The 560,589-nt window shown below is 35.7% G+C and overlaps 3 protein-coding genes across 4 annotated transcripts in view; 1 reads left to right on the top strand and 2 right to left on the bottom strand.

Moving 5' to 3' along the window:
• The window catches only part of ScsbetaG (Succinyl-coenzyme A synthetase beta subunit, GDP-forming), a 260,513-nt gene extending 84,160 nt beyond the window's left edge, over positions 1 to 176,353 (top strand). Inside the window, exons 6-12 of one of the 2 annotated variants that reach the window (XR_016550662.1) lie at positions 17,260 to 17,349; positions 22,621 to 22,717; positions 40,901 to 41,062; positions 78,788 to 78,930; positions 119,493 to 119,613; positions 150,484 to 150,698; positions 176,337 to 176,353. Coding sequence is in view for 1 of the 2 variants with exons in the window: in XM_090415888.1 (XP_090272014.1) it covers positions 17,260 to 17,349; positions 22,621 to 22,717; positions 40,901 to 41,062; positions 78,788 to 78,930; positions 119,493 to 119,613; positions 150,484 to 150,593 (723 nt within the window). In the remaining variant the exon portion in view is untranslated. Of the gene's footprint in view, positions 1 to 17,259; positions 17,350 to 22,620; positions 22,718 to 40,900; positions 41,063 to 78,787; positions 78,931 to 119,492; positions 119,614 to 150,483; positions 150,735 to 176,336 lie in introns of those variants that run through there. The other variant, XM_090415888.1, reaches the window with a different exon arrangement.
• Positions 176,354 to 216,112: 39,759 nt separating this feature from the next.
• On the bottom strand, positions 216,113 to 455,775 carry Tbc1d22 (TBC1 domain family member 22). Its single transcript, XM_090415889.1, has 13 exons — positions 455,582 to 455,775; positions 422,425 to 422,472; positions 403,275 to 403,408; positions 356,452 to 356,625; positions 332,635 to 332,853; positions 332,449 to 332,519; positions 324,290 to 324,427; positions 315,340 to 315,405; positions 288,317 to 288,437; positions 276,030 to 276,212; positions 257,827 to 257,954; positions 239,775 to 239,870; positions 216,113 to 218,653 (listed from the first exon to the last, which is right to left on the bottom strand). Exons 1-13 carry the CDS (start codon positions 455,659 to 455,661, stop codon positions 218,510 to 218,512), a joined length of 1,602 nt encoding a protein of 533 aa, XP_090272015.1. The 5' UTR covers positions 455,662 to 455,775; the 3' UTR covers positions 216,113 to 218,509.
• Positions 455,776 to 476,518: 20,743 nt separating this feature from the next.
• Positions 476,519 to 546,318, bottom strand: LOC150108482 (uncharacterized). The gene is made up of 17 exons (XM_090415890.1): positions 546,056 to 546,318; positions 542,504 to 542,609; positions 532,129 to 532,213; positions 531,474 to 531,679; positions 528,608 to 528,830; positions 525,406 to 525,617; positions 520,483 to 520,601; positions 519,885 to 519,987; positions 518,590 to 518,697; positions 516,433 to 516,533; positions 511,840 to 511,929; positions 507,543 to 508,086; positions 493,853 to 494,239; positions 490,121 to 490,272; positions 485,734 to 485,973; positions 482,671 to 482,808; positions 476,519 to 478,209 (listed from the first exon to the last, which is right to left on the bottom strand). Exons 1-17 carry the CDS (start codon positions 546,239 to 546,241, stop codon positions 478,048 to 478,050), a joined length of 3,162 nt encoding a protein of 1,053 aa, XP_090272016.1. The 5' UTR covers positions 546,242 to 546,318; the 3' UTR covers positions 476,519 to 478,047.
• Between the last annotated feature and the right edge of the window lie 14,271 nt (positions 546,319 to 560,589).

The raw sequence follows: 560,589 nt of genomic DNA on the forward strand, positions 1-560,589 counted from the left end.
CAGAAGTGACCAGCTTCTCCGACTAGATGTGACGAAATCAAGTTCGTTGATGGTTGAGATCCATCTTTCCTTTCTGCTTTTATCCAGGGTTGATATGAGCTCCTTAGCAACAGTTGGATCTTCAGTTTCCTCATATTTGGCTAGGAGCGCCTCACTTTCTCTACTCCAACATGGAATATATTGTTTTCTGTAGCCTCTAGGGATAGAGGCTTTTGCTGTAGATTTGAGTAGTTTAACAAATCTAGGATAGCAATTAGGAGTAGGTGGAATTGCTCTAATGGTTTGATCGATTTGTTTTTGAAATGCAGTCCAGTTGGACCTGCGGAGATTCCATCTAGCGATTTGTGTTCCGCTGATGACTGGGATTGATGTTCTTATCTCTAGTAATGTAGGACGGATGTTGACTATTAGGGAATCTGTTGAGGATGGTTCTTGTTGATGGAAGAGGGTGGTCTTCGGAGTCTTTAGTGACTATGCACAGATCTGGGGTGTAGGTTCTGTTCCATCTGGCTGAGTGAAGAGTGCCATCCTGCTTGGCATCATAATTCAAATACAGGTTATATGTATTCATCCAGTTAACTAGAGTATTTCCATCCCGGTTGTTAGAGGTATATCCCCATCTGATCTGATCGGGCTGAGATTGCGATGGGGGTTTGTAGACATTGTGGATGGTGGTATTTTGAACTTTAATACCTATGGAGTATTCTGTATCAGGAACACTTTGGGTTATATCCTTGAGACCAGGCCAGATGTAGGTTGCTAGGTCATGCTTGAGATGGCAGTTATAAGACATGAGAATTAGTCCTGGGATCTTTAATCTATTGAGGGCTGTGTCAGGCACATGGGGTTTCCTGGAGAGCCAAGACGTCAATTGCATTATCTTTGCTATTTTGCTGATGGCTTTGGATTTGGATAGCCCTTCTGTGTTTAGGGAACATATCTTAAGGTAGTGTTGATTAGGGGACTGTAACATATTTTTCGAAGTTTGCCCTCCATCTAAACAAGCAACGCAATCCTTGTTATTCCGGGCAACGATTGAGCCGACATGGAACTTTTTATGTTTTGTATTCATCATAATTGTGAGTAGTCCAGGAGGCTTGGAAACCTTTGGATGCCTTATTAGCTTCATGTTGCCTGTGATTCCTCTCTGGGGCTTCTTTTGTCTGAAGCACAAACAAGGTAACACTACTGTTATCATCAACACAGTATTGATGATAATACAGAATGATAAGAAAATAATATTTATTTTTTGGTATTATATCCAGCATCTTCACAGGACAAAAACAGTTTGTCGCACTACACAAAACAACAACAATTTGGTATAACAGTGGGACTAGTTTAAAAAATTGTAAATGGACAACACAAGGAACTAAAGTCCTAATTAGGCACATTGGAAAAAAGAGAGAAATCAAATATTAATTAGATCTTAAAATGACTGTCTCCCAGATTTTTGGTAAATTTATACACCCATACTTATTGAGGTTTGGAGTATGTTTTAAAGTTTCTGTTGATTCCAAAAACAATCTCTGTAACCTATAATGACTTCTGTGTATCACTTTTTTGTTTTTTTCCAATTGATCCTGTATGAAGTGGTATCCAAGACCCGAATTGCCATAATGATAGTGCTGGATGTATTTTTTATGTTCACTAAGGCAGATGTCAACATTTCTCCCTGTCTGCCCATAGTAAGTCTGATCACAAGAACAGAGCACTTCATAAACTCCTGTATGTGATAAAGAAGAGAGTTTGTCCTTAGGTGAATGGATGAGAATTGCCAATTTGACATAAGGTTTAAATATAGTGTGTAGCTGATATTTAAACAGTTTTGCTGCGGTCTTCTGTGGTAGGCAATGGAGGGGGATTTCTGGGGGAGCATTTAGTATTTTTTCTATCCTGTGGAGATTATAGCCATTTGCTAAGAAGGTGTAACACAAGTGAGTTCAGCAGTAAGAGCATTGTCATTGGAACAAATAGCTCTAGCTCTGTGAGTTAGTGTTTTTAGGATACCATACTGTTGAGCTGGTGATGGTGACTGTTTGTGTAAATATCTTCCTGCATGTGTGGGTTTTCTATAAACAGAGAAAGGAGCTATCTGGAATCCATGTGATTAGTGAATCATTAGTGATTAGTGTTCACACATGTTATTAGCTTCCTGTTCCATTATGAAGTGGATTTTAAGTGTTGACTATTTAAATACACTAAAAATGTATCCAGTGTGTCTGGACCATGTGGCCAAATAGCAAACGCATCATCAACATAGCGTAGCCAAACCACTGGTTTGACAGTGGTTTGGCTAGTTAGATATATATTCATATCTAACTTTTCCAAGTGTTCTATGTAGAAATTGGCTAAAGGGGAAGAAAGGGATAGCTCAAGTTGTATATTTTCCATGTAAGATAAAAGAAAGTGAAGATATACAAATAACTAGATGGAACAGCAGTTGGGCTCCCACCTTTCTCCCCAGACTGCTACTAAATGCTTCCCAGAAATCCCCTCCATTGCCTACCACACAAGACGACAGCAAAACTGTTACCACCCCATACATTCAACATACATCTACAAAGATATCTACACCCTCTGTCCAAAAAGAAACTGAACTTTTCGAAAATATAAGAAAATTGTGGCGCTACCTGTTGTATCTTTTTGTTGTCGAAAGCAGCAGCCTTCATTAGTGTTGTGTCAACTGTTTATGATATTTGTTTCATTAGAAGCTGAGTTATAGTGCCAAGAGTGACAATGTGTTTTGACGAACGGTCACTCGTCACGATATTCATGCCTTATTCGCCATTGACCGTTTGGCCAGGCGAAACGAATTCTTTATGGATAATGCCCTTGGAATCATAGAAACAAATCAGCATTGTCTTTACCTTTGACTTCTTCAAGCGACTTTTTTTCGGATGCCCCTCTTCTGGTGGTCTCCACTCAGCACTCTGGCACTTTGTTTCAGTCTCATACTCAAAGCACCACGTTTCGTTACCAGTAACGATCATACGATCATTTCAAGGAAGATTGAGTCTTTACAAGCAGTTTTAATGAGGTCCTTGCAGTGTTCAATTCGATACATTTTTTGGTCGTCGGTCAATTTGTGGGGAACAAATCACGAATTCAATTTACAAAGGCACAAACTCTAGTTCAAAATATTGTGCACAATTGATTTTGGAATCCTCAATTTATCTTCAATCAATCTCATGGACGATTTCGGGTTTTCTTTGATGAAATCGTGCACGTTTTGGATGTTAATTTCGCTCAGTCTAGTTTTTGGATGGCCCGGCTTTTCGTCGTCCTCAAGCGTCTCATGACCACTTTGAAATTGCTTAAACCACTCGTAAACTTGAGCACGGGATAAGCATTCATCACCATGTGCTTTTTGAAGCATTTGATGCATTTCAGTAAAACATTTACTAAGTTTAAAACAAAAGTCAATCGCATCTCTCTCTCTGTTTGAAACTCATTTTCCGACCATTCGTCAAAACACACTGTCACTCTTGGCATTATAACTCGGCTTCTAATGAAACAAATGTCATAAACAGTTGACACAACACTAATGAAGGTTGCCACTTTTGACAACAAAAAGATACAACAGGTGGCGGCACTAGTTTCTTCTGTTTTCGAAAAAGTTCAGTTTCTTTTTGGACAGAGGTGTAGAGTGCGCAGTAAATATCAGCTATGCACCGTATTTAAACCTAATGTCAAATTGGCAACTTTCATTCATTCACCTAAGGACAAATTCTTTCTTTTTTATCACATCCAGGAGTTTATGAAGTGTCCTGTTCTTGTAACCAGGCTTACTATGGACAGACAGGAAGAACTGTTGACATCTGCCTTAGTGAACATAAAAAATACATCTGGCACTACTATCATCATGGTTAGTCAGGTCTGGCAGACCATGCCTTGGATACTACTTCACACAGAATCAATTGGAAGAAAACAAAAGTGATACATAGAAATCATTATAGGTCACAGAGATTGTTTTTGGAATCAACAGAAGCTTTAAAACATACTCCAAACCTCAACAAGCATGGCTGTATAAATTTGCCAAAAATCTGGGAGACAGTCATTTTAAGATCTAATTAATATTTGTTCTCTCTCTCTTTTTCCAACAAAGATGGCACCTAATTAGGACTTTAGTTCCTTGTGTTGTCGGTTACAATTTTTTAAACTAGTCCACTGTTATACAAAATTGTTGTTATTTCGTATACAGTGACAAACTGTTTTTGTCCTCTGAAGATGCTGGATATAATGCCAGCAAAGTATCAGCAAATAAGTATTATTTATAGATATTCATAGAAAATAAATATTATTTTCTTATTATTCTGTGTTGTCATCAGTACCTTGAAAATAAATAACACATACTGTGAACACATAAGTCTTTCCACATGTGTGAGAATTCTTCACACATTGAATCCAACCGTTTAAGGCACAGTTGGATGAGCATTGTGTGCAATAGTGTGTACTTCCCATGATAGTCTCTGACTCCATAGAGGTCACATGTTAATAATAGTGAGATACTAGTAAACAAAGAGGTTAACTAGTATCGCCTTTGTCTGACACTGAAACTTTATATACCCCCTTCCCACCACATTAATCTGTTCAGTTTTGCCATCCATACCATTTACTTTACTTGGCCTGACACCATATATAAACAGATGGAGGGTAAAGCCATGGGTGCTGTTGTTAATAATAGTGAGATACTAGTAAACAAAGAGGTTAACTAGTATTTCCTTTGTCTGACACTGAAACTTTATATACCCCCTTCCCACCACATTAATCTGTTCAGTTTTGCCATCCATACCATTTACTTTACTTGGCCTGACACCATATATAAACAGATAGAGGGTAAAGCCATGGGCTCTTCCCTCTTTTATCCTGTAGCCAATTTCTGTATGGAGTATTTTCAAAAACATGCTCTTGATACATAGCCATTATCAAACCTTCTGTATAGTTAAGGTACTTCTCTTCTTCTTCTTCCTAACATGTAATTTGGGCCAAGTGGCCTCTTCCGGTCTCATGCTATCTCTTTCTTGGTCTTCCGATTCTTCTTTTTCCACTTATTTTGTATCTGTATAATATTTTTGGAAGTCTGCTGTTGTCCATTCGATTTAAATGTTCTAGCCATTTTTGTTTATACTGTCTTATGTAGTAATTAATTGATTTTATTTTCAGGGATTGTAAGATTTCTTCATTTGTTTTGTGGTCTCACTTGGTATATCCAGCTGTTTTTCTGAGGAACTTCATTTCTGCTGTTTGAATTTGTTTTTCATCTTTTCTTTTCATGGTCCATGTTTCACTTCCATATAGTAGAGTTGGTTTTGGGAAGACATTATATAGTCTGATTCTAGTTTGTTTTTGTACTAGGGATGGCTTGAATATATTATTTATTATGCCATTTACTTTGACAAAGAGTGATATTTTAGTGTCTATATCTTTTTCGTATGATAGATCACATCCCAAGTATCTGAAAGTGTTTACTTGTTCTAGTATTTTATTATCTATCACTATTTTACTTCTTATTGGGTTTTCTCCTTTGAATGCCATTATTTTTGTGTTTTTTTTAGATATTGTCATATTATATTGCTTTGAGATATCATTTAATGATTTTAATGATCTTTGTAAGTCAGTCATCTTCTGATGTAGCTAATACTATTTGATCATCTGCAAATAGTAGTGTATCTATCTTCATTTGCAGGGTCATTTGTATACGAAATGGGTTATGCTTTTCCAGATTGTTAATGTAAAGCAGAGGTGAGAGGGTACATCCTTGTCGTACTCCTCTTGATACATCTTTCTATTCTGAGATGTGTTCTAATTTAACTGTTATTTTATTTCCTGTATATATTTCTTGAATAGATTGTAAAAGTTTGATTTGGTATGTTTAAATCGGTTAATATTTTAAACAAGTTTTGTCTACTAATTTTGTCAAAGGCTTTTTCATAATCAGTAAAGGCCACATGTGTTTCTTTTTGAAATTCTCTTCTCTTTTCTATTAATAATTTTAAAGTAAAAATTGGATCTATGCAGGATCGGCCTTTTTGGAAACCATTTTGTTCTTCTAGTAATTTGTCTTCTACAATGCTGCTTAGTTTCTCTTTTAATATTCCTGCATATATTTTATATCCTGTATTAAGCAGGCTAATTCCCCTATAATTATTGCAATTGTCTTTATTTCCTTTTTTATAGATTGGGATAACCAGTGCTTTTTTTCCAAGAGTTAGGAGTTTTTACAGACATCCAAACCATATTAAAAAATTTCATAAGTCTTTCATTAAATTTTTCACCTGCATTTTTGTATAGTTCTATATTTATATTGTCTTATCCTGGTGTTTTCCTATTTTTCATCTTCTTTATTATATTTTCAGTTCTAACATTGTGATATTTTATGTTAGGTCATTCTTTGTCTTATAAAATTTTATTTCATTGTTCTCATCTGTCCAGAGATTTTGCAAATAGGTCATCCATTTTTCTAAATCTATTGTTTGTATTTTTATCTTTTCTTTTATTTCTTTATTCATGTATTTTATTACTTTATAGGTTTTGGGTTGTGGCTTAAATAAATCCTTTTCTAGTTCTGTTACAAAATTGTTCCATCTTTCTCTATGTTTTTTCCTTACTTCTCGTTTCGCAATTGCACTATTTCTTTTATACTCTATTTCTGCTTCTATTGTTTTGGAATTTAGCCATTTCTGGTAACTGTCCTTTATGGTTTTTATTATATTTTCTATTTCTTTGTTCCAGTCTCATCGTCCTATTTTTCTAATCCATTTGTGCTTTATTCCTAAGGTTTCTGTTGCTGCTTTTGTAAGAATTTGTTTCAAATTTTCCCATTGATCTTCTATGTCACTTGATTCACGTGTGGTTTCTGTTTTTAAGTTTGTGCATTTTTGATATTGTTGTCTAACTTGAGGATCCTGTAATGAAGAAATTTTGTTGCTTGGCTGGTAAGAATTTTCAATTCTATGTGTTTTTAGCCACTTTGGTTTAAAATGAATTTTTGCTGATACCATATAATGATCAGAGTTTAATTCAAAGCCTCGATATGCTCTTATGTCTAAAATTAACTCCGCTAATTTAAAATTTGTGATAACGTAGTCAATTACTGATTTGTATCCTCTGTCTGACCAAGTATATTTATGTATTTCCTTGTGTTTAAACATTGAATTCATTATTCTCATATTATTTTAAATGACAAAATCGCACAATCTGTGACCATTTTGATTACACGTATCTTCGCCAAATTTACCTATGTTTGTTTTGTATTTTTTGTTTCCTATTCTGGCATTTAAATCTCCTGCTAGCAGTAAATAGTCAGTTTTGTTTGTTTTATCTATGGCATTCTGTAATTCTTTATAAAATATATTACTATTTTCTTCTTTTCCCTCTTCTGGTGCATATGCACCAATTATTGTTATGTGGCCTCTTAATGTCTTGAGTCTAATTATGCAATATTGTTCTTTAGGGATTTATGTACCATAATCATGATACCTGCTTTTGCTCTTTCTTCTTTTTTTACCCCACTGTAGATTTGTATATAGTTGTTTGTTTCTTTTGTACCTTTTTGTTTTTTCTTTGTTTCTGTTACTATACATATCTTTATGTTAGCTTGGTTTAGTTGTTTATCAAGTTCTTCTTCTTTGTGTGCAATGCCTCTCCCATTTCATGTTGCATAGCTAAGATACATCGAGGATTTTTTTCCATTTGGCCTCTTGGCTTAGACACATTAAAAACTTTTTTCCTTCTCTTTTCCTTCTCCACTTGAACAGTTAGTGTCCCAGAATCCAGTTCAATTTAGGAAAAGAAAACAGTAGTCTCTCCTCTCTGGACACTGATAGCACATCCCAATGGCACTCTTTCTTTCTTAGTTTGCAAAAAAACCTACCCATGTGGATATACTTACAAACTTTCCCATTTGATTTTTTAATGATACTTGTGACATAATGATTAGAAATATATACACGTTTGCACAAGAATAATGTTTAATTTGCCAAATATTTCGGTCTAAAACAAGTGTTCTCTGCCAGGTTGGCAGGAAAATGACCCAGAGGAAGACCAAGATATAGGTGGATTGATACGGTACAAAGTGCCTTAGACGATAGAAATATAAGATCTGATAATGTTGGAGTCTTGACAAGTAACAGACTGATTTGGAGGAAAATTGTAGATAGGAAGTTAGTAATGATGTAATTTTTTCATGTAGTACTGTCATATCCTGTACACCCCTTGAGGGTACATGGCAGGAATTTGATGATGATGATGATGATATTTCGGTCTGAAATATTTGGCAAATTAAATTGAAGATGGTCTATATTTGGCAAATATAGACCATCTTCAGTGGCTACATAGGAATAGTTTTAAAAAATAAAGTGGAATACAAACAGTTGATCATTCACACAACAAGCCGTTGTGTGAATGATCAATTGTTTGTTCCACTTTGTTTTTTAAAACTTGTTCTATCGAACAAGAACAAGCCGCGTGATGTCATATCGCTAAGTATTAGAAGAGTAAACATTTTTAAAGTCATAATTAAAGATATTAATTCAGAAATTCGTATAATAATCTTAAATAACATTAGACTAATATAGGAAATTTACAAAAAAAAAAAAATTAATGTGTTATCCTGATTAAACTTTCCCAAATTTTTGATATAGATATACAGTCATTATGATTCAAGTTAGGATGTTGAAGTAAGGCCTCCACACTTTCTTTAAATAAACATTCAAATTTGTAGCGACATCTGTGTAGGAGGAGAGTCTTGGACCAAAGGATGTTGTGGCTTGTTTTTAATCCATGCTGAGCTAATCCAGATTTCTCAGGTTTGTTGTGTTGAATTGATGACTGATGCTTTTGAATTCTTTTTTCTACGTCCAGTTTGTTCAAAGTAGGAAAGATTACAATTACAAGGAACTTGATACACACACACTAGGTAGAGATAAGGTTGAGCGTTTATCTTTAGATGAAGGAAAATGGGTGGATAATTTGTCCACCCATTTCAAGAATCAAGAATCAAACTAGAACAAGGCAATAAGAGAAGCACAGGGGAGAAAGAAATGGTGAAACATCATCAGGAAGGTCACGAGTTCTCAGACATGAGGAGATCTGAGAGAGAGAGATATTTAAGGAAAAATGGGACAGGGAGACAGCATGCTACTGCTTCCCACCAATGAGGATGAGACTCGCAAATCTTGGCAATTTATAGACAGTGTAAATCTTTGTATTCATTGTAAATCTTTTATTTGAAGTAGTGGGAGATAAAAACCTAGGTAGTACCGGAGAAGGGCTGCACATGTATGATTTGTGAAGCAAAGCCCTTTATCTAGTTGTATCCCTAACTATTTTGCTACTGGTTGCCATGGAATGAGGATGCCAAACATAACACCTCACCTTTCATGGATACTCATCTTATGAATAATACTGCAGTGTTCTTGGCTATGTTGACATCATTTGCCATTTATTGAACCATTGTTCTACACATACTGGCCACTACATTAGAAACTTTTTGTATTTTTTGGTTTCTGTATAGGCATGTGGCTGCCAATACTGATCCTCACAATTTAATTGAAGGAATTGTGCTACTTTTCCTGTTGCCTCCCCTCCCTCCCAGTTAATTGCTGCACAAAGAAGTGTTGTCTCCATACAAGCCTTCTCAGATGAATGGGATCTTGTTCCCAACAGACCATCTTAGGACCCAGTTACGCCTCTTATACAAGCAATGTCGGCTATTTTACTACTTATTAAACACCTGGGATATCTCAGCTTATGAGAAACCAGTCAGCTCTGCTGTTTTCAAAATCATTGCTCCAGCCACAAGGGCACCCATAATAAGACGTTTATTGAACTCCAAAAGATCCTTTGTTTTTTCTATTGTGATCAACACTATTAATGATTGCCAACTAGCAGCATTCTTAAACAGTTGCTTAGAACACATGGTGATGTGTTCTAACAACCAAGTATTTTGCATACATGGTGTATAAGTGATGTTTACATGCATCTGCATAAAGGTTTCTAATTCAGTGGCAAGTATGTGTAGTTCTGAGATTACATTTTGCAGTTTTTCAGTTGCTAATATAGATTGGAAGGATTATACCATTGTTACAGTATCATCTGCACGTAGGGGCTGTTGTGGTGGAAAATGTGCATGGGATGGAAGATTGCCCTGCCAGCACAGATGTTTTCCACAGTTCTGAGAACTTGTTTGGTGGAGTTGTTCCCCTAGAATCCAAATTGATCATCAAGGATGAGATTTAATTCTTTAATGTCTTCCTATAGTCTTGTTAGTATAACCTTCTGGTCCTGGGCTGAGGAAAGCAGGCTAATTGGGCAATGGTTTTTGGGGAATTGTGCTACTTTTCCTGGTTTTGAGATTAAGATTACATCAGTTACTTTCCATTGTGCTGGGAAGTAGTGATATCTTAATATTGCATTAATAGCATCTGTGTGCATTATTGTTTATGTGAAAAGCATTTGATTTTGTTAGAAATCCCATCTGGGCCTGGTGCTTTCTTATTCTTAAGTTTGGTAATGATTCTGTGTACCTTAGCAGGAGATGTTGGTTGAATGAGGTTTACATACTTTTGTGCATTTTAGCATACAACATACACTTTATTTATAAAGTGTAGATCTGCTTTGTAGCCTTCTTCTCTAGGCTGTTGGTAGAAGCTTCAACTTTGTCTGCATCACAGTAAACCACACCATATTCACTATGGTTGGGTGGGAAAACATTTACAGTTTGTTTAGGGCTTTCGTCATTTTCCATAGCATCTGGTCCTCTGTGTTTAAGGGACTGAAGTTTTGTCTCCTGCTGTTGATTTCGATATTTTTTAAGTGCATATCAAACTTTGTTCATAGGTCAACATTCTATGGTATTGGTGCTTCTTTTCATGGATCAGGTTTTTAATCTCATCTGGAAGTTGGTTGGAGTTTGTGCATGGCAATGGCAGCTGTTGATATAGTTGTTATCTGCTTTTCCAACCTCAAAATTAAGTTGTTCATTTTTTACTTTGAGTTAGTGGTTAGAACTGGGTCAACAGATTTGTGTAGAGTGGTTGTTAGTTTTGCCCAGTTGACAGTTGGGAACCTAATGGATATTTTCATGTTGTGAGCTCAGTTGGAGTAAAACTGGCTGTGTTCAGAGCTGAGATCATCCATTGCACTTATTTGATATTGATGTACAATATTTTGTAGTATTGTTATGTCAAGAACATCAGGAAGCCTGCCACATTATATAATAAATTTAGTTTAATCCTTTATCCAAGTGTGAGCAAACAAAGTTTGCGCCTGAAAGTATCTTCAGGACTAAGGTAAGGTGGTACAACACCGAGCAACTCGTTGCAAAGGTGGAGCAAGAAAACATCACTCCTATCTCAGTATCTCCCATAATACAAAACACATCTCCTTGCAGATATGTATAATGTTATGCATTAAGGGAAGGGCCACTACCCAGATTAGTTTCGACCTTTATTGAGGTCTCTTCAGTGGGAGCCAGGCCCAAGTGGAGATACCAGGCAGAAGCATTAGCAAGGTAATCTCTATCTATAGGAGTTGCCAAACGGTGTTACTGTTGGACTCTCACCACAGCACACACTGTTATAACAAGCTCTTTCACTCCCTGACTAAAACTCTATGGGTACATTGCTATGCTAAAAGAAATTCATTATAGCATACTACCACTAGAACAAGCCATTTCTATTGATTTTGCTATAATGACTATTATGCTAGTGCTTGAATTTTGGATGAGAATTCACATTCACTATAATTAAAACAATAATGGCATTCAATTACCTGCTTGTAAATTGAAGCTAACCTTCTGTTATCTCAATACTTGGCTCACTTTTTACTTGTAAAATATATTTAAAAAAATATATATATATATATAATATATATATAGATAGATAGATAAATACATTAGGTAGAACAGTCCAGAAATAAATGATCAGAAGTTGATCAGTGTAATCTGTAATGATATCTGTGACATTTTTCTTTTCTTCTCTTCTCTTCCCTTCCCTCTTTTATCTGTCTTTCTCTCCTTGATCATCACACACTCCATTTTGGTCTAGTTATGCAGGAATTGTCCAGGGTCTGCAGTATAAAAAAAAAACTATATTCCAAATTTTATCTAAAACAGTTAAATGATGTTGACCTGTATAAGTATCTGAGGAGAATGATACAGTTTTAGTCCACTTGGGATGAATTTCTTCATCATCATCATCAGCAGCCTTTTTTGTCCTCTGCTGGATGAAGGCATTCCTTAACGTCCTCCATTCATACTTAGCTTGAGCCTTTCTATGCTACTGAGTTTCTTAGATAACCTTAAGCAAATAACAAACAGCTATAGTTAGTAGTGGTTGGTCACAGCAGTTGCATGTGTAACATGTAGAGGCATCTACAGAGATAGGTTTGTCTTCACTTCATTTTAGTCTGATTATGCTGAATTTTTAGTTTAAGCAATTTAAGAAACAATTACATTTGACTCTCACTGCAGCAAATACAATATAATTAACCACTCAAAAGTCCTGCCAAACTCCTATATGTGCAATGTTTTATGCTAAAAAAAATTCACAAAAGTAAGCTATCTATCAGAATAAACTATTCCTGTGGTCTCTTGTGAGTTTGCTATAGTGAGAGTTGACTATATTTTCCAAATTTCAGAGATTGTATAGTTAAAAAAAAAGTTGGACATTTCAATTTTTTTTTTTTTTTTGCAACTATCTGAGATGTCATTAGATGAGATATATTTACTACCGTTTTTAATTTATTTTATCTTACTTGAGTTTATAGTTTAGTTTATGTAGAGAAAATTAAACCTGCATTTTTATAATTTGTACATAAACTGCTTTTTTCATTTGAAATGATCAGTAAATTTTTATGAAAATGAAGATATAAATTACTTATTATGAGCAGCACTGTTTCACTTATACTAAAACATAGTATGACTGAAAAAATGCTCTCTCTCTCCATGATAATCTAATATGTCCAATGGAAATATGTCCTCTGTATTCCACCCTATGAGTTAAAATTCTCTTACTATATCAGTTTAGTCTTCATGTTTTGTATTAATTATTATACCATTCCTACCTTCAAAAATACTCAGGTATATCAAATTAATTAATAATAATGCAAACTTGATCTCAGATTGTGTAACTTAGAAATTGTGCTCTGTTATAACTTTTCAAAAGTGATTTCGCTTTATCCTTTGCTCCAGAAGCAAATACAGCAAGAGTTATCAAGGGACTAAAGGTAGCTAAACCAACTGTAAGTAGTCTAAGCATTTCAAGAAGAAAGTTTTCCCTTATTTTAATATTAATCGCAACAAGTGTTAGCAGCCAATGTGTAGCCATGCCTGCAGCATGAAGCAAAGATGGCGGCGGCGACAACAAAGCATTATCAGTCTTACTGCCACAGATAGAACTCTTGACGATTTAAAATGCTGATGCTGCAAATTAGACATTACAGAAAAGAAAAAGAGTTTACATTGCAATTTTTGTTGCCAGTGGGCTCTTGCTAATTGTGCCAAAATCAAAGAACCAGCACTGAAGCTCCTAAGTAACCTCAGCCAGCCATTTTTCTGTTTTCCCTGTGCCTTCCCACCATTAAATAAGTCCTAAACATCAGCAAGTGCAAGGATAGCCTGGAACAGCATCTTATCATACTTGATGAAACCTTTTCCTGGAAAATTGACACAATAAAAAAAAAAGCTCAAAGCAATCCCTGATTATCATATCGAAGATGACATGCCTATCGCAGACAATGCCAGCAAGTTTCACGATCTCATTGCTTCATCAGTTCAAGACACGATCAAGGCAGAAAATAAGAAGTGCAATGCTATTATCCTAAACTTCCATTCAAAAACCGACACAACGCTAAATGGTGACATTTGCAGGCTTGCTGAACAGTGCTATTTTAATCCCAAGAACATCTTCAGGTGTCATCATTCGGGTCCATGATCACACAGAGAGACGGAACAAATTTCCTGTGCATAATAAAAGTGACCTGCAATATCCCAACAAGCTGATCAGCCATGAACAGCAAGTCAGAAGGCACCAGCCCTGCATCATATGTATGAGCCTGGCCAAATCTGACCTATGCACAGTGTGGAATTCAAGTGGCCAAAATTGAACTTCGTTGAACCTTCCAAATCCATTTTACAAATATAAGCAGCCTCAGTTCTAACCTTAATGGTGTTCACTTCTACCTTCACTCTGCAAAACCTCGCATATTCTTCTTGACAGAAACTTAAATCTCAACCTCCTTAAACACTACTCATCTCTGTTTTCCCATGCCTCAAATGTGTCTGTGCATATATTTGCTCTGATATACCATGCTGGAGAGAGAGAGAGTATCCAACCTGGAATCTCCCAGTTTTAACCTCCTTTGGCTAAAAATTATCCTGCCCCATTCTACCAAATTCATGTGCTGTCTCTACTGCTCTCATAATGCCAACAACCACTCTGAACTCTTCAATCACCTTTCCTTTAATGTTGATTTTCTCCACTCCAACTCTCCAAACAGTGAAGTCATCCTTTTCGGGGACTGCACAAGTAAAGAGGCCAAGACTTTTGTAATTACAGATGAGCTCACACAAATTGTCCACATGTCCACCAGAATACCAAACAATCCCAACCACTCCCCCAAACACTTTGGACCTCTTCCTCACCAGTGACCCATCCGAGTATACTGTGAATGTTATCTGCCCTGTGGGCAGCTCAGACCATAATGCAGTGCACATCTCTTTCCCCATGAAGCAACACAAACACATCTATGCATTGTATGGCATTACCAAAAAGCCAAGTGGGACGATCTTCACAACTTCTACTCCTCATTTCCTTAGTCAGATTACTGTTTCCAGTCACCAAAACCAAACCTATGTCCAGAAAGAATCACCAAAATAATACCCATCAGCATGGAAACATTTATTCCTTGCTCCACCCTAAATTCTCATCCCCTATCTAAGACTTGGTTCACCCACAGGTGTACCCAAGCTGTACAAAGGAAGAGTCAGTCATACCACAACTGGCTTGCATCCAAAACTCCTTCCTATATATCCCACACCAAAGCCTGGAATGGCTGCAAAAAAAAAAAAAAAAATTATCACCACATTGAAACCTGATTTTGAGAGAGCTAAAAGCAGGAAACTTGCATCTTGTCCAAACAGCAGCCATGCGTTTTGGGCTCTAGCCAAAGCTAATTGGCCATACCTAATGCCCAACATTACTTCCACCATTATTACACCCAGATGGTACTATTGCATCATCACCCACAGAAAAACCCAACCTCCTGGCTTCCTACTTCTCCAACTGTTGCATAGTTGATCATGGTAAATGTCCCCTAACCATTCCAAACATCAACACTCAATGCTGCATTTGATTTTTCACCAGAAAGAGATCAGAAAAAATTTGCTCAAACTGGATAGAAAAAAATCTCCTGGCCCTGATGGCATTCCTCCAGTTTTTCTAATGGTGTGTGCCCAGAGCTGACTTCCACACTTTATGCCACCTATTTACACTTTATTATTCCTTTCCTTATCTACGAGGGTGGTCTGAAAGTTCTTCGCCTAACAATGAAAAAAACGAATTAAAATTTTAAAATTATTTTTATTTTTCAACATAATCTCCCTTAAGACTAATACATTTATTCCAGTGCCATTATCCTCCTGTAGTGGTTCTCAGTAAGATCTGCAAAATACCCCTCTGCAGCTGCAATCACGTCTTGATTTGAAGAAAAATGCTGACTAGCGAGGAAGAGTTTTAGTTTTGGGAAGAGATAGAAGGCTGATGGAACCGACTTTGTCTTCTTTGGTACTGAACAACCAATTTCTGTCCACTGCTTTGACCGCTGTTTGGATTCTGATGTGTAATGGTGAATCCAAGTCTCGTTGATAGTAATAAATTGACGCACAAAATCAGTTTTATTCTTGTTAAAATGCTCCAAGCACTGTTCAGAGGTTTTCATTTGACTCACCGGTCATCCAATATATCGTGCACTTGATCAATGATTTGTGGTGTTGCTACACTTTGTGTACGTCCTTCAGGTGGATCATCTTCATGGCTGGTACATCCACATTTAAACTCGGCAGCCCATTTCTTAATTGTCGAAAATGAAGGAGAAGAGTGTCCATAAACTTTTATGAACTTCGAATGAATTTCTTTTGGCGTTAAACCTTCTTTTACAAAGAATTTTATAACTGCACGATAATCAATTTTATTCATTTCACAACACTTTTGTTTCAGACAGCTGTATAAAACAAACTACTTAATAGAATGACTTGCAATTTCACATCGATGCTTATGACAGATGTACCAACTTAGAAAAAAAATCTTACCAATAGTGTTGCCATCTATGGTCGAGGCCAAGAACTTTTCAGACCACTCTTGTATAATATCTATCCTGTAGCCTGGAAACTAACCCATATACAATTCCTAAGAAGGGGTGACAGATCCTTACCTTCTTAACCCAATTTTCTCATGTAATAAATGACCGTCAGTATAGATTCTCCCACTGTCGATCAACAGGGTATCTAATAACCTACATCACCCATCTCTGGACAAACACCTTGGAAAGGTTTGGCAAATCTCGTGTGATTGCTCTTAATATCCCCAAGGCTTCTGACTGAGTTTGGCACAAAGGCCTATTAGAAAAACTGTCATTTGGTCTGCTCCCCCAAACCCTAAGGATTAAGGGTCACAGCTGTAGAAATTTGAGGAGACCTCCATGTAGCCTTTTAAGGAATGCAGAAACTGACTGAGGCTTCTGAGCTAATGTCCAATGCTCATCTTCTCGTAGTGCATCCTGTTAGGTATCTGGATATTGAATGAACATGGATGGGCTGGAAATTTGGAATTTAGCTGACCAAATTGTATTCTGTAAAATGATAGTACAACATGACAGAATTTCATGCCAGTTGGAGTGTCGCCCAGTTACACAACTATAGTTGTGTAACCGGGCGACAAAGTGATAAGAATTAAAAATTAAATAAATAAAAATGAATTAAAAAAAAAAACTGTAATATGCATGACAAGTTAGTGAGATGAATGTCATGAATGCTATGTCAGATTAATCCTCTTCTAATATAATAAATTTTTAATTAGTAAAACTTAATTTTTAAAAGCCCTGTAGGTTTTAATATAGATGCAGCTCCATTACCATAAAAGCCTTGCTGGTTTCATCTGATTTTCTAATATTAGGAGCTACATTAAGATTTCCTATACTAATATGTTCAGTTTTTTTAATTATTCTTATTAAGAAAAAGAAAAGTATTTCCTTTCATTTCAGGAACCAATAGATATTGCAGTAGGTATCACAGATCAGCAGTCACAAGAGTTAGCTCAAAACTTGCAGTTCAAAGGACCACTCTTAGATCAAGTAAGTTGTAATTTTATCTTCTACAGTTTTTTTTCTTTTTTTTTCTTCTTTTTTTTTAACTGTATTGCATTCTAAATCAATAAAATTTTTGATTTGATCTCCTTAATTTGATAATGTTTATGCATGGCCGAGAACTAAGAAAATAACAAAACAGAGTTAATTACTGGATTATTTCAGTTGAACTTGAGGAATGAATTGTCTTGCACCCTTCTGCAGTTTAGTTCTTATCTTCTACTAACAAAAATAGTAAGCATGTTAGCCTTCCCAATATCCTTATTCAGAAAAGACATACTTGTCTCTGAAAACAGTGTCACCAAGCAGTAGACTTAAAATTAACATTGTTGTTGGTACATACAGTGGTGGCTGGTGAAATTTTAAATGGGGTGCTACCTATACAAAATAAAATTAAAAAAAATATTTTTTTCCTAATCAGTGACCAATTTATTAATAAATAAATCTGTAGATTTATTTATTAATAAATTGGTTACTGATTAGGAAAAAAAAATTTTTTTTTAATTTTATTTTGTATAGGCAGTACCCCCACTTAAAATTTCACCAGCCACCACTGTACTGAACCTAGTTTAATTCAGCCTTCAATGAAAGTGGATTCCAACAATCTCGCCTTTGAAATATAAGTCTGCATGCTTTTCATTTCATTTATTTCCATCTGTTTTAAGGGAACACATGTACTAGGCATATTTATAGATACTTATATGGCTTACACATGTAAAAAAAAATACAGAATTTTATTCAGAAACTACAGAGACACAAGTACATGCTACATGACTTACTCCAATGATTCATCTTTTGAACATAATTACCAGTCTTTCTCCCTGACATTGTCCATGTTATACTGAATGATATATATATATCAGAGTTTTTGAATGAAATTCTATATTTTCTCTACATGTGCAAGTCATATAAATATTTCTGACTATGCTTAATGTTTTAATTCCAGAATCAACTGTGCTCCCATTGATGGTTTCATTCCAATTAATTTGAAGTTGACAATATTGTAGCTTCTCTGGAAAAATACTTTCCTTCCTTGACTTTTCCTTTGTCCTCCAAAACATTTCAGACTTTTCAGAGATTGTTCTTAAACTTGTCATTTTCAACACGTTCAAATTGAATGACTTCCAATATGATATGATTGTTCCTAAAAGATACTATCATATTCATCTAAGCAAATGTCATTATTGGCTACTTATAACTGAAAAGCAAAGTGGAAGACCACTTTGTGGAACTTAATCATCTATAAAAATGAGAAGTCCTTCCATAGTAAGTCCATTTTTTTTTTTTTTAACTGTATTCTTATATTTAACTGTAATCTTGTCCTTGGTAAGATTACAAATAACCTCTGGATATTGCATAGAAGAAGTGTAATTTTCCTATTATCAGATCTGTTTGGTCACTGCAACAGCTTTCCCTTTATCAGCTCTTCAGAATTATCATCTGAATAGAAACTAATATCCTATCAAAGCAGAAACTAATGTCCCATAAAAATAAAGCTGAATTTAGTGAAGTCAGGCTAAATGTGTATGAATGACTGTCTACCAGATCTTTGGCAAATTAATTCAGCCATACTTGAAGTTAGGGGAGTGTTTAATAGCTGATACTGATACAAAAATAGTCTTTCAGACCTGTAGTAACTTCTATGCATAATAGTTGTCTTTATTCATTTAATCCTATGTGAAAAAATAATCAGAGTCCTGACTTGCCATGCATATAATTGCAGATCTTTTTATATATTTCAAAATGAATGTTAATGGATTAACAGATGCTTATCTACGTACCACTTTCAAACCACACATCTTGCACATTCTGGAGTGTATAAAGTTTCTTGTGTCTACAACTTGGCCTAATTTGGACATCTGATAAATCTGTTAACATATGCCTTGAAAATATAAAATACTACATTGATGATCATGTGTACATCAAGTTAAGACTGGCAGACCATGTTCTGGATATTCATTCATACAGGATTAAATTGATGAAGACAGCTGTTCTGTATATAAATTGTTATAGGTCTAAGAGATTTTTTTTTGGAATTGGCATCAGCTATGAAACACTCCTCCCTTGTCGGGTATGGATACTTATGCTTATCACTCATGTTGATCTTTAGTGGAATAAACACCCATCTACACATAATAAATACCGATTAAATTTATCTAGTTAATAAATTATTATGCCAATATTTTGCCTGGGCATCTTCATAGGCACAAAGAATTACATTGAGCATGCGTTAAGAAAGGATGATCCTAAAATCCTAACTGGCTCTTCTGTGGGTGCAATAATGGAAACTTTTTGAAGATATCGTGATGGTGGTCTCCTAGATTTTAAGGCAAGTCATGCAGCTGAATTTGTTGAGATATCTCCTTACCATGACCCTTCTGTTATCTATCAAAATGCTAATGTTATCAAATCTTATATTTCCATCTTCTAAGGCACTGTTTACTATATCAGTCTACCTAAATCTTGGTCTTTCTCTGGATCTTTTTCCTGCCATCCTGGCAAATAATGCTTGTTCTGCTAACCTTTCCTCTCCCATTCTGTTTAAGTAACCATACAAACATGAGATTAGCTCTGCTAACACATTTCTGAATGCTCCCAATGTCAAATTCTTTCCTATTATCCTCATTTTTTAATATGATACTGCCATAGAAGCCATTTGTTCATTCCCATAATCTTTCTCGGTACTCTAATATCTGTGGTCTCTTGTCTTGGATCAACTGCTTTATTTCTCATTTTTAACTTATGGGTTAAAGTTGTTTTAAACCTTGTCCTGTATACTGCTAGTTTATTGTTTTGATTAACTTCTCTTTTATTCTATATATTCATTTGACTTCCTGCCATATCAGTTTTGCTAATTCTGTTGTCTATTTCCATATTTAATTTGCTATCTTCACTAAAAACTGTATCTAAATAACTGAAATGTTTTACTTGTTTTATAAGTTGTCCATTAAGGCTGCAATTGATGTTTTCAATGTTTCTGCCTGTTTTCATTGTCTTTGTCTTTTTATTTCTGATTTTCATACCAAATTTATCATAGCAGTTATTTAGTTTAGTCAGGGACTCTTGCAGACCTGTACTAGATTTATTTCGAAGTATAGCATCATCATCATCATCTACATAAAGTAAAGAGCTAAGATTAACATCTCATCTCCAATTTCAATATCAGGCTTAATACCACTTTCTTTCATAATGTGATCCAGATTGATGATGATAATGAATAACAGTGAAAATAATATACACCCTTCTTTCACACTTGATTTAACATCAAACCATATTCCTGTGCCTCCTTCAGTCTAACTGCTGACTTACAATTATCAAATATAGATAATTGCAATATTATATCAAGTATTGCTTGATATAATATCCCATTTACATCATATAAATGTGATTATCTTTTCCAGATTTACAAATCTGAAATATAGATCCTTGATATGTTCCCATTATTTCTTAGTTTACATCTTAAAGTGAAAATCTGATTCTGACAAGCTCTATTTGCTCTGAATCCAGCTCGTTTTTCTACAAGCTTACTTCCACATTTTATTCAGTTTCCATCTTCACTAAAAATTGTGCCTAAATAGCTGAAATATTTTGCTTTCTTCTATAGGTTCTCCATTTAGAATTCAGTTGAAATTTTCTGTGTTCCTGCATATTTTCATAGTGTTGATCTTTTTATTGCTGATTTTAATGCTGTTATACAATTTAGTTAGCGAATCCTATGTACTTGCACTGGATTTGTTTAAGAGTACATCATCTGCATAAAGCAAAGAGCTGAGTTGGATATCTCTGATTCTATTATTAGATTTAATACCACTTTCTTTCGTAATGCAATCTGTATAGATGCATAGGAGTGGAGATTGTATGTGCCATTGTCTTACCCTGATTTTACATCAGAACATCTATCCTATATTTGCTTCAGTTCTTACTGTTGACTTCCAATTAAATAAACATTATGTATTGCTCTATATATAATGTTCCATATACTCATATGACTGTGGTGTTTTGAAAAGCTTTTCTCTGAGCACCTTGTTGTATGCCTTTTCCAGATCTACAAAACTTAAATATACAGTTCCTTGTTATATTCAAAGATTTCTCAACTATTTGTCTTAAAGTGAAAATCTGATCTTGATAACCTCTGTTGCTGCCTTTTCACATTTCCAGCTTTTGATAGATTTTTCTTCCTTAAGTGTTAATATGCACTTCTGTTTGCATTCCTCTTGAATATTTTCTACTGTCATTCTGTCACTGCTTGTGACAGAATAACAGTAGCCTTAATAGCATTTCAAAATAATTACTCGAGTGATCTAGAACATTTTCCTTGTATTTATCTTCTATGTGGATGAATGTTTTATTACAAATTTGATTGAAATTTCTGTTTCTTTAATTATGAAATAGCCAATTTATTTGACTGTTCCATAAGTTCATAATAAATTAGTTGTACATAGCACTATTTTTATTCAATATTTTAAACAAGTTTTTATTCATTAACAGTTATATCTTTTTATTGGTCAAGTGATTTGTTGTATATAAAGAGTGACATTGCTTTGAAATTATGATTGCAAGAGGTTAGATATATTTCTATACTTACCTAGATAACATGCTCGAGGATAGCCACTGAGTAATAGATCTAAAGCAATTATACAAATCACCTAAATGATTATACTTATATAGTGCATTATGCATATAAGATCTGTTAATTTTGAATATTCCAATAGAATCTAAAAATATTATTTTTATATATTTAGTCATTTTGTGTGATATACTTGAATAAATTTTGAAAACTTGAATGTTTATCTGTAGCCTCTTGTAAAGAATAAATGATCTATACTAGTGGTGGTTTAGTGAATTATCTAAAAATGTTTCTTTCCTTATGAAATTATAATGAACTTAAAAATTCCTTATAGTTTATTGATTAAGTAAGTGCATGCATGTGTATGTGTGTGAAGGAGAGAGAAAAAAAACTAATTGCAATTTTAAAAGTGTCAATTTTAAATTGGTAATGATTGGCATAATTCACCTTTTCTATATAGAAAGAGTAAAATATGTCAGTTCTGTTGTTCATTTTTTTTTTTTTATCAACTAGTTAACTATTTGTAATCAGTGAGCGATTTGTTATTTCTAATCTGTAAGTTCATCCATTTGTAAATCACTCAACTGTTTGACTGGTTTTCTAAGCTAAGTAGCTGAAATCACAAGATTATGCATCATACCATGCATTTTGCATAATATTAATGCTACTTTGTAACTTTTTCATTTGTTTAGGCAGCTAAAGAAATCAAAAATTTGTACAATTTATTCTTGAGAGTTGATGCTACTCAAGTAGAAGTAAATCCATTTGGAGAAACCCCTGATGGTAGAGGTACGCAATCATGTTCAATGTTTTCAAACTGTTGTGATTTTTTCACAAGTGTAGAGGAAATAAAATTTGGATTGTTTTATCATTTTTTAAATATATTAATTCTATGAAAAGGAAAATTTCCTCTAACATAAAAAATTACAATCAATCTTTGACTTACAACAGGGTTCTATTCCAGCAATCCCATCATAAGTTGAAAAGATCATAAGTTAAAAATCACTGCATTTGTAAGGAATAAAATATATAGTTTAAAAATATAACGGTACTAGCCCCCCCCCCGAGTTCTGGGCTGGTAAGAGCCGGTAAGCTGGCAAGACAAAAAACGTGACATAAAAATGTTTCAAATTTCGGCTTATCTTTTTATATATAGAGAGTAGATTTATAACTAATATATAGTATCTGCAATGTAAAAATTTAAACAAAAAATTACTGTATACAGCACTGTACTGCACTATAATACCTAATGAAACATTCATGTACACTGTGCACATTTGAGAGAAGTAAAATTATCATCTGGAAAAATGTGGGGCAAGGATAATTTTTCGAAGCTGTGGAAAACTCATCTTCTGGGGATAACATGACAGTAGGAGTGGACTTCTTTAAAAATTTACATATTACATCCAACTTAATTTGTCTTTTCTTTTCTGCATTTTTTTTCTCTGTAGCAAGCAATTACAGTTTGCATCACTCTGTGTTCTTTGCTAAATCTTTCCATGTTGGTGTTTCTCAAATGACCAGATAGCCTTAAGAAGTAGTATTTGAGGCTCTCAAATTAATTGTATGTCTACAGAAAATAATCTTAGAAATGAACAATCAGTTTGATAAAATCCATTAGAACTTAACAATCAGATTTTTTCAAAAGTGTCAGTACCTAACAGAGTTAGTTCTCTAAATAAGGCAAATGCCATATCAAAGAGGCAAGATAGGCCGAAATTGAAAGACATCGATTTAACCTGTACTGCATGTAAACAGATATGCTAATCCAAATACTCATTTATGTGGTGGTGGTGGTGTATACCGAAAATAATGGCATAAGAGTTTCAGCTCATGGGAGAGGAAAGGTTACCAAAATGAGTGCTTTTTTCCAGGAAGGCAGGATACAGACCCAGAGAAAGACCAAGATCTAGGTAGATTGCTACAGTAAGAAGTATCTTAAATGACAGAAATATAAGATCTGATAATAATGGAGTCTTATAACAGATATAACAGATTAATTTGGAGTAAATTGTTATCAATAGGAAGTTAGTAATAGTGTAACATTTTAATATAGTACTATCATAATATCCTCCAACCCACTGAGAGGGATTTATCAGGAATTTGATGATGATATCACATGATTAACTATGAATGAACAACAGATTGTAATTTCATTTCTAGCAAATGTTTCTTCTTGTATCTGTGAATGCATGTAGATTTTTCAATAGTCTAATTTCCAAAACAGTGAAATCACCTTCCATAGAGACTGCAATGCTCAGAATGCAAACTTGATGCTGTCCAGAAGAGGGCAATTCACTTAAAAGATGATCTCCCTGCTCTCACCCATCCTTTCTCTCACTCATACACATGCAGATTCACTTCAGTCATTTAATTACAGACCATTTTCTATACTTATTGTAATAGGCACTGTTCCACCTAACTGGACACCACCTTTTCTCCACTTTCTGAACATGTAAGTGCACAAGCATCTGCAGGTCAACATCCATACACGATTCCAATTCAAAATTTTCAAACCAACTTTTCATCCTTCACTTTTAATCTATTTACCCCTATGCTTTGGAACAGCCTTCCCCAAGACTCATCATCATCTTCTTCATCTGCCTAAGGTGGGTTGAGGTTACCATGAACAATAACTTTCCAGTCTAGCTTATTGACAGCCAAGTTATTTAAACTTCTGTAATAATTCAGACCACTTATACTCTTGATGTTTTCCACCCATTTTCTACTAGGTCTTCCCAGTGGTTTCTTTTCATCTGCTCTTCCAATTTAGAGAATGTGAGGAAACCTGTTATTAGGCTATCTTTTCACGTGCCCATATCACTGTAACTGTTTTTCTCTGATTCTTGTTATTATTGAAATATTGTAGTGTAATTCTTTTCTGATCTCCTGATTGGTTTTTATTTTATTCCACGATGTTTTATTTATTTTTCTCAAACACTTGTTTACAAAGCCTGTCAATAATCTTTGACAGGCTTTGTAAACAAGTCAGTGGGTAGCACTACTGAACTATATACCTTGATGTACCTGAACTATATATCCTTTGGAGAGATGCGATGTGTATTTTTCCATATATTTATAAGTTTGGTAAGAAGAAAGTATACCATAATTCCTAGCAAATAAGTCAGCAGATACAATAAAAGAATACAGAGAAAAATATAAGAGAGCAAAGCTATGTGTAATAGTAGCTAAACAAAAGTCATGGGAAGATTTTGGTTAGTATATGGAAAATAAATATAACGAAGGTGATAAAATGTTCTGGAGGCGATTAAAGAAGCTTAGAATGGAGGAAAGAATATAAAAGGAACCACAGATGATAAAGGTGATTTGAGAACTGAAGATAAGGATATCCTTGGATGTCTGGAATAATTACTTTGATAGACTGAAACAAACCAATCCATGACAGAAATGTACTAGAAAATTTTCAAGAGGAATGCAAAGAGGAGCACATATCATTACTTGAGGTAGAAAAAAGCCATCAAAAACTTGAAATGTGGAAAGGCAGTTGGAGTAGATGATATTCGACCAGAAATGCTTAAGTATGGAAATATAAAAGTTTTGCAGTGGCCGTATTGCATAAGTCAAGGGCCTGGTCAGAAGGTCTAATTCACGATGATTGGAGTAGAGATCTCATATTACCCATCTATAAAAACAAAAAATAAAGCTGAATGTGAGAATTACAGAGGAATTTCTCTACTAAGTGTTCCAGGTAAGATTTATGCAAGCATACTTGAAAAGAGGTTGAGAAAGATTGTGGATGAGAAACTTGGAGAAGAACAAGCTGGGTTCAGGCTAAATGGAGGTTGTCAAGATCAAATTTTCACTTTAAGACAAACAGTTGAGAAATCGTGGGAATATGACAAGGATCTGTACTTAAGTTTTGTAGATCTGGAAAAAGCATATGACAAAGGTACCCAGAAAAAAACTTTTCAAAACACTATGATTGTATAGGGTGAATTAAACATTATACAGAGCAATACAGTCAACCCTCCTACAACGTGGTACTCTTATAACACGGTTTCCATATAACGCAGAGCCAAAATTGCGACAGCCCTCCTATAACGCGGTTTCCGTTCAACAACATTCCATCAACTTAATTGGTTTAAGAAGATTCTCTATAGCATGAATTTATCTATGTGTTAAATTTTTATATGCCTGATCAGATTTTTAATGCCGATGAGACGGCATTATACTGGAAAAAACTACCATCTAGAACCTTCATTTCGAAGAATGAAAGCCCTGCTCTGGGGTTTAAACCTTCAAAACAACGTATCACTCTTCATATGTGCAGCAGTCTATCAGGGAATCTGATGATAAAACCAATAATAATAAATCATTCTTCAACTCCTCATGTAATGAAAAACATTAATAAGACCCAATTGCCTATATTCTGGCGATCTAATAAAACAGCTTGGATGACTCAAGATTTATTTAAGGATTGGTTTTATAATTGTTTTATCCTGACGGTGGAAAACTATACGATAAAAAAAAAAATTTGTATTTTAAAGTTTTATTGGTTCTTGATAACGCTGGTTGCCACAACAAGGAACTGGATCATCCAAATGTAAAAATTGTTTTCCTTCCTCCTAACTGCACGTCATTAATACAACCTTTGGACCAAGGAGTCATTCAAACTTTCAAAATGTACTACACACACCGATTTTTCCAAACCATTTTCGACAGATTAGAAAATGATGAAAATAAAACTCTTATTCAAGCGTGGAAGGAATTCTCTATTTTAGATTGTATTAGAACCGTGTCATCAGCTTGCGCGGAAATTAAACCACCAACACTTTATACATGTTGGAAACCTCTTTTGCCTCAAATGGTTCAAGCAAGAAATGATATTTCACTCCCAGTTGCAGAAATAGTAAACATTGCTTCTCGTTTAAGCGGCGAAGGATTTGCATTAAACCATCAAGATGTAGAAGAACTACTTCAGGAAGAAACCTTAGATGAGGAAGAATTGATGGAATTAGTTGATGCATCTACCTCAAATGCATTGGTAGACGAAAATATGAAAAACGAATGGGTGCCAAATCTCAATTTATATGATGTGAAAAAAGGGCTAAATTTGGCTAAAGAATTAGAACTTCATTTCGCTCAAACTGATCATTCAATGGTGTGCAGCGCAACATTTAAAAGAGAGTTAAGAAACTGCTTAGCTCCTTATAGAGAGGTTTTAGTACAGTTAGAAAAAAAAGCTACGATTGAAAATCAACATGAAGATTTGTCAAGTGAGGAAGACATTTGTCCCATTAAAAGACGAAGAGTTAGGCCACTCATATTTGAAAGCGAGGATGAGTGTTAAAAGCGTTCAATACACATGAAATTATGTTACGCAATTTTACATAATTTTCTTGGTTTTGTTGGAAAACAGTTTTTTAGTTTAGTTTAGTTTTAGTTTGATTTTTTTTATCATTTCCTTGTATGAACTCTTTGATTCAATAAAGATAATTTTATTGTACTTAACATATTATCTTGCCTTTTGTGTTTGTAAAATTTTTTCCACAACCGTATGCACCGTAACTTGACGCTCTGAGAATGCAATTTTCATACAACGCAGAACGAATCAAACTGATTAACAAGTGATTTTACTTACTTCCGAGTTTCACTCAACGCAGTTCCCATATAACGCGGTACGAATCAATCTGATTCGTACTAATTCTGAGTTTCTTATACCGCGGTTTCCACATAACGCGGTATACAGTTTTCATATAACGCGGCACGAATTAACCTGGTTTGCACGTTAAATCTGAGTTTCTTATAACATGGTTTCCATATAACGCGGTACAAATTAATCGCGTTATAGGAGGGTTGACTGTACATAGGTTATATGTAAGCTGTCAGTCAGCAGTTAGAATTGAAGGAAATATAGGAAGATAGCTTGATGTAAAATGAGGGGGGTATGACAAGGATGCACATTATCTCTTCTCTTATTCATCATTTATATGGATCACATTATGAAGGAAAGTGACATTAGGCCTGATATGAGAATTGGAGATGTCCAACTTAGCTCTTTGCTTTATGCAGATGATGTTGTACTGTAGCAACATCTGTAGAAAGTCTGTCTCCAGGATTCTCTAACTAAATTGAATAACAACTGTAACAAATTGACATGAAAATCAGCAATAAAAAGACAGAAACTATGAAAATAGGCAGGAGCATAGAAAACTTCAGCTGCATTCTGAATGGAGATCCTATAAAACAAGTAAAATATTTAGTCTTTTTTTGGTATGGTTTTTAGTGAAGATGGCAGGTTACATTTAGAAATAGACAACAGAATAAGCAAAGGTGATATGGTAGCCAACTGAATAAATTTATATGGAATAAGAGAGAAATTAGCCAAAACACCAAACTAGCAGTATACAAGATCGTGTTCAAACCAGTTTTAAGTTATGGATCTGAGAGTGTTGGGTTAGAAATAAAACACTTGATCAAAGACCAGAGATATGAGGGTTCTGAGAAAAATTAGGGTAGTGAACCAATGGCATTAATGGCAGATTAATATTAAAAATTAAGATATTAGAAAGGAACTTGACATTATTAGCATTCAAGAATATATCAGCAGAGCTAATCTAAGGCCAATTAAATAGAATGGGTGAGGAAAGGTTAGTAAAAGAGATGTTTGATGCCAAGATGGTAGGAAAGAGACCCAGAAGAAGGCCAAGGTCTAGGTGAATTGATTCAATCAGAAGTGCCTTAGAAGCATGAAATGTTAGATATGCCAATATTGGAGTGTTCACAAGTAATAGATTGATTTAGAGGAAAATTGTTGATAGGAGATTAATAACAATTTAAATGTAATCATGTAGTGCTGTCATAGTAATCTGAACGCCTCTTGGGGTTCCATATCAGGAAATCGATGATGATTTAAGTTTGTCCTAGATTTATTCAGTGTTTAATAGTTTTTTCATAATTTAGTCTATCTGGGATCGGTGTGCCTAAGTAATTGAATTTTTTAACCTGTTCCATTTTATTTCCTTCCACTTCTAAGTTAAGCTCTTTTCCATTTCTGCCTATTGCCATTGTTTTTGGTTTACTAAAATTTATCTGCATTGCAATCTTTATGTAGGTTTTCAATCATGTACTTAAGTTTACTTTATTATTTGTAAATAATGCTATATTATCTACATATTTTATATGATGTAAATTTTGTCTGTTCATAGTTATTCCCATGTTTTCTGGAATAGACTCTTTTACTAGTTCTTCCTTGCACAGGTTAAACAAATATTTTGAAAGCATACATCACTGCATGACACCTCTTTCCACTGGTATTTCAGAAGTTTCAATGGCTCAAAATTTTATTATTGCCATATATTTTTATAGTGTTGGAAGATGAGATTGACTATTTTTTCCTCTTATTTTTTATTCTAAAATTTCAAGCAAGTTATTTTTGCTTATTGACCCAAATGCTTGCTTAAAGCCTATGAAACAACAGGAAAGATTTCTGGTTTTTTTTTTTTTTTTTTTTTTTTTCCACATTAATTCAGCTAACTGTGAAAGAGTATAGATTGCATCAGTTGTAGATCTCTCTCTCTCCTAAATCCCATTTGCTCTTCTCCTAAATGTTGCTTATAAGTTGCTTTAATTCTGTGTTGTATAATTCTGGTAAATAATTTATATTTGTGACTTAATAATGTTATTAGTTTATAACCTTATTAAGTTTTGATGTACAAAAAATGTACAAATTATATATATATATATATATATATATATATATATATATAAGTGAAAAGATTTTTAACGTGGGTATAATATATGTTAAAAATACCAAGTAATTTTATAACCTTGGTTATATCTTTTCTAAATAACTTAGGGAATTGAAACAACGTAGATACGAATATAAATTAAATAATACTTTAATAGATATTTCCGATATTTCGGCAATGTCTCATTGCCATTTTCTAAAGGAACTTACAGAAAGGCAGGAGCACACAGGCCCTAACAATACAGTAACTGGAAATGAAGATATGAAGCTATCTTTCTCCTATAAGTCCTGATGGTGCCCTCTGGTGGGCTAAGTAGGCATTCTTGGCCGTTGGGCTGAAGGTCTGCTGATGTATGCCTCCCAAATTTGGGGCAGTCGCATACAACCAAATTTGTTGAGGTTTGGAGAGTTTCTTAGGGCAGAGGCTGATTCCATAAATAATCTTTCAAATTTATATTTGCTCCGGTGTATTATTTTTGCTTTCTTCCACCGTATTCTGTGGCGAGTATCCAGAGCATGGTCTGCAAGACCAGAATGGCTATATTTGTAAAACCTTTGGCCGTACTTTGGCCAAACAGGCAGGACAGCGAATATCAGAATTTCTGAACACAAGGACTACATCCGGTTTTACAATCCCGAACTGTGTGAAATTGAAGCACCGTTTTGTTTCGCAAAAAGCGCTCCGTATATACAACCGCGCTAGCTACGCGTTACTACGCGAACAAATCACCGCCACGCGGTTAGGCTTAGCCAAAATTAACGAAGCTATTCGTGCCCTCGAAGAGGAACTTTCGTGCACTTTGAATCAAGAACTGTGGACAATTTTACATGACGTCTCGTGTACCTCCGCAGACAAAGAGTTTGAAAAGATACGAAGCCGACAGATGAAGAAATTCGACAAATTAATAAAAAAGAATTCCACCGTCAATCCAGAACTTGCTACCAACACCGTAATCAACCTTTCTTCAGTCACCCTGAAGCCTGAAGCTCTCAACGTGCTTTCACATGGCCACAACTTCGCCATTGCTCCCAAAAAAATACCAAGTGAGGAAATCATGATCCAGATTGAAAGAGGAATCTGCCACCTTCCACATCAAATCGCCAACAGTGTAAGACTGGATGTAGCTTGTGTCCTTTCCATAGCAAAACCACCCAAAACCAATATATCCAACAAGGAATTTGAAGCCCTACAGGAATTGAGAAATAATAAAGAATTAGTTATCACCAAAGCGGATAAAGGAAATGCAACTGTAGTACTTAACCAAAAGGACTACAAAGGTAAGCTGAATGCTCTCCTATTAGATCGGGCTACTTACCTCCCTATCAATTACAATCCCACCAACTCACAAATTAGGAAACTTCACAGCCTCCTTAAGAAAGTTACTTCTTGGCCTGTAGAAGTTACCAACAGATTAAAACCGTTTAACTCTATACCCCCCCGTATTTACGGACTCCCAAAAATACATAAAGAAAATGTGCCATTACGTCCCATAGTGGATGGCATTGATTCCCCCACATACAAATTAGCTAAATATTTGGCCAAAGAGCTCACACACTATACTGGCAACACACCATCACACATAAAAAACTCAGCCCACTTCAAAGCCAGCATAGAAAACCTTACACTCCAACATAGTGACATAATGGTCAGCTTCGACGTCTCCTCCTTATTCACCAATGTCCCACTCAAGGAAACTTTAGAGCTAATCCAAGCTAAATTTTCTCCCGATATCTCAGCCCTATTTCAGTTCACAATGAACTCAGGCTATTTCGTTTGGCAGGGAAAATTCTACAAACAAATAGAGGGGACAGCCATGGGCTCACCACTCTCCCCACCCTTAGCCAATTTCTTTATGGAGACTTTTGAGGAAAAAGCCTTAGCCTCTGCCCCACAAAAACCAACCATATGGCTTCGCTACGTTGATGATGTGTTCGCTATTTGGCCACATGGCTCTGAAACACTCCTCTCCTTCCTCACACACTTAAACAACCAACACGCCAGAATCAAGTTCACCCTGGAAAAAGAGGAAAACAACTGCCTCCCCTTCCTAGACACACTAGTCACCCGCCAGCCTGATGGAACTTTGGTTTTCTCAGTTTACAGAAAACCCACCCATACAGGCAGATACATCCACCAACAATCTCACCCCCCCCCCCCCTCACAACAATATGGAGTGGTAAAAACACTATACAACAGGGCTAAAATAATCTGTTCTAACGACATAGCCCTTAACACTGAACTAAATCACATCCTAAACACTTTCTCAGCCAATGGCTACCCCCCCCCCCCCCCGAAAAAATCCAAAAAATATTAAAACCTACAAACCACAGCCCCCCTCCTCCCCCCTCCACAAAAAAGATTACTCTAAATCCATCATCATTCCCTACATCCGAGGCACCTCGGAAAAAATTACCAAAATTCTAAAAAAACATGACCTCACCTCCTGTTACAGACCTTACAGAAAATTGGCATCCCTTATCTGCTCTACCAAAGACCAACCACTTCCCCTAGACCTACCTGGTGTATACCAGGTCCCTTGCAGTTGTAAACTGTCATACTTTGGCCAAACAGGCAGGACAGCGAATATCAGAATTTCTGAACACAAGGACTACATCCGGTTTTACAAATATAGCCATTCTGGTCTTGCAGACCATGCTCTGGATACTCGCCACAGAATACGGTGGAAGAAAGCAAAAATAATACACCGGAGCAAATATAAATTTGAAAGATTATTTATGGAATCAGCCTCTGCCCTAAGAAACTCTCCAAACCTCAACAAATTTGGTTGTATGCGACTGCCCCAAATTTGGGAGGCATACATCAGCAGACCTTCAGCCCAACGGCCAAGAATGCCTACTTGCCCACCAGAGGGCACCATCAGGACTTATAGGAGAAAGATAGCTTCATATCTTCATTTCCAGTTACTGTATTGTTAGGGCCTGTGTGCTCCTGCCTTTCTGTAAGTTCCTTTAGAAAATGGCAATGAGACATTGCCGAAATATCGGAAATATCTATTAAAGTATTATTTAATTTATATTCGTATCTACATTGTTTCAATTCCCTAAGTTATTTAGAAATGCATAACCAATGTATAAGCCTATCTACGAGAATCAACCTTGGTTATAATCCTTTTTCCCAAGTAAGCAAACAGGTAAGTAAGTCAAGTTTGCGCCTGAACGTGGTTCAAGACTTATGGTGGTGGTGCGACACCAAGGCAACTTGTGGTAAAGATGGATTAAGTTGCGATCACTTTCCTTAGTATTTCCCATAAATGTACAACACATCTCCTAGGAGATGTATGATGTTATACATTATGGGTGGGGTCACTACCCAGACCGGTTTCAACTTTTATTGAGGTCTCATCAGTGAGTAGGCAGACCCTGGAATGCCAAGGTTTAAGTAATACAGAACTTATCGATTTTACCTATGCAAGTTGCCACAAGGTGCTTTGACCTTATTATTTCAGGGCTGCCTACTCACTGATGAGACCTCAATAAAGGTTGAAACTGGTCTGGATGGTGACCCCCACCCATAATATATAACATCATACATCTCCTAGGAGATGTGTTGTACATTTATGGGAAATACTAAGGAAAGTGATCAGAACTTAATTCATCTTTACCACGAGTTGCCTTAGTGTTGCACCACCACCACCATAAGTCTAGAACCACATTCAGGTGCAAACTTGACTTACTTGTCTATTTGCTTACTTGGGAAAAAGGATTAAAACCAAGGTTATAAAATTACTTGGTATTTTTAACATATATATATATGCAGGTAACCCGCATATAACGCGGATGTTGGGTTCCACAAAAATGCCGTGTTATATAAATCGCGTCATGCGAGACTCAGATCACATAGAAAAAGTAAGGTTAGGTTCAGAAATCGTTTTTTTTTTAAGATTATATAAACAATGACATCCAACAAAAAAAAAATTTATTTAATTCAGATAATTCATGTAAGTTAAGAAAACAAATAAACTATGAAACAAATACATAGTATAAAATTATAAAAAAATATAAATTGTACGTAAACTTCATTGCACGTAATACATAAATGTTTTAAGCAAAATAAAATAAAGTGTATATTTTAATCATCATCACTCTCTTCAAAACTAACATTTCGTAGATGTTCTTTATTTATGAGTGGCCGGACGTCGTCATCACTTGAAATCTCTTGGACATTATTTGTATAATTCTCATTGCATACTTCGGTTGGTTTAGTTATCAAGAAGTCAGTAATAAAATCTTGCTTACCACTATCCTGCAATTTTTTATTAAGTTCATAATACGGAGCTAAACAAATATCCAATTGTCTCGTGCAGTGGCGCACTCAGGATTTAATCTTGGAGGGGGCCGAGCACTCAGGATTTAACCTTTGGGGGGGGGGGGGGGGGCCGAGTTGAGTAGACATTTTCCGAATACACACTACACATCGCATACGACCTATAACTGAGCATCTGCAGTGATCGCTAATTCATAAGTAGCACACAACATAAATAAAAAAAATGATTTTTGATTAGGAAAAGATGTTTGGAAATTTTTCTAGTGTTTTTTCCTTTTCTTTGGGGGGTGCCCAGGCCCCTTGGCCCCCCACTGGGTGCGCCACTGGTCTCGTGAATTTTCCGGAGCGCTCCATTGGGAGATCATTATCAATAAAATAACTTTCTTGCCAAGTCCAATCCTTCTGCTAATTTCTTTAAACTGAATTCTTTAACGGATTCATCACAATCAGAATCTTCGGCAGAACTTTCCTGCCATTTGATTCGACGTCATCTATTAATTGTACCAGTTCCTCCTCATTTAAATCAATTTCCCCATCAATTAATTCACTAATTTCGTTTTCAACCATATCACAAAAGTGCTCTAAATGGCCATTACTATAAAAATATTTTTTTTACATAAAAAAAAAGCACTATATATTGTATGTAACTCACCAAAAAACAAAGTGCTCAGCTTGAGATGAACACACTTATGATTTTTAATGTGCTTTCCTGGCAGAAAACGAAGACAATTTTCAACAATAAATACTTTATACGGTAAACAATTGACGTACATGCGTGCTAAAGGGTATTTCTCCTAATATAAATTCGCTACTTACAACTACATGCGCGATACAGGCAGACGCAAATTTAACGAAGATAAAATTTGATTTTTAAGTCGCGCATTGAAAAATATATGAAAAGATAAAGGGTTATTACAGTTTGTGACCGTCTTATATCGAAACCGTGTTGTATAAGTACAGCATTCAACAAGGTTACTACAATTTGTAGACCACGTTATATCGAAACCGTGTTGTATAAGTACCGCGTTATGCGAGATTTACCTGTAATTTGTGCATTTTGTGTATACTGCCTTTTTTTTTTATTTATGGGAATTCCAGTCATTAGAAATTTCCTGAGAATTTAAGACTTGGTTGAATAACATGCTGCTTCTCCTCCATACCTCCAAAACTTTATCAGTATTTCATCTTTACCAAAAGTTTATCTGTTTTCATCTGTCTGATTGCAGCATCTATTTCCATCTTTAAAATATTTTTGGGGGTCTCCTCACTTTTACCAAACCTTTTTTTTTTTTTTTTCATAATTTTCAGATAACAATGTGATATAGGTTTATATAGTATAGGTTTGTGTATTTTTGAAAGTTTTTATTGTGTTATATATTTGTACTATGATTGATAGTTGCATTCTGACATATATCTGCTTTTTCAATTTATCTGATGTGATTTTCTAGAGGTGTACTCTGAATAAAAAGTTTTTCCTTCATCATTTTCCACAGAGCTATTATTTCAGTAGTAAGACAGTTATTATTAGGTCTCTCTTTTATTTTTGCAATGTTTATTTTATATTTTTGCATGGTGTAATGTTTGCATTTTTTCTTTTTTCTCAAAATTTTTCTGTGTTTTCTAGAGTTAAGGCTCACATTTTATAATTTTTAATTCATATTTTTATGAAACATATTTTGTATGCTGGAGTCGTAATTTTGAGGTGTCAAGCCTTACAGGTCTCTCTTTTATTTTTGCAATGTTTATTTTATATTTTTGCATGGTGTAATGTTTGCATTTTTTCTTTTTTCTCAAAATTTTTCTGTGTTTTCTAGAGTTAAGGCTCACATTTTATAATTTTTAATTCATATTTTTATGAAACATATTTTGTATGCTGGAGTCGTAATTTTGAGGTGTCAAGCCTTACAGGTCTTTTCCTACTAATGGTTGTTTTGAATTTAAGCCTTTATTTTTGCTAATAGAATTTAATGATTAGAATCCATATTTTTTGTTGACTAAGTTATAATCAATACAGTTTTTAGTTTTACTGTCGGGTAAAGTCCATGTTTATTTATGACTATCTCTATGAAAAAATAAAATGTTAGTAATTACCAATCCTATTGTCTTGCAGAATTCAAGGAATCTATCACCTTTTTCATCAGTCCCAAATTTTCCTATTATTATTTCCATATCCTGTTTTTCTGAAAGGTTGTAAGAAGAAACTGTAGTTCTTTCGTGATCTCGTCAGAAAAACAGTTATCCTAAATAGACTATTACTAAGCTGCTATTTAGTCCACCTGCTCACTATATTGAAGATAATATTGATGTAAAAGGCTTTTACATCAATATTATCTTAAGTTAACTCTGTTTCACTAAGTTAACTAAAATTCTCAAGAAATTTAAAATTCACACTTCTATACCTCTATCCAAACTTCATTCCTCACTTAGTATACCTAAATTGAAGCATGACAGCCTAAAGTATCCCAGAGTTTACTGTATTTGGAGAAACTGCAATCACATATGATTGAACTAGAGCCAGCATACTATCAAATCACATTATTAATTCTGCTCACCCTAATGATAAAGATTCTGTCACTTATCCAGTGATCTGAAACAATTCAGAAAACATTTTTAGATGCTATGATAAGCTTGAAGAAGAATTCTGTAATCAACAAAAATTGTCTTCAGTCCAATCCATCTTAATACTAACCTTAGCTATAACCTATCTGATTGTCTCTCTTCAGCTATCCAACTTTGGCATACATGAGATTGTGTCCGTGTGAACATGCTCAACAATAATATGGCATCCAGAATGCCTTCAAATGTCAGCAATATGTTTGCAAGTTAATTTAAAGCTGTTGTTCTCTTGTAATATATATTTTTTGTATTTCTCTTTTCATGTTAGCACCTGATGAAGTCTTTTAAGAAGAAAAAACTAGTTGTGCATTCAAATAATAAATAGTTTTTTATATTTTGGTATCTCAGCTTCTAGTCATTAAATTTCTTCAAGTATGTCATATAACCAAGTAAATCTGTGGCATCAAATATATATATATTTGTATAAATATATATATATATATATATATATATATATATATATGACTATTACTATTAGCTCGGAGGTTGGATATGCTCATTTTAATGTAAACTGACTAAAAATCCGAGAATTATAACAAATTGAGATTTATTTGAAAATGCAACATGTTTTGTCGGGATTGACTTGATCAGGCGTTAAGAACATAGAAAGCTATTAAAAGACACTGAAAAAAAAAAAAAAAAAACATTGAGACACTCTAAAGCTATACAATTATAAATTATTATTATTATTATTATTATTTGACACCTCCAGGGAGTCCAAAGACTCATCGAGGGAGAGTGTGCCAACAGCATCGAACGATTGGTCCCCTTCCAACTACTAACCGCGCTCAAACTTACTTAACTGAGCCATTAGTAGCAGAGGCTCTACCAATCGACCAACCTTTGCTGGCGAAAGGTTGGTCGATTAAGCTATAATATTCGACTGTAAATTACAGTTATTATGAACTTGAGCTATAGTCCGTGTTTTCTCTATCTTAGTTAAATTTTTAACTAAGATGGAGAAAGCAGCTTCGCTACTTCCTACCGCAGACGCGAGTTTACTTTGCATAGAAGCAATTCTTGCAATCAACAATGCAAAACCTCCTTCTGATAATATATCCCCTGGTGAGAGACTTGCAATTAAAAATCTAAGAATTAATAAGGACATCGTCATCTTAAAAGCTGATAAGGGGAATGCAACTGTAGTTCTAGATAAAATAAACTACTGAGAAAAAATCTTAACATTGTTAGAGTCAGATAGTTATTTGGAAATTGAGAGGGATCCAACAAGAGAAATACACAATAGAACCAATAATCTCCTACAAAAGCCCACAGAAATTCCACGAAATACACAGCTTTCCATCCATTCTTTACGCCCACTCATTCCAAGGTTATATGGTCTCCCTATGGTACATAAAGAAAACTATCCACTAAGACCTATAGTAGACAGCATTGACTCACCCACATACTGTTTATCTAAATATCTGGCGTCATCGTTAAAAGCTTATGAGGGAAAATCTTCTTCTTATATTAAAAACTCAACGATTTTGTCTCTAAAATCAAGGACTTAAAACTCAAATCTTCTGACATCATGGTGAGCTTTGACGTGGTAGCACTCTTTACCAACATTCAGACACAAGAAGTTCTCCATATTTTAAAGAACAAGATTTCGAATAAAATGTTCTCTCTACTATCTCACTGTGTAAACTCTGGCTATTTTGAATTCGAAGATAAACTTTATAAACAGGTCAAAGGATTAGCTATGGGAAGCCCCCTCTCTCCTATATTAGCCAACATTTTTTTCGAGGATTTTGAACAAAAGGCAATCTCCTCTTTTAGTTTAAAACCAAGAATTTGGCTTAGATATGTGGACGATATATTCCTCATATGGGAGCATGGTATTGAGAATCTTCACAGGTTTCTCAACCACTTAAACAACCTCCATCAGGATATCAAATTGACCATGGAAATTGAATAAAATAGTTCCCTCTGTTTCCTAGATATTAAACTCACCAAGATGCCTGAATCAGTAAAAGTCTCTATATTTAGAATGCCAACACACACGGAGAGATATTTGCATGCATCCTCACATCACCATCCAGCACAAAAGTTGGGTATTATATCAACTCTTCCGAATCGTGCAAGATCTGTACTGTCAGATGAAGAAGAACTAAAAAAGAAACTACAACATCTTAAATGGACCTTTAAAAGCAATGGCTACTCTTTAAAAAGCATCAACAAACAATTATCCCACCATCAACGTAGCAACGTAGAGACCCAGGACGACTCCAAAGGTTATATCTCCTTGCCATATATCAGCACACTATCCAAAAAACTGAGTAGAGAATAGAGAATCTTAAAGAAATTTAACATACAAATATGCTTCTCGACTCTTCCAAAAATAAGATCAAGTTTCAGCAACTACAAACAATCTCACAACCTTCTACAATTCCCAGGCATATACAAAGTCACATGCGAGTGCGGAAAACCTTACTATGGCCAAACAGAGAAATCTATCCTCCTACGTCTCAAAGAACACCAGAGAGACATTGCTTACAAGAGAACCAGAGCTACTGCCCTATCAGGCCATGTCCTATTTTCAGTAAACACGAACAACGAAAGCCGCCAACATGAAGTAAATTGGACGACAACTTCAAACCTACACATTTGCCACGATGAGGTAGAACAGCGCATTGTCGAGTCAAAAGAAATTATCTTGGACCCTCTTCATATGAACAATAATCTCAGCTATAATTTGCCTGACTCTTTCAGCTCTACTATCAGATACTGGAGATCGTGTGGTTCCACACACACACAAGTGTACAACAATAGAACTTTAACACGGACTATAGCTCAAGTTCATAATAACTGTAATTTACAGTCGAATATTATAGCTTTATAATTGTATAGCTTTAGAGTGTCTCAATGTTTTTTTTTTTTTTTCCAGTGTCTTTTAATAGCTTTCTATGTTCTTAACGCCTGACGAAGTCAATCCCGACGAAACATGTTGCGTTTTCAAATAAATCTCAATTTGTTATAATTCTCGGATTTTTAGTCAGTTTATATTAAAATGAATATATATATATATATATATATATATATATATATATAGTGCAGTTTCTTTAGGGTGAGCATTAATTTATGTTGCTTGTTAAAGCATATGGATTTTTTTAAATCTTCTTTACTAAATAGCATATTCAATTTACTGCCATTATCCTATTATTTAAATAGGGCCGTGACTTTCAAGATGCAATACTGAGGCAAGCGCAGAGCAAGCCCATGCATTATCAGAAATACTGTCATTACAAGAAACTTATTTCTAAACACAAACATCAGTTGACCCCCCCTTTTTTTCCCCCTAAATAATTAGCTAATTATCCAAGACGAAGTATTGTCAGGATTTTTTTGAGATAATTATAAAAATAATAATCTCATTGCGTCCAGTAATAACACTATTATTTATCCCAGAACATAGTTAATAGTAATTCTATATGTTCAGCTCTTTGTATTGCAAACTCAATGGGAACTACATCTCTAATTTGCTATACTGAATTTCATTTAGAATAATTTAGTTGAGATTTTTTAGTATCTTGTTATAATGTTTGGTTGTAATGAGAGGTGACTATATTTATATACTAATTTACTAAATAAAATTTCTCATGTAGCTTGATGTAGTCTGGTCCTGATTTTATTTTATTTTTTTGTGTGTCTGTGTGTGTGTGTGTTTAGTATATACAAAAATGGAGCTTCCGTAGCTCAGTCAGTTCAGACAAAGCCCTTTGGCCAGAAAGACCTGGGTTTGATTCCCGTCCATGATGTGAGGAACTTCAACTTTAGTCCTCAACTTTATGGTTGGTTGGATAGCGATATGCTATTTTACCAGGGAACGATTATGAAACAAGGTGGTTTCCCATTGCCTTCCTTGCCCCAAGTACTTAAAATTGTAGACGTGTTTGCCTGTTCTGGTCTCTTTCAACTAAAGGTGGGTTAGCCAGTTTCATACAGAGGTAGGGTCTTTTTTTTCTTTTAACCCGGAAACTCGGGTTTTTGGTCCTCCAGAACAGGCAAACACGTCTACAATTTTAAGTACTTGGGGCAAGGAAGGCAATGGGAAACCACCTTGTTTCATAATCGTTCCCTGATAAAATAGCATATCGCTATCCAACCAACCATAAAGTTGAGGACTTAACATGCAGAAATGTTGTTTCAGAAAAATGTTAAATCAGGAATTATGTCAAAAATAAATAAATAAATAAAATAATAATAATAATTTAGGAACAGTAAAAAGCCATTATTAATGATAATATTATACATAGTTGCATAGTAAGGTTGGGAAGTATCACTGCTATATATTTTCATCTTAACCACCATGCAATACTAAACTGCTCTCTCTTTCTACCCCTCCCCCCCAAAAAAATAGTTGTTTGCTTTGATGCCAAGATTAATTTTGATGATAATGCTGACTTCCGGCAAAAGGAAATTTTTGCTATGGATGACCAAGCAGAGAATGATCCGCGAGAAGTTGAGGCTGCAAAGTATCACTTAAACTACATTGGAATGGATGGGAATATTGCTTGCTTAGGTATGTAAAAAGTTACCATTTACTTAAAATGCAGTTTGTTTTATAGTTTATCTTTTTATCTCTAGTTTGTCTTTATAATTACTAATCAGATCTTTTTTTATGGTACTAAAGCAATAAATGAATTTTCTAGAGTCATCTTCATCTTTCTATGTTCAGTGGACAAGAATTTAGGACTTAATTTAGGCTTAGGCTGGGGAACATGTAAAACTCTTCTACAGAACAACTCTCTTGTTACTCAAGAATATCAATTAGCACATAATACACAAATGCTAAAAGTTTATATCAATAGTACTATAACTCCAAGTCCTCCCCAAGTAAGATATGGTAGGGCAAAACTAGCTGTGCTGTCTGAAGAATTACAAGTTTCTCCTGGTAGTGCTTCCCATCGTAAATAGGCAGTGATCCCTAAGACTAAATTGCACCACAAACACAGAACCATTTCTATATATAATTTGTCAAGAAAATCTTAAGAATAGAGACTTAAGATATTAAAATATGATGCTGGAAAAGATAGGACACCCAAGGCAAAAGGCATTAAAATGATTACTAGGGAATAAGAGATGGGAAACTACCAATGAAATTAAGAATAATGAAGCAGAATTAAAGCCTTCAGGAAGTTTGTCTCCTGATAGAGAACATAATGCCTCCACTTTATTGATTTACATAAAATAGAAACATGAATGTAAGAAATATGTATCAAGGAAAACAAACTAGTAAAGAAAGAAATAAGAACTTAGGATTTTAGGAATTACTAAACAGATAGACAGAATAGATCACTTTGATACTGATGACTTTAGGATTACTTAACCTGGACATGAAAGTTTTAGAAGTAATGGAGTGGCATCCACAGTTAACAGAGAATATGAGAAATATATTTTGGGATACAACCCAATGTCTTGCAGAATAATCCAAATCAGAATACAGGCATATTTAGTGAATATGCCTGTATATTTAGTGAATATGCCACATCATACATGTGTACAAGAATTTTGCAGTATATAGCATAGTGTACAGAATTGATAAGGCAAATTTTCTGTGAATATTAGGTAATTGAAAACCAAAAGTGGGAGGAAAAAGAAGAAAGGTGCATCGCTAGAAAATTTGGTTTAGTACTGAGAAATGAAGCAGGAGAAAAGATGTTGGACTTTTGTGTCAACAACAATATTTTTATTGCAAACATGCAAACACTTATTTTCATGGACTTCACATAATGGTGAATATAGAAATGAGATAGATGTTAACATAAGGCAGAGAAGTGCTATCAAAGCAGCATAAACAACCCCGGTGCAAACTATGGAGCAGATCATGAATGAATGATATTGACTGATTGATTGATTGCTGAAGTTAAATTGAAATTAAGGCTAAGAAGAAACAAAGAGACCATATTGGATTTAGTTTAAATCATATAAATGAAGCATGTAAAGTATAATTTAAGGTAAAAATGCCAAGACATTATATTCTTGTTTAATCCTTTACCTAAGTAGAGTTTTTCTTTGTTCCAGCTTCATCTTGTGATTATGTTGATACACCGATGATGACCAGTTAGTTTCTGGTTAAAATATTTGCAGTAATGAAAATTATTATTTATTCTTGTGAATATGTGTGACCTTTACACTTGAATAAAGGTCTAATAAACTTTTATCCTAGTGTAAGCAAATAAAGTGGAGTATCTTCATGACTAGGTTACTTGTATATAGAGGCTAATGACTTCACATTAATTGCCTTGATACCAAATAATGCACAGCATTATAAACACCCAAAAGGGTTTTGTTTATTTATTTATTTTATATATATATATATGTATATATATATCTGATCCACACACGAAAGGGGTGCTTAAGGGTCAAAGCTGTATAACTGAGAGGAGACCTCCACATAGCCTTTAAAGGAATGCGGAGAACCGACCAGGGCTTCTGACCTAATGTCCAATCCTCACCTTCTCGTGGTGCACCCTGTTGGGTATCTACTTTGATACTGAACAAACGAGGATGGGCTGGCAATTTGGGATTTAGCCGACCAAATTGTATTCTTATTGGTTAAACCAAAATAAAAAATGATGGTACAACATGACAAAATTTCATGCCGGCTGGGGCGTCGCCCGGTTAAACAAGGCCCCGTTGTTTTCGCCAGGGAACCAGGGCGAACAGCGAAAAGTCAGCTACTGGAACAAATCTGAAAACAAACCCCAACTCAACATCACCAGAGTTAAAGATCAGTACTATCAACGTAAGAAGCCTGAATGGCAAAGAAATGGAGCTAGCTGAGGAATTAGATAAGTACCAGATCGACATAATAGGGGTGACTGAAACAAAAAAGACCAAAACTGGTGAGATCTTTCTGAGCAATAAATACAAAATGTTATATTCAGGCAATGACAATCAAGGAAAAGAAGGAGTAGCCATAGTATTCAACACAAAATATGAGGCTAATTTTCTTGAATGGCAGTCAGTCTCAAGTAGAGTAATGTGGGCAAATATGAGAATGGGGAACTGGACAATGAGACTTATTTGTGTCTATGGTCCCACAGAAGGTTCTACTAAGGTAGAAGTGGAGGAATTTTTTGAGGCTTTAGAAAAAAGCAACTGACACAATGAAAAAGGAAAAGTTGGTCCATGTTGGGGATCTAAATAGTAGAGTAGGAAATGATTGTGAGACATACAAAAATATTTTGGGAAAATTTGGAGAAAAGAGCAAAGCTAATAATAATGGCAAATATCTGTTGGATTTCTGCTCAGGACACGGACTGGTTATTACTAACACCATGTTCCAACATAAAAATGTGCACAAATTCACATGGAGAGAAGAGGCTAGGAATAAGAAAAGTCTCATTGACTATGTTATTGTTGATAGTGATGTTTTCTCCCTGGTGCAGGACACCAGAGTGTACAGAGGATTTGAAATTGGAAGTGATCACTATTTAGTCTTGAGCAGGATAAAATTGAATTTCATATTGAAAAGAATAACATGTAAGAAAGTTTTAAAGCGAATAAAAGTTGAGCAGCTCTCAGATGTGAACTGTAGACTAAAATACAGAAATATTATTGAAAAGAAAATGAAAGAGTTTGAGAACAGGAATCAAACCTTGGAGATTCAGTGGCAAACTCTGAAGGAAACATTGATTGATTCTGCCAGAGAGGCATGTGGTGAGGTTGTGTGCAAGGATAAAAAAATTAGAACTCCCTGGTGGACACAGGAAGTCAAAGAGGCAGTGAAGGAAAAGAAGAAAGCATATCAAAAGTTCCTGGCAAATAAGTCAGCTTTTACTCTTACAGAATACAGAGACAAATGTAAGAAAGCTAAACAGTGTGTAAAACTAGCTAAACAAAAGTCATTGGAGGACTTTGGCAAGAATATAGAAAATAAATATCAAGAAGGTGGCAAAATATTCTGGAGGTTGTTGAAGAAGCTTAGGAATGGAGGAAAGAGTGCTGTAAAAGGAATTAGAGATGATAAAGGTGACATGAAAACAGGAGAAAAAGATATCCTTGAAGTATGGAGTAATTACTTTGAAAAACTGCTAAATGAAACAAGCAGTGATGACAGCACAGTGGTAAAAAACACTGACCAGGCATGCAGTCAGGAATACATATCCATACTTGAAGTAGAAAAAGCCATCAAAGGCTTGAAATGTGGAAAGGCAGCAGGAGTAGATGATATTCGACCAGAAATGCTGAAGTATGGTGGTATAAGAGTCTTACAGTGGCTGCACTGCATAGTTCAGAAAGCCTGGACAGAGGGACGAATTCCCGATGATTGGAGTAGAGCTCTCATAGTACCCATATATAAAAAGGGAAATAAAACTGAATGTGAGAATTACAGAGGTATTTCCCTACTGAGTGTTCCTGGCAAGATCTATGCAAGTATACTTGAGAAACGGTTGAGAAAAATTGTGGAAGAAAAGCTTGGTGAAGAACAAGCTGGATTCAGGCCAAATAGAGGCTGTCAGGATCAGATCTTCACTTTACGACAAATAGTCGAGAAAGCATGGGAATATAACAAAGATCTGTATTTAAGTTTTGTCGATTTGGAAAAGGCATATGACAAGGTGCCAAGAGAGAAGCTGTTCAATACGCTGCAGTTATATGGTGTCAATGGGGCATTATATCAAGCAATACTTAGTCTTTATTTGAGTTGCAAGTCAGCAGTTAGAATTGAAGGAAGTACAGGAAGATGGTTTAATGTTAAATCTGGTGTGAGACAAGGATGTACATTATCCCCTCTGTTATTCATTATCTATATGGATCACATTATGAAGGAATGTGGTATTCAACCTGATATCAAAATTGGAGATGTTAATGTCAGCTCTTTGCTTTATGCGGATGATGTTATACTTCTAAATAAATCCGCTACAAGTCTGCAAGATTCTCTGACTAAATTGAATAGCTGTTGTAATAGATATGGTATGAAGGTCAGCAATAAAAAGACAAAGACAATGAAAATAGGCAGAATCATTGAAAATGTCAACTGTGTTGTGAATGGAGAACCTGTGGAACAAGTAAAACATTTCAGCTACTTAGGCACAATTTTTACTGAAGATGGTAAACTAAATATAGAAATAGACAACAGAATCAGCAAAGCTGGTATCGTGGGAAGTCAATTGAATAAATTCATATGGAATAAGAAAGAAATTAGTCGGAACACTAAATTAGCTCTATACAAGACTGTGTTCAAACCAATTTTAACTAATGGATCTGAGAGCTGGGTCAGAAGTAAAACACTTGACCAAAGACTAGAGACCGCAGATATGAGAGTCCTGAGAAAGATTAGAGGCGTGAACAGATGGCATCAATGGCAATATCATATTAAAAATGAGGATATTAGGAAAGAACTTGACATTGTCAGCATCCAGGAATGCGTTAGCAGAGCTAATCTCAAATGGTATGGTCACTTAAATAGAATGGGAGAGGAAAGATTAGCAAAACAAGTGTTCTCTGCCAGGTTGGCAGGAAAACGACCCAGAGGAAGACCAAGATATAGGTGGACTGATACGGTACAAAGTGCCTTAGACGATAGAAATATAAGATCTGATAATGTTGGAGTCTTGACAAGTAACAGACTGATTTGGAGGAAAATTGTAGATAGGAAGTTAGTAATGATGTAATTTTTTTCATGTAGTACTGTCATATCCTGTACACCCCTTGAGGGTACATGACAGGAATTTGATGATGATGATGATGATGATGACACACGAAAGGCCACATGACCATAGCACATTAGTGCTGTGCGTGTGGACAAGAGGAATAGAAGAAAGGAGGAAATTGTTCACATTTTGCTTGAAAAGCTGAGGGTTATAATCTCTGGGGAAGGCAGAGTGGGGAAGACTGTTTCAAAGGACTGAAGTAGATGGAATGAACGAGAAGGCGGTGAAGTTGGTTCAGTGAGTTTCAAGATGGACTGTAAAAGGGGTGTTGGTTAGTAGTTACTCTTGTTCTAATGATTTTGGAGGAGAGGAGGAATAATAGTTTCCAATTCAGCAGAGCCCTGTCCATGAAAGTATCTATGGAAGAGGCACAAGGTAGAAACTGAATCTGTATGAGAGAGGGATTGAAGTGGGTGGGTGTGTGAGAGAGAGAGAGAGGGGTCATTAATTAGCTTGATTGCCCTCTTCTGAACAGAATCAAGCAATCGTAGAGAGGATTTTGGTGCACCTCCCCAAATATGGGAGTGATATTCCATGACTAGGTGATTTGGGCTTTGCATAGAGTTAACAGATTCACAGCTGTTAACTCTATGCAAAGAATATTTTGGTGTACTTTTTCATACACCAAGTTTTTTGGTGGCTGCAGAAGCTATAGTTGAAATGTGGTTGTGCCAGGAAAGATTTGAGGTGCAGGTCAGTCCAAGAAGAGAAATCTGGTCATACTTAGATATCATAGTATTACTGACGGTAGGGGGGGGGGGGCATGTGAGCTCTTTCTTGTGAGAGATCAGACCGGTCTGAGTTTTGGTGGCGTTGAAGTTTACAAGGTTGTCCCTGCCGACTGAGATATAGCTTGGAGATCTGAGTTCAAGTCACTGGTTGTGGTAGAACTTGAGGATTCTAATACTTGAGCACTACAAGGTTTGTCAAATGAAATGGAGGAATGGAGTGTACTGTCATAAGCAAAGCTATGGATGAGATTGGAAGTCTGAGAGAGCAGGTCATTTATATACAAGAGGAAGAGAGTGGATGAAAGAACAGATCCCTAGGGTACTCCTGCATTGGTGGAAAAATCTGAGGAGAGTAAACCATCCACCATGATATGTAGTGAGCTATTGGTGAGAAAGTTGGCATTTCAGTTGCAGAGTAAGGAAGGCAGACCATAGGATGGCTGTTTGTTAAGTAATTCTCTGTGCCAAACCCAATTGAATGCCTTTGAAATGTCGAGGACAACCACGTGAGTTTCTCCATTTTCCATGGCCTGAGTCCGGAGGTGAGTGGTGTAATCAAGAAGATCAGCTGTAGATTGTGAGTGGTGGAATTCATACTGCTGGTCACTGATTACTTGGTGTGACTCCATAGCTTTAGAGAGAGAACAGAAGTGAGAGCAATTGGATGGTAGTTCATTGGTTGACTTTTATCACCTTTCTTTGGGATGGGTTGGATGTGGACCTGTTTCCATGTTGTAGGATAGGTGCTAGTTGAATAAGATAGATTGAAGAGGTGATACAGGATAGGTGTTAGTTCTGGGACACAATTTTTTAACATAACAGGTGAGATACTGGACCAAATGCCATGTTTGTGTCTAGTTTATTTAGGATTCTTCAGATTTCTTTTTGTCGGAAGACTAGGGTGACATGAATGGAGCCGTTCTTGGTAAAGTGGAGAGAACTTTGCTCTGGTCTTCAATACAAGAATTGGAAGAGAAAAGTGATGCCAGTAAGTTGGCCTTGGCTTTAGGTGAGGTAACTACAGTATCATCCAGATGTAAGAGTGCCGGAAACCTGGGTGGGCAGAAGTTGCGCCTGATTGCAAGGGAAAAAAAGGTACAACTACTATATGGGCAGGAGGTGAGTTTGCAGCATTTAGCCCTTTCAAAGTCTGACTTAAACTTGATGATTCTTATACAACTGTTGCGAGCTGCAGAGTGGACAGCTGGAATTTTGTTCTTGAGCCATCTGTGGTAAGTAGAGGTTTTTTTTTTCTTTCACAGCATTGGCACACTTTTTTGAAAACCAATGCTTGGATGGTGGCTGAGAGTTTGAAGCCTTCATTCCTGTGAGGATGATTTCAGTTATTTGGTCTGAGCAGATGTTTGGATCAGAAGAACTGAAGCAGTAGTCAGACCTTGAGAAGGAGGAATAGAAGTCACTGAGGTCCTCCCAGTTGGCACCCTTGTGGTACCAAAGGACACGAGACTGTGAACTGGTGGATGAAGGTAGTTCTGTGGCAAAAGAGACTTGTATGAGATTGTGGTCCAAAGTTACCAAGAGGAGAACCGACAACCCACAGTATATCTGGAAAGGGGGGGGGGGCTTGTTAGGAAGAGGTCAAGTGTGTTTGCAATTTGAAGGGGGGATGTTAGGTATTTTAGTTAGGTAAAGCAGGCAGGGATGCTGAGGTGTCATCAGCAATGACCTATCTTAGATCCCTGTCTGCTTTATTGATGAAACGGGAAAAGGGAAGCCAATGTGAGTTGTGGACATTGAAGTCCTCAACAAGGATCTGCAGAAAGTTGAGCTTTAGAGAGAGAGAGAGAGAGAGTTGAAAAGGTTAGAGTGGTTGATGGCGTTTGGAGAGCAATAGAGGGAGCATATGAAAAGGACAGGTTGGTTTGGTAGAGAAATTTTGAACCAAAGTAGATCAAACAATGGGGGATTCAAGGGTTTGCAGTCTCTGGCATGGTATGTCGGTTCTGATGAATGTTGTTTTCTCTCCTATGTATGTATGCTCAGAAGTGTACTACTGAGAACTTTCCACTCAAGTCTACCAATCATGTGCTGCCATTACCACATTCCAACATTGGACTTGAAATGATGAAGTTCTTTCTTCACAGTACAGAAAAGTTTAGTTATCATTTCATATTGAAACAGCAGAAATTATAACAGTTTTTCATTTTACAGTCTTATCACACTGAGATAAGCTCATTTAATCACTTTGGATAATATAGTGGTGACTTTCGTTTCTCTCGCTATTGACAACATATTGTAAACAACATTTGTCTGCACAAATAAACAGCACCAACATTACAAAACTTTTGACAGCTCATACAAAATCACAATTAAACTCTAGCTCAAATTCACAATCAAGACTTCAGCAGCCAAAGACAAATACAATATCTCAAAAACATCTTGCTTGTGACATTCAAAAAGAAACAAACATTTAACTACCTTACAAAATGAAATCTTATTATTAACTTCTAACTTTAAATAATTTATATATTTTTAACTTGTGGGATATCTGAATTTTAATACAGATATCCTACAGAATTATCATGGGTTTTACCTAACTATTTATGATATCAAGGTGCTGCTGAAGAAACACAAATTCTCCTTGTATAATATGTTTAATATATATTATATATATTATATAATAGGAAATATATTTAAAACCTAGCAAGCACCTCCATCTTAAGGAATTTCACTCTTATTCATAAGGACATAACAGATGATCCTGCCCATGTTGAAGTAGCTCCTAGTATGATTACCCAGAGGAGTATTAGGTGGTAAATACTCCTCTGGAGGAGTGCTGAAGCATCCAGTCAAATACCTATCAATAAAGCAGTAATATATGTAACATTTTGCATTGTTCCAGACAGAACAGTTGCATTTCCAAAAACTTCCCAGTTCCCACTCTATCCAAAGCCCTGGTGGAACCTTCAGCAACAAAAAAAAAAAAAAATAAAAAAATAAAAAAAATCAAGACAGAACATTATTGATGGGGTATATTTTGTAAATACACTTCCACATCAAATCTAACAACTTTTAAACATGCTCAGGCCAAAGCACATTATGTTGTCATGTTATGATGTCAGAGTCAAAAACAATCATATATCTTTTGAACCGGTGATTACACCACATTTTTTATTATTCAGTTATACAAAATACTGAAATATTATTTCAATATTTTGTATAACTGAATAATAAAAAATGTGGCGTAATCATCGAAATATATCTTTTGAACCAATTAGCCACAGAAGTCTATGCCTGCAATCATATATCCAATTTACATCATCAATTAATCAAATAACCAGTGCAAAAATTATATGACATAGAATTTAGAAAAGAAAGGATGGTAGAGAACACATAATTTGTCTACCTTGAAACATAATGGACATGTTGTTGCTGATCCCAAAGCTATTGAAGACACTTTGGGAGAATATTTTGCTAAAATCTCAGCAATTGCCTGATATCCTCCTGAATTTTTAATATTAAAAGAACAACAAGAGAAACAGCAGATAAACTTTTCAACAAATGGGCTAGAACCATTCGTTAAGGAGGAACTAAAAGAGTTCTTTTACTGTTCCATTGCCAGTGCAGTAGGGCCAGATGACATTCGTTATGAGATGATAAAAGATCTTCTGTCATATTTTCTTGATCTCAGTCTGTTACTTACACAGAAGTAGATTTTCCAGGTTCTTGGCATAAGGCAAATGCCTTATGCCAAAAGTGTATCACAAACTACTCTCAAACACATAGTGCGGCTTTTGTAGACATTGTTCAGTTTTGGACCATTTGACGTATTTAGCAACATTTATAAGAGATACATTCCTGAACAATGAAACCAAGAACATCTGGTTTCATTGTTCTTTGACATGGAAAAAGCTTATGACATTACCTGGGGATATGGCATGTCTAAAGATCTCTAGGACTCCAAAAGCATTATTTTTATTAAAACTTCTTGTTCTACCAGGTTTTCCTTGTCTAGGTGGGATTCACTTTATCTCATCCATATCATCAAGAAGAAGGTGTTCCTCAAGCCTCTGTCTTAAGTGTGACACTCTGCTATCAAAGTTAACTCAGTCACTGAACAACATAGTACAGTATTGCCACAATAAGCAATGATATATATGTCGATGACTTGACAATTTACTGTCATTCATGTAATATGAGGGTACTTGACAAAAACAACTTCAACAAGCAATTGATTGTATCTCTTCATGTTCTTTTAGTAATGAGTTCAGGTTTTCAGCAGATAAAAAAGTGTCCATGCACACTTCTACTGAAAATATGCTCTTCATCCAGATTCTGAGTTAAGATTCAGACAAAGTATTATTCCAGTAGTAGCAGAAGCCAAGTTCTTAGGACTCATGTTTGATAGAAAGCTTACATTTTTTTGCACACAATTATCAACTAAAGGAAAAGTGCATTAAACAGAATGGGAGAGGAAAGATTAGCAAAACAAGTGTTCGTTGGCAGGGAAAAGACCAAGATGTAGATGGATTGATACAGTAAAAAAAGCACCTTAAAAGATAGAAATATAAGACGTGATAATATTGGAATCTTGACAGATAATAGATTAATTTGGTGAAAAATTGTTGATCTTAAGTTAGCAATGGTGTAACTTTTCATGTAGTGCTATCATAATTATCCTGTACACTCCTGAGGGTACATATCAGGTATTTGATGATGATAAGTGCAAGAGAGAACATTGAATCTCCTTTGCATTCTGATCTCTACTGAATGGGGTGTGGGTCAGTTTTCATTGCTTCCTCTTCGTCTTGCACTTGTATGCTCAAAGCTGAATTATGGGTCCCAAGTCAACATGTCCACAGGGCAGAGTAGCCTGCAGTGGTTGGATCTTATCCATCATTAGGGTATATGGATAGCTATTTGCACCTTTCACACATTGCTCATTCAAAGTTTTTATGTTGAAGCAAAATGTGAACTTGCTTTCTCACTTAGACTGAAACAGTTGTGTCTCTTAACAACTATGCTCTAAAAATAAAGTCTCTTTCAGAGCATCCTAAGTGGACTAGTATATTTTCTCTGCATTGGGAGGCTCAATATTACATCTGATGCCATGCATCCCTTTGGTATGGGTATTAAAGAAATTTTGCATTTCTCCATGGCAGGTATGTCCTTCATCATGCATCCTATCATCCAACTAAGAAAGTCTCACTTCATTATCCATCTACATACAGTTTTTTAATATCCACAGAGCAGAATACTCTGATTTCCTTTCCATCTATACTGACAGATCAAAATCTGAGACCCCTATTGGTTGTGCCACTATATTCCCTGGGTTTATAATATCTAATCAGATTCCACTTAATTGTAGTAATTATACATTAGAGTTGCATGCAATTCAGCTTGCACTTATGCATGTAAAAGAAAATCACCACCAAAAGTATATGATTTATACCACCTCATTGAGTTCTTTACAGACCATCTCCTCTTTTCAAGTACAATCCACATCTAGTGCTTCGCAAAGTTCTACAACTACTATACAAAATGTGGATCCTTAATTCTGATATTCAATTGTGCTAGATTCCCAGCCACATTAGCATTAAGGCCAGACTGCAGATGCATCTGCTAGATCATCTCATGCTTTTACCACATATTGCATAACAGTTCACTATACAGACTACAGACATTTTATAAGATCAAAGCTAATTGCCCAGAGGCAGTCATCATCATGGCAGAAAGCACTGACAAACAAATTGCACGATATTTAGCCTAAAATTAAGCATTGGCAGTCTAGTCAGCATAGAAAGAGAAGAGAGCAAGTTGTTCTTGTTTCTGCATAGGTCACAGTCATCTGACATATTCTTATCTATTGAAGGCTGATGACCGAACTGTGTGTGAACAATGCATTATGTGGTAAAAGTATGAGATGATCTATGGAGACACCAGCCATATTCTGTTGAAGTGCCATCACTTTACTCAAAAAATGAAATTTTTACCGATAGGCAGATATTATCATACTTGGAAAACTGCATGGAGTTTTTAACTTTTACAAATAATTCATTTATACAAATACATTTGATTATAAATTCTGTTTATGTGTAGATACCACATTGCTGAACTTGATTTTTCTAAAACTTGCTTTATGTACATAATGTGTGTTGTTTACTAATTTATCTCTTTATTACTATTTATTATTACCTTGAGTACTGTTTTAACTATTTTGAACCTTTTAAATTTTTGCTGACCTTTTACTTCTTTAACCTTTTTGACCTTTGCTGTACTTGCACCAATAAACCAGGAAGTAATCAACCGAGTCATTGTATCCTATGGCACTATAATGGTGTCAATTTAGATGGCCTTTGAGATTTCTATACCTTGTTTCCATTGCTGTATTTCTAATTCTAATACCTACTGTGATCTAATAATCAGAATTATTCTTACTGGGATGAGTGCTTTTATTCTCACTCCACTCAAAATCCTCAACCTTTATCTAACTCTGGTTCTCACAGTTGTACCAAAGTAATTCAAACCAAAAATTTAGTATATATCCAGTGGCTCAAGTCAAAAACCCTAGCCTCTCACTCAGCTTACATTATGGCAAATAACTGTATTAAAAAAAAAATCAACAAATCAAAAACAGACTTTGTGGGATGCAATTTCTGCCCTTCCATGTTTCTACCTTTCTCACATCCCAGTGGTACAATGGTAAACATTTTCTAAAGAAAAACTGAAGCTCTTAGCTTTCCTCCAATTCTTGTATATACCTTTCTTTTTTTAAGGTTATATGGTGGTCAGCATTCATAGTGAAGAATTTATGGAGACACAAAACACATGTCAATGTTTTAACCTCTGTATTGAGGTCATCATCAGGAAACGTACATATGTACAATATACAAACTACATGCCGTTTCTATACAAAAGTAAAATGAATCTAAATGTTTGCTAATCATTTATTCTAGCCTGACCTCTGGTGAAGAAAAAAAAAAAAATGGAGCTACATTAAACAATTTCTATAGTCCTTTCGTACTGAGATTTTCTTCTGTCTGGGGTTGTTATTGTTGCTATAAGGGTTGAAGATGGGTCCTCCACATTCTTGGAATAATTAATCCATCATTTTTGTTCAGATTTGGATGATGATTTAGCATTTCACAAGCTTCTTTGAATTTTCTTTCATACCAGGTTTTGGTATGTGTAGGGACTTAGTGCCTTCCTAGTCAATTCTGTGGCATGTTTGGAGAGCATGGTCTGATAAACTTGTTTTACCATAGCAGAGGTATTTAATGTGGAATTTGTGTTCCTCTTTTCTGATTGGGATGGTGCATCCTGTTTCCTCTATGTAAGGTAGCTTACAGGCACTGAATTTTGTGAACCTCCTGGGTGGACAAGGGGTATGGAAGAGGAATGTTGGAGGAGCTAAGTAAATTTCTTATTTTTGCCAGGGTTTGAAGGTCGTCTTAATGTTGTATTTATGTACAACATAAATTCTATCGCACGCAAGGCCCGCCAATATGGCAAAGTAAAGCTGAAGATATCAAGAGAACTAAATCGTTTGACCTTCTTAAAAGCTGCCAGAATAATAAGATAATCCCAAATTGTGAAATTAAAGCACCATTTCTCTTCACTGAAGGCGCTCTGCATTTATAACTGTACTAGCTTCACCCTACTATGAGAACAAATCATCCCTATACACGTTCTGCTGGCCGACGTAAACAAAGCTGTTCGTGCGCTAGAGAAGGAGCTTTCTGCCACGCTGAACCTCAACCTTTGGACGATTTTCTACGACATCTCATGCTCTTTGGCAGAGAAAATATATAATGTCAGCACATCAAAAAATTTGAAAATTTAAAAAAGAGCTCCACCTCCGAACCTCAGCTACCACTCAACACTGTAATCAACCTGTCTTCTGTTTCCTTGAAGACTGAGGCACTCAGTGCACTTGCACGTGGCCACAATTTCGCCATAATTGCTAAGAAGATACCTGTCAAAAAAATAATGATTCAGATAGAACGTGGTGTCCACAACCTTCCCAACCATATTTCCAGCAATATCAGACTGGATGTAGCTAGTGTTCTTACCAAAGAACACCAGCTACATCTACTACATTTGCTATAAGGGTTGAAGACCCACCTTCAACCCTTATAGCAACCAGAACAACCCCAGACAGAAGAAAAATCTCAGTGCAAAAGGACTGTAGAAATTGTTTAATGTAGCTCCATTTTTTTTTCCTCACCAGAGGTCAGGCTAGGATAAATGATTAACAAAGATTTAGATTCATTTTACTTTTGTATAGTGCAACGGCATGTAGCTTGTGTATTATACATATGTATGTTTCTGATGATGACCCAAATACAGAGGTCGAAATTTCATTTGTTACTTGCTTAATATTAAATAAAGTAATTATTCTAACACATATGTTGTGTCTACATAAATTCTTTGTTATGAATTGTTGTATATAGATGACCAGGAAAATCTCCCCACACTGTTCCATGAATTATACAGTATGCTTCCTCTGATCTTACACCAGAAGGCATCATAAAAATACTCAACAGCCTTGATACTAGTAAGTCTCCTGTTCCTGATGGTATTCCTTCAGTTGTACTAAAAGCTCATGCTCCACAACTAACACCCATTTTGTATCGCCTCTTGAAGCTGTTGTCTGTTCAACACCTTGGAAGGAATAAAAGATATTGCTTCCAAGATAAAATTCAACCATTAAACTGTTTTTCTTCTGCTCTGATTTCATTGCTCTTGAACATCAATAGCCAGCTGCTTTACTAGTTGGAGACTCACCAGTTATTTAAGATAATTAATTAGGGATACAAGTAGCCCAGTCAGGGTGCTTAAGGTCAAAGCTGTATAACTGAGAGGAGACCTCCACATAGTCTTTAAAGGAATGCAGACAACCGACCAGGGCTTTTCACTAATGTCCAATCCTCACCTTCTCGTGGTGCACCCTGTTAGGTATATGCCTACCTGAATACTGAATGAATAAGGATGGACTGGCAATTTGTGATTTAGCCAACCAAATTGTATTCTTATTGGCTTAAACCACAATATAAAATGATGGTACAACATGACAGAATTTCATGCCAGCTGGGGCATCACCTGGTTAAACAAGCCCCAGTTGTTTTTGCCAGGGAACCAGGGTGAACAGCAAAAAGTCAGCTACTTTAACAAATCCAAAAACACACCCCAACTCAACATCACCAGAGTTTAAGATCAGTACTATCAACATAAGAGTCTGAATGGCAAAGAAATGGAGGTAGCTGAGTACTTGGATAAGTACAAGATCGACATAATAGGAGTTACTGAAGCAAAAAAGACAAAAACTGGTGAAATCTTTCTGAGCAATAAATACAAAATGTTATATTCAGGCGATGACAATCAAGAAAAAGCAGGAGTAGTCATAGTATTGAACACAAAATACGAGGCTAATTTTCTTGGATGGCAGGCAGTATCAAGTAGAGTGATGTGGACAAATATCAGAATGAGGAACTGGACAATGAGACTTATTTGCATCTATGGTCCCACAGAAGGTTCTACTAATACAATTGGAAGAGTTTTTTAAGACTTTAGGGAAAGCATCTGACAGAATGAAAAGGAAAAGTTGGTCCTTGTGGAGATCTAAATAACAGAGTAGGAAATGATTGTCAGACATACAGAAATATTTTGGGAAAATTTGGAGAAAAGAGCAAAGCTAATAATAATAATGGCAAAAACCTGTTGGATTTCTGCTCAGGACATGGACTGGTTATTACTAACACCATGTTCCAACATAAAAATGTGCACAAATTCACATGGAGAGAAAAGGCAAGGAATAAGTAAAGTCTCATTGACTATGTTATTGTTGATAGAGATGTTTCTTACTGGTGCGGGACACTAGAGTGTACAGGAGATTTGAAATTGTAAGTGATCACCATTTAGTCTCGAGCAAGATAAAATTGAAAATTCATATTGAAAAGAAGAACATGTAAGAAAGTTTTAAAGCAAATAAAAGTTGAGCAGCTCTCAGATGTGAACCGTAGACTAAAATACACAAAGACTATTGAAGAAAAAATGAAAGAGTTTGATAACAGGAACCAAACCTCGAAGATTTAGTGGCAAGCCCTAAAGGATAGAAAAATCAAAACTCCATGATGGACACAGGAAGTTAAAGAGGCAGTGAAGGGGAAAGAAGAAAGCATATCAAAAGTGCCTGGCAAAAAAAATTGACTATGTTATTGTTGATAGTGATGTTTTCTCCTTGGTACAGGACACAGATTGTACAGGGTCTGGCTCCCAAGGCGAAACCAGTCTGGGTAGTGACCCGTCCCTTAATGCATAGCATTATACATGTCTGCAAGGAGATGTACTTTGCATTATAGGATACTAAGGCAAGTGATGAGAAGTTATATCACCTTTGCCACAAGTTGCCCCAGTCCTGAAAATACTTCAGGTGCAAAGTTTGTTTGCTTACACTTGGATAAAGGATTGAACCAAATTTATAATTGGTAGCATAGCCAACATCAAAAAATGAAACAGTTTGAGAACAGGAATCAAACCTTGAAGATTCAGTGGCAAGCCCTGAGGAAAACATTGATTGATTCAATCAGAGAGGCATGTGGTGAGGTTGTCTGCAAGGAAAGAAAAATTGGAACTCCATGGTGGACACAGGAAGCTAAAGAGGCAGTGAAGGAAAGGAAGCAAGCATATCAAAAGTTCCTGACAAATAAGTCAGCTTGTGCTCTTAGAGAATACAGAGATAAATGTAAAAAAAGCTAAACACTTTGTAAAACTAGCTAAACAAAAGTCATGGGAGGACTTTAGTAAGAACATAGAAAATAAATATCAAGAAGGTGGCAAGATATTCAGGAGGTTGTTGAAGAAGCTCAAAAATGGAGGAAAGAGTGCTGTAAAAAAAAATTAGAGATGATAAAGGTGACATGAAAACTGGAGAAAAAAGATATCCTTGATGTCTGGAATAATTACTTCGAAAAATTGCTAAATGAAACAATCAGTGATAGCACAGTGGTAAAAAACACTGGCCAGGCATGCATTCTGGAATACATATAATATCAATACAGCTATATATAAATATAATTTCTTTATATCTTTAACTTATCAGCTACTTTAGCAATATGTCCACTAAACTTTAATTCCGTCTACCACTATCCTTAAATCTGTAGCTTCCTCTATTTCCTGGAGTACAGTGCCATCCATGTGATACACAGCTTGTATTCTATTTATCCCCAAATGCATAAATAACTTTACATTTCTCGACATTAAACTGACACCCATTAAATTTTGTCCACACTAATAGCCTATTTAAATCTTCTTGCAAGCTCTCCACATTGCCATGATTAACTATTACTGTACCTAATTTCTCATCATCAGCAAACAACTGAATATTTCCTTTCAGGTTATTTTCTATATCATTTAGGTTCAAATTAAACAGCAATGGTCCTAGCACTGAACCTTGCAGCACACCACTAGTCACGTGTTTTTTTTTGCTTCGATTTAGCCCCTCCATATACCACTTTTTGATATCTGTCCAGCAGCCACCCTCTTATCCACATAACCAGTGTCATATCCATCCCCATTTGTTCTAATTTTCATAAACAGAGTTCCATGTGGTATTCTCTCAAATGCCTTTGCAAAATCCAGCAAATCATCATGTAGCTTTTATCCAACTCATCTGTTAGTCTGTTATAAAAAGTTAGTAAATCACTAAGACATGACCAACATTTCACAAAGTGATGTTGATCCTCATACAGTGTCATAGTTTTATTTACCCATTCTTGAATTCTCTTTTTTTAATAATTTTTCTAGTACTTTTACTAGCACTTCTGAGATACTGATTGGTCTATAATTTGCTACTGCAGGCTTTGAATTATCCTTATTCAAAGGAATTATTTTGCCCTCTTTCTACTCCCTTGGTGCTACCAGAGCTGAGACTTAAATTAAAGAGCCTAGTCACAGGCATTGCCAGTTCCCTTGCATGTTTTCTCACCAAACCCTAGCTGATATCCTATCTGATCTCACAGCCGTATTTACATTGAGACGCTGTAATATCCTAAGACCCTCCAATTCATCCACCTCTGTTCCCACATTAGTGTCTGTCACATAGATCGATACAGTAACCCCTCTAGGATGATATACCCTTGCAGAGTGGCTACTCAGTAACTAAACTATTTTTATCTACTTCTGTCTCCTCATGACCATCAGCACTCATTAAGATTAATCTTCCATAGTCATTATTACTCTTACTAGCCACATAACAAAATAACTCTTTGGGATTTCCTTTGACCTGCTCATAATCTGATTTTGCCTTCCTTCCATTCGGGTCGCCTTTCTCTTTATATACCCTCCACAGCTCTTGCTTAATGATATTACTCATCCATCTAACTCCTACCTGATTAACCCTCCTTATCTTAGGTATACAATTTAATACTGCTTCCTCTAGATGACCCTTGACTATATCCCATGCACTACTATGCCTTACCCTGCAGTATTTTATGCCATGGTACAGATTTAAACTGTTTCCAAAGCATGTCATCATCACCACCTGCCGTGTAGTTTCACAAATACCTCTTCTTGATAGAATATTCCTCATGTTTACAATCTCCCAAGTCAAGATTGCACCTTTCACCAATTGAAGGCATTGTTGGCACATTGGTTATGAATAGCTCTTCTGATCCTGTGACCAAGTCCAAAATTCTCCCACCCCTGGTCCTCTCCATCACATGTTGCCTTAAGTAATTATCTCTTAGCAGGTGTATAAATTCTGTTTCCTTCCTGCCATATGATTTCTTCCTTCCAGTCTATATCTCCGTAGTTGAAGTTCTCCATAATAATCACTCGACCCGTACTCATTGTATTAATTTGGTGATGCATGTCTTCCAGATCGTCTGTGAAACTCCCTCTCTTATAGCAACAACCAACTGTATATTTTGTCTTACTGGTCTTAATCTCAAGGTAGATTGCTTCAAATGAACAGTCACCCTCTTGCCTGTCTCCTATTCTTTTTGGTTGCAATTCATCTAATGTCTTCAGCAGTACTCCTTCCCCATCCTATCTTCTCTATCTTTCCTGAAAATACTAAACCCTTCACATTCTATCCCTGTAATTACATCATCTGCTGTCAACCATATCTCACTAATGTCTATTTATTCTTCGAGAGGTTGCACTAACCAATGCCAATCACTCCTTCCTCTTGTTCCTGACACTTCTGGCATTAGTATATAGAAATTGCAGCATCCCTTTAGGCACCCACCCAACTTTGCTTCCTGAATTGACTATCCTATTCCATATTTTTGCTTGAGAGACTAGATTGCTCACTTGATCATTCTCATACTCACTCGCTTCATGGGGTGCCTTCACACAACCTCACTTGCTTCCACCCTAATTGCTTAAATTTCCCTGAATTTGCACTTCAGCATGATCAGTGAAGAAAGGTTTCTCTCCAGACACCTAACACCAAAACCTTTTAGATGCAGTCCATCAACATTCATCTATAGATATATGTTGGTGGAAAGAAGGATAGAAATCCTTCTTTCACTCAAACAGATATCACAGATTCACAAATTCTACTCAATCTATGTATAGACCCATTGGCTATTAGTGCCCTCCTCCTTCGTTCACCTCTATCATAGTATGGTAGGAGACTTATAGTCTTCACCTTCTTGCTCTTCAGTTTTGCCTCTTCTAACAACTTTTTAATTCTTCAAATACTTCTCACTCCTTAGAATACTTCTCACCTCTCAGATCATTTGTACCAACCAAGAGAATCATTTCCTTTGACTTATCTTTTTGCATCCAGATGCCATGGCTAATATCGTGAATTTTTGTGCTCAGGAAACATGATTCTGTCACACTTTCATTAAATGCTATCCTTATTATTGAGTCTCCATACGTTATTTTCTCCTTAACTTGTTTTTCTTGTTTGTTCAGTCAGTCTATTATTCCTTTGTATCACCTGCTTTTTTTCTTTTTTCTTTCTTTTTTTTTTTTTTTCAGCTCTGCTTAAATCTTGTTGCTTCTGAAATTTTTCAATTTCATGCTTTGTTGTTGGTGGAAAGAAGGATAAGATTTATATGTGCTATTTCTTTATTAATATCCATTTTGTTCTCCTCTATTTCCACGGATGAACATTCGACATTAATAACATCATTTTCCATCTTACCGTTGGTATTTGTTGCACTCTCATCACCTCACACTCACTACTGAAACACTTAATATATACTCTCTCTCTCTCTCTCTCTCCCCCCCTCCCTCCCTCCAGTTTTTCAATTCCTTCCACATATTCTTTTTTCTAGACGAATACATTTCACACACACACTGCACTGAATAAAATTCTGCAAATTCAAATTTCTGGACAACATGGTTTTTACTGCCATTGTTCGTCATGTTGGTGCCAAGCTGACAATATCACAATAAAAATGTTATAACTATACTAAATATTCTAAAAACATGAAAATTTACACTAATACACTAATTTTCTAAGGAAAAACACAATAAAACAGATAAAAAAAATCACTAATTTTACATGAGCACTAAATTACAAGACCACTCACAATATAACCTTGATCTTTTCAAGATTATATTGGAAATGAATTCATATTAGCTATATCTCAATTTCTTTCCATATTGTATAATAGCGCATATCTCGGTCGCAGCTGAAGTACATGATATTACACTTTTAGAGTTCAAAGGGAACAATTTTAAAAAGTTATGTAAATAAAATAAAAAATAAAAAAAAAAAGCTATGAACAGTTGATAGTGATCACTTCCCAAAACTTGAATATCAGTACGCGGTCTGATCGGTTCAGGTTCGGATGATTTCCTAGAGTTTCACACATTTCTAGAAAAAGACAATTGAATTTCAACTTGCTGGAATGAAGAAGTTTAGTCTGGTTCCAGAAAACTTTGTGCCTAGTGTCAATAGCATGCGAAGTAAGGCCAGACTTGTCAGATTTCAAAAATAGATTTTCTTGTTGCCCAAATTCTGTACAAAGGGAAAACCACCACCTTTAAATATACCCTTCTCTGAGGTGCAAGCTCTATGTTTCCTTCACTAGAATATAATCAAAAATTCAGAATTACTTCATTTTCTAGAGAAAATAAACTCTTTTACTCCCATATCAAGTTCACTGTTGAAAGTGAGTCTTATTAAGAAATATGTTATCAGCAGGCATCCAACAAACAATCAAATCAATAAATTAAATTATTAGACAATGTTCAAACATGGAATGCCACTACTGTTGAGAAGTTATGAATTCATCATGCTTGTCTGCCTTGTCTCTATGGTCTTCCAAAAATACATAAGAATGGCAGCCCATTATGTGTTATGGTGGACTGTATTGCAACTTCCACATACCACCTTGCAAAACATCTCTCTTGTTATCTTCAGAATCTCATTGGCCATACCAGTTCTTATATCAAAAACAGTCTTGATTTTAAAGACAAAATAAAAGATCTATATCTGTTTAATAACAAGATTATGGTTTGTTTGTTTATTATGTAGACTCACTTTTCACCAACATACCACTACAATAGACTCTTTGGTTTTTAGAATCTGATTTCCCAGAGGATATTATTAATGTATTTAATTTCACCATCAATGGAGGCTATTTTAATTTGAATAATAAGTTGTTCAAGCAGATTGAAGGAACAGCGATGGGCAGTCCTATCTCACCAGCCTTAGCAGATTATTTTATGGACCATCTCGAAATAGAACTCTTTGATACTCTATTCTGTCAACCTCATATATGGTTATGTTTTGTTGATAATATATTTGCAAACTGCTCCCACCCTGATTCAGAATTACTCCACTTCCTAGAGAAAATAAACTCTTTTACTCCCATATCAAGTTTGCTATTGAAAGTGAGTTCAATAACCAACTACTCTTTTAAGATACTTTAATTATTTGTAATCCCACAGGTCATGTTGAATTTGCAGTTTATTGTAAGTCAAGTTTTACTTATAGATTACATTTACTCATCTTCCCACAATCATTCATCACAAAAAATGGGTGTTATCAAGAGTCTTATACACAGAGCTCATGCAATCTGCTCTTCTGATCCATTTTGTTAGATGAACTGAATAAAATTAAAAGCAATCTGATATGTAATGAATACAACAAAACTACCATTCAAAAATATTATTGATAATTATCATCTTTCCACCAGACTACAATCTGATGTGAAAAGAATTTTGATACTCTGCCTTAAAGGAACCTCAGAACAAATAGCAAGGATTCTTCAAAAATTCAATTTATACACTTCATTCAAACCAGCTCAGAAACTGTCTTCCTTTCTACCATTCACAAAGGATATACGGGTATCCCTTGCTTAATGCGGTTTTGCTTAACGTGGGATTTGATTAATGCGGTGAAATTAATTACGGCAATCCCTTGATATACGCAGCAAGAGTTTTGATTAATGCTGCGGAGCTCGTAGCTGATCTGACAGATACATGCAAAATTTTTAATATAAATATTCTTACACAATTCACTGTATAGCTTGGAGGTCATGAGTAGCTGTGCATTCATATGTTATGAGTTATATTCTGCACTGTTTGGTTTAACACATGTTATGTAAAGGTTTGTGATATTTGACAGTAAATTGTATCTGAGAGATATACCGTGACCTCCAATGTCAGGATAGTATGGTTTAGTTTTTTTTTTTTTTTTTTTGATTCTTTGTTCAATAATTTCTAGATTGTAACTGAAAATAAATAAACCATCATGTATTACTGAAATAGAGAGCCGAAGGCTTATTTATCATACATGTCCTCTAGGACCTTGTTCTTCAACCTGTGGTCCATGGACCGATGCCGGTCCGCTAAAAATTTCCAAAAATTTCTTCGTCTATCAGAAACAATGCTCCAACCATGAATATCAAATTTTCTAACTTCTAAGCAGCATCAGATGTCGCACTAGCTAAAAATTGTAATTTTATAATATTGGATTTAATAAATAAAATACTATCTACATTGGTTTATGTTTCTGTCTTAGCCGTCAGCCGGTCCACGAAATATTTCTCCTATTTTCCCCGGTCCACAGGTGTAAAAAGGATGAAGAACGCTGCTCTAGGAGATGTGCTTTACATTATGGAATATACTAAGGAAAGTGATCTGGAGTTTACTCTACCTTTACTATGAGGTTGCCCATAAGGTTGCCTATGCTTGCATCTGCCAAAACTTTTAGTTTCTATATATTTGGCATGGAAGTGATCACTATTTAGTCTTGAGCAGGATGAAATTGAATTTCATATTGAAAAGAATAACATGTAAGAAAGTTTTAAAGCGAATAAAAGTTGAGCAGCTCTCAGATGTGAACTGTAGACTAAAATACAGAAATATTATTGAAAAGAAAATGAAAGAGTTTGAGAACAGGAATCAAACCTTGGAGATTCAGTGGCAAACTCTGAAGAAAACATTGATTGATTCTGCCAGAGAGGCATGTGGTGAGGTTGTGTGCAAGGATAAAAAAATCAGAACTCCCTGGTGGACACAGGAAGTTAAAAGAGGCAGTGAAGGAAAAGAAGAAAGCATATCAAAAGTTCCTGGCAAATAAGTCAGCTTTTACTCTTACAGAATACAGAGACAAATGTAAGAAAGCTAAACAGTGTGTAAAACTAGCTAAACAAAAGTCATGGGAGGACTTTGACAAGAATATAGAAAATAAATATCAAGAAGGTGGTGAAATATTATGGAGGTTGTTGAAGAAACTTAGGAATGGAGAAAAGAGTGCTATAAAAGTAGTTAGAGATGATAAAGGCGACATGAAAACAGGAGAAAAAGATATCCTTGAATTATGGAGTAATTACTTTGAAAAACTGCTAAATGAAACAAGCAGTGATGACAGCACAGTGATAAAAAACACTGACCAGGCATGCAGTCAGGAATACATATCCATACTTGAAGTAGAAAAAGCCATCAAAGGCTTGAAATATGGAAAGGCAGCAGGAGTAGATGATATTCGAACAGAAATGCTGAAGTATGGTGGTATAAAAGTCTTACAGTGGCTGCACTGCATAGTTCAGAAAGCCTGGACTGAGGGACGAATTCCCGATGATTGGAGTAGAGCTCTCGTAGTACCCATATATAAAAAGGGAAATAAAACTGAATGTGAGAATTACAGAGGTATTTCCCTACTGAGTATTCCTGGCAAGATCTATGCAAGTATACTTCTTGAGAAACGGTTGGGAAGAATTGTGGAAGAAAAGCTTGGTGAAGAACAAGCTGGATTCAGGCCAAATAGAGGCTGTCAGGATCAGATTTTCACTTTACGACAAATAGTCGAGAAAGCATGGGAATATAACAAAGATCTGTATTTAAGTTTTGTCGATTTGGAAAAGGCATATGACAAGGTACCAAGAGAGAAGCTGTTCAATGCGCTACAGTTATATGGTGTCAATGGGGCATTATATCAAGCAATACTTAGTCTTTATTTGAGTTGTAAGTCAGTAGTTAGAATTGAAGGAAGTACAGGAAGATGGTTTAATGTTAAATCTGGTGTGAGACAAGGATGTACATTATCCCCTCTGTTATTCATTATCTATATGGATCACATTATGAAGGAAAGTGGTATTAAACCTGATATCAAAATTGGAGATGTTAATGTCAGCTCTTTGCTTTATGCGGATGATGTTATACTTCTAAATAAATCCGCTACAAGTCTGCAAGATTCTCTGGCTAAATTGAATAGCTGTTGTAATAGATATGGTATGAAGGTCAGCAATAAAAAGACAAAGACAATGAAAATAGGCAGAATCATTGAAAATGTCAACTGTGTTGTGAATGGAGAACCTGTGGAACAAGTAAAACATTTCAGCCACTTAGGCACGATTTTTACTGAGGATGGTAAATTAAATATAGAAATAGACAACAGAATCAGCAAAGCTGGTATGGTGGGAAGTCAATTGAATAAATTCATATGGAATAAGAGGGAAATTAGTCGGAACACTAAATTATCTGTATACAAGACAGTGTTCAAACCAGTTTTAACTTATGGATCTGAGAGCTGGGTTAAAAGTAAAACACTTGACCAAAGACTAGAGACCGCAGATATGAGAGTCCTGAGAAAGATTAGAGGCGTGAACAGATGGCATCAATGGCAATATCATATTAAAAATGAGGATATTAGGAAAGAACTTGACATTGTCAGCATCCAGGAATGCATTAGCAGAGCTAATCTCAGGTGGTATGGTCACTTAAATAGAATGGGAGAGGAAAGATTAGCAGAATAAGTGTTCTCTGCCAGGTTGGCAGGAAAACGACCCAGAGGAAGACCAAGATATAGGTGGATTGATACGGTACAAAGTGCCTTAGACGATAGAAATATAAGATCTGATAATGTTGGAGTCTTAACAAGTAACAGACTGATTTGGAGGAAAATTGTAGATAGGAAGTTAGTAATTATGTAAATTTTTTCATGTAGTACTGTCATATCCTGTACACCCCTTGAGGGTACATGGCAGGAATTTGATGATGATGTTGATGAACTCTTGTAGTTTCTATATTCGGCTATGAAATAATGTTGGATTCAGTATCCACTTAATTTGTACCATCATGTATTATATTTACAGTGTTTATTCTTTATGTTTTATTGCTTGTTTGCCGAGGTCTGGAGAGTCATTTTGCTTGTTATCGTAGAATTTATGCCGATAGGAACAAAACTAAAACTGTTCAAACGACTCTTGATAACTTCTTTTGATAAAATTGCAGTTAATAAAGTAGATACAAGTGTTTATTAAACATTTACTTTGCATTCATTTTTTATCTTTCATAAAAGAGTACCATATAAAACGAATAATTAATACAGTAATTGATCATGGATGAATTGTAAGTTTTACCATTGATTATTAGATTTGATTAACGCGATTTTAACATACGCAGTAACATCGAGGGATTAATTAACCGCGTTAATCGAGGGATACCTGTATTACCTCCTCTTTTCTTACCAGGTGTCTATCAAGTACACCTGCTCATACCATCTTTGTTATTTTGGACAGACTGACTGTTCTGCATTGAATAGAATTGAAGAACATCAAGATTATATTAGATATTTGGAATCCAACAAGTCTGGCCTTGCTTTGCATGCTATGACACCAGGCACAGAGTTCTTTGGAACCATTCCAACAAATTCAAATTTGATCATCTTTTCCTAGCAACATATGAAAGTCTATAAAATTGTCTGAACCAGACTGCATGCTGATCACTATTAACTGTTCATATGTGTTTTCTTTTATCTACTCAATTTTTTGCACTTGTTCCTTTGAACTCTAATAGTGTACAGCATGTACTTCAGCTGCAACTGAGACATGAGCTAATATGTGCATGAATTATGAGTCATTATTTTAATTCATCTTTTGAATGTATTTAATAGCCTGTCTCCCTGAAGAAGTCCACTTAACATTGGATGAAATATATTGGAGAGTTACATTAATGGCTCTCAGTTCAATATTAGTAAATATAAAGTCCATGTACTTTAGTGTGATGAGATATCCAATATCATAATATGTTGGTAGGATTATGCTAGAAGAAACTAATTTGGCTAGGGATCTTGGAGTTTTACTATAGGAAGTTGAAGTTCAAGGACCATATAGCAAAGATTGGAAATACACCTCAGAGGATAATTGGAATGTTGATACAAACCTTGACATGTAAAGATAAGTAAGTTATTTTGCCTCTTTACAAGGCCTTGATACCACCTCACTTGGATGTGTGCAGGTCTGGTCTCCTGGTTTCCATGGTGATTTTGATACAGTGGAGAGAGCACTAAGGAAAGTGTTTAAAATTATATCAGGATTGTTGAATACAGATTATAAAAATAGATTGAAAATTTGTAGACGGCAGTCACTAGCAAACAGGAGAAAGAGGGGTGATATGATTAAGATGTTATCCTTTTCAGAAGTTTGTCATTCAGGATATCAGTAAATGGAATTTTTCAATTTATGGAGGGGCGGGGAAGGATGAGAGGACATCCTTGGAAGTTGAGAATGAAGGCCATCAAGAAGAGGTTGAGAACTAGATTTTTCTCTCATAGAGTGGTGCATAATTGGAGTGGATTACTATTGAAGGTTGTGAGTGAAGGTAGTGTGAACGAATTCAAGAACAGGTATGACAGCTGGTGCCTGTATATGTGGCCCTCCTTCAATGAGTCCTTGTCTCCCTGGCTGTTTCTCTTAATAATAATAATATTATTATTATTATTATTATTATAATTGTCATAATTTTATTGATCTACAAATTCTTGGATTCTACTTGGCATGATGCATTTTAGAAAATTCTACAAAACTGGGGAATAAGTAGCAAGTGTTAAAAATCTTGATCTTCATCATCATTTTTTTTCTGATTCACTGCTATTCTTTTATGTCTACACTAATATCACTTGAGTCTGCTTTTTGCATCACCCTTTGCTAAAATGATCCAATGAGATTGCACTGTTTTTATCATCTTACCATTTCCTAATATATATCCTCAACGAGTGCACAAGATGTGATGATATTCATAGTAATACATCAGCTGAAAATTTATGAAAAATGTAAAAAATATTATTAACAAAATCATTAATTAAAGATTGCAAAGCTGAATTTAAGCTACACTTGGCTAGAAAGTTTTTTGTAAAAAGAAAAAATTAAGTAAAAAAAGAATAGGAAGTTGTCATAATTAGTACTGCAGGTAAGATTTTGAAATTACCTGCTTCAAGAGCAAAAGAATTTAACAATTACTTCTTAAGCATTTATACAAAAGAATGCAAAATTGAATATGAGATAATACAAGTTGTGTGAATGCACTGATAGGTTTAATACAGAATGAGGAATCTACTGATATTTTAAAATATCTGGCAACTGACAATGCTGGAGGTAGAGACAATGTATCACCCTTTATAGTTATGTGTGATGATTCAGAGATGATTGAAATCTCTTAAAAATTTGTTTTAGATAATACTGATTGGTAAGGGAAGCTAATCGTATAAAATGGAGAACTGACAGGCCAGTTAGTCTTGTAGAAGTTATTGAGAAAGTAATGGAGAAATTAATTAGGAGTCATATCTGGTACATCCTTACAAAGATCACTTGGTGAGCAGCACACAGAATGGTTTCATCAAGGGTTTAGTCAATCTTGACAAATCTGTTAACTTTTTATGAAGGTTACAAAGAAGATGGGGTGTGGTAATGGGCATTGAATCATTTATTTATTTTAGCAAGACCTTTGATAATGTTCCACATATTAGCCTACTGATAAATATATATCATGTGAGTATCAGTGATTATTTAGTTAAATGGACCAGGCTTCCCTCACAACCAAACCCTCCTTTATTTGCTACACTTTCCTGTACAGTGCCAAAAATATTATCAAAATAGTTGTTCCTCCAATACCTCTCATATTATAGTAATGTTATTACTGCTGTCTATATCTAGGTCACCTCAGAAAAAAAATAGCCAGGTAGCAGGGTTTTTTTCTCCCGGAAACTCTGGTTTTTAATCCCACATACAGACAAATTGGCCTTAACAACATGCAATTTACAGACAAAAAATACTGGTGGTGGTGGGTTGAGCAGTAGATGACGTTGGTGTAGGTTATGATGGTAGTGGTGGTTCACAGTAGTTGGTGGAGATGGTGATTTGTAGAGGAGGTTCCTCCCTTTATGAGTCTTCAGACTCCTTGGAGGTGTTATGTAATAATAATAATTTCTGCACTGATTTCAAACTTCGTATGAAGCTTTCTGCCCTTATCTGCACTCCTAATGATCACTTCCCTCCCTTCCTCCCTCCCCTCTCTGTTCCAATATGTACAAAGTGTTTTGTTCATGCTTCTTGTCATGTTATGATAAAACTGGTAGATCTGCCTTGAAGAACACAAGAAATACATCCTCTGCCATAATTATGGTCAGTTAGATCTAGTTAATCATTCTTGGGCTACCACAGAATCAAATGGGGGAAAAAAAATACTATGCTTTACCATAGCAAATACAAACTTGACTTTTTTTTGGAATTTAAAAAGCCAACCTAATCTAAATAAGTGTGGTTATGCTTAACTTCCCAAGGTATGAGCAATATTAATTCATAGACTCTTGTACAACAGCCAAGGCTAGCTATCCAGTACCCATAGAGGGAACCTCTCTTAGGATTTTTGGCTTCTTGTCTGACATCTTCCATTTATGGTTTTTTGTGTATTTTTTGTGTGTTATTACAATTTTTATATTGTGTCCTGGAAAATGTCTCTCTGACATAGATGAAATATCAGAACAATTAAACTGGTACGTATTATATTTTGTCTTGTTTTCATTCTATTAAACCTAAATATGAGCTGAAATAATAATTATGTTTATATTATTATTGGCTTCCTATCAAACATTTCTCTTCTAAATTAATTTGACAGCTCTCCAGTATTGTCAGATTTTGCATTTTGGTCTTCAGAGGTGCTGCTAATTGCATCAGTCTACCTACAGCTTTGACTTCAATCTTTTTCTTTAATATTAACATTAAAGAAAAAGTTTGAAAACAATTCTCACCATCCAAACAACTAAGGGTCCTTTTCTGTTAACACTAATGCTTATCCTTTCCAAGTACTGTATAAATCAGTTAAACATTTGGAAAAATATGTGAGTAGTATTACGAGTATTTCACTTGGGTAAGTCACAATTACCCCCCCCCCCCCCCACACACACACACGCACAAACACACACATTCACTTCGATCATTTTCTCATACGTGTTCTGTTTGTACACTTTCTACTTTTTCTGTAGATATTGGACTGTATTTGAATAGTTTTGGAGAGAGTTTGTTCAGTGAGAGGTTGGAAGTACTGGGGGGAAAGGGGATGAAATCAAATGTGGCTTCAGTCACTCCTGGAATAAATGAGTGCATACAGAAACAGTTATACAATGCAAAATTCAGTTTTCAGATATTGAAATGCATGTACAGGAAGATCAAATTTAACGTATCCCTGTTTAAGGCTTTGTGGAGCACCATCCACTGATCCAAATTCTGCAAAACTTTGCATGAATACATTGTGCATCATTGCAGAAGTGATATTTGCGAGAGAAAAAAAAGTAGTTTCAAAATTTACCACCATGGGGCATTGTAAACACCAAATGCATGGAATTTGCATATCATGCAACTCACCAGATGCAGGAGGATTTAAAAAGATGGACACAGGATTTTTAACATTCCTTGCTTGGGGGAGTTGGACACTGCATGGCTGTGGATGATTTTGTGAGGAGATGAAGCTCACTTTCACCTAAACAGAGCTGTGAATATGCACAGTTGTCAGGTGTAGGCTACACAAAACCTGCATGCAATTCAACAAATTCCTTTGCAATCACTTAAACTGTCTGGTACAGGTTTACAGCTTCGTTTATCATTGGACTATTCTTCTTTGAGGACATTTGCCAGTTGGGTCCTATGACCTGCTCAGTTACTACTGAGAGATATTGAGATATGATAAACAATTTTGTTGTGCCACAGCTACAGCAGCACCTGTACATGGATTCAGTCATTGTCATGCAGGATGGGGACCCTCCACACATCAGTCGATCCATACAGGAGGCTCTTTGAGAACATTTCACAGAAGCCAGAATGATCAGCCATGCATTTCTCAATGCATAGCCGGCTTGTTCACCTGATCTGATCCCTGTGATTTCTGGCTCTGGGGGATTTCTCAAAGACAGGGTTTATTGAAATCATCCCGATAACTTTCCAGCACTGAAAGATAGCATGATGCAGCATGTGCGCAACATCAGTCCCAACCAGCAGCATTCTGCTGTTGAACACACTATGCAAAGGATGTTTCTTTCTCTTACTTGTGTTTCTTTTCTCCTACTTATGCACACACACACACACACAGAAAAATTACTACATCTACATTCGGTGCATCATACAGTGCCCCTGGTAGTGAATTTTGGAACTTTTTTTTTTTTTTAGATGTCGCTTCCACATGATGCACAATGTATTCCTGCAAAGTTTCACAGCATTTGGATCACTGGATGGTGCTCCACAAGCTTAAACATTAAACAGGGATACTTTAATTTTGATCACCCAGTACATGAATGCCAGAAATATCAGAAATAGAGGAGAGATGTTTTTGGCATTGGTTAGCTTGGCTTGCCAAAAATTATAGGCATCAGTAAGGCTTGGTTCAGAGGCTTTGCTGATGCCTATAATTTTTGGGCAAGTCAAGCTGACCTATGCCAGTAATATTCACAGAAAATGATTTTGTTAGAAGGATAGAATGTAAAAGGTGTTGTATTATTATTAGGGAGGATAGAGGGAATGGGACAGGAGGTGGGGGTACTGCTTATGATAGCTGAAGACTTCAACCAACAAAACTAGAAGTTAATAAGGATTTTAGGTCTGAAGAGATGAATCATTTGAGGCTGCTTGGTATGAGATCAAATCCAATAGGACAAAATCCATTGTTGGTTGCTGCTATAGACAGGATGGGGGGGGGGGGATCTTCAGGAAGATCTGCATTGCCAGATTGGCATAATTAATGCATGTCAAGCAGTTATTATGGAGGGATTCAGCTATGGGGACAGATTGGAGGGAGGAGATGGCCATGGCAAGATGGAAGTGAAATTTATACAATTGTTAAGGGATAAGCTCATTGAGAGGCATTGAATTACCTGAAAAAGCATATCATGAAGGGGGATCAAGGGTTTGAGAGTGCTGAATCTGGTAATAGCATCAGAAGATGTATCCATAACCAAGACAGACACTTCAGGGGAGTATCCACCCCTATTATAAATGTGGGTGGATAATAGTTTATAATCCAATCCCATATCCTGAAACTTATTCAAGAGCCTTCCATGCTGTATCCTGTCAAAAGCCTTGGCAAAGTGTAAATGTATGCACTATCAGTTCTTCTGAACTTTCATAAACAAAAGATAGTAACAGTTGTATACTACCATTTTATATTGGCAACAGTACTTTTTAGTGGCCATACTCACATGAATGCTACATGAATATGCATGAGAATTGGCTGTTCTTGCCTTAGTAATTTGCTCACATTTTATAATAGAGGGACAGCAGAATTACATAAGGGGAAATGGCTACACTTAATACCAGGACCTTGCAAAGGCATGTGATAGAATACTCATGGAAAACCATTACAAAAGTTGAAGCTGGTGGCATGGGTAGGCTAAGGCTGATAGACAGCACCAAGTGGAGTGAAGTCTAGAAGAAGGACAGTGTGACAAAGTGCTTCAGGGTTCTGTGCTAAGGCCAGTACCCTTCAGTGACTGGGGAGAGCATTAGTTGATAAAAGTGATTTATATATCCTGCAGGATGATTTAAATAAATTAGCAGTGCGGGAAAACAACAATGGTTATCAATTAGTGTTGCAAAATGTAAGGTTATACACTTTGCATCCCATATGCACTTTGGGTTGAAAGATTACATACTGTGTATTACATTGATTGGATTGGATTGCTGAAAATGGTTGAAACTAGGGACTTAGGGTGTAATGGTGGACAAAAAGTTGAAGTTCAGAGGATATATTTAAAAATGTTGGAAAAATAGCACAATGGATTACCTGGATGTTGAAAAACACTAACAAATAAAGATAGGGAGGTTATTATCCCTCTTTATAAGGGTCTGATTCGGCCACATTTTGATTATTGTGCACAGATTTGGCCACCTGGGTTTTCTGGGTTCAAAGAGGGTACAGAAACAAGTGACCAAGCTTATGACAGGTCTGTGGAATTTTCCCTATTAGGATAGGTTGAAGATGGAGACATAATAGAATCTTATAAGTTATTAAAGGGGTTCTATAAAATTGACACAAAAGAAATTTTGCAGTGCATGTTGAATAGAAATAGAACTAGGGATCATGACTGGTAGTTGTATAAAAGTATGGTTTGGAAAGGGTGTGTAGATCAGATATTTTGTTGGAGAGTAGTAAATGATTGGACTGGATTGCCATATTAGTTGTGAGTGCCCTAACAGTGAATGAATTTAATTAGAGGTATGATAGGTATTGTGTATATAAAAGTGTGGGTTTCCTGCAATGAGTCTTTTGACTCCATAGAAATTTCGATATAATAATAATATTTTCATAGTTCAGTATTCTGCTGAACTGGCTACCATCGTTTCTCGACTTTCCTCTCTAAGACTTCAAGATCACAAGAGGCTGTTGCTCAACATCCATTTACTTTTCAGATTTAAACCTTCCAAACTATTCTCTGTCATCTCTTTCATTCCATGTACCTCTATTCTTTGGAACCACATCTCTGACAGCATCTTCTCCAAACAAAACTACAATCTCAAGCTCTTCAAGAAAACATCAACAGATGCCCTCTTTTCTATATACAGTGCTGATGTACTATAGTTTTGCACCCCTTCGTGTATGAGGTTATTATTAAAAAAAATCCTTTGTGCATTTCCCATTTTGAGATTTGTCTCCATCGCTCTATGTGAAACTGCCTCCTGATCAGGAAGTTTTCCTTTCTTTTAGGGTTACATGGTGATCAGCATTCATTTTAAAAATTTTATGGAATTTACAACCGTGTTAAAAAACTTTTTTATTATCCCAACATGTCGATCTTCACATCAAGATCATCATCTGGAGCGTACATAAGTATACAGAACAAGCCGAGTTACATCATTAACTGTAAGCTAGAGAAACAATGATTTGATCACATGTTATTCTACTGGCGTGACCTCTGGTGAAAAAAATAAAAATAAAATAAAACAAATTAAAAAAAAAATAATAATAAATAAAAAAAAAATAAATAAATAAAATAAAACTTTTTTACATCAAGCTAAATTCTATTTTTGCAATGACAGGAATAAACATTCTTTTAGATGGTTTTCTTTCAGAAACAATTGGTGTCCTATTTTCAGTATTACAGTTCCTATTTTTGATTTACAATACTGGATTTTCTACAGTCCTGTTTATAGTTGTTCTTGGTGAGGAAGGTCGAATATATACCTTCCATATGTTTGGGATTTTTAAACCATCATTGTTGTTCAGATTGAGGTGGTTGCTGATAATCTCGCAGGCTTCCTTGAATTTCCGTTCATACCATGTTCTAGTGTGATGTAGACAGCTGGTGGTTTTCCAGTCAATTCTGTGTAAGGTATTCAGGGCATGATCAGAAAGGCCAGCTTCACCATAATTATTATATTTAATGTGTCGTTTATGTTCTTTTTGTTAATAGGAATAGTGCGTCCTGTTTCTCCTATATATGGTATGTTGCAAATACAATAAATCCGGTATGCTCCAGGGTGAGCTAGTGGAGGGAGTGGGTCTTTGGATGAGTTGAGTAAGTTTTTTAATTTTGCAGGAGGTTTAAAGGTGGCTTTGAGGTTGTACTTTTGTAGTACTCTGTTTATTTTGTCTGATATTCCTTTAATGTAGGGAATGGTTATAGTTTTACTGTAGTCTGGTTTGTCTTTGTTTTTTGTTGTGGTCAGATGATGATCTTGATGTGAAGATCGAAATGTCAGGATAATAAAAAAGTTTTTTAGCACGGTTGTAAATTCCATAAAATTTTTAAAAATGAATGCCGATCACCATGTAACCCTAAACGAAAGGATTACGATAATTCATGGAGATTCGACCCACAAGCGATGTAACCAATACGGTAAACTGAAGATCCAAGTTTCAAATTTGATCAATCGACTGGCGTTTTTAAAACGGTGTAGGGACAGCGATATCACTCCTAACTGCATCAGGCTAAAGAGAAAATTCACTTCAACAAAAGCACAAAGAATATACCACCGCATGGAGAAAGCACTACTGAGAGAGCAGATCCAAGCTACCAGAAAGAACCTAGCAGCTACACAAAACCTGCTACTAAAAGAAAAAACAGAGCTGTCTAGCTACTTAAATGCAGATATCTGGATAATCCTAGAAAGGATTACGGACAACACAGCAAACCACGTCCAACAAACGAAGAAAGAAAACCTAATTTTCAAATTTCAAAGACTAAAAGAATGACAAAACCAGCCGCCATATTCAAAGTTTGCCACAGTGAACAAGAACAACCAACCAGAAGCAAGAAACAACAGGAGCCACCAATCACCCACAGGTATCAATAACATAATTAACCTATCTAACCACGCTCTAAACAAAGACGAAATCTCTATACTTAACAAAGGTTTAAATTTTGCTATAGCACCAAAAATGATAGACAAACTTGAAGTTATTTGTAGTATGGAAAGAGGCCTAAGATTCATACCTAATAACATAGCAGACAAAATACGTATAGAAACTGCGAACATTTTAAACCATAACAAAACAATAGCAAGCAACGTAACTAAACACGAATTAACAGCGATAAAATCACTTAAAACAAATCCGAACATAGTAATAACCAGAGCCGATAAAGGAAATGCCACTGTCATTTTAAACCGTACCACTTACATAGAAAAAATGAATCTGCTGGTCTCTGACAATAACACATACAAACTAGTTAACTACAACCCAACTAACAGAACAAAAAACAAAACGGAGAAACTACTTAACTCAATTACGACATGGCCCGAAGATACAATCAAAAAATTGTTCCCTCATTACGCGCGCTCCCCTAGAATTTACGGGCTACCAAAAATTCATAAAGAAAACACCCCGCTAAGACCTATCGTTGAAGGAATTGATAGCCTGACGTATCACTTAGCCAAAAAATTAGCGGCAACACTCAAGGAGTTGGTAGGTCATTCCCCCTCCTATATCAAAAATACACAACACTTCATAAACATAATCAAAGACATTACATTAGTAAAAGATGATTTATTAGTCAGTTTTGACGTCTCTGCCCTCTTTACGAATGTCCCAATCAATGACACAATCCTTCTCCTACAAAACAAATTCCCTCCAGATATCACGGCGCTTTTTGCGCATGTATTACGGTCGGGTTACTTTGTATGGCAAAACGCCTTCTACTTACAAAAAGAAGGCACAGCCATGGGCTCGCCATTATCCCCCCTATTGCTAACTTTTACATGGAACATTTTGAGCAACTTGCCCTAGATTCCTCCCCTCTAAAACCCAAAGTCTGGCTTAGATACGTTGAAGATGTTTTCGTGATCTGGTCCCATGACTGCCAGACATTAGACACATTCCTTAGCCACCTAAACAAACAACACAAACGCATACAGTTCACAACTGAAATTGAAAAACACAACACACTTCCGTTTCTAGATACACTTGTCACACGTCTTCCCTCAGGCAATCTTTCCTTCACTGTTTACCGAAAACCGACACATACAGGACAATATATACACATAAACTCCTACCACCACCCAACACAAAAACTAGGTGTCATCAACACGCTAAAAAACAGAGCTCAGACGATTTGTTCCAATGAACAGGCACTGAAAGATGAGTTTAAAATTATCAGTAATAACCTACAAAAAAACAGATACAGCTAAAATACTATAAACAAAATTCTCTACAAAACCACAACAAAAAACAAAGACAAACCAGACTACAGTAAAACTATAACCATTCCCTACATTAAAGGAATATCGGACAAAATAAACAATACTACAAAAGTACAACCTCAAAGCCACCTTTAAACCTCCTGCAACATTAAAAAACTTACTCAACTCATCCAAAGACCCACTCCCTCCACTAGCTCACCATGAAGTATACGGATTTATTGTACTTGCAACGTACCATATATAGGAGAAACAGGACGCACTATTCCTATTAGACAAAAAGAACATAAACGACACATTAAATATAATAATTATGGTGAAGCTGGCCTTTCTGATCATGCCCTGTGAATACCTTACACAGAATTGACTGGAAAACCACCAGCTGTCTACATCACACTAGAACATGGTATGATCGGAAATTCAAGGAAGCCTGCGAGATTATCAGCAACCACCCCAATCTGAACAACAACGATGGTTTAAAAATCCCAAGCATATGGAAGGTATATATTCGACCTTCCTCACCAAGAACAACTATAAACAGGACTATAGAAAATCCAGTATTGTAAATCAAAAATAGGAACTGTAATACTAAAAATTGGACACCAATTGTTTCTGAAAGAAAACCATCTAAAAGAATGTTTATTCCTGTCATTGTAAAAATAGAATTTAGCTTGATGTAAAAAGTTTTATTTTATTTATTTATTTTATTTTTAATTTGTTTTATTTTATTTTTATTTTTATTTTTTTTCACCAGAGGTAACGCCAGTAGAATAACATGTGATCAGATCATTGTTTCTCTAGCTTACAGTTAATGATGTAACTCAGCTTGTTCTGTATACTCATGTATGCTCCAAATGATGATTTTGATGTGAAGATCGAAACGTCGGTATAATAAAAAAGTTTTTTAACACGGTTGTAAATTCCATAAAATTTTTAAAATGATCAAGAAGTTTATTTTTGTTTTTAGTGTTGAATATTATAGCTACTCCTTTCTTTCCCTGATCACTATTGTCTAAATATAACATCTCATAATTATTATTTAGAAGATTTTTAAGTTATGGTATTAATTTATGTTATGTTATTTAAGTTAAGGTATTAAATGGTATTAATTGCCAGCCTTTTTGGCTTAATAGATAGCACACCTGCTCTCCAGTCATTCCACTCGAATCCCACAATGGGCATGGATGTTTGCAAAAGCTGAGCTTGTATAGCTTCTTGAGTTTAGAAGGCTCGTCTAAAAAAAGAAACAAAAAATTAAATACAGAAAAGTCAAGTCACTTAATGAATGCATTAAATGTAATTGGACAATTATGTATTGAATTTACCAAAGTTACATTAGCTCAAAATTGTGTTAATGAAATAAATTGGAACAAAGTTTTGAGATTATCCATACTAGCTACAAAGAAATATATAGCAAAATGGTTAAAAGTCATCCATACCTACAAGTGTATTTTCACATATATGCTTATAAGCATATAGAAACATATCAAGTATTCCTAACATGACAGTTCTTCCTCTTCTCTAGTAAATGGTGCAGGTCTTGCTATGGCTACTATGGATATCATACACCTGTATGGAGGAAGTCCAGCTAATTTCTTAGATGTAGGCGGATCAGTTAAAGAAGAACAAGTTTATCATGCCTTCAGAATTTTGACTGCTGATAGCAAGGTAAATCATTAACATTGTTAAAATTTCATTTAGTATAGATTATCATTTAGATTATCATTTTACTAATGGTAATTAAAAAAAAAAAACCTGTACTCATTCTTTTAGTGTTAACTTATGTGTAAAATTCATAGTAGAAAACTCAGGAAATATACAACCCTTCTGTGAATAAGTGAATAGATTTATTCCTCAATATTTCACCCTCTGTTACTGAGATCGACCTCAGTGTGGAAGGTGAAATATTGAGGAATAGATCAATTTATTCACAGAAGGGTTGTATATTTCCTCCATACAGCATATACAAATTGATAAAGCAGTGCAAACATGAATGGCAAGCTGCAGTATTCAAATTTTCACTCACTGTTAAAGCTTAGCAGTGCATTTTTTTTTTTTTTAATATGTTATGATAAGATGGGAAAAAAAGTTTAACTAATTATGGTGGGAAATGAAATAATTTGAACACATTGTACTAATAAATTAAGTCATGATTTATTACAGGTAGATGGACCAAGAGTTATGGTTAGCAAGAAAGCGCTATTGACTATTTTTTATTTTTTTTTTTTAGTGAAAATCTTTACTAGATATGGCCCAAAAACCTAGCAATCTGAGCATTGAAATACTACATTAATCCATTCCATGCAGGACAAATGGAAGAAGAAATGAGCAACCTATTGATATGCATTATAAATATTTAATGATTGTAGTTCATCAGAAAAACACTATAAAGAAGACTTCTTCCAAAGAACAGAGATAAGTGGAATAAAAGAGGAGGACATAAAGTTAGGTGAGAAGATTGATGGCGCATGTTTACAGGCGTAGAGAAAGTGGAAGAATTCTGGAAAGCAGCTTAGCAGAAACAGTTCTTGTGAAAGTAACATGAGAAAGTAATTGAAGTGAGTCACTGAGGTGGAGGGTATCTGTTAACTGGATTTCCCTCTTCTGGATAACATCCAGTATTTTTTGAGAGGTTTTTGGCATCAACCCATGTGTGAAAGTACTATTCTAAAGTTAGTTGGATTTGGGATTTTACATGTGAGAAGTAATGTTTTGAATAGAAGAATGTGCCAGTTTTTTTTTTTTTTTTTTGCTTCCAGACCTTTCTATTGCTTGTGTCCAACAAAGTCCAAAGGTAGGTGATGTTGGCAGCTAGGAGATCCTCTGTAAATTAACATTGTTAGAATCCATATTGTGGTCACTAATTATTTGGTACACCTCCAGATGGTGATGAAGGTTTCTGTCAATGACTGCTATATTGTTGAGAACTAAAGTGTCAGCTATGGGGTTATTAATATATATAATATATATAGTTTAATAATTCTGGAGCATACTAGTGGGGAGAAATGCCATCAGGATTGAAAGACCTGAAGGGAGAATTTAAGAAACTGTTCTTGACATAGAAGAAAATGATTTGCTTTGGTCATCTATGCAGAGTTGAAATAGAAGATATACTGGAACATCAGCCTTTTCATTTTGTGATGTTAGCAGTGACACCATCTGGATGTGAAAGCTAGACATGTTGATTGCACCCAGTTGCCTTGGTGAGGGATGAGGTTCAGAAGATATGAATGCTGTTTAGACAAGATGATTAAATATTAGAAAAATTATTTGCTCCCTTTGCTAGCTAAATACCTATATAAAAGGCAAAAACAGAACAAAACATTTATGAGAAAGTGAGCCATTGAGAGTGGGGGAGGGGGAATCATCTATTAACCATATTTCCCTTTTAACATTTTGGAAAGGTTTTTGGCATCATCTCGAATGTGAAAGCAATAATCAAAGTTAATTGGATTTTGCAGGCCAAGTGTTGAGTGAAACTAGAATTTGTCATGTACCACTTTTGGTTGTCATCATCACTCCTGATATGTACCCTCAAGAGGTGTTCAGGATACTATGACAGCACTACATAATTAAGTTTACATTATTATTAATCTTCTATCCACAATTTTCCTCCAAATCAATCTGTTACTTGTGAACACTCCAATATTGTCATATCTAATATTTATGTTTCTAAGACACTTCTTACTGAATCAATCCACCTAGAACTTGGTCTTTTTCATGCAATCATGGCATCAAACACCTTTTTTTGCTAACCTTTCCTCACTCGTTCCATTTAAGTGGCCAATATCACCTTAGGTTAGCTCTGCTGACACATTCTTCAGTGCTAATAATGTCAAGTTCCTTTCTAATATCTTCATTTTTAATATGATTCTGCCATTGTTGCCATTGGTTTAATCCCCTGATATTTCTCAGAACTCTCATATTTGTAGTTTCTAATCTTTGATGAAGCGCTTTATTTCTAAACCAACTCTCGGATCCATAATTTAAAACTGGTTTGAACACTGTCTTGTATACTGCTAGTCTGTTGTTTTGGCTAATTTCTGTCTTATTCCATATAAATTTATTCAGCTGGCTACCCACCATACCTGCTTTGCTTATTCTGTTGTCTATTTCCAGGTTTAATCTGCCATCTTCATTGAAAACCATGCCTAAATAGCTGAAATATTTTACTTGTTCTATAGGATCTCCATTTAGAATGCAGCTAAAGTTTTCTGTGCTCCTGTCTATTTTCATAGTTTTTGTCTTTTTATCACTGATTTTCATGCCAAATTTGTTACAGCTGTTATTCAATTTAGTTAGAGAATCCTGGAGACTTGTATTATATGTGTTTTGGAATACGACATCATCTGCATAAAGCAAAGTGCTAAGTTTGACATCTAATATCAGGTCTAATGCCACTTACTTTCATGATGTGATCCATACTCTTTTGGAAAAGAAATGCTTGGATAGTGATTAGGGTTTTGAGTGGATTGTGGGATGAACAGAGGTCTTCATTTCAGCAAAAAATATTTCAGGTATTCAGTCACAGCAAGTGTTCAGTTCATGATAGCCAAAACATTATTTAGCTCTTGTGAAGGAAAAATAGAATAATCCCATTTGGCACTAGTTCATAGGCAGCATGATGCCAATCAACACAAGACTGAATGTAGCTAATAAAAGGATGCTCTGTAGAAAAAGAAAGTTGAATAAATTTATAATCTGAGTTACCAAGAGAGAGCTAACATCTTCAGTGTATTTAGAAAAACTAGTCAGAAAAAGATCAACTGTGTTTGGGAAGTGATGTATAATGAATATTGTCTGGTGTTTTGGGCAGACAGTTTGTTTTAGGTCATTGCAAACAGCAAATATCTCGGCATTTCTTCCAGCTTGATTACTGGAAAAGAAGCCAGTTTGAATTGAGGTAATTGTAATCCCAAAGAAGATCACCTTACTGTTTTGTTAGGGGACTGCTGAAAATTAGTCTGAGATAAATAAATCATGAGATTATTGGGTATCAGAATTTGGAAAATAAATACATCAAGGAAATTTTGAGGAAAAGATCAAAAAGATGGGATTCCAATTTACCTGCTTAGTCATGGGATTTCTGATCTGACAAAAATTACCACCTTTGTGATGGAAGGGATCATGCAGCATGTGGTTTTGAATATTTAGGTGGGTAGTGATTGTTGTGGCCAGTAGTTGAGGTTCTGTTAGAAATTGCAGTTCTACAGACCACATACAGAAATCTAAATATGGTCTGTAGAACAGCAATTTAAATCTAATTTGTAAGATTTCAGTCTCATGCTTTGTTAATTTTCCAGTGACTGAATTCTTACAGTTCATTACCACATTCTTCTGTGTCCCAGATTGACAAATCATATCTCGTAATAGTCAAATGCAGAACTGCTTATGAGTGATGAATCCACTGTATGCAAAGCAAGGTCACATGATGCATCTGAATAAAGAGTATAAGAAATTGAGAAAGAGAAGCTGGGGGCTGTCCGGAGGACTTGTCCAAAAGAAGAGACTGGTGCAGAAGAACATTCCTGTAGGTGAGTTTCTCCAGTAGTGACTGCCAAGAGGTGATTTCTGCTAAAAAGAATTTCTGCAAAAAGTTTGCCCAGGAACTTCTCCCCCACAGCTATGCCCTGACATTCTTTGTCACAAGGTAAGGGAAGATAAGAAGGGAGTTGTAAGAAACCATAGTTGAATATTGCTGATAGAAGTGAAGAGTAATAGTGAAACACAAGCAGAAAACCTGTGAGGTACTTCAAGTCTCTTATGGTATTAAAGGGAGAATCAGTATAAAAGTTATAAGTTAAAAGTATTCAATACTCATCAAAACAAGAGTATACTGGTTCATTAATTTTAGTTCAGAATGCCAAGGAATAACTTTCCTGTTGAGATGTTGGAAGTTTTTCTACTTAGTTATACTATAAATTAAAGATATCAAGAAATTATATTCTTGATTTAATCCTTCATCCAAGTGTAAGCAAACAAAGTTTGCACCTGAAGTAATTTCAGGACTGGGCAACTAGTATATAGAAGCTAATGATTTCACATCACTTGCCTTAGTATTGCATAATGCAAAGCACATACCATTACAGACATGTATAATATTATGCATTATGGGAGGGGGTCACTACCCAGACAGGTTTCGACCTTTATTGAGGTCTTATCAGTGGGAGCCAGACCAAGAAGTGATACCAAGGTTGAAGTAATGCAGAAGTCATATTTTAATATATGAGTAGCCAAAAGGTGTCACACCTTATTTTTAAAATACTCTGGATTAGAGATGTTGGAAGTTTTTCCACTTGGTTATACTATAAATTAAAATGCCAAGAAATTATATTCTTGGTTATGGAATACTAAGGCAAGTGATGTGAAGTCATTAGCTTCTATATACGAGTCACCCAGTCCTGAAAATACTTCAGGTGAAAACTTTGTTTGCTTGCACTTGGATAAAGGATTAAACCAAAAATATAATTTCTTGCATCTTTAATTTATATTATTTCCTGTTAAGAGTAATTCCAGCTCATGAAAATTTTGTTTATCTGGCACAATGTTGCAATATGCTAAAGGAATGTATAGCAGAAATATCCATATAAGCAAAGTTCCACTAAGAATTATCTTTCACTCCTCAAGCTGTAGTTCAGTGAGAATTAAATGCACTGAACCGTTCTTGAGCTTTTGTGCTCAAGAAACTGATACGTGTTGTGAACCATGTATTGAATAGGACTTTGGACTCAATTCAGTGAATGAAAAGTTGCTGTAAGGTAAATATTTAAAATTGGATAAAGTTATTATTCTAAGCTACTTGACTAAAATAAAGTTAATTGTTTAAATGTGGTTAAGCACATACTGATTATATATATAGAAGACAGGAAAGCTTTTGTCCGTGAATTGAATTTGTAGCAAACAATAGGTCTTTGTTTTACTATACAAATGTGACTGAATCTATACAAACTGACAGCTAGCCATTGTCATCTAATCTAAATCTAAAGTATTTGTAGTATTCTCTATTAAATTGTTGTTGTTATAGTCTCTTTGTCATTCCTGAAATATAAACAGTCACACCTCAATATTTGTTGTTTACTTAAGAGTCACCCTCTTATGTCATAATCAAGAGACAGATCTATTTCCATATCACTCAGCACGCACTGTTTACTATCCATCCTAGTTGTAATGACTGTGTGTACATCATTTATGTTAACATCACGAATGTTGAAGTGGATATGGATATATGGATTTTATTGTTTTTATGCATTTTTTTCTGTTTTATATTTTTAATGATGCTTGTATATATTTTTTTCAACCTTATGTAGCATTATAACTGTTTGTGATGGCCTTTCATAGTTAGTGATGGAGATAAGTAATTAAAGAGAGGCGGCATGCAGTGTAATGGTTAAAGACTTCCACATGTCTCACACACAGAGAGCATCTCCTGGCCACAGCATGGTCTTGATGTTCCCTGCACACCACTATATAGTTGACTCTTAGTGTAGTACACTCATAAGGACCACAAGAATAGTTTATTTTGGATAGTTTGCTATATAATTTCTTTTAGCATAGTGTTGTACCTATGATGCTTTAGCAAGGGTTTTTCAGTAGTTTGTTATAATGAGAGTCAACTGTACTTGAACTTTCTCCAGGTACAATCTGGGAGAGTAAGTGGGAGCAGAATTACTTGCTCCCACTTACTCTCAGAAAGCCTCCTAATATATTACATTCAGATTCAGTCATATGTACCTGTCTAGTGGCTGGTGTGGTTTAAGGGTAGATTTTGTGTCACTGATATGTTGCCACATGCTTCAAGGGTTTGGTATATTCTGCTCTCAGTACTAAATATATCAATATCCACATTTTTACACTCCTATAATAGGCAGGACAGTAGTATTTAGCAGCATTGAAAATTGTGTTCCATCCACAGGAGTTGACATGTCCTTGTAATAGGAAAGCTTTATTTTTTGGTAGCAATACTTGCTTTGTTCTCTAGATTCTGTGAAAATAGGCCACACTACAGGAAATTATGTTGCACATCATCAGCCCATTAGTGGTGCATGGCCAGCTGTTAAAAGCAGTATTTGAAAAACATGCATACCTACTGATAAATAACTAGTCTAGAAGTAAAGTTATCAGTGCCTGAGATCTTAAATATAAATTGTATATAGTATCCATGGAGCAAAGAGTGTGAACTCAGTAGATTAGAGTTCTTATTGTGCTAAATTTTTTTGCATGAATGATGCATAATATGTGTACCATGTTCTTCCAAACAACCAAGAATTGTTAGAAATGTTTCATTTCTAACAATTAGTACCTCTTCTGGTACTAATAACAATTAGTACCAGAAGAGACACTTTATTGCAACAAGAAATGGAACATATAAATATATTTATATAAATCTACTTTTCTATTTAATGGATTCAATAATACTTTCTTCAACAAGACCATAAATAGATTCAGTGCACCTCCATCTTCAATCAATCAAAAAGAAATCAGTTATGTGGCCATTAAAATTCAAGTTGCATTCCGTCCTATCTGTAAACTTTTTTCATTTTAAGATTCTACAAAGGATAAGTTACCTTGCCCCTCCTTACTATGGAAATAGGCAATAACATAAGGAAGAAAAACTGTTTAAAAAAAAAGCATTAGTGTTGCTGCATCATCCAATGGATATACCCAATCCATTTGAACTTGATCTGGTGGTATATACATCCACCAGATCAAGTATATCCCCAGTGTGAGAAGTGGCATTGCTTAATAGATCTCATCGATTTATTTATTTTTATTTATTTATTTTTTATTTTTTGCATAGATGTGATTCAGTGCTAGGACTTGAGTTATAATTAGAACTTACTACTCCTCTACAACTTGTAATTTCATAATTTCATTGTAATTTCTGTGTTGTTTACTCTTATGTTTCACTTTTCATGTGAGTATTCCATTTTTTGTAGTGAAGATGTTCGTGATATTCTGGAGAAAAATTCTTTCATTTAGTGAAATTGAAGGTTATCAGCACTCATTATATAGATTTATGGAGTGGACTACTTTTTTTGAGATAAAAACTTGAATAACATTAAAATTCAAATTCTATATTTTGACCTTTATGTTAAGGTCATCTTCAGGAATATATACTTTATGTGCACACTACATTAAAGCAACTATCACTATACCATTGTAAGCTAGAAAGTCTAAAACTTATTAACATAACTAGCCTGGCCTCTTGCAATAAAAGTAATAACAATAAGAAAATAAAATAATAAATAAAATTAAAAAAAAGGAATATTAATAAATAGATAATTACTCAACCAGTCAGAAAATTCATAGTTTTGAAATCTAGTTCTTAAATCTTACTTTTTAGTCTTTTAGTCACACACACACAATATTGAATAAAATATAAATCAACCGAAACTCCAAGCTATAGCTATCAGTATACAAGAGCGTATTCTAAACATTTTTAACCCAACCATAAGGATCTGAGAGTTAAGTTAAAAATAACATATATGATCAAAGATTGATGAACACAGATAAGAGAGTGAGTAGATGGCATAAATGGCACAGTCATATAAAGAAATGAGCATATCAGGAAAGAATATGACATTATTAATTTTCAAAAATGTGCTTCCATCTGTTTAGACAAATTCAAGAATTTTTCGAAACAGATATTACTTAGAGTGCAGAATATAGGTTAATTGACTTATTTAGTTCTTTAGCAGATGGAAGATTAGATATTGATGAAACGAGTCCTGACAATAGACTGTTTGGAAAAAATTTGGTGATGGGGCAACTATTGAAATATTGTACTGAATATTCATAGTACAATATTTCAATAGTTGCCCCATCACCTATTGAAATATTGTACTGAATATTCATAGTAGGGGCCACTTAAGGGCCAAAGGTACATAACTGGGAGGAGAACCCTGCATAGTAAAGGATATGAAGAACTGATTGGGACTTCTGACCTAGTGTTTAACTCTCATCTTCTTTTGATGTGCCCCATTCCTATCTATCTGCCTGGATGCTGAAAGAAAGAGGATGGGCTTGTATCAGGTAAATAAAAAAGTTTGTGCAGTTTTCATAATAAAAATTAAACAACTACAGAAATTTTCATCAAATGTTTTATTCATTAAAATAAGCACTTTCACAATCTACAAATTTTTCCCAACAAGATACAAGTTTGTAAATTCCACTTTTATAAAACGGTTTGTCTTTATTAGTAATAAACCTAGCAACCTCCACTTCAATCTCTGTTTTACTGTAGAATGTCTGTTTCGCATGTGATTGTCTAGCACCAAAAAAAAAAAAAAAAAAGGTGATAATCGCTTGGAAAAATGTCAGGAGAATATGGAGGATGAGGGAGTATCTCCCATCCTAAAGCAAAAATCTTCTCACAGGTAAGTTTTGCAGTATGAGGTTTTGCATTGTCCTTTAAGAATAGCACTTTCTTCCTATTAACTAGTCCTGGCTGTTTCTGAAGTAATGCATCCTGCATACGCTTTAGTTGCATCAAGTAGATCTCAGCTGTAATTGTTTGGCCTGCAGTGAGAAACTCGTAGTGGACAATACTAGCTCCAGTCCACCACAGACACATACACACCCAAAGCATAGTCTTCTAGGGATGAAGCGGTACCTTTTGAAGTGTGTGACACTGGATCATTTGGTGACAACCAGTGATAAGTTCACTTCTTGTTAGAGTACAATATCCATTTATTTTTCATCACAAGTGATCAAGTAATCCAAAAATGGCTCATTTTTATAATGTGAAAAAAAGTGAAGAACAAATTGATAGCCTTTGAAGTTTATTGTTATCTGATAATGTATGTGGGACCCATATGCTTATCTTCCATGATTTTCCCAGTTGATGCAAGTGTAAACAAATTGTTTCACTACTCATGTAATCTTGAATTATTTTCAACAGCAGCACATAATTCTTCATTATCAATAGTGGAGGGTCTTCCTGGATGTAGCTCATCTTCAAGTGATTCATCACCAGAATCTTAAGTGCTGAAACATTTCCTTCCCCTGTATCAATCCTATAAAATCCTTTAAGTAACTTAAAGGTTTCTATCATATCCCTCTTTTTTGCCTATCAACCAACTTCTGCAGACTCAATCTGTCCTCATAGAGAATGTTCCACAGACCACTCACCATCTTGGTCACTTTCCTCTGAATCCTCTCCACAAACTTCTTCATCCCCGAGAAACCAAGGAGACCACACCAGACCTGAGCACAGTAATCCAGATGTGGACATATCAAGACCTTATAAAGAGGAATGAGCTGCTTGTTGAAGTTTTTTTCATTTGGTTATACTATAAGTTAAAGATGCCAAGAAATTATATTCTTGGTTTCATCCTTTATCCAAGTGTAAGCAAAGTTTGAATGCGAAGTAACTTCACAACTGGGCTGCTTGTATACAGGCACTGTAAGGATATGTGAAGTGCCTTGCATTATGGGATAGTAAGGCAATTGATGTGAAGTCATTAGCCTCTATATACAAGTAGCCCAGTCATCAAGTTACTTCACACACAAACTTTGTTTGCTTACACATGTATGAAGGATGAAACAAGAATATAATCTTTACATCTTTAATTCATCAGCTATCTTAACCGTATGTACTCTAAACTTGAACTCTCTGTCTACCACCACTCTCTGTCTTCATCTATTTCCAGGAGTTCCATCAATGTGATACACAGCTTGTAATCTGTGTATTCCAAAACATTTCTCCACATTAAATTAACACCCATTATCTTTTGTCAATACTGACATCCTATTTAAATTGTCCTGCAGCTTTCCACATCACCTTAATTAATTATTACTGTACATAATTTCAAATCATTAGCAAACAACTGAATATTTCCATTCAGGTTATTTCCTATATCATTTAGGTACAAATTAAACAGTAATGGTCCCAGTACTCAACCTTGTGGCACACCACTAGTCACCTGTTTTTGCCTTGATTCTGTCCCATCATATACCACTTTTTGATATCTGTCCATTATCTTATCCACATAACCAGTGTCATATCCATCCCCATTTGTTCTAATTTGCATAACAGAGTTCCATGTGGTGTTTGGTCTTTGCAAAATCCAGTAGAATCATCGTATAGCCATTTCCTTTATCCGACTCAATATAAAAAGTTAGTAAATTACTAAGGTATGACTGCCCTTTCACAAACCCATGTTACCCCTCAGAGTATCATATTCTTATCCACCCATTCTTAAATTCTCCTATTGACTCATTTTTCCAGTACAATTAACCACTATTCTTCAGATGCTAATCGGCCTATAACTTGCTACTGCAATCTTAGAACCATCATCATCAAATTCCTGCCATGTACCTTCAAGGGGTGTACAGGATATGATAGTACTACATGAAAAATTTACATAATTACTAACTTCCTATCTACAATTTTCCTCCAAATCAGTCTGTTACTTGTCAAGACCCCAACATCATCAGATCTTATATTTCTATCACCTAAGGCACTTTTTACCATATCAAACCACCTATATCTTGGTCTTCCTCTGGGTCGTTTTCCTGCGAACCTGGCAGAGAACACTTGTTTTGCTAATCTTTCATTGCCCATTCTGTTTAAGAGACCATACCACCTGAGATTACCTCTGCTAATGCATTCCTGGATGCAGACAATGCCAAGTTCTTTCCTAATATCCTCATTTTTAATATGTTATTGCCATTCATGCCATCTGATCGTGCCCCAAATCTTTCTCAGGACTCAGACTGTCTTGTATGCAGCTAATTTAGTGTTCCGACTAATTTCTCTCTTATTCCATATGAATTTATTCAACTGACTTCCTACCATACCAGCTTTGTTGATTCTGTTGTCTATTTCCATAATTAATTTACCATCTTCACTAAAAATCGTGAATAAGTAGCTGAAATCTTTTACTTGTTCCACAGGTTCTCCATTCACAATGCAGTTGACATTTTCAATGATTCTGCCTGTTTTCATTGTCTTTGTTGGTTATTCAATTTAGTCAGCTAATCTTGCAGACTTGTAGTAGATTTATTTAGAAGTATAACATCATCTGCATAAAGCAAAAAAGCTGATATTAACATCTCCAATTTTGATATTAGGTTTAATACCACTTTCCCTAGTAATGTGATCCATATAGATAATGAATGAGAGAGGGGAAAATGTACATTCTTGTCTTACACTAGATTTAACATTAAACCATCTTCCTGTAATTCCTTCAATTCTAACTGCTGACTTACAACTCGAATAAAGACTAACTATTGCTTGATATAATGACATTAACATCTCCAATCTTGATATTAGGTTTAATACCACTTTCCTTCGTAATGTGATCCATATAGATAATGAATGAGAGAGGGGATAATGTACATCCTCATCTGACACCAGATTTAACATTAAACCATCTTCCTGTAATTTCTTCAATTCTAACTGATGATTTACAACTCGAATAAAGACTAACTATTGCTTGATATAACGCCCCATTGACACCACATAAATGTAGTGTATTGAATAGCTTCTCTCTTGTCACATGCCTTTTCCAGTTCTACAAAATTTAAATACAGATCTTTGTTATATTCCCATGATTTTTCAACTATTTGTCATAAAGTGAAGATCTGATCCTGACAGCCTCTGTTTGCTTTAATCCAGCTTGTTCTTTACCAAGCTTTTCTTCCACAATTCTCAATTGTTTCTCAAGTATACTTGCATAGATCTTACCAGGAACACTCAGTAATGAAATACCTCTGAAATTCTCATATTCAGTTTTATTTCTTTTTTTATATATGGATACTATGCAGTGCAGCCACTGTAAGACTTTTATACCTCCATACTTCAGCATTTTTGGTCGAATATCATCTACTCCAGCTGCTTTTCCACATTTCAAGCCTTTGATGGCTTTTTCTACTTCAAGTATGGATATGTATTCCTGTCTGCATGTCTGTTGTGTGTTTTTTAACACTGTGCTATCACTGCTTGTTTCATTTAGCAATTTTTTGAAGTAATTACTCCATACTTCAAGGATATCTTTTTCTGCAGTTTACATATCACCTTTATCATCTCTAATTCCTTTTACAGCACTCTTTCTTCCATTTCTGAGCTTCTTGAACAACCCCCAGAATATCTTGCCACCTTCTTGATATTTATTTTCTATGTTCTTACCAAAGTCTTCCCATGACTTTTGTTTAGCTAGTTTTAAACAGTGTTTACATTTGTTACATTTGTCTCTGTATTCTCTAAGAGCACAAGCCTTATTTGCCAAGAACTTTTGATATGCTTTCTTCTTTTCCTTCACTGCCTCTTTAACTTCCTGTGTCCACCATGGAGTTCTGATTTTTCTATCCTTGCAGACAACCTCACCACATGCCTCTCTGGCTGAATCAATGAGGGTTTTCTTCAAGGCTTGCCACTGAATCTCCGAGGTTTGGTTCCTGTTTTCAAACTCTTTCATTTTTTCTTTAATAATCTTTGTATATTTTAGTCTACAGTTCACATCTGAGAGCTGCTCAACTTTTATTCATTTTAAAACTTTCTTACATGTTCTTCTTTTCAAAATGAAATTCAATTTTATCCTGCTCAAGACTAAATAGTGATCACTTCCAATTTCAAATCCCCTGTACACTCTAGTGTCCTGCATCTGTAAGAAATCTGTAAGAAAACATCTCTATCAACAATAACATAGTCAATGAGACTTTTCTTATTCCTTGCCTCTTCTCTCCATGTTAATTTGTGCACATTTTTATGTTAGCACATTACGTTAGTAATAATCAGTCCATATCCTGGGCAGAAATCCAACAGATTTTTGCCATTATTATTAGTTTTGCTCTTTTCTCCAAATTTTCCCAAAATATTTTTTTGTATGTCTGATAATCATTTCCTACTCTACTATTTAGATCACCAACAAGGACCAACTCTTTCATTGAAAGCAGCTGAGAGGAGACCTTCTCTCAGTTGCTTTCTCTAAAGCCTCAAAAAATTCCTCCACTTCTACTTTAGTAGAACCTTCTGTGGGACCATAGGCACAAATAAGTCTCATTGTCCAGTTCCCCATTCTGATATTTGCCCACATCACTCTACTTGAGACTGCCTGCCATTCAAGAAGATTTAGTGTTGAATACTATGGCTACTCCTTCTTTTCCTTGATTTTCATTGCCTGAATATAAGATTTTGTATTTATTGCTCAGAAGTATCTCACCAGTTTTTGTCTTTTTTGTTTCAGTCACCCCTATTATGTCGATCTGGTACTTATCTAATTCCTCAGCTAGCTCCATTTCTTTGCCATTCAGACTTTTTATGTTGAATAGTACTGATCTTGAACTTTGGTGATGTTGAGGAGGGGGGGGGGTCAGATTTGTTCCAGCAGCTGACGTTTCGCTGTTTGACCTGGTTTCCTGGCAAAAACAATGGGGGCCTTGTCTAACTGGGTGATGCCCCAGCCAGCATATAATTCTGTCATGGTGTACCATCATTTTGTATTTTGGTTTAAGCCAATAAGAATACAATCTGGTCTGCTAAATCCCAAATTGCCAGCCCATCCTCATTCGTTCAGTATCCAGGTAGATACCTAACAGGGTTCACCACGAAAAGGTGAGGATTGGACATTAGGTCAGAAGCCCTGTCGGTTCTCCACATTCCTTTAAAGGCTATGTGGAGGTCTCCTCTCAGTTATGCAGCTTTTAAAACCTCCTACACTTAATATGTTAAATTAAATTTCATATTTTACTTGAATTCATTTCTTAACTTGCAAGCAAGTATTGTTGTTTATGTTCATTCATTTAAACTAAAGATAAATAAATGTCATTGTACTTTGACAGAAATCTTGTACCAAAATATAAATGCTAAGAATTAAAGTTCTCAGTTTGCATCAGGATTAAGACATCTGTTATGCACACTTGTTTTGTCTTAACTTTCCCCCTATTTTTTTTCTTGATGGAGTAGATCCAACATCCATAAATCAAACTGTAGGAATCAGTTTGATTACCTGATGCTCCCTGCATATTTTCTTATTTTTTCCTACCTCTTTAGAAGTTACTTTTCCTATTTATCTGTTTGTTGTGAGGCTAATGGACTTCTAGAATTATTACATGGGCATCTTCATGGAATTTTAAGATTCATCATGGAAGAAACTACTATTTATTTATCATATGGCTATTACATCGCAAGAAAAAGAAAACATATACAGTGTTGGTGACAATTATAACAATATGTGTATAATTAAAATATAAATAGACATATATATATATATATATATAAAATCTAAGCTCGACATCTCTTAATATATATATATTGCACAAACACATTAAATACACAAACAACACCAGTAGAAATTACAAATATGAAAATTATGATTCTTCTATCAGTCAGATATTACAAGTTTATATCTAAGTTATTAATCCAGTCAATAGTCACAAGTGTTGGAACTAGGAAATCTTGTTCTTCTCCTTCGTATGCTCTCAGTGGGCAATCTTGGTGAATATGGCGGATGGTCTGCTTCTCACTTCCACAATCACATTGTGGGGAATGAATTTTCTGGCACTTGTAAAAAAAAAGTCTGCATATCGACCATGGTTAGTCTTTAGTCGATTTACAGTTGTCCAAGTTTTTCGTGGAAGGTCATATCCAGGTGGTTGTTCTTCACTGCAGGGAAGGTTCTGCAGGTAGTATCAGTCAGATATTACAAGTTTATATGTAAGTTATTAATCCAGTCAATAGTCACAAGTGTTGGAACTAGGAAATCTGGATCTGCAAATCCCTCCCATTGGCATCTCCACTCTTGATTGACGCCAAAATTGTCCTCTAGCAGTCTTATAGCAGTACTAACAGAAGGATATCTTGATTTCAATCTGTTTATTAAATTTGAAGCGTCTCTATGCACTAGAAGATGGAGGTTTTCCTGGATCTTTCTATACACCCTGCATAAAGCATTGGCTCTTATTAATGGTGGAGGAGGAATATGGCATAAAATGGGGAGCCATTCTATTACTCTTGATTGTCCCTGAAATAAGATGCATAGTATTATTGAGCTGTTTGTCAACCAAAAGGGTGTGTGTGTGCGCTGTTAATCCACACAGGCGCTCCATATTCTGCGGTGGAAAATACAAGGGCGAGAGCTGAACATCTAAGCGTCGTCACAGAAGCTTCCCAGGATGTTCTGGTCACTTTCTGAATTATATTGTTGCGAGTCTTGATTTTGGCCGAGATATTTTTTAAATGTCAGAGACCTGTCAAGAGTTATTCCCAAGTACTTTGGGGTACTGTTGTGTTGAAGAAGTTGTCCATTAAAGTAAACCTGAAGTTTTCTATTGGCAAGTTTGTTATTAAGGTGGAAGCAGCAGGCCTCAGACTTATTGGTATTCGGTTGAAGATGCCACTTCCCGAAATATCTACCAAGGGAGTCCAGGTCAGTCATCAGTGTTGTCTCTGTAGTTTGTATTGAGCCACTATTTGTTGCCAGAGCCCAATCATCTGCATATCCAAATTTTCTGGATATGGTATCTGGCATGTTGGCGATGTACAGATAACCCTCATATAACACAGTCTACAAATTGTAGTAACCCTTTTTCAATGCGTTACTTATACAAAGCAGTTTCGAAATAACACAGTCTACAAATTGTAGAAAGCCTTTATCTTTTCATATTTTTTTTCACCGTGCGACTTAAAAATCAAATTTTATCTTCATTAAATTTGCATATGCTCATATTGCTCATGTAGTTATAAGTAGCGAATTTATATTAGGGGAAATATACCCCTTAGCACGCATGTACGTCAGTTGTTTACCGTATAAAGTATTTATTGTTGAAAATTGTCTTCATTTTCTACCAGGAAAGCACATTAAAAATCATAAGTGTGTTCATTTCAAGCTGAGCACTTTATTTTTTGGTGAGTTACATACAATATATAATGTTTTTTTTTTATGTAAAAAAAAGATTTTTATAGTAATGGCCATTTAGAACGCTTTTGCGATATGGTTGAAAACGAAATTAGTGAATTAATTGATGGAGAAATTGATTTAAATGAGGAGGAACTGGTACAATTAATAGATGACGTCGAATCAAATGGCAGGAAAGTTCTGCTGAAGATTCTAATTGTGATGAATCCATTAAAGAATTAAGTTTAAAGAAATCAGCAGAAGGATTGGACTTGGCAAGAAAGTTAGGAAGTTATTTTATGGATGATGATCCCTCAATGGAGCACTCCAGAAAATTCATGAGACAATTGGATATTTGTTTAGCTCCATATTATGAACTTAATAAAAAAATTGCAGCATAGTGGTAAGCAAGGTCTTATTACTGACTTCTTGATAACTAAACCAGTCAAAGTATGCAATGAGAATTATACAAATGATGTCCAAGAGATATCAAGTGTTGACGACATCCAACCACTCATAAATAAAGAACATCTACGAAATGTTCGTTTTGAAGACAGTAATGACGATTAAAATATGCACTTTATTTTGTCTAAAACATTTATGCATTATGTGCAATGAAGTTTATGTACAATTTGTAATTTTATAAGTTTATACTATGTATTTGTTTCATAGTTTATATGTTTTGTAAACTTACATGATATATCTGAATTAAATAAAATATATTTTTTACAACACTCAAAAAGAATTAAAATAGAATTTAATACTTCCTATATTTCGTCCTAGTCACTAGGACATCTACGGGGATTACAAAAACACTTAATGTAACATGTACACACAAATCTTACAATACTAAGCCCAACCACATGGGTGACACTAAAGTCCTATCTAGGTGGAGCGCCCTCTAAGGGCGGTAGTAGGTGGCCTGGAATGTAAGGTGGGACCTCTGATGATGAGTGTTTCCCAAATCTTCGGAAGCTTAATGCAACCATATTTATTAAGATTTGGTTGGTTTCTGAGAGCTGCTGCTGCTTCTAAGAAAAGTCTCTCTTTCTTGAATTTGCTGTGGTGGAGCATGGTGGTTTTCTTCCATGATACTCTGTGGGTGCTGTCCAGAACATGGTCAGCCAAGCCTGAATGGCCATAGTTGTGTTTGAAGATGTAAGACTTGTGTTCCTCTAGACGGATGGATGCTGATCTGCCTGTCTGTCCAAAGTACGCCAGCTTACAGGAACAGAGTACAATTAACTTTGTAAACTCCAGGCAGCGAGAGAGGAGGGAGCTGATCTTTCGTAGAACGGATAAGGGTAGCAAGTTTGCGGTAGGGCTTATATGCTGTGTGTAGGTTGTACTTTTTTAGTATCTTGGCTATTTTTTCAGATGTGCCACGGATGTAGGGTATGGTGATGGCATTTTTAAAATCTTGTTGACGAGAAGGACGGGGAATTGGGGAAGAATTGATTATTTTTTTGATACTGTGCTTGCTGTAGCCATTGGAGAGGAAAGTGTTGTGTATGTGGTTAAGCTCAGTAGTAAGGGCAGTTCCACTGGAACAAAGATTGTGGGCTCTCTTGGTAAGAGTTTTGATGATGCCATATTGTTGTGAGGGGTGGCTCACGCTTCAAACAGCTCAAAATTCTTTTTGAGTGTTGTAAAAAATCCATTAAGCCTCCAACATGATGTCCTCACAGCACTTAAGCCTCTACACACGTAAAATATATTTTGTTGAGTATGTCATTATTGTTTATATAACTTGAAAAAAAAAAAAGATTTCGGAACATAACCCTACTCTTTCTATGTGATCTAAGTCTTGCATAATGTGATTTATATAACGCAGCATTTCTAAGGAACATAAATCTGCATTATACGAGGGTTACCTGTATAAGCTAAATAACATCACAGAACCCTGGGGAAGCTCCTTATTCAATAATTTGCTTCCACTTGTTTTTGTTCCCATAACAACCTGGAATAACTTATTACTGAGCATATTATTGATAAGCGTAGTGTTGCTGTTTTGTATCGTGTAACTTTAAGTAGTTTATAAATGAGGCCCCCTCCAAACCATATCATAGACGGCAGTGAGGTCTATAAAGGCAACTGAAGTCTTAAGGCTCTGCTGAAATCCTACTTCTATATATGTAGTCAAAGATAGGACCTGGTCTATAGTGCTTCTGTTTGGTCTGAATCCTGCCTGTTCAATAGGTATATGTTCCAGTATTTTTGGGCCTATTCTGTTCAGTAAAAGTCTCTCCAATAATTTGAGACATGTGCTTAACAGAGCAATTGGTCGATAACTCTCTACCTGTTCATTTGATTTATCTGCCTTCAAAATAGCTATTATTTTTGATTTTTAAACTCTGAAGGTAAATGTGTAGTCTGTAAAATATCAGAGTAAAACTTCGATAGCCAGAAATGCCATGTTTACCACAGTGGCGTAGAAAGTCAGGGTGCATTTCATCAAATCCTGGAGCTTTACCCAGCTTCATTTCCTCCAGTGCATCTATTACTTCTGTAACGAGAAAGGGGAAAGAATAACAAGATTCTTGATTGCATATCTCTTTCAATTTATCAAGATCCCTTTTAACTCAAGTATCATAGCTATTATTCCGGGGTGCTCTTGACAATGATAATATTCGGCAACTTGATTAGGAGATCCTATCAGTGAAACTTTATCCAGTTTTCGTAGCAGACCCTATGCTCTACGGCTAGAGTGCTTAAAATCCAGAGACTCAACAGTCTCTGTCAACTTGAGTTGACAAGCATCATTGAGGCTATGCAATAATTCCTCGATTTCTTGTTCTCCACTATCCAAAAATTCTTGATAAAGAGGTCTCACTCTTTTCCTTCCATCCTGGAATATACTCTTTTCTAAAACCTCTCCAGATATATTTTTTGGCAACTGTAATGACAGTATTTACAAATCTGCTATAGTTTCTTGTTGTGGGTGGTATCCAACCAAGACATTTATCCAGATCTTCAGCAAAGGCATTCTAATTTGCTTTGCCGAAGTTCCAACGAGAGCGAGGAAAAGAGGAGATCAGCGGTACTTGCAGCCCCACTTCAATGTTGACTATGGGGGAAGTCCTCCAGGACTTTTCATTTAGCCATCAAAGGTTTGCTGTTAATACTCATGGAAACAAAACACAGATCTGGATTGTATTCTTGATCCCAGGCCACAGACTTAAAGGTACCCCTATATTTTGCGCAAGAGATCAAATGATAGTTATGATCTTTAGCCAAGTCGACAAGGGATTCGCCATTCAAGTCATTAGTCCTATATTTCCAAGTTTCATGGTGGCTGTTGAAGTCTCCTATATAAATTGAAGGATGGGCTTGAGTCTCTAACACATGTGTTGGCCACATCACGCTTGGAGGTTTGTATACATTGAAGACTGTGATTTCTCCTATTTTTACAGTCACAGTATGGATATTTTCTTGGGTTGACGTTGATATGAGGCAGACAACATCAATCTTGCTCTGAGCATATGTGGCAATGCCATATACTTGGAGTGTTGTTCCCACTAGATCATAACCTGGAATTTTACCCCTTTTCTGAAAATCCTGTTCCTTATCAATGCATGTCTCCTGGATAACAACTACATCTATTTCTTTTTTGAGTATTTAGAAAAACACTGACATTTAGGCCAGCTGATGCTTTCAATATTTAATTGGCAGATACGGACTGAAGGTCCGAGTTGCCACGTCTGCTGTTTCTGGAAAGATAAATTTGGATAAATGTGATGTAATCACATAGTCAGGAGATCCCATGGAATTATCTGACCGCCAGATATCATAGACTATTTTGCTGTGAAAATCACATTGCCTGGGGGTGCACCACTAGGAGGCTAGTCTGCTTTTGCACACTGAAGAAACCACTAACCATCATTCACACAATACCTATCATACTTCACTTTGAACTAATTTACTGACAAAGCACTCAAGAATGATTTTGGCAACCCATTCTACTCATTCACCTCTCTCTCTAAGCAAAAAAAAAAAAAAAAAAAAAAAAAATTCTAGTTATTGCATCCTTGCTAACCACATTCTTATTCAATCCCCTGGATTCCCCCCCCCCTTGTTCTGTCCTCCTCTGGTCATGTATACAAAAAAATTTCATCTCTATCAATCTTAGAAAACACTTTTAGTGTTTCTATCTTATCCTCCCTTTTCTGCCTGTTAAGTAATTTTTGTAACACAAATCTTTAGTTTCACTTATAAGTATTGTATAGCTCTGTCACTTCTAGATCCTATATATATCTTTCTCATCCTGAACAAACCCAAGTGACCAGATCTCTGTACATTAGTACATCAAACTGAACAGAAGCCAAATGATTTATATAAAGCAAATTTTCAAAATCAAATAACGATTTGCATATATATTCATCATCATCATCATAACGAACCATGGGCTCACTGCCTGTTGATGTCTGATGCCTGTTTCACTATCTTCTTCCACCTTTCTTTGTCCAGTGCACAGTGTCGTCGCAGTTTTTGTACACCCATTCCACACCAGTCTTTTATATCGTCTATCCATTCTCTGTATGGTCTACCCCTTCTGTTTAAACCATCCAAAATACCAAACATAAATGTCTTTATCTTCCAGTCCTCACTCATTCTACAGATGTGTCCAAATAATTGCAGCTTCCGTTTTATAATCTTCTGCATCAGATTCTCTTTTGGTTGTATCTTCTGATAGAGCTCTTCATTGGTGATTTTCTGTACCCATCCTATTTTTAGAATCTTCTTGTAACAAGTTCTTTCAAATGCCAAAATTCTTTTTCTTGATTCTTTATTTATTACCCACGTTTCAGATCCATACAGTACACCGCTGAAGATGCATATTTCCAGTACCCTTAGTTTTGTTTGCAGACTGATCATTTTACTTTTCCAGATGTTATCCATGGCCTTCAGACTTGAACAGTCCAAGTCATATATCAGTTCCATCCACTTGTATCTTTTGTTTCATGTTCTTCTCACCAAATACCATTGTCTTTGTTTTTTCCAAGTTCATAACAAGTCCAAATTTCTTCCCTTCCTCATTTAACAGTTCCAATGTTTTTTGTAGTTCTCTTTCGTCTTCTTCAATAATAACAATGCCATCTGCAAATCTCAGATTGTTAATTCTCATTCCATGTACAGATATTCCTTTGGCATCTTCCTTCAATTTGTCTATTGCTCTTTCTAAATGTGTGATGAAAATGCTTGGTGATATTGGGTCTCCCTGTCTAGTACCTCTGCTTGTTTTAAACCATTTCCCCAAATCATCACCTATTCTAACTGCTGCAACTGCATTCTGATAAACATTTTTTAATACAGCTATTAGTTTTTTATCAATTCCATAGGATTCCAGAACTGCTAATGTCACTTTCTGGTCAATACTGTCAAATGCTTTCTGAAAATCAACAAAGCAAGTATATATGTTTTTGTTTTTTTCTCTTGGCTTTCTCTGCTATTAACCTCATTGTCAAAATCTGTTGGATTGTAGTTCTATCCTTCCTAAATCCTGCTTGCTCATCTGCAAGGTATGTCTCCAGTTGTGTTCTCAATCTTTCTGTCAATATGATCATCATCACTTTACCAAGGTGACTTATCAAGGCATTTGTTCTATAATTTTTACATTCTAGCTTATTTCCTTTCTTGTCACTAATATTGATTTCACCCACTCCTCTGGCATTTTCCCTTCTTTCCATACCATATTACATAGTTGGTGCATTTCTGTAACCATACTTTCACCACCATATTTAATAATTTCTCCAGTAATGTTATCGTTACCAGGACTCTTGTTGTGTTTTAGCCGTCCTACTGCTTTTTCTACCTCTCCTCTTAAAATGTCCATATCATGCTCATTACCTGGTGGTGATATTTGCTTCAATTCTTCAGTCAGTTTCCCAATGCTATCTGAATCTAGTTTTTCTTCATATAACTCACTACAGTATCTTGTCCACCGCTGTACAATTTTTTCTTTATTCATCAATACTTTGCCTTTTTCATCTTTAATTGTGGTCTGTTTTGGTTGCCACTTTCTATTAATGGTTCTGATCATTTTGTATACCTCCCTTGTTTTATGCTCTTCATAGTACTGTTCTATATTGTTGCATTGGGCTTCTAACCATTTCATCTGACTGCTTTTTTCACCTCATTACACTTTCTTCTATATTGCTCTTGTATTTGTTCTGATGTATCCCTTCTTATTTTCAACATTCTTTTCTCCTGTACTAACTTCAGTGTTTCTTGTGTAATCCATTTCTTCTTGATCTTCTCTTCTTCTGGTACTGTTTCTTCAACTGCATCTTCTATTGCCTTCATTACTCTTTTCACCCTTAAATTTGAGTTTTTTTCTTTCTCCACACTTTTAAGTTTCTCTTCTAACACTGTTCTGTACCTTCTTCGTATTTGTGCTGTATCTCTTCTATTCTGATGTTGGGATTTATATTTCTTTTTTAATTTCAACTTGATGTTTGCAATCACTAAACTATAGTCCGAGTCTATATCCGCTCCTTGAAAAGTTCGACATTGCTGTACTGATGTTATCCATCTTCTTTTAATCATAATCATATCAATCATTTTTTTGGTTTTCCCATCATTTGATCGCCACGTCCATTTTCTACACACCTTTTGTTGGAATCTTGTGTTACAGATCATCATCTCGTGGTCCACAGCAAATTCTACAATTTTTCACCTCGTTCATTTCTTTCTCTGAAACCATATTTTCCCATGACTCTTTCCCAACCATCATTATCTATTCCAACTTTGGCATTCTAATCTCCTTCAATAATTAGCACATCTTGCTTTGGTGTTATTTCAATTGTCTCTGTCAGATCTTTGTAGAATAAGTCAATATCCTCATCTGTGCTGTCAGATGTGGGTGCATATATCTGGACTATTGATATGTTGAATGGCTTTGCCTGAAATCTTGCTACTGTGATTCGTTCATTAACTGGTTTGTAGCCTAACAGTGCCTCTCGAGCTCTTTTGCTAAGAAGGAAGCCAACTGCTGCTTCGTGCATGGTGTCATGTCCTGACCATATTACTTCGCATCCATTGATCTCTCCAGATGATGTCCATCTCATCTCAGCCAATCCTAGTATATCCCACCGATATCTCTTCATTTCCTCACGAAGTAGTTCTAATTTTCATGACATCCAGAGTGTCGCACATTCCACGTTCCTACTGATAGCAGTTCTGTTAGTTTCTGTTTCCTTTCGGTATCCCACTTTTCGATCCAACCCAGATCGCTCAATTGGATTGCATATATGTTAGATGACTTTAATTATCCGAACAATTGAGTAGTGAAATCTTATGAAAAGAATGAAGCTGAATATATGGAGCTCTTATTATTATTATTATTATTATTATTATTATTATTATTATTTGACACCTCCAGGGAGTCCAAAGACTCATCGAGGGAGAGTGTGCCAACAGCATCGAACGATTGGTCCCCTTCCAACTACTAACCATGCTCAAACTTACTTAACTGAGCCATTAGTAGCAGAGGCTCTACCAATCGACCAACCTTTGCCGGCACTCAACAGCTTTCTCAAGCAGCACGTGATAGAAATAACTAGGTCAAAGAATATTAGATGGGATTTCATTACAGGATGTGACTATCATCATCATCAAATTCCTGACATGTACCCTCAAGGGATGTACAGGATATGATAGTGCTGCATGAAAACCTTACATCATTACTAACTTCCTATCTACAATTTTTCTCCAAATCAATCTGTTACCTGTCAAGACTGCAACATTATCAGATCTTATATTTCTGTCCTCTAAAGAACTTTTTACTGTATCATTTCACCTATATCTTGATCTCCATCTGAGTCTTTTCCTGCCAGCCTGGCAGAGAACACTTGTTTTGATAATCTTTCCTTTCCCATTCTGTTTGAGTGACCATACCACCTGAGATTAGCTCTGCTAACACATTCCTGAATGCTAACAATGTTAAGTTCTTTCCTAATATCCTCATTTTTAATATGATATTGTCATATGATGCCATATGTTCACGCCTCTAATCTTTCTCAGGACTTTCATATCTGTGATCTCTAATCTTTGGTCAAGTGTTTTATTTCTAACCTAGCTTTCAGATCCATAAGTTAAAATTGGCTTGAACACCATGTTGTATACAGCTAATTTAGTGTTTTGACTAATTTCTCTCTTATTCTATATAAATTTATTCATTTGACCTTCCTACCATCCCAGCTTTGTTGATTCTGTTTTCTCTTTCCATATTTAATTTACCATCTTGACTAAAAATCATGCCTAAGTAGCTGAAATACTTTTTTTGTTCTATAGGCTCTCCATTCATAATGCAATTGATATTTTCAATGCTTCTGCCTATTTTCATTGTCTTTGTCTTGTTATTGCTGACTTTCATGCCATATCTATTACAACAGTTATTCAATTTGATCAGGGAATCTTGCAGATGTGTAGTGGATTTATTTAGAAGTATAACATCATCTGCATAAAGCAAAGAGCTGACATTGACATCTCCAATTTCGATATCAGGTTTAATACCACTTTCCTTCATAATGTGATCCATATAAATAATAAATGAGGGGATAATGTACATCCTTATCTTACATCAGATTTAACATTAAGCCATCTTGATGTACTTCCTTCAATTCTGATTGCTGACTTACAACTCAAATAAAGACTAAGTATTGCTTGATATAATGTCCGATTGACAACATAAAACTGTAGTGTTTTGAGTAGCTTTTCTCTTGGCACCTTGTCATATGCTTTTTCCAGATCTACAAAACTTAAATACAGATCTTTGTTATATTCCCATGCTTTCTCAACTATTTGTCGTAAAGTGAAAATCTGATCCTGACACTATTTGGCCTGAATCAACTTGTTCTCCACCAAGCTTCATTTTCACAATCCTTTTCAACCATTTCTCAAGTATACTTACATAAATCTTACCAGAAACACTCAGTAAAGAAATACCTCTGTAATTCTCACATTCATTTTTATTTCTCTGTTTATATCTGGGTACTATGAGAATTCTACTCCAATCATCTGAAATTCGTCCTTCTGTCCACTCCTTCTGAACTATGCAGTGCAGCTACATTTATACCTTCATACTTGAGCATTTCTTTTCGAATATCATCTACTCCTGCTGCCTTTCCACATTTCAGGCTTTTGACGGCTTTTCTACTTCAAGTATGGGTGTGTATTCCTGATTGCATGGCAGTTGAGTTTTTTTTACTCCTGTGCTGTCACACGTTGTTTCATTTAGCAAGTTTACAAAGTAATTACTCCATACTTCAAGGATATATTTTTCTCCTGTTTTCATGTCACCTTTACAGCACTCTTTCCTCCATTTCTGAGCTTCTTCAACAATCTCCAGAATATCTTGCCACCTTCTTGATATTTATTTTCTATGTTTTTACCAAAGTCTTCCCATGACTTTTGTTTAGCTAGTTTTACACAGTGTTTAGCTTTCTTACATTTGTCTCTGTATTCTCTAAGAGCATAAGCTGATTTATTTGCCAGGAACTTTTGATACACTATCTTCTTTTCCTTTACTGCCTCTTTAACTTCTCGTGTCCACCATGGAGTTCTGATTTTTCTATCCTTGCAGAGAACCTCGCCACACACCTCTCTGGCTGAATCATTGATTCAGTCAGAGAATCTTTAGTCTACAGATGTTAACTGTAGACATTAAGTTAACTGTATTTGCTTTAAAACTTTCTTACATGTTCTTCTTTTCAATATGAAATTCAATTTTATCATGCTCAAGACTAAATGGTGATTGCTTTTAGTTTCAAATCTGCTGCACACTAGTGTTCTGCACCAGAAAGAAAACATCACTATGAACAATAACATAGCCAGCCAATGAGACTTTTCTTATTCCTTGCCTCTTCTCTCCATGTGAATTTGTGCACATTTTTATGTTAGAACATTGTGTTAGTAATAACCAGTCCATGTCGTAGGCAAATTGTGCTACTTTTGTTCAGTAACACAATTGTTCTTTAGTAGTGCTTTTTGGAGTTTTGTTGTTATATTATGTTATTTTTGGGTTACCGAGAAGGCGACATCAGAGTCGGATGCATCTGCAGTGGAAGAGAAGATAAGTTTTCATTATTTAGTATAGTTAAATATAGTTTATACTTGTATTGCATAAGTAAATTAGCTTACAGTAGAGCGTATAACATAGTATTTAGCATTTAGTTTAGTAGTTCCTTCGCACTAAGTAAATGATGGTGACAGCTCCAATTACAAATGGCATGTCACCAAGTCCTCTCCCATTTAAGGACACTATTTTGTATAACGTAATAAAGGATTTTGTGGCGTGTGGCACTTGCGGTATGTATGTGTCCTAGAAGTTGAATATGTAGCGGGTGAAAGAAGGGGGAGTGCGTATATGCACAAAATGTAGGCAGTGGGAAGAACTTAATGAGTTGGATATTACAATAACTGATCTCGTTGCATCAGAGAAGGGAGAATCTCGAGAGACAAGTAGTCTGATATGTGAGTATGATGAGCGAAATATGAATGAAAAAATAAGAGTGGGGAGTGTGAAAGGCTTGAATGATTGTGAAGTTTTTGGAGATGGTCTTGATTCGGAAGATGAATGGCGAGTAAGAGTGATTAACTTGCAGAGAGAGAGATAGATGAGCTGAAATGTCTCGGGGAATGAGATGAGAAATATGAAAGATGTGATTAGGTGAATCAGAGTAGGAGTGAGAGAGAGTTATGGAAATGGTAGAGAGAGGTAATGAGAGAGAGAGAGAGAGAGGTATGGGAATGATAGAAGAGTAGAGAATAGGAGCAGTAGGAGAGGAAATGAGAGAGATATGGGAATAATAGAAGAGGAGCAGTAAGAGAGGAAATGAGAGAGATATAGGAATAATAGAAGAGGAGCAGTAGAAGAGAGGGAATGAGAGAGAGAGATATATAGGAATGACAGAAGAGGGGGGGGGGAGAATGGAAACAGTAAGAGAGTGGAAATGAGAAGAATGCAAGGGAGTGCTGGAATCAGGGATAGAGTGATGCCAGGACAGCAGGTAAGTGGGGGAAGAGAGAAAGGGTTAGAAGAGAGAGAGAGAGAGATGTGGGGGGGGGGGATACAAGTGAGCAATCAAGGAAAAGAGTGATAACAGGTGTGATGTATGGAGACCTGATGATAATTGGTGTGCAAGATAGGATGCCAGAGGAGTGTTTGCCTGGAGGAACGATAGAAAGTGTAGTTATGGCAATTAAGCGGAGTGAATGAAATGATTGTGATAGTGAGTACGAATGACTTGAGAGGCAGTGTAAATTGGGTGGCAAGAGATCTGAGATTCTTGCCTGAAGTTGTGCAGAAGAAAATGCAGAGAGGAAAGATAGTGTGTGTGTGTGTGTGTGTGTGTGTGTGTGTGTGTGTGTGTGTGTGTGTGTGTGTGTGTGTGTGTGTGTGTGTTGCCCAGGTATGATAGTGACGAGCTGAGCAGAAGAGCAGTAATAATGAATAGCATAATAGCAAGAATGTGTCAGAAGAGAGGATTGGAATATGTGGATGCTTGGAAGGCATTTAAGGACCAAAAGGAACTGTATGCGAGAGACTGCTTGCATTTGAATGGGGAAGGACGTAGACATCTGGAGAGGTTGCTGTTTTCTGAATGAGTCGGTGTGTCAATGCAGGGAAACTAGAATTCCCAGGGTGGATGGTAGCAGGGGTAGCCTCTTGTGGGAATGGGTGCTTGGGGGAAGGGGGAACGACGTCAGGTAACACTGAGTCCAGTCGGCTCTGGAGGAGATGATAAGTATAGAAGCAGTGACATTTTTATGCTTTATACTAATGCCAGGAGAATCCGATGAATTGGTGGCACTGATCGCTTCAGCCTGGCCAAAGATTATTGGTATCTCTGAGATGTGGTTGAAGGAAAATGATATAATAACAGGAATTGAAGTAACAGGGTACAGCATTTTTCGACAGGATAGGAAAGGAAAAACGTGGTGTGGAGTACTGCTTATGATAAGTGATGATTTATGTCCTCTAAGAGTGGAAGCTTTGGAAGGCAGTGACATTAATAGTTTTGAAAGCATCTGGTGTGAGGTAGAGGTGGCCAAGACAGGATATTTAGTGGGGTGTTGCTACAAACCAAGGGGCACAGAGGGTGGGGAACAGGAGATGTTTAGGCAGTTGAGCTTGGCAAGTGTAAGAAGAATTATTGTTATTGAAGATTTTAACTACAGCAGTATAAGCTGGGAAGAGGAAAATGCATTTAGTAATAAGGGAATAGAATTTCTAGTTGAGGGACAAATGTCTTAGACAACATGTAATAGAGGGAACAAGAGGTTCAAGAGTTTTGGATTTAGTCATAGCATCAGAAGAGCTGATAATAACTGAGATGATATCTCTACCCCAGTTGGAGAGAGTGGCATGTGGTTTTGACTTGGAAGATGAATAGACATGCAGAAGTATCAAAGAAAAGGGAATGTTTGTGAAATTATAAGGCAGGTGATTATAATAGGAGGAAGGCAAAACTGGATTCTTGCCTGAGATTGGCACTAAGATCCAAAGAAAATCCTAGGAAATTTTTTAGCTGTGTGGTCAGTAGGAGGAGAAATGACTGTGGAAGAATGACATTGCAGGATAAAAATGGGAATAGAGTGACTGATGCAGAGGGCATAGTGGAGTTGTTCAATGAGCACTTTATTGGAGTATTTCATCCTGGAGAAGGTTTTAATACTAGAGGAGAGAGTGTGTTCCAAATACTGAGTACTCTGGATGTTAATAAAGCTGGGGGACTGGATGGTATTTCACCACGGGTTTGGAGAGTGCTAAAGAACTGACAGCTCCATTGACCTGGCCCTTCAATAAATGTCTGGCTGCGGGAAAGGTACCCAAGGAATGGAAGGAAAGTAAGATAGTGCCATTGCATAAGGGCGGTAGCAGACTGGAAGTGTCTAATTATAGGCCAGTTTGTGTGTCATCAGTATTTGTTAAGGTCTTGGAGAAATTAGTGAGGGACTGTATACAGTGTTGGGCAGATGAGAGTAATGTTATCTGTGAGAATCAACATGGATTTGTTAAGGTGCGCTCTTGCTTTAGTAATATAATTGCCTTTTTATTATTAAAACACTTAAGGAATAGAACAACGTAGTTAAGGATATAAATTAAATTAAACTTTAATAAATATTTTCCGATATTTCGGCAACGTCACGTTGCCATTTTCTAAAGGAACTTACAAAAAAGTTACATGCACGTAGGCACTACAACACAGAAACTGGGAATGAAGAGATGAAGCTATTGTTCTCTTAACAGTCCTGATGGTGCCCTCTAGCGGGCTAAGTAGGTGTTCTTGGCCGTTGGGTTGAAGGTCTGCAGATGTAGGCCTCCCAAATTTGGGGCAGTCACATACAACCAAATTTGTTGAGGTTTGGAGAATTTCTTAGGGCTGAGGCCGATTCCATAAAGAGTCTTTCAAATTTGTATTTGCTACGGTGTATCACTGTAGCTTTCTTCCAACGTATTCTGTGGCGTGTATCCAGAGCATGGTCCACAAGCCCAGAATGACTGTATTTGTGAAAACGGATGTAGTCCTTGTGTTCCGAAATTCTGATATTCGCTGTCCTGCCTGTTTGGCCAAAGTAAGACAGTTTACAACTGCAAGGGACCTGGTAAACGCCAGGTAGGTCTAGGGGAAGTGGTTGGTCTTTAGTGGAGCGGATAAGGGATGCCAATTTCCTGTAAGGTTTGTAACAGGAGGTCAGGTCATGTTTTTTTAAGATTTTGGTAATCTTTTCCGAGGTGCCTCGGATGTAGGGAATGGTGATGGATTTAGAGTAATCCTTGTTGTGGGGGGGGGGGGGGGGGATCTGTTTGTAGGTTCTAATATTTTTTGGATTTTTTGGGGGGGGGGGAGGGATAGCCATTGGCTGAGAAAGTGTTGAGGATGTTATTTAGTTCAGTGTTTAGGGCCAAGTCGTTTGAACAGATTAGTTTAGCCCTGTTGTATAGTGTTTTCACTACTCCATATTGTTGTGAGGGGGGGGGGGGGGGGAATTGTTGGTGAATGTATCTGCCTGTATGGGTGGGTTTTCTGTAAACTGAGAAAACCAAGGATCCATTAGGCTGGCGGGTGACTAGTGTGTCTAGGAAAGGGAGGCTGTTGTTTTCCTCTTTTTCCAGAGTGAATTTGATTCTGGGGTGTTGGTTGTTTAAGTGGGTTAAGAAGGAGAGAAGTGTTTCATCCCACCCCCCCCCCCCCCCACCCCCCCCCCCCCCCACCCCCCCCCCCCCCCACCCCCCCCCCCCCCCACCCCCCCCCCCCCCCACCCCCCCCCCCCCCCACCCCCCCCCCCCCCCACCCCCCCCCCCCCCCACCCCCCCCCCCCCCCACCCCCCCCCCCCCCCACCCCCCCCCCCCCCCACCCCCCCCCCCCCCCACCCCCCCCCCCCCCCACCCCCCCCCCCCCCCACCCCCCCCCCCCCCCACCCCCCCCCCCCCCCACCCCCCCCCCCCCCCACCCCCCCCCCCCCCCACCCCCCCCCCCCCCCACCCCCCCCCCCCCCCACCCCCCCCCCCCCCCACCCCCCCCCCCCCCCACCCCCCCCCCCCCCCACCCCCCCCCCCCCCCACCCCCCCCCCCCCCCACCCCCCCCCCCCCCCACCCCCCCCCCCCCCCACCCCCCCCCCCCCCCACCCCCCCCCCCCCCCACCCCCCCCCCCCCCCACCCCCCCCCCCCCCCATCAACCTTTATATCAATGACATTGTCACAGCTTCCTTCCATAACTTCCAGGGATGGCCTCGTCATCTCTCCTTCCCACTGTTCTGCCAAGCGAAAGAACTCCCCAGTGTCCATCCTGTAACTGCCTCTCAACAGTTTAAAAGTCTCAATCATATCAATCAGTATTTAATTGAATTAGAAAGAACTGTGTTGGTTACTATTAAAAATGGTAAACAACTAATTTGTAGCAATTTAAATACATCTGCTTGTTGAACAGTATGATAGATAGGTGGTAACTATAATTAGAATAACATGTCCTGGAGGCTTTGTTGGTAGAGATATGGTAAAGTTGCCACTAATTTCATCCATTACAGCATTGGGTCTATCTTTGGAGAGTGTTTATATTGTACTTGTATGTATAAATGTGTATGTATGAATGAAGAACATTTACAAACATCCATGTCTAAGGTAGAATTCAAACTCACAGTCTTTTGGCTGGAGAGCAGATACACTAATTACTTGGCCAATCAGGCTGCAGATATTTAAGTTGCAGCACATGGGTTTAGATGTTGAGTTAGTCAACTGGATTCAGAATTGGCTGCCTGATAGGTATCAGAGAGTTGTGTATGGTCGGGCAATATCAAGGAAGCAGAAGGTTACAAGTAGGGTTCCACAGAGCTCAGTACTTTGACCTGTATTGTTCAACCTTTATATCAATGACATTGTCACAGCTTCCTTCCATAACTTCCAGGGATGGCCTCGTCATCTCTCCTTCCCACTGTTCTGCCAAGCGAAAGAACTCCCCAGTGTCCATCCTGTAACTGCCTCTCAACAGTTTAAAAGTCTCAATCATATCAATCAGTATTTAATTGAATTAGAAAGAACTGTGTTGGTTACTATTAAAAATGGTAAACAACTAATTTGTAGCAATTTAAATACATCTGCTTGTTGAACAGTATGATAGATAGGTGGTAACTATAATTAGAATAACATGTCCTGGAGGCTTTGTTGGTAGAGATATGGTAAAGTTGCCACTAATTTCATCCATTACAGCATTGGGTCTATCTTTGGAGAGTGTTTATATTGTACTTGTATGTATAAATGTGTATGTATGAATGAAGAACATTTACAAACATCCATGTCTAAGGTAGAATTCAAACTCACAGTCTTTTGGCTGGAGAGCAGATACACTAATTACTTGGCCAATCAGGCTGCAGAAATAAGTTAGATGAAGTAATTCAGGATGATGAAATAGTGATTTGTGGGAATACTACATCAGTTGCTGGCAAAAAAAAAAAAAAAAAAACGTTGGCCCATACTCCAGCATCTCTCATACTGCAATTGCAAAGATGTTATGACATTTGCCCTTTGGTAAATGTTTGAGCTCTCTCTGAAATTCAAAGAGCCTTTATAAGGACTTTTCAACTGAAGGCAAGCTAGTCATTATCATGCAGATAGGAGGGTTTTCGATCCCACAAATTCTTTGCTTGAGAACATATACAGAATTTAACAGACATAATATTGAAAGTTTATTTTTCACATGGTTAGACTATAATAAATTTAGTTTAATCCTTTATCCAAGTGTGAGCAAACAAAGTCTGCACCTGAAAATATCTTCAGGACTGGGGTAAGGTAGTACAACACCGGGAAACTCGTAGCAAAGGTGGAGCAAGCTCCCATCACTCCTATCCCAGTATCTCCCATAATGCAAAACACATCTCCTTGCGAATATGTATAATGTTATGCATTAAGGGAAGGGCCACTACCCAGACTAGTTTCGACCTTTATTGAGGTCTCTTCAGTGGGAGCCACGCCTAGAGGTGGAGATACCAGCAGAAGCGTGGTATCTCCTCGCTATTGCTTCTGCCTGGTATCTCCACCTCTGGGCCTGGCTCCCACTGAAGAGACCTCAATAAAGGTCGAAACTAGTCTGGGTAGTGGCCCTTCGCTTAATGCATAACATTATACATATCCGCAAGGAGATGTGTTTTGCATTATGGGAGATACTGGGATAGGAGTGATGGGAGCTTGCTCCACCTTTGCTACGAGTTGCCCAGTGTTTAATATTAATAATTTTTTTGATGAAGAATAGACTTTCAACATCATCCTCAGGCGCAAACTTTGTTTGTTAACACTTGGATAAAGGATTAAACTAAATTTATTATAACAGACATAATGCCTTCATAGCCTTAGTGATTTTGGCTGTAACTCGCATCAACTCAACCTAGACAGAAGTCCTGGTTAGAGATTATGCCATATGAAACTTTTTATGAAAAAACATTGTACAACTAGTCAGCAAAAATAAATAAACTACCAAGATATGGATTCCTTTAACTGGGCATCCCATCTCACAAATTTCTTATAAGTACTATGGGCAGACTAATGGTTCAATAATCCAGAGAGAGAGATGTTGAAAGATTTTCCACTTGGTTATACTATGAAGTAAAGATGCCAAAAAATTCTATTCTTGGTTTCATCCTTTATCCAAGTGAAAGCAAACAAAGTTTATGAGTGAAGTAACTTCACAACTGGACTACTTGCATATAAAGGTTGAAACCGGTCTGGGTAGTGGCCCTTCCCATAATGCATAGCATTATACATGTTCGTAAGGATATGGGCATTACGTTATGGAATACTAAGGCAATTGATGTGAAGTCATTAGTCTCTATATACAAGTAGCTCAGTCCTGAAGTTACTTCATATGCAAACTTTCTTTGCTTACACTTGGATAAAGGATGAAACCAAGAATAGAATTTCTTGGCATCTTTAATTTATAATCTAGAGACAAAAACAGATCTTTCAACCAACTGTAGACTTCTAATAATCAGATTAGTAATCTCAAACAAAGCAGTGAGCATCTACTTTTTAAAGACATTCACAAACATCCATGTCACAGTGAGATTCAAGCTTACACTTTGTTGACTGAAAGGAGAGAGAGATGCTATCCACTTGGTCAGCAAGGATAATAAATAAGTTATACTGTCATATCATAATGGAAAACTGTTAGTCATTGTGGAGAGAAGTTAATATCTTGAGAAAATAAAAAATTATTTTTTTATTTTCTCAAGGGTGGTAAAGAAATAACCATTTCTGAGAGGCACAGGCATTTCAAAAACTTTAGTTTTATTCTCTTTCCTAACTGAAAGCTTAAGTTTTAACAGTTGTAGTTAACTGCTGAAATATAGATGGGTTGCATCTGAAACAGATTCAACCTGTTTATGAGGGTGGTCTGAAAAGTTCTCAGCCTCGACCATAGATGGCAACACTATCGGCACAATTTTTTTTTTTCTAAATTGGTACTGTCATAAGCATCCATATGAAATTGCAAGTCATTCTATTAAGTAGTTTGTTTTATACAGCTGTCTGTCTGAAGCAAAAGTGTTATCTGTATCTCCCTTGAAAAAATGGATAAAATTGAATATTGTGCAGTTATAAAATTCTCTGTAAAAGAAGGTTTAATGCCAAAAGAAATTCGTTCGAAGTTCATAAAAGTTTATAGGTACTCTATTCCTTCATTTTCAACAATTAAGAAATAGGCTGCCGAGTTTAAACGTGGCTGTGCAAGCCTTTTAGATGATCCACGTGAAGGATGTCCAAAAAGTGTAACAACACCAGAAATGATTGATCAAGTGCACGATATGTTATTGGATGCCCGGTAAGTCAAAGTGCGTGAAATTGCTGAGACTATAGGCCATTTCAAAAGAATGTGTAGGATATATTTTGCAAGAAGAAGAATCGCAAATGAAAAAGCTTTGCGCAAGATGGGTGCCTTGTTGCTCACAGCAGATCAAAAATGCACTCACATGAAAATCTCTGAACAGTGCTTGGAGCGTTTTAACAAGAATAAAACTGATTTTCTGCATCGATTTATTACTATGGATGAGACTTGGATTCACCATTACACACCAGAATCCAAACAGCAGTCAAAACAGTGGACAGAAGCCGGTTGTTGTTGAGCGCCAAAGAAGACAAAGTCGGTTCCATCAGTAGGAAAGGTCATGGCTTCAGTGTTTTGGGATGCTAAAGGCATTTTTTTTATTAATTATCTTGAAAAGGGTAAAACAATAACTGGAGAATATTATTCGATCTTTTAATCAGACGAAAAAATTCATGAGAAAAGAACTGGTTTGCAGAAGAAAAAAATCATCTTTCATCAGAATTCTTGTGTAGAGGCTTAAGTGCTGTGAGGACATTATGTTGGAGGTTTAATGGATTCTTTACAACACTCAAAAAGAATTAAAATAGAATTTAATACTTCCTATATTTCGTCCTAGTCACTAGGACATCTACGGGGATTACAAAGACAATTAATGTAACATGCACACAAAAACTTACAATACTAAGCCCAACCACGTTGGTGACAATAAAGTCCTATCTAGGTGGAGTGCCCTCTAAGGGCAGTTGTAGGTGACCTGGAATGTAAGGTGGGACCTCTGGTGATGACTGTTTCCCAAATCTTCGGAAGCTTAATGCAACCATATTTGTTAAGATTTGGTTGGTTTTTGAGAGCTGCTGCTGCTTCTAAGAAAAGTCTCTCTTTCTTGAATTTGCTGTGGTGGAGCATGGTGGTTTTCTTCCATGATACTCTGTGGGTGGTGTCCAAGACATGGTCAGCCAAGCCTGAATGGCCATAGTTGTGTTTAACGATGTAAGACTTGTGTTCCTCTAGGCGGATGGATGCTGATCTGCCTGTCTGTCCAAAGTACGCAAGCTTGCAGGCACAGGGTACTTTGTAAACTCCAGGCAGAGAGAGAGGAGGGAGCTGATCTTTCATAGAACGGATAAAGGTAGCCAGTTTGCGGTAGGGCTTATATGCTGTATGTAGGTTATACTTTTTTAGTATCCTGGCTATTTTTTCCGAAGTGCCACGGATGTAGGGTATGGTGATGGCATTTTTAAATTCTTGTTGACGAGAGGGACGGGGAATGGGGGGGGAATTGATTATTTTTTTGATGCTGTGTTCGCTGTAGCCATTGGAGAGGAAAGTTCTGTGTATGTGGTTAAGCTCAGTAGTGAGGGCGGTTCCACTGGAACAAAGATTGTGGGCTCTCTTGGTAAGGGTTTTTTACATTCACAAACTCTCCCACCACCACCCCTCACAACAATATGGCATCATTAAAACCCTTACCAAGAGAGCCCACAATCTTTGTTCCAGTGGAACCGCCCTCACTACTGAGCTTAACCACATACACAGAACTTTCCTCTCCAATGGCTACAGCGAACACAGCATCAAAAAAATAATCAATTCCCCCCCCCCCATTCCCCGTCCCTCTCGTCAACAAGAATTTAAAAATGCCATCACCATACCCTACATCCGTGGCACTTCGGAAAAAATAGCCAAGATACTAAAAAAGTATAACCTACATACAGCATATAAGCCCTACCGCAAACTGGCTACTTTTATCCGTTCTACGAAAGATCAGCTCCCTCCTCTCTCTCTGCCTGGAGTTTACAAAGTACCCTGTGCCTGCAAGCTTGCGTACTTTGGACAGACAGGCAGATCAGCATCCATCCGCCTAGAGGAACACAAGTCTTACATCGTTAAACACAACTATGGCCATTCAGGCTTGGCTGACCATGTCTTGGACACCACCCACAGAGTATCATGGAAGAAAACCACCATGCTCCACCACAGCAAATTCAAGAAAGAGAGACTTTTCTTAGAAGCAGCAGCAGCTCTCAAAAACCAACCAAATCTTAACAAATACGGTTGCATTAAGCTTCCGAAGATTTGGGAAACAGTCATCACCAGAGGTCCCACCTTACATTCCAGGTCACCTACAACTGCCCTTAGAGGGCACTCCACCTAGATAGGACTTTATTGTCACCCACGTGGTTGGGCTTAGTATTGTAAGTTTTTGTGTGCATGTTACATTAATTGTCTTTGTAATCCCCGTAGATGTCCTAGTGACTAGGACGAAATATAGGAAGTATTAAATTCTATTTTAATTCTTTTTGAGTGTTGTAAAGAATCCATTAAACCTCCAACATAAAATCTTTCATCAGAATAATGCACCTGCCCACAAAGGTGTTTTGGCATTGGGAAAATTAAGGGATCTGCACTATGAATTGTTGGAACATCCACCCTATTCCCCAGATTTGGCTCCCTCTGACTTCTGTCTCTTCCCAAAGCTAAAACTCTTTCTCGCTGGTCAGCGTTTTTCTTCAAATCAAGAGGTGATTGCAGCTGTAGAGGGGTATTTTTGCAGATCTTACTGAGAACCACTATAGGGACGGGATAATGGCACTGGAGCATCGCTGGAATAAATGTATTAGTCTTAAAGGAGATTATGTTGAAAATTAAAATAATTTTGAAATTATAAATTCGTTTCTTCATTGTTAGTCCGACAACTTTTCAGACCACCCTCGTATATTCCTTTAACTTTTACCATGACTTATATACATTGTTCACATTTAAAGGAACTTTTGATGTAAATACCAATCGCATTTTTTTTTTTAAATAATCCATCGCCACCCAACACTTGCACTATTTGAAATCATCCCTCCTCTTTTAGTATAATCAGTTTGAATACCATCGTGGCCATTCCATAGGAGACCTTTCTTATATTGTCCAATTCTGGACAAATGCTGTTGAGATGTTTGGAGAAACTAAGGCAATTGCTCTAGATATCACCAAGGCATTTCATCACTTGTGCTACTAAATTTTAATTCCCTTGAATTCTCAGAGGAAAACCTCTGCATACCTGTGCCAAAGATCAGCTAATTCAGGAACCATCTCGAAAAAAAAAGTCCAGATAGTTCAATGACCAGAATCACACCATGCAAACTTTTTTTTTTTTCAGATTCAGTATAATATCCATTATGCTAAATCAGATGTAGTAGACTACTCCAAACAGCCATGGTGAATTATAGGTCCTTGATCTACAAAGCTGATTGATTGACTGAGTGGATAGTATCTTTGCTCTCTCTCTCTCTCTCTCTCTCTATCCCTCCTTATTTACATGGGTTTGAATCTTAATGTGGCATGGATGTTTGTGAATGTTTTTATGTGAATCCCACTCATAGAGGGTTCTAAGTCTATCATACATTAACTACTACAGGTGTGTTGATGGTTAAATAATCCAGTTCCTCTGCTCTAGAGACAAAAACATGGTACATTTCAAGCCTCTTCAGGACTCTCATCCCATAATAATAAAATCACCAATGCCACAGTGGCATTTGCACTCATAGCTTGTTGGTTGCAAACTGAAGATGTTATTCACTCTGCCATCAGCCAGTCACACTGGCAGCATGTGCAATCACTATCCTGCTTTTTTTTTTTTTGTAGGCCTAGTGTGTTTGAAAAAAAGTACACATTTGGTTTCTTTAGACAGTTTATGAATTATCTAGCTCTTAGCCCATCCCACATTTATAGGAACATTTAATGTAAATACCAATAAATTTTTTTTTTAAAAAATAATCCATCGCCATCCAACACTTGCACTATTTGGAATCATGCCACCTCTTTTAGCATAATCAGTTTGAATACTATCATGGCCATTCCATAGTCTTTTAGATTTATTAACCTTTCATGGAAATCACAGTGAGGGTGATGGAGAGAAGTGACTGATATTGCCATGCACATGCATCTTAAAATTTTATTTTATTTTTTCCTTTCTTGATGTTCTCAAAATCAGACTTTGGCAACTGTCCAGAATTTAAAAGAAATGTTGTTGCTATATATTACTACAGGATGATTGTAAAGTTGCACAACTGAAAGTTTGTACCAGTTGTTTCCAAATCGTTATAATCATTCCTTATGCCATTAGATATTACCATCATATTATTACAAACTATCAGACAGAGATGTCGAGTTCACTGTGACGTGTCCAGATGTTTCTCAGCGTAGCTTCATTCATTGTGGAAGAGAAATGTCTTTTTCCCAGCTGTAGTGATTTTTATTTCGGAAAGTTATTGTACTAATTGTTCTTACCCATGTGTTGCCGAGGAATTTCGCGAGAAATAATCAGGTACAGCAGTCCCTCAGAAGTCAACGATAATAAGATTAGTGCAGATTTTCGGGAAACTGGATCTATTGAGGATATGAATCACTCTGGAAGAGTCTCCATTTTAACTAATGATAAAATGGATGAGATAAAGAGAGCACTACAGCGGTCCCCAACAAAACCCTCAGGAAACTTGCCATGCAATCATCGATGTCATATGACAGTGCTCAGAAAGCTGCAAGATCATTACATCTTCATCCATATCATGTACACTCAGTCCATGAACTGAATTACCCAGATAAAGGCAAATGAATAATCTGCAGTTGGTTACACTCATTCATTGAAAAATGAGGTATAGAGATGCTTGATACAGTTTTCTTCAGTGACAAGGCATGGTTTTACTTCAGTGGGTATGTGAATAGTCAAAACAATACGATTTAGTCATGTGAAAATCCACATGCTTTTCATGAAAAAGTTTTGCATTCTCAGAAAATTGGAGTTTGGTGTGCAATATCACATCATCGTATAGTGGGACCCATTTTCTTTCAAACAATGGTGAATAGTCCCGTCTACCAAGACATCACACACAGTTTGTGGCATTCCTTGATGTCAGCGAATGCCATTATTGGTTCCAGCAAGACATTGCCATGTGCCACACATCAAATAGTATTGCACATTTTTTGGAAAAATTTTTCATTCTGGTGATGTTGGAGGCCACAATAGAATTGTGGCCTCCAGCATCACCAGATTTATCACCACCAGATTTTTTCCTTGGGGTATGTTAAAGGTGTTGTTCATTGGGATAATCCTCATACACTGAATGAACTAAAAATTAACATTTCAACAGTGATTGAAAACATCAGCGTGCAGGTGCTTCACAAGGTGTCATCAAACCTTGTAAAAGAGCATGAGTTTGCATTCACGAAGAAGGTGGCCACTTTCAACATATGTTATAATGAGGTTCTTATTCTTTTGTTATAAAGGTCCGATTACAACCTGTATTTGTAGCTGTTTCATTTTTCATATACCTGTAATTAACCTCAAAACAAATAAGTGTTACTTCTGGGTTGCACAACTTTATGATCACCCTGTACAAGAACATAACTTTTGAAAGTTGTGCCACCTATCATTGGAATAATTCTCACACTCAATGAATATTGAAACAACTAACATCACTTAGCAGTGGTGGTTTTCAAGTAACTTGGGGGGGGGGGAATTCTATGTTTGGTCTAGAGCAGGATTTTTGGATTATCTAATCCTTAGGTGGGATGGGATACACCCATATTCTTAAGGAAATTCATATTGCAGACCCTCTCCATTATAACAGAATATTCATTTGTTATAATGAGAGTTAACTCTGAAAGGCTGTCTCTCAGTATTATATAAAAAGGAATAAAGAACACAGTCTTCTGTTTGTTTTAAGTACATTTTTATATTATGCTTGGTAAAAATGTTGCTTGGATTGCCTTTATACATTTCCTAATGTGTATATATAAGCTCTCTTTCATATTTAATATCACTCAAGCAGAAACTTTGGACAAAAAAAAAATTTATGTAGTAACTTGATATCAGCCACACCTTGCATATTATATTATATTATAGTGATTATATCCTGGCAATTTTCTGCTTGGATCCTCATTTTACTACTGTTCGCAAGAGTTGATAGCAACCACCTCAATGGAAACCATCTAATTGAAATTAAAGTAATTAGGATATTTTATTTAAACTTCTCTATCAGCTTTCATTTTATCTGATAAGATTTTAAGCATTTTTCTGTTTTTTCCTTAGGTGAAAGCTGTTTTGGTGAATATATTCGGAGGAATTGTGAATTGTGCAACTATTGCTAATGGTATTAAAAATGCTTGCAGAAGTATTCAGCTAAAAGTGCCTTTGGTAGTAAGATTAGAAGGTAAGTAAATAGATGTAAGAGATAATGTAATATGCATACATTTTTATTATTCTTCAACATGGTTGCTATATGTGGTTTACATATTAACAGCTTATTTGCTGTTTTCTTTTTTTCAATGCATTTGAAATTCAGTTTGATGACTGTTCAAGATTAAAAAAAAAATACTGTTGTAGTCTGTTTCCCAATAAGATATCTATTTTATAAAAAGTATGTAAAATTATGAGAGATGCGATTGATTCTACAATCTTTTTTTCTTCTTCATATAAAATTACCAACTAGTATAATGTTGGGTGCAGTAGTCAGCACTACTCCATGGCATACCCCTATCCTATATATTATTTGGAATTATACACATTAAAATAGCAATTGATAATGAAACTGTCATTTCAGTTTGCTAAGATTGCTGTCAGGTCTTTTTTATTATTATTATTATTTCGGGCAACTCCAAGGAGTCGACAGACTCATCGAGGGAGGCCCTAACATCATGTCAAGAACAATTATTCGACATTCACACGGTATCTATCATACCTCGCCTTGAACTCATTCATGGTCATAGCACCCACAACAGACTCTGGCAGCTTATTCCACTCATTCCCCACACTCCAAGTAAAAAACCTAGCTCTAACACCCCTGCTAACCACATTCTTGCCCAGCTTCCATGTATGGCCCCCTAGTCCTCCCACCACCAGTCCTATTCTCAAAAATATCTTCTGGATTAATCTTATAGAAACCCTTCAGTAATTTGAATGTCTCAATCATATCATCCCTTTTCCGCCTATCAACCAATTTTTGCAACTCAAAAATCTTCAACCTGTTCTCATAAGGTTCATTCCACAGACCTGCTATCATCTTGGTCACTCGTCTCTGGATCCTCTCCACCTTCTCCCCATCAAGAAGAAACCCTGGCGCCCATATCTGGGCACAGTAGTCTAGATGGGGGTCTTATGAAGGCTCGATACAGAGGAACAATAACTTGTTTGTCTTTGCTTGTTAAAGTATTTTTCAGAAGCCAAGTGATTTGATGAGCTGATTTAGCCACTTTTGCAATGTGCCCCCTAAACTTCAACTCCCTATCCACCAATACTGCCAAATCTCATGGAGTACGGTTTCACCAATGTGATATACTGCTGCTAATCTTTTCACCTCAAAATGCGTAACGTTACACTTTGCCACATTAAATTGACATCCATTTTCCTTAGCCCAGTCCTCCAAACTATCCAAATCATCTTGGAAAATTTTGACATTCTGTGCACTCACAATTGCTCTACCCAACTTTGCATCATCAGCAAAGAAGTGAACACTTCCTTTCAGATCCTTTCCTATATCGTTAATGAACAAATTGAAAAGTAGTAGTCTAAGAACAGAACCCTGCGGCACACCACTAGTCACAAGCCGTCTTTTGAACTCAACTCCTGAATAAACCACTCTCTGGTATTTCTCCATCAACCACCTTCCTATCCATCCCCATCTGCTCCAGTTTACTGATTACGGTTCCATGTGGTATCCTATCAAAGGCCTTGGCAAGGTCCAGTAAAATCACTGTAAACCCATTACCCTTATCCAGTTCAGCCGTCTCTGTGTTATAAAACGTGAGCAAGTTACTGAGGCATGATCTGCCCTTCACAAAACCATGTTGTCCCCCATACAGTATCCCATTTACATCTATCCAATCCTGTATTCTTCTCTTGACTAATTTCTCCAAGACCTTGACAACGATTCCTGATATGCTAATCGGTCAGAAATTTACAACATGTTAATATATTGGAGGCTTAATGGATTTTTTACAACACTCAAAAAGAATTAAAATAGAATTTAATACTTCCTATATTTCGTCCTAGTCACTAGGACATCTACGGGGATTACAAAAACAATTAATGTAACATATACACAAATAACAAACAATACTAAGCCCAACCACGTGGGTGACACTAAAGTCCTATCTAGGTAGAGCGCCCTCTAAGGGCAGTAGTAGGTGGCCTGGAATGTAAGGTGGGAACTCTGGTGATGAGTGTTTCCCAAATCTTATTGAGATTTGGTTGGTTTTTGAGAGCTGCTGTTGCTTCTAAGAAAAGTCTCTCTTTCTTGAATTTGTTGTGGTGGAGCATGGTGGTTTTCTTCTATGATACCCTGTGGGTGGTGTCCAAAACATGGTCAGCCAAGCCTGAATGGCCATAGTTGTGTTTAAAGATGTAAGACTTGTGTTCCTCTAGACGGATGGATGCTGATCTGCCTGTCCGTCCAAAGTACGCCAGCTTACAGGAACAGGGTACTTTGTAAACTCCAGGCAGAGAGAGAGGAGGGAGCTGATCTTTTGTAGAACGGATAAGGGTAGCCAGTTTGCGGTGGGGCTTATATGCTGTGTGTAGGTTGTACTGTTTTAGTATCTTGGCTATTTTTTTCGGATGTGCCACGGATGTAGGGTATGGTGATGGCATTTTTAAAATCTTGTTTATGAGGAGGACGGGGAATGGGGGAGGAGTTGATTATTTTTTTGATACTGTGCTCGCTGTAGCCATTGGAGAAGAAAGTGCTGTGTATGTGGTTAAGCTCAGTAGTGAGGGCGGTTCCACTGGAACAAAGATTGTGGGCTCTCTTGGTAAGAGTTTTAATAATGCCATATTGTTGAGAGGGGTGGTGGTGGTGGTGGGAGAGTTTGTGAATGTATCTGCCTGTGTGCGTGGGTTTTCTGTATACAGTGAAGGTAAGTGTATCATTAGGCAGGCATGTGACTAAGGTGTCTAGGAAGGGTAAACAATTGTTCTTTTCCTTTTCCATAGTGAACTGGATTCTTGGATGTAGACTATTGAGATGACTGAGGAAGGAGTCTAACGTGTCTGGGTCATGAGGCCAAATAGAGAACACATCATCTACATATCTTAGCCAGATAGAAGGTTTGAGTGGGGCTGAGTCTATGGCTCATTTTTCGAAATCTTCCATATAGAAATATGGCAAGGGGGGGGGGACCCATGGCAGTTCCCTCTATCTGCTTGTAGATTTTGTTGTTCCAAGAGAAATACCCAGAGTTAATGGCAAAGGAAAAGAGATCTAAGATGTCAGAGGGAAAAAACGTTTTCTAAGAGAGATAAGGTGTCAATTAAGGGAATGTTTGTAAACAAAGAGGAGATATCAAAGCTTACCAATATGTCTGTCTTATTCAAGGTTAAATTTTCTGTGAGGGCTTTAAAGTGGGTCGAGTTTTTTTTATATATGAAGGGGACCTTCCGGTGAGGGGGATCAGAGAGTTGGCCAGCTGTTTAGATAGTCTATAGCAAGGTGCATTGGTAGCATCTACTATAGGCCTGAGTGGGGAATTGGGTTTGTGGATTTTTGGTAAACCGTATATTCGGGGGGGGGGGGGGGACCCCCTTGCCAATTTCTATATGGAAGATTTCGAAAAACGAGCCATAGACTCAGCCCCACTCAAACCTTCTATCTGGCTAAGATATGTAGATGATGTGTTCTCTATTTGGCCTCATGGCAAAGACACATTAGACTCCTTCCTCAGTCATCTCAATAGTCTACATCCAAGAATCCAGTTCACTATGGAAAAGGAAAAGAACAATTGTTTACCCTTCCTAGACACCTTAGTCACACGCCTGCCTAATGATACACTTACCGTCACCGTATACAGAAAACCCACACACACAGGCAGATACATTCACAAACTCTCCCACCACCACCACCCCTCTCAACAATATGGCATTATTAAAACTCTTACCAAGAGAGCCCACAATCTTTGTTCCAGTGTAACCGCCCTCACTACTGAGCTTAACCAAATACACAGCACTTTCCTCTCCAATGGCTACAGCGATCACAGTATCAAAAAAATAATCAACTCCTCCCCCATTCCCCGTCCTCATCATCAACAAGATTTTAAAAATGCCATCACCATACCCTACATCCGTGGCACATCCGAAAAAATAGCCAAGATACTAAAACAGTACAACCTACACACAGCATATAAGCCCCACTGCAAACTGGCTACCCTTATCCGTTCTACGAAAGATCAGCTCCCTCCTCTCTCTCTGCCTGGAGTTTACAAAGTACCCTGTTCCTGTAAGCTGGCGTACTTTGGACGGACAGGCAGATCAGCATCCATCCGTCTAGAGGAACACAAGTCTTACATCTTCAAACACAACTATGGCCATTCAGGCTTGGCTGACCATGTTTTGGACACCACCCACAGGGTATCATGGAAGAAAACCACCATGCTCCACCACAGCAAATTCAAGAAAGAGAGACTTTTCTTAGAAGCAACAGCAGCTCTCAAAAACCAACCAAATCTCAATAAATATGGTTGCATTAATCTTCCGAAGATTTGGACGGACAGGCAGATCAGCATCCATCCGTCTAGAGGAACACAAGTCTTACATCTTCAAACACAACTATGGCCATTCAGGCTTGGCTGACCATGTTTTGGACACCACCCACAGGGTATCATGGAAGAAAACCACCATGCTCCACCACAGCAAATTCAAGAAAGAGAGACTTTTCTTAGAAGCAACAGCAGCTCTCAAAAACCAACCAAATCTCAATAAATATGGTTGCATTAATCTTCCGAAGATTTGGGAAACACTCATCACCAGAGTTCCCACCTTACATTCCAGGCCACCTACTACTGCCCTTAGAGGGCGCTCTACCTAGATAGGACTTTAGTGTCACCCACGTGGTTGGGCTTAGTATTGTTTGTTATTTGTGTATATGTTACATTAATTGTTTTTGTAATCCCCGTAGATGTCCTAGTGACTAGGACGAAATACAGGAAATATTAAATTCTATTTTAATTCTTTTTGAGTGTTGTAAAAAATCCATTAAGCCTCCAACATGACGTCCTCACAGCACTTAAGCCTCTACACACGTATTACAACATCAGTCTTGGAACCTCCTTTATGCAGTGGAACTATTTTCCCCTTTTTCCAACCCCCCCCCCTCAGGACTTACCCAGACTCGAGACTTAAATTAAATTAAACAAAATGGTCAAGGGTACTGACAATTCTTTAGCTGCTTCATGTTCACCACGAGCTGGTATACCATCCAATCCCGCAGATGTATTGACATTGAGGTTTTGCAATAGACTACTCACCTCCACTTCATTCACCACAATTCCCATATAATTTATTGGTTCATTCATTTCTGCAATGTCACCACCTGGATGATATATTCTTGCAAAGTGCTTGCTCAGTAATTCAACTATATCAACTGATTCGATTACCTCCATACCATCGGCATTCTTTAAAATCATTCTGCCATATACATTTTTTCTTTTACTTGCAACATATTGAAAAAACTGTTTGGGATTCTCTTTAGCCTGCATGGCCAATGTTCTTTCATAATCCTTTTTTGCTTTTCTTACCACACTCATTACCCTTCTGGCCTGCGCTTTATACCGTTCACGTGCCTGCCGGTCACCTTTCTCCTTAAATTCCCTCCATAGTTTCTTTTTTTGCAGCTCAAGCTTAATGGTGTTATTCATCCATTTAACCCCTACTTGATTTATTATTCGGACTCTAGGTATACAGTCAGCCATTGCTTCATGCAAACACTTCTTAACCACCTCCCATGCACTATCAACTTCTAGCCCTTGCAGTTGTACATGCCATGACACTGAACCAATCAAACTCCTAAGCTTGTCATACTTACCAGCCCGATAATTCCACATGTACCATGTCTTAATTGTAAATTCCACACCTTTAGCTACCTCCCAAGTCAAGACCCTATGATCACTCTCGCCAATTGGTGGCAACATGGTCATATTCGTTACAGCCAAATTCTCAGATGCAATGACTAGGTCAAGCACTCTCTGACCCCTAGTATTTTCCACTACATGCTGTTGCAGATAATTATCCCTTAATAACCGCATAAAATCCAATTCCTTCCTCCCATGTGTCCTCTCCTCCTTCCAATCAATGTTACCATAGTTGAAATCTCCCATAATAATTACCCTCCTTCCACTCATTTCTTCTATTTGCTTATGCATACTATCTCCACCATCTATTCCATCACCTGGTCTGTAGCAGCACCCAACTGTATATTTTGTTCTGCTAGTTTCAATCTCACACCAAATAGCCTCAAATGTGCTCTTTTCTCTATCCTGCAGTTCCACTTCTATTTTCCTTGGCTGTAGCTCATCAGCTATCATCAATAACACTCCTCCCCCATTTTATTCTCCCTGTCACTCCTGAACACACCATACCCATCACATTCAATCCCACTAGCAGTGTCATCTTCTGTCAGCCATGTTTCACTAATGCCAATAACCTGTGGCCTGGAAGTGCCAATCAAGGCCAAAAATTCTTTCTTCTTGTTCCTAATACTTCTGGCATTAGTATACATGAATTGCAGAAGCAGATTTGTCCCATCCCTATTTTGATGCTTTATACTAACTATCCCATTCTGATTCATGGTCTTTCCTACTCACTTGGGCATATTACACACATTCACACACTCAATTGTCACCCTAAAGTCTGCATAACTATCCCCCCCCCCTTAATAACTCTAGTTTCCCTGATTCTGCACATTCACTTCCACTACATTCGACAACACCTTTTTCAAGTCTCCGTACACCAAATCCATTCAAATGTAAACCATTAATTTTATATAAATCCTTTCACCCATCGAACTCATTCCTCAAATTCCACACCACTCATCATGCATAATTCACACATTAAGTCATTAGCAATTATGACCCTCCTCCTATACTCTTCACTGTCATACTGCGGCAACAGACTCACCATCCTAACTCTCTCACTCTACTTTTTTGCTACCTCAAGCAATTCCTTCACATCCTCACTCATAGCCATTTTGTTTTCTTTCAAATCATTTGTACCTGCTACCACTATCAATTCTTTCACCTGCTGCTTTTGCATTCTAATTGACTCGCTTACATTCTTAACGTTCGCACCAGGTTGGTACGATTTTGTTAAACTCTCAACTAACACACCTCTTACTAAGGAATCTCCATACAACACTTGCTCTTTCATTTTGTTTACACTCACTATTATACCCTTATTTTTTCTATCATACTTTTGCCGATTTATTAGTCGGTACGCTTGGTAAACATTTTTGCCAATGCTCCAGCTGCCGATTTGCCTATGTATCGCTCCGCGTAATAGAGCGATCTCATTCATTGCGTCGGTGTCATCATTTTTATTCTTCGATGATTCATTCAATCATTCTGTATGTTTACCTTCATTCTCACTTTTAACGCCACTCTCACAGCTATCAGGTACTACCTTGCAAATATCACATTCATACCTCGTATATCACTGTTATCTAGATTCTCACTTTCGACAACGATCTCACTCACATGACCTGAAACACTCTTTAAATCCTCACTTTCTTTACACTTTTTGCACAAATTCACTCCACTATCGTTGTTTAACCAGACTCCAACCGCTCTCCTCAATGCATATATTTCGCAAATGGTGCACTCCTTTAAGTTAAAATTTTTAGACAAATATGGCGCCCTGGGCGCCATCTTTGTATTCCTCTTTATGGGAGCCATGTGCACAGATAATCATATCTATCAATTTACTATTAAAATACTCAGAAAACACACAGAAATCACCCAGACACGCTGAAATACTCAAGTAAACAATACTATGTAAATACTATGCAAGTTCGCCAATTATTACTCAAAATATCACTTATCTGTTCAGGAGCTATCCACAAACACTACACATCATGTCACCCTCTAGTGACTGATATTGGGCTCTTATACTGCAGTCAGTCTCGTTAAGTCTTATTATTATTATAGCTATATTTTGCTCAGAGTGAATAACAGGAATCATCCTCATGTGAATGAAGGTCTTCATTCCTTATTCCACTCCAAATTCTCAGCCACCATCCAAGCTTGGTTCTCACAAAAGTGTGCCAACACAGTAAAAGAAAATACCTCTGCATACTACAAATGGCTCAAGACCAAAACTCTAGCTGCTCACTTTGCCTATACTGCAGCTCACAACAGTTGTAAAAGAATCATCACCAAGTCCAAATCAGACTTTGAAAGGGCCAAATGCTGCAAACTGTCCTACTTCCCAAATGGCTATCTCTCCGTCTGGTGCCTTGCCAAGGCCATTGGGTACAACATCTGCCTACCCAGGTTTTCACCTCTCTCACACATTCAGATGGTACTGCTGTAGTTACACCTGAAGACAATGCCAACTTACTAGCATCACTCTTCTCTTCTGATTCTTGCATGCAAAGTTCCCTCCACTCCAACAAGACTGGCTCCCTCTGTGTTACCCATAGTCTTCTGCCAAAAAGAAATCCAAAGAATCCTTAATAACCTGAACACAAATAACACATTTGGTCCTGATGGTATCCCACCTATTGTGTTAAAAAAATTGTGCCCCAGAGTTAACACCTATCCTGTTCAACTAACATCTATCCTACAATATGGAAACAGATCCACATCCAACCCATCCCAAAGAAAGATGATAAAAGTTGACTATCGAACTACTGTCCATTTGCTTTCACTTCTGTTCTCTCTAAAATTATGGAAATGGTCATCAACATCCAACTCTTGAACCACCTACCAACTAATCAGTAACCAGCAGTATGGATTCCACCATTCGCGATATACAACTGATCTTCTTGCTTTCACCACCCATCTCTGGACCCAAGCCATGGAAAAATTTGGAGAAACTCATGTGGTTGCTCTCAAAGTCATTTGTGTTTGGCACAGATGCCATCCTGTGTTCAGCCTTCCACACTCTGCAACTGGATTGCCAACTTTCTCACTGGTTATTCACTATGTATCATGGTGGACAGTTTCGTCTTCTCAGATTTCCCCACCAATGCAGGAGTACCCCAGCCTCTTCCTCTTATATGTATATTAATGACTTGCTCTCACAGACTTCCAATCCTATCCATAGCTTTGCTGATGACAGTAATGATAACTGTCAAATGACAGCTCTGTCATTTGACAGACCTTGCAGTGCTTACCACGACCAGTGACCCGAACCCTGATCTCATAGCTATATATCTCAATGGGGCAAGGATAACCTTGTGATTTCAATGCTACCTAAACACAGTCCTGTCTGAATCTCTCACAACTCCCCCCCCCCACCCCACCCTCTGTCAGTAATACTGAGATATCCAAACATGATTAAATTTTTCTTCTTGGACTGATCTGCACTCCAATCTTTCCAGGCACAACTACATTTCATCTGTAGCTTCTGCAGCCGCCAAAAAACTTGCCGTACTTTTTTGCACCAGAGACTACTTCACATCTGCTAACTCTATACAGTCTCAAATCCACCCAGTCATGGATTGCTTGATTCTATCCAGAAGAGGGCAATCCAGCTAATTAATGATCCTTCTTTCACATATCCACTTCAGTCCCTCTCTCAAAGATGTTTAGTTTCTGCCTTATGCCTCTTCTACAGATACTTTCATGGACAGTGCTCTGCTGAATTGGCCACTATTATTCCTCCACTCTCCTCCAAAAGCATTAAGACCAGAGCCACTGCTAACCAACATCCTTTTACAGTCTATCTTGAAACTCACCAAACCTCTTCTTTCATTTCATGTACTTCTGTTCTTTGGAACAGCCTCCTCCACTTTGCCTTCAGCTATTCAAGCAAAATGTGAAAAGATTCCTACTTTCTTTTGCTCCTCTTACCTAATATGGCACTATCTGCTATAGGTCTTGTGGCCTTTCATGTGTGGAGCAGATAAATATATATATATATATATGTGTGTGTGTGTTAAAAATGATTTATAATGATAATAGTTCTTTTATAATTACAGTTATTTTGCCTGCTTCAGTTTAGGAGTGCCCCTGTTTAAATGTCATTGGCTATTTACTCATGGATTCTTAGGGCATTGTGAGTGTAAATGTACCAAAACGTATATGTAGCATAAGGAATAGAAATTTACACATACCTTTTTCTGGGTGTTGTGGCTTTTCCTTTCTTCTGCGATGTCGAAAAACTACTGAGTGTGCGTGGGGGGGGAGGCAATTTGGTAGAATTAAGTTAGAAAAACCTGGGTTTTTTTCCGTAATATATATAAATATGTATATTATATTATATAGGGTGGGGAAAAGGTGAAAGGGTTGATTTTTTAAAATAGGGAGGGGGAAGGGGAAAGGTGGTTGACGGGGTGCGGTCTGTTTCGACTATTCGTGGTCGTCATCTGAACACATTGGGAAAGTGGATGCTATGTCAGGTCGGGTAGGTGCTTCTGCTTTTGAAGTGTTGTCGCCTATTGGTCGGGGTTGTGACCTCAATTTTATGTTGTGAAGCTGCCAAACCTCGGAGATTATGTAGGGCCTGTGTACGTTGATAGAGTTCGCGTCACACTTTATAGCTATTGTTTCCGATATTCTGAGCATTGTTTCATTGTCTTGTCTGTCTACTATGATGGCCTTGTCTATCTGCGGGGTGTGTTTTTGTTCAAGGGCGTGAACAGCTATTTCCGTTTTTCCTGTGCTTTGTATTCAATTTTTCTTTTTGATGTTACGTTTTTTAGTGTTTACATAAATGTAAACACTAAATTTTTCTTTTTGATGTTACGTTTTTTAGTGTTTACATAAATGTAACATCAAAAAGAAAAATCGAATACAAAGCACAGGAAAAACGGAAATAGCTGTTCACGCCCTTGAACAAAAACACACCCCGCAGATAGACAAGGCCATCATAGTAGACAGACAAGACAATGAAACAATGCTCAGAATATCGGAAACAATAGCTATAAAGTGTGACGCAAACTCTATCAACGTACACAGGCCCTACATAATCTCCGAGGTTTGGAAGCTTCACAACATAAAATTGAGGTCACAACCCCGACCAATAGGCGACAACACTTCAAAAGCAGAAGCACCTACCCGACCTGACATAGCATCCACTTTCCCAATGTGTTCAGATGACGACCACGAATAGTCGAAACAGACCGCACCCCGTCAACCACCTTTCTCCTCCCTATTTTAAAAAATCAACCCTTTCACCTTTTCCCCACCCTATATAATATAATATATATATTTATATATATTACGGAAAAAAAAAACGGGTTTTTCTAACTTAATTCTACCAAATTGCCTACCCCCCCCACACACACACTCAGTAGTTTTTCGACATCGCAGAAGAGAAGAAAAGCCACAACAACCAGAAAAAGGTATGTGTAAATTTCTTATGCTACATATACTGTTTGGTACATTTACACTCACAATGCCCTAAGAATCCATTTATATAGGGGCATTCCTAAACTGAAGCAGGCAAAATAACTGTAATCATAATAGTTTATTAAGAGGAGTAACATGGGAGTTTTCCCAGAAATAATATACACAATAGTTCTTTTTTTTAAATGTAATGTAAACTTTTTCTGCGACCTTATTATATAATATGAAGATATATTTTGTTTTGCTCATTGTAATAAACTGCTTGACATTTAACACTTGCTGATTGATACTAATGCTTCACTAAGAGTTGTATTTGCAAATAATTTTTCTGCTAAATTAAAGATTTCTTCACTTTTGCTCAAGAAAATTTCAAGAATCCCAAGTGCTGTTAATAAATTTATGTTTAACTATCCACTTCTCTCTAAATGTAATCAGATCCTTCTGGATTACCTTTACATTGGAATACTGCACTTACTATTTGTTATTACATCATTATAACAGATTCACTATTCACATTATAACAGAAACACTCTAACAAACTACTGTAAAGTTCTGACCGAAGTTTTGTGGGTGCACCATTGTGTGCTTTAAGAGAAATTCACCACAGCAAACAAAGAATGAAAATGCATTTCACCACTAGCTGTAGCTGATATGAGAAAACACAGAGAATATTATGTTTTTTTTAAAATGGAAAGCAAATGACCAGCTGATACTCTGTGCTGTGATATGTTTATGCTTGCAGAAATTTTATTAGTTATATTTTCTGATCTTAACTGGATAATAAATTTTAATGTTTAATATTCACATTTAACTTTTATTCACTCTCACTTTCAGGCATATGGTTTTTTATAACCTTAAATGCAACTAGTAGTAAGATTAAATGTGATTTAGGAGGGGAAAAGCAGTAATGAATAGTCTGTAAATTCATGTCGTTGCTATCGCACGTGAATGCAACAATAACGGCAATAATATTATTGTCAAAATAACTATCTGTAATAAAGGTTACAGTAATATATGACTTTAAGAAATTAGCATCTCTTATCTTCTTCCCCCCCGCCCAAACCTACCCTGGAGTATACCAGGACCCTTGCAGTTGCAAACTGTTCTACTACACCAAATAGGTAGGAGAGCCGAACACAAGGACTATATCTGGTTCCACCAATACAGCCCCTCAGGACTTGCTAACCATGCCTTTGACACCCATCACAGAATACGCTGGAAGAAGACCAGTTTATTACACCGCAGCACATATGAAAGATTATTCTTGAATCAGCCTCAGCTCTGAAAAACTTCTCAAACCTCAACAGATTTGGTTGCAGAAGTAGTCTTCTAAGTAGTTATATTCTAAGATCGTCAGCCCAACGGCCAAGAACAATCCAATTTAGCCCACTGGGGGGGGGGGGGCACCTTTTAGGACTCTAGGACCAGCTTCAGTTGCCTTTCTTCAGCCTCCTTTGCTTGGTGTGAGTGCCTGCATGCACATATCATTGTTTTTGTGATCCCTGAAGATGGCAGTGTAACATTGCTGAAATACAGGTAGTTATTAATTAAAGTTTTTATAATTAATAATTGAGTTTACGTTGTAATTTCTAAAGCTTATCTACAAGAAGAATATATTCTATGAAAACAGAAAAAAAAAGAACTAATCATTAGCAGGTCTTGACCGTGACAAGAAAAGTGTTATATTGTAATACACACACATGCAGCACATTTTTACATTACCATTACAAACGATCTTAAGAGCTGTAATTTTAATTGTTCATGATTGAGAAAAAGAAGTACCATCATCAGTTGGTGTCAGAGTGCATTTCTTTAACTGAAACACACTCTGACACTATAATTAAATCTAACACTCTTTGACCTCGAGTTCCTTCTGTCATATGGTGCTTGAGAAAATTGTCCTGCAACAGCTCAATAAACGCATTTTCATTCTTCTCATGAGATCCTACTGCTACCCAATCAATATTTGGATAATTAAAGTCTCCCATTATGATTACTCTTTTCACACTCATCTTTTCATCACCAACCGGAGGCAGAATATAACTATTCTGCCTCTGGTTGGTGACAGTGATCATGCGGTACTCACTTCGGAAGTGACTAAGTTTATGAATGTTCCATTCAGGAAAGGTTACATGCTGAACTAAAAAGCAGGACTTTTTTTACATGCTGAACTACAAAGCAGCCAAAATTATGACAAACAGGAATATGCTGAGTTCAGTGGAATGGGATCGGTTGCTGGATATGAAGAATATCAGCAGTGCATGGGAAACATTTAGACAATACTTAAATGATGTGATATCAGAATGTGTCCCAAGAGTTCGAAGAATAAATAGAGTAGGAGTCAAATGGATGTGTAATCATATAAAGCAAGAGATTTGTAAGAAAAGGATGATGTGGAAGGAATATCGTGTGCATAAGGATGATGTCCATTATGAAAGTTATAAGCAGCAGGCTAGAATAGTTGACTATTCTAGCCTAAGTATGAAAAGAAACTGGCTCAGCGTCCTAAAGACAACCCAAAAGAATCTATCGATATGCTACAAGTAAAAGAAAGAGTGAACATGAAAGATTAACTCTTCTAAATGCAGATGGTGTGAGGGTTACAGATGCAGAAGAGGTTGTTCAACTAATGAGTGCCCATTTTGTTAAAAGCTATCAATCTGGTGTACACGATGTGATTGAGCTCACTGCTACCTCTTCACTGGATGAAGAAACTCAGGTGTATGAGGTATTAGAGCTGTTGCACAATCTGAATAAGAATTCAGCAATAGGGACTGATGGGATATTAGCATGTGTGCTAAAAGAGTGTTCAGCTGTGAACTGGCTATTCCTTTAACCTGGCTGTTTAATATGAGTCTCAGAACAGGAAAGATTCCGCAGGAATGGAAAGAATGTATGGTAATTCCGTTGCACAAGGGTGGTGCAAAGACCGATGTATCCAACTATTGACCAATTAGTATCTCAAGAATGGTAGTGAAGATTTTGGAAAAATTGGTTAGGGCTCGCATTGAGAAATGGGTTGACAGTGAATCTCTACTTTGCAATGAGCAACATGGGTTTACTAAGGGAAAGTCATGTTTAGCACCTTGCTCGCATTCTATAACAATGTTACCATTGAACTAGATAAGGGGAATAGATACACCATGATACTTTTGGATTTTACTAAGACTTTTGACAGAATACAGCATGGTAGACTGTTGCATAAATTGGAGAATATGGATCTGGGTTATAGAATATTAGCATGGATAAGAGGATGGCTGACTGGCAGATATCAAAAAGTGGTATATGGGGGATGTGAGTCTGTAAAGCTTAAGCTAGACTTAGTGATTAAAAGAGATGGTGACATTTGGGTAGTTGATGCCCAGGTGGTGGGAAGAGGGCACCCACTAGCCTATAGCCATAATAATAAGGTAAACTATTATAAGAATAACCAAGATCTAGTTAGTAAGATACGGGAGGAGCATTGCGCAACTCCGAGGTTTACCAGCGCCACCATCTCTTTACATAGCGTATGGAGTTCAGATAGCTATAAGGACTTAAAACAGCTTGGGCTTATGCAGAAAAATATAAAAGTTCTTTCCTTGAGGGCCCTACAGGGCACACTGGTGGCATGCCGTTGTCACCAGAGAATGACTGCAATGATAACTAGACCAGACATAGGGTAAAACACTTGTAAAGGCTTTAGGCCTATATCAAGTTTGGACGAGATATCTGGACGTGATGTAAGGGTAGTACTGCCCATAACCAGTACAAAGATTAATAATAAAAAAAAAATAATAACAAGTGGTGTACCACAAGGATCAGTGCTTGGTCCACTGTTATTCAATCTGTACATTAATGATATTGGGAAGGATTTGACAAGCAACATACAGCTATTTGGTGATGATGCAAAGATAAGAAGGGTAATCAGGAATACTGATGATATGCAGTATTTGCAGAATGATTTGAATAGGCTGGAACTGTTGGCATGGGAAAATGGATGACAGTTCAATGTCAGTAAATGTAATCATTCACTTCGGCGTGATTAGATATCCAATTATTATTATTATTATTTTCGGGCTACTCCAGGGAGTCCTTAGACTCATCGAGGGAGGCCTTAAACATCATGTACACACAACGATACGACATTCTCACAGTATCTATCGTACCTTGCCTTGAACTCGCTCACTGTCATAGCACCCACAACAGACTCAGGCAGCTTATTCCACTCATTTACCACTCTAAAAGTAAAGAACCCAGCTCTAACACCACTGCTAACCACACTCTTGCCCAGCTTCCATAGGTGTCCCCTAGTTCTCCCACCACCAGTCCTGATCTCAAAAATATCCTCTGAATTAATCTTATAGAATCCTTTTAGCAATTTGAATGTCTCAATCATATCTCCCCTTTTCCGCCTATCAACCAGTTTCTGCAACCCACAAATCTTCAACCTGTTCTCATATGGTTCATTCCATAGACCTGCTATCATCTTAGTCACTTGCCTCTGGATCCTCTCCACCTCCTCCCCATCAAGAAGGAACCGAGGTGACCAAATCTGGGCACAGTAGTCAAGATGAAGTCTTATTAAGGCTCGGTACAGAGGTACAATAACTTGCTTGTCTCTGCTCGTTAAGGTATTTTTCAACAACCAAGTGAGTTGATGAGCTGATTTAGCTACTTTCGCAATGTGCCCCCTAAACTTCATCTGCCTAGCCACCAACACTCCCAAGTCCCTGGCCTCATCAATCTCTTGAAGTATAGTTCCACCCATGTGGTATACTGCTGCTAATCTTTTCACCCCAAAATGCATAACCTTACATTTTGTCACATTAAATTGACATCCATTCTCCTTAGCCCAGAACTCCAATCTATCTAAGTCATCCTGCAAGACTTTGACATCTTCTGCATTCACTATCGCCCTCCCCAACTTTGCATCATCAGCGAACAAATGAACTGTTCCACTTAGATCTTTCCCTATATCGTTAATGAACAGATTAAACAGCAGTGGTCCAAGAACAGAACCCTGCGGCACACCACTAGTCACAGGCCGTCTTTTGGACTCCATGCCTGAATAAACCACTCTTTGATATCTCTCCATCAACCACCCACCTGTCCATCTCACCAACCCTATATCCATTCCCATATGTTGTAGTTTACGGATTAGAATTCCATGTGGTATCCTGTCAAATGCCTTTGCCAGGTCCAGCAGTATCACTGTAAACCCATTTCCCTTATCCAGTTCAGCCGTCACCTTGATATAAAACTTGAGCAAGTTACTCAGGCATGATCTACCCTTCACAAAGCCATACTGTCCCCTGTACAGTATCTCATTTTCATCAATCAATTCCTGTATTTTTCCCTTGACTACGTTCTCCAAGACCTTGACAACAACTCCTGATATGCTGATCGGTCGGTAATTTGCAACCATAGTCTTGGATCCTCCTTTATGCAGTGAAACTATTTTCCCCTCTTTCCACGCCTTCGGGACTAAACCAGACCTGAGACTCAGATTAAACAACATGGTCAAGGGCTCTGATAATTCCTTAGCCGCTTCACGCAAGACCCATGCCGGTATACCATCCAATCCCACAGATGTATTCACATTAAGGTTCTGTAATAGACTATTCACCTCCACTTCATTCATCACAATTCCCGTATAAACTAATGGCTCCTTCATTTTTTCAATGTCTCCACCTGGATGATATACTTTTGCAAAGTGCGTGCTCAGTAACTCCACTATATCGACTGGTTCAGTGACCTCCTTACCATCGTCATTCCTTAAAATCATTTTGCCATGTACAGTTTTTTTCTTGCTTGCAGCATATTGAAAGAACTGTTTGGGATTCTCATTTGCTTGCATAGCTAGTTTCCTTTCATAATCGGCTTTTGCTGTTTTTACCACACTCGTTACCCTTCTGGCCTGCACTTTATACCGTTCATGTGCCTGCAGGTCACCCCTTTCTTTAAATTCCCTCCACAGTTGTTTCTTTTTTTGCAGCTCAAGCTTAATGGTGTTATTCATCCATTAACCCCTACTTGTTTTACTATTCGGACCCTAGGTATACAATCAGCCATAACCTCCTGTAAATGCTCCTTGACCACTTCCCATGCTCTATCGACATCCAGCCCTTGCAGCTGTACATGCCATGGTACTGATCCAAGCAATCTCCTAAGCTTGTTATACTTGCCAGCACGGTAATTCCACATATACCCTGTCTTAATCAAAAATTCCACACCTTTAGCCACCTCCCAGGTCAAGACCTTATGATCACTCTCACCAATAGGTGGCAACATGGTCATATTCATTACAGTCAAATTGTGAGATGCTATTACCAGGTCAAGCACTCTCACACCCCTAGTATTTTCAATTACATGCTGTCTCAGATAGTTATCCCTTGATACAATGGAAGCTAAGAATGAACACCACTAGAAAGGGGTGAGGGCTAGATTTTTCTTTCACAGGGTGGTGCATGATTGGAATGGATTGACATTGATGTTGTGAGTGCAAACAATGTGAATGAATTCAAGAATAAGTATGATAGCTGGGGCGTGTAGTATGCGGTCTCTCTCTCTCGATGTATCCCTTAATAATAATAATTCTGTGCTACTTTAGCATGAATTAAGAAACAATTTCATGGTTGTTGTTTTTTTTTTTTACATTTGTAACTTTACAGAATATATTTAAGAAATCAGGCCAAAGTTACCTACACTTGTGGTAACTTTGGCCTAAAGGTTGAATCCCATTTATAAAAAGGTAGTCCATTTCATGCATTAATGTTGGACTGTATAATAATTTTAAATAATAATTTTGTGCAATGATGTGAAATAGATAACAGACTAAGCTATGGCATGAAGCTACTTGAACAAATTTATATTAAATAAAAGCAAAGAAACCAGTCCAAAGATCAATCTAGCAGTTTACAAGAAAGTGTTAAACAAGTTTTAACATATGGATTTAGAGCTGAGTTAGAGATAAAACAATTTATCAAAAACTGGTGATCACAGGCATGGGAGTTCTCAAGAAAATGAGATCAACCAGAACAAATATGGCATTACTAATATTTATGATGTATAAGCAGAGCTAGTGGTACTTAGTATGGTTGCTTAACTGAGTTGAAGATTGAAGATTAGGGAAGCAAATATTTAAATAAAATCATAGGAAGATGCCCTGCCACAGAACCAAGATATAAGAGGATTTGATGCAGTTTGAAATGCTTTAGAAGACAAATGTAAGAATTAATTAACTCAAAAACGGGACAAATAGTAGACCAGTTGGGAAGAAAATTGATCAGAAACCAGTTATGAAATATGTTATACTGTCATTAATATCTGGTACAGAATATGATGAAATTTAAAATGTTTACAAAATATAATTATTGAAATTTACTTCGTCTTCCTTTTTCCCCTCTTTCAACTTGTGGTGTCGAGGGTTTTCTATTCATTTAACCGCAACCATACACAAAGATAGGGTGGTTAGCTCCATGCCTCCCCGTGTATCCTATGTCTGTAAAGGTGTTGAATTCTCAAGACTGGCTTGCCTGCTTTGCAGGATGAAAAACCCTGCAGTCCATGCCCAAGACTGGCTAACTTGGCTGTGTCTGAGAAAGAACCTAAGCTCCTCACGTCAGCAACAGAAATCGAACCCAGGACACTCCTTTCCCAGGCATATGGTTGCGAAGTGCTAGCCACTCGGCTAACCTTTGAGAAAAAGAAAAAAATTATTTTAGGAGTACCTAAATAATAGGCATTTAGTGTCTGTCGTTAAATCGATGGTTTTATTGATTTCATCGCCAAGGATATAAAAATGCAGTGAAACATTGAATTATGACTGATGGATGAAATTTTCAAATATACATAAAAGAAAATAAAAATTTTAGAACTTAGAATAAAAATTTAGAAATAACAATAAATGAATCAAATCTAAATTTGGGAAATATGTCACTCAATATTGGTCTAAGATTTTACTATGATCGGTATATATCATGGGGGGGGGGGGGAATCGGGGTTGCTTAAAAATCAAAGCTAGATAACTGGGAGGAGACCTTCACATCACTTTTATGGAATGCGAAAAGCTTACTGTGGCTTCTGAATTTCCAATCCTCACATTCATGTGGTTCACCTCATTAGTAGATATCCACTACATACTGAACAAACAAGTATAAGCCTGCAGTTTGGAATTTAGCTGAGCAAATTGTATTCTGTATTGGCTTAAATTAGAAATAAACATGTTGGTACATCCAAACAAACACCTTAGTTAAACAAATATGTTTGACTGGGATGTTGCCCATTAAACAGTGCCTTAGCTGCTGGAACAAACTCAATGTCAGCAGTATTCAAAATAGGCACCATTAATATATATATAAAAAAAAAAAAGGTAACAATGAAAAAGAAGTCAGACTAGCAGAAGAATTAGAGACATATCATGTAGACATAACTGATGTTGCTGAGATAATGCTAAATAATAAACATAGAATGTTATATTCAGGCAGTAATGATCAAGATAAGGAAAGAGAATAGCAATAGTATGCAATACCAAACACAGATATAAACTTCTTGATTGATATTCAGTTTCAGAGTTATGTGGAAAAATTTCAAAATGGAAAATTGATAGTGAACTTATTTGTACCTGTGGTCTCAAAGAAGGTTTTCCTAATTATTATTATTCTTTATTATTATTATTATTATTATTCCTGATACCTCCAAGGAGTCCGAAGACTCATCGCGGGAGGACACCTACGACTGTCTCTACACCTAACCTCTACTACGAATCATCTCCATCAACGCCATCTACCGCCCACCTCCAACACCACCACAACTAGTAATTTTTGTCTGTAAATTGCGTGTGTTCTGAAGGGCCGATTTGTATGTATGCGGGAGAAAAAACCCTGCTACCTCCGTATGAGATCGGCTAACTCACCTGTGATTGAAATCGACCAGATAAAGATTCCTCCCGTCGCGACGAGAATCGAACTTAGGCCTATTCCAATCGAAGGGCACAATGTACCGTCGTTCTTCCAATTGCGCTACGGAGCCTCTTAATTAGGGAAGAAGTAGAGGAATTTTTCAAGTTAATTGAAAAGACAGCTGACATAAAGAGAACAGAAAAGCTGGTTGTTTTGAAGATCTAAACAGCAGGATAAGAAATGAATTTCAGGTATATAAAAATGTTTGGAAAACATTTGGAGAAACATGCAAAACTAATAAAATTGGATTTCTAATCAAAATATGGGCTAGTCATCACTAACACATTTCAAATAGTGTGCACATATTCATATAAAGAGAAGATGCAAGAGAAGAAGAAATCTTATTGGCTCTGTTATCTTTGATAGTCATATCTTCGCACTAGTTCTGGATACAAGAGTTTATAACGAATTTGAAATTGGAAGTGATCATGACTTAACTTTAAGCAGGAAATAAATGAATATCATATTTAAAAGAAAAGTATGTAAGAAAATTTTAAAAAAAAAATTTAATTGACAGCGTTTATAGAACTGTGGACTCAATTGTGCAAATATTATCCCTAAAAAAAATGAAAGAGTTTGAAAATAAGAACCAAACCTTGGAGTCTCAGTGGCAAACTGAAGAAAATATTGATTTAGTTGGGAGACATAGTGAAGTTCTTTGCAAGGATAGAAAAACCAGACCTCACTGATGGATGTGGAAAAGTTAGAGGCAGTCCTGAAAAGAAGATGTATTGAAATTTAGTGCATCTTTTAGTAGATGCACTAAAAGAATAGAAAAAGAAAAATGTAAGAGAACCAAGGTATGTGCAAAAATAGCTAAACAAAAGTCACAGGAATACTGCTGTAAGAATATAGAAGATAAATTAGGAAGGTGGCAAGCACATTTTGGGGCTATTGAAACAGTTGAGAAATTCAGGAAAAAGTACAGTGAAGGGAATCAGAAATAAGGAAGATGACAAAAATTGAAACTAAATACTATATAACACTCTCCAAATGGCCTTGAACTTTTCCTATGCGTTCTCTTCAAAATGTACTGTACAAGTCCCGTGCAAGTTTGTTTTTCCATTGTACTCGGCCAGCCAGGTTGGCCGAGTGGATAGCGTATTCGCTCTCCAGCCAAAAGGCTGCAGGTTCGAATCCCACCATGGGCATGGGTGTTTGTGATTGTCTTTGGAAATACTAGTGGTGGTGGTGGTGGTCGGCAATAGATGGCATTGATGTAGTTGCAGTCAGTTGGTGATTGAATGGTGGAGACGGAGTTGTAGAGCAGGTGCCCTGCCTCGATGAGACCTTGGACTCCCTGGAAGTGTCAAATAATAATAAAAATAAAAAAACTCTTCACTCAGCAGTTTTCAATCTCATGTCCTTTGATATTTTAACAGCACCAAGTGGGATTATCTTCTTTTCTTCCTTTGCATGATCAGACTACTTCTTCTATTCTCCTGATCCTAAATACTCTCTTTCTCTGAGCAACCTGCTGCTGAAATTTTCAGTGGAATGAAGGCCTTCATTTCTCACTATCCAAGCTATTCCTTTATATATATATATATATATATATATATATATATATATTTAACGAAGTTTTTATAAGGCAGAATACTGGAATAAGTTGATAATATTTTTTACTTAGTAACGCAACGTTTCATCCCATTTACACAAGATTTCTTCAGGTGTAAGTAAACAAACTAGGAGACAAAACAGTAAAGACTAACAAAGGTGGCAACTGTTATGCAGTTGTATAGAAGATGATGTTATTTTTTTAAAAATTGTTTCTAATTGATCCACGTGTTTACACATTCACGTGAACTTTCTTGATTATTGAAGGCTAGAATGTATTCAGACAAGTTAATACTTTGGTTAATTAATGCTTAGGATCTAATGCTATTTTCAAAGATTCCCATATTTTTCTTTCTGTTGTATCATAGCAATGGTATAATAGTTCTGATTTATCCCATAAAACTTGATGTCTCATTTGTGAAGCATCGTGTGGGTCAGCTGAATACAGCATCGCATGTGCTGTATTCAGCTGAATACAGCACATGCAATGACAAAGCTGAGGCTTCATTTCTGTGGCATTCAGTATCTCAAAATGTGTGTTCTTCAATGCATTGTTCAGTTGATTTTTGTCTGTCTGTCCATAGTAAGATGACCAGCAGTTGCACCATATCCGATAAACACCCTGATATTGAAGTGGGCTATGTCGAGGTTTTGCAGATCTTAGTAGTGATCTCATTTTGATAAGGGGGGGGGGGTTGATTTTATATTCCTTAAGTATTTTTCCTAGTTTTTTATTGACACAGAGCTAATATATGGGAGTGATGAGTCCTCTGTTTTCTTCTTCATTAGAAATTTCTCTGGTCTCATGTCGGTTGAGTAGTCTAGAGATGGTGTGCTTGCTATAGTGAGCACACTATCTCTTGAGTAGTCAAAAGATGGTGTGCTTACTATAGCTATTTTGAAGGAAAGTGTTTCTTAAATGTTGAAGTTCTTTGGCTAGTTCATCCTTGTCAGTGATGAGTTGGCAGGCTCTTGTTCCTAGTGTGGAATTGATACCCAATTTTTGAGGTCTATAATGATGGGATGAGGCATGCAGATATCTGTCAGTATGTGTAGGCTTTTGAAATATACACTTTTAAATTATCCAAATCCTTAGTTATTAGAAAGTCCAGAAATGGAATCTAATGAATCATTAGATTCTAATTTATAGGCGAATTTAATGCTAGGGCATTGATGATTTAGGTACTCATTAAAAAGCAGAAGTGAAGGTAGTCCATGGTTTCAGACTGAGAATATATCATCCACATACCTTTTCCATAATTTTGGTTTATGATGGTATTCTTCTAGGACCTTGTTTTCAAATGTTTCAATATACAGATTTGCTAAAACTGGCAAAAGAAGACTGTCCAGGCTAGACAAGCGTTCACACACACACACATATATATATATAAGTACAAGCAATCCAAGAGATAAATTCAGTATACTACAAGTGCTTGTTAAAGATACCAAGCAATTTTAAACCTGGTTTTACTCCATTTTTTCCAAGTAAGCAAACAGACAAAATGTCAAGTTTGCACCTGCAATTGATGCAAGACTAGCTGATCCCACAGGTAGTGCAAGACCAAGGCAACTCATGGTAAAGGTGGAGCAAGCTCTGATCACTAATCAATTGCAGGCGCAAACTTGACATTTTGTCTGTTTGCTTACTTGGGAAAAATGGAGTAAAACCAGGTTTAAAATTGCTTGGTATCTTTAACATAACTATACCCAAGTTAAAAATACTTTCTATACTACAAGTGCCTTAAGAAAAGAACCACAGTCTCATTTTCAGCCTTCACTGAAGCACACAACAAATTCATAAACAGCCATCAACAAATCCATATCTGACTGAGAAAAGACCAAATGCAAAATCTCACCTCCAAATAGCAGTTAAGTCTTCTGAAACCCCTCCCTGTCAGGCACTTGTTTGTGATGGACAGACTGCCCATTGATGATCAACAGCATTGCAATAAGTCTCCTACCTCCTTTGTCTGAGAACAGAGCTTGGGCTTGCTGTGGTGCTGGTATAGTATTAAGGGTAGCCCTGACATTTCACTATGAAAGAAGTAAGAAACAGATTATGTTACCAATTTTTCTCATCATCCATGCAACAGGTGACAAGCCAATTGGGAAAATATCACTCTTCTTTATTCAAAAGGGTTTAGGACTGGCAGGCTCTACAAAAAACAGTTAAGAAACTACGTTCTGGTGATATCCTTGTAGAAATGTCATGTCAACAACAACATTTTAAAAAACTACTCAGAGGAGTATCAGTGGGTAGAATGCTAGTTACAGTAACACCTCATAAAACACTCAACTCTTCTAGAGGAGTGACCTCAGAATGGGATATCCTTGATGTTCCTGATAAAGAGATATAATCTGAACTTAAAGATTAGGGAGTGAGAGGTGTGAGGCACATCCTGATCCATAGGGATAGTTATTTGGTTCTAACTAGGAACATCATCCTTCCTTTTGATACACCTAAGCCTCTACCATCTGTAAAAGCAGGCTATCTCAACTCCTGTTAGACTGTACATCCATAATTGCAAGAGCATGGTAACAAATCTTGCACTGAAAAAAAAGAAAGCTAAATGAATGTGTCAACTGTCAGGGAGATTATCCATCTTACTCCCATGTATGTCAGAAGTGGAAAGATGAAAAAGAAATACAAAAGATTAAAATAGAACAAAATCTGTAATATCAGGATGCAAAAAGAAAGATTAGTAATTACCACATGTGTACTGAGATCCTCTTATGCTGAGAAGGTGGCAGTTAAGAAAATGTCAACAGCAACTCAAACTCATATGACTATCCCACCATCTGATAATTTCACCATACTTGAACTTTATGATTGTGAGTGCTTTTCTGTTGAATGCATCAATCACATGACATATGATCTCACTACAGAAACAACTTAAAAATGGTTCCATTTGATGAGAACCACTTGTCAAAAAAATTATGGCAAGGATGTCACTTAAAGATAAACCATCAGACATCCCCACCAAAGAAAAATAATAATAATAATAATAATACTTCAATATCCACTGAAAATAAATTAAACTTACCAACTGATCTTGACAGATGATGTACTGAATTTTTTTTCAGAGATGAACACTCTGAAAAAAATGTATGGTTGTCCATACTTTTCTGAACTCAGTCAATAGATATAAACCTGTTAAAGGTAACTCTTCAACCTCCCAGAAATTGGACAAGTCTATGAAGCCAAAACAATAGGAAAAGTTTTACAATGGCATTGTCATGAGTTTTCACCAATGATATTAAGATTTTGCTACAGAAAAAAAAAACTGTTCTCTTTATGTCTGCAGGAAACTTATGAGGATCCTACCTTCAGGAATTTCACTGTTGTATGCAAGGACAGAACTGGAGATAGTCCTGCTCTGGAGGAGTAGCTTGAGTAGAAATCCACTCAGTGAAGGGAACCTTCACTGAGTGGATTTCTACTCAATCCTTCTCAAAAGAAAAGAATTATAAAATCTTTAATTCAGTGTGCTAATGCTATTTGTTTAACGCCTCGTCAATTACAGGAAGAACTTTTAAATATCAAATGATATATATAAAATTAAATGGCTTCTCAGAAAGAACTACACAACATCTGTTTGACTCCTACAAACCTAACCTAAATAACAAGGAAAGAGCATTGAGTTCTAGTCCCATACACTTCAGAACCAATTTCCAGACTTCTGAAGAAATACAATTTAGTGGTTACTTTAATATCAATAAAATATCAATGTCTCCTTCTTTTAAGGTTACACGGTGATCAGCATTCATATTTATGAATTTAGGGACACAAAACACACGTGTTGAAAAGATTATTTTACTGATTAATAATAAAATAATAACTTTACGTTTAGACCCCTGTATTGAGGTCATCTTCAGAAGGATACATGTGTATAAGAACAAGCTACATGCTGTTGCACTCTATACAAGTAAATTACATCTGTGTTGTTAACTAATCTTTTTTTCTTAGCCTGCCCTCTAGTGATAAAAAATAAAATAAAATAAACCAAAAATAAAATAAAAACTCCAATAAACTCTGCTAAAGTCCTCACGTACTAGGATTCTTCTGGAATTATACAGTTTATATTGTTATATTACGATTATCTTCTGGATTTGTACAGTACAGGTTGCTATTGAATGTTCAGGAGGAAAAAAAAAAAAAAAAAACCACTTCACCAAGTCTTCTTGTATTGAGATTTTTTTCTTTGTGGTTGCTATGAAGGTTGTAGATGGGTCCTCCACATCCTTGGAATTGTTAGACCATCATTTTTATTCAGATTCGGATCATGTTTGAGCATTTCACATGCTTCCTTGAATTTCCGCTCGAACCAGGTTTTGGTGCAGTGTAGGGACTTGGTACTTTTCCAGTCAATTCTGTGATATGTTTGGAGTGCGTGGTCAGAAAGGCCGGTTTTTCCAAAATGGAGGTATTTTATGCGACGTTTATGTTCATGCTTTCTGATTGGGATGGTTCGCCCTGTTTCCCCTATGTATGGTATGTTACATGTGCAATCTATTTCGTAAACCCCTGGGTGGGCTAAGTGTGGCAGGGGATCCTTGGAAGAACTGAGTAGGTGTCTTAATTTTATCGGGGGTTTAAAGGTGGTTTTATGTTGTATTTGTGTAGTGTTCTATTTTTTCTGAAATGCCTCTATCATATGGTATAGCAATAGCATTCTTGAAATCTTTTTTGTTATTAGTGGTATCTTTGTGGAGGATCTTGTGAATAGTTTTTATACTGTATCCATTTTTTATAAAGGTATGTTTGATGGTTTCATATTCATGGTTAAGAGCTTGTTCATTTGAACAAATGGTTTGAGCTCTGTGTTTAAGGGTGCTTATGACCCCTAGTATTTGTGTTGGGTGGTGATAAGAAGTTTTGTGTATGTACTGGCCTGTGTGTGTGTAGGTTTGCAGTAAACTGAGAAGGAGAGACTGCCTGAAGGAAGACGTGTGACAAGTGTGTCTGAACGGAAGAGAGTTGTTTTTTTCAATTTCAATGGTGAATTGGATGCGTTTGTGTTGTTTGTTCAGGTGGCTAAGGAATGTATCTAGTGCTTGGCAGCCATGGGGCCAAATGGCGAAAATATCATTGATGTATCTGAGCCAAATTTTGGGCTTTAGGCACACTGATTCTAGAGCTCATTGCTCAAAATCTTCCATATAAAAGTTCGCTATTGGGGGGGGGGGGGGTGAGCCCATGGCTGTACCTTCTTTTTGAAGGTAAAAATTGTTTTGCCACACGAAATATCTGGAGCGGAGTACGTGGGCAAAGAGGGCCATGATGTCATGTGGAAATATGTTCTGTAAGAGTAGGATAGTATCATTGATTGGGACACTGGTGAAAAGGGAAGTTATGTCAAAGCTAATAGATCTTGGTCGTTGAATGTAATATTTTTAATTTTGTTTTTATGAATTGTTGTGTATTTTTTATGTAGGAAGGGGAATGACCAACCAATTCCTTGAGTGTGGCCGCTGATTTTTTGGCCAAGTAGTAATTCGGACTGTCATCATAATCCATGGAGATGTGACCCACAAGCAGTGCAGCCTCTACAGTAAACTAAAGATACGTAGTTCCATGTTAATTAATTGACTGGCCTTTTTGAAACGTTGTAGAGACAGCAACTTAATACCCAACTGCATTAAACTAAAGAAGAAATTTACATCAGCTAAAGCGCTCCGTATCTATGCCAGGCTAGAAAAAGCGTTGTTAAGAGAACAAATTCATGAGGCACAAAAGAACTTAGCATCTACCCAAACCAAAGTGTTACAACTGAAATTTGAGCTATCCAGTTACGTTAATCTGGAAATTTGGAATATTCTAGACAAGGTCACAGATGATTCGGCCAAGCACCTATTACTCAAAAACAAAGAACAATTAATAACAAAGTTTCAAGCATTAAAACTACAGGAAAGCACAAGACAATTATGACGCCATAATGGAAGGAGCAGCCAATCACCCACAAACGCAGTTAGGAGCAACCAACCACCATCGGACCACTGTCTGGTCATCAACCAATCGGATTACAACCTCACACAAGGTGAAATCTCACTAGTGGAGAAAGGTTTAAATTACGCCATTGCTCCGAGGTTAGTAAATAAACTAGATATAATTTATCATATCGAGAAAGGTTTAAGATCCCTCCCCGCAAATTTTGTTGACAAAATACAGATGGAAGTTCAACCAAAAAATTAAGCAGCAACCTAAACAAAGCGGATAAATTGGCCCTCAAATCCCTAAAAAAATAACCGTGACATTATTATCACAAAAGCAGATAAAGGGAACGGCACTGTTGTTTTAAATCGGACAACTTACATTGAAAAAATAAACCATTTGGTATCAGACCACAACACCTTCCAAATGGTAAATTACAACCCCACACAATGTAACAAAAAGAAAACTACTGAACTACTTAAATCAGTTAACACGTGGCCGGAAGAAACAATTAAAAAATTAATACTGCAGTATGCCTGCGCCCAGAATTTATGGCCTGCCAAAAGTACACAAAACAGACACGCCATTACGTCCAATTGTGGAAGGAATTGACAGTCTGAATTACTACTTAGCCAAAAAATTAGCTGCCATACTCAAGTAATTGGTTGGTCATTCCCCTTCCTACATAAAAAATACACAACAATTCATAAACAAAATTAAAAATATTACACTCAATGACCAAGATCTATTAGTCAGCTTTGACATCACTTCCCTTTTCACCAATGTCCCAATCAATGATACTATCCTACTCTTACAGAACATATTTACACACGACATCACGGCCCTCTTTGCCCACGTACTCCGCTCCGGATATTTCGTGTGGCAAATAATTTTTACCTTCAAAAAGAGGGTACAGCCATGGGCTCACCACTCTCCCCCCCCCCCCAATAGCGAACTTTTATATGGAAGATTTTGAGCAACGAGCTCTAGAATCGGTGTACCTAAAGCCCAAAATTTGGCTCAGATACATCGACGATATTTTCGCCATTTGGCCCCACGGCCGCCAAGCACTAGATACATTCCTTAGCCACCTGAACAAACAACACAAACGTATCCATTGAAATAAAAAAAAAAAAAAAAAACTCTCTTCAGTTCCAAGACACATTCGTCACACGTCTTCCCTCAGGCTGTCTCTCCTTCTCAGTTTACCACAAACCTACACACACACAGGCCAGTACATACACAAAACTTCTTATCACCACCCAACACAAATACTAGTGGTCATAAGCACCCTTAAACACAGAGCTCAAACCATTTGTTCAAATGAACAAGCTCTTAACCATGAATATGACCATCAAACATACCTTTATAAAAAATGGATACAGTATAAAAACCATTCAAAAGATCCTCCACAAAGATAGCACTAATAACAAAAAAGATTTCAAGAATGCTATTGCTATACCATATGATAGAGGCATTTCAGAAAAAATAGACAGAACACTACACAAATACAACATCAAAACCACCTTTAAATCCCCGACAAAATTAAGACACCTTCTTCCAAGGATCCCCTGCCACACTTAGCCCACCCAGGGGTTTACAAAATAGATTGCACATGTAACATACCATACATAGGGGAAACAGGGCGAACCATCCCAATCAGAAAGCATGAACATAAACGTCACATAAAATACCTCCATTTTGGAAAAACCGGCCTGTCTGACCACGCACTCCAAACATATCACAGAATTGACTGGAAAGGTACCAAGTCCCTACACCGCACCAAAACCTGGTTCAAGCGGAAATTCAAGGAAGCATGTGAAATGCTCAAACATTATCTGAATCTGAATAAAAATGATGGTCTAACAATTCCAAGAATGTGGAGGACCCATCTACAACCTTCATAGCAACCACGAAGAAAAAAATCTCAATACAAGAAGACTTGGTGAAGTGGGTTTTTTTTTTTTTTTTTTTCCTCCTGAACATTCAATTCAATATTACGATTATCCAGAAGATAATCGTAATATAACAATATAAACTGTATAATTCCAGAAGAATCCTAGTACGTGAGGACTTTAGCAGAGTTTATTGGAGTTTTTATTTTATTTTTGGTTTATTTTATTTTATTTTTTATCACTAGAGGGCAGGCTAAGAAAAAAAGATTAGTTAACAACACAGATGTAATTTACTTGTATAGAGTGCAACAGCATGTAGCTTGTTCTTATACACATGTATCCTTCTGAAGATGACCTCAATACAGGGGTCGAAACGTAAAGTTATTATTTTATTATTAATCAGTAAAATAATCTTTTCAACATGTGTGTTTTGTGTTCCTAAATTCATAAATATGAAAACTATCAATGTGTTTCCCACTCTTCAAAAGATAAACACTCACTGATGTCTCTCCCTAGTGTATACGAAGTTCCATGTGACCGCCATATAGCCTACTTCGGATAAACTGGATGCTCAATAGAAAAGAGAATACAAGAACATCAATCGTATATTTGCAGCAGAAAATCTGATAAATCTGGCTTGGCTCAACATGGAATAGACACAGATGACAATATTCTTTGGTCTGAAATGTGCCCACTACATCATTGTTGGTATACAGATTTGCTGAAACCTTGCTTCATCATCCAAACTTGAATTGGAATGACTCAACTACATATCTCTATCTAAAATATGAGAAAATCTTATTAGAATAACACTTTTTTTTTTTTTTTTTTTTTTTTTACAGCTATGATTAACCTATGTTATAACATTATGCTGTTGACATCATGTGGCTCTTTCTGTTTCAAATCGATCCAGTGTTTGCATATTCTACCTTACAATCAACTGTCACTGCTACCAGACTGAAATATCTAGCCTTTTAAACAAATAAATAGTGTTACCTATGCCTTGTGTTTTCATGTAAATAACTAATATTCTTGGGCACAAGTTTCTCTAAAAGAAAAAATTCAGGGATATATTTTTGCACTCAATGCAGAAATCTATTGAGTCAAATGGATGTATTAGGTGCATCTCTTTAAATGTGATTATCTGTGAAAATACTAGTGGTGGTGGTGGGCAGTAGATGCCATTAGTGTAAATGATGATAGTAGTTGCAGTTCACTGCAGTTGGATTGAGTGGTGGAAATTGAGAATTGTAGAGTCGGTGCCCTTCCTTGATGAGTCTTTGGACTCCTTGGAGGTGTAACGTAATAATTATTATTAATAATAAATACCATACCCTCTGACTCTTAGTTTGGGAAATCTTTAACAACACCATTTATCTGTTTATCACATTTCCTTTATCAATTTTCATATATACTTTTCAGGTACCAATGTTGATGAAGCTAAAAAAATCCTTGCAGAGAGTGGTTTGGCTATTCTAACAGCTAACAATCTTGATGATGCAGCTCAAAAAGCTGTATATAGTCTTCAGTAATAAAAGAATAAAAAAAGTAAATGAATGTCAGAAGCAATGTCCACATGATAAGATATGAGTATATTACTGTTCCAAGATGTACAGGATAATTTGGTTTGGAAAGATGTGAGTGTATGTAAAAATAAATAATCATTCTTTTAATCTGTTCAATGTCATTTTTAATTACAACATATTATTTAGTAATAATATATTTTATTCAAGTGTGCATGTTTCTGAGCATGACACAAAATTGTTTTTATATTAGCAATTTTGCTAAATGCATATCATAAAACAGGCAATGGTACCCATCGAAATAGTTCTGATCTTGAACTTTCTCTGGTGGAATCTGTAGTCAATATAAAGTATCTTAAATAGACAACAACAACATAGCATTATGTTTATCTACTGTTTTTTGAATATTTACTACCTGATCACTTTTTTCTATAATATAAGCACACATAAATCGAATACTGACTCCCACATTTAGCTAAAACATTTTATCTACCTGATAAACAGCCATATTAAGATATGAAAGAATTCTAAGCGGAAGCGAAAATGAAGAGCAAGAAAGTAAAAATTGTGAGTATGCTGCCACAGTACGACAGGACTGAGAAGAAGGGTCATGATTGCCAATGAGATTGTGCAGGAGGAATGGTGTGCAGTTTATTGATGTATGGAGTTAGTTTGATGGACGAAAGGACTTGTATATGCCTGACAGACTGCATTTGAATGGCTTGGGAGTTAAATGTGTGAAGAAAGTGTTGTTTAGTGAGAATGTGGTAGTGCAAAATCAGGGAAACTAGGGATATTAGGAAGGATGAAATCTAGCATGCGTCTGGCCACCACTGCGATAAAAAAATAAAATAAAAAAAAAAGAGCATGGGTATGGTAATGATTATGCAATGCCGAATGGGATATCATAGGTCTCCAATTTAAATGTGTTGGTAATGACATTACACAGGGGTATCTATGGTACAAAGGGATGTTGAAATGAATGCAAGAAGTATGAGGAATAAGGATGAGAAGGTTTTACCATTGGTAAGCTGAACTTAGCCAAAAATTATAGGCATCGCTGAGACCTGGTTGACTGAAAATGATATGGTTACAGGAATAGAATGTAAAGGGCACTGTATTTTCAGGGAGGATCGAAGGAACAGGACAGGAGGTGGGATGTTGTTGATAGCTGCAGAATTACAACCAACAAAAGTGAGATGGTTCATTTGAGGCAATCTAGTGTGAGATGAAGGCAAATAGGACAAAATATGTTGTTGGGTATAGATCAGGGGGTCCACAGGAAGATGGATGTATCAGCAAACCAGCACAAAGAGTGTAGAACGAACAATTATTATTGGAGACTTTAACTATGTGGATATTGATCGTAGGGAGGAAAAGAGGCATAGCAAGATGGAAATGGGATTCATATAGTTGCTAAGGGATAATTACATGAAACAACATGTTATAGAAGGAACGAGGGGTCTGAAGGTGTTGGATCTGATAATAGCATCAGAAGATGTATCCATAATGAAGTAGACACTCTGCCTCCAATTGGGGAGAGTGACCATGTGGTCTTGTTCTGGGAAGTTGCAAAATATGTTGAATTCACTGTCAAGAAGGGGCTTATGTTCAATTATAAGGCTGGTAATTATGAGAGACTCAGGAGCCATCTTGGAACAGTGCTTTGGCTCGAGAAGCTGCAAGGAAAGAATGTCAGTAGTGCATGGCAAGTGGTCAGCGATTGCTTGAGAGTAGCAGTATCAGACTGCATACCCAATAGGTATGCAGTCTGATAAACCAAGTTGGAATTAAGTGGATGAGTAGGGAGATAAAACAAGAGCTGCAAAAAAAGAAATATAAAGAAAAAAAAGTAATCAGCATACTCATGAGCAGTAAAAAGTGCAACCAAGAAGGATGACTAGTATGGTAAGGATGGCTAAATGAGATTATGAGAGAGAATTAGCCAAACAGGCCAAAGGAAACCCAAAAAAAAGTTTTTTTTCGTATAGCGAGTAAGAGGAAAAATGACTATTGTAGAATAACTTTAAACAGTGCTCATGGCAGGAAGGTGACTGAATCAAAAGAAACAGTTTAGTTGCTGAGTTATCATTTCACAAAGGTGTATCATCCAGGTGGTGATTTTACAGTTGCTGATGTAACAGAGATGCATATCAACATTTAAGTAGGTAAACAGGAGGTGTTCAGCATATTAAAAAAATATGAATGTGAACACAGCAGTGGCATATCAGCCCATGTACTATGTGAATGTGCATTGCCTCTGATGAAGTTGTTCAATCTAAGTCTCATCTCCAGCAAGGCTCCTTGAAGTGGAAAAAGGGTAAGATAGTACCATTGCATAAAGGCAGCTCTAACACAGAGATAGCAAACTGCAGACCAGACTAATTAATATATCAGGAGTTTTTGTTAAAGTATTGGAAAAGTTGGTGAAAGGTAAATTACAACAGTGGGGATGCAATACTCTTTAGTGGTCAACATGGCTTTGTAAAGGGTAGATCCTGTCTTAGTAACTTATTCACATTTTATAATAAAGTGACAGTAGAATTGGATAAAGATAATGGCTACACAAATGTACTGCTCAACTTTGCCAAGTCATTTGACCACATGGAAAACTACTACAAAAATTGGAGATGGGAATGGATATTCTACGCTAACCACTCAGGCTGCCCAAGTGGTTAGCATACCCACTCTCCAGCCAACGGGTCAAATCTCACCGTGGGTATGGATGTTTGTGATTGTCTGTGGAAATAGTGGTGGTGAGCGGTAGATGGCGTTGGTATAGTTGTGGTCATTTGGTGGATAAAGTTGAAGAGCAGGTGCCCTCCCTCAATGAGTCTTTGGAGTACCTGGAGGTGTCAAATAATAATAATAATATGAGGCTAGTAGCATGGGTGGGGGAGGGGGGGGGGCTGACAGAAAGACACCTCAGAGTTTGGAACTAGGACCACTACTTTTTCTTTTGTATATCAAAGCTGGTATGGTAGGAAGTCAATTGAATAAATTCATATGGAATAAGAGAGAAATTAGTCGGAACGCTAAATTAGCTGTATACAAGACAGTGTTCAAACCAGTTTTAACTTACGGATCAGAGAGCTGGGTCAGAAGTAAAACACTTGACCAAAGATATGAGAGTCCTGAGAAAGATTAGAGGCATGAACAGATGGCATCAATGGCAATATCATATTAAAAATGAGGATATTAGGAAAGGACTTGACATTGTCGGCATCCAGGAATGCGTTAGCAGAGCTAATCTCAAGTGATATGGTCACTTAAACAGAATGGGCGAGGAAAGATTAGCAAAACAAGTGTTCTCTGCCAGGTTGGCAGGAAAACGACCCAGAGGAAGACCAAGATATAGCTGGATTGATATGGTACAATGTGCCTTAGACGATAGAAATATAAGATCTGATAATGATAATATTGGAGTCTTGACAAGTAATAGACTGATTTAGAAGAAAATTGTAGATAGGAAGTTAGTAATGATGTAAATTTTTCATGTAGTACTATCATATCCTGTACACCCCTAGAGGGTACATGTCAGGAATTTGATGATGATGATGACATAGTGAAAGATTTAAGAGGGGATATTCAGTTGTTTGCTGATGATGCAGAACTTGGAGGGGGGATATAGTTGATAATGGTGGTGTAGATATCCTGCAGGATGATTTAAATATAAATTAGCATTGTGGGCAAAGGATAATGATCGTCAATTTAATGTTGAAAAATGTAAGGTTATGCACTTCTGGTTGAAAAGGTTGCATATGATGTATCATATTAATGGTATTGGTTTGCAGGAAATTGATGAGGCTAGGGACTTGGGGATAATGCTGGACAAAGAGTTAAAGTTCAGCAGGCATATTGCCAAAGTTGATAAAATAGCTTAATGAATTACTTGGATATTGAAAAACACACTAACAAGTAAAGATAAGGAAGTCATTATCCCTCCTTATAAGTCTATGATTTGGCCACTACACAGATTTGGTCATCTGGGTTTCTTGGGGATCAGTAGATGGTCAAAATGATTCAGACGAGTCACCAAGTTGATGACAGGTCTGTGGAATACTCTCCACAAGGATAGGTTGTAGGTTTGTGGGTTACAAAGTTTAGTTGATAGGTGGGAAAAGAGGGAATATGATAGATACTTCTAATATATTAAAGGGATTTTATATTTATTTATTCTTATTATGGCAAAAGGAATATAGAACAGCTACAGGTCAATGTCCAGTCTGGAAAGCCAATCCAAGGCCTCATCCATCACCTTGTGGATGTCCTGTAGGCCACCGCCGTGAAATTTGCACCTTGGACAGTCGTTCACAACATGAGTAATCGTCTGAGCCATGCGAATAATCACAATAAGAGTGGTCTAACAGCCTCCATTTAGGTAGTAGCTAGCCATAATCTGTCCTGGTTAGTTCTGATCCTGTTGATTGATGCCCAAATCTTCCTAGGAAGAGCAAAACCAGGCTGCAGAGCACAGGGATCGCCTACCAGGAAGCAGTTTGTTGGACCAGTATTCTCTCCACATGTCAGGTGTTGATGGCAGCGCATCTGAAGAGAGTTTGTCCATGGACCAGAAAGGCTTTCTAGATTTTAGGCAAAGACTAGGTGGATTTATGAACGTCTGGTGCAGGGGCAGGAGTGGGTTGCTCATTGCTTTATTAAATTCTTTAATTGAGGCTTTTCTCCGTATGTTTGGTGGAGCAATGTTTGATAGGACAGGCAGCCAGGAGAGAGGAGTGCTTCTCACTGTCCCACTAATTGTGCACGTCTTTCCCAGACAGGGGCACAATAATCTGTTTGGTAGTTTTCCAGTCATAATTTTTGAGAAAAGGATGGCCAGCCATGTTTGGCCTTGTTGACAGAGATGTTTTAGAAACTCGGGGAGGATACCATCCACTCCTGCAGTCTTGCCATTCTTGGCGAGTTTTAAGGCTACCTATACCTCTTCCCGAGATACTGGGTGTACAAGTTCAGGAAGCTCGGGGCCCGTCTTCAGGATTTGTCTGAGGGATTTATAAAATTGATGCATGTGAAAATTTTCAATATATGACAAACAGAGAACTATGGGCCATCCGTGGAAGTTGTGTAAGAGTGTGGTTAGTAGTGGTGTGTGCAGATCAGATTTTTTGCATGGATTGCCAGAATTGTTTGAGTTCCCTGACGGTGAATGGATTCAAGGAGAGGTATGGTAGGATTTGTGTGTGCGTGTGTGTAAGATGGTTGATCTGGATCTCCCATGATGAGTCTCTGGACTCCATAGAGATGCCATAAATAATAATAATATTCACTTTAGATGCATTCTGGATCTAAAGTGAATATTATTCATGGTTTAGATTTCAATTTGAATAGAAAAATATGAAAGTCCATTATTCAGAGCTTTATTATTATTAACATTTAGAGAACAAACATAAAGCACACTGATTTTTTGAATTTAATTTATGCATTTTTTTTAACATGTAATAACCTTTAATTAGGTTTCTCTTTCTACCAGGTATTATATATAACAAAATGGGGAAAAAAATTATATGTTCAATTTTGATAAATGTATATGTGAGATTATGACTTTCCATGGAAATAACAATGGTTTTGAACATTCAGACCACATGTGTTATCTTAATACCTCATGTTCATTTTGGAGCAAGATAATCATTTAAGAAGTTATCTGTTGTGTATATATACACATACAGATTTTTTTATATCTCATTTTTTGATATGCTCATAGCTTTTAATTAGATTTAAATAAAGATATTATCAAAAATTTAAAGTTGCTGAGATTAAAAAAATTGACTTCCTTGCCTTACAAAATTAATATAGCCATAGTATTAGGTCAAGAATTTCCTTGACCTAAGGAATAATGATGCATACTAAAAAGTGTTGGAGTTTAGATTTCCTCATAAGCCACATAGCACATACATTGTTCTGTGTGGATTTAGGCATGTATGCATTATTGCATTTTAAATATATTTCGTTGATCCAACCACCTGTATATTTTTAACACATTTAATTAAATACACTCGGGTGTCTTTTTTATGCGGATTTGAAGTTATGCAGTGGATAATTTCAAAACTTATGTACCGTTGTACATAATGAACAGCGTGTTGCAGCACATTCTGCCGTAACGTGTAAGTAGTGAGTGTCCATGAAATTGAATTTTGCATGCGAGTAAGTGTTTGTCTTTTCATTATTGAAAGTCTAAATTTTGCTCATTTTTATTTTAAAGATTTAATTTCGCCCAATGGAGAAAAAAAAGGAGAGGGATCTATGGTAAACATTTTAATTTAGGCAAATATACTATAAGAGCAATTAAAAAGAATGAAGTCGCAATAAGAAAATCTGTAATTTCTGGCACAAAACTAAGTGCCAAATTATCAAGAGATGCTTTAGTAGAAAAAACAGAACGAGCGCTCGTAATTTGGATTGAAGAATTAACTCAAAGAAGAATTCCTATAAGTGGTTATTTAATTAAACAAAAAGCTTTTCGGTTTTATGAACAGATGAAGCAATTGGAGTTATTTACTTCCTCTTCCCAGGCTGATAAAGAATTTTCAGCTAGCAAAGGATGGTTAACCGAGTTTTTAAAAAGGAATGCACATCATAATGTGAAGATTACAGGCAAGGTTGCAGCAGCAGCAGATGAAGAAGCAGCCAAAAATTTTCAAGAGAAGTTAGTCAAAATTATTGAAGATGGTGATATTGTCCAGATCAGGTGTTTAACGCTGATGCAACAGGATTGTTTTGGAAGAAAATGCCTAGTCGAACTTACATTGCAAAGTCTGAGAAAAAAGCAAGTGGTTTTAAAGTGTTAAACTTTGATAAATTGGGATTCCTAAGAATTCTAATTTTATCATCGTTTAACAGAAAAAAAATTTGTAGGGAACATGCTTGCTTCTAGGTATGTGCTGTATGCAACTGGTAAAATATAGATTACATTATTATAAAGAAAAAAGATTGTGAATATTTCAAGGAAGCAATACTTACTTAATTGTATAATGCCAGTGTATAAATTTTGTATAAATAAAACAAAATATTATTTATAAATTAATAATATTTTGTTAGAATTGATAATACAATGTTTTGTAGTATGACATGCATTAAGCTGCTGTGAACAAAAGTTTAAAGTGTGCAGGCACGCGGACGGAAAGAAAGGTTGTCCCAAGGCAGTCACGCGCCCACGGCACGTGCAGAAGCAAGTGGTCAGAAAACATAAACGATACGAAACGAGACTTACGTGGGAGAAATTATACGCGTTGGGTGAGCTATGTGAGTTACGGTGATTGCTGATAGGGGGAGATGATATAAAAGGGTCAGGAATCCCCCCCACGAGTTTTTTTTTCTCTTCTCTCTTTGCTGGTAGTCTCGTGTATTCTAGTGGGTAGAAGGTTGCACGGAGGAGAGTCTCTGTCCAGGAGTGCTCAGACGAAGAGTTCTGTTAGGAATCCCGAGGGTGGTGATAGAACATGCTGCTTACGAACTGGAAGGATCACACGCTCCTAATCATACGATGAAAGAATACACCTCCATTCGACTGACGGGCAAACCATGAAAAGGGCTCAAATTTTAGGCAGCAGGCCTCATGGAAGCAGAATCGCCTTATGCCATCGTTCTATCTGGAGTGGGCTAGTTATTCTGGGATCGTGTGGACTTGCATTTGACTGGAGAAATCCATGCCATAGCACCTACTAAATGAATCGGAAGGGAGATCAATCAGAGAATGGCAGTCAGAAGTTGAAGGAACAAGTATGAAGAACCAGTGTGTACAGTAACATTGAAAATTCTTTGTCTATATAATGTGTATAAGAAAATTTAGATGTTATGAATGAGATTAAGGGAAATTGAGGGCTTTCATATAATTAAGACAGGACTGTAGCACCTTAATATTAGAATGCACAGTGAGGTAACTCCTATAAGGATAAACTAATATGTATGTTTTGAAAGTATTAAGAAGGCGTAGTCTGAGTAATGTGATATGATATGAAGATTAATGTGAATATTGCAGTCAAGTTTTGCCAGTTTGTGAAATAACATATTGATGTTGCTTCTTGATGTCCTTACTTAATAAGGATACCTATATTTTTCTCTGATTAACATTGAAGTTTTGGATTGAGTTTCTTTGTATTGTAAATTGTATTAATGTGTCAAATAAACCTTTGCTATCTTTAATCCAAGTGTCTGAGTATTAGAATCCGATGCACCACTTGTAAAAAGATACAAATCTAAGCAGGAGACAATAGATTATGTTATAGGTCACGATTGCAAATCAGTAGTCATTATAGTATACGTTTGAGATCACGTCTTGATTAAGACATGTTTAACTTAATCTAATAGCTTAGGTGGTGCAGCATAGAAATATAAATATTCCTAATGCTTTAAGAGAAGTGAGATTTCAAAGACTTTGGCATGCTGGTTTTGGCTTGACCCTGAGTCAATTCCTTTGTGTTTTAGAGGTACCACGTGGCTCCTTAGGAAGGACCCAGCATATAGTACATATATTAATAGAATTTAATAAAGGGGGACACAACAAAAGCAAGCAAAGATCGAGTAACGTTGTTACTTTGTATCAATGCATCAGGAAATCGAATGTTGAAACCCCTCCTAGTAAATCGATCTCTAAGACCACGTGCTTTAAAAGGCAAAGATCTAAAACAGCTACCGGTACATTGAATGGCTAATACAAAGGCCTGGGTATCAACTGCTGTATTTACTGAATGGTTCAATAATTGCTTTGTACCAGAAGTGAAAAATATATGAAGCAAAAAGCTCTCGATTTTAAAGTTTTATTAATTGTTGACAATGAGCCAAGTTATCCACATTTAGAACATTCAAATGTGCAGTAGTGTTTTTTCCACCCAATACAACAAGCATTACTCAGCCATTAGATCAAGGCATAATTGTTACTTTTAAAAAATATTACGTTAAGCACACTTTTCAATTTATATTGGATAAACTAGAAAATGAATCATTAACGGTAACTGGCGTTTGGAAAAAATTTTCTATTTTGGACTGCTTAAATCATGTTACACTGCTATCACTGAAATAAGACCACAAATTTTAAATACCTGCTGGAAAGCAGCTTGGCCTGGATGTGTTGCAAACAGTGCAACCATCTACATTATCAACTGAAATCATTACTTTGGCACAGGAAATTGGTGGAGAAGGTTTTGATACATTTAGCCAGAATGATGTAGTCGAATTGCTTGTGGATAATGCCTTAAGTGATGATGATATTATTGGATATCGATTAACTTTAGATATTGTCGAAGATCCAGAAAACGATAGTGAAGCGGAAGAAAAACCTGTCCTCCTTACAGCAAATATAATTCGAGAAGGTCTTGAACTGTGCAATAAATTGGAAAATCATTTTCTTGTTAATGGCACAAATTCTGAACGAGCCTTTAAATTCCAACGTGAGCTGAAGAACTGTGTCTGGATATCATGAGCTGTATAAAAAATTAGTAAAATCATCATCGCAAAGTTTAATCACTGATTACATTGTCAGAAGAAAAAAAATCATAACAGAACGAGGGTGAAGCTATTTCTGCTTGTGAAGAACCATTGCCTTTACCATACAGATGTGATGCGCTGACTATCTCTTTTGGTGATGAAAGTGATTTCGCACCAGTTTGCAAACGTTGCCGAATATTGTCTAATAGCGAAGATAATTCTGATGACAAAATGTAAAAAAAAAAAAAATTGTTACTTTTCAATAAAATTAAATGAATAAAACTTTAAAACAAACTTAGGCATTCTTATTTTCCTAAAATTTTATAAACTTTTTTATGCGATTTTAGGTTTATTTTAATTCATTGCTTCGGTTTTATGCGGTTTTAGAAAAGTATGGAACGTATCCCTCATTTTTGAATGTAAGTTAGGTCTATTTTGTGCGATTTTTTTATATGCGGTTTTCTGTGGAACGTATCTACCGCATAAAAAGAGACCCGAGTGTACTTTTAATGAAATTTGGTATCTGAAATTCCTAAAAGCCTATTAAGTCATTTTTGTTTTAAGTTTTAGTTAAATCAGACCATTATTAATGCAAAAGTTAGGCATAATGATCTGAAATTATACAACATTATGTTATAAACACCAGTATTTTAGGTTAACCAATTATAGAGAAACCAAAAAAGGATTCATCTGCTGTGAAAAAGACATCCCAATACAATGTTTTATCGCAGTTTTTTGTTGAATGAACAGATGACCAAATTGATCCATTATATTAATGATATTTCAAAATGATGTTAGGTGTACTGCTAAACGGTGCAGTTTCTTAGTCCAGCGCTGATTCCATATTAACCAACATGCAACCCATTCCTAAAAGAGGTGACAAATCTGAATCATCAGAATACCATCCAATTTCTCTTCTCTGAATTCTTTCTAAAGTCACAGAAAGAACCATTGATGGAACTCCTACACTACCCTTGAAGCAATCAGCTAATAAATAATCACCAATATTTATTCTGCTACTGTTGATCAGCAAGGGATCTATATACTTAGGTCACCCATCTTTGGACAAATACCATGGAAAAGTTTGGCAAATGCCAAGTGGTTACTGTTTGATATCTCCAGGTAAGCTATCATCATTTGGTCTGTACTCTGACTGCTGCAACTAGGTTGCCAGCTTTCTGACTTGATGTATGCTGTGCATGATGGTGGATGGTTCCTTGTCTTTTAACGATGTAACTGATACTGAGATTCAACAAGAGTGTTCTCTAATCCATCTTCTTCTTTCTTTCTATATAATCTGCTCCAATTGATTGTCAGTGCACTTTCTTTGATGGAATGATAACTGTAAAATCCATTTGAATTTACAGTTATCCCTTATTACAATGATTACTACATTTTTACAGTACTGAATGAGAGTTTTTGCTCTCTTAAGGTTTCTGCCTGGTCTCTGAAGAGAACCAACCAGTTCGAAATAGCTGTCAGTGAAACCTTTATGAAATGCACTAATAAAAGGCAAACGTACAGATGCTTTGGCAGCAGTCGTTCCTTAAAGTGCAAGCTAAGGCAACTCCAATGCCAAGGATTGTATTCTCGTAAGCTCTCAGGTCAAATTTACAAAACTCATAGTTTCTACAAACTTTGGCTTTGAAATATTGTTGTCATTAATATCCACTTTTCCTGTGCAAGAAGAGAAATTGCATCAAATTCAAATAGATATATTTGAATATATTACCAAAAGGTAAGTTCAGAGGAAAATAATTATTTTTCATGGGAATAAGGCAGAAATGAGTTTTGTTAGTGCTGAAATTAAAAATTAATCTCTACTATCCTAAATCAAAATTTAGGGTAGTAGAAGTTATATTCTGAAGGTTAAATTAAAGATACCAAGACATTATATTCCTGTTTAATCCTTTATCAAAGTGTAAGTAAACAAAGTTTGCACGTGAAATATCTTCACAATTAGACTACTTGTATATAAAGGCTAGTGACTTCACATTAATTGCCTTAGCATCCCATAATGCAAAGCTCACATCCTTTCACGTGTGTGTAATGCTATGCATTATGGGAAGGGCCACTACCCAGACAGTTTCAACCTATATTGAGGTCTCATAATATTATAAACAACTGAAGATGTGTGCTATTATGTGGGATACTAAAGCAATAAATACACTGCTTGGAAAGAAGGCAATCGACACCTCCATGGGCAAGGTGCAAATGGTGAGGAGATGAAGGGAAAGTGTAAAAGCTTGAGAATAAGGATTGGATTTTGCATGGTGGTTCACTGAGAAGAGTAATGGCTGAGGAGAGTGTGACAAAATTGTGTTTTCCTAGCGCCAAGATTAAGGACATTAGTATGCTGTAAGGATGGTGAGAGTGAAGTTAAAAGATGTTTGTTTTGGCTGGTACAAATGATTTAGCAGATGACAAGTGTGGTATGTAAGAAGATATGAAAGAGTTGCTAGTACATGTGAAAAAGAACAGTGAGAAAGTCAAAGTACGATAGAGGTGAGCTGAGATGGAGAACTATGATTGTTAATGAGTCAGTGCAAAAATTGTATAAAGGAATGGTGTAGAGTTTGCGGATGTGTGGAGTGAGTTTCATGGATGGAAGGATTAATAAGGTAATGCATTTAAATGGATTGGGGTCAGGAGTCTTGAGAAAGTGTTGTTCAGTAAGAGTTTTGAGGTGCAGAGTCAGGGAAGTTAGAATGTTTGGAGGGGGGGTTGCAGGTAAGCAAAGGACCAGGAAACCTAGAAGTTAGTACATGAGAGAGTGATCATGTGATGCTAAATGTAGTACCCCAAGTTCTTAGCTTTAGTGTGCTAAGCAATGCAAGGTGTAAGGGAGGTTATAAGATGAAAGGGGGGTGGTATTAAAATTTATGAGGAGTTTGAGGTATTGGTTAGCTCAACTTGGCCAAAAGTTATAGGCATTAGTTAGCCTTGGTTGACCGAGGATGATATAGTCATAGAAATAGAACGCAAAGAATATAGTATCTTCAGAGAGGACAGAAAGAACAGGATGGGAGAAGGATTTTGCTAATGATAGTAGAGGAATTGAAGCCAAAAACATTAGAAGTACATCAGGAGGAAAGTGATGCAGTGGGCATTTCATTTTAAGGTATCTCATGTGAGATAAGGGCCAACAGGGTGAAATACATAATTGGTTGCTGCTATAATCCATGGGATATAAAAGAATGCAGATGATTTGCATTGACAAATTAGCACAAGTGCAGATTGAGTAATTATTTTGGGGATTTCAACTATGGGGACTTAGATTGGGAGGAGGAATGGTCGCAAAGAGAAAAGGGAATGGAATTTATACAGCTGCTGAGAGATAATTACTCAAAGCAGCTTGTAATGGAGGGGGACACAAGATTCAAGAGTGCTGTATCTCGTCACGGCATCAGAGAACTTAACCAATCTAGCTACACTTATCAGCTCCTCTGACCATGCTTTTTAAGCCTCAGTACTGAACTACTGCAATAAGGAGGCTCCAAGACAGAAGTAGCAAATTATAGGTCAATCAGCATCTCAGTAGTGGTGGTTAAAATATTGAAGAAATTGATGCAAAAGAAATGTATCATTCCTATCCATTCAATTCATGATTGGATGAATAGGAATGATATTCTATAAGGAACAATATGGTTTTGTGAAAGGTAGGTCTTGCATTAGTGATTTACTTACTTTTTATAATAAAGTGAGAATGGAGTTGGATAAGAGAAATGCATAGTCTAGTAATATCACTGAGTAGCCAAAGGCATTTGACAGAATTCCACATAGAACTCTATTGCATAAATTGGAACAAATGGAGAAGGGTATTCTGGTGAATGATTGACAGATATTAAAGAGTGGTTTATGGATTAATCAAGTCCAGGAAAAGGTAGGTGACCAGTGGTGTACCACAGGGCTCAGTACTTGGTCCTCTGTTCTTTAAATTTTACATCACTGATATAGGAAATAATTTGATCAAAGGTAGAGAAGGTATTGTTCTCCTATATAAAGCTGTAATAAGGCCCCATCTGGACACCCAGATGTGTGTGTGTGTCAATCTGGAGAGGCGAGTGAACAAAGATTGTGGCAGGTCTATGGAATACTCCTGATAGAAGCATATGAGTTATTAACGCAGTTTTATAGGATAGACACTGAAGACTTTTCAGTACAATGGCAAGACGGGAGAGAATGAGCAGTCACTCATGCAATTTGTGTAAAAATGTGATTAAAAGTGTTAGGACTAGATTTTTTTTGCTTGGAGGGTGGTGAATTGGTTGCCGGAGGTGATTGTGAGTGCTTTGTCAGTAAATGAGTTTAAGGAGAGGTATGACAGGTATTGTGTGAATAATGGATTTCCTGTGATGAATCTTCTGACTCCATGGAGGTACCTGTATAATAATAATAATTTAATCCAATAACAAATGAATGTATGAAGATAATGGTCGAAAACAAAAGATCCAAATGAGATTGTCAATGTAACTCAATAAAGAATGTGGTATCTCCTCACAACAATATTTCTTTTTTGAAGTTTTTCTTACACTTGGATAAAGGATTAAACCAAGAATATAATTTCTTGGCATCTTTAATTTAGAGTATAACCAAGTGAAAAAACTTTCAACATCTATCTGTAATACAGTATTTTAGTAATAGGTGTGACACCTTTTGGCCACTTGTATATGGAAATATGACTTCTATATTACTTCAACCTTGGTATCACTAATGGGTCTGGCTCCCACTAATGAGACCTCAATAAAGGTCAAAACTGGTGTGGGTAATGACCCTTCCCATAATGCATAACATTATACATGCCCATAAGGTATGTGTTTTGCATTATGGGATACTAAGGCAAGTGATGTGAAGTCAATAGCCTCTATATACAAGTTGCAAAGTTATTTCATGTGCAAACTATTTGCTTACACTTGGATAAAGGATTAAACCAAGAATATAATTTCTTGGCATCTTTAATTTACAACAATATTTCACACTGTTTATAATGGTGTCCAGCAGCTCAGTTGGTAATAACAACCACTGCTCCTTCAAACCCCCCCCCCCCCCGAGTCCCTCAAAGTTTTGGGGAGGTGGTTCGTAGCAACACATCCACCTAAAGCATTCCTGACATGTTCAACAGAATTAAAGTCAGGAGACCTAGTTGTCCAATTTGTATATACATTGGTCTCTTCTTGAAGATATTTGCCCATGAGCTTCACTCAACGAGAATGATTGTTATTGTCTTGTAGGGTAAATGTCTTACCTATCACCCACGTACAAATGAACACAGAAGTTTAGGACCTTGTCTCTCTAAGTTGCAGCATTCATGGTTCCACTAGGTAGCACACGGTTTGATGCATCCATCCAACAAGCTGCTTTCCAAAGTTTTCATACTACCTTCACCATAGATGTCCCTCTCACCACCTCCAAAGGAAATCCAATCTATTGAGATTCTATAAGAGCAAAATCTAGCTTTAACCCCTTTCTTGACTGTATGCATTCTCAACATCCATGGATACCCACCTGTTCTCTCCCAACTGTCCATAAAATGAAAAAATTCAACCTAATGGTATATAGTATGATCCTTTCAGAAGTTTGTAGTTCTCTATCATATCACCCCTCTTTCTAATGTTTGTTTGATCTGCAGTTCATAAATTTTCAATCTACACAATTTTTAACACTCTCCTTTGCAACTTCTCCACTGTATCTGCATCACTATGGAAACCAGATCTGCATGCAGTAGTTAAGATGAGGTTGTATCAAGACTTTGTATAAAGGAAAAATTACTCTCTTATCATTACATGTCAATGTCTATTTTACCATTTCCTGGTAAAATAGACATTATCTTAAAGTTATACAGGGTGTTCGGGATAAATTTGACATATTTATAATTAATTATATTTTTCCGTAAGTTACATGTATTAACACACACTTCTCTTCATTTAAAAGTTTGGACCCTTCTTCATTCATATACAAGATGTCAGAAAGGATGGATAGCTGGAACCCACCTGAATCATGGAAGAGAATAACTTGTATCATGATGATTCGTGCCCGCCATCAAAATAAGGATATTACGACTGCTGCCCAATGCTCCCTGAATACAGTAAAAACAATCAGGCATGAACTAGAGACTTGCAATGGTGACTACGAGGATGTAGCAAGAAGAAAGATCCCTAGCAGACGATCTGATTGCGTTCGTACAGCAGAATTCCTCGCAAATCTGCAGGAACAGGTGTTGAAGAACCCTGGCATTGGAATTCGGGCTTTGTTCGTGGAGTTGCTAACTGTAGTCAAGCCCTGGATAACAAGGGTAGCCAATGGTAGGCCGTATGTATGGCAGCAGGATTCGGCCCCTTGCCACACCTCTGGGAAAAGTCAAAAATGGTTGTCTGAAAATTTCTACGACTTCACCAGTCCAAATGTTTGGCCTCCAAACTCCCCAGACCTTAACCCCATGGATTATTTTGTATGGGGCGCAGTTGAAAAAGACACCAATCGCACTTCCAGTAATACAAAAGCCCAGTTAATGGATAAAATTAAAACAGTTTTTGCGGCCCTTCCCAGGGAGACTGTAGCATCAGCTTGTTCGAGGTTCCGAAGCAGAATTGAAGCTGTGATCGATGCTAATGGTGGTTATTTTGAGTAAATCTTGTTGATAGTATTGTAATTAACTCTGCCTGTAATGTTTTTTTGTCAATTCATTAAATTTAATAGATACAAAGAAGATTTTCTTTTTCCTTATGAAACTGTCAAATTTATCCCGAACACCCTGTATTTGCAATCTTTGTTATATGGCCCTTACACTTCAACTTCCTATCTAATAAAACTCCTTTTGTAGTCTGATCAGTTTTTCTAGCATAATCCCACCAATATAATATACCATTCAATTCTCATTACATCAAAGTGCATAACTTTACATTTACTTATAATGAATTGACAGCCATTTTCACATGCCCACAGTTCCAACCTGTTCAAATCATTCTGCAAATAAAGCATGTTGATCACATTCCTGGATTATTTACTCTGCCTATCTTTGCTTCATCAGCAGCTAGCTGTATGTCACCACTCAAAAATCCATTTCAATAAATGTAAATTAAAGATGCTAAGAAATTATATTTTTGGTTTAATCCTTTATCCAAGTGTAAGCAAACAAAGTTTGTGCATGAAGTAACTTTACAAAGGCGACTCGTATATCGAGGCTAATGACTTCACATCACTTGCCTTAGTATCCCATAATGCAAAGCACATATCCTTACAGACGTGTATAATGCTATGCATTATGGGAAGGGTCACTACCCAGACTTGTTTCGACCTTTATTGAAGTCTCATCAGTGGGAGCCAGATCCAGAAGTGATGCCAAGGTTAAAAATAATGCAGAAGTCATATTTCCATACACAAGTAGTCAAAAGGTGTCACACTTTATTACTAAAATACTCTGGATAGCCAAGAATATAATTTCTTGAATCTTTAATTTATAGTATAACCAAGTGGAAAAACTTTCAAAATCAATCCCAATGTTATTAATGTAAAGTTTGAAAAGCAGACCAAGGATTGATTGATCCCTTGTTAGATTTAACAAGATTTAAGGTGACCTTAAATCTTGCAGGCTCACACTCTCATACCCTCTTTTTTTGATATCTCTCATTCAACCATTCTCTTATCCACATTAACAGTTTATTAATCCAAAGTCTAAAAGTGTTATGGTATATACATCTCCCTTATCTAACTCAACCATCGCATTATTATAAAATGTGAGCAAGTTGCTCAAACATAACCATTCCTTAGTGAAACTCATGCTTTCATTGCAAAGTATAGATTCTGTGTCAACCCTTTTCTGTATGCAAGCTCTTACCAAATTTTCCAGAATCTTCACCGACACTCCAGAAATACTGTTTGTTCAATAGTTAGACATATAAGTCTTTGCACCACCCTTATGCCATGGAATAGACATATGTTCTTTCCATTTCTGTGGGATCTTCCCTGTGCTGCAACTCAAATCATACGGTCTAGTCAAAGGCATAGTCAGTTCAGCTCAACACTATTAACATATATGTTGATATCTCATCAGCCCTTACTGCAAAATTCTTATTCAGTTTATGCAACAGCTCTAGTATCTCAAGCTCAATGTTGTGTATACGGTTGACTCCTAGCAAAATGGGCACTCATTAGTTGAACAATCTCTTCTGCATCTGTCACATGCACACCATCTGCATTTAGTGGAGTTATTCTCTCACATTCATTCTTTCTTTTATTTGCAGCATAATAACAACAGAATTAGTTTGGATTGTCTTTAGTTTTCAGAATCCATTTCTTTTCATAATCACACTTTGCTTTCCATACACTACTTGTAACTCTTCTGGCCTGCACCTTATAATTTTCATATCTGCCACAAGTGTTCTACATTATCTTTTTCTTAGTGAAATCTGCTGCTTAATAATGCTGTATATCCATTTCCTTCATATCCTATTTATTCTTAAAACTCTAGGGATACATTCTGATATTGCACTGTTTATGTGTTTTTTTTAATACTTCCCAGATGCACTTCCAATACCCTTCCCATCTAGCAACTGATACCATGGGACCAAACCTAGTATACTTCGCATTAGGCCATAACCTCCTGCTTTATAGTTCAGCATGTAACCTTTTCTGAAAAGTTAGTATAGCATGATCATGTCACCAAAAAAAAAAAAAAAAAAAAGGCAGAATCATACTTTTAGCTGAAACTCCTTCTTTGGTTTGTGGAAACTTGCTCTTTGGCCTTGAGTGCTTGAGGAAGTTTTTCTGCAACAGCTCAATGAATTCAATATATTCTCCTGAGATTTTGCTGCTACCCAATAAATGTTTGGATAATTAAGTCACCCATGATAATTACTTATTGCACAGCCATCAGATGATACATTATCATCATTAGAAACTGATGATAACTGGTCTGATCTTGTTCGACTCCATTTCGCCAGATAGCTTCAAACTTGCTGCTACATGGAAAATTGTTACTGGTATTGCAACCATAGTCTTTTATCCTAACTGGACTCAAGTCATCTGATACCATTAACTGCACACACTCCTCTCTCTGATCTTGTCTATACTTTTTAAAAATGCTGTACTTTTTACATCATCAAATTCCTGCCATGTACCCACAAGGGGTCAGGATATGATAGTACTACATGAAAAAATTATATCATTATTAACTTCCTATCTACAATTTTCCTCCAAATCAGTCTGTTACTTGTCAAGACTCCAACATTATCAGATCTTATATTTCTATCATCTAAGGCACTTTGTACCGTATCAATCCACCTATATCTTGGTCTTCCTCTGGGTCGTTTTGCTGCCAACCTGGAAGAGAACTTGTTTTGCTAATCTTTCCTCGCCCATTCTGTTTAGGTGACCATATCACCTGAGATTAGCTCTGCTAATGCATTCCTGGATGCTGACAATATCAAGTTCTTTCCTAATATCCTCGTTTTTAATATGATATTGCCATTCATGCCATCTGTTCACGCCTATAATCTTTCTCAGGACTCTCATATCTGCAGTCTCTAGTCTTTGGTCAAGTGTTTTACTTCTGACCCAGCTCTCAGATCCATGAGTTAAAACTGGCTTGAACACTGTCTTGTATACAGCTAATTTAGTGTTCCGACTAATTTCTCTCTTATTCCATATGAATTTATTCAGTTGACTTCCCACCATACCAGCTTTGCTGATTCTGTTGTCTATTTCTATATTTAATTTACCATCATCAGTAAAAATCGTGCCTAAGTAGCTGAAATGCTTTACTTTTCCACAGGTTCTCCATTCCCAACACAGTTGACATTTTCAATGATTCTGCCTATTGTCTTTGTCTTTTTATTGCTGACCTTCATACCATATCTATTACAACAACTATTCAATTTAGTCAGAGAATCTTGCAGACTTGTAGCAGATTTATTTAGAAGTATAACATCATCCGCATAAAGCAAAGAGCTGACATTAACATCTCCAATTTTGATATCATGTTTAATACCCCTTTCCTTCATAATGTGATCCATATAGATAATGAATAACAGAGGGTATAATGTACATCCTTGTCTCACACCAGATTTAAAATTAAACCATCTTCCTGTACTTCCTTCAATTCTAACTGCTGACTTACAATTCAAATAAAGACTAAGTATTGCTTGATATAATGCCCCATTGACACTATATAACTGCAGTGTATTGAATAGCTTCTCTCTTGGCACCTTATCATATGCCTTTTCCAAATCGACAAAATTTAAATACAGATCTTTGTTATATTCCCATGCTTTCTCGACTATTTGTCGTAAAGTGAAGATCTGATCCTGACAGCCTCTGTTTGGCCTGAATCCAGCTTGTTCTTCACCAAGCTTTACTTTTCTTCCACAATTCTTCTCAACCGTTTCTCAAGTATACTTGCATAGATCTTGCCAGGAACACTCAGTAGGGAAATACCTCTGTAATTCTCACATTCAGTTTTATTTCCCTTTTTATATATGGGTACTATGAGAGCTCTGCTCCAATCATCAGGAATTTGTCCCTCTGTCCAGGCTTTCTGAACTATGCAGTGCAGCCACTGGAAGACTCTTATACCACCATACTTCAGCATTTCTGGTCGAATATCATCTACACCAGCTGCCTTTCCACATTTCAAGCCTTTGATGGCTTTTTCTACTTCAAGTATGGATATGTATTCCTGACTGCATGCCTGGTCAGTGTTTTTTACCACTGTGCTGTCATCACTGCTTGTTTCATTATATTGTATCCATACTTCAAGGATATCTTTTTCTCCAGTTTTCATGTCACCTTTATCATCTCTAACTCCTTTTACAGCACTCTTTCCTCCATTCCTAAGCTTCTTCAACAACCTCCAGATATATGCTTTCTTCTTTTCCTTCACTGCCTCTTTAACTTCCTGTGTCCACCAGGGAGTTCTGATTTTTTTATCCTTGCAGACAACCTCACCACATGCCTCTCTGGCAGAATCATTCAATGTTTTCTTCAGAGTTTGCCACTGAATCTCCAAGGTGTGGTTCCTGTTCTCAAACTCTTTCATTTTTTCTTCAATAATCTTTGTGTATTTTAGTCTACAGTTCACATCTGAGAGCTGTTCAACCTTTATTCGCTTTAAAACTTTCTTACATGTCATTCTTTTCAATATGAAATTCAATTTTATCCTGCTCAAGACTAAATAGTGATCACTTCCAATTTCAAATCCTCTGTACACTCTGGTGTCCTGCACCTGGGAGAAAACATCACTATCAACAATAACATAGTCAATGAGACTTTTCTTATTCCTAGCCTCTTCTCTCCATGTGAATTTGTGCACATTTTTATGTTGGAACATGGTGTTAGTAATAACCAGTCCATATCCTGAGCAGAAATCCAACAGATATTTGCCATTATTATTAGCTTTGCTCTTTTCTCCAAATTTTCCCAAAATATTTTTGTATGTCTCACAATCATTTCCTACTCTGCTATTTAGATCCCTAACAAGGACCAACTTTTCCATTCCTCTCTCTGATCTTGTCTATACTTTTTAAAAATACTGTACTTTTTACACTTGGTAATATATCTGCCTCTGAGAGCCAGGTCTCTCCTAATACCTACAATCTGAGGCCCCAGCATATTCTCCAAGGTCAAAAACTCTACCCCTTTGTTCCCGATATTTCTGGCATTTGTGTACAAACATAACTTACCTCCAGGCTTTTCATGTATATTCTCTCCTCTATATTAATTTTATTATTATTATACAGGCACCTCCATGGAGTCTGAAGACTCATCGTGGGAGACCCAATCTATCCACACAATCTGTCATACCTCTCCTTGAACCCATTAACAGACAAAGAACTCACAACTGACTCTGGCAACCCATTCCACTCATTTACCACTCTCCAAGCAAAAAACTAGTCCTCACACTCCCCTTACTGGCCACATCTTTATTCAACTTCCAGGTATGACCCCCTAGTTTCAGCCTCTAGCCAAGTGCTGAAACATTTCCCCTGCATCTATCCTATAAAACCCTTTAAGCAACTTAAATATCATATCCCCTCTTTTTTTTCCCTATCAACCAACTTCTGCAATCCACATACCTTCAGTCTGTCCTCATAGGGAACATTCCATAGGCCATTCACCATCTTGGTCACTCGCTTCTGAATCCTCTCTACTGCTTCCTCATCCCCAAGAGATAGGAGATCAGACTTGAGCACAGTAATCCAGATGTGGGCATATCAAGGCCTTATAAAGAGTAATGATAACTTCCTTATCTCTACTTGTTAATGTGTTTTTCAATAGCGAAGTAATCTTATGGGCTACCTTAGCAATATGGCCTCTAAACTTTAACTCTCTCTTCCACAACCCCTAAATCTCTAGCTTCATTTATTTCCTGGAGTATGGCCCAGTTGGACGACTTGCAGATCTCTATTTGTATGTAATGCCTCACTTAGCCAGATGAACACAATCATCTCAGTGATTAAGCATATTTGTATCATTAACATAGTTGCATAACTTAGTTGCTGCTGCATAGATTCTCACCATTTCTTCCATCGTGATCTAGTTTTCTAGGTCTCATACTGATAAATAATTTCTCCCGATTCTTGATACAAAATGCATTAAGTGCCATCCCTTTTATATAATTCTATCTTCTACTCAGCATTTGCCAACATCACTCTTCTTAATTCAGTATTATCATTTCTTGGTAATAAAGTAATAATTTCACTTTCTCACTCTCCACTTTCACTTCCTTCAGCAGTCCTTTTGATATTCTCTCATTCTGTATTTATTGCTAGTTAATTTGTTTGCTCCTACAAGAACTACCATCTCTCCTTTTCTATTTTTCAATTGCATTTGTTACATTTTTGATTTTTGCACCCAGAAAACTCAACTCTGTAACAAAAAAAAAAAATCAAAAGAAATGCTAAAAGAAAAAGACCTAAATACTATCAACCTTCTTTCATCCTCCAAACAGGTTATTTGTTATACCGATGCATCGTCAGACACCAATATCATTAATGGAGGTGCTGGTGTTTTCCTTCTACTCCCGAAAGGTAAAAAACTTTCAATAAAAGTTGAATCTGGGAGAATCACTTCCAATTTTACCAGCGAACTTTACGCAATAAATAAAGCACTTGAAGCCTACTTAAAATTATCATTATCTCAACAATCTGAGGGAATCATAATTTACAGTGACTCAAGATCAGCTATGGAGGCAATCAAAAATGGCAGTACCAAGCTCACACAAGACACCCATAAACTCTTAAATCAACGAAAGTGTTTAGGAAAAAGTTGCCACATCTTTCTTGGTTGAGTTCTCTGGCCTCTTTTGCTAATTTACAATGGATTCCTGCTCATGTAGGCATTGATTACAATGAAGCAGCTGATAAATTAGCAAAAGCGGCCAGAGAACTCAAACAAGAAACTCACATGATAACCCTTGTTGATGCTAACGCACTAGCAAAAGCTAAACTAATTCCACTGAAATCAGTGATACAATATCAAATTCCCGAAATCAGTGCTGACAGAAAGACCTCCACCACGATAACAAGACTACGAACAGGACGTTATAGAGGAATTAAGTTCAATACAGATGATACGAGAACATATAGAAACTGCAACAACTGCCCCAATACTGAACTGACACCCACTCACATCTTTGCCTGTCCAGCAATTACAACAGCCTTGCAAGAACGTGTGGACAGACTTATGTGTTCGTCGAACATGTTGTTTATTATTTTAACGGTATAATAGAACACAGAAACTAAGTAAATAATTAATTTATTAACTTGATGCTGATATTTCGCTGGTATTATAACCAGCATCTTCAGAGCACAAAAACACTGTTTGTCACAATACGCGTCACAAAAACACTGTCACAAAATGATATGATTCTCCGGAATTATCATTATGGGAAGTCCCTGCAGACCATGCTCTGGATACCCCTGCACACAGGATCAACTGGAAAAACACAAAAGTACTACACAGAAACCCGTATAAATCAGAGAGATTGTTCTTAGAGGCAACACAAGCCCTAAAACACACTCCAAATCTCAACAAATATGGCTGTATTAACTTGCCGAAGATCTGGAAGACAGTCATATTAAGAAAAAACTAGCACTTTTCTAGGACTCTAGTAATATATGATAGCTTTTTTTTTTTTTTTTTTTTTTTTTTTTCAGATCGAGGGCGCCAAAATCAGGACTCTAGTCTTTGTGTTGCTGCTACAATTTCGTTTAAGTACACCATGTTGTTTTAGTCTCGCGTATTGTGACAAACAGTGTTTTTGTGCTCTGAAGATGCTGGTTATAATACCAGCGAAATATCAGCATCAAGTTAATAAATTAATTATTTACTTAGTTTCTGTGTTCTATTATACCGTTAAAATAATAAACAACAGCCTTGCAAGAAATAGATCCTAATCCTGAACAACAGCTCTATACAAACAAAATCATCGACATAGCCAAAGCAGTTCAAGGAGCACATGGAAACATCTAAGACTCTTCAAAGGATAGGACAACAACAACATTGGATTGTTGCCATGTATTTTGCTCCTTACTTTGTCTTTCCTGTGCTCCTCTAGATACCTCTCAACTCTTTTTTGCAACTTCCATGTCATTTGTCTGAAAAGTAGTTTTAATCTTGAGATTTCAAAAGTTAATTCATCTTCAATTTCTTTGGTGGGAGAAGCCTGCTTCGCTATTTATATTTGTGTTCCTGTTTTTTTTTGCTGCTATATTCTTTTGCGGTTTTTTGGCACCATTTTACAGCACTCTTATATATTGATATGCAGCAAATATGTTATAAAATAAACCAAATACAACAAAACCCAAGAAAATCAGCAGTAATATACTATAATCATAAATTTCTCTGAGAAAAAAACACAGTAAAACAGATAAAAATCACCTATTTTACATGAGTTAAAGTGAACTTTCAGAATAATAGCCTCCAGGAGAATTTTACACCTTTCTTTATAAGATTAAGCATAGAATTTAAATATAATAAACAGTTTGGAATGTATGGTAGGTAAAAATTTACTATATCAACAAACTGTCCAACCTGTTCTTGTTTTGGGACACTAAAGTAGACTACAGCACTAACATTTGATCCATTTCATTTTATCACATGGCCAAGATATACAATCTTCTCTAGAAAGAAGCTTTCACTTTTAGGTTTACAATAAAATTTTATTTTTAACTTCAGTTTACATTTTCATAAAAATTTTCAGAATTGTACAAAAGACAATATAACCCCATCCCAGTTATGGTGCTGTATGAAATGTATCAACATTACACATATCAATACACTAGCACAGAATAACAGTGAGGAAAAAAAAAAAAAAAAAAAACAGGGAATAAAATATATACAGTAAGTGCCTACATGACAGCTGATTTTCTATTATGGCATTAATTTCTAGATAGATTTATACATTTATTCTATACAAACTGTCAATTTTTCTTATCAATATTAAATTACTCTCTGATCAAATTTCTTATTAAAAGAGTTAGGCTGTTAAGGATTTTAGGAACCAAATAAATATGTATGTATTATTTCTTTTTGTGCTTTTGGGATTGTGTATTTACTGCCTTCTTTTTTCAGAATTAAGTTTCCTGTCTAATGTTTACATATCAAATTTTAAGAAGAGTAGCATCCTATAGTTACATAATTGTGTCAAGTGATGTTTAATAGTGTCTCTATATTTAATGTTGCATAGAATGCATATTATTTTGTTAAAAAATTACTTCCCGGCTTAGAATACTATACTATATATAAAAATTTGTATCTTATATGAAATATAATGTTCTTATCATTGTTCTTAAGAATCTTCTTAAAAAGAAAAACAGCATAAATTTACTCTGTTACATACTTCTCTAACATGTGGTTCCCACTTTAGGTTACTGTCAATTTTTAATCCTGAACACACATTGAAGTATTTGTGTTTTCAATCTTCATGCAGTTGCAAGTTACTTTTACAATTACACCTATGTAGGAATATATGGATGAGCAAATTGGTTTTAACTTTCCATCAGTAGAAATGTTTATTTACATGATAATTGGAGGTCACAGAAAAATCATTAATGTCTGCACTGCATCATATAATCTCTATGACTTCTTTTGATTCTAATTATAAGGGAAAGCTGTATAATGAGAGTCATAGTCTACAGAATATATCAACAGGTCATCTTGAAAAACAGAACACTTTTTCCTAACATAACAGATAGCACAATGTTCATTAAAGCTTGCAAACATTGTGAAGAATTGTGCATGCATACTAGGGCATTTGAGATAAATGGAATCTTTGGTGCTGTATAGTAAATGTGTCTGTGTTCTTTTTTTTCAAAGGTGCCTAGTAAGTAATCAGAATTGAGGTCAAGCTTTGAGAACAATTCAGCACACCATCAAAATAGGTAACAATTCAATTTGGTTTCAATAGAAGAAAAAGACTCTTCTTGTTGAGAATATTCAATTAACCCTACTTTTGTACTGCTATAGAAGTTTAAGTTTTTCTGTATATTTTAATATACTGTTTGGTATTATTTAATAAAACTGGGTTTATCTGTTTAAATTTATAATAACAGAATGTTCAAACCATATTTATTGGAAGTGGCCAAGTAATTTCCTTCTCTCTGAAACATGTTGAATTTTTTAAACAGCTTATATTTGTGAACTTTATTACAGCTAATTAAGTTCTGAAGAACTGAATCAAACAAGAAAGGAGTCAAAGGTTTTGTGAGAGAAGACTTGTAGTATTCCTGCTCATTTCCTAACATGAAAAAAAATAAATTGACATTCCCTAAGTCATGACAAATTCAAGCAAAAGTTTCAAATTCAAATCAGCTTCAGCTTTTAACACCTGTGTTGCAACTTATTCTTGATTAAAAATTCCCCTCAGCTTCACTTTCTTGGCTAACTGAATTATATTATGCATTCATTTTAGAAATTATGGACTTTACAACCGTGTTATAAATAACTCTTTTAATTTCCCAACATTTCGATCTTCGTATTAAGATTATCATCTGGAGTATATACAAGGACAAGCTGACTTACATTATACACAGTAAGCTAAAGGAACAATGATTTGATCACCGGTTAATCTACTGGCATGACCTCTAGTGAAAAAAAAAAAAAAAAAATACAAATTAATTAATTATTTAGAAACTACATCAAAACTAAATTCTATTTAAGATAACATGGGAAAATATTCTTTCTTATAGATAGTCTTCTTTCAGTAACAATGATGTCCTATTTTTAACTTTACAATTATTATTTTAGATTTAGGATTCTGGATTATCTACAGTCCTGTTTATAGTTAACTCTTAGAGAGAAAGGTTTCGTGGGTAGAATATGTGCCTTCCATATGCTTGGGATTTTTAGACCATCATTATTGTTTAGACTATGGTGGTTGATAAGAATCTCACAGGCTTCCTTAAATTTGCGTTCATACCATGTTTTGGTGTGATGTAAACAACTGGTGCTTTTCCCGTCAATTCTGTGTTAAGTGTTCAGGGTATGGTCAGAAAGGCCAGCTTCCACCATAGTTATTATATTTAATGTGTCGTTTATGTTCCTTTTGTCTGATAGGAAAACAGGATGCACAATTCCTATCAGACAAAAGGAACATAAACGACACATTAAATATAATAACTATGGTGAAGCTGGCCTTTCTGACCATGCCCTGAACACTTTACATAGAATTGACTGGAAAAGCACCAGTTGTTTACATCACACCAAAACATGGTATGAATGCAAATTTAAGGAAGCCTGTGAGATTCTTATCAACCACCCTAGTCTGTACAATAATGATGGTCTAAAAATCCCAAGCATATGGAAGGCACATATTCTACCCACGGAACCTTTCTCTCTAAGAGTTAACTATAAATAGGACTATAGATAATCCAGAATCCTAAATCTAAAATAATAATTGTAATGTTAAAAATAGGACATCATTTTCTTATTATCTTATAGATAGTCTTCTTTCATTACTGAAAGAAGACTATCTATAAGAAAGAATATTTTCCCATGTTATCTTAAATAGAATTTAGTTTTGATGTAGTTTCTAAATAATTAATTAATTTGTATTTTTTTTTTTTTTTTTTTCACTAGAGGTCATGCCAGTAGATTAACCGGTGATCAAATCATTGTTCCTTTAGCTTACTGTGTATAATGTAACTCAGATTGTCCTTGTATATTTGTATATACTCCAGATGATGATCTTAATATGAAGATCGAAACGTAGGGAAATTAAAAGAGTTATTTATAACATGGTTGTAGAGTCCATAATTTCTAAAATGAATGCTGATCGCAGTGCAACACTAAAAGAAAGGAATGAATTATCATGCTTTTAAGTAATCTCTAATCGAAAGAAATGAATCTCATGTTATTACTGAAACATGCATTCCTGTATCAAAAAGATGCTATTTCTATTAAACAGTTTTAAAAAATACAAGGTGGAATACTAACAATAGATCATTTTAAAATAGAACAAGCCGTGTGATGTTATATCACTAAGTATTAAAGGGAATATTATTAAAATAAAGATATTAATTACTTGAATAAAGGATTAAACTAAATTTATTATATTTCATCAAGAAAACGTATCATATTTAAACAATCTGATCAAATTTAAACAAAAGTTGTCAAAAATTAAAATATTGACAAGTTCATATCTCAAATTGATCTCCTTATAAATGTGTAGTTGACTCACTTTGTGTTTTTAAGAGATTAATGGAGAAATACTTGATTGGGTGTTTGCTTGAAAGAATTGTTAACTGAGCAGTACAGAAACTAGAAATGTATCATAATTCATTACAGCTACACCAGTTTTTTTTTTCTTTGCATTATCAGAAATATCTCCTTCTTGTAACTCCCTTCTCTTGAATTAATTGATAAATTCTGCTTTTTTTCAGTTAACATTTTCAAAAATTTTCTTGAACTTTTGATAAAGATTCAAATTTAGTGTTAGTTTTGTGACTTCTGATCTAAATTTCCTCTACATGATTATGAGATAAGTGAGAGATGCATAATTGCATGTTCTGATTTTACCAATTCTGTCTAACATGTTCTACTTGTTCAAAATATTGTACTGTCTACATTGCTTTTGTATGTAGTTTTACTAATTAAACTCCCTTTCCCCTGCAATTTTAAGTACTTATTTTATTGTTGCTGCCCCTTTCTTAAGTCCCATTTTAATTTATATCGAAACTGATGTATATTATATTCCTAAATTCAGTGTCAGTAACCCATCATAATATTGATAGATTATTTAGGACCATGAATACAATTATAAACCTTCCACAAGTTTCAACCTAAATTCACTACATTCATTCTTCTGGAAACACCTTCATCAATAGAGACAACTATTTCATTATCTGAGTACAGCTTTAATTCTTTGAACTATTAGCAAAGTGTCTTGCTTTACCTGGAGCTCTGATTTTCAAGAGCTTCAACACTATCTGAACCCACTTCTTAAAATTATACATCTGAATTAAATTTATTAACTGTTTGAAATTCTTGTTCTTGAAAGCTTACCACTGTCTATGCTGGGATTATCACAAACTGAATTATCATTTTCTTTTCTATTTAAAAGAACATTTTGAAAATAGTAAGTTAGCTTAAAAAATTAAATATTTTCTATATGGATCTTAAGAATTGGTTTATAATAAAAGAACTTTACTTTTTTTTTTTAAGCTGTCAAGGCACTAACCAGTTTGTTGAAATGCTGAAAGTTTTTCCACTTGTTTATACTATAAAGATGCCATGAAAATTATATTCTTGGTTTAATCCTTTATCCGAGAGTGTAAGTAACTTCAAGAATGGGCAACTCATACTGACATCCCATCAGTGGGAGCCAGACTCAGAAGTGATACCAAGTTTGAAGTAATGCAAAAGTCATATTTCCATATACAAGTAACCAAAAGGTGTCACATCTTATTACTAAAATACTCTAGATTGGAGATAGTTGTTGAAAGTTTTTTCACTTGGTTATACTGTAAATTAAAGATGCCAAGAAATTATATTCTTGGTTTAATCCTTTATCCAAGTGCAAGCAAACAAAGTTTGAACCTGAAGTAATTTCATGACTGGACAACTCATATATAGAGGCTAATGACTTCACATGAGCCAGTTTTGACTTTACTGAGGTCTCATCATCAGGACCCAGATCTGTGTGATCAAGCTAGTGAGAGGTCTGTGGAATGCTCCCTATGAGGATAGGTTCAAGATGTGCGAGTTGATAAGTGGAAAAGAGGAGACAAAGGCAATGCTTTGCCACCGGAACTTTGTATAATAGCTATGTATAAGTGCACAAGAAAGTTGTTTACGATTTAAGTGTATGAGAAAGTTGTTTGTGAGCTCTGCATATAAACACCTTCTAGGTCAGTGTCAAAGCGATTGGCAATGTTCAGACAAATTTCCGCTGCCCGACAAGATAGGATTAAAGGAGTGCACGGATGAGAAGAAAGAACAGGTCAGTCTTAACAGAAGATCAAGGAGTCGTGCTGAATTCTTCAAGGGTTACAACCCTTTGTGCAAGGTCCCGGAGAACGTGAAATAAAAAGGGGCTGAGCCGAACATCGGAGTTGGCAGTTAGAGGCAGAAGAGTCGGGCAGTTGAAGGTAGAAATATCGGCAGTAGGATCCAGAGGACTAGACGTTACAGCGAACCCATGCCAGAGGAGAAGAATGAGAATGACGAGAGAACGACTGATGTAAATACCCGAGGCAGTGTCGGTAGGATGTCTTTTGCTGAGGGAGGTCAACCAAAGCCAAAAGCCGTAGAGTGATCTTCAAGCCTGTATGCTGAAACCTCTTGCCCGAGCTTTTCGAGTACCGGAAAATTGCAGTCCAAGGCCTGCCAATATCCTGACGAAATGCCCCTTGAAGCAAGACTCTCCAGACGGAAGCCTAAGGCCCGAGATGAAAGGAAAAGCATAGTAGGGACTTTAGTGCAAGACCTTTGGATGAGTGTGCAACACAAAGCCTCTGTAAGTTTGTTCCATCTTTTGTTGTACATTCCTTTTGTAATCTAGGAGATATGTTATAGATGGACTGATAAGAATTAACTGTAATAAGAAGTGTCCATAAGAGAGTCATTTCGCATGTTATTAATTGTCATAAGATTTGTGAAATAACTTAGCATAGTTAGTTTACTTTTATGAGTAAATTAGAGCTTCAATAATTGGATTTAATAAGCGGAGAAGTAATTGAGTAATTATATTGTATAGTTATTTAGTATTGAAAAGGGAAAGCTTGTTTCTTTATGCTAAAAATCTAACGGATAGGTAGAGAGAGTAACTTCCCTATCATTTAATTAATGTACTTTGTTATTAATGTAAATAAATGTGTTTTAATTATATGTCAATAGAGTGCTGCCTGATCTTTTATTTTACAATGCACTGTTCCTAAATAAACTCGGATCTGTGAGTGGGGAAACAACTAAGGCATTAAAAGTGTAGTTTAAGTACTTCAGAACCACGACTGTTTATGTAAACTTTATTGAAGGAATTTATACTAGTAAGAGAGAGATCTACCAGACGCATTGCTGAGTCTTATGCCGATATAGAAATACTGGTGGCACAGTCTTAACAAATAAATTTTCCTAACAAATAAGTGTCCATAGGCATATACGACTAGTAAATACGAAAGATGGAACATAGTACACAATAGAATAAGTAAGAAAGGTTACGAAAGCAAAAACGCACTGCTTGAAAGAATAAAGAAGATATTACAATATAGGCAAATGGCCTATCGTTACAATAATGCATTAAACATCAACTGTTACAAAGTCATTAACCTCTATATATGAGTTTCCCAGTCGTGAAATTACTTCTAGAGTAAATTTAATAGAATGGTGAAAGGAGTTGATTTTATTGAGAAAATCAATTAGGTCATCTTTCTTGTGGTTCCATGCAATGAAGATATCATCTACATATATCTCCACCGAATTATTGGTTTAGGATTTATTTGAGATAGAATTAAAAAACATTACTATATCTGATAATGATCTACTTGCAAGCTTAGATGTCAATTCTCTTTTTACAAATGTTCCTGTGGTGGAAGTTATCAACATCTTAGATACTTTATTCCCACAAGATATAATTTCACTGTACAATCATTGCCTAAATTCAAACTATTTTTCTTGGAAGAAAACTATTTACCAACAATTAACTGGCCTGGCAATCGGTAGCCTCCTTTCACCTTCTTGTGCTGACCTATTTATGGAGGATCTCGAAAATAAAATTCTATCTCAAATAAATCCTAAACCAATAATTTGGTGGAGATATCTTAATTGTATGGAACCACAACAAAGATGACCTAATTGATTTTCTCAATAAAATCAACTCCTTTTTTCATGTTCTAGAGTAAATTTAATAGAATGGTTCACCATTCTATTAAATTTACTCTAGAACTTGAAAAAGACAAACTACCTGTTGTTTCAAGGATACTTGTGACATAAGGCTGAATGATATAATCACGTAATCACAAGAAAGATTTATTTAACCAAATATTTCTATAGTGATTTAACATCACGCGGCGTGTTATAATTTTAACGATCTATTGTTAGTATTCTAGCTTGTATTTTTAAACTGTTCTTGTATTACCACTGACGATGGTCTGCTATTTCCAGACTGAAATATTTGGTTAAATAAATATCGTTCTTGTGATTACGTGATTATATCATTCAGACAAACTACCGTTCTTAGACATCTTAATTAAGAAGCAAGTTAATGGCCTTATGAACCTATCAGTCTACAGGAAATCTATGAATACAGGATGTTATCTACATTTCAGCTCCTCACACCACATTTCTCACAAACTCAGCATAGTACACATACTAAAGAAAAGAGCTGTCCGCATTACAACAGATGAAAAGGACCTCCAAGATGAATTAACATTGATATCTAATATCCTCGCCTTGAGTGGCTACCCACGAAGAATCGTCAACAAAATCCTTTCCTCTGAGCCACCACAAAGAGAACGAGAAGACGCTCAATATATTACAACAATCGCCATTCCATATGTGAGCAGTATCTCTAACAAGCTCGCTGATCTCCTCAAACCACACAAAATAAGAGTAACATTCAAACCTATAGAAACAGTTCATAAACTACTACGATCTCCAAAAGATACCCATCCTTTCTATAAGTATGCTGGAGTCTATGATATCCCATGCTCGTGTGGCTCGAGTTACATCGGCCAGACTTCGAGAAGCCTCGAGATTAGACAGAAGGAACACATTGGTTATGTTAAAAACAACAGACAAGACATATCAGGCCTGTCATCACATTTCTCCATAACAAACCACATCATTAAGTGGGACAAAAGTTGTACCCCTTACATAGAAGAAGACTACCACTCTCGAATGTTTAAAGAAGCAGCAACAGTCGCACGCACTACAGATAACACAGGAACCAAGGTTTAATACTTCCAGAGATATGGAAAACCCTAATTAGATCTCTGAACACACAAGAAATTAACTTTAATGCTAACTATAGAATGTTCCTTAGCAACAACTAGTAAATCATGTACACACGATACGTGTATTATTCACGTTCAATGCTATTTTAGTTTGTAACTATAATTTTTAGAATTTTCAGTTAAGATCTATTTTGTGATATGTTTTAACCTCAGTGCTTGTACCCTGACTATGCCAGCGGCTTAAGTTTGGTGAAACTAGTCAGTATTAAAATACTTATCCGTTTACACTTGATCAATGTTCCCAAATAGTTATTGATATATGCATATGTTGCATCTTTATAATGTTACTGTTCAGCCATCAAAATATATTGAAAAAAAAAAAAAAAAACAATGTAGGTTTACAATTTTATGTATAGACTTAATATTGAATTATGACCATCCTCATTCAGAATGGAACATGCCTTGTGTACCACTTAATAAAGTTATATATTACATAGTTTCTACCATCTAGGCCAGTGGAAGTGATATATTGGTGTGGGATATGTTCTGTAGGAATTTGAATCCCAGGTTTGGCAGACCAAGTTGCATCTGTTTCCACATGACATTGCACCTGAGCCCATGATATACGAGAATGGGCTGAAGGAATGCCATTTTATAAATGCACGTATAGCTTCTCTCTAGAGCAGTGAAAGTGGTATTGGTGTAGGGTATGCTTTGCTGGAATTGCAACCTAATCTGCAAAAATAAAGGTTCTATTTCCAGTCTTCGTGGATAACACTGCATGTGGTCACTGAGTCCATGCAATAACTTGATCAAGGCACATGCAACACCTATTTTGAATGATCAGTGAATTTACTGGTTTTCTCAACCTAATCAAACATTTATGTTGATAGTCACAATATCTCGAAGACTATAGCTATCATTTTCACACTGATCATTTAGACAAAATCAACAACACAGCAGAACAAGTAGTTATTTGTGTAAAAGGCAACCAAACACAATGTAATGTATGCGAGCATAATTCAATATATATTATAGGTAAAATTGAATATTGCTTCTAGACGGATTTGCATCATTGAAACTATGATGACCAAATTTTGTATGATCTACTTAGTTGAAAAGGAGTAATGACTGTGGGCTATGTTTTGATTTCAAAGTTTTACCTTTGTGTGACATTTATTTTTCACTACTGGAAAACAGTAGGCTTTGTTTACATACACAATTTTGATTTCTCTCTATTGGTTTATATAGTTTGACATGTATCATCCCATTGTGATCCTCAGTGACATAAAATACACAGATCTGAAAGTGATGGTGAATTTTGTGTATAGAGGTGAAGTGAGCATTTTGCAAGACCAGCTGTCTTCATTTCTTAATGTTGCTGAAGTTTAAATGTTGAAGGTTTTAAAGAAGCTGCAGGTTGAGTTTCTGGATACTTTAAATCATGTGCTGTATCTTCTTATAGTCTGCACCAAGATGTTGTATTAATGCCAGTTACAAATGAACTATTCAGTCTGTCTTAGCGGTGCTGGATTAGCCGAAGAAGATGAGTCATTCTCATCTTCAGAAGGAATGTGATCCTCACCCAGTAAGAGGCCTTGCCTCTTACTGGGCCACAACAAAAACAGCTTGAGGCAGAATTACCACTATTAGGTAGGCAGAAAAGAGGAAGACCGCGTAGAAGACTTCTTTGTGTGCTTCAAATAAATGTATAAAGGAGCAGGTGAAGTCAGGAACCATAGAGCTAGTATCAACAGAAGGGCTTGAGGATATTAACAAGGAAGCAATGTTGATCACAAGAGAATGAAGACCAGAGTCCTCACTACTTAACCATCCATCAACTCAACTTTCCCTTATTTATATATAAACACTAGTGTTACTCAGAAATAATTTTCTAATGTTTTATAATGTTCTGTAATGGTGGATGGATCACCATATGTTAATTATATTAATATGGGATATGTTAATTGTAGATAACAAGCAGCATGTACTTACCACTGTTGGATTAGTTGGTAGTCAAATCTCATCTTAAATGATCAGAGTCAAACCTCATCTTAAATACTCCCCGAGTTTTTCACATCCACTCACATTGCTCATGATATAATTCAAGACTTAGAGCCTAGGGTCCTCACCTTATCTGAAAAGCCTCCTCTTTCATCTTTTGTTGATATTTTATACCAAGATAATAGTTACAGTAGCAAGGATCTGCTAAGACTGGGATAAGTAACAATCAGATATCTGATATGAATTTTTCTTCTATCAATCCACATTTCAAGATAATGCCTTCAGTGTTGGGATTGCCATTTCCTTCACCTCTTAGATTACATTTAATGTAACTGGAGAAGTTGGTAGACAGACATCAGTCTTTGCTTCTGGAAGGGTATTTGAAGAAATCTGTAGTAGTCAGTGTTTCATTCTGTATCAGCAGTACCAAAGCACAAAATTTTACTGTGAATTCTAAGACCATTGAGAATTACCTATCATTTCTTTCTGGCCCTGCTTTGTTTACTCTTCATTTCATGAAAAAAAGAAATAGAGGTATTCTGAAAGTAGAGGATTTGAAGACTCGAATGAAGACCGTGAATGGAGAAATTAGGATGATTCAGATAAAATTAGCTAATATAAAAAGTTCAAGAGGATGAGAAAACAAATGAAGGCTTGGATGAGAGAAGTATAATAGTAAGGGAGGAAATGAGAAGATTGCAAGAGTATGTAAAAGAGGGATGAATGGAAGACATGATGTGAGAGCAATATGCAAGAAGGAACGATGCCAGTGCAGGTGCAAATATAAAAGCATGGATGGTGTAGAGAATAGTTAGATGTAATGCAAATGATAGCTTGTTCACGTGGAGTCTTTCATAGGATGAAATGTAAGCTTGAGAGATTGAAAAAACATTTGGCAAGTGGTGCTGCTGAGAAAAGGAAAAAAAAAGATATTAAGTCAACTGCCACAGTGTGAAAGAGGTGAGTTACGAAGAGCTATAATTACAAATGACTCAATGCACAGGTTGTGTAAGGGGAAGGGAGTGCAGTTTCTGGATGTGGGGGAGTCTATTTGATGACCAAAAAGATTTATATAAGGCAGATGGTTTGCATCAAGACAGATTTAGTTTGGAGTTTAGAAAAAGTGCTGCAGACTATAATAGGATTAGATGTGCAAAATAAGTGAAACTAAAGTTGTTAGGAAGCAGGTGAGTGTGCATGTAAGCACCAATAAAGCAAATGGGTATGTAGAAAGAAAATGCTACTCTAGTTTCTGAGGTAAAAAATAAGAATGGGATTGTGGGTACAAAGCATAAGGTTAATTATGAGCCTATGAGGTTTATATCATTCATATATACTAATGCCAGAAGTAATAGGAACAAGGAAGAGGAATTTTTATCATTGGTTAGTTCCTATTGGCCAAAAGTTAATATTAGTGAGACTGACTGATATAATTATTGGTATAGAAAGTGAAGGTTATAGTATTTTTAGAACAGACAGACAGAGCAAATAGGGTGGAGCAAAGGGTATTACAAATGATATCAGATGAGTTGCAGCCTGTAGTACTACCATTCTTTTAGAGTGGTAGTACCACAGGAAATCAGTTAATTGGAAAGCAGTATATTTGATGTCTAGTATAAGATACAAGCGAATATGACAAAATATTTGGTTGCTGTTGCTATAAGTGAGGAAATGCAAAGGATGGTGGGGTTGATATGTATCAGCAAATAAAAATGGGTAATTATCATTATGGGGATGTAGATTGGAAGACGTAAAGGTCATATGGAAATACAATTTATGCAGCTTCTTAGAAATAATTACCTAAGGCAGCACGTAATGGAAGGTACTTGGGGATCAAGAGTGACTGAACGTTATGATTACATCTGAGGATTTGTGTATGTAACCTGGGGGGTAGACTAACCATATGGAATTTTCAGTAAAGAAGGATTTCATGTGGAATTACAAAGCTGCGAACTATGAAAAACTGAGAAAATTTCTTGGAGTGGTACCATGGGTGAATATATTTCAGGGAAAAGATGTTAGTAGTGCACGGGAAATGCTAAAGGGATATTTAAAGGAACAAGCAGCTGATTGCATACCAAGAGTTAAGAGAATTAATAAACTGGGAATTAAATGAACACAGCATTAAGCAGGAGTTACAAAGAAAGAGAAGCATGTGGAAAAGATTCATATAAATGAACACAGCATTAAGTAGGAGTTACAAAGAAAGAGAAGCATGTGGAAAAGATTCATATATATATACAGGGTGTTCGGGATAAATTTGACAGTTTCGTAAGGAAAAAGAAAATCTTCTTTGTATCTATTAAATTTAATGAATTGACAAAAAAACATTACAGGCAGAGTTAATTACAATACTATCAACAAGATTTACTCAAAATAACCACCATTAGCATCGATCACAGCTTCAATTCTGCTTCGGAACCTCGAACAAGCTGATGCTACAGTCTCCCTGGGAAGGGCCGCAAAAACTGTTTTAATTTTATCCATTAACTGGGCTTTTGTATTACTGGAAGTGCGATTGGTGTCTTTTTCAACTGCGCCCCATACAAAATAATCCATGGGGTTAAGGTCTGGGGAGTTTGGAGGCCAAACATTTGGACTGGTGAAGTCGTAGAAATTTTCAGACAACCATTTTTGACTTTTCCCAGAGGTGTGGCAAGGGGCCGAATCCTGCTGCCATACATACGGCCTACCATTGGCTACCCTTGTTATCCAGGGCTTGACTACAGTTAGCAACTCCACGAACAAAGCCCGAATTCCAATGCCAGGGTTCTTCAACACCTGTTCCTGCAGATTTGCGAGGAATTCTGCTGTACGAACGCAATCAGATCGTCTGCTAGGGATCTTTCTTCTTGCTACATCCTCGTAGTCACCATTGCAAGTCTCTAGTTCATGCCTGATTGTTTTTACTGTATTCAGGGAGCATTGGGCAGCAGTCGTAATATCCTTATTTTGATGGCGGGCACGAATCATCATGATACAAGTTATTCTCTTCCATGATTCAGGTGGGTTCCAGCTATCCATCCTTTCTGACATCTTGTATATGAATGAAGAAGGGTCCAAACTTTTAAATGAAGAGAAGTGTGTGTTAATACATGTAACTTACGGAAAAATATAATTAATTATAAATATGTCAAATTTATCCCGAACACCCTGTATATAGAGAGAGAGAGGAGTGATGACCAACAAGCCCATGAGCAGTATAAAGCACAGGCCAGAAGAGGGACTGTTATGGTCAGTAAGGCAAAATTGGAGTATGAGAGGAGATCAGCTGAATGAGCCAAGGATAATCCAAAAGAGTTCTTTCGGTATGTGGCAACGAAAAGAAAGAATGACCACAATAGAATGATTTTAAAGAATACAAATGGTAGGGAGGTGACTGAAGCAGACAAAATACTTGAATTGTTGAGTGATCATTTTGCAAAAGTGTATCATCCAGGTGAAGATATTATAGTAATAGATATGACAGGGATTAATGTGGAAGTAAAGGTGCATAGGATATTACAGAATCTGAATGTAAATACAGATTCTGTATTCACACATGTATACAAAACTGGTAGTCCCTTTGACTAGATTACTTAATCTGAATCTCAGCTCAGATAGAGTTCCAAGGAAATGGAAGAAGGCAAAAAAAAATTCCATTGCATGACAGAGGTTCTATGACCAAAGTAGCAAATTACTGACCAATTTTAAACTCAGGAATAGGATATCGTATGGAGGGGCAGCATGGCTTTTTGAAGAGGTGGTCATGCTTACTTCATGGACACCTTTACTTTTTATAATAACATGACAGATGAGTTGTATAAAGGTAATGGTTACACAGTGATTAGAATTCATTATTAAAATTATAGAAACAACTACAGTTAAGGGGATAATAAATCCCTCATTATTTCAAAGCTGAATAAGAAACTCGAAGATCAAAATCTAAGAGTTTCGTGCCAGAGAACTTTCAGTGAGTCCAAGCGTAAGTCAACACCTGGTAGTACAACACTAGCGCAACTCAGAGCAAAGGTGGAGCAAGTTTCGATCACTGTCCTTAATATTTTCCCCTTCTCATAATGTAAAACGCAGCTCCTAGGAGATGTATTACTGTTTTACATTATGAGGGAAGGTCACTACCCAGACCAGTTTCGACTTTATTGAGGTCTCATCAGTGAGTAGGTAGACCTGGGTAATACCAAGATAGGACGCAGGACATATATGGTGCAGAGGGTGAAGCTTGACGCTTTTTATATTCCCTGTTGTCTATTTCGGGAGCAGTGATGAGAGAGAGATTTGTGAGCTATTTTAGCTTGCCTTGAGTGAGCAGAAGTGGTTATACATCGTTGAATGTTATGATGGCTTTCGGTCTTTTATGTTTCCATTGGTCATTACCGTCATAGTTTCCGGCTTGTTGTATTAGTTGGTTTGGATGCGTAGATGTCTTAATAAAGAATTTTTCTGCTAGGGAGCGTAGTAGTGGAGAGATGTAGGGGATATTTATGTCCCAGTGGATCTGGGCGTTCCTGATGAACCACGGGGCGTCCAGTATCATTTGCAGGCACTTGTTCTGTAGTCTTTGTAGTTTGAGGATGTTTGTCTTGGAGGTATGGCTCCAGGCTGGGGAGGCGTATATAATTGTGGGACGGATCACTGTCTTGTAGAGTAGAATTTTGTTTCTTGAGCTTAGTTTGCTGTGTCTGTTGATCAAGGGGTATAGCTGGGCGATAACTTTAAAGCTTTGGTGCATGTGCTCTAGATGTGGCTGTTGAAGCATAATCGTTTATCGAGAAGTGTTCCAAGGTATTTTGCTTCAGTTTTCCAGGGAATTTTAGAGTTGAACAGGGTGATGTCTCCTTTGGGGATGCTCATCTTCTTGTGAAGATTATCGCTGTGCTTTTCTGGGGGTTTAATTGTGGTCGTCAGTCTGTAAACCATTTTTCTAGATTCAGGATGGTGTCTTGTAGTTTTTTGGTTACGAGATGTGGTTGGCGGGATCTGGCTAGTATAGCCGTGTCATCTGCATAAAGGGCGATGGTGGATGTGAGAGGATTTTGAGGGATGTCTGCCATATAGATGTTGAACAGGATCGGGGCTAGCAGTGATCCTTGAGGATCTCCAGTGACGATTTTCCATTGGGGTTGAGACTGTTTCATTGATTTTTACTTGCATCCTCCTGTTGGAGAGGTATGATTTAATCAGGTGTATCATGTTTAGTGGAAGGTTTGTGATGATAAGTTTGTAGAGGAGGCCTTGATGCTAGATCCTATCGAAGGCCTTTGAGATATCTAGGAAGACGGCTCCAGTGTGCTGATTCCAATTAAATCCTGTGGTGATGTACTCCACCAGTCTATGGATCTGTTGGGTGGTGCTGTAATTTTGACAGAAGCCAAATTGTTCTGGTGGAATGATATTTAGTTGGTTAACATGATCTTGGAGTCTGATGAGGATGATTTTCTCTGCTATTTTCCCTAAGTTGGATAGCAGGCTGATGGGACGGTAATTTTCAGGTAGGTGGGGTCTTTGCCTGGTTTGTAAATGATGATGTCAGCTATTTTCCATGACTGGGAGAAGTGCTGCCATTTGAGGAGGGAGTTTGTTTGCCAGATGTGCTATGGCTTTGCATGGTAGTGCCTTGATGACTTTGTTAGTGATGTCGTCGGAACCTAGGGCTTTTTTGATCTTGAGATGGTTGATGATGCCGATTATTTCGGTAGGTGAGGTAGGCATTATAGGGCTTGGATTGTCATCGGGAAGATTTACTGTGAACCTGACTTTACGATGGATCTTGTATACATGGCTGATGTTTAGGTTCTGATATGCAGGACTGCATTGTTTCTCTAGGTTTCTTGCTATGGCTTCGGCTTTGTCAGCATCTGTGTATGCAAGGTGCTGTTCTGCTTGGAGAAGGGGGGGGAGGGATTTGCGCTTGTTTCTGAGGTTGTTTAGGAATTTCCATATGGAATGATCTGCTGTGGAGATGGAGGTGAACTGTCCCATTGTTGATTCCTGTGGTTCTGGAGAGCTTCTCGGACAGATTTGTTTAATCTGTTGAGGGCTGTTTTGTCCTGGGCAGCACATGTGTTGTGGTATCTTTTTCTTTGTCTGTTTTTTTCCCTTATTAAGTCCATGATTTCTTCTGGGAGACGGTTTTGTTTGTGGGTAATCGTGGATACTGTGCTGCTGTTATGGCTTTGATTTGATTGGTGAGGTTCTTTATTGCCGTGTCTATTTCTTCCTTGGCTTTTATATGGGGAACCAGACCAATGTGTTCTGGTAGCACTTTCCTAAGTTTCTCCCAGACAATGGAGGTTTGGGGGGGGGGGGGTGACTGGTCTTTGTTCCCTACGTGAAGTAGGATTCAGTTGTGGTCTGATGATAATTCATCATTCAGTGCTTGAATGTTGTACTGGTGTCAACATCCTACACAACACATTGATGTTGTGTAGGATGTCGACTGTGGCAGTTGGGCTGTGATGGGTTGGTTCAGTGGGTCCTGTTACGACAGTGTTGTTTAATCCTGTGTAGCTGAAGAGGATATGGCCATTTTTATTTGTGGTTTTGCTGTTCCATGAGGGATGTTTGGAGTTTAAGTCCCCAGCGACGATGGATTCATTTATGCCCAGTATAGCATCCAAGTCAGAAAATAGCAGGGTCTTAGCCGGGGGAGTTGTAGGCGGAATAGATTTTAAGTCATCCAGTTGAGTTTGTGTGGACTTCGACACCGGTGAGTTCTAGGTTGAAGGGGTGAGCATTCCATTGTGCCTGATGCAGTTCCTGATAAATATGGCTGTACCACCACCTCTGTAGTCCAGCCAGTCATTTCTATACAATGTGTAGCCTCTCAGTTTTGGATTGTCTGCAGGTCTTAGATGAGTTTCATTAATTAGGATGATGTCAGGGTTGTATCTGTGAGAGAATTCTTGAAGCTCCAGTGTCTTGTTTTTTTAGGCCATTGGCGTTCCAAGCCGCAATCTGTAGTTAGTCTGGGAGTAATCTAGTTTTGTTCGTTAACAAGCATTGATAAGATGGTTTGAGTTTATTTTAGAAATCTTTTTGTGGAGTTTGGTGAAGGGTTTGACTTACTGAAGTCTTGAAGCATGTTTGCCAATGAGGCTGTGATGACTGTTGTCACGTTTGGAAGAATTTGGTCGTGCTGGATATCTTTGGATGGGCGGGCTACTTCGCCGTATGTCCTGCTTCGACGGTGGCTTTCCAGACTTGGTATTTTCCATTTGTGAGAGCTGGTATTTTGTTGTCTTTTGATGGGTGTCAGGCAACTGGGGAGCCATCGAAGAACTTTCAGCGAGTTCTTCGGCACAAAACTTTTAGATTTCGGGCTTTGAAATAATGAGGGATTTATTATCCCCTTAACTTAATTTACATCACCGAAAAAAATAGCCTCTTGGCTCTTTATTGTAGTAATAATAAATGGGTACACCTTTCTGGCAATTCGTATAGTAAAGTATGTAAGTTTGGTTCACTTAAACCTTGGTATTACCCAGGTCTACCTACTCACTGATGAGACCTCAAAAAGGGTTGAAACCGGTCTGGGTAGTGACCTCTTCTCATAATTAAAACAGTAATACATCTCCTAGGAGCTGCATTTTACATTATGAGAAAATATTAAGGACAGTGATCGAAACTTGCTCCTAGTTGCCCTAGTGTTGTACTACCAGTTGACTTACGTTTGGACTCGCTGAACGTTCTTTGGCATGAAACTCTTAGATTTCAAGTTTCCTATTCAGCTTTGAAATAATGAGGGATTTATTATTCCCTTAATTTACGTCGCAGAAAAAATTAGCCTCTTGGCTGTTTATTGAAACAACTACAGTATTAGAGTAAAACTTTAGTTTAATATTAACGAAAATAATCACTCAACGTTTATCACCAATAATCTTACACATACTGTTCACATGCCTACCAGAATACAACTAATTCTAACCACTCTCCAAACAATCTCGACTAGCCCCTCTTTCTCACCAGTAACCTAAGTATACTGTGGATATTGCTTTTCTAGATAATTCAGATTATAATCTAGTACAGATTTCTTTTCCATGGATCAGCATTTACACTCTCATCCACATGTTGGCATCAAAAGACTATCATGTGGAATCATTACTTCTGTGCCTCATTATATTAGTTTGTTTTCAGTCTTCTGATCCAAACATTTGCACTGAACATACCAATGAGCCTTTTTTTTTTGTATGGAAACATTTATCCCCCATTCCAATTTAAAAAAAAAAAAAGTTACTAATCTCTTAACTAATCATTGGTTCTCCAAGAAGTATGCCCAGGCTGTACAAGAAAAAAATCAAACATACTGCAAATTGCTTTCACAAAAATCTCCATCTTTCTTTTCTGTTTATATCAAAGTCTACAGTAGTTGTAAGAAAATTATCAGCACATCCAAAATTGATTTTTGAAAGGACTTGAGCAGAAACTTGAATCACAGTCAAATGACGGTCATGCTCTCTCTTGCTGAAGCTATTTTCCATAACTTTTGTGAACATCTGATTCCATCTCTTGCACACTGCACTCAGATGGTTCTGCTACATTTGACATCCACAAAAAAAAAAAAGTCAATCCTCTTGCTTCTTATTTATCCTCTAACACTTGCATACACAAGAATAGTATGATAAGAATAGCAGCAATCAGAAGCTTGTTAAAACTTAATACCAAAATACTGTATGCCCACAGATGCGAGACCCTTCGACACTTCTGTGTCAAAAGAAGGAGAATCCATTCTGATATTAGGGTAATCAATGCATTTCGTGGGATGAGTGTTTATTATTGTCTGTCGGAAAATTAGTTTTGCTTTTATGAAAATTCTAATTCTTAAAGTGGCAACTATTTTGCTTGTACAACAGTCGGAAAATTTATGTATAACGCACACGACCCGGTGTGGTGATGGGCAATTCATGCATCCTTTATTTCTTTCTCCCCTTCAGCATAAACTGATTATTCTTGGCACAAAGCCAAGAGGTCAGTTCTATGAAGTGTGGGTGTACAATATCTTATGGACAGATACAAGAATGTTATTCATTTAATATAGCTATTGACCTCTCAGCATCTCTGGAGTGGCGAAGATTCGACAAAAGTTAGTCAGAACTCATATACAGAAATGGGTTAACAGGGGTCATACAAGATAACAGTAGATGAGATTTTTCATTTTATAAGAGGATGGGGAGAATAAAATCCATGGAAGTTGAGAATGAGTCAAGGAGTGAGAGCTAGATTTTTCTCTCTTCGTTCAATCAACTACTGTTTTGGAATAGTTTTCCTTCATATATTTCCTGAAGAGTATAACCTACAGATCATTTGAACCAGTATTAACAAGTCGCTTCCTTCTACTCACCTTTCTGCCCATCCATCATAGTAATGTACAATATGTTGAACAACTTCTAATGGATAGGACTACCTTAAAAACTGGAAATGATGCCATGTCCCAACCCAGTATGAACTTTTTTTTTGCTTAAAATCACTCAAGAAATCAAATGCTTAATTTTTTTTTTTTTTGTCAGATTCTTTTGGGGACACCCAGCATTTAAATGATCTTTAACAGCAACTAAAGTACCGAGTTATGTATGAAATCAATCAGATTTGCTGAAATTGAACTATAAAAAGAACAGCAAGAAGTATATACTGTTGCCCGAAAAGTGTTTCTCAAACTTCAGATATCCGCGTACCCCCTTATCAAATAATAAATAAAGTATATTTCATTGTAAATGTCTATTTTATTTGAATTTATATGTTCATGTAAACAAAAAAATGGGATTTATTTTTAATAGACAAAATTTGGAAGAGGTTCCTTTTCATTTCCCATCCATGAAAATCCACATTTCAAGTAATTCATATCATACTTACGAAGATTTTTCATCTTCTTCCTAGTTGGCTCTCTAGAGATGTCAGATGACACACCCTTATCAATTTCATTTGATCCAGATGCAATGTGAACGTTTTCTTGTTGCTTACGGCTACAGTAGTATCTAGCTAATCCGAACCGGGGTTTGAAAGAAAAAAAGTTTTATTTATTACGTATTATTATATTGTGTACTATTATTTTTATTTAATAATTAATATTTTAACTATTTTTATTTATTTTATTATTATTACAGCAGAGTATTTTTTCATGTTGTCGATTGTATGGTTATACTGTAGGTCTATTTTGATTTACCGTGTGTTCACGTTTGCCTGGAAAGCCGTCGAACCTGGAGCAATTCGAGTGTCATTGAAAAAACTGTGGCCTTGAATTTACCAAGATAACTATGGTGATACACAAAAAGAGGAAATTCAAAACGTGCATAATTTGGTTAAAAATATAAATCCAGATGTTGAAATTTCACAAATAGATGTTATGGAATGGAAAAAGAGTAACACATAAAGAGGCAGTTGACAGTTTTAACGTGTATAGAATGGGCTAAGCAGAATGATACACCATTCCACAAAATTTTATTGCTAATGCAGCTCCAAGAAGATGCATTCGAAAAAAGTTTAGCTTCCAAGAAGCAAAAGAAAATCAGTGACTTTTTTACAAAGAAATAAAACTTTGTGTTATTTTGTGAAACTTTTTTTGTGGGTTGTGTACAAGAAAGTAATATTTTTTACACAAATTAAGTTATGTACTGATGGTTTTTTTTTATTGCAGTTTTATTAAATTAGAATCCTCAACAATACAGGTACATACAAACTAAATTTTTTACTAAAATAAACTTGTGTACTGTATTATTTTTTAAGTTTTACATTACAATATAGTAGCTTTTTTTCTCTCAGATACATTTATTTACAGAATTAAATTTATGTACCATTAGAATCCGATTATTTTTGTCTTAAATGCTAGTTATTGTTGTCTCTTGTGCGAAAATTCACTAATCTGAACAAGCACGGTTTTTATTAGTTCGGATTAGTGAGATACCACTGTACTTGTATTTGCTATATTGCTCTCTTTTGTTTTATAAATCCAATCTTTAACCAATGATCCATACTTAAGAATTTGAAAGCTAAAAAAATTACCACATTTACTCGAATATAGCTCGCACTTTTTTCCCAAAATTAAAGCTAAAAAATCGTGGTGCGAGGTATATATGTGGGGGATTTTCGGAAACTAAAATTTCCAGAAAAAACTGCAAATGGTGTGACTTACCGAGAAGCTCCTACTCGCTATTGCTACTTTAGGCATCGAGAACTGTGTCCTTGTCCTTGTGTGCATCATCAAAGTCATCTACACAAATGCATATGACTGGTGCGGTATTAACAAAAGATCACACGAACCAAAGACAAATTAGCATTTCAACAGTTGAGTTGAAATGCTAATTCCCTTCAACCGAATTCCATAATATCTGAAACACATTCACTATATATTTCTTAGTTTTAACACATTCACGATGGGGGTGTCAAGCAAAACCATATGTTGCACCAGCAACATATGGTTTTGCTTAAGTCTATACAGCAGTTTCTGTTGGAGGGGTGATGCGATTCATTAGTTAGTGCATTTTTATCTCAGTTGTCACTAATCGCACTATTTGTTGAGAAATATGATTCCATGCGTTAAATGATGCATAGCCGAAAATTGCCACGTACCCCCCCTGAAGACCTTTCGCATAACCCTGGGATACGCGTACCACACTTTGAGAAACACTGACCTAGAATATGGGGTACTCTCAGAATATCAAACTCAGATTGGTTAATGAGTCTCATTCCATGCAGTCAGGGAAGTGAAACATGTGCCCTCCACCTGCTCAATCTCACCTTTGGCTTATTTTCATCTAAAGAATTTCATTGGTCAGAACAGCAAATATTCTCAATGAAAAAGGATAACATTCTATAATAAATTTAGTTTAATCCTTTATCCAAGTGTGAGCAAACAAAGTTTGCGCCTGAAAGTATCTTCAGGACTGGGGTAAGGTGGTACAACACCAGGCAACTCATTGCAAAGGTGGAGCAAGCTAACATCACACCTATCCCAGTATCTCCCATAATGCAAAGCATATCTCCTTGCAGATATGTATAATGTTATGCATTAAGGGAAGGGCGACTATCCAGACTAGTTTCGACCTTTATTGAGGTCTCTTCGGTGGGAGCCAGGCCCGAGTGGAGATACCAGGCAGAAGCATTAGCAAGGTCATCTCTGCCTATAGGAGTTGCCAAATGGTGTGCCACCTTTTTATTAAATTACTCTGGATTTAGAGAAAGATGTTGAAAGTTTATTTTTCACTTGGTTAGACTATAATAAATTTAGTTTAATCCTTTATCCAAGTGTGAGCAAACAAAGTTTGCACCTGAAAGTATCTTCAGGACTGGGGTAAGGTTGGGGTAATCTTCAATAACATTCTGGTAAGAGGAAAATGGAAACTAGACTTAGGTAGCACCATATGATGTATATGCTAGGTATAGCACCACTACCATCCTGTTTGAACTATAGATTGGTTCCCAGCTATCTTCTTTCTCCCCCCCCACCCTGTATTTTCTTTTCTTCCCTGTATTTTCCCATCTTCTGATATGAAGCATGAGTGATGCACAATTTACCATATTTTTCAATAGATAACGCACACATAATGTATAACGTGCACCCCAACATTCTCATCGCTCCTTCTGATGTATAGATAATGCGCATGCACCAACTAGCGGTAGAGTTAGGAAGTACAGACAGAGGACAGAGGAATTCTTTAAAAGCACGTGCGTTGCTAGTAGCAGTGGTCGATTATTCCGTACATCCTGTTTTAAAATTCATAAAGTATTTTACTCACAATTGTAAGTATTCCAAATTGGCCATCATTCCAGGTGGTTTAACAAAAAAAAACTCCAACCACTTGATCTTGCAGTAAATAAACCATTCAAAGACAATTTGCGGGCTAATTGGGAAGACTGGATGACATCCATGAATATAACAAAACAGAGCAGATGAAAAGAACGTCATATAAAGATATAATTACGTGGATTGTAGAAAGTTGGGCTGATGTAAGTGAAAAGTGTGTTAGAAATGGTTTCATTAAAGCACAAGGGAATGCAGTGGTGTCTGGTGACAATGATTATGAAGCTGAAGAAATACCAAACGAAATTTTTAACGCATTTGATTCTTTCAATACTGAGTCTGAAGAATTTTTTGGATTTGAATAGTGTAATGTTCAATAAATATTAAGTAATACTTCTACCTTATTTTTGTTATTACATTTGATTTACCTCTCATACCTTTCTAATGTATATACCGCACATGTTCATTTTTAACGAATTTAGACTTTTGTATAGATAGAGCACATTATCTATCGAAAAATACGGTACTATGAAGGCAGCAGTAATGAATATAGCCGGATTCTTTGTGATGATTGGATCCTCATTTTAGACTATGATGAGGGCCAACTCTGGCTCTAATGTCTGATTATCAGAGATCAAATTTAGAGGGGGGGGGGGGTCTCTCTCTCTCTCTAGAAACAAATGGATGACTAGACACAATATAACTAAGCTGTCCCTGCTACTCAAGAGACCTGACTGAGGTCAATCTGATTGAAATAGTAGCAAGGGCTAGTGAAAATAAGAATTGAAAAACAAACCTTAACAGACTGACTGCCAACGGCTTAATGTGTAAACTTGCCACCAGTGCTGATATGTTGTTACATTACCTATTCAAGATAACTTGTAGTTGGTGTCCTAATACAGACTGCAAACTATGAGTTATCTTGTAGTTGGCATAAACATGTTAAATAAATTGGAAATATCAAGAGTGCCAGGAAACTAAAAATGATTTTAGTCTTGCTTTCCCTCATTTTATAGCAGTTGAAAAATAATAAAAAATACTCTATGAAATATGTAATAATACTTCATAATTTTTTTTTTTGAAAAAGCTAATAAGTTTATTTTTATTTTGTCTTTATGATGAATATCCTCCCTATATCATTATTTCGAACATTTGTGTATAATTTTTGATCACAATCAGGTAATAGAACCTACTAGTTTTGAAACACAATTATCCTAAAAAGCTCACGTCTTTATTTGATTTTCTACAGTTTTGTATATATACAGTCACATGTATTAAAAAAATAAACAGCTATCTCTCAAGCTTTTCTAAATGTATGGACTACATCTGCATCTCAAACTGCTAAGACATTTTCATAATCATATATTGTATAGCACTGTATATTGTAGTTTATATGTATGTATTGATTTCATTTTGAAAATGCAAACATGATTACTGTATATTACATCATTACATACTGAAATTTCACCATAACATTTCTTAAAGTCAGTAAAAACAAGTACTGGACTTAAAAAAAACTTTTTTCTTAGAAAATACATTGATTAGGTCCTTGAACATTGTGGTTTTCTATTAAAATACTGGTCATGAATATGTTTTTTTTTAATATATAATTAAATTTTTAGAAATCTGGAATAAAATATCTACTGCTTAGACAACCAACAGTAAACAACACCATGAAAGCAACACTGATGCAAACTAGATAATGTTTTGTATATGCAAAACTGATGAAAATTCTATTTTTAAAAGAATCTAAGGCTAACAAAAATTTGCAATAAGAAGCCAGCTTAATTTGCAACAAAAGAAATATAAACTATCTTTCAATTAGTATTATTTGTTATCATGATCAAGATTTGAAGTTGCATTACTGGTAAGAAACACAACCTGTAAGGAATGTACCACACTGACTAACAACAGTAACACAATTTCCCCCCCCCTCACTTTCCTGTAATACAATCACTATATGAGTATCCACTTGGATGTGGATTGAATGAAGGTGAATTAATCTTAATAAACCTCAAGCTGGTTTAACCAACCAAACTATTTGTTATCAGCCGAAACAATATACATTATGATAGCATTCTAAGAGCAACATGTTAGGTATCATGCCCACTAGAACATCAGCTGCTTATACAACACCTTTGCTTATAGCAGAAAATGACAAAAACAAATACCCTTCTGAATAATAAGATGATTTATTCGGGCATTAGGGATCAGGGAAAGGAGATAAGCAGTAATCAACACTAAGCATGAAGATAATGTGGCTTGATGGGATGATGTTTTCAAACTGGAAATAAGAAACTGAACATTATGACTGTGTGTGCTCATGAGTACACTAAAGATGCTGACATTTAAGAGAAAGTAAAAACTGGAACTTGCAGAGTAATAAAGAAATCAAGACCTATAGAAATAGAAAAAAATATGGAGTAAAAAAGGGCAGGAAACTTTTTATTTTTTTCTCCTTAATGGTAATCCCATACAAGAGCAATTGTTCAAATGTGTAATACATTAGAAAATATAATTATCTAAATGCATCATGGATAGGAAAAAAGTTGAGGAGAAAGAAGAAACTTGTTATCATTAGATTTGAAACTCTGCAGATTAAACTCTAAAAAATGCATTATTATTGTTGTTAATCAGCAATCTCCATAAGTTCCAGACTCATCATGGGAGGCTCAAAATAACCATTATTCACACATTTATCTACCTTTCCTTAAACTGATAAACTATAAAACACTTAAAACTACACCAGGCAACCCAATTATCCCTCATTCATCACCCTTGTATCAAAAAATCTAAAACCTCACATTCCTACTAATTACTTTATTAAACTTGCAATGATGGTCTCTTGTTCTTTCCTCTTCTGCCATATATTGAAAAATTTCCCATACATCCACTCTATAAAACCGGTTTGTATAATTTTTGCAATCCATGAATGTTCAATATCTTAAGCATTCCAGAGACCTGAGATCATCTTGGTCACCTACATCTGAATTCTCTCAACTACTTTCACATCCACAAAGAAACCCAGTCGACCAAATCTGAGCACAGTAGTCCACATGCAGACATATCAAAGCTTTATAAATAGGAATAATGACTCTCTCTACTAACTGGCATTTTTAAGCTTTCAAGTGATTCTCTGTGGTGTTATGCCAATGGTTGGAACTTAAATTCCCAGTTAACCATAACCCTCAAATATCTGGTTTCATCAATACAGATCAAAACCTTTTTAATCCAAAATGCATAACTTTACATTTTGCCAAACTGGAAGAAAAATCATTATCTTAAAAGTTTAATTTTCACTTGATTAGACTATAATAAATTTAGTTTAATCCTTTATCCAAGTGTGAGCAAACAAAGTTTGCACCTGAAAGTATCTTCAGGACTGGAGCAAGGTAGTACAACACCGGGAAACTCGTTGCAAAGGTGGAGCAAGCTTACATCACTTCTGATAGGAGTGATGTAAGCTTGCTCCACCTTTGCAATGAGTTGCATGGTGGGGGATTAAACTAAATTTATTAAAAATCATTATCCATTGTTTACAACATCAGTTTATTTAAGTCATCCTGAAAGAGATCTATATTTTATTTATTATTGCCCTTACTCAATATCAATATCAGATTATCTCCCATATCATTAATACATAGATAAAGAACAATGGTTCAAAAAACAGAGCCTTATGGCATACCACCATTGGTAATCTGCCTAATACATAAAGAGAGCCAACCATTCTAAAAAATAGCAGTAACAAGAATGAATAAACAGAGAATAAAAGTTTTGTTTTGCGAGTTTGGATGTCAACTGCGAAGGAGTGTTGAATCTATCAATAGCTACTGCAGCATTTTAATAGATTTAGAGAAAAGCGGTAGAATTACCAATACCAGTTCTGACAAGCAAAGATCATGAAAATATTTGAAGAAAATTCAAGCAGCAGAAAATTGTGTGAAAGAGAGTGAGTGAACTAGTGAGAGATGGATTATTATCCATCTCTCTGGCAACTTAGTTGCTCTCATCTGTATTATTGAGTCAAGGATTTTGGGAAGCTCTCTGGGGGCATCACTCAAAATGTGGACAACAGTATTCAGTTTTCAATGGATTTGTAATTTGTGTATAGTTAACTGTTCAGAAATAACACTACGAGCAAAACAGAAAATCTGTTATTAAAATGCTAAGGAAACAATATTTGTAATTTTTTTTACAATCAGAGAGAGAGAGAGAGATTCAGTTAGAATAATCTGAAGAAGAGAAATCTCATCTAGAAATTTGGGTGTTATCAAAATTGGGCGTGAAAGAAAAAAAATTCTTGATTTAATCCTTTATCCAGGTATAAACAAACAAAGTATCATCACGATAGGGCTACTTTTATATATATATATATAGAGGATAATGACCTCACTTCAATTGCTTTAGTATCCCATAATGCAAAGCACAGAGGCATTATGGGAAGGGCCACTGAAAGTTTATTTTTCACTTGGTTAGAGTATAATAAATTTAGTTTAATCCTTTATCCAAGTGTGAGCAAACAAAGTTTGCGCCTGAAAGTATCTTCAGGCCTGGGGTAAGGTGGTACAACACCAGGACAACTCATTGCAAAGGTGGAGCAAGCTAACATCACACCTATCCCAGTATCTCCCATAATGCAAAGCATATCTCCTTGCAGATATGTATAATGTTATGCATTAAGGGAAGGGCGACTATCCAGACTAGTTTCGACCTTTATTGAGGTCTCTCCAGTGGGAGCCAGGCCCAAGTTGAGATACCAGGCAGAAGCATTAGCAGGTCATCTCTACCTATAGGATGTTGAAAGTTTATTTTTCACTTGGTTAGAGTATAATAAATCCCAGACCAGTTTCAATGAGGTCTCAGCAGTGGGAACCAGACCCAGAAGGGATACTAAGGTTGAAGTAATGCAGAAATCATATATTTCCCCATATACAAGTAGTAAAAAGGTGTATCACCTTATTATTAAATTACTTTGGATCAGAGATAGATGTTGAAATCAAGTATTTTTTCCAAATTCTGGCTGCCACTGACGAGACCTCAAAGGTCAAAACCAGTCTATATACAAGTAGCCCTATTGTGAAGATATTCAAATGCAAACTTTGTTTGCTTACACTTGGACAAAGGATTAAACAAAGAATATAATTTCTCGGCATCTTTAATTTATAGTATAACCAAGTGAAAATACTTTCAATACCAATGAAATTAACAAAGTTATGAGAATAATTTGAAGATCAGAATACAGGATATAGAAACTGATATTCTCAAAGTTCATTGATTAGTGCTAGGTTTGTTAAATGAATGAGGACAAATGCAATGTACTGTCATCAGCAAAACTGATAATCAAATTCCTGATATGTATCTTGTACACCTCCTCAGGAGGTGTACAAGATATGACTGTACTACATGAAAAAAATCAGTTCATTACTAATTTCCTATTGACTCCCTTCAAATTAATCTGTTGTGTGTCAAGACTTCAATATTATCGACTCTTGCATTTCTGTCTTTTAAGGCACGTCATATTGTACCAATCTACCAAAACCTTGGTCTTTCCTTTGGGTCTTTTTCTTGATCATCCTAGCAAGAAACACTTGTTTTGCTGATCTTTCCTCTTCCATTCTGTTTAAGTGACCATACCACTTGTGATTAGCTCTGATTCCTGAATGCTAAACATCAAGTTCTTTCCTAATATCCTCATTTTTAATTATATTGCCATCGATGCCAATCTGTTTCACTCCCCTAATTTTTCATATCTATGAGCTCCGTGACCTAGTCTTTGATAACCCATCTCTCAGATTCAAACGTTAAAATTGGTTTGAACACAGTCTTGCATATAACAAGTTCCGTGTTTTGACTAATTTTTCTCTTATTCCATAACAATTTATCAGTTGACTTCTACCATATCAGCTTTATTAATTCTGTTGTCTATTTCCATATTTAATTTCCCATCTTCACTTAAAAAAAAGTGTACCTAAAAAGCAGAAATTTTTTTTAATTGCTGTATGGGTTTCTCCATTCAGGATGCAGTTGATATTTCTACTTTCATTGTCTTTGTCTTTTTATTGCTGATTTTCATACCAAAATTTATTACAGCAGTTATTCAATTTAGTGAGGGAATCCTGCAGACTTGTACTGGATTTATTTAGAAGTATAACACATCTACATAAAGAGCTGATATTAACATCTCCAATTTTGATATCAGGTTTAATACCAGTTTCCTTCCCCAATGTGATTCATATATCATAGATGATAAATAACAGAAGCGATAACATACACCCTTGTACCTCCTTCAATTCTAACTGCTGACTTACATCTCAAATACACATTATGTATTGCCCATATAATGTCCTGTTTATACCATATACTGTAGAATTTTCAACAGCTTTTCACTTGATACCTTGTGATATGCCTTTTCCAGATCTACAAAACTTAAATATAGATCCTTATTATGTTCTCATGATTTCTCAACTATTTCTCTTAAAGCGAAAATCTGATCCTAACCATCTCTATTTGGCCAAATAGAGGTGGTTATTATTATTTAAGCATGTATACTTTTCTCAAGTATACATGCTTAAATCTTACCAGGAACACTCAACAGATTAATTCCTCTGTCATTCTTACATTGTTTTATTTTTCCTTTTTATAGCTGGTACTAAGAGCTCTACTCCAATCATCTGGAATTTGACCTTCTGACTAGGCTTTCTGAATTATGCAGACTATAAAAATTTTATATCACTATATTTGAGCATTTCTGGTCGAATATGGATGTACCACTGTCAAACCACACTTGAACTATTGTGCTCAGATTCGGTCACCTGGTTTTCAATGCAATGTAGAAACATTGGAGATTGTCTTAGTCACTCTTCCAAAGAAGAGTGACTAAGACAATATCAGGACTCTGGATTGCTGGCTATAGAGAGAAGTTGAAGAAATATGGATTGCAGAGAAAGAGGTGATATGAGAGAGACATTTAAGTTAGTGAGGGGATTTTATTAGATTAATCTAGAGGGGATTATAAAAAAAAAAGAGTAGAGGGTGAGGGGGGAAAAAACCAGGAAGCGATTTAAGTGCGGTGAAGAAGGATGAGAGGAGTAAATTTTTTTACATGGAGAATTGTCAGTGAATGGAATGCATTATGGGAATATGTTGTTAATGCAGGGAGTGTTAAGGGTTTTAAGATTCAATAAGACAGATATTCAGTTTACTCCGTAGAGTGTGTAATGATATTATCTACTCCAGCTGCTTTTCCACATTTCAAGTTTTTGGTGGCTTTTTCTACTTCAAGTATTGATAAATATTCCTGATTGCACTCCTGTTGAGTGTTTTCTACCACCGTGCTGTTACTGCTTGTTTTATTTAGTAGGATTTCACAGTAATCACTCCAGGCGTTTAGAATATCTTTATTTTCAGTTTTTAATGTCACCTTTATTATCTTTGATTCATTTTACTGTACTCCTCAGCAAAATGGTAAATTGAATCCACAGTTAACCAGAGAAGGTTTCTGGTATATAGAAGAAAGAGGGCAGGTGTAAGAATAGACTCAAAACACATCATTAGACACAAAGTTTAAGAATAAAGACCCATCACATATATATATATATATATATATATATATATATATATATATGTGAATGCATCCTGACAGAAAGCTAGAAAGCTATCAATGTGCTTAACATTTAGTAATAGCAACGACTTGAGATCCAAAGCCCTCCATTTGAATGAGGGTAGGCGACATAAGCAAAAAAAATCCTCTGCCAATCAACAGTGAGCAACTTAGAACACAAATCAGCTTAGTAGTACAGTAATCTCTCGATTAATGCGCCCCCGATCAGTGCGTCATTTTTTTCGATACCCAAATTCGATTAGTGCGCCTATATACATCTTAAAAATAAATGTTACAGATTTTAAAAATTTAATATCTATGCATTTTCATGGCTAACTATTTTAAAAAATCACTTACCAGAATGAAATAATTTAGTTACCGATTTAAAACATTTTACAAAGTTATTTTTAATTGTATACTACACCACTTCCATGTACACTATGTTCCAAATTTTTACCGCCAAAATTTATGTCGTCTGCTATAGTACACTCACAGATTCGAGACCCTTCAACACTTCTGCGCATGTCACAAAAAGGAGAATCCATTCCGATAATAGGGTAATCAATCCATCTTCTGGGATGAGTTGTTTATTATTACATGCCAGAAAATTAGCTTCTCTTTTATGATCATTGTAGTTTTAAAAGTGGTAACTATTTTGTTTGTATAACAGTTGGGAAATTTTATCTATAGAGTGCGTGATTTTGCGTGTTGGCGACCTATTCATAAGTCCTTCATTTCTTTCTCCCCTTCAATGATAACATACAAGAGTTAATTAAATCTCATTCTGAAGAATTGAGCGATTCCGACCTGCTAAATTTAGATGCACAGCAGGAAGATTCCGAAGAATATGAAGAAAATTTAACTACTGATAGTCAGCCAAAAGAGATTTCACAGAAACAATTTGAAAATATTTTTCATACAATCAAAGTTTTTAAGCAGTAATGCTTAGAGGCTGACCCTGATGAAGAGAGAAGCAGTAAAGCAGAAGAGGCAATAGGGCCATACCGTCGGCTGTATGAAAAAAAAAAAAAAAAAAAAAGAAACAAAATGCCTGCCAAACTACATTAGCTCAATTCTTTGTTAAGAAGTAGACTAATAAAATTTATATTCTAAATATGTTTTATTGTCTTTCAGCTTCATGGTTTTCCTTTAACTAGGCCTGAGACATACCTTAATTCTTTCATAAAAAAAATTAAAGTTCAAAACAGAAATTCGAGGAATGAATTATACTTTTTCCCCATAGGTTATTATATTTGATTAGTGCGTTTTCGATTAAAGCGCCTGTTTTAAAGAGCGCACTAATCGAGGGATTGCTGTACAAATCTTCAGAACATCTGGAGAATAACATCAGGAGTAAATAACTTTTTTGGTATCTAGTTTGGACAAAATTTGTCTAATCTATTTCTGGGAGGAATCAAAGAAGGCAACTAATATTACATGTTTGGAATGATAAGGGACATTTACCAAGATAATCAATGGAAGAATTACAGGACAGTAAGAATCTAACTGGCTTTTTTTTTTTTTTTTTTTTTTTTTTTTACAGGTAAACAATGGAATATAGCCACCCAAGTATAAAACTAATAATCTATATTGATAATAAGACAGAAACCATACTGCCATTTGGCTGGTGATTTCATGCTTTCGACCCTTTCAAAATGAGTTCTGGACATTGATAGAAATTGCTTATGACTATTTGAATTTTGGTATAAACCGAAAAAGAAGATGGGGATTTTGATGAAAATCAATTACATGTCTTAATTCTTTTCCTATACAGTTCTTCAGGAATTAAGGCTAAGATAACAGACAAGAATTTAAAGAGGAACTGGGAAATAGCATTTCCATACTAATAAGAATTATTTCTATGATGTTTTGACTACAAATGTTTGGACCAAAAGAAGACCAAAAAACAATAATCTATCCACATGAGGCATAGAAATCAAAGACAATTCCGCTTGGCACTTTTTTGATACTAGACAATATATCTGAGTGGCTACAAGTTTTGCTCCACAGAAGGAAAAAAATCAATAAAATTGAATGATGATAGCAAATGTCTGAACATCTCTAATTGCTTGAGTGTTTGTAAAGCCAGTTGGTTCTACAAACATTCAAATCTCTAAGGAAGATAGAGAGATGAACTGGTGAAAATCAACATTTAAAGGAAATCAAAAAAATTAAGAATGGGTAACAGCAGACATTAGCAGAGTGACATGCAAATAAATTTGAGAGTAAGAGGATAGATTTTTAACCACAGAAGATCATAAAGTAAAAATTCCAAGTTGGAGTCCTTCCCCCCCTGAAAAAAGTTGAAATTTGAGTTTGTAAGGAAACGCAGGTGTGGTTCTTTTTTCAGATTGATGATAAAAATGATTATCACTAAGACCATGTGTGTGTGTGAAGTATATTTAGAAGATTTTGGGAGGTTCGCCATTTTCTCCATGTAAACCATCTCTCTTTGCTTGACTTCTCCTGGAATTTCACCTATCATGCGCACATCATGGTAGGTGAAATAGCTTGGTAGTTCTTGCCCCCCCCACACACACACCATTATTCAAAACTCCTTGTGGGCACACCTAGCAGAATGCAGACAACATAATTCTTGTTAGTTGACCTTGAAGCTACCAAAAACAGAACTAATATTTAAAAATGATTACTCGGTAGACTTGTATACTTTCTAGTAGCCGGTCTACAGCATAATCCTTTTAATGGCCTACTCACAAAAAGAAGAAATGCTAAGTCTCTCCAAGCTGTAACTCTGAAAACATCATTCATTTCATATCGCATGCTAGAATAAACTGGGAAATGTAAAGCACATCTGTATAAAAACCATGCCTGGATTCCAGAGAGAGAGAGAGAGAGAGTACAAGGATGCTTTCTGGGCACTTCAAGCACTAAGAAACTGAAACTAATGATATTCTCTATGTTTGAAGAAATTCCTTTAGAAATTATTACATAAGGTAACCAATGACAGAAAATAACTAGCAGGAATGTAATCATAAATAAACATAAGTAGTAGAATTAATACTAAAAAACACAAACCTGAAATATGGAAAGGGACTAGAAAAGATAACCTGTTGACTTGATTTTCTTAAATATGGTATATGTGTTCTGTAATGATAAAATGCTGGAGGCTTGCTTCAGAAAGTCAAATTCTAATTACTGGAATAAAGTTCTCACTCTCCCAATTTATAAGATGTGAATGAATTATAGGGCAGTCTTGCTGCTGAGCGTTCTAGGAAAAATAGATGTGCACACAAACTTACGAATGTTCATATTAGTGCTTCATGGTATAAACACTACCAAAATTTAAAAAAATAATTTATTGAACTTACTAATGTTTTGCTGATTTTCTAACCAGTATCAACAAATCATAACTGTGACAAACACACAGGCACTACACTAGAACATTACAAACAACTCAACTTGTAACTAACGCAGAATTAATGTCCTAACAAGGCACCCTCTATGGGCTGGTTAAACAAATAGTTAATTTGGGGAAGTAAGTCAGACTATCTATTCTCAGAATGACTGTCTCTCAGATTCTTTGGAAAATTAATGCCATACTTGAGGTTGGGGAAGTACTTCATAGCAGATACTGATTCTAAAAAGAGTCTTTCAGATCTATAGTGACTTCTGTGTAAAACCAAAAGGTCGTCTTCAATTTAATTCTAATCCTATTGGATGAGAGTATCCAGAGTATGGTATGCTAGTCCTGACTTGCCATAAACATGATCACAGATGTAATCATTGTGTTCTTCAAGGCAGATGTTAACTGATCTATCAGTCTGTCCAAAGTCAAACTGGAAGCACAAGAAACTTTATACACTCCAGGATGTGTAAGAGAACGAAGCTGATCTTTAGGAGAGGAGCAGATGAAGGTAGATGCAAGAGTAGCATGGAAATCATATTTGGGGAGAACTTTGGCTATCTTTTCTGATGTGCCCTTAATATATGAGACTGGAATAGTTTTGCTGCAATCCTGTGTGTTGGTTGTGGGAGAATGGGGGTAGCAGTATTGTATCTATTTTACATAGGCTGTAGCCATTGGCTAAAAAAGGTGTTACAAATATTTGTCACACCTTATATTTGAGGTGTTTTGAGGATGCTATACTGTTGGGATGGGTGGTAGTGTGATTGCTTATGTAAGTACCTTCCTGTATGTGTGGGTTTTATGTACATGGAATAGGATAAAAATGAGCCATTAGGAAGTCTTGTCACTAGTGCATCTAGAAAGGAAGACAAATGTCACTTTCTTTTTTGATGTATGCTAAAAATGTATTCAATGTGTCTGACCACGAAGCCAAATGGCAAACACATATCAACATAGTGCAGCACCAGACCACTGGATTGTGTTAGCTGTGTTGAGTGCTTGGTTTTTAAAAATGTTCCATGTGACAAGTGGGGGAGGGCAATGGCAGTCCCATCCAGCTTTTTATATATTTTTCCTTTCCATAAGAAGTAATCAGAATAAATAATGAATTTAAATAATTCAACTATATCCAAGGAGAAATGTGGCCTAATAAGGTCAAGGGTCTTCTTTGCCAAAGATACATTAGTGAACAGTGAAGTAATGTCAAGGCTCACCATGATGTAAGAATCTGTCAACGTTACATTTTTTATTAAAGTTCTAAAGCATAATGAATTTTTTTATAAAAGAGGGAGAGTTGCATGTGAGAGGGGAAAAGTGATTTGGATAAATGTTGCCAGTTTTGTTTAGGTGGGACTGTCTATGCTGTCAACTATTGGATAAAGGGGATGGTTAGGTAATGAGCTAGGCCAGTCTTTTCTTCTCTTTTGTGATCAACATCGCCATCATGTTCTTTTTTTCTCAATTCGAAAATTTGCCTTGTTTAACCTATATTAGAACATTGGATCCTATAAACACCTAAATGCTTGTAAAAGGAAATGCTGTCCTTAAGGATCTGAGAAGGCTAAGAATTGTTTGAATCAGCTTGAACATTACTAAGATGTTATGATCTTCGAGCAGGAGAGCAATTCTCATAACACATTATCAATATATGAGATGGAAATCAGATTCTTATACCAGATATTATATTATAATTTTGGAAAGGAAGATACTCTGAAAATAATTAAGAACAAAAATGGAAAAGAAGGTAAAGTTCTTCCTTAAGTCTGCCTTCATTATTTAAAACAAACAGCCTGCTTCTTAAGGGTGTGGATTATGCTCACTTTTGAGAAGGGTTAAAAGGACAAAGCATGAAGGTTGTGTCTGGTATGCATAAGTTTGACAAAAATCTCTAAATGCCATTATCTTTTTATTATTTATTATTTTTTTTTTTAATGACAAACATCCAGAAAAGGTAGTTGACTTTCATTCTCCAACTATAATGTGAAATGTAGTTGAGAACTTATGAGAATATCACATGGATGTGTATTTAAGTTTTGTAGATCTGGAAAAAGCATAAGGCTTCAAGAGAAAAGCTGTTCAAAAATACTACAATTATACTACTTTAACTGTGCATATCCCACTTTTCCACTCCTGGAGTGTCCTCCTATTTTGTCTAATATGGGGTTTTCAATACAATTCCAGTCTTCAGCTGCTATGATGTAGTGGGCACCTTCCTGGAAGAATTTTTGTCTAAGTGCTCCACTGGATTGAGCATAAACATTTCTAAACCTTATTACACAGTATTTCCAATCTATTGTCTCCCTTCTGCATCCCTTTGGATATTACAGAATGACCTGGGGAGGGGGGGGGGCAAGAATAACACCTCTTACTCCAGCCCTGTTAAATCTTCCAAAGCTCCAATAAGAAAGAAGTGGATATCTATTAAACTTTTTATATCTTTATATCTGCAAAAGTATGTTTCTCGGAGAAACAGAAACCTGATATTATGATAGCATAAGTTTCCATATAGTTTCTTGTTTAATTTGTTTGTGGAATCCTCGTACATTTAATGAGGCAATGCAGAAAGCAGATGCTATGATTATTGAAGTGTCACTGGTAACTCTTTAACTTCTAAATTTTGGATGAACTCGAAGTCTTCAATCTGAGGGAGCAATTGTGTAACCTGCTTCTTGTAAACTGTTTTTCCAGTTTTTTAACCTTTAATGAGGTCTCATCAGTGGGAGCCAGACCCAGAGGTGATACCAAGGTTTAAGTAATGCAGAAGTCATATTTTCATATAGTTGCCAAAAGGTGTCATACCTTATTATTAAAATACTCTGGATTAGAAATAGTTGTTGGAAGCTTTCCACTTGGTTAAATTAAAGTTACTAAGAAATTATAATTTGGTTTAATCCTACACTTGGATAAAAGATTAAACCAAATATATAATTTCTTGGTATCTTTAATTTATAGTATAACCTAGTGGAAAAACTTCCAACTCTCTCTAATCCAGAGTATTTTAATAATAAGGTGTGATACCTTTTGACAACTTGTATATGAAAATATGACTTCTGCATTACTTCAACCTTGATATCACCACTGGGTCTGGCTCCCACTGATGAGACCTCAATAAAGATCAAAACCATAATAAATTTAGTTTAATCCTTTATCCAAGTGTGAGCAAACAAAGTTTGTGCCTGAAAGTATCTTCATGACTGCGGTAAGGTGGTACAGTGGCCCTTCCCTTAATGCATAACATTATACATATCCGCAAGGAGATGTGTTTTGCATTATGGGAGATACTGAGATAGGATGATGTTAGCTTGCTCCACCTTTGCAACGAGTTGCACCACCTTACCCCAGTCCTGAAGATACTTTCAGGCGCAAACTTTGTTTGCTCACACTTGAATAAAGGATTAAACTAAATTTATTATAGTCTAACCAAGTGAAAAATAAACTAGTGACTCTTCCATATATAAACTAGTGAAAAAGGTAGTGACTCTTCCTATAATGCATAGTATTATATATACCTGTAAGGATATGTGCTTTGCATTATGGGATACTAAGGCACGCGATGTGATGTCATAAGCTTCTATATACAAGTTGCCCCAGTCCTGAAAATAGTTCAGGAACAAACTTGTTTGCTTACACTTGGATAAAGGATTAAACCAATTTATAATTTCTTGGTATCTTTAATTTATAGTACAACCAAGTGGAAAAACTTCCAATGACTATTTCTGCTGTTATTCATCTTCTATATGGATTATATTATAAAGGAGAGTGACATTAGGCATAATATCAAAATTGGAGATGTTAATTTAAGGGCTTTACTTTATACAGATGATGTTAAATCCATCACAAGTCTGCAGGATTACTCAACTAAACCGAATAAGTGCTGTAACTAATATGGCAGTAAAAAGATGACTGTTGAAATCAGGTAGGAACATGAAAAACATCAGCTGCTTCCACAATGGAGAACTAACAAGTAAAATATTCCAACTATTTAGGAACACTTTATAGTAAAGATGGCAAACTAAATATGGACATAGACAACAGAATAAGCAAAGCTGAGTGATAGGAGTCAACTAATTAAATTTATATGGAACTAAAAAAAATAATAATAATTTAGTTAAAACAGTTAACTACATACAAGATACTGTTTGCAATCAATTTTAACCTTTGGACCTGAGAGCTTGGCTAGAAATACAAAGCTGATTCAAAGAACACAGGTAATGAGAGTTCTAAGAGCAATTAGGAAAATATATTGCATCAATGACAAAATAAATCATAGTAAGAATGATATTAGGAATGAACTTGACATTGTTAGCATTTTGAACATGTATACGAAACTAATCTCAGGTGATATGGTCATTTTAACAGAATGGGAAAGGAAGGCTAACAAAACGGGTGTTTGATGCCAGGAAGGAAAGGAAAAGACCCAGAGATAGACTAAGATCTAAGTGGATTGAAGAAGTCTAAGTGTCTTAGAAGACTGAAATATTAAAATCTGACAATATTAGAGTACACTTGAAGAAAGTTGTCAATAAATTAGTAATAATGTAAACTTTTCATGTAGTATTCTATTGCACTCCTTCTAGGGTACATATCAGGAATTTGATATTTATTTGAACTGGTAACTGCTCATCAACAGAAACCAACCTAACTTATATGAATGCATGAAACTCCCCAGAATATGGAAACCCACAATTCTAAGACCAAGTACATATCAAAACTGTCTACTAGCACACACTGGGACCTTTCCTAGGACTTTTACATTCTAGTCTAGTCATTTGCATTTATTTTATGTCACCCATGTGCAACATTATACTTTCATATATACTGTATCACAGTAATGTCTCTGAGACATAAAATTAGCATTATTAAGCTGTCAATATAAGTTTTGTGCTTAAGTCGGCATATTAGGCATGAAGATAGTACTCAAGCATTAGATCTCTTAACAGCAGATACTCAGCATTTCTTGCAGTCTGATCAGTGAAAAACTTCACACTGGAATCAATGATCCAGTGTTAAATTTTCACTGATCTTTAACCAAACTAAGTGACATCTATGACAAATTTGATACATGAATATCAGCTTTAAAAAGAAAAAAAATATCATGAAATTAGTTTCAAAATCAGAAGATTTTGAACCTAATAATGTTGTTTTGAGCCTAATGGTGATCCTATGAGATAAGCAAAAAAGGCACAATCTTCAGTGAAAGCAAATTAAATATGGAAACAGAATCGAATGTTAGCATGATGGAGAGTTAACTAAATAAATACGTATGGAACTTGACAGAAATCAGCCAAAACAAAGTAGCATTATACAGGAGATTTAAAGGGAATTAGGGATGTGAACAGATAGCATCAATAACTGAATCTTATTAGAAATGAAGAGAAAACAAAACAAAAGAAAATTTATTATTCTAGAATTTATAAGCAGATTATAATATATGATCATATAAGCCAATGACAAATGAAAAATTCCTTTTAAATATGGTTAAAGAGACTTCCGAGAGAAGGGTATGATATAGCTGATGAGCTAGAAAGGCTTTAGATGATAAGACACTATCAGATGATGAAACCAGACATATGATGTACACATTTGGAAGAAAACTAGTCATGACATAATAACTGTATTACCCTTTCACATTATAGTAAAATTCTTATATCACTATTAATTACAGTGAAAATCAATTTATGAAATAAATTTAAATGACTTTTGGATATAAAATTGCTCACCAAAAACCAAGAGAATCAGTCTTATTGAGGTTTTTGTGATGTGAGGACTTTCTACATCAACCAAATATCAATAAGACTGTATATTTTTTGTTTTTAGAAATCAGTTATCCAAAAGACTAATATATAATAAATTAATGTTCTGTCATTGTTTATCCCTTTTAAAAGTGAATTTTTATATGATCTGAAAACTACTACATTAACTGCTTACCTTGTTTAGTATGGCTTTGATGATGCTAGTATGATACCACAGAAATCTTAGCAGTAAGTTTATTATTGAACTAATTATTCTTGATGTGTGCTATTAAATTTAAAACATTATGTTTCACAGACAGGTATTAAGGACTAAAATTCTTATAGTTTAACACCATTAGGATTTCAGTGATGCCAGATTAGATATTCTATTGGATAAAACTCCTTAGAAATAGAACCCAGGATACTTTCATTTCACCAATTTGACATGTTTCAGAACATTAAAATAACTGTCAGACATACTACATATCCTGATCTCTTAGAGCAGTGTTTTACTGTACCCCAGTACTGTTGTAGGTATTTTTAGCAGTGCTTTGAAGCAGCAGATCACTGTGCTGCCCAGCTTCTTCTGTACACTAATTGTACATTTCTTATATATTTCTTGTCATCAGAGTGCTCATATCAGAAATGTATAAGTCTGGAGGATTACAGAAATATATAAAACACAATAAAGCATTGTCTTCAGAAACACAAAATGGGTTAACTGGAAATGAACTTGGAGAGTTAAAATATATATATTAACATAAAGCATGATAACTGTCATGTTAGTATACTCAGAAAATTATGTTGATGAATTAATGCCAGCTAAGTGTAGAGACCTACAAATAAACTCAAGGATGAAATTCAAACACTCATAAGAATGAATGCCATTATCAGTTTGCAGTTAATACTTACTTGAAAATATAATTCCAGTGATATTATAAGATTCTTGAATAGGAATGAAATAAATTTTCTTTCAAATAAAACAAGATATTTTATTCTACTACTGTTGAAATAAAATATTTGCAATATTCAGGGAAATTTCTCACAGATGTGCAGTTTTTCTTTCTTCTTCTCAGGTTAGTGAATTGAGATAAGACAGGATTTATAATGATGAGAAAGCATTTGAGCATAGAGAATAATGTTTACTGGTCCTGACTGCAATGGACAGAAAGCATAAGCAACTTTTCTGGGTTCTGATATGTTAATTTGTATTAATTTCACAAAAATTAAAATAAGCTGAAAATTTATTTTAATGGTTGGACATATGATCAATGTAATTTACAAGGGCTTAAAAAAAATGAAGAAAATTGTTTTGTCATTGTCATGCTTTCTTTTTTAATTTCATGCTATAATACAATTAATGTTCTCCTACACATATGAAGAGTTGTTATTGAATTTTTAAATAATGAAATTCATGGCATAACAAACAGACAGATCTTGCAATGCAGGAAAGTGTTATTCCCTGCACCAGAGAGGTGTATCGTATACACCTCCAGAATACCACTTATCCAATATTCCCCAGATCCTAAAATGGCAATATTTTTTTATGTGATTAGCAATAAACATCTCTGCTTAGTATAATCTGTATTATATTCAACATCCCTCTAATCTGGACCTGTCTTGGTCCCAAAATTAGCCTAGGATTTAGAAAATCAAGGAATGTGTAACAAATTTAAAACAGCTAATAGGATGACTTAATAAGACAGTGGAAAGTTTTGCCTGTTCATTTAAAACTGCTTTTCTGAGATTATTTTCAGGTGTTATTCTGAAAAGTTCAGATTATGTCATTTCAATGGATGTGCATGTAGGAGATCGAAATAAAAGAGCAATTGTACATTACTTTTATAAGATATTCATCTGTCTTACCAAATTCTTCCTAAATTAAGAAAAAACTAAAAATTATATCTAAAACTCATTATCTGTAAACAAAGTTTAAAGTCTGTTCCTATTTATTTACAGTTTAAAAGGTCTATCTATTTCATTTCCCCTTCAAAAAGTAAAATCTGAAAATCGTATATATGATCATTATAAACTCCTATTCAGTAAAATCAACAAATTAAAAGAAAAAGTTTTTTTGTCTATTTTGTAGAAAATCATAGTTAATACATCGCATAAGAATGCAATTTCAAACACCTGCTTTCCTTTTAAGTCTGTATGATGTAACCACAATTTATACATAATGAAATTTTATAAAATTTGTTTTTGTTAACTGTAAAATGCAATAGAGAAAAATATTTGTATACATTCAAAGAGGACTTTTGTAACAAGTGGAATATAAGTGGCTCTTTAATGATTAAAGCAATGCATATTTCACGAACCATGCATCAATAATGAGAGATGAGTATATACAAGTTATACAGCACTCTATACATTCTAAATAACAATTGTTCCCATTTCCCCACCACCTTACTTTATCTAGACAATTAAAATTCTGGCTTCTCTTAGCAAAAGAAGAGTTGTATTAATCATTGTGAAAGGCACCGTTTTTAAGGGTGAGCAATCAAGCTACAACACTCATATATACATATTTCTTCAACCACACTGAATGAAAAGCTGGAAAATCCCATTGAAACAATACAATCCACAATAGCTCTCAATAATGGAAGACACATACTTAATAAAACACATGTGAAAAGGGAAAGAGTTACCTAATTCTAAACAAAGTTCCACCTCTGTGTAATTAAATAAATTTACAGATGCCTATTTGCAAACCAAATTGTCATGATAATTAATATGAAGATGATTATAAATAATATATATATTCATACCACATAACATTTACTATTTAAACTTGAAAACACACCTAGATTCTTCAATGGGCATGATATTTCACCTATATATAATTTAATTAAAAACATTATGTAATATAAAATAAGTTTTATAAACTTAATTGTATCTCTCACCAACTGCTGATGCTACTTTTATATGCAATATACCCTGTTGACTGGTAACAGAGAATAGGCATAAATACAGTAACCTGGAATTTACAAGAGGTAAACACCAATTTGTCATTTTATCAAGTATAAACATACACACACGTGTAACAATCTATATGTAACTTTTATCTTGATTGTGGGGGCTCTGAAGTGAAGCCAAGGCAGCTCAAGAATAAATTCCATTTTACATGAGGGCATTTCTCTCTCTCTCTCAAGGAAGGCAAACACTATAGTATATATGGGCTGTAACAGTGGACAGCATCTATATTGGAAAAATGATGCTGGCACAAGGGTTCGGTCCATGTATCACAGTCAAGACAGGAGAGACAGTTCCAAGGTGGTGGTGATGCAGAAATAGAACAGGTCTAGAAAAATGTGCTGTAGAGAAAGTGATATGCTATCCCACAGGACAGAACAGGATGGTCATGGCAAAAATAAGTTACTCTGGTGTAGCTCACGTGATGCATTAAATTCCCATCAAATGGAATCAGATTTTCTTGATACCCTTATATGAAAAGACAAAATGGCAAGCACTGTGTAAATGCACATCCTGAGTTAGAATCTGATAAATCTTATGTAACAAGAAGTCTGCTGCTCAAATTTTACAAGGGAAAAACTGCATCACTCAGAGGCTATCCAAACTTCTTATCTTACAAAAAGCGATGGAAGTGTCAGTATTATTTACAATGTGGCATCGTGACCATTGTCTGTTAACTTCTGGCTGTACAATATCATTCACATTTATGGTTAGGCTGTAAATGATTGGGTGCATCAGCAAATGTAAATTTTAACCTATAAGCCTCTGCTACAAGCAAGGTGATTTCTTCATTACCCCAATGTAGAGTAGGTAAGTTCTGAAGCATTAACATCAAGCCCTGAAATGAAATAAAGTAGTTAATTTCTTTATATTATAACAAGCATATAATATAACAGTAAAATTATTAATGAAGGTCAAGCATTATAATAAATAAAATTAAATGAATGTTCTTACATCTCATGAATGACTGTTATACTTTGTTATATGGTTCATTTAGAGAATTTTTTAATAATATGAAAATTTTATATAAACAGAGCAGTAATAAAAAAAAAAAAAAATGTAGTTACATGCTATTTTCAACTGTTATACATACATCATTAGAAATATTATGAAATGAATTAGTACAGGTGGTTCCCCAGGTTATGGACGACCAGACTTACAGCGTTCCGTACTTACGAATGGGCTCCCCATAAGGATAATTGAATTAAATATTTGGGAACTAGTTTCTTCCATGCATGTAAACAAACAAGCATCGCGTAAACGGTTCATTGGCACAGCATCTTTACAGTAGCGGCTAGCAAAGGGGTATTATTATCTTTATTATTACTGTATATGCACTGTTCATCAGGGATCCAAGTTAGGTACAAATCTGACTTAAAAATGTTCTCAGGAACTTATCTTGTTTGTAACCTTGGGACTGCCTATAGTTTATGAAAATTAATTTTCAGCCTTTTATTTCATGTCATATCAGCAAGTGAGCCTATATCAATTGTAGTCTGAAAAAAATGATATATGTAATATGCCCTACCCCCTAATAGATACCTAAAAGACTGGCTGTGCTTATTCAGAATTGAAAGCTACTCATTCTTTTCATTTAGTCTTTTATTTCATTTATTATTAAATAATATATGCATAAAATACAAAGCCAACATGTTTCCATAATGCTAATCATATATCAGATATTTAACTAATCATTTGACGAATCATTGTTTTATTAATTTTAATGTAATTTGAAGTTTAAAGCTAAATCTTTTAGTATACACTATTGTGTTATATTTTTAAAGAGACTCTGCCAATTTGCCTATCTCTTTAAAGAGGCTGTTTTTACACCGAGTGTTTAAGAAATTTTAGAAGAGTTCAATCTAATTGATGCAATGACTTAACTTTTTTAGTTATTTTATTTTTATGACTTGAGACCAAATAAAAAAATATATATTCCATACATATCTCGAATTAAGAGAATTTGAGATATGAATGGAAGAGTGAAAATGATGAAAACAAATGATATCACTATGAAAGAGGTAACGAAAGACTTGCAAGTGCCATTGTATGGGGATTCGATTATTAGAGGTATGGTAAACAAGAAGATGCACAAGGGTTGTTTTCCTGGTGGTAAAATGAATATAAGGAGTAAGCAAGCCAAAGGGTTGGTAGTGGTAATAGGGATAAATGACTTGACTGGGAACAAGGAACATGCAAGATTGGATATCAGGAAGTTGAGAAGAATAAAAGATAGTCTGATAGGAAAGGTAGTCAGTGTGTTGTCCAGGTATGATAGTGATGAAATGAAGCAGAGTGAAGATTGTGAATGATATGTTAGCAGAAATGAGTGCAGTTTGTTAATGTGTGAAATGAGTTTGAAGGACAAATTGAACCGTATAAGAGCAATGGACTATATTTGAATGGCTTTGGTGCAAGTCATTTGGAGAGACTGCTACTGGAAGGTAGAGAAATGAGTGCAGAGAATGAATCTGATCAAGTAAGAAGTGATGTGAAAGAGTGGGAAAGTAAGAAAGGAGAGACTGAAGTGGGTAGCATGAGTATAGAGAATGAGAGAACAAGTGTGCAAGACAAGCAGGGAAACAGAGGAGGCTCAGGGTGGACAGGGGAACAAACACAGCCTGAGAAAGGATGATACTCCAAGAGGATGTGAATGCATATGTAGACAAAAAGGGAAGAGGGATGACCTGGAATCAAGGAAAAACAGTCGGATTTGAAGGTTATAAAATGAATAAGGAGAAAAAGAAATGGTTTGATTTAAGTATGGAGAAGTCATATTTAATAAGTTATATCAGTGATACTTGCTGTAGATCCAGGAAATTATATTTATATACAACTGCTAGAAGTGTAAGAAACAAGGTAAATGAAATGGTTACATTAATTGAGTCTGTTCATCCAAGAATCGTTGGAATAAAAGAGACATAGTTGAATGAGGATGACATCCTGATAGGAATAGAGATGGAAGGGTATGATGTGTTTTGTAAAGATAGAAAGGGTAAAAAGGAAGGGGGAGTGCTTTGATGATAAAGAGTTATGTCCATACAAGGTAGAGATGCAAGAGGGAAATAGTGCCAGTAGTTTTGAGGTAGTATGTTGGATGTTGTTATAGACCTAGTAATGTGGATGTTAGTGATCATGAAATGTATAATCAAATCAGCCAAGCAAATAAGAAAAGGGTGATCATTATGGGTGATTTTAATTATGGCAATATAAACTGGGATGATAAGATAGCAACTGGAAGTAAAGAAAATGAGTTTCTTGAGTGAGGGACACTACTTCAGGCAGTATGTAACAGAGGGCACACAAGAATTGAGGGTCTTGGATTTGATTATCTCATCAGAGGATGTTATCATAAATGGGGTGTCAAATCGCACTCCAGTTGGTGAGAGTGACCATGAAGTGATTACCTGGGTGGTTTCCAGCATTGTGAGACCCTCTAAGGAAAGCTCAGGAGACAGCTTGCAGGTGTAATATGGAATGAGGAGTTGGCTGGAAAGAAGATCAGTGCAGCTTGGGTGATATTCAAGAATTATCTAGTAGAAGCAATGTCTAAATGTATTCCAAGGGTCAGAAGGTTAAATAATGCAGATGTGGAATGCATGAATGAATAAATTAAGCATGCAATAGAGAGGTAAAAGGAATTATGGAGGCAGCATACAAGGAGTGATAATAATCAATTCCATGAGGATTACAAAAGCAAGGACGACGACTTGGTCGGTAAGGGTAGCAAAAGTGAGCAGAAGTGAGCTAATGAATCCAAAAAGAATCCTAGGGAGTTCTTTCGATAACGAAAACCGCTGCAAAAGATACAGTTGAGATATTTAATGAGCAGTTCATAAAGGTCTTTCACTCGTGTAAATGTGACATCATGGAGGATTTGAGAGCAGCTGATGATAAGGAGGAAAAACTGACTGTAAGTGAGCAAACTTGATGTTAATAAAGGCTGTGGGACTTGATGATATATCACCATGCATTTTAAAGGAATGTGCCAGGGAATTGACATCTGCCTTGACATATTTAATATGAGTCTTGCACTGGGTCAAGTTCCAAAGGAGTGGAAGGAAAGCAAGATTGTGCCAACTCATAAGAGAGGTGACAGAACTCAAGCATCAAATTATAGGCCTATCTATGTGTTAGTTGTTGTGGTTAAAGTGCTGGAGAGGTTAGTGAGAACCAGGATCCAGAACTGGGTTTATAACAGTGGCATAATCTTTGATGGACAGCATGGATTTTTAAAGGGAGGTCATGTTTTAGTAATCTTCTTACTTATTACAATAAAGTGATGGCTTCATTGGACAAAGGAGATGGATACACAGTAATATACTTAGTTTTGCAAAAGCTTTGATAGATTACCGCATAATAAGTTGATATGCAAACTAGAGCAGGGCTGGATATTGGACTAGTGCATTGGATTGGAGATTGGCTATCTGATAAGTATCAGCAAGTTGTGTATGGGTAAGCAATACCCCAGAAGAGGAAAGTCACTAGTGTGTGCGCACCTCGGGGGGTCTGTTTTAGGGTCACTGCTGTTTAACCTGCATGTTAATGTTAATGGGGAAGATTTGGATGGGAATATTCAGTTGTGTGCAGATGATGCAAAGTTAGGATGAACTATGAGAAGTAGACTAGATGTTGTGACCATACAAGAAGACTTGAATGGGCACAGAGTGGGGATGTTCAATGTTGCAAAATGTAACGTTTTAAACTTTGGGAAACAAAGATGGGATGTATAATTTATGCTTGGTGGAGGATCTATTTAGAGAACACACTACAAAAATGTGACGACAATACAATGAATTCTGGGAAAATGATGTGGAGGACACTGACTTGTAAAAGTCAGGAGATTCTTGTTCCATTGTATAAGGCTCGAATTAGGCCACACATTGGCTACTATGCACAGATTTGGTCACTTGGGTTTCAAAAGGACAATGAGATGTTGGAAAGGGTCCAGAGGTGACTGACTAAGGTGGTTTTTCTGATCTCTGGAATGTTGAATATGAGGAACAGTTGAGAAGATGTAATTTACAGAGTCTAGTGGATAGGAGAAAGAGGGGTGATATGATAGACATACAAGTTGGTAAGGGAGTTGTTATAGGATCAATGTTGAAGAGGTTTTTCATAAGATGGTGGAAGATCAGGAGAGAGAACAAGAGGTCATCCCTGAAAGCTGTATAAGGAGGGTGTGAACAAGGGAGTGAGAAGCACAATTTTTGCATGCAGAGTTGTGAATGATTGGAATACCTTGCCTGAGAGTGTAATGTCTGCAGAGAATGAATGGGTTTAAGGCACAGTATGATGAGCTGTGTATATGACAAAGGGACCTCCTAGACGAGTCTTTGACTCCATGGGGTTTTAGGACAATAATAATATTTAATGAAACTAAAACTAATTAAATTAATATCTATAAATACTATACCTTAGAGATCTCCTCTATCTTTATAGGATAAATTCATTCTCATACCAACTCATTCTATTATTGGTTTGTTTTAACATGTAGTACTTATGAAGTATACTAGGTTAAACATTGTTTTTCATTCATTAGAGTCAGTTCTTTATCAGGCCTTTTCCCAAAATATTAAACCTCTTAACTTCCATGGAGCTATGCAGTGTTTCTTATTTTAGCATATATTGTTCCATTCATCCTCACTGTTAACACTGAATATAAACATCCTTACTTTAGGTAAGGATATTTAACTTCATTAAAAGTAACACAAATAACTAATTCTTTACCAAAGGTGGGAGGGGTTCTTTTTACTTCTTTATAAACAACAATGTATGCAATCAGAGCTTTTCACTAAAGTTACTTTATGGTTTCAGATTTCACTAATTCCATCACTTGTTCCAAGAAAATAATTGATATCAAAATGAAAAGTCACTGGTGACGAATTTTGAAATAGAATAGCGACTTAATATCCCCTTTTATCTACTATTCACTTGCTGACAGTCACATTTTCTTCATTGAAAGGATTCACCTTGCTAAGATTCCTCTTCAAAATCCTCTATTAATTTATTCCGATTGTCAAGTTCTCAAAAACTTTCTTTAAAAACAAAATTATCTGGTCTGCATTCTCAAATTTCCATTTTCCGTCTCTCTCTCTCTCTCTCTCCCTCCCTTGTTTTCTTCTCTCATTACCCTGGTACCGAGTGTTCTGTCAATCACCCATCTACCTTCTCAATGAGCATGCACACTTGCTCAACTAAGTGGCAAACAAGAAGTTCGTAATGGCTGATACATTATTGCTGTTGGCAAAGAGAATGTCTTTATGATGAATGACATATATCACTACACATAAACAGTTGTGAATTAAAATAAAGAACATCAAAATTATTACAACTACCAGATATCTGATAAGTATAATAAATCTCACATACTTTACTTTTTATTTAAACAAAAATATCAATTTCTTATCAGACGCATTGCAAGTGCTGATTATACACACATGGTTATGAAACAGAAACTAATAAAATATCAATGTACAGAAACAATCATCAAAACATTCATAAATTGTAAATTATGATTATTTTTACAATTGCATCAATTGCAATACAATCACTAATTTTGCTTATTTATAAATAAGTAATATTCAGAGCTTCTGCCACCTGCATGCTGGATTGCTGATACTACTAATAAAGTTTACTACACACAGAATATTACCCCCCCCCTCCCCTGCAAAGGCATTGCCTTAGATGACAGGGGTGTTAGGGGAATCCACACGTTAGTAACAGTTGTAGCAGTTTTATGAGTAAAATGAAACTGACTAAAGCAAATGCAGAAGGAAATAGTTCAAACAGGTATAAACAGTGCACTCAAAACAAGTAAGTTTATTTCTATTTTGAAATACAAAAGAGAAAGCTGCTAGTAAAAATCTGATTGAGAAACCACAAGAATATTCAAGAGCAAGAACAGTTTATCTGATACAACAATAATAGCACAGAAGCAGTTCTTGGAGATGTTTATGACATACAGAGCAACTATAATAAACTAAAAGTAACTAAAACTATATAACAAATAAATGGACTATTAAATAACTGAGATGCTAAGGAGGTCAAAGCACTCAAGATAATACAAATGAGAATGTAAATACATTCTCGGTTGTTTTTCTGGCTGTTTGAAAATTGAGAAATGCAATTGAGTGTAATTTTAGCAATAAAATGCTATGGGAAAGTATGCTAAAATGACACTCAATTGCATTTCTCAATTTTAAACAACCAGAAAAACTGATTTTCATTTCAGAATACATGACATTGTACTTTAGAAATCAGTATTTTCAATTTAAAAAAATAAAAACTGAAAAACAATATCAATTCCTAATTCATAAAAATACAAAACTATTCAGACAAAATATAATTTCAAAGTATATGTACTCAGAATTCAAACAGACTTCAATCAAATATAAGAAAAATGAAGGCATTTTATATGTTATTCATCATTAGAATGCTAAATGTAAATATAGACCTTATGATCTGTTCCAGTAGCATTTTTAATAAATTTAGTTAATCCTTTATCCAAGTGTGAGCAAACAAAGTTTGTGCCTGAAAATATCTTCTAACCAAGTGAAAAATAAACTTTCAAGGATTTTTAATCTAATAGCCTCGGGGCCTCCCAATGGCTACCGAGCAAGTCCCCTAGGTGGCAAATGGGGGAAAACCATGACTACCATCCATTGAATATCAAGGCAGCTCTGAGTATATTAAATAAAGAGCTGTGGCCAAGTGGTTTTGGGACTGGTGATCCCATGTGAAAATATTGCCATTTACCAACCCGCAGTGGACCAGCGTGGTGAATTTATGGCCTAATCTTCCAAGATGAATCAAACAGAAATAAAATTGCCCTTATTCCTGGGAAGCTGGATTGTTACTGCCTATGGCAGCAGACAGTTAAACATGAAGGCAGAGGGTGTTAAGAATCCCCAGGTGACAAGATCATGCTGCCATTGGAAACTAGACCTTGGAACTTTTAAACTGTAGGACTCTGAGCAGTGAAGCACGGCTAACTAAACTAACTGAAGAGCTAATGCAACTAAAATGGGACATTCTCGGACTGTGTGAAGTTAGACATAATGGTGAAGAAAATCTTCAATTAAAAAATGGAGACATCCTATATTACAGAGGTGAAGATAAGGAAAGAATCAGTGGAGTTGGATTCATGATCAACAAAAAATTGAAGTACAGTATAATAGAATTTGATAGTATATCAGATCGAATAGCAAGTATTGTTGTTCAAATCTCAAAAAGATACACTCTTAAGATCATCCAAGTCTATGCACCAACACCAACAATGTCATACTGAGGAATCAATTGAAGCCTTCTATCATGATATATCCCAACTTTACATTAAAGGAAAACATCATTTCAGAATTATAATTGGGAGACTTCAATGCTAGAATTGGTATACAACAATCAGATGAAAGCTCAATGGGAAATTTTGGATATGGCAGGTGAGATGATAGGAGAGCAAAATTAATAGAATTTGCAATAAAAGAAAACTTGTATATCATGAATTCTTTTTTCAAGGAAAAAACACATAGGAAAATGGCAAAACTAGTGAAATTGACTTTATCCTCAGCAATAAGAAAAACACTTTCAACATTGGAAGTGACCATCGTATGGTACGTGGTAAGATTCAAATAAACTACCAAAAAGAAAGAAGAAAATTGTTTCTTCTTTCTTTTCAGATCAAAGCAAAACATAGATGTACACAAACTCAACATTAAAAAGGATATATTCCAACATGAACTAAACAATAGATTTAAAAATCTTATTATAGATGACAATGCTGATCAATCAGAAAGTAATGATATTATTACCTAAAACCTTTTATAGTGCTCACTTGAAATAGCTGGTACCACAGAACAGAAAAAAGACAAAATTTCTGAAAGAAACGAAATAACTGATGAAAAATCGAAGAGAAATGAAACAATCAAATAACCTACAGAATAAAATTGAATACACTGAATTGTGCAAAGTGATCAGGAAACGTATCACAGAAGAATTAAGAAAATTCAATTATAAATTCATACAACAAACAATTGAAAACAACCGCAGTCTCAAAAAAGTCAAACAGCAATAAACAGATGGTTGCAGTCAAACTAAAAGTTGGGACCATAACCAGAGATATGCTATTGAAAAAAGAACTGAAGAATTTTACTCAGTACTATATTAGGATGATGAATTAAATGAAGAAGACAACTACGAAATACCTGAAGTACTACAGATTCTACCGGAAGAAGTTATGTGGAGCATCCAAAGCTTGCAAAATGGAAAAGCTGCAGGTGAGGATGGAGTTATAGCTGAACTTCTAAAAGCAGGTGGGGAAATGATCTACAAACTCTTAGCAAAACTATTTACTTTATGCCTGAAGAAAAATTATATACCAAGAAAATGGAAGAAGGCTACGCTAATTTGCTACATAAAAAAGGTGAGGTAGACTTGGTAAACTACTGACCTATCGGTCTACTATTAGTAGTTTACAAAAGTCTTAGCTCATAGGCTTTGTACGACTCTGGACCTAGAACAACCAAAAGAACAGGCAGGCTTACAAAGTGGCTTTAGTACAATGAACCATATTCAAGTTGTACAGCAGATTACTGAACAGTGCAATGAATATCAGTTACCATTATGTCTTTTTGATTATGAGAGCCTTTGATTCAGTAAAAACTTGTGCAATACTTAAAGCATTATGAAACCATCAAATGGAGGAGCCATACATCAGGACCATCAAATCAGCATACACCAATGCCACAACAGCAATTCATTTCAATAGAAAAATCTCCACTGTGGAAATACAGAGAGGTATAAGACAGGGTGACACAATATCTGTGAAATTATTCACAGCGTGCCTAGAAGAAATATTCAAACTTTTTGATTGGGAAAGGAAAAGTCTGAAGACAAATGGAAGATATTTAAGCCATTTACACTTTGCAGATGACATAGTTATCTTTACTTCAACTGCTCATGAATTACAGACTCGTATCAAGAACTCCAAATTGCTAGCAAAACAACTGGACTAAAGATAAACCTAAAGAAGACCCAAGTTATGTTCAACCAGAAATAATAAAAATCAATAATGAGGAAATTAAACAAGTAGATCATTACATATACTTAGGACAACAGATATCAATGGAACAAAATATCATGGATGAAATTAAAAGACGTACGTTGCTTGGGTGGAAAACATTTGCAAGATTACATTCAATATTAAAAAGCCAACAACCATTATGCCTGAAAAGAAAACTTTTAAACCAATGTATTCTTCCTGTATTTACATATGGCTGTGAAACATGGACACTAAATGTAAAGGAAATTCAAAAATTAACAGCACAATTTAGTGTGGAAAGAGGTATGCTTGGTATCACAAAACTGGATCACAATAGGAATACTCGGATAAGAAATCAAACCAAAGTGTCTGACATCGTAGAAAGAGTGAAACATCTGAAGTGGGAATGGGCTGGGCATATTGCTCGAAGACAAGATCAACAAAGGACAAAAGTAGTACTGGATTGGATTCCATGAGAGGAAAAATTACCACAATACCAACCTAAATCACGGTGGATTGATGATATCATCAGATTTGCAGGAGTGACATGGGAAAGGAGAGCCATGGACAGACAGTCTTGGAGTAATCTTGGAAAGGCCTTCATCCAGCAGTGGATCGACAATGGATGATGATGAGCCTCTTTTGATATCTACCCAGTCTTCTCTTACAAACTAACTGGTTTATCATCATCAAATTCCTAATATGTACCCAAAGGAGATGTAAATGATATTATGATAGCACTACATGAAAAAATTATATCATTACTAACTTCTGATTAACAATTTTTCTCCAAATTAATCTGTTATCTGTCAAGACTCCAACGTTATCACATCTTATATTTCTATCTAATAAATCATATTTTTACTGTATTCATCCACCTAGATCTTGTTTTGCTAATCTTTACTCTCCCATTCTGTTTAAATGACCATATCTAAAATTAGCTCTGTTAACACATTTCTAAATGGTAACAATGTCAAGTTCTTTCTGAATATCCTCATTTTTAATATGATACTGCCATTCATGCCATCTGTTCACCCCCCCCCCCGCCATGCCCAATCTTTCTCAGAACTCTCATATCTATTTTTTTTTATTTTTTTTTTATAGTGTCTCCATGGAGTCTGGAGACTCATTGCAGGACACTCACAACCAATTGGTTGTGAGGAAACTCAACTAATTCTGGCAATCAATTCCACTCACTCACCACGCTTCACGCAAAAAATCTGGTCTGCACATCCCTACTAACCTAACTCTTACACAACTTCCACAGATGGCCTGTAGTTCTCTGACTATTTGTCATATATTGAAAAATTTACTTGCATGAATTTTATAAAATTCTTTTAATATCTTAAAAGTCCCCTCTTTTCTGCCTATCAACTAAACTTTGTAAACCACAAATCTTTTCAATCACCTCCTGGTCCCCGATCGCAGTAGTCAAGTTGTGGCCAAATCATAGCTTTATAAAGACGAATAATAACTTCCTTATCTTCACTTGTTAGCATGTTTTTCAACATCAAAGTAATCCTTTGAGCTATTTTACAAACTTCTACAATATGCGCTCTGAATTTTAACTCTTTATCCCTATCAATTTCCTGCAAACCAATACCATCAATATGATACACCATATGCAATCTTTTCAACTTGAGTAGCATAACCTTACATTTTTCAACATTAAATTGACAATCATTATCCTTTGCCCACAATGCCAATTTATTTAAATCATCCTGCAGGATATCTCCATCACCTTTATCAACTATTGCTCTCCCCAGTTCTGCATCATCAGCAAACAACTGAATATCTCCTCTTAAATGTCATTGATATACAAATTAAAGAGTAGTGGCCCTAGTACTAAACCCTGAGGTACTCCATTAGTTGCCATCATTCTCATAGACTCCATTCTATCATATACTACTTCTAGTGTCTGTCCATCAGTCATGTCCCATCCAATACTACTAGCCTCACATTCATTCCCATTTGTGCCAGTTTTTGTAATAGTTTTCCATGTGGAATTCTGTCAAATGCCTTTGAAAAGTCGAGTAGTATCATGGCGTAGCCATTACCTTCATCCAATTCTGCTGTCACTTTATTATAAAATGTGAATAAATTACGAGGACAGGATCTACCCTTTACAAAGCATGCTGCCTGCTATAGAGTATAGCATCCTTATCCACCAACTGTTGTTTTTACCTATCACCAACTTTTCCAATACTTTTACTACTCCCGATATACTAATTGGTCTGTAGTTATAGTCTACCTCTGTCTTTGAGCCACCTTTATGCGATGGTACTCTCTTTCCACTCCCTCGCAGCCCTGCCAGAGCTGAAACTTAAATTTGAACAACTTTGTCAGAGGCATTACATAGTACACGGGATGATATGCCATCCAGTCCCACTGCTGTGTTCACATTCATATTTTTTAATATGCTAAGCATCTCCTGTTCATCTACCTAAATGTCGATATGCATCTCTAACATCAGCAACTGTAAAATCACCACCTGGATGATACATCTTTGCAAAATTATCACTCAGCAAATCAACTATTTCTTTTGGTTCAGTCACTTTCCTGTCATGAGCATCGTTTAAAGTCATTCTACCACAGTCATTATTCCTCTTACTTGCTATATAATAAAAAAAACTCTTTCGGGTTACCTTTGGCCTGTTCTGCTAATTCTCATAATTAATCTGATTTGGCCTCTCTTACCATATTAGTCACCTTTCTTGCTTGCAATTTGTACTGCTTATGAGTATGCTGATTTAGCAGTCTGATACCACTACCGACATTCTTTCCTTGTAGTTTCTCAAGCCAAGGCACTGTTCCAATATGACTCTGGAGTCTCTCATTATTATCAGCCTTATAATTGAACATAAACCCCTTCGTGACAGTGAACTCAATGTATTTGTGTTATATCTCTTTTTCTTCTTTAATTGTATGTTCCTTATATACCTTCTCTCTCTCTCTCTATCACTCTATATTTTGCAGTCGTAATATGTTTTTACCTAGACTGGTTCTTCTCCTTTTTGGACATAGACAAATTTATATTTTATAGCTGCGCCAGCCTATATCCTATAATAGATAAGAAATACTATTCAGGGAGATGTTACCATTAATCTTACACATATATATTAATTCCTACTATCAGTCGTGGCCAATATTCTAGCGTTTTAATTCCCTCCCGCTTGTTAGGTTCGAACTTTAATGAGTGATGAGTTGACTCATTATCAGGCAAGACTCAGATTTGAGATAAAAATACATGTTTATTATCCACTCTATATACATCCTATAACTATATCAAAATACACATTAGATAAATCACTTATACATATCAATACTAAATTAAGAAAGTTACTTCAATTTTAAGAGCAGCTCAGTGGATGCTTTAAGTGACACTCAAGCACATTGCTAACCACTGCATTTAAACATACAAAATTCTTTTACAGATATTCCTCAATATTCTGGGATTACTATGTAAGTTTAGATTCGATTAAATTCTAACTTGTATTCTTATATATGCACACATTTAGATTCACCTCCTTCTAACAATTCAATCCAGTTCAAATTGACAATGGATATCAGGTCGTACTAAGTTGCACTATTCACTTAAAGTTCTCTATTTTGCATTGTCCTGACATAAATTACATTACATATTAATTTCCTTCCTTCAATACGATCTTGTAATTAGGTAACAATAGTCTACATTACCTTCACTAAACCTTAATTAGGTCTGCAGGTCTAGCTTGCCTTTGTTATGCCCGAGTGGTGGTTCCTTCCTTATCCCACATGCAGCGTTGTACTGTTACTGGATAGGCTTTCTCATCCACAACATGGCTACTTCACTTTTCAGAGATTTCTTCGGGAGACCTCTACGAGCTCACGAACGCTTATGAGGAAAACGTTCGCTCACCCGTGCTGGAATTCCGTCTGCCGTATCACTAGGAGACTACTTCAATTTCCTGCCCGCCACTCATCTCTGCCTATCGCACTGCTCGCACGGCCAGGAAGCTCCGAGCACACCTCGGTGAGACGATCCAAGACCAGGAAGTCGAAGAAAAAAGCCTCGTTTGTCCTCGTGGGACTCCTTTTATTCTCTCCGCACAACGCCCTCTTTTTTCTTCAAGAACTCCTACGCGGTGCTCTGATATTCTCGTTCTCATGAATTTCTCTTAACTTTCTCTCTCTGCTACGTCAGCATAATTTCTCAGAATCTCCATACACTTCGCTTTCTGTGAACTACACTGCCTCGGGTCATACGCCAGCAAGTACAAGACTTTTGGACCTAATCTTACAAGTTGTCCAGTGATTTATACTTGTTTAAGCAAATTCCATACAGTGATAAAATACAATATTTCCTGCTCATTAAAATAAACAAATGAAATGCTGCTTTGATACATTACTAATCTTATAAGATTGTAAAAATTCCTGTATGTTTTGCCAAGTGCAAGCCTTTCTTTTCATTCATTTTTTTTTTGTTATTATGTTAAGCCCTGAATGATTTTTTTTCGTTCTGAACCAAAACCATTCAGGATGCTATATTTGGCAACTTCCCAGAACAAAACCACATGATCACTCTCCCCAATTGGAGGCAGAGTGTCTACCTTTGTTATGGATACATCTTCTGATGCTATTATCAGAGACTAAGGAGTCATATTGGAACAGTGCCTTGACTTGAGAAGCTACAAGGAAAGAATGTTGGTAGTGCATGGCAAGTGGTCAGATATTGCTTGAGAGTAGCAGTATCAGACTGCATACCTAAGGTCAGGAGGATAAACCTGGGTAGGGATATAAAGAGTTGCAAAAAAAGAAAAAAGTGATCAGCATACTCATGAGCAGTACAAAGTGCAAGCAAGAAAGGTGACTAGTATGGTAAAAGAGACCAAATCAGATTAATTCTGAGAGAGAATTAGCCAAACAGGCCAAAGGAAACCCAAAAGAGTTTTTTTTGTCATATAGCAAGTAAGAGAAAAAAATTCAGATCTCCTTGTCCCCTCTATAACGTTTCATGTAATTATCACTTAGCAACTACATAAATCCCATTTCCATCTTGTAATGCCATGCCCCCTTTCCTCCTTCCAATCAATGTCACCACAGTTAAAGTCGACCATAATAATTGTTTGGCCTATTCATTGTGCTGATACAAGACATTTACATCTTCCTGTGCCCCCCCCCCCATTACAACCAACAAAATCAATTTTGTTGGTTGTAATTCTACAGCTATCATTAGCAATATCCTACCTCATGTCCTGTTCCTTCTATCCTCCCTGAAAATACAATACCCTTTACACATCCATTGTATACTTTTCTAAATCCATTTTGACATTCTAATAATATATTTTCAATTTTTCATCAATGATTCTATTATATATTTTATAGCATGCAATCAGTAAAATAATACATCTGTAATTAGGTTTTTCTTTTATTTTCCTTTGTAAATTGAGGTATTACTCTACTTATATTCCATTATATATGTGTTTGTCCACTTGTATATATTTTATTTAAAAATGTTAATCATTTCTGATGAATTTTTTTCCCAGTTCAGTTTATCTAATCTTCACCTGCTGATTTACCATTTCTTTTATTTAGGTTATCCTTTAATTGTTTTACTGTTATATAATTTAAATCATTTTATAAGTTTTTGTTGCATTTTTTTTATGCTAGCATTATCTTTCCAAAGATCTGTAAAGTAATCTAAGAATTCTTTTAAATTTACTTCACAATATATGTTTGTGGTTTTTTTAATATCTCCATTCCTATGTCTTACTATTTTATAAGCACTGAGTCTTCTTTTGTATATATCATTTTCTAGGTCTTCATTGTCATAATCAATTTCCTGATATGTGCTCTCAAGGCATGTATGTTCAGGATACTATGATAGCACTACATGATTAAATTTACATTATTATTAATCTCCCATCCACAATTTTCCTCCAAATCAATTTATTACTTGTGAACACTCCAATATTGTCATATCTAATATTTCATACTTCTAAGGCACTTCTCACTGAATCTATCAACATAGACTGATTCAGTCTTCACATCAAACACCTGTTTTGCTAACCTTTCCTCACCTATTCTATTTAAAAGTGGCCATACCACCTTAGATTACCTCTGCTTAAACATTCTTGAATGCTAACAATGTGAAGTTTCTAATATCTTCATTTTAATATGATTCTGCCACTGATGCCATCTGTTCACTCTCCTAATTTTTCTCAGAACTCTCATATCTATAGTCGCTAGTCTTTGATCAAGTGCTTTATTCTAACACAACTCTCAAATCCATAACTTAAAACTAATTTGAACACTGCTTGTCTTGTATACTACTAGATTTGGCTAATTTCTTTCTCTCTCTTATTTCATATAAATTTATTCAGCTGGCTACCCACCATACCAGCTTTGCTTATTCTGTTGTTTATTTCCAAATTTAATTTGCCATCTTCACTAAAAACTGTGCCTAAATAGCTAAAATATTTTACTTGTTCTATAGGTTCCCCATTGAGAATGCAGCTGAAATTTTCTATGCTCCTATCTATTTTCATACTTTTGGTCTTTATATTTCTGATTTTCATGACAAATTTGTTACATCTGTTATTCAATTTAGTTAGAGACTACTGGAGACTTGCACTGGATGTATTTAGAAGTACAACATCATCTGCATATGTGAAATTGGATATGTGAAACTGAGCTCTTTGCTTTATGCAGATAATCAAAGAGTTCAGTTTCACATATCCAATTCTATTATTATTATTATTAAGAGAGACCTCCAGGGAGCCAGGGACTGATCAAGGGAGGTCACATACTAGATGCACTAGCTATTATACGTGTTCTTAAATTCATTCTCACTGCTTGCACACACACACTTCTATAAGAGAAAAATCTAGATGTACCCTCCCCCTTCTTAGCAGCATTCATTCTCAGCATCCAATGATGCCCTGTTGTCCTTTCCCCATTCTCCATAAAATGAAAAATTCCATCAAATTGGCAGTATCATCTGGCTTTCTATACTGAGAGGTTTTGTTTTCATTAGTCTTGGATTTTTTTCTTTTTGGAGAATTGTGGACAGCCAGTGTACATCATTTCTTCTTCTTCAAGAAAAATATCCAACACATAATAAAATTTGACTCCCTTTAGGACATTAGATATATTAGCCATTTTATCTTCTTGTTGGGGAGCAAAGGTAGCCATAATATACCTGCTGACAAGGCTATCTATTAAAGCATCTGGTGGCATGTCTTTGAACCTCTGTGGTGCATGTTTTTGTAATGGGATCATTTTGGGACTTTTTTTTCTGGAGAGAATCAACATTGATTTTTCTCTATGATTTGCTCTAATAAGATAGCAGGTAAGTCATATCATTCAAGAAGATTGTAATTGTGAGAAGGCGAGATTGACACGTGTCAATATCCCTATTGACATTTTCTTTACAGTTAGTTGCCTTAATGACATAAGAGGGTTTTAGCAAAGATAACAGCTACTTTTGTGGTATACTGCCTCTTTGCCTTCTGATATTGCACTGTCTTTAATTTTTGGATCTTCTTTTTATCTTTCACCTTTGGCATGCTTGGGGGTATGCTGTGTGATCTCACACAACATTTTGCTCTTACAGTATTTCAGTCTTCACACATGATTTACTGTCAGACTGGACACAGAGCCATGACAAGCAGTCTGAGAATGACCATATTTCTGACATTTAAAACAGTGCAATGAGATTGGAATATAGAGCCATACTGGACAGTTGAGATAACCTGCTTTAACAGATGTTGGTGATTAAGTATGTTGAAGGTAAACATGATGTTCCTGGTGGAAACCAGATGTCCATTCTTATGTATGGATTCTTCTTATGGCTATCATTCCTTGATCCTTCCACTCAGAGCAGATTTCTTTATTAGGAACATCAAGGAGGTCCCACACTGATATCACACCTCTAGAAAAATTTTTGTTTGTGTGTGTGGGGGGGGAGGGAGGGGGGGGCATCATAATTGATATTCCTCCAAGAGATGTTGCATGAAGTAATTTTTCCAATTGTGCCATTGTTGCTGCCTTGCAAACCCTTCTAGATGAAGAATGGCAACATTTTTCCAATTGGATGTTCTCCTGTTCAATGTATGATTAAGAACGGTGGCTTATTTATTGCAGTTTCTTTCATTTTCTGTTGATGATTCTATAGTTTCTGAACTAGTTGGAGCTTGCTGAAGGCCCTGATAAACAAGAGGATTAAAAATTATTCATTCTCAGGAAGGGGGGGGTCCAATTCAGTGTCAGAACTCCCCACCCAACATGGAGCCACACACACACACACACACACACAGGTACCCACTCTCTGGTAAGCAATGACTGCTTGGGATTGGAATGCCATGGCTGCTATAGTAGCACAACAACAAACCTTAGGCCCTGTTCTTGGGCCATGGCGAAGGAGACATACTGTAACACCACTGGTTCTTGCAAGCAAGCCCACTAGCTAATTGATCCTGAGCAATAGAAATCCAGATGGCATGCACATAGTAGTAGTCAATCACAAAAAAGCAAAGTGAGAAACTAACCACCAGCAGGCAATGGTCAAGTTATCAACACATACAGCCACAACTTTAATGAACTCTCACTTCTGCAAAATAGGCTTAAAGTACACTATCACACCAAAGTCAGTGAGTAAATTAGAGTTCATCTACCATATTAAAAGAGGTCTAAAATTCCTCTCCATCCTAAATAAAGCTAATAAAATACAAATTGAAACATCCAATATACTAAATTATAATGAACAACTAAGTTACAATCTAACCAAAGCAGAAAAAACAAGCCTACACACAAAAAGATTCCTACAATTATCAAAAAAAAAAAAAAAAAAACTAGGGGTCATCAGCGCCCTCAAACATAGAGCACTAACAATTAGCTTTGATGAGTAGGCACTGAAAAATTAATATGAAATTATTAGGCGAACTTATATGAAGAATGGCTACAACAAAAACACAATTCACAAGACCTTCCACAATAATGCCTGAAAGTGGAGAAAAAAAAATAAAAAAGATTGCAAAAATGCCATAGACATACCATACATTAGGGGAATAACAGAAAAAACAGAACACTATATAAATACAATATTAAGGCAACTTTCAAACCTGCAAAATTAAAAAGTATACTTAGCTCATCCAAAAATTCCCTTTCTTATTTTGTCCATCTAGGGCAGAGGTGTTCAACCCGTCGATCGCAGAGCGATTTTTAGTCAATCTCTTGTGTATTCCTCCTTACTTACAAATTTAATTAAAACTAAAAACATAATATTTTATTTATCATTATTTTGTATTATTTTTAATTCGCTTTAAGTGTATTGCTATTGTTTATTTTTCATTAAAATTGTCAAATTAGTAATTTTCTTGTAAGTCCTGGTAAATGAATTAATTTGGATCAGTGGAAGTCAAACAGCGAGCCGAGTGAATACGATTATAAGCAAAGTGTAAAAACTCGATTGTAGCTTAAATATTAAATATTCCAAAGCACATTACATCGATTTCTTACTTAGGTTAAGTCCTATGTAAATATTGTAAAAAAATAAACTTTGTCTGTCTCGGTATAGTTTGTATTAGATGTTTTTGTAAATAACTTTTTTTGAAGCTAACTGTATATACTGCTTTAATAAGAATATGTTAGAATGTTAAAAACAAAGGCAATGTTTTTGTCGCCGAAACTGTACATGGCTGCATTAGAAAGACTGTTATTGAAACTTGTATGTATGAGAAAGGCTTGCAGGCTCTAAGTGTAAACATCTCTGAAGTCAGTCAGAAAGAGCTCAAACAACTTTCCGATGGCCAGCAACTTACAATCAAAAGAAAGCGGAGGAGAACAAAAGGTGTGCCGAACTTGAAACTTAAGATGAAAGACTCATACCGATTCTTTGGGGGGTTGCCAAACTTCATGCAAGGTCTCAGAGGAGTCCTAATAAAAAGGGACTGAAGCAAGCAGAAGGGGTCCCGGTTCCAGTGCTGTCAGAGAGGAGGCCGCCTGTTCCAGAGTCGCCGTCAGAGAGACTGCCCAGATCCACATTGCTTGAGAGAGGAGTTTCCTGCTTCCAGGAAGGAGCGTCTCAGTTCGAGAGATCGCTAGAGAGAGAGAGAGAGAAACTACTTCTAGGCTGCAGACAAGGTTTCAAATTGCCGAAAGGAAGAGTTCCAATTGCCAGAGAAAAGTATCCAGGCCAGGTTAAAGTCAGACATTCACCTGTGTGTTGCGTTTTCATTACAATTTGATGAATCAAACGACTTCATTGATATTGCTCAGTTAATGGTATTTATTCGCATGGTATTTCAAGATTATTCAAGTAAAGAAGAACTTTTGAAAATTATACCATTACTGGGAAGGACTAGGGGAGAAGACATTTTTTCAGCATTTGATGAATTTGTGAAACAACACGAACTTCCACTTTTTAAACTTGTGTCTATTACTACTGATGGTGCTCCTGCAATGATAGGTAATAAATCAGACTTCATTTCATAATGTAAAAACGATGACAAATACCCAGATTTTTTAACGTACCACTGCCGACAAGTACTATGTAGTAAAAGATTAAACACAAAAGATGTTTTGGATATTATATTTATAATTGTAAATTATAAATATAATATCCGGAACTCAGGGAATTGGGCACCGTAGGCACCAGAGGGGCAGAGCCCTCCCTTTTGAAGACTCAACACTCAGGGGCTACTCTACATCGAGTCTTCAAAATTCAAGTCATCAGAATTCAAGGAGAACCGGCCTACCAGTCCGGAACACGTTCCTCCTTATAGAGGAACTAGGGGGCATATACCCCCCCCCAGTTCCTCTATAAGGAGTAAGCAAGGCCATTTTAGTCCTATCTAATTGGAAACTGAGGAGGGCAGTTCAATCTACACTGGTAGCCAATCAGAGATAGCTAGCCCAAGACTCGCTAATTATACATGGCATCTGGTGAAGGGGGAGGCAGCTGGCATGTAGTCTCTAATCCTCACTATAATGTCTCTCGTGTTTACAAGATGAAAAACCCAAGTTTCTGGTAGGAAAAAAGCCACTTGCCCATGTCAGAGTTTGAGTAACCCAAGAACCTGTTGAAGAAAGTTAGAAAAAGTTCCTCTAGTTGGTGACTAGAATCGAACTTAAACCACTCATTCTTTGGGCAGCCTAGCACTGTGGATACACACTGCATTTCTGCTGAGCTATACATGATCTTCTTATTTTATTTATTTTTTCTTGCCAGAGGGCAGGCTAGTATAAACAGTTAAGAAAGCAGTTATACTTTAGTGTACTTACGTGTAGTGTTATGCAGCTTGTTGTGTTCATGTTTCCTGATGATGACCTTGATTTAGAAGAGGAAACATTGAAAATTATTTTCTAATCAGAGGTCAGGCTAGTATAACCAGTCAACAAAGCAGTTATAGTTTAGCATATTTATGGCTATCGTTCTTCATATGTAGTGTTATGCAGCTTGTGTCATGTTCATATATATGTTTCTGATGATGACCTTGATATAGGGGCTAAAATGTCAAGTGTTATTCTCTAACTGTAAGTAAAGTAATTCCTCTAACATGTATGTTTGTCCCCATAAATTCTACACATGAATCTAAATGAATTTTTAAAAGCAATTTTGGTATAGAAAAAACAAAATATAGATATGAGAAAGTTTATTGCTACATACAGAAATCCATTATTTATCCAACCTTCAAACCTTAAATTGACTGATTTTCCTAAAAATGCATTTTCTCATAATACAAGTGTTCCTGTGAATTAAGACTAAATTAAATTACCCCCTTTCCTTTAATGCTGGGTTATCGCTCTTCAAAAACATATAGAAGAATGCTAAAGTACAACATAACATGAGATGGGTAATATAACAGAGAAGTCATAACTAATTAATATCACATTTTCAAAAAATTCTCTAACATTTTTACTAAATTTTTGAAAAATAAATTACCTGAAAATCTTTTTCTCGTAGTAGTTCTCTATCCCAGTGTGTCAAAAATGCAGCACATACATAAAGGTGGAATGTGGAAAAGCCATCAGGTTCAGACTATATGAAAAATAATGCTCAATATTCAGTCTATATGGCATTACATAAATCATTTATTAGATATGAATTTCTGGTTATCAAACAGAATAAAACTATTAATATACAATGTACAGGTGCAAGAAGAATGGTCATAAAATAACTACTTTTTATGAATACAATAAAATTTACTGGCTTCTGAAATGTGAAATATTAACAATTCTTGATATCTCAATAGGAATAAAAAATACTAAGAGATCTATCCCTATGGCTTTCAGTCACCAATCCTGTTTAGTTATTGTTGATTTGAAATTTTATGCTGCAACTGAGGCTATGATGGAGCAAGTTAGAGTTACCCACTGCAGAAGAGTGGTGCAAAGAACGATGTGTCTAATCTAACTATCAAGTGATCAGCATCTCTGGAGTGGAGATAAATATTTTGGAAATGTTGGTAAGAGCTCACATACAGAAATAGGGTGACAGAGAATCTATATTTGGATCCTTTTTTTCATGCTTACATGGTGATCAGAATACATCATGAAAAAATTATGGAGACAACTACAGTGTTAGAGCAAAACTTTAGTTTAATATAAACCAAAATGAACACTCAACGTTTCAATCTTCATATCAAGGTCATCATCTGGAGCATACACATATATACAAAGAAACAAGCTGCACTACAATCTACGTGGTTAGCTAAAGTTACTGACCAACCATTATAACAATTATTGGGCTGACCTCTGGCGGAAAAAAAAAAAAAAAACTTTACTACATCAAAGCTAGATCCTATTATTATCTATTAGGTTACAAAATTAAATTGGGCTGGAGAGCATGTTTACGTATGCCATAGGCTCACCACTATCCCCCCCCCCCAATTGCTAACTTTTATATGGAAGCTTTTGAGTAAAGTGCTCTTGATTCGTTTACTCTAAAACCTACAGTGTGGCTTAGACATGGTGACAATGTTTTTGTTATCTGGCCACATGGTCGACAAACTTTAAGCACATTCCTTAGCCACCTGAACAAACAACATGAACGCATACAATTTACTATTGAAATTGAAAATCAGAACTTGCTCCCGTTCCTGGATACACTGGTCACGTCTTCCCTCAGGCAGTCTATCCTTCATGGTTTACCGCAAACTGTCATATACTGACCAATATATACATTGTAACTCATATCACCACCTGTCGCAAAAATCTGAAGTCATTTACACCCTTAAAAACAGAGCTATAACAATTTGCTCTAATCAACAAGCTCTTAAACAAGAATTAAAGATTATTAGCAACACATTTATAAATAATGACTATAACAAAAATACTATTAATAAAGTTCTTCATAAAACTTCAAAAAAGAATACAGGTTACAGTAAAAACTATAGCCATCCCATGCATTAAAGGGTTATCAGAAAAAATCAATAGAATCCTACACCATTATAATCTTAATGCCACTTTTAAACCACCTTTAAATTTAAAAAACATATTCAACTCCTCTAAGGATCCTCTCCTCCCATTGGCACATCCGGAGTTTATTGCATCTACTGCGCCTGTAACTTATCTTATATTGGTGAAACTGGACGTACAATCCCTATACGTAAAAAAGAACACAAAAGACACATTAAATATAACAATTTTGGTGAAGCAGGCCTCTCAGATCACGCTCTCAACACCCTACACCAAATTGATTGGAAAAGTACCTGCTCTTTACACATCATACAAAAACCTAGTATGAAAGAAAATTTAAAGAAGCCTATGAAATTCTGATTAACCACCCTAATCTCAAAAAAAAAAAAAAATCCCACCAGAGGTCAGGCCAATAATTGTTGTAATGGATAGTTAGTAACTTTAGCAAACTATGTAGATTGTAGTGCAGTTTGTTTCTTTGTATATATGTGTATGCTCCAAATGACCTTGATATGAAGGTCAAAACGTCGAGTGTTCATTTTGGTTTATATTAAACTCAAGTTTTGCTCTAACACGATGGTAGTTGTTCTCCATAATTTTTTCATGATGTAATCTATATTTGGCAATGAACTACAAAAGTTTACAAAGGGAAAATCACGTTTGAATAAGCTGATCACATTTTATAACTAGGGTTGAGTTAGACAAGAAGAATGGATACACAATGATAATTTTGGACTTTTCTAATGATTCTGATAAGATAATACAGCATGGAAAGCTGTTGCATAAGTTGCAGGATATGTGACTAGATCATAAATTCTTAGCTTCGATAAGAGGGTGGCATCTAAAAAAAAACAGTTGATGCGGGGGGGGGGGGGTATTATCTGCAAGATTTAAGGTGAGCTATGGTATACCCCACAGACCAATTTTTGGCCCATTGTTATTCATTTTTTGCATTAATAACAATGGATATGATTTGACAGGAAACAGTTTTTGCCAATACAAAAGTAGGGAGAGTAATCAGGAATGCAAATCGCATGCAGCACTTGCAGAGTGATTTGAATAGGTTGTAATTGTGGATTTGCAAAAATGGTTGTCAATTCAATGTTAGTAAATGTAAAGTTATGCACTTTGGTGTAATGAGATATTCAGTGGCATAGCATATTAGTGCAGTTATACTTGAAAAAAACTGATTAGGCTAGGGATCTTGAAGTCATGGCAGATAGGAAATTGAAATTTAGGAATCATATATAAAGGATTGCAAATATAACTTACACAATAATTGCAATGCTGGAAAAACACTGACACATAAGTATAAGAAAGTAATATCTCTTTACAAAGCATTCATAAGACCTCACCTGAATTATTGTGCACAGATCTCCCTCTCCTAGTTTCTGAGGTGATGTAGATACAGTGGAGAGAATGCAAAGAGTGTGTTAAAGAAGATACCCTGACTCTGTGATGTAGTTTATGAGGAAAGACTGTAAATTTGCAGACTGCAGATACCAGCAAACAGGAGAAAGAGGCATGATAGAGACCTAGGAATGTCTGAAAGGATAGTGCACTATACTAGTAGATGGACGTTTTTATTTTATGGAAGGCAGAAAGGAAGATATCAATGGAAATTCAGAATGAGTGCAGTCAACAAAGAGAGATAGATTTCTCCTTCATAGAGTGGTGCATGAATGGAATGGACTGCCTTTGATGGTCATGAGTGCAGGTAGTGTGACTGAATAAACAAATAGGTATGACAGCTAGTCTCTCAATTCAATTTAATGGAGTAAATAGAGAGCAGAGAAATAATTAAACAACAGTTTTAATTGTTCCAATATTTCATCCATCACAGAGACATCTTCAGGAATACAATATTAAAATTGTAATAAGACACACAAAAAGCAATAAGTAGAAGAAATTAGACTATTTTGAGCCTGCAGTCCTGTGACGATGTCCCCCATAGGTGCTGTTGGATGGAGGCCTAAGAACTAAAGTTTTCCAAATCTTGAAAGTTTAACAGAACCAAATTTGTTTAAAATTGGGCTTTTTTTTTTTAATCTTCTATTGATTCTAAAGAGAATTTCTAGTTTGTATTTGCTATGATGAAACATAGTAGTTTTTTCTTTCATCTGATCCTGTGCAAGGAATCCAAAGCTTGGTCAGCTAGACCTGACTGATGATAGTTGTGGTGGCAGATGTATTGTGTTCACCAAAGCACATGTTGGCATATCTCCCACTTTGACCATAATATGGTGAGTTACAAGAACAAGGAATCTCGTAAACACCTAGAACAGAGAGAGAGAGAGGATCCTTAAGAGAGCAAAGAAGTGATGTTTGAAATCAATGCAGAGATTACATTTCTTTAAAGGCTATTTTTTCTGAGGTACCCTGGATATAGGGAATAGTAATATCGTTACTGTAGTCTACATTGTGAATAGATGGGAGGAAAAACTAATTTGTTGATTTTTTTTTAGCAATGTAACCATTGAATAGGAAGGTCTGGCAAATAAAGGGGTTCAGCTATAAAGGAAGTCTGGGTAGATCAGAGGTTGAAGGCTCTGCTGAGAAGGGTTTTGATGACACCATACTGTTGAGGGGGGGAGAGGGTGTTGGGAAAGTTTGCATATGTATTTGTGTGTGTGTGTGTGGGTGGGTTTTCTGCAAACTGAGAAAAAGGATGCCATTGGTTAGACATGTGATTAGAGTATCTAGAAAAGGCAGGCTATTGTTATTTTCTTTTTCTATAGTGAACCGGTTTCTAGTGTGCTGGCTGTTGAGGTGGAGGAGGAAAGAGTAATGTGTTCTCTTTCCTGAGACACGTTACTCAGGCAGAATCAAGAGCCTGTTTTATAAAATGCTCCATATAGAAATTGTCTATATGAAGGGAGAGGGGAAAACCCATGGATGTGCCTTCTGTTTATATAAGGTGTTCTTTCAAGAGGAGAAACCTGTATGGATGACAAAATTAAAACGATCATTTTTTCAGTAAATTTAAAGTTTTGGAAAGGGGGATATTTGTAAATAAAAAGATGATATCAAGGCTACCATAATATCATTTTGTTTAAGATTAAATTTTAGATTAAAGATTTGTAATGAGTGGAATTTTTTTTATATATATGATGAAGTGTCGCCAGTAAGTGTTTGTGAAATTTAAAAAAAAAAGGGGGGGGAGGAGTCAGTAGCAACAGCTATGGGTCATCTGTATATTGGGGGGTGGGGGAGAACTAAAAGGTCCAAGTTTTTTAACAACTTCAGGAAGCCAAGATGTGACATTTTTAAAGGCCTCACTGAAGTTGTAGCCATCAGCTCTCTCTCCAAGCTGAACTCTCTTCTATTCTCAACCCTGAACTTTGAATATTCTCTGATATTTCAGATGAATCTGCCCAAAAGGAATTTCAGAAAATAAAGGATAAACATAGTAAAAAATATAACAACCTTTGCAGATCTTTTTCTCTGCCACAAAGTCAGCCTCTACAAGTTGTTAACCTTTCGTCAAAAAGACTCAATGAAATGCTGTTAGCACCCTGGACTTTTGTCACAACTTTGTAGTAGCACCTCGTTAAAAATTGTGTAGTATATACAGCGCAATCCATAACTTGCCACCTAATATTGCCAACAACTTCAAGCACGACATAACTAACATCCTTTCACAGTGTTTCAGCCTAAAAGAAATCTCTCCAACAGCCAGATCTATGTGCTACATAAATTGTTCAACAACAACATAACCATTACTAGAGCTGATAAGGATAATATATCAATTCTGACATCTCATACAGCTATCCCCCCCCCCATCTTGTTTTTATACCAGTCATTATAATCACAAAATGAATGTGCTACTCAGAGACAGCTACTTATAAACCACCAGATTATGATCTTACCAATTCTCAGAGGGGGGGTGGGCATTAAAAATGTCATATCTGGGTTTCCTGAAGTTGTTTAAGTCAAATCTTTTAGTTCTGCCCCTTACCCTGGATATATGAATTACCTAAAATTCAGTCAATACAAACACCTTATATAAGCAAATGGAAAGTACATGTATGGGTTCTCAGCTCTCCCATTCTGGACATTTTGTATATGAAGCATTTTGAAAAACAGGCTCCTGATACTACATTCTCAAATTTTCTATTTGGTAAGATATACTAACAATGTTTTCTCTATTTCTCCATGGCTCAGACACATTACTCTTTCTTCCTCCACTCCCAACAGCCAACACTCCAGAATCCAGTTCACTATAAGAAAAAGAAAATAACAATAACCAGCCTTTTCTAGATACTCTAATCAGATGTCTGCCCAAAAGCACCTTTCTTTCTCACTTTACAGAAAACCCAGGCATACACGTAAATACATACAGAGGTAACTCTCATTACATGCACTTTTGTTATCTGTGTTTTCACATATACACAGTTTAATTTTGGTTCATAAGGACTATCACTGTTTCCTATCCAAGGGCGTGGAAACTTCTGTACATGTGCCTCGTTTTTTACCTCTGTCTGCTGTACTCAGTGTCCATTCTGTGTCCCTATTGCCTTATTGGTCTATGTGGTATTATCTTTATCTGTAAACAACTTCTACACCCTGAGCAATGAAGATCTTCTGACTATGGAAAAGCACATTGATAAGGAATCTGAATCAAGTCCTATGGAGAATGAGCCTCCAAAAAACTCACAATGAAGGTCATCTCTCAAGCTTTCAAGTTGACAAACAATGCCATGGCCTCTCTTTGAAGACCATGACTCCATGACAAGGGAGAAAAAGGGAGATATGAAAATGCCTTTGAATGCTACAAGTAATGTCTGCAATCAGAAGTTGAAAACTGCAATTCAGGTTTCCATTGAGATTCTTGAAAAGCAGCTATATGAGCCTTCAACTTCAGCATGCCAGCTAAAGAAGGTGTGATTAAGATGTGGTTACAATGTATTAATCTGGAACTACTTTAATTGTTATTTGTTTTATGCATATAGAATATTTTATTTACAACTCTTATGCCTTAATATGTATGAAAAATAGGTGCACTTTCGATTAAATTAATCTTGAAAGATCAGAGTCTCGCTCATTCAAGAACTTAACTTCTATTATCACATGTTATAAGTCTCCTGATTATCACATTTTAGATATACACGATAACTGTCAAGAACACAACCCCTGCATATAACAAGAGTTATCTGTATAAACTTTCCCAAAACCGCCTGTGAATAATATGGTGTCATTGAAATCTTTCTCAGCAGAGCCTCCAGCTACTGTTGTACTCAGGCTTCCTTTATAGTTGAACTCCTTTATTAGCCCAACCTTCCTATCCAATGGTTACAATGCCAAAAATATCAACTGATTAGCTGCTCCTCTCATCTATTCCAATCCCTCTCAACATACATACAGACTACAGCAATGATATTACTGTTCCCTATATCCAAGGCACTGCAGAAAAAAATAACCAAAAGTTTAAAGAAATATAATCTCTGTACTGCTTTCAAACCTCCTGAAGCTGACCTCACTTCTCTGTTCCACTAAGGATCCACTTCCTTCATTCTCTATTCCAAGTGTTTACAAGATTCCTCGTTCTTACAACTTATGGTCAAACTGGGAGATCTGCCAAACTGTGCTTTGGTGAACACAAAAAATATCATCTGCCACCACAACTATCATCAGTCAGGTCTACCTGGCCATGCCTTACATTCCTTGTCCAGGATCAAATGGGAAAAAAACTACTATGCTTGATTATAGCAAGCACAAACTTGAAAGCCCTATTTAGAATCAATAGCAGATTTAAAAAAACAGCCTAATCTAAACAAATATGGTTGTGTTAAACTTCCAAGATATCAGATACTAATTCTCATGCCTCTCACCCACTAGCCCCCCCCCCCCCATAGGACTTTAGGCAGAAAATAGTTTCCTTTCGTCCACTTATTGTTTAGTGGACGAAATTATGTGTTATTACAATTTTAACATTGTATTTCTGAAAATGTCTCTCTAACAGATGAAATATTATTATTATTATTACAGCTATTATAGCCTGTTTTTGTTTAGGAGTGTCCCTTATTTTAAACACATTGGCTATTTTTACTCAAAAAAATGTATATATATATTTTTAGGGCATCATGGGTGAGTATTGAAGGCAATTATAGCGGAATAAAGCAGGAGGAAAAATTTTGTACATACCTTGTTTTGATACTAGGATGTCTTCAAATTCCATGTTCCTGCTGAAGGTTATTTATAACAGGGGGGAAGGGAGTGTGTGTGTGTGGGGGGGGGTTGATGCAGGAAGAATAAATTGGAAACCCAGGTTTATTTTAATAATATATATATATAAATATATATACATATTTATATATAAATTTTTTGGGAGGGAGGGGAAGGGTTTACTTATGGGAAAACTGGGGCAGGGGAGAATGTTAACGGGGTGCAAATTCAGTAACAGTAAAAAAATCATAGTAGTTGGGAAAGTTACAATAATATAAATCAATCTAGAAAACTTAAAGGCAAAATTTTGTGTATGTGGCATGATATAGAGAAAGGAAGTATGAAGGCTTCTGATATGGAACTACAATAATGCTGGAGTGGGGGACACTATTTAAGGATAACTCTTAAATATGCATCCATGATGAATGACTTCCATGTAGAAATACTAATAAAGCATTGTCAGATTGGTCGATCAATTTCTCTTAACTTGAACCATGGAACTGATGGTTCGATATGATATTAAGTGGTGCAGAAGAGCAAATTCAGTCCCTTATCATAAAGCAAAACTTTGAGCCAGGAAAAAAAAAAATTTTTTTTAAGGAGAGTAATATAGCTCAGAATACAATTCTGAGACTATGCATGCCAACATGAAGTTCTATGACTTTGAAGTATTGTAATGCTTCAGGGTTGCATCTTTTAAAAATATAACAGACTGCAGCAACACGTCTGTTATATTGGAGATAACTGTTCCAACTAAACCAGAAGACTAGAGACCACAGATATGAGAGCTCTGAGAAAAATTAGCAAGTAAACAAATGGCATTAATGGCAGAATCATATTAAAAATGAAGATATTACAAAGGAACTTCACTTTGTTAGCACTGAAAAATGTATGAGCAAAGAATCACATTAAAAAATCACAACGTGTGATTTTTTAATATGATTCTGTCATTGATGCCATCTGTTCACTTCTCTAATTTTTCTCAGAACTCTCAATATCTGTGGTTCTGCAGCCTTTGATTAACAGATATTTTTAATGTGATTCTCAGAGCCAAAGTTAAAACTAATTTGAACAGTATGGAGATATCACAATAAGTCAATAAGACATTATTTCTTGTCTATCCATATGAAATTATCAACATCCTTATGCTGAAATATAGCATTAGTAATCATCATCATCAATTTCTTGACAAGTATTTTCCAGTGTAGGTGGGGGGGAGGGTTCAGGCTACTATGACAACACTACATGATTAAGCTTACATTACTATTAATCTATCAACAATTTTCCTCCAAATCAGTCTATTACTTGTCACCACTCCAACATTGTTGTATTTAACATTTCATTCCTGTAAGGCATTTCTGATTAAATCAATCACTTGGACCTTGGTCTTCTTCTGGATATCTTTCCTGTCATATTTTTAATATGATTCTGCTACTGATGCCATCTATTCACTCTAATTTTTCTCAGAAGTCTCACATCTGTAGTTTCTAGTCTTTGATCTAGTATTTTATTCTAACACAACTCTCAAATCAATAACTTAAAATTGGTTTGAACACTGTCTTGTATACTGCTAGTTTTGTGTTTTGGCTAATTTCTCTCTCTCTTATTCCATATAAATTTATTCAACTGGGTCCCCACCATACCAGCTTTGCTCAATTTGCATCTTCACTAAAAGCTGTGTCTAAATAGCCTAAAATATTTTACTTGTTCTAAAGGTTCTCCACTGAGAATGCAGCTGAAGTTTTCTATGTTCTGCCTATTTTCATAGTTTTGGTTTTTTTCTTACTGATTTTCATGCCAAATTTGTTGCAGCTATTATTCAATTTAGTTAGAGAATCCTGGAGACTTGCATTGGATGTATTTAGGAGTACAACATCATCTGCATAAAGCAAAGAGTCAAGTTTGATATCTCCAATTCTAATATCTGGTTTCTGCCACTTTCTTTCATAATGCAATCCATATATTGATGAATAAGATTAAAGATAATGTGCAACCTTTTGTCTTATGCCACATTTTACATCGAGCCATCTTCCTGTATTTCCTTCAATTCTAACTGCTGACTGGCAACTTACATATTTGTATCGATAATGAAATACTGTGAGTTCACATAATTAAAAGAATTATAAAAAATAAAGTAGAAAACTCACAAAAAAATGTATCAATGTAGAATTTTTGCCAGAGAATCACAGGCATTGTCAGTACAAGATCACAGAATGGCAATTAAACAATAACAGACAATTTTAAAAAGCATCACCTGAGTAGTTAATGTAAGATAACTAAAAAAGGTCAATAATTTCCTAACTTTTTTTTTTTTTTTAAAAAGTATACACATAGATAAACTGAAATTAGGAAAGATTAGTAGTTTTAAAAAAGTACTATATCCAACAAAGGGGATACACATAGACCATCAGATCTGTTTAAGTTAGGACAATGTAGTCAAGTTTCACAGATTTCTTTATAAAGACTTTCTATGAGGAAATTACTTTTATGAAGGACTCTTGTCTTGTTGCAGTGAACTCTAGGTTTAGTGTCAATAGCATGCTCTGCAAGTTCCAGACTGTTTAGGATTAATATCAAACTTCCAGATGAATAAAATCAAATCTTCCTGTTTGTCCAAAATAAGATAACCCACAAGAGCAAGGAATCTGGTAGATGCATTTAAGAAAAAAAAATCTTTAGCCCTCTTAAGTCAGAGAAATCGATTCTACCAAGAAAGCTTTAGAATCTGCATTAGTGGCTGAAATTTTTAACACTATTTTAAGCATTTCATCAACTTCTTACCTATATGTTTTTAATGCTTCTCATGATAATTTAAAGCATAAGTTTGATTCACTTGTAAGCCACTCTAGAACTAGTACTCATATCTCTGACGGATACTGTACGCCCACAGATGCGAGACCCTTTGATTCTGCGCATGTCAGAAGAAGAAGAATCCATTCCGATATTAGGGTAATAATGCATTTCATGGGATGAATGTTTATTATTATACGTCGGAAAATTAGCTTTTCTTTTATGAAAATTCTAGTTTTTAGAGTGGTAACTATTTTGCTTGTACAACAGTTGGAAAATTTGCCTATAAAGCACATGATTCCGCATGTCGGCGACCAATTTGTACATCCTTTATGTCCCCACACCCAGCATGAATTGACTATTCTTGGCACATTGTCAAGCTCGGTTCTATGAAGTGTGGGCATACAATAGAGTAGTCAATAATATATCTGGCCATCCACTAATATAGGATGAACTTTTTTGTTTTATCAAAAGGACATGATTTTGCCATTTCTCCCAATAAGGTATCCCTTATGAACTTTCTTCATAGTATAGATAGATCTTTATCTAAAAAACAGCCAACAGGATTTTTTCGAATGTGTAAAAATTCTTTTTGTGCCAATCCTCCACATTCTAATCTCTCTTTCTCTAAATTAAAAGTGCTGAAATCATTGAAGAATAACAACAATTTAATTATTACTAAGGCTAACAAGGGAAAAGCTGTTGGTGTTCAAGACAGAAAATAATATGACAGAAAAAGGTCTATTACTTTGAGATTATTCAACTAACAGGCCCTTGCATCTGATCCCACCTGTAGTCAATTAAACAGACTTAATTCTTTACAGATAATGTTCCTATTTTGGATGAAGATCAAAAGATAAAGCTCAAAACCTTCCTTGGTCAATCACCAAATTGTACAGCTTTCCAAAGTTCATAAACCAGGTACTCCATTAAGATCAGTTGTAAACTTTATAGGATATCCCACTTATAAGATTCCTAAATTCTTATCTAATTTACTTGCTACTTCAATTAGAACTACTACTACTTATATAAAAAACACTTAGGATTTAAAAAATAAACTTTCTGATATTAATCTAGATGCTTCAGATATTATGATTAGTTGAGATGCTGTACCCTTGTTTACTAATATTTCTTTATCTGAACACCATTGAATTACTTCAAGAAGAATTTCCTTCAGATGTTGTTAAACTATTTGAATACATTCTGGTAATTTCTCCTTTAAAAAAAAATTATATCAACAAATCGAAGGAACAGCCATGGGTAATCCTATTTCTCCTACTATTGCTGACTTCATCATTGAACACTTTAAGCAACGCATTTTTGAAAACATTTCACCTAGACCTACACACTGCTACAGATATGTGGATGATTTTTTGCAGTTTGGAATGGTTCTTCTTCTGAGTTACAGCAGTTTTTTTCTAAATTAAATGCACTTCATCCCAGGATCCAATTCATCTTAGAAGAGGTAAATAAACAATTAGCCTTTTTTAGATCATCTAATTCTGTGTTAACCAAATGGAAGCCTACATTTTTCAGTTTTTTGGAAGAAGACTCATACAGGCCATTATATTATTCATACTGAATCTTATCACCATCCTAGTCAAAAAAAGACTGAAACTATTAAGTTACACAGCCAACCAGGCTCGCTGGCCTGGTTGGCTGAATGGTTAGCAAATCCGCTCTCCAACCAAAAGGCTGCAGGTTCAAATCCTGCTATGGGGATGGATGTTTGTGATTGTCTTTCACCTTCATACATTCATCCATACAAGTGTATAAACACTCTCCCAAGATGGAATGGGTCACCATGGGAGAAGAAGACCCAACCCTCCTGCAATGGGAGAGGCCTTTCCCAATAGTGGGGAATATTATCATTACGGACAACTCCAAGGAGTTGACAGACTCATCAAGGGAGGCCCTGACATCATGTCAAGAACAACTATTCAACATTCACACAGTATCTATCATACCTCGCCTTGAACTCATTCACAGTCATGGTATCCACAACAGACTCTGGCAGCTTATTCCAATCATTCACCACTCTCCAAGTAAAAAACCTAGCTCTAACACCCTTGCTAACCACACTCTTGCCCAGCTTCCATGTATGGCACCTAGTCCTCCCACCACCAGTCCTATTCTCAAAAATATCTTCAGAATTAATCTTATAGAAACCCTTCAGTAATATGAATGTCTCAATCATATCACCCCTTTTCCACCTATCAACCAATTTCTGCAACCCACAACTCTTCAACTGTTCTCATAAGGTTCATTCCATAGACCTGCTATCATCTTGGTCACCTGTCTCTGGATCCTCTCCACCTCTTCCCCATCAAGAGCCCATATCTGCGAACAGTACTCTAGATGGAGTCTTATCAAGGCTCGATACAGAGGAACAATAACCTGTTTGTCTCTGCTTGTTAAAGTATTTTTCAGCAACTAAGTGATTTGATGAACTGATTTTGTCACTTTTGTGATGTGTCCCCTAAACTTCAACTCCCTATCCACCTTCTTCTTCTTCTGCAGCTTCTCCCACTTAAGTGGGGTCACTGTTTGTTATGAGTCTCCTCCACACCTTCCTGTCTTGGGCTGTCACCACATCCAAGTTCTTCATCTTCAAGTCCTCTTCTACCAGCTCCCTCCATCTCTTCTTTGGCCGCCCACGCTTCCGCCTTCCTTGCACATCCATCTGCATGACCCTTCTTCCCACATATTCGTCCTCCCTCCTCATCACATGACCAAACCATCTCAACCTTGCCTCCTGTATTTTCGCTCCTAAGTTTGTAACTTTCACTGTTCCCCTGACATAGTCATTTCTCAGATGATCCTTTCTGGTCACACCGCACATCCACCTAAACATTCTCATCTCTGCTACTTCCATCCTGCTGATGTTATTTTTCCTCAGGGCCACAGTTTCTATAGCATATGTCATAGCTGGCCTCAATACTGTCCTATAAATTTTGCCTTTCAGATTGATCGGCACCCTCTTATCGCATAACACTCCATCCATCTCCCTCCAGTTCCTCCAACCCGCTTGTATCCTGCATCCCACTTCCTTCTCAGCTCCTCCATCTTCTTCCACTGTTGAACCTAAGTATCTAAAGTCTCTCACCTTCCTGATAACATTTCCTTCCAGCTCCAAATCTGTCTCCTGGCCACCGCCCACTGCGCAACACATATACTCTGTCTTACTTCTGCTCAGTCTCATACCTCTCTCTTCCAGTACTTTTCTCCATCTTTCCAGTTTAGTTTCCGCTTCTTCTCTTGAATCTACACACAGCAAGATGTCATCTGCATACAACATTGTCCAAGGTGCATCTTCTCTCACCTCCTCTGTTACCACCTCCATCACAATATTAAACAGAAACGGACTTAATGCTGACCCTTGATGCAAGCCAACTGTTACTTGAAAACTTTCTGTCTGTCCCAAACAGGTCCGAACACTTGTCTTCACATTTCTGTACATTTCCCGCACCAACCTGACATATTTCTCTGGCACCTTCTTCTCCCTCAGACACCTCCAGACTTCTTGCCTTGGCACTCTATTGTATGCTTTCTCCAGATCAATAAATACCAGATGTAGCTCCCTTTGTTTCTCTCGATATTTTTCCATCATCTGTCGTAACCCAAAGATAGCATCTGTTGTTGATCTACCAGGCATGAAGCCAAATTGTTCCTTTGCAATCTCCACCTCCTTCCTCAATCTACCATCAAGAACCCTTTCTAGGATCTTCATTGTGTGGGACATCAACTTTATTCCTCTGTAATTTTTACAGTCTTGTGCATCCCCTTTACCCTTGTAGATGGGAACAAGAGTACTCTCCCTCCATTCCTCAGGTATATTTTCCTGTTGGCAAACTTTCATGAACAGGTCCCAACAGCAGGTCAATTCCCTCTTCCCCCAGTGCCTTCCATGCCTCCACTGGAATTCTGTCGGGGCCCACCGCTTTTCCATTCCTCATCCTCTTCATGGCCTCCGTCACTTCCATTCTACTGATGTTCTGCACCATCCTCTCAGAAGGCTGCCCATGTCCTCTGTGAGTCCTTGCATTTTCCTCATTCAAAAGTCCCTCAAAGTATATTTTCCATCTGTTTCTTATGTCCACATCCCTCCATAATACTCTTCCTTCAGCATCTTTGATCTGCCTCACATGTAAGATGTCCTTAGCTGCTTTATTTCTACATTTCGCTAGTTGGTAAATTTTTCTCCGTCCTTCCTTTGTTTCTAATTGATCATACAGATCTTCAACTCCCTATCCACCAAAACTCCCAAATCCCTGGCCTCGCCAATCTCCTGGAGTACGGTTCCACCAATGTGATATACTGCTGCTAATCTTTTCACCCCAAAATGCATAACCTTACACTTTGGCACATTAAATTGACATCCATTCTCCTTAGCCCAGTCCTCCAAACTATCCAAATCATCTGGAAAAATTTTGACTTCCTATGCACTCACTATTGTTCTACCCAACTTTGCATCATCAGCAAACAAATGAACACTTCCTCTCAGATCCTTTCCTATATCGTTAATGAACAAACTGAAAAGTAGTGGTCCAAGAACAGAACCCTGCAGCACACCACTAGTCACAGGCCGTCTTTTGGACTCTACTCCTGAATAAACCACTCTCTGATATCTCTCCATCAACCACCCTCCTTTCCATCTCACCAACCCTATATCCATCCCCATATGCTGCAGTTTGCTGATTAGAATTCCATGTCATATCCTGTCAAAGGCCTTAGCAAGGTCCAGTAGAATCACTGTAAACCCATTACCCTTATCCAGTTCAGTCGTCACTGTGTTATAAAATGTGAACAAGTTACTGAGGCATGATCTACCCTTCACAAAACCATGCTGTCCCCCATAGAGTATCCCATTTTCATCTATCCAATCCTGTATTTTTCACTTGACTATTTTCTCCAAGACTTTGACAACGATTCCCGATATGCTGATCGGTCGGTAATTTACAACAGCAGTCTTGGAACCTCCTTTATGTAGTGGAACTATTTTCTCCTCTTTCCCATACATAGGCTGAGAAGAAAAAAAAAAATTCATGCCCATTCTTTATGTTCTTCAGACAAAATTTTACAGAGGGAATATAACATTAATTAATGAAATTAATTTCACCTTTTTATCTAATGGTTTTAAGAATTCTTTCATCAATAAAAGCTTTTAATTATGGAATCTTTCGCTCTTGCAATACAGAAGAAATAACTCACATTCCTATCCCTTATGTGCATGGCATTACTGAACCAACAGCAAAAATTTTAAATCCACTGAATATTTTTGTCGTCTTTCAGCCCATCTGAAAAATCCTCCATCTTTCTTGCTTCTCCTAAGGACGAGCTTTCAATTTTCAGTTATCCAAGCATTTACAGATTACTTGCTCTTGAGGGTGATCTCATTTTGGACAAACAGGAAGATCTGCTTTTATTCATCTAAAAGAACACAACTCTTATATTAAATACCATAGCCCGAACAGTCTAGACTTGCAGAGCATGCTATAGACACTAAACAGAGTTCACTAGAACAAGAGAAGAGTCCTTCATAAAAGTCATTTCCTCATAAAACATCTTTATTAAGAAATGTGAAACTTTACTTCGTTGTCTTATCTTAAACAGATATAAAAATAATATCCCACAAAAATAATTATAAGCCTTTACATTTTGAATGAATCCTGTTGATACTCTTAAATTTGTGTTTTGTTGCTTTTTTGTTTTTGCTTATTACTATATACTTGGTTTTAGTTGTATTTAATATTAAGCTATAATTCTGACTTTCTTTGGTTAGTATTTCAACCATATTTTGGAACTATTTTTGATTTCACTATGAACACCAAATCATCAGAAAATCTAATATTGTTAATTCTAATGCCATTTATTTTTATTCCCATTTCAATTTCTTCAAATTCTTTTATCATTTCACTTTATATATTGAAAAGTATACAGAATATTATACATCCTTGTCTCATTCCTCTTCTGATATCTACGGTTTCATTATTAATTTTATTTATAACTTGTGTCTTCTGATTCCAGTATAATTCTATTATTCTGAGGTCTTTTGTCAATTTGAATGTTTTTTAATATTTCTATTAACTTTTCATTGCTGTCAAAATGTTTTTTAAAGTCTGTAATAAAGCATAGATATATATTATTATTTATTTATTTTGATCTTTCAATAACAGTTTTTAATTCATATGCATCAATTGTTCTTTTTCCTGGCATGAATCCTTTTTTGTTGTTCACTTATATGGCATTTAATTCTAGAAAACATTCCACTGTTTATTATTTTCAATAATATTCTTGAAGCAAGAGATATGATACTAATTCTCAAATCTTTACATTTTGCTGCATTATTCTTTTTTGGTATCAGAATGCAAATAGATTTTATGAAGTCTTCTGGGAGTATGCTTTATCATATACATTTTGTATTATTTCTATTAAAAAATATGTTCCTTCCCACCCCCCCATCTCTTTTATACTTCATCACATCTCATCATTTTGCCATTAGGTAGTCCTTTTTACTGCACTTACTATTTCTTCTTTAAGTACATCTGGATTATTTGAATGAACACTGATTATAGGTTTGCCAAACTGTGGTCATTATACAGTTGTTAAGCATGCCTTCCATCTAGGAAATATTAAAAGGCTTAAAAAAGTACTAACTTTATTTTGTCTAGGTATATATTTATATGATTATTATTATAATTTTTTTATAAATAATTCTGTGATAATGCCTATACTTCGGGTGAAAATTCTCTGTCAATAAAGTTTTTTACGTGAGTTTTCCTCCATTTTTATAATTCTTTTAATTTTTAACAACTTACATATAAATTATGCATTGCTCTGTATAACGTTCCATTTACCCCATATAATTGTAGTGTTTTGAAAAGTTTTTCTCTAGGCACCTTGTTGTATCCCAGATCTACAATACATAAGTACTTGTTATTATATTATTTAGCAGAATCTTACCTGTTTTAATCTTCATCTCATTAACAACATGACAAATACTTTAATTTTTTTTTTTTTGCCAGTTCTGTTTCTTTTTCATGATATCTCTTAAGCTGATGTTACCCATCATCATTTCTATTGACTGAAGCTAACATTTTATTGTTTCTCCACAGTTACTTGACTAAAATAACAGGGCCTTGTGTAACAGGCAATACCCAAGTTGGCATGCCATGTCAATGTTATACCATAATTTTTTTTTAAATTTATTTATTTAAGCCAATACAAAATATAGTTTGGTTGGTTAAGTCCTTAACTGGCAGTCCATCATCAGTCATTATCCAGGCGTATATCTATTACCAGAGCTCAGCAGAAGATAGTGAAGATTAGGTAAGGGAAACAAGCTCTGGTCAGTTTTCTGCATTCCTTAATGCAAACCAACAATGAAATAATGAAAACAAACCAGTTATCTAGTTTTGACCCTTGATCAATGCCCGCTTAGTAATATAAGGTTATCCTCAAGGGAAGGAAGAAACATTTAATGAACATTCTAATTAGAAAATATCACTGTAGCACAATAAATAAGACCATGTGAAGTCAGTGAATATCAACTAGGAGAACAATCCTTAATTCTCCTGCACATACAGCTGAAACAAGATTGTTAAACTTGTCAAGGAACTCACCAAATAAGTGTCCCAAAGACGAATAGTACAACGTAATGGTATTTCTCTCATCAAGAGGTTATTCATCCAGCGAAATGAAAATTGAAGGTATTCAACAGAGTGCTTTTGTAGATGTTCATGAAGAGGCCCTAAACAGAAGAAATAAGGAGATTTCTGTAACTAATTCATAACAACATAAAAATTTATATACACACTATTTAGGTATATCTTGCAAATAAGAGAAACAGAACTTGGGATATTTCACCTTTCCAAAATATTACATTATTAAAAAAATAATGTTTATACAAAAACATTTAGTCCATATCAGAAGCTAATAAAAAAAAATAAAAATAAAAAACTACTGTAAGTGTTTAAAAACTTTAATTTTGATATGAGATTGACATGACAAACCTTATTGTGTATTTATTTATTTATTTATTTATTTGTATACATTGCTGGTAGCCTTTTAATTTCCTTAATTTAAAAAATTCTGACAGTATTTTAAAGAAGACAAAGTTCTTCTTAACATATAACAATCAGTATATGTAGTTTTCACTGTCCTCTTCCAAATATGTGACATGATACTATTCCATTCACATAGCAAAAAAAAAAAAAAAAAAGAAGAAGAAGAGTGAGTACTGTATGCCCAGCAGCAAATTTGCTTCAGGAGTTTCTTAAAAAAATCATGCTAAATTACTGACATTAAATTACATGCTGCTTTATAAGAAAAAAAAAAAGCCTGAATCACAGGAGTATTATGATTCAAATTAACAGGGCTTGATAAGTTTGATATTTCAGATAATGAAACACTGATACCATGACGCATATAACTGAACAATAAATACTTCAGGTAGACCTGATTTACAGCCCAATGTTTTATAAAAATGTATAGTTGTGAAAAATATATTAAAAAATTCATATAGAAAATGGCTATACAGAAAAGCATTTATTTGTATATTAATTTATTGTACCAATGCTAGGAAAGAAACAAAACAGCAAAGTTAAAAATAAGACAAGGTATCCAAGAAAAAACTTCTACATTCAGTCATTAACACTTATTAACTGCATAACATCCAATATTTCTTAACTCCAAAAATAGCCAGTAAGCATCAATTCCTGAATTTACCTTCAAGAGATTATATGACAGTACTACAAATTAGGTTTGCATTCTTAATAACTTTCTATCAACAATTTTCCTCCAAATGAATGTTATTTTTCAGATCTCCAGTGCTATCAGATCTTATTCAGTCTTCTAGAGCACTTCTAACTATATCAATCAATCTAGATTTTGGATTTCCTCTGGATTATTTTTTTTCCTACTATCCTTGGATCAAACACTTGTTTCACCACACTTACTCTCTTTTCTCTCATTCTGCTTAAGCAAACATCCATCTTAGATTAGCTCTACCTATGCATTCTTGAATGCTAATGATGTTGAGTTCGTTTATCCAAAAACTATATATAATTTATTAAACTGCTTATTTTGCAGGTTAATGGTCTACTCCTTGAATAGCAAGTTTACAAAAAATACACTTAAAAAATTTTCAATACGAGTATTATCACATCATTTAAAATGTAAATTGCAAATGGTCTCCAACATAAAAATTAGATAATGTAAACTGTTTAAATAAAAAGTATAATCAAGTTCTTCCTTGGATCATGAGGTGACAAAGGATTTTGAGCTGACAGACTGATGGGAGCATTGAGACAGATGAGCTGGATGTACTCAGTAATTTGAAAAATATCAATGTGAATACAGTAGTGGGCCTAGAAGGTATATCAGTTCATGTGCTACAAGAAAACGTGCAAGTGAAATGGCAGTGTCTCTAACGAAGCTGTTTAATCTAAGTCTCAGCTCTTGCAATGTTCCAAGGAAGTGGAAAGAGATAAGACAGTTTCATTACATAAGTACTCCAAGACAGAAGTAGCAAATTACAGACCAATTGCCGTATGTTTCTATTGATAACGCGGGTTATCTATACAAAAAAGAAGAGTCTAAATTAGTTAAAAATGAATATTTTTAACGAATTTAGTATTGTTTATTGTTAACATAATGTTTAATATTTATTTAACATTACACTATTCAAATCCAAAAAATTCTTCATCAGACTCAATATTGAAAGAATCAAATGCATTAAAAATTTCGTTTGGTATTTCTTCAGCTTCATAATCATTGTCACCAGACACCACTGCATTCCCTTGTGCTTTAATAAAACCATGTCTAACACAGTTTTCGCTTACAGCAGCCCAACTCTCTACAATCCATGTAACTATATCTTTATATGACGTTCTTTTCATCTGCTCTGTTTTGTTATATTCATGATGCCATTCATCATCCTGTCTTTGCAATTAGCCCGCAAATTGTCTTTGAATGGTTTATTTACTGCAAGATTTGTTAAACTGCCTGGAATGACGGCCAATTTGGAATACTTACTTACAATTGTGAGTAAAATACTTTATGAAATATTTTAAAACAGAATGTACGGAATAATCGACCACTGCTACTAGCAATGCACATGCTTTTAAAGAATTCCTCCGTCCTCTGTCTGTACTTCCTAACTCTACCACTAGTTGGCGCATGTGCGTTATCTATACATCAAGAGGAGCGATGAAAATGTTGGGGGTGCACTTTATACATTAGGTGCTCATTATCTATCAAAAAATATGGTAATGTCTCTGGAGTGGTGGTGGTTAAAGTATCGGAAAAGTTGGTTAAAAGTAAAATTCAGGAATGAGTGGATAGGAATGATACTCTATAGGGGCAGCATGATTTTGTAAAAGACAGGTCCTGCCTCAGTGATTAATTTGCATTTTATAATAAGGTGACATCATAATTGGATAAAGGAAATGGCTACACAATAATACTGCTAGTTTTGCAAAGGCATTTGACAGAATACTACATAGAAAACTATTACACAAGCTGGAGCAAATGGAAATGGATATGAGGTTGGTGGCATGGATAGGGAGTGGCTGATAGACATCAGAGGGTGGTGCATGATGGAGTGGAATCAAGGCAAATCTTTAATTTGTACATTAATGACACAGCAGAAGATTTGAAAGGGAATATTTGATTGTTTTATCAATGATGCAAAACTAGGGAGGGCAATAGTTAATAAAGGTGATGTAGATATCCTACAGGAGATTTAAATAAATTGGAAGTGCGAGCAAAGGATAATGGTCAATTCAATGTTGTAAAATGTCAAGTAATGCACTTGATGGTACTAGTTTACAGGAAACCGATGAGACTAGGAATCTGGGGGGGGGGGGGATAGAGATTTGAAATCAGAGGACATATTTCAAAAGTTAACATAACAAACAGCTCAGAGGATTACTTGGATGCTGAAGAACACACTGACTAGTAAAAATAGGATATCCGCAACCTTCCAAACCATATCTCCAACAATATCAGACTGGATGTAGCCAGTATTCTTACAAAAGCAAGACCACCAAAAACCAACCTATCCAAAGGAGAATATAAAGCTCTACAAGAAATTTAGAAAAACAAAGAAATAGTAATCACCAAAGTGGATAAGGGAAATGCCACTGTGGTTCTCAACCAAACTGACTATACAGGTAAGCTTAATGCTTTATTGTACAGTCAGTTTGGTTGAGAATATGATCCCACCAGCTCCCAAATTAGAACACTCCAAAGGCTCCTTAAGAAGGTCACTTCTTGGCCTGTGGAAGTTACTAACAAACTAAAACCTTTTAACTCTAGACCCCCTCCCCCCGAATATATGGACGTCTAAAAATACATAAACAAAAATGTGCCATTACACCCCATAGTGAATGGCATTGATTCCCCCCCACATACAAATTAGTCAAACATTTAGCGAAGCTGCTCACACACTATACTGACAACACACCATCACACATAAAAAACTCAGCCCACTTCAAAGCCAGTATAGAAAACCTCTCACTCCAACACACTGATGTAATGGTCAGTTTTGACGTGCCCTCCCTATTCACAAATGTCCCACTCAAGGAAACCTTAGAGCTCATCCAAGCCAAATTTCCTCCCGATATCTCAGCCATATTTCAGTTCACAATGAACTTGGGCTATTTCGTTTGGCAAGGAAAATTCTACAAACAAATAGAGTGGACAGCCATGGGTTCACCACTCTCTCCACCCCCTGGCCAACTTCTTTATGGAGACTTTTGACGGGAAAGCCTTAAACTCATCCCCACAAAAACCCACTGTTTGGCTACACTACGTTGATGATGTGTTCACTATTTGGTCATATGGCTCAGATACATTCTACTCCTTAACACACTTAAACAACAAACACCCCAGAATCCAGTTCACCTTGGAAAAAGAAGAAAACAACAGTCTCCCTTTCCTAGACACTCTAATCACTCACCAGCCTGATGGATCCTTGGCTTTCTCGGTTTACAGAAAACCTACCCATACAGGCAGATACATTCACCAGCAATCCCACCCCTCACAACAATATGGAGTTATAAAAACCCTATATAACAGGGCAAAATTAATCTGTTCAGATGACAATGCCCTAAACACTGAACTAAACCACATCCTTAACACATTCTTAGTCAATGGCTACAACCCCCAAAAAATATTAAAACCGATTACCCCCCCCCCTCATAACAAAGATTATACTAAATCCATCACCATTCCTTATATCCGGGGCACCTCTGAAAAGTTAACCAAAATCTTAAAAAAATATGACCTGACTTCTTGTTACAAACCATAAGAAATTGGCATCTCTTATCTGCTCCACCAAAGACCAGCCACTTCCCCTAGACCTACCTGGAGTATACCAGGTCCCTTGCAGCTGTAAACTGTCCTACTTTAGCCAAACAGGCAGGACAGCAAATGTCAGGATATCGGAACACAAAGACTACATCCGGTTTCACCAATACAGCCACTCTTGGCTTGCAGACCATGCTCTGGATACCTGCCACAGAATATGCTGGAAGAAAGCCACATTACTACACTGCAGCAAATTTAAATAAGAAAGATTGTTCATGGAATCAGCCTCAGCTCTAAAAAACTTTCCAAACCTCAACAAATTTGGGTGCATGAGACTGTCCCAAATTTGGGAAGCTTGCATCATGAGAACTTCAGCCAAACAGCCAAGACAACCCAATATAGCCCACTTGGGGGCACCTTTAGGACTCTAAGAACAACACTAGTTCTCTCTCTTCTGCCTCATTTGCTGTTTGTAGTACCTGCATGCATGTGTCATAATTTTATGTTCCCACGAAAATGGAAATGTGACATCGCCAAAATATAGGAAATATTTATTAAAGTTTCTTTTAATTAATATTCTAGTATATGTTGTAATTTCCTGAAATAATTTAATAGTCATGTGTCACCAATGTATAAGTCTATCTACAAGAAGTAAAGATAGGGAGGTTATTATTCCTCTTTATAAGGCTATGATTCGCAATATGTGACTACTGTGCACCAATTTGATCACCTTCATTTCTTTGGGATTGGGAGGTGGTGGAGAGGATTGAGAAACAAGTGACCAAGCTGGTGACAGGTCTGTGGAATGTTCCCTATGAGGAAAGATTGAGGGTGTGTGGGTTGCACAGTTTAGCTGACAGGCAGAAGAGGGGATATGATAGAAACGTATAAGTTATTAAATGAATTCTATAAGATTGACATAAAAGAAAATTTTAAATACATGGATAGTAGGAGGAAAACAAGGGGTCACACTTGGAAGTTGTCTAAGAGTATGGATGGTAAGGGTGTGCAGGCTAGCTAGGTTCATTACATTGCTAGAGGAGGTTGTGAGTGCCCTGACAACCACCTCTAGCAATCCTCTAGCTAGAGGTGGTTGTGAGTGCCCTGACAGTAAATAGGCATTGTGTAAAGGGATAGAGTAGGTCTACTGCAATAAGTCTTGACTCCATGGAGTAAAATAATAATAAAAGTTATCAATGAGATCTATCTTGTTTCTTTTTTTGTGTGTGTGTGCGCGCGCGCTATGTTCCCATACCCTGTCATTCATTTAAAGGAGATTCTATGTAAATAGCAAGCTATGGTGAAAATCATTAGCCTATTACCAAGCCTTTCTGTTCATATATTTAACTGTCATATAACAGCAGAGGCGTAGTTAGGGAAGGACAGAGGGGTCAGTCTGCCCCGGGCGGCACTTTGAACCTTTTTGAACTTTTGCAGTTAATTCTAAAATACAGTCTCGAGAACTTATTTCCAAATATTGTAATACTACTGCAAATTTTCCTGACAATTGCTGTAAGTGTTGCTAGTTGTGAGAGGAGTTTTTCTAAAAAAATAGATTACGAATTATCTACATTATTATGAAATAAACTTCGCCAATGTCATCGACGATTTTGCTAACAGAAAAGCAAGAAAAATAACATTTTAGAATGTTGAAATTAAAGTTTTTCTTCAAAAATAAACAGTGTTTTAATTTATTTTCCTATAAGTCGTTTTGACTTTTTGTAGTATTTTTGGTGTGTATTGAGAGGGGCAGCAAACTCAGGGACCACCCCAGGCAGCAAAAGCTCTAGCTACACCACTGTATAACAGTGATGGAGATCTATTGGCACCTGGTGAGAAAGCTTGTGTATTAATAAAATGGTTTTCATCTCTAGATACATTTGTGAATACACTGATTACATCCAAACAAACAAACAGATAATGTGGAATCGAGAATCATGTCTGATTTTTAAAATAAAATCTCTGGAATTTCTGATATGCGTGTCCATCTTTTCACTGTGTAAAGTATTGTGATAAACTGTATATCAGGGAACATTATCTTCCACAGTGGAGTGATATGTAATTGTCCATTGATCATTAGATAACCAAATGTTTTGAAGTGGACCTATAATTTCTTTGAACAAACTGCAGAGGTCCTTGATAAGATTGTTGGTTTTGCTGTATATGTGGACCTTACTGGTCAAGTAATATAACTTAGCATATTATTATAATTTAACATATTAAATTATTATTTAGAAGACTATTATAGTTCCCTTACCTTTGACATGACTGGATGTTGCTATTCCAACAGCTAAGATAAGTATTTTTTGGAAACATAAGTATTGTGGAAGTCCGTGCGGTTAGCCTAGTGGCTATGTGCTTCGCAACCATATGCCTGGGGAAGGAGTGTCCTAGGTTCGATTCCCGTCGGTGACGTGAGGAGCTGAAGGATCTTCCTCAGCCATAGCCAAGTTAGCCAGTCTTGGGCGTGGACAGCAGGGTTTTTTCCCCAGTTTATTCTGGGGTTTTTCATCCCGCAAAGCAGGCAAACTGGCCTTGAGAACTCAACACTACAGGCCATAGGATACACCGGGGCATAAGGCTAACCACCTTATCCTGTAAACGGAGTGAGGTCCGATGATCAATGGACCCTCGACACCGCAAGGTAAAAGAGGGTATAAGGAAGATGAGATGAGAATGAGAAGTATTGTGGATATTATTTCTGGGAAAACTCCCACGTTACTCCTCTTAACAAACTATTATATTTACGGCTATTTTGCCTGCTTCTGTTTAGGAGTACCCCGGTTTAAATGTCATTGGCATTTTTTACTCACGGATTCTTAGGGCATTGCAGATGTATATTTACCAATAAATATATGTAGAATAAAGGAAGAGAAAATTACACATACCTTTTTCTGGGTGTTGTGGCTTTTCTTCTTTCTGCGATGTGCAAGCTACTGTGTGTGTGGGGGGGAGGCAATGTGGGAGAATTAAAATAGAAAATGGAAAAAATCCAGGTTTTTTGTATAATATGTATATATACATATATATTATATTATTAGGGATGGGCGGAGCATTTTTTTATATAGGGTGGGAAAGGATGAAAGGGGTTGAAAATAGCAACTGATTTTTTGAGGGGGGGGAAGGGGGTTGACATGGTGCAGTCCGTTTCGACTATGCTTGGTCGTTGTCTGAACTCTCAATGTTTCGACTGCATTGCAGTCGGGGTGCTCCGTCTCATGGAGCACCACGGTACTCGTCATGTACCAATTCGTTTACACCTCTTTCTGAGGAATGGTTCGCCTCGACCCCATCCCGTGCATCCGCACGGGAATCAGCTTCGACTTCTTTGCAGAAGTTGAAGCAGATTTATTTGCATAGAAATCTTGGCATTCGGTCACAGAGGCAGCAAACTCATTAAGTGTTGTAGATCAACAGACCATACCTGGGAAACGTTACGGAGAGGCTGGAGGAAACCACATGCCGACGTGACCGTGACAACACCACAACGCACAATTATCGGCATTCTCTTACTACTACTATTATTCATTGTAATTCATATTATTATTCCTTCGCTTTTCTCTTTCACTATTTATTGGGCGGGATTCTACTACTCTTTGGTGGCTCACCTTATGGCTCATCACCACCTTCGCTTGCTGTGTGCGTGCTCCTGTCGTAGGTCGCTCCATCGACGAGACAAAAGTCTTTAGTCTTCTCCTCCATCCTGCAAGAGGAGAGGTCCTCTTGCAGGATGGAGATAAGTATTGTGTTTGTTGGTCTCACAGCAGATAATGAAAATCACAGATTTAAATGATGACAGTAAAGAGATAAGAAAATCAAAAAATACAAATGAAGAAAAAATTATTATCGATATTAAAACAATGAAATGCAACCTACTCTCATTATAGCAAGCAACCAAAACTCCTAATCCCATATACTCTAATACTATTCTAAAGGAAATTCATTAAAGCAGATTCTCTACTATAACTAGCTATTCCTGTGATCACTGAGTTACTAGAGTCAACTGGACACGCATCAGGAGATTCACGTATTTCTACCTGGATTTATATTATTATTCAATTCAAATGTGAACTACTTAGGAGGCTACGTGAAAAAATGGGTGGAGTGATCAAATAAGTCTATAAATTTCATTAAAAAATAAGGCAAATCATTAGATGGATTGTCAATGCTCAGTGTTTGCAACCTCTCAATGTCTAGAATGTCAATGACAGTCCATCTATGACTTTTTTTCTTTAAACCAAGATACTAATGCACTAAAGATTACAACCTGTTGTAGACAGGAGTCATAAAAGCTCCAGGAATACTTACTGCTGAAATGTATTCCTGGAGTGTTGCTTTCAGGTTTGGTAAATCCAAGCTTTTTCTGTGGAAAAATGATTTTTTTTTTGTTCCAGAAATTTTGGAATAATGTCATTATCTCTGCAGCATATTAGAAATATTAATCAGTTAAAGAATACCTTTTGTTTGGTGTGCATACTCTAATTTTTGCATTATTATCAAATCATTATGGACTTACCATGAATACATAACATCTGTAAGCCTTTATTTTCTACTTCAGAAATGTCCATAAACCATATAAATTTACTAAATCTACTAGTTAACTACATTCATTAATCTATGTCTTTAGGATTAAGTTTACAAAAAATGTGCTTGAAAATCTGTAGTAAACATATTAAAGTGGTTTAAAAAGCACAACAAATCAGGCTTAGTTTTCTATATAATGCAGAAGAAATTATTGACAGCAAATCGAAGTAACTTACATGGAAGTTCAAAGAAGCAATGGAAATTATTTGTTTACCCACTAAGCACAACATGAACTAACACTTAATACTCCACCACATATGGTTCATTCTGATAGCATGGACAGAATAGGAAAGGTATTAAATTCACCAGATCACAATTCAGCACATCAAACTCTTTTTAAGTGTATTTTTTGTAAACCTAATCCTGAAGAAGCACACCAAAAGTAGACCTGAAGAAGCAGAATCTGAAACTACCATATTTAATAAACTTACATCGTCCATATAGACATGCAAAGTATTTTTGAAACATGGAAAATAACCACTGATTATAGATAATATATTTCTTTTCCAAAATTCAGAAGAAAATTACTGAAAGTTTTAGTATCGCTTCATGTCATTTGATGCAAGCCTATTTGATAGCACCCTGCACATGCCCCAACATTATTTCAGTTCAATGCACATATGTAACAGTGAATCAAAACAAAAAATGCTGTACAACTGTCACAGTAATCCTTAGCTGTAAGTCCACCACTTGCTCGCTGCGCACTGGTACGTCTGTTGATGGTATACTCATGATAGACCCCTTGATATGGTTGCTCTTGAGAATCAAGAGCAACCATATCAAGGGGACACAGACATATACAGCACATACACATTGCATTGGTGCTTCCCAACATTGTTGGGAAGCACCAATGCAATTAAAATGCAATTAAAATTAACATGCAATTAAAACAATATCAATTATTAATGTCATTCTTATAATTATTTCTGATATTCAGTGGCAAAAATAGCAAGAAAATATTCTTGTGCCCATTCTTTTGAAAAAATAAAGAAAGAAAGAACACTGTAAATAACATTTCATTTTGAAACAGTTATCTATCTATCCTTTCTCATCCATCTAGGACGAGTTGAGTTCCTGGTAAGGGCTGGCATGGTAGGAAGTCAACTGAATAAATTTATATAGAATAAGAGAGAAATTAGTCAAAACACTAAATTAGCTGTATACAAGACAGTGTTCAAACTAATTTTAATTTATGGATCTGAGAGCTGGGTTAAAAATAAAACACTTGACCAAAGACTAGAGACCACAGACATGAGAGCCCTGAGAAAGATTAGGGGCATGAACAGATGGCATCAATGGCAATACCATTAAATATGAGTGATATTAGTAAAGAACTTAACATTGTTAGCATCCAAGAATTTGTTAGCAGAACTAATCTCAGTTGGTATGGTCACTTAAACAAAATGGGAAAGGAAAGATTAGCAAAACAAGTGTTCTCTGCCAGGTTAGCAGGAATAAGACCCAAAGGAAGAACAAGACATAGGTGAATTGATACAGTAAAAATTGCCTTCGAAGATAGAAATATAGTGTAATATCATCTGCATAAGATCTGACAATGTTGAAGTCTTGGCAGGTAACAGATTGATTTTGAGGAAAACCGTTGATAGGAAGTTAGTAATGATGTAAGTTTTTCATGTAGCACTATCATATCTTGTACACCCCTTGAAGGTACATATCTGGAGTTTGATGATGATCATCATATGGAGAAAATACAAGAAATTGAGTAAAGCTATATACAGACAGAGAGTTCAGTTAACTAGTCAATGGCATTGTCTGGAAGTAAATGCAAATTTCTGAAGCCTCCAGGAAAAGTCTATGGACAGTCATCAATGATATGATGCATAGTCTGCACAACACAACACATGCAAAAAGGTGACTGTGAAAATCCCCACAGATGTAGTAAGTGGGCACAATGGCCTTGTCCAGTCCTAAATCTGTTTAGCAAATCCCAGAAGTGTCGAGGTAGATTGAATCCTGGCAGTTCGATGGTTTGATATGTGATAAAGGACTTGTCTATAGTTTGCAGTTCATTCCAGTCTTCTCCACCATCTGGTAATTCGACAAGCCATATGAAAGATCTGAAGACAAGGTGGTGCACTGAAAGTGAAGAGATATCTTGATGAACAGGAAGATAAATTATTTCGGATTTTCTTTATTTCTTTGATGATAGCTTCTTTTCTCGGGCATGGAGGAGTGATGTGGGAAAGAACATGTAACCATGAGAGAGGATTAGATCGTAAGGTACCAGAGATGGTTCTCATTGTTATGTTAAGCTCTGTGTCTACAAGAGTCGTGGTGCATTTTGCTCCAAACTGGCAAACAGTACTCTGCAACAGGAAAGACTAGAAGCCAGAGCTGCTGTTATGAGAGTCAAGACATTACAACCCCCCCCCCTCCCCAAGTTATGCCTGTCAACTTGTTTATGATGTTGTTCCTGGCAGATATCTTTAACTTAGTTTCTTTTTCCAAATGTTTTTGATAAGCTAGACTATAGTCAAATGTGATTCTAAGGTAACAAAGTTTACTTTCATGGATTAGAGTCCTGTTGCAGAAGTTTAGTTTTCTATGAGCCTTGTGGTTATTTAGGTGGAAAGCAGAAACAACAGTTTTACTGGCATTAGGAGATAGTCCCCAGCGTTCAAAGTAATTGTGTAGTGAGCTCAGATCTTTGCTGAGTGTTTCCTCAAGACCTGCCAAGGATTGGATGGTGATTGCTATCCATAAGCATAGATAAACTTTCAACTAGCTTAGAAAGGTATTGCTTGTGTACAGGTTGAATAAAGATAGGGTAAGGATCAAATCTTGTGGCAATCCATCCTGTAAGATAAATGTTCTGCTTTTTAGTGAATTCAGATGAACCTTTATTTTTAGAGAGCATTTGTTCTAGTAATTTTAAACCTTTCTTCCATATGGTGTCATAAGCTGCTGTTAGGTCTATGAAGGCAGTACCTGTTTTTAAACCCTTTGGTATTTGCAGGTTGAAAGTGTAACACATATGTATTGCACTTTTTTTTTTTAATTCAAATTCTTCTTCCTTTCCAAGATAATTGTATCAAATAATGTATAGTTTTTGATAAATGAAGCTGTGATTATTATAAATTAAGGAATTATTTTGACATAAATACTGTATCAGCCTGTAAAAAGAAATGTCAGTATTTTGTATGTTTGTTTAGAATGTCTGCTAATCAAACAATTGAAAATGAAACAAGATATTGCTGATGTATTCTGCATTACTGCCTGAGGATCTTTAATAAGACTTCTGAGGAACTGTTTTCATTCTCAATAAAGGTGAGAGTAATATAAAGTTTTACCTTTTTCCCCAAGCTGAGAGGATTATTATCTAGTATTTCTAAGGTACAGCTGATTTCAGAAATGCAGCAGTAGTAAAAGTAGTCATATTTGAAAGTTTTTAAAGGGTAAAAAACAAAATAAAAACTAACACTGATTTTTTTTTTTTCGTGGCATAATATAAACAAATTTTTATATAGTGAAAATATTACATGAAGATAAACTTCTTAATTGGAAAGCAGTTTCAAGTAGAGTTATGTGAGCAAACTTCAAAATGGGGAAATGGACAATGAAACTTATTTGTGCCTATGGTCGCATAGAAGGTTCTTCTCAGAAAGAAGTGGAGGAGTTTTTTTTTTGAATCATTAGAACAGGCAGCTGATATAAAGAAAATGGAAAAAGTGGTCCTTGTCAGAGATCTAAACAGCAGAGTAGGAAATGAATCCCTAGGCATATAGGAACATTTTGGGCAAATTTGGAGAAAAGGGCAAAACTAATAATAATGGTAGGTATTTGCTAGACTTCTGCTCAAGACATGGACTAGTCATCAATAACACCAAGTTTCAACATAAAGATGTGCACAAGTTCACATGGAGAGAAGATATGAAATAAGAAAAGCCTCAGTGACTAAGTCATTATTGATATTGATATCATAAAGCTAGTTCAGGATACAACATGTACAGAGGATTCGAAACTGTGACCATTACTAGTACTTAGCAGGATAAAAATGGATATCACATTGAAAAGAACAGTATGTAAAAAAAGTTTTAAAGAGAATTAAAGTCGAGCAGCTTTTACAGGTAAATTGTAGACTCAACTATGCAAACATTATTGAATAAAATTCGCAGCAGTTTGAGAAGGAGAACCAAACCCTGGAGTCTCAGTGGCAAACTCTGAAGAAGACATTAATTGATTCAGCAAGAGAGGTATGCAGTGAAGTAGTATGAAATGATAGAAAAATAAGAACCCCATGGACACCAGTAAACAGTCCAGAAAAACAAGAAAGCATACCAACCATTACTAGGAAATAAATCAGCAGATGTCCTAAAAGAATACAGAAAAATGTAAGTGAGCTAAGCTATATATAAAAGTACCTAAACAAAAGGAAGGTGGTAAAATTTTCTGGATATTATTGAAGAAGCTTAGAAATGGAGGAAAGATTACTGAAAAAGGAATGAAAGATGATAAAGGTGGCATGAAAACTGAAGATAAGAATATCCTAGATGTCTGGAGTAATTACTTTGAAAGACTGTTAAACAAACCAAGCAGTGACAGAACTATACAAGAAAATTTTCATCAATACTTGAGGTAGAAAAAGCTGTCAACGTAGAAAGGCAACTGCAGTAGATGATATTTGATCAGAAATGCTTAAGTATGGATGTATAAAATTTTGCAGTAGCTACACTACATAATTCAGCAGAGGAATTTCTCTACTGAATGTTCCAGGTAAGATTTATGCAAGCATACTTGAAAAGAGGTTGAGAAAGATTGTGGAAGAGAAACTTGAAGGACAAGCAGTGTTCAGGCCAAATAGAGATCAAGATCAGATTTTCACTTTAAGACAAATAGTTAAGAAATCATATGAATATGACAAGGATCTATGCTTAAGTTTTGTAGATCTGGAAAAGGCATACAACCAGGTGCCCAGAGAAAAGCTTTTTGAAATATTACAATTATATGGGTTGAATGGAACTTTATACAGAGCAATCCATAGTCTATATTTAAGCTGTCAATCAGCAGTTAGAATTGAAGGAAATATAGAAGATGGTTTGATGTAAAATCAGAGGTAAGACAAATATGTACATTATCTCCACTCTTATTCATCATCTATATGGATCACATTATGAAAGAAAGTGGTATTAGGCCTGTTGTTAGAATTGGAGATGTCAACCATAGCTCTTTGCTTTATACAGATGATGTACTCCTAAACACATCTAGTACATATCTTCAAGATTCTCTAAATTAAATAACAGCTGTAACAAATTTGGCATGAAAAGCATCAATAAAAAGACCAAAACTATGAAAATAAGTAGGAGCATAGAAAACTTCAGCTGTATTCTAAACAGCAATCCTATAAAACAAGTAAGATATTTCAGTTATTTAGGCAGAGATTTTAGTGAAGATGGTAGGTTAAATGTGGAAATAGATAACAGAATATGCAAAGCTTGCATGGTGGGTGGATAAATTTATAAAATTGTGTTTTGGAAATTAGTCAAAACACCAAACTATCATTATACAAGACCGTGTTGAAACCAGTTTTAAGTAATAATATAATAAGCAATAAAACAAATAAAATACAGGAAATTGCAGAGTTCCATTGCTGTGTGGAAAGAAAAGGACAAATATTTATGGAAAGATCATTCTGACACGGTGTACCATCATTGGAAAGATAACTTGAGAAATACTAATGACAGAGAGGCAAAAATAGTTAAATCACTGAGTGATCACTTTGTGTGTATCATCCAGGTGAAAATAAGTGACATTGATCAACATAAGAACAGAAGTAAATGAAGTTTAGTAAAGGATGCTTAGTATATTAAGAAATCTTGATGTGAACAGAGCCATGAGACTGGATATTGGTCTAAGGTTTATGGGAAAGTGCAAAGAAAGGCAGCGTCCCTAACTAACCTGTTTAATTTGTATCAGCGCTGGCAGATTGCCAAAGGAAGACAAGATAATTATTCCTAATATGCGAGTCTCCATAATTTTACGCTATATAATGAATGCTGATCACTGTGTAACATTAAAAGAAAGGTGAGATGCTGGTTGACAAATTTATCTTTTTCAGGAGCAGGGGGACTGGATATGGACTGATGTGACATAAGATAAGAGATAGACAAGTTCAGGAATGATGCTAGAATGGGGACTAGAAAAATTTCTGGTGGTATCTATAGTACTCAAGCTTTTCCTGATATAGGAGAAGATTATAAGAAACAATGGGTGTCAAGCAGCACTGGATCTAGTAGGAGTCTTTCTTTAGTTTTTGACATAAATGTGAAAAAGATGTATAATGCCAAGTCAGATTTTTCACTTGCACTGTTGCAGGAGAATCATCAGAAGCAGAGGAGATACAAGGATTGGCAGACATTATAACCAACAGGTGGGAATTGCCTGGTGCAAAACCACTGCCCTGCTTATTGGAGGCCTAAAGTTCCATGTTTCATCTCTAGAGTAGAATTTGTCCAAAAAAAAAAAAAAAAGCTAACGCCTTTTTTATTCCCGTAGAGTAGGCGAGGCCGTTCTTAGTCCTATCTAACTTTTGGAGACTGAATGGGCAGTTCAATCTCCACTGGTACCCAATCAGAGATAGCTGGCCCAAGGCTATCACTAATTAAGCGGCATGCAGTGAAGAGTGACGGCTAAACAAGTGCCGTCACCTCGTGGTCCCTAACCCTAACACTCGTATCTAATGTCTGAAATAATGTGGGTTCTACAGTCTATTTTCTTGAGTTTACGGGGTGAAAAATCTGAGTTTCCAGGAGAAAAAACCCACTTCCCCATGCTAGAGATCGACTAACTCGGGAACCGGTCGAAAAAAAAGCTTTAGAAAAATTTCCTCTAGTTGCCGACTAGACTCGAAATCAAGTTTTCCTTCATGCAGCCAAGCACCGTGGTGTGCAAATGCCACAACCACTGAACCACCCAGGTGTCTCGAGTAGGATTTATGGACTATGTAAAAAATAAAATAAAAAAATATAAAAAATTATTTAAAAAATAGAATACAAAATCTTTAGCACACTTACAGTTGGAAGTTTAGACTATAATAAATTTAGTTTAATCCTTTATACAAGTGCAAGCAAACAAAGTTTGCACCTGAAGTATCTTCAGGACTGAGGCAACTCGTAGTAAAGGTGGACCAAGCTCTCATCACTCCTTGTTACAGTATTTCCAATAATGCAAAGCACATCTCCTTGTGGACAAGTATAATGCTATGCATTAAGGGAAGGGCCACTATCCAGACCGGTTTCGACCTTTATTGAGGTCTCGTCAGTGGGAGCCAGATCCAAAAGTGGTGATACTAAGACAAAAGCAATGGAGAGGTCATATTTACTTATACGAGTTGCCAAAAGGTGTACCACTTTATTATTAAATTACACTGGATTTAGAGAAAGATGTTAGAAGTTTATTTTCCACTTGGTTAGACCATACTAAATTTAGTTTAATCCTACATGTCCGCAAGGAGATGTGCTTTGCATTATGGGAGATACTGAGACAAGGAGTGATGAGAGCTTGGTCCACCTTTACTACGAGTTGCTTCAGTCCTGAAGATACTTCAGGTGCAAACTTTGTTTGTTTACACTTGGATAAAGGATTAAACTAAATTTATTATCAGTGGATAATAAACTTCCAACATCTTTCTCTAAATCCAGAGTAATTTAATAATAAGGTGGTACACCTTTTGGCAACTCGTATAAGTAAATATGACCTCTCCATTGTTTCTGCCTTAGTATCAGCACTTTTGGGTCTGGCTCCCACTGACAAGACCTCAATAACGGTCGAAACTGGTCTGGGTAGTGGCCCTTCCCTTAATGCATAGCATTATACATGTCTGCAAGGAGATGTGCTTTGCATTATGGGAGATACTGAGACAAGGAGTGATGAGAGCTTGATCCATCTTTACTACAAGTTGCCTCAGTCCTGAAGATACTTCAGGTGCAAACTTTGTTTGCTTTCACTTGGATAAAGGATTAAACTAAATTTATTACACTTACAGTACTAACATACTATGGTCTTCAGCATTTCATCAGTATATGCAAAAAATGAATCTAGAGACTTCAACCAATTATGGTAAACTCATTTTTACTATGAAATGCCAACAATGCCAAGGCATTTTTGTAAAAAGGCTTGGCATAGTTGCATGAGAACTAAAGTTGGGTAATGTAGAGTTCAATACTGAATGAGGATGAAGGTGCTCAATGCCAGTAACAATAATTTCTGTAATGCTTCTGAGTATGTGTCAAGGCCTGGGACTTGGACCAGCAGAACCCTGCTTGTATGACCCAAGTGGTTCCTGAAATCTGTTGCTAAGCAAGCTATCATAAATTCAACCCTAATTTCTCATAGGCTCCATGTCACAAATTAGGATTACATTCTTGAAAAACCAATTTGAACTATAACACCATAATATAAACAGGAGGCAAACTACAATTTGCTCTGACTGCAGGCTGTATAATTCTCTCTGCACTTATGAAGTAATCTATGCTCAGCATATTTTTTTAAACTCAAATATGTATATGATGTTTTGTGATATAAAACTTAGTTATTAGATAAAAAATAAACAATGCTAATTCAGTTATTAGAAATCATTCATACCAGTTAAAATGTGTTTATTCTCAGTTGTATGCTATGCTCTCAGGCAGGTGACAACCCTTTGTTGGAGTATAATCATTCCAACTGCTTCATTTCTATGGCTCAGCATTTCAGTCGCACCAGAAAATTTTTTTTATCATGTTTGTAAAAGAGCTTGTAAAAGCAAAGTATCATTAAATATATATATATATATATATATATATATATATATATTTCTTAAATGTTCATTATTTTAGAAATCAAATACAAATTCATGACTATTTTCAACAATCAGAAAATAAATCAAAATCAGAAAAAGAGAGAAAATGATTAACAAACATTAATTACTAACCATTTATCCTTTGAATTAGTTCTTTTAAGGTATTCACTTTACTCTGTATTCCAGGCTGTGCAAAAGTGTAATTATCTTGAATACCATCTAATAATTTGGACATGCACCAGAAGCTATCAGCTTCCACTTCTTGCAATGCATCTTTTGGCAACCTAGACACATCATATACTTCCACATCTTCATCTAAAATATGTCATGAATAAAATGATGAATAATTTTGATCATAAAACAACGTTAAAAAAATGAAATGCATCATTATACTATTTCTCAACATGGATATTATTTTATAGGCTTCTTCAAAGGAAATAGGGTGATGTGTTTAAGTTTACTTTAGTATGTTTAATTTTGGCAGAATGATGACCACACATACATATAGAGGCATAATACAACTAATTCCTAATAGAGCAAAGTATTCAGAAATTGGGAGGGGGGGGGATGGAAGCAGGGCAGAGGATCATTATAGTGGACTTTTGCTATAATGAGTAAGTGAATGAATGATCAAAGCACTTACATTACGACTTATAGTTTGATCACAGATGAGAGAACCCTCAACACTTCTGCGCATGGCAGAAGAAGGCAAATCCATTCTAATAATAGGGTAATTAATCTGTTTAATTACGTGTCAGAAAATTAGCTTTTCTTTTAAGAACATTCTAGTTTTTAAAGTGGTAACTATTTTGCTTGTATAACAGGTGGAAAATTTTACATATAGAGCACGTGATTTTGCGTGTTGGTGACAAATTTGTACATTCCTTATTCTTTTCTCCCATTCAACATGAATTGACTCTTCTTGGCACTCGGCCAGTTACAGTTCTCTCAACTGTAGGCAGACTAAATGCAAGTAAAATTTTAAGCATTGAATATGTTAAGGAATAAAGTAAAATTCAACAAAACAACAGCAGAGACTGCCACAGTCTTTCTCACCAATGCTCTGATTCACAATAAAACTGATGAAAACAATGACGATTCTAAAGAACAAACCAAAAGGATTGTGTGACACCTTTCTATCTAAAAATGGTTTGCCTCTGCCTAAACTTATGGTCACCACTATAACGCTGATGATACAGTGGAACCTCGGTTGTCGAATGCCTCTCATCTCGAACAAATCGTTCCTGAACATATTTTCCAAACCAAAAACGCACCGGTTTCCGAACAGGCAAACCAGCAACCATGTGATCCCTAGGCTGAGATATACGGCGGTAGAGCATCACTTACGCAGCAGTCTCCTCTCAATCTTCACCTGCTCAAATTTTTAGTGCCTTTTCTTGATTTTCTTTGTATTTTGCTGTTTTTTTTTATAAATTATTATTAAATAAGTCACCATGGGACCAAAGAAGGACGGTGATAGCAGCAAAGCGAAAGAAAAGTTGTTAGAACCACGATAGAGGTGAAACGAAAAATCTTATCCAAACATGAAAATGACGCTTGTGTCTCGGATGTTCGTGTCTCGATGCAGTTCGGTATGGCGATATCAATGATCTGTACAATATTCAAAAATAAAAAGGAAATCGAGGGAGGCTGATGTTGCAAAAGGAGTAAAAGTTCTTACTAAACAAAGATCTCAGACGATTGAAGAAGTGGAGAAATTGTTGCTGATTTGGATAAACGAGAAACAGTTAGCTTCAGTAACGAAGCAATTTTTTTATTCAGTGGATCCATGAAGCCTTTGCCCCAAATGTGAGAAAATACCTTCAAGATAAAAATTTTCCATTAAAATGCCTTCTTCTGATGAACAATGCTGCTGCTCACCCTCCAGGCTTGGAGGACGAGTTGGTGGAGGAGTTTGATTTTATCACAGTGAAGTTCCTATCCCCTAACACGACTCCTCTAATCCAGCCCATAGACCATCAGGTCATTTCTAACTTTAAGAAACTCTACACCAAAGCACTGTTTCAAAGGTGTTTTGAAGTGACCTCTGACACAGAATTAACACTCAGAGAATTCTGGTAAAATCACTTCAATATCCTCTTGCTTAATATTCTTGACAAAGCCTGGGCCTGGATGCAAGTGACTTACAGGACCATAAACTCGGCCTGGAGGAAATTGTGGCCAGACTGTGTAGCAGACAGAGACATTCAGGGCTTTGAGGCTGAGTATGTTGCCACTGTCAATGATGTTGTGTCTCTGGGCAAAAGCATAGGCTTGGAAGTTGGCAATGCTGATGTGGAAGACCACAGGAATGAACTCGTCATGGAAGAACTGGAACACCTTCAGAAGGAGCAGCAAAAGATGTTGATTGAAGAAATATCTTCAGAGACAGAGGAAGGAAGGGAGGATTCCTAGTTCTTTGATCAAAGAAATGTGTGTGAAATGGGATGAGGTGAAAAAGTTTTGTGGAAAGAGATCACCCTTTTTCGTCTATATTTTATCTATTTATTGTGTTTATTCTTTGTATGTAAGATTTTATGCATTTTCATTAGTTTTGTATATGATTTTATGCATGAAGTACTGTTGTAAAGGTTTAAATAAGCAATCATCTGGGGGTTCGGGAACAGATTATTCCATTTTACATTAATTCTTATGGGAAAATGGTTTCAGTTCTCACACAAATCAGTTTCCAAACAGCCTTTAGGAACGAATTGTGTTCGACAACAGAGGTTCCACTGTATTTCCCATTCCAGGTAAGATGCAGTATGTCCACATGTTTCAGGGAAGTCACAGCAAATTCACCAGCACTGATTCCTTAATGACAGTTTACCTTTTGTAACTGCAGACACTGATAACATTCTTGCAACATTTTCTTTGAAAATGTTTTGATGATCAAAGATACACATCTTCTAAGAAGACAGACCACAGTGATAAAGCTAGTGATAGAAAAATAATATTAAAAGAAAATAGCAAGTTGTCATCAAATAAGAATTCAACTGTTTTTCAGAAGTCAATCATCAAAAACATAAGCAGCTTCCATAAGGCAGGTAATCTCCCTTCATTACCATGGCAATGCCTCTCCACCTATGACAACTACATTACTGTGTTTAGTGTCAGAACAGTATCCGGACATAGATTTTTAATATCACTCACTAGTTTGCCATGTTTACTACAATGAATTTTTGAACTTCCTCATTCACAATAAGAATTAATACAGCATTGCTGCAAATTCATATTTAAAAGTTCATAATAATAAATTTACTTCAGGTATGGTTCACTTAAACTGAATGGGAGATGAAAGTGGAAAAAAACAGCCCATCCAGATATCAGTATTCATGACTTATTTTTCACGGTATTAACAACACTACAAACACTTTTAACAACAAAGATGTTTTATTAACGCTTATATTTCGCTGATTTTCAACTCAGCATCATCAGAGCACAACACACACATGTAAACGCGACAGTGAGTGAGTGAAACACTATAATTGTAAAAGACAAAAGATCTATCTAAAGTCCTATTTTTTGGAGCCCTCTAACGAGAAGAAAAAAAAAAAAAAAAAAAAAACGCAGTTATCCAGGAGTTTTTCTTAGGATAACCGTCTCCCAAATTTTTGGCAAATTAATGCAACCATATTTGTTAAGGTTGGGAGAATTCTTCAAAGCCATTGCTGACTCAAAACATAATCTTTCATATCTATAACGACTCCTAAATGCACATTCGTTTTCCCTCCATCTAATCCTGTGTGAAGGAGTGTCCAAAACGTGGTCTGCCAGTCCCGACTTGCCATAGTAATAGTAGCGAATGTATCTTTCATGTTCTTCCAGGCAGATGTTCACTGATCTTCCTGTTTTCCCATAATAGGCCAAGTCACAGTCACACGAAACTTCATATACTCCTGGGTGTGCTAAAGGGTGAAGTTTATCCTTAGGCGAGCGGATCAGAGTTGCCAGCTTGACATGAGGTTTGAAAGTAGTGCGAAGGCCATGTTTCAACAATAATTTGGCTATCTTTTCCGATGTATTTTCCATATTTTCCATACTGTTGGACTGGATCCAGTCCAACAATATGGCATTTTAAAAACACTTACACACAGAGCCAGAGCCATTTATTCCAACGATACAGCTCTGACCACTGAACTCCAATACCTGCGCCATACGTTCTTAGCCAACGGCTACAATCCCTACAAAATAGATAAAATACTACATAGGCCCATTACTCTGCCCTCCCCTAATACACAAGAATGCAACATGACCATTTCTATTCCCTATATCAGAGATACATCGGAAAAGATAGCCAAAGTATTGTTGAAACATGGCCTTCGCACCACTTTCAAACCTCATGTCAAGCTGGCAACTCTGATCCGCTCGTCTAAGGATAAACTTCACCCTTTAGCACACCCAGGAGTATATGAAGTTCCGTGTGACTGTGACTTGGCCTATTATGGGCAAACAGGAAGATCAGTGAACATCTGCCTGGAAGAACATGAAAGATACATTCGCTACTATTACTATGGCAAGTCGGGACTGGCAGACCACGTTTTGGACACTCCTTCACACAGGATTAGATGGAGGAAAACGAATGTGCTATTTAGGAGTCGTTATAGATCTGAAAGATTATGTTTTGAGTCAGCAATGGCTTTGAAGAATTCTCCCAACCTTAACAAATATGGTTGCATTAATTTGCCAAAAATTTGGGAGACGGTTATCCTGAGAAAAACTCCTGGATAACTGCGTTTTTTTTTTTTTTTTTTCGTTAGAGGGCGCCAAAAAATAGGACTTTAGATCTTTTGTCTTTTACAATTATATTGTTTCACTCGCTCACTGTCGCGTTTACATGTGTGTTGTGCTCTGATGATGCTGAGTTGAAAATCAGCGAAATATAAGCGTTAATAAAACATCTTTGTTGTTAAAAGTGTTTGTAGTGTTGTTAATACCGTGAAAAATAAGTCATGAATAACCATCAACACCTAAGCTTATCTGTTAGACAGATATCAGTATAGACAGTTAAGAAATCAAAATAATCTACTTCATGTCCTTATGTTAAACAGCTATAAGCAGACTGACAATGGAGTGACAGCCTCTCACTGTCTTAGCTGAGGATACCGAGGGGGTTGTACTTTCTCAGCTAGCACAATACAAAACTCGAATGGAGGAAATACTATCATGCTCATTGCAGGTAATGTTGTTCATTCAAGTTCATGCTAAGATCTTGTATAATCTCTTTCTTACACTGCTTACACTGAAGTGAGAGAGAAGGTTCATTTGATTTCACATAAAGACTCCGAATGGACAACATGTGAAATATACTAGTAGCTGTTCATGTACTTTGATGGATAGCATTCAACCATCAAAGGGTATTCTCTCCCTTCGAGAAGCATGGAGTAAATCAAGTTTTGAGCAAACAAGTGCATAACACAAGTGAAGCAAGGAACATCAATAAGTGCCCCCCCCCCCCCATATTCTGTAGCAGACAGTGAGGATATTCAATGCTTGCTTACACTTTTCTCTTAGCTGATGAACATGTGCTAGGAATATGTGAGCTGTTTGTCAAAAATGAATGACTTCTACTGCTAACATGATAATAGTTTGTTCCTTTTAACTCTCAGTCTGGGTGAAGACTGCATTATCAGCAAAAGTGTACACATGCATTTTTTTTCTGAAAGCTTGAACTCACTTTCAAGCAACCATGAACATATATAGTCAATTGCTTATTAAAGTTGCCTCTCAATGACCTTCATGTTACAAGAATGACAGAAAACTGATACAAATCACTGCCTAATGTGAGAAGAAGTTGTTCAGTCACTGAGTTTATGCTGACAACAGAGTGTTACAAAACAGTCTTAGAGGAAACATTCTCTTCTTGACAGTACAGCATGTGCTTTTTGCTTAGATTTGTAAGGTGTGGTGGGGAGGGAGGGGGCAAAGGAAGAAATCAAATAAGCCCAATGAATGTAGGACAAGTAATTATTGCAAACCTTCAATTAAAGGAAAGAGACAAGGAAGGTCATATGGAGAGAAGGAAATCGAATTTTTCCAAGTGTGAAGAGTTGCCTGAAACAGCATATCATAGAGGGGACTCAAAGTATGAGAGCGCAGGATTTAGTGATAGCAACAGCAAATTTGTCCATAATCAAGGTAGCCACCTTTATTAGAAGTGTGGTCATGTGGTTTTGACATGAAAGGCAATTAAGAATGTGAAATCAATCATTAAGGAGGAAGAAAGGTATGAACTGTAGGTGACTATGATAAACTTGGAGGCAGCCTGAAATGGTGGCATTGCAATACAAGAATCTGCAAGGATGTTAGCAGTGCATGTGAAATGGTCAAGGGGGAAACAGCACAAAAACTGTATACCCAGAAGGAGGAAGATTAATCAGGTAGGAATCCTTATAAAGCAGCAGATGGGTAAAAAAAAATCATGGAAGATATATAAAGAGATCAGCAGGCAGTAGAAAACAAAAACAAGGAGGGTGACCAGAATAGTAAAAATAAAAAATAAAAATAAATAAAGGTAAAATTGAATAACAAGAAGAAATCAACTGAATAGGCCAGAGGAAATCTTAGGGTTCTTTCATGTGACAAGTAAAATGAATGACTCTGGCAGGATAACTTTAATGAATGATGAAATGATGATGATAGCAAGGGAACAGAAAATGAAGCAATAAAATGAGTTGCTAAGTGATCGTTTGGCAGCGGTGTATCATTCAAGTGGAAATACTGAAGTGGAAATAGACACAGATGAACTGAAGGTGCTTAAGATATTGCTCAATGTTAATACAAATAAAGCAACATAATCCGATGGGATAACAGTCCATGTATTTATGAGAACATGCAATGAAACTGACAGTGCTTCTGACTAGGCTGTTTCATTTGTCTTAACTCTAATAAGGTCCTAAAGGCATAATAAGAAGACAAAACAGTTCTATTGCACAAAGTAGGCTTTAAGACAGGAAGCAAATTACATTCCAATCACTGTCCTCCCAGGAGTGGCTGTTAAGATATTAGGCTGATTATTTGATTATTTTGTATTTACTTCCAAAGCAACTTAGGCTAAGAGACCAGAGTGTTATGTCTGTTAATTGTGTGTGTTCTTCTGGCCAGTCTGCTGTTTTGTGCAATGAAAAACCAAAATCCCCCTCCCCCACTTGCTACCTCTGTATGAAACTGGCTAACTCACCTTCAGATGAAAAGCCTTGATAAAGGTTTTTCACATCCTAGATGGAATTTCCAACCAAAGGACAATGTCAAAACCAAATGAGCCATGGAGGCTCCAGTACGATATTAAAGAATTTGGTCAAAGGCAGAATTCAAGAAGGGGGAGGGCATAAAATTCTATCTGGAGCTGCACAGCTTTGTGAAAGGTAGATCTTATCTTATTAATTTACTCACTTCCTATAATAAAGTGGTAGTTGGGTTGGGTTAAAAAAAAAAATAGCTACATGATGTTGCTAGACTTTGCAAAAGCATTCAATAAGATACCACATGAAACTGTACTGCATAAATTGTAGCATATGAGGATGAATATGAAGCTGGAAATAAATAAGAGGTGTAGGCTGATGGACAGACATCAAAGAGTAGTAAATGGAGAAGAACCTAGGAAAAAGCAGATGACCAGCAGTGCCACAAGATTCTGCAGATGGGCTGCTTCTGTTTAATTTGTACATTAATATTACAAAAAAAGACATAAGCAAAGTAGATATTAATTTCAATATTATTTCAAAGCTGAATGTTTGTAGTTAATAATTACAAAATATGGTTTGGCAGAAATATCCACTTGATTTCTAATGACAGAAAATTAGATATGGCAATAGTTAAAGGCAGTAAGATGCAGGATAATTCAAACAGGCAGACACTGTGGAGAAAAGATAATGGTTACTGTTTAACAAGGAAAAGTGCAAGATTATGCACTTGGGTATGAAAACATTCTAATTATGCGCTAGACTGATGTAACTGGACTGCATTTTTTTTTATGTGACTCCCAACCACAAGAGATTGTAAACCCATAGTACATCAGTATCTCAGGCAGGCTAAGGTATTTTTTCTTTACACGCACGAGGGGGTACCAAAATATAACCAGAATTTTTTTTTTTTTAATTTTATTCATGTTTATAATACCACATTCTAGTCTCCTTCAAAGTACTCTCTCTCTCTCTCTGTCTGTCTGTCTGTCTGTGTGTGTGTGGGGGGGGGGGGGGGCAATGCACTTGTTCCAACGTTTTTTCCACTGCTGGAAAGAGTTCTGGAACTGTTCAACTGGAATACTCTGTATGGCCTCCAGTAACTTTTCTTTCACTTCGTCCACATCAATGAATCATTGCCCTTTCATGGTTTTCTTTATCCGTAGGAATAAAAACGTCACATGGAGAGGAAAAAAAAGTCACAAACATTCACACATTTTTTTTATCCTCTGTGAGCAAACGAGACACAAATTTAACAGACATATTTCATTTGCAAATCTTCTGTTAAAATTCATTGGCACAAACAACAAAACAGTTTGCACTAGTCTAGCCAATTGCCAGACTAGAGTGGAAAACTGCACACTCATCAAGTTCATATTCTGGTTATTTTGGGGTATCCCCTCAATATATATTTACTTACTTAATCCTAGAAACCCTGCTCTAAGGACCTAACATGAAACTTTTCTGAGTCACTTTAGGCCGACAGCAAGCAAGATGGTGGTCTCATCCCAGGCAATGAAATTCATCTCCCACCTTCAATTTACAAAGTGATTAACATACCTGCTTTCCAACCAATAGGCTGTGCATTTGAATCCTGTTGTAGCCATGGATTATCGTAAATCGTTGGTGAAAGATGAATTTCATCAGCTGGTGTGAGACCACTGCCAGGGTGGCAAAATAGCTTATAGGATCACAGTGGATGTTGAAGTGCACTGACAAGTGGAGATAAGTTTATTCCTTCTTTATATGGCTCTGATGTGGCCATATCTGGACTAGAAGAGATTTGGTCACCTGGGGTTTCTGGAAGGGGAATGAAGTGATTTTAGATTCAGAGACAAGTGACCAAGATGGTGACAAATCAACAGAATGCTCCCTATGAGAATAGATTCAAGATTTATAGGTTACAAAAACTGGTTGAGAGGCAAAAAAGAAGCAATAAATATAAATTATTAAACTAATTTTATTATAGGATTGATTCAAAAGAAATTTTTTGATAAATGACAACAATGAAGAAAACAAGAAGACAACACCCCCCCGCTCCCCAAGAAAATATGTAAAAGTGTAGTTATCAAGAGCCAGAGGACTAATTTTTTGCCTTGGAGAGAGTGGTGAATGGGTTGTCAAAATCAGTTGTGTTCTGATTGAGAATGTTCAAGGAAGTATGACAGGTAACATGTGAATAATGGTTAGTGTGAACCACCTCCAAAGAGTCTTCATACTCTGTGCAGATGCTCATATAATAATAATTAACTCACAGACAACCAAGCCAAACCACTTTCCACTATACCAACAACATCTCTTTGCATGCTTCACTAGCAAAACAAAAAAAATTCTTAATATCTTGAATGTCAACAAATTTATTAAAAGTTAAACACCCATCAATGTCATTAATGTTAAACACCTATTTCTTCTGGTCTCCATGTGGCATCCCCTCCAACTGTGCTCAAAATTTCTCATCCAGAATTAACACTGATACTGCATTGTCTTTGATATCTATAGACCCTTTTTAGCATTATCCAATTACAAGCAAATTTATGCATGAAATATCTTCAAGACTAGTTACTTGTATATAGAGGCTGACGACTTCACATCAGTTGCCTTACTCCTTCCCCAAAAATATTCAAGAGCTAAGGGTGAACCTTTACTATTTTACTTAGTTCTTCTCTAGCCCTGTCACTGGACACCTTGTGTGCTTTGGCTAGTAACCAAACACAATGATCATAACATTTTGCCAGAAAACTGGCAAAATGTTATGATCATTCCCATCTTCAAAAAAGGTAATATTAATAAAGGCCAGAACTATAGAGGCATTAGGCTTCTAAATACTGGATATAAAATATATTAAAGTCTTTTAAAGATTAAATTAAACAAATATGAAAATATATTTGGGAGAGGAACCAAACAGTTTCCATAAAGACAGATACTGCACCAATGCCTTTTTCACTCTCAAGCTTCTGATAGAAAAAAAGAAGAGAATTCAATTTAGAGACCCATATATTATTCATCGATTATAAAAAGGCTTTTGATAAAGTCAATTGTAATAAGCTACTGGAAATTTTAAGAGAAGACAACATTCCTAACCAGTTAAAGCAATTTTTTTTTCCTCTCTCTCTCTCTCTCTCTCTATATATATATATATATATATATATAACAATAACCAAATAAAAAGAAAGATAGCCATACAAAAATCTGAATCACAGATTTCAGGTGTCCGACAAGATGTAGTCTATCACCACTCCTCTTTAATATTTATGTTAATAACATTGTAAGAGAGTGGAGGGAAAAAAACAGATTTGGCATTCAAATAAATGATTGCACCAACAGCGATAAAATTTTATTTGCTGATGGTCAGGTTCTAATTGAAAACAACAAAGATTCACTACAGCAAGCAGCCTTCTCATTAAATGAAATAGCAAAAACATACAATATGGAAATCTCCACTTCTAAAAATAAAATCATGACATTTAAAGGCCAAGACAGAATTAGAAGCAAAATTTGTATCAATGATGATATTATAGAACAGGTTAATACATTCAAATATCTAGGCTACTACTTATCTTATGAAAGAGAAAGACATGCAACATAAAATAAGCAATTATATAGGAATAACAAAAACTATTAATCAGATATTCAATCCAAATTTAATAAGCAAGAAAACAAAAATAAGAATTCATAACTCAATAGCAAGACCTATTCTAACATACCGTTCAGGAGCATGGACCATAACTCAAGCAGATAGAAAAAGATTGATAAGCTCTGAAATGAGATTCATGCGCAAAATGGCTGCATACAATAGATTCAACTTCAAAAGAAATAGTGATATCTTAAACATTTGAGGTGATACTTGCCTTAGACTATATCGATCTTTATAGAGATAGAGATGGAGACAATATACAGAAAAAATGAGTGAAGGAAGACTCTTCAAAGACATACAGAGATATTGACCTCAATGGAGAAGGAATAGATGACAGCCTTTGAAAAGATGGGAAGAGACTGTAATAGGCCACTAGGCCTATTACTGGAAAGGAAGAAGCTCTTCAGCTTTCACTCCAACAGCTTTCATTACAGTGACTTTTTGCACAACCATTCTCACATATCCTTGACAATATTTTAAAATTATTCAACTGAAAAACTCATTTCACTTTGCTATCTAAACAAATAAGGAGTAATGTTTTACAACATTACTCCTTATTAGTATTCAATAGCTAAAACATCAGCTTTATGCAATTATGAAGTGGATGAGATCTGTCTAGTCACATTTGTTATAATTTTGAGAAAAACTGATCTGGTCCATCTTCCTAGTACCAACATATCAATCAGACTAGAGTAAATCTAGAAACACCATTAAGTGGTATAATAACGTCAAGCTGCAGAGAGATTTATATTGTGGTAAAATGGACAAAAGTAAATGATAACGTAACTAGATACTGGGAGATTCCTCCCTTGTGGCACATTTTCCTAGCTGATAAAACAAATTTTATTCTTAGATGATAACAGTTTCTACTCAGTCTTCTTTTTCTAAACTCACTACCAGTTAACTTTACTACATACAACCTTGCAATAAACCGTAAGGGGGGAGGGATCGCTATGGAAAGTGATTATGTTCAACTAAATACTTAGTATTCATAATATTCTGACAGGTTGAGAAAGAAAATAAAAATAAAAGATCAGATTAAAACAATCAAAAGAACTACTCAGCAAACATGTTTACATAAAAGTAAACATATCTAGCTAAGAGAAGGAGGGAGGTTATACACAAATAGTCATACACTGAGCAATCAAAGAACCATAAAACTGATCTTTACTATATGTCAAAAATCTTACAGTAGACTGACTAGTTATTTGAATCTTAAAAGATAATCATGACTTATATAAAGGAAATGAAATTGTGAATTTGTTGCATTCCTCAATAGTAATACCCCTATTACCATTTAATATTACTTTTAAAAAAGCATAAATATTTTCAGTTTAATCAATTCAGAAACAATTTGATTTTGTAAAATTAATTAAATTATGGTAACTACATTAAACAAACTAATCATTATGAGAAATGATTTTGTGGAAGGAGATTAATGATAAACAAAACTTATTCCTATAAATCAATATTATACTAGTAATTTTACTATAGCCATTCAATATTTGATGCAGAACAAAGATTAGAACCTTTATTCAAAAATATATATCATCTTAATAAATTATGATCCAATTCCTAACAATATATGAAAGCGAATCACTTACCAGAAGGGACAATTTCTTGCAAAAAGACAACAAAAAAGGGTGTGACAAGATCATTCATTCCTTGGACATATCCACTAGCAGGATGCCTTATAGCCCATACATACAGAATACGTTCAAATGCCTATAATAAACCGGTGCTTAAGTGAACTCATTCATAAAGAAATAACTAAGAAGGGGAAAGTAGTAACACAAAATTTTTTATGATAAATCCCCCCCCCCTGCACACACACAAGTGAAGTCATTCAAATTATAATATATATTAATATTTATTTTAATAGGCTAATAATTTCCTCAAAGATGAGGAAATTATCAGCCTGCTACATATGCCTCTATTCTGATATCTCTCTCATTTTTTTTTAATGGATCAAACATGTTCACATTATCCAAATACACAAGAAAAAAAGGGGAAATTATTTCTCTTAAAAACATGATTTTTTTAAGAGAAATAACTTTCAATTACTGTTTATGCTCTTTACTGACCACAACTTTTACACATTCACCAAAATATCAATGTAAAGCTTAGAATAGAGTCGAAGTAACATAGATAAGAAGCATAAATCATCTATCTCCATTATGAGGCAAGATAAATCTTTCATGCTTAGGAGAACACATAACCAGATTAACTCACATTTATAGATGTGACTTATTGCCAATGCTACCGAAAGCAAGAAACTTGCACTTCCTTACAGTATTAGTGGACTATATTTTATATATATATATATATTTCTAGTTCTTTTGTTATATAATTACAGTCTGCTTTTAATGAACAAAAGAAGAGAAACTCCCATACTGCAGTATATACACAAACATATTTATCCCACACAGAAAAGGCAGAAAATCCTATAGCAAACGGATGTTGTGTAAGGGCAGGATCAGGAATACAGTAATCTGTTGATATTCTTCTTGAATTGTTGAAGATTGTAGTCCTTTGGAAATGCTTCATGAAGGAGACTGTTCCACAGAAATGAGGTGGAACAAATGAAAGATGACAGGGAGTAACAAGTTCAGTGAGCATACAGTTTGACTAAAAGAATGCTGAGCAACTGTAGTGTGAGTTCCTGTAGATCTAGCAGAAATATGAGGCATAAGTGGATACTAGGTCTGCTAAAAAATGGCCATGGAAATATCTGTAGAAGAAACACAGATATCACATAATAAATTTAGTTTAATCCTTTATCCAAGTGTAAGCAAACAAAGTTTGCGCCTGAAAGTATCTTCAGGACTGGGGTAAGGTGATACAACACCAGGGCAACTCGTTGCAAAGGTGTAGCAAGCTACCAACTCTCCTGTCCCAGTATCTCCTATAATGCAAAACACATCTCCTTGCGGATATGTCTAATGTTATGCATTAAGGGAAGGGCCACTACCCAGACTAGTTTCGACCTTTATTGAGGTCTCTATATTGGATACTGGGACAGGAGTGTTGGTAGCTTGCTACTCCTTTGCAACGAGTTGCCCTGGTGTTGTGTCACCTTACCCCAGTCCTGAAGATACTTTCAGGCGCAAACTTTGTTTGCTCACACTTGGATAAAGGATTAAACTAAATTTATTATACTCTAACCAAGTGAAAAATAAACTTTCAACATCTTTCTCTAAATCCAGAGTAATTTATTAAAAAAGGGTGGCACACCATTTGGCAACTCCTATAGGTAGAGATGACCTGCGAATGCTTCTGCCTGGTATCTCAGCTTGGGCCTGGCTCCCACTGAAGAGACCTCAATAAAGGTCGAAACTAGTCTGGGTAGTGCCCTTAATGCATAACATTAGACATATCTGCAAGGAGATGTGTTTTGCATTATAGGAGATACTGGGACAGGAGTGTTGGTAGCTTGCTACAACTTTGCAATGAGTTGCCCTGGTGTTGTATCACCTTACCCCAGTCCTGAAGATACTTTCAGGCGCAAACTTTGTTTGCTCACACTTGGATAAAGGATTAAACTAAATTTATTATACTCTAACCAAGTGAAAAATAAACTTTCAACAGATATCACAGAAGAGTCTGTAAGAGAAGTGTATTTCATCAACCAGACTGCCGTTTTCCTGAAAGGCATCAAGAATTTTTAGGGCAGTCTTAGGTGCATCACCCCATACATGAGAGTAGTATTCCAATGTTGGTTGGATTTGGGATTGGTACAGAGTAGGTAATTGTTTGGCAGTGAAGTACCATCTTGATCAGAAAAGGATGCCAATTTTTTGGAAGCTGTTGATGCTATAGAAGTGATATGATTGTGCTACAAAAGGTTTGGAGTAAGAGTCAGTCCGAGAAGAAAGATTTGGTCTTGAATGATGAGCTCAGCATTATCAAAAGTAAGTTGAAATCTGAAGTCTTTTTTATGGAAAACCAAACAAAACTGCATTTTGGAAGAAGTGAAGTTCACTAGGTTGCTTTCATCCCAATCATGGAAACTGATGATCAGTGTTTAGGGCACTTATTATAGATGATCTTGAAACATAAGATGAATGAGCACTGCAAGGTCTGTCATATGAATAGGAGAATGGAGTGGGCTATCATCAGCAAAATCATGAATAGAATTTGCAGTCAATCAGAGCAGATCATTTATATAAATCAAGACGAGAGGTGGGTGAAATGACAGAGTCCAGAGGAACACTGGCATTGAGAGGAAAGTCTGAGGAGAGAACACCCACTATTACACATAGGGATTGATCTGAGAGAGAACTGGTGATCCATTTACCCAAGGATGAAGACAGTCCAAATGATAGTAACTTATTGAGAAGCCTTAATGCCAGACTATCAAAAATCTTGGAAATGTCAAAAGCAATGGCACACCTCTCCATGGAATGGGTCCAAAAGTGAGTGACATAGGCCAAAAGATCTCCTGTGGATCTGGAGTGATGAATCGATACTGGGGGTTACAAATTAGATAGCAGTTCTCAAGGTGTTGAAAAAGATGATTGTTGATAACCTTCTCCATTATTTTAGACAAAACTGATGTAAGAGCAGTAGGTTAATAGCTTGGTAATAAACATTTATCTCATTTGGGAACTGGTTGTATATGAGCTTTCTTCCATGCTGAAAGGTAGATGTCAGCTGAGTACAGTTTAGTAAATAGATGATAGAGAACAGGTGTTAGTTCAGGAGCACATCTCTTGATCACAATGGGTGGAATTCCATCAGGACCAGCTACCTGATGCAATGTTCTAGGCAAGGAAGGAGGTAATTTGTCGTGGTCATCTATGCAGGAGTTGGAAGAGAAAAATGAAGCCAAGAAATCAGCCTTGTCTTTAGGTGATGTTACAATGCTACCATTAGGGTAAGATAGAGGAGGAAAATTTTGTAGAAATTTGGGGTTCAGTCAGAAACAGAGCATGAGATTTGGATGACTAAAGATCATGATATACATCATTTAAGTTATTGTTGACACCACAATTGTAAAATGAATATGAACTTTTTTTTGTGGGATTTTTAATTTAAATTTATGGGGTATTTTAGTGGAGGTTTATTTATTTTATTTTATTTTTTTGAACCACACAGACTATACCTATTTAGACTTAATTTCATGTTTAAAATTACAAAAACTGAAGAGAAAAAGGGAAGGGATATGATCCTTTTAATCATTAAAAAAACAAAGGAAAGGAGAGGGGAGTTTCTAATGGGTATGGGAAATGGCTATATCATTTACTGCACCTAAATATCATACCCTAGAAAAGCAATGCCAGAATTTTTGTTGTTTATTTTGTCTAATTAAACTTAGCTGTTAGTACATTTTTGTTTTTTGAAGTTTAATAATGTTTAATGAAATAACTATTTTATAAATGAATAAGATATGTCTAAATTTTAAAACATTTCTCTTTTTTTTAAATTTAATGTGGTTGTGTTTGCTTGTTTTTTTTTTATAATCCTAGTTAGAAATTATGCACAGAATGCTTACAGTTTTTTCTTTATAGTAAACAAAACAAATACTTCCATATATCATGAAATTTATAATATTATCTACAATACTTTGATCTGCAGTTCTTCCCCACCTTCCCCATTTCCCAAACCATTCACTGCAAATGAAAATAAACAATTATGAAACAAATATACATCAACTAAGTCTTCTGTCAACTAAGATGCAACTTAAGCAATATCAATATTGATCATTCTTATAATTATTTTCAATGTTAAATTTGGCAAAAATATCATGAACCCATTATCTGCTAGTTTTCATATTATGCAACATTTCGGAAGTAGCTACTTTTGTTTTATACTAGAAAAATGTATGATCTCTAAGTGAAAATTTTTGATTCTCTTGTGAAATGTCTGAAAATGAACTTCTTCTGCAGCTTGCCCACTTAAGTAGGGTCGCTGTTTTTAGTGAGTCTCCTCCACATCCTCCTGTCTTGGTCTGCAACTACATCCAAGTTCATCCTGAAGTCCTCCTCCACCAGCTCCGTCCATCTCTTCTTTGGCCACCCATGCTTCCTCCTCCCCTGCACATCCATCTGCATGACATTCCTTCCCACATACTCGTCCTCCCTCCTCATCACATGACCAAACCATCTCAACCTTGCCTCCTGTATCTTTGCTCCTAAGTTCGTAACTTTCACTGTTCCCCTTACATCGTCATTTCTCTGACAATCCTTTCTGGTCACACCAGAAATAAGATATGTCCACACATCCACCTAAGCATTCTCATCTCCGCTACCTCCATCCTGCTGATGTTATTTTTCCTCAGGGCCACAGTTTCCATAGCATACGTCATAGCTGGTCTCACTACTGTCCTGTAGATTTTGCCTTTTAGATTGATCTGCACCCCTCTTATCGCATAACACTCCAGTCATCTCTCTCTCTCTCTAGTTCCTCCATCCAGCTTGTATCCTGCCTCCCACTTCCTTCTCAGCCTCTCCATCGTCTTTCACTGTTGAACCTAAGTATCTAAAGTCCCTAACTTTCCTGATGACATTTCCTTCCAGCTCTACATCTGTCTCCTGGCTGCCATCCACTTTGTAACACATACACTGTCTTACTTCTGCTCAGTCTCATACCTCCCTCTCTTCCAGTACTTTCCTCCATCTTTCCAGTTTAGCTGCCACTTCTTGAAATGGACTCCATAGAAAGGGATTAATGATAGCATTGAATTTACTTCTTTTACAGCAATCTCCACAGCACAGTTGGAAGAACAATGAGATATTGGGCTCTTTGAGAGAAAAAAGATCCAAGTTTAATTCTCAAATTTTTGATATGGACTTTATCAAATGAAAGTGAATTAGCTGATCTCATACAGGAGCAAAGTTTGTGTTGCCTAATGCCTTCCTTGACTGATTTTGCCTGATTACAGGCAAAATCAGTCAGAAAAGAGACATACACAATTAACAGATGAAAATACTTTTGGTACAGATGGAGGATTAAGTAGTACAGAAGTGGAGGTGTAGAGTGTCCTCCCATGATGAGTCCTTGGAAGTGTCACATAATAACAATAAATATTACTTAATGCTGTACAGCTCCTATAATGTAATTTTATCTGGAAGGGAAAGAAGGAGAAGCCTAAATTTCTATGCTATGTTTTAGTCAGGGGTGATTACGAAGTTAAATTATATCATTAACAATTGACTATATTAACACTTCATGAACTAAATATAATTACTTTCCATAATTTATAATATTGCACACAAAAGTAGTCCAACACATAAAATAATTTAAAAAACCAATCAGATTCACTGGAACATTACTAAAATCAGCTATCAGTGAAAATTTGATAACCTTCCTCATTTTTCTGACAATTAGGAGTGATTATTTAACATTAAAAGTGTGACAAGAATGAGTTAATAGTCATGAGAAAAATATTGGCATAAGCATTTACTGATCCAGCATAATTATATTACCTGAAATACAGGGTGGCCCAAAATGTACCTACCAAGTTTAAATCCAATTTTCTCTGCAATTAGCTGATATAATTAGAAAAAAACTTTACCGACACATTATAGCCATCAAGCGATTTGTGTTTCATTTTTTGGAACTGTTTTTACCAAGGGGACCATATCCACACCGAGGTATCAAAACTTGCTTGAAAACAGTTTCATTCCTTTCCTTCAGGGCTTCTATGGTTCTGGCCTCACAGGTCACTTTTTCATGCAAGATAGTGCTCATCCCCATCGCACAGAATACATTTTCCAGTTTCTGAATAAACATTTCTGTAGGAATGTCATTGCTTTGGATTATCCAAAGCAGTATGGAAGCCACCTTATTCACCAGACCTCAATCCTTTGGATTTTTTTTTATGGGGAACATCTCAAAGACAAAGTATATCAGACAAAGTGTCACAAAGTGTAAAAACCCAAAGACTTTGGAGGAGCTGAAGTCATCGATCGAGTGTGAAATCTTGGATATTCCAAAAGACATCCTCCACAAGGTGGTGTACAATTTTGTGATACAATTGCAGAAGATCATCAAGGTTGAAGGCAAACATATTGAACATTTTTTAATATAAATGGCATAAGATGCAGACCTTAATACACTTTGGATGAGATTCATATGCCTTCTCGTTCAGGAATAATACAGCATTAAATTTGGTAGGTATTTTGGACCACCCTGTAACATGAAAATATTAAAAAATTCAGATAACTTGAATGTGAGATTAAGTTGAACAAATTATCTTTTATAATGGCTGAAAACTAAACCTACCTATTAACATATGCTTTAGTTCCTGAACAAAAGTTCTATTTTGCGAAGCATTTTTCCCAAAACATTTCAAGCAAACTTATTCTAGTTACTTAATATAACTAAAAGTGACTACCATCAATGTACAAAATATTAACAGAAATGAACTCAGAGAAACTGCACCCAACAATCAAACAGGCTGAAACAATATACTAAGTATAACAGCCATTTTCGAGCTAAAGGGTTTCTTCTACAAGCCTTTATATAACCTGTGTTTTACATTTGAATTTTCTGAACTAACCCAGAGTATAGTACTGCAAATGAGTTACTACAGGGAAAAAGTCATTCTAAGCATAGAAATTAAAGCAATTACTTAAACCTTGTGCTAATCTTTACTTCTGAAATGATAACTACAAACAACTTTATCAACTGCTATATATCTACTGCTATGCTATCTCAAAGACTCTCAAGCTAATAAATGACCACCAATATGGGTTCCATCACTGTCAGTCAACAGATGATGTACTCGCTTATGTCACCCACATCTGGACAAATACTATGGAAAAGTTTGGCGAGTCCCTTAAATACAGATCTCCAAAACATTCATCAGTGGGGCTTGGATAATCTGGCCAATTTCAATGCAAGAAAAACTCAACTCTGTCTCATATCACACAAAAAAAAAAAAAACCTTCTCTTCCAGCCTTACTTTTGACAATGCCCAAATCCCCATGCATGATGAGATTTATCTTCATGGAATAACACTAACCTCAATTCTCTCTTGGAACAAACATATTACAAATATTGCCTCCTCTACTTTGAAAAAATTAGGTTTTCTTTTTCGATCAAAGCATTACTTTAATTCTGATCAACTTCTAACTTTCTACAAATCTCAAATCCATCCGACCATTGAATGTTGCTATTATATCTGGGGTGATGCCCCTAAGAGCTGCCTAAAGATATTGGACTCTGTACAAAAAAAGGACAGGCAGACTGATCAATGATCCCCACTCACTGATACACTTCACTCACTTTCACACAGGCACTCAGTTTCCACTACTTGCATCTTACAAATACTTCTACAGCTACTGTTCAGAATTAGAATCAATAATACCTCCACAAATCAGTTCAAATGCCTGTAGTAACTAACCAACACCCCTCACAGTGCATCTCCAAACTCACAGAACAAATTTCCTCTCCTGCTCGTTCATCGTTTCTCCTCTGGAACAGTCTGCCATCATATGTGTTTCCAACAGAATACAATCCACAGCTTTTTAAGAGAAATGTGGACAAGTTCCTTCTTGCCCATCCACAGTACCAGTGTAGTATAGGTTGACCAACCTCTTGTGAATGGGTTCACCATAACAATCTTATATATAGCAAGATAGAATCTTGCTATACGCACCAGAGTGCTACTAGATAATCAGTTTATGTTAAAGGTGCCAAAACTACAAGTTCTTTTATGAAAACACCATCCTTCAAAATAGTATTCGATGTTGAAGCAACAAAGCCAAGTGGGCAATGGAAGACTTTGTCGTACATCATACTTCTTTATCATTTTCTTCTATAAATCAATTTTGTCACGATTGCAAGTTAGTCAAATAATCTTACTATCTCTTGGTAGCTTCTCCAATCATAATTACAATGAAAATACTATAACAGAAAAAAACATCACAGAAAATCTGGAGAAGTATAATATACACATTACAATTCTTATACTGTACTGTATTCCCAATAATATCTCTGTAACAGACAAATAATATCTCTGTAACAGACATGAGTCATTAAACTTTTAATTCATTCTAAGTGCAGTTTTTATTCCATGAAACTTAAAAATGAGCTTCAACTAGCACTTAAGCCTAAATAAACAATTGCTTCATATAATATGTTAACTCATCTAATTCTTCTCAGAATTTTCGCATCTGTAGTCTAGTCTTCGATCAAGTGTTTTATTTCTAACCCAACTCTCAGATCCATAAGTTAAATTGGTTTGAATACTATCTTGTATATAGCCAGTTTAATGTTTTGATTACAGAAATTTCCTCAATTCACTTCATCCCATACCAGCTTTGTTTATTTTTTGTCTATTTTCATATTTAATTTACCATGGTCACTAAAAATTGTACCTAAATAGCTGAAATATTTTACTTATTCTACAGATTCTCCATTCAGGATGAATTCAATGTTTACCATGTTCCTATTTTCAGAGTTTATGTCTTTGCTGATTTTCAAGTTAAACCTGCTATAGCAGTCATTCAATTTCATCAGTACAGTATGCTTGAATTTAATAGAATTCAAGCAGACAGACATTTAGAATTTGTAGAATCTGTATTAGATAGTATTTTACCCATTCATGAAAGATATATCTGAAGAAACTATTCATAAGGATTGTAGAGAGGAAAAGTTTAAGAACTCTGAGATAGAGTAAAGAACTGAGATCAAACCTCCAATTTCGGTAACAGGCTTAATACCACTTTCCTTCAATGTCTTGCATCTGATTCTACATAAGACCATAAGGTTGTTGTTCTTCCCTAAATTTCATCGCCATAATTTTCTAAGCTGCTTCTCAAGTATTCTTCTATAAATTATATCTGGAACACTAAGTGAGGAAATTACTCACATTATTTTTATTTTCCTTTTTATATAGATGGGAACTGAGCGCTATTCTATCATCTGAAATTTAATCTTCTGACCATGCCTTCTTGATTATACAGTGCAGCTAATGTAAAACTTTCATACCTCTATATTTGAGCATTCTATGCCTGCTGTTTACCCTATTTCCAGTTTCTGATGGCTTTTTTTTCTACTCAAGAATCGATATGTACTTTGGCTGCATTCCTCTCAAACATTTTCTACCAGTTCTATTGATGCTTTTTTTTTTAACAGTCTTCCGAAGTAGTTACTTCCAGAATATCTCTATTTTCAGTTATATGCCTGATATCCAGAATATATCTTCAGTTTTTTTTTTTAATGTCTCTTTTATCATCTCCAACTACTTTTGCAGTACTCTTTCCTCCATTTCTACAGTCTCCAAAACATTTTATCCCTTTCCTGATATTTATATTTTATAATTTTATATTCTTAGCAAAATTTTCCATTAACTTTTGTTTTATACAGTGACTTACTTTATATTTTTCTCTGTATTCTCACAGAACACATTGACTTACTTGTTAGAAACTTTCAATTCTCTTTCTTCTTTCCACAAATGCCTTTTAAACTTCTTGAGTCCACCGTGAAATTAAAATTTTTCTATCCTTACTGGAGGATCCCCCCCCCCATGTACCTCCCTGACTTAATCAGTCCATGTTTTCTTCAGTCTGCCAACGAATCTCTAAGATCTGATTGGTTCTTGTTTTCAAACTCTTTCAGTTTTCTCTGAATAAATATGTGCATAATCTGAGTCTACAGTTTACCTCTGCAGGTGCTTAACCTTGATTCTTTTTAAAAATGTTATATTTTTTTTTTCTTTTCAATAATATATTCATTTTTATCCTTCTCAAAGCTAAATGGTGACCACTTTCTCTTTCAAATTTACTATATACTCGTGTCCTGAACCAACATGAAAATGCTATCATCACTAATAACATAGTTGATGAGACTTTATTTCTTGTGTCTTCTCTCCATGTTAATTGTGTACATCTTTATGTTTGAACATCATATTAGCAATGACCAATCCATATCCCCAACTGAAAGCCAACAGCCAACCAACCTGTGGGATAAAGAGTAGCATAACTTATATGATCATCAAGAGTTTATGAAGACTTAAATGCTGCTTAGAACTTATCATAGAGAATTAATGGAAATAATACACAGCACTGAGTAATGAAGCAAAACATAGTTCAAGGCTTCTAATAGCAACATCCCCACAATAAATGATATCCCTATGACAGCAACGAAACTGCTATCACATAGATATCATTAAGGAGGATATAATGTAAAACTGCAGCCTGCACACTGACAACACAAAGAAAGCAGAACTGTTAGACTTCAAATCTTCAAGTCCCAGGAAGAGTGTATTTATTTAGGTTAAGATAATTTTAAAAGAACATCTATAGATTTATAAAAATTCAAGAACTTCATCAATGCTAGATCCGAGCTGCATATACCTCTTCGATCATTATCAATCTTTCTTCAAAGATCAATGAAGCAGCCATCAGCATCCTTAGCCTCAAAAAAAAATTATACAGCTGTATTCAAGCAAGTACCAACATCAGACCTTCATTGTTCATACAGAATGCATCATCACAACAGGATTGGCAGAACAATCAACCTTACATGATCCATACCTTCAAGAAAGAAACCTCTCTATCAATCCAGTTAATTCAATGTTTCCAAAAGTCTACAGAAAGATAATAAAATATTCACCACCAGAGTAGATAAGGCTAATCATTATGATAACAGGCATAACTAAAAAATGAACAGTTGAATAGATTGTGACCACTCACAAAATGCTAGGAATTTCTCCAAAAGCAACCCAAAAAAAAAAAAAACCCTCAAACCATTCATCTTCCTCGATATCAAAAATCTATAAACGAAATAACTCTGCCCACAGTAAATTCTGCTTGTTTCTCCCATAAATTATCCACTTAACTAAATCACTAACTCCCTTCAGAGACCATATCCTCCCATATGGTCTCTGAAAGGGGTAATAAGAAAACTCAACCCATTTCAAATCTTTAATCCAAAATTTAATCCCAAACAATTCAGATATCATGGTCAGTTTTGACAACAGAACCCATTTTTATGTACATTCTCCCTTAAGGACATTCCAGCTAATACAAAATATCTTTCTTTCCTCCCAGCATCATACCTCTCAAAATTTTAGTATTTGTACTAACTACTTTTTGAAGGACAATAAACACAGAGTATTCCAAAAGTAATCACTTCATTTGTTTTGTTTATAACTTTTGAACTAATAATAAAAAAAACTTAAAAAAAACTACAAAATATAATTTATTTCACTTTATTTTATAAAATTATGTTCAAAAAAATATGTACAACAAATGGGCACCATTAATACACAGCAAAATTAACAATTTTTTTAGTGGTTTTCATGACACTGATCAAAGTTTCTCACAACAGATTAGCTATTTTGGCTCTGATGTTAGCTTTTAGTTTTCTGCCACGCTGCTGGTTTCTTTATGTAAAACTTTTTTTCTCTTTAAATTCTCCACAAGTCAACTCAGGGGGCTTTCCAAATTAGCAGACCAACTCAAATCCTTATATTTTGAGATTATGCATGATCCGAGTAATAATACATTTCTTCAAACATGATATAGCATCTATATGAAAACTGATGTTTATTGAATGCCAATGAGTTAAAAAAAAAAAAAAAAAAAAAAAGGAGGAGCTTAAAGTACACCTCCTGACCTTCCCTGCTCAGGAGGGTGCTTTAAAAAACATTCAAAAGTTCTTTTTAGGTAAAAGGAAAACAGACTTGTTCACAACACTGACATACTTTGCAAATCATTCCATGACTGAAACATATCACAAATTTTTATGACTAGAAATTAAATGTGTAAAACATGGACTAATAATATCCTACTTGCATGGAGAGAGGGCAACAAGAAGCAATTAAATGTCCCTTCATATATAATGTCACCAATACCAATGCTCAGATGTCACTGAGATTTAGCTAAGAATTATGAAACCATATTATGAAAAGAGACATAAGACCATATTTTAGTGCAATCACTCTTCAAGAACTGTTTTGCAGAGATCCCAAAAAATTGTAAATTTGTGAAGATTTCTTTTATCACAGTAAATCAATTTTACTTATCTGAAAGTGCTGTTCTTCTAATCCTTCCATTTGCAATCCTCTAGTAGTGAGTGTATGTAGCCACTACAATTACAATTGAAGAGGAGGTAGATTAAGGCAGACTGCAAGGAGCCATATACAGTACCGATAATGCAGATTTGTTATTAATATTAGAAGTGGAATGGAAAAGGAGACTAAAAGAACAAGCCACTGCTTGAATATTGTTTAAGATTGAGGAAGGAGAAAGGATGTTAAGAGTTTTGTGTTGAGAGTAATTTATTGCAAATACTTTCAACAACATAACAGATCATACAAACTTCTCCAGATGAATACGCAAATCAGATAGAATAGACTGTTGGTAGAAAGTGGAGAAATGCTATCAAAGCAGCAAAAACACTACCTGGTGCAGACTGTGAAACAGAACATGAATTATTGATTGTTGAAGTTAAACTGAAAGTAAGGGCTAAGAAGAAACAAAAAGATTATTAAATTTGATGAAAACATTTAAAATAAAAACTGAAAAGAAATTAAAAAGGTTGGAAAGGCCAGGAAGAAAAATATGCCTGTGTGAAGAAATAAATACAGTAATAGCAGAAGCAAAGAAAAGCCTAATTAAATCAACAAGAAAGAAAGATTGTAAATGGCTGTCAAAAGAAAGAGAAAGAAGAAATATGAAACTTAAGAAAACAAAGAAAGGTCAGGATGAGTGTAAATTATCAGAGACAGGGTAGGAAAGATAAAGAAACATCTAAACAAAAGGGTGCAGAGAAACTCTTGACAGCAGCATTAAGTAAAACAATAGGGCTTTGGAGGAATGGACAGAGTTCGAGTGAAAAAAATAGAGGGGGAGGGGAAGGATTATCACCTTATCTTTTTAATATTTATAGTGAATATATTATGAGAATAGCTGACTAAAGATCAAGCAGGAATGAAGATTGGTGGGAAAAAAATAAATAACTCAAGATATATAAACAGATGATACAATAATCACAATAGAAATCAAGGAAGATCTGGAGTAGCTGATTACATTAAGAGGGAAAGCATAAAAAAAAAAAAAAAACTGGGTCTAATTTAAACATCAGTAAAACAAAAGTAATGACTTCTGGCAAATTTAGATGAATTTATGACTGCAGAAGATAAAATGTCAAACTTAACTACAATTATGAAAAGAGATATAAGGCCATGGAAAGTTAGAATTTTAAAGCAATAGTATTTTCAGTAGTGATGTATGGATGTTAAAGTTGGATCAATAAGAAGAATGACAGAAAGAAAATTGATTCATCTGAATTATGTTGACGAAACTATTAAGAATCAAATGTAAGAATAATAAGCATGACTTGAAAAATATTGTGTTTGGCTCGTTAGTCGGTCAAATATCTCACTAGTCAGATTTTAGTCGGGGTATACTCTACCACAGTTGCCAATTATATCAGTCACATGTTTAATCCCAGATTTGGTCAATTTATGTTTTGTTTGATGCTATTAATGATAGCATAATTAGGATTAGAGGCTGATTTTTAAACAGTATAACTACCAGTGTTGAAGCAATATGTTGACTACTTTTATATTATCATGTTTATCAGTCTTTGAAGGGAAAAAAAAATTTAAGCTTTTTTTTTTATTATTAACACTGTCATTTCTAACTTATAGCTTGAATCACTTTTTATGGAAAATGATTCAAGTCACTTTATTAGGACCAATGATGTGATATGATATGGTGGCAACTCCAAAAACAGTCAAAAAAACATTTAGGTTAGAATCAATATAAAGAAATATTTTGGGAAAGCATACTTCTTTCTCAACTTCCAGGTTCTAATATCCACTATTAACATTACATTCCATATCTTGTATATTCCACCATCACTAGAATATCCAAAAAATAAGCTAATTACTGCTGTCTGCTGCATATCTATTTTAGGTTGCCAATTAATCACGTCACAATTAATTGGTTAACTAGTGGTACAACTGAGTGTACTCTAACACACCGTTTCTTAAATTATTTAAATTTTTTATTTTTGAAACCCCAAATAAAAATATTTCTTTTTCATAACAGCATTATCAGAAAAGAATTATAAAAACATGCTGTTACCTGTAAAGTATTTTACGCTGCCAATCACAAGTATACTCTTAGTTGGTATATGAGCCTCACAAGCCAACTACGAATATGCTCGTATGACACTTACTGCAGGCAACGAGATTACTCGTACTAAACAAGAGCGTAGCAGTGAAAGTGTGTATACTTGTAGTTGGTATGTAAGCCTCACAAGCCAACTATGAATATATTCATATGACACTTACCGATGGCAACGAGATTACTCGTACTGACCTTGAAGAAGTGAAATTGCTTGGCTTGCAGTAACAAACTATGCCCGAGGAGCATGCAGAGAACATGTTAATCGAGAAAACGTGATACATTATATTACTAATAATAAAGTAACACAGCCATTCTAGAAATAAGTCAACCGAATAAAAATTTGTATTTAAGATTCTTTTCCCCCTAGAAACTACATCTAATAAAAGTTATAAATGCCTGCACACTGGTAAACCCAACAAGTTTTTGAAGAGCCCTAGAATTCTGCAGAACACACTTTAAGAGACACTGCTCTAAAGATAAAATGATACATACATATTCGATCCTCTCACTGGTCATATTCCAACAAAATTAGCAACTTAAAATAGATATGCAGCAGACAGCAGTAATAAGCATATTTTTTGCATATTCATATTACAACAAAATTAGTAATAATACAAAATAGGCATTTGTAATGACAGCATTTCCTAATAGATGCAATAAGTAAGGTAAACAAACAAAAATTTAAAAAACCTATTTCTGACATAGAAGAAAGCATTATGTAAATAAAACTGATGATTAAACTGAAACTCTTCTGATTTGTTTATTCAGTAACTAAGAATTCTCACTCATCATGGAAAGTTGAAAAGAGTGCAATTTTTAATCCCTGCTTAATAACGTTTTACAAAATATAAAGACAGACTATTTCTTAAGGCAAATGACTGCAAAACAGAAGCTAATGTACTTTGAACATATTACATTATTATTATTGTACGGGTGCTCCATTGAGTCCGAAGACTCATCGCAGAAGAACCAAACTATCCACACAATCTATCACACCTCTTCTTGAACCCATTAACAGACAAAGCGCTCACAACTGACTCTGTCAACCTATTTCACACATTCACAACTCTCCAAGCAAAAAATCTAGACCTCACAACCCTGCTAACCACACAATTATTCAACTTCTAGTGACCCCTTGTTCTGGTCCCTCCAGTCAAGTGCTGAAACATTTCCCCTGCATGAATCCTATAAAACCCTTTAAGTAACTTAACTGTTAATAAAAAGGGCAAAATAATTGCCTTACATAAGTAAATAAATTATGAGGGTAGTCTGAAAAGTTCTCAGCCTAACAATGAAAAACCAAATTTATAATTTCAAAATTATTTTTTTTTTTTCAACATAATCTCCCTTAAGACTAATACATTTATTTCAGTGATGCTCCAGTACCATTATCCCATCCCTGTAGTGGTTCTCAGTAAGATCTGTAAAATATCCCTCTACAGCTGCAATCACCTCTTGATTCGAAGAAAAATGCTGACCAGCGAGGAAGAGTTTTTAGTTTTGGGAAGAGATAGAAGTCAGAGGGAGCCAAATCTGGGCAAAAAAGGGTGGATGTTCCAACAATTCATAGTGCAGATCCCTTAATTTTCCCATTGCCAAAACACCTTTGTGGGCAGGTGCATTGTCCTGATGAAAGATAATTTTTTCTTCTGTAAACTGAGTCTTTTCTCATAAATGTTTTCATCTAGTCTGGTTAAAACATCTGACTAATATTCTCCGGTTAATGTTTTATCCTTTTTCCAAGATAATTAATAAACAAAATGCCTTTAGCATCCCAAAACACTGATGCCATTATCTTTCCAGCTGATGGAACCGACTTTGTCATCTTTGGCACTGAACAACCGGCTTCTGTCCACTGTTTTGACTGCTGTTTGGATTCTGGTGTGTAATGGTGAATCCAAGTCTCATCCATAGTAATAAATCGACCCACAAAATCAGTTTTATTCTTGTTAAAACTGTTTCAAGCACTGTTGAGATTTTCATGTGAGTGTGTTTTTGATCTGCTGTGAGCAAGCACGGCACCCATCTTGCGCAAAGCTTTTTCATTGCAATTCTTCATGCAAAATATACCCCATGTGTTCTTTTGAAATGCCTATAGTCTCAGCAATTTCACACTGACAATTTCAATTTCTCAGCAATTTCAAACTTTGACTCGCCGGTCATCCAATACCATATCGTGCACTTGATCAATGATTTCTGGTGTTGTTACACTTTTTGGACGTCTTTCACGTTGATCATCTTCAAGGCTGGTACAGCCACATCTAAACTCGACAGCCCATTTCTTAATTGTCGAAAACGAAGAAGAAGAATGCTCATAAACTTTTATGAACTTCAAATGAATTTCTTTTGGCATTAAACCTTCTTTTACAAAGAATTTTATAATCTCACGATACTCAATTTTATTCATTTCAATGGATACAGACAACTTTTGCTTCATACAGCTGTATAAAACAAACTACTTGATAGAATGACTTGCAACATTACATGGATGCTTATGACAGATGTATACCAACTTAAAAAAAAAAAAAAATCTTTCCAATAGTGTTGCCATCTATGGTCGAGGCCGAGGACATTTCAGACCACTCTCGTATTTTGCCCTCTTTCCACTTCCTTGGAACTTTATCAGAGCTGAGACTTAAATTAAAGAGCCTAGTCAGCGGCATTGAAAAAAATGCACAGCTAATAATAATAATGGTAAGTATTTACTGGACTTCTGCTAAGGACAGGGACTAGCCATTACTAACAACATGTTTCACCGTAAAGATGTGCACAAGTTCACATGGAGAGAAAACACAAGAAATAAGAAAATTATATAAATTAAGTGGATATCAAATCCAACATCATTTCAAAGCCAAATACAGAAACTATAAAAGTTCCACACGAAAATTGAGCAGAGAGCTTGCGGGAATACACTTGCTGCTATACTACGAGTTGCCCTAGCCGAAACTTATAGGAAGCATGAACACTGAAAGCATCCGTATATTCACCTCCTATTGGTCCATTTTGATAAGGTTTCACTGGTCTGACAGCTGTTTAAAACTCACTGGTTTTCGTCAGAGACCAGGCAGAAACCTAAGAGAGCAAAAACTCTTAGTACTAAGGAACTCGAAGTGTCGGAGAGGTATATTTTCCATAAGCGAACTCTCAGTCGGTGCATAAAGTATTTACTAAAATAAAGAGCCAAAAGGCTTCAAAAAGCCAAAAGCCTGCAGGAATACACTCGCCGCTCTGTATTTGGCTTTGAAATGATGTTGGATTTAATATCCACTTAATTTATATAATTTTGCATCACCGAAGTGAAGCCTTTTGGCTCTTTATTTTAGTAAATACTTTATGCACCGTTCTGATAGGAATAGTAATTCTGGTTTAGATGACTGTAGGTGGCGGTGCACATCATTTATATTGATGTTTAGGCCAGATATTGGCGAAGTAGATTGTCAATTTTTTGTTTTCAGTAAGAATTAATGTTGGCGAGTTGTTTGGCTGGATTTCTGTTGTTTTTTATGTTTTTTTTTAATTATATTTTGTGAGAGAATTTTCTCCTTCTGCAGTAAAATCACATTTATTTGGGTTGTGGTCCATTGTATTTGGTGAGGAAGAGGTAAAAAGGAAGTGGGGCATTCAGTAAGAGGTGACACACTTGCAAACATACAGCCAACACAGAGGGAACTCTGTCTCCTGTTGATGTGTGGCCTAGAGAGTTCCCCCCCCCCCTACATCTCCAGTATTTGGTCTCTCTCAAGTCATGCATTGTCAAAACACATGGTTGAAGGATTTGATACTAGCTGATTTGGAAGCTTCCAGATTCATCACCAACTGGTGTGGCCCCATGTACTAACCAGCAGCTGGCCTGCAGAATCATTTTGCTGTTGTACTCACACCCACATATGGGTGATGGTCCAGGCCCACTACAGTTGAGATCGGTACGTCATTGAAGGTATCACTCTCACTGCATGTGGGAAGAGCAAAGGGGACAGATACCGGAGCCCTTGCTCTAGTGACCAAACATGGCTGGCCACTTCAGGTCTCTAATAAGCAAGGTGATTGTATTTAACTGGGCAATGAAAGACATCACCCAGAGAAAATTGGAAATAACTGGATGATGCACAACATCTGTTAAGTATCATTCAATTAATACCTTGGTGCTTCACTATTCTTTTCATACCATATTTCTTCCAAAAAATCATTACTAATCATTCAAATTCCCATTCAGATGAACAGATATATGCTGAACTTGGTGACCAAGTAGACAGCATTCCTCTCTTTGCTTCAATGACTATGGTTCAAATCCCAGTGGCATGGATATTGGAGCAATTCATCATGTGGTGCATGACTTTCCATGTCCAGCATAACAACCCCCTCCTGCTTTATGGAAACATGAAAATTAGCTTCCCTTCCCCCAAAATATGTGAAATGCCATATTGATATCTAGAGCAGAATAGCCTCATTATCAAACCAACTACAGTACCAATATGATATACATTTTTGATAAAGTAAATGAAAGGGAACTGTTATTAAAAATAAATTAACAATATAAAGGCACTGTTACTGATTAAAGTGTAATGATACTACAAGATCATCATTTTGTCCTAAATTATAATCTGACCCAAAGAAATGACAAAGTGTAAAAATACTTAAATTTAAGCAAATATTTTTATTATTATTATGTGACACCTCCAGGGAGTCCAATGACTCATCGACGGTGGGCACCCACTCCTCAACTCAATCCATCAACTATGGCAAACCTCATCATCTACACCAACGCCATCTACTGACCACCACGACCACTAGTATTTTCACAGATAATCACAGACAACTATGCCCATGGCAGGATTTGAACCCACAGCCTTTTGGCTGGAGAGCAGATACACTAACCACTTGGCCAACCAGGCTGACATTTTTCATCTGTAATGCAAGTTTGTTTGTTTGTTTGTTTGCTTTGTGCAAATCCTATTGTGAAGTGCTGTACTTCATAGTTTGGTATAATTAAAATAAATAAATATATATATATATTGTTATGTGCCATCCAGTCATTTTCAACTCTTGGTGATCTTGTGAACAAAGGCTCTCCATATTACTCAGCCTCTTATCTTTTCTTTCAACAATTGTAAGTTCAAGTTGGTAAGTCATTTTATGTTGTCCATCCAACTTGTTTGTGGTCTTCCTCTTCTTCTTCTCATTCCCTCAATCTTTCCCCCAACATAGTGTCTTTTCCAATGATTCATCAGCTCACATAATATGTCCAAAGTACATTAACTTCTGTTTAGTGATCATCGCCTCACTATTCTCTATATTCTAAAACAATAAGGTTTTATATTCTCTAAAACCTTCTTATTGGTCATTCTTGCAGTCCATTAGATTATTAATAGTCTCCTCCACACCCATTATTCAAATGAATCAATTCACTTGCTATCTTTCTTCTTAATAATCCAGCTTTCACATTCATATATCACTACTAGAAATACCATTGCTTTAACAATTCTAACTTTCATGGCCTTATTCACACTCTGTCTTTCATAATTTTTGCCAGATTTAACATCGCTTTTTTTCCCATGACTATCCTTCTTTTAATTTCATCTTCACATTTACCACCATTTCTGATTCTGGACCCCAGTAAATCATAACTTTCAATAATATCCATTTTATCTCTCTCTATTATAAATTCACTTAAATTGTCAGAAGCCATCACTTTTGTTTTGCTGATGTTTAAATTAAGCCCAGATTTGTTACTTTCCCTCTTAACCAATACAATCAACGGCTCCAGATCTTCCTTCTGCTATGAGGGTTGTACCATCTACGTATCTTAAATTATTTATTTTCCCGCCACTGATCTTAATGCCAGCAGGATCTTTGTCTAAATCAGCCATTCTCATAACATATTCACTATAAATATTAGAAAGGTAGGGCAACAGTATACAACCCTGCCACACCCCTTTTTCCACTCAAACACTGTTTCTCTAAAGACTGTTTTTACTAAAGTTTTTTTGCTACAGCTCTCTTATCAAGAGAATTAGATGTTCAGATATTCCCATTGATTTCATTAAAATCCACAGTCTGCTGTGATCCACACAATCAAAAGTGCTTACACTTGGATAAAGGATTAAACTAAATTTATTATAGTCTAACCAAGTGGAATATAAACTTCCAACATCTTTCTCTAATCCAGAGTAATTTAATAATAAGGTGAGACACCTTTTGGCAACTCATACATAGTAAATATGACTTCTCCATTACTTCCACATTAGTATCACCACTTGTGGGTCTGGCTCCCACTGATGAGACCTCGTTGAAACCAGTCTGGGTAGTGGTTTCAATCTTTCAAACCCTTCCCTTAATGCATAGCATTATACATGTCCGCAAGGAGATGTGCTTTGCATTATGGGAGATACTAAGACAATTAGTGACGAGAGCTTGGTCCACCTTTACCGCAAGTTGCCTCAGTCCTGAAGATACTTCAGGTGCAAACTTTGTTTGCTTACGCTTGGATAAAGGATTAAACTAAATTTATCATACAATCAAAAGCTTTCTTATAATCAATAAAATAAATGAATACTTCCTTCTGAAATTCTCTTGTTCTTTCCATAATCCATCTCATGTTTGCTATTTGGTCCTTAGTTCCTCTACCTTTCCTAAAGATTGCCTGTTCTTGTAGTTTCTCTATTCACATATGGCTACAACCTTTGTTGGGTCACTTTCAGCATAACTTTACTTGCATGTGAAATTAAAGCGATGGTTCTATAATTGCTACAATCTCTGGCATTTGATTTTTAGGGACTGGGATGAATACTGATGTTTTCCAATCTCTAGGCCAGTATATTTTCTTCCAACCTTGTTGACAAATTTCAGTCAATATATTCACCACTTCATCCCCCAGCTGATGGTGTGTCAGTGCTCTCAATAATTCCACTGACACACCATTAGCTCCTGGAGCTTTTCCTTTTGGCAGTTGTTCCATTGCTGATAGCATTTCACTTTTCATTATCATGGGTTCCTCAACCAATTCTCTCCTTTCAAATTCTCCTTCAATAGTATTATCTTTTTTGTACAAATCCTCTACATACTCTTTCCATCTTTTTTTCCCTACTTCTTCCATTAGACATTTATCTGAATTACTTTTTTACAACTCCTAATCTAGGGATAAACTTCCCTGTAACATCATTTATTTTTCTAAACAGATCTGTTGTTCTACCCATAATATTGCTATCCTCAATTTCCTTGCATCTTTTGTTTAGACATTTTTCCTTATCTTTCCTAGCCTGTCTTTGGAAATCTGCACTCAGTTGTCTAACCTTTTCTTTGTTTCTCTAAAGTTTCATTTGTTCTCTTCCTGTCCTCTCCAAACTTTTTAATTTCTTACCAACTTCTACTTTTAAATGCTTCATTTATAGCATCTAAATCAAATCTGATACTGTCCTTTTGTTTCTTCTTAGTCCTTAATTTCAATTTAACTTTAGCTATTAATAACTCATGATCTATCCCACAGTCTGCACCAGGTAGTGCTGTAGCTGCATGGAGCACTCCTCCATCTACTGTTGGCAACAATATAATCTATCTGACATTTGTATTCTCCATTAGGTGAAGTCCATGTGTACAATTTTCTCTTATGTTGTTGGAAGCAAACGTTTGCAATCAAGCAACTGTTCTCAACACAAAACTCCAATATCCTCTCTCCTGCTTCATTCCTCAGTCCTAAACCAAATTGTCCAATGATGCCTCTTTCTTCTTTTTCACCCACTTTTGCATTCCAATCACCTAATATCAAAAGAAAGTCTGTTTTATTAGTACTGTAAACTAATAAAACAGACTTTATAGGCTGCTATAAAATTATTCTACCTCATCTTCACTTGAGTCTGTAGTGGGTGCATACACATGTATGAGTGTAACATTCACTGGGTATGCCTTTATTCTGATTACAATTATTCTATCAGACACTGTTGCAACCCAAAATGTATTTTCTGTATTCTCTTCTCACCATGAATGCTACTCCATTTCTTTGAAGGCTTGCATGTCCAAAGTAATACATGATGAAATCATCAATATCAAAGTGACCAATTCCTGTTCATCTCAGTTCACTGATCCTTAACATCTTAATTCAAGTTCTTCTCATTTCTTTCTTCAATGGTTCCAGTTTTCCTTCATACATTCCATATTCCTATCTTATGTAAATCAGTAAAGTGGAGGCGTCTTCTGAGATTAACTCTATTGCAAGTTGAACTTCCAGAAGGCTTTAATGCAGCTTCATCATTCTTGTTAATTTCAATGGAAGTTCCTCTCTGCTATTCCCCCATAGCCTTCCAACCTGGGTGTCCCATCTTACAGCACTATATCACAATACCTTAACTCTCTGTTCATAAGATTTTCTTGGCAAAATATATATATATATATATATAGAAGTGGTTTGCCATTGCCTTCTTCTGTGTTTATTTAGCCTACTAAGTATAAGGCCAAACAAACTGCAAGAGATGAAAAGTAAAATAAGAAAGATTGGGGGGGGGGGGGGGAAGAAGAGTAGGGACCGGTCTATAGATAGCAGATATATTACATGAAATAAGGCATGATCCAGCATCAGGTACCTAGGGTTCATCACTCCTGTACTCACTAAAGTGAGTCCTTGAGGGAGATATATATATCAGGGCTCCCACAGGCTACTGAGAGCGTTCCCTAGGTGACGGATGGGAGGAAACCCTGACTACTACCCACTGGATATCAGGGCAGCTCTGAATATATTGAATAAAGATTCGTAGACCAGTAGTTTTGGACTAGTGATCCCATGTGAAAATATTGACATTCACCAACATGCAGTGGGCCAGCATGTTGAAACAGAAATAGAATGGCCCTCATTCTCCAGAGGCCAGATTGTAACCATCAACAGCAGCAGCAGAGAGTTAAACATGAAGGCAGAAGGTGCTAAGAATCCCCAGGTAACCAAGATCATACTGCCATTGGAAACTAGACATTGGAACTTTAAATTGTAGGACTCTGAGCAGTGAAGCATGGCTTACTGAACTAACTGAAGAACTAAAGCGACTAAAATGGGACATTCTTGAGCTGTGTGAAGTTAGACGTAATGGTGAAGAAATTCTTCAATTAAAAAAAAATGGAGACATATCATATTATAGAGGCCAAGATAAGGAAAGAATCAGTGGAGTTGGATTCATGATCTACAAAAATTGAAGAACAGCATAATAGAATTTGACAGTATATCTGATCGAATAGTAAGTATTGTTGTTCAAATCTCAAAAAAAAAAAAAAAGATATACTCTTAAGATCATCAAGTCTATGTGCCAACAATAAGTCATACTGATGAAGAAATTGAAGCTTTCTGTGTATACCAAGTCTACAATGAAGGAAAACATCATTTCAGAATTGTAATGGGAGACTTTAATGTTAGAAGTGGTATACAGCAATCAGATGAAAGCTCAATGGGAAATTTTGAATATGGCATGAGAGACGATAGAGGAGCAAGGTTAATAGAATTTGCAGAAAAAGAAAACCTGTATCACAAAATTCCTTTTTCAAGAAAAAAACACATAGGAAGTGGACATTGAAAAGTCTAAATAGAAAAACTAGTGAAATTGAATTTATCCTCAGCAATAATATAATAATGAGTTTGTGTACATCAAAACATGTACACAAACTCAATATTAAAAAAGATATATTCCAACATGAACTAAACAATAGATTTAAACATCTTATTATAGATGACAATGTTGATTCATCAGAAAGTAATGACATTATTACCCAAAACCTTTTATAATGCTCACTTGAAATAGCTGATACCACAGAACAGAAACAAGACAAAATTTCTGAAGAAACAAAACAGAAACGAGACAAAATTTCTGAAGAAACAAAACTGCTGATGAAAAAACGAAGAGAAATGAAACAATCAAATAACCTACAGAATAAAATTGAATACACTGAATTGTGGAAAACAATCAGAAAATGTCTCACAAAAGAAATAAGAAAATTCAATTGTAAATTCATACAATAAACAATTGTAAACAACTGTAGTCTGAACAGCAATAAATAGATGGTTGCAGTCAAACTACAAGATGAGACCATAATCAGAGATAGATATGCTATAGCAAAAAGAATTGAAGAATTGTACTCAGTATTATATCAGGATGATGAATTAAATGAAGAAGAAGACAACTATGAAATAGCTGAAGTACCACAGATTCTACCAGAAGAAGTTATGTGGAGCATCCAAAGCTTGCAAAATGGAAAAGCAGCAGGTGAGGATGGAGTTATAGCTGAACTTATGAAAGCAGGTGCCTGAAGAAAAATGATGTACCAAGAACATGGAAGGCTACCATAATTCTGATACATAAAAAAAGGTGAGGTAGAAGACTTGACGAACTACCGGCCCATCGGTTTACTATCTGTGGTCTACGAAGTGTTTACAAAAGTCTTAGCTCATAGGCTTTGTATGACTCTAGACCTTGCATAACCAAAAGAAAAGGCAGTTCAAAGTGGCTTTAGTACAATGGACCATATTCAAGCTGTACAGCAGATTACTGAACGGTGCAATGAATATTAGTTACAATTGTGTCTTGGTTTTATTGATTATGAGAAAGCTTTATACTTAAAGCATTATGAAACCATTGGAGCAGCCATACATCAGGATCATCAAAATCAGCATACACCAATGCCACAGCAGCAATTCATTTCAATGGAAACATCTCTACTGTGGAAATACAGAGAGGTGTATAAGATAGGGTGAAGCAATATCTCCAAAATTATTCACAGAATGCCTAGAAGAAATATTCAAAATTTATTTAATTTCCTCAATGAGGTAATTAAACAAGTAGATCATTACATATACTTAGGACAACAGATATCAATGGAACAAAATATCATGGACAAATAACGTATGATGCTTGGATGGAAAGCATTTGGAAAATTACGTTCAAAATATTTAAAAACCTACCATTATGCCTGGAGAGAAGTTTTTAACCAATGTATTCTTCCTATATTGACATATGGCTGTGAAACATGGACACTAAATGCAAAGGAAATTCAAAAATTAAGAACAACACAATTTAGTATGGAAAAGAAATATGCCTGGTATCACAAGACTGAATCACAAAAGGAATACATGAATAAGAAACCAAACCAAAGTTTCTGACATTATAGGAAGAGTAAACATTTGATGTGGCAATGGACTGGGCATACTGCTCAAAGATAAGATCAACAATGGACAAAAGATATACTGGATATTGGCTTTTCTAGATATAAAATTTACTAGATAAATGGATGGTCTCAAGATTTCTATCTTTAGAATGCCCACACACACCGATAGATACCTACATGCTTCATCTCACCACTATTCCCCCTCAAAAATAAGGAATTATTTCCACACTAGCTCATCGGGAAAGATCCTTGTTGTCAGAAGAAGAGGAACTTCAACAAGAACTTAGTTACCTCAAAAGGACCTTCTTAAATAACGGTTACTCCCCTAAAAATATCTATAATCGTCTTAGTGTACGTAATCAACATAGTAATGAAGATAACTCAAACCCAAACAGCCTACATCTCCTTACCTAAGTTCTCTTTCCCTTAAGCTGGCGAAAATCCTGAAGAAATTTAATGTTAAAACATTTCTCTACTTATTTAAGTTAAGGGATATTACATCCCATATTGTTTCTTAGCCGAATAAGAAACTCAAAGAGTTTCTTATTCGGCTAAGAGACAACATGGGATGTAATATCCCTTAACTTAAATAAGTTCATGTCGCCGAATTGAAGCCTTTGGCTCTTCATATAATTAGTAATATTTCTCTACCTTTCCAAAACTCCGATCTTGCTCAGTCAACCTAAAGTAAAACACAACCTTCTTCAGTTCCCAGGAGTATACAAAATCATTTGCAGTTGCAGCAAACCATATTATGGCCAGACAGAAAAGTCCATCTCTCTCTCTCTCTCCGCCTAGAAGTACATCAACGTGACATGTCTTACAACAGAAGCCATGCTAGTGTGCTATCCAGCCACGTTTTATTCTCTGCCAATACCAATGTTGAAGGACGACAACATCAAATAGACTGGAACTTAACATCAAACTTCCATAAATGCTCCGATGAATTGGAAAGACGTGTCTTGGAATCCAAAGAAATAGCTCTCAACCATACCTAACAGCAATCTCAGTTACAGCCTACCCAATTCACATAGCACTGTAATCCAGTTTTGGAGTACTCATGATATCGTTCACACGCAAAGTGCTTCAAGCCAGAACTAACGCTCGGACTCAATTTCAAACACAATTACTACTTGTTCTAAACTGTGTTTGTCTAAAGTACAATATATTTTTAACATGTTGTTTTCTCCGTGGTACTGTATTTACCTGACGAAGTCGGCATTTCCAATGAAACTAGTAGTGAAACCTTATTAAACCTCTTATATTTTATCTCGGTGTTTAAGTCAGCTAATAATTTTAAACATGTTATCAAACCACGTCAATTACATATATTTTATATATATATATATATTTTATATATATATATATAAAACAACATACAACACAAAGGCACACACACTTACCTCCTGTACAATTTCTTGTTGAAATAATGGAACTAGAGGACTCATTCTTGGAACATCAATGTGTATCTAATGAAAGAAAAAAAAAAACAAGATGTCTTACTTATATTATTGCTAATTTTAAAAAAATGGATTTGGAAGCAATGGCATTATGCTTAAGAGAAAATGCTTTTTTTTTTTTGAACTGCATATATGTATGTGTATGGTTAGGATTGGTAAGAATTATGCTAAGTCAACTAAATTTAGCCATGAGGCAAGCACTGTTTAACTTTGTTTTCTAACCAGCTGTCTCTTCCAGGGAAATCCCCCCCATACAAACAGAGAATTTTGGATAGAAAACCATCCTGCCAGTCCATGATGTGTTTATTCCTTAAATCCTGTATGGAATTTGAACCCAATTCTTTCCAAATTTACATGCCACTGTTCCTCCTTCCAAGAATGCAATAGATTAGAAGAACAATTACAGTGGTACAAAACATATGGGCATGCACAACCATAACTGCACATGCAACCTGCATGCATAAATATTATACTATGTGTGAAACTAGCAACTGTCTAAACTTAATCTCTGGCTCAAGTTATAGCAAGTATGTTAAAACTTCTCAAATAACTAATAAAGTACAGTGAACTCTCTCTACATGGTGAACTTACAGGAGTCAGATGGTTTGCTATAGTGAATTTGAATTAGAAAAGGTTCATAAATATGGGAATTTGGGCTTTGGTCAGAACTTTAGAGTAGTTTGTTATAGTAAGCAAGTTTCTTATAGCATGAGATGTGTGTATGTTTAATTGCTGAATACTTAAATTAATTCCACCTGGAACATAACTATTACCTGTCGGCCTGGTTGGCTGGGTGATTAGCGTATCCAGTCTCCAGCCAAAAGGCTGCGGATTTGAATCCTCCCGGGGTATGGATGTTTGTGATTGTCTGTGAAAATACAAGTAGTGGTGGTGGTAGTTAGTAGATGCCGTTGGTGTAGATGATGCGTTTCGCTGTAGTTGGTGGATTGAGTGTTGGAGGAGAAGAAGAGTTGTAGAGTAAGTGCCCACCCTCGATGAGTCTTGGGACTCCTTGGAGGTGTCACTTAATAATAATAATAATAATAAAGACTAAGCAATCACATATTCAAATCAATGTCAAAACTAATCTAAAATAAATTATTTAACATTACATAAAATTTAAAAAACCAGACTTTTTGTGGTTATGAGACCATAGGTTCTTTAATAATACATATATTAGTATAATCCCGCCTACTAGTTTCGCTAGCGACTATTTAGCTTTGTCAAGGCTCGAACAGTACACACAAGAAAATATGAGAGAATACAGAAACGTTAACTGTTAGGCAGTTAAGTTTGAACTTATGCGTGACAATGCGTGCATGTGTTGAGAAGCTTCAGTCAGTATCATGGAACTCCACAGGCATTCTTAACTCAAAAGACTATTTCACTAAGATAAACAATCTCCTGTCAGACAGTTCCACATATAAAATACTAAAGAAAAATTCTATTATGACAAACCACAATGAAACAAACCTGCTGATCAGAAATATAACCAGTTGGCCTGAGGAATAAAAAAAAGAAAACTCAATTTCTGCACATCCCATAACTCCTCGCCTTTATGGTGCACCCAAAGTGCAAAAAGAAGGTGTTCCACTGTCTGATTGTGGATGGCAGATCCTCCCCCATACGTATTGGCTAAACACCTTGCTAACTTACTAAAAGGAAAAATTAGACAAACAGAGTCCTATATTAAGAACTCTCAACAATTTGTAGAGAAACTGAAGTACTTTAAGCAATCACAAATGGACATAATGGCCAGCCTGGATGTAGTTTCCTTATTTACAAATGTTCCAGTGGAGGAGGTCATTAACATTATTAAAGATCTCTTCCCTACAGACATTACACAGTTGTTCAATCACTGGCTGAAATCAAATTTCTTCAAAGTAAACAACACAGTTTACCAACAATTGGAAGGCCTAGCAATGGGTAGCCCGCTGTCACCACCTTGTGCAGACCTATTCATGGAAAAGTTGGAAAATGAAATTTTTACCAAAATTACACCTAAACCATCGATATGGTGGAGATATGTTGATGATATTTTCATCATTTGGAATGAAAACATGAAAAACCTACAGGTGTTTTTAGAGAGAATAAACTCACTTCACAACAAAATTAAATTTACTCTAGAAGTTGAAAAAAAGACAACTCCCCTTCCTAGACATACTGGTGAAAAGGCAGAAGAATAATTTTAAACTTTCCATATACAGAAAACCTACAGACACTGGACATTATGTACATTATTCTTCTAATAATCATAGATCACAAAAACATAGCACCATTCACATGTTACGGAACAGAGCCAAAATGTTTATTTCAGACGAAGAAGAGGTACAGACAGAACTTTCTCGAATTGCTATAACACTATCGCAGAATGGTTTTCCTACAAACATCATCAACAAATTCCTTTATAAAGACAACCTCCAACAACAAGGAACAGGTCGCCCAGTACGCTTCAATAGTAGTCATCCCTTATGTTGATTCAGTCTCTTCAAGATTAGAGAAAATGTTAAAATCTCACAACATCAGAGTGTATTTAAGCCAACTACTACCATCATACAAGTATTAAGATCTCCTAAAGACAGCGTACCATTTTTCAAATATCCAAGTGTTAATAGAATTTCATGTATGTGCAGTCTTTCATATATTGGGCAAACTTCAAGAAGCCTGGAAATCAGACAGAAGGAACATGTTAGGGATGTCAATCACAACAGGACAGTCTCCTCAGGCTTAGCACATCACTTTTCTACTTCCAACCATGCAACTGACTGGAAAATAGCTCTATGCCATACTTAGATGATAATTACGGTTACAGAATTTTCAAGGAAGTGGCAGTGGTATTAACGGGTAACAACCTCGACAGAAATCAGGGTGCCATACTGAAAGAGATATGGAAAATCTTAATCAACTCACTCAGTTTAACGGAACTACAATACATGAAAAATCATGTAACGCGTGTGCATACAACACGTACATATCCATGATACTGACTGAAGCTTCTCAACACATGCACGCATTGTCACGCATATGTTCAAACTTAACTGCCTAACACTTAATATTTCTGTATTCTCTCATATTTTCTTGTGTATTGTTTGAGCCTTGACAAAGCTAGACAGTTGCTAGCGAAACTAGTAGGCGGGATTATACTAATATATGTATTATTAAAGAACCTATGGTCTCATAACCACAAAAAGTCTTGTTTTTTAAGTATTTTATGACCAAATATGTATAATTTAAATTATATAAAATTGCTATATTTTTCAATACACTTCAGAAAATATAATATCATCATCATCATTAAATTCCTGACATGTACCCTCAAGAGACAGGAAATTATAATAGTACTACATGAAAAACTTACATCGTTAACTTCCTGTCAACAATTTTCCTCCAAAACAATCTGTTATCTGTCAAGACTCCACCATTAACAGATCTTATATTTCTGTCTTCTAAGGCACTTTTTATTGTATCACACCACCTATATCCTGGTCTTCCTCTGGGTCTCTTTCCTGCCAACCTGGAAAAGTCCTCTTATATTGTTAATCTTTTCTCTTCCATACTGATTAAGTGACTATACCATCTGATATTAGCTCTGCTAATTCATTCCTGGATGCTAACAAGTTCTTTCCTAATATACTAATTTTTAATATGATATTGTCATTGATGCCATCTATTCGTGCCTATAATCTTTTTCAGGACTCTCATATCTGAGGCCTCTAGTCTTTGGTCAAGTGTTTTATTTCTAACCCAGCTCTAAGAACCATAAGTTAAAATTGGTTTGAACACCATCTTGTATACAGCTAATTTAATGTTTTGACTAATTTCTCTCTTATTCCACATAAATTTATTCAGTTGACTTCCTACCATACCAACTTTGTTGATTCTGTTGTCTATTTCCATATTTAATTTACCATCTTCACTAAAAATTATGCTTAAGTAGCTGAAATGTTTTACTTGTTCTATAGGTTCTCCATTCATGATGCAGTTGATATTTTCAATGCTTCTGCTTATTTTCATTGTCTTGTTATTGCTGAGCTTTTTGTCTATTACAATAGTTATTTAATTACTTTATTTAGAAGTATAATATCATATGCATAAAGTAAAGAGCTGAGATTCACATCTCTAATTTTGATATCAGGTTTAATACCACTTTCCTTCATAATGTGATGCATATAGATAATGAATAACAGAGGGGGATAATGTACATCCTTGTCTGACACCAAATTTAACATCAAGCCATCTTCCTGTACTTCCTTCAATTCTAACTGCTGACTTAGAACTCAAATAGAGACTAAGTTATGCTTGATATAATACCCCATCGAAACCAAATAACTGTAGCGTTGTTAATATCCTTTCATTTAGCACCTTGTCATATGCCTTTTCCAGATCTATAAAACTTAAATACAGATCTTTGTTATATTTCCACGATTTCTCAACTATTTGTCATAAACTGAAAATCTGATCCTGACAGCATCTATTTGGCCTGAATCCAGTTTCTTCTTCAACAAGCTTCCCTTACACAATCCTTCTCAACCGTTTCTCAAGTATACTTGCATAAATCTTACCAGGAACACTCAGTAGGGAAATACCTCCGTAATTTCACATTGTTTTATTTCCAATTTCATATATGGGTACTATTAGAACTCTACTCCAATCATCAGGAATTCTTCCCTCTCTCTCGGCCTTCACTATGCAGTGAAGGCCGAGAGAGAGGGAAGAATCACTGCAAGACTTAAATACCTCCATACTTGAGCATTTCTGGTCAAATATCATCTACTCCTGCTGCCTTTTCATGTTTCAGGTTTTTGATAGCTTTCTATACTTCAAGTATGGATATGTATTTCTAAATGCATGCCCTGTTGAGTGTTTTTTTTACCCATGAGCTATCAGTGCTTGTTACATTTAGCAATTTTTTTGAAGTAATTACTTCATACATCAAAGATAACCTTTTCTCCACTATTCATATCACCTTTATCATCTCTAATTCCTTTTACAGCACTCTTTCCTCCATTTCTTCCATTGTCAGCCAAATGGTTAGCATATCTGCTCTCCAGCCAAAATGCTGCAAGTTCAAATCCCACCATGGGCATGGATGTTTGTGATTGTCTTTGGAAATACTAGTGGTGTTGATCAGCAGTAGATGGCATAGGTGTAGTTGCGGTCAGTTGGTGGAGTGAGTGGTAGAGTCAGAGTTGTAGAGTAGGCACCCTCCCTCAATTAGTCTTTAGCGGTGTCATATAATAATAATAATTTCTGAGCTCTTTCGACAGCCTTCAGAATATTTTGCGACCTTCCTGATATTTATTTGCTATGTTTTTACCAAAATCTTCCCATGACTTTTGTTTGGCTAGTTTTACACAGCTTTTGGCTTACTTACATTTATCTGTATTCTCTAAGACCACAAGCTGACTTATTTGTCAGGAAGTTTTGATATGCTTTCTTCTTTTCCTTCACGGCCACTAACTTCCTGTGTCCATAATGCAGTTCTGATTTTTCTATCCTTACAGACAACCTCACTACATGCTTCTCTGGCTGAATCAATCAATTTTTTCTTCAGAGCTGAATCTCCAAGGTTTGGTTCCTGTTATCAAACTCTTTCATTTTTTCTTGATCTACAGTTCACATCTGAGAGCCGCTCAACTTTTATTCGCTTTAAAACATTCTTACATGTTCTTCTTTTCAATCTGAAATTCAATTTTATCCTGCTCAAGACTAAACAGGAAATAAAACTGAATGTGAGAATTACAGAGGTATTTACCTACTGAGTGTTCCTGGCAAGATCTATGCAAGTATACTTGAGAAACGGTTGAGAAGAATTGTGGAAGAAAAGCTTGGTGAAGAACAAGCTGGATTCAGACCAAATAGAAGCTAACAAGAACAGATCTTCACTTTACGACAAATAGTTGAGAAATCGTGGAAATATAACACAGATCTGTATTTAAGTTTCGTCGAGCTAGAAAAGGCATATGACAAGGTGCCAAGAGAGAAGCTATTCAATACGATACAGTTATATGGTGTCAACAGGGCATTATATCAAGTAATACTTAGTATTTATTTGATTTGTAAGTCAGCAGTTAGAATTGAAGGAAGTACAGGAAGATGGTTTAATTTTAAATCTGGTGTGAGACAAGGATGTACATTATCCCCTCTGTTATTCATTATCTATATGGATCACATTATGAAGGAAAGTGGTATTAAACATGATATCAAAATTGGAGATGTTAATGTCGGCTCTTTGCTTTATGTGGATGATGTTATACTTCTAAATAAATCCGCTACAAGTCTGCAAGATTCTGACTAAATTGAATGACTGTTGTAATAGATATGGTATATAGGTCAGCAATAAAAAAACGAAGACAATGAAAATAGGCAGAATCATTGAAAATGTCAACTGCGTTGTGAACGGAGAACCTGTGGAACAAGTGAAACATTTCAGCTACTTAGGCACAATTTTTAGTGAAGATAGTAAATTAGATATGGAAATAGACAACAAAATCAACAAATCTGGTATGGCTGGAAGTCGATTAAATAAATTCATATGGAATAAGAGAGAAATTAGTCAGAACACTAAATTAGCTGTATACAAGACAGTGTTCAAACCAGTTTTAACTTATGGATCTGAGAGCTAGGTCAGAAGTAAAACATTGACCAAAGACTAGAGACTGCAGATGTGAGAGTCCTCAGAAAGATTAGAGGCGTGAAATGGCATGAATGGCAATATCATATTAAAAACGAGGATATTAAGAAAACACTTGACATTGTCAGCATCAAGGAATGCGTTAGCAGAGCTAATCTCAGGTGGTATAGTCACTTAAACAGGTTGGCAGAAAAACGACCCAGAGGAAGACCAAGATATAGGTGGATTGATACGGTACAAAGTGCCTTAGACAATAGAAATATAAGATCTGATAATGTTGGAGTCTTGACAAGTAACAGACTGATTTGGAGGAAAATTGTAGATATGAAGTTCGTAATGATGTAAATTTTTCATGTAGTACTATCATATCCTGTACATCCCTTGAGGGTACATGGCAGGAATTTGATGACGATGATGATCAAGACTAAATAGTGATCACTTCCAATTTCAAATCCTCTGTACACTCTAGTATCCTGCACCAGTGAGAAAACATATCTATCAGCAATAATATAGTCAATTCCTTGCCTCTTCTCTCTATGTGAACTTGTGCACATTTTTATGTTTGAACACGGTGTTAGTAATAACACTGTTACATCCCCAACAAGGACCAACTTTTCCTTTTTCATTGTGTTAGTTGCTTTCTCTAAAGCCTCAAAAAATTCCTCCACTTCTTCTTATGGTCCCACAAAAGTAGAACCTTCTGTGGGACCATAAGAACAAATAAGTCTCATTGTCTAGTTCCTCATTCTGATATCTGCCAGCATCACTCTACTTGATATTGCCTGCCATTCAAGAAGATTAACCTCATATTTAGTGTTGAATACTACAGCTACTCTTTTTTCCTGATTGTTATTGCCTGAATACAACATTTTATATTTATTGCTTAGAAAGATTTCACCAGTTTTTGTCTTTTTTGTTTCGGTCACCCCTATTATGTCAATCTGGTACTTATTCAATTCTTCTGCTAGTTTCATTTCTTTGCCATTCAGGCTTCTTATGTTGATAGTACCGATCTTTAACTCTGGTGATGTTGAGTGGGGTTTGTTTCAGGATTTTTGCAGTAGCTGACTTTTCACTGTTTGCTCTGGTTCACTGACAAAAATAATGAGAATGAGGGCCTTGTTCAACCGGGCATCATCCTACCAGGCATGAAATTCTGTCGTACCATCATTTAAAAAAATAATAAATAAATAATATTTCTATTTGTAAAACTAAATACATAAGGTAGAACATCCTACCTCTATAAATAAACTACTAGCTCAGGATTCTTAGATAATTTCTTTTACCAGTTGATTATGTTCATCAATGCTGGGAAATGATTATCCATAACCAACTGGCAAAATGTCCTCTGCCTTAAGGCCACATACCACCCACTATCCTTTTAGCCTTGATATTCATCATATAAGACTTGCTTTAGACTTTTAAGAGAAACTCTGAATCCAGAAACAGAGAAATCATTTTGTTTTTTGCTTTCAATTTACATAAATTTGGATGAGGAATCTGTTCAATGAAATCTTCAGCACAACACAACATTTTATGTTACTCTGAAAGGTTTTATTTCCTGCAACAACATACAGATTACTGGCAATCAGACCTACTCTATGCACAAAACTAACTACCAATAAGGCAAGCTTATTGGTAGACAATCTAAATATCTTGGTTTCACTTCTTTAAGCAAGAAATAACTATCCTCATCTGAGATTATCAGTACCCTCTCAAAATTACTGTAATAATTTCCAGATATGATATAATTTCTTGCAGTAGTCCTTTCATGATAACTGTATATGAAAATCATCAAAAATTTATCAAATTTACATTTCATTTGCAATGTATTGGTTTAATTACTAGAATGTAATTAATTTAACTACATGTTTGTAACCCACAGCTGTAGAGAAATTTACTTTAGAATCACACTTCAACTGATGACACACTTGAGGTATGCATTACTTTAGGTTGGGACAAACACAAATTATTTTATTTCATGTGATAGTTTCAATTTAAAATGTAAAAATAAATCAGAGAAGACTGATTTAGTTTTTCCCCCCCTTTATCAGAATAACAGAGAATAAATAGCTTATATATATATATATATATATATATATATATATATGGTGAATAAACCTACTCCCTGCTCATTTCAAAGTAGCTATTCTGATTCTCAAACTTTAGTCACTTTAGATAAACTTTATCATACAGATGAAAAATTACCTTTATATTATAAAATTCTACTGATGAGAAATGCAATCGCTGACTACTGACCTGACGATACGTTTCTTGATATACATGATACATCTCTTCATGCCTTGTATCATAGTACTGTCGAACATAATTAAAATATTCTTCTCTTTTCCTTTCTAGTGTGGATGGTCGCCTTTCCACATTTGCTGGAAGGTAATCCTACAAAATAATCAAGTTTTTTTTATGATAAATGCTTTATGCAAATACTAAATTAAACAACTACACTAATAAACACAGTTTGAATGAAGCATCATTTTAATCATGCATGAATTTTCAAAACTTCACTTAATGGTGAGATACTTAATGAAGAAAAATTCAAAAGAGAATTATAAAGTTATCAAGGGACCAACTTAGGAAAAAAAAAATTATTGCTTATAGAGATCTGATGGCTCATTAAAGCCATTTACAGTTTGATATACATGAGACCATGAAATAAACACCAGAAAGTGACTTACTGCACTTCACTAGTTACTACACAGTAAACACAAAAAATTAATAATGGGTAACATCAGAAATATTGACTAGGAGAATGAAACAGCCATAAATAGTCAGCAATTCCATATTTATAGGTATTTATGTGGCTGCCTCGTGAAGAAAAATACAGAATTTTATTCAAAAACTCAGATATATTTTATCCACTGAAACATAGACATCATGAGGAGAAAGACTTAACTACATTCGAAACATGAATCATGAAGCATGTGTTTACTAACTGATGTCTTGGTCATAGCCAAGTTGACTGGATTACGTTATAAAGGTCCAAGAAAAAATTGTAAAAGTTACATAGATTCAAATAAATAAATAGATGAATAAAAAATTATGAACAATTAATAGTAATCACTTAAACTTGGTGACTGGCATACAGTCAGAATGGTTAAGGTTTGGATGATTTCATAGCATTTCATGTTTCAAGGAAAAGGCAATCAAATTTGAACCTGCTGGAATGAAGAATCTGCCTTGTTCCAAAGAACTCTGTGACTGGTATTAATATCATAAGAAGCAAAGCTAGATTTGTCATGTTCCAAAATTATCTTGATGTTCTCGGATTCTAATCAAAACAGAGTGGCCAGTCTGTCCAAAATGGTAAAGAAGACATGAGCCTGGTACTTGATAAACACCTGATAAGGAGAGAAGTGGCAATATATCCTTTGTAGATGGTAAGAAAGATAGTTTCTGAGCTGGTATGAAGGAAGTACATAAATTGAATCTACAAAGAATTTGTGCTATTTGTTCAGTGGTTTCTTTAAGGTAGAGTACTGAAATTCTTTTCATATCAGATTGTAGTCTAGTCAGTAGACTATAATTATCAATAATTTTTTGAATGGTAGTTTTGTTGTATCCATTAGATATCAGATTGCTTTTAATTTTATTCATCTAACAAAAGGGAATAAGAAGAGCAGATCACATTATCATCTTGAATATAGAACTCATATGTACAAGACTCTTGGTAATATCTATCTTCCATGATGAATGATAGTGTGAAGACAAGTGAATGTATCTGCCAGTAAATGTTGGTTTTCAATAAACAGAAAATTGAACATGACCTGTAGGATTTTTAATTATTAAAGTATCCAAAAAGGGTAGACAATTGCTAGATTCATGTTCCATTAATGAACTTAATATGGGAGCACAAAGTTTATTTTTTCCAGGAACTGCAGTAATTCCAACTCCAAGTGGAATCAAACCACAAAGATTTCAACAAAATGCAGCCATATGAGGTTGATATCTTTGTGCAACCATATGAGGTTGATTTTCTAGTTGTCCATAAAATAATCAGCTAAAGTTGGTGAGACAAAACTTCCCATTGCTGTTCCTTCAACTTGTTTGAACAACTTTTTCTGCCATGTAAAATAGTCTGCATTGACACTAGGCAGAGTTCTTTGGACCAGATAAAGATTCTTCATTCCAGCAGGTTCAAATCTCTTAATCTTTTCCTTAAAATATGTGAAGAGCTATTAAATTATCCAAACCTTAACCATTCTGACTGTATGCCAATCTTTAAGTTTTGTGAAGTGATTACTATTAATTGTTCATAATTATTTATTTATTTATTTTAATCTACAATTTTACATTCTTCCTTTGAACTCTAATAGTGTAATCCTATCAACTCAGCTGTTATCAAGATGCTAATTAGTAAGGAAATGCTTCATTACTCATGATTCATGTTTTGAATATAGTTACTGGTTTTTCATCCTGATGATGTCCATGTTACACTGGATGAAATGAAAAAGTCTACATGTGTAAGCCGTATAAGTATTGCCTATAATGTACAGCACTGTGCATTATAGGCAACCCATAAGGTTGTCTATCTCTTTTGATAAAATCTTATCCTTAATGTTTTCTATATACTACATCTTTATAAAAGGATTCCTGATCCATCAAATCCTGTCTTGTTCTAAGAAATATTTTTAAAATTGATTGCACAGACCTTGTAGATGCTGTTTAAAGTCTTTGATAATCAGGTTAGAAAATTTATCTCCAAATCTGTAATCACGAAATTATTCACAAGTGTGAAATTCTCAAAATCTTGATTACTGAAGCATTTCTGCCATTGTTCCATTTTCATGCAAATTAATCCAACTTTATCAAAACAGTGACATCTTTTCCTTGCAAAGAAAGGTTCAAACCACATTCAAGATGCTGACAGCTAGATATGGCAGTTGGGAAAGCAAGGAGAAATCATGTATGCAATCACAGAGATAAAATACTTGTTTCAGTAAGGAAATACCATGAGTAGACATAATAATTAAAAATTATAATAATGGAATTAACTCATGTAAAATATTATTTATTAGTATAGTTTTTGCCTGAGTATCACAGGCTTCTTCAGTACGTGTATAAAGCTAATTAAACGATAACTGACAATTCCGAAAGGCGCTACCTAAGTAGCTAATGTAAGATAACTAAAAAAGATCAATAAATTTCCTAACTTATTAAAAAAAAAAAGAAAAAAAAGAAAGAAAAAGGAAATATATATATATATACACAATTAAAAAAGGTTAGGAAAGATTAGCTGATTTATAAAGTACTATCTCCCACAAAGGGGATAGACATAAACCATCGGATCTGTTTAAGTTAGGAGAGTGAAGTAAAGTTTCACATGTTTCTTTATAAAGCCATTCCATGAGGAAACAACTTTTGTGAAGGACTTTTGTCTTGTTCCAATGAACTCTATGTCTAGTGTTGATGGCATGTTCTGCAAGTCCAGACTGTTCAGGTTCAAGGTGTTGAATATAAGACTGGTGTTCTTCTAGCCGAATAAAGGCAGATCTTCCTGTTTGTTCGAAATAAGATAATCCACAAGAAAAAGGAATCTGGTAGACATCTGGATAACTGAGTTGTGGAAGCTTGTCCTTTGGAGAAGTGAGAAAGGTGGAGATTTTTCTGACTGGTCAAAAGGCAACAAAAATATTTAGTGGTTTTAAAACTTTTGCTATGCGTTCACTAATGCCTTGCACATAACGGATAGGAATATGCATTATTTCTTCTGTATTTGAAGAGGAAGACATATCAAACTACTCAAAGCTCTTTTGATGAAAGAATTCTTATATTCATTAGATAAAAAGGAAGAAATAATGTATTACAATTCTTTCTGTAATAGATCATCTGAAGTCATCAGTTCAGATAAAGACACGATTGAAAGACTTAAAACTCATTTTGCAAGACCTCCTAGATTTTATGGCCTTCCAAAAATCCATAAGATTGAATATCCTCTTCGTCCAATAGTAGATAGTATTGATTCTCCTACTTACCGTATAGCCAAATATCTAGCTAAATTATTGAAATCTTGCATTGGCAACTCTAATTCTTTTTTAAAAAACTCTTCAGATTTCTTAGAAAAATTAAAAAATGTCTCATTACAACCTACAGATCTTATGGTTAGCTTTGATATAGAATCTTTATATACCAATGTACCTCTCAAGGAAACTTTAAAATTACTTGCTGACATCTTTCCTCAAGACATTATAAAACTATTTGATTTCGTAATACATTCTGGATATTTCGTATGTCAAAATAAATTTTACAGCCAAGTAGAAGGAACGCCCATGGGAAGTCCTCTTTCTCCTGCTTTAGCCAACTTTTATTTGGAACATTTAGAAAAAGTCCTCTTCTCATCTATTTTCCCTCAACCATCCTTTTGGGTAAGATATATAGACGACATCTTTACTATTTGACCTCACAGCAAAAACTCTTTATCTTCTTTTTTAAACAGTATTAATTCCTTGCATCATCATATAAAGTTTACTATGGAAATAGAAGAAAACAACCAGTTATCTTTTTTAGACGTTCTCCTCATCCAGTCACCTTAAAATATTCTTACAACTACAGTATACAGGAAACCGACATTCACAGGTCGTTATATTCTTAAAGAATCAGCCCATCATCCTTGTCAAAATACAGGAATTATAAAATGCCTCATCAGAAGAGCCAAAACTAATCGTTCTACTTTTGATTATCTACAGAAAGAACTTTCTACTATCCAACAACACATGAAACTCAAGGGCTTTTCTAAAAAAAGTACTCAACATCTTCTCAATTCTTATAATCCTCCACAAAACAACAAAGTTTCACTATGTCGAGTGCCTATTCCTTATATCTCCGGTATTTCAGAACCTATCGCAAGAATTTTAAAGAAATATGATTTAACAGTATTCACCTATCAACAAATTGTCTTCTCGTTTTCCTTCTCCTAAAGACAAACGCTCAACTTTATCTCTTCATGGAGTTTATCAAATTCCTTGCAACTGTGACCTTTCCTATTTTGGACAGACTGGACGTTCTCTTGAAAAAAGAATCCAAGAACATCAATCCTCCATTCTTCACAACAAACCTGAAAAGTCTGGATTGACTCAACACGGGATTGAAACTGACCACAGCATCTTTTGGTCCAGGACTCACCTCTTACATAGATCCCGTTATAGGTTCGAACATTTGTTCAAGGAAAGCGTGGAGGCCTTACTCCATCGTCCCAACCTGAATCGTAATGACTGTATATCTATATCAAAAATCTGGGAAAGTCTAATCAAGATTACTCATTAATTCCCCCCCACACCAATCGTCTACTTCAAAATGTTCCGTTTTATAGTTAATACTTAGTGATATAACATCACGTGCCGTGTTCTATTTTTAACGATCTATTGTTAGTATTCTAGCTTGGATTTTTTAAAACTGTTCTTGTAATACCACTGAAGATGGTCTGCTATTTCCAGACTGAAATATTTGGTTAATTAAATATCTTTGTGTTTACGTGCATTTATCATTCAGATCGTCTGAAGAACAAAAGGAGTGGGCCTGATGAACCAGTGTTTTACTAATTCCTGCCTTTTGACTGGGATGGTGATAAGATTCAGCATGAATATAATGGCCTGTATGAGTCTTCTTCCTTTAGACTGAGTAGGTTACCATCTGGTTGGCGAAGAATTAAAAGATCTAAAAAGGCTAACTACTTATTTGATTCTACTTCTAGGGTAAACTGGATCCTTGGATGAAGTGCATTTAATTTCGAGAGAAGCTGCTGTAGTTCATCAGAAGAGCCATTCCAGATAGCAAAAATGTCACCTACATATCTGAACCAATGAGTAGGTCTAGGAGAAATGTTGTCAAAAATATGTTGTTCAAAGTGCTCCATAAAGAAGTTGGCAATAGCAGGAAAAAGAGGATTGCCCATTGCTGTTCCATCGATTTGTTGATATAACTTGTTTTTAAAGGAAAAATAACCAGAATATATTACAAAATCAAATATTTTTACGATGTCTGAAGGAAATTCTTGTTGCAGTAATTCAATGCTCTCAGATAAAGGAACATTAGTAAATAATGAAACAACATCTAAACTAATCATAATATCTGAAGCGTCCAAATGAAGAGCTGAAATTTTATTTTTTAAATCCAAAGTATTTTTTTATATAAGTATCAATTCTTCTAGTTAAAGAAGTGAGTAAATTTGATAAAAATTTAGAGATTTTATAAGTGGGACAACCTATACAATCTACAACTGGTCTCAACGGAATGCCTGGTTTATGAACTTTTGGAAGACCATACAATCTAGGTGGACGACCAAAGAAGCTTTTAAGTTTTTTCTTTTGATCTTCATCCTGTGTAGATACATTATCTACAAGAGAATTAAGTCTTTTCAATTGACTCCAGGTAGGATCTGATGTGAGGAGCCTGTAAGTTGAATAGTCGTGGAGTAAAAGAGACCGTTTTCTCTCATATTCTTTTCTATCTTGAATAACTACAGCCTTCCCTTTGTCAGCTTTCGTAATAATTAAATTATTATTATTATTCATAATAATATAGTAGAATATATTAGAATAAGATATACTGGGACGAGGAGGCTTGGCATTAAAAAATATTTTTGCACATTCAAAATGCGTCCTGTTGGCTGTTTTTTTTTGGGATAAAGATCGAATAATTCTATGTTGTGAAAAAAAATCCATCAGGGGTACCTTATTCGGAGCAACGGTGAAATTATATCCTTTTGATAAAACAAAACATTCACTGTCTAAGTGGATGGCCGGAAACATTGATAACTAATCTATCTGCATCACTAACATTAGTAATGGATTTAGGGAGACTCACCAGTGATTCAAACTTAAGCTTTAACTTATCACGAGAAGCGTTAAAAATCTTTAGGTATGAAGTCAAAGATATACGCAAAATAGTGTTAAAAGTTTCAGCCACTAATACAGATTCTAGAGCAATCTTGATATCAACGATTTCTTTATTTAAGAGGGCGAGAGATTTTTTAGCTTCGTGCAGCTGATAATTTAAAAGTGAACTACTAGCCTTTAAATAGATCCGATGAGCTCTTTGGAGACCTAAACTTCTTTTATTTTAGAGCAGGTAGGAATAACCTGAGCCATCTTACAATGCTTTAAGAATATTATTCTGTTAATGCATTTAGCCTTCTTTACCAATACTTTACTGTATCTAGCACATTGTTTGAAAGTAGACTCTCCGTAAAGTCTCGAAATATGTTTCATAAGGAAATACCGTGAGTAGACATAATTAAAATTATAATAACGGAATTAACTCAAGCAAAATATTATTTATCAGTATAATTTTTACCTGAGTATCACAGGCATCTTCAGTACAAGTATAATTAAACCAATTAAAAAAGCCAATTAAACAATAACTGACAATTCCAAAAGGCACCACCTAATTGATCACATTCAGTGGTTTGTAAAATTAAATAAAACATATAGAGTTCATTGGAACAAGACAAGAGTTCTTCACAAAAGTCGTTTCCTCATGGAATGGCTTTATAAAGAAACATGTGAAACTTTACTTCACTCTCCTAACTTAAACAGATCTGATGGCTTATGTTTATCCCTTTTGTGGAAGATAGTACTTTATAAATCAGCTAATCTTTCGTAACCTTCTTTAATTGTGTGTATATATATATATATATATATATATTCCCTTATATAATCCCTTTTCTTTTCTTTTTCAAATAAGTAAGGAAATTTATTGATCTTTTTTAGTTATCTTACATTAGCTAATTAGGTGGCACCTTTTGGAATTGTCAGTTATTGTTTAATTAGCTTTATACACGTGCTGAAGATGCCTGTGATACTCAGGCAAAAATTATACTAATAAATAATATTTTACGTGAGTTAATTCCGTTATTATAATTTTAATTAGATAAAATACTTTGCTTTCATAATCATGGACAGATTTTGATCTCATCTCACAATTCAAAGAAATAGCCAATTTCTTTATGGATAACTTTTCCATGAGATAGCCACAAGTGCGAAATAAAAGTTGTGTGTTCACTGCACACTTCTCCACACAAAATTTTAAAAATATGTGCATTCAAAGGCCAGTCCATGATGTTATCAATTTTTGCTGCTTCATTCATAACTGTTTTAAGGTCATCTGGTTATCAGCATAAGATTCTATGCTGATAACCTGGTTATCTGCTTTTAAGTATACAGTAAGTTAGATTAGTACTGACAGCAATCCTTCAGTACATCAACATTATCAATACAACTGGAAAAAAAAAGTCATTCTTATCAGATTAGAATGCTATTAAACAGTATTCCAAATATTAAGACTCCATTTCATTCTTCCTATACATGAAAAAAAAAAAAAAAAAAAAAAAAAAAAAAACAGAAATTACTTTAATTTCAACTTATACAGAATATTATTACCAGCATGTTAAAATGGGATTAACTTACTGCTAATAACCTCCATGTGTCAGGCCTCACAGCAGATGGAATACCAGACCAACTTAATCCTCTTAATTCCTCTGTGAAATTTAAGAAATTAAAAAATTAATATCTCAAAGCTTTTTCCCTAGCATAAAACTGCTTATATATTCAAAATACCATAAATACCATACCTTAAAATAAAGAGAAACTTACCAAGTTCTGTACAAGGACCTTTAAGATGAGCACGAAACTTTTCTAAACGAGCAGCTTCCCTATCAGAAATTCGTGAACTATTAGTAGGTTTATACTGTTGAGGAGAGAGCCTACTTGGAACCACAGGAGCAATTTGTCTTACTCCAAGTCCTGGTCCAGAAATGTGAACAGGCTGTTGATTACTAGTAGAAGATGGCTGATGAGCTGGAGATGATGGTTCTAGGGAAAGTAAATATTTTTAAACAATTGCAAATTTCAATGACCTCCCAAAATATGAAGCAAAAACTATTTACAAATATAACATTTCAATCGTCATCATTATCATTCTTTTCAAAGATTTAGGCCCAGAGTGACTGTTCTGGCCTTAGAAGGCATCCCTTGAATCTTTTTAGAGGACACTCTGGTTTTTGTTTTCCTAATGGTAATCTTCCTGTTTTCATTCTTTCAACATGTTCCATCCATTTATGTTTATACTTTTTAATTTTTTCTATTACCGATTCCTGGTTTAATTCTATCATAATTTTCTCATTTCTTTTGTGATCAAATAAAGTATACTTTGTAGTTTCTCATAAACTTCATTGTAGCTGTTATTAATCTTTGTGTCTTTTTGTTTAATTGTCAGTCAGATTTCACTTCCATAGAATAGGAATAATGTATTGTATACATTTAGTCTAGTTTGTTTTTTAACTAGGTTAGGTTTAAATATAGAGTTAATTACACCTGTTATTTTTAAATATTTCGTAATTTTTAGGTTTGTATCTTTTTCATTTTAATATGTAATCATACATCCTAGGTAGTTAAATGAATTCACCTGTTCTAAAATCTTGTTATCTATTACTATTTCAGTTCTTATTGGATCTTGTCCTTTAAAGGCCATCATTTTTGATTTTGCTGTTGATATTATCATTCCATAATCTTTGGCTATTTCATTTAAATTTAAAACATCTTTCTGTAATTTATCTTCAAAATTTGTATTTATTATTGAAAGTTTATTTTCCACTTGGTTAGACTATCATAATTTTTTTTTTTTTTTATTCTTTTCTTACTATTCCTAAAGTATGGGAAATTATCATACAAAACTGTTAAATAATTAACTTTTTTTTTTTTTTTTTTTTGTACTACTTTAGCACATTATACACGTTTTCATGAGATTCTATCGTAATCATGCGCCCTAACTGTATGTTATTCCTAATTTTTGTTTAAATACTGTACTGATGATGGCCTAAGATACTTAGGATGAAATATTTACAATTAAATAATTTTCACTGTGGTTTATACGTGTGTTTCTTCTAATTAATTAGACTATAATAAATTTAGTTTAATCCTTTATCCACATGTAAGCAAACAAAGTTTGCACCTGAAATATCTTCAGGACTGAGGCAACTTGTAGTAAAGGTGGACCAAGCTCTCATCACTCCTTGTCTCAGTATCCCCCATAATGCAAAGCACATCTCCTTGCAGACATGTATAATGCTATGCATTAAGGGAAGGGCCACTACCCAGACTGGTTTCGACCTTTATTGAGGGGTCTCATCAGTAGGAGCCAGACCCAGAAGTGGTGATACTAAGGCAGAAGCAATGGAGAGGTCATATTTACTTCTGGGAGATACTGAGACAAGGAGTGATGAGAGCTTGGTCCACCTTTACTACGAGTTGCCTCAGTCCTGAAGATACTTCAGGTACAAACTTTGTTTGCTTACACTTTGATAAAGGATTAAACTAAATTTATTATTGTATTTATTATTTGATCACATTCAGTAGTTTGTAAAATTAAATAAACTGACATTCACAAAAAAAAGTTCTATGGGTGGAGGGAGGAAGTTCTGATAAACACCTAGAACAAAAATTAATTTTACTTCTTATATATCCTAAAATATAAAAAACAAATTATTACAATTTAATGAAACATGGGGGGGGGGGGAAAGATTTTTAAGATATGTTCTTTCTTGTGGTTATATCAGTTGCTACAATATTTTTGTTCTAGGTGTTTAGAACTGTGTTCTAGAAATGTTCTCATATATCACCAGCACATTTCTAAGGATATGCTTCCATGATCTCTTTGGAATGGTAGCTAATAGATGAAGTAAAGACAAAAACAGCTTCCACTTTATACTATTTATGATCATATATTTTAAATACTGCATTAAAGTTAATATAGATGTACCATTCACATGGTCATCTCAAACATTGCATCCCATCATAGGTGCTCCCTATGAGAATCATTATGGTTTATAAACTTTCACTATTAAGAATTTGCATCTACTTTCATACTTTGGTATATATTTCAACTGAATAAAAGTCTTGAGTCATTATTCTTATTTGTACTTTTATTTAATTAAATATGGTAACTTAGTGTAATCAAATTTCATCTGGTGAACCAGCTAGAGATACTCAACTATTCAAGGATTACAAAATTAATATCAGAAAAATAAATATTCATCACTTCACTCATGGTAGAAGCCTTGGTTTAGGGCTCATCATCATCATCAGCCATTGTCGATCCACTGATGGATGAAAGCCTTTTCAAGATTACTCCAAACTGTCAATGGCTTTTCCTTTGCCCATATGCCACTCCTATAAATCTCATGATACCATCAACCCACCATGATTTTGGTTGGTATCATGGTCAGTTTTCCTCTCATAGAATCCAATCCAGCATTTCTTTTGTCTATCATTGATCTTGTCTTCAAGCAATATGCCTAGCCCATTGCCACTTCAGATGGTTCTCTCTTTCTATGATGGCAGACTATGATTTGATTTCTTATCCACATATTCCTTTATTGATGTCTTATGATACCATGATTACTTTTTTCCATACTAAATTGTGTTGTTCTTAATTTTTGAATTTCCTTTGCATTTAGTGTCCATGTTTCACCTTATGTCGACATAGGAAGAATACATTGGTTAAAAATTTTCCTTTTCAGGCATAATGGTAACTGGCTTTTGAATAATAACTATAATTTTCCAAATGCTTTTCACCCAAGAATTGTATATCTTTTAATTTCATCCATGATATTTTGATCCACTGATACCTACTGTCCTAAGTATACATAATCTACTTGTTCAATTTCACAATTACTGATTTTTTATTATTTCTGATACATAGCTATTGAACATAACTTGGGTCTTTTTTAGGTTTATCTTTAGGCAAGCTGTTTTGCTAGCAATTTGGAGTTCATGGATTCTAATCTATAATTCATGTGCAGTTGAAATAAAGATAACTATATCATCTGCAAAGCATAAATGCCTTAAATATCTTTAATTTATCTTCAAACCTTTTTCTTCCCAATCATGCCTTAAATATTGGAAGTTTTTTCCCACTCAGTTAGACTATAATAAATTTAGTTTAATCCTTTATCCAAGTGTAAGCAAACAAAGTTTGCACCTAAAGTATCTTCAAGACTGAGGCAACTTGTGGTAAAGGTGGACCAAGCTCTCATCACTACTTGTCTTAATATCTCCAATAATGCAAAACACATCTCCCTGCGGACATGTATAATGCTACGCATTAAGAGAAGGGCCACTACCCAGACCGATTTCGACCTTTACTGAGGTCTCATCAGTGTAATCCAGAGTAATTTAATAACAAGACACCTTTGGCAACTCCTATAGGTAAATATGACTTTCCCATTACTTCCACCTTAGTATCACCACCTCTGGGTCTGGCTCCCACTGACGAGACCTCAATAAAGGTCGAAACCAGTCTGGGTAGTGGCCCTTCCCTTAATGCATAGCATTATACATGTCTGCAAGGAGATGTGCTTTGCATTATGGGCGATACTAAGACAATTAGTGACTTGGTCCACCTTTACCACAAGTTGCCTCAGTCCTGAAGATACTTAAGGTGCAAACTTTGTTTGCTTACACTTGGATAAAGGATTAAACTAAATGTATTACGCCTTAAATATCTTCAGTTTATCTTCAAATCTTTTTCTTACCAATCACCATGTTTGAATATTTCTTCTAGACATGCTATGAATAGTTTTGAGATATTATGTCACCTTGTCTTAAGCCACTCTACATCTCCACAGTGAGATGTTTCCACTGAAATGAACTATTGATGTTGTATTGGTGTATGCTGATTTGATGGCCCATAGGAGGAGAAGTGAGAAACCAGAAAGTGGAGAAGCCATACATCATATGTGGCTCTTCTACTTGCTCATTTCATAAAGCTATGGGCCATTGATTCAGTAAAAAGTTTTTACTGAATCAAAGACTTCCTCATAATCAATAAAGCAATACATAATGGCAGTTGGTATTCTACAATGTACAATAATCTGTTGTACAACCTGAATATGGTCCACTGCACTAAAGCCTGCTTGCCTGTTCTCTTGGTTGCCAGGTCTAGAGTTTGTTTTTGCTTTCCCACTGTTTGTTTTCACCAAAGCTGGTGAAAACAAACAGTGGGAAAGCAAAACAAAGTGAGTGATGCATTAAGTACTAATACACTTGCTATTGCTACCTCACTTTCCAAAGGAGTGGAGTGGAATGGAATGAAAATAACCCACAGTTTCATGGCATAAAAGCCATGAAAGCTGATCTTTCTTTATTGCCTGAAACACCTAACTGTAAAAGAAAGTGATTGTGATATTTCATCACTACCACTACAATCATTTTCTGATGAACTAGATAATATTTTGTACATCCCTTGACAGGACTATCATATCATGATAATTCAATTCATATAAGACCAGTTTCCTATTACCAACTTGTATATGACTAGTTTCCTATTAATAACTTTCTTCAAAATTGATTTATTATATGTGTCTGACACTTGATATGATCAGAAACCATGTATTTCAATCCAAAGAATTCCTAAGTACTCCAATTCATCTAATATGCAACAGTCTATGCCTCATTTCCATAGTTAGACTATTGCTTCCAACCCAAAAACATGCACCGAACTCATAACTAAAGTAATCCTCACTGGCATGGAAAAACACATTCTCCACAGTACTCTGACGTGCCATTCCCAAACTAAATCCTGATTTTCCAAAAGATGCACCAAGGCTATACAATTGAAAAACCAAACATACCATTACTGGCTCAAATCAAGAACTCCATCCTCCTTTAGAGCTTATACCCAACCTGAAATAAATGCAAAAAAACAATCAATACTTCCAAAACAGACTCCGAAAGAGCAAAAAGCAGGAAATTAGCAGCCTGTCCAAATGGCAGCAAAGCCTTTTGGTCTTTCGCCAAAGCAATCAGTCGTAACTTCTGCCCAACACTACTCCCCCCTCTATCATACCCAGATGGCTCCATTGCATCATCACCTACAGAAAAGGCCAATCTCCTAGCCTCACACTCTGCTTCCAATGCATGCATAATTAACAATGACAAATGTCCCCCCCCCCCAACCATTCCAGATGCCCAACATACAATGCTCACAATATCCTTTTGTCAGAAAGAGATCAGTAAAATACTGTTCGAATTAGACACAAAAAAGTCTCTTGGCCTTGATGGCATTCCTCCAATTGTCTTGAAGGTTTGTGCACCAGAACTGACTCCTGTCCTATGTCGCCTATATATATACTGTCCTACTCCACTATATATACTGTCCTACTCCAATCTCCACAGCCTGGAAATTGGCCTATATTCAACCCATTCCCAAGAAGGGTGACAAGTCACTGCCATCTTGTTATCACCCCCATCTCGCTCACCTCCGTCCTGTCCAAAGGAATGAAAAAAATCATCAATTCCCAACTCCTACACCACCTTGAAGCAACCCATCTAATAAATGACTGCCAGTATGGATTCCGTCGCTGCCGATCAACAGGAGATCTGCTCACATATGTCACCCATCTCTGGACAAATGCCATGGAGAAGTTTGGTGAATCTCAAGCAGTTGCACCTGATATCTCCAAGGTGGTTGACCGGGTCTGGAACAAGGGCTTACTAAGCAACCTGCCATCGTTTGATCTATCTCAAGACCTCTGTAGTTGAATTGCCAGCTTCCTGTTTGGACACACAGTGTGTGTGTCTTTTCTTGGAATTACCATCATCAAGCCCCTCCTGGCATAAACATATAACCATTGCATTCTCAGCTTCTAAAAAACTAGGATTTCTCTTTCACTCAAGACGTTATTTCACCCCTGAACAGCTGTTAATTTTATACAAATCACAAATCTGCCCAACCATTGAATATTGCTCTCACATATGAAGGTAGGACCCCCAAAAACTCCCTCAAAATGCTATGCTCAACTCAATACAGAAGAGAGCAATCAGAGACTTATTGACCCATCTCTTACCAACTCACCCCCCCACACACACACACACTTTCACACAGATGATCGGTCTCTGCACTATGTGTTTTCTACAAATATTTCCATGAAAAATGTTCATCTGAAATAGCATCAATAATTCCCCCACTTAGTACTAAGCTTGTTGGAACACGTACAGCTGCTGCTCAACATTCCTACACAGTGCACCTTGAAACCCACAGAACAAGTTTCTTCTCCCTGCAACTGCTGTACTATGGAACAGTCTTCCTCCTGTTGTGTTCCCTAAGGAATACAATATATACTCATTCAAATCAAATGTGAATAAGTAAATTCATACACAGTACTAATGTAATATAGATTGATCTACCAATCTCTCATATATGGGCTCAACATAAAAAAAAAACTCCTGGCCTTCCAATGGATTTTTTTACCTGCCATTTTTGCTTATCTTTCATCTCCCATTCTGTTTAAGTGATTATACTATTTAAGATTCACTCTGCATTCTTGAATATTAGCATTAAATAGTTCTTCCTGATGTCTTATTTTTAACGTTCTTCTAGCACTGGTGTCATTTCATTTCTAACTTTTCTGAAAATTCTCATATATATGATATTTTGTCTTCTTTTATATCTAATCCAATATTCAGATTCAGAAATTTAAATACGATTTGAACTACTGATTTTTAGATGATTTGTTCTTGTTCTGTAAAATTTATTTTAACTGAATTTCTATTCCTTGATAATTTGTTATCTATATATAATTCGCCATCTTTATTACAAGCCTGAATAGCTAAAATGTTCAATCTGGAGAACAGGTTACATATTCATTTTAGCTATTTATGCAAAGAATACAGCTGATTCTATTTTCTTGCCTATTTTTATATTTGTCGCAGAAAATATTTTCTTGTCTATTTCTGAATTTTTCACAGCAAATATTTCATTTGGTCACAAGATTATTGCAGAACTTGAAATGTCATTTGAATAAGTAATTAAGCTAAATATCTCCTATTTGAATACAACTTTTCTTACACGGTTCGTATAGATTATAAATACCAGGGGAAATTAGCAAACAATCCTATCAAATTGATTTAACATCGAACCATATTTCCTACATACTTCAATTCCATTTTGCAACTTATACATAAGCATAAGTTGCACAACAATTTTTTTTTCAACTATTTCTGTTTTCCTATATTGTGTATTCCAAATGAGTTATGTAAGTGTAAATCTTCCTGGCACAGTTCGGTAGGGAAATTTCTTTATACTTCACACATCTGGTTATATTTCCCCTTTTATGAATTGATGCAATGACAGTTTTACTACAACCATTTGAGATTTGATCCCTTGAGAGAACAAGGTGTTCTGTTTTCTCACCAACACTCTTCCTTCTATATATCAATGACCTCCAAGAAAATATACTCATGGTTTAATCCTTCATCCAAGCAAATAAAAATTTGCACATGAAGCAACTTCACGACTGAGCTACTTTTGTAGCTCAGCCACACAAGTTACTTCATGTGAAAATTTTTATAAGAATATAATTTCTTATATTCTTATATAAGAAATATAAGAAATAAAAAAATTTGAACATCTATCTCTAAGCCAGAGTATTTTAATAATAAGGTGCAACACCTTTTGACTACTTGTATATGGAAATATGACCTTGGCATTACTTCAACCATGGTATCACTTTTGGGTCTGGTTCCCACTGATGAGAGCTCAATAAGGATTAAAACTGGTCTGAGTAGTGGCCCTTCCCATAATGGACAGCATTATACTCATTATAAGGATACATGTTTTTGCATTATGAGATACTAAGGCAATTGATGTGAAGTCATTAGCTTCTATATAAGTAGCCCAGTCATAATGTTACTTCACACATAAATTATTTGCTTACACCTTGAAGGATTAAACCAAGAATATAATTTCTTGGCATCTTTAATTTATAGTATAACTAAGTGAAAAAACTTCCAACATCTATCAATGATCTACTTCAGCTGACCTCCAACCCAATACACAGTTTTGCAGATGACAGTACATTGCACTTCTCCCTTCATTTGATAAACCTTACTGTACACAAATCACTTCAACCTCCAGAACATCAACTACCTCTGCCTTCAATTCTGATCTCCAAGCCATCCTCCAATGGGGCTCAGATAACCTCGTCAATTTCAAATGTAGCAAAACCAAGTTTTGGCTTATTTCTCACAAAAAAAGAACCATTTTCTCCCAGTATTCCCTTTGACAACACTCAATTTCCAGACAAGATGAGATTTCTGTTCTTGGAATAACCCTGACATCAAGCCAATCCTGGCATGAACACATCATAACCACTGTCTCCTCAGCTTCTAAAAAACTAGGATTCTCTTTCACTCAAGATGTTACTTCACATCTGAACAGTTGTTAACCTTATACAAATCACAAATCTCCCCAGCTATGGAATACTGCTCTCACATTTCAGGTGGAGATCCTAAGAGCTCCCTCGAAGTGCTCGACTCAATACACAGGAGGGCAATTAGATTAATTAATAACCCATCACTTACCAACCTTACCAACTCACTCCTCCCACCTTCGCACATGCATTTGGGTCCTGCAATATGTGTATTCTATAAATATTTCTATGGCAAACGTTCATATGAAATATGCATCAATAATTCCCCCACTCAGTACTAAGTCCACTGGAACACATGCAGCTGCCACTCAACATACCTTCACAGAACACCTTGAAACCCACAGAACAAGTTTCGTTTTCTCCTCCTTCATCCCTGCTACTGCTGTATTGCGGAACAGTTTTCTCCCCCTTATGTGTTTCTCAAGGAATACAATACACAGGCTTTTAAATCAAAGGTAAACAAGTTTCTCCTTTCCTAATCCACTACCCATTTACAGCATTAACCTACCACAGGTTGATTAACTAACCTCTCATGTATGGTTTTTTTTTTTTTTTTTTTCATTTTAAAATAATATTGTTATTCACAGTAAAGTTATTTTATTATAGACAGCTGATAAATTTATTAAAAACATAGGTATTATTTCTGGGAAAACTCCCATGTTACTCCTCTTAAAAAATATTTTTATGACTATTTTGCCTGCTTTTGTTTAGGAGTGTCCCTGTTTTAATGTCATTGGCTTTTTACTCAAGAATTCTTAGGGCATTGCAGATGTAATTTTGAGACAAATATATTTAGCATAATAGAAGGAAATTCGCTCATACCTTTTCTTGGATGTTGTTGCCTGTCTTCTTTCTGATGTTATGGTGTTGAAAGGGGAGTGTGTGGGTGGGGGGGTGGGGGGGTGCTTAGGCAATGTGGGAGAATTCATTTGAAAAATCCCAGGTTTTTTGTATAATATATACATATATTATTTCTAAGGATGGGTGGAGCTTTTTTTGTAGGGCGGGAAGTTTTTTAGAGGAAGGGTTTATGGGAAAAGGGGGTCGGGGAGAGGGTTGACAGGGTGCGAGCTGTTTCGACCATGTGGCTCGTCGTCTGAACTCATGGAGGAACTGGATGCTATGTCATGTTGGCTTGGTGTTGTGTTGTGAAGCTTCCAACACTCAGAGATTATGTAGGGTCGGTGGACGTTAATTGAGTTCTTCACATTTTATGGCTATCGTTTCCGATATTCTAAGCATTGTTTTGTGGTCTTGTTTGTCTATTATGATGGCCTTGTCGATTTGCAGGTATGTTTTTGTTCAAGGGCATGAACTGCTATTTCTGTTTTCTCTGTACTTTGTATTCTATTTTTCTTTTTGATGTCGCATTTTTTAGTGTTTAAATGTTCTGGAATAGGGATGTTACAGTCACGGCAAGACTACAAATGTTCTTGTAGTCTTGCCTATAAAGACCTGATGGTAGAACCTGTATAGGTGATATCACAGTCTTTTTGGCACGGAAATTTGTAGACGACGTTGTGGTGCTCTAATATTTCTTTATTTATTTCGGACCCGATTTTTTAACACAATATGGATGGCATGAGTATTAAAAGGATTTTAAAAGGATACAAAGGATTAAACTTCGCGGTATCCCCAAAATACATACAAAACAAAGACATCATTATCAAAATCCAAGCAAAATTAGAGAATGACCCTAACAAAGAAACAATATTCCACAAAGTAAACATAAATAGTAAAATAATAATAAAACCCAACATTACTTCCCTTACAAAAAGCCCTATTATCATTAAAAAGAAACCCGAATATAATGATCACAAAAGCTGACAAAGGGGATGCAGTGGTCATCACAAACCAAACCAATTACCATAACAAAATACCAGCTATCTTAAATTACCAACACTTCTACCAAAAAATCCAAATTGACCCCACCCCCGACTTCATAAAACAAATCAACAACACCATACAAAGGCATGAACTGCTATTTCTGTTTTCCTTGTACTTTGTATTCTATTTTTGTTTTTGATGTCACGTTTTTTAGGGTTTAAATGTTCTGGAATAAGGATGTTACAGTCATGGAAGTGTTCTTGTAGTCTTGCCTATAAAGACCTATCTGCCATAAAATGTGATGCCGGGGGGAGGGAAGAGTGGAGCAGGAGTGATTCTATGTGTGAATATTTTAGACACACCCTAAAAAATCAAAACAAGATAGAAAAACAATGAAAAACATAACACCCTGCACCACACGTACCCCTTGTATGTTTGGACAAATCAAAACCAACAAAGACAGTTACCCGATACGGCCAATAGTCTCCTACAAAAACATCACCACCACAGCACCTTTATTGAAATTCGTCCAAACTTCTCAAACCATTAATTATAATGTCTAACTCCATGATAAAAAATACAGACGACCTTTTCAAAAAAATAAATAGCATAACCCTATCCCAGGAAGACATCCTCACTTCATTGGATGCAGCTTCATTATACACTAACGTGGACGTTCCCAGAACATTAGACATCATACACACACTACTACAGAAGACCACACCCTACACTCTCGTACAAAATTAACCTAATGATATTATAAATTTTAATAATCTCTGCAAACTTCTTCAAGTTCAACAACAACAACATGTATATTCAAATTTTCTGACTCCCTATGGGCCAAAACATTAGCGGACAACTAGCAGAATTATTCCTAGCACACATAGAATCACTCCTGCTCCACTCTCCCCCCCCCCCCCCGGCATCACCTTTTATGGCAGATACGTGGACGATATTCTGTGCATCGTAGAACCTACACACATCAACACCTTACAAGCGTCTCTAAACAGTTACAGTAACAGACTAAAATTCACCATAGAAACCAAACATAACAAATCCATCAATTTCTTAAACTAGACATTAATCAGAAAAAACAACAAAATAGCCAGGAAAATATACCACATACCCAAGTATATCGGAAACTACTTCAATTTCTACTCATACCATCCATATTCTGTTAAAAAAATCGGTCAATTGGTCATCCTATCATAATTCATAAATGCTTACAAGTTTTCAACTAACCATAATTATCTCAACACAGAAATAAAAAAACTAACACAGATTTTTAAAAATCTGCAACTATCCCACACAACTAATGAATTATGCAAACAGGACAGCAAAAACCCATCAAAACAACCCAACAACCAAAACAAACTTCCCAACACAAAAAGTTATCAAACTGCCATACACCCAGAACACATATAAAGCCTACAAATACATCTTCAAACATACTGACTACATATTCACCACAAACCAAAGATTGGCAAATCTTCTAAAACCCACTAAATCTCACACACACACACAAAGAAATATTAGAACACCACAACGTAGTCTACAAATTTCCCTGCCAAAAAGACTGTGATATCACCTATACAGGTTCTACCATCAGGTCTTTATGGGCAAGATTACAAGAACACTTCGGTGACTGTAACATCCCTATTCCAGAACATTTAAACACTAAAAAACACAACATCAAAAAGAAAAATAGATTACAAAGTACAGGGAAAACAGAAATAGCAGTTCACGCCCTTGAACAAAAACATACCCCGCAAATCGATGCCATTATAATAGACAGACAAGACAATGAAACAATGCTTAGAATATCGGAAACGATAGCCATAAAATGGGATGAGAACTCAATCAATGTCCACCAACCCTACATAATCTCCGAGCGTTGGAAGCTTCACAATATAAAAATTAGGTCACAACTCCGAACAATAGGCAATAACACAAACACTTCAAAGGCAGAAACACCAAGCCAACATGACATAGCATCCAGTTCCTCCATGAGTTCGGATGACGACCCACACGGCTGAAACGGCTCCCACCCCGTCAACCCTCTCCCCGGTCCCCCTTTTCTCATAAACCCTTCCCCTTCCTCTAAAAAAACAGTTGCTATTTTCAGCTTCCTTTTTCATCTTTTTCCCACCCTACAAAAAAAGCTCCACGCACCCTTAAAAATAATACAGTGGGTGATCGGTTAACGAACAGTTCGGACTGCGAACAAATCGGTCAACGAACACTTTCACGAAAGATTTTTATGTTCGGACAACAAACACATGTTCAGATAATGAACACCTCACAAGAAGCGACACTGTGTGTAAGATTTGTAGAACTGTATTTTACTGCCATCTATGAACGGTTTCTGGAACGAGACTTTGACAGTTGTATACATAACCTTTTTGTGTGCTAGTTGATTTCTGTTCTCTGAATTTTTGTAAGTGCTTTTCTGAACTTTTAATTTAAAAAAAAAAAAACTGATAATATTATGGGGCCTAAAAAGAGTGGAGTGCAAGAACTGTGCTCACCATAGAAACCAAGCAAGAGATAATAGCCAAGGTAGAGAGTGGGCAGAAGATGTCTGATGTTGCTAGGCAGTATGGCTTGAACAGGTCTACAGTAGGCACAATCTTAGCTAAGAAAGATATAATCAAGAAGACTCAAGCAGCTAAAGGAGTAACGAAAATCATGAAAATCATCTAAGAAACAAAGATGTGCAATCAATGAAAAAATGGAGAATTGCTTTTAGTTTCGATAAAAGAAAGGGAAATGAAAAGAGATGTAACTAGTATGACTATCATCAAGAGAAGGCTAGAAAAATTTTTGAAGAACTAAAGAAAGAAACTCCACATTCGTCACATGAGGAGATAGAATTCAAGGCTACCACTGGATGGTTTGCAAAGTTTAGAAGGAGATCTGGCATTAAACATGTGTTAATGCACGGTGAGTCTGCTTATGCAGATAAAGAAGAAGCTGAGAAGTTCTGTCTCAAATTTCAAGAATTCATTAAAAAATAAGAATATTGTCCACAACAAATTTTCAATTGTGATGAAACTGGTTTATTTTGGAAGCGCATGCCGAACCATACCTACATCACGAAAGATGAGAAAAATAAACCCATTATTATTATTATTATTATTCCGGGCAACTCCAAGGAGTCGACAGACTCATCGAGGGAGGCCCTAACATCATGTCAAGAACAACTATTCAACATTCACACAGTATCTATCATACCTTGCCTTGAACTCATTCATGGTCGTAGTACCCACAACAGACTCTGGAAGCTTATTCCACTCATTCACTACTCTCCAAGTAAAAAACCTAGCTCTAACACCCTTGTCAACCATGCTCTTGCCCAGCTTCCATTCATGGCCCCTAGTCCACCCACCACCAGTCATATTTTCAAAAATATTTTCTGGATCAATCTTATAGAAACCCTTCAGTAATTTGAATGTCTCAATCATATCACCCCTCCTTCGCCTATTGACCAATTTCTGCAACCCACAAATCTTCAACCTATTCTCATAAGGTTCATTCCACAGACCTGCTATCATCTTGGTCACTCGTCTCTGGATTCTCTCCACTTCCTCACCATCACGAAGAAACCCTGGTGCCCATAACTGGGCACAGTATTCCAGATGGGGTCTTATCAAGGCTTGATACAGAGGAACAACAACTTGTTTGTCTCTGCATGTTAAAGTATTTTTCAGAAGCCAAGTGATTTGGTGAGCTGTTTTAGTCACTTTTGCAATGTGCTCCCTAAACTTCAATTCCCTATCCACCAACACTCCCGAATCCCTGGCCTTATCAATCTCCTGGAGTACGGTTCCACCAATGCGATATACTGCTGCCATTCTTTTCACCCCAAAGTGCATAACCTTACACTTTGGCACATTAAATTGACATCCATTTTTCCTAGCCCAGTCCTCCAAATCATCCTGTAAAATTATGACATCCTGTGCACTCATAATTGCTCTACCCAACTTTGCATCATCAGCAAACAACTGAACACTTCCTCTCAAATCCTTTCCTATATCATTGATGAACAAATTGAAAAGCAGTGGTCCAAGAACAGAGCCCTGTGACACTCCACTAGTCACAAGCCGTCTTTTAGACTCCAATCCTGAATAAACAATTCTCTGGTATCTCTCCTTCAACCACCCTCCTATCCATCTCACCAACCCTATATCTATCCCCATCTGCTCAGTTTACTGATTAGGGTTCTATGTGGTATCCTATCAAAAGTCTTGGCAAGGTCCAGTAGTATTACTGTAAACCCATTATCCCTATCCAGTTCAGCCGTCACTGTGTTATAAAACATGAGCAAGTTACTGAGGCATGATCTACCCTTCACAAAACCATGTTGTTCCCCCATACAATATCCCATTTTCATCTATCCAATCCTGTATTCTTTTCCTGACTAATTTCTCTAAGACCTTGACAATGATTACTGATATGCTAATCAGCCGGTAATTTACAACAGCAGTCTTGGAACCACCTTTATGCAATGGAACTATTTTCCCCTCTTTCAACCCCCTCGGGACTAACCCAGACCCGAGACTCAAATTAAACAAAATGGTCAAGGGTACTGACAATTCTTTAGCTGCTTCTCGTACAACACGAGCTGGTATACCATCCAATCCCACAGATGTATTGACATTGAGGTTATGCAATAGACTACTCACCTCCACTTCATTCACCACAATTCCCATATAATCTACTGGTACATTCGTTTCTGCAATGTCACCACCTGGATGATATATTCTTGCAAAGTGCTCACTCAGTAACTCAACTATATCAACTGATTCAGTTACCTCCCTACCATCGGCATTCTTTAAAATCATTCTGCCACGTACATTTTTCCTCTTACTTGCTACATATCTAAAAAACTGTTTAGGATTCTCTTTAGCCTGCATGGCCAATGTTCTTTTGTAATCCTTTTTTGCTTTTTCTTACCACACTCGTTACCCTTCTGGCCTGCGCTTTATACCGTTCGTGTGCCTGCCGGTCACCTTTCTCCGATTGACATTACTTTTGGGAACTAACACTAGTGGTGATATGAAGCTTAAACCGCTTCTTGTCTATCACTCTGAGAACCCTAGAGCATTCAACAAAAATTCCATAATTAAAGAAAGACTGCCAGTGACGTGGAGATCGAATGAAAGGGCATGGGTCACACAGGTTCTTTTCAAAGAATGGCAGTTTAAAGTTTGTGCCTCAAGCATCACCTTCAGACCAATGAATTGCCATTGAAAGCACTGTTGCTATTGGACGATGCACAAGGACACCCAAAAGACCTTGAAGATGATTTGTTGGAAGACTTTCCCTGGCTGACAGTTTAGTTTCTGCCTCTAAATACCACTTCGTTGATTCAGCCAATCGAGCAGGAGGTTATTGCAGGTTTCAAGAAATTGTACACTCGCAGGCTGTTTTGTCGGTGTTTTGAAGCATGCCAGTTCTCCTCAATGATGACATTAAAAATGTTTTGGAAAGAAAAATTTGATATTCTTGAAGCTATCCGGCTCATTCAAAAGGCATGGTCAGAAGTCACTCAATGACAGTTGAATTCTGCTTGGTGAAAGCTGCGTCCATCCCTGAAAGAACATTCCCTGTATTCAGGGAGATGGAGATGATGTCCCTGAAATTATTAATGAAATTGTGACAACTGATAGAGATCTGGAATTGGAAGTGAATGAAGATGATATTGAAGAGCTCATAATGGAACATGAAAATGATCTGACGACAGCAGAACTCCAAGAACTCTTGAATGAAGAACACCAAGAAACTCAGCGAGATGTGTTTTCTTCAGAAAAAGAGGAAGACTAAATAGGACCAATGCTGACATCTGCTATTAAAGATCTTTGAAGAAGTAGGAGGATGTCAGAACAACTGTCTTAGAATGGCACCCAAACCAGGTTAAGGTCAATAGGCTTGGGGATCTCTACAACGACAATGCTATTAATCACTTCTGAAAAATCCTGAAGAAGAGAGAAAAGCAATTGTCATTGGACAGATTCATTAACGCCCCACAAACAAAGAAAAATCATGACTGATGAAAATGCAAGATTGTGTATGTATGTATTATTGTTATTATAAATAAATGTAGTAAGAAATTATATAATTATTTATTTTTTTGGGGGTCAGCAGAATGAATTAATCAAATTCCTATAAAAATTTATGGTAAATCGATGATCAGTTAACTAACAATTCGGGTAGCAAACATAGTCTTTGAACGGATTATGTTCGTTAACTGATCATCCTCTGTATATGTATATATTATACAAAAAAAACCAGGTTTTTTTCAAATTAATTCTCCCACATTGCCTAAGCCCTCCCCCCCCCCCCACTCCCCTTTCAACACCATAACAGCAGAAGTATACACACTGCAGAAAGAAGACAGACAACAACATCCTCCAAGAAAAGGTATGTGCAAATTTTCTATTATGCTACATATATTTGTCTCTAAAATACATCTGGAATGCCCTAAGAATTCATGAGTAAAAAGCCATCAAAACAGGGACACTCCTAAGCAAAAGCAGGTAAAAATTATTATTTTTATGGCTATGTAAAAATAATAATTATTAAAAACATTATATATTATATATATTTCTCCTGGTTAGAAATATATTAAAAATTATTTCTAACCAGGAGATATACCTTATGAATTAAGATACTTATAAATTAAGTGTATTATTCCTTCATAGAATGCCCCCTACTAAAGATTCTGCAAGTAGGTACTCTCAAAGATATGTCTTACTACTCTCCTTGAAAGACAAAGTAATTCCAATCTAGAAAAGGTGATACTATTTACCTCTCATTTCTAGTTGAACCTAAACCTACCAGGTATTCGCTGGTTGTTTAAAATAAATAATTAAATCACGAACTCTCAAATAACATTTTTTTTTTTGCATGACTAGCAAATCATCATCATTCTTCTTACTTACAAAATCAGACGCTATTTAAAAAAATATTTAACAAGATCAATTTTTTTTTGTTTTACTGACAATTGTAATTCAAAATAAAATGAATTTATGATCTTATTTTTCATACACCTTCAACAGGTGCGCAGTTGTAATATAGTACTGGCATAAGCTTATTTTAACAATTCACAATATGAATGAATTTGCTTAGTGTAATTAAATATGTGAATGTTCTACATAATAAAGAGGATTTTGAATACCATTATTTAAGAAATATAATTATCTTGCAAATATGAGCATGTGACTGACATATCATGAATAGTGAGTCTAGTTCTAGCAAGTGTTAACTACTTTCTTGTCTTCTTCATGAATTTTATTATTTGTCTTTACTACCAAACTATTTTTTTATGGATAAGAATGATAAACAAAAGGAAAGTAAGATGTGCTTCCCAAGACAAATGGCTCAAGTAATTCAGGTGTATTATGAAGACAAAGTTGCATTTTGTAATGTATGTAAAAATATCAGCAGTAACTCCATGTTACTACAAAGTTTCAAGAACCTTTCAAAGTGGTGAAATTTAAGTTTCATGAGGTACCCAATTCTCACAAAAAATGCTGTGACAGACTTGGCCAGAAATTACCCAGAAAACACACCTCTAGTGCTTGACAAAGAGAGATGAATTCTAAAATGTTTGAACACCTTAAGAGCCTTTCTAGTATAGCCTATTATATAGCTAATTTCAATAAACCATTAATTAACTTCAAAAGCTTAATAGCTTAATGTAGATACAGTTCCAATCCAAGTAGTAAAACAATACCAAAATAACGTGAATGCAAAGAATTTGTGTCAGTTATTGCTGATATCATTAAACAAGAATTAAGGAAATCAAGCACTCCAGTAGAGCAAGGTTTCATCTAGATGCTTCTACAGATACTTCAAATGGGAGGAACTCATCCTTTATATGAGATATATATATATAGATAAAAATTGAAAGATGAACTTGCTTTCACAATTCCTTTCCAAAATTCAAAAGCTGCAGAACACTGATACATCAGAGAGTAAAATGAACAAGTTCTTGGCACAGAAAAAAACTAGCAACTGTTAACAAGCACTGGGCTAGTGGCAGGAATTGCCAGATCCAGGTCTTATATCAACATACTGTATCATCCATAATTTGGTATATAGCTGTTTCAGTTTCTATGAAAGATGATTCCTTTGTTATTGAAACAGTAAAAAAAATTATATGCCAGAATTCAAATTAATAAAAGAAAGTTGAAAGTTTATTCACTTGGTTAGACTATAATAAATTTAGTTTAATCCTTTATCCAAGTGTGAGCAAACAAAGTTTGCACCTGAAAATATCTTCAGGACTGAATATGGTGTTGTATTACCTTACTGGGGTAAGGTAGTACAACACTGGAAAACTCGTAGCAAAAGTGGACCAAGCTAACAACACTCCTATCCCAGTATCTCTCATAATGCAAAACACATCTCCTTGCAGATATGTATAATGTTATGCATTAAGAGATTGGACACTACCAAGACTAGTTTCGACCTTTATTGAGGTCTCTTCAGTGGGAGCCAGGTCCAGATAGTGGAGATACCAGGCAGAAGCAATAGCTAGGTCATCTTTACCTATAGGAGTTGCCAAAAGGTGTGCCACCTTTTTTTATTAAATTACTCTGGATTTAGAGAAAAATGTTGAAAGTTTATTTTTCACTTAGTTAGACTATAATAAATTTAGTTTAATACTTTATCCAAGTGTGAGCAAACAAGGTTTGTGCCTGAAAATATCTTCAGGACTGAATATAGTGTTGTACTACCTTACTGGGGTAAGGTAGTACAACACTGGGCAACTCTTAGCAAAGGTAGACCAAGCTAACAACACTCCTATCCCAGTATCTTCCATAATGCAAAACACATTTCCTTGCGGATATGTATAATGTTATGCATTATGAGATTGGCCACTACCCAGCTTGGTCCACCTTTGCTACGAGTTGCCCAGTGTTGTAGTGGTCAATCCCTTAATGCATAACATTATACATATCTGCAAGGAGATGTGTTTTGCATTATGGGAGATACTGGGATAGGAGTGTTGTTAGCTTGGTCCACCTTTGCTACGAGTTGCCCAGTGTTGTTACCTTACTCCAGTAAGGTAGTACAACACCATATTCAGTCCTGAAGATATTTTCAGGCACAAACTTTGTTTGCTCACACTTAGATAAAGGATTAAACTAAATTTATTATAATAAAAGAAAGATTAAGATTTAGGGTAAATAAAAACCGCAAAAATCCTTTCATCTATTATTTTTTTTTCCCGATATTTGAATAACTCTTGATGCATTCAGTAATGCCTAATAGAATGAGATCGCAGACTATTTATGTATTAACAACTACCCTGAAATGGATGCATTTTGAGGGAATACACAATGCAAAAGTACATAATGCTGCATGACCAAACACGTTAGAGAAAATGAAGACATACTCCTGTGCAATAAAAATCCATTTTACTTAAATTGTTTAACTTTATTTAAGCAATTATCACCAACTTTTCAAAGAGCAAACTGCAAACAAACTAATTAATTAAAAAAAAAAAAAAAAAAAAAAAATGCATACATAAATAAATAACATATGAAGAGCATCTTGAATATTGAAAGAAATGAAACTTGACATTATTTCAGAGGAAATTTTTAGGTAACAAATAATCTAGGTAATACAATGGTGTTCTGATAATGCATAGAGAGTTATTCAAATATTGAAAAAAAAAAAAAACTAATAAATGAAAGAATAACATTTGTTAAAAAGTTTTGGTGAAAATGAATTGGTTAGGTAACAAAAAAACAGTCTATAACCTAGACTGTTATACAATGGTGTTCTGGTAATGCATAGAGAGTTACTCAAATATTGAAAAAAAAAAAAAACTTATAAATGAAAGAATAACATTTGTTAAAACGTTTTGATGAAAATGAATTAGAAATTGCTAAAATCTGGAAATTTAAGCTGTTGTATCATCAAGTATTGAGGTTAAAATGTAATATAATTGAATTCCAATGTAATATATAATTGAATTCCTCCATTCTGAATGGTTTATGGAATACATACGAATGGCTGTTCCCTATTTATTCCAAATAAATCTGTGTGTAAGTGATATTTTGCAAACAGGAAAAGACATAGTGGAGGACATGAGAAGCCCTTATGTAAATAAACTGTAAGGTCAGTATGATTTCCTTTCAGGTGTGTATACATCTGAAAGGAAATCATACAGAAAGGATATCTCTGTACAGTTATATGTAAGGTGTATTAAGAGTAAAGAATGTATTACTTTTTTGTCATCAAAATATTTCTCAGTTTTTAAAATATCACTTATAAAATATTTATATAAATTACACCAATACTATAGGTGAGTAATTTTTGGTGTGGCTAGTAGAGTTAAGCTGTATTTCTGGAGCTCTGTTTATTATCATTGAATATCAATATATGGTAATGAAACCAATGTGCTTGATTTCACTGTCTTATCCTATTACTATATGAAGTGTTTCTGCTTAGTCAGAAAGTTAATTATACCAGAGAAGAAATTCAATTCTTGTTTTAATCCTCTGCCCAAGGACAGTGTTGAAACCAAGTGCAGTGTTGAAACCAGTGTTGAAAATACTTCAAGTGCAAATAAATTTGCATGTAAAGTATTTTCAACACTGGTCTACTCATATATGGAAGCTGTTGACCTCACATCAAATGCCTAAGTATCCCATAATGCAAAGCACACTTCCTATCAGATTGTATATTGCTATGCATTATGAGACGTATCACTATCCAGACCAGTTTCAACTCTTACTAAGAGAAATCTCCTCAATAAGAGTTAGACCCAAAAAGAAACAGATTAAATCAATGTAGAAATCAAATTTTTCCATATACAAGTATAGAAAATATATATCACTTTATTATTAAAATACTCTGATTCAGAGATAATTTTAGAAAGTTGGTCCACTTGCTTACAAAGCTAACATATATTAGACAAAAAAACTATATTCATGTTTTAATTCTTTGTCCAAGCATAAGCAAAGGTTGCAAGTGAAGTATCTTCACAAATAGTCTACTTAACTTCACATCAAATGCCAATAATAGACATTATGGGAAAGGTCACTACTCAAACTGGTTTTGATCTTTATTTGAGGTCTTGTGAATATCGTATATCAGTACACACATCTGAAAGTGTATACTGATATACAATATTCACAAAACCTCAAATAAAAATCAAAACCAGTTTGAGTAGTGACCTTTCCCATAATGTGCAGCAATAATACATCTTCATCTAAAAAGTAGGTGCAGTGTGTGTTATCTGATACTTAGACAATTGATATGAGGTCAACGCTTTGTGCATAAGTAGATCAGTTGTAAAGATATATTTCACACACAAATTTAATTTGCTTATGCTTGGGCAAAGAATTAAAAGAATACAGTAATATAATTTTTTATCTAGTATAATTACCCTATTATTATATGTTACAAAAATATAATATGTAAAAGATAATGAACAAAATGGAAATGTTTGTAAACAGCATTCACCATCTAATTATAAATGAAGAAAAATTTCAAATCAAAACAACAGACCAATGTAGGAAAAATTGATTGAAAGAAAAGACTTCAAAAATTAAATATAAAAAAAGGGGAAAGATAAAAAGCAAAAAACAGTATTAAAACAAATTGCATAGCTTTGCAAAAATTCACTAATTATGCACTTTCTCAATATAACAAATAGTAATCACCACCATGTTCTGATTATGCTGTCCTATCACTGTTATATATTACAAAAAAAAAAGATACAATATGTGTAGCGAAACATTCCCATTTTATACGCTTTTTTTTAAACTTGAATCTATCTAGAAAGGATGCAAATTTGTAGTACATCAGTACCATGGGAAGAGCTAAGGTCTAGATCAGGGATTGGCAACCTTTTCTGACTCGCTGGCCACAAGCGTTTAATTAAGAGAAAACAGTGAGTGAAAAAAAAAATTAAGTTATCAATTTTTATTATATCAATCTTAAAAAAAAACACAAATTATTATTTTTATGGCTATTTAGCCTATTTTTGTTTAGAGGAATAAAATGGGAATTTTCACAGAAATAATACCTACTTTAAAAAACACAGAAATATTTCGAGTACCAGATATGAAACAAGCATAAAAATGAAACTCAATGAAAAATTATTATCACATAAAAACAAAGTTATATAGTTTATGCATCACAATATGTGTGTCTCACTGCTTAATGCGAGTGTTTTCCCTTAGTCAAATTATCTATATCCACTTTATAACTTGATGTGCAAATTCGAATCGAAGCATGCAAATGTTCATCAGTCAGTCGAGAAGCAAATTTATTTTTTCTAAAACTCATGGCAGAAAATGCTTGTTCACAAATGTATGTGCTTCCAAATCCGACTATCATCTTCTTCACGAAACTGATTAATCCTTCAAAGTTTTTCGTAAGCATCGATAAAATTTTGGATATTTTCTAATGAAAATGCATTCTTTAATGTTTCATTGTGTTGTAATTCCAAAACTTCCATCTGTAGTTCATTTGGTACGTCATCAATGTCGACATTAAAAGGGTTCAAAAATAATCGCATTTTAATGCTATTTTTATGAAAATCCACAAATCTTGTTGAAAATTCCATTTGTAAATCTCCAATAATACCAACAAAAGTTTCCTTTTGTGTTTGCCATTCAACTGTAGATGTCGATTTACAACATGTATAATGATGCAGAATTTCTTCCATCATGTGTTTCTTCAACAGACATAGTTGGCAACTGCAAAAGTGTGCCAAAATCTCAGTTGTCATTAGACGAAGTCGCATTTGTTATCCGTGATGACTCATGATGACTCACACGGTTGACTCGCGCCAAGTTGCACGGCGATATCATGAAGTAAAGGCATAAAAATTATTTTTAATTTATTATTCATATAAAAAAATGTATTATTTAAATAATTCAACATACGGGCCACGTGTCATGTAAGTACAGTAAACCTTTTATGGGCCCAAAAATGCACATTTGGGCCACATGCGGCCCCTGGTCTAGATAATCCAGAAAATCTGCTCTAGAAATCACGAAGCAACTTTTTAGTCACTTCAAGACCTCCAATAACCAGGGTGGCAATGTTGGTGGTCTCACACTGGACAACAAAATTAATCTACTAATGACTAACGTCTGTAAGCATTTTATACTTATATAAAACAAAAATTACTTATAGCTTATAAAACATCTTATATTGAAACTGCTCGTAAAACAGCAATTTGTATGCATTGATTCACTACAGAAGAATACATACAAATATCTTAAAAATACTGTTGACCAATCAATTAGATTTTGATGATTTCACATTTAAGTAATAATTTAATAATTCAAATCTAGCAGCATTAATTAAGAGTAACAATATTATCACAAATAACCTTTTATACCTTTCTGTATAGCTAATCGTTGCATGGCTGCTGCTCGAACTTCTGGAGAACCACAGACACTACCTGAACTAGAAGAATCACTCCTACATGTTGCTATGCTGCGTGCACCTTTACTGTGGTTGCTGATCACAGTCATAGCTGTAGATTGGGCCACTTTTGGATGAATTTTTACATCTGAAAAGAACATATATATATATATCACACAAAGTACACACAAATGATTCAAGAACATAAAGACTAAGACACTGATGAAAGTTTTTTCTTATCTTAGTCAGGGAAAAAAGAAAAGTCTTATTGACTACATTATTGTTAAAGATATCACTATCATCATGCTGGTTCAGGATATGGGGGATGTGAAATGAAGGTGATCATCACTTTGTTTTAAGGAAAATAAAAATACATAAGAGGGTTTTAAAAATGACTAAACCTGAGCAGCTTTAGGGGTGAACTATAGACAACTATACAAATATTATTTAAAAAAAATGAAATAATCTGAAAACAAGAACCACACCCAGGAGTCTCAGCAGTAAACTCTGAGGAAAACTTTGATTCAGTTAAGCAGGCATGTGATGAAGTTAGATATGAAATTACAGAGGCAGTTTGGAGAAAATAAAGTATATCAAATGTTACTAGCAAAGTAAGTTAGCAGATACCTGAGAGAGTATAAAGTAAAATACAAAAGAACCAAGCCATGTGTAAAAGTAGATAAACAAAAATGATGGGGAAGACTGGTAAGAAAATATTCAAGTAAATTGCAGTGCATACCACTACTTGAGACAGAAAAAGAAACCTGAAATGTGGAGATACAGCTGAAGTAGATGATATTCGACAAGAAATTTTAAAATATTAGAAATTCATTTGAAATTCTAAGATATAAAAGTTTTACAGTGGATACACTGCAATTCAGAAAGTATGGTCAGAAGGTTGAATTCTGGATGAGTGGAGTTGGGTCCTCATAGTTCCCATCTGTAAACAGGGAAATAAAACTAAATGTGAAAATTTCAGAGGAATTTCTCTACAAAGTATTCTAAGTAAAATTCATGCAAGCATACTTGAGAAGAGGCTAAAAAAAAAATAAAAAAATAAAAAAATAAAAAAAAACTGTGGAAGAAAACCTTGGAGAAGAACAAGCTGGGTTCAGGCCAAATAAAAGTTGACACGGTCATGTTTTCACTTTATACTACAAATAGTTGAGAAAACACAAAAATATAACAAGGATCTGTAATTAAATCTTGTAGATCAGGAAAAAGCATACAAACAAGGTGGCAAGAGAAAAGTTTTTCAAAATGCTATAAATTATATGGGATAAATAGGACATTATGTACAGCAATACGTAGTCTAAATTTAAGTTCTAAGTCAGTAGTTAAAATTAAAGTACAAGAAGACAGTTTGACGTAAAAATCAGATTTAGACAAGGAAGCACACTATCACCGCTCTTATTCATCATCTATATGGATTGTATTATGAAAGAAAGTGATATTGCACTTAATATTAGAATCAGAGATATCGAACTTAACTCCTTACTTTATACATGTTATACTCCTAAATAAATCCACTTCAAGTCCCCAGGGTTCTTTAACTAAACTGAATATCAGCCGTAACAAATTTGGTACAAAATTTAGCAATAAAAAGACCAAAACGGATGGGAACATGAAACTCAATGAAAAATTATTATCACGTAAAAAAAAAGTTATATAGTTTATGCATCACAATATGGTTTTATTGAATAAGTAAAATATTTCAGCTATTTAGGCACAAATTTTATCGAAAATACCAAATTAATTATGGAAATAAACACAAAGCAAAGCTGGTATGGTGAGGAGATAGGTAAATAAATATATACGTAATAATAAGTAATTAACCAAAATGCTAAACTAGCAGCATACAAGTGTAAAAATTATAATTTAAAATTATAAGCATTTTTAGAAATCCCCCCCCCCCTCCTTTTACATTATCACAAGATTAGGTTTCATAACTTCACAAAACTGGCACTATGTCTCATTAGAAATTTATATTTATCTGATATGTATGCTGAAAGGAAAAAATATAAACAGTGTTTTAGATTAAATGTATATATCAAATATGATAAACTGTAATAATTTCAATAGTAAATTGATTTCTAATTCACAACTTACTAAGTGTAAAGTAATATATGTTGTTCATTAAGACATTCTTCTTTTGATAATGACAATGTAGCAGCTATTACCAATTTCTCAATTGTTGCTAAGATGAGCAAGTGTGCAAATATGGCAAGATTACTCCTAGGATTTTTGACAGCAGGGGGAGGGGATTCTGTATGCAGGTAATGGAAAAGAAAGTTTGAGAATGAAACCTACGGAATATTGTTTTGGAAGTTCCTATAAGACTTGACGGATAGAATATGTTAACAGTAATTCCAAAAGTAAATTATTTTTTTTAAAAAGTGAACATTATCTAATGGACTGATATTGTAATTAAATGAACAGTAACAGACGTAACAATGTTCACAAAAAATGCTGAAATGAAAAACTCCTTTCTGTAATGACACCAATACTATAAATGAACTATTTTTCTTGGAAACAAGTGAAGGAATTAGACAACATGAAACTAAAGTAAATAAACAAAGACAAGAACAAACAGTTGTTTTATATTTACAGACATCTACAGTGCTTCATCCAGGTGTCCTGCATATGTTTGCTTTCCTCTTGGCAATTCCCACTACAGCCTTGTCCAAGTTTCCTTTTCTTCAGGTTGATCTTCTCCCAGCCAGTCTCAGACTTGTATATCAGACTAGTATATTATTTCTGGGAATTCTATGGCTCTTTTCCATGGTTTGATTGCTGTATCCATTCCCATCTGATTCAAATATCTGCTCCAACAGAATGTCTGAAATGGTCCTTATTTTTCACTCCACTGCATGCCTCCTGTTATGCTATGACCAGTGGTGGCTGGTGACAATAGAAAGAAACAGGTGGCACCAGGGGCCAAAAACAACTTATTTTTTTTATACAGTAAAACCCTGAAGTTACGCGGTAGATGGGACCAACAAAAAGCGTGCAAGTCGAATTCGCGTAACTCGGGGTATAATTTTGCATGTAATTTATATATACAAACATACAATTGGGACCAAAGGTTTACAAAAACAGCTATATTTTTTAAGAAATATAATCATAATTGTAGTTTTTCGTACATAAAAAAAAGAAAGTTATTTTGATGTTGATGGTTTCATAAAATCTAATAGATTCGTCTGACGGCATAATGTCTTTTTCTTGTCACACAAAATTTCTTCATAGCAAGCTAATGATTTTTTCATTCCTTGCCTTGCAGCTACAATTCATTCCTTGTTAGAATCTATGTCCTCCAAAATCTGTAAACCTTTCTTTTATGATTGTTCTTACTGTGGATTCCTGTAGATCGAACTTCTTTGCTAGCTCACAAATTTTCATTCTGCCTTCAAAATCCTTAATAATGTTGAGTTTTGTTTCCAAAGTCAATGTTTTTCTTTTCTTGCTAGCTGTAGAAGAATCGGACTTGCTTCTTTTGGATGACATTATTATTTTTTATGTGATAAAATTTTTATCAAGAACATAACATTAAACAATCACAAGGTTTGTAGACTATAAAAATCATGTATGAATGGAGACCACGCAAAACACGTTAGTGCTTGTTCACAGCATGTGCAACACTGGCAAATGCAGCCTGCGCCTGAAAGATAACGACTAGTGGTGAGGCATGAAGCGGGACAGAAATACGTACATATAAGAAACCGCATAACTCCGGATTCGCATAAGTCAAGGTAGTGTAAGTCGGGGTATGACTGTATTTATATAGTGGTTCTATTATTGACTTATAGTTATTATTTGTATTATAATAATGTTTAGTCAGACTCCACTGATGCATTGAGCTATTAATTTTTTTAAAATTGGAAAAACGAGAAACGTTTTTCCAATAAAATATCGATTTTGTTCATAGTTAAAATATATTGTTTATGAACGTAATAAAAATTTAAACTTTAAAATAAATTATAACAAAAAACGACAACAATAATTAAACACACTAAAAACAATACAACAGAACAACAACGAGAATAAATAAGACAATGAAAGAATCGCGTGCTATTTACGTACAAACACAGTAATTGGGCCAGGCTAAACAGGCCCCAAGACAAGCGTTGCGCCTGGTAAACAAACATGATTGCTACTGCATGTACCTCATACATGCCCTGTGTTCTACACGTATAAAATAGGGCCAGCCATGGCTGGCCCCAGAGACCGTACTAAGTCGCATTATATAATATTACCACAAAACTCTACAGTAAATTTTTTATTAAACAATAAAACAGATCAACAACGAGAATAAATAATAAGACAATGAAAGAAATACGTGCTATTTACGTACAAACGCAGTGATTGGGCCAGACTAAACAGGGCCCCAAAATAAGCCCGGTAAAGCAAAAAAATGTGTGCCCAGTAAACAAACATGATTGCTAGTGCACATGGTTCACAATCAAAGAATTTATATTGCCCATTCTTCTATTGCACATTGAGTTGTTATTAAGCTTTGTTCTTCTTTTAAAGTTGTGTTCCATGTTTCACTGCCATAAGTTAATGGTGATAGAATAATGGTGATAAGTTAATGGTGATAGGATAATGGTGATAGGATAATGGTGATAGGATAATGGTGATAGGATAATGGTGATAGGATAATGGTGATAGGATAATGGTGATAAGTTAATGGTGATAAGTTAATGGTGATTTTGTTCATAGTTAAAATATATTGTTTATGAATGTAATAAAAAAATATGACTATTGAAAAGATAGGCTCTTATTTCTATATCTATATTTTGGTTGGTAATTGTTGATTTTATTTTGTTGAAGGCCATCCAAGCAGCTCTTTTTCTCATTATTTCATTTGATATGACATTATTCATTTTTATGGACTGTCCAAGCTAGATGTAATCTTCGACTTTTTCAATGGTGTGAGATTCTAGATTAATTGTATAATCTTTACAGTATTCGTTTTTCATCTAACTTGTTTTGTCCGCATGTGTTTCCAATCCAATTTTTTGGCAGTTTTAGCTTATGTCATTCGGCATCGATTCCAAGAGTTTGGGGAAGTGAAATATTAATACCACATCATTGGCAAATAATAGAATGTTTAACATCGGTAGGGTTAAAGATCGGTATTATCAACATAAGAAGCCCGAATGGCAAAGAAATGCAGCTAGCTCGGGAATTACATAAGCACCAGATCGACATAACAGGGGTGACTGAAACAAAAAAGACAAAACTGGTGAGATTTTTTCTGAGCAATAAATACAAAATGTTATATTCAGGCAATGTCAATTAAAGAATGGGTAGCCATAGTATTCAACACTAAATACAAGCCTAAACTTCTTGAATGGCAGGCAGCCTCAAGTAGAGTGATGTGGGCAAATATCAGAATGGGGAACTGGACAATGAGATTTATTTGTGTCTGTGGTCCCACAGAAGGCTCAACAAAGGTAAAAGTGGAGGAATATTTTGAGGCTTTAGAGAAAGCAACTGACATGATGAAAAAGGAAAAGTTGGTCCTTGTTGGGGATCTAAATAGCAGAGTAGGAAGTGATTGTCAGACATACAAAAATGTTTTGGGAAAATTTGGAGAAAAGAGCAAAGCTAATAATAATGGCAAATAATGTTGGATTTCTGCTCAGGACATGGATTGGTTATTAATAACACCATGTTCCAACATAAAAATGTGCACAAATTCACATGGAGAGAAGAGGAAAGGAATAAGAAGAATCTCATTGACTATGTTATTGTTGATAGTGATATTTTCTCCTTGGTGCAGGACACCAGCGTATACAGAGGATTTGAAATTGGAAGAGATCACTATTTAGTCTTGAGCAGGATAAAATTGAATTTCATATTAAAAAGAATAACATGTAAGAAAGTTTTAAAGCGAATAAAAGTTGAGCAGCTCTCAGATGTGAACTGCAGACTAACATATACAAAGATTATTGAAGAAAAAATGAAAGAGTTTGAGAACAGGAACCAAACCTTAGAGATTCAGTGGCAAGCCTGGAAGAAAACCCTGATTGATTCAGCCAGAGAGGCATGTGGTGAGGTTGTCTGCAAGGATAGAAAAATCAGGACTCCATGGTGGACACAGGAAGATAAAGAGGCAGTGAAGGAAAAGAAGAAAGCATATCAAAAGTTCCTGGCAAATAAGTCAGCTTTTGCTCTTAGAGAATACAGAGACAAATGTAAGAAAGCTAAACACTGTGTAAAACTAGCTAAACAAAAGTCATGGGAGGACTTTGGCAAGAACATAGAAAATAAATATCAAGAAGGTGGCAAAATATTCTGGAGGTTGTTGAAGAAGCTTAGAAATAGAGGAAAGAATGCTATAAAAGGAGTTAGAGATGATAAAGGTGACATGAAAACAGGAGAAAAATATATCCTTGAAGTATGGAGTAATTACTTCGAAAAATTGCTAAATGAAACAAGCAGTGATAGCACAGCAGTGATAGACTGTATGCCTGTTGAGTGGTAAAAAAACACTCAACAGGCATACAGTCAGGAATACATATTCATACTTGAAGTAGAAAAAGCCATCCAAGGCTTGAAATGTGGAAAGGCAGCAGGAGTAGATGATGTTCGACCAGAAAGGCTGAAGTATGGTGGTATAAAAGTCTTACAGTGGCTGCACTGCATAGTTCAGAAAGCCTGGACAGAGGGACGAATTCCCGATGATTGGAGTAGAGCTCTAATAGTGCCCATATATAAAAAGGGATGTAAAAACTGAATGTGAAAATTACAGAGGTTTTCCTAATGAGTGTTCCTGGCAAGATCTATGCAAGTATACTTGAGAAACGGTTAAGAAGAATTGTGGAAGAAAAGCTTGGTGAAGAACAAGCTGGATTCAGACCAAATAGAGGCTGTCAGGATCAGGTCTTCACTTTATGACAAATAATCAAAAAAGCATGGGAATATAACAAAGACCTGTATTTAAGTTTTGTCGATCTGGAAAAGGCGTATGACAAGGTGCCAAGAGAGAAGCTATTCGATACGCTAGTTATAGAGTATATGGTGTCAATGGGGCATTATATCAAGCAATACTCAGTCTGTATTTGAGGTGTAAGTCGGAAGTTGGAATTGAAGGATGTACAGGAAGATGGTTTAATTTTATATCTGGTGTGAGACAAGGATGTACGTTATCCCCTCTGTTATTCATTATCTATATAGATCACATTATGAAGGAAAGTGGTATTAAACATGATATCAGAATTGGAGATGTTAATGTCAGCTCTTTGCTTTATGCAGAAGATGTTATACTTCTGAATAAATCTGCTACAAGTTTGCAAGATTCCCTGACTAAATTGAATAACTGTTGTAATAGATATGGTATGAGGGTCAGCATTAAAAAGACAAAGACAATGAAAATAGGTAAAATTGTTGAAAATGTCAACTGTGTTGTGAACGGGGAACCTGTGGAACAAGTAAAACATTTCAGCTACTTAGGCACGATTTTTAGTGAAGATGGTAAATTAAATATGGAAATAGACAACAGAATCAACAAAGCTGGTATGGTAAGAAGTCAATTGAATAAATTCATATGGAATAAGAGAGAAATTAGTCAGAACACTAAATTAGCTGTATACAAGACAGTGTTCAAACCAGTTTTAACTTATGGATCTGAGAGCTAGGTTAGAAGTAAAACACTTGACCAAAAACTAGAGACTGCAGATATGAGAGTCCTGAGAAAGATTAGAGGCATGAACAGATGGCATGAATGGCAATATCATATTAAAAACGAGGATATTAGGAAAGAACTTGACATTGTCAGCATCTAGGAATGTGTTAGCAGAGCTAATCTCAGGTGGTATGGTCACTTAAACAGAATGGGCGAGGAAAGATTAGCAAAATAAGTGTTCTCTGCCAAGTTGGCAGGAAATCGAACCAGAGGAAGACCAAGACATAGGTGGATTGATACGGTACAATGTGCCTTAGACGATAGAAATATAAGATCTGATAATGATAATATTGGAGTCTTGACAAGTAATAGACCGATTTGGTATAAAGCTGCAAATAGGAAGTTAGTAATTATGTAAATTTTTCATGTAGTACTATCATATCCTGTACACCTCTTGAGGGTACATGTCAGGAATTTGATGATGATGCTGTCCAGAGTAGATGTGAAGAGATTAGGTGATAAGACATCAGCTTGATGTACTCCTCTAGATAAGTTAATTTTAATTGGGTGATTGAAAAAGAGTGATATTTGTTGTGCCTTGTTTGTAAATATCTTTTATGAGCTAGATATATGATATTTCTACTCCTTGTTCTATTCAAGCTTGGAATACTGCATTATGTTCAACAGTGTCAAATGCCTTTTTAAAATGTATAAAAAGAAAACAAAGTGGCATCTGGTATTCTTTGCATCTTTCTGTTAGTTGAGTAATAGTTTGAACAGACTTTTTGAAACCGGCCTGTTCTTTGTAGCTTTTTTCATTGGAGGTTTGTATTCTGTTTATGATGACTCTGACAAATATTTTATATGTATGTGATAATAGACATATGGGTCTATAATTACTGATGTCTTCTTTATTACTTTTTTTTATGCACAATTATGGTCTTTGATGTTTTCCATTCAGTAGGTGCTTTTCTCAATTGTATATATAGAGTAAATCTTTCTGCTAGAGCTTTAAAGAGTACTTGTCCACCCATTTTTAATTAATCAGATTTTATACTCTCAATTCCTGGTGATCGGTCTGTTTTCATATGGTAGATAGCCATTTTTACTTCTTCAGGTAGGACAGATGGTATTTCCAAATTTTCATCTAGTATTGGAGTTGTGACTACTTGTTTAGATCAGTCAAGGATTTTATAAAACGATTTTATTATTTTTTCCATTTCACCTTTGTTAGTGTGCCTGTTTCCTTGATGTCTGTGAAGGATGATAGTAGTGGTTGCTTTAGATATTTCTTTTCTACTCTTTTTTTGGCTACTGCAGAGCCTAGCTGCTTCTGCCCATTTTGTCATTCTAATATATATTATAGTCATCTTTGATATTCTGCCTCAGTTGTTTACAGATAATTTTATATTCTAAACAGCCTTTCCTGTATCTTTCAGTTTCCTTCTTTTCTTCACAGTTCTATTGTTCTCACTGATAGGCATTCCTTAGGAGGAAGTTCAAAGGAAGCTCTTTCTTTGCAATTCAATAAATGATTATCAAAATTTGTTAAATCTTCGTTGTTTTTTAATTCAGTCAGATTTCTCTTCCACATTTTTCCTAAATTCTTCTGAATTTTCTGTTTTGAGCATTTTTTTTTGGTTGGACTATAGTCTTATGCATTCTTCATTTTTTTCTATGTATTTTGAGGGTGGCTCTTATTGGGTGGTAGTCTGAATGAATATCACAGTAGGTTTTTCCAATGACTTCAACATATTTTACTATTCTTTTGCAATTTGTTAGAATGAAATCAATTTCATTTCTTGTCTCTCCATTTGGAGATTGCCAAATCCATCTTTTCCAGTTCTCTTTTTAAAAAAAAAACTATTCAGAATGTAAAGCCTTTCTGCTTCAGCAAATTCTGCTAGGAGTTTGCCTCATTCATTTCTTTCCCCTTTCCTCCATGATCCAATGTATTTTTCTTCAACAGATCCTGCACCAATCTTTGTACTGAATTCCCACACACACTATAGTGCATGTTGTTTTCTTCTGTAATGTTTCTCGTAGGTGTTCATAGAAATTTTCTATTTCTTCTTTGTCAGCTGTTGAAGTCGATGCATAGACTATTATTTTGTTGTTACTGATTCTACTATTTTTAATTTTAATGTTCCTAGTCGTTCAGAATGGACTGTGCAAGAAATATTTTTAGTTAGTTTTTCATTTATGATGAAGCCAACCCTAGTAGCATTATCTGAAGCTCCCAGGAAGATTTGGTTGCCATTCTTCCATTTTGCTGTTAATTCACAGCTTCTTCGGGTTTCACAAATCACAAGGACATCAAACTTTACATTTTGCGGTTCTCGAAACAGGAAATCAATATGGGAGTCTGAAGACAGAGTGTTCGAGAGTTCTCATGTGAGAGCACAATTCAAGATATGCAGAAAACATCTAAGTTATAATGTGAGGATCACAAGTCAGCTCTTCCAAACTGTCAATAGAATAATTCTGGAATACTTGCACATAGGACAGCACATTATTCTGGCATTCTATATGTAAATCACTCTGAGGAGACTAATTAGTTGACAGTCTGATGTTCAGAAAGATTTCTGTTCTCCATTTTTCTTTATGCTTTTTTCTGCTGCTCTACTGTGTTCTGGCCCACATGCTACTCTCTCTCTTTTTTTTTTTTTTTTTATGCTGGCTCCTACAGTGGCCTCTCAATACAGGATTTATGTCAGGATTTTGATTTCTTGTGAGAACTCTGTCATAGGCATGTCTAATGGTATGATTACTAGGTTCTAACTTCCCAACCTAAGTCCATGCCCTGGATTTCTAGCAAATGTGCTAAAGTGGTCCAACATAAAAATTTAATATATAATAATCTCAAGTAAAGAGTTCCAGTTTCTCACTCAGCCTCCACTACACTACAGCATGAAACAGGTGTAAGAAAATCATCAACAGATCCAAAGGACTTCATAAGGGCAAATACAAAACTTGCCTTCTACTAAAATAGAAGTCAAGCCTTTGGGTCCCCTCACTAAGGCTGTGTAATTTCTGCCCTTCCTTGTTTCCATCTGTCACATCCTGATGTTATCATGGTCACATCACCCAAAGACAAGACAAACCAGTCTTTTTTTTTGTTTTTAAAACAAGCATCAAGGAGCTATATAAATTCATCCAGAGCAGGCCTTAACAAACACCATGCCACAGTAAGATATCAATCCACAACCTATTGGTTGGAGAGTGGATATATCCACTCAGCCAACCAAGCCACCTTCTACTGTAACCACAAATTTGCACTGAATGTCTCCTCTGATCTTTCATCAGGATATAAGAAAAATTCTCAAAGGTCTTTATACTAATAAATTTCCTGATCCAGATGGTATCCCTCCAAACTGTGCCAAGAACTTGTGCTCCAAAATTAACACCAATCCTGTATCAGCTATACAAGCTATCATATTCAACTGGCATTCTATTCAACAGCATGGAGGCAAGCCTTTCCCTAAAAGAGATAAATCAGCCAAACTATCATCCCATTGCTCTCACCTCAATACTCTCAAAAGTAATGGAACAGGTCATTAACAGCCAGATTCTTCAATACCTAGAGACTCATAAGTTAATTGATGATCACTAATTAACAAAAATATTTGGTTAAGATCTGTGACCAGGGAAAGAAAGTTACTGATGTGAGGAAGTCATCTACCATGATATGCATTCACATTCTACAGCAGACAACCCCAGTAACCTGGGGATGTCTGCTATAGAATGTGAATGTAGAGGGGTTGTCTGCTGGTTTCCCCACCTTTGTGCAGAGACCATGGTTTGCAGAAACACACACGCTTCCTCCAGAGCATTTGGTTGTCTGGAATAAGGGTTTTTCTTATAATGTTTTTGTTAATTAGTGATCACTAATTAACTTGTGAGTCTCCAGGTATTGAAGAATTTGGCTGTTAATGACCTGTTCCATTACTTTTGAGAGTATTGAGGTGAGAGCAATGGGATGATAGTTTGATGGCTGATTTATCTCTTTTAGGGAAAGGCTTATGGTCCCCTCCTACCATTTGTGATGGAATTTCTGGCTTCCACTCTGGCCATTCGATGCATATCATTGTGGATGACTTCCTCACATCAGTAACTTTCTTTCCCTGGTCACAGATCCTAACCAAATGTTTTTGCTAGTGAACAGTGCTCTCTAATCCACTTCTTCATCTGAGAAACTTGTGGGTGCTCAAATGATCTGGGCCTCCAAATCTTCCATAGCTGATGTCTTGGACACTGATCTCACCATTCTCAGGAAATATCATGAGGATAATCTTCAAGTGCTGTGTAGATCATCCTCACATCATCCATTCAGTGGTGTCAAAACAACACTTCTATTTCCAGGAAGAAAGCCATTAATTACTTCACTTCCTCTTACTTGACCTCCAGAAAACTTGGTAGTCTTTTCTTGTGCAACACTAAATCTCTCCTGTTCAGTTCCTAATGCTGTATAGATCCCTGGTCTCTCTGGGAATTCTCAATTGTATAAAAAATAGGGCAATCCACTCAAGATGACCCCTCTTATCCCTCAGTCCCTTCCTCCCTCTCACACACACACACAGAGGCTCTCTCCGATCACTTTCTCATAGATGATCTTTTTCTAAAAAATGTGAAATGGAATTAACATATATATTTATTAGAATCATTTGATACTAATAAAGTATATATATAAGTAAATCTGTTTTATATTATATATTATCATGCCTCAGGCTCCTATACATCAAATTATTTGATTTTTTTTCTGTATTATGTGCTTTCATGAAAGCTGCTCCACAAACTGGTTTGTACCATTCTCTGCTTTCCATTAATCATGTAAGAAAACAAACATCTACTGGTCAATATTCATACACAGTTCAACTCCAACTTTATCAAACCAATTTATCTTCTTTCTTTATTCCATTTACCTCTGTTCTTTGGAACAGCCTTTCCCAAACCCTATTTCCCTTCAATAAATACAACCCCAAGCTTTTCAAGAAACATTAACAAATTCTTCTCTCTCTCTAACCACGAGGAGTACTGCTGTGCCATAGGTCTGGAGCCTCTTGTGTGTGGAACTAATTTTATATATATAATAAATAACATGGTTTATATATTCAAAACAACAGTTTAGTGCAGAACTTATATAGTGAAATCACAAAAAAGTGTTGGTGGCTTTAAAGCAGTCAAGGATCATGTGACTATTATTTTGCAGCAATGCTTCAGGAGATTGTATATTAAAATCATTACTCATTAATCGATCCCTAAGACCACAGGCAAAAATGAAAGAAATTTAACACATTACCAGTGCACTGGAAGGCAAATAAACAAGGTTGGGTTACAAAAGAAATTTTTAATGAATGGTTTCATCACTGTTTTGTTCCAGAAGTTAAGTGCTATTTGACGGAAAAAAATCTGTACTTTAAAGTTTTATTGATTATAGACAATGTGCCTGTCCATCCTGTTTTTGAACACTCAAATGTGGAATTTTGTTTTATCCACCTAATACAACATCCTTAATACAACTACTAGACTGGGGTGTGATCACCATCTTCAAAACTTACTACATAAGAACATTCCAATACATTCTGGATAAACTAGATAAGGATAATTTACTGACAGTTATTGATGTGTGGAAGAAATTTTCTATTTTGGATTGCATCAAAATTGCTAAGTTGCCATTATCAGAATTGAAACCATCAACTTTAAATGCATGCTGGAAAGCTACTTGGCCAGAATGTGTGAAAAAGAAAAACCCTGCACCTTTGCATACAACTGAATATCCCAATATCATCAGATTATCATATGCAGAGGATTTGATGATTTTTTGTCTACAGATATTGAAGAATTGATGGTTGACAAGGCTGTTAGTGATGACAAAATAATAGAAGCTGTCCTTGAGAATCTCGCTGAAAAAGAAAAAAGTGATGATGATGATGAAGAGATTCTACTCTAATTAAAGAAGGGCTTTAAATGGCTAGTAAAATTGCGAAATCATCTTCGTACACATGATCCAAATATTAAACAAGCTGAACAGTTTAAAAGTGAACTGAAGTCATGTATGGTGTAAAATGAAGAATTATACAAAGATCTAGCCAAAACAGGATTTCAATTAATTACAGTTTGTGGTAAAAAAATCAACCTTCAGAATTATCGGAAATTAGTTACTTTTACTGAAGAAAATGTTTCACCATTGCAGTATGAACAGGACAGCCAAAGTGTTTCAAGTGATGGAAGTGATTTAATTCCAGTTTCACACAAAAGAATGAGGCTACTGTCAGAAAGTGACGGCAAATAAAATTTAACTAATAATCATATGCGCAGGTGTATTTGGACCTATTCGAATTTCTGTTTTATTAGTGACACTATTTTCTTTAAGAGATGCATATATATATATATATATATATATATATATATTGCATTTATTGACTTTGAAAAAGCATTTGACAAAGTTAAAAGAAACATATTATTTAACATATTAAAAGAAAGACAAATACCAAACAATATCTTAAAAGTTATCACAAGTATATATGAAAATAATCAAATACAAATAAGATTAAATCACAAGCTATCATATACGAGAGAAATAAACCAAGGGGTCTGACAGGGATGTCCCCCTCTCAGCAACTCTTTTTAATATCTACTTAAATGAAATAATAATAAAATGGAATAAAAATTTACATAAAGGAATTAAACTTTCTCCTACAGTAAACTTAAACACTCTCGTCTTTGCTGACAACCAAATAATAATTACAAATTCTGAAGATAACTTACAGAAAGCTATTTTAGATCTAAATGAGATAGCCAAAGATTATGGTATGATAACATCAACAGAAAAATCAAAAACTATGTTAAAGGACAAGATCCTGCAAGAACTAAAACAGTAATAGATAACAAAATCTTAGAACATGTGAATTCATTTAACTACCTAGGATGTATGATCACATATGATATAAATGTAAAAATTGCAAAATATTTAAAAATAACAGGTGTAATTAACTCTATATTTAAACCAAACCTAGTTCAAAAACAAACCAGATTAAAAGTATACAATACATTAGCCCTACCAGTCTTAATGTATGAAGCGAAATCTGGAGAATAAAACAAAAAGACAAACAAAGATTAATAACAGCAGAAATGAAGTTTATGAGAAAAACTGCAAAGTATACCCTATTCGATCACAAAAGAAACAAAGAAATTATGAAAGAATTAAACCAAGAACCAATGGATGGAACATGTTCAAAGAATGAAAACAGAAAGATTACCAAAACAAGCCTTAAAGTACAAGCCATTAGAAAATGAAAACCAGGACGTCCTCTTAAACGATGACTTCTAAGGCCGGAACAGGCCATCCCAGGCCTAAATGTATCAGGGACAGCATGGTTTTGTGAAGGGTAGGCCATGTAACTTGCTCACGTATTATAACACAGTGACGGCTGAACTGGATAAGGGTAATGGGTTTACAGTGATTCTACTGGACCTTGCTAAGGCCTTTGACAGGATACCACATGGAATTCTAATCAGTAAATTGCAGCATATGGGGATGGATATAGGGTTGGTGAGATGGATAGGAGGGTGGTTGACAGAGAGTGGTTTATTCAGGAGTAGAATCCACAAGACGGCCTGTGACTAGTGGTGTGCCACAAGGATCTGTTCTTGGACCAGTGCTATTTAATTTGTTCATTAATGATATAGGAAAGGATCTGAGAGGAACAGTTCATTTGTTTGCGGATGATGCAAAGTTGGGTAGGGCAATAGTGAATGCAGATGACGTCAAAATTTTGCAAGATGATTTGGATAGATTGGAGGTCTGGGCTAAGGAGAATGGATGTCAATTTAATATGGCAAAATGTAAGGTTATACATTTTGGGGTGAAAAGATTAGCAGCAGATTACTACACTGGTGGAACTGTACTCCAGTAAATTGATGAGGCACGAGATTTAGGAGTGTTGGTGGATAAGGAGTTGAAGTTTAGGGGGCACATTGCAAAAGTGGCCAAATCAGCTCATCAAATCACTTGGTTGCTGAAGAATACGTTGACAAGCAGGTTATTGTTCCTCTGTATCGAGCCTTGATAAGACCTCATCTCGACTACTGTGCCCAGATTTGGTCACCTAGGTTCCTTCTTGATGGGGAGGAGGTGGAGAGGATCCAGAGGCGAGTGACCAAGATGATAGCAGGTCTGTGGAATGAACCTTATGAGAACAGGTTGAGGATTTGTGGGTTGCAAAAATTGGTTGATAGGCGGAGGAGGAGAGATATGATTGAGACATTCAAATTACTGAAGGGTTTCTATAAAATTAATTCAGAAGATATTTTTGAGAACAAGGCTGGTTGTGGGAGGACTAGGGAACATCCATGGAAACTGGGCAAAAGTGTGGTTAGTAAAGGTGTTAGAAGTTCCACTCATTCACCACTCTACAAGTAAAGAATGGTGAATGAGTGGAATGTGCTCCCAGAGTCTGTGGTGGATGCTGTGACAGTAATGAGTTTAAGGCGAGGTATAATAGATACTGTATGAATGTAGAATAGATGTGATGAATATGATTTGGGGCCTCCCTCGATGAGTCTAATGACTCCCTGGAGTTGCCCGTAATAATAATAATAATAAATCCTTGATACGTATGATGATGATGATATATATATACACACACACACACATATATATATATATATATACACACGTTTTGTATGAAAATAACTTGTTCATATCAGGTTTTCACATCTGGAGACATTCTTCTATTTTTTTCATATGCGCTGTATTTTTTTACACGGTTTTCATTTACATGATTTTTTTCTGTAACCAATCTGCCGCCATGTAAATGGAGACGTGAGTGTGTATAGTAATCCCTCAATTATCCAACTACAGTGAGTGAACAATTTGCTAGTCAAATATATATATATATATATATATATATATATATATATATACTAATCTCTCAATTATCCAACTACAATGCTTCCACATGGATAAAGGATTATACCAAGAATATAATTTCTTGGTATCTTTATAGAATAATTTGCTAGCTGGATAACTGAAGATGCAATTACATAGAGTTGTACTAGAGGTCAGTTGGTACACTAACCCATTCAAGAGTGTCGTTAACTGAAGGTTTTTTTCATTTGAATCTTGGATGATTAAGAGAACGATTAAAATATATACAATATGGACCAAATCTTAAAAAACCAAACCAAATCAAGAAAACTGCCAGAGTTTTCTTCACTTATTTGGGACAACAACTCATTTATTTGGAACAGCAGCTGCAGCACTCAAGATTATCCCTCTGAGGTAATCAATTTAAATGGTTAGTTGATTTAAAGCTTATTGGCACCAGAATACTGCACTACACCATAGCTTATGACTCATGAGCTGTGTTCCTCCACATGTTTTAGATATCAAATCACTCATCAATCCTCTCACCTTCTAAGGGGAACATTCTCTAACTGGCATAAGTTGAGTGCACTTGTGTCATCTGTCATGTAGAGCCATCACCTAATGACAAAAGTGTAGAGATTTTTCAGTTATCTGCTTTTTAATCATTTTGTTTTTCATGAAATTGTGACATAAAAGCTGGGGTATAAGAAACTGTCTACTAGATGAGTCCCAAAAATGCTGACTGATGCACACAAACAGCAATGAATGGAATCAGCTCAAAAATTTTTGAGCATTACAAAAATGAAAGAGCACAATGCAGTGGTGCCATTCGTCATCTCCTCATCCAGTTCTATGGAGAACTGGATGAGGAGATGCATGTCCATTCTCCTTGCAGTTTATCTTGCTGTTGTATCAAGCACATAATCATAAATTTCACTACTCCAGTTATCTCTGCCAGATGAAAATGACTGATCTTGTGCAAATGGCCTTTGATTTGATCTAGTAAGGTAAATAAATATGAATTTCTTTTTCACATTATTTTATCATTTTTGATGTCTAGTGTTAGTTTTATGTATAACATATAGTGTTTCGTACCATATAAGACAATATTGATGTAGGTATACTGACAGACAATTCATCTTGCACAGACGACATAAACTTATGGTATAGATAAATACAGTACAGTACATGTATTTTCTCTTCCTTATGATTTTCTAAATAACATTTTATTTTTCTTTAGCTTACTTTACTGTAAGAATACAGTATATAATACATATAACATACAAAATATGTGTTAATCGATTGTTTATGTTATCAGTAAGGCTTCTGGTCAACAGTAGGCTATTAGTAGTTAAGTTTTTGATGAGTCAAAAAATTATACATGGATTTTCAACTGTGTGTGTGGGGGGGGGAGCCTAACCCTGGCATTGTTCAAGGATCAGTTGTGTGTGTATGTGTGTGTCAGTTCCATACACAGCTCCACACCTATGACATAGTAGTATTCCTTGTGGTTAGAGAGAGAAGAATTTGTTAATGTTTTTGAAAAGCTTGGGGTTGTATTTATTTGAGAACAGAGATAAATGGAATGAAGGAAGAAAATAAGTTGGTATGATAAGTTTGGACCTGAACTATGTATGGATACTGACCAGTAGCCGTTTGTTTTTTTTAGGATGCCCTAAATCAATGGTTCTTCATTAGAACTGGAGGAGGAGTGTGCATCACTGGCCCAATGTTAAAAAGAAGTCAGAGGAGCTGGATCATAATCATTTTAAAGCAACAGATGGTTGTCTTCATGGAAATGTAAGCATGATATTATAATAAATTTAGTTTAATCCTTTATCCAAATGTAAGCAAACAAAGATTGCGCCTGAAGTATCTTCAGGACTTTTAAGCATGATATTAAATTCAAGTTATATAAATTAAATGTTTAAATATCAAATATTTTGTAATGTGTTGTGTATTTTGTTTTAATAGGATTACATTGAAAGCCAACAGGGATATTGACAATAACAAAATGTAAATATGTACATATTTTGCTATTGTATGAGGAGTGTCCAGAAAGTATGGTCCGTTCAGAATTTACTGCCAAATAAGATATGAGAGAGGAGTCATGCATGGTAGCATAAAGTGACTCATTAGCTAGCTGTCTAAAACTTTCATTCCATTATCGTTGTTGTCTTCTATGAATAATTTATGAGTGCTGTGATAAAAAATCCAGCAGGTGTGAGGTTCATAATGTGATATGGTTTTTGTTGGCAGAAAACGATAATGCTGCAGAAATTCAGTTACAACTGTGTAAGGTTTACAGGCCTAACATAATGAGTGACACTAAGGTTAGGCAATGGTGTCATTTGTTTAAAGAAGGGTGCCACAATGTTCATGATGGAGAGTGCAGTGGACAGCCAAGTGTGGTGGCAGGTGATTTGGTGGAAAGAGTGAACACAAAAATTCATGGGAATCATCATTTCACAATTATGAAACATTCTTTTGAATTCCAGGAAGGTTCACAGTAAGTCATTCATGAAATTGTGACATAAAAGCTGGGGCATAAGAAACTGTGTGCCAGATGATCTCAAAAATGCTGACCATGTATATAAACACAGCAAAGAGTGGAATCAGCTCAAAAATTTTTAGAGCACTATGAAAATGAAGGAGCATAATGCAGTAGTTCCATTCATCATCTCCAAAAGCAAAAATCAAACAGGCACCACCAGTCAAAAAAATGATAGTTACTGTTCTTCTGGGACTAAAAAGGGATCTTGCTTGTTGATTTTCTTCAGTGAGGAATCACAATTAATGCTGATGCATACTGTAAAATGCTGAAGAAACTCAGACAAGCAATTCAGAACAAAAGATGAGAAATGCTATCATCAAGGATCGTGCTTTCGCATGACAACATGCAAGTTCACACTACAACTCGAACTGTCCAGCAAATTCGGTAGTTTGGGTGGGAATTTTTCTATCACCCACTCTATAGTCCCGACCTTGTGCTCAGTGACTACCTCTTGTACATGATGCAGTGGCTCCCATCTCAGCACTTTGAATAAGATGAACTGAAGAACAGCATGACTCAGTAGTTGAGCTCACTGATGGCAGACTTTTTTGATGCAGGTATGAAGAAGTTTGCCACAATACCAAAAATGCCTGGAAGTCAACGGTGACTATGTGGAAAAATAAAGTATATATGTAGGTATTTTATCATATAATAAAACTTTTTTTTCTTCTCTACCATTTTTTTTTTTTTTTTAATTTTCAATAGACCTTACTTTCTGGACATGCCTCATAATTATTTTGAATAAATTATTTCTTTGCTCAGTGAAATGTCTTATATCTTTTTTTAATTATTAACATTGCATAATTGGGCTGAAATGTTCTAGTTCCAATGTGCCCCAATTAACTGGAATCTACTGTGTGTGTGCACACACACACGCGCGCGCACGTGGTTGGATCATTGTATGTGCGTATATATAAAGCAAATGAACTTTAATAGAATTTTAAGTAGTGTTGAAAAACACATTTAAAAAATAAAGCGTTTACAAGCAGGAAAGCTAACTGAACTAAATCTCTTCTATATAAAATGAGTTATCATGAGAGGTAGTGAAAACAAAGTTCACATTAAACAAGAAGATATATTTGTATCTTCGTATGTATCTTTGTATGTAAATATAATTGTATATATTTGATAGGATTAAATCATCCTATCAATAAAAATATTAGGAAAAAACTAAGTTACTTGTCTAACAGACTAAATGACCTAACAGTGACTAATGCAAAAAAAAAAAAAAAACGAATATTTATATATATGTTGTATAATATAGCATAATTAATTTAATATGAATTCTCAGAGAAATTTAAGCAAAAATCATGCATAATAGTATTATATGCTCTACTATAAGTGGTGTAACTTGTTGCTTATAAGGTTTCTGTGGTATGAAATCTTATTCAACTCATCTGGGTTATTTAAATCAGGTATGAATATTTAATCCATCATATATACGAATACAGCCTAAAATATTTTAAGAATAAATTACTAAAACTATGAAATTACCCAAAAAACAATCATAGTATTTAAATACTAAATGGCACTGACAATTAGAGTTCAAGAGAACCTAAAGAAATTACTGAATAATGCATTAAGGCTTGAATATTTTCTGTTTAAATTAGATAAGCATTTTAACCGAAAACATTCAAAATTAATAAAACTTATAATTTATGATATAAATATTTATCTGTTAAATGAAACTGAACAATGAGCCATATTTGTGTCTGGTCTTAGAGATACTTTTAATAAGTAAGAAGTAGAAAATTTTTCAGTCATCAGAGAAGCAGATGACATAAATAAAGAAAGGCTGGTTCTTGTTTGAGATTTAAAAAGTTGAATGTGAAACAAATTCCAGATACACAAATATTTTGTGAAAATCTGGAGAAAAGATCAAAGCAGATAATAATGTTAGGACTACCTGTTGAATTTCAGTTCAGAACACAGACCAGTCATTACTAATATAATGCCCCAAGCCCCAACATATAAGAAATAATTCTTATTGTCTATGTCATTGTAGATAGTGATGTCTTCACACTAGTTCAGAATAGAGGAATATACAGGAGATTTTAACCCTCAGCCCATGTCACTGTTTTCAATCAACATAACAATGTCGGTGTGACTTTTGTGTCCGGGGCTTATTAAATGATGTTTTTATTGAATAATTAAGCTGCCGTTCACAGAGCACATTGTTAATGCATTCCAAAACATTGTACAATCAATAACAATAGCAAAAAATTATTTAAATAATTGTTAAACAAATAAGCATCAAAAAAGCACAAAAAAGACTGAAAAATTTTAAAATTCATATCTCCACTTGTAATAAACAAAACCTTTTTTTTTTTTAAAGTTTTGTAAGTAAATGTATGTATGTACGTTAACGCAAAATTAATGACAAAATCTTATCTTTAAATTACAATAATTATTTTTGCAATTGAAAGTTCCGAATTTTATAGCAATCGTAAAAAGGTAAAAAAATGGTATAAATGCATGTTTTTTTTTATTTACGTGATTTATTTAATAAAAATATTCATTAAAAATGTATCGTTTACATTACTCGCAACAGATCGAATGTTTTGATTAGTATGCAAAACAATAATGTTCAAAATATCGTCCATTATAAGTAAGCTCCATGCTAATGGAGAGCGAATATTTAAAGCATCTCCTGATGGAGACGGAAAATGCATTCGAATATCCAATGATCGATGACCACGTGTTTCCGAAGCATTTGAAGACCACTTGTGACCATTTCTACCTCAAATATAAGGTCTTCATCCCATAGTTGGAGTAACTGGCCGCTCAAAGTTCTCTTCGTCGGTGGAAAAATTATCACTTTCTGTTTCTAAGTGTTCATCTTCTTCTACTTTATGTTCTTCTTCGGATGCCTCGCTCTCAACATAATTAATGGGCTCTTGCTCGCGGAGAGAATAAACAATCTCATTTGAATTGCGAAGAGCCATTTTTGGAGCTAAAAATTTCGAAAAATGAGCATTTCTCAAAAACTTTTTTTTTGGCTAAAATTGTTGTAAAAATTTTTTTTTTAACACTTACCTCAACCTTCTTAGTAATTTTTGCACAAAAATATCACCAGACACGGTAAAAAAAAAAATAAAAAGAACACAAACTCAATATTTCATTTGACACCCACTGCTCATGTCGGTGGGGCTTTTTTGTCCTTCAGCAACTTTGAAGCCTCTTTACACCTGAAAGAACAAACCAAAACTAACGGACTACCAGCCTACATTATAGTACTCAGCCTAAAGTTTTTTTACCACTATCACAGATGGTGTTATCTCTCCCATCCTAAAAGATATTACAACCAATAGTTTTCAGATGGACAAAAAAGTCCCACCGACATGGACTGAGGGTTAAATAGGAAGTAATGGCCATATAGTTCTGAGCAGAAAAAAAAAAGTTTCACGACCAAGTTTCATAAAGAATAAAAGTGAAGCAACTTTTACAAGTAAAAAGAAAAAAAGAATGAAATAATTCAAACATAAGAACCAATCCTTGTAGAACCAAGTGATAAAATCTAAAAAAAAAAAACACTAAATGATTCAGCCAAGTAGGCAGTTGTATATTATTGTTAGAAAAATTAGAACTTTATTACTTTATGGACCTCAACAAATTAAAAGAGGCACTCCAAGAAATGAAGAAATCATCAAGACCTAGCAATTAAGCCAGTACAGGTTGTCATGAGAGAGAGTATATAGATAAAAATGAAGAAGGCTGAGCATCATGTCAAAATAGTTAAATCTGGTAGGAATAGTAAAATGTAGCAAAGACAGTGGATCATGCAACATTATAGTAGATAGTGCAATGTTGGATGATCAATCATGTGGTGTGTTGCCTCTTAAGATGAGTCCTTGAACCACCAATTTGCATAAGATAAATACATAAAGATGACAAAATGTGATGCAAACTATTCAAAAAAAATATGCTTAGAAATAGAAAAAGTACAATAAATGGAATTAGAGATGATAAAGTTAAAGACATTCTCCATCTTTGGAGTAATTACTCTGAAACACGTAAATGAAATTTGTAGTAAATTACAGGGAGAGAAAATATTCAAGAGCATACAATACAATCAAGAGATATATCAATACTCGAAGTAGAAAATGTCAAGAGAAGCTTAAAACGGCAGCTGGAGTAGCCACTAGAGAGCTACATGGTGTGTAGTGTTTCAAGAGAGCTCCTCAACAGATAAGTATTATTTTAAGTAATAATTGATAAATTTGCTTGAATCTTACATAGTATTATTTACTTTTCGTATCTTAGCATGTCTGGGTGATTTTTGTGTGTTTTCTGAGTTGTTTCAATTAGTAATTTGATAGATACAATTATTTGTGCACATGGCGCCGATAAGGAGGAATATAATGCCGTCCAGGTCGCCATCTTTGTCTAAAAATTTTAATTTAAAGGATTTTATTCAGTGTACCGTTTGTGAAATGTATGCTTTGAGGAGAGCAGTTGGAGTCTGGTTAGACAACGATAGTGGAGTGAATGTGTGCAGAAAGTGTAATAAAGAATGTGAGGATTTAAAGAATGTTTCAGGTTCATGAGAGTGATATCGTTGTTGAAAGTGAGAAAATGTAGAAAATAGTGATATAAGAGGTATGAATAGTGATATTTGCGAAGTAGTACCAGATAGCTGTGAGAGTGGCATTGAAAGTGAGAATGAGGGTAAACATACAGAACAAATGAATGTATTAATGGATAATAAAAATTGATGAGACAGATGCAATGAGTGAGATCACACAGTTACGCGGAGCAATACACAGGGAAAATCGGCAGCTGGAGCATTGGCAAAAATGTTAACCGAACATACCAAATAATAAACGCCAAAAGTATGATAAGAAAAATAAGAGTATGATAGTGAGTGTAAACAAAATGAAAGAGCGAGTGTTGTACGGAGATTCGTTAGTAAGAGGTGATAGATGAGAGTTTAACAAAATCATACCAACCTGGTGCGAACATTAAGGATGTAAGCGAGTCAATTAGAATGCAAAAGCAGAGGGTGAAAGAATTGATGGTGGTAGCAGGAACAAATGATTTGAAAGGAGACAAAATGGCTATGAGAGTGGATTTGAAGTAATTGCTTGAGGTAGCAAAAGAGAAGAGTGAGAGAGTTAGGATGGTGAGTCTGTTGCCGCGGTATGACAGTGAAGAGTGTGTATATATATATACAGGGTGTTCGGGATAAATTTGACATATTTATAATTAATTATATTTTTCCGTAAGTTACATGTATTAACACACACTTCTCTTCATTTAAAAGTTTGGACCCTTCTTCATTCATATACAAGATGTCAGAAAGGATGGATAGCTGGAACCCACCTGAATCATGGAAGAGAATAACTTGTATCATGATGATTCGTGCCCGCCATCAAAATAAGGATATTACGACTGCTGCCCAATGCTCCCTGAATACAGTAAAAACAATCAGGCATGAACTAGAGACTTGCAATGGTGACTACGAGGATGTAGCAAGAAGAAAGATCCCTAGCAGACGATCTGATTGCGTTCGTACAGCAGAATTCCTCGCAAATCTGCAGGAACAGGTGTTGAAGAACCCTGGCATTGGAATTCGGGCTTTGTTCGTGGAGTTGCTAACTGTAGTCAAGCCCTGGATAACAAGGGTAGCCAATGGTAGGCCGTATGTATGGCAGCAGGATTCGGCCCCTTGCCACACCTCTGGGAAAAGTCAAAAATGGTTGTCTGAAAATTTCTACGACTTCACCAGTCCAAATGTTTGGCCTCCAAACTCCCCAGACCTTAACCCCATGGTTTATTTTGTATGGGGCGCAGTTGAAAAAGACACCAATCGCACTTCCAGTAATACAAAAGCCCAGTTAATGGATAAAATTAAAACAGTTTTTGCGGCCCTTCCCAGGGAGACTGTAGCATCAGCTTGTTCGAGGTTCCGAAGCAGAATTGAAGCTGTGATCGATGCTAATGGTGGTTATTTTGAGTAAATCTTGTTGATAGTATTGTAATTAACTCTGCCTGTAATGTTTTTTTGTCAATTCATTAAATTTAATAGATACAAAGAAGATTTTCTTTTTCCTTACGAAACTGTCAAATTTATCCCGAACACCCTGTATATATAGAAGGAGGGCCAAAATTGCTAATGACTTTATGCGTGAATTATGCAGGAGGAGTGGTGTGGAATTTGTGGAGTGAGTTCGATGGGCGAAAGGATTTATATAAGATGGACGGTTTACATTTGAATGGATTTGGTGTTGGAGACTTGAAAAGGGGTTGTTGAATGAAGTGGATGTGCAGAATCAGAGAAACTAGAGGTATTAAGGGGGGGGGGGAGTAGTTATGCAGACTTTAGGGATACAGTCGAGTGTATGAATGTGTGTAATATGCCCAAGCGAGTACGAAGGACAACAAATAAGAATGGGATAGTTAGTATAAGGCATCAAAATAGGGATGGGACAAATGGACTTCTGAAATTCATGTATACTAATGCCAGAAGTATTAGGAACAAGAAGTAAGAATTTTTGGCCTTGATTGGCACTTCCAGGCCACAGGTTATTGGCATTAGTGAAACATGGCTGACAGAAGATGATAAAGCTAGTGGGATTGAATGCAATGGGTATAGCGTGTGATAGGGAGAATAGAGGGGGGGAGATGTGTTATTGATGATAGCTGATGAGCTACAGCCAAGGATAATAGAAGTGGAACTGCAGGATAGTGAAGAGAGCACATTTGAGGCTATTTGGCATGAGATTGAGACTAGTGGAACAAAATATACAGTTGGAAGCTGCTATAGATCAGGTGATGGAATAGATGGTTTAGATAGTATGCATAAGCAAATAGAAGAAATGAGTAGAAGGAGGGTAATTATTATGGGAGATTTCAACTATGGTAACATTGATTGGAAGGAGGAGAGGACACATGGGAGGAAGGAATTAGATTTTATGCGGTTATTAAGGGATAACTATCTGCGACAGCATGTAATGGAAAATACAAGGGGTCAAAGAGTGCTTGACCTAGTAATTGCATCTGAGAATTTGGCTGTAACAAATATGACCACGTTGCCACCAATTGGTGAGAGTAATCATAGGGTCTTGACTTGGGAGGTGACTAAAGGTGTGGAATTTACAATTAAGACAGGGTATATGTGGAATTATCGGGCTAGTATGACAAGCTTAGGAGTTTGATTGGTTCAGTGCCATGGCATGTAAAACTGCAAGGGCTGGATGTTGATAGTGCATGGGAGGAGGTTAAGAAGTGTTTGCATGAGGCAATGGCTGACTGTATACCTAGAGTCTGAATAATAAATCAAGTAGGGGTTAAATGGATGAATAACTCCATTAAGCTTGAGCTGCAAAAAAAGAAACAACTATGGAGAAAATTTAAGGAGATAGGTGACCGGCAGGCACATAAACAGTATAAAGCGCAGGCCAGAAGAGTAATAAGTGTGGTAAGAAAAGCAAAAGCGGATTATGAAAGAATATTGGCCATGCAGTATAAAGAGAATCCCAAACAGTTTTTTCAATATATGGCAAGTAAAAGAAAAAATGTATATGGCAAAATGATTTTAAAGAATGCCGATGGTAGGGATTTACCAAATCAGTTGATATAGTTGAATTACTGAGCGAGCACTTTGCAAGAGTATATCATCCAGGTGGTGACATTGCAGGAATGAATGAACCAATAGCTTATACGGGAACTGTGATGAATAAAGTGAAGGTGAATAGTCTATTACAAAACATCTGTGGGATTAGATGGTAAACCAGTTCGTGTCGTACATGAAGCCGCTAAAGAATCGTAAGTGCCCTTAACCATTTTGTTTAATTTGAGTCTCGGGTCTGGGTTAGTCCCGAGGGGGTGGTTAGTTCCTTTGTTCCACTGCATAAAGGAGGTTCCAAGACTGCTGTTGTAAATTACCGACTGATCAGCATATCAAGAATCGTTGTCAAGGTCGTGGAGAAATTAGTCAAGAGAAAATTACAGGATTGGATAGATGAAAATGGGATACTGTTTCAGTAACTTGCTCACGTTTAATAACATAGTGACTGCTGACTACTGGACCTTGCTAAGGCCTTTGACAGGATACCACATGGAATTCTAATCAGTAAATTGCATATGTAGACATAATGGGGATGGATATGGGTGGTTGATGGAGAGATATCAGAGAGTGGTTTATTCAGGAGTAGAGTCCAAAAGACGGCCTGTGACTAGTGGTGTGCCACAAGGTTCTGTTCTTGGAGCACTACTTTTCAATTTGTTCATTAATGATATAGGAAAGGATCTGAGAGGACGTGTTCATTTGTTTGCTGATGATGCAAAGTTGGGTAGAGCAATAGTGAGTGCACAGGATGTCAAAATTTTGCAAGATGATTTGGATAGTTTGGAGGACTGGGCTAAGGAGAATAGATGTCAATTTAATGTGACCAAGTGTGAGGATATGCATTTTGGGGTGAAAAGATTAGCAGCAGTATATCACATTGGTGGAACCATACTCCAGGAGATTCAGAATCCCTTGGTCTGATGAAACCGGCTTGTTCTTCTCCTAGTGCCAGTTCTATATATGGCCTAATTTGTTTTTGGAGTACTTTCGTAAAAACCTTACTTGGAATACTGAGGAGGCTAATGCCTCTAATTATTGCATTCTGTTTTATCTCCTTTTTTGTATATAGGAGTTATGACTGATTTCGTCCAATCAGTAGGCACTGCTTCGTTTTTGTTTTGAGAACCAGCCTTCCAGTCCGGAACTCGGGTGGGGGGGGGGGGGGGGGCATAGTCGTGGAACAATTATGTCTACATATGTCAAAAATGGTCAACCATGTCTTTTTTTTTTCTTTTAACTCACCCTCAAGAAAGGTTCTGCAAACTTATGGTACATTAGCAGTCTCACACTAGGCAATAAAATTCATTGTCCACCTGAACACAATCATAAACACCATACCAGCAGAAGGATTCGAATGTGCACCATCTTGGTTGGAGAGGAGATATGCTAATCAGTCTGTCAACCAGGCCAGCAAATGTTTTTGTATGTTTCTGACATTTAAATAAGTCAAAAATGTCTGCATAAGTCAAATATCATCAGCAGGAAGAGATGATATTCAACAAAAAAAATTGTCAAGTATGGAGGTATAAACATTTTACAGTGGCTACACTGCATATTTCAGAACACATGGTCAGAAAGTCAAATTCCAAATAATTGTAGAACTTCTTAAAAAAAAAAAAAATTGCGAGAATTACAGTGGATTTTTCCTACTGAGTATTCCAAATAAGATTTATGCGAACATACCTGAAAAAAATGATAAGAAAAATTGTTGAAGAGAAACATGCAGAAGAAAGAGCTGGGTTCACTAAAATCAGGGATTGTGAGGATTAGATATTTTCACTTTAAGACCGACAGTAGAGAAATCATGGGAATACACTCGTAACAAGGATCTGAATTTAAGTCTCAGAGATCATATTTCGTATGATGATACAACGGCCGCGAGTTCCTTTTAGGGAGGTACAGCATCATCTCAAACCCCCCCATTTTTATCAGGGCTCAGGACCAGCATAGCTGACGAATCAGACCTATGGCTGAAAGGACCCGTCTTAAGTATTCCTGACTGTAATCCATGTGTATTCACAGGGCCAGTTTACCTGTTCTGGGAGACGAAAAACCCAAGTTTCCAGGTGGGAAAAAACCCCATCTCCATATGAGACAGGCTAAATCACCTTTCGTCGAAAGAGACCAGATAAAGGTTCCTCACGTCACGGACAAGAATCGAACCCAGGTCTTTCTGACCAAAGGGTTTTGTCTATACTGATTGAGCAACGGAGGCTCGGTCTTCTAGATTAGATCTGAAAACAGTGTATGACAAAGTGGCAAGAGAAAAGCTGTTCAAAACAGTGGAAATGAGGCATTGTACCAAACAATATACAGTCTATATTTAAGGTGTAAGTCAGCAGTTAGAATTGAGGCAATACAGGAATACAGTCTGATATAAAAGGAGGTATAAGAAAAGGGTACACACTATCTCCACTGTTAATCATCTATATGGATCACATTATGAAACAAGTAGTATTAATATCAGCACTCTTTACATTACTTTATGCAGATGATCTACTCCTTCCCAGAGTATGGCTTGTTTCCATAAACGGGGCTCTGGCAAAACTGGAGAGCACTAACACCGCAAAAGCATACCTTTCCTAGTTGGAGAAAATGCCAAACAGACTTCTAGATGTAGATATCTTTCATCACTCAGAGAAATACCATCACCTTGCTTTAGAGGCCTGAAGTGGTAACTAGAGCAAGGGTTCCAATTTCTGTACCCCCCCCCCCACATGCAGTATGAGTAACACACTCAATGACATACCAATAATCTGTAGAGCACCTGGATTTCCCCCATTGAAGTATACAGTAGCTAAACAGTTCTGCAAGCATGGCCACCAGTTAGTGCATGGGACCAAACCAGTTAAGAATGAATCTGGAGGCTTCCCACTCAGCTAGCATCAAATCCTGCAGCCACTTATTTTGCCAGTTCATGACTGAGACCAAGTATAGTGACTGCAAGGGTAACTGTCAAGGCCAAGTATATACAGAAGACTGGGTTCTCTCTCTCTCTGTGTGTGTGTGTGCGCAATATGTTTGCGACTCTCTCGACTCTCATTTCTCTTTCTCCCCATACATAATTTATATACAGTAACCCCTCGATTTAACGAACTTCGGATTTAATGGACAAAATTTCCGGTCCATATGTCACATGTGAAAATTAACACCCTGTTAATTTAAAATGCTTTTACCCAAGATTTACTTATAATTAAATTAACAGTTTTTTTTGTTATTAATTTCCTGTTATTTTTAACAAATTTTGGCGAATAGGACATATGTTGGAAAAACACTGTAGTAATTTAGCTGACATAAGTGAGTCACCACTCATAAGACATGTTCACCAAATGATTAGGACATGATCACACCAATCGCACTGTAATTGGTTCTTTTCTTTTGTCACGTGGCATGACTTTCTGCGGCAGTTTTATTACACACGTTTTCATAATTTTAGGAAGTTAATTATAAAAAACAGCAGAATTCAAAAATTCAAAAAAAATATATATATAATTTTTTTCAAAGCAGGATTAGCTAAACCAAGCGCCTCAACATTGAACATTAACTTCACATTAATTTATCTAAAAGTGTGAAATTGTGTTAAAAAATTGTGTGTAAAACAATTTTTTTCTTATTACAATATTGATAAAATTGCAGTATAACATTACAGATATTTTTATTTTAAAAAATTAGTGATTTAACAGATACCCCTCAGCCCCTATTAGTCTGATATATAAATATATAATATAGCAACCCCCCCCCCGAAAAAAAAATATATATTACTGAAAGACAAAAATTCTCCCACAAAAAATAGCTTAAAAAAAAAAAAAACACCAACAATAATTCTAAGAAAAAAAAGTTTCTGCATCCACGACCTAAACAGCAATATAAACAACATGCACCACCACCACCACCTACAGTCATCTAAACCACAATTATTATTCTTATCATAATCCCATAGCTTACTTTAATGGTATTAACAAACCCAAAAAATGGATGTTTATTAACTGGTTTATATTTTGTTGGATTTCAAACCAGCATATTCAGAAAACAAAGCAACGCAACATGTTATAGTGTACACATGTGACATCGAGTAAGTGGAACAATTTTCAAATTGTAACAGACAAAAGATCTAAAGTCCTAATTTTGGACCCTCTTTTGTTGCAAAAAAAAAAAAAAAGTATTACAGATATGTAGGAGTTGATCATAAGAGTCTCCCAAATTTTTCACAAATTAATGCAACTGTACTCGTTCAGGTTAGAACTGTTCACAGCCATGGCTGACACTAAAAAACCTTTTTGACCTGTAGTGAATTCCAAATAGCACATTGGTTTTCAGTTTCCTTCCATCTAATCCTGTGTGAAAGGGGGGGGGGGGGTTCAAAGCTTGGTCTGCCAGTTGCTGAATTGTCATAATAATGCTCATGAATATATGTTAAAGATACCAATAAATTTTATACTTAGTATCTTTAACATACATACACACACACACACACACACACACACACACATGTTAAGAGATATTCCTGTCTGCCTGAGAGTAAGCGAAGTCACACTGACAAGAATCTTACACTCCAGAATATTAGAAGATGGAGTTTATTCTTAACAGAGCAGATCATCATCAGATTCCTGGCATGTACCCTCAAAGGGTGTACAGGATATTCTGATAGTACTGCATGAAGAATTTATATCATTACAAACTTCCTATCTACAATTTTCCTCCAAATCAATCTTTTACCTGTCAAGCCTCCAGTATTATGAGATCTTATATTTGCCTTCTAAGGCACTTTAATCCACCTATAGCTTGTCTCCATCTAGGTCTTTTTCATACCAGCCTGGCAGAGAACACTTGTTTTGCTAATCTTTCCTCTCCATTTCTATTTAAGTGACCATATTACCTCAGATTAGCTCTACTAACACATTCCTAGATACCAACAATGTCAAGTTCTTTCTTAATATCCTTGATTTTAATATGCTATTGCCATTGATGTCATCTAATTCACGCCCATAATCTTTTTCAGGACTCTCATATCTGAGGACTCTAGTCTTTGGTCAAGCGTTTTATTTCTAACCCAGCTCTAAGAACCATAAGAAAATTGGTTTGAACACCATCTTGTATACAGATAATTTAGTGTTTTGACTAATTTCTCTCTTATTCCACATAAATGTATTCAGTTGACTTCCTACCATACCAACTTTGTTGATTCTGTTGTCTATTTCCATATTTAATTTACCATCTTCACTAAAAATTATGCTTAACTAGCTGAAATGTTTTACTTGTTCTATAGGTTCTCCATTCACAATACAGTTGATATTTTCAATGCTTCTGCCTATTTTGATTGTCTTGTTATTGCTGAGCTTTGTGTCTATTACAATAGTTATTTAGTTACTTTATTTAGAAGTATAATATCATATGCATAAAGTAAAGAGCTGAGATTCACATCTCTAATTTTGATATCAGGTTTAATACCACTTTCCTTCATAATGTGATGCATATAGATAATGAATAACAGAGGGGATAATGTATATCCTTGTCTGACACCAAATTTAATATCAAGCCATCTTCCTGTACTTCCTTCAATTCTAACTGCTGACTTACAACTCAAATAGAGACTAAGTTTTGCTTGATATAATATCCCATTAAAACCAAATAACTAGTGTTTTTAATATCTCTTCACTTGCCACCTTGTCATATGCCTTTTCCAAAAAAAAAAAAAAAAAAGGCATATATAAGTTTTCTACAAAACTTAAATATGCTCTTAAAACTTAAATGAGCTCTACTGCAATCAGCTGGAATTCATTCCTCTGTCCAAGCCTCCTGAACTATGCAGTGCAGCCACTACAAGACTTTTATACCTCCATACTTAAGCATTTCTGGTCGAATATAATCTGCTCCCGCAACTTTTTCGCATTTCAGGCTTTTAATGGCTTCTTCTACTTCAGGCATGAATATGTATTTCTGACTGCATAGCTGTTAAGTGTTTTTTATCACTGTCCTGTCACTGATTGTTTATATTAACAATTTTTCGAAGTAATTACTCCATACAATCAAGGATATCTTTTTCTCCAGTTTTCATGTCACCTTTATCACCTCTAATTCCTTTTAAAGCACTCTTTCCTCCATTTCTTAGCTGTTTCCAACAGCCTCCAGAATATTTTGCCACTCTCCTGATATTTATTTTTATGTTCTTGCCAAAGTCCTTCCATGACATTTGTTTAGCTACTTTTACACAATGTTTAGCTTTCTTACATTTGTCTCTGTATTCTCTAAGAGCGCAAGCTGACTTATTTGCCAGGAACTTGCGATATTTCTTCTTCTTTTCCTTCACTGCCTCTTTAACTTCCTGTGTCCACCATGGAGCTCTGATTTTTCTATAGTTACAGACAACCTCACTACATGCCTCTCTGGCTGAATCAATGAATTTTTTTTTCAGGGCTTGCCACTGAATCTCCAAGGTTTGGTTTATGTTATCAAACTCTTTCATTTTTTCTTGAATAATGTTTGTGTATTTTAGTCTGCAGTTCACATCTGAGAACTGCTCAACTTTTATTTGCTTTAAAACTTTATGTGTTCTTCTTTTCAATATCAAATTCAATTTCTTACTTCTCAAGACTAAATGGTAATCACTTACAATTTCAAATCCCCTGTACACTCTAGTGTCCTGCACCAGTGAGAAAACATCTCTATCAACAATAACATAGTCAATGAGACTTTTCTAATTCCTTGCCTTTTCTTTCCATGTGAATTTGTGCACATTTTTATGTAGGAACATTGTGTTAATAATAACCAGTCCATGTCTTAAGCAGAAATCCAACATATTTGCCATTATTATTAGCTTTGCTCTTTTCTCCAAAGTTTCTCAAAACATTTCTGTATGTCTGAGAATCATTTCCTACTCTGTTATTTAGATCTCCACAAGGACCAACTTTTCCTTTTTCATAGTGTCAGTTGCTTTATCTAAAACCTCAAAAAATTACTCCACAATACAATCCACCTTAATACAACCTTCTGTGGGACTACAGGACACAAATAGGTCACATTGTCCAGTTCCCCATTCTGATATTTGTCCACATTACTCTACTTGATATTGCTTGCCATTCAAGAAAATTAGCCTCGTATTTAGTGTTGAATACTATAGCTACTCCTTTTCCATGATTGTCATTGCCTGAATATAATCTTTTGTATTTATTGCTCAGAAAGATCTCACCAGTTTGTCTTTTTTTTTGTTTCAGTCACCACTATTATGTCAATCTAGTATGTATCTAATTCCTCAGCTAGCTCCATTTCTCAAAGATCTCACCAGTTTGTCTTTTTTTTGTTTCAGTCACCACTATTATGTCAATCTAGTATGTATCTAATTCCTCAGCTAGCTCCATTTCTCTGCCATTCAGGCTTCTTATGTTGATAGTACTGATCTTGAAATCTGGTGATGTTGAGTTGGAGTGTGTTTCAGGATTTATTCCAGTAGCTGACTTTTGCTGTTCACCCTGGTTCCCTGGCAAAAACAATGGGAGATCCTTGTTTAACTGGGTGATGCCCCAGGCAGCATGAAATTCTGTCATGTTGTACCATCATTTTATATTGTAGTTTAAGACAATAAGAATATAATTTTGTCAGCTAAGCTAGCCCATCCTCATTCGTTCAGTATCTAGGTAGATACCTAATAGGTTGCATGAGAAGGTTAGGATTGAATATTAGGTCACAAGCCTTAGTCATTAAAGGAATGCCCAGAACTGACTATGTGGAGGTCTCCTCTCAGAGTTGCTAATTTAACAAGGTGTTTGAAGGCAATGTTTTATTAGTACTTTGGATTTTTTTCTGATGTACTTCTGACAGAGAATAGTAATAGTGATGTTTTGTTCTTATGTATTAGAGGAGGGAGAAGTAATGGGACTATGTAGTATTTTATCTATTTTGTAGGATTTATAGCCATTCACCAAGAAATTATAGTGCAGACATTAAGTTTTGTGGAAAGAGTTGTCTCATTAGAACAAGTCACTCTGGCTCTGTGTGCAAGTGTTTTTTGAATACCATACTGTTGGACTGGATGATGATGATGAATTGATTGGTTATGCAGATATCTTCCTGTGTCTGTGTGTTGGCTTTTTCTGTAAATTAAAAAAGATAGTGATCCATCTGAAAGGCAGGTTAGTCTTTGAGATTGGTTCTTTTTATTAGATTCTTAGATTTATTATTAAATTCTTTTTATTTTACTGTGAAATGAATTTGGAGATGTTGGGTGTATAGGTGACAAAAGCATCTGAAGCGTCTTGTCCATGTGGCCAAATGACAAACACATAATCAACAAAGCATAACCACACTAAAGGCTTGTATGTAGCCGTGCCGTGGTAAGTATTTTGTTTTCAATGCATTCCACGAAAAAAGTTAGCTGGGGGGGGGGGCAATGGCTACAACTCCCACAAAATATATAAAATACTACATAGCCCCATTACTTTTGCCTCCTCTAATATACAAGAACAAAACATCACTATTCCCTATGTCAGAGGTACATCAGAAAAGATAGCCAAAGTACTAAATAAAACATAGCCACATGTTTTATTAGCAACTCTGATCTTCTCTCCTATGGATAAACACCATCCTCTAGCATATCTTGGAGTGTAAGAAGTTCCTAGTGACTGACTTGGCCTACTATGGGCAGACAGGAAGATATGCTAGCCTTGGAGAACATAGAAAATATATTCATGACCATCATTATGGCAAGACAGGACTGGCAGACCAAGCTTTGAACACCGCCCTTCACACAGGATAAGATGGAAGGAAACCGAAAACTAATGTGCTATTTAGAATTCGTTACAGGCCAGAAAGATTATTTTTAGAGTCAGCCATGGCTGATTCTAACAATTCTAACCTGAACAAGTATGGTTGCATTAATTTGCCAAAATTTTGGGAGACTGTTATAATAAGATCAACTTCTACATAGCTGTAATACTTTTTTTTTTTTTTTATAACATTAGAGGGTGCCAAATTAGGACTTCAGATCTTTTGTTTGTTAAAATTTGAATTGTTTCATTTACTCAACGTCATGTGTACACTATAACATGTTGCTTTGTACTCTGCATATGCTGGTTTAAAATCCAGAGAAATATAAGCCAGTTATAAACATCTTTTTTTATAATAGTTCATTTGGTAAAATTAACTATTTTATTAAAAAAAAAAAAAGCTCTGTCAAAATAAGTTATGAATAATGTTCAACACTATTAGATATCAGAACCCCAAGTGGCAACCTCAGCAACCACTGTCCACCTCAACTGCACATCACAAAGTTCTTTCCACCACAAGGGTGGCACTTGTGCATTCATCAGAACTGACATACAATGCCAGAGATTGCAAAACCTCAATTCCTCCCCTTCTGTTTGATCTACTTCGGCTCAAAAATTTCTTTACCAAACCAACCTACCTTTCTTTTATGTTCTTTACTGCTCTCCAACCTACCTTAAACACTGTGATCTCTTCAACTACATCTCTCTAAGGCTTGACTTTCTACAGTCAAAATATCTTAATAGTGAGGCCATTCTTCTTGGAACTTCAAAATACATAACTCAAACTGGCTTCCTTTCTCCAATTTCACTGATAAAGCTGGCAGAGATGCCGAGGTGTTTGTCATTAGCAATGACCTAATACAGATCATCAATCTTCCTACCAGAATACCTGACAACCCCTCCACAATTTGCCAAAACACTTTATCTCTTCCAAATATACTGTGCTTGTCAGTTCTCCTCTTGGTAACTCAGATATATTATACGTCTCTTTTGCCACTAAACAACCATCACCTACCAGTTCTCATGCCCATTGGTACTACAAGGATGCCAAATGGGATGAGATGACCTCCACAATTTTTATTCCTCCTTCCCATAGTCTGAATACTTCTTCAGTTCTCCTGATCAAAACACCTGCTCAGACTAAATAACAGAAATCATTCTCACAGAAATGAAGGTCTTCGTCCCTTATTCCATTCCAAATTCAGAGCCACCACCAAAACTGTAGTTCTCAAAAAAGTATGCCAATGGAGTAAAAGAAAACAATCTCTGCATACCATGAATATCTCAAGAACAAAACTCCAGTTACTCATCTCTCCCTATACAGTAGCATGCAACAGCTGCACAAGAATCATCACCAAATCCAAATCAGACTTTGAAAGGGCCAAATGCTGCAAACTCACCTCCTGTCCAAATGGCAGTCGCTCCTTCTGGTCCCTTCTTAAGGCTAGTGGGTGCAATTTTTGCCCATTCAGGTTTCCACCACTCTCACATCCAGAAGGTACTGTAGTTACCTCATCTAAAGATATAGCTGACTACTGGCATCACTCTTCTCTTCCAATTTCTGCATTGATGACCTAGGCAAAGTTCTCTCCACTCTACAAACTGATCTCTACATTGACCCATAGTCTTCTGCCAGAAAGAAATCTGAAGAATACTTAATAACCTGAACACAAACAATGCATCTTGTCCTGATAGTATCCCATTTATTGTGTTAAAAACTTGAGCCCCCCAGAACTAATACTTATCCTGTATTGCCTCTTCAATCAATCTTATCCTACCACCACCTACCCTACAGCATGGAACCAGACACACAGCCAGCCCATCACAAAGAAAGATGATAAAAGTCAACCAGTCAATTACCATCCAATTGCTCTCACTTCTGTTCTATCTAAAATTATGGAGAAAGTCATCAACAACCAACTCCTGAACCATCCAGAGACCTACCAACTAATCAGTGACCAGCAATACAGATTCTGCCATTCGCGATGTACAGCCAATCTTCTAGCTTTCACCACCCACCTGCAGATTGAAGCCATGGAAAAATTCAGAGAAATCCACAGAGTTGCTCTCAACATTTCAAAAGCATTTGATTGGGTTTGGCACAGGGGCCTACTTAACAAATTGCCATCCTATAGTCTACCTTCCACACTCTGCAACTGAATTGCCAACTTTCTCACTGGTCACTCACTACATGCCATGGTGGATGGTTTCCTCTCCTCAGATTTCCCCACCAATTCAAGAGCACCCATGGTTCTGTTCTTTCACCCACACTCCTCTTGTATATAAATGACCTGCTACTCTCAGATTTCCTATCCTATCCATAGCTTCACCAATGATAGTACACACAATTCCTTCTTTTCATTTGATAAATCTTATAGTGCTCAAGTATTAGAGTCCTCAAGCTCCACCAAAACCAATGTCCAGAACTCCAATCTCCTAACTATACTGCAGTGAGGCAAGGACAACCTTGTTGACTTCAAAATTTCCAAAACTCAATCCTGTCTGATATCTCATAAGAAAGAGCTTGCATCTCCTCTTCCCTTATTTTCAATAATATCCAGATATCCAAACACAATCAGATTTTCAGTCTTGGACTGACCTATAGCTCTTACCTTCCCAGATATAAACACATTTCAACCACAGCTTCTGCAACTGCCAAAAAAACTTGGTATACTTTTTTGCACAACACACTATTTCACAGCTGATAACTCTATGCAAATCCCCAAACCCTCCAACCATGGAATGCAAATAAAATTACAACTTTCCTCAGATTCCTGCTTTCTTCTTATTCTCTTTCCCACACACACAGCGCTGACCTGCTGTAGGTCTTGTGACTTTTCGTGTGTAGGTCAGATATAAAAATACATAAATAAATCAAGTACAACTTTTGCAGGATTCATTAAATAAATTAAACGACTGCTGTAATAAACAGAACACGAAAATCAGAAAACTAACTGCATTCTCAATGAAGAACTTTTACTCAATGAAATGTTTTACTTATAAAACATTTCAGCTATTTAGGCACAATTTTTAGTGAAAACAGCAAATTAAACAATAGAATTAGCAAAACTGGTATGGTTGGCAGTCAACTAAATAAATTTATATGGAACAAATCAGAAATTAGTGAGAACACTAAGCTAGCAGTATAAAAATCATGTTCACGCCAGTTTTAACTTATAGATCAAAGGTGGGTTAGAAGTAAAACAGTTGATCAAAGACATGGGACCACAGATATAAGTCCTGAGATAAATTGGAGTGCTTGCTCTCCAACCAACAGGCTGTGAGTTCGAATCCAGACATGGCCATGGATGTTTCCGATTGTCTTTAGATGGAAAATGAATTTCATCACCCAGCGTGAGACCACGATCCTGCTTACTGGAGCCATGAAGCAGGTTGAAAAGTTCCCTGTTTGGTCTATACAGCAGATTTTCTGGGGAATATTAAAAAAAATACATTGAAAAAAAAATAATTAAAAAAAAAAATATATATATATATATATATATAGAGTAAAACCATTTTTTACACTTTCCAGGACTGATGGAAAAAAGTGTAAATAGCAGGAAATGTAAAAAATATTTTAAAAAAGGCTAAAAGATGACTTACTGCTAGTGTGTGTCTACATACTAGATTACAAAATTTAATAACTGAAAATAAATGAATTTAGAATTACTTACATTTATCTATTTAAAAAAATATCTTTAATTGTTGATTGTTTTTGCTTTTTCTGCACTCTTATAAGTTCTACCTGCCTCTCCACAGTGTATAAGGCATTAAATGCCCCCATCATCTCCTGATGCACTTGCAGTATACCGCCTCAAAACAAAGATAGCTTCCATTGCTTCTTTACTAGTAGGATGGTAGGTTCTTGATCACAGTCTTCTTTACCAAGGTGGTTGGAAAGGATGTCATCTACACTTGGTACATTGATGTGATCACAACAGTATCAACATTAACATAGCCTTGAAATGAAGAAGACTCATCCATCACATACCAGTTGTTGAGCTATGACATATCTTCTTCTTCCTCCTGTAGTTGTTCCTCCTCTTCCACAAATGTAACTCCTGTCTTCCGGAAACAGTTGGATATGGTTTCAGGAGTAACATGCAACCATGCTTTGGCCACAATGCATGGCATCAAGGATTGATATGGTCATTTGTTTTGGGTCCATACCATTACCATGCATAAACACAGCTTTTTCAACGAGCATTTTTCTATATTTCCATTTAAATGCATGGATGATGCCCAGATCTAATGGCTGAAGCTCACTTGTACAATTAGGGGGGAAAGAACACCAATCTAATGTTTCTGAGCTGCAGATCTTCAGGGAGTGCAGGATATTTGTCTAGTAGTAGTATTTTGCAATGATTTGCCTCCCATTTTAGCATCCAGAGCATTCATGGTGGATGTGAAAATGCTGCTGGTCATCCATGCTGTGCTGTTGGCATCATACTTAGTAGGCAGATTTTTGACATTCTTAAAACACCTTGGCCTTTTTAATTTACCAATTACCAGTGGAGGTAATTTTTTCTGATCCATCAGCATTGACCATGAGCAAAACAGTTACCCTCTGCTTGTTGAGTTTTCCACCCTGACACTTCTCTCCTTTAAAACACAATGTTTTACTTAGCAGAATGTTAAAAAAGAGCCCAGTTTCATCAACATTGAAAATATTTTTTGGTTCATAGTCCTGAATAATAGTCTTTAGTTCATGTTTCCACTGGTTTACAGTTTCCCCTGCAACACTATTACTTTCTCCGCACACACTTGATTATACACAATATTGTGACAAGCCTTGAAACCTCAATCCATCCATTTGATGCAGTAAAACCATTAATCTCCAACCTCGAAGCAAATTCAAGGGCTTTTCGCTCGGAGTATAGTACCATCGACTGGAATACCCAACGCTCTCATAGAAACAAACCACTCCACCACAAGTTTATCCAATTCATCATATGTCGATATCCGGATATATTTTTGTTTTTTTTTGACATAGCGCCAGATTGCTTTGCATTGAGTTCAATGCTTGACCTGTTTTTTACTATCGTATTCAAAGTGGACACGGAGAGTCCAAGATCTTTTGCTAATTGTACACGTGTTCTGGTATGCCAATCTACATGTCACAGAATTGCCATCTTTTCGTGTACCGAAACACATTTTCTGTTTTTTTTTCTCCATGTTACTAGCATGGATCATTCACCACCGCAACTTGAAAGCAACTATCACATGCTAAATTACGTAGCAGAAATTCTGTAATATCAATTCGTACTGTGATTGAAAAATCATGCTCATCACTACTGCAAGCATGCAAGTCGCCGTGAATGGCAGAAATGAAACTACAGCTGAAAGCAACGCCATCTGAGAACAGAAATGTGCAGATTTCTGCAGAAATCGATTCAAAAATCACTGTTGCCGCCCAAGAAAAAAAACACAAATCACAAGAATAACGTCCACATCAAGTTGTTAATGGTGGGAAAACAACATATCATAAGAACAGGCCTTAAGACAGGACCAACGGAAAATGATGTAAATGGCAGGAATGTAAAAACGGGATTTTACTGTATGTATATATATATATATATATATATATATATAAAATTGATAAAAATAGAAAAAAAAATCCTTTGTCCACCCATGGGACAATGTATTATAGGTTTGCAGCAAATAACCTTTCGTGAGTGAAAGCAGCATAAAAAGGCATGAATGGTAGAATTATATTAAAAATGAAAATATTAGGAAGAAACTTGACATTTAGCATTCAGTAATATGCGAGTTAATCTCACGGGCGTGTGGTTCACTTAAATAAAATGGGAGAGGAAAGATTAGGAAAGCAGATGCTTGATGCTCAGATAGCAAGGGGGAAAAAAAGAATCAGAGGAAGACCAACATGTTGTAGTCTAAAATGCCATAGAAGACCAAAATAATATAAGATATGACAATACTGAAGTGCATGATAATTTAGACAAAAATTAGTCAACAAAAAGTTAGCAATAATATAAACTTTTCATGTATAAAATGAAAAGTATCCTGTACTCACTTTAAAGGTATATATATCAGGAATCCTGATGCTGGTGTTAAAAATGGCTGTAGATTGTTATTATAATGAATGATGTCACTGTACAGAAATGAAATCATGAAACACATCCCCCCCCCCGATTGTCCACAATCACTATTGCTTGTTTGTTTGTCTGTGATCATTTCTTTAAGTAAAATATTGGTATATATCTGTTGCTATATTCTAGGTACAATATATTTACATTGCATTTATTTTCTATCACTTTAAAATACTACATAGGAAGCTCTGTCATCCTAAGAAAATGACAAAAAACATATCTAAAGGACATTCCGGTAATTTCTATGTATGATGAACAGAACACTGATTAATAGTTAGTTATCAATACTTCAATCAGAGTATGTAAAAATATAGCAAAATAATAATAATAAAGTAATAAAAAACAAAACAATAAAATGCTTTATTTACAAAATAGTTTCTACTGAATCTGAAAGTTAAAACTCAAACTTTCCAGTCGTATCATTTATCTGATTTAAAAACAAATCGATCTCTGAAAACAGATGCACAAAATTTAAAAGTACATATACACACACAAATGTATAACTTCATCATAGTCACCTCAAATAGAAATGATGAATTCTTCATCGACATTCGAGCTTTGGTCAGCCCACCATATAACAGATTTGAAAGCCAGTATTTGTTTTCTCACTAAATGGATCAGCACAAATAAAAAGGAATTAGCTGTTAGAGTGCTGTTTCCCCTCTGCCATTATACAATACAAACTATGATTGATTAAGTTTCCAAATCTGATAGGAAACACTATACTGAAACAAGCTTCCTATAACTCTTGAATAAAACTTTTGGAAACTTTTTACAATTTTCTGCAAATCTATGCCACTTCAGCTTTCATTAAAAGGAAATGCAAACAAAATGAGCTAAGTGTCATTAAGCATACACACTATGTGGAAATAAGTAGGAACAACACTACATATCAGATAAATCCAAATTGCATTATACACCAGAAGCATATAAACTCTCTCTTCATTACATTTCCCAGACATCTACCAGATACACACTTGCTCATCAGATCAGAAAAAGGTGTAGCTCGATTTGCAGCTCTGTATAAGAGACTTCTATCACAATTTCACCGTTATAGGCATAATCTCCTTCTTTGTCATAATATGAGTTGGGCATTTTGGACCATTTATTCCTTCAACATGACCAGTTCATGCAAAACTGTTGCAAAAACTGATCTTCTCTACACCTAATATTCCAGTTCATTCCAAAGATGCTCCATTGGATTGGATAGGTACTCGAGGTAGGCCAGTCAAGTTTTTTCACATCATCTGACCAAAACCATTTCAGTGCACCTGCAGTAGGTTCATGGTATATAGTTGTTTTAAAAAATACAATTCTGCACCAGAAAATTTAAAAAACTGCTTCTTACTATGAGAAAGTTGTTAATTAAATGACATCTTGCTTAGATGTTATGCCAATGCTCAAGAAAAAGGCAAAACTGTGCACATGTTATGAAAATAATTAAGTGAACTTATCTTAATGTGAACATTTTGTAAAAGAAAAAACATAATTCTGCTAGTTTCATGAAGAAATTATGAATAAATAACTTTCCTACACTATTATAAAGAACTCTATCACTATTTCCAGGAGTGCTGTAGTCAGTAATAGTGGTGCACAATTAGTGGACTGAAATGGAAGTTGTTCTATTGTATTTTGAGCGCATGTTCAGAAGTGAAAAGAATCATTATAATAGACACCGCTATAATCAGTTGTTCAAGTGGAAGCAGAATTGTGGACATTATATGAAGATTGAACAGAAATTAGAAGAAAAGTTGGAAAGAGATGACAGAGAGGAAATATTTTCAAAAAGAGATGTGTGAAGTTTATTGTAGTTATCAGTCCACATAGGATCTATTCCGTTAAAACTGAAAAAACTTTACCTTTCCAGTTCATATAGAAATTGACCAAGCAAAGTTTATTTGTAAGTTATGCACTTGCTATTTGATCTCAGTCTGAAAAGTGATTAATATTAATATGGTTTTAGTTAATTATTTAATGAAATATACCATGACTTTTATATAGAAAGTAAATCCATTCAAAAGTAACTAAACTGTTGATATGGTTTAGTAATTTATTCAACGAAGCTTGCTGTGACTTTCACACAGAAATTGAAGTGTTTTGGACGAAAACAAGATATATGTTCAGTATTCTGTGATTAAGGATGCAGGAAGAATTTAACTAAGTTATGTGATTATTATAGGAGCAGTTTCAGTGTCTTTAGTGAAAATATAAAAACAAGTTGGCTTATATAATTAAAGGAGGCAGTACAGGCTGTTACATGTTGTGATCTGGAGAGAGAGAAGTGTGTGTAGACACATCAATTTTATATTGTGTACCAAGAGGAAAGTATAAACTTCCTAACCCATTGCCTATAGTTGATTGATTCTGGGTAATACAGACCTTTAATGGATAGACTAAGGGAGAGGCCACTGATATGAAATAATACAACACATCTTTTGAAGTCTAGAAGTTCTTCTACATATACAAGAGATAAGACTTCTGAATTGATGTAAAGTTTTTTCAATATAAAAATGAAAAAGTGGACATCTTAATGACCATGTTTTTTAAAACCAAATATACACCTTTTCCAATTTCTCACTGCTTTTCAAGCAGATCATCCATCCTTCTTCAAAACAGATGAAATCATAAACTATTACTCAATGAAAGACTCAATGTTTGATAAACATTTTCACTCTAACAAAGAAAGTCTTTTTTTTTTTTTTTATTAAAGATGTAAGGAAGATGCTTTTATCCTTCATTAAGAAACTTAAGGGTCAAAGCTGTATAGCTGGGAGGAGACCTCCACGTAACCTTTTAAGGAAGGCAGAGAACCGACCAGGGCTTCTGACCTAATATCCAATCCTAACCTTCTCATGGTGCACCCTGTTAGATATATACCTGGATACTGAACGAACGAGGATGGGTTGGCAATTTGGGATATAGCCGACCAAATTGTATTCTTAATGGTTTAAACCACAATATAAAATGATGGTACAACATGACAGAATTTCATGCTGGCTGGGACATCACCCGGCTAAACAAGGTACCTATTGTTTTCGCCAGGGAACCAGGATGAAAAGCAAAAAGTCAGCTACGGAACAAATCCTGAAACACACCCCACTAAAAATCACTAGATTTCAAGATTGGGACTATCAACATAAGAAGCCTGAATGGCAAACAAATGAGCTAGCTGAGGAATAAGTACCAGATCAACATAATAGGGGTAACTAAAACAAAAAAAAAGACAAAAATTGGTGAGATCTTTCTGAGCAATAAATACAAAATATTATTATTCAAGCAATGACAATCAAGGAAAAGGAGTAGCTGTAGTATTTAACATTAAATATGAGGCTAATCTTCTTGAATGGCAGGCGATATCAAGTAGAGTGATGTGGGCAAATATCAGAATAGGGAACTGGACAATGAGACTTATTTATACCTATGGTCCCACAGAAGGTTCTACTAAGGTAGAAGTGGAAGAATTATTTTTAGGGAAAGTGACTGACACAATGAAGAGGAAAAGTTGGTCCTTGTTGGAGATCTAAATAGCAGAGTAGGAAATGATTCTCAGACATACAGAAATGTTTTGAGACTCTTTGGAGAAAAGAGCAAAGCTAATAATAATGGAAAATACCTGTTGGATTTCTGCTCAGGACATGGACTGGTTATTACTAACACAATGTTCCTATATAAAACATGTGCACAAATTCACATGGAGAGAAGAGGCAAGAAATAAGAAAAGTCTCATTGACCATGTTACTGTTGATAGTGATGTTTTCACACTGGTGCAGGACACTAGAGTGTACAGAGGATTTGAAATTAGAAGTGATCACCATTTAGTCTTGAGAAGGATAAAATTGAATTTCGTATTGAAAAGAATAACATGTAAGAAAGTTTTAAAGCGAATAAAAGTTGAGCAGCTCTCAGATGTGAACTGCAGACTAAAATACAGAAAGATTATTGAAAAGAAAATGAAAGAGTTTGAGAACAGAAACCAAATCTTGGAGGTTCAGTGGCAAATCCTGAAGAAAACATTGATTGATTCAGCCAGACATGGCTGAATCAATCATGTGGCATGTGGTGAGTATGTCTGCAAGGGTAGAAAAATAACCATCTGTTATGTTGTGGTGTACAGATGCTTCTCCTTAATTTGGACCAGGAGTGTTGTCATAGTGCTCATAAAAATTAATGTTAGGCATGGAAATGCAACTGTTTCATGGCCAGCACTGAAATGCCTACATAAATAAATCCTTAGGATTTAAACAGAGTTTAGAATTTCAAACATTTAGATTACAGCAATATCATTATATCCTGCCCAATCTTCTTCCCTATCCATCCATTCATCCATCTGGTCATTGGACATTAACAGATGTTGTATGTTCACTCAGATGATCAGTGATGTGCTATGCCAGTCCTCACCACGTGGTCCTATTGTACGCTTTTCTGGAGGCTTCAACTCTTTGAGATCAGTCACTCCAGGCACACCATCCATCCATCCCACTGACAGTCTACCCGTTCCTATTTTTTTCCAGAAACTTTACCTTATATTACTGTTTTGAAAGGTCCTCTTTCTATCCTTTCAATGTGTCCAAAATATTTCAACTTTCTTTTGTCAATATCCTTAAGAAGTCTTAAAGTTCTACCAATCCTTTCTAGCATCCACCTTTCAATATATACTATCTTCAATAACCTTCTGTAACATCTCAAAAGCAGCTATCCTATCACTTATCTTCCTAACCCCCCCCCTCTAAAAAATATCACTTCTAGTCAGATGAGTCAACTATTCTGAATATAAAATGTACATAATATACATATTATCTGACTTCTGGCTACCTTTGGCCACAGAGAGAAAGGGGGAGGGAGATCCACAGTGCAAGCCTTGCTGTGGTATGGAGTAATAAATCAATACACAAATATGCTTCAAATCATTTGGAAATGTTTGGATATGGCTGCTACAAGGAGAACACTATTTACCAGAGTGTGCCATCCATTATTCTGTTATGTGGTGGTGTACAGATACTTTTGATTTGTACTAAGAGTCACTGTCAGTGCTCATAAAAATTAATATTAGGCATTATTTTTGAAATTGTGGATAATTTATTTATGCTATATTCTGAAAAATGCCAACTGATATGTCCCAATGTCATAAAGGAATGATGATGCAAAGTAAGTTTGAAGAAATGGTGCAACTTTTCAATGGCCAGCACTGAACTGCCCATCTAAATCCTTACGATTTAAACAGGATTTAGAATTTCAAACATTTAAATTAGAGCAGTATTATTATCTTGTTCTGCCCATTTACAATTACATCTTTATAAATACTAACCAGAAACAACATAAAAATCATCATCTCCAATATCCCAAGCATCTTCTATGCTTTCTTGAAAATCTTGAAAGGAACTTGAGGATGTGGTTCTCCTATGCTTTGGCCTGGTTAAGTCTTTCTTTGGAGTTGATGGGCTGAAAGCCAAATCAAAAATATAAGGAATGTGAATTAATGTAAAGAATAAACTAAAAACATATGGAATACTTCATATATTTTATAAATTTATACTAAACAATAAAAATACATCAATTAGTTTGCTTTTTATGTGACTGCCACATAAAAGCTTTGCTGATTTTTTATTTATTAATTATTTCTTATATTTTTAAATTATTTTTTGCTTGTCTGAAAATTCTATTTTAGACACCACACATGGAAATTTTTTTTTTCAAACAACTTCAGGTCCAGGTATCTAATAAGAAGGTAGTGATCTCACACCAGGCAATGAAATTCATCTCCTATCTAAAAGGTATTCAATGCCCTTGGCAGGATTCAACACTCAGCCAACCAAGCTAAATTAAACCTCTTCAAAAGTTTCATAAATAAAAAAGAAAGTCCCTATAATATGCAAATCCTGGTAACTAAGAAGTGGTTAATTTTACCTTACAGATCAAGAAACCAGTGTTCACAATCCTTATGGACTAAAACATTATCTTGAAATATAAATACAGTCATCTCAACAAAGAAGTAATGTGAAATACCTTCAAAATTTTCATTGCCTTATGCTAGCTTGCTGTCTTTATCAATTTGACTTCTTTAAATTTTTATCTCACGAGCTGCATTTACTTTAGTCCAAATTCCTAAACAGGATGTTTTTATTGGGACTTCAATATCTGTGATCAAAACTAGCTTCTATTTTCTTATAATTCTACAGTCAAGTTGAAAGAAACCGAATTTTGCTGCTAACCAAACACAAACTGTCTACCAATCCAACTAAATATCATAATCCTCTCAACACCCTTGATCTTCTTTTAACCAGTTCTCTTTCAAATATAGTGTGGATGTCAGATCTCCTCTTGGTAATCCAGATCACCATCTCATCCAAGTTTCCTTTTCTGCAAAACATTCCTCCTCCTCCCCCCCCCCACCTTCTGCCTTTTGGCAGCATGATAGCAATAACATCTGTGATTTTTAGTTCCTTCTCATAATGTGATTAGTGGATGCTCTCCTGATCTAATCACATGCTCTGATCAAATAACTGAAATAATATTTGCTAGAATGAAAATGCATCTTCTGTTTCATCCTAAACTGCTAACTGCTATTCAATTCTTCAGAAAGTGTGATAAGGTAGCACAAGCCAAACATTTAGCATACCATGAAGTGACTCAAGACAAAAACACTACTTCACAGTCAGCCTCAAATAAAACGAGCAAATTTTAATTCACCTCTGAAAGGGCAAAGCATAGAAAAATAGTCTCCTGTTCAAAACGATATTCATGTACCATCTGATGTCTTCTCCTGGACAAGTGTGTATGTCAAAGGAGCTTGTCTTCCATTGTTGCAGTGCCTGGATGTAATCAATCTGATGTCTTCAATTATTCAATGTTTGGCATCCAAGTATAGATATGTTATGATTGCATGTGGAAGCAAGTATTATATTAAGTATTAATAATAACTAATCTGTTATCATGGGCAAATTCCAACAGTCTTTTGCTGGTGTTAACACCCCCCCCCCAAAGACCAAACCTGTTGCACTCAGACTTAACTGTCATACTTTCCTTTCTCCCACTTTTGCATTGAAGTTTTCTGGAATGAAGAATACATCTCCCTTTGGCAGGCAGTCCAAAATAATTTGTAGGTTTTCACAGACTCCTCACTCTTCATCAGACCTATTTGGGGGTGTGAAGCGCACACCCTCAAACTGGCAGAATAAGCCTGAAGTCTAATAAGTATCCTATCATTTATGGCTTACATCCAAGAAGGGATCATGCCTGACCTTTCCTCAATACCAGAAATATCTCACAGTGCTTTGAATCTCCCTGAGACAACTAGCTCAGCATCCTGACTTCAAATGATTCCCATTCCATATGGTCTCTGTAATGTCCAGGATGTTAACTCTATATCTATCCTTTTCTCTCTCTACAAATTATGTCAAAGGAGCATCTGCCTGAAGACCTGGACATCCTATCTGCCTATGTAAAGCTCACCTCTGAGATTAATCTTATGTCTTTTGTATCCTTTATTCACAATAACACTGATCTGTACTGGAGTCTGTAATATACTTCCTGAACAGGACCTCTCAGCCTAAGCCTTGAAGGCAGCTCTTATCACTCTGTGTAGCAAAAAATGTAGCATAAGATTTGTTATAAGGCACAATCAAATTTTGGAGTGAAGTTGTTGTAAGAAGAAGTGATAGGTTGCAGAGGCATTTCCATAGAATGGGTGCAATATCCATTCATTCCACTGATATCCATGGCTTCTTATTCTTTAATTAAAAATAACTCTTTTGGAGCATCCCTCATCTGCCACCTGGTAAGAGAAGTTCTCCCTTCTGGCATTTTTGTTATCTGTCATAGTATCCCTGGGGTAACATGAGAGATAATGGCTTTGTCAGAAAATTCAAAGAAACTTCAGAAATGCTACACACACACAATAAGAACCAAGATATCATTTACATCAAGTCTCATAACTGTTCTTCAGAAATTTCACATACATATCTTGAATATGATGCACATTTTTTGTAACATGATAATTCCCAGTACATATTCCATCCATTTCCACTTCCTTCCAAAGCAGTATACACTGCTTTGGAAAAACTGAAAACTAATGAAGTTTATCTTAGATTATGTGGTCTTTATAGTGGAAATGTGCAAGAATTTCACCACAGAAGTTAAACTGATGGTATCTATCTTAATTCTGCAGAGAATGAGTATTCTGAAGTAGCTGACAATTCATTGTTTGCTTTGTTTTACTAACAAAAACAAAAGTGGAGTCATTTTAGGAAAGTGATGCATGGAAAACATGACATTTCATCATGTACAATCATTTTCAGTTTGTGGTTTAAGATGATATGATTAAAATTCAGTCAACTAAGTCTTAAATATCCAAACCAAATGTGGGATTCATCAAATAGCAAAGAAAAAGAAAGAGCACCTGCTATCCTAAAAGATGAGCTATTTAAAGCAATAAACCAAATGAAAACATACAAAACTCCTGAAAATTGACCAAATTCCTACTGAACTCTGGAAACACAGAGGCCAGGGAAGCACAAAATATTTATTGAAACTTTTTAACCAAATTTTATTCTCAGGAGAAATATCTATATAATTCGATTCATTCAAATTATAAAATCGCATGCATAAAATAATGGAAGAAATCATAGAGGAGGAACAAGCTGGTTTCAGACCCACAAGATCTACAATTGATCAAATCATCACACTTAATACTATAGCAGAAATGTGCTGGGAACAAAATATAACACTGTACTGCAGCTTCATTGACTTTAAACAAGCCTTTGATGCCATAGACAGAGACAAACTGATCAACATCCTAAACTCTAATCAATAGATTCCAAATTATTGACCTTCATTTCAAACTTTTACAAAGACACAAACGCAATCGTCAAATTTAATAATATAAAAACCGAAGAATTTAAGATAGAAAAAGGAGTCATGCAGGGCTGTCCAGTATCACTGCAGTTATTCAACTTATATCTAGAAAAAATATGCAGAGCAATCTTCAATGAACCAGGGATAAATATAAATGGAAAAAACATCAACATCATATACAGATGATACAGTAATCCTGGCAGTATTCAAGCTACAAATAGAAAAAAACAATCCATCTTTTAAATGAAGCATGTAAAAAACTTTGGAATGAGGATCAACAGCAGTAAGACCAAAATAACGAAAATAGGAAGAGAAGCCAAAAACATCACAATAATCCTGGAGAACCAAACACTAGAACAAGTAAAATCCTTTGTCTACTTAGGAAGCACCATTACACATAATTTTGACAGAATTAACATTGGATGGTCAAACATGAATAAATTAAACAAAATATGGAACAATAACAAACTCTCAAAACATCTTAAAATCAAACTATTCAAAGTCATGACCATACCTACAGCAACATATGGAAGTGAGTCATGGCGACTCACTAAGAAGGAATTACTCAAAATAAGCGCATTCGAGGGGAAGTGCCTAAGAAAAATAAACAAAACACACTGGACTGAACATACAACCACAGAACAAGTAAACCAGGATCTCAACTACCAGGACAACCTTACAAACATTCTTCAGCAACAGCTCCGATGGTTCAGCCATGTCCAGAGAATGCCTCCTCACAGACTTCCAAACATTGTGCTAAATGGAAGAACAAGAAAACAGCATCCACCCAAAAGGAGGAGGAAAAGCTGGCTCAGATCCTTAAAAGAAAGATGCAAATTCCCCAACTTCATTGCTATGTTCGAGAAGACTAGAACTATTTGGAGATAGATTGTACAAAGGGGGACTCAACCCATCACGAGACGGATGAGATTGAAGAAGTCTTGAATGTCTCAAACTGCCAGCCACCTTTGTTCATTCATTTGTGAGGATACCTCCACACAGCTAGTAATGAATGCAGGGAGCCCACTAGGGCTACTGACCCAGTGTCATTGTATGGTGCACTCCATTACTAGATATCCACATATCCGAGTGATATCTAATAATGGAGTGCACCATAGAATGACACTGGATCGGTAACCCAGTGGGCTCTCTGCATTTCTTACTAGATATGTGTAGGTATCCACACAATTATCTAGATTTTACTTTTTAAGCAACTTAAATTCCACACATCTCCTTGTTAATTTCTGTTCCCCCCCCCCCCACCACCACCACCAAGGAAAGCTTCCTGCTACATGTTTCCATCAGTTTCTGGTGTAAAACCACAAAAGAAGTACTGATATAAGAGATGAACATGGTATTTTATCACTAATTTCCTATCAACAGCCTTCTTCCAAACTGGTGCATTGTTTGTCAGGTGATTGATTTTATCAGCTTTGCATTTCTATCTTCTAAAGCATTTCTAACAGCATCAACTTACTATATCTTGTCTTCCTCTAGGTCATTCACCTGCCATATTAGCTTTAAATACTTGTTTTGCTAATCTCTCTCATTCTGTTTAAGAAATCATTCAAGCTTAGATTATACATTCTGGAATATCAATAATGCTAAGAGTTCTGTTCTGATATCATTATTTCTTAATATGATTCTGACAATGATGTCATTCATCTGTTCATTCAATCTCTAATTTTTCTCAAACTCTCATATTTATGTCTTCAGTTATTTAATGAATGATTTATTTCTAACCAAACTCTCACATCCTAATTAAAACAGCAACTGATGGGAACCTTCTTTTTTATTCTCTAATGACAATGTGCTTGCTGGAACAATTTGGTGACTTTGACGGGATGACCCAGTGACTATGATTAGTTGTGTGAAAAGCCTTGGGATGGTTTAATTGCAGTGAAATTTTGGTGAATGCGTGTACAGAAGAGATAGCAGCATGGATGGAATATAGTAGGTAGATTTAGTTTGTAGATAGATGATTGGAGTTGAGGCTTAAATTTGTGAATATCAGATTAAGGTGCAACGTTCGACTGGCTGCATCCATGACAAGCCCTGATCTGGCATTAGTGAGGTTATGACCAATCTGGCAATAATCAATGCAAATGGTCTGTATTATAAATTGAACACAGTTTGGTTCACATACCACAAATGCATTGAGAATTGAATACCTTCAGGTTCTTAATGTGGGATAATGACTTAACACTAAGTCAGAATCCCATCTAGGCAATGCAACAATACTGTTCATGACTTGCACATTGAAAGGCAACACTAGCTGGAGTTACTTTCATATTGTTACAGTGCAATTGCTCTGGCGATGAGGCCACTAAAATGGAAGCATTAAGGCAGCTGTTGAGACTAGTGTGGCATAGGATGCAGCCGCTGCTTCCTATGCCACACCATCCCTGTGTGACATACAGGCTCCAAATTGTCCATAAATAACCTAGGTACTGTTCTGGGTGTTGTGCTAAGAAGAGCAGTCACCATACTACGATTTATTGAGACTCTTCCTCTGACTGGAGGATTTGTCTACACACAGAAACATGTGTTAAGCCTAGTTAAGATCCTTGTAGGCATAAGAATAAAGATAAATAAGCTAGTGTGTAAGCCAGCTAAGGAAAGAACAGATGGGATCAAAGCTTGCATGGATAATCAGAAAAAAGCGCAACGTGCAACTGGCCTCATCCATGGCAGGTCCTGGCATTAGTGAGGTTATGAACAATCTGGCAATACTTCAAATCTACAGGTCTGTACTATTACAAGTAGTGATGAGTACATCTGATAGTCATACTGTGGTGAATGTATGAACAGAAGGCCTTTAGGTTCATGTGCCACAAGGATTGGAACTTCTTGCTCTTAACATGGGATGATAACCTGAACATATTGCACGTTGACAGGTAGCACTAGCCAGAGTTGCTTTCATACTATAACAATATGATTGCTCTGGTCATAATCCACTGGTGATGAGAATAGAAGCATCAAGGCAGCCACTGCTTGAGCTTATGTAGCCACTGCTTCGTATGCCACACCATTCAGGTGTGACATACATGTGAGCACCAAATTGTGTGCAGGTGATCCAGGTACTGGTCTGGATGTTGTGTTTAGAACAGCCACCATACTGCAATCTATTGAGACTCATTTCTTTCTCTTTTCCTGTATAGTTTTACAGTTTGTCTTTTTATTACTAATTTTTATACCAAATTTGTCATAACAGCCTCCTGCAATGAATCCTGAAACTCTATGCAGGTACTATGTAATAAATAATAACTTGGCTAAAAACTCTTGAAGACTTGTAGCAATTTATTTAAGGTAATGTCAGCTGAATAAAGAACTAAGTTTAATGCTACTTGTCATAATAACCTGGTCCATAAAGCTTACAAATAACAGTCAAGATAGTGTTCCTTTCCTTACACCAGGTTTAACATCAATCTTCTTGAATACTTCAATTCTAACTGGCAATATAAGTTTAAGCTAATATCACTCTGTATGGTCTAAATGAAATCTTGCATAACAGTTTGACACAACTTTTTTATATCCTTTTTCAGGAAAAATAAAAGCATCTGCAAACTGGATTCTCAAGTTAATGGCACACAGTGAAAATCAAATATAATATGAGAGTAAAGAAATTAAAAATTTCTGCTTTACTGAATATGTGTGATAAATACTAATTAATGTCCTTACAAATTTATACTTGTTATACATGATTGTTGTCTTGAAATGAAAGAAAGCACCCAAAATTTGCCAAATTTAATAGCAAGCAGGTGTTTTACTGCAGATAAAGATATGTTAAACCTTACATGTGATTTGAAGCTAGATCAATTAAGGAACTCCAATTTGCTCTTTGATAACTTATTCTTGGATTTCACTATAGCACAGGGTATTATAAAAGTATTAAGTCTTATCATATAATGGAGAAAGCAAAACTGGATGCAAATGATGTGTGCATCCCACTTTCAAGTCACTACCTGCATGACAAAGTAATATGGTACATTCAAAACAGGGATTACCTGCTTTTCTCTAGAAAGGGGAAGGAAGGAAGAAAGGTACAAAAAAATATAAGGTACAAATAATAATAATAATAATAATATAATATATTATTTTGAATATAATTATTCAAAATAAATAATGACCATAACATTTTTGAAATACAACTAAAAAGATCTCAACCCACACTATTATAAACTTTCAGGGACCAAACTAATATACAGTTTATTATAATAAAATATTTGTTATAATGAATTTAGAACAGCACTGATATTGCAAAACATTTTAGAACATTTTGGAATTTGTTAAGCAAGGAAATTTATTAAGTACAATAAATACAAAACGTATTTACAATACAAAACATAGACTGAAAACCTTATTGACCCCAAATGAATGGGCAGTTTTCTCTGAAAGTACCCAAACACACATCAACGACTATGCGCTGTTAACTGAAGCTCAACACACAAAAAAATGGTATGCCTTAACAGGCACAAAATACATAACACATACTGTTCCCGATCTTTCAGACACCATCGCCTCACGACCCACACATGACAACTCCATCAAAAATCTTTCACACCACATCCTCACACCCGACAAAATCACCATCCTAAACAAAGGACTAAACTTCGCGATATCCCCTAAATACATACCGAAAAAAAGACATCATCATCGAAATCCAAGCGAAACTTGAAAATGACCCAAACAGAGACACAATATTCCAAAAAATAAACAACATTATAAATAGCAAAATAATAGTAAAACCCAACATTACTCCCAACTTACAAAGAGCCCTTTTATCGTTAAAGAAGAACCCAGATATCATGATCACAAAAGCTGACAAAGGAGACACTGTAGTTATCATTAACAAAACTGATTACCACAACAAAATAATGGCCATCTTAAACGACCAACACACCTACCAAAAAATCCACAATGATCCTACCCCCGACCTCATAAAACAAATAAACAGCCCCCACACACACCTTAAAAAGTCAAAACAAAATAGATAAAACCAACACACACCTTAAAAAGTCAAAACAAAATAGATAAAACCACAATGAGACACACAACCCCCCCCCCTGCACTACATGCACCTCCCTCATGTTTGGGAACATCAAAACCCACAAAGACGGTTATCCGATATGACACACAGTCTCCTACAAGAACACCACAGCTCCTTTATCTAAATTTGTTGCCAAACTCATCAAACCACTACTAACAACGTCTTTCTGTATGATCAAAAATACGGACGACTTATTCTGGAAAATAAATAACACTACTCCATCCCATGATGACATCCTCACCTCACTAGATGCAACTTCTTTATACATCAACGTGGATGTCCCCAGAACATTGGACATCGTACACACACTTCTCACTGAGGACCACACCCTACACATGCACAAAATTAACACCAAATGACATCATTAGCTTGATCAAACTCACAATATCCGCCAACTTCTTTAAATTCAAAAACTCCTCATATGTTTAAATTTTCAGTCTCCCAATGGGCCAAAACATCAGTGGACATCTAGTAGAATTATTCCTGGCACACATTGAATCACTTCTACTCCACCTGTCCCCCCCCCCCCCCCCGGCATCACCTTTTATGGCAGATACGTAGATGATATTCTATGCATTGGCAAACCCTCACACATCTCCGCCTTACAAACATCCCTCAACAATTATAGCAACAGACTACAATTCACCGTGGAAACAGAACAAATCCATCAATTTCTTAAACCTGACTTTAATCAGAAGCCATAACAGGAGCTACGAAGATATTCCACAAACCCACACATATCGGAAACTACCTCCATTTCAATTCATACTACCCATATTCCGTCAAAAAATCAGTCATCCTATCACAATTTATCAATGTTTACAAATTCTCAACCAACAGCACAATTATCTTAACAAGGAACTAAAGTATTTAACACAGGTTTTTAAAAATCGCAACTACCCCACACATCTAATAAATTACGCGAACAATACGGCAAAATCCCGTCTAAACAATAATACTACCAAAACAGACTTCCCTACATGTATGGTCATCAAATTACCATACATCCAAAACACATACAAAGCCTACAAATACATTTTCAAAAACACGGACTATAAGTTAGTATTCACCACGAACCAAAAATTAGCAACTCTCCTAAAACCTACTAAATCTCTCACTCACAAAGAAATATTCGAACACCACAACGTAGTCTACAAATTTCCTTGTCAAAAAGACTGTGACGTCACCTACACTGGCTCTACAATTAGGTCTTTATGGACAAGAGCACTTCAGGGATTGCAATATTCCCATTCCGGAATATCTTAACACAGAAAAACATCGCAACATCAAAAAGAAAAACAAAACACAGAGTACAGGGAAGACAGAAATTGCAGCTCACGTGCCTTGAGCAAAAACATATCCCCCAAATCGACAAGGCCATAATCATAGACAAACAAGACAACGAAACAATGCTTAGAATATCTGAAACTATTGCCATAAAATGCGCTGAAAATTCTATCAACATCCACCGCCCTACCTAATTTCCGAATGTTGGATGATCCAGAACTTACAAATTAAGCCACGCCTCCGGCCATGTAGCGACCACAAATGCCCTAATTTGCAGATGCAACTTGCAGCCTTGACATAGCCCTACACTCATTCCCACAAGGTTCCAATGACGGTCAGACGACGTCCGAAACGGTCCACACCCCGTTAATCCCTGTCCCAGTTTCCACATAAGGATATTCTTCCCCTTCGTTTCCAACCCCACACACACAAAAAATGCGGCCCTAAACAAAATAATATATATATATATATATATATATATATATATATATATACATACACATATTATTAATAGTAACCCGGGTTTCCAATCTTATTTCCTGCGTCAAAACGCGGGAAATAAGATTGGTCTGTCACTGTACTCCATGCTTTGTACAAACCTATCCACTTTACAATCAAACAGCCAAAATCAAATGCTCACATGTGTAATTTAATTATTCATTTTGGAAAGGATGTGTGGACTTTGCTGATGACAACCTCTATCATTAGGTGCTCTTTTTTTATTTGATCTGTTTACATGTTACAGCATTATGGGTCAAGAAGAAACAGGTTCAAAATTAAAGATAACATTGTGCCATTAATATACAATATAAGTATATAAAAAAAACAGACTAAAAATTGAACTTAAACATGCTGTGACTTGCACTTACACATTTCAACATGAAAATAAACATGTGTGACATCACTTCTCCTGCAACATTTAGTCTCACAAATAAGCGGGATCACTGTTGCACTCTTCTTCAGATTCCACTCTTCTTCCCAACTCAGTTCTGTCACATCTTCTCTACTTAAGTTCTCTTTCATATTATCATTTACACAGTCCTATCTCAACTCATATCATCCCCTTCACATTTCTCCAACATCTCCATGTTCATAACTCAACACATATCCATACCAGTCAATATGCTCCTTGGACCTTCTTAAAGATCTCTACCACTTTAACTATTGTTCTTATAACTCGTTTATAATTCTGTCTTCCCTATCTCATCCGTGAATCTGTTTGTACATTCTTCTCTGCTCAAAAAGCTATTTTATACCCACCCAACTACTAATCCTATATAAATCCCAAATTTGCCCATTCTTAGAATCCTGTTCACACATTTGCAGTAGTGCACCAAAACCCTCCTTAAAAATTATTGGTGCTGTCCAGAAGAGAGCAATTTGACTCATGCATGACCCTTTCAGTCACTTCAACCTCTATCTCACAAGTGCAATATTTCAGCTCTACGTCTCTTCTACAGGTACTTCCATGGTCACTGCTCTAGTGAATTGGCAAAAATCATTCCTCCACTAGGCCTGTTAAAACAAGAGCAGCAGCTGTTCAACATCCTTTTACAGTACAACTGCAAACTCATCATACCTACTGTTCTACTCTTCTTCATTTATTACATCTATCTCTGTCCTCTGGAACAGTCTTCCCCACGATGTGTTTCCCAACAATTGCAACCTATAGCTTTTTTAAAAATATCAACAGGTTTCTTCTGACTCTGGCAATCCCACTCATTCACCACTCTCCAAGCAAAATATCTAGTCCTCACTTCCTTACTAGTCACACTCTTACTCACTTTCCATGGATGAGTTCTAATTTTTCTCATATTATTTCATGTACTGCAATATTTCCTCCCCATCAATCCTATAAACACCTCTAAGCAAATTTATGTCTCTATCATATCTTCCACTTACCGTGTTTCCCCGAAAATAAGACCTAACCGGAAAATAAGCCCTAGCATGATTTTTCAGGATGCTCGTAATATAAGCCCTACCCCAAAAATAAGCCCCAGTTAAGATCATCAGCCAGACGGACACATTTAGTATGTCTGTTGCAACACACGACGGAAGTATTGAATTATAAAATAATAATATTAATATATAATTAAATATAAATAAATAATATTATTGACATTAATACTTAAAATAAATGATAACATAAATTATAATTAAGTATATTTGTAAATACCCAAGCGGATGCCTTTGGACGAGAGGTAAATGCCTATGTAAACAGATGAATTCAAGATTTATTGCCAAATGACCAATCTGAGTACAGACACAATGCAAGAGGTCGTGCCTTGGGTGAATTCATGGGATAAAATCACTGATAGCTGTGCTGCCAATGCACTATGAGCAGGCTACATGGACAAGAAGTGCTCATTTAAGGAGAGCTCTATTGCTGGACATGAGAGATTGGGGCCAATGGTTCTATAGGAAATGGAGTCGCAAGAAATTCAGACCAGAATTCGGGGTTTGGAGAGTTATGACGATGTTCCAGAAGAAGATGACATGACTGTATTTGAATAAATGTAGATTGTAGTACATGAATAAATAAAGATTGTTGTACATGAAAAAATAAGACATCCCCTGAAAATAAACTTTAATGCATCTTTTGGAGCAAAAATTAATATAAGACCAGGTCTTATTTTTGGGGAAATACGGTATCTGCCAATCAACTGGCTTCTCTGTAACCCACAAATCTTCAATTTCTCCTCATATTTAGCATCACACAGTACTTCCACCATCATTCGAGATGTGGATGAGGTGAGTTACACTCTTCAGAAAGCACTCACCTCATCCACATCTCCAAGTGCAGAGTTTTGCTTACAATTCTGTAAGCAAAACTCTGCACTTTATTATGACATACCATGGCAACACTATGTTACTTTCTATTATGAAAATTAATTCAATTTAAGAAGTTAGAGTTTTAGCAAGCTCCATTAGAAAAATGGAGTAAATAAAAAATGCAATTGGGGAAAAAAAAATTTCTCAAAATTTCTTAAAATTGTTATATTGTTATGGTGTTGTTTTCTCTATATTATTCGTTGTTCTACCTCTAAATAGCACGCTTTCAAATCTACTGTTGTGCCCTTAAAATATTAATTCAGTACTATTTCCTTTTCGGATATTAGCAAAATTTATTTTTATGCTGAGCCAGCCAATATCCTATAACAGAAGAGACTCTTGCTCAGGGAAACAAGTCCAAATTCAAAAGGGATACATACAATTATTAATCTTACACTAACGCTGTGCAGATTCAGATTCAGTTAGCAGTCGTGACCTGAATCTCACTTAAGCAATCATATCAAATTCCTTCCTGCCAAAAGGTTCTATTTCATAAGTGGTGGTATTAATTCGTAATCAGGCATAAACTCAGGTATAAGGTACAAAACATGTTTATTGGAAAAGCATAAAACATTTACAGTTAAGAAAATTCAAATACTCAATAGAACAAAACTCACTCTAAGTTAAGGTTCATACTAAATCATAACAATGAATTTGAGTAAGCTAAATCCTTCAATTACGAAAAGGGTAAGATTAAGTATAAGCATAACACTACTAGGATATAATTCCTTTCACAAGTTATTCACTGAACACTTTCATTAATACTCTATCAATAACCATCTTAATTCTAAATTTCATTAGTCAAGCCTAGCCATTCTCAATCGAAATACTGCCTATCAACAATTCTTCTTTGTTCCACGGGGTCTTAACTAATTCAATCAAATTCTCACTTAAAAGTTCTCTATTAGTGTCCTTAGTTTACAGTATACACAAATTTCTTATTCTTCTCAGCTATTTTTAACAGAGAATGAAATTCTTTACATTACCGGATCCTTTCAGATTTCATGCCGCCATCTCATGTAGATCTGGATTACCTTGCTGTATAGTTATCAGCCGTCTTTGCGCTTGGCGATGCACTATGCTTTTCTTTGAATCATTTCTGGACTGCGACGTGCTGTCTACCGCTCCGCAGGAAATTTTCTCCGTTCTCCTTGATGGGACTTTATTCGAAGGCTCGATTCGGCATAGGCCGTCATAACACGATCAGCTTCGCTTGGAAATCCTCAAGCATTCTCAAGAATAGGCCTCGTCGTCCGACATCACTGTAGTCAACCCACCGCTCTCTCACAAATCCCCCGACAAAACTCCTAACACTGGAATCCAGGAACCAAAGAAGAAAAAAAAAAGCCCCTGTAATATGGTGCGCATCGTCTTTTATTCACCCTTTCGGGTGCCCTCTATTCTATGTGTTTTTTATCCACGAACCCCATCGTTCATGCCCCTTGGGTGATCCTACACTCTCCCTAATCTGTTAGGTTACCCTATTCCAGGTAGTCGTTCTGACATCACTTTCCACGTAGGTACAGCCTCCATCGCTATGCTTGACTTGTACAGATTATACAAGATTATTCCGGATTACTACTTATTATTTTCTGGAAATTTCGTAATGTACTAGATAGCTTAATGGGATTTACAAATAACTTAACAATTCCCTTACATAATTCTTACTATTCTGACACAAAATTCTCTGCTTCTCATTTCAGTTAAACTGGAATAAATTTCAATATATGGCACATATGGACTACACATTATCAGATAACATAAATAAATTTTTCATAATTATTAACTGATGCGCAGATATCTCCTTAATTAGTAATATTTATCATGTTAAATCCTGAATGAATGATCTCTTTGCAAGATTCCTTCATTCAGGATCTAACAATATTATCCCAAAAGATCACATTTTCCTAATCATAGCCGAACTTAAGATGCAAGCTTGTAACCTTCATCTCTTCTGATAATGTGAAAATTTTTTGTAAGATAAGGAACTGAATGGCATTAGAAAAATTCCCAATCTTCAAGGAAGTAACCACTATAATTCTGCAAATGCCCATTTATTCCAACTGACATAGCAGAAAGTTTTGATTCCCATCCATGATGTGAGGAACCTTTATGTGGTCTCTTTCGACGAAAGATGAGTAAGAAGGTCTCATACAGAGGTAGAGGATTTCTTCCACCTGAAAACTCAGGTTTTTCATCCCCATGAACACACACATGGATTACATTCAGGAATACTTAAGACTTAAGCCATAGGTCTGATTCATCAGCTATGCCAGTCCCAAACCCGGATAAAATTGGAGGGGGGGGGGATTGAGATGGTGCCGTACCTCCCCATAAAAGGGGACTCATGGCCGTTGTAACATCACACGAAATACATAAATAAGCAGAAAGTTATCAAGCAATGTAAATATTCATGCAGCAGTTATCTAAATAGGTCTAAACAGTTAAATTGGTTGGCAAATGGTTAGCATATCCGCTCTCTAGCCAAAAGGCTGTAGGTTCAAATTCCACCGTGGGCACGAATGTTTGTGATTGTCTATGAAAATACTAGTGGTGGTGGTGGGCAGTAGATGGCACTGGTGAAGATAATGTAGTTGGTGGATTGAGTGGTGGAGACAGAGGGTTGTAGAGGTGCCCTCTCTCTCGATGAGTCTTTGGACTCCATGGAGTTACACATAATAATAATCTTTTATAGTGGGAAGTGTTCCTGAATGCTTATTTGAGAGAAAATATTTCTCAATGTTTATTTGAGAGAGATTTATTTTGCAAGACTTAGTAAATGACTCGATTCCACAAAAGTCAATCTGTCAAATTCTGAGTCTTGCAAGAGAGAATATTTAGTTCTGGTTATAATATTACTTGGAGTAAATAATTTCCTATATATTTTCACTTTGTGTTCTTGTGTGAACTTATATTTTATGTACACAGTTTAATATAGGTTACTTTGCTATTACTGTTTTACTTATTTTTATTGATTAGTAAAATTTCTGAATTAAAATAAGAATTCACAAGTGATGATTTTACAGTAAGATAATAGAAGAATGCTGAGTTGTTTGGACAACAATATTCTTCTAGTCTTCATAGTATTGACACTTCTCAGAAACTTAAAACAAGCACCAAATCAAAAGAACTGAAGACAGCACCATTAACATAAGAAGTATCAATAGAAAGGAAACAATTAGCAGAACTAGAAAAGTATTACAAGGATATAAGTGGCATTAGTGAGACAAAGAAGATTAAACAGGTGAGATCCTACTAATTAATAAATACAGGATGTTATATGTGGACAATAATGAGTATGGCAACAGCATTCAAAGCCAAACAAAAAATAAACTCCTTGACTAGAAGGTAATATTAAGTCAGGTGGATGAACTTCAAAATGGGGATTTGACAATGAAACTTATTTGTGCCTATGGTCCCAGGAGAAGGTTCTCCTAAGAAATAAGTGAATGAATTTTAGAGAAGACAACTCACAAAGAAAACAGAAAACTGGTCCTTGCTGAAGATCTAAACAGCAAGGAAGGAAGTGAATACTAGGCACATATATGTTCTGGGAAAATTTGAAGAAAAAGGCAAAACTAATAATAATGTTAAGTACCTAGTGGATTTCTTTTCAGGACATAGAGTAGTCATTGCTAAAAACATGTTCCAACATAAAGATGTGCATAAAAATGTGCAAAGAAATAAGAAAAGTTTCATTGACTATGTTATCAGTGGTAATATCTTCATGCTGATTCAGGATACAAGAGTATACAATAGACATGAAATTAGCACTGATCATTACTTACTTTTAAGCAAGATAAAAATGAATATTATATTGAAAAGAACATAGTACAGGAAAGTTTTATAAAAAGAATTAAAGGTGGACAGCTGTTACAGGTGAACTATAGATCAACTATACAAATAGTACTAAAAAAAGAAAGAAAGAAAGAATGAACCAAACCTTGGAGTCTCAGTAGCAAACTCTGAAGAAGGCACTGATTAATTGATTGATTCAGCTAGGCTGGCATGTGGTGAAGTTGTCTCTAAGGATAGAAAAATCAGAACTCCATATGAATGAAAAAGTTAAACAGGCAGTCCAAGAAAAGCATATCAAAAGTTCCTAGCAAAGTAAGCTGTAAAACGCCATAAGAGAATAAAGAAAAATATAAGACAGCTAAGCTATGTGTAAAAGTAGTTAAACAAAGTTATGGGAAGACATTAGTAAGAATATAAAAAATAAATATCAGGAAGAAAGTAGAATATTCTGGAGGCTACTGGGAAAAAAAAAAAAAAAAACTTAGAAATGGAGGAAAGTGTACAGTGAAAGGAATCAGAGATGATAAAGGTGATATGAAAACTGAAACTGAAAATATTCTAGATATCTGTCATAATTAATTTGAGAATGGTAAACAAAACAAGCTGTGTCAGAACAGCAGTAGAAATTATTCAAAGGGAATGCAATCAGGAGCATGTATCAACATTTGAGGGAGGAAAACTATCAAAAGCCTGAAATGTTGAAAGGCAGCTGAAGTAGATAGTATTTCACTAGAAATATTAAAATACAGAGGTACAGTAACAATACTGCATAATTCAGAAAGTATGGTTCCAGATGACTGGAGTAAAGCTCTTATAGTTCACATATATAAGTAAAGGAATATGATCATTTCTCTACTATGTGTTCCAGGCAAGATTTTGCAAGCATACTTGAGAAGAGACTAAGAAAAATTTCATTCAAAGAAACACTTGGAGAAGAACAAGCCAAACAGAGCTTGTCAAGATCAGATTTTCTCTTTATGACAAATATCTGAGAAATCATGGAAATATAACAAGGATTTGTACATAAATTTTATAGACTTGGAGAAACAATTTCATACACTAATCATAACAGTAAATGAAGTTCAAAGAATTCATAAATATTTCTGCATGCTACATGTCTATACTTTTCTTTGAGACCTTCTGAAAGTATCTCCACCACTCAAATGAATTCACATACAAGTTTTTATGAAACTTGGCTGAAAATTCTGTTGAACACTACAGCTTTTATTATTATTTTACAGCATCTCCATGGAATACAGAGACCCAAATCACATCATACAAATCCTATCACACCTCTCCTTGAATCCATTCACAGTCAGGGAACTCACAGCCAATCCTAGTAATCCATTTCACTCACTCACCATGAAGAAAATCTGGTCTGCACACCCACTACTAACCACACTCTTACACAATTTCCACAGATGGCCCCTGCATTCCTAGTAGCTAGTAAGTATAAGTTTCAGTAAGGAACTACCATGAGTAGACATATTACTAACTATTATAATAACGGAATTAACTCACGTAAATTATTCTTTATTCGTATAATTTTCACCTGAGTATCACAGGCATCATCAGTACAGGTACAAGGCTAATTAAACAATAACTGTTATATTCACAAAGCGCCACCTCAGTAGCTAAGGTTAAATTTCCTAAATTTATTTAATTATTCAATTATAATAATTTTAAAAAAATTATTTTTTATTATTTTTTTAAATATATATATATATATATATATATATATGTGTGTGTGTGTGTGTGTGTATACAATTATATGTTAGGAAAAATTTGCTGCTTTATAAAGTACTATCTCCCACAAGGGGGAAAGATGTAGACCATCAGATCTGTTTAGGTTAGGGGGAGTGAAGTAATGTTTCACATGCTTCTTTGTATAGCTGTTCCATTAGGAACCGACTTTTGTGAATGACTTTTGTCTTGTTCCACTCAGACATAGAGTTAAGTGGAACAAGACAAAAGTCATTCACAAAAGTCGGTTCCTAATGGAACGGCTATACAAAGAAACATTACTTCACTCCCCTAACCTAAACAAATCCGATGGTCTACGTCTTTCCCCCTTGTGGGAGTAGTACTTTATAAAGCAGTAAATCTTTCCTAACATATAATTGTATACACATATATATAATATATTTTTAAAAAAAATTACATTTTTTTTAATTATTATAATTGAATAATTAAATAATTATTTAATAATTAAATAACTAAATAATTAAATTTAAATAATTAATAATAATAATAATAAATAAATAAATTTAGGAAATTTAACCTTAGCTACTTAGGCGGCACTTTGTGAATATAACAGTTATTGTTTAATTAGCCTTGTACCTGTAGTGATGATGCCTGTGATACGCAGGTGAAAATTCCACGAATAAAGAATAATTTACGTGAGTTAATTCCATTATTATAATAGTTACTAGTTATTAAGTAATGGTACCTTTTTCTGCAAAAAAAAAGCATTTTAAAGTTCTTCCAATGGTGTTAGTTTCATTTTTATATACTATTCTTTTAAATAAATTTTTGAAATTGCTCATATTATTTGTGCTTAACCTGTAAAAAATGTGCCAACTTGGATCCTCAATAAAATTGAAAGGGAAGTGTGAAAATAAAAATAATACTAACTTACATGGATTCTATGCGTAAGGAATGCCCAGCTCCATAAACTGGCTTCACACTGAAAGAAAATGGGGGGGAAAAATCAAAAGAAATGACATAAACAGAGAAAATAATACTGTACTATAAATTCTACAGTTAGTTGTATAGAATTAATTATTATTATTATTAGGAGAGACCTCCAGAGAGTGAGGGATTGACTCATCGAGGAAAGTCATATCACCTGCACCAACCATTATACTTTTTCTTGAATTCGCACTTTAAGAAGTGTGAATTCATTCAAACTACCTGCACTCACAACTTCCAAAGCCAACCCTTTCCAGCACACACACACACACCACTATTTTAGATTTAGATCTCACCCCCCCCCTCGCCTTCTTGACTGCATTCATTCTCAACTTTCATGAATGCCCTTTCTCCACTGTCCATAAAATATAAAATTCCATCTACTTATCATGTATGACCCTCATCATATCATCCCTCTTTCTCTGTTTGCTGGTGTCTGCAATCCACAATCCTGATCTCATCTTTAACACTTTCCTTTGCATTCTCTCCACTTTATCAGCATTACCACAGAAACTAGAAGACTAGACCAGCACATAATAGCCCAAGTCAGGTCATGTCAATAGGCAAAATGACTTCATCTTTAAATGTCAAGGTTCATTTCAGCACTGCAATTATCCTCTGAGCTGTATTTGTAACCTTTGCTATATGACCCTTCAATTTCAACTTCCTATCTACTATCAATTTCCTATCAAGATCGTGGGCTTAATCAGTTTCTTCTGGTATAATACCACCAATATAATATGACACTGAATATCTTATTATACCAAAGTGCATAAACTTTACTAATATTGAACAGACAGCAATTTTCACATTCATTTCACTTCTATGCCTATTTATTCTTCAAGCTTTAAGGACACATTCTGATGTTGCATCATTTAAGTATTTTTAAATGCTTTCGACGCACTGACAATATCCTTCCCATCCAACAACTACCCATAGGAGAGAACCTAGCATACTCTTCCATTGATCAATTTCTTGTTTTGTAATTCAGCATGCAACCTTTTCTGAATAGCACTTTCCTAAGCTTAGCCACTTCCCAAGTCAGTACTGCACAAACAGCATCCCAAACCAGATGAAGAACATTTAACTGCCTCCATTCTAGGCAGAACCTAGCAGGGAGGCAAATACTACACAACACCTATAGCAGTGAAATCTCTTAGTTATTTCCTTTGAACTCACTATGTAATCACTTCTTCTTGAATTGCACTTTTCCTTAATTTACTATGAATGTCAATTTTCTATTGCACACCTTATACTCCTCATGCATCCGGATCAGTGCCAGCTACACCTCCATAATGCCTTCTCCCACAGTGGTTGCCAAATTTCACCATTCATTCATTTCTATCTTATTTATTCAACTGACTCTTGGTATACAATTGTACATTATTCATGTTAGGTGTGTTTTGCCCAATTCACATATTTTATTATTCGGTTTCTCTCACACTTCATCATCCCAGTGTTAATGTAAGCTGATTATTGAGCTTTCTATAATCACCCACATGATAATTTCACATATACTGGAATTATTTTGAGTCAAATCATTCCATTCTTTCTAGTCATGACCATCACCAACTGATGGTAAGGTTGATAGTTAATCAGAATCAGGTCCTCAGATAATTAACAAATCCAACACTCAATGTTTGCATTACTTCCATCACAGTGGCCAGGATAATTATCATGCAAGAACTTCAGAAATTAACACCCACTGCTTCCATTCTCCCCCCCCCCCTTCTTGGCAACCATATTCCCATAATTAAAATCCCCCGTTACAATGGATCATTTTATTTGCCCAAACAATGTTTAAATATTTCAGCCATTACCCTCTACATTCCCAACCTATAAAAGCATTCTATTTATTTCAACCTAACATCAAACAGCCTCAAACTATTACATATACTGCTATCTTTCAACCTTCACCTTCCACCTTAAGTAGTATAATCCTTCTACTATCATTAACAATACTCCTCCATTTCTAATATGTCCATCTGTTAACGAATTCTCAGCCTAGTTTCACATATACCAATAATCCTTAGATAAACCAATGATAGCCACATCATCCTGACTTCTCATACAGCTGACATTAGTACACAATCAAAGACACGAGATGAAAATAGTCCATGAAAAAGTGGAGAGAGAGAGAGAGAGTGGGAGTCAATTTATAAGTATTCTCTCTGGATATTATCAATAAATTTTAGGTTTTTTTGGTAAATGAACCAGAGTAAGTAGTAGCAGGATTATCTGTTAGCTTGTAGAGAGGTCTCACGATGTACCACTTCAGGTTCAGTCCTGTGTACTACTGAGTGGTCAGATTACAGAACAGGAAAATCTATACTATCCCTGAAGTCATGAAGATGCTTCATGCAAAATGAAGCATCTTCATGACTAGTTCACATTCAAATTGAGTGCTTACACTTAAGAAAGAGAAGAAACAAGAATATAATTTCTTAGCAAGTATAATTTACTTTGTAACCAAGTGAAAAAAAAAAACTTTCTACAACTATCTGTGATCTGAGGTATTTTCATTTCATACTTGGATTTCCAGGATATGTGAATCAAAATATTTGTAATTAATCCATCTTAAATATTTTCAACTGCGTTTGTATGTTACTTATTAAAAATTAATAAACTTACAGTATTTTAATAATTAGGTGATGTGCATTTTTACTACTTGTATATGGATAATGACTTCTGCATTAATTCAACCTTGGTATCTTTCTACATCTGTCTCCCACTGATGACTTTTGAATAATGTTCATCTTTGTTCATCAAGTCCAAAGATGAACATTTTGAATTATATTCATCTTGGGACTTGATTCTAGGGAGTAAAGCAGTTATGCTTTATGACAGATTTTTGCCCGATGAGCTTAAATGTGATCCTTCTGGGTCACTCAGTGAGATTTAGAGTGATCTTGGAGAGATGTGCACCTGCACCTTTACAGTACCTCAAATAAAGGTCAAATAAGTCTGAGTTATGACTTTTCCCACAATGCATAGCAATGCACACTGTTTGGAAAGAAGTCAATGGAACTCCCATGGGCAAGGTGCATTGTGCCATGTAACAAGTCATGTGTTTGTAGTCAGTATAAATTGGAAGAACATGATGCTCCAAAGTCAGTGCAACTGTGTCTGAGTGAAATGGCTGCGAGGAGGAAACTGATGGAGTTTGAAAGAGGCATTGTGATAGGATGGAATGTTGCAGGCCTACCTGTTTGGCAAATTGTTGATAAATTGGGCCATCCCAGGGAGTCAACTTCAAGGGCTACCTGCAGTGGACAACCCACCACACTCATCGAACGTGACTGTAAGATACCACAAAGGATAATATGTAAAAACCGCTATTTGTCAGTCAACACATTGAATGCAAAGTTCTGGGCATTGACTGGAACACGAATCTCCACCTCTGTTCATTCAGAACAGAGGTGGAAACAACATGGGTTACCATGGTAGGAGTGCAATAAGCAAGCCCCATATTATCTAAACCAACATGTAGCATCGTCTTCAGTGGTGCAAAGACTATGTATGGTGGAACGTGGAAACTTGGAAGGCTACGTTCTGGGTAGAGGATGCAGCCTGATTCATCTCTCCAGAACGTAGCCTTCCAAGTTGCTTACCCTTGGATTCGCCGAAACTTTTATAGTTTCGGCGAATCCAAGGGTAAGCAACCTTTCAGGACAAGGGCAACTCATGGCAAAGGTGGAGTAAGTTCTGATCACTTTCCTTAGTATTCTCCATAATGCAAAGCACATCTCCTTGTGGAGATGTATGATGCTATGCATTATGGAAGGGATCACTACCCAGACCGGTTTCGACCTTTGTTCAGGTTTCGTCAGTGGGAGTCAGACCCAGATTTAAAATGTGACACCTTTTGGCAACTCATATGGGAAAGGATGACTTCTGCATCACTTCAACCTGGGTATTTTACATCTGGGTCTGGCTCCCACTGACGAGACCTCAACAAAGGTCGAAACCGGTCTGGATAGTGACCCCTTCCCACAATGCATAGCATCATACATCTCCGCAAGGAGATGTGCTTTGCATTATGGAGAATACTAAGGAAAGTGATCAGAACTTACTCCACCTTTGCCACGAGTTGCCCCTGTCCTGAAAGGTTGCTTACACTTGGATCTGCCAAAACGTTTATAGTTTCTATATTCAGCACGAAACTCTTATAGTTTCTATTTATTAAGCTTTGAAATAATGTTGGATTCAATATCCACTTAATTTGTATAAATAAGACATTGTAGGAGGTTGATGCAAACATGGCAGTAGGATTAGATGGGATATCAGCATGGATACTAAACAACGGTACAAGAGAATTAATTGCTAGTGACCTAGTTATTTAGCTTGAGTATCAGCAAAAGTAAAATTTCCAATGAGTGGAAGGAAGACAAGATTGCTTGTTATACAAGAGTGAAGCTATGACCAATATAACCAATTATAGACCAAATAAGTATCTCTGGTGTAGTCATTATGCCACTAGAGAATGGTTAGGACCTACATCTTGAAGTGAGTGGATGGCAATCTGATCCTCTATGGAGGACAGCATGTTTTTTTTTTTCAAGGGGCATGATTTAGCAATCCACTCATGTTCTATAGACAAGAAAGAGCAAAATAGTGGCAATGGTTTTGATGTGCATTTAGTTCAAATGTGGAGGACGGTGATGAAGAAATGTCTAAGCAACTTCAGTTAGTGAACAAAGGAAGGGTGATTATTATGGCAGTATAGATTGGAATGAAGAGACAGCATTTGGGAATAAGGAAAATGAATTTCCTGAGAGACAACTATCTTAGGCAGCATGTAAAGGAGGGCACACAGGGATCAAGAGTTTTAGATCTGATCATTTCATCAGAAGATGTAATTTTGAGTGGGGTTTTACAATTTCCTCCAGTTGGTAAGAGTGATTACGAAACGATCAGCTGAGTTGTGGCTAGCCATATGCAGATCTCTGTGAGGAAAAGATATACACAGAAATACACAGCTGATGATTATAACAAGTTTAGGAGACAGCTTGGAACTATAGCATGGAATGAGGAGTTGAGTGGTAAGAAAATAAATGCTGCTCAGGAATTGATGTAACATCATCAATGTATGACGGTATTCCAAAGGTCAAAAGGCTGAAATAAGGTAGGTGTAAAATGAATGAATGAGGGAATTAAGCACGAAATCTGGAAGGTGCTTTGGAGGTAGTACAAGATGAATAATGGTAATAATCAGTTACATGAAGAGTATACAAAACAAGCCAGAAGAATGACTCGGTTAGTAAGCACAATAAAAGTGCAGTATAAGCAGAAATTAGAAAATCAGGTGAAGAAAAACCCTGGAGTATTTATATATACATATATATATGACAGAGAATAATAGATAAAACAGTTATCATTCTGTTGTATAAGACCCTGATCAGAACACACTTGGACTATTGTTCTCAGATTTGGTCCCCAGGATTTGAAGGGGATAAATTAACTGTGGAAAGGGTACAAAAGTGGATAATAAAGATGGTTTCAGGACTGTACAATGATAGTTATGAGGATCGGCTGAGGGAATGTGGACTGCAGAGTTTGGTGGATAGAAGAAGGAGAGGTGATATGATTGAGACTTTTAAACTGTTGAGAGGTGGTTACAGGGTTGACACTGAGGAGTTCTTTCGCTTGGTTGAACAACAGGAAGGAGTGATGACAAGAGGCCATCCCTGGAAGTTACGAAAGGAAACCGTGAGCAAGAGGGTGAGGAGTGGTTTCTTTGCATGGAGGGTGGTTGAACCAGGAATGCATTGCCTAATGGAGTAGTGAGAGCGAGAACGGTCAATGAGTTCAAGGAGTGGTATGATAGACTTTGTGTTTCTTGGGGGGGGGGGGGGGACCTCCCTCGATGAGTCTTGATAGACTGTGTTTCTTAGGAAGGACCTCCAATGACGAGTCTTTTGATTCCATGGAGGCCTGAATAATAATAATAATAATAATAATAATAATAAATAATAATAATATGAAAAAATTAGTTTCAATGACTATAATACTGAGAATAAAAAGAATAAAGTTTAATGCTGAGATACTACTATTTTCGTTGAACAAAATTCAACTACTTCAGGTATCAAAGCCAAAGAATTATGTAAAATAACAGAAACATAATAAAATTACATCAACAGAACTAATATAAAAGACCGAAGCACAATTTAAAACAGGAATGAATGCTGGAATTCCAATTAAAGTTGGCTACATGCAAGAGTTGTCACGAGAGCGGAAGTATTGGACAGTGGCAATGTGTGCATCAGAAAGATTGTAGCTAAAGCTGTTGTTTATATGGGATGAATCAAGGGATATTTCTTTAGATTCAACTATCTTCCTTTTGAGTTCATCATAATACCTATGAATATTAGAAGTTTGCGGCCCGTCTACGAGGTGTTGAAGGCCTTCATCCGAGTTAATAGAGAAGAGAATGCGGCTTGAGAGAGCGCTGGCCCTGCTCCTATTGCGTGAATATGACAAACCATATTACAGTTTGCCACATTCACACAAGATCTTGCAGACTCCTGGATACTGGAGAGGGAGATGTTTTATTTTAGGTCTACTTAGTATTGATTGAAGTTTTAGAAACATAGTGAAACAAGTTCTATTGTTGAATTTCCTAACAATTTTCGCCAGTTTTGGGGAGAGAGAGCCGATGTATGGTAAAGATATGAATGCTCTTGGGGAAGAAGAATCTTTGATAGTAGGAGAACGAGAGTGAGAGATAAATTTATCAATTTTCTTAAGAGAGAAACCATTATTGACAAAAGTCCTTTTTAGTAAATTAAGCTCATTTTCAATCTCTGTTTCATCTGTTAGTAAAGATCTGGCGCGATGTGCCAGGGTTGAAATAATTCCAAATTTCTGCAGAGGGTAGTAATGGGATGAAGCATGAAGGTATCTGTCAGTGTGTATTGGTTTTCTAAAAATAGAGATTTTGATGTTATCAGTGCATCTTGTGAGTTTTAAGTCCAAAAAGGAAAGACAGTTGTTGGATTCCAGTTCATAGGTGAAATTGATATTCTCATGAAACTTGTTGAGATGGTCTAGAAAAATATTGAGGTTATTTAAACCGTGTTCCCAAATGAGGAATACATCATCTATATAAAGGGTACCAGATTTTGGATTTCAGTGTAGAGGAATTAATCGCCTTTTCTTCGAAGTCTCTAAGGAATATATCAGCAAGAATCGGAAAGAGCGGACTGCCCATAGCCAATCCTGAGTTCTGTTTGTAAATCTTATTTTCGAATTTGAAGTGTCCTGAATTTACACAGTGAGAGAGTAAAGAAAAGAATTTCTTGAATAGTTTCTTTCTTGAAAAACCTATCTGGTGATTCCTTCTCTCATATAAAAAATTCAGCTGATTTCGTTACCAAAATCAAAGACGTCAAACTCAACAAATCAGATTTAATGGCAAGTTTTGATAATAGTTTCTCTCTTCACGAATGTACCTACTCAAGAGGTCCTCCATCTTCTCAAGAACAAACTATTCAAGAAATTCTTTTCTTGGATAGTTTAGTTGAGGTATCATCATCAAATTCCTGATATGTACCTTTCAAGGAGGTGTACATGATATGATAGTACTACATGAAAAACTTACTTCATTACTAACTTCCTATCAACAATTTTCCTCCAAATCAGTCTGTTACCTGTCAAGACATTATCAGATCTTATATTTCTATCTTCTAAGGCACTTTTTAATGTATCAATCGACCTATATATTGGTCTTCCTCTGGATCTTTTTCCTGCCAACTTAGCAGAGAACAATTGTTTTGCTAATCTTTCCTTTCTCATTCTATTTAAGTGACCATAAATGTGTTAGCATCCAGGAATGCTAACAATGTTCTTTCCTAACAACACTGTCTTGTATACAGCTAATTTAGAATTTTGACTAATTTCTCTCTTATTCCATATAAATTTGCTGAGGTATTCAGTGATCAATTTATAAGGATGTTTCATCCTCATCAAGGTTAAATTATGAGAAACTCAAGTGTAGAGAACATGGGGAAGTATGGCTTAATTGTGAGTGAGTAGGAGATAAGAGGAAATAAATAACCTTTTCTTTTTAATATTGATCCCATACACGAGAGGTCAAGAAACCTTTAAGCATATAGTATCATGTGTGGGGTGCAGATGAGGACTGAGATAAAATTTATTGATTTTTTTTTTTCCCCCAAAGAGCTGCAAGTTGTAATTGTTTGGGATGGGAATATTTCATGAGGAAGGCTGTTTGAGAGGACAGCGGTGGACAGAATAAAAGAGGAAGAGGAGAAGCAGGTTTAGTGCATTTGCAGTTGCGCTGGGCAGGTGTGCTGGGCAGCTGCTACTGCTCTTGTATTAACAGGTGCAACCGAAAGTCAAACTCTATGTCTATATAGAGACTCTATGTCTATAAGCTGATAGGATTTGATGACGTATCTCCCCACATCTTAAGGGAATGTTTGGGGATTGGGAGTAGCACTGGCATGCCAGTTAAATAAGTCTTACAATAACACATGAGAGTGAAAAGAAGGTAAAATTGTTCCACTGTATAAAGGTGGTGATAAGGCTGTGCTACAAATTATAAGCCAATCTGTATAATCTGAAGTTGTGGTGAAGGTACTAGAGAGATTGGCGAGAACTAGAATACAGAAATGGGTGATAACAGTAATATTCTCTGTAGTTGTCAGCATGGGTTTGTTAAAGGGAGATCATGTTTTACTAACTTATGTACTATAACAAGGTGACAAATATCTTCGACAAGGGAGATGCATATACCATGGTATACTCAGATTTGGCAAAAGCTTTTGATAGACTGCCACACGACAAGCTGTTAAATAAATTGAAACAGATGGGATTGGATAACAGACTTCTGAGTTGGATCAGTCACTCGATATGGGAATGCAATATCCTGAAAGAAGGTCACCACTCGTGTGTTGCAGGGCTCAGTTTTGGAACCATTGTTGTTCAATTTGTATATTAATGATATTTGGATGAGTAGAATTGGTGATAATCTGTCCTCATAATCTAAATCCCATAATCCAGATATAATCTTTGTAACCCTTTATTGAACTCTTTCCACAGCTTCTTTATCCTATTGGAACCCAGGAGACTAAATCTACTCACAGAAATTCCAGTAGTCCAAATGCAGGTAACCAAGGCCTTGTAAAGAGACAAACTGAGAAGAGAAATCCAGCGTCAAGCAGATGTTATGGCCTTAAGGGAGGACTTGAATAGATCATATGAATGAGCAGGTGGCATTGTCAGTCAATGTTGTAAAGTGTAAGACTTTAAAATTTGATGAGCAACGATGGATTGCAAAATATACACAGACAGGGTCCATAAGGTCTACTATCCGGGTGGGAGAATGAGTATGATAATTACGGCGTTGGACACGAGGAAGAAACGAGCAAGAGAGTTAATTGTGATTGTAGGAAAAATGATCTAACTGGACATAAGAAGGATGTGAGGATGAATATCAGGAGATTATTGAGAAGAGTTATCTTTCACTCTTTGAAGCGTAGCGTAATGTAGCAGGAAAGGTTGTCAGTTCTTCATTCATTCATAGATACTGAATGAAGAACTTGGAAAAGGAAACTATTCATTCAGGATTTAAAAAGTTTAATATAATAGCTGAAGGAGAAACTTGCACTCCAGCAGAAAATAAAAGAAATTATTAAGTGTGTAAGAATATATGTTCCCTTAATGTAAATTATAATGATTCAATGTTGTCTATTCAAAATTGTTAAGCAGAGAATTTATGTGTAAATATTAATTTCATTAAGACAATTTTGTATACAGTAAATCACTGAGTCAGTTGTAACCAGTAGTCCAAAGGTCACATGCGAGCCTTGCAGATTGAGCTTAGAGCCTGAGACAGTGGTATAAGTGGAAGGTAACCTTAGTTTTCTTTCCGGAAAAAAAGTACTCCTAGAGCAGAAGGAGAATACAGGATCAACCAGGGGGCAAGATAGAGAAGTGTGAAAAAGGGCAAAGAAAAAGAGGACGCAAGAAGTAGGAATAAAAGGTGATGAGCGCCGTTTTTCAAAGCTTTTTACTCCTGGGATTTTGGTCTTTTCGGTTTGAGACAGACGTGAGACGGGGCAGTGATGTCCGACGGCGAGCCTATTCCTAAAGATGTTTGATAGATTTCAGACGGAGCTGAGCGTGAGATGTCGGCATCAGCAGTTACGAGCCTTTGCTAAATATCACATCGGAAAAGAACGGCGAACGTCTCCTTAGAATCAGCAGTAGATACGAGTATGTCCGGCAGTTAATCAAGGACAATGCAGGCACAACGCCAGGTGCGAAGTATAGCCTAATTGGATGGAAACCAGACTCTACACGTGGACACGAATGGAAGTACTGAGTCGTGCTTAAGAAAAGGTAGACAGATCTGGCAGACCTGATTTCCGGCAGAGAGTTGGTAAAGTACAGAAATTTTGTTATATGTTAGTCGGTTGCATTAGAGGAAAGAAAATAGTTGCGTAATGGTTGAAGTTGGACAGTTTACTAGAGAACTCTAAGTGATTATTCTAATTTGTAATAGCTGGTTTCAATTAGACAAATTGTCTGGGAACGATTATATATGGGAATGTGACAGAATTCAATATATGAGACTATTGTAGCAGATAGAATCTGATTGGAATTTCTTTAACATTAAATCTGTGTATATTTATGAGTAACTTATGGAAGAGAATTATTGCTTATATAGTTATATAGTACTGTGCTTATTTCCTTCGTCTAGTATTGTTTAGTATGACGTTAGAATTAACTTAGTATGAATTGATTTTGCATAACCTAGAGTCCATTGAATGTGTGATATATTATAGTTGTGTCTTAAGATTTACATAAACATGTTTCAATTTTTACCTGAGTTTTGCCTGAATATGAGATCAAATTACCACTTATAAAATCTGAACCTAATCAGGAGGGAATTGAAGGTTTATAGAGTTAGATTAGAGGTCACGACTGCAAGTTGAAATCTACATAGCTGTAGTAAAGAGTTTTGTTAATGAGCATATGCATGAAATTCTGGGAATGTCTCTCTGAATAAGAGTCCCTTCTATTATAGGATATTGGCTGGGGCAGCTCAAAAAAAATATAAATTTGTCAATATCCGAAAAGGAGACAGCGCCAAAATAGATAATTCTTAGGTTCGATTGCAGAATAGAAGAATAGTGATAAAAAGGATAATAAAAGAAAAATATAGGAGAAAGCAATGACATAACAATGGCACAGCCGACAGGATGTGATTAGGTCCCTTAAATTAAGTTTAATTGAGCAATAATCACAGTGAGTTGGTCTTGATCTCATATCAGGCAATCAGGAATTTATTGAAAGTAGTAGAAATTTGAGAAATAACTTTTATATCACATTGTGAGCTGAATGCAAGTATGTCTCTCCCGACAAGCTCAGAACTAAATGATTCTGAATTTTTCAGAACAATAAATCCCCAACAGATATTCCCTCAGTTTTCTGGCAAAGAATCGGATGATGTAATAACATTCTTTGGATATATTGAGGAACTGAGAAAGATTGGCCGATGGAGTGACTTCCAACTGCTCGTTATGCTACACAGCAAGCTAGTGGGGAAGGCAAAAGCCTATTTTTACTCCTCACCAATTCTGAAGGAGACCCTGAACTACTCAAAATGCAAGGAGATCCTCATATCTCAGTTCTCGAGGTTAAAGAATGTGGGACCAAATTTGTGGAAACTACAGAAAATGATGCAGAAGAACAAAGAGAGTGTATCTGATTTCCACAACAGATTGTTAGCGCTCGCCAATAATCTAAGTGTCTCTGATGAAGACAAGCACCATCTGAACTGGGCAGTCTTCCAGCACTTTAGAATAGGGCTAAGACAAGAACTGAGGGAGATAGCATTCGGAAAAGAAATATCCAACTTAGAGGAATGTTATGCAGCAGTAAAAGAGAGAGAACAGCTGCTTGGAGACATATGTCCTGCAGCCACAGTTGGATCTGTTAACATGATTAAGGAAGAGATAGACAGCAATAAAGATCAAAGCACTAGGAAAGAACATCCAGAAAGGAAGGAAAAGCAAAACGCACAGAAAGAAAATGAAGGAAGTAGACCCGAGTCAGTTTGCCAGGCTACTACTGGTATTCCTAGTTTTAGCTAGATTCGCTCATTAATCAGGCAAGAAGTGGAGAAATTACAGCAGCCTGTTGTGGAACATCTCGATGCTGTGCTTAGTCAGTTAACAACAGTCTCCATGAGAAACCAGGAGAGTTCCCCCCTTCAGGATGAGAGAACAACTAAGTTAATTCGCAAGGAAGTCGAGAAGTTGCAGAGACTGTTGCTAGATAAGATGGACACGGTAATGCAACGTTTGACAGAATTGTCTAATAGAGACACTGCCAAATCTCCTTTGTCCTTGGATGGAGATATTAAGAGTCAACAAGAGAGAACCTCCGTGGTGCTATAATTGTAAGAGGATAGGGCATCTTGCCCAAAATTGTTTTGTTAGGCAAGGGAACTCAAAAGGGGATTATCACACATAGGCCAAGTCACATGTTTGCACTAAACAAGCATGGGGGAGGGGGAGCAACGAAATCAGAGACAAACCCCTGGAATTATGGTAGAAGGAAGGATCTGCGGGAGAAAGTTTAGGACATTAATAGATACCAGCTCCCAAGCTTCAATCGTATCCGAAAACTATCTCGGGAAGTTGGAACCCTATGTAAAGGGAAAATTCAAACATTTCAGTAGACCTATTAAGCGTCTGGGAATATCCCCCTCTATTACTCACGCAACAAAATCGGTAAGATTGAATGTAGGATTACCCGATTATGGCATAATTTTATAGTCCTACCAAGAAACTCCCTCCCACATTTAAGACTAATCCTAGGAGATGACTTCCTAACAAAATACAGTTTCTCCTGTGATCTAGGAAGGAAATCTGTTTTCAAGGGAGAAGGAGAAGAGTACAAAAGCTGGAAGGGGATCACAAGTTCGGAATGAGGTGTCCATATGCACTGGAAACACGAAAGAGAGTAAACAGAGACCGACTGAGGGAGACGCTGAGCATAGCACACTCACCAAATCAGAACAAAATGAGGACTCCTCATCAAAGATCGTTGAGAATCCTGATATAGTTGACCAAGGAGGAGGAGGAACACATTCGGATGAAGAGGCTACAAACAAGAGTGAGCGTGAGACAAGTGAAGAGACTTTGGAAGTTAACTATGCTATCGAGCAGAATTTAATGATTTCCTGTAAGAGACCAACGAATACCAAGTGTATAATTCGGGAAGGACAAGACGATCTTAACATTGCAAGTAGTAAGAAAAAAATTAAATGTCAGAAGGGGCATAGAGTATGTTTTCTTACCTAAACGTAAGCCAGAAGTTAGATCCAACAAGATGAAAGCGTCATTCCCAGGGAACTGAGGGAGGTCTAAAAAGAACTTTTCTGAAAACAGAAAAAATTCTTTTTTCTAGAAAGGGGGAGACCTTTGTTAGATCCTGAATGAAGAACTTGGAAAAGGAAATTATTCATTCAGGATTTAACAAGTTTAATACAATAGCTGAAGGAGAAACTTGCACTCCAGCAGAAAATAAAAGAAATTATTAAGCGTGTGTAAGAACATATGTTCCCTTAATGTAAATTATTATGATTCAATGTCGTCTATTCAAAATTGTTAAGTAGAGAATTTACATGTAAATATTAATTTCATTAAGACAATTTTGTATACAGTAAATCGCTGAGTAAGTTGTAAACAGTAGTCCAAAGGTCGCGTGCGAGCCTTGCAGGTTGAGCATAGGGCCTGAGGCAGTGTCATAAGTGGAAGGTAACTTTAGTTTGCTTTCCGGGAAAATAGCACTCCTCCTAGAGCAGAAGGAGAATACAGGATCAACCAGGGAGGCAAGATCGAGAAGTGCCGTGTGAAAAAGGGCAAGGGAAAAGAGGGCACAAGAAGTAAGAATAAAAGGCGATGAGCGCCATTTTTCAAGACGTTTTACTCCTGGGATTTTGGTCTTTTTGGGTTGAGACAAATGTGAGACGGGGCAGCGATGTCGGACGGTGAGCCCATTCCTAAAGATGTTTGATAGATTTCAGACGGAGCTGAGTGTGAGATGTCGGCATCAGCAGTTACGAGCCTTCGCTAAATATCACATTGCAAAGGAACGGCGAACGTCTCCTTAGAAGCGGCAGTAGATACAAGTATGTCCGGCAGCTAATCAAGGACAACGCAGGCACAACGCCAGGTGCGAAGTATAGCCTAATCGGACGGAAACCAGACTCTACACGTGGACAAGAATGGAAGTACCGAGTCATGCTTAACAAAAGATAGACAGATCTGGCAGACCTGATTTCCAGCATAGAGTTGGTAAAGTACAGAAATTTTGTTATATGTTATTCAGTTGCATTAGAGGAAAGAAAGTAGTTGAGTTCATTGAATGTGTGATATATTATAGTTGTATTATGTGTCTTAAGATCTATATAAACATGTTTCAATTTTTACCTGAGTTTTGCCTGAATATGAGATCAAACTACCACTCATAAAATCTGAACCTAATCAGGAGGGAATTGAAGGTTTATAGAGTTAGATTAGAGGTCACGACTGCAAGTTGAAATCTACATAGCTGTAGTAAAGAGTTTTGTTAATGAGCATATGCATGAAATTCTGGGAATGTCTCTCTGAATAAGAGTCCCTTCTATTATAGGATATTGACTGGCGCAGCTCAAAAAAAATATAAATTTGTCAATATCCGAAAAGGAGAGAGTCCCAAAATAGATAATTCTTAGGTCCGATTGTAGAATAGAAGAATAGTGATAAAAGGGATAATAAAAGTAGAATATAGGAGAAAGAAATGACATAACACAGTATATTATCTAGGTATGATGATGAGTTACAAAGGAGAGCCAAAATCATGAATTGTATGCTGGTGGAGCTGAGTGAGGAGAAGGGAGTGGAGTTTGTGGATGTATGGCATGTGTTTGAGGGAAGAATGAAATTATACAGGCATGATTGGTGGCATTTAAATGGCTTTGGAGTGAGTGTGCTGGATGAAAGTATTTTGTGTGTGTGTGTGTTAGAGAGAGAGAGATGCATGCCAGAGATCAAAAGGAAGAGATGAAGAGAAAAATCAGGAGAGTGGTACTGAAGAGACAGAAGTGCTTGGCAGTAGAAACAGTAGTAGTAGTGTGCGAGAGAGAGAGAGAGAGAACAGGAATACAAGAGAAACAGGGAAACGGGGGGCACTCCGATGGACACGGAGACATGGCATGGAGAGAGTGAATGTTGAAAGTGGCAGTGAATGTGTGTATGAAGATGGAGTATATTGCAATGTGGGTGGAGAAGTGGAGACTGAGCAGGTTTATGTGGTAAGCGGTGATAAAGGTGATTTAGCAAGTGTAGTGGGGAAATCAAAACCATCATATGGCTTGAATAAGACTGGCTATAAACCTAAAAATGAGCTGTTGTGTTTGTTTACAAATGCCAGGAGTATCAGAAATAAAGGGGATGAAATGGTTTAAGTGATTGAGTTTATTCGTCCCCTAATCATTGGAATAAGTGAAACATGGTTGACTGAAGATGATATTGTAACGGGAATAGAAATGGAAGGATACTGTATTTTTCATGAGGATAGAAAGGGAGTGCTGTTGATGATGGCAAAGGAATTAAGTCCACATAAGGTAAACATGAAAGGGGGAAATAGTGGCAATGGTTATGAGGCAGTGTGGTGTAACATGGAGGTTGAGAGGAAGACATTTAGTTGGATGTTGCCATAGGCCTGGGAATGTGGAAGGTGGTGATGAAATGTATAAAAAACTTGGATTACTGAACAAAGGAAGCTAATTATTATGGGTGGTTTTAATTATAGTGGTAGATTGGAATGAAGAGATAGCATTTGGGAATAAGGAAAATGAATTTCGAGTTCTTGAGAGATAACTATCTCAGGCAGCATGTAAAGAAAGGCACGCAAGGATCAAGAGTTCTAGATATCATCATATCATCAGAGGATGTAATTGTTAGAGGGGGGTTTCACATTTTCCTCCAGTTGGTGAAAGTGATCATGAAGTAATCACCTGTGTTGTGGCTAGTCGTATGCAGGCTTTTGCGAGGAAAGGATATATGTGGAATTATAAGGCTGGTGATTATGACAAGCTTAGAAGACAACTTCGAGCTATAACATGGAACGAGGAGTTGAGCAGTAAGGAAATAAATGTATCCCAAAGGCCAAAAGGCTAAATAAGGCAGGTGTAAAATGGATGAATGTGGAGCTTAAGGAAGTACAAGATGAATAATAGAAATCAGTCACATGAAGAATATAAAGAACAAGCCAGGAGAGTGACTCAGTTAGTAAGGAAAACAAAAGTAGAGTATGAGCAGAAATTGGCAAATCAGGCTAAGAAAAACCCTAGAGAGTTTTTTTTAGATATGTGGCAAGTAGAAGGAAGAATGATCATGGAAATATAAAGTTAAGGGATGAAAAAGTAGTAGAATGGTAACTGTTGCAGAAGACATTGTTGAGGTATTCAATGATCGATTTATAAGGGTGTTTCATCCTGATCAGGGTGGAATCATGAGGAACTTAAGTGTAGAGGACACAGGACAGGATAGCTTAATTGTGAGTGAGCAGGAGGTATTTGAGGAAATAAATAACCTTGATGTTAATAAGGCGTTAGGATTTGATGACATACCACCATGCATCTTAAGGGGATGTTCCAGGGAACTGGCAGTAGCATTTGCATGCCTGTTTAATAATAGTTTTACAACAGCACAGGTTCCAAGGGAGTGGAAGGAGGGTAAAATTGTTCCACTCCATAAAGGGTGATAAGGCTGTAGCTTCAAATTATAGGCCAGTTTGTATATCTGGAGTTGTGGTGAAGGTGCTGGAGTGATTGGTGAGAAGTATGATACAGAAATGGGTTGATAATAGCACTATTCTCTGTGGTTATTAGCATGGGTTTGTTAATTATGTTTCACTAACTTACTTATATACTATAACAAGGTGACAAATACCTTGGACAAAGGAGATGCATATATAGTGGTGTACTTGGATTTTGCAAAGGCTTTTGATAGACTGCCACATGACAAGCTCTTAAATAAATTGAAGCAGATGGTATTGGATAAAAGGCTTCTGTGTTGGATCAGTGACTGGTTGTCAGATAGGTATCAGAAAGTTGTATATGGAGGGGTGCAGTATCTCAAAAGAGAAAGTTCACCAATGGTGTGTGTGTGTGTGTGTCGCAGGGGTCAGTTTTGGGGCCATTGTTGTTCCATTTGTATGTTAATGATATTGGTTGGGTTTAACTAGTGATATCCAGCTGTTTGCGGATGATGCAAAACTGGGGAGTGCAATGCACAGTCAGGCTGATGTTAATGCCTTACAAGAGGACTTGAATAGATTGCATGAATGGGCAGGTAAGTGGAACTGTCAGTTCAATGTTGCCAAGTGTAAGGTTTTGAGATTTGGTAAGCAACAATGGGATGCAAAGTATACACTTAGTGGGGAAATTAATAAAAGTAGAGGAGATGAGAGATCTAGGAGTGATGGTGGACAGGGACCTGAAATTCAGGGGTCACATTGCACAAGTTGTGAAGACATTACATTGAATAATGGCAATGATGCGGAGAACCCCGACATGCAGAAATAGAGAGGTTATGATTCCATTGTATAAGGCCTTGATCAGGCCTCATATGGATTATTGTGCACAAATTTGGTTGACAGGTTTTCATGGTGACGAGGATATGTTGGATAGGGTACAGAGAAGATTCACAAAGGTAGTCAGTGGTCTTTGGAATGTGGAGTACGAGGACAGATTGAGAGAATGCAAGTTGCAGAGCCTCATGAATAGGAGGAAGAGTGGGAGGATATGATCGAGACATATAAGCTGGTCAGGGGTTGTTATCAGGTAGACATGGAAGAGATTTTTCATAGAATGGGAGAGGGAAGTAGAACAAGAGGCCATTGCTGGAAACTGTACAAGGAGGATGTGAGCAAAGGAGTGAGAAGCAGGTTCTTTGCATGGAGGGTGGTTGGTGAGTAGAATGCATTGCCTGAGTGTGTTGTGGATGTGGACACATTGAATCAGTTTAAGATGCGGTTGGATGAGCATTATATGCAATAGTGAGTACCTCCCACGATGAGTCCCTGACTCCATGGAGGTCAAATATTAATAACCATAACAGTAATAATACACTCAATGGGGAAACTTTAAAGGAGGTAGAGGAGATGACAGATTTGGGAGTGATTGTGGACAAGGACCTGAAATTCAGGAGTCACACTGCACAATTAGTGAAGATTGTCACATCAGATAATGGCAATGATGCAGAGGACCCTGACGTGCAGAAATAAAGTTATACCATTGTGTAAGGCCTTGATCAGGCTTCATATGAATTATTGTGCACACATTTGGTCACCAGGTTTTTATAGTGAAGAGGATATGGTAGAAACAATCCAGAGAAGATTCAAAAAAGCAGTCAGTGGTCTTTGGAATGCGAGTACAAAGACAGATTGGGAGAATATAAACTGCAAAGCTTCATGAATAAGAGGAGAAAGAGTAGGAGGGATATGATTGAAACATAAGTTAGTCAGTGGATTGTTATCAGGTTGACGTCAAGGAGATTTTTCATAGAATGGGGGAGAGGGGGTAGAACAAGAGGACATCCAGTTAAAGTTTAGAGGGAATATTGCAAAGGTAGCCCATAAGATTACTTGGCTATTGAAGAACACATTAACAAGTACAGATATGGAAGTTGTTATTCCTCTTTATAAGGCCTTGATGCATCTCCATTTGGATTACTATGCTCAAATCTGATCTCCTGGGTTTCTTGGGAATGAGGAAGCAGTGGATAGGATTCAGAGGAGAGAGTGACCAAGATGGCGAGTGGCCTGTGGAATGTTCCCTATGAGGATTGATTGTTGTGTTGGAAGTTTATTTTGGACTTGGTTAGACCATAATAAATTTAGTTTAATCCTTTATCCAAGTGTGAGCAAACAAAGTTTACACCAGAAAATATCTTCAAGGCTGAAGCAAGGTGGTGCAACTGTTGGCAACCCGGAGCAAAGGTGGACCAACCTGTCATCACTCCTTGTCTCAGTATCTCCCACCATGCAAAGCACATGTCCTTGTGCAAGGACATTATACATGTCCTTACGGACATGTATAATGCTATGCACTGATGGAAGGGCCACTATCCAGACCGGTTTCGACCTTTACTGAGGTCTTGTCAGTGGGAGGCAAATCCAGAGGTGGTGACACTAAGGTAGAGGCAATGGAGAGGTCATATTTACCTATATGAGTTGCCAACCAGTGTACCACTTTATTATTAAATTACTCTGGATTTAGAGAAAGATGTTGGAAGTTTATTTTGCACTTGGTTAGACTTTGCTTTGCATGGTGGGAGATACTGAAATAAGGAGTGATGAGAGCTTGGTCCACCTTTGCTCCGAGTTGCACCACTTGCTTCAGTCCTGAAGATATTTTCAGGTGCAAACTTTGTTTGCTCACACTTGGATAAAGGATTAAACTAAACTTATTATATTCTAACCAAGTGCAAAATAAACTTCCAACATCTTTCTCTAAATCCAGAGTAATTTAATAATAAGGTGGTACACTGGTTGGCAACTCATATAGGTAAATATGAACTCTCCATTGCTTTTGCCTTAGTGTCACCACCTCTGGGTCTGCCTCCCACTGACAAGACCTCAATAAAGGTTGAAACCGGTCTGGGTAGTGGTCCTTCCCTCAAAGCATAGCATTATACGTGTCTGCAAGGACATGTGCTTTGCATGGTGGGAGATACTGAGACAAGAAGTGATGAGACTTTGTCCACCTTTGCTCCGAGTTGCCAACAGTTGCACCACCTTGCTTCAGTCCTGAAGATATTTTCAGGCATAAACTTTATTTGCTCACACTTGGATAAAGGATTAAACTAAATTTATTATAGATTGTTGTGTGTGGATTGCAGAAGTTGGTTAATAGGAGAAAAAGAGGCAATATGATAGAAATATTTAAGATGCTTAAAGGGTTTTATAGGATTGATGTAGGGGAAATGTTTCAGCACTTGAATGGAGAGGCCAGAACAAGGGGGTCATCGTCATCCCTGGAAGTTGAATAAAGGTGTGGTTAGTAGGGGTGTGAGGACTAGATTTTTTGCTTTGAGAATGGTGAATGAGTGGAATGGGTTGCCAGTCAGTTGTGAGTGTTTTGTTAATAGGTTCAAGGAAAGGTATGATAGATTGTGTGGATAGTTTGGGTCTCCCATGATGAGTCTTCGGATGCCATGGAGGCACCGATACAATAATAATAACCCATGGAAACTGTATAAGGAGAGTGTGAGCAGAGGAGTGAAGAAAAGGTTCTTTACATGGAGAGTGAAATGCAATGCCTGAGTGTGTTGTGAATGTAGATACACTGAATCAGTTTAAGGTATGGTTGAATAAGCTTTGTGTGTGATAGTGTGTACTGCCCACAATGAGTCTCTGACTATATGTTAATGATAATAATAATCATGAGTTTTTTCGATATGTGGCAAGTAGAAGGAAGAATGATTATGGTAAGATGCTGTTAAAGGATAAAAGTGGGAGATTGGTGACTTCTGCAGAGTATATAGTCGAGGTGTTCAGTGAACAGCTATCATTATCATCTAAGACCTCCAGGTAGTCAAGGACTCATCGAGGGAGGCTATAAATCACCCAAACCAGCTGTCATACCGTCTCTTCATTTCATTCACACTAGATGCAGCCACCACCCTAAAGGCAAACTATTCCACTCATTGCTTTGTGAAAAAAAAAACCTAGCTCTTACCAACTATCTTGACTGCAAACAAATTTAACTTCCGTGGATTGCCCTGCATTCTCTCCTCACCTTCCATATAACAAAAATTTTCATCAAACAATATCCTATAACACCAATTCAGAAGTTTATAGACCTCTATCATATCACCCCTTTTTCTTCTGTTAACCAGTCTATAATCCACATACTCACAAATCTGTCCTTATAATCTAAATTCCATAATTCAGATATAATCTTTGTAACCCTTTATTGCACTCTTTCCACAGCTTCTTTATCCCCTTTCAACCCAGGAGACTAAATTTGCACATAGTAGTCCAAATGCAGGTAATCAAGGCCTTGTAAAAAGAACAAAATGACTTTCTTATCCTTACATGTCAAGGTTCGCTTCAACATTGCAATTATATTCTGAGTTGCATTTGCAACTTTTGCTATGTGACCTTTGAACTTCAAATTCCTATCCACCATTATGTGAAGATGCCTAGCATCAGTTTCTTCTAGCATAACCTGCCTAATATATGCTGCTGGAAATCTCATCATGTCAACATGCATAACTTTACACTTATTAACATTAAAGTGACAACCATTTTCATTTGCCCAAATTTCCAGCCTATGCAAATCATTTTGTAAGTGCTTGATTACCCTGCCTATCTTCATATCATCAACAAACAATTGCACATCTCCTGTTAGATCCTTTCTAATGTCACTAATGTACAGACTGAACAACAATGGCCCAAGGACTGAACCCTGAGGAATGACAAGTTAATTTCTGGAATGCACCACTTATGTATACTTCTGAACATAGGTTTTTTTTTTTTTTTACAAGGTATATATGTACTTGTATAAATGTACAAGGGGGACTACTTTGAAGGTGACAGTAGTCCCCCCCTGGTACATTTATACATTGGTTCAGACAGTGTTCCCACTTTTAGAAACAGACCTGAGACTTTTTCCGGAATACTCGAGTTCCTTTATCACATTATGCTGGATATCAGCGATGTCAGAAAATCTTCATCCTTTTAGCACAGTCTTTAATTTTGGAAATGGCCAGAAATCAAGGGGAGCTAAGTCGGGTGAATAAGCAGGATGACCTAATTCGGTAATCAATTTTTTGGCAAGAAACTCTCTCACGATGAGAACACTATGGCTTGGTGCATCATCATGATGGATGATCCGCTCGTCAGGTCATTTTCTCCAAACAGAATCTCATCATCTTTTCAGCATCTCTAAATAACATTGTTGGTTGACCATTTATCTTGTTCAATGAATTCATAGTGGACTATTCACTTGTGAATAGTCCACTATGAATTCATTGAACTGCGAAAGTGACATGCGTGCTTTTTTCGGACGTGATGAACTCGAGGATTTTCCACCACATGCTCTGGCATTTTGTTTCAGGATCGTACTTGAAGCACCAGGTTTCATTACCCATAATTACTCTCGGAAACATGTGCTTATTTGCAGAAAGATCAGTTGCAACTTGAAGCCACTGCTGCTTCTGTTCATCCATCAAGATCCGAGGCATAAACTTTGCAGAAATCTTTCGCATACCCAATTTTGCAGTTAAAATTACCCTGACCGTTTCTTGATTCATTTGCAATTCATCAGCCATTAATCGCACACTTAATTGTCTGTCAGACGGTACCAAATCTCGCAAACTGTTCACATTTACATCTGTCATTTTTGTTTTTGGCTGCCCACTTCTGGGGTCGTCGTTCACATCTTCTCGCCCACCTTTGAATCTCTTATACCACTCAAAGACGACTTATTCAGAGTATCCACACCACATGCCACTTTCAACAGCTCCATTTCAGTAACAATTTCAGTAGATGTTTTGCTGATTTTTCACACAAAATTTGATGTTAACACGCTGCTCCAAATTTCGATCACACATTTTTATGCCAAAGTTTGCATGCAGATCTCTATTGTTTTTGCAAATAGCCAACTAGCAAATGGCTCTGTCAGCTTGAGGTTTATACATGCATTAATTAAAACATGTACAAAGACAATTACTCATGTGACTCCAACCAAATCACCACACAGGCGACACTATGTGGCCTTTCCGGGAATTAAATTGTCACACCTCATACACCACTGGTCACCTTAAATCTAGCAGATTCACATCCACCATATACCACTTTCTGATATCTGTCCATCAACCATCCACTCATCTATGTCAAGAGCTTATATTCCAATCCCATATTCTCCAGTTTATGCAACATCCTTTCATGTGGTATCCTATCAAATTCCTTAGCAAAATCCAACAATATTATAGTGTATCCATTCCCTTCATCCAACTCAGCCATAACATCGTTATAAAATATGAGCAAATTGCCAACACATGACCTTCCTTTAGTAAACCCATGCTGCTGCTTGCAGAGTATAGTTTGTTTGTCTGCCCGTTTCAGTATGTGAGTTCTTACCAACTTTTCTAAAATCTTCACTACCACATCAGAGATACTGATAGGTCAATAGTTAGCAATCAGTTTTTGCACTACTCTTATACAATGGAACTATCATATATTCCTTCTATTCCTGTGGTATCATTCCTGAGCTGAGACTTAAGTTATACAAACAAGTAAAAGACCTAGCCAATTTATTTGAACATTCCTTTAGCAAGCATGCTGATATTCCATCTGTCCCCATTGACACATTCTTTTCCAAGTTATGCAGCAGCTCTTCAACCTCATTTTCATATACCTCTAACTCTTCATCCAATGTAGCAGAAGCACTGTGCACCATGTTGATATATCTTAGCAGAGCGAGCACTCATTAATTGAACTATTTCATTAGCTTCTGACACTAGAATACCATCTGCATTCAGAATGAATGTAGAAGTTATTCTTCTACATTCATTATTCTTTTACTTGCAGCAAGATGGGTTTTTTTATTTGCCTTTAGCCTGCACAGCCAATTTCTTTTCATACTCCAATTTAGCTTTCCTCACAATACTCATTATTCTTCTGGCCTGTGCTTTACATATATTTTATAACTCCTCTCACTATTATTCTCATGATATTTTTTCCACATCACCTTCTTCTTGTGGATCTCTTGCTTAATAAGGTTGAACATCCACTTCACTCCCAACCTATTTATTCTTCGAACACCAATGAGACATCCAGATACCACCTCATTTAAGTACTTTTTCAAAAATTTCCATGCACTGCAGACATTTTTCCCCAATCAGTAACTGATACCATGGGGCCAAAGTATTCTCCAAGTTGATCATAATTTTCAGCTTTATAGTTCAGCATGTAAACTGTTCTAATGGGAATATCAATATAATTAGATACTTCCCAAGAAAGCAGGACATGATCACTATCACTAACTGGTGGTAAAATACAGGCAGTCCTTGGGTTACGGATGACCCAACTCAGCATTCCATACTTACAAAGGCTCTCCATAAGGATAATTAATAAGTAAATAATTAAATTAATAATTAGGGAATTAGTTTCTTTCGCACATGTAAACAAACCTGCACTTCACCGCATTATTAAAGCAGTTCTTCCCATAATTTGGAAGTCAAATTTAAGGACCTGGGTCACGCTTGCTATGTTTGAAGATTGATTTTTGAACTGTTTTATTCCTGCTGTGGTATGTTATTGTTCGTAATAACCTTCAATTATTATTATATAACGCTCAATTATTACGAACAATAACATGTGGTATGTTATTGTTCGTAATAACCTTCAATTATTATTATATAATAGTCAATTAATAACCTTCAATTATTATTATATAACATTCAATTATTTATTAATTCAATTGTCCAGCACAAGCAGAATTTTAATATCAATTAAAATTCTGCTTGTGCTGGACAATGCTTCTGGACATACATCTTTAGATGGCCTTCACCCTAATGTAAAGGTCGTATTTTTACCACCCATCATTACTACAGCCAATAGACCAGGGAGTCATTTATGTATTTAAGGCTTATTACTTATGGCGTACATTCCAGCAAGCAGTCAGGACAACGGAAGATTATGTGATGACCTTAAGAAGGTTCTGAAAGAATTATAACATATATGATGCCATCAAAAACATTGCTGATTCTTGGGGGGAAGTGAAGCAATCAACAATTAAAGAGATGTGGAACAAATTAAAATGTGATAACCTAGATCAGATCTAGGTTATCACATTTTAATAACTGACATGACTGATATATCAAAAAGTGGTATACGGGGGATGTAAGTCTGCAAGATTTAAGATAACAAGTGGTATACCACAAGGATCAGTGCTTGGTCCACTGTTATTCAATCTGTACATTAATGATATTGGGAAGGATTTGACAGGCAACATACAGCTATTTGCTGATGATGCAAAGATAGGTAGAGTAATCAGGAATGTTGCTGATATGCAGTACTTGCAGAATGATTTGAATAAGCTGGAATTGTGGGCATGGGAAAAGGGGTGTCAGTTCAATGTCATTAAATGTAAAGTCATTCACTTCAGTGTGATTAGATATCCAATGTTGTATTATATTGGTGGGATTATGCTAGAAGAAACTGATGAGGCTAGGGATCTTGGAATGTTAGTGGATAGGAAGTTGACGATCGGGAGCCATGTGGCAAATATTGCAAATACAACTCAAAATATAATTGCAATGCTGAAACGAACATTCACATGTAAAGAATGTTCTTGCCTTTCTACAAGACCTTGATAAGACCTCAAATGGACTATTGTGTGCAAGTCTGGTCTCCTGGTTTCCGTTGTGATTCTGATATATTGGAGAGAGTACAAAGGAGAGTGTTAAAAATGATGTCAGGATTCTGGAATACTGATAATGAAGACAGATTGAGAATTTGTAGACTGCAGACACTAGCAAACAGGAGAAAGAAGGGTAATATGATTGAGACTTACAAACTTCTGAAAGGGTCATACAGGATATCAATTGATAGAATTTTTCAATTTATGGAGGGTGGGGAAAAAACAAGAGGGCATCCTTAGAAGCTGAGAATGAAGGTTGCTAAGAAGGGGGTGAGGGCTATATTTTTCTCTCAGAGGGTGGTGCGTGATTGGAATGGACTGCCACTGGATGTTGAGAGTGCAAGCAGTGTGAATGAATTCAAGAATAAGTATGATAGCTGGTGTATGTAGCATGTGGCCTCCCTCGATGAGTCTGAATCCCTAGATGTCTCTCTTAATAATAATATTGAGGAAATCTAGTCTTTAAAGTTTGAAAAATGAAGGAGTTAGATATAACAGGAACATATTGATAAGGGGATTTTAAAGCATGGCTACAGGAGAGATCTGTGCTAACCATCATGGCTAGTGGAGGAGTCTTTTGGAATCCACTGGAAGATCAGTAAAGGTGTGAGAAATTATAGATTATTATTATTACTGGCAACTCCAAGGAATGCCTAGACTCACCGAGGGAGGCCCTGAACATGATATTCATCAACTATTCAACATTCACACAGTATCTATCATACTTTGCCTTGAACTCATTCACGGTCATAGCACCCACAACAGACTCTGGCAGCTTATTCCACTCATTCACCACTCTAAAAGTAAAAAAACCTAGCTCTAACAACCTTACTAACAACACTCTTGCCCAGCTTCCATGGATGGCCCCAAGTCCTCCCACCACCAGTCCTGTTCTCAAAAATATCCTCTGAATTAATCCTATTGAAACCCTTTAGTAATTTGAATGTCTCAATCATATCCCCCTCCTTTTCTGCTTATCAACCAATTTCTGCAACCCACAAATCTTCAACCTGTTCTCATAAGGTTCATTCCATAGACCTGCTATCATCTTTGTCACTCGCCTCTGGATCATCTCCACCTTCTCCCCATCTAGAAAAAAACCCAGGCAACCAAATCTGGGCACAGTAGTCGAGATGGGGGTCTAATCAAGGATTGATACAGAGGAACAATAACTTGTTTGTCTCTGCTCGTCAATGTATTTTTTAGCACCCAAGTGATTTTTAGCCACTTTTGCAATGTGCCCCCTAAACTTCAACTCCCTATCCACCAACACTCCCAAATCCTTGGCCTCATCAATCTCCTGGAGTACCGTTCCACCAATGTGGTATACTGCTGCTAATCTTTTCATCCCAAAATGGATAACCTTACATTTTGCCACATTAAATTGACATCAATTCTCCTTAGCCCAGTCCTCCAATCTATCCAAATCATCCTGCAAAATTCTGACATCATCTGCATTCACTATTGCTCTACCCAACTTGGCATCATCAGCAAACAAATGAACTGTTCCTCTCAGATCCTTTCCTATATCGTTAATGAACAAATTAAATAGTAGTGGTCAAAGAATGTAACCTTGTGGCACACCACTTGTCACAGGCCATCTTTTGGACTCTACTCATAAATAAACTACTCTCTGATATCTCTCCATCAACCACCCACCTATCCATCTCACCAACCCTATATCCATCCCCATATGTTGCAATTTACAGATTAGAATTCCATGTGGTATCCTGTCAAAGGCCTTAGTCAAGTACAGCAGTATCACTGTAAACCCATTATCCCTATCCAGCTCAGCCATCACTGTGTTATAAAACTTGAGCAAGTTACTGAAGCATGACCTACCCTTTACAAAACCATGCTGTCCCCCATACAGTATCTCATTTTCATCAATTCATTCCTGTATTTTACTCTTGACTACTTTCTCCAAGACCCTGACGACTCCTGATATGCTGATCGGACGGTAATTTGTAACAGCTGTCTTGGATCCTCCTTTATGCAGTGGAACTATTTTCCCCTCTTTCCACCCTTTTGGGACTAAACCAGACCTGAGACTCAGATTGAACAATATGGTCAAGGGCACTGACAATTCTTTAGCCGCTTCACATAAGGCCTGTGCTGGTATACCATCCAATCCCACAGATGTATCCACATTAAGGTTTGTAATGGATTATTCACCTCCACTACATTCACCACAATTCCCGTATAAACTAATGGTTCTTTCATTCCTTCAATGTCACCACCTGAATGATATACTGTTGCAAAGTGCTCACCAGTAATTCCACTATATCAACTGATTCAGTAAACTCCCTACCATCAGCATGCTTAAAATCATTCTGCCATATAAAGTTTTTCTCTTACTTGCAGCATATTGAAAAAACTGTTTGGGATTCTCTTTAGCTTCCATGGCTAATTTCTTTTCATAATCCCTTTTGCTTTTCTTACCACACTCGTCATCCTTCTAGCCTGCGCTTTATACCGTTCGTGAGCCTACAGGTCACCTTTCTCCTTAAATTCCCTCCACAGTTGTTTCTTTTCTTTGCAGCTCAAGCTTAATGGTGTTATTCATCCATTTAACCCCTACTTAATTTACTATTCGGACTCTAGGTATAGAGTTAGCCATTACCTCCTGCAAACACTCTTTGACCACTTCCGATGCACTATCAACATCCAGCCCTCGCAGTTTTACATGCCAAGGCACTGAACCAAACAATCTCCTAAACTTTTCATATATACCAGCATGGTAATTTCACACGTACTACGTCTTAATCGAAAATTTCACACATTTAGCCACCTCCCAGGTCACTTTCACCAATTGGTGACAACATGGTCATATTCATTACAGTCAAGTTCTCAGATGCTATTACTAAGTCAAGCACTCTCGAACAACTAGTATTTTCCATTACATGCTGTCTCAGATAGCTATCCCTTAATAACTGCATAAAATCCAGTTCCTTCCTCACATTTGTCCTCTCCTCCTTCCAATCAATGTTACCATAGTTAAAATTCCCATAATAATTACCCTCCTTCCAGTCATTGAATCAATTTGTTTATGCATATTATCTCCACCATCTATTCCATCACCTGGTCTATAGCAGCACCCAACTGTATATTTTGTTCTGCTAGTCTCAATCTCACACCAAATAGCCACAAATAAGCTCATTTCACTATCCTGCAATTTAACTTCTATTCTCCTTGGCTGCAGTTCATCAGCTATCATCAATCCTCCTCCCTCCATTTTATTCTCTCTGTCCCTCCTGAACACACTATAAACTTCACATTCTATCCCGCTAACTATATCATCTTTTGTCAGCCATGTTTCACTAATGACAATAACCTGTGGCCAGGAAGAGCCAACCAAGACCAAAAATTCTTCCTTCTTGTTCCTAATACTCCTGGCATTAGTATACATCAGGGGTCAGCAACCTTTTTGGATTGAAGAGCCATTTTTAAAATTATATCTGTTAAAAAAAAATTTAGGGAGCCACAAGCAGTGATGAGCAACCAATGGTCCACGGGTTGCATGCAGCCCTTTTAGGTTTTTTGTGCGGTCCATGGTGTTCGTTTTTGTATGGTAGAATTAGTATATTTTAATTAAAAATCTATTTTATGAATGTTGATTTTTACATATGGATTTATTTGTGCAGGTTAAAAAATTAAAATATAACTAAATAGTGGAAAACAAATTAATACTTTCTTATCAAAGAAAAAGAAAATATTGTTTATGTGGATCGAACCGAGTATTTGATTTACTATTTAATTGCTTATCACTGCTTTAAATTTAGAAACTACAATGAAAAATATTATAATTAAATTATTTATTCGTGTTTTTTTTTTTTTTTTTTTTTTTTTTTTTTTTTTTTTACAGTAACACGTTGTCATACTTGTAAACCACAGGGGTGGCATGTCACACGAAATTATATGATATTTTTAAATATTAAATAATAAAACAAAGATTTGCTCCTCCTTACAGAAACACATATATAAAATCCAATAACATACCTATTTCTTTAATTTTTTTTTTTTTTTTAAATTTAAAATACAGTATCTTCTTAGTGCGACTTTTGCTGTTTAACTTCTTGGGATAGTTTCTCAATATGCAGCGAATACGCTGTAATTTTCATTTTCAAACATGACAAAAAACTCGTGTTGTTTAGTACGTTTTTCAACTTACTTTTAATAAAGTTCATATTAAAAAATATTTGCTCACAGAAATATGTCGATCCGAAAATCGATAGAAGTCCAAATGCATATGTTTGAAATCACCAAATGTAAGTGTCTGGTAAACAATTCCACGTGTCAAATACAATCTGATCTTGCTTTTTAAAATCTTCTATTTCAGACCATTTTTTGTATTGCAAAGGTAGATTTTTGTCTTTCCAACTCCTCCAGGTCAGCTTTAAGATTTCTAAATTTTGAATTTCACAAATCCTGGGTTTTCAGGTCCTCTAACTGAAGTTGAAATGCAGCCTCATCAATTCTAGCAGAAGGCGAAAAATTTAATTCGGCAGGATTAATTTCAAGTGGTCGCAATAAAAATGACATAGTTGCCTTGTTCTTTCTAAATTCCTCAAATCTCCCATTAAATGCAGATCGCATATTTACCACAATTTCTTTGAAAAAGGTTAAATTTATGGAATTATTATCAGCTTGTTATTGTTGATATTTCTTAGGAAAATGTAATAATGTGCCTTTCTCTAAGTCTGTCGCAAACAAATATAATTTTTGTTCAAACAAAATCACTTCTTCTAAAAAGCAAAACTGCTATATTTCCCTTTCCCTGTAGTTTCTTATTTAGTGCATTTAAATGGGAAGTCATATGCACCATAAAGTAGAATTTTTGTAAAATGTAAATAGAATGTAAAGAAGGATTATCGCGTATGATTTCATAGAGTTCAAACATGAAAGTATTAAATTTTTCAGCATCGCATGTACTATTTTCAATTGTAAAATATCCTTGACTTAATGTAAAATGTCCTTGATTAAATGTAAAATATCCTTAATTTATTGCAAATGCTAAATTTAGAGTTTTTAGTTTCTAATTTAATAAATAACATTCATTTTGCATTATTCCAAAATAGATTGTTTAATAACGAAAAGAGCTGCAGGTTGCCAACCACTGGTATATATGAAACGCAAAGGTCCATTTGTCCCACCCCTATCTTGATGCGTTATACTAACTATCCCATTCTGATCTCATGTCCTTCGTACTAGCTCAGGTACATTATATACATTCTTACACTCAAGTTCCTCACTGATGCCTGCATATCCTCTCCCTCCCCCCCTTAATGGTTCTAGTTGCTCTGATTTTGCACATCCACTTTCACTTCATTCAGCAACTTTTTACAGTCTCTGCACACCAAATCCATTCAGATGCAAGCCATCCATCTTGTACAAATCCTTTCACCCATCAAACTCGCTCCACACCATATCTTCTGCATAACCTGCACATAGAGTCATTTGCAATTATGGCCCTCCTAAAATCTTCTCTGTCAGACTGCAACAACAGATTCGCTATCCTAACTCTCTCACTCTTTTCTTTTGCTACCTCTAATAATTCCTTCGAGTCCTCTATCATAGCAATTTTATCTCCTTTCAAATCATTTGTTCCTGCCACGACTATCATTTCTTTCACCCTCTGCTTTTGTACTCATGCCACCATAGCTAAATAATCTATGGTGGCATATCGGGAGGGCACCTACTGTACAACTCTCCATCTCCACCAACCGCAACTACCTTCCTCATCTAGACCAATGCAAACTGCTGACCACCACTAGTATTTTCACAGACGATCACAAACATCCATGCCCACGGCAGGATTCGAACCTGCAGCCTTTTGGCTGGAGAGAGAGGATACACTAACCACTCAGCCAACCAGTGAGTGAATGGAATAAACAACTAATAGGAGCTGTGAATATTATATTTTTAGCAAATGTGTTCCAAGGAGACGTATAGGTATTGAGGCATTGTACCTGTAACATTCCATTAAGAGTCCATATAATAATTCTTAGTCACATTACCTTTGTAATAATAATAATAAGTTCTCTTTACTACTGTCTCCTTTTATCCTACCCAAAATAATGAAAGTATGCAGCTGTTACCCAAATCACAGCTCAATGCAACAAACCATACACAAAACAAAAGTAGTCCACATTTGTTTTGCAATCTCCGAACTTTTAAGAGATTTAAAGTTCTGAGTACAATAAAGAATTAACAGATTCAGCATGTTACAGTATTCTTGATGTCCATTCAAACTATTGCTATTTCCCTTGAAAATAACAGCTACAAAAATGCAAGTTAAGTAAAATCTCTATTATACAAATTGTGTGTGTGTGAATATTTTTGGAATCTACCACATTCTCCTAACCTCAACAAACATGGCTCTTCTACCAAAAAACTCTGGGAGACTATTATCATGAGCCCATCCACTGAACAGTCAAGATCCCCTCACCATACCTAGAAGGCACTAGTTAGGACTGCAAGGTCATGCTATTTTGATTCATTAAAGTTAGGATAGAATAGAAGGAAATATTAAGCTAAATGACCTATTTTTACTGGAGTTCTTCAAAAGACTCTTTCATCAATACAAATGTTACAGTTGATTAGCAAATTATCTGAAAAACAGAGACTGCTTATGTTGGGTCTGTTGTGCCAAATCTTCAAGAGTTATTCTGTACCCATTTCCTGTGTCTGAAAACATAGTCAAGAGTAATAATAAAAGATATAGTGCAAGGAGTCTCCCTGAACTACAATGCAGACAGGAAAGCTCTCATTCAGCTCTCCATTAACTATTACTCTGAAAGGTTAATTTTAGTATGGTTTTGCTATTGCTTTGAACTGAAAGCTTTTGAGAAATCTATGAAGTTCAAGATTAAAGAAAGGTTTTTACCTCTTGCTCCTTCTAGTAGTCCTATCAGGCAGCAGACATTGAACGCATGCAAACCGCCTTAGAATATCCCGAAAATTGTTAATAATTGACTTTAAAATTTTCTAACACCCCACTTAATTTCATGTTTTATTGATATCTATAAAATTTATTTATTGATAACAATAAATAAGCAATTAGGTGAGCCCTCCCTCTCTCTACATTTGATCATTTAGTTCTATGTACTTAAGTAATGCAAGATTTTTTTTTTTTCGATTTACCCAGCTGATGATCCTTAAACCCATTACTGTTGTTGGTTCAGGTATAACGCTGTTATCTTTATGTACATTCCCAGGACGGTTTCTTCCATAGTTTACTAATGATTTTAAGCACCCTCTTAAAATCTTATCATTAGTTATTTTGAGTAACATTTAATATATTTAACCCACAGTAAGTCGCACTGTACATTATTTGGGAAATAGTAAAATAAGATGTTTGTTGGCCAATTTTTTAAGAATGAAAATGGGCGCATATCGCTGTACCAGTCACGTATAAATACAGGTGTCGAGATGGACAGTTTCCTGTTTCCTCAAAAGCTTTTATAAACAGATCTTATCACAGTAGGAAAAAAAATATTCTACAACATCAGCAGTGTATACTTCACTACTTTTGTTAGAAGATAGCATTATTACTAATGCGAGAAAATAAACAAAAATGAAACACATCGGGTTGCAGCACGTTATACAGCTGAAACCTTAAAACATTTAAAAATAACCAAAATCCTACCTGCCGGGTACATTTTTTGAGTTTTTTTTCCAAAATGCTGATCTAACTTCGCTGCTGGTCCTGTCCTGAAATCCTTGCATAATGTCGTTGAAATAAAGCAGTTGTTAACATAATCCTTTTAAAAGGAGTTGAAAAAACTGCCACAAGTTCAAGGCATTGACACAGGTCAACTGCAATGTGTATACTCAGCATTGTCCTCCATGATTGATCCGATTCACCTACTCTCAAACCGTAAATTCAAGAGCAGAAGTGCTAAATTTGGATGTTACGAGAAATCTCTCCGTATTGTACGAGCATTTTCAAAAGCCAAGGCAGAGAAAACGTGGTGCATGAGACTACAACATAGCAAATTGGATCGTAATAAAATAGGTCATATGTATTTTGATAATTTATTAACATTCAATTCAGTCTATGTTTTTGGACTCCTTGGAGGTGTCACGAAATAATAATAATAATTATTATTATTAGTAGTAGTAGTAGTAGTACAAATCTCCCCTTTTCATTAATATTTAATCTCCATTGTTAATAAACAAGTATGACAGAATAGCCACATGAATTATTAGATTCAAATAAGCTACTCTTTACCAACATCATTTGCCCTATTGCCTATGCAGTGATATTAACATTAATATGCAACTGCCATGACAATAACATTCTCGTTATAATATTGCTTGTAAATAGCATGTAATATTACAGGCCCTGCATAGCTTCGGGAAACATATATGACTCCTCAGGTGAGAGAATTACTTACAGGTTCTATTTTATTCGACGAAAGGGATTCATTTCCCGAGTTAGTTACTCTTTAGATCAGATAACTAAAAGTTTTCGTTAGTATATCCCTAAAGAAAGAAACAGACGATTTTAGCCACACAAATCAGAGAATTAGATATTAGACTAACAATATTCAGACAGGAACAGTAGCTAGAATGAGGAATGCAAGGTGTCGGTGGTTGTATGCCTTATAGATGTCTCCTTCAGCTATGCATTCCGGCTAGAAATCGCTTTGACAAAGAAGGCACAGTGTGGGACGCCACTCGCTTTCCAAAAAGTTAGGAATAAGGGCTACAAGCGTCACAAGTTCCCTTTGGAAAGAAAAAGGCGTAGCGCGTTTATTTAGTTTGCTGTTATTATTGATTTCAAAGGAATAGCAATAATAATTCTGGCAATTTCGAGAATAACAAGAGTCGGATGCTTAATTCATACTGTCCATCATTATTGAATCTGAAGGGTCTCACCAGGAAGATTTATAAACCTCTAAGTGAAAATAAGTGCTGTTTTTATACGAGATAAATATTCAGAAAAATCAGCTGACTGTATGAGCTTATTGTAACTGGAAGCTTACATACATCCATAATTTAAAATAATAATAATAAATAAATTCGTTGACGCCTTTCTGAAAAGGGATTAGAAGAGGCCATTTTATCCTCATCCTCTAAAACTTTCGGAGATTGGGAAGAAGTCAATCTCTACCCTTAGCCAATCAGAGATAACTGTCCAAAACTATCATTGATTTCAAACGACATCTGGTGAAAGGAAAACTCTGGTGAAAAGAGAACTCTAGATAAATGTCATCATCTCGTCGTCCTTAACATAATATATTATTGTCTGAAATAGTGTTGGTTCTATGTTCAATTTTATTGAGTTAATGGATTAAAAATTCGAATTTGGAGATGAAAACCTACTTTCTGTGCCAGGAGTTGAGGGAACCGGTCAAAGAAAGGCTGAGAAAGAAAGAAAAAAAGTTGTACTAGTTAGTACAACCAGGCGAAAATAAAATGGATATTTATTTTCCGGTCAAAGAAAGGCTGAGAAAGAAAGAAAAAAAGTTGTACTAGTTAGTACAACCAGGCAAAAATAAAATGGATATTTATTTTCGCCTGGCGAAAATAAATATCCATTTTCTTTTGAGAAACCAGAATTTCAGAGAAGAAGCGCTCTACCCAGATATCCAAAATAAAGTTTATTGCCAAACTGAAGCCTTAATTCTTTTTTCTTCATTAAGTCACTAAATACCTTTCTCTTTCAAAGAAGAAATTACAATAGTGTACGGTCTCCACCATTAAGCTGGAGGAATCATCTATTTGTTTTATGATCATCAAGCATCATAATGGATTAGCTACTATAATTATACATTTAAGAGTCCAAGACAAGTTGCTGAAAATTCAAATACTATGTTCCATGAAAATTTACCTTCTTGCCAAGAATCTAACTATAATTTATTCATTTCATTAACGACAATATTAATTATGCTATTGATATGTCACAATAATAATTTTATGCTATATGAGAGGGAGTTACTCAAATATTGTAAACCAAGTTCATCATAATCCAATTTTACAGCTTACCTACATTTATGTAAATGCTGCAAGGCCACAGTTAATGCATATAATTATGCAATAAATATATATATTACCATATATACTTATACCTGCTACACAAAATACTACCACGTTAGCATTGGCAATATTCATGGTCTTGGCATTACTTTGTTTTTCCTGAACCATTGTAAATGCACACTCGTACAAAAATTCCACAGAGCATCCTTACATTCTGCTGTTTAATTTTCACAAGTGCTTTGGACCCCATTCAAGTAAAGTACACATGCACTTCATTATGATCTTATACGAAGTTATCTAAAGGCATTTGTATTTAAGAAATACAGTAAAAGTTCCATTTGCAGTCTGGTGATTTACTATGATATATTAACCAATTTTCTCAGAGTTTGTCCAATAAATAGATGACGGCAAATTCCTGTTTTCCCTTTCTATTGTATTTCATCTATGCAGCCGGCTTACAATTGCTTTGCTCATTATGTGTTCACTGGACCGGTTTACCTTTGAGGGACAAAAAACCGAGTTTCCGTGGAGAAAAAGCTCTGATAAAACTTCCTCGCTTCATAGACTGGGTTCGAACTCTGGTCTTTCCAAACAAAGGGACCTGTCAAAAACAAATAAGCTATTAAGGCTCGCTCATTTGAAATACAATTATGAATTGGAATGGAAACAGCAGAGAATGTTTTTATGTTGATCCCATAAGAGAGAGGTTGTTTGGTTGGTCAACCTATACATCTCAGTAGTACCATGAATTGATATAACATTCGATTTGAAGACCTGTGTCTTCAAATCGAATGTTATATCAATTCATGGTTAACAAATAACAGGTGGAGAATGTCTCAAAATACATCATAGAAGGAATGAAAGAGGAGAAAGAAAAACTTTTTTTCCATAAGTTTGAATTTGAACCGTGAAGGAGTGTGGCAGATTAGAAGAGGTATTCGTTTCAATGAATTTAGTAGAGTGTGAAAAAAAATATTGATGATAAAGCATATTAACAATGATAGTATAAATATTTATAGAGGATGCATACAGTAGAAATACCTGTGTGAAAGTCGGTAGAGTACTTTGGTAAGAGATGGGTTTTTAATCAACCTACTTGCTCTCTCCTGTATTGAGTCAAATATTTTTAAGAATCTCATAGAGACACCACCTCAAATGCGAGAGCAGTATTCGATAATTGGATAGATTTATGATTTATATCGAGTTAATAACTGTTCAGGCGTAAAGAAAAACTTGACGAAAACAAGAATAACTCTAAGGAGAGAAATCTTGTCTAAAGAGTTTAATGTTGTTAAAGAAAAATGACAAAGCTATCTGAATCTCATATTAAGAATGGCCTGGAGATCAGAATTAAGGGTGGTGGTTCCTTATATTCTAATTGTGCCAATCGTTCAGAAGTCTGTTCTCTTATCTACACTGTTCTTTCTATATATCAACGACCTACTACAGTTGATATATACTGATGCCATAATATTTCTCTTCTTTAATCTCAGTTGTGAACTACGTCAACACTTTTTACCCTAACAAATTGATAAATTCTTCATATGTGGTTGACGAAAGGTACATTTCAGTAAATTTCATCAATCTTCTGGTCAAACGCGCAGTTTGATCAATGGCAGTAACACTTCACTCCTCATTTATATAGTGCAAGGTTTATCAAGTGAGGAGGAGTAAGTATACTATCATCATTCAAACTGTATAATGCATTGGTTGTCAACTGGAATAAATCTTTGATATACGGAAGGAAGAATGTGGACGAGAGAACGTAACTTTCTGTGTTGAATGAATCCCTGCATTAGTTACACAGAAGATAAGGAACCATCCACCATCCACATAAGGAACCATCACCTGCCATGTACATCCAATCAGAATGCTGGCAAGCCATTTGAAAAATCATGGGAGAGACCAAATGATAGAAGCATACTTGATAGTTCTTTGTACCAGGTGATATCAAATCCTTTAAGATTCACTAAACTTTCCATGGCATTTATCAAGAGATGGAGTGCATATGTAAACAGATCTGCTTTTGATTGGCAGTAGCGGAATCCATATTGGCAATTCTTTTATTAGTCATGTGCCTTCATGGTAGTGTAGAATTTAAATGTTGATGATATGGTTTACTTTGGATATGATTGAGGCCATAGAGGGGACAGTAGTTTAATGGTATTGATTTGTTACCCATTTTGAAAATGGTTGAAAACATTATCTACTTTCCAGGCTGTGAAATAGGAAAATACAAGTGAAATTAGAGAGCATGAAAGCAACTTAGAACAGGATTCAACTTAGAGCAGGCCTTCAAAGCTATCAGAGATGTCTTCAGGACTAAGAGACTTTTTGTTGTGTAATTTGAACAAGATTCTTGTGAGTCTGATCTTATTCTAGTAAAAAGACAGAAAGGGCATTGAGTATTTTTCATTTGGAAAGATTGGGATCATTTCCCAAGATCAGCTATGCACGCATTCATTGCATTCATGGAAAAGTATCAAGGCAGCACATTGGTTTCTTTTGACGTGAAATGACGAATTACAGTCCTCTAATTGGAACAAGGATGTAAGAAATGGAAAAACGTTACGGCCAAACTAATTTCGTAAGATCTAAAAGGAAGAAACTAGCATTGTTTCTAAATAGTAGTCAAGAGACCAGAAGGAATGACTACCGTTTGAAAACAATACAAGTTTCTCCCTTTTACCTCTTAGAAAATTAGATTGGGATGTGTTAATAGTTTTCTTGTCTTAAAGGAAGATGCTTGATTCTTCGCTTGCACAGCATTGGCGCACCTCTTGGAAAATAAAGTCTTGACATCTTCAGTTTGCTACATCGGTTCCACGTTTGCAAAGGATATCTAGTACATCCTAAAAAATGATATTTTGCATCTTGCTTTGAACAAAAATTAAAAATGAATCATATACTATAAATCTCCAGTTTTTGACACATAATGAATGATGACAAACAACTGTTCTGTGTACTTTACATCAGAAGTTGATTTATACTGATACCATAATATTTACCTTCTTTAATCTCAGTCGTGAACCGCATCAACACTTTTTACCCTAATAAATTGCTAAATTCTTCATATGTGTTGGCAAAAGTGAAAGTACTGGTGAAAGTACATTTCATTAAATTTCATCAATGTTCTGAAAGAACATAGAAGAAATACAACGCTAATCATTCATAAACAACAATTCTGAACCAGGGAATGCTCTCTCTCTCTCTCTCTCTCTCTCTCTCTCTCTCTCTCTCTCTCTCTCTCTCTCTCTCTCTCTCTCTCTCTCTTTCTCTCTCTCTCTCTCTCTCTTAGTTCACTAAACATCGTTTAGTGAACTAAGAAAAACGGGCTGAGATAACAGGCGCATAATCAATATGGTCATCTTTAGTAGCTTCAGATAACGTATTCGCTAACTAGCTGATGTTTTAGAAATTAGAAGAGATTACGCATTGGACTCTTCATCAATTGACATGGTTTGTCATCTACTGGGGTCCAAAACCAAAGTACGAACAACACAATTTCTGAACATATAACGGCAAATTCAGACGGATCAGCTTATAGCAATTTGTATAGCTGACGCTTTTGAGTAGAATAGAAGTTCGAATTGTGTTTGAAGGAAGCTATTTTCGTGAGGGAATAAAGTTGCAAACTTGAATGTCTTGTAATGTCTCAAAGACATGATCTAAGTAATTTCCTGCGGAGAAAAATTATTGGAAAGCTTGAAGAAGGCTGCGAAATTACTGATATTGCCAGACAGTTGGGAATCTTACATAGCTTGATATCCAGGCTCTGGGCAGGGTTTCAAGACTGAAATATTTCCAGACGTTTACTAAGAAGTCGCATTCTCTCTGCCACGGAACATGAAGACAGGTTTTTGGTAATAACAGTAAAACGTAATCGACGCACCACGGCAGATCAGACTGCAAGTCGTCACCATTTAATCACAAGTACCAGAATATCTTAACAAACTGTGGGCCCGAAGACCTGAAGTCTACTTCCCTTTATTCACAGTTCATCGTGGAGCATGTTTGCAGTGTTGTTTATCCATAAATTTGGATATGACACCAATGGACTAATGTACTCTTTACAAATGTGAGTCGTTTTAGTCTGTTCTCCGATTCGACACGATACTTGATCTGGAGTAAAAGTGGTACCGCTTAGCATCGAGAGAATATTCTTGAAAGGAACAGATACAGCCATGCTGGGTCATGGCGTGGTGAGGCATTATGCTTAATGGATGCACCGATCTACAAGTTCTGGAAAAAGAGCCTATGACTGGTGAACGATATTACAACGAAGTTCTTCAAAGTCATGTTTTATTGTTTCGTGGTGCAGTAGGCAAAGAATTCGTTTTTTATAGATGACAATGGCATACCACATCGTACGCCAGCAGTGGGGATACTTCTGGAGACCGAGTGGCTACTGCACTCCCCAGATCTCAACCCCATATGACATGCTTGAATCGCAATGGAAGGTGAAGACAAACAGTCAAAAACGCAATAGAACTCGTGAATCACTTGGTGCTGAGCATGGTACGATATTCTGAGAGTTGTATCGACATTCGGGATGGATATATTCCATACTGAAATGTCTCTCCACATAGTTGTTTGTAAGCACGGTAAATTAATTCCTTAACTTCGTCCTTTGGAAATTTGTAAACATATTGTAATTTAATTTGTATACAAAATTTATAACGCATTTTTGTGTAATATAATTTATTAGTATGCTGACAATAAATTTATGTCCACATTTGGCTGTAGTCATAGGTAAAATACGGTTCATCCTTAGCTCTTGAGCACTAGTATATAATGGTTAAAACTTGAATCATGTCAGTTGAAGTGAGCTGAAGTCAGTGTTAAAATAGAAGATATAATTCGGAATAAAAGTGCATAAGTCCTATAATAATGAAAATTAGGTAATCGAGCAGAGTGCATGCGCGCACACACACACACACACACACACACACACACACACACACACACGCACGCACGCACGCATACACATGTGTCATGATTTGGCTTACACTTCGTTTTTGAGTGAACTGTGATTTTTGGTAAATCGCATGTCAGCGATTTACCAAATCGCTGACATGCGATTTGGTAAATTTCACTAGTCCTAGTGAGAATTTCGCCTGCAGGAATTTGAAAAGAAGTCCATTGTGTCATATTTTGTCAAATGCGTTGGCAATGTCCAAGGAGATCGACAATATGGGTGTGCTACTTCCAGTTAGCCCCTACTTTGGTGTTTCCATGCGACTCTGAGAACTTATTGTTCAGTAGCATTATTCTTACGGAATCCAAATTGCTCATAGGGATGATACGTAATCTTCAATGCTTATATGCAGTCTTCTAGGATATTTTTCCTAGACAGGAAAGCAGTAATTGGGTTATAGTTTTTTTTTTGGGGGGGGGGTATTGTTGCTTTAACTGGTTTTGAGATTAAGATTACATCGGTCACTTTCCATTATGCTGGGATCTAGTGATATCTTGATATTGCATTAATAATAGAACACTGTACATTATGGCTTTATGTGCAGGCATTTGATGATTTGGGTAGAAATCCCAAAGAGCCTGGTGCTGTTCTATTCTTAACTTTAGGAATGGTTTCATGTACCTCATCAGAGAACGTTAGTTGGATGGAGTTTACATAATCTCTGCACTTTAGTGTACAACGTACCTTGGTGTATACTTGACTGATGAAGTCTAGATCAGTATGGGTATAGTTTGAACTACACTGGTTCTCTATTGTTAACAAGAGCTTCACCTTTGTCTGCATCGCAGTAAATAAACCAGACTATGTTCACCATGGATTGGTGGGTGTATAGCTTTGATCATTTCCTAAAGCGTTTTTTCTAGGGTGTTTAATGACAGACGTCTTTTCCCCCGCTGTTAATTTCGATAGTTTTTAGGAGCACATCGAACTTCCTTTGTAGTACTGTTGAGCATTTGTCGGTTTTCTGGGGGACAGCGTTCTGTGGTATTAGTCCCTGGCTCTGTTCTTTTCACGGATCAAGTTTTAAATCACATCCGGAAGTCGTTTGGAAATTTATGCGTGGCACATCCTCGGTGGCAGCTGTTAATGCAGTTGTTATCTGCTTTTCAAGCTACAGATTGAGTCTTTCATTTTTTTTTTTTTTTACTTTGAGTTGATAGTTGGAACTCGGTCTCAAGTAGAGTAGTCTTTAATTTTTGTTCGGTTGACGGTTGGAACCCAATCTGGGATATTTTCGTATTGTGAGCTCAGTTGGGGTAAAACTAAGTTGTGACTAGAGAGAGTTGAGGTCGTCTATCGCACTTATTTGGATTTGATCAACATATTTTGCAGTATCGCTATGTTCAGGACACCAGAATGGCCTGCCACATTGTAGTACGTTAGTTCTGGGGTCCTATAATCACGATGTTCCTTGTGGCAGCAAAGTCGTTGAGGATTCTAAAAAAAAAAAAAAAAGTTGAGGATTCTATCATTTCAATTTGTAGTTCTGCTGTTCTAGGCTCTGTGTGTGCTTAACATTTTGGTCTCCAGCTAGTCGCACTGTTTGGTTGGTGTCTAGAATTTCAATTAAGTCTGCTTCCAGTAGCAGTTTGTTTAGAGAGTTAACGTGATTTATATGTTTGCTAGTTGCAGGATTCACAATTTTATTGTGTTCTATATTATGCTTGACCACCCTCCGGGACGAGGGTGGTCACAACATAGTTTCTGAGTCTTTGGTTCAGTTGGTCGGAGTTGTGTTTCGTTTCCAAGGATTATCTCAGCACTGTGGCGTGTCATAATTTCTTGTAGTTCACGCAAGTTGTTTCTTAGACTGTTGGCATTCTAGAACATAATCTGTAGAGTTCGGCCTCCTACGTTTTGTTAACTATCGACTAGTTCAGTAAGGATTGTTTGCGTATATCTCACAAACTTGTCTGTGGACTCCCTGCTGGGGTTTTCTGAACTCGATTAACATTTATCCCACAGGAGTTGCTGCGACGATTGCAGCTTTGCTGGATTTGATTGTGCACTAAGGTTCGGATTTTATAGCAGTTTAGAATCTTGCGTACGCGGTGTGTGTTTGGCGGGGATATGTTGTGCTGTTTGGGGATATCGTTTCCTCTTGGTACCCGTGCAGTTGTTGGTAGTGCGGTTTTTTTTTTTTAATTTTTATTTTATTTATTTGCTGACTTTTGGGTGATCAAGTATTTCTTGTACCGTCTGTAGTTGGAGGGATCGTATCAGATGCAGTTGGCGCATTTAAATAGCTCTTTTTTTTTTTTCATTTTTTTTTTCAGAAAGCTGTTGCGTGCTTTTGTCCGCATTTAATGCAGCGGAAATCGGCTTTGCAGCAGGATTTTCGAGTGCTCGAATTTTTGACATTAGTATAGCACTGTCTAATCGATGTCTTTCGTCGTAATGATTCTGGTTTAATCGCCAAGTCGCAGATGTTTTTAAGTCGTAGATCTCTCAGTATCGTTTGCTGATTTCCACGAGGACAAGAGGCATTGAACATTTATCGGACCATGCGACTAATTTTAACATGCTTTAGTACGCAGTTTTGGAGGTCTCTTGCGACTTCCTCAGTGGTCACGGATTCTATTATACCGCGCAATACCTACCACCTTAAAGTTCTTTTTTTTAAAAAAAAAAAAAAACTTCTCAAAGAGAAGGTGTGATATTGGATGTTTTTATCGTCTAAAAGCTTAGTGAGTGCACAGAAGTCGACTACCATGTCTGGCTGTATTCGGATCCCCTTGTCAGTGTTCCAGGCTTTTATAAAAATTAATTTTACAGCTTTTGAGAGCTGTGGCCACTGCTATCCATTGTTCCTCTCGCAGGATAACGGGAGGACCTGTTTCTTTATGTTGGTTTGCTTTTGCTTCCATGGGAGTTGCAGTTTCGGTTTGTTTGTTTGTTTCTTTTTCCTGACTTCAAGGAATCCGTCCTGTTCATCAACTGTTTCTTGGGTTAAATATGAGTCGGATTGTGAGCACAATACAAAGTCTGGGATTATGATCTGTTGTCAATGACTGGAGTAATTGTTGGCGCAGCCTGAAGTCGGTTGGACCATTTCGTCTGCAAGAATTTATAAAAATTTCTGAATTGTGCAAACGCCTGTTAGAACTCTGGGCTTTCCAATTGGGGTCGCCCATTTAAAGTTTGTAAATTAATAGTAAAGTTTATGTTAAGAGAAGGAATGAAATAAAAAAGAAAAGAAAAGAAAAAGAGTAAATCTAGTAACTAGCAGGTACTTACCTCTGAAGATGTCTCGAATCCAAAGTCACTGAAGATACAATGAATCACAGTCCCAAGAGTCACCCATATCAATGAGGTCATCAAAAATTATCTCTAAGAGATCAGATGAATCTCTAGTTAGTTCTGAAACTGCTTTGCATATTTCCTTTGGCAATAAAGGACATTAGAAGGTGAGTTTATTTTATTTATAACTTTCCCTATCTATTTAATTAAAGCTTCACAGTAAGTAAGCATTACTTACTGTGCAGTTTTAATTACTATAATTATTGCCTCTTTCGTGGCATATTCGCAACCTGATATATGCAAGCAGAACCTGCGCTGTAATGGAAACAGTACTACGGGAGGGAGTGGGGGTCTGGAAAGTTCTGATAAACACCAAAAACAAAAATTATATTAAAGCAAATGATATAACCACAAGAAAGGACATACTAATAGCAGATTTATGAAGGTAACTCATGTTCTTTTACTCTTATATCCTCGTATGTCCTTTCTTGTGGTTATATCAGTTTCTTTAATATCATATAAGTGTTTATCAGAACTTTCCGGGCCCTCTTCCCCTCGTATATTGTAATTTAATGGAGACTGGCATCATCTTTCATGCCTCAGCCTTTGCCTTCATTAGCGTAAACTGGATTTACCTATCAGAAATCCTATATCGAAAGGATGTAGAATTTCCGATCGATATAAGTCATCTTCTAGGAGAAATCGAATAATTTCGAAAGCAAATATTTTGATATACTGAAATAATAATTTTAGCATAATCTCAAAACGAAACAGTTGGTAAGAAACAAACCGAGTTTCAATTTATTCATAGTGTTTATATAATGATTTTAAAGACCTACTGTTTAGATTGAGAGAATTGGACATACAGGTAACCCTCGTTTTATGCGGGGGATTCATTCCTAGAAATCTGCGTAAAGCGAATTGTCGTGTTAAACGAGATACAGTTATTTATCACGACTTTTGGCTGTTTTTATTGACCGATTATTTTTTTCTATTTTTACCGACTGTATTTGCGTGTTGAGTTATCGATTTTTGATTTAAATATTCGATTCATGCAATTAACAATTTTCCAAACTCTCTGATGGCTTCACTCCGAGAATGAGAGATTTTCTCTGCCGATAAGAGAGTAACATTTTTATCAGCTTCTTTAATTTTATCCTTATCTTTAAAGATTGTTGGTATTGTTGATTTTTAACCGATAACAACACGTCTCTTTTTCATGTGCGGCGTATCCTCATTGTGGGACTTTCCTTTGAACGTGGCGTGATGTTTTTATGTGTACATTGCCGTCGGGGGGGGGGGGGGTTTCGAAAAAGTGAATCCACGTAAATCCGATATTACCTGCATTATTACTGACATGTCATATGAAGTGCTGTCCAGTTCCAGAAATGCCTTTTTAGCGCAGTCATAAGGATATCATGAGATTTGTCCTTCAGTTGGAAAAGTATGGTTCGAATGTAACGAACCTTCTTTATAAAGCTTTTTTTTAGATGAGAATGAAAAGCTCATAGGGAGATGACATAAAGAAAATCTGAGAAATTCTGGTTTTTCATTTCGTAAAACAGAAATCGGCTAGAAGAACACACAAATAAGATGGCCCAATCTACTAACCTCGCATCGTCAGTTGGCTACACAATTCATATAGAAGTTTAAGACTAGGACGGCCACAAAGGACATACAGATAGCAGTTCTGCTTTCACTCTACATATCATTGTGTTGTGTCTTATAATCTTGCTGTTTCCAATTAATTGTGAATAAATTGTTCGGTTTTAGGCGTGGGTTTCTGTGGCATCTGCTACGTAGGCTAGACAGGAAGATCAGGAGAAATTCGCATGAAGGAACACCAAAAAGACGTGCAAAAAAGAAGGGAACACCAATCAGGCCTAGCATACCATTCACCTTCCACCGGCCATAATGTACTCTGGCAAAAAAACAAACATATCTTACATTGAAAAAATTTGTTAGATAAGAAAATTTAAAGAAGCTGTAAACATGCTTAGAATTCCAACGCAATGCAACAAAAACCAGGGCCTAATTCTACACCAAGTTTGGTCTGCATTGATAAAAAATATACCCAAGTCAGACCTCGGACAATGTGAACGCGAACAACAGAACGTGACAGCATCCAACATTGTTCAAACTTAGTATTGCACTGAATCTGCATTCGGATATTTAATTTAATGAAGAGTTAGACGGCCACAACTGCATCGAATCAACTGAAGGAGTTGTAATTAGGGTCACTATCTTAGTATAGATCCGGAAATAGCTCCGCCACTTCCGAGTTCTAAACACACCCCAATTGACTTCTATTAGTGGACACACACACACACTTCCTTTGTCTGTAGTAAGGTCATAATCATGTTTTGTGAAAATCTTAATCCGGAGTAGAAAGTGACATTTAATTTAATTAAATATATCGCACACATAACTACCAGAATAGCAAAAGTCAGTTGATGTTTATATTCAAAAGATATACAGCAATCCCTCGGTTAGTGCATCTAATGCATTCTTTAAAACAGGCGCATTAATCGAAAACGCACTAATCGAATACAATAACCTATGAGAAAAAGTATAATTCGTTCCTCAAATTTCTTTCTTGAACCTTATTTTTTTTATAAAAGGATTAGGATATGTCTCAGGGCCTAGTTAAAGGAAAACCATGAAGCTGAAAACAATAAAACATATTCAGAATATAAATTTTATTATTCTACTTCTTAACAAAGAACTGAGCTAAAGTAGTTTGGTGGGCATTTTTTTTTTTTTTTTTCATACAACCGACGGTATGGTCTTATTGCCTCTTCTACTCTTCTGCAAATTTTACTGCTTCTCTCTTCATCAGGGTCAGCCTCTACGCATTGCTGCTTAAAAACTTCGATTGTACGAAAAATATTTTCAAATTGTTTCTGTGAAATCTATTTTGGCTGACTATCAGTGGTTAAATTTTCTTCATATTCTTCGGGATCTTCCCACTGTGCATCTAAATTTAGCAGGTCGGAATCACCCAATTCTTCAGAATGAGATTTAATTAACTCTTGGACGTTATCATTGAAGGAGAGAAAGAAATGAAATGAAGGATGTACGAATCGGTCGCCAACACGCGAAATCACGTGCTTTATAGATACAATTTCCCAATTGTTATACAAGCAAAATAGTTACCACTTTAAAAACTACACTGATCACAAAAGAGAAGTTAATTTTCCGACGTGTAATAATAAACAACTCATCCCAGAAAACGAATTGATTACCCTATTATCGGAATGGATTCTCCTTTTTGTAATATGCGCAGAAGTGTCGAAGTGTCTCGAATCTGTGGCCGTACTATAGCAGATGATATAAATTTTGGCGGTAAAAATTTGGAACATAGTGTACAATTGTAGTGTAGTATGCCATTAAAAATAATTTTATAAAATGCTTTAAATCGGTAACTAAATTATTTCATTCTGGTGAGTGATATTTTAAAATAATTAGCCATAAAAATGTATAGATAGGAAATTTTTAAAATCTGTAACATTTATTTTTATGATGTATATAGACGCACTAATCGAAAACGCATTAATCGGGGGCGCACTAATCGAGGGATTATTGTATATCTCGTTCAATGTCGGTGGCCCATTTGTGAATTTCACAGAAATACCAAACACTTAGAATACTTAATATTATTAAGTATTCTAAGTGTTCAGATTTTAATATTTAAGAATTAATAATCTTTCAGAATATCGAACACGCATACATACACAACACATTACACATACAATACCAAGGCTGTACGAGTGCATGTAAACTAGCGTGAAACGAGCGGCAACAGCCTGCGCCTATTACTCTACTACTTAACTCATACTAAAAGAAATCATTCTCTTTTTTAGGTATTAGGAATGAAGGAAATTTGATATTCAGATAAAAACTGTTGGACATTTTTTCGAGAGGGAGAGTTAAATATCGACTCTAGCATTTAGTTTAACTTCATTGTTTCCAATGTTACATATTCTTCGGATAATGTCAGTAAATCCTTGGATAATTCTAAACAGATATACTGTCTTTCCAATCCAGTTCGATCTCTGGCTTTTCAGTGAATACCTGAAGACTCATAAACACTCTTTAAATCTTTAAAAAAATCAGAAAAGAAATCGTTATGTTTTATTGAAGAAAGATTCATAATATGTAAGTAATATTGCAAGGATTTTTTTTTTTTTTTTTTTTTTTGTTCTTGTTGTTGCAACAATGAAAAGTCGAAATATCGTGACATAGTGGCGTGTAAATTTTCCAGCTTTCACCTTAAGCAGTAAACAAAGAAATCAGAAATATGACTAAGCAAAAGTCCAGTGAATATAGTACATGTCACTGCCACTGATATAATATTCAAAACTTGGCTGGCTGAGTGAGTTGAAAAGCGAGATTTTTTTTTTTTTTTAACGCTTTCATAAGCAAATATAAACTATTTGAGTGTGCGAGATTTTTTTTTTTTTTTAACGCTTTCATAAGCAAATATAAACTATTTGAGTGTGCGAGATTTTTTTTTTTTTTAACGCTTTCATAAGCAAATATAAACTATTTGAGTGTGCGATATTTTTTCAAAACGCAAGTGGCATTGCTTAGAATGCCAGATTTTAGACTACGTTTCAGTCGGTTTATTTCTTTTATTTTATATTGCTGTCAAATATTCCGAGTGAATTGTTGACATTAGTTCCAGAAAGTGTGTGGGGGGGGGAAATCCATCCAACTAATAATGATGGTAATCGAAAATTTTGAGCTATCAATCAACTTCTATCCACGTTTTTTTTTATTTATTTTCTTTTCCAAACACACGTCTTCCTGATGCTAAAAGAATGAGTTTTTAATTCTAAGCACATTCAAACGTCATCATCTAATGATTCAGCAGGAAAGAAATTAGGGATTTTAATAACGCACATCAGAAAAATCGACCGAGGAAAACACAACACAGTCAGTCCTCGATTTACGATTAATTTTTTCCGAAGGTTTCCACGTAAGTTGAAAATCCGTGTAAGTCAAAATGGTGCTTAAACGCGAGGAATTTTCGACAAATATGTTCATTTCAAGGGATAATTAAAGTTACAACTAATACTGTTATACTCTGAATGAAAGGAAAAGTCAAAACCTTTACCTTCATTCCGATTTAACATGGTTTATCAATTCCGGAGTCAGTATTAATATATCAAGAGAAAAATAACCAATTGTAAATTATCAGTTACGTTAATATTTAAGAAAGTTTTACCTAATGCATCATATTGAAAATAATTAAGTGTTTTGTGAAGTTTAAACTATGTGTAATCTATGTAAGTGCTATTACAATGTTGAAGGCAAAGCACAATCCGATTATACAGCAATGGTCTGAAGTCATACACGTGCACCTAATAGAACGCGCACGCGGATGTCCTCCGAAGAGCACGCTAGGGGAGAGATTGACGCCAGGTGCTGAAAGGAGTGACGCGCCATGAGGAAAAGGGAGAAATCAGGATGACGCAGGCAAGAAACATAGGGCGCGCGTTTTAAAAGGCACTGCGGCGCCAGCTCGTGGCTTTTTTTCTCGTTCCCTGTATTGGAGTGGTCATCGGTGGAGAAGTCCATCGTGAGGTCATCGCAGAAGTGGCAGTTCTAGGCTATGGAATGACCTGGCACAGTAAAGTTCCAGATCACGCCGGAGATCGAAGACCCATGCCCAGCCGATTGATGAGCAAGCAGGGAGCCAGAATTGCTTCCCCCGTCAGCGATGTGTCATGTCCGAATTCAACTGATGTGTAGAAAAGCCGAGGTAAACCTGGAAATTGAAGGTGTTGTTGGAAGGCCTAGTGCGACCCCAACTACGGGTAATGTAGACTCTTATTTGTTATGTAAAATTGTGTAGGGGACAATAATTAGATATAGGTAAAATCTTCAACTCAGGACTGAGCCCTCATTGAAAGAATTTTTGGAGTTATGCTGATGAAACTTAGGAACTCTATACTTTAATTGGAATAATAGTGTGAAGATATTTGTTAATGTATGTGAATTATAGAAAGAATAGTCGTTAATGGTGTCCTATATAGATGAGAGTTAGATCTTTGTTAGAATTAATGGTATGAAATTATGATCTAATATGTTAAAGGAGATTTAGCAATCATAAGTGAAACTACTCACTTCCCAATATTATCAAGATTATTATGTCAGTAAAAATTTCTTATAACATGTATTATGTCTATTCAGTGAATTAAATGTTAATTTCTTTTGAAATGAATAAGAAGACTTGCCTGATTTTCATTTTACTGAACCGTTCATAAAAGTTCGAATCAAGACGGGAGATAAGAATAACAAACATAAAATAGCGGGCTACTGCGAGATAAATCCTAACAGAGAGATTAATTGAGAATACTCTGCTAAGTGTTTAAGAATTACGAGACAGTGTGCTGATCTAGACTTTGGTTCTATGAATCAATATTCATCAAATACATTTTAGGGTGGCGCAGTATAAATATAAATTTTCCCTAAAATTAAAAAGGAACCAGTACCAGAATTGAAACAAAGAAATTGGCGCCAATTAACGACATTTCCTTTGTCTTCAGAGCCCACGTGCACATGTTGTAAAATTGCTCATCGGCCTCGATTGATAGTTAAGACATGACTCACTGATGTTAGATTAAGAAATTACTTAAAGGGGTAAGTCAGAATAGAAGATAAATATAAAGATATATATATGAATGAATACAAATATAAAAATAAAATTGGAACCCCGGTTTAACAATACAAATAGTATTACATTTTCGTTACAAATGTGAATACTATACATATATACAATCTACTACAGCATTTAATTTCATTTATTTAGCTCTTCATAAATCAGTTTGTAGGAACTTGGTTTTCTCTTGCATGAGACTTGTCGGCAATGGTGCAATATCTTCAATGAAAATTTGCCAGTTATTGTTCCATATCTTCTATTAGCATGGCTCTTTTCCTGAAAATGAACTTTTCATGTACGAACTCTTTCTTTTATAATAGTTCTAACAGTCGATTCTTTCATTTCGTAAACATGCGCAATGTTTATGAACTTATTATCTTCTTCATGCCTTTTAATAATTTCTCCTTTGAGTATCCATAGTTATAATGCATCTCTTTTTATCATTGTGAATACATGTATTCTCATCTCTTTTAACGTTTCTCAGACAAGTTTATATTTTGTTTACAATAAGTACCTACCTAGGTTCACTAACAAGACACAACTTGAGCTCAAGGCAGAAACAAACAAAGTGGCAATGACATCATCAGCTGTGTGTTAGCTCAAAGAAAGCCATCTATTATATTAAAATGGAGGATATATCATGTTCACCCAATAAAAGACGAACAAATTGGTTCCTGGGCAGAGTATTTTAGTACAAACAGAGCATCTCCGATGCTGAAGGTTATATTCTCATAAGTTCTCTGGTAAATTTTCGAAAATTTCTTAAGTTTCTTTCTATATCTGGCTATAAAATATGTTGGATCCATAATATCCTCCATTACCTATGCCAAACTGAGTTATATCTATTTTAGCTCGATATTTTATCCATGTTATGTTCACAAAGTGGACTTAAGAAATGGAGTTGCTAGTCTTGAAAGTCGTGGACAAACCGTATACTGTGTTATACTAATTAGGATTAGGAACATGAGATGATAGTAGTTTTTTTTTGTCGTATTCTCGTCGTTTCGTCTAGTATGTCAGTGGAAGTTCAGTAACAAGTGAATGAACTGCCGCGATGTTGAGAGGGGAAGACCAGGTTGCCTGTCGATTTACCAAGCCCACAAAGAATGCCTCCTGTTCTCTTTAGAGAACAAATGGCATTTGTTGGAATTACTGCCGATGCAACCAATACTATGAGGCTAGTATTTTGTCTATTTAATGCAGTCTCTCTCTCTCTCTCTCTGGCGGATTTTCCTGTTTTGAGAAATGAAATAAAAAAATCTGCATCACTGTATGAGATGGACTAACTCACAGTTTGAAAAAGCTTTGATATTGGTTCTTCACATCCAAAAACAATTCAAACCGAGACATCTCCAACCGGAGGGCGAACTACGTCATCCTCAAGACTGCAGTACGGAAAGTCCTTTTGACAAAGGGTGCTAGACACCCTTTTCTTCTAAGAAAAGAAAAACAAATAAATTTCACTTATTTCTATGTCAATTATCTAACATTCTTACTGTACTCCAATGGTCAGATTAAAATCCTTAACTTTTTTGTAAAACTAACAAACAACTCAACTTTAAAACGAAACTAATTTGCGATCCAAAAGCCTCTTTTATAATGAGGAAAACTATTAAGAGAATCAATATTTCTCTACTTCTTTCCATTGCTCAAAGAAGAGGAGATACTCACTCAAGCCCTAACGTTTTGGAAATCGAGCAGCATATGTTAGTTCACGGTTTACCAAGCAGCAATGCAATGCTACAAAGCCATTTTACTAGGGAATAGTGATTGTAGAATCAAGTTGGTCCCGATATGTGTATTAACTGCACCGGTTTTCCTGCTTTGAGGGAAAAACCCTCCTCCCATCATTAGACCGGCTAACTCGCCTTTGATTGAAAACTCCTAAAAAAGATGATTCGTGTCATGGACGGGAATAACCACAGCGGATGTCAAAACCAACGGAGCTACTAAGACTAACAGTAACGTCACAGAGATATTTCCTGAGGTCGGTAGATCATTCGAGTGTGATATTCCTAAGGAGAGAATTTAATTATTTATAATTAAACGTTGTATTATTATCTACCAGTATGCTATCATTTATTATTGAATTTCATAATAAATTAATTTATTTATTATAAAATTCTGCCACGTAGTCTGTCATAATATGGCAGTTTACGTGGCAGTCAATTCGATGAGTCGTCTATCATGTACATAAACGTATATGTAACAGGTGTGTGTGTGGTGGGGGGGGGGGAACCATTTACACACATCATTGGTTCACGTTCATCATGAGTCATGGCAGCAACTCTTTAGCCAATGTAGCGAGTCACTAACTACTAATTGCGTGAATCGTTACGGCCAAGATTTCATCAACTGGAACTTCTAAACTGAATATTATTAATCCATTACTTTTATTCGAGAGATATTTCAAACAGAATATAGTCTGTAAATGAAATGAATTAAAAAAAAAAAAGCAAGCGATTTGAAAATAGAAAAAATAAATAAAACTGTCGTTTTCTTTCTCCTACGCAATCATCGCTACAGTTCAACCAAATTTGGAATATAGTTTTTTTTTTTTTTTTTTTTCAGTTCAATTTATATACAAATCGAGCGCGGGGATAAAGGAGGGAGCAGAAACAAATTTTTCCAGATACCACTACAGATCGTATCATTCAAATGATTTCAAACAGTTATTTATAGACTGTTTAATTTGCTTTATCTTAAAAAAAAAAAAAAATCACGAATGAAGTAGTGAGAAAGCAAGGGGTTGTCTGCAATTAAGAAGCAGCTACTTGGCATACATAATTGTTTTTAATGTTAATATCAGTCAAGTATGTTTCCAAATTACGGCTAAACTTCCTGTTTCCCCAGTAATTAGCTCACTTTTACATATGATATGCTTTTATGGGATATGTAATTTATTATTACGTGACACCTCCACGGAGTCCGAGGAGTCATTGCTAGAGGGCACCCTATTCCATAAAGCCAACCGTTTCTATTACTTAATCATCCATCTGCACATACTACACAATCCACTATCTGCCACCCACTAATAATATTTTTGTCTGTTAAAAATATTATTGGCCGATTTATCTGTATATAGGATGAAAAACTAGAGCTTCAGTCGGTATAGACGAAGTCCTTTGGCCGGAAAGGCCTAGGTTCGATTTCCGTCAGTGACGTGAGGAACCTTTGTCTGGTCTCTTTCGACTAAAGGTGAGTTAGCTGGTCTCATACGGAGGTAGGGGGTGTTCTCCTCCCGGAAACTCAGGTTTTTCGTCGCTCAGAACAGGCAAACCGGTCCGCGAACACACACGAATCTATAGTCAAAAATACATACTATACATATTTAAAAGTCCCTCGTTAGAAGGCACAACCTCAGCCGATCCTAAGGGACGGTTGAGGAAAATTAGGGAGGAGACCCCACACGACAACAACAACAGTATAAAAATCTAGTCCTCCCCCCCCCAAAAAAAAAACCTACATAAAGATTCGATATGATTCTCTTCATGATAAACTTTTATTCTTTACATAGAAAGAGGAAATTGTAATATAGTAGCGTATTTTTCTAAAAGCGCACTCAAAAACAGCTGTGACAGTAATAAATGATAGGTCGATGATTTCTAAGAACTCAAACCTCATTTTGTCAACCTTTAGTAGGGATGTCAAATTAGCATCAGCAGAAATACAGCATGGACCGTTTTTTTGAGTAAAAGTGTCAAATAAGTCCCACATAGAGCATATATAATTTATTGACTTCCAGGTACACTCCAAACATTATTTTAATGAATTTTATGCAAAATTTTTAAAATATGAAAAATGTTTTCTATCTACCATGAACATTAATCGAACGAGTAGATAAAATTTAAATAGTGAAGTACACACATTTTGAGAATATTGGTTTTTCTCTAATGGAAGTATCTAATTTCTTTTGATCTCAGAAGAAATGGTGGTCATTTTGAACGTTTCGTACATGAAAAATAAATCAATAAAAATTTAAAAAAAAACGAGATCACGTTAATTAATGTTAATTAGAAAATAAAATTAATATCGTCTTTATTAATCTAAAATGTGCTTGTGCTCCATCTATAAAGCAACTTTTGAAAAACAAATGAAAATCACCGGTAACAGGGACGGACAAATGTACGATATAACATGACGCACCTGGAACATTTCTTGTTTAGCTGCATTAGTATTGTTAGCTGTTAAATACTCCCAGATTTCGCATTATTAGATTTATGCAAATACAACGCGATCATGACGTGTTTGACTGCTATTTCAATAGATTGCACGTGGGCTAACGTTCGGTTGGTCTACTTAAATCTTTACGACTTCAGTCCAAGACTTAACATCGATTAATTTAAGTAAAGTGGAAGCACGTGACTCAATTACAGTAGTTACTAAGGGTTAGAGATTAAGCACAGTTCACAGATGTAGATAATGTAACTAAGGCATCCATTAAATTAAAAAAAAAAGTTATAGTGGCAGTGCGTATTACATTACATGCATTACATTATCCGCGTATTACATTACATTCACACCGCAAAACAGACAAGTGAGATAAATTTGAATGTTGGTGTGTTCGGTGAGTTTGTACATGGTTCATCTCAAACTGCTTTCCAACGACTGCTGAGCAAAATACTTTGAAATTTTGTAATGTTTATAGCGATCATGTGACATTATTTTAACGAATAGAAATACAAACATTAGGAATACAATGCCACACACACAACAACAACAACAGGACGTTCTTTGATATCGTAATACATATATGTACAAAATAATTCGAGCCATGCAAGTGGAGGGGGATAATCTTAGAAGGGATTTCAAACATCAACCTTACAGTTTCTTCTTCTTCTTCTTCTTCTTCCCAACATGGAATTTAGGCCGAGTGGTCTGTTCCGGTCTCATGCCATCTCTTTCTTGGTCTTCCGATTCTTCTTTTCCCACTTATTTTGTATCTGTATAACATTTTTGGTAGTCTGCTGTTGTCCATTCGATTTAAATGTTCTATCCATTTTTGTTTATACTGTCTTATATAGTAATTAATTGGTTTTATTTTCAGGGATTGTAAAATTTCTTCATTTGTTTTGTGGTCCCACTTGGTATATCCAGCTGTTTTTCTGAGGAACTTCATTTCTACTGTTTGAATTCGTTTTTCATCTTTATATATAAAGAAATAATATTTTCAGTGAAAACTGATGAGCATGGTCGGCAGTATTAGAAAAGAAGACCGACAGATCTAAGTTCGGAGACCCTTGTCCTATGGTAAGAATAATCTTGAAATCTCGGTGTTCGTGACGTTGACCGGCAAGCAGGTGTCATTAAACCAAGGTAGTGCTGTAGTATTGACAAACTCCCAACGAAGGAAGGTAGGTCTCCAGTAGCGAGGATCTCCCCAGTTGATTTTAGACGGATTCCATACCTAATAAAAAAATAAAATAAATTAAAAAATTTAAAAAAAATCAAACTATTTTGAAATGAGAATAGTCAAAGAGATAACTATTATACAATGATTTTGACTTGGGATAGCGCTAAAAATGTTGTTTAAAGTTATTGAAATTTGATTTAATATAATAAAAAAAGACTTCATACTGTTAACAGTATCACGAGTTGTCTTTATTATTAATTATTAATTAATTATGATTAATGATCATTATTTATATTAACTGTAATTAATTCTGCACATCTTTTACATTTTATAGTATTTGGAGATTGACATTTGGACATCGATATTGATATTTGGACTAAGGAAAAAAAATTAATGAATATATTCCGTACTGCTGCATTCAATTTACAACAGCAAAATTTAAAATTAGAGTAATCTTCGTATTGTTCTTTTAATAGACATATGATTAAGGCATTTGATTTGATTTGATTAAGGCAGTTGATCGTATATCGCAATAAAAATGCCATATACGGACAACATTCTGAGTATCCCCATGGGTTTAAGGATTTTTCCAGTTTGATTTTTTTATAAGCATCTGAGTACTAAATCTCTACTATCTTGGTTTCCTTATTCTTGATGTTAGGAGGTGAATTAAAAGATCATGTTTTCCTGTCAAATGGTGATGGATGTTTTGAGACGAATAACATGGATTTTCCCCTTCGATCACCAGATATCAATTAATAATTATTTTTACAGATATATACGCACTCCTTTGGAAGTTTTTTTTTTATCAAGAATTAGTCGAGAAAACGAAATTATTGTTACTTAATTGTTCATTTTCTCACATACCAATACATGGCTTGAGAAACACAACATCCACAATAATTATTTTAAAAGTTGGTATTTATACAGTAATAATTCACGATAAAAGATTCCAAAACTGAAAAGTACATCATATTCGTAAAAAAATTCTTTATATGCTCACATGACAACTAATTCATCTGATATGGAAATATAATGCTATAGAAATTAATAAATTTAGTTTAATCCTTTATCCAAGTGTGAGCAAACAAAGTTTGCGCCTGAAAATATCTTCAGGACTGGGGTAAGGTAGTACAACACCGGGCAACTCGCAGCAAAGGTGGACCAAGCTAACATCACTCCTATCTCAGTATCCCCCATAATGCAAAACACATCTCCTTACGGATATGTATAATGTTATGCATTAAGGGAAAGGCCACTACCCAGACTAGTTTCGACCTTTATTGAGGTCTCTTCAGTGGGAGCTAGGCCCAGAGGTGGAGATACCAGGCAGAAGCAATGGCAGGTCATCTCTACCTATAGGAGTTGCCAAACAGTGTGCCACCTTTTGTGGCACACCGTTTGGCAACTTTTTTCTATAGCACACCGGTGTGCTATAGAAACTATCAAATTTGTATAGTTTCGCCAAAAGTATTCTACAATACTTCTTCGATAGTACCTATATCAGCACCTATGGCACTGATATACGATAGTACTATATCAGCATATATCATTCTTTTTTATGAATATGCCCACAAAGGAAGTGATAACACTATTCGCAGATGAAATCTCCAGGAAAATTATGTCATTTCCTAAAGCGCTGAATAAATTCAGGTTACTTCATGTACCAGAACACTGATATAAGCGGAATTTCGTATTGACAACTGGAAAGAGGAACTTCCTCTTTTTGGTGGTGTTCACTAATATCGACGTGGAAACATTTGAAGAAACTGTTATGAACAACTTCCCTCTACAACATTAACGGGAGAAAAATTATTGTTTTTAAAATATAAACTTATGGTCTAAAAAACTCTTCAGGAATTTTTAAATAATCTGAACACCAACATCCAAAATTCAAGCTCACATTCAATTGGAAACCAATGAGTTCTCTTCTGGATGTCAGGCTGTCTCGATAATTCTAAAAATTTCACTATACAGAGAGCCTACATAAGCCAAGTCTATTAAGAATAGCCTATGGCAATTCTAAACAGACTTGGTCTGCTTAGGCTGGTCTACTTGATTACTTGAACAGAGGAGATGTAATCTGAAACAATCTTCTTCTATAATGGATTGGCTGAGATAAACTACAATAGAACAGTTCGCATTTCCTTGTATTTTGCTTTCGTTATCAGAGTAGATGTTATATTCCTCATTACTTTCAGAGCTTTCGCCTTCTTTCTCTTTCAATATATATGTTTGTTTGTTTGTTTTTCTTAGTTGGATGGGTCCGTTATTACTGAATTATGTTTCTGTGTGTGTGTGTGTGTGTGTGTGAAATAAAATGTAAATGAAATAGTGTAAATACAATATGTATAGGATATTTTTCACTTGCTTATAAAATTTGCACATGGAGTATCTTCGCAACTAGTCTGATTGTATATAGAAGCTATTGATTAAATTGATTTCCTCAGTATCTCAAGCCTCCGTAGCTCAGTCAGTATAGACCAGTGATGGCGAACCTTTTTACCCAGGTGTGTCAAACTTTTTTTTTTTTTTTTTTTAAATATTGACGTTGTTGATGTGCCACTTGCATACATGCATTACAAATGTAACTACATAATCATAGATGGTGACTTATACATATCGTAATAGACTATTTATTTAATAGGACATTGATATAAAATCTATGAATTCATATCATACAATTAATTTAATAAACTGAAATTACGAACTTACATTACATTTAATGACTTTTCTGTTGCTGACTACTGGTAGAAAGTTCTTTCAATGACCAAACCTACCTTCGCCTTAACTGAGAGCGATCTTACACGATATATCGCAGTTTTTTCACCAGAATACCAATATTTTTCAACATCCAAGGTGTGCCACCTGAAACCCTCAAGTGTGTCAGTGCTGACACGCGTGTCATAGGTTCGCCATCACTGGTATAGACGAAGCTCTCTGGTCGGAAAGACCTGGGTTCGATTCCCGTCAGTAATATGAGGAACTTTTATCTGGTCTTTTTCGACGAAAGGTGAGTTAGCCGGTCTCGTACGGGGGTGTTTACCAGGAAATTTGGGCTTTTCGTCCCCCAGAAGGGGCACTACTCAGAACGGTTTCGTTGAATCAGTTGCAGAAGTCATATCTTTATTAAACAAGTAAGAAAATTCAGTGTCGCCATTTTATTTCATTTTTCACCATATTATTTTACTACTTGTATATAAATGGAAACTTGTTTATGAATCTTTTATTTACGCCGCTCCAGAAAAAAAAAAAAAAAGCTGGTTTGCTTGTAAATGGGGGGGGGGATTAAATAATAATAAAAAATTAAAAGGACAACAAAAGAAATTTATTTTCTATAGATTTAAAAACAAAAACTTCCGCGATAATTGATTATTTAGGGAATTTTCCATTGTTTCTTTGGCTCTTAACGATCCAGCTTGCTGCTCATCATGTACTGCGCAGGTTATTTATATTTTATTTCATTTATACATTACTAACATGTAACATATTGTATATAGTATTTTCTATTTAATTTCTTGCTAAAACTGACGGAAAGTAACGTGGCGTGATTTGTGTAGACCGGAGTCTGACCTCCATTCTATAAACCGGAGAAGGATTTCAGTAGAAATCTGAAGAAATAGCTAAATGTAACGGGGATTTTTATGTCAGGGGGTAGAGGGTTTTTTGGGGGGGGGGGGGGGAGTGATAAGACAATAATACATCCCTTATTAAAATTTTCTAAAGATTTTAAGTGGGGCTCTGTCCTACTCTTCAAATTACATCCCTGAAATACATTATCTTCATGCATCGGTCAAATTATGAATTGATTTTAAACCGAAAAACTTTCTATTTCATTCACACATGAAAAACTATTGTGAAATATCGTCACTATAATCATTGTTCATCTGTTATAAGATTTTTCATTAGATGAAAAATCTTATAACAGAAAAAAATCATCATATAATAATATTATAATTATTAATCACCTAATAATAATAATATTTGTCATCTCAGCGGAGTCTTGGACTAATTGCAGGAAGACATTCAGCACAGCTTCATTCCACTAATTAAATACATTTTGTCTGTTAATTGCTTGCATTCTTACATCGGTTCGTGTGATTCGCTAGAGGTAACTCTGCCACATTCATATGAAACGCCTAACACATCTTCAGTCGAAACATCTCCTTATAAATATTTCTCACGTTGTGGCGAAATTTCAATCCCAGTCTTTTTTCAACTAAGGGAGCATGTCTTATCGTTCTTGTACCTGCACTATAGAAATACTGAAATATTTCCAGCCAAAATTCGCAAAGGTAATATATATATATTTCAGTATGTATACTGTAAATCTGTGTGTGTGTGTGTGTGTGTGTGTGTGTGTGTGTGTGTGTGTGTGTGTGTGTGTGTGTGTGTGTGTGTGTGTGTGTGTGTGTGTGTGTGTGTGTGTGTGTGTGTGTGTGTGTGTGTGTGTGTGTGTGTTTCATTACATATTTTCTCTAATAAATAACAGATTGTTGTTACTGGATATCTCACCTGATAATAAGCCTCGATGCCAATGCTCATTGGATCGAAACCATGATCACCCCTAAGACACATATTGGGATAAGGATCAAAGGTAAAGTTCACGTGATAATTGAAACTTCCACCCACATTAATGGCTCCACGTATCATCTGAAAGTAACATAAAATTAATTGTTTACATAAACAAACGAAAATGATGAAATACTATATTTACAAGTGACGTAATGAACCTTATCTTGGAGTTACTTCAATACTACACTTCTTTTTATCTTTTAATCAGTGAGAATATTAATCGGTTTGAATGTATTTAATCAACTAGTGCACCTTCTAATGGCCTAAATGAAATGTTTACTTTTGTGTATCATCCACGCACGTTATCAACAATACATTTATCTAAATACCCAGCTTCGAGAATTTGTTTTATTTAAAAATATGAAAAAGTCTCATTATAGATAAGGATAGAGTATTATCGTTTAAATAAACAGAGAAAGGGAATTTTTTCACGCTATCGCTGATCTAATATGGCTTAGAGAAATACTTAGTCATTTTTCATGCTCGTATTACTCATTCAATGCTGAGCTTCATAAATTATGTCTCCTGAGGCAATTGTGAAAGCCTTAATATTAAGAATTTACCTTTACTACGGTAAAGGTAAATTAAAAATGTTCCTTTAAGTATACTAGGAGGGAGGTCGAGGGACTTACATTTTTAAGTGGTCGCATAAATTTCTATATACATAAATTTATTCGGCATCCTTTTGTCGCACGTAACTACCCCAGGCATAAAACTGCAAAATATTTTTATAGCAGGTTGCAGTGTCACAGATCATGGAGTTTCCAAATATATATTGCATGTGTTTGTAAAGCACCATAGATTTTAGATTTAATTTAAACAGAAAATTGATAGTAAACATATTATTCAAATTCTTTATTAAGAGAAGGATCCATGAACAAATTAAAGTTTAAAATCACATTTATTCTTAATGAAATAACATTAAATTCCATTCCAATCATATTGTAATACTTCATGACAAGTTTATTACTGAAGACTAAGAAGTCATGCGTTGAAATCTGCTCTAACAATTCAGATCAATCTGTCTAGAAAGTGTCAATTCAGGAAGACTCAGACTTGATTAGTATAATGTGGCAGAACTCCATAATTGCTGGAAAACGAATCTGAGCAGTATCCGAAGGATAGCGTAATTTTGAAAATGTTCAGGTGCTGTAGGACATCGGATTCCTCTACAGGAGTTCCGACTCAGATATTGTGCAAAATATGCAGCTATGGTTTCTGCAATAACCAGATCATCGAATCAAGGATACATAAGACATTCAATGTGGACACGTCGGGTTCTATCATTATGTGGATTTTTGTTCCCCCACATTCAACAATTGTGTCGATGTATCTTACCAGAAATATGAAAAGTCACGCCATTAGAGAAGGCTTGAGAAATGTATTGACATTAGCTGGCAGCGATAACATTTCCAGTGCGAACACAATGAACCGGTTAGGTTCATTATTAGCTTCAACTTATGTACGAGTATCACCTGAATCTTGTATACTTTAAGCTTCTGTGCACAACACTAAGTATGATAGGCCGTGGAATAGACAATTTGCGATTGGAAAGATAGAGTTTACAGTTTTGAAAGCTTCCCGTGTTGTTTCAAGTCAATCCGCATTCGCTATCAAATTAGCACTTCCTCTTTTACATCAATACAGAATCAGTTTTCAACAACAGTTTATGCAGTATTTTTCTAGTGAATGCTATCCTTATTTCTCTTTTAATTTCCATTTCGCATTAAATAGTTCTTTGGTGCACCCATCCCAGATTTGATATGGGTGAGCCAATAGTATTAATAGTTGTTCAGAAGGATTATGAAGCAAAATAGTTGGTTTAATTGTAATCACTCCCGAAGCAATTAAGGCTTCGACAGTGGTTACAACATAGTCAATACACCAGAGAAACTGTGTCGTTCAATATCATGTCTGTCAATTTCGGCCATTTTGCCTGTTTTGAGGAAAGACCTCAGTTTCCAGGAGGAAAATCTTTCCACCTCAGTATGAGACTGACTCACTCAGATTGAGAATGAAGAATTCCTTGGATGCGAGGAACCCCTCATGGTTCTTCTCGTCCTCAACAGCGTTTGAACGCAGGTCTAAGACAGGACTGAGTTTTGAAAGCACTCATGGTATATATATATATATATATATATATATATATATATATATATATATATATATATATATCTTCTGGAAGTTTTAGTGATTTGTATAGTTCAAGTTCTGAACTATACAAATCTCAAGAAGGAGGAATGTACATGTACTGTCATCAACAAAAGTGTTAATTGGATTTAGATTCAACTGGAGGAGGCTATTTAGTATACTGAAAGAAGATATACTAAAAGATTGGCGAAAGAACAGAGCGAAACTTTAGCATCAGTAGCAAAGTTTGAGGAAAATCTCGCCACCATCAGCATGTGCAACCAGAGAGGAAGCAGGCAACTTATTTGGAAAAGCCAGCAGAAGTTTGATTATCATAAGAATCAATGATAATCAAACCTCTGAGAAACGATAGCTGCACTTCTTTCTCCATAATGAGAAGTAAACTACTCAGTACTGAGTAAACATTGGTCGCAGAGACTGTTCTCTCCAGGGAGCCACTTTTGAACAAATCAACTACACAGTACTCTTGAACAGAAAACATAACCTCAGAGTCCCAAATTAGGATTTAAATCGGGTTTCGGTACTAGCTCAACTCAAAGAGAAGGGACTTTTACCATTTCATTTAGCCTTTCTTTCTTTCCATTACAATTCTCCTAGAGAAAAAAAATAATAACGTAAACTTCTTTCTTGGAAAATTGTGAATGTTTTTATTCGCTTAACTGAAAAAATACTATATTAATAAATATACAAAAATATATAACACGCTTTAAACTCTTACCAACAAAATTAAGTGGCATAAACATGTCACTATATAAAAAATTTTAACCATGCAAAAGTGCTGCGATACATGTTGCTATAAAAAAAAAAGTACTGTGATATCATCTGTCTAAAGAGAACTTTGAAAACACTTACTAAAGTTTGGCCGATGGCTTCACCTCCTACTCTTATATTTGCCATAGGGCGAAGTAAGTATTCATCATCTTTCGGACAGAAAGTGTCAATACCAATTTCGGCACTCAAATGGATTCCCAAGCTGAGCTGCAAAACCCAAATGTTAAACACATACAAGGGAATGTGAACAAGAGGTCTGTAGCGAAGTTCTGATGGAGTACAACTCCGATGACGAAATTCTTGTCTGGTCTTTCCTAGTACCTATAGTGCGACAAAAAAAAAAAAAAAATCAAACAAAATGCAATATTTATGTTATGCAAATCTATAAATGTACGTATAAAATATGCATTTATAAAATTATAATTTAAGTTTAATAAATACTGCACACATTTTATCATACTATGTCTTAAACGTATTTCCTATGTACAAAAATTTTATTTTTAACTGTTTATGAAGTGTTATGACAATCATTGCGTGAGTGACTAAGTGCTCCCTATAGCTACAGATACACGCTAAACTGATACAGTATTAATGATGATACCATAAAAAAGTAATAAATTTATTTTAATCAGCCCGATTGAGCTTTTTTATGTGGGCAAACGTGAGTACTTTAAATGACATATAGTTGCTGTTGTAATGGAGTAATTAAATACTGATAGGAGGTGAATAATCAAAATAGCAACGTCAATAATCATAAAGGTCTTCATTTGATAAAATGTGCTGTTATTATTATTATTTTATTTTTATGCATTCTCTAATTACAAGAAGTCTATTTCTAGAATGTACATATTTCGTCATATTTGGAATATTTTTTACGTCTTTTGTAAATGAAACAATGCTGCATATCCATTTCATATCTTCACAATAGCGTGAAGCATTTAACAAGCAATTGGTTAGTTCAGCATTTGACATCAAGGCTATGTGAGTTTTAATTGCCCAGGATATTGTCTAAAAACTTTAATGGGATACAGTTCCGACAGATAAAAAGAGAGCAAATAAACTGGAAAAGTTATTAGCCTTTTGATGAAAGATTTCAATTTTCCTGTTTGCCTGTTTTGTAAAGAGAAAAAAAAACGATTTCCTGGAGGGCATTTTTTTTTCTCTCTCTACAACTACAGTCCTTCGTCTTTACTTGTATTTTTTTTTTCTCCTTAAATATTCCAGTGCGGAAATCTTACAGTCACGAAAATGTTCTTTTCTCCCATGCAGGAACCCTGTAAATGGCATTACAATTTCGCTGACGGAAATCTGTTAAAATATTAACTATTGTTTTGCTTGATTAATTTTAAGGCACTTAACCGTGCTGCAAGAATAGTATTGTTTATAAGCAGGCAAGGCTGATTTCTGTTTAAGAATCGTTGCGTAACTAAATCGATTTCACCTTACTAATTCTGAGAAGTATATTTCAAGGTCTTTATAAGCTGACTCAGTTGATTTTTTTTATTAAAACCTTCTCATGACAATCAGTTTCCATTTCATGACCTTCTGTGGAACCTTTGAATTGTATACAGGATGGACCATAAAGTCACGAAGGAGTATAAAATGTGAATAATTTTTTTTATTATTATTAATTGTGTTCAGGTATTCTAAGGAACATTTGGGAAATTAATCATGGAAAAGTTCAGTACCCAACAACGAACTAAAATCGTGTAATTTTATTTTGAAAATTAGCATTCGATTACGTAATTTCGCGATCTGCAATTAATTGGCCAAAACGTTCTCCAAATCTGACGACTCGCGACTTCTTCCTATGAAATTGCTTGAAGGCATGTGAACAAGCAAATCCCAGCCAATCCAACAGCTGAAGGAGAACATTCGTACAGAAATCAGGGCGCTGCAACCAGAAAGATTAACAGCTCTCATGGAACATGTCATAGAAAGGGCCCCCTCTTTGTGAAGCCGAAGGCGGAAAGTATTTACATGATGTAGTTTTTCATAGCTAATAGAGAAAATCTCCAGGTTCTGTCTTTCATTATAACGAAAACAAAATAAAAGTAATTAATAAATGCAAACGTTATTAAATGTTTAAACTCCTTCGTGACTTATGCACGTGCATCTGTATATAGGCTACCCTGTATATGAGAAAGAGAGAGAGAGAGAGAGAGAGAGAGAAAGCACAATATAAATCAGATAAAAAATATTATATCTAAAGGCTCGTTGGTTTGAATTTAAATTCTGATGTTATACTTCAGTTATGTTCAAGATATTTAATGTATTGATATCTATTTTTTTCCCCTCGTATGGGATGATAAAATTTACCAGTTTTTATTTTTTTTTTTTAATAATTCGAAAATCATATGATATTTGATTACTGGAGGGACAATATAATGGCCTCCGGATAAATGCAGAATTTATACATCGTATACAAAAATTACGGTATATTTCATTTTCAACATTATAACTTTTTTCCCCACTTATCGACGAAATTAGTCTTTTCCTCAAAAGATATGATTTGTGCTACACGTGTGATGCCTGTAGCACAAACCATATCTCATAATTTCAAATACTTCTCGGGTCCCGACTGAATGACCCTGATACTATCAGTTTGTTGGTTACGTGGCACTTGGTGTCGAGAGAAGGACACATTCATATACAATATTTTGCACTAGGGACCGTCACAATCTTTTCCCCACAGTCATCTGAAAGTTTCTGAATCTGTAAAAATAAACATGCAATGTTCTCACCATTAATGTGCAAGCAACTTTACATACGTGACTTAATAAGTTTAGTTACAGAATGTTGCAAGAGTTAGGAAGTGTTTTAATAAGAACAATCGATCACATATATTGCAGTAGCCTGCTTTGTGATACTTCGTCTAACGCTGTATTTCTTTTCTAAATTTATTTCTTTTATGTGTAGCTTCAAAAGATAAAGAGAGGCCCTCGAAAAATAATCGTTACATAGTTGCTGAAAATAAATCTGATATCAGTATTAAATTCACCATTCAAATATGCGTATCTGATATTATTCAGATTTGGTTGTCGTAATGCAGGAGGCAACACTTTTTCATATAGCCCAGAAAGCGAAAGAATTTCACTTTCTGGGCTATGGAAGTGAAATTCATCATCATTCACCATCTGTTACCTACGGCTTCATCATCATTCACCATCTGTTACCTATGGCTTCATCGTCATTCTCAATAAAAAAAAAATCAACAATGAAATTATACAAATACACAACGAAATGCATGAGACGGCCTGTATTCTCTGTGGCATTGATTCAACAGTCTAAAACTTTACTCTAGGATGTTTGTCCACGTTGCCACAATGGCATCGCCCAATTGTTACAGACCGAATGGTGGCACGTTGCTGCTGCGAAATACTCGTTACCTTATCCCTGAGATGCTCTATTGGACTGAGGTCTGGGTACTGAGCTGGCCACTGAAGTAAATGAAACTCGTTTTAATGTTCCTCGAACCGCTTCAACCAGCAACGCGCTTTGTGGCATGGCGCATTGTCTTCCTGGAAGTATTCATTTAACAATGAGTTAACTGTAGCCATAAATGGGTAAACATAATCAGCGATAATAATTAAGATAGGCTGTGGCAGCATTCAGGCGGTGTTCAACTGATATCAGGGGACCTAACGTATACCTGGAAAACATTCTCCACACTATTGCATTCCTGCCACAAGCTTGAGCTGTTGCCGCCATATTCTGGTTCTACCATCAACAGTGTTGGTGATCATGTACTCACTGAAGCTGCATCTTCGTTTTCTTAGCTGATGGCATTGGAACCTGAGATGGTCGTCTGCTCCTGTACTCCATCCGTGATAGCGTGACACGAACTGTACGCTCGGAGATGATGTTCTGACCACCACTAGTCTACTGAACTGTGATTTGGCTGATTGTGGTCCTCCTGTCAACTTTCTTAATTCTTGTCATTCTTCCCTCTGACCTTCTGCATCAATGAGTGTTCTGTCCACAGGAACTGCTGTTGACTTGAAGTTGTCTGGTTATTACACTCCTGGTACATCCTAAAAACTATTGTACGTGAAAAGAACGGAAGAGCAGTTGTTTTTGAGATACTGGCACCAACAATTATACCGCGCTCGAAGTCACTTGTCACTTCTTTTACCCACTCTAATGCATCAAACACAAAATAACAGCGGGACTTACTCAACGTTTTCAGGAATGATCTAAAGAAGGAAGTGTTCCTAATAAAATGGCCACCTAGTATATATTCAAATCGTAAAATATCCTGTTGGCAGACTATTTTGTGATTTGAAAGGAAAGTGGGACTTTCTCGCCAAAGACGGCGGATATCTGGTCACCAGAGGTATGAATAGTGTGGATTTATTATAGACTATGTGTTCGCATAATTATCTGCACGTCACCAAACTCAACTTCTTTGATTTTCTCAATGCACTTCACTGCGTAAATTTCTATACTACTTTATGCCCATACTTACATTAACGTAGGCATGAGTTGTTCCAGCTCCATGGTAAAAATAAATGGATCCAACATCTACTTCTTGACCAAGAAAATCCACATCTGCTACAAACTTCGTGAAAACTTTATACTTGGGGGGAGAACTGGGATCTTGTACTCCAGCAAACATTCCTAGACAAGAACCAACGATATCATATATTAAGCTATTTAGTGCCAGAGAAAGGAAGCTACCAATTTTATTATTCCTTAGTAAAGTGTAATAACACTGGACAAATAAGGAACTATGAAGTGCGGGTGTGTGGATGTGAGAGGGTGGGTGGGTGGGTGGGTGGGTATGGATATACGCTTTGAAAAGTAAGTAAACATTGCTTTCCTATCCTGGTAAATAACATGCATTCAGACATTTATTTAAATTAAGCAGATATTTAAGTTAAAATTTCCGTTTGACAGAGAATATGAATACATATTCTCTAATGTGTATTCAAATTAAATATTATATGACTTGCTTTAATTATTCATGGAAATGTGATTATTATTAATCTCTTACGTAATTTTTAATTTGTTGCTAAACTACCCATCGTGTTATAATTATAATAAAAGCTTTTATTCTTCAATGTATGGATGTTCTGATGAACTGTATTGTATTATAATAAATAAAAGTCCCGTAACTTCTTTCATTTCCCCCAAAGGAAGCAGGAAACTCCTCAATCCTACTTACATTTTTTCTTTTGCTATTTCTAATTTTAGACAAGGCCGGATTTAGACATCAGCAAAGCAAACACATGCTTGGGAGGAACACATTTACAAAGGTACAAAGGTAGCATCCCATCAATATACATAAAACAATAATTAACACAACCAAAAAAAAAAAAAAAGAGAAAGACTAAAATATTTTTGCTTGGGGAGGCAAAAAACCTAGAGCTGTTTCTGATTTTAGACACGTATATAACTGATTTAAAAAAATAAAAGTGTTACAGTCGTGTTTAAAATGAGAAGTAACATTTCCGGGATAAGTTTAGTTATCGTTTTGGCAATTAGGGATAATTTTCAAAAGGAAATTAAAAACTTTAATTCCAAAGTATCAGTATATAAGTTAAGTGCTATAAATTATGGGTTGCATATTAGTACTTCAGAGTTAAGTTTTATGGACAAGATGAGTGCAAATTATCATCATTACTTCAAGGTTGAAATAATAGGCCTTATGGCCTATTATTTCAACCTTAGAAGCCATTGGAAAGTTTCTTCAATGGATGACCTGGTTCTTCTTTTTTTCTGAAGGTTAATAATAAAGTACCTGTTTGGGACAATCTTTAGCGTTAGAACACTTTTTAAGTGATATAAATGACAATGTGATTGGTCTTCATAGTTATCGTATTGTACGAAATATGTGATGATTTAATGCATCATGTATTCATCTTTTTTATACATTTAACTTTCTTGTCTTCCTTAATACTTAAGATAGGCAGGGTAGAGTGTCTGACTTATCTTAATCACTGAAAGTACATTAAATTAATAATGAGTTTTGGTAATATTAATAATAAGAACAGCAATACGTGAACATCGAAATATCAGAACGCTTCATCATTAGCGCGGTACACTGTTGTATTTAATGAATGATGTAAACGTTTTGGCATCATTTAAGAAAACATTTCCGGATAGACAATTTGGCAGACGTAAACTCATAAAAGATAAAAAAAAGAGTAGTTTCAGATTATGCAAAGAATCCAGGAAATAGCCGAGAATGAACTTTACAGTATGGCCCAGCATTCCGCATTCCACAAAGACCTGAAAAGGAGCCAATATTCTGTAACTGTATAGTCTCCGTATTAAACATTTAGAAACTACTTCAATAGTAAATGTTGAGCGTTTGGGTTATCTTATTATAGTACTTATTTTTGTACTCTTTACTTTTCAAAAGAAAAAAAGAAAGAAAAAGAACTGTACACAGTGAATCACTGTGCAGTTAACAACGTGTCAATATACGATCAAGTTCACGATACAGCTTCATAGATAGCTTTATTATAAGTTTCGGCGTACACTTAAAGCTTAATATATACTTTGACTGCAGGAGAATTGTATAATAACAATAATTCACGAAGTATTAAAGTCTTGTCTGGTACTAGTAGAAACGACATAATCCACTACAACGAATAATTTTATAATCCACCTATGACGGTTAATTTCTACATCAACGAGGGGTCTCATAAGTCATAGTGTCGAAATGGTAGGCTTGCCTTTTATATACATAGAATGGACATGAAATTAAAATCTTTCTATAAAATGAAATTCTGCCCATTGAATCTTAAGCTTTCACTGACTTTCATTGTGTTATTAGAGATACCTTCCTGGTGGAGCGGGGCGAATCGTCCCACTGCACTAATAGAAATATATAAAGATAGACTTACAGAGATTATAATATTACCAAAATTTATAAAATTTAATTGGTATTCTCTACTGTAGGCACAAAACGCACAAGTCTGTAATATCGATAAAGGCCATCTAAAAAGAAAACAGAATCCAAGATGCAAATGCATGCCTCTACAGAAGAGATATCTTGGAAGAGTGAAAGAAGATAAAGGGAGGGAAAGAATTTAATTATGAATGTTTTTTTTTTGTTTTTTTTGGAGGGAGAGGACGTTCAGCAAAATGAGATTTTTTTTAAAGTAAAAAAAAAAAAAAAACACACACACACACACACACACACACACACACACACACACACAACAGAGAGAGAGAGAGAGAGGTCTCCATAGGTGTTAATACTAACACTTAAAAAAATAAACTGAATATTTTAAGAACACAGTCATTCAAGTTATCCTGCTTATTAGAATCCTCCTCTCCCTCCATCGGATTCATATGCCAAAAACCAACTATTTTCATCCAAATGACAAATCCAGATCATGATTGAATTTGCCACTTCAATCTTCTAACATTTTTCCTCTACTGAATCTGCTAAAAAATTGCTAATATTCATAATTACCTATTTGTGGAACAATTGAAATGCTTTATTTTATTTTAGTTTCGTTTGGAAATGTATTCCTCAAATGAAAAAAGGATTTAATATTTTTCTTAAGTCCAGTGTAATGTGATTTTTTTTTTGTGTTTCATATTCACCGAAGGTTATAAACCTATGGTATATATCACTACTGTGACAGGGCTAAAGAATTTTTAATCACTTTTTATTGCTTTATTTTGTTTTGTACTTTATTTATTTTTTATACAGAATACTACTCTCGAGACCAAACATGAATTTTTTTCAAGCTGCTTTTGGCCTCCGATAAGCGGGACATTGGACTCACACCACATAATGAAATCCATCTCCCACCAAAAGACAATCACAAACATCCACGGAAGGATTCGAACCCACAGCCCGTGGGTTGGAGAATGGATATGCTAACTACGCTGTCAACCAGACAGACTTCTTAGAAGTTTATTTAAAGCAATAATGTTCTGTTCTGGAACAAAAGAGGCCTAGTAGGCTGATCTTTGTTTTCGTAAAGATTGGCCTGCTAGGCAGAATGACTGTCTTTGAGATAAATCTGTTTATATAATATAAACAACTGTAATGCCAAGGCTAATATAACTGTCTAAAAATGATGCGATAAAATAAAAATAACAACACATTTATAATAAGCATACAAAATACATAAAACAGAATTCGTGCAAATGATAAACTATACATTGTGTAGTTTGATAGAAGTTTTACGTCGTTATGACAAAGTATATAATGACATGCTATCATTAAACCAACCTGAGTAGATTTCAGTGTTTGCCTTTTGCAGTCCAAGACGTCTATAAGCTAAGCAACTTTTTCTTTTATTAAAAGTTGTAACATCCTCTTGAAAAACTTCATCACTCTGAATAGGCCCATAGATACCTCCCTTCACCCACTCGTTGCAATTCACGTCGTCCCAGAACTGGTTGCGAACTCTACGTTTAGATCGAGAAATGGAGCTACCCGCGTTCTTTTTGACAAGTCGACTAACAACCGCTTTTGCTTTGGGATCCTTTTTACGCCTGAAGTAGCGAAGGAGATGAATCCTCACACACTTGATGTCGTCATCATCATTAGACTTGACTTTCTCGAGTATCATCTGATCCAAGTCATTGAATCCGCTCTGTGGCCATTGATTACTGACTGTATGCGAAAAAAAAAAAGAAAAAAAGAAATGAATGTTAGATTCAACAATTTTATTTGAAAATATGTACTTTTTTTTTTTATTAAATAAAGAAATTCTAAATTAAGCAAGCTTTTTAGAATATCCGTAATATATGTGTGTGAAGGACTGGCAGATCAGACTGACTTTTCTTGCTACTTGGGTGAATAAGAGAAATTCAAAAACCAGAAAATTTAAGTATCCTATTTTTTTTTTTTTTATTCACCTGGCTAACGGTGCGATTTCCCAGCCATCATAGAACAACAAAAGCTGCATAAGTAGATTGTTGCGCATGCGTAAAAATTCCATGATGTACATGGATATCAGGTATCAGAGATGTTGTAGGCTGAAGCAGGGAGAAGTATGAGGAAAGGAAACAAGTAGCCGAAATTCATAAGCCAGCTGATAGAAAAAATATGAACTAAATTAAAGGGCACGCTATTTCCACAAATATAAATAATAATTATTATTGTTACTATTATTAGTGACAGGTCTGTGGAATATTCCCTACTAGAATAGGTAGAAGGTTTATCGGTTACAAAGCTTAGTTGATAGGCAGAAAACAGAGAACGTGATTGAAACTTTTAAGATATTAAAGAGGTTTTATTTTATAAAATTGATACAAGTGAAAAATTTTAATATATGACAAATAGTCAGAGAACTAGGGGTCATCCGTGAAAGTTGTGTAAGAATGTGGTTTGTATATAGAGGCTAATGACTGAAACTGAAATTGCTCTAACCCACAGCATTTTAATAATAATATGTAACACCTTTACACCACTTGAATATGGGAATATGACTTTGCATTACTTCAATCTTAGTATCTAGTCTAGGTCTGGCTCCCACTATTGAAGCTTCGATATAAGTGGAAACTGGTCTGGGTAGTGGCACTTCCCATAAAAAATAGCATTATACATATCCGTAAGGATATGTGCTTTGCATTATGGGATACTAAAATAATTGACGTGAAGTTATTAGCTCTCTATAAAAGTAGAATTAAACGAAGAATATAACTCCTTAGCATCTTTAATTTATGGTATAACCAAGTGAAAAAAACAATCAACATCTCTCCCTAATCCAGAGTATTTTAGTAATAAGGTTTGACACCTTTTGACTACTTGTATATCGAAATATGACTTCTGCATTACTTCAGTAATGTAGAAGTCATATTTCGTTCATTACCCTTGGAGGGTAATGGATGGCAAGACTCGGTAATGGATGGCAATGCTGTATCCAATGAAGTTCTAACTGAGGATCGGCTATTGCTGTTACCCTCCTGTCATGATCAGAGCTTTAATTGCTCAATAACACCTTATCCCTACACTGTCCTGTACAGATAACGGGGAATATGAAAAGCAAAAGCATTCTTGCTTCGCCCCTTTAAGCCAGTCTGAAGTTTAGGAGTGGATCATTCTGCTTTTTTATATATATATATATATATATATATATATATATATTTATTTATCATGGAGGTGAGGATTTTCGAGTGTTTGTCGTTGTGATCGGACGTATTCCTTTAGACTCTGCCTAGTTGAATTTTATATAAGGTTTTTCGGGAAGCTCACATTGCACTGGAACTAACACAGTTCGTGACCTACTATCTCCCCCTCTGTATGAAAAAATATCCAGAGGTCTAATGGCCAGCAGGCCCCACCCGCAATAAAGACCGGTGGTGGTTGAATGGTATTTTAGGGAGGTAGGTCGCTGTACTGTGTCCAACTAAGTTCGCGCAACTCCTTTTTCCTTGTTTTTAGGATAGTCACCTATAATAAACTAACTTTTTGCTGGTAGACGCTTACTCTAAGCTGTCTACGGGATTAGCTAGTAGACTCTCAGTCTACAGGATTAATCGGGAAACCCGAAAACTGCTATTTGCTCTCAAGCCAAATTATGGACTCCCCATACGATGAGCTCGATTTTAAGCAGCTATTTGAAGATATATATTGGCATATATATCTTCAAACATGTAGGAGGCCTGCTGCAAAGAAAATAGTCAGGAAAGGTAGCAATTCACCAAATAGAAGAAGTTGAATCAGAGGACTGCCAATCCCCTGACCCTCTCCCCAGCACTTCTCAAGATAACAACAGAGAGATTATGTCGCCGGTTAACGACCAGCCCCTAGTGGACTCAGATAACTCTACAGACTATCAGGTTGTCAGCAGAAAGAAGAGTTCGGCAGCAGCAGATCCTGAATAATACATCAACCCTTGGAAAGAACAACTCCAATGGACTTAACAGCACAACCTGATGAAAGAATAAAGATCGACTCCAGGGCACAATCCAAAGAGAGGATTCCACCAGTAATTTTAAGAACAAAAGAAAAATGGTCTCTAATTACAGCGACGATGAAGAATGCAAACATCAAATTTACATCAGCCAAGAGTACAGATGAAGGAATCCGGATTCAACCAGAAGGAATTTCGGACTACCGCCAGCTCACCAGACTTATGGATGAACTGAAAGTCCCATATCACACGTTTCAGCCTAAAAGCGAAAAAAATTTAAAGGTGGTAATCAGAGGACTGGCTGAGACCATACCAACCGAAGAAATAGCCACTGACCTCAGATCACAAGGCCTTGAGCCGATTAAGATATCGCGCATGTACCGAGCAGACAAGCGCCCCATGCCTCTGGTCTTGGTCGAGATCAGTAAAGACCATAGAGAAATTTATAACCTTAAAACTGTCTGTAACTTGGTCATCAAGATTGAACCCCTCAGAAGGAAGACATCCGCCGGACAATGCCATCGCTGTCAAAAGTATGGGCATGCGCAGAAACTTTGTAGGACGGAATACAAATGTGTGAAGTGCGGAAATAATCATCCCTCGCACACATGTGCCAAACCAAGAACCACTCCTGCTAAGTGTACCAACTGTGGTGGCCCACATCCAGCTAATTACAAGGACTAGGGAGGCAGTAACCCCGCCCACTCAGAAGCGAGTCACACCTTACATCGGAAATTAAAGTACGAAATATTACACCTGATAAATCATATGTCTCTGTAGTTTCCTCATGCAACAAATCGGCAGAAACTACACTAAGCAGCCAAAACTCTGCTGCAATGCTTGCTGCCACTTTGGGAGAAATGCTATCAGCATTTAGCAAATCAAATCCAAACCAGGCTGACACAAACAGATTTCTCAAAAATACCCAAGTCATATTCTCGTCGATTAATGGATAATTCGGCCATCACAATAAATTCTATACAGGTTGCATTCTGGAATGCTAATGGACTCAGCAACAACATTCTAGAACTCCAAGAATTTGCTACCAACTACAAAATTGATATCATGTTAGTTAATGAGACCCATCTGCGGCCATGTGATAATCCCAAGCTAAGAAATTACTCGTTAATTAGAAATGATGGACCTAATGCCAGAGGTGGCGGTACTGCAATCTTTATCAAGAAAAAAATCCATTATAATGAGATAAAAAAGATTCCTACAACTAATCTGGAAAAAACACGCATAGAAATTTACACCATTAATGCAAGCAACTTAAAAATATATTCTGTTTATAACCCTCCAGGCAGAACTCTGCTATCCTCTGATTTTTCTCAGCTGCTTGACACTACGGAAGCAACAATAGTAGTAGTAGCAGGTGATCTAAACTCAAAATATCCCTTATGGAACAGCAGGTGTACCAATTTCAACGGAAAAATCCTTTCAAATTTTGCTAAGCTGAGAAATATTATCATCGCAGGCCCGATTGAACCAACACACTATGGAACACATGGCAGGCCCAATGTATTAGATATTGCCATATTCAAAAACACATCTCATCAATTCCAGCTGCAAGTAGTTAACGACCTCAGTTCGGACCACAACCCAGTACTTCTAAAACTGGGAGAGGGTCCGGAACTTATTTCCAGTCAGTCATTTACTAACTTCACAAAATTCAAGGCTACAATCAACACTATCATGGATTCAGTGCCGAATATCTCCACTTGTGAAGAAATTGATGCAGCAGTCAACAACCTGGGAAGAAAAATTCAAACTAGCTTAAATGCAGCCTCTTCTATCTCCACTCCAGCTCAAGTAAACCTACTTCCAGAAGAAATCCTTGCTCTAATCAAAAACAAAAATAAAATCAGACGTTGCTTTCATAACACGCTATCTCCTCAAGTTCGCCAAGAGCTGAACAGAGCACCAAACTTACTCTGCTATGCACTAAAAGATCATTAAAAAAAACTACAATGGGAAAGAAAACTTTGTTCCCTGAAAACTGAAGATAAATCCTTGTGGAAGTCGGCAAAGGCTATTCGTATGGACCGTTCCAATATCCACTCCATTCAGGGAGAAAGAGGTATAGTTTATAGGGACGATGAAAAGGCAGAAGCTCTTCAACTTCAGTGCAGTCCTAATTATGCGCATGCGGATTTGGTCTTCATAGAGAAAATTCACCGTCGAGTCCGTACTGCGCTCCAGCAGCCTAACAACTGTGAAGATATCTGTCCCACCTCACCTAAAGAGGTCTACTCAATCATTAGGAAGCTCAACAACAAAAAAGTCCCTGGCCCAGATGAAATTAACAACAAAACAATCAAGGCCCTTCCGCACAAAGCTGTCATGCACTTGGTAGCAATCATAAATGCAATGCTCAGACTAAACTATTTTCCATCTCGATGGAAACAAGCAGATATAGTCCTCATTCATAAGCCGGGAAAAGCGCCTCAGTTGCCGCAAAGTTACAGACCCATCAGTCTCCTTTCATGCTTGGAAAAGATTTCAGAAAAAATCGTCCTCAATCGACTTCAGGATGTGGTGAACAAATCCAGTAGTGATAAATTCGAATTGATCACTACTGGATTCATTTGGCGACAACATACAGGTGCTGTTTTTCTGGATGTAGCAAAAGCCTTTGATAAGGTTTGGCACAAAGGCCTCATCTATAAATTATTTATGGCCAAAGTTCTGCTCTACCTTATCAAACTTATCGCCTCCTTTCTAAAAAACCGGAAATTTCAGGTCAAGTTGAGAGGACTCAAATCCTCTTTGAAAAGAATCACTGCAGATGTTCCTCAAGGTTCGTTGCTCTCCCCGCTGCTTTTTAACATCTTCGTTGCTGACGCCCCTAACACGACATCAACCACCACAGCTTACTATGCGGATGACATGGCAATTTTGAGTAGATCTCTCAGGCCGAACTTAGCTACACAACGCTTACAGACCGCAGCAGCAAACCTGGAAAAATATCTCAGGAAATGGAGAATAGCTGTGAATGCCGACAAAAGTACTACCATTCTCTTCACAAGACGGAAAACATCCCTACGGAGAAGTCAAACTTTTAAACACAACTATTCCATGGAAATCCAGCACCAAATATTTAGGTATTCAATTAGACAACCGCCTCAGCTTTAACTCTCACATCTCTCATGCCTGCAACAAAGCAAACTCAGTAATTGCTCAGCTCTACCCTCTACTCAATCGTAGAATCAAAATCAGCCTAGAAAACAAATTAAGAATATACAAAGCAATCATCAGACCCATACTGACTTCTGGTTCACCAGCGTGGAGCCACACCTCTCCTAGCAACATCAAAAGATTACAAATAATCCAAACTAAATGCCTCCGAATGATCTTCGATGTCCCGTGGTTTGTAAGGAACACCACCCTCCATCAAGACGGAAACCTGCCAGACATACCGACGTTTCTCCTCCAGATAGCAACTAAGTACTTTACTCAAGCATCACTCCATCCCAACCTACTCATTCGTGAGTCATCAGATTACGATGAAAAAGACAGATGCAAACATAAACGCCCAAAGGCGGCCCTGATCACAGATTGAAATCTTTCAACACAGTCCTAATTTGGGGGAGCCAAGTGCTTAAAACTTTCTTCCTTTAAACCGGGAATCATTCATAGCGTTGAAGGGATCAGAGTCTACAGGACTGATATCCATCAAGCCACATCAGTTATCAGTCCTTGACATTCAGTGTGGCTCTGGCATTCACTCCTGAGATTTCTGGATATATAAATATATTCAATGTGGGTCTGGATTTCACTTCTGAGATTTCAGATGGATATATAAATATAAAATCAGATTATCAGAAAGATGTTATGGTAATAATTTCTCAGATTCAGCTGTCCATAGGATAAAAGGACAGGGTGACATTTGGAGTTTTGAAAGTTCTGAATACAGGGGGAAAAAAAAGCTATCTTGTTTAGTAAACGGCCAATCGAAAACTTTCACTGCCCGCCCCCACCAAGTAAATTATAAATATTTGAGCCTTTAATAGACATAAACTACTATATTTACGAAACTGGGCTTTTACTAAATCGGACAAGTTCTGTATTGAAATAGAAAATTAGGATTCGCTATTTGGATATAAGATGACAGTTAAGAAATATATATATCTAGGGGCCATACAAGGAAGCTGGGCAAGAATGTGGTTAGCAGGGATGTTAGAGCTAGGTTTTTTACTTTGGAGAGTGGTGAATGAGTGGAATAAGCTGCCAGAGTCTGTTGTGGGTGCTATGACCGTGAATGAGTTCAAGGCGAGGTATGATAGATACTGTGTGAATGTTGAATAGTTGTTCTTGACATGATGTTAGGGCCTCCCTCGATGAGTCTGTTGACTCCTTGGAGTTGCCCGAAGTAATAATAATAATAATAATATATGTGTCCGAATTTTGACTCATTACTAGAGGAGAACGTCGTTGTTAGTTGTCAAAGAAACGAAATTGGATGTACGATATGTCATATCTATTATACTACAACAAGCTGTCATGTGGTAATGAATCACTCTGATGGTCCATCAGTCTCACGCAGCTCCTGTTCCTTGTAGTAACTGGCGTTTGGTTCTTGCAAGTAACCCTTGCAAAACTGTTAAAAGATTTTCACCCAACCGTTCATTTTTATGTAAATCCCATCCACTAAAGGTTGTAAAACATATTGTACTGGTACCGTAGGTAAAATCAATGTTAGATAATTCGAAAAGCCTGTGTTAGGGTTCGAACATGGAACTTTAGTCACTTCATGCCTCCAGGAAGCTGAGTAGCGGTCTTATATAAGTTGATGAAATTGATCTCACATAATTCTTAGTTTTACCTGAACAAAAAGGCTTCACTGGATATGTGATGATATATATATATGGATATAAATTTGTAATAATATATATAGAGTGTACTCCGTGCAACAGACTGCATAAAGTTATAAGTGAATGCCAAATGTGATGGGCTGGATTATATGAAAATACAGTTCATAAAAGTATTGTGTTGCATACATATGTAAAATTACACTTTTCATTAAAAGTGTAATTATCTCTATCTCTCTCCTCATCCATGAATAGTTTAGCGAGACAGGTAACAATGAATTGCTTGTCTGTTCGTAAATGTTATCTGTCCTTGTCGTTCTTATCTTATTACTTTGATAAGGAAATTTATTACTATTCTCAATTTTCTGAAGTCATTCTCGTAGAAGATCGACTCAAGGTTGTCTCACAGGAAGTGTCAGATTGAAGCTGATTTGCGCTCCAGTATAAATCGTTTTTTTTTTTTTTTTTTTTTTCTGTTTTCAATTAGGGCGCAGAGTTCTACAAAATCGAAAGAAAAGTAACTGAAGTGTTTGCTTTATCATATTTAAACACTTGACAATGAAGTTGCATTAAAACAATGTAATACCACGCTCAAGTACTGTCTATCACAAACGTGATGAAAAAAACAAAGGTCTTTTTCTCTTAGATAATCACTTTATGGATGTTGTATGAATATAAAGATTGGTCGAGTAGTCGAAAGAAAAAATCGTTCTATTAGCTTTACTAGAATAAACAAGTGCAAACAATGCTTGAAGTTCCCATCGGAACTTTTCCAAGATAACAATTATAGACTTTTAAGGAGTGTTATTATTTATTTCAATAACGCTTTTTGCATATTTCTGTACAATCTAAAAAATTAAGTCGCAAACTATTTTCAGTTTTAAGGGGGGAAACACAAATTATGACTAAAATTTCATTTTTAAAGATAAAATTTAAATTTAAGTTTAATAAATGATTATATTTTCCCCCGTCAAAGTTGTGTGATTTGAGATGATCTTGAACAGTTGTAAAAATTAGAGAGTTCTGGTTATAATGATAGTCGAACGAAATATTTTATAATATATTTTTTTCAAAATATTATGGGTGACTTTGAAAAATAGCAAGAAATATACATATAAGAAATTTGTTCTTAAGAATAGCAGCAACAGTGAAAAGAATTTAGATTAGTCATGGCCTATGGATAGAGGCAGTCGGAATGATGTATATTTCGGGGAGGGGGGAGGTAGAAAAATGGATGTCATTTCAGATGAACTGTCTACAGATGTATCTAATACCGTCGATAGGGTGTAACAGAGAGACAGACGCGCCTAGGGTATAAGGGCGCTCGTTCAGCCATACCGATGAAGTTTTTCTAAGCTTAAACTGATTAGAAATTATTTGCTAACAGCAATGATCCAAGAAAGATTGATTGGTCTAGCAACTATATCGATAGAGGCGGACATAGCTTATAATTTAAATTTAGAAGAGCTTATAAACAGTTTCATTGCGAATATCCTCGTGGAGCAAACATTGAATTAATATTATTATGTAATCGTCTTGCATTAATGTTTCTCTTGTAATAAAAACAAAATAGGAGTTGAAAATTTTCTTATATTTTTGTCTTATAACCCATCAGGGGCGATATTTAATTGTTTGCCTCAGAGCTCGATCTAATCTGGAGACGGTCCTGGATGTATATTTAGAAAAGGCATGTTGGATCAGTTCAAATAAACGTCTGAGTTCTAATCGGAAAGTGAAACGACATTATGAGTATATGATGGATGACGCACAAATGACCTCCATTCTCAAATGACCTCTCGACTTAAATAAGACAGACTATATTTTAGACGGGAGATAATAAAATTACTAAAAGTCTAAATATATATATATATATATATATATATATTGACTGATGCGGTTCTGCTTGGTGGTAGGGGGAGCCTGTCACTGAGCAGAGCCACCGCTGAGTTAAATGATCACTGAGGTCGCTCATTGTTGGGTGATCGCATGAGTTTTTGGAGAGGTAACCAAGAGTGTAGTCGGGCCATGACGACGCCCTGGTACTTTTTTAAAACTATCAAAATTTTTAAATTCATTATAATAAATTATAAGAATTATAATAATGAGATTTATAATGCATTTCCAGCTTTCGGTCAAAAAATGCAGCTTGCTGCTCTTGTTATTTTCGTTTCAGAAAATAAGGCAATCTCTCTGCCATATAGCCGTCGCAATAATAATAATAATAATAATAATGCCACACTTCGTGTTCTGGATTTTTGTTTCCCAGGTAGAGCCCTTGCACTATTTCTTTTAGGACTACACCCCTGGAGGTAACCACGCACTTAAACAGGGTAACCAGTCTGGATAGTGGCCTTTCTCATAATACATAGCATTATACATGTCCGTAAGGATATGTGTTTTTTGCTTGGCATCTTTAACGTATAGTATACCCAAGGTAAAAAACTTTATATATATATATATACAGGGTGTTCGGGATAAATTTGACATATTTATAATTAATTATATTTTTCCGTAAGTTACATGTATTAACACACACTTCTCTTCATTTAAAAGTTTGGACCCTTCTTCATTCATATACAAGATGTCAGAAAGGATGGATAGCTGGAACCCACCTGAATCATGGAAGAGAATAACTTGTATCATGATGATTCGTGCCCGCCATCAAAATAAGGATATTACGACTGCTGCCCAATGCTCCCTGAATACAGTAAAAACAATCAGGAATGAACTAGAGACTTGCAATGGTGACTACGAGGATGTAGCAAGAAGAAAGATCCCTAGCAGACGATCTGATTGCGTTCGTACAGCAGAATTCCTCGCAAATCTGCAGGAACAGGTGTTGAAGAACCCTGGCATTGGAATTTGGGCTTTGTTCGTGGAGTTGCTAACTGTAGTCAAGCCCTGGATAACAAGGGTAGCCAATGGTAGGCCGTATGTATGGCAGCAGGATTCGGCCCCTTGCCACACCTCTGGGAAAAGTCAAAAATGGTTGTCTGAAAATTTCTACGACTTCACCAGTCCAAATGTTTGGTCTCCAAACTCCCCAGACCTTAACCCCATGGATTATTTTGTATGGGGCGCAGTTGAAAAAGACACCAATCGCACTTCCAGTAATACAAAAGCCCAGTTAATGGATAAAATTAAAACAGTTTTTGCGGCCCTTCCCAGGGAGACTGTAGCATCAGCTTGTTCGAGGTTCCGAAGCAGAATTGAAGCTGTGATCGATGCTAAAGGTGGTTATTTTGAGTAAATCTTGTTGATAGTATTGTAATTAACTCTGCCTGTAATGTTTTTTTGTCAATTCATTAAATTTAATAGATACAAAGAAGATTTTCTTTTTCCTTACGAAACTGTCAAATTTATCCCGAACACCCTGTATATATATATAATATATAATATATGTAATTAATTTTTTAACTTGGGGATATTGTATATTAGGGTTACCAATTAATTTTATAAGCTTAAAGATGGTACAACACAGGGCAACTCATTGTAAAGGTGGGTAAAGCTCTGATCACTATTCTTAGTATTTTCCCATAACGTATAATGTAAAGCACATCTCACTAAAAGATGTATACTGCAATACATTATGGGTGGGGTCACTACCCAGACCGGTTTCAACCCCTTTTTGAGGTCTCCTCAATGAGTAGCTAGACCCTAAATACCAATGGTTTTTAATCCTATTTCCCAAGTAAACAAACAGTCAAGTTTGCTCCTGCACGTAGTGCAAGACTGAGGCAACTCCTGCAGGTAGTGCAGGACCGATATATATATATATATATATATATATATATAAAGTGAATAATTAAAATTAATCACTTTATATATATATATATATATATATATATATATATATATATAAAGTGAATAATTAAAATTAATCACTTTAACCAGTTCAAATGAATAATTCCTAAAGGAGTCTAGTAAATGTAATAAAAACATGTTTATAAGTTACTTAAATATAAAGAGCCAACAGGCTTCATTTCGGCTTTTCTTATTCGGTTTTAAAACAATGTGGGATTTAATATCCACTTAATTTGAATAATCTTTATAAGTTTTATATATAGGTTTTCATTCTCAACAGAAATTATAACAGCTTAGGTTAGGTTAGGTTAGTTTATAATGAAAAAAGTAAGGAAAGTACTTCTTTTGCACTTAGGTTAGGTTAGTTTATTATGATTTCCAACCGATAAAGGTTAGGTTAGGTTAGTTTATAATGATTTCTGATTTCATTGAGTGCGAAAGAAGTACATTCCTTACTTTGTTTCATTATAAACTAACCTAACCTAAACTAACCTAACCAATACAGGTTAGGTTAGTTTATAATGATTTCCAACCGATAAAGGTTAGGTTAGGTTCAGGGCCGGCCATCTCGGGGGTACGATGGGTGAAATGCACCTGGCTCCTACGATGGAGTGGGTACAGTCGGTACACATTTGCGGAAACGTATTATATTTCGAATGTGTTTTTTTTTTTTTGTTGTTGTTGTTTGTTTTGTTTTCCTGTGCCAAAATCATTCGCAGGTAAGAGGTTTTACAATACGTTTATTTCGAATCCTTTAATTTTTACCTTTCAAAAATATTTTAGGGCCCCAAAAGATTTCTTGCACCTGGTCCCCTTTATAGAGAAGGTCGGCCCTGGTTAGGTTAGGTTAGTTTATAATGATTCCCAACCGATAAAGGTTTGGTTAGGTTAGTTTATAATGATTTCTGATTTCATTGAGTGCGAAAGAAGTACTTTCCTTACTTTTTTCATTATAAACTAACCTAACCTAAGCTGTTATAATTTCTATTGAGAATGAAAACCTATATATAACCTATATATAAAACCTATAAACATGTTTTTATTACATTTACCAGATTCCTCTAGGAATTATTCACTTTAACCGGTTAAAGTGATAAATTTTCGTAAATTATTCACTTTAACGGGTAATTATTAATAACTGGATTATCACCATTAACATTACTGACAGGATGGGTGAAGCACTAGTGCTTTTCATATTCCCCTTTATCTGTAATGAGAGTTGTTTGGGAATGGGAAGTTTGTGAACAGTTAAGCTCGCCCTCTGAGGGCAGTAGCTATGATCGGTTGAGAGAAGAATAGCCTTCGGTCTTTTGTGTTTGTAATAATCAGTCTCATTGTAATTGACAGCTTGTACGATTAGTGGGTTTGAATGTGAACTTGACTTCACGAAGAATTTTTCTGCTAGATTACGAAGAAAGAAGGAAATGTATGGAATGTCGGTTTCTCGGTGGATCTGTGAATTTCTGATGAACCACGGTGCATCCAGGATCATCCTAAGGCATTTCTTTGGATTCTCTGCAATTTCGAAATGTTTGATCTTGAAGTGTGACTCCATGCTGGTGAGACGTAGATAATGACTGGACGTATTACCATCCGGTAAAGAAGCGACAATTAAACCATAACCTTTAAAACCCTAAACAGCCTATTTCTCAGTTATTCATCAAAATCATTCATAGAGTATTCGTTGTTTAAATACCGTATTTTTCCGTGTATAAGACTAAACTTTTTTCTAAAATTTTTAGACAAAAAAATTATGGTTTGTCTTACACACGGGGGGAGGGGGCTTAACCGGTTGAGAAACCCGCGGTTGCCGTGGCGAAACTGCCGGTACCTTATCCCCGCGAACAGGCTTCCTCCAACCACAAGCCTTTGTTAACTCTGTCGATTAACGTCCTTAACAGCTGATTCTGAATAAACCAATCAGAACTCTGAAAGCATTACCCCACCAACGAGTTGCAGACGTATGCAACTCGTTGGTGGGGTAAGTTAATGCATTAACAATATTTTGAGGGCTAATCCATAAAAATGTCCGAAAATAAAAAACGATTGTCATATTCTTCAAAATTCAAGTTAGAAGTCATCAAGTATGCAAAAGAACATGTAAATAAAGCTTCACAGAGACAGTTTGGACCTCCTCCTCCCAATGAGTGTATGATCACACAGTGGAGAAAACAGGAAGAACAACTAATCAAGATGCCAAAAAAGAAGAAAAGGCGCCTTGAGAGAAAAACCAGCAAAATAGCAAAACTTGGAGCAGAACAATAAATAGAAAAGCGATTTTTTTTATTTGTTGTTGTTGTGTTGATTTGTGAGACACATCCATGAAAACATTTCCACGTAGATTTTGTTGACTGAAGGTTTGACCACTATTGATCTACAAAATTGCTTGCTATATATCTCCAACTTAAGGTTACTTTTTATTTATTTATTTATTTTTGCTTACCTCCCGTGTTTTCTATTCTTGAAATTTCCTCTGCCAGACTAGTAACAATGGCTTGCTTCACTTCGCACGAATTACCCTTCATCAGATTCAACAGCCACGACTGAACCCTCTCAAGTGCCGCCATCTGGCGTAGAGCATGAACGGATGCGATTTGCAAGCGACTGTAATTGCTGCATCTTCTGGAGAAGTCCAGGATATAATCCACAGTGCTAGAGTCACCAAGGTTACCTAATGCTTCCAGCACATCAATAGTCACAACATTTTCTTCGCACGTATTTGATTCCTTTTCAAGGAAAAAAAGCAGCGTCCTTGCAAATTCTCTACGTTCCTCTTCGGTGACGGAAGACCGAGCAGCCATGTTGGATCCACTGAGCGCCAGTGCACCTATGAAATTTGAATCATCAGCATTGATGGCTAATAGCCGTCGGACTGCAGATAATCCTGATGTTGTAGGACGTGGTAATTCAGACAGCAAGTCGACTATAAGCATACGGTTATCGACAGTAGACCAAAGAGTTTCGTCTTCAATGAAGGATATGATGGTCTGCAAATAAATAACACAGTAAGTATTTCTAGACTTCATGGATTTTAAAATGATTAGAAAGAAAGAACACAAGGGCTGAATTTGTAGTTTATTCATTTATGTATTTTATTTTATTTTTTATTTATTGTTTGAAAGAAATGTTGTGGGGATGTGCCAACACTGAAATGTATGTAACTGGATATGTCTATTCAAGTCATCTGTCGGAAACACGTATTATGATACGATAGCCATGAAATTTAGATGCGTACGGCATCATTCCTCTTGTTCCATCTCAGATGAATATCTTTAACAGCTCTTTTTTATGACTGAATTCGCACTTCCTTTACATTAATTTGCCTGAAACCTCGATCTAATCACCATTCTTTCCTCTCCATTAATTAAAAGTCACGTGTTCCTTCAGGTGAATAAACGCTGGCATCATAGCAAACACAGTTCGGAAATGCAATAATATTCAGCATGACAATGCACATCTCGCACACCATTCAAAAACGATCTTTTTGTCACATTTCCATCTGGATTGTTCATTTATAGCAATACACAAAACATAATCTTGGAAAAATATTAACATAACATGAATACGAAAGAAGAAATGGCCTCTATTCTTCTAGTTTCGTAAAATAGTTCTGGTATTTGGTTTAAAGGCTCAGATTGTGATTATCCATAGAAGTGGCATCCAGACAAGAAAAAAGACGTCAGAGTTTCCAGCTTCTGAGGAAAAATGAGAAAAATCCGATATTTTTCGCTAGAATCTTCAGAATTCTAATATAAATATAATTTATATTCATTCGTTATATAATTTTCTTAGTGTGGATAATATAGCGGACGCATTTTGTTGGAAAGACTAGAGAATTTTCGAATTCAAGGCTGTGAGTGATTGGACCACCATCTCTAAAAAGTTACTTGTCATTTCTGAGTCTCTCTCTCTCTCTCTCTCTCTCTCTCTCTCTCTCTCTCTCTCTCCCTCCCTCTCTCTCTCTCTCCCTCTCTCTCTCTCTCTCTCTCTCTCTCTCTCCCTCTCTCTCTCTCTCTCTCTCTCTCTCTCTCTCTCTCTCTCTCTCTCTCTCTCTCTCTCTCTCTCTCTCTCTCTCTCATCTCGAGATCAGGGTGAAAGAGAGTGAAATCCAGTTGGTTAGTTAACATTTGATGGACATAGAAGGTCCAATCTGTGCTGACATAGATAATGATGCATGTAGCCTTATTAGTCACCCAGCCACTTATTAAAATAACCAAACCAAAGTAACCTAAAATATTCCTCTAATGATAAACATTCATTTTCCTTTTTTTTAAGGAAAGATAGTGGATAATTATCACGAAATATTCTATTAATAATCCAACGTAAACTTGTTTAGCTGTTTAAAGAGTTGACGAGTAAATTAAATACACAAATTTTCATGAGTAACATGTGAGGGACGGAGCCGAGAGTTAACATTCTGAACAGATAGATTTAAACCACAAGGATTTGGAAATATTTATCAGGGATTGCAAGAGAAGATGTACTTTGAGTTTATGTTAATAGCTATGAATAATTAATGAGGGATTTATTTACTGTACTTACATTTAGGTTCATTTATAAATGATTTGTTACATATAAATCAGTAGTTTAAAATATTTATATAAGTACAGTAAAACTCCTTTTTAACACTTTTTAGGGAACTGATGGAAAAAAGTGTAAATAGCAGGAAATGTAAAAAATCATTAAAAAAGGCTAAACGATGACTTGCTGCTAGTATGTGAGTCTACATACTAGATTACAAAATTTAATAACTGAAAACAAATGAATTTACAATTACTTACATTTATCTATTTAAAAAATCTTTAATTGCTGATTGATTTTGCTTTTTCTGCACTCTTATAAGTTCCACCTGTCTCTCCATAGTGTATAAGGCATTAAATGCCCCATCGTCTCCTGATGCACATGCAATACACCGCCTCAAAACAAAGATAGCTTCCATTGCTTCTTTACTAGTAGGGACGATAGGTTCTTGATCACAGTCTTCTTCAACCACTTCTTCTTCACCAAGGTAGTTGGAAAGGATGTCTTCTACACTTGGTACCATTGATGTGATCACACCAGCATCAACATCAACATAGTCTTGAAATGAGGAAGACTCATCCATCACATACCAGTTGTTGGGCTATGACATATCTTCTTCTTTCTCCTGTAGTTGTTCCTCCTCTTTTGCAAACGTAACTCCTGCCTTCCGGAAACAGCTGGATATGGTTTCAGGAGTAACATGCAACCATGCTTCGGCCACATAATGCATGGCATCAAGGATTGATATGGTCATTTGTTTTGGGTCCATACCATTATCATACATAAGCACAGCTTTTTCAACAAGCATTTTTCTATATTTCCATTTAAATGCATGGATGATGCCCAGATCTAATGGCTGAAGCTCACTTGTACAATTAGGGGGAAAGAACACTAATCTAATGCTTCTGAGCTGCAGATTTTCAGAGTGTGCAGAACATTTGCCTAACAGTAGTAGTAGTATTTTGCGGTAATTTTCCCCCATTTTAGCATCCAGAGCATGCATGGTGGATGTGAAAATGCTGCTGGTCATCCATGCTGTGCTGTTGGCATCATACTTAGTAAGCAGATTTTTCACGTTTTCTTAAAACACCTTGGCTTTTTAAATTTACCAATTACCAGCGGAAGTAATTTTTCTGATCAATCAACATTGACCATGACCAAAACAGTTACCTTCTGATTGCTGAGTTTTCTACCGTGGCACTTCTCTCCTTTAAAACACAATGTTTTACTTAGCAGAATGATATAAAAGAGCCCAGTTTCATCAACATTGAAAATAGTTTTCGGTTCATAGTCCTGAATAATAGTCTTTAGTTCATGTTTCCACTGGTTTACAGTTTCCCCTGCAACACTATTACTTTCTACACACACTTGATTATATACAATGTTGTGACGAGTCTTGAAACGATTAATCCATTCATTTGACGCAGTAAAACCATTAATCCCCAACCTCGCAGGAAATTCAAGGGCTTTCGCTCGGAGTATAGTACCATCGACTGGAATACCCGACGCTCTCGTAAAAAACAAACCAGTCCACCACAAGTTTATCCAATTCACCGTATGTCGATGTCCGGATATATTTTCGTTTTTTTTGACATAGCGCCAGATTGCTTTGCATTGAGTTCGATGCTTGACCTGTTTTTTACTATCTTGTTCAAAGTGAACACGGAGAGACCAAGATCTTTTGCTAATTGAACATGTTCCGGCATGCCAATCTACACGTCGCAGAATTGACATCTTTTCTTATACCGAAATACATTTTCTGTCTTTTTTCCTCCATGTTACTAACTTGGATCGTTCACCACCGCAACTGGAAAGCAACTATCACACGATAAATTACCAGAAATTTTGCAGTATCAATTTGTACTGTGATTGAAAAATCGCGGTAATCCGGATTTTTTTATTATTATTATTATTAAAGCAGTTACATACATACATAACTCGGAATAACTATTCTAGAGCAGTGGAAAATGTCTAAATCTTAGTGTCTAAATTTCTCCTTCCATTAGCCAGATGAAAAATCCGAAAATATTTTCGTCGCTTTTAAGCAACTAAATATAACAAAATCACTAACCATTCAGTGACATGAAATATAGCACATATTTTGAAATAAAACTCTCGATGAGTCTTGACTCCAAGAGGTGTCTGTATAGTAATAATAAATATAACTCTGAATAATTTTTTGTTTTTACATTTCAATATTTCTCCGAATAAATTCTTACCTTTTCAGCTGCCTCCCCGCCTGCTCGGCTCAGTAACATCAGTAGATCCCGACAGTAAGAAAACTGCGTTCGGCATATGGTGGAGAGAGACTAAGTTAAAAAGAACAGAAAGTTTCATTTACTAATTTTTAAAGTTATAAATACGCTCCTTGAGCAACACACTTTAAGAATGCCGCGTCATTGGCCATCTAGTAATGAAAAATGACGTGAACAATAATTCAACAAGAAACCAAAATTTATTGATATTTTTAAGTTACTGTCATCAGTGAAACTCGTAAACCAATAGTACATTAGTAGAATAGGTGAGCTAACGATTTTGTATTTTATTAATTTTTATACTTTTTTGTATTTTTTATTTATTTTTACCTGGTTCCGGAAACCTGCTCAAGAGAGACCAGACATGATACTTTTTCAAGCCACTTGAAGGCTTCAATAAGGAGGGCTGTGGTTTCACACCAGGCGATGAATTTCAACTATCACTTAAAGATAATCGTCAACTTCATCCATAGGAGTGAGGAATTGATGGAGAGGATCCAGAGGTGAGTGATAAAGATTTTTTTCGGTTTCTCCATATTCCACAAAATTTGCTTTTAACATCATTCATTGTTACTAAAATTATTCTGCTGCACTCTTTGAATATAATTAGGTGTCGTAACGTAAATAGCTGCTTCATTACATTATCGTGAAGCACACAATTAGCGGATAGTATTTTTAACTTAAATCTTAAATTCATTCACTACGCAAAATATCCATTTCAAGCTGACAAAAATTTTCACTCGATGTTGACACACCCATTGCGTGCTGTACCCGTTGAAAGGGGTAAGAGCCAAAGGTTCACTGACTAACCACGACTTGCGTGTAGCACAGGCAGTACAACTTGATGTCTTTAAGCCGTTGCACTGCATCGTTACGAATTAGTCTGTTGAGTACCATGTCTGTTGAAGACGTGTATATGCGATGGATTACATCAGTATTGGTGTCTCGTCTTCTTAACAAACAGAAGATAAATCCCATGTCGGTATGCCATTCTTCAAGAATATTGTATAAAGTGTAGAACGTTTCTCGTTAGGCATCAAGTGGAACTCTTTAGCACCTTTTGCACCTATCGATTTTTATCGATAGGCAGCTGGTGCAGTTCTATGACTTACTAGAAAAGAGGCGATGTTTATTATCCTAACTTTTTTTTATTAAATATTAATGCACGCATGAGAGGTTAAAAACCTACAACACGTGAATCTCAAGTGTGGGCAAACTAGTATTTATTTGTGTGTGTGTGTGTGTGTGTGTGTGTGTGTGTGTGTGTGTGTGTGTGTGTGTGTGTGTGTGTGTGTGTGTGTGTGTTCTTGTTTTGTTTTGTTTCCAGAGCCTTTCAAGTGTTTGTTAAAACATTTCAAATTAGTTGGTATCAATCTATGATCACTATCGATCATTATCAGTTATTTACAATCTAAATGTCGTGAGTTTAATTTAATTTTAAATTAAATTTTAATTAAAATTAAATTTAATTTAATTTAAATTTAAAATTTAAATTGTTAATAAATCTGAACCAAAAACAACATATCGACCAGGAAGTTATTGAAGTATTCAATTATTGAATTCCTTTGTTGCAAAGTGCAACCATGAAAAGTGCAGAACAAGGGCGAATTTACGCTTTCTTCTTCTTCATTCCATGGTCCACAAAAGATCGTAGAGTAGATATTAGGAAATATTCCTTACAGAAATCTTCCACTCATCCTTGACTGACACTTTGCTTTCAGTTCTGTAAGTGAAGCATCTATCCATTATATATATTGTCCTGTACAATTTATTTTTGGCCTGCTTCTTTTTAGAAACATGAACAATGTAAATATACTTTAGGTTTATAAACATGCACTTGAAAAGAAAACAATACCTGAAGAATTTTGCAACAAAAATAATGTTCTTTTTAAATAAAACTTTTTCAGCAGTCATTTCAACGAACGTTTAATTGTCCCTTTGTTCTTAAATAAGGGATGCTATTTTTATTATATGAATATTACTATCCACGAAAGGTTGAATGTTATCCTGGATGATAAGAAGTGCAATTTGGTATCACTTTTTCATGCACCACGGCCGGTGGAAGAAACACAGAGGTACAAAAACATTCATATATGTCCATGTATTTATATACACATAAGTATCCATGATACATCTTGTTATTATTAGCCTCGGTGGTAAAGAAAGCCTAATAAAAAAAAAAGTAATACGCATTCGTTACCATTAGGAACAACTAATGAATTTGGAAATGACAAGCTTATGATAGGGAACATGATCATGAATATGCAATTTGCAAGCTTTTGTGAAGCGATATCATCTGTCAGTGAATTTGCTGAGATTACGTATCGACATAGTAACTGATTTCAGTAATTTTTTTTTTTCATTGTATTACAGAAATCGTCTTACATCTTAATCTTACACAGAGATTAAGCATATAAGAAGATGATTAAAGAAAATTTACAGGAATGAAAAAAAAAAAAAAAAAAAACTGCGACTGAAGATGAAAACCATATGGCGAAACCAAACACCGATGTCCATGATTTCGACATATTTGCCACGATAAAATGACTGAAGAATAAGATAATATATTTGGCTAGAAAATCAAAGATAATCTTTAGTGATGGAATATTTAGGAATATTTCACTTTACTGAAATGTCTTAGAACTCGGGAAAAGAACTGCGGAACATATTCTACCTATCATTAGGAAAATAATGTTTTATTTATGATATTTATTTATTATTATAAGCGTCATGAAGTTGGTGTTCATTCATAATTGCAAAGCTTCGGTAAATGGATAGAAATAAAACTTAAATTCATTTCAAAAGTGAACAATATTTGCTTAGTTTATTGAAGTTTGAAATAATTTAGAAGAATATAAAAGAGTAAAATTACACTTGGCAAGAAGCCAGTTAGAAACAGCAGATGAAACACTTGAACACAGAACAGAGTCCAAGGCATGAAAGGGAGAGTAGTGAAAGAAGATCCTAGTTTAAAAAAAAAAAAAGAAGTTAAAAATAAGTTGTTAAATAAGTGAATCATTTTATGGGAGGAAAAGAAACAAAAACTATGAACAGAAATGAATATAACACGATACTTTTCTCAAAATATCCTCCTAATGAACAGGCATCGTTTATAACAAATGCCACATGAGATCTCAACAACTGATTCGTGAGTTTCAGTTGTTGCTTTTCTCTCCCTTTATATTTTTAAAAGTCATTTTTATATCTCCTCTGTGACCATTTCTCGAGTACCGTATTATTTTTTTTTTTTTGTCGGAATCGCTGTAATTTTTTTTAAATTAGAGCACCTTTTTTTTTTCCTTAAGGAAAATTTCTACTTTAGACTTCTCAAGAAATAACTCCTTAAAGCTAGGATAAATTATATCATAACTCAACTTTTTTTTTATTAATTTTCGTAAATAGTGCCAATAAATACAATGCAAACGCGCGTGTGTATGTGTGGAATAACTGAAAAAAGTATTTCATAGCAGTCCAAGTTTAACAGAAAGGGTTGATGCATTCCTATCCATTCAATCGAAACTTGTATCCACTCTAAAAACGAAGCAATAGAGACACGAGTACGATGTTCAGTGGTGCGTAGCAAGTCTATACGCCTGGAAAAGAATTTTCAATTTGCGCCCTGAACCATTTGTTTAATGTATAGACAAAATAGGAAGCCCCCCCCCCCCCAACACACACACACACAACATATTACTTGCGATAAACGTGTCCCCCCTACTCTTCCCTTCGTTGCATCACTGACTATAGTTGCAACTGGCTATCGTGTTCAATAAAAGGAGAAATGATCCGAGGCAATCATAAAAAGGTATTTCACAATAACATTTTTGTATAGTGACGTCATTCTTTATCAACAGCAACTCCACCCACATTCACTTGAACCCAAAATAACTACTTTAGACACCTACACATACTGACGAATATTTTATTTTTTGCTTTTAGCATAAAAATTATATACTTTCCTATTGTTTTCCCACTAAAATGGTCCGGTTAAAACCAATGACGTGGCTCGGGAAATGTTAGAAAAATCTCCACTACTGTCGGCCTGGTGGATAGAGTGAACAGCATACCCACTCAACTTGGTTCGAATCCTATCGTAGTGTGTGATTATCTTTAGGTGGAAGATAAATTTCATCACTAGAAGAGAACCAACTGCTTTCTCATTTGTCTCAAGGAGCATGAAAATGTTTTGTGCATACAGTAGGGTTCTCAGATGATTTAAATCTTAGTATTAACATGCTACATATGCGGGTTGTACATTCATAAATAAATAGAGATAATTAAAATTATAAAATGGCATTAAAATCTGTTCGGGAACAGCAGAGTTATAATATACGTCGGATGAATTAATGAAACGAATATAATAGGTGCACGTATTTTGCAACGGCATCCTAAGTACATGTTAGAAATTCAAATATAAATTCTTAATCGGTGTTTGTTAAAATTTTCACCAATCATTATTTTTATTCATTATTTAAAAATTATCGTGTTTATGACACTAGTTATATGCGCTCATATAACCCATTTAAAGAATTAAATATATTGCAAATATGTACTCACTTCTAAGTTGAAAGAATTCCTAACAGATGCCGCCACTGATAACGGCCCTCTGTCCATGTTTAAAGTCACTTCTAGGTCTACTATTTCCAACACTGTTGACACTGAGAGATTAAAAAGAGACAGATTAATAGGTACTTTTTAATATACACCTAAAATAACACTACGCTTTTGAATATACTTAAATGAATTGAATTGAATTCAATAAAATATTGAATTTTGCCTTTAAATTATTTCTTAAGTAAAATTTACTTGTAAGTTAACACATCATGTTCCACCAACATTAAGAAGCTTCGGTTGTTTACTAATTTAATACAGATTAATGATGAAATGCAATTTTATACTCTTTTTCTGATATTTTACTTCAATCTTCCTCATAGCCTTACCGAGAATACCATATCTTGAGGAAACGGCATGGGGATTAACTAATGACACTCGATTTCAAAATTCCAATCCTTCTGCCGGCCTATGTGTTTTTTTCTTTATAATTTATTTTTTTAATAAATAAATCCTCTATCCTCTGCATTTCGGTCGATTGATTTCAACGAAGCCCTCTGGGTGGAAACATCTTGGTTCGAATTCCATCTAGGACATACATACACTTCACAAAAAAAAAAAAAAAAAAAAAAACACCTTTATCAGAGCGTTTTAAATGAAAGTGAATTAGCCAGTCTCATATAAGAAAGGGGAAAAAATTATTCCTTCCAGGAAATCGAGTTTTCATCCCGCAGCCAGGCAGACTGGGCAGGAGAACACACGCAATTTACACACAAAAATATATATTTAGACATAAGATTAACTACCTTATCCTAAATTATGGTTATAAAAGCCAATCTTTTTCGGGTCAAGGGGGTCTTAAAAACCTATAGGTACCACGGATTATTATTATTAAATTTTATAACTCATTTTCATTAATATGGAGTAGACAATGTTTTTTTTTTCTCCTAATCTTTTTTTTTTTTTTGGAAACCGGTAGACAACCATCTTTCTCCTCTCTCCGTCGCTTAGGTTGAAAGCATTACCCCCCCCCCATTGATTTCTCAATAACAGCCGCCTGACTCGAATCAAGATAAATTTTGATTAGATTCAGGTACCCTTATGTGTTCTACAGTGAATTTTGCTAAATCGTGGAATTAAAAACCCAGGTCTTTCTGGAGGAAAAAGAAACCCCACTTGGATATGTTGAAGATCGACCAATTCTGGAAGCTAAAGAAAAAAAAAAGTTATATAATGGTGACAAAGTCATTCTTCATGAAATTCTTTATGCTATCTTCATGAGCGTTACCACTGGATCATGAACGGCTTGCTTTAATTTCTTTTTTCTTTTTTTTTCCCTCTCTTTCCTTCTTTTTCTTTTTTTGTAGAAATATCAAACTGAATCATGTGTTGTTTAATCTGCAATTAAATTTCCAATATTATTAATAATAACTCATTTTTCCTTCCATTAAATTTGCATTTTCATATTAGCCACCGCTTGGAACTTTTTTATTACGTTGAATTCGTATACTCAGACTGGGAGACCCACCAAATGTTTTCACTCACGACAAATTTCCTTCTGCGAAAACATCCTTTGATTAAAAAGACCCAGGTTCGATTTTCTTCTTAGAACAAGAGGACCATTTATTTGGGGATTTTTCAATCAAATGTGAGTTAAGATCATACCGGATTAGTAGAATTTTTCCTTCCCCTAAACTTGGCTTTCCCACCTCGCAACCTACAAACCGGTTAGAAAACGCAAGCAATGGTAGACGCAGCGGAGTATGGATGTAGAATTAACATGCGATCATTGCCAAAAAAAATAAATAAAGAAAGATTGGGTGAGAAAATACATTCGGCCATTCGTTCTGGAATCTGTTTATCTTTCTTGGTATTTTTTAAAAATGTACAACAGATTTCATTTAAAAAAAAAAAAGACCGCTGATAAGCAAATAAAATGCAACGTTTCGACACCCATCTCGTTGTTTTTAACAAATACAAACTATATTTTGTTCTAGTTTTGACTACATTATGATTTACAAGAATACCTTGTCAAGACAGTTTTGAAATTAAACTTTAGTATCCGTAGATTCCGGAACTTAAATAGTACATCAATTGGGATCTTATAAATCACATCGGATCTGTTAAAATACATTCATTTGACTATTACGGTGAGATACTTACATAGTTCGTTAGTATCACTGGAGCGAGCAGTCAAGAACTCCTGGACCAGGATCGAAGCGTTTTTTATTGCCCTCTGTAGATCGGAAAGCCGTGAAACTATTGGGAGTTCTGAAAACATCAAATAATTATCTCAGTAAAAGTGGAGGGAAATTTGTTCTGACAAGTAAGTTTTAGTTATTTTTTCATTCGTGCGCTTACAGTATACGATGGTTGTCGAGAAATGTTAGTGACATTCTGTGTAAAAAAAAAAAAGGAGGGAGAAAGTTAGTAATAATTATTATTTTCAATACTACTAAACTATTCTCTCTCTCTCTCTCTCTCTCTCTCTCTCTCTCTCTCCTTTCTTTTAAGTAGGTTTTACAATATCTGCGTCATGACTCATTCTATATTCATTTTGTCCATGATCCTGAATGGATTTTAGGGAACCTTACAAAAGTTTTTCTAGACATTTAAGTCTTAAGATTAAATCGGACCACTATATTTCAAAACGATACAAATAACTCTGCTCTAGTTGGAAATACTTCAACGATACTTTGGTATTTAGATTCTTCACTAAACTTGTCCAACATTCTCATTTTTCTTAGAAACAAGAATATGCTTAGCGGCACAATTGTACAAGATCATAATTTACAAATGAAGTCAATTAACACTATGTGAAGTACACAAATATGAATGTATATTTAGTTGTTCTAATGAATTACGATATCAACAAAGGAATTCTATATCAAAACACTTTTTTTTTAATTTTTTTATAATTTTCCAGGCTACCTTTCTTACTTGTTTAGATGAGTCCGCAAAATGTAAAAACAAAATTGGAATTTAGTGTACTTCGTTGTCTGTTTTATTGTTGTAATGGCGATAGTTGCTGCTGTACACATTGTATTGTACTTTTTATTCATTCATAGCTGTTTGCTGGAGTGTAAAATTTAATGGATATCCGTGTGTAAATATTTCTTGGAGTAGTCGCTTTTCATTGTATACTATTACTATGAAGTAAAGAAGATAAAGCACACTCGTTTCTTAACGCATAATGAATAACAATTGGTTACGGTTGTTAAGCGAGTTGATGATGCATCTCATTAAAGCAGTCGTTAAAAAAATGCATTGAGGTTTAACTAGGTCATCTTACTGCTGTTCTTACACGTAACCTTACTGGAGATTAAAAGAGCAATCGGACTTCGGTTGATTAAGTGTGTTTAACAAAAAAAAAAAGTGCACGGATAACATAAAAAGAATAAGAAATCCCATCCTTGCAATCTTCTTTGCAGTAATTGTATGGGAAGTTGATCACTCACCGGCAGAATCAGCAGAGAGGGCGCTACCAGTAAAATTCAGTTGTTTTTCCACGTTGTCGAATCGAAGATCATCATCGATAGATCGCTTCAGTCGCTTTTGAAGCTGCAAAAGTAATTAAAAATAGAAATAAAAATTCTATCCTAGTTCCTATATTGCTTTGTTATAAAAACAGTGCTAAAGCGCATGTTATTCTTTTTCGACTTGATATGCAAATACCATGTCGGGCATTGGACATTCTTAAAATTGATTAACGTTTATTAAATTTATAGTTTAGTGATATTCAGAAGGGCGAAAAGGTCATAATTTTTGAAATCCCATTCAGAAACCTAAATGAGCTCCTCATAGGAACTCCTATTCAAGGATCAGTAAAACAAGAATATATTTTACACTGTCAAAAATTAAGTAGACGCATTTCATTCTAGAAAGAAAGTAAAAATTAAATTGGGTATTTAGTATTCAGTTCACACTTGGCATTGAGTTTATTTTATTCATTGCGTTATTTATTAAATAGTAAATCAAAAGGAATGTGGTTCCGGCGAGTCTAAACCAGCTATTAGACGCACCTTTTCTCAATAAAAACAAAAAAAATACACCTACTGTTAAAGTAAATTTAGTCTCCACCCGTAAGTATGACGTCACATCATCTTCTGCTGCGGAAGTATCTCGTCGGTTTCGACTTGATGAAGATTGCAAAAGGGCTACGGACAGGTTCCCATCTGAAAAGTATTCATGAAACATAATGTTATGGATTCAGTTCACGCTAAAAGACATAAAATATATAAAAATGAATGAAATAAATTTTTTAAAAAAAATTAAAGAAAAAACACTTATGGTTGAATAGTAGCAAATATAACAAAATCAGTACATCAGAATTAGGAAACTTTTTTTTTCTTATTCCAGTCTGATATCAAGATATTGTGCTTATTTAAACACAACGGAAAAGTCTCCTTAGTTCGGTCGGTATTGATAACGTCCTTTGATTAAAAAGCCCTGGAATCGAATTCCAGGGATTTTCAATAGGACACGAATCTTTATAGGGACTTTTTAACTAAAGGCGAGTTCATCGGCCTCATAGACGGTGGAGATTTTTCCTCCGGAAACTCCGGAAATCAGATTAACCACCTTATCGTATTAAAATAATGATTAAGAGAGACAAATGCTTTTTCCATGTAATCGGTCCTTAAGGACTCTCAAAATGGCTTCCCAATTATTTCCAGTATCGCATAAGGAATTTTTTTTAATGTAATAGCTTTGATGTCATGAATATTTTTGATGGCTTCAAGTGATGGATTCATTTGGGGATTCCCCAACTAGACCAGTTAGATCAGTGAAACCCGGATAAGAAAGTTTCACAATTACATAGAAACAATGCTGTTCAAAGATGTGAAATAATATTTCTTTATGGATGTAGCTTTTCTCTCTTGCAGGAAAAATGGAGGTGTGAAACAATCCACTAGGAGCCAATTGATAATAGTAATGAACGTAACCATTTTTGCTTTGCTTCAAGTTCTGAATGACTAGTGATGAATGGGATTGCATCACAGTGGGTTATTTAAACAAATACAAAGCTAAATAGTGATGGTTGTCAAAAGACACGAAACATAATAGCATTATGGTGAGCGCATTCATCCATGCATGGTTGAGTTTAACACGAAAGCTCAATCCACAGATTTTAAATTAAAAATGTTCGGAAGAAAAACAAGAGGAATGCGCGATTATAAGAAAAATAACATTGCAGTATTTTGTAAGCATAGATTTTGAAGCCCATATTGTTCTGAGAAAGAAACCAGACCAAAATAATAATAAGAAGAATATGGCATATTTTTATAAAAGAATAATTATGTTGTCGTAGTACGATTAGAAATTTATTTTTTATTTATTTATTTATTTTTTTTTTTTGGATTCTGTAATTCAGTTTCATTTTGGATAATTTCATCTCAATACATACATGCAGCATTTTTTCCCCATATTTTTGGGGAACATCGAATGCCAACAAAAATATAAATAAATAAAACCCAGCTGTTACCAATGCTTTCAAGTATTTAATACTGTTCTAAGAAATACAATTTCGCTGCATTACAATAATGGAGTTTTTACGCTGAAGTGCTGATTATAAACTGTGTGAATAGCAAACTGCAGCAGACACGTACGCGTAGTTTGGGCCACCAGCAACAACAATAGTTAGGACTAAGTTGCCTCAGTTGGTGAAACAGTGGCTTCAAGGACATCGTATTCATTTGCTAGTAAAATTTCCTACCCTTTGAAAAGGAGTTTTGTCCTGAATTCCGGTCTTGCAAATGTTCTCTCCTAATGTATTCATTAAAGAAAAGAAGAATTAGTTTCCGGTGTTTCGATTATTTTGTTTTTTCTTCTTCTCTAAATAATAAAATGTGTCGTCATGATTTTTCCTCATTTCTGTTTGCTGCCTTACAGACTTAACTATACAACTGTGGTGGTATGAAGAGGAAATTATGTGAAAAAAATATGCATTCTCTGTCATCCGAGGAAAAATAAGTTTACCACATTCTGCCTTTCCATGGCTATAGCTATTTCATTCCAGGTTATCTTCGTTTAGAACAGGTTGGATGGCGTTTAATGTCAATTATTCAACTTCCACTGAACGCGTGTATCTGTCAGCGCCACTTTGTAACGCTGACAAATTCAAATTTATCAAATTTTCCATTTTGGTTTAAATTGAATAGTTTTAATTCCCAGCTGGGGGGGGGGAATGCATCTTTCTGCAACCATCAGCGTTTCCACAATTTTTTTTTTTTAAACAACTAAGTTTTCAGTAACGGGATCTTAGAATTAAAATCTTAGATCTCGTTGATGGCTACATATGTGTAGAGGAAATATATTTAAATGTATCATAAAACTTTTTAGTTTCGCCTTACTTAGACTTATTCAGTTGATGTGACTGCAAATTGCTCATCCGATTAACGCTTTACTCGTCTTTAATCTAATACGCATCAGGTTAAAAACGCATCAGATTTACTCGTCTTTTTTTTCTTTCTTTTTTTTTTAATTCAAAATAATTGAAATTTTGTAGATAGACGCCGTCATGTATCTTTCCAGATCCCCCCCCCCCTACTTAGTCTTACTATTAAAATACAACAGAGGTCGTCGGATACATTTTTTGAACGCCACTTATTGTTGCTATGTCGACATGGAAACATAACGTCACACCCATCTTAGATAAACAAACCGAACTATACTATTATACAAAGAAAGGACACGATGTTCTTTTTTTCTTTTTTTTTTTCATTTTTTCCTTTTTAAATTTTTAAGAAAAACTTTAAAAACCTTGTTATAATATCGTACCCAAAAATTTAGATTTCAATTTATTTTAAAAAAAAGGATAAAAAAAGGATTAATAATAAATTCGAGTTATTTTAGCCAATTTATTCAATCAAGAAAAAGATTATGAAGAAAAACTGAATCAACAACTAGACTTTGAAGAAGACATAAATAAAATGAGCAAAAACCTAACAGAAGCAAAAATCTCAGCAGACATCAAATTCGAAAGCAACAAGCATAGAGACAAAAAAACCTTCAGAGGAAACCTTACAACTAATAAAAAAAGAGTAGAATATGAAACAAAACAAAACTTAACTTCTAAAATAGAATATGCAGAACACTGCAAAACAATAAAGAAAAAGATGAGAAATTAAATAAGATCTTATAACACTATAAAAATAAAAGAAATAATTGAAAACAATAAAAATATGAAAATACTAAGAAAACATTTATCAGTTGGTAATGATCAAATAACTGCAACAAAGGATAAGAATGGAAGCACAATAAGGAATCAAGAACAAATCATAAAAAGACTACAAGAATTTTATAGAGAACACGTTAGTGATCCTTCAATAGATAAATTAAATATAAATACAATTTCTCCATCAAATATGGAATTCATTCCCCCATTCACCTCAGATGAAACAAAACAAGCATCAAAACAAATGAAAAATGGAAAATGTCCTGGTGAAGACCTAATTCACATAGAATTAATTAAATGGGAAGGAAAACATAATTCACCATGTCACAAACTTACTAAATCTATGCCTAGTAGAAGGGAAGATACCAAAAAACTGGAAAAATGCTACTCATTTAAAAAAAGGAGACAAAGAAGAAGTAAAAAACTATAGACCAATCAGTATTCTCTCTAATCTGTACAAAATTATCACAAAAGTAATAACAAACAGTGTAACCCCCCTCTTCTAGACTCAAATCAACAGTAGAACAAGCAGAATTCCGTAAAGGCGTTAACACAATTGATCATATTCATGCAGTAAAACAAATAATAGAAAAAGCAGAAGAAAACCAATTGCCTTTCTGTTTAGTCTTCATTGATTATGAAAAAGCATTCGATTCCATCAAAACTAATGCAATGATCAAAGCACTCCAGAATAGGGAGTTCCTGGAGAATATATGGACCTCCTCCAGGAAACATACCACACTGCAACAGCAACAATCCAACTTCACACGAGTAGCAATAAAATATCAATTGAAAAAAATGTCCGACAAGGAGACTCTATCACACAAAATCTTTACAGCAGTCCTTCAAGAATTATTTAATAATATAAACTGGACAAACCTTGATATAAAAATTAATAACAGAAACTTAACACACCTAAGATATGCAGATGATATCATAATTTTTGAAAACACTCCAGAAGACCTTAACATAATGATAGAATATCTATATAATGAAAGCAGAAAAGTCGGTCTAAAAATAAACAGAGAAAAAACTAAAATCATGTTTAATCATTTTGTAACACCATAAAACATAATAATAGAAAACAATTTCTTAGAAAGAGTCTCTTCATACACATACTTCGGTCATCTCATTGATCTAAACTGTGGACTACAAAAGGAAATAAATAGGAGAGTTCAACTTGCATGGAGTGCATTCAGAAAACTGAAAAGCATTTTACAAAACAATGTTGTCCCACTGTGTTTAAAAAGAAAAAAAATTAGCCAGTGTATACTTCCAGTCATCACATATAGTTGTGAAACTTGGGCTCTGACAAAAGCACTGACAAATAAACTAGCAACACTCAAAGAAAAATGGAAAGGCTGATGCTAGGCATCACATTAAAAGATAAGAAGCGAAACACCTGGATAAGAAGTCAGACTCAATGACAACATTCTTCACCATATGCGACTAAAATGGAAATGGGTCGGACATCTATCCAGAAGAGAAGAGAAGACGAGCGATGGACCACCATACTAACAAAGTGGATTCCAAAAGAAGAGAAACGAGGCCGAGGGCGTCCTAAAAGAAGATGGGACGATGAACTGTCAAAATTTGTTGAAAAAAATGGTCAACTATAGCCAACAACATAGAAGGATCGAAAGAGCTGGAGGAGGCCTCCGTCCAGCAATGGACTGAAAATGGCTGAAAAGAAGACTTTAAATCTGTAACTCCAATCGAAATTTATTCCAAAATGGCATAAAAGTACTGAATTGTTTCACACCATTTTATCACATTTGCAATGAAACAAGGAATTGACTCACCTGCGCTGGTCATTTGCCCATTGTGAAATTCCTGTATCTGTTGAGCATTCAAATCCAAGTGTTCTCTGTTGTTCATTGCTGCCTGACCTACAGGCGCTAGAAAAATGACATCCTTATTGGTCACATGGCGACTTACTAGTAAACGGCTGTTAAATTCTGGCATGTAATTCGTGTACGATGCCAAAGAAGAAGTATCGCTCGCTCCTTCATGTCTGTTAATGAAAAATAAATAAATATCTGTAGATTTAAAATTCAACAAAACAGTGAACATGAATTTTGATTCAAGAGTAATTTTTTAAATAAGAATCATCGCCGTAGTTTTAGAGGAGTTTCAGTTCACTTTCTCTTTCCTTTATTACGTTCTTTCTTTGATTGTCATACTTTGTATGACTGTGATGTCTCTTCCCCACATTCACAAATGCATCACATTTAAAAAATAAAAATAAATAAATAACTACTTTTCCATTAAAATGCCCATATATATATATATATATATATATATATATATTTGATTTCTTTTAATTTAATTTGTTTTTTCAATGATATGTCCTGTTTCTCAGTATTGTCGAATATATATTCATGCTCTTTTAGACGAAGGCTGGAAGTTCTTCCAGTTCGATTATGTACAAGAGACCACATGACAACTCAAGAAGGGTAATAATATTCCAACTAAAATGTTAATCCATTAAAAATAAAAAGGAAAGATTGCTACTAGAAAAGCAGAAATATTCTGAAATGCCCATTCACTGTAAATGAGTAGCAAGTTTATTTCATATTTAGGAATCTCCATGCCACCACATTCTGAAACTATATCTGCTTTTAAAATTTGAGAAATGCGACCATATTTAAATAATCAATAGTCAAATTCATTATTGCAGGGTCCTCTCTTCCTCTCTCTCTCTTCTATCGCAAACTGTCTTCTATTTCAATTATTTTTTTAAAATAATATTCTGACACATTCCTTCCTTAAAAGTGTCACATAATTTAAGGATAATCCCCCAATAATTTTAATACCAGTGTTTGCTATGTAACCACTAATGAAATATTTACATTTAAAATTTGAATTCTTAGGTATTACTAAACTTCCAACTTTTTCAAAAATAGGAGGATAAGAACAGCCTAAGTTTCATCGAAACCTCCCTAAGTTGGTTTCGATGAAACCATTTAGCCAAAAAGACCTGAGTTCAGTATACGAATTTTTATCAAAGTTACCATAATGACTGTTAAAGAGAGTTAACAGGTCTCGGACGGTGTTTGAAGATTTACCCTCCCGAAACGCGTATTTTTTAATCCAAGTTGTAGAGCGTTTACAACACGTATTATACGGTTTTTTTTTTTTTTTTGTGCACTCTAAAACATGGAATTTCGTTTGAATGGGTAAAACGAAATACCAAATTTTATTAAATTTCATCTAGCTAGTGTGCAATTATTAACAACAGTTCGAATCATTTTACCGATAAAAGTGAATCAAATAAATATTTTTTTAAATAATTCTAATGCATTTCATTCAACAAAGAGAGTAGGCAGGATTCTTTAGCCCTAATTAACTTTCTGAAGAGTAGTGGGCAGCCAGTCATCATCCTTCAAGCATTTACTGACAGTAAGACCGAACTTACCAATAAATCAAAGCTTTTCAGGACTGAGAGTACGGCAGACAAGTGCTGCGATCTCGTGTTATTGTCTGTAATAATGGAAGTTCTACGGTCGATTTTGATCCGATTCAAACGACATCTGAACCACATTCACATTGTCTTGTGTGCATCATAACTATTTATCATCATAATAATAAGAAATATTTAATAATTTATATCCAACAGAAGGGAGGTTATTGCAATATATAATTTTGACACCTTTCTCTCCTTTGTGCACTTATATACAGTATAGTCTGAATGTACAAAATTCGAATGGCTTAACAAATTTTGCAAGGCTTCCGAATACCAAATTTAAATAAATTCCGAACAGTCAAGAGTGACAGAATTACTTATGTCCTGACGGATGAACAAAATGGTTTTTAGGTGTTTATGCATTTTGTGAACACACTTTAAATAAAAGAAAGAAAAGGAAGATAAAAATAAAATGAAATAAATGATGGTAACTTTTTTAAGTGTGCAATATATCTAAACATGAAGAAACAAATGGTTATTTGTACTTTGCTTGAAAAAACTAGCAATAAAAAAAATTATTGTTCACGTCTGTCACCATTGTCAGTTGCGTCTAATAATGATTCTTTACTACCTTAATGTTCATTTTTTAAAATATTTTTTTAAAATTTATCTGATAAAATTAACCACAACAACCCATCAGTGGCATATAAATAATTTTCAGAGGTGATTTTGAAATATCTGATTGTCTTAAATTATTTATCATGTTCAACTAGAAAGGTTTTGAATTTCATGATATCTGTATAATATTGCATCCGCATAATATGCCCAATATCTGCATAACGGATGTTATGCATGATATCTCGTTAATATTCGAATAGCTGCAACCTGATTGACGGAGTAGATAAAGTTTCCCGTCTTCAACCAGTAGGCTGTAAGTTCGAATCCCACCGTAGACTCTGATGTTATTATTACAACGTGACACCTTCCAAGGAGTTCAAAGGCTCATCGCAGGAGGGCATCGTGACACCTCCAAACTCATCGCGGGAGGGCATTCTACTTTGCTACATATACGTCAACCGACTCACCTACTACTTAATTTTCCAATTTATGTGCCCAAAAAGTGGAATTATTATTATTATTTGACACCTCCAGGGAGTCCAAAGACTCATCGAGGGAGAGTGTGCCAACAGCATTGAACGATTGGATCCCTCCAACTACTAACCGCGGTCAAACTTACTTAACTGAGCCACTAGTAGCAGAGGCTCTACCAATCGACCAACCTTCATTATCCGCCATTTATTTAATCTTTAACTCTTAGCCCGCACGTACAGATGGATGAAAGCTATCGACTTTAGCACGTGGAATCCACATTAAAATAATAATAATAATAATAATAATAATAATAATAATAATAAACAATACAATATCATGCAGCTATCAGGAAACTCGATGTATTGCAGATTTTTTTTTTCCAGCATATTATGCTAATAACGCACACTATGTTGAAACACATTAGAAAAACTAATTATTCATTAAAACAGTACCATAATGAAAGCGAACTTGATTAAATATAAAAATTAATTATTACATATCCTCACTTATAAGCGTAATGTGTCTTGTGCTTTCCTAAAGGAGAAATCTCTGTGACAGACTGGTTTCTATTATCCAGGTTAGTGACAAAAGCGTCCGTCAGATGGCGTTTGAAATTCCGAACTTTTTCATCCGTATCGTTATAGGCGAAGCGAATTTCTGGAATCGACCCATTAGCCAACTGCACGAACTCGAATGGTGTAGAATATAAGCTGTCGTACGTGTACACACCTATAGATTAAAAAAAAAATAATAATAATAATAATTTAAAAAAATATAAAGAAAACAAAAAATATTTAAAGCTTAATTTCTAAAATTGCATTTGCTGGAATGCAGTTTCCAAGAAGTAATGGTGGACAGAATGCTTCAAGGAACCAATGGAAACGTGTAACGTAGGCAACTAGCTAAGCAGCTGTCATTTTGAAAAGCAAATTAGAACGTTACACGCATAAATATATTTTTCAAAATAAATTTCGATATATTTATTCATTTATTATTAATTAAATTTGGTACGATAATTAGATTGATGAATGATGTGCATATTTTTCTAACAGTATTTAAAAGTTCGTTTCTAATTTCTGAAGTTTTTGAACGGCATTCTCGTCAATTGAATTAAATTTAAGACTATGGGAAAGCCTACAAATTATGCCTAGTTACACGGAGCTTTAGTCACGCAGTAGAAAACGTTTATAGAATATAAACCATAATTATAAAGAATGATTTCATATGTTGGAGCCATGAGCAACGAGAGGGAAGTCAGCAAGGTTAAAACTTACGAGATACCAGCCTTTATGGAAGGACAAATTTTAGACCTCACTAACATAAATGAATAATTCGACACTTATTATCTAGTTGACTCACAGAGATATGAATTAATTATTTTAAAAGATGTAATTGCCGCTTAATAATAGGTATATTTGAACGCTATAAGCAGAAGCCGCACTAGCGTCTTTGGCGCCCGCATGCAATTTCTATCTAAGCGCCCCTGTAACGATCCGGGCGTGTGTGGTTCTGCAGGCAGGAAGGGGGCGTCTTCCCGGTGGCGGTGCCCCCTTCGTAGCGACGCCCGCATGTACCGCATGCTCTGAATGCCCGCTTCCGCCGGCTCTGGCTATAAGTACAAAAAGTTTCCTTAAGCCTCTTAACGAAAATACTGCCATCAAAGTATAGTAATAGTTTATACGTTAAAGATAGTTTGGGTTTTCATTTACATTATTGAAACTCTACAGTCAATGTGTATTTGCGTACGAAAAGTGATGTTTTAATTTTTTAAAATAAATTTATTCATATTTGAATACGAAGATAGGGAGTCCGATGAATCCTCTGGCGCTGGCTCTTAACAGCTAACTATTTACTACTACTACTACTACCATCACTGATATAGCTAGAGCTTTTTCCGCGAGAGGTGGTCCCTGAGTTTGCCGCCCCTCTCAATACACACCAAAAATACTACAAAAAGTCAAAACGACGTATAGGGAAATAAATTAAAACATTTATTTTTGAAGTAAAACTTTAATTTTAACATTCTAAAATGTTATTTTTCTTACTTTTCTGTTAGCAAAATCGTCAATGATATTGGCGAGGTTATTTCATAGTAATGTAGGTAATTAAGTAAAGGGAATAAAAATCCCTTATTGTTTTTCAGCCAGTATGCGAAACTCTAAGATCGAAAACTACGATCTAAACGTTTTATGCCGACGAACTGTCGGCGGATCCAAGCGTAAGTGACCACTTGGTAGTGCCACACCAAGGCAACTCGATGCAAAGGTGGAGCAAGCTCCCTCACTATTCCTGATATTTTCTCATAATGTAAAAACACAAGCTCCTAGGAGATGTAGCACTGCTTTACATTATGAGGAGAGGTCACTACCCAGACCGGTTTCAACCTTTTTTGAGGTCTCATCAGTGAGCAGCTAGACCTAGATGATATCAAAGTTTAAGTGAAAAGAACTTACATACCTTCACTATACGAATGCCAGAAAGGTGTGCCACTGTATTATATTATAACATATTATAACTAAGATGAAAAGCCAAACGGCTATTTTTTCTGGCGAGGTTGATAAGTAAAGGGGATAAAAATCCCTTATTGTTTTTCAGCCAGTATGCGAAACTCTAAGATCGAAAACTACGATCTAAACGTTTCATACCGACGAACTGTCGGCGGATCCAAGCGTAAGTGACCACTTGGCGGATCCAAGGGTAAGTGACCACTTTCTGGCATTCGTATAGCGAAGGTATGTAAGTTCTTTTCACTTAAACTTTGATATCATTTAGGTCTAGCTGCTCACTGATGAGACCTCAAAAAAGGTTGAAACCGGTCTGGGTAGTGACCTCTCCTCATAATGTAAAGCAGTGCTACATCTCCTAGGAGCTTGTGTTTTTACATTATGAGAAAATATCAAGAATAGTGAGGGATCTTGCTCCACCTTTGCATCGAGTTGCCTTGGTGTGGCACTACCAAGTGGTCACTTACGCTTGAATCTGCCGACAGTTCGTCGGCATGAAACGTTTAGATCGTAGTTTTCGATCTTAGAGTTTCGCATACTGGCTGAAAAACAATAAAGGATTTTTATCCCCTTTACTTATCAACCTCGCCAGAAAAATAGCCGTTTGGCTTTTCATCTTAGTTAATGTAGGTAATTCTTAATCAATTTTATTTAGAAAAACTCCTCTCACAACTAGCAACACTTACAGCAATTGTGAAGAAAATTCGCAGTAGTATTACAATATTTGGAACTGCGTTCTCCAGACTGTATTTTAGAATTAACTTCAAAAGTTCAAAAAGGTTCAAACTGCCGCCAGGGTCGGACCATTCCCCGTAGCTACGCCACTGACTACTACTACTACTAATGATAATAATAAATGTCTTCTTACCTTCTTCTTTTTCGTGAGAATCCTTCCCATCCTCTGCGCCATTTCTCCCTTTATTTCCTCCACTTCTACTCTCTGGTTTCTCTTTTTCTTTTTTTCCAAATACTTTATTAAAAAAGTCTTTCACTTTCTGCCACGAGTTTCTGAAAAATTCAGCAGCAGCACCTCGTTTAAAACGTAAAGTTGGCGTCGCAGCTTCCCTGACAGTCCTTTATAGAAAACAAAACACCTTGATGTCAGTGGAAAATTAATAAATGTGATGTTTATTCTTTTATTATGAATCCAATGACCATCTTGGTAGACTATCTATTCTTTTTTTTTTTTAAAGAGGTTTATGATTTAAAGATTTTTCTTGAATTTATTTAACTTATTAAAAAATAACATAACTAAAATTAACGAATATGTCATAAAATATTAATTTAAATTCTAAACATAATGTTCGTAAAAACCGTTTTTAATTTTAACAACTTTTTTCCTAAGTTTTTCATTAATATACGGGACACAAAGACTGCTCAAAGCAATTCTTTGAACAGTCATTGTTCTGCACATTATTTCCATATGTATTTATGGAAATAATGTGCAGAACTCGAGAACAAAATAGAATTAAAAGCTAAGAAAATACAAGAAGAAAATTGCTTTTAGTAATTTATTTATTCACCTGCTTTTTCCAAGATCAGCATGAATGTTCAAGATTTCGACAAGAAACTTTAAGGCTTCATTCCCATATTTTCCACCGCTGTCATCTAATGAACAGCATGCATATTTTTCAAATAAAAAAGAAATAAAATAAATCAGCATATTTTTCATTCTCACAAATAAATCAATGTTATGGATTGTTTTGCATTTAGGTTGAAAAAAGATTCAGACATGTCGGACAAAACAAAAATACTTTCTTTGTTTTTTTTCGACAAAGCTTCACTGGCCGTTACAAAATTCAGCAATGATATCTCTCTTATCCACGCTCCTACCACAGGAACGTTAAATGTTTCGAACAAAGTGATATTTAATGTCACTTCTCCGAGGCAGCAACCCTGCAGCAAATGTGGACGTTTCTTTTTTGGACGGCATCAGACAAGAAGGAAATGTGTTGTGATATGATTCGATATTGATAAGTGAGCTCTACAGGCAGTAAATCTACCAGAACAATTCTTTAGTTGTCAAAATAAATAAATAAAAATTAAAAAAAAAAAGTAAATGTTAGCGTCACCTGTATTCGTTCTATGCAGTCAAACATTTCCGCATCGCTAATTGTCGTGCGGAAATGTTTGATTTCCGTCCATATTTATCTACGTGACAAGCAAGTCTCCCCATATACGAGACAGAGGTCATCTACTGATTAATATCACCTGATGTTCTGAGATCGCAAAATATTGGCACATTTCGTTCTTTCTCTGTGGACATGGGCAGAAGAAATGACATGCATAGAAGATGTAACAGCCAGTGCAGTAAATTTAACCTTAAAAATAACGAAAAAACACATTATGAATTAAAATCATTCATTTGTATTTTCTGAAATGTACCTAATACTACGATAAGTCAAATGTAAAATAACAACAACAAAAAAACTTCGTAAAGGCTTCAATTATCCTCGTATGTACAATTATGACCACTACATCGGTATCATCATCATCCTGTCAAGTAATAGTCCTAGTGGTCTGTTCTTGAGACTCTAACAGGCTGTAATTCTCTTGGCCTGCTTCTTACTCCAAGAGATGTATCGAAGAAGCTGTCGATGTATCCTGGTCTTGCATATTCTGTTTACAAGCTGTAACTGTTGTTGTCTATATACTGTACTATACACTATATATAAGCATCATACTGTATTTAGTGCATTCATCATATATTTTTTTTAATCTCTGACTGAATCGTCTGACTGACTGATTTTCCCTTTCAGTTTTCCGACTGAAAGGGAAAATAGGTAACTTTTTAGGCATTGCCCACAAAGTATTCCTGGTCAGATTTTTACAGGGTAGTTCACCATCGCTTTCCCCCAACCCCACTATTTTATCCGGGCTCGGGACAGGCAATGGAGTGGGACGTATTCATGACTGTAATCCATGTGTGTTCACGGGGCCGGTATGCCTGTTCTGGGGGACGAAAAATTTGAATTTCCGGGTGAAAAAAAAAATCCTACCATCGCATGAGACCGGCTAACTCACCTTTAGTCGAAAGAGACCAGATAAAGGTTCGTCACATTACTGACAGGAATCGAACCCATGTCTTTTCAACCAAAGGGATTCGTTTATACTGATTGAGCTACGGATGCTTCTTAATCTCGTTCAGTAACATATATTATGGCAAGTGGCGGCTTGTGGCTTGAAATCGTGGGGGTGCTGCAACTTTCGAAATATACATACACACTGTAAGTACAGTGTATACGCATTTGGATAAAATATCAAAATTATGGTAAAAGTTTTAAAAAAAAAAATTAAACATGAAAAAATATTGTTTATTATCGATAAAAGTATACAGTTTGGTATAATTCAAAATTACTTAAAAATAAAATCTATTCCTTTAATTGTCATTAAAAGAATGGATTTGCAATTTTTGGACATTGCAATTAAATCCTTTAATTGTAATGTCCAAATATTTAAAGAGACGGAGTAAACACGATAAGCACTACGAACACTCTACTACTGATGCAAACTGAATCTAAACAACAGTGGAACTGCGCGACGGACAGTGCCGCATCACGCTAAAAGCTCGCATCTCACTAAACGTGCATATGCTTGCGCGCGTAGCAATATGACACTATGGTAAACACATTGCTGCTAGCATCCTTCGCCCTCCTAAGTGTTACAAGATGGATTTTTATTATTTTTTATACAAAATAAGAGAATTGTATAGGATTGTTGATGAAAAAATTAAATATTACAAGCAAATATAAATAAATGAATAAATATATTTAAATATCGAGAAAAATTGGGGGTATTGCAGTTCCTTAGTGCCTATGCACGAGCCGCCCCTGATTATGAGTATATCCTGCAATTTTCATTGCACTTGAACTGATATAAGCCGTTTATTCATTTTGTTTTCTGATGGTTCAGGCTTCACTTCTATTGGTAAGTACTGATCGTGCTAATATCCAGTATGATTTAATTTTCATACACTTCATTATTTTTGAGGAATTAAAAACTTATTAATTGCTTGAGTAAGTAGTTAAAACACTACTTATTCAAGAATAGTATTTTCGATACATATTTTACTTCGAATTGGCAAGTAAAATATGTATTTTCGATACATATTTTACTTTCGTAATCTTGGATTTTACGGTTAATATTTCTATATTAATTTTTTCTGCAATAAGCTCTAAATAGTGCAGAGAATCTTCTAATTCATCTTCATTATTGGCTACGAGTACCTGATCATCTGCATAAGATGGTTATCAATTTGTTATGAGGTGTTTCCATGAAATGTCACTCTCCAAAGACGGGCAAGGCATTGATTTACTGTTTTCAGTGGGATATTACAGTGCCTAGTTTGGCTGTTGGTAAGTCATATCAATAAGGATTGTAAATTGCCACTATTATTTAGTTTGGGGCTTCATCGTCAGCAAGTGTTTCTAAAAGTTAATCTCTTTACACACAGCCAAAGGCTTATACATAATCTATGAATGCCTTAAGTGTTGGTTTAATGAATTCTTTGTGCTGTTCATTTAGTAGTTTCAAAGAAAAGAAATTGTTTCTCCATTTTGTTCCTCACTTATCACTTATGACTCTTTCTAGTTTGTTTTCTATAATTTTTGTATATACTGTATTTAGTCAGGCCCGTTTCTACATTTTGGGCGGCCCTGTGCGAAATGGAAAAGCGGGGCCCCTGAAAGTTAGCAACATTTATGGAAATTTTAAGTGGAAGAATATCTTGTTAATTAATTAATTAATTAAATCAAACATGAAAAATACTTATGCACATAAATAAACACGTATGCTCTTTAGCATCAATTTAAATAAAGGCAAAAAAATTAGTTAAAAAATAAAGATGTTTATGTACATGATATATTATTTTATTATAAATAAGCCAGAACAATGATTTATTTAATAATATAAATAATAATATAAAAATATGAATAAAATATCCATTTTTAGCATAAAGAATGAAATATATGTATAACAACTTATAAGATTTAAAAGAAATCTTAATATATTGAATTTATTTAACCTAATGCGGTTATCAATAAAATCATTTATAACGCTATCAAAATTCAAATTTTTTTGCAATTTCATGCTCTATAGATATTATTGCCAGGGACGACAAACGTTCTTGAGACATAGAAGATTGCAAATAGGTTTTTATTAATTTTAATTTGAAAAATGACCTTTCTGCTGATACGACCGTAACTGGACTAGTCAATAATATTTTAAATGTCGTAGTAATATTTGGATAAATATCCGACAAATTATTTGCAATTATGAATTTTAAAATATTAATGGTTGCAACAAAATTTTAATTCATTTAATTCATAATTTTTCTTATTAATTTTCATATCATAAAGAAATCCAAATGATTTTTCGTGAATTTCATACAATTCAATTTTTTTTTGATAGATTGTAGAGTAATATCTAAAATTACAAAAAAGAAATTTCTCCTAAAATTATCTTTGTTATCACCTATGTGTGATTCATCAGGCGTTTCATAATCAAAAAATACTTTTCTTCGACGTACTCGACTTTCTTTAAATTTAATTTCTATTTCTAATAGATTTGACAGTTCTTTAGCAATCTCAAAACAGCTATCAAATCCTAGTATTCTCTGCTCTTCAAAGTACTGTACTAACTCTTTAATATGCTTAGTTGCATTTTGTAATACTTTACTTACTAAATTAACTTTTGACAAAAGATCATACCAATTTACAAGGCTTAGTATAAACTCAAATGAATCTATTTGTTCATATATTGAAACCACTTCTACTTTGATAGTATTATCTGATACAGTTTTAAATAATTCTTTTAGTGCATTTAAAAATTCTGGAATTTGAAAACGTACAGCTCTAAGATTCTGTTCTACATTCCCATCTTGTATCACATAATGGTTTTGGAGTTAATTGTTTAACAAATTTCTTTAATATGTTCCAACGTGAAGTTGAGGCAGCAAATAATGTATATATTTTTTGTATGACATTAAAAAAATTATTGCTTAATTGATGATTTTGCGACATCCCCTAAAATCAAATTTAAATTATGACAGGCGCAAGGAGTATAAAATGCCTTTTCGTTTTCATTTAAAATGTAAGCACGGACTCCCTTATATACTCCTTTCATATTCGCTCCGTCATCATACCCTTGCCCTCTACAATCTGACAATTTAAGATTAATTTATTCAAAAGTGATTTTATATTTTCATATATACCTTTACTAGTAGTGTCATTAGTTGTTAAAAACGTCAAAAAGTGTTCACGAATTTCAATATCTGCTTCAAATATATGTAAAAATCTAAAAATTACTGAAATTTGCTCCTGATGACTAACATCAGGAGTACAATCGAGAATTATTGAATAGTACTTCGCCTGTCGTATCATATTTACAATATTTTGTTGGATTTTGGTTCCCGTATTAACAATTGATTCATTTTGCACAATGGGCGATAGATACGAATTTTGTTTCTAACCTATAATTTTGTTTTCCGAACATCACATTAAACGATCTTTTAAAAGTGGATCAAATTCTGCAATTAATTCTATAATTCCAAAAAATTACCATTATGGTTGTGTACAAAGTATCAAAATTACCTCTAAAAGCTAAATTATGTTCGGATTAATAAAGAATTGCTACTATTCGTCTTAAAACATTTCTTAACTGTTCTGCTTCAAATTTTATGACATTTTGATTTGCCTGATCAATTGTATTGTGATTTTTTAAATTACATTCCATTTGTGTCCATGAATACATGCATTTCATGCGCACTGGATTTCATTCGTGCAACTTTAATCTTTCACTTACATGTCGCCAGTCAGAAAAGCCATTATTAGATAAAAAATTATCATCAGAAGAAACTAATTTGCAACAAAAACAAAAAATAGAGTTTGAAGAGTTTGAATATACAAGCCATCTTCTGTTTTGCTTCTCTCCGTTTGCAATTGTCCTAACATAGTGAGCTGTGGAAAAACGCCTCTTGTTGTCATCTTTTGGAATATCATTTTCAAGCGGAGGATACGGTGGACCAAGTTGTACAATTTGTGTTAGTTCAAAATTTTGGGCCATGTTGCTGGATCGTCAATAGTAAATAGTTCACCTTCCTCTGGTGTCTCAGTTTTAGGATCTTCAATACTTATTGTTTGACCAAACGCGTCATGTTCTCCGCTTCCTTTGAGTATTTCAGAACTCTCATTATTAATTAATGATGAAGCCGAAGAACTGTTTGTAGTTATTTCAGAACTCCCGTTATCAACTGATATATACAAATATATGAGTTCAACTTCATAAATTTAAACAGTGAATTTCTTTAACGTTCCGCAGCCGCTTCTTTTTCTTGTTTTCGCTTTCGTTTTTCATGCCCACTTGGCTATTTTCTTCCATAATAATCTCTCTCAGGACTAATCATACTCTAGAATTAAATACGATAGATTTAATTATAAAATAAGTTAATAAATTAAAACAAAATTACTTACCTGATAAATAAAATATATCTAAAATAGACAATATTAGAAAATAAATAAATCTAATGTAGATGGAAAACTGCTATTGGAGAAAAACTCTGATGTCAGATAACCTAAAACCAGTTTACAAAATATATTTTTTAAGATGTTTTGCAAGTAATGTCACATAAAAAAATTGCCATGGCGGTACGTGTATATACTTACGTGTTCATAAAATCATAAACTAAAATCAAAAAACTCCTTAAAATTATTAAAAACACCTGTTTTAAAATGCACTTTTCCCTATTTAATTAACACTATGTTGTACGATATTGTTATATATCTTAGAGCAGTTTCAAATACTACCGCTCTAGCGCTACGATCTTATTTCGCTTACTATAACAACAATAGTTGGTTGTAAAATTATATACATATATTTTTCTATATAATAACATTTTTATATAATAATTTCAATATTAATTTATATAATAATTTAAAAAAATTAATTGATTTTCTTTTTTCAATTTTTTGCGCTTTGCGGGGCATTGTGCCACTGCACAGTTTGCACACCCATGAATACGGCCTTATATTTAGTAATCACTATGGAGAAGGCTTATTCCACGATAATTTTCAGTCGGTATTTATTCATATATTCAACAAAATTCTTGTTTAATCTTTAGATGTTTTGTTTTTCCTAATTTGGGAGCACAGCCCGGAAAACTTACAAACCTCTTTGGATCATTTAAGGAATTTTCATCAAAATATAAACTTCACATCAAAACCAGAAGTTAATGGTGTTCTGGCTTTTCTAGATATAAAACTTACTAGAACAACTGATGGTCTCAAGATTTCTATCTTTAGGAAGCCAACACACATCGGTAGATACCTGCATGCTTCGTCTAACCACTATCCCCTCAAAAATTAGGAATTATTTCCACACTAGCTCATCGGGCGAGATCCTTGTTGTCAGAAGAAGAGGAACTTCAACATCAACTTAGTTACCTCAAAAGGACTTTCTTAAATATCGGTTATTCTCCTAAAAGTATCTATAATTGTCTTAGCGTACGTAATCAACAAAGTAATGAAGATAACTCAAACCCAACAGCCTACATCTCCTTACCGTATATAAGTTCTCTTTCTCCTAAAAACTGGCGAAAATCCTGACGAAATTGAATGTTAAAACATATTTCTCCACCTTACCAAAACTCCGATCTCGCCTCAGTCAACCAAAAGTAAAACACAACCTTCTTCGGTTCCCAGGAGTATACAAAATTATTTGCAGTTGAGGCAAGCCATATTATGGCCAGACAGGAAAGTCCATCTCTCTCCGCCTAGAAGAACATCAATTTGACATTTCTTACAACAGAACCCGTGCTAGTGCCCTATCCAGCCACGTTTTCAATTTCGTTTAATTCTCGGCCAATACCAATGTTGAAGGATGACAACATCGAATAGACTGGAACTTAACTTCAAACGTCCATAAATGCTCTGCTGATTTATAAAACCGTATCTTGGAATCCAAAGAAATAGCTCTCGACCCTGCCCATCTAAACAGCAATATCAGTTACAGCCTACCCGATTCACATAGAGCTCTAATCCAGTTTTGGCGTGCTCGTGATATCATTCACACCAAAGTGCTTCACGCCAAAACTAACGCTCGAACTCGATTTCAAACACAACTACTACTTGTTCTAAACTCTGTGTTTGTTAAAGTATAATATATTTTTAAGATGTTGTTTACTCCCTAGTACTGTATTCACCTGATGAAGTCGGCTTTCCGATGAAACTAGTAGTGAAACCTTATTATATCTCTTATATTTTTTCTCAGTGTTTAAGTCAGTTAATAATTATAACCATGCCATTAAACCGAGTCAATTACTATGTAAATATATATATTTATATAGTGTATATATATATATATATATATATGTGTGTGTGTTAAAAATACCAAGCAATTTTATGCTAGGTTTTAATCCTTTTTTCCAAGTAAGCAAACAGACAAGTAAGTCAAGTTTGCGCCTGCACGTAGTGCAAGTCTGAAGCAACCCGTGGTAAAGGTGGAGTAAGAACCGATCACTTTCCTTAGTATTTTCCCCTAATGCAAAACACATCCCCTTGCGGAGATGTATGATGCTATGCATTAGGGCAAGGGCCACTACTCAGGCCGGTTTCGACCTTTATTGTGGTCTCATCAGTGGGAGCCAGACCATAAAAAATGCCAAGGGTGAAGTAATGCAGAGCTTATAAATTTTACCAAACAAATTGCCACAAGGTGCTTTGACCTTATTAAATAAAAATCTCCGGATGAGAGTAAGAGGTAGAAAGTTTTTTAACTTGGGTATAATATATGTTAAAGATTCCAAGCAATTTTATAAGCTAGAAAAAAAGTGTTAAAACCTAGCTTATAAAATATATATTATCATAATTCATTTTTACTCGGTGGGAAATATTATTAAAAAGTTTTAATGACTGATACCGAGGGATAAAGAAATGACATGGTATATTTGAAAAGATATTACTAGTTTACTAGTTTCGTTGAATTGATCAACATCTTCAGGTATCACAATCAAAGAAATATATAAAGAATTACAGACTTAAAATTGCATTAACAGAACAAGTACAAAAAGACAGTAGCGTGTTTGAAAACAAACACGAGCTGGAGTTCCAAATAAACGTATACTACGCGCTGTCGCGAGCAAGCCAATACTGAACAGAAGCAACGTGTGCATCAGAGAGATTGAAACTTAGGCTGTTTTTGATATGGGAAGAATCTAGAGAAATTTTTCTAGATTCGACAATCTTTCTCTCGAGCTCATTATAGCACACATGGATGTTAGAAGTTTGAGTCCAGTTCACAATATGTTGGCGGCATTCGTCTGAGTTAACTGAAAAGAGAACGTGGCTAGAGAGAGCGCTGGCTCTAGTCCTGTTATAGGAGATATCGCTACGGTGTTCTCCCAAACGTAGAAGGATGGATTTAGTATGCCTTTCCACAATCACCTAAAATCTTGTACACTCCAGGAAACTGAGTTGGAAGATGTTTCTCTTTAGGTTTACTAAGTATTGAACGAAGGGGTTACTGAAGTTAAACTTCTTGACAATTTTTGCCAGTTTTGGTGAAAGAGAGCTGATGTAAGGAAAAGAGATGAAGGCTCTGGGGGAAGAGGGATCTTCAGATGTAGTTGAGTAGCTGAGTGACTATATATATATATATATATATATATATATATATATACAGGGTGTTCGGGATAAATTTGACATATTTATAATTAATTATATTTTTCCGTAAGTTACATGTATTAACACACACTTCTCTTCATTTAAAAGTTTGGACCCTTCTTCATTCATATACAAGATGTCAGAAAGGATGGATAGCTGGAACCCACCTGAATCATGGAAGAGAATAACTTGTATCATGATGATTCGTGCCCGCCATCAAAATAAGGATATTACGACTGCTGCCCAATGCTCCCTGAATACAGTAAAAACAATCAGGCATGAACTAGAGACTTGCAATGGTGACTACGAGGATGTAGCAAGAAGAAAGATCCCTAGCAGACGATCTGATTGCGTTCGTACAGCAGAATTCCTCGCAAATCTGCAGGAACAGATGTTGAAGAACCCTGGCATTGGAATTCGGGCTTTGTTCGTGGAGTTGCTAACTGTAGTCAAGCCCTGGATAACAAGGGTAGCCAATGGTAGGCCGTATGTATGGCAGCAGGATTCGGCCCCTTGCCACACCTCTGGGAAAAGTCAAAAATGGTTGTCTGAAAATTTCTACGACTTCACCAGTCCAAATGTTTGGCCTCCAAACTCCCCAGACCTTAACCCCATGGATTATTTTATATGGTGCGCAGTTGAAAAAGACACCAATCGCACTTCCAGTAATACAAAAGCCCAGTTAATGGATAAAATTAAAACAGTTTTTGCGGCCCTTCCCAGGGAGACTGTAGCATCAGCTTGTTCGAGGTTCCGAAGCAGAATTGAAGCTGTGATCGATGCTAATGGTGGTTATTTTGAGTAAATCTTGTTGATAGTATTGTAATTAACTCTGCCTGTAATGTTTTTTTGTCAATTCATTAAATTTAATAGATACAAAGAAGATTTTCTTTTTCCTTACGAAACTGTCAAATTTATCCCGAACACCCTGTATATATATATATATATATATATATATATATATATATATATATATATATATATATAATAAGAAGGTCGTAATTATATCCGATCATGAGTGATCGCACTGTAATATTCTCACTATCAGCCTTCTCCAGCTTCAGGAGAGTATTAATGATTTTTGATAAGTGATCAACAGTGTTCCGTGAGTAATGATTAGCTTGCCAGAGGGGAAGATCTCTTGTCTCCCCTCCAGACTTTTAACTATGTTACATGGATTAACTGAAATTTCACAAAAATGAAATTTAAAATTCAATCATTACAATATTCTCTTCAAACTCACCGCCAACACAGTGCACCAAGACATTAGCTGATATTGTTATCTTTCCATCCACTTCTCCCCAGAGGTTGCTTTCACTCTCGTACCGGAACCTTCGACTTTCTTTTGGCTACAAAAAAATGAATAGCAAATTATGACATTTATATTTAAATTATTTTCTTTACTTTTATTAGTAAACGATAGCTTGTAATTAGTTTTCGAATAAATACTTGATCACCCTACACTCCCCAAAATCACAAGTGATGTCAATAAAGTCCTTGACAATCTATACACATCAAACGTTTTTGAAAAAGAGAGCTCATAAGACACAATAATCCTAGTTCACATAACGATAAGGAATATCAAAAAGTACTTCTGGATGTCAGGGCTCCGTTTTTCCAAACGGGGATGTTTTCCAAACAAGTTTTCCTGAAATTCCTTGTTTCAAATTCCTATTACGAAAATGCCACCAAAATTTTCATAATCTGATTATACTGATCTTGTGTAATGGCTCTTTTACTAAATGTTCTATTTTCCCTAAATATGATATGGACATAACTTTGTTTGTACCATATTTAAAGAAAATAATGCCATGGTAGACTTAGGCTCTGAAAACCATATTTGCACAAAGTACAATAATCAAATTACGAAACGCGTGAGTGATATTTGATCCTTCAAATATCACTCGCGCGTTTCGTAATTTGATTAAACTTCACTGTCATCAAAATAGGTTAAAATACGGTCACATGGAAAGAAATAAAAATATTTGTATGGTACATGTTACTCTCGTGTGTGTATTTTTTCTAATATTTTTTCCCTCTTTTCTTTTGATAAAGCAGTGCTAAAGACGTCGTTATGAAATAACTGAACAACAAAACAAAATTATTTATATTTAATTGTTTCTTTCCTTTTCTTTGGGTGTCATTAATTCCTAAATATACTTTAAATGTGGTGAACAAATAAGTGTTGTTTTGCCTTGTGAGAGCACTTTTGGTTTCAAGTTTATAGAAGTTAATTTTTTTTTTTTTTCGTAGGAAATTAAGCAGTTGTTTGATGTCAACCAATAAATGACCACGTGTGCCAACACGAAAGCAACCGTGTAAATTTCCTAGAAAAAATGAAATGCTTCAAATATCGAAAATCCCATACAGTAAAATATGTCCAACCTATAGTACATTAACACTGTGGATGGGCAGAATGTTAAGCTTGAAGATCTGAAGACCTGAAGATTTTTGCTCTTTAGGAAATACAAAAGGTGAAAAAGAGTAGTAGAAGAAATGAACAAAAAGGAAAATAACTATTCTGTGGACGGCTGTTGAATATCTACTGCATGTGTTTTAAGATTTATAAAAGCACGGAAGAATTACAATTTAATTCTGATTAACAGCGAACATAAAATACTTGTAGAAAATTAATGTCTGTGAAAAAGAGAGGGAGGAAATTGATGAGAAATGAGTTACGAACTATTTTTAGGGAACTTATAGAAGGTCAAATCACAACAAGCGACACCAAACTGGACAAAATTGTCGGACTATCCAGGGACAGACAGAAGTGGAGAGGGTTCGTTCGGCCTCATCATCCACACAGATGATGGAAGAGAGAATAAGAAGAAGAAGATAGAAGGTCAATACTTTATCTTTACTAAATTAATGATTTTAAAAAAGATTTTTTTACGATCTTTTCTGATAATGAAGTATATATCTTTTGGGATATCATTATTTGTAGATTGAGTAGTTGTGATACTTGAGGAGAATGCTAAGATCCAATATCAAAAAAGTAAAGCAATATTAAATACATAGAATATAAGAAGGGAAGTAACGTATAGAGCATCACACTTCAAAATGGTATATCGCTTAAAAAAAGCATCATAAGCTTTGGGAGAAAGTATACTTCACTCAGAGTAAGTTAGAACATTAACCTGAGCTTGTATAATCGATTGTGAAAGTGAGAAACAGCATTAAATCTTATATCATGCGCCCGAATTTGTTTAAAATTTCATTTTCATTTTTTATTTCTCAAAAATTCCAACTACAGTTCACTGTTTAGTCATTTTTGTATATAAATCATCCTATAATGACTCGTGATACGTCAGAAAAGTTCCTTACTAATTACTCATAATTGGGAGGGAAAAAACACTACAGAAACTTAGAACAGGTTTTGAGTTCCTGTTCTTGTTACTGAACAGTAAACATTAATCAACCTGTTATGTTGCCTAGTTACTTTTACTTAAGAATTTTCTGCAATACTTCCGATTATTTTCAATTTCCTGCTTTATGAGTGTAAAAGTGAAACTCGTTTCACATCCTTAGAAAGGGTGAAATAATTGCAGTGACGTACCTGAAAATCTGGGAATTCTCGCAGTGATTGCATTTGATTTGCAATATTCTCGGTGTACGTTTTGTATTGAATATAAATACAATAAATATTATAATAATATGTCTATATTATGATTTTTTTCGAGGGGTGCCGTGAAATATTTTAATTTTTCCAAACGGGGCCCTGACATCCAGAAGTTTGGGAAGTACTGCTTTGAGAGATCAAGTTTTCCTGATGTTCCTTGTTACAAATTCCTATTACGAAAATGAATGTTTAAAACTGAAGGTGAGTCAAGTCTCATGTGGATAGAGATGGAAGACGGTTTTACTTGTGTGAATCTTGAATTTTTCTTTTTACAGAACATGCAACTGGCCATAAACACATAATTTACATACCTAATACACTTACCTCACATCATAGTTTTACTCTCTCTCTCTTGCTCTAATATAAACAAAACTCCCACTCCATAAAATTATATAGTAAGAAACGCTAAATAATAACTAAATAATAACTAAATAATAAAAAATAATAAATATAATAGTTGTTTTCGTTCCACGTCTTCTTCTTTTTCTTCCTGCCATGTTAGGCCAGGCGGAGTGCCACTGTATCTTTATCCAACTGACCCTGATCCAACCAGTTTATCTCCTTTGCTTATTTCCTATGATCCAGAATTTATTATTTTCCTTTTTGTTGTTTCAAATGGAAGACTTGCGATATCTGTTTTAGATGATCTTTCTATTTATTTCTTATTTTATTATTATTTTTTTTTATCATTATGTGTCTAGTTTAGTTCTTTCAACATGTTTCCCCATTCCCCCTCCAATTTTCTCCAACTTACTGTTTCTGGCGTATGTTTCATTTCTGCTACACGATTCTTTTCTTTCTCTCATTATCTACTACACTTCTATATAACAATATTGATTTTGATAATGGAAAAAATATAAAATAATATAAATCGTAGCCTGCTGTTTTGTATATGACTATTATTAGCTTCGGTATGTTTAATATTCCTAAACTCTCAAGTAAATCTTTAGAGAGCTTATTTATTTTGTCATATATGTTTGAATATCAATTGTAAGTTATTTTATTGTTCAGAGCTATCATGAAAAATAAATAAAATAAAATAAAAATAAAAACATGAATAAATAAAAAAAATTTAAAAAATGGGAAAAAATGCATTTCTGTATGAATCAATTTACACTACGAGAAACGTTTTGTAGGTATTTATGGGAGGAAAAAAGAAAGAAAGAAAAAACTTACCTCACACCCAATCTTGGCAACTAGGTCCTTCTGCTTATTAAAGGTGGGAAAGTTAATACTTTCTGTATCATTGCTAGTAGATATATCTTGGTAACCTTTCGCCTTTGGTGATGCGAAGCAAGCTGAATGAAACAAAAACGCGCTGATGGTGCACAAGAAGATAGTGGAAAAGTGTGTCGTCTTCATCTCCCAAATCAGCTGTTTAAGTGAAGCAAGCAAAGCAGATCTAGGTTATTTATTGACGTTATAATGAAAAAAACAGATAAATGCATGGCATGACACGACCCTGGAGAAACACCAACGGAAGCCGCAAAAGTATCACAATGAAGGTTTGTGCCAATTGTATAGATAACTGGGTCCGCCTGTATAGCGGTCTTAGAAACGCATGTGCAGAACCAACAGCGTGGAAAAGCATTACCTAATACTGCATGTTAAATGTGTGACTCATCAAGATTACCCTTCTACTCCCTAATGTTTGAACTGCTGCTTTAAGAGAATAGAATTCAGGAGAGCCACCCGCACGATAAAACAGATCGATGAGCATAAATTAATTGCCACACCGAACTGTTGTCTTTAAATTGCCAGACATTTCTTAACGGCTTGTAAAAAACGCGCCAGACCACTCACTGCTTTTTCCCCTATTTTTTTTTTTTTTTTCAAGAATGGGAAATGTCAGACTGATGACAGGTGCACTGTTTCAGCTCCACCTGAAATTCTTTAATAGGTGAAGGCAAAAACATTCAATGGCGGTGGTTCTCTACCCCCTTTTCGTATTACATTCCCCATATTTCACTGGCTTCTTTGATAGATGAAGCTGAAGGTCGACAACGGGGAATTACTTGTTGGACAGGTTTTACACAACTAGTGAAAAAAATTTCCTCTTTTTTAAAAAAAAACGTGTTATTTTATTCTCTATTTATTTATCTTTGGATCGATTTGAAATTCTTTGAATTTTTTTTTTGGTAGCGGTTATTGCCCTAATGCTTGGAATAATTTTATAAATTAATCTTGTAATGAATAATAAATCAAAAGTTCTGGTGTATTATCTTAAAAAGTGTAAATTGTCTATCAATTAAACTTAGGCGTACATCTAATTCTTCCTTTTTCATCCTCACAGTCAACAGAAATGGTCTTATATGGAAGGACTTAACAATTTTCATTTGATCATCCCAAGTGAAATATATTCCCTTTGTAACTAAAGGAACAAATTCTATCATCATTCAAGAAAACTTAAAAGGTCACGAATGCTTCATAACTTTCAAGATAAAATTAGAGTGGATTGCGGCTGTGGTGTTTTTGAAATTACGGCCAATGTAATTAAAGCTGTAAGACCAATTCCTGTCTCTCTCCGTAAATTCCGTGTATTCTTCTAGCTGGTTTGCTCTATTCTGCAGGATATAGAATCCCTCCACTTCTGTAAGAGACCGGATATTCACCATCAAAAAAATGCTTATAAAGCTCCTTCACGTCCTAGAAGGGATTCGAACCAATTAGCATCTAATTTAAAATCTGTAGTACGATACTGAACATTGTTATGACAGCAATATTTTTTCCCGTTGATTCGCTGCTGTTGAAATTAGAACGGAAGAATGAGAACGATTAATTCCTATATATATATATATATAACACACACACAGTAATCCCTCGATTAATCCGATTAGTGCGTTTTCGATTAGTGCGTCATTTTTTTTTTTCGATACCCAAATTCGATTAGTGCGCTTATATACATCTTAAAAATAAATGTTACTGTTTTAAAATTTTTTCTAATCTATACATTTTTATGGCTAACTATTTTTAAAAATTACTCACCAGAATGAAATAATTTAGTTAATGATTTAAAACATTTTATAAAGTCATTTTTAATGGCATACTACACTACTTCCATGTACGCTATACATACTATGTTCCAAATTTTTACCGCCATAATTTATGTCGTCTGCTAATTATAGCATTTTCCTGATCATATCTCGTACCTCCTTTGCAATTATTTTCCTTACATTTTTTTTTAAATTTTAAAGTATTTTCACAACCTTTCATCTTGAGTAAAAGAATTAATGAGCAAAAAAGTGAAAGTGTGACAATGATTCGAAAAGTAATCTCATTGGCAGGAAAACTTGAAAGAATAAAGAAAGTGAACAAGGCGAGTCCAGAGCAAAGATAAAACAAGAACACAAAACTGGGTGAATCAACTATAAGAGCAATTTTAAGCAAAGCTGCTGAATACAAAGTATTATAATGATTGAATTAGAGAGACTTCTTTGTGCACGGATCGAAGATTGTAACCAAAAACCGGATCCTGCTAAGAACTGACCTTATTAAATCAAAAGCATTAAGTCTGTTTACAACCTTGAAAGAAAAGACTATCAATGATGGCAAAGAAGAATTCCACGTTATGCTGGGTGGTTTGAGAAATAGCCTACATAATGTTCTAATCACAGGCGAAGCTGCAAGTGCCGATAAGGAGGCGGCCGCAAATTATCCAGAGATTTGAAGAAAATTGTATAAGAAGGGGGCTATTGTGACCAACAAATATTTAATGTCGATGAAACTGGCCTTTTTTTTTTTTTTTGGAAGCCAATGCCTTCCAAGACTTTTCTGACTAAATCAGAGAAATCTCAGTCTGGTTATAAAGTCGCAAAGTCGAATGAAATTACTGCTAGCTATATGCGAGCCATTTGGAAGCACATTCTTCCACATTGTGCAAATGATTTTAGATGCTTTTCGAACGCATCTAAGTTAATTAAATCTCATTTTGAGAAACTGAGTGATTCCGACCTGCTAAATTTAAATGCACAGCGGGAAGATCCTGAAGAATATGAAGAAAATTTAATCACTGACAAGACCAAAGATTTTTCACAGAAACAAATTTAAAATATTTTTCGTGCAAACGACACACTTTTAAGTAGCAATGCTTAGAGACTGACCCTTGTGAAGAGAGAAGTAGGAAAATTTGCAGAAGAAGCAGTTGTATGAAAAAAAAAGAAACAGAATGCCTTCCAGAATAATAGATTTATATATTGAATGTTTTATTGTCTTTCAGCTCATAGTTTTCCTTTAACTAGGCCCTGAGACATACCCTAATTATTTTATAAAAAATATCAAGGGTAAAAAAATAAATTTGAGGAACGAATTATATTTTTTACATAGGTTATTATACTCAATTAGTGCGTTTTCCATTAATACGCCTGTTTTAAAGAACGCATTAGGTGCACTAATCGAGGGATTGCTGTATATATTCTCTAAAGACTATTATTACAGATTCGATTCTAACTGACTGCTAGAGGAACCTTTTCAATTTTCTGAAAGACAAGGGAAATCCCTATTGAATCACTGAAAGCTAATTCTAATAAATTGGTTTTAGTTTGCTTCTTAAATGATCTTTTTAACTGCTCATATTTATTCGAAACATTTTTTTCGCTTTTAATTAGGAATACGTTTAGATCACAAATACTAAAAGTCTTTTGATCAGTAAAATGTTAGCTATTATATATTATTTTCTTTATTCAACTGCACAATATTATTATACAGGATTTTCTGGAAATATAACTTATCTATTGGGACATGCTTATTTTCAATATATTCTCCTGTAGCATTTACCTATTTTTAACGACTCAAATTATCTAAAAAGCGTATGAGATCTCTGGAATAGCATCTTTCTCATTTTTTCTCATTAAAAAATCATCGACTACGTACATCATTTGACATACCGTGTGATCAAGTATTGCGACCAACAGTGGAGGACAGTAGTATGGTAGGCGCTTTGAACCAGATCAAGTTCAAGATAAGATAAGGAATCGTGACGTGATTGGTTGATAAGAAGATGACGACATTGTGTGTGACGTCATGTGTTTGGAATGTTTGGAATTTCCCTGGCGGCATATGTGTCAATGGCTTCAGTTCTTATGTTTTGGTTCGCGTATGGAATTATGGATGATGGTAGAGATAAGGATTCGTGTCGTAATTGGTGGTGCACTTCTGACCAGATCAGGATCAAGATAAGATAAGGAATCGTATCGTGGGTGGGTGTTGTTTTCAGATGTAAATAAGTGATGTCATTTGTTGTTGTCAATAAGTGACGTAATTTGTTAGTTGTTAATAAGTGACGTTATTGTTTTGAATGGAAAGGAAGATATATTAGTGGATAAGGAATCGTGTCGTGATTAGTGGGACACTTCTGACTAGATAAAGATAAGAAAAGGAATCGTAACATGGATGTGTTGTTATCAGATGAATATAAGTGACGTTATTTGTTAGTTGTAAATAAGTGACATAATTGTTAGTTGTAAATAGTGACGTTATTGTTTTGAATGGAAGAGGAAGATATTAGTGGATAAGCATTCATGTCGTGATTGGTGGGATACTACAAAACAAATAGGGGCAGGATGAAAGGGGAAGCGATGTCAGTGTCAGTGTATTGTTATGAGTTGTAGATAAGTAAATGATTTGCATATGATATTATGGGTGATGGATGGTGATAAGATAAAGTTTGGCAATGTTTGGAATTTCGCTGGCGGGGGCCCTCATCTGTCAGGGACATCACCTGGTGTGTTTGGTTCGCTTATAAAATTGTGGATGTGTTTAGAGATAAGAAATCGTGATGTTTTGTGTTTGGAAATTTCTGGGGAACATATGTCTCTCTGTGATATCACATGGTGTTTTGGTTTGCCTATGGAATTGTGGGCGATGTTTTTGAGATAAGATATCTTGGAATTTTCCCAGGGTGACACACACATCTGTCATTGTCATCAAGTTTTGATTTTGGTTGTCTATAGATGGGTGTACTAATTTTCCAATACGGGGTATTTTTTCCTGTTAAAGGGTTGGAATTATTAGAGTAGAGTCGTGATGGCGGCAGCACGCACGCACGCACGCACGCACGCACGCACACACACACACGCGCGCGCACACACACACGCACGCACACACACACACACACACACACACACACACACACACACACACACACACACACACACACACACACACACACACACACACACACACACACTAGACATGAAATGTTGCTAATGTATCCATTTTGATACTCTATTATGTACCTTATGATTATTCTTATGCAAAAAAAAAACTATTCGGTATTAGAATTACGCTTACCAAAACATACAAGCAGTGATTATTGAAATTACAATTATCAATTGTTATGTTTAAGTTAAAAAAAAATAACTTACATTTCTTTCCAGAATGGGAACATCTTAGTACTATCTAGATTTTCTGAATATTCCAAATTGTTGATTTTTAACATATATTCACAGCACAGAACAAAAACACGAGTCTGAAAATGCAGTTGACTTTTTCATTACTAGGTTACTGGGACTAACATATATTCACATCACAAAAACACACAAAAGATAGGAGTTGAAAAATATTTCTGTAAATAACCAGAAATGCTAGTTGACTACTTATTTTAGATTACTATCCGATTGGTTCTGTATTAATTCCTTCCCACAGTTGCTCATGCTATGCTTTCCCAAGCTTGGTGGGAAAGTCTACGTGCTGTTTTGTTTAGGGTAAGTTTTATTTCCTGTTTCGAATTCCGAGTGCTGTTAGAGAATGGAATTCTGACAAGTGAAGTGGTTTTTTTTTTCAAATTGATTGGTTATTTTCTGTATTTTATTTTTAAAATTCAGTTTAACTACATATTCTAACAGAATAACTGAGCAAAATTAATAAATAAATAAAATGTATGTGAATTTATTTTCCAACAGTGTAGATTTCTCATTAAGTCATATCTTAAAGATGTCTCTCTTATCCGGTCACCAATTTTGTTGTACATAGGTGAGAAATCGTGTGTTTAGGTTGGATCTCTTCATTCCAATGGGATATTAATGCTGTAGTAAATTAATGCTTATATTTATTTTTTTAACCAATATTGACTATTAATTTTACCTTCCATTCCTTGTGCTCTTAACAAATTTCTGTAACTGAAATTTATTTTTTTCATTTATTTTTTCTTTAGCATTAATAATTCTAAGTAATTGTTATGAAATAAACAAGGTTTTGAATTTGCCATAGCGTTTTCTTTTAGAAACTTCTTTTGCCAGTACAACAAATAAATAGTTTCTTCTTATTATTTCACATGAATATTAGCTCTGTAATATATATTTTATTAATTTATATTTTACCTTTTATTTGACTATAATATTATTAACAAACTGTATTTACTGAATCAAACATACAGAAATTAAATAAAGTGAAAAAGACAGCATTTTGTTTTCTTATTCTTCTTCTGATTTCGCATTTGCGCTGATGTTCATATTGTATGTTTTTGACACTGGTGTTTATGTGTAATTCATGTGATTTTTCTCTATGTGACATTTTAAAACAAGTTGAACTATCGTTTTTACATAGTTCAACTTGTTTTGAACTATGTAAAACGAATGAATTTTACATACAACCAAAAACAAAACTTGATGACAATGACGGATGTGTGTGTCACCCTGGGAAAATTCCAAGATATCTTATCTCAAAAACATCACCCACAATTCGATAGGCAAACCAAAACACCATGTGATATCACAGAGAGACATATGTTCCCCAGAAATTTCCAAACACAAAACGTCACGATTCCTTATTTCTATACATCACCCACAATTGTTAAAGTGAACCAAACAACCACGTGATGTCCCTGACAGATGAGGGCCCCCAGTGAAATTCCAAACATTTTCAAACTTTATCTTATCACTATCCATCACCCACTGAGGACTTCTCGGTCGAGTGGAATTTCTTATGCTTCAAATACGTTAATCTACGATATCCTATTTACACCATTGTTACTGTTGAAGAAATTATTATTATTATTATTATTATTATTATTATTATTATTATTATTATTATCAACATTTGACCTCCATGGAGCCAGAGACTCATCGTGGGAAATACTCACTATTGCATACAATGCTCATCCAACCACGTCTTAAACATTCAGTGTGTCCACATCCACAACATACTCAGGCAATGCATTCCACTCACCAACCATCCTCCATGCAAAGAACCTGCTTCTCACTCCTTTGCTTACACCATTCTTATACAGTTTCCAGCAATATCCTCTTGTTCTATTCCCCTCTCCCATTCTATGAAAAATCTCTTCCATGTATACCTGATAATAATCCCATGACCAGCTTATATGTCTCCATCATATATCCTCCTCCCTCTTCTTCTTATTCACGAGGCTCTGCAACTTACATTCTCTCAATCAAGATGCAATCAAAATCTCAATCAAAATGTTCTTTTTAATCAAAAATGGCGACATCAACTTCACATTTTTCCCGACTTTCTTTTAAATGTTTAAGCGATTTGAAAATGAATTAGTCTGGAATAACATAATCTTATGCCTATTTTATTATTTCATGAAACTGACTGTTTAGTATAATTGTACTAGGTGTCTTTATAAAATATAGCATTCCATCGAGCTGTTTTCCGAGTCTTTATGAAGTTACATGATTTCGGGCTTTATTAATTTAAGGCTTTGAAACATATCATGAGAGTTTTGTTAAATTGTAAACTGGTAAAAAAAAAAAAATAGTGATTTATGCAATCGTATTGCTACGAAATGTGACAAAACAATAGAATTTTAAAAGAAAATGCGCCGAGTGAAGCTATGAGTACGCGGGGAAATATTTTTTATATCTCCACTATCGCTCATCAGAAAATTGTTTAAAATGTTTTTCATTTTTAAATAATAATCCATTCATCTCTGTTTGTCCTACTTTAGTTTCCAGCAAGCTAATTTATGCAGCATCTCAATTGCACTTTGCGTCTTCACTCAGCGTGATAACCTTATCATTTCCCAGCCACACATGCGGTAGGCTTGTATAGAAATAGCGTCGTAAGCAAAGGACAATGAACTTAAGAAAGTAAAAAGAAAAGTAAAAATAATAAAATAAAAACAGTCTTCGGTCAATGATAAGAGAACAACAAGGATATCACAAGCATATAGTGTTAGCCCTAGTGCGATTAAATTCTCGAAATAATAGTCGGCGGTTTCATAGGAAGGGTGGAAAATGGGATGTTACACAGTTCCATTTTTAGGCTGCTGCCGTTTAACTTATATGCTGATGACGGCATATAAATCACGAACAGATTTGGTTACCTGATTTCATGGAAATGGGGAAACTGGAGAGGATTCAAAGATAATAAAAAAAAAAAGGATATATCAAACTGTGGCATGTTAACAAATGTTAGCCATGAGTGATGTTTGTCCGATAGAAGATAACAAGGACATGATAGAAAAATATAACTTTGAATGAATTTTATGCGTTTAATACATTACATGAGAAGAATAAAAACAGGGAAAATCTATTGGAAGCTGAGTAAGAAGTATGTGTCAACCAAGGAATGAGGGCTCATGACGAGTGCAATGGAGACAAAAAGATTTAAGTGACAGACATTGTTTTGTGAGTTACGGGGGTCATTACTGGAAATTATTGTTATTTTATTTCTTACGCAAAGAAATAAAAAAATTCATAGACGGAATAACTAAATAATAATAATAATAACAATAGCAAGTTAGGATGATTTCGTTTTATGAAATCAATCTTGCATTATCAATCTTACTTTCATGAATACCAGGCTACAGAATTGCCATTCATGGCAGAGAGAGAGAGAGAGAATCACTACTTTTCCTTGATTTTTTTTTTTAAGTTTTTGTGGAAAAAAAAAAGGATAAATATGACTGAACAACTGAGACATGAAACAGTGTTATTGTAATGAAAAAAATAATGTAGCAAATTAAAAAGATGATGAAATCCTTGGGGTAGGGGGGAAATGATAACCGAAATCAATAACGTCTTAATCAGAATTAAAATGCCACTTAAAAGGCAATGCTTGAATTTTCTCATAAGCTTAGTTGCAACTTTTTTTTTTTTTTAAGGCTTAATGATTTGTTGCCGCTAAGTAACTTTATAACACAAAACCTAATTAACGCCATGATAGAGCAGTTAACCTTATCTATGATACAGAGTCCAAATGTATCATATGATACATGTAATTTAAGTTTTACAAATGTATATTTTATTTTGCTGAAATATTATTTCAGCAAAATAAAGACTGCAGACATTAGCAAACAGGCGAAAGAGGAGTGATATGATAGACTTAAAAACTTCTGAAGGGGTCATACAGGATTTCAATTTATGAAGGGCGGACAAAGGACGGGGGACATCCTTGGAAGCTGAGAATGAAGACCACCAAGAAGGGTGTGAGGGCTAGATTTTTCTCTCGGAGGATGGTGCGTGATTGCAATGGATTCCTTTAGATATTGTGAGTGCAAGCAGTGTGAATGAAATCAAGAAAAAGTTAACTTCGATGCGTCTCTGACTCCCTGGAGGTCTCTCTTAATAATAATAATAATACAGCGAAACTTGTTCAAAGCGGAATCGCAAGGGACCGAATATATTTTCCACATTGACCAAGTTTCTGCATTATACAAAATTGGAAAAAAATTTAAAATCCATTAAAATCATATTACATGGTACATACCTGTTTATGAGTGAAAATCAGCTACTTACAATCTGGCTCTTGTAAGTAGGTAATACTTTTAAAATAATAATAATAATAATAACATTATTAAAGTACATGTATTAATGCTCTATTACACTGCACATTACACGTTTCCAGTATACAACTCGTTGAGATTTCTTCCACAGATCCAACAAAGAAACTTGCTTCCACTTTTTTGTGATCATGTCTTTTTGAATGCAGTCCTTAACTGTTTACAATAGTTCAAGAAGGCTGGAATAGTTTGAATCAATTGCAAACTGCATTACTTCACTGATGCAATGAAGGGCCTGTTCATGTGTACGAAATTTCGTTGATATATCCTGTTCTCCTGCTGCTGCTTTTCTTTCTTTCTCATCCACATCTTCGTTTTGTGTGTTTGTGTAGCTCAGTGGATGTGGCGTTTGCCAACCACCGCGCTTGGCCGCACGAAGGAAGACTTGGTTTCGAGTCTAGTCGGCGACTAGAGGAAATTTTTCTATCCCTTTTTTCGACCGGTTCCCGAGTTAGTTAGTCTCTGGCACGGGCAAGCAGGTTTTTCCTCCCGGAAACTCGGGTTTTACGTCCTGTAAACTCAAGAAAATCGACCGTAGAACCCACATTATTTCAGGCATTAAATATATTGTGTTAGGGTTAGGGACCACGAGATGGCGGCACATTTGAGCCGTCTCTCTTCACTGAGTACCGCTTAATTAGTGATAACCTTGGGCCATCTATCTCTGATTGGTACCAGTGGAGATTGAACTGCCCACTCAGTCTCCAAAAGTTAGATAGGGCTAAATGGCCTCGCCTACTCCCCGTATACGGGGAATAAAAAGGCGTTAGCTGATTTTTTTTTTTTCTGATCAGAAGTCGTCTGTGCGATTTTAATGTGTAAATAACACCAATATCCATGGGCTGTAATACACTTGTTGCATTTTCTGGGAACCAGGCGATTTTCACATTTGAAAGTGTTACTTTTGGGTGGCAGGTAGTATTGTCAAGAAAAAGGATGACATTGCTATTTTTCTTCTTCATTTTTGCATTAAACACGTTTAACCACTCTTACATTGTAGCTGCTGTCATCCAAGCTTTTTTATTGTTTCTCCAAATCACTAGTAAATTATTAATTTTCAGGTTCTTGAAACATCTTGGTTTTGCTGCTTTTCCATTTCTGCCACCATATTCCCACAAAGAAACCCTGATACAGCATAACACTGCAAGTCTTTCTTTGGACATTTTGCTCCCGGTGCACTTTTTTTCCCTTAACCGTGAGTGATTTTGTTAATGTTCGAAAAAACAATCCTGTTTCGTCCGCATTGTAAATGTTTTTAGGTTCATATGGTGAAATCAATTCTTGCAGTTTTAGTTTCCACTCACTCACTACACTTTCATCCACATCTTTAAATTCCCCACAGACTTCGTTTCACATAATATTGTGCCTCTTCTTAAAACTCCAACCATCTGTAGACGCCTTAAACTGATCATTCCCGAGAGAACTGGCAACTGCGAGAACTTCACTTTGGACCTTGAACCGGATATGTGAATATATTTTGATCTTGCATTCGTGAACCACTCCCAAACTATCTCGTTGATTTCCTCGTTGCCGGTTACCTCTGCCTTCCTCTTCATTCGACCGTTTCTTTGCAACCACTCGTTCATTATTTTATCCTTTTATTTAAGTGTGTTGTATACTTGTATTTTGCCACACATAAACCGCATCATTATTTCCCGTACCGAGAGTTTATCCTTTTCTTTAGCTTCAATGACTTCGACTCTTTCGTTTAGTGACAACGTCACGTACGATTTAACCATAATGCAAAAAATGAATTGATCGGTCTGTTGAAATTCGGGTTAGTGAAATGTTTGGACTTATCTGAAACTGATCAGCATTAGTTCTCAAACGAAACAGTAGTATTTTTAAAACACTTTCCGCTTTATACAAGTAATTTTTAATAAATTCTTCAAATATTGCTTTCCGTTACCGAGTTGGACAGCTTTCGCATTATACAAAATAAATAACACTGTAATGCCTATTCTGGCCGGTACTATATACAGTAATTTGTTCACATTGAGCACGTTTCTGCCTTGGACAAGCATTACTGTATATTGTCTGATATACTCAAGTATTCATGTTTTCTGGTATCACTTCAAGCTACCGTCTAAATTAATCATTTCTTGCTCTTGGGGATTGAGACAGCCTTCCCGTTCCCCCCATCCCCCAGCCAGTGGTGGTACATTGCTGGTGCTTCAGACAAAAGAAGCCCCAGAAATGAATCACAGGTAACATAAAGATAATGTCTCAAACAAGGCATCCAAAGGTACCAAGCCTCCTGGACCACTTACAGCAACTATGATGAATATAAAACTTAAAAAGCTCCATGCCGGCTTGATCGTCGCTCGCAATAACAAGGATCGCGTTGCTTGTTTGGGTGAAGGGCAAGCTTAGAAAATTAAGTTACAGTCCCCTAAAAAACACTCTCTCAAGATAAGTTCCCTAAACATAGAAGGACTATCTAAATCCAATGCTGAAGTCATCGGCAAAATAGCTAATCAGCATTGTCCTACACTAATAGAGACAGGCATGTCAATCCCAGTCATCAGCAGAACACCAATCGCTAGGTGCAACCTTCGCAGTTCTAACTGAATGCATTTCAGAAACAAATCGAACAAACCACTAAAATTATCCCACTCACTCCAAATTGCTATCAAAGATGTGTTAAACTAATCAAAACTGCATCTAAAGCCTCTATTCCTAGAGACTACAGAAAACAATACATCCCATGCTGGAGTAGAGAAACTCAGGAACTTTTAGCCAAATATGAAAAAAAAATGAAGACCCAACTTTTGCTAAGGAGCTCATAGCAACGCTGGATACAAACAGAAAGGAAAGATGGAGCTCATCCATCCATAAAGTCGATTTCACCATATTTGACCATTTCTTACCGGAAAAGTTGGTCACTTCTAAGAAAATTATGTGGAGCAGAACGAACAACACATAAAACAACAGAGATAACTCCTGGTCAAATGGCTAATCATTTATTGAACACCTCCAAGATACGTCCCAACTCAATCAGGAAAATTACTGTGCAATCTTCAGGATTCGTCTGATGGAAGACGGGCCCCGAGCTTTCTGAACTTTTACACCCAGTATCTTGGGAAGAGGTACAGATAGTCTTAAAACTAACCAAGAATGGCAAGCCTGCACGAGTGGATGGTATCCTTCCTGAGTTTCAAAAACATCTCGGTCAACAAAGCCAAACATGACTGGCGCCCTTTTCTCAAAAATTATAATGATTGGTAAACTACCAAATCTGTGGCGGGAAGCCAAAATAATTACCGTGCACAAAACAGGGTAAAGATCCAACCGATGTCAATAATCTACGACCTATCTCCTTGCTTTCTTCCACCTTTAAGCTCTTTGAAAGAATTCCCCTTAAAAGAATTTCACCACTCATCGAAAGAGCACTTCCGATTGAACAAGCTGGCTACAGGCCAGGAAGAAGTTGCTGTGATCAGATCCTAACCCTGACAACACAGACTGAAGCAGGCTTCCAAAAGAAACTAAAATCTGGAGCCACTTTCATTGACCTAACATCAGCTTATGACACAGTATGGATCACGGCCTCCTCCTAAAGCTAGGAAATATTATAAAGTGCAAAATACTTTCTAGCTATTTGAATCCATTCTGTCCAACAGCAAGATACGGGTCCATATTGGCAGAAAAAAGAGCAGGCCCAGGATTCTTCCACAACGATCTCCCTCAGGGCTCTGTGTTATCCCCTTTACTTTTTAACATCTACGTGTACGACTTACCACATATCAGCTCAAGCAAGTATATGTACGCTGATGACCTAACGATCCTAAATCAATCTACCTCCTTTGAAAACCTGGAATCAACCTTGAACACAGACCTGAACATCCTGGAAGAGTGCTTCAAGCAGTGGTACTTGAAGTCAAATCCAACAAAAACTGTCCACAGTATTTCACCTGAATAATGCAGAGGCGAATTGACACACCTCAACCTTTCTTTCTGTGGAAATGTGGAAAAATGGTAGTACATAAGCCTCACCCTAAATACCTTGGAGTGAGCCTGGACAGAAGCCTAACCTATAAAAGGCACATCACCAACCTGTCCAACAAAATTAAAACGAGAAACAATATCATTTCAAGACTTGCTGGAACAACGTGGGGTTGTGGTAAGGTCGTCTGCACTAGCCCTCGCATTCTCTGCAGCAGATTATTGTGCCCCTGTCTGTGAAAGAAGTGCACACGCACTAACATTAAAGACACCCAGATAAACTCTACCATGTGCGCACAATTAGTGAGACAATGAGAAGCACCCCTCTCTCCTGGCTGCCTGTCCTATCTAACATTGCTCCACAAAACATATGGAGAAGACAAGCCTTGATTAAAGAATTTAATAAAGCAATGAGCAACCCACTCCTGTCCCTGCACCAGACTCTAATAAATCCACCTTGTTTTCGCATAAAATCTAGAGAGTCTTTCTGATTCATGGATGATCTCTCTTCAGCTGCCCTGCCAAAATCTGACATGTAGAGAGAATACTGGCCCAACAATCTCCCAACAAACGCTTCCTGGTAGAAGATCCCTGTGCTCTGCAGCCTGTTTTGCTCTTCCTAGGAAGATTTGGTCATCAATCAACAGGATCAGAACTAACCAGGGCAGATGTGGCTACCTACTAGATAAATGGGAGCTGTTAGACCACTCTTATTGTGATTGTTCTCCTGTGGCTCAGATGATTACTCATGTTGTGAACGACTGCCCAAGGCGCCATTTCACGGTGGTGGTGGTCTACAGGACATCCACAAGGTGACAAATGAGGCCTTGGATTGGCTTTCCAGATTGGACATTGACCCTGTAACTGTTCTGTATCTGTATTCCTTTTGCCAGAAGAATAAATAAATAAATTTCTTGCCCTGTATTTCCACTGCTATCCTTTTCTCAAAGAAATCTGCACATATAGCCCCTGTCATAACTATATCATTCCCCCCCCCACACACACACCATTTGATAGTAATGCA

The sequence above is a fragment of the Typopeltis vanoorti genome, chromosome 3 (genome assembly GCF_054136105.1).
Source record: "Typopeltis vanoorti isolate ZY-2024b chromosome 3, IOZ_Tvanoo_1.0, whole genome shotgun sequence".
Taxonomy (NCBI): domain Eukaryota; kingdom Metazoa; phylum Arthropoda; class Arachnida; order Uropygi; family Thelyphonidae; genus Typopeltis; species Typopeltis vanoorti.

Coding starts and splice junctions, on each gene's coding strand:
- Tbc1d22 (XM_090415889.1), bottom strand. CDS start 455,661: ATGCAAGGATTTCAGGACAGGACCAGCAGCGAAGTTAGATCAGCATTT. Junction 332,854..356,451: donor ACGATTAGCTATACAGAAAG/GTATAAAAGGTT, acceptor TACTTTCCCTAG/AACCATCATCTCCAGCTCAT. Junction 218,654..239,774: donor TACGAGAAAAAGATTTTCAG/GTAATTTATTTT, acceptor ATTTCATTTCAG/GGCTTGATGTTAATGCTTCA.
- LOC150108482 (XM_090415890.1), bottom strand. CDS start 546,241: ATGAAGACGACACACTTTTCCACTATCTTCTTGTGCACCATCAGCGCG. Junction 520,602..525,405: donor TGGGCAAATGACCAGCGCAG/GTGAGTCAATTC, acceptor AATACTTTTCAG/ATGGGAACCTGTCCGTAGCC. Junction 508,087..511,839: donor GCGGGGAGGCAGCTGAAAAG/GTAAGAATTTAT, acceptor ATTTATTTGCAG/ACCATCATATCCTTCATTGA.